The following is a 525353-nucleotide window of genomic DNA, read 5'->3' as shown; positions in this document are numbered from 1 at the left end:
CTTTCATCTATCTTTTTCTGACAACTTGAAATTTTGGACTCTGGCATTTTTTAATATATAATTATATATATTTTTTTATCTAAATCATTAGTTCATTTAAATAATATTTTATCTAAAAAAATTAAAATGGAAAAATAAATATATATATATATATATACATTTCAATTTTTTTTTTTTTTTTTAAATCCACATGTAGCCACAGGAGTGGGACTAGAGAGCCGCACATGGCTCCAGAGCCGCAGGTTGCAGACCCCTGCTCTTAGTGATATTGGAAATTAATTGATGGATGCTGTTATGATGATGCTATTAAACGATGTATTAACACTCCTGGTTGTTGAAATTAGGAGGATTGAAAACAATAGGTTGTTCAAGAGCTTTATTGAATAAAATGCGATTTTGAAAGTTGAAGTCAGTCGCGAAAAGCTTTATAACTTTATAAGTATGGATTCAGTTGGGATGAAAACAAACAGGTTGAAGGCAATGTGGGATTGTGGTGATAATTAGACCATATTTGGAACCAACTGCTTTGGCACCAGAGCAGGAAAGGAACATTAGCAAGGGAAATTAATTCTGCTTCTCTGAGGGAGCTGACGCAATAGGTGACAGATTACACATGAAGGTAGATGATTTCTATCAATTCATGTGGAAAGTAGCAACCTCTGAACTACCACGAACCTTAATGAGGTGTCATCAAAAAAAGAATCAGAAAATTATCAGACAGTATTTTTGTGCTTTGGTTTGTACAATATCAATAGTTGACAATAGGGTAGTTTTGATGACATATATCAAATCTTTATAGTGATTGTCTTGTGATACATCGTTGCGTCACCATAAAAAAAGTAAAGAAAAGGATTTTTAAAAAAACGCCTTAAGACAGCTGAGATGGGCTTCAGTAAGCCTAGTGAGGATAAGCAGTTCAGAAAATGGATGGATGGGATGGATTTAAAAAAAAAAATCGTTAAGGTTCAGTGATGCAGGATTTGAATCTCAAGTTATTTCAAGGCAAACACATTACTGGAATGCTTCAGACGAATGTCGTGCCGAATGCATTCATGGTTTAGCATAGCCATCAATTAGAATAGCAAAAGAGACACACCAGGCATTGGCTGCAGTCACACCTTCATCCCCCCATCTACTCGTTTCTCCCCAATGCTTCCTTATTACCGCTTGCCTCAAAGTGATTGGAAGAGAGGACATTAAGGTGTTACTCATTGGTGGTGACCGGCTCCCATCTACCTGTGACCCTCACAGTCTGGAGCTGCCTAACCCAACATCAACTTTGCTATCGTTTTCCCTCTCCTTGTGCAAGTCTGAAATAGGCTACTACAGTTTTTGGGGCAACTTTGGAGGAGTGTTGCATAATGAAGACGGAAAAGGAAGCCGACGCCACGTCAAGCGTCACGCTCAATCGTTTTGCTCAAGGTAAGACTAAAAATATTGTATTGCTTTGAGAGGAAGTCCACCCATATGCACGATTGCTGCAAAATTACATCATAACCTGTTGTACTCAAAAGAAACACTTGCTGTGCCATCACTCTAGAAAGTTTGCTATTTATTTGGATGATTATTTAAACTTCTTTAGTTTTACCCAAAAAACTGTTGGATTTACACCACTTTAAGTAAAACACCACAGTTCTTTACAAATTTAATTTGGTGTATTTATGTGCCACTGCACCAGCCCTTCTTGTGTGTAAATAGTGGGAATTTAGAATATGTTACATGACAACAGCGCTGAATCCCTTCGAGAGCCATTTGAGACTCTTTTGTAATTGACTTGACCCAGAAAGCACTTTAAAATTGGTCTTGGAAATTTTGTTATCACATTATCCTTCTCACTGAAAACAAAATGGCGAGCATGCACACTGGCAACCCAAATCTGATAACCAAGTCAAAATGTGTATCACTAACTTATGCTAACGCAGTAGTAAAGTTATAATTTGAGTAATGAATTGTATACTAACACTTACAGACCATTTTGTACTAAATAATCAAATGAAAGACAGTAAACCAGGTCCCTGGTTGGACAAGCGGAAACTGTTGTGACGAAGAGTAAATAAGGATGCACATCCCAGTGACACTTACAACCCAAGCAGTCTTGCAAATGGATGTTTGGCTGAACACTCTTAACGGCTAAAGAGGGCAATATGTAGTGTTTTATTTCCTAAATAACTCTTCCTTGCGGTTGCATCGACGATTCAGTGAGCAGTTATTTCCTCCTATGTGTATTACTGCGTCGAGAGTCTAAACATATTTTAATGTTTGAAGGGAAAAAAAGACCAAATGACATACACCCTATTGTACATTTATAGGTCTCAGGAGGTAGAATATTATTGACACTCTCATTCAGTAGCACTTATATGTGATCCAGTGCCTATTTAAAAAAAAACTAGAGCGCCTGCTGGTTCTCTACTGCCACCATTACCCACAAGTGTCTGTATGGATTTAAAGTTGTGCTCATAATAACATACGTTTTACTGATTATTCTTTCTTTTTCTTTTTTCGATAAAGAATGGTACATGATATGCAAATTTATGAGGGGCTGTCATAGATTTTGAAACACATAGTTGTGGGGAAAAACATCCTTTCTGCAATTGTTTTTCTCCCTCTAGCTGTGCCCCTCCCGTTGTTCTTTGGGGTTAGATTAATGTGTCACTGTACCATAAACTGTAGAAAGTGTGCCCTTGCACAGAAGATTAGTTTATTAATGCAGCATTTCATTGCTCATTGTTTAGTGGTCACTGTTTGACCAGCACGGTTGATGGTGAAAGTCCAAACAGCTGAGGGAAAAGGCCTCAAAGATGAATCGTCAAATGGAGATGAAAGTCGTAATTCATTTGGGGCGGGGGTTGTGGTGAAGATGGGGTAATTACCATTTAGGGGGGGGGGGCACATGAAAATGCAAACATTTGAATGAATGTTTTCTAAATGCAGAAAACAGTCACCTTTGGCCTCTTTCCCACACGGATCCTGCAAAATTGCAGCGACTCGACGTGCAGCTGCTGTTTTTACAGAATTCCCACAATCAGATGATTGAATGACATCAGTTTCAGCATCTGGCATGATGTAAAAAGTGCTTGCAACAGTTGCAGCAACTGTTCAACTTAACATGGTGAGAGAAACAAACGAGTGTGACTGAAACCTTTCGTTGTCCGGGCGGGCTTTGCTACAGCCCTAATACTATCATGAAGGGTGGAAAAATGCAAAATGAGTGATTTTTTTTAATTTAATTTAATTATTTATTTATATAAATTTCTGGTTTCATGTTAAAGCTAATCATTTTAGTTAGGGTATTCTAAGATAATAAAAATTACGCAATTGAGAGGCTAATTAAAAAATAAAAAATAAATATATATATATATATATATATATATATATATATATATATATATATATATATTAATAAGGTCTCTTAAAGAATCTTTGTGCAGTTTGTCACTTTTTTACTCACGACTGCCACCTCTGACCCAAAGCGTAACTGCAGCATCTGTGTCAGGCTCGTTCATGGTGCGCATGCGAATACTATGGAGGTAAATTTGGTGCAAAACTAACTTGTGCAAAAAATGTGTACCTGTAGAAAAAAGTCTAAATTTGTATCTGTAAAAGTCGTGATTTGTATCTGTAAAAAAAATGTGTGCCTGTAAAAAAAAAATTTGTGTCTGTAAAAGAAATGTGTACCTGTAAAAAAAAAAATTGTGTCTGTAAAATAAATTTGTACCTGTAAAAAAAAAAATTTGTATGTGTAAAACAAATTTGTATCTGTAAAAACAAATTTGTACCTGTAAAAGTCATGATTTGTATCTGTACAAAAAAAAATTTGTACCTGTACAAAAACTATAAATTTGTATCTGTAAAAGTTGTGATTTGTACCTGTAGAAATGACAACTTGTAGTCAAAGAAGTCGCCACTAGGAGTCACAAGTGGGTTTTCTGCTGCTGTTCTGTGACGTGAGTTTTGCCCCATTTCTCGCGGTACAAATGGAGCAAAACTAATTTGTACTTGTAGAGCGCCTGATTTGTACTTGTAAAGAAGGGGGCGGGCTCTGGTGTAATGAAGGGTTGTTTTGACCAATCAAGTGAGAAGGATTTGAGCGGATTGGAGCGCAACCTCATTGGTTTAGCGAACGACGGTGGCGGGACTCGCGGAAGGATACAAGCAGGACACATCGTCGCCAACCAACATACATATTAAGAATACTTCAGTCGACTGAAGTATTCTTCCTCAACATACATATTAAGAATACTGAAGTATTCTTCCTCAACATACATATTAAGAAGTATTCTTAATATGTATGTTGGTTGGCGACGATGTGTCCTGCTTGTATCCTTCCGCGAGTCCCGCCACCGTCGTTCGCTAAACCAATGAGGTTGCGCTCCAATCCGCTCAAATCCTTCTCACTTGATTGGTCAAAACAACCCTTCATTACACCAGAGCCCGCCCCCTTCTTTACAAGTACAAATCACGGCGCTCTACAAGTACAAATTAGTTTTGCTCCATTTGTAGCGCAAAAAATGGGGCAAAACTCACGTCACAGAACAGCAGCAGAAAACCCACTTGTGACTCCTAGTGGCGACTTCTTTGACTACAAGTTGTCATTTCTACAGGTACAAATCACAACTTTTACAGATACAAATTTATAGTTTTTGTACAGGTACAAATTTTTTTTTGTACAGATACAAATCATGACTTTTACAGGTACAAATTTGTTTTTACAGATACAAATTTGTTTTACACATACACATTTTTTTTTTTACAGGTACAAATTTATTTTACAGACACAATTTTTTTTTTTACAGGTACACATTTCTTTTACAGACACAAAATTTTTTTTTACAGGCACACATTTTTTTTACAGATACAAATCACGACTTTTACAGATACAAATTTAGACTTTTTTCTACAGGTACACATTTTTTGCACAAGTTAGTTTTGCACCAAATTTACCTCCATAGAATACGTGCACGATCTTAAAAGCGACAGCCACAGTTGACAAACGAAGACATGACTTCAAATGGTCTTCGGCCCCACCACCAAAGAAACTCAGGAGTGTGAAGGGTCCGCACACTCTATCATAAAGGGAAGATGAAAGCTGAGAAGTGCAGTCAGAGTAAAACAGTCAGGGCTCTTCGTACTCATCTGGGCATTGGTGGAGCATGCATGATGTAGAAAAAAGCTTTAACATGACCTTTTTAAACACCTTTAAATAGGTTTTGGAAAACACCAAGAAAATAATTTTGTTCAACAAAAGAAAAGCCCAACATTTTCCCATAATTATTCAATTGAAATGGTATTGTGCTTTGTAAATAAAAATTAATAACAAATGAGTATAATACTATAATCTCATGAAATAACTTTAACCTAAATGAACCCTTATTCCGAACCCTTCTAGTTCAAGCTTTTTTCCCATTGCACCAGTTGCACACCCAAACTGCTTTTCTCCACTCTGAGTGGTTGCTTTTCCATTACACTTATTTGAGGCTGTACGGTTATAATGGAGCGGCCGAGGTGGTGCTCGAACACAGACCAAAACGCAATCATGTACTAAAACTCTTTTCTATACAATCAGTATGTCAACACATTTAATGAACGCTTACTGGTTGATAACCGATTCACTTTGTTTTCATGCGATTATTTCTCCATTTAAAGACAAATAAAAACACACAAAGTACAGACACTGATACTAATGAGTGGATGTATTTTATTATTTCTTAAAGATTTACTACAGTATAGCTTGAAAAGATCATTAGCATCGCTGTTCTTTATGTGGCCACCGGAATGGTCCTCTGACCTCACTCCCCTATTGTAAAATTACGACTTTACTGTCAAAATGATTTTTACTTTTGAAAACATTTGCAACTTTAAATGCATACAACTTTAATCTCATAATGTAATCTTTTTCAGTGTGGTCCTAATACTTCTTTGTAGATATGTCCCACTTCTGGGTGAGTGGCATTGGTGTTTAAAACAGCTTGAATTCAACTACTACAAGGGAAAATGTTGGTTTCTGTCCACAACTGTGATTTAAACATCAGATGATTTCTGAAGTGAATAACTAGGGCAGCAGTGGTTAAAATGGTGTGGGGCCAAAGAGATCAAAATTTGACTCCCCCAGTCCCCAACACTGGGATATGGGCATAGGAAGAATGAAAGCGATTTAATCTCGAGGACTCTGTGGCCATTTCCTTTTATCGACTGCCAATCTGTGTCCAGGAGTTAGTGATTTAAGGCTGTCGTGTCTGCGTTTAAATGATGAATAACAGGCAGAATTTATAAAAAAAAATAATAATTAAAAGGAAGATGATGAAACACTGTTCAGTACAGGATCATGAATACAAATAAATGGCGACTTGCTCTGATGATAATGTCACTCAATCAGTGCTTTTTTTTTTTTTGTAATCCAGAAAATGAGGACATACATAAATGAGAACGGGATCAAGGATAAAAATAAATGTGGACTCGTTGTGTTCGAAATGTCACAAAATATTGAAAAACTGTACAGCAATGCAAAATATTACCACCCACCTCCAAACCGCTTATCCTCACTGTACAGTTTGTAACATGGGTCCTCTTGCTGTGCTTTTCATGACATGTGCTGCCATCTAGAGGCTTTTATGCTACAAAGTAGTATTAATAATGTTTCTGTTTATAGAGGTGGATGCCCAAAAATTTGAATATTAAGGGAAAGTCTATTTATTTCAATAATTTGTTTCATAAAGGGAAATGTTGTAGTTGTTCGCCACACACAAATTGAACATTTTCAAGACTATTTGTTTCAAGTTCGTTGATTATGCCAGAAAGACACAAAAATAAACAAATCTAGTATTTCACTAAATGTGATTATTTCATGTTGTAATATGAAATAAGTACAGTAATATTAAGAAATATGCCCTCAGTACTTTGTTGGCCCTCCTTTTGCATTAATTACAGCATAAGGAGGCATGGCATGGAAGTGATCAACCTTTAGCACAGTTCAACTGTTATTGTAGCCCAAGTTGCATTCATATTGGCCCTCAGATTGTCTGCATTTCGGGGTTTCTGTTCCCTCATCTTCTTCTTGACAATACCACATAAGGCCCATACATTTTCAATGAGGTTCAAGTCAGGTGAATTTGCTGCATGGCCAATACTAGCATTGATAATTTTGTCTTTGTGGGCAGGTGCCAAATCCTGCCGGAAAATAAAAACATGGTCTCCAAATCGTCGACAGAGGAAAAGCATGGAGTGCTCTAAAATTTCATGGTAGACTGTGGACTTGATCAGAGACAATGGATCCAAATCAACAAATTACATGGCTCCCCAAACCTTTATTGACTATATGAACATAACATTAGACTTTAAGCAATTTGACTTTTGCGCATCTCCAGTTCTCATCCAGACCTTGATTTCCAAATCAAATTCAAAATGTATTTTTATCTGAAAAGAGGACACGGTTGGGACCACTGCGCAGTACTTTTTCTCCTTAGCCTAGCATAGATACATCTGCCGCCGTCTTTGGTTCAGGCGTGGCTTGAGCTTGACGTATGGCATTCTGCAGCTATCATGCTGTCATGATGTCTATATGTGGTGGTTCTTGATGCACTGACACTATCCTCTACTACCACTCCTTATATGATAGATAGCCACAGCTCTTAATAGTTGCCCTAAAATTGATGACAGGCATGTGAAATTTGACTTTAAAGCTCATATCAAAATCAAATTCAGTGTACTTAAAACTCATCATGAATGACAAATTTATCAACTGTCAACTGAAGGTTAATGATTTCAATTTTTTTTTTTTAATTATAGGTCAAAAATAAGTAAACACAAAAACAATTAAAATACTACTACTACTACTACTAACAGTCTTGCCACAAATAGCGCAGGTCCCATGCCCACAAACTGCAGTTGCCACACGATGGCAGCAAAGCAACCTTTTCTATTGAGACAGTCATGAACTATATGAGTGAAGTTTCTCTCCTCAGTGTACCACCAGATGGAACCACAACAATATTTATGTGTTGGACAGGGCTGCACACATAACAAAAAGGTGAGTTTTTCAGCAAATAATGGAGAGAAATCTCTGAATGGGCAAATTTGCAGAAACCACAATTATATCCACAATGATAATGATGCTTAGCTTTGACTGACACATCCAAACAATAATTTGGACAATATTTATGTTTGTTTTATTAATACTCATATTAATACTTCCATGACTGTGTCAATCGCCAATCTTTATTGTCTTTATAAAAGGCACAACTCTGAACTGAAGTGTTCCTAATATTATGGCCTGAATAGTGGTAACATGAGCCAGCTCATAGGCAGAGGGACCCAGCAGGAACAAAAACCGGCCTCCACCCCAACACGTCACCTAACCACTTCCTCTTTCAAACCCATGTGCTGCTAGAGGAGGTCTTAGGTGCTCCACGTGTGCGTGAATGTATGCAACACATTGAGAGAGAGTAAGAGAGAGAAAGACTGAAGGACAGAGAGTGACAAACAGAAAGAGAGAGAGAGAGAGAGAGAGAGAGAGAGAGAGAGAGAGAGAGAGAGAGAGAGAGAGAGAGAGAGAGAGAGAGAGAGAGAGAGAGAGAGAGAGAGAGAGAGAGACAGAACGCAAACGTGAAAATGATGGGTTGACCTCTTGAGAGCATCTCACCTGAACCCCTGGAGAACATGGATGGCAAAAAAGTCCTCCATTTCGTGCCGGCCGGTAAGTTTTTGAAAAATATATTTTTAGAGGCGTGTGTGTGTGTGTGTGTGTGTGTGTGTGTGCATGTGTGGTTTGAGAGTCTCCCACAGTGCAACCCGAGCCACCTAATATCACGTGGAGCGGAGAACTCTGCTATGCATGTGGATTGATTTAAGACAACATGACTTTTGTTTTGCTGTAGTTGATTCACTTTTCCTCAAAGATATGGTGATGAGCAGCATTGCCCCTATTGTCAAAAAAGCAACAAAGTCAACATTCACCCCCAAACAAGGAAAGGGTTCATATGTGAGGATGTGAAGCAGCTACATAGACTACGTTTGCTTAGTCAAATGAGATTTTTCATCGAGATTTATTTGTGCTTGCGCCTTTTAGTCGCCACAAACCGGTAAATCTCGATCACATGTCACAGATTAAGAAGATTAGGAAGATGAAAAATGTCTCGTGTTTTAGATCTGACAAACCATTTGCTTTCAATTGATATGACGTATCCAATCGGATAGCATTTATGGCTGATATTATTGTTGGTCCACTGGCTACGTTTACTGTGCCGGATGAGCAAACATGAGGCGGTTTTCATTTGCAAGACTTTGAGTTGTTGAAGTGGACTGAGCAGTGAGGCTTTCCTTCCTGCTGTTTGCTTTATTTCGCGTCCGAACGTGTACATTGGGACGTCAAGTGCAAACACAGTTCACACAGCAGTCAGGTCGACTGAGCTCCAACGACACACGACTTGACCCTGATAAAATCTGACGAGTGACGGGATCTTGATATTCAAAAGCTTTTTTTTTTTTTTCTCAGAGACACCATAAGGGTTCTTTTTTCTGTTTGTTTCCTATTGCTCAAGGGCATCCTCTTCTTGCTGATAGTGGGATAGTGAGGATGAATACAACATTCTCCATGGTTAGAGGCAGTTTGGTGTATCCAGAGATTTGTTTGAGTGTCTGAGGGTTAGAGCAGTCGAAAACACGGATTCTTGAGTGCTAACTTTCTTGCACTGTGCAAATGTAACACGGTTATGCTGTTAAACTGATTATCATATGTACAGTATATTGCCTCCTGTTACCTTTTGTTAGATAGTTGCCTCATTACCCCAAATGTAGCGAGCACAAGGCATATTTAGGTGGAAAGGAATTGCTGTGTGTTTTAAAAAAATGCAAACAAACAAAACATATTTGCATTAAAGATGAAAACTCGCAATTGGAGTTACCTCTATCCCCCAAAGAGGGAATTAAATATTTTGTGCCTCCCAAATGCTCCGCCACGACTATAAATAGTATCATTTACCTATATATATATATATATATATATATATATATATATATATATATATATATATATATTTTTTTTTTTTTTTTCTTTTTCTTTTTTGCAAGTACACATTGAGAGTGTGCACTGCCACCTACTGTGGTGGATGTGCAATTACACTTCTAGTTTAAAAAAAAAAACATGAAGTCATACCTCACCCCCTTATTTATACTGAGTTGAAGTACTAAGTTACAGTAAACCTATGCCTATTTGTGGATTTCTATTCACAAATTCACCAGTTTGCGTTTTTTTTCTGTGGAACCTATCCTCAGCTATTTGTCACTTTCAATCACATTTTTGTGTGCTTTCTCCGAACATGCCACAAGATGCTGCCAAACAGGTGTATTTTTCTGCTGAGTGACTACTAAATGGCTCAAACTAACAAGTTAAATCAAATAATTGGCAAGCCATTTATTTTTAAGGGAACTGATGTGTATAGTTTACTACTACTAAAGGCAAGTTAGTTGTCTTTTTCTTTTTATAGCATTTTTGTTCTTATCTAATTTCATTAACGAAAATGTTGTTTTCAGTAACAAGTTATTTTATTAGTTTGTGTTAATTACGCACAATAATAATCTTGGCCTCGACAAGTGATTGTTATGAAATCTGTACAGGCACTCACTTTAAGTATGTGTGATACCGCCCACTGGTCATCATTGTAACAAAAGTCGAACTCACCATTGACTCAGCAGTGTATAGAGTGTGATGAGGGCTGGCTCGCTTGCATAAGACTGGGCTGGCCCCTAAAACAAGAAAATGTAAGCAAGACAAGAAGACAAGGGTGTGTCAGATTCTTGATCTTTATGATATATTGACATGCATGCCATTCTGGAAACTATTTGAAATTGTGGGGGGAAATGCATACAGAGTTAAGGAGCTACATGAAGCTACTCAGCTCACTTCAACGTAGTTTTGGGGCACCAAGATCCAAAGCAATACTTTTATTTTTGACAAACCTTTAACCTGGGCACAAAAACAGCAAAATGAGTAGCAAATCTCAAAGATGTGGAGAACACTGTAATGTTTAAAATCTATTTTGGCAGCCATTTTATGATTAGTATGTCCCTATCAGGGATTGCACTAATAATTAGCTATAGTCAAGAATACCTATGCCAAGTGGGACCTTTACCTTGGCGACACCACACAGTAAAAGTCTCACAGGTAACCTGTGTGGTACAAATAACTTGCTGCCTGAGCTGCGAGGCATCTCCCTGAGGGGAAAAGGAGGCCTTGGGAATGTTCTGTGCTAATCTGCTACGAGACAGAGTCTAGCTCAGGAGGCTTCAGAGCAAAACAGCTCTTCTTTATAGAAACACAAAGACTGCTTATGAAAACATCGGGCACAGCTGCTCTCCGGTTTTCATTGTAAGTGAGAGTGGAATATGTGCTTTCCACTGCATGCTATTGCTTCCTTCCAGATCGTCTTAACCGACAGTATTACGATCACTGTATGAAAAATAGCCTCTCCACATTGCACTGGTGTGAAACTGTCCAAAAAACATGCATCAACATATGGGAAATTTCTGTATTCGAATCGCCGCTCGCTTACTGTGAGGAGTTTGCATGTTCTCTCCATCCTTGTGTGGATCTTTTCAGGATACTCCGGCTTCCTCCAACATTCTAAACACATACAGGTACATGGCATGTTCATTGAAGACTGTTTGACTGTTATCTTCGGTGTGAATGTGACTATAGACGGGTCTTTGTTAGTATGTGCCCTACGATCGACTGGTGACATGTCTTGCAGCCTCTGTCTTGGCAAAAGTTAACCAGGACACATACTAGAGAAAATGGATGAATGTTATGTAGAATACATGAGAGACAATAAGGGTAGACCCACAGGCCATTTTGGGGTCCTGTCTCTTAGTTCGGTACATCCTGCCTATATTGACAATTGCAAACATCCGGGCATTTCTGATACTTCCCCAATGCAATGCAAATGCTTCTTTTATACAGTGGGGAAAAAAACATATTGTTATAGTAGTCAAACAACATCGAATCATATTTTAAAATCAAAATAAATCCACACAAATATTTACAGACATTATGATTTCACTACTGCTTGCGTACAGGTTAGTGACTATAGCGCGTTCTGGCTTGCATACAAATTTGAGCAGGTGCACCTAATTTTAAGTGTCCGCTGTGACACCGGCACTTACATAGACAACAGCGACCCCTAAATAATCAATGGCAAACTACAAGACCAATGAATTAAAATGATAATGGTCAAACGATTGACGATTCGAACGTAAATTTATACAAAATAAGTTAAATGTCATGTAAAATATACGCTTAATAGTATGAAATATGAAACTTAATACATTAGCGTGTTGCCGTTTAAGAATCTCATTGACATTATTTAGAAGAACGGCAATACAGAACATACAGTAAGCAAAAACAAAAGCGGAATTAGGAAGACATATTATATATTATTTTACCCAAACTTGCTAAAAATGAAACTTTCATATTTACTTACTTAACAATTTAGCCAGCTTGGTGTTCATGGTTCATTGTTTCCTTCACTTCCTTTTTCTTCTTCTTCTACGGTCAGGTATAATAGCGATGGCTTCCGCTATTACGTTCAAGTGATTTAAAAAAATATATACTTATTTTGATAGTCAAAATCCAAAGTGAACAATCTATTCCAATGTTTAATTTCTAACTATGTTTGGTTGTACGAAAGTATGGCCAGTCATTTGTTTTATATATGCATTGTGCAAGTATGTGTTTAGCATGAATAATGGATCATAGTTGAATGAAAAACAAACAAACATGGCTATGTTTTTTTCCCCGCAGAGGTCTCACCAACCGGGAGCTCCAATGGATATGCGTTCCAGGAAATGGGTTTGTATTTTTCTATATATTTGTGATGATTTCTTTGACTGCATTCTTGTCATTTTCCTTTTAAGGTCTACTTTACAAACGTTTGCATGGACAGATATCAATCCTAGTTATCCCCTTATACATAAGTTACATAAAATGGCCCTTAGTGACGTTTTAATACTCCATTAGTTAACAGCTACGCCTAGTAGGAGCATGCAAGTGTCAACAAGTGCAGTTTTATTTTTCCCCAAGTTGTATGCCAGAGGACGAATTTGGCATACAGCACTGGGGACAAGTGAGGCAAAACTACGATCAGACATTTTGGTGCTAGCGGTCCTGAAGTTCACTAGTGCGTGACACATGCCTAGTGTACTATTAAGTTTAATTTTGTACTAGACGACTAAAAATGGTGTTGTTAGACTATTGTGCTCTTGTACTAGTGATGACAAAGAGCGTACTAGTAAATTGACCTTTAGCTGGATATCAAGGATATTGAATAAATCCTCAAGTGACTTGTCATACTTGTGGTCTATTTCAAATGCATGCTGTCCCCTTGCTGGATTGTTGAGAGTCTTAATTAATGGCTACATAACGAGGCGGATAATCTGTAAGGGGTGCAATCATTACTCATGGAGGCTTTTTGCTTAATTCTGAGACCTGTGTTCCTTCTCATAAAATAAGCTTCCACACTGTATTTATCGTCTGTACAATAAAGGAATTTACGAGGTGGTGCAATTTGTTATATTGCTGCAGGTATTCTTTAAAGGTTTTTTTTTTTTTAATTGGATCTCTCTCTCTTTCTCTCTCTACTTGTGGCTAGATGCCAGGGTGTAAAACAAAGCCTGGCTAACTATAGGAACCCTTAATGTTGCTAATATAACACCTAACGCTCAATAAATAACCCGTTTATCTCACATAGGGCCAACAAATGAAATCAATACGGCTTGCTTTGTGTAAATCAATTATTTTTATGCTATATTAACTTAAAAGTAGCAAACTGGTTTATCGCAGAGCTGCGCAATGGAGAACAAGAGGATTATGGGAAAAATTCAGCCATCCCGCACAAGGACCCCATCTTTGACAACGAGAGCCAACTCAGTGTGTCAGGTGTGTAATATGAGTGTCACAAGAGAGGAAATAACACTAGCGGTTATTATTAAATTATCACAATTGAAGCTCAAAAGTCCTAATTATGTATTATTAGAACATGTCTCAAAATGTATTTACAAAAAAAAAAATCATCACATATGACATCAGCAAATCTTTGAGACTTTAACTCAGAGAACATCTTAAACATATCCCACCTATATTTTGCAATGTCTTTGGCTTCTTTAATGATGACACCACAAACAAGTAACTGAAGCAGTCGTGATAACCATTAAATCTGAAATGCAAACACATTTAAATGGTTTCGTATGTTGCATATTTGGACCATATTTAATTGTTCAGGCACCTCTAATTTATCATATTTGTGTATCTTCTTTAAGTCTGCCACTCCGTCAAATTTTGAAAAAACGTTTAATTGTAGTCAGTCAAAGGGCAACTTGATAGAAACTGATCCAATTTGTGTGTTTATTTTTGTGTTATGTTTTTATTTACAGATACAGAAGGTCCAGGGTTTGGCCTTTTAAACACAACAAGAAAGGTAAAAATCATCTTTTTACCTAACCTTTTTCTTACAAATCATCTTGGGCGGGACAACTTGTTAATCTCTAAATAGCACATGCAAATGTGAACACTTTATAAAGGTATGTCATAAAAGATATATTTCAAATCCAAACTCAAGTTTTTTCCCCTGGAATCTAAATGCACTTTCCCAGCCTTCTCTGTCATGCTTTCATGTACTCCTGCAGGGATTTTTCTGGGGTCCTCCACATGACTTACCGTAGTTATTCTATTTTTCTTTGAGCTGCAAACGTTCTATGTCGCCATCCTTTTTTCCTGATTTGATCAAAAATGTCATCCTTGAATACAAATGTAATAATCCTTGACGCTCCCTCCATGAGTCTTGCTTTCATGAGGTGGCCTCTGCACTGCACATTATAGGATACTGGTGGATTGCTAGGTTTGAGCACACTAAACAAAAACAATTATATAAAAAAAAAAGAAAAAGGAACACTATCTTGAAAGTACAGATTTTCAAACGTAAACAGACAAGACGCGACAGAGTCAAGTCGAGTCTTTTAATACGTTTTAAGCCAAGCAAGCCCCGGGTTTTAAAACTGGTGACTTAAGTCTGACTTGAGTCTATAGGATTCTCCCTCATCCCTGCCTCTTTAGTATGTGAAGCCGATGGACTTTTGCGAGGAGGTGCGCGCCCACAGAGAAGTGGATTCCTTCCTGGCCCAGGCAAGCATCCTCCTGGACGAGGGATCGTCCACTCTGGACGAGGTCTTGAGGCGGATGTTGAGCAGCGCTGTGGAGGACGGCCACACCAAGTGTGATGTCGACCAGGTCATGGCCTCGCTGTTCACTGATGCGGGAAGGAAGGAGCTGGACGGTAAGAACGCAAAGCATGAAATGAGACAAGTGATTTGGAATTGGATTATTTCGACTTGTTTTGTTTGCATGCCAACAGTTCACCTGCTGTCAGAAACCATTCAGGGGGTGACGGTGACATCCACGGGGATTCATTACCAGCAGTCATGGCTTTGTATTCTGTGAGTTCATGTCCATGACATTGCCTTCAGCTTCATGCTGTATTTCTTTCTTTATTTGTGCTTTGTAATCAATACAAAATGGTGGGTCAGTTGTAAAAATATTATATAAAACAATGAGCCTGATTTACGTGCGTGACAGTTGGATGTACGGGCCCATCTTCTGCAATACTGCCTTTGAAACAGACAAAAGACTGCTCTGGCACAGACTCGCACCCATTGTCATTGTGCTCTGAAATGACCAAGATGCAAGTCAATATAAAGTTGAAAGGAATTTATTCATCGGCGATACAGCATGACTCCTTCTTGTGTCAGCCCTTAGATTGCTTTGTTTCTGGTATTACATGAGCTCACTTCACCTCTCATTTTGCCTTTGCCTCAATTTGTGCAGGTTTGCACTTGCAGAATTGGTCATTAAAGACGCAATTCAGCCATTTAGCACTTCATCTCATAATGCGCAGAATTAACTGCATGGCAATTTTATTCATTTGGCAGACACAATCCAGGGTGTGCCCTGTTAGTAGATGAGCATCCACATCTGTTTGTTTGAGCCAACGTTAACAGCCTGTGCATATCTAATGTGCCATTTTTACACCATATTTATATTGAATATTCTGTGCATCTTGATTATGCCATGTTTAACTCTCTATACATGTAATATACCATATTTTGAGCGTATTTACTGTTATGGTAAATAATAGTGTCATACATTTGTGTTATAATGACTATTTATGCTTACAATTGTGCTTGGCTTGTACACTTATAAGCACAACTGTAAATGTACAAAAGCTAAATGTCGCTTAACCCCTGTGAACCGTTTTGGGCTTTTTCATAGTTCTGACCAAGCCATTTCAAAATAAAAAACTGCCCACGATCAATGACACAAAAATGCTATGAATTGTCACCAAAATTCACATGCACTTCAAACTGTGAAAATATCAAAACAATTGACCCAATTGAAACAATTGTGTTTTGGATTATATCGACATTAAGCCTTTTTCTTACCATAGATTGCGCTCATATGTTTACAAAGCCTTAGGACATGTCAACTTTCAAGCACAACTGTATAAGATAACTAACATTTGTTTCAATGTTTCTGGTGACCGACGTAAAAGATTTGGACTTCATTGATGTACTTTTTGAACATTTTAAATCAGATTTCTCAGCCTCTTATTTAATTGGGTGTAAAAAAAAAAAAGATCGCCTGATGTGTGTTTTTCAGCTGCAGTGTGAGTAGCCTACAGAAACGCCACGTTTGCATCGCACGTCTGGAAAGGCCGCAGAACTGGGGGGTCGACTGCTGCGAGGCGCGCTACGTCATCCTCATCCTGGCCCCACCCAGAACGGTAAGTGCACTAGACCAGTTGGTCCTAATCGCTGTGAGAGGTCATCATGTGTGTACACTACTGTAAATTGTCCAATTTCACAAATAGAACAAAATCCTGAGTAAATAACGCAGGTGCAGGTGTGCCTCACGAAGTTGCATACACAATTGTACATTTCATAGCCAACAAACATCCTTGGAATGTTCCCATGCTTCATCGCTCACAGAAAAGTACCAAGTCGGCCATTGAAGTGGGACGGACATTCGCCACCATGTTCGCGGACATTTCCTTCAGACAGAAGCTACTGGAGACGAAGACCCTGGAGGAGTTCAAACAAGAGCTGATCCGCCAGCGTCAGCAACTCTCTGCGTTCACAGAGAAGGAGGCTGTCGACCAAGTGGACGACTTTGATCCACGGAGAGGCAAAGAACTTAAGGTAAGGGAAGAAATTGGTGCCCTGTTGTGTCTACAGTCGTGCGAAAATCATGGTACCGACAATAAAACGCCATGTTTCCAAACAACATTTTATCTTTCGGCTGACATTCCGTCTGTAGCGCTCCAGTCAGGCGTGCAATGAAATCAAGTGCCAAATGATGTGATTATCCTGATTCCAAAATTGACTTGTCAGGCGGGGGGGGGGGGGGGGGGAAGAGATGCAGATGGGTTGGAGAAAAGGCTGCCAAGTGCGACTGGCTGCAAAATGACTGGAGACCCATAATGAGTCGACAAAACACTTCATTATGTCCAGTGTGTACTTTTGTACCAAACACCTAAACAGTTCCCCTCTAGAGAAATCTTGTGTTTGGGTTGTAACATTGACATACTTTGTTTCCTTGATGAGGATGGTTAAATGTTTGTCTAAAAGCCTTGATGAAGTAAGGGGATTGATGACTGAATAAGAACACATTTAATTGTCTTTATTGTACCATATTTTGACCATACGGTCTGTGTATGGTATATAGCCATACGGTATACTATATGAACTGTATAGTATATGTTCCAGTATACAGTATATGTACAGTATATGCACCATATTTAGACTATTTATTCATCTGTGCATCTGCATTTTTAGACCACGTGATACTGTACAATATTTGTACTATATGGTCTCATATATCATATTTAGACCACATTTAATAATCAGTTCTAATGCACCCAGTTTAGACTGTCCATATTCATGCATACTATTGTGTACCATATTTAGATCGTATTTATTTTTCTTTGTACCTAAAAATGTAGCAAATTAAGACAATATGTAAAGGGTGTGGTTTTTTTGGGGGGGGACAATATATTCTATGTAGCCCCACTAGTCTAAATACGGTATTATGGTTGGTATTGTGTGAGTGGAATATGAGTTAAGCAGCAAAATCCAGCTGTTTTTATCCATCTCAGGGGGCGGCCATTTTGCCACTTGCTGTCGACAAAAGATGACATCAATGTTGCTCAGGTCTCAGGTAACAACCAATCACAGCTCAGCTTCAGAAACTAGGTGAGCTGTGATTGGTTGTTTCCTGAGCAACATTGATGTCATCTTCAGTCGAGACAGCAAGTGGCAAAATGGCCACCCCCTGAGCTGGAGAAAAATGGCTGGATTTTGCTTCATAACTCATATTCCGCAAATGTCATCGTAGTAGAGGTGAGAGGAGGTCAAATAGTCTCGTAGCAAGTCATAAGTCAGTCGAGTCTTAACGTTAAAGTTTCAGACAAGTTCATCAAACAAGTCAAGTCCTCACTGAATTTCGAGCAAGTCGAGTCCAGTCAGCACTTGGCTTTAGAAGTTCATAAGTCATACAACCTTGCTGAGTTACCACATGTATTTGATACGACTTAAGTCTGACTTGAGTCAAGTCGTGTAACTAAAATCCCCTACGTCTGATGGATAGGACCTATTACTGAATACGAGTTTGAAGGTTGATCAGAAAGAAAAGTGCTATGAACTCTTTTGATTTAAAGTAAAGTTTGCTCAAAACTCAATAGCTCTTCAACTTGTGAGCATACAATACTCAAACAGTCCCTCAAATGTCCTGCCACACTGACGTGTTTTTTTTTTTTACTATTATTTTTAATCGCAGTGTAAAGATTTCTTCAGAGCCGGTAAAGGTGTTTACGACGACCTACGCCGCCGCCTTCCGCTCTACCCTTCCGACTTCACAGACGGTAACTCACCTTCTTTCAGCTTTCATAAGTGTTGTGCTTTAAAGGCATTTGAATGTTTTGTGTATTTTACTATCACCCTGAAAAAAAGGTATCATTGGGAAGGACCGCTCTCTGCTCAAGTACACCACTACTGCTATTTTTCTTTACATCGCTATTCTGCTGCCAGCCATCGCCTTCGGCTCTCTCAACGACGAAAGCACGAGAGGGGAGATAGGTACTGACTTTATAAATACTTCAGTTGCCAACATTAAATAACATTGTAGATAACAGGTGTCAAAATCAAGGCATGGGATCAGATCCAGGTAATAAAGTAAGCCTACTTAATGTTTCTTGCTCAGTGGATTTCATTATTTTCATTTTTGCAGAAAATCTGCACTGGCCTTATAAATTGTCTTCACTTTGAAAAGCATATTTTTCACTAAATCGCTTCTAACCATAAAATGAGAAATAGTTACAGGCTGTGTATGGTTTAGGCCAACACTATCTAAAGAAAGACTGAAACCTTCAAAAATTGTAATTCATTTGTCAAGGTTTAATCGAGTTCAACTGTAAATGGATTTGATTTAGTCAGCAAATAATAATCAAACCCAAGTTACGTCAATTAAACCATTACATTGTAAATAGTATTTGAATTGTACAGCAATAATATGTTCTATGCAGCCCCATTGGTCTAAATTAGGAATTTTGGTTAATATTGCGTTAGTGGAATATGAGTTAAGCCGCAAAATCCAGCCAGGGGGCGGCCATTTTGCTACTTGCCGTCGACTGAAGGCGACATCAATGTTGCTCAGGGCTCAGGCAATGACCAATCACAGCTCACCTGCTTTCTGAAGCTGAGCTGTGATGGGTCGTTACCTGAGACCTGAGCAACATTGATGTCGCCTTCAGTCGACAGCAAGTGGCAAAATGGCCGCCCCCTGAGATGGGTAAAAAATAATGGCTGGATTTGGCTTCAGAACTCATATTCCACAAACGTAATATTAATCAAAATGTCATGTTTAGACAAGTGAGGTCACATATAACATATTATCGTCAAGAAATGTTTACGGTTGACTTCCACTTTAAGAACCCCTGTGTGCAGACTGAGTTGAATATCTTTCACAGATGTTCAGAAGACCATAGTGGGCCAGAGCATCGGAGGCGTGATCTACTCCTTGTTTGCCGGTTCACCGCTTGTCATTCCACTGACCACTGCCCCACTGGCCATCTTCATAAGTGGTGCGTTCTCATAAACATATTCCACTGAGATATTGGCAGAGGTGGGAGTAACTCACAGATGTGCAAGTCATTCGTCCCGCCACATACAGGGTCAAGGCTTCCATAAGTCTTAGCCAAGCAAATCCTAAAACTGGAGACTTGAGTCCAGCCAGGGGACTCCAGTTTCCCACCTCTGGATATTGAACCAACAAACAGATTTTTTTTTCTTCATACAATTGGGTTTGCTCATAGTGATCCGGGGCATCTGTGATGACTACGACCTGGACTTTGACGCCTTCTATGCCTGCATCGGCTTGTGGAACAGTTTGTTCCTCATCCTGGGAGGTTTTTTCAACGTCAGCCTGCTGATGAAGCTCTTCAAACGGTGAGTACATTGTACAACATAACATAACAAAAAATAATAACACACAGGCTGACACGACCACATTTCCACAGTTAGACGTGTGACATTTCAACTCCTGTTTAAATAAACACTTTGCTCAATAAACCCAATTGGGACCTCAGGGCAAGGACTTTGATTTAAAAAATTGGATGTTATGACTTCCTTTTTTTTTTGCACCGTGATGTTTTATTCCACTGGGTCGGATTGTTATGTCTGCACACTTGGAAACAACCCTGCTATGCTTCTCTTTCTCCCAGCTCCACAGAGGAAGTCATTGCCTTGTTCATCTCCATCGCATTTGTTGGGGATGCAGTGAAAGGCACAGTTAAAAGTGAGTCCAATAAACACGTGTAATTATGATGATAGACTTGGCATAGCAGGGATGGAGAACTTTATGGAAGGTACATGAACAATTATAATGCCAAGATTATTATTATCATTATCATAAGTATTTAGGCGTTTTGTTATTGTTGTTTCTTTAAAAGAACATTACCTCTGAGGATCAAGTGCCTCAATCATTAAACAAAAATTATTAAATTTTTTAATATATTTTTTAAAAGGTTTAATTAATTAAATATTTAAATATACAAAATTGTTAAAATCAATCTTAAATAATATTTATGCTATACACCCCCCCCCCCTAGTTTTAAATGGAAATTATTTTTTGAAATTAAATAGTAATTAACATGATACATAAAAAAATATTTAATTCAATAATTTTCTCTTTGTTCCACAAAAAAGGAAAAGTTTTAATCCAATTACAGTGGAACATTAGTTTTTATGATGAATCTGTTCCAGAAATTTGGACTAAAACAATATTAGGAAATCATGTCAATCTAATTAATCCATTCCAAACAAAATGTAGTTTTAAATAGTGCTCTATCCTAAGTTTTTAAACACATCTAGCTGTAAATAACTTGAAACTGAAAATAATTTTGAAATTTTTGTCTCATTTTCATCTTTTTGATTTGAAACCCAAATGTCTTCAGTCTTCAACAAAAACAAACAAATTGACCTTGCCGTCCCAATACTTTTGGAGGGGACTGTATTCTCAAATGAATAGTCAATTAAAGATGTCTCTTTCCTTGCTAGTTTTCCAACACTTCTTCCATGAGCCCACACTGGCGACTGCAAACAGCACGCTGGTGCTTCACCAGATCACAGATGTTCTGGAGCAGATGAAGAACCAAACGTCAGGCCATCAAAACGCCAGCGGGACCCTGATGGCGGATCCCGCCGAGGAACACGCCAAGGTCTTCCTGCCTAAGTCTCTTGTGATTTGCTCCAGAGAGATCCCTATCCTGTGCCTGCTGCTCATGCTGGGCACCTTGTGGCTGGGTTACGCCCTCTACCTCGTCAGGAGGAGGTAGGCCACTGACGGCAAGACACCCTAGCTATTACACTTGCACCTTATGAACTGTCTTTTTTTTTTTTTATGTCATAGGTATAACAGATTCTGATGAACATTTACATCCATCCATCTATCCATTTTTCCGAACCGTTTAATCCTCACAAAAAGACCAAAATAAACATTACCGTAGTTTTAATTTTGTCAATGAAAACTAAACAACAATAATTTAATCAACACACATTTTTCACCGGGCTAAAACTAGACTAGACTAAAACCCTTATTAAGAAACGAAAACTGGGACTAAATCAGTATGCATTTTCGTCGACTGATGAAGACGACAAAAAACTGTACTCAAATCTAAGGAAATTTTAGTTCATAAACAAAAAACGAGATGAAAATTATATGATTATGATTTGTTTAGTTATAACGTAACAATCCAACGTCCAGAGCGTTCCAACAATAATGTTAATCCGACCGCTAACTAATGCTGACTAACATACTAGCTCATAGCATGGAATCATAGCAGCCCTTCGTTCATATACTATAATTGTGTGTGAAGTTGTTTTTCATCAAAAAGATAAGACATTTTTATGTGAAATTGTTTTCGATCCAACATGTTCAACATAATCTGCGGACAAAAATATATACATGGGTTAAATATGTCAACTATATGATTATGTTTTCTTGGACTAAAATAAAGACAAAAATGCTAGATTTATAGTCGACTAAAAATGAACTATATAAAATCAGGATAATTTTGACTAAACTATGATTAAAAAAAACTAACAAGCATGATTGAAATTGGACTAAAACTGAGACTAAATTTAAAAATGGCGGATAAAATTAGCACTACTACATTATCGTACCTATCTAGCTAACACACACACACAATTGTAAAAAAAAATTGGTGAGAAATCCCACAACAATATCCAGACAACAATCTTGAGTTTCCAGTTCCACCCCCAAACCAGATGTCTGTTGTAGTTCTAAAATTGACCTGTGAGAGGCAGTGTGGTGCCTCACCAACGCATACGGAAAAAAAGGACTAAAGAGTAGTCGTAGTTGTTATAACTAGATTAGAAGATGCTAGGCTAAGGTCTATTGGGGGCCCCAAGCAGAAATTAACTGTCCCCCTACTTATACTGTGGCAACGTTTATAACGGAGTACACTTGACCACTGTTTAAAAATGAATGTCTCTTTCGCACTCCTGGGAGAGTAATCCTTTGCATCAGTGGTTGAGGATTGTGTCTCGTTTGAATGCAACTAGATAAATACAGCCATAAAGTGGATCATTTTGTCCAGATGAAATCAAGTGGGGCGAATGAATAGCACAAGTAGGTTTCACAGCATTTTTGCCGCTTTATATATTCCATCCGTCACCGTATGAGAGGGGAATATTTCACTTTCCGCTGCACTCTTTATTTGTCTGCCAGCCACTGTGACCCATTTGTTCCGGCCACTTGACACAGCGCTGTGAAATGTGAAAGATTCGTTTCTCTCTCTCTCGGCTTGTTGTGGCAAATATTTTACTGTACAGTAATAAACAACACAGTCAAGAGCTCCCGCGTTTGAATCTCGGCTTTTTTTTTCTGGAGCTTCCACTTCTTTGTATAGCTCACCATGACACAAATGTGTGTTATTAAAAACGATATTAAAAATGGATGGAGTAAAGACTCAAGACTGGGACACACACCAAAAGTACGTTTAATTCCTATGTTAGCATATGGAAACAAGGTCTTCTCAGTTTTTGTGAATTTCCCTGATATTTTGCAAGCCTGGCTATAATTGTTTCTTGATATAAGATAAATGAGCCACATGCTGCTTCACTAAGTCTAAAGCCAAATACGTTTCTGATCTGCTTTGAGAAATTTCCATTACCACTTTTTTTTCTAATTCCTCTCAGCCCATACATGAACAGCAAAGTCCGAGAAGTAGTGTCCGACTGCGCCCTGCCCATCTCCGTGCTAGTTTTCTCCTTCATCGGCTCGTACCTCTTCCTCGACATACAGAGTGAGTGCCTGTCTCTTTGTCTTTTTGACCATATGACACATGTCAAACGATTCGCCCCTCCCCCCTCTCGACAGTCCCCGTGTTCAGCGTCCACAACGGGCCCGTCTTCAACTACCCGCCCTTCGACAAGCTGTCGGGCCTGAACACCCTGAGCGCCGTGGGCCTCGGCTTCCTCCTCGCCCTGCTCATCTTCATCGATCAGAACATTGTCATTTCACTCACACACGTACCGGAACACAAGTAAGAGACGGGTGCTTTTTGTAGTTTTCTGCTAGAATGCAGTTGTAAACACCTGCGCAGTCTCGTGAGATTCAATGCGAGAGCATATTGATTCCAGGGCGGAGTGATACAGCCTTAATGTAAATTCTCAATATAAATTCTCAGATTTGCATTTTTTTCGTTTTGCTTAAAGAAAAAGTAAATGACAATGACATTATTATTATTTTAAAGTTTAGCTTTCTCTTTTTCTCCTCTTCTGGGGTTTGCTTTCTGTCTCCTGATACCAAAAAAAACTTGCATCAACTTCCACATAAATAATAATGAAAAAAATATTTAAATATAATGGGAAAGGAAAAGTGAAAATGTCCCTTTTGACAAAATTGAAAATTTAATTCAATTTCAAATTCAAAATTTTCAGCGAAATTGAAATTGACTGTGTTTGGTTCTACTGGGTTCCTTTCTAGCCATACAGAAAACAATATGGAAATTAGTCTTCTTAGTTCTTTGCTCTTTGGAAAAATAATCACTGCAGGACTCAGAAAAGTCGCTAATAGTGACCAAATAGCTAAGTAGCCAACTCTTTGAACTTAGCTTATCTTTTAATAGATATAATGTATTTGGAATTCATTCGATTTAGTCTCTTGTTGTTGAAGTTTGTTTAATGATTGAGAGAGGGAAAAAAAATATTCTGATGTACGAGTTTGTCGGTTGCAGGCTGCTCAAAGGCACGGCATTCCACTGGGACTTAGTACTGACGGGCCTCATCAACATCCTCATGTCCTGTCTGGGGTTGCCATGGATGCACGCCGCCTTCCCGCATTCCTCACTGCACGCTCGTCAGCTGGCCAAAATGGAGCAGCACGTGGAGAACGGCCATGTCTACACCACGTGCGTCAACCATATATATATATATATATATATATATATATATATATATATATATATATATATATATATATATATATATATATGGCCCACAACTTAAGTGATTTTAAGTATTTATTTGTTTATTTTTTACATTATTTGGGCTTCCAGTTTATAAAACCCATGAAAACAGGATGTCAAAAAATTTGAATAATGTGGAAAAAAATCACCATGGCCCTCATTTTCCCTCATTTTCCTCTTGATAGTACTGTATTACAAGAGGACACCAGAACCAAAAACAAAGAGCTGACAGCAAGCATTAAAAAGCCCAAATAATGTAAAGGGCCCTGAATCTATAATCTATGGAAGTTTGACTTTTTGAATGGAATTACGGAAATTATTCCATTTTTTTTGAGGATGTTCCAATTTTTTGACGAGCGCCTGTATATATCCCACTCATAAAAACAAATCCAGGTTGAGACTGTATTGATGCCAAAATGTGCAGACAAGAAGTCACACCAAAACAAACGAACTGAAAAATAATGACGAGAACCTTGAATGAGGGGAAACCAAACGCGTTTTGTTTTTGTTTTCCTCATCTTGATTGTATTGGAATGTTGAAAACGAGCACCATGAAGGACCCCCGATGCATGTTTTCTCTTTTCAAATGTCAAACAGTATCATCAGCGTGAAGGAGACGCGTCTGACCTCGCTGGTTGCCAACATCCTGATCGGCCTGTCCGCCTTCATGCTGCCCATTCCTCTCCAGTGGATTCCCAAACCCGTCCTCTACGGGCTCTTCCTCTACATCGCCGCTACGTCGCTGGACGGGAACCAGATGGTGGACCGCATGGCCCTGCTGCTGAAGGAACAGGTGTGCACAAATCAACCTGTTTGGATAGCCTTTTTGCTCCTTTTGCACGTGTTGTAGAATGATCGGCATAACGATGCACATATGCTAGATCTGGTGGCCCCGATGCAAGTGGACCGTTTGTCCTCCTGCATTGTTGTTGTTGTTTTTTTATGAAATAAGGCATGTGACTTTTCTTGATGTAGACGGCCTATCCCCCCACCCACTACGTCCGCCGCGTGCCCCAGAGGAAGGTGCACTACTTCACCGGGCTGCAGATGATCCAGCTCATCATCCTGTGTGCCTTTGGCATGTACCCTCTGCCCTACATGAAGATGGTCTTCCCCCTACTGATGATCTTGCTCGTCCCCATCAGGTGAAGACAGACAAACTTTTGTTTCTTTCCTGTTTGATAACTGAATAGCACGCTGGCCTGTCTACGTCAAATTAATATTTCATTCACCTTCTGGATTTACCCGAACAAATAGCCCCCCCCCCCCCCACCCCTTCTGCCGCATATAGAGTTGCTAGCTTCCCACTCCTCTACCCGTCCGTCCCTGTCCGTCATGACGATGAAAAGTTTCTTCAGTCAGACTGACATTCGCCTGTTTATGTAAATAGACTTTTAGAGTTATGTGTTTTGTTTATGTAAATGCGCCGAAGGACGTTTTCATTGTCTCTAATTGGCCGTGTATGTAAATGAGCAGGTAGGTTTGCATTTTCTGTTTACATGAATCAACAGCTTATTTTTATCATGTTCATATATAAAGTGACGGACAGACATTTGAATCATGACTGTAATTTAAATGGACAGATGGACGTTTTTGTTGCGTTTGATTGGACAGACTGTCGTTTCCATAATCTGCATATGCAAATGAAGGGCTAATGTCGGTATTATGGTTATGTAAATAGACAGATTGACATCTTTATTGTGTGCGTGCGTGCGTGTGTGTGCGTGCATGCGTAATTGGACACAAATATATTACATTATGTTTTCATGTAAATTGGGAGCGATATTTGCGTTATCAGTGTGCAAAAATGTACTTATAGACCTGTATCTGTTTATGTTCATATACCTGCATTGTGCGCATGGAATTGTACTAAATGAGCAAACTGTTTTGTTTTTTTAGCCCAATATGACATTTGTAATATTTTCTCTGTGTTTTCATTCAGGACCAGCTTACTTCCAAGAATTATTGACCCCAAATATCTGGACATCATGGACTCGCAGTACATATAGAACAACAGAACATTTAAGAATATATATATATATATATATATATATATATATATATATATATATATATTAAAAATGAAGAAAATGGACTCTTGACATATCTGCAGTTGCTTGTTAACAATCAGTGTCATTATTGTAATCATTGTTAACTACTTCACCAACCATTTTCTGCGAGCTAATCAGTCACTAGCAAGCATCCACACACACAAAAATGATATAATTATTCAGAACCTCTTTTTCAGTTGTATTTGTATTTTTTTTGTTTTGCTTTTTGTGGATTTTTTTTTTTTTTAACATGACACATTTTTATTTGAGCATCACTTGTGCAATACAAATGGTTGTACTGACGTTTAGTTAGAATAAAATCAATGTATCATTTGAATGAAACTCAATATCCGGTTGCTCACTTTTTTTGTTCTTGTTTCAAAATGTATGTTGTTATAAATGTATGTTATTATATAGAGAATTTGCTTAGTGCAGTTGCAATGTGGGCATTAAACCGAAGAATTGCCATCAAATGAAGCCCTTTGTTAATTGTCTGTTTGGATTAATTTGACTGAGCAAAAAATAAAAAAATAATAATACAGCCTGCGAGTGTCGTGTGAAGCTGCTCCAGTAGGTGGCAGTACAAGCCAAGCAGCTGAACGTGTGCGAGCTCTGCTGACCTTAGAACAGAAACACCACGGAGTAATTTCTAGGAGTAGAAGCCCCCCAAAATCCTCTCAGTTTTGCATCAGCTGCTGCTAAAGTAACGGTCAAACAGCCTTGGATTTAACTGGCAGATGCTAAATTCCAATTTGTTTCATCGCACATCAAATCTGTGAAATAAATGGCCATCATTCCCCAATTTTCACACCTGCACTCCACAGATACGTAAATGAACATCGGTGGAACTCTGCATCATTAAAGCACACATGCCGGCAAGCAGGCAACAAATAAATAAATAAATAAAAATAGGCCAGATTATCTGATGCTTTTTTTCCTGTCGTATGTGGCGTGTTGAGGAATGACTTTCCCTTCCAAAAACGTAATTGTCACGTGTGTGCTGTGTCTGTCATTTCTGGCACACGACAACAAAATGCAGTAAGAATTGTCCATCCATCCTCTGTACCAGGCCGATGTTTGCATTCTGTACATATAGTATGTAAATAGAAACTTAACGTTTTCATCGCGTGTGCGCGTGCGACATTATCTACATATTTAATTGGCCAGATAGAAACGTGCAATCTATTTATGTGTATGTAAATTGGCATATTGACATTTTCAGTGTGTTTGTGTGTGCGTGCGTGTATGTAACTGCATAATACGTACACGCGTTGTCCCCCATTTATCACAAACCATAATTATTGTATTATTTATGTATATTTGAAAGCTTTATGCATAATACAAAGTATGCATATGGGGCATTCTACGCTGTATTATTTGCGACTTTGAATGTGTGTGGCTTTAAAGGGCACGCGGCTGGCCTGTTGAGTGACGCGGAAGTTAGTAAATGAGTCAAGTTGGGCTGGCTGCTAATTGGCTAAGCGTTAGCTCGTCTGCATTGAGCTGCTTACGTGTTTATTTTGTTTGTTTCTATCCCTGAGCACATGTGGAGGGGTGGCAGTTAATTCGAACTGGCAGTGCTAGGCTACATTAAATGACCTAACGATTTTTTTTTTTTACTGTAGACGTGCGGCTGTGTAAGCCAGTTCTGCTTCGCAGTAGAACCATTCATTGCTTTAATCTTCTTTTGTGTAAAATGATCCCAAACTTTGGACATTCTGGCTTTTACGCACACTTTCCTCCTGGCTTGCGCTTTTTGCTACAAAAGTCTGCAGTAACATGAGTCAAAATCCTGGGTGAGTCATTTTACCTTATTTTTACTGTAAGTATAGTGGTGGGGGTTTTCTGCATGTGTGTCATGAGCTTGGCTTTCTAGCGAGGATTTAGTTGGATCATGCGGGGGATTCAAGAGTGTCACCATAATTATTTGCCCAATTAAATGTGCCATTTTTTTTCTTCCCCTCCATATTAATTCCGGCACCACCGATATAGAAAATGTCCTCTTGAAGTGAGGCGGAGGATAATAACGGTGCTCTCGTCTCGGCTGTGGGTTTTCTCCACATTTCTAGTGTCTCCTCTTGGGTGTTTTCTTGACAATATGTCACCCTGCCCACACATGTAGGAAGTGCTCCTCATGCATCCCGGACCCACAATTAGATACTTAGATTGAAATGAAATGTTGGTCTCTACTAGCAAGATGAAAAATGTATAATATAATAAAAATAAATAGTGTACAGTGGAGGCTCTAAAATGGACTTTTAAGTTGTTCTAATTTCAAATACAATTTCCTATCGGATATAATGTTTAGCCAATTTAATAATCCCATTATAAGTGTAATCATTACACTTAATGTAAAGTTAACCACTGACACAAAATTGAAGTAGAAATGACTTCCCTTATGAAGATGTCCGACAGACACAATGGAGATGTAACGGAAGATGTTTTCTACAGCGATACTATCACCTAGTGGCATTTTAAAGGTATTGCTGGAATCTATACATTTTGTGTGGTGTTTATATTTACAGTGGAACCCACTAGCACCACCCCCCCCCCGCCCCCAAACCCCGTTTTCATACATCCGCTCAATTTTTGTTTAAGTTATGTAAAAAAGTTTCAACAGACAGCATCCTTTTATCATCAGTACAGAAACTACGTAACATATCCTGCCAAAAGTCATACTTTCAAAACAAAAGCAAAGAGTAATGGTTTCGCCAGCCGCCACACTTTGTTGGGCCACATGGTGGGTTTTTAAAAAATCGTACTCAAGATAATTAGAGTCAGACTCCTAATTAAGCCAAAATGATGCTATAGAAGTATGATGAAACTGTTAATATACTGGTAAGCTTTTATTTTGAAGTCCTGACTTCTGACAGGGTGTCTATTAATGGCAATTTTGCCCCAACTTAAGATTTTTTTATTGTTAATATTTTTTGATGTATAGATTCCAGATTCTAGAATAGATTAATTGGATTTACATTATTTTCTGTAGGGAATATTGCTTTGGTCAGACTCTATGGAACAAATCATTCACGAAAATCACGGTTCCATTGTACAAATATATGACTCCTTTTGTACAAAATTAAATTTCTGGCGGTATGGTTATCAATCATGTTACTTTAGCTCTTTGCCATTGGAGTACCTTCTAAAAGGGCAATACATTAATTAATGAATAAACATTCACACAAAGACAAAGAAAAAGCTAACTACAAATGTGGAATTCATCCCTTAAATGCTCTCATGGCGTCTCATATGGTTTTGAACTTTGAAGTTTTGATGACGAGGCATATTTTATTTGCAGCACGTCATTGCAACTATGCCCCCTAGAGGTTGACATCAGGACCATATTATTATGAGTGACAGCACCCCCAGACAAGAAGAGAATTCCACTGTGAGGGTCTGCCCTGGATAAGTCACACTTGAATGTTCCACGCTGTGATGATGATGATTATGTCAGGATGCATTAAGGTCCATCATGGAGATTCCGGACTGCTGCTTCACTCAAGAGAATGGAGCTGTTTGAAGTCAATGCATAAACACACGCGCGCACAGATAAATGGGCTGCCGCTGGAGTCCGTACAACAAAAAAATGCACACATACTTGACCACCTAAACTTGATTTTCAAAATGGACAGAAGAGCTCAAATAGTTCATTAATAAATAATTACGCTACCTTAAAAATATAAAAATATAATTTCAAATGTAGTTAGGTATGGTGGAACAACCAACTAGTGTGCGTTCCACTTGGGGGATTCCACTTCCTGACCTTTCAGCTACCATTTACACCATGCAGCATGATCGCAATTAGCACATGAATAAAACAACAGTGCTTAATAAATACTTTATGGAAATGAATAATGGAATACGCTGCTCGCAAAAGTAATCCATCGTTTTCACATCTGCATACCTCAATTCAGTAAGGTGCATGTCGCAATGTCAACCGTCAAAAGCAACAGCTCCATTTGTCACATGACCTACACTTTTGTCAAAGACTAATTCGGAACAATAAAGAAAATGGCAAACGTCAGTTAGGATTCTATTCCATCATTTTTCTAGGTATGTTAAAGCTTGCTACCGTCATAAAACAGCACATTAATATGCAAAAGAGATTTGCTTTTACCAGGGAGCACTTCTACTCATTTCGAGCAAAGTACCCTACGGGAGCTAGCATATGTTAGTGAGCAACCGCTAAGGAACCTTTAAAGTCTAATGCGTAGGAGCTCATACAATTTGGAATTTGTTTCTAAAATCGCACACAATTTTAGAATTCTGTTATTTGTGATAACATTAAACTCACTATAATAAAGAAGAAAAAAAGAAAACGTTTTTACAGTGAAGTTACCGATCGTAAAATCCTTCCCACTTGCTTGAAACACACATTTTAACACATTAACTCATTCACTGCCATTGACGGCTATAAACGTCAAATATTCATTTGAACTATTTCTATTAGTATCACATTTTTTTCCACTTTTGTTAACAAGAGTATGAAAACCTATAATTTGTTTTACTGTACATTTAGGACAGATATAAAATTTGTGATTAATCGTGAGTTAACTAGTGAAGTCATGCAATTAATTACAATTTAAAATTTTAATCGTCTGACACCCCTAATTTTTAATAATCTTTTCTTCTTTTTTTATTAGGGGCATCAGGCGAATATTATTTTTTTATTGTAATTAATCACATGACTTCACTAGTTAACTCACGATTAATCACAAATGTTATATCTGTTCTAAATGTACAGTAAAAAAAATAAATCGTTTTTCATACTCTTGTTAACAAAAGTAGAAACAAAAATATAAAACTAATAAATAGTTTAAGTGAATTTTTGACGTCTATAGCCGTCAATGGCAGTGAATGAGTTAATAATGTATTCAAATGCAAAAAAAAGAAGTTTTTTTTTTGTACTTGAAATGGTGTAAGATGCGTGTGAACTCCCATTTGAGTTTGAATGAAATTGGTTACTTCTGAACACAGCCACTGAGGGTGTGCATACTTATGCGACCACATTATTTGAATTGTTCATTTTTACCATCTCTAAATAGACTTTAAGAAATTCAATTGAGTTCTACAGGTTATATTGTATGTAGGTCACATCAATGACGGAGACAGTTTTTAAATTAATTGAAGAGGGGTGTGTAGACTTTTCATATCCACTGTTGCGTCATTTATGTTTTTATATGATTATCTTGGTGATCCAATTGGGTTGTTTACGAGCAGAAACTAAATAATATAAGACCATTTCTTGAGGCTGACATTGTCTTCATTTGTTTTTATTTAGATAAAGATGTATCTTTTGTCGTTTTATAATTATTAAGACTTTATTCATTATTGTTTTAAATGACAGTAAGTGATTTTTTTTGGCAAGGTCTGAATTAGCATATTCATATTTTATTCATTTATTTTGATTTTATTTGACATTCATGCTCAGATTTAAAAAATAAATAAATAAATAAATAAGAATTTACTCACACATCACTCAATACTTTCTTACTCTTACCCAAGTAATTATTTGGAGGACGAGCTTGTACTTTTACTTGAATCTTATGATTCCAAAGTAACACTACAGTAGTAGGCAACCTTGTATTTGTAAAATATTGGTCACATTCATGATCTCTAAAGAGAAATATTTATTTCAGTTTTCTTGAGTTGAAGTTATTTCATTTTCTTTCCAACATTTCAAGCAAAAAGCACAATAACAGCATCTTGAAACCTAATGAAAAAGCTTTTTGCAGCTCAATCTCCTCCATACCCCCCCCCCCCCAAAAAAAAGGAACCACATACATTTGTTACTTTCAGGAAGCCAAAAATGGAACCCGACTTACTTTTGCATCAAACAAAGACGTCAATTTGACCGATTGTGACGCAGGGCGGCGGCGGCCATGATCAGAGGACATGCGCCATTGAAGACCTAATGACCCGTGAGCCAATCACACAGCTGCACAACTCTTTCTACTTTAGCAAAGCCCGCAGAGGACACCGGCCGGCTTGACGCTTTCATTCTTTGAGCCAACAACTCTAATTAACGGGGCAAAACAGCGGCAGCCTTGTTTACATCCATAAATAATGCATTTCACTATACACGCCGGCCATGTTTCCCATCACGCCGCCACGTTGTGTTATGTAATCCAATGAGGACAAGTGTGTTCTTTGCTTTATTTGTCCCTGCTCGCTCACTCCAATGTCATTATGCAAAGTTGGGAGGCAAGGCAGAAATAAGCCAGGCATGTCGCGGCGATGTTATATTATTTAAGTATGTGATGCTGTAAACACTGACGGCTTTGCTAACGTTTTGATTGGCATTTAGGCGTATTACGCTACTGTATTTTGATGTTGGACACAGCGGTGGGACTATTTACGATTTTTCGTAGACTTGCGTTTTATTTTCGTGCCGGGGCAACTTTCCCATTTTCCGGGAATTTGGCAGACGGCGCTACACCATGCTGGATGTTCCAGTGGACCGAGGGTGTTTTCTATAATATGATATCTTTACAATTTGGTGACAGAATGTAGACTAGATCCCAGTAATAGTAGGTCTAAGTTGTGGCGCAGGTAGTGTAGCATGATTTTGGTGAATGTGATCAAAGCGCAGGCAGACAGATTCTGCGGTCGGCTGATATGTGCAGTGCATGTTACAAGTGCAAAAACACTACCAGGGGTACTGGGTGAACAAAACCAACAAATATCTGAAAAGACCGCAAATCAAAGTAACAACAAAACACCAGTGGTGACAGCGACAATGATCCAACCAAGACTGAACAAAACACAAGCCAACTGACGAGACAACGAGAGACACCTGGACAAGACACAAGTGGCTGGGGAAGATGATTGGATGACAAAAAGGAACAGGATGCATGGGAAGGCCCCTTTGAACTGGGAAATCCGGTTAGATGGCACTTTGCATGAGACTTGTGCTGGATATGAACAAAGGGCCCTTAAACGTATTTTGAAAAGTTTTTTTTAAACACACTGTAAACGTATTTTAACGCAAAAAAAATTACGAGCGTTAATATATCACTGGCATCGATCCAAAACCTTGTACCTCCTAAATCACTTTTCAGGGCACCCCAAAAACAGCATTAACATTGCATAACCCTTAAATACTATTATCATAGCAGTCTGCCTGTTTTTATGTTTTTATTGGGGGGGGGGGGGGGGGTTCTCTCCGCTCCACTCTTCTGCTTTCAGAATATGTTGCCAGCGTAAATGGTTCCGGGGTTACGGTGATTTAAAAAACATTCGTCATCTCGTGTCCGCTTCACCCTCCTCCACACATGAAAATCTGCTAGCTACTGTAATGTAACTGATATTGATGCAAAGCTCCGCTTCTCCGCTCTCAGAAGCCAAAGTACATTCACCCTTAAATTGTTAGCACAAACTGTTCCGGAGTTACAGTTGATTATAAGTCACTCCCTTTTATGACGCACGACTTCCCCCTCCTTCACACGTGACAGTCTGCCGGCTACCGCAATGTATCTAGCATCCACGTGAAGCGGAGCTTCTCTGCTTTCAGAAGCCATTGGAATTACGTTGCTAGCGCTAACGGTTCAGGAGTTACGGTGATTTCAAAAACATGTGTATTTTCCGTTTGTATTTTGAGGGATAATCAGTGAGAGCAAGCCGTTTTAAATATTTTGAATGGTCCAATTAGTCTCGATTTTTTTAAAACAAAAAAGTTAATAATAATAATAATAATAATAAGAGGCTGCAAGGAAGGTATGCTAACCATTAGCTTACGATGCTACCTAACAGAGTGTTTTTTCTCTCACTAAACTATCAACAAGATAACAATATAAATGTTGTCATAATTCGAGTGTTCAATTATAAACAAGGAGCATCTTTTGTACTGCGTTAACATATGCAATTACATCGCAAAGGGAACGAATACACAAGAGGCATTGTAAAGCCAAACTGCAGCATCAGCAAACATCCTCACAATTAAACACAAACGAGGCTAAACAATCTACACGCAAGTGTGCGGCCTCTCTAATTGACTCGCACGTGTGCAAATACTCATTCATGAACCTGTTTGGATTGTGGCACTTTGCAAACAACAACAAAAATTGTCCGCAAGAGCGACTCCAACATATTCAAAGATAGCAAAACGTGCAAACAATGCTTGATGATCAAGCTACTTTAGGACAACTAAGACGAATATATAAAACTCCCTCGCATGACCCACAAGAGAGGTTGTGCGTGTTTTTTTCCCCTCATGCACACGCTGATTTGATGAGCGCTCCTTTCACCCTGTCTGTCATCTCGCTTTAATGTCTCCAGATAGACTCAATTAGAGAAATGAAAGGCAATGTCAATGGGAGACAAGGCTTCCACTAATCCAATAAGACGCTCCGCGATGCACCCTCCTCCTTCATGGCACACACGAAGCCGACTGGTGCCGCTGGCAACAAGGTCCACTTCATCCACACTATTTACAGTGCAACCTTGATTATCAGAATGAATCCATTTCAAAACTAAATCGTACAAAATGTCCCTATCCCTATAGGAAATAATTTAAAGTGGAAGTCGACCTTAAACATTTCTTGACAATAATATGTTATATGTGACCTCACTAGTCTAAACATGACATTCTGATTAATATTACATTTGTGGAGTATGAGTTATGAAGCAAAATCCAGCTGTTTTTATCCACCTTAGGGGGCGGCCATTTTGCCACTTGCTGTCTACCGAAGACGACATCACAGTTGCTCAGGGCTCAGGCAACGACCAATCACAGCTCACCTGTTTTCTGAAGCTGTGCTGTGATTGGTTGTTACATGAGACCTGAGCAACATTGATGTCATCTTCAGTCGCCAGCAAGTGGCAAAATGGCCGCCCACTGAGATGGATAAAAAAAAGCAGGATTTTGCTGCTTAACTCATATTTCACTAATGCAATATTAACCAGAATTTCATATTCATACTAGTGAGGCTGCATGGAACATATTATTGTTAAAAAAATAAAAACATTGGGTTGACTCCTTTAAATCCAATTAATCCATATATCAAACATGCTGTGGTAATGCCATCAACGAAAAATGTTCATCAAATTTTTCTTCCAGATGAAAATGAAACGACATGACAATTTTGTCAATGACTGAATCGAGAATGAATACAATACGAAAATTCACAAAATACAATCAGAAGAAGGACTGAAACGGGGGGACGGGGGTGATTTGGGGAAGAAAACCACGCAAACTAAGTTTTAAGACGGCATATTATTGTCAGTTCAACATGTTTCCTTCAAACAAAGTTCAATAAAGACACCATTGTGTTAAAAATGTGTCTTTGTGTTAAACTACAGTTACAAATAGGCGTGTATTAATTTTCTGTATAAAAGTTTATATTGGCAATTTAGTGGACTAAAATTGCTCTTTATTTACGCCAACAAAAATTGGAATCAACATAAAATACAATCAGATGACTAAATTATGACTAAAACTGTAATAATTTTTTGTCAAAAGACTATAAACTAAATAAAAATTTCTTGTCAAAATTAACACTGAAAACATGTTAATATTGTACATGAACGTGTGTCAACTATGAAAATATGTGTACGCAAATCAAGCATTTGGATCAAAACCAGGAAAAATTCAGCTGGGAAAAAAATTCAGTGAAACCCGAATTAAACAAAATCTAGCAGATTAGAAAATTGAAGTTCCATTGTATTTAAAAAAATTTTTTTACATGAACGTGTCAACTAGGAACATTTATGTACGAATATCAAGTATTTGGATCAAAACCAGGGGAAAAAGACAGCTGGGGAAAAAACAAAACCATTAAAACTCGAATCATGCAAAATCTAGCAGATTAGAAAATTGAAGTTCCACCGTACTTAAAAAAAACACTTTAGTCCAAAAATGTTTTGAGCGCTTCCCTGTTTCCTTTCAAATTCAGCTGTTTATGATACATTTTTCAGTTGTTCCTTAGCTGTGACTTTGTTTTTGTGTTTTTGTTTTTTTCAATGGAATTCTTCAGCAGTTGTTTTACGGTTCCTTGTCAATTTCCTAATTGATCTGAACTTCCCCACCTGTTTTCTTGTTGTTCCTTAGTTGTACATCCCATTTGTATCCCTGCTGTTACTGATCAATTTCTCAGCTGTGCTTTTGTTCATTGTCCCATCAGCTGTTTCTTCAGTGTCCCTTGGCTGCTTCTCATTGGAATCTGTTCTGTTCCTCAGCTCTTCCTTACCCAGCCCTGTCGTTCCTCAGCTGTGCCTTTGTCACTTTTTTTGTAGTCCATTACTGTGTCGCGGGTGATTTGGCGCTCTGGTTGCCGAGATAACGCTTTTTGTAAGTTTCATGAAAACCTTCACATTTGCACCATTACGACTGTCAGTCGTCTCATCCAAGTTGCTTTAAAGTGGAAGTCGTAGACGTTGTCATCAAATTTCCCAGGCATTCTGTTTCCTCGCATGGTTTCTCGTCTCTTCCCGTGAAGCCCGTTATTAGCATCTACACAACCGCACAATAGAGTCGAGTAGTATGCGTTGATTGAGTCGTCCGGCGCCTCATGACAGTTGCGCTTCAGTATCGTTGTTATCCAATTACATGGCTGATTGAACTTGAATCCCATTCAAATGTCAGCCTTCAATTACCTCCTCAAAGTGTACTCAGGCAACATATAATAAAGGCACACGGGGTAATGGCACGAGTGCGAGCATTTCAGACATCTTGGACAAACAAAATCGAGTGCGTACTGTTCCATATTCATGACAAGCCACTGCACATCTTTATAAAACACAATTCCCTGCATTCCAACTGTTATAATTTGATCACCTTTCCAGCACGAATTCCCCTCACACTTCATTCTGTCTGCCAATAACCTGTGATGATGTAACTTAAAGAGATGGGAATTCAGCAGATGCCAATGATAGCAATGAACGCGCCCGAGGCAATGTGACTAAAATATGCAAACATATTCAGAATGACATGTTATCAAATAAATCTAATTTGGGAGTTCATTCAAGGACCTGACTTGTCCCTGAACGCCTGCGCAAGTTGTCCAAGTCTGACAATGGGGAGAAATGAAATGTTGGCTTGGAGTTTACAGTCTTAGCATTTTGTAGCATTCCAGTCTTAGCGATGTAGCTAATTTATTCACAAAATAGATGAAAACAATTGTTGCGGCCATTTTATTGTTTCTCAGTTTCTTTTGATTTTTTTCGGCTGTTCATCAGCTTCTGCCCTGTAACTTCTAAAATGTTGTTAGACTGTGGTGATTTCTTAGACTGGCTCGCGTTGACTTAAGCTAGCTGTGTGGTTTAGCAAGGTGATTATTATTGAGACGAATTGTTGTCTGTTAACCTTAAACAGTAATAAATACTGTAGCATTGGCGAAATGATCAGGCCAAGTCAAGTGTGGAGCTAACAGGTCTTTTTAATGAGCAGTTTTTAAGTTAGACAGTAGTCCGTAACTACGCAGGAACACAACACTCAATAACAGTCTGTGTTATCTTTATGGCCCGTCCAGATCGTTGGAAACTAGGCTACTCAACCTGTGACCCACCCACAAGGGTTGCTACAATACGAAAATCCCGTTTTCTTGATTTTCTGCTTTTCCTTGGCTGCTTCTCAGCTCTTCTGTTTCACTTTTCCTCTTGTTTCGTACGTATATTTTTTTCCCCAGCTGCTTCTTTCCATATTTTGTTTGCTCTTTCTCAGCCGTTCCGACTTAGCCTTCCTTTATTGTTCCTCAGCTGTTTACTTTTTCTCTTATGATCTCCTGCCTAAGGGATCATAACACAAATGATGCAGCCCTTCTCCGCCACATTAGCCTTGACCATATCTGGCATCCGTGAGTCCAGCTATACATCACACGATAACGCTCCATTCGGCAATACGAGACACAAATTTGCTTCATCTTATTACACCAGGCAACAAACTTCTTAAGAGGTCTGACTAAAAACTATACAAGGGTAGTCAAGGTTGAATCATTTATACCTTCTTCACATGAACAAGATACACTTACTCTAATCTCATGAATATTACATTTCATCTTTTAGTTAATCCATGAAAAAAATATGGGGAAGATCAAATTACATGGATGCCGCGCTAAAGGTTCGTGCTCAGCGGGACTTCAAGAAAATATGAACGTATTTGGCACTGATAATGAACATGGACCGATGGGATTTACTAGTAAATGTATGAAAGCTTTGTTTAAGAACAAGTAACTACATGCTGCGGCTATTTGACATCACAGCAGGTGACCGGAGAAATGAATCGCTGCCTGAAGATATGTTTTCTTTTCGTTCTTGCTCCCGGGGAAAGATATAGCTTACGGTATTATAATAGATATTGTAATTTTCACATGCAGTGAATATACAAAGTCTACACGCTGCTGTTCAATTGGCAGGTTTCTGTGACGTAAAAAAAAAAAGGAAAAAAGACTGAGATAAATAATTTCAAAAAACTTTTCCACCAATAATGTGATCTACAATATCACCGTTACAACAAAACTGAAAACTGAAATCATTTCCAGATTCGGGTGCATTTGAAAGCCACGTGATGTATCAGGAAAATATACAAAACATAAATCATCTCAGTGGACACTGTGCAAGAATGAAATAGTACACATTTATTCATTTCATTTTTTTCAGTAAGAATCATAAAAAATTATTAAGTATTAACATGATGTATGATTTATTTTGATGATTGATTTGATGATATTTTGATTAAGCAGCCGGATTATTTTGTTGTTGTTGGTAATGACTAGATAATACCTAACAATGCATTTAATGCATAATGCAATAAATAAATAAAAGTTCCTGTAAACTAAATACTCGTTGCAAGGTGCATGAATGGTGCACAACACAATTGAGAATGATAAGCACGATCGAGATTTGGTTTTAGGCTAAATTATCCCCCCCCCCCCCCCCCCAAAAAAAAACAGACACTGTTAAGGGCCCAGTAACCTTTATAATAGTGTCTGCACCACATCGTTCCTGAAACTTTAACTTTACAAGAACTAAAAGTTCTGGTCCCGGAACATTACGAATAAATATTAGTAGTAAAGGTTATTGAAAAATACATTGACTGCATGTGGGATGATGTACTTAAGGTGATAAGATATGAAACCCCAACGCGTGTCGTTTGTGTTTTCAATCAAGCACGACTACTATCGATGAGCAGAGATGATTAACTTGCTGCCCAAGGACAGTTTGGACATTGTAATTATTCCTCTGCTTAATGGCGTCATCAACAACAGGCAGGCTGGAAAATACCCGCTTTTACTCTCCCACATGTATGATCGAATATACAGCGCAACTCAGTGTCAATGTGTGATTTACAACAGCAAGGTTGGGTTTTATTTCCTTGGCGTCTGAAGGGCGTGACTTTTTCCAGGGAACAGAGATTAGAGTCTGATTACTTCCTGTTCTGTGCAGCTTGTTTATCTCTTATATTACATTTGTTTCTAATCGGATCACAGCACAGTTTATTTGGAATTAATGCAGACGCCCAGCGTTCTGTCTTTTCTTCTGATTTAGGATTTGTTGCGGTATCACACTGTATTTGACCCCTCTTGACCCCCCCACCCCCCACCCACCCACCCACACACACACACACATTGTTGTTGCGCAGACATACATCACTTGTTTATTGCAGGAGATTTCTAAAAGGGCACAGCTTCGTATTATGGAGGAAATAAACATCTAAATTCGGAGCAACGCATCCATTCAGGGATGCTCATTTGTCCACAGGAAATAATGGAAATTTGTTGCGGGGTTAAAATTGCACCAACATAAAACCTTCATTTAATGTACATCTTTTTGTAGTGTCAAAAAAAGTTAAGTTCAATTAAAAACAAATAAATGAATACATAAATAAAGGAAAAGAAAAACTTAAAAAAAAAAAACATTTTATTTTTTATTTATTTTAAGAATAAATTGATAAATGGGATTTACATCATAATATTAGAGAGATAATGTTAATCATCTGGAAAAAAGCCATAATCATAGAAGAAAAAAAGATTAAATACAATTTGACTAAAGTCTCAATAGGAGACTATAGGCCTAGTTGTGTTGGGGGGGAAAAAAGTTTTATTATGAGAATTAAGTAACGAAAAATCAAAATTTTCTGGAAGAAGTCAAAATTATACAACAATTAAATTATAAGGGGCAAAAGTCGTTATTTTATTAGAAATAAGAATAATCAAATATGACAATAAAGAGTTTTAGTCCTAATTTGACAGGAAAAGATACTTTGAGAACAAACTAGAATAAATGTATTACTGTATAAGTGACAAATCTTTTTTAATTATTTTTTTATAGAAAAGCCCAAATTTAAAAGAAGTTTCTGTAAAGTTCAGATGGGAACTTTCACCGGTTATTTTATCTTTAATGCTCGCTATGCTAACAAAAACAACCAAGAAACTGCATATTCTCAGTTGAACTTTTTACCGGATGCAGAAAGATCGACGACACAGCTGTGAAGCGTTATCTGCTGAATGCGGAAGAAGGCATAATCTATTCAAAATCGTCTCTACTCTTATACTGTCGTGGCCGCCTACCCCACACTGGGGACGGCTCATCCTAGCCCATGTGAAAATGTGTGACCTGATGGTCTTAAGTGTGCCACAGTGCGGATAGACAGAAAGGCGCCAAGCCAGGACAGGCCTAGCTCAAATCACCTATCAGATCATTAAGAGGCCTAATCTAACATTTTAAAAATAAGGATAATAATAAGTCCTGACTAGTGCCACAAAATGGATTGTCTTGTACTTTTGAGGTTTGGCTGTAAATGGACGCGAGCAAGCTGGGTTACAACAAGCCTCTCAGGCCAAACAAGTACATTGCCATTTCACAGCCTTTCTGCTCGTGTAAATATCTCAAGTGTGAACTTGTGAGAGTGGCGTGCAGATGGAAAGGCGGTGTGTCGCATTACACATGCAGCGAGAGAACAGACACCAAGGCTGACTGTGAAATTCAGGCAGGCCCCCGATTTTGCACTCTTCTGGAAAGCCGCGCATTGAAACATGTCCTCCCTCTGGTGACAGCGATTTTTTTTTTGTTGAAGAAGCGACAGATAAGAGTCAGACGTGCAAAAATAACTTTGCATATGAGCGTGCGTGGATACTGTGGGGTTACAAGGAGCAGCGTGTGATGAATGGCTGTCCGTGGCGGACGGCCCTGGGCAGCAGCTTGTTAATGTCACACCTCCATCCTGAGATGTGATTAGCATTCCCGTGCGCCGATAGATTGAACACATTCCACTTTTGATAGCGCGCATGAATATTCACGAGGAATATGAAATGGTCTGATTGAGATTCAAAGGGAAAACCTGACACATTAAGTAAAGCTTGCTGTAGAAAATGAGGGTAGAGCTTGTTGGGTAGATTACCGCATGAGAGCCAAAACAAAATGGTGGGGTGAACTGCATGAGAGTAGCTATCACTGAATCAAAAATGTATTAAAAGACGAATAGAACACAAAAAGAAGCACGGGGACACTGCTCACCTGCCGGAGGGCAGGAGGCTCTTTGCTAGTTAAGTCATAGCATCAAGCTAGCTAGCAAAAAAAGCTTCGGCTGTCTACTAGTGCGCTTAAACATATTGTGGAGTCTGACGAGAAAAGATGGAGAAGCCGTGCTAAATGTTATGCTAATGCTATCCTAAGATTGGCACGGCTAGCTTGTTAAACGCCGTAATTAAGTGCTCTGGTGATTGAGTACATTTTTCACAGACGTACGCGTCGATGGAACCGCGTTCAAGCAGATTCGACTTTGTTCATTTGGGAGGAGATCAGTCGCAGACATTTCAAAGTTTCAATGCAAAAATCATATGAATACATTTTATGGAAGTTATATCTAGAAACCTTCAACAATAAGCATTAAAGCAAAGACTGATGAGGTCTGGTCTAATATCGATCACTCGCTACTTATATAGTGATAAGCCAGGTGTGTCAAACATATGGCCCGCAGGCCGGATCAGGCCCGCAACGTGGTTTAATCCGGCCCGCGAGATACATTTGTAATTTTATTACTTGTCCTGGTCTCCCTGCGCTGACTGCGCCGAGGCGTTAGTTGAGTTCCTCCGCAACAATGCAAACGTAAAGCTTCGCATCTTTGTGTCCCGCCTCTACTTTGTGGAAATGAAGATAAATTGCAACGGCCTGCGACTGCTGAATGACGTCGGAGCGCATCTCGAAGTCATGAATAAAAAGCGTCATTTGGAATTGTACTTTTTATTTATTTATTTATTTTATTTACAACTGAACTGATTTTGTGAAAATACCAATCCCCTATATCTCCATTCCCCATAGACTTTGAATACTGCTGGAAAACATTTGTTGACCATCAACAAATCCCTTTTCCGCCTTGGGACAACATTGTTGAAAACCATCAACATTATCAAGCGGAACTCGCGAAAATTCTCCAGCGGGTAACTGACATTTCAAGCTATTTCAGTAGAATTGAAAGTGAGAGTACAAAGTATATATAATTCGTCTAATCAGCCATGTCAACGTAATTTAATGTTTTTTTTTTATATATTAGAAATGCGTGCTGATCGTCGGGACCTCCATGATCCAGCATGTGGAGATTGGCGGATGCATCACTTCATGTCATCCATGGGCACTCGTTGAGGATGTCGATGAAGTCGTCCCCCATCTGCTGGCTCAACACTCGTCCGTCTCTGCCGTGGTAGCTCACGTTGGAACTTGGGACCATAAAAAACAGCAGTCAGAGAAACTTAAAAATGACTACATCTCTCTCATAAGCACCATACAGGCCTCAAAAAAGCAGGCCATAGTCTCGGGTCCCTTTGTTCCCCCTTGCGTTGGTGAGGTCACATTTAGTCGCGTCAGGCAACTTCACATTTGGCTTAAAGGATACTGTCGCAGGAGAGACATCCCCTATGTGGACAACTTCACCACTTTTTTCCGCAGACTGGACCTTTTCAAACCAGACAACATTCACCTAAATCTCATTGGATCTCAATTATTAGCCATGAATATTGAACTAACTCTGCTCTCCTGCAACGCGTTTAAAACGACGGTCAGTAACTGTGCATTCGTTGATCACTAAAAAGGGAGGCGGTATTGCATCACCGATTAAAGAAATTAAAGAAACACTGAACTTGTATCTTTTAACTGTTACAAATCAGTTTAATACTTTTTTTTAATTTTTTATTTTTGCTAATCACCATTTTTTCACAATATATAGACCACCCCAACATTCCACCTTATTTATCAGTGATTTTTCATAATTACTGTACTATTGAGTCATATACACCACCTATATAAAAAGGTTTTAATAACTTGTGTTTTTAATTTGCACATCTGGTCAAATGTCCAGAGTATTTTTTTGAACCTCTTAAACTGCATGGACGCTGAGCAGCATGTCACACAGCCAACTCACAACAATGCACACCCTGGAACTTGTTGTTTTCATGTTCTCTATCTTGGGTAAGTTAGATTCAGTTTCGTTTCTACTCAAGCACTCCTCCCAAACTCCTCCTTCTGCTGTGGCTCCATCCACACCATTAGTTTTCTTCTTTTTTTTTTCCACATAGAAAGAGTCGAAAGGGTATGTGGCAGTGTTCTGCAGCCTTGGGGAAGTTTGCCTTCTTTACCAGGATGGCAGAATCAGGGTAGGTCCAGCAGAGCTTGGGTTACTAGCATAATTTAGGAAAGACAACTGTTGAACTTGTAAATTCCTCATTATTGCTCAGTTATATGCAGGCAGTAGTTTCGTGCTGAGATTGTGTATTTTACGTTCGGATCAGGCCTGCAAAGTGGTTTAATCCGGCCCGCGAGATACATTTGTAATTTTACAGGCAATCCTCAGATTTGCAAAGCAACTTGTACATGGAATTGCCCTAGATGTCATTATTGTACCCACCACCTAAAGTTACGGTTTGTTTAAAAAATAAAATAAAATAAAATCAACCGACATAAACGTGTTAAATATGACACAAGTTCCATTACCTTATAATTTCATTCACTGTGCCACACAATGCATTCTGGGAACAATATATATATGCAAAACGGGTAGCTACAACACGTCCGGAACTCATACAGGCAAACTGTTGCTGCATTCGATTTGCATTTGTGTTATTTTTTGGAACAATTACAGTTGAGCCCCGTAATGGAGGGCTAACCCACAAATAGCGAAAATCAGCATTTCTGAGTTTTATTATTAATTTTTTGAGGTTTGTACAATAAATGTTTTCAAAATTACATTAGAGCAATTTTTTTTTAATCAATTAAGCTTTGTTTCTAGACAAGAAAATACATCTTATACACAAACACAATGTCAATTTAAGATTTTTTTCTATTAAAAAAAAAAAGTTCATCCGTTATATTGTCGCATTTTGTATCGTTTCATTAAACGCTTATTTCAGGCACCTGGGATTTACCTGCAAAAAAAGTGCTCCACTTTTATATATATCCATTTAAAAGCGTAAGTAAGTATCTTTCTTTGGTTATGCCATGTTCTCTCTCTTGTGCAGGTTCGATTCACTTTAATTTCTAGTGAAGGCCTCCTCCCTTCCTCCTCTTTCTGCCGTGGCTCCATTCAAACCATCCGTTTAATTTCAGTTTCTATTGCAGTGAACTCCTTCGCTGACCTGCCATGGTGGCTTTTTGTTTGAATCATTTTTATTGTACTTCATGTGTTATGTGCTCCTCCCATTCATTAAACGCTGTTTATTGTATTCTAAGTGTACCGCGCCCAAGATTTGATGGTGAAAATTTGTCACAAATTCAAGTTTAAATGTGGTTGAGTTTCACATTAATGTGACTTCCATTGCAACATGTTCTGTTTTCAAAATGTTGGTTCCTTGATAGGGAAAACACTAAATTCTAATAATTCCATTCAGATTTTATGATACCTAAAAGCAAAGACAAGGTCCAGCAAAAGAATAAGCATCAGCTGATACATACACTGTCGCTCTTGATCGGGTAAACTGGACAGGTTAAACTAGATGGGTGAGATTTCCGATTACAAAAAGCAATGTTACTGAACGATCAAGGGTTCAGTAGGTGTTGTTGGTCCTCTGAAGCAATCGAAAGCTTACATTCTTCCCTTGGATGGCAGAACCACGGTAGGTCCAGATATGATCGTGTTGCTTTCAAAGAATGAGATAAACTGCATTAAATCCTACAATTTCACCCAATACTGTGACCAGTCAATTAATGATGTCTCATTTTCCTTGTGCTTCAGTGTGACTTTGAGCAGGAGTCGCTTTCTCTACCGATACAAAAATGCGCTTTGGAAAATCGGCCGGGAAACCTACCTGTGCTTCAAAGTATTAAGTGACCAAACTGGCAATTCTCCGATATATGGGTATTTTCACGCAATACACGTAGAGGTGAGTATTAAGACACATACTGGAGAGCCTTCTTAGAGGATCCCTTTCAAATGTTTAGTCTATTTAATTTTATGTATCCTTTCTCTTATGTTAGTTGCGTTTTCTGGATTACCTGAAAACCTTTCATCGAGGACTCAACTGCACGGTCACTTGTTACTTGTCCTGGTCTCCCTGCGCTGACTGCTCCGAGGCATTAGTTGAGTTCCTCCGCAACAATGCAAACGTACAGCTTCGCATCTTTGTGTCCCGCCTCTACGGTATGAAAATGAAGACAAATCGCAACGGCCTGCGACGGCTGAATGACGTCGGAGCGCATCTCGAAGTCATGAATAAAAAGCGTAATTTGGAATTGTACTTTTTCTACAACCAAAGTGATTGTTGTGAAAATACCAATCTCTTTCATCTCCATTCTCCCATAGACTTTGAATACTGCTGGAAAACCTTCGTTGACCATCAACAAATCCCTTTCCCGCCTTGGGACAACATTGTTGAAAACCATCAACATCATCAAGCGGAAATCACGAAAATTCTCCAGTAGGTAACTGAGTGAGAGTACAAAGTATAATTCGTCTAATCAGCCATGTCAACGTTCTTTTTTCTGCACGTGGGCAAAGAGTAAAAAGAAAAGATAAGCATCAGCTGGTACATACCCTGTCGCATTTGAGTGGATCGGTCAAACAAGCTGGGCGAGATTCAGATTATAAAAGCAATGCTGCTGCATGAGCAAGGTTCAGTAGGTGTTGGTCTTTTGAAGCACTCGAAAGCTTACATTCTTCACCTCGATGGCAAAACCACGGTAGGTCCAGATATGACTTTGTTGCTTTCAAAGAATGCTGTTAACAAATTCTGGCCACCAGGGCATAAACCTGAATTAATCATCTATATTACTATAATTTACTCAATGTGTGTTTGTTTTGTCTTCAAATAAGGACGCCACTCAGAATCAAAACTCACACAAGGTGAATTGGATTTGTTTGTTTCTTTTAGTTTCTGGAGTTCAGGAAAAGTACATCAGTCAGATCTTGGTTGCTTTTCTTTTCCTCACAAACGAGCATCCTACAATGCAGCCCTCGCATCTTATAGGTTGCCTAACACAATGTCTCATCTGAGATCACCACGTCCACGTTTACTTTCCCCTTCCAAGGTCCCTTTCTCACGCAACTGTCCCGTACGTCCTGTCTTGAGTTCCAAGTGCGCTCCCAAAACTCCCAACCTTGATCTTGCACCGGGCTCCATGCAAACGCTGCCTAGCATACCTATATAATTGTTTGCCTGATAATATAACTAATATATACTGAGATATGGTTAATGTTTGACGAATTGAATATGATTATTGATTACAAATCTGCCACTAATATAGAATTGATACTTCAATAGGAAAGACTGCATTTAATCTTACAAATGGACCTAATATTGTGGCCAGTGATTCAATGCCATCTCGTTTTCCCTTTGCGTCAGTCAGAATTTGAGCCTGGATCTCTTTCTCCTCCAATACAAAAATGTGGTCTTGGAACAGCGCCGGGGAACCTACCTGTGCTTTACAGCATCAACTGACAAAACCGCCAATTCTGATAAATCTGGATATTTTCACAATATCTGTGCTGGAGTGCACGCAGAGGTGAGAATGGAGAAACATACTGAAGGGCCTTCTCAGGTATTTCACCAATTTAATTTTGGATATCCACTTTCTTATGTAGATCCGTTTTCTGGATTACCTGAAAAACTTTCATCGAGGACTCAACTACACGGTCACTTGTTACTTGTCCTGGTCTCCCTGCGCTGACTGCGCCGAGGCGTTAGTTGAGTTCCTCCGCAACAATGCAAACGTAAAGCTTCGCATCTTTGTGTCCCGCCTCTACTTTGTGGAAATGAAGATAAATCGCAACGGCCTGCGACTGCTGAATGACGTCGGAGCGCATCTCGAAGTCATGAATAAAAAGCGTAATTTGGAATTGTACTTTTTATTTATTTATTTATTTTATTTACAACTGAACTGATTTTGTGAAAATACCAATCCCCTATATCTCCATTCCCCATAGACTTTGAATACTGCTGGAAAACATTTGTTGACCATCAACAAATCCCTTTTCCGCCTTGGGACAACATTGTTGAAAACCATCAACATTATCAAGCGGAACTCGCGAAAATTCTCCAGCGGGTAACTGACATTTCAAGCTATTTCAGTAGAATTGAAAGTGAGAGTACAAAGTATATATAATTCGTCCAATCAGCCATGTCAACGTAATTTAATGTTTTTTTTTTATATATTAGAAATGCGTGCTGATCGTCGGGACCTCCATGATCCAGCATGTGGAGATTGGCGGATGCATCACTTCATGTCATCCATGGGCACTCGTTGAGGATGTCGATGAAGTCGTCCCGCATCTGCTGGCTCAACACTCGTCCGTCTCTGCCGTGGTAGCTCACGTTGGAACTTGGGACCATAAAAAACAGCAGTCAGAGAAACTTAAAAATGACTACATCTCTCTCATAAGCACCATGCAGGCCTCAAAAAAGCAGGCCATAGTCTCGGGTCCCTTTGTTCCCCCTTGCGTTGGTGAGGTCACATTTAGTCGCGTCAGGCAACTTCACATTTGGCTTAAAGGATACTGTCGCAGGAGAGACATCCCCTATGTGGACAACTTCACCACTTTTTTCCGCAGACTGGACCTTTTCAAACCAGACAACATTCACCTAAATCTCATTGGATCTCAATTATTAGCCATGAATATTGAACTAACTCTGCTCTCCTGCAACGCGTTTAAAACGACGGTCAGTAACTGTGCATTCGTTGATCACTAAAAAGGGAGGCGGTATTGCATCACCGATTAAAGAAATTAAAGAAACACTGAACTTGTATCTTTTAACTGTTACAAATCAGTTTAATACTTTTTTTTAAAAAAAAAATATTTTTTATTTTTGCTAACCACCATTTTTTCACAATATATAGACCACCCCAACATTCCACCTTATTTATCAGTGATTTTTCATAATTACTGTACTATTGAGTCATATACACCACCTATATAAAAAGGTTTTAATAACTTGTGTTTTTAATTTGCACATCTGGTCAAATGTCCAGAGTATTTTTTTGAACCTTTTAAGCTGCATGGACGCTGAGCAGCATGTCACACAGCCAACTCACAACAATGCACACCCTGGAACTTGTTGTTTTCATGTTCTCTATCTTGGGTAAGTTAGATTCAGTTTCGTTTCTACTCAAGCGCTCCTCCCAAACTCCTCCTTCTGCTGTGGCTCCATCCACACCATTAGTTTTTTTTTGTTTGTTTTTTTTCACATAGAAAGAGTCGAAAGGGTATGTGGCAGTGTTCTGCAGCCTTGGGGAAGTTTGCCTTCTTTACCAGGATGGCAGAATCAGGGTAGGTCCAGCAGAGCTTGGGTTACTAGCATAATTTAGGAAAGACAACTGTTGAACTTGTAAATTCCTCATTATTGCTCAGTTATATGCAGGCAGTAGTTTCGTGCTGAGATTGTGTATTTTACGTTAGGCATATCGTTGGACATTTATGGGGTCCTTTGGTGTCCTAATTTATGTCAGGCATGTTGTTGGACAGCTATTATTTGATTCTGCTGGCGGCAGTATTCGCGGTAGTGACGGTGCGCTTCATCTACGTGGCGACGTTCGTGTGGAATGCAAAGAACAGGAACCAGATAACAGACGGTATCAGACGGACTGAGTGAGTTATTGAAGCTTTGTAAAACGGAATAGAGTCCCCATAAAGCCGCATTGTTTCCCCTACTGTGCCTGGCCACACTTTTTTACTGGCGTGCCTGTGTGGGTGACACGCCCCAGCGAATCCCGCTCCATTCAGTCCGAGTACGTTATTCAAACCGCTTTTTATTATTATTATTATTATTATTATTATTATTATAATTTTAAATCATAAACAATAATTCTCAAACGTGATCAGTAATAAGTCACATGCTCTGAGAATAAACTCATATATTGAACTTTGGACCCAAAAGGGAACACTCACGCAAAAATAACAAGTTAACTTTATTAAACAAGGATGGGGGTGTCGGAAGGGGCGTGTAGAAAAAGAAAATAAGTTTGGGCGTGGCAGTGACTGAGCGCTCAACATCGAGGCTGAAAAAAGAACAGGGAAATGTGTGAGAAGCATGTCATTCTTTAGTACAATCAATTGATTTTTAAAAAGTAGTACAATTACAAGAAAATCTAATAAAAATAAGTAATGATTTCAGAAATAAGTTTAAATGATTAAGTAGGGAATTTAAAAATGTTAACTTAGTATTAGTACAAGAAAAACCTTATACAGGTACTAAAAAGTCATAGATTGCCATAAATGCTTTATGGTAAATAAAAGTGTAACAGAAGCTGTATAAGAACAAGAAACTTTTCTGTAAGATGCGGTTTTGAACAGGGGTCACTCACCAACTTTTTTTTTTTTAACTGAGAGCTACTTTTTTGAGTGAATGAGTACTGGTTGCTACGAAGAGTAACACACATCTGAAATATCAAATATTCTCACATTACGTTTAATTATATATTGTTATGTTATCGTTAGGTTGATAGTCAACATCAACAATTTTGGAATATAAGGAATATTATATATCAGTATGAAAGTGTTTCTAGTACCCAGAGTGATACATTTTTATTTGGTCAATAGATACGATGCTACAAACTCTGACAAGCAACTAGTGAATGTGTTCAGTGCAATTTTTTTTTGCTGTGACATAGGGCTGGGCGATTTTGCCTAAAAATAAAATCTCCGATTTTTTAACAAAAAAATTTTGATTTACAAATCCCCCCCGATTTTATATTTATTTATTTATTTTATATAAATTAAAGTTAAAAAAGTGATTATTTAATTTTATCAGTTGACAAAAGTAACCATATTTCTCCTCTTGGAATCAATGTGCAAAACTTCTACCTCGAATCAAATATTTCTGGAAATGTAAATCTATGTGTTGATAAAGTGGGAAAAAAAATTATTTTTTGCCATCTTTGTTTTAAAAGATAAACAGTGCTACTTGTGTCCCTCAATATGACGCAAATAAACATCACATTTTGGCTTTAATGTAGGAACTGAGGTCTGAGTTTGTCATCTGTTAGCGTTATTTGATTAGCCAGTCCCCAAAGTAAGAAAGTTTTGGCCTGCCGTAAATCTGCTATTTTGCCGTGATTAGACCGCTTCACCCCCTTCTACAGTATAAATCTCCTTTCAATTTTCAATTTGTTTAGTCACTGAAAATAGGCTGTTATCAGCATTACCAGCCCACTATACTACATTTCGTAATGATTTTTATTAAACAGGTTTTTTTTAGCGGGAGTTTGTTAGTTGTTGTTGAGTTCCTCACGTATGGAGTGTGTGACTCGACTGCCGGAGGAAAGCTACGGAAGCCCATGGGGGCGAAACTAGCATCGGCGCAACAAAAGGGAGAAAGACAACAACAATGTTATGTTTGTTTTTTTAATCGTCCGCAACAAAACACTCGAATTAATAAAAAAAAAAAAAGATATATCGCACAGCCCTACTGTGACAGTCGACAAGTAGCACACGTGAGGTGCCATTGCCCCCAAAGCAACGTTGTGTCGAAAATGGAAATGAACTGGAATGGTTCTTCAGAATGGTACCAGATGTGCATGTGTTGCATGCAAAGTATGGGAAAGACTGCATTAAATCTGACAATTTTACCCAATATTGTGCCCAGTCAATTAATGACATCTCCTTTTCCCTTTGCCTCAGTAGGATTTTGAGCAGGGATGTCTTTATCAAGCAATACATAAATGATATCTTTGGACCGAGCCGGGGAGCCTACCTGTGCTATTATGCGTGGGAGCCAACTGGCTGTTTTCCCGAATGGGGATATTTTGACAGCATCCCTCATAAAGTGCACGCAGAGGTGAAACATACTGAAGGGCCTTCTCAGAGAACCCCTGTTCAAATATTGAATACATTTTAAATGTGTATATTCTTTTTCTTATGTACTGTAGATCCGTTTTCTGGATTACCTGAAAACCTTTCATCGAGGACTCAACTGCACGGTCACTTGTTACTTGTCCTGGTCTCCCTGCGCTGACTGCTCCGAGGCGTTAGTTGAGTTCCTCCGCAACAATGCAAACGTAAAGCTTCGCATCTTTGTGTCCCGCCTCTACTTTATGGAAATGAAGATAAATCGCAAGGGCCTGCGACTGCTGAATGACGTCGGAGCGCATCTCGAAGTCATGAATATCGAACGTAATTGAAAAATATGATACTTTTTCTACAACTGAACGGACTACTGAGGATTCTTGTGAGAATACCAATCCCTTTCATCTCTATTCTCCCATAGACTTTGAATACTGCTGGGGAATCTTTGTTGATCATCAACAAATCCCCTTCCCGGCTTGGGACGACATTGTTGAAAACCATCAACATTATCAAGCGGAACTCGCGGACGTTCTCCAGCAGGTAACTGACTTTCAAGCCATTTCAGTGGAATTGAAAGTGCAAGCCGTGTCATGTAATTTCATCTTTTTACCTCAGAACTCCTTCTGCACATGGGATGGAGGATGCGTGCTGATCGTCGGGACGTCCATGGTCCGGCATGTTAAGATTGACAGATGCTGCGTTTCCTGCCATCCATGCGCACTCGTTGAGGATGTCGATGAAGTCATCCCCCATCTGCTGGCCCGACACCCGTCCGTCTCTGCCGTGGTTGCTCACGTTGGAACGTGGGACCATAAATTGGAGAGGTCAGAGAAACTGAAAAGTGACTACATCGCCCTCATAAGCACCATTCAGGATTCAAAGAAGCAGGCCGTAGTCTCGGGTCCCTTTGTTCCCCCGGGCTTTCGTGACGAACCGTTTAGCCGCGTCAGAGATCTCCACATCTGGCTTAAAGGATTCTGTTGCACAAGAGACATCCCCTATGTGGACAACTTCACCACTTTTTTCCGAAGACTGGACCTTTTCAAACCAGACGGTCTCCACCTAAATCTCAAAGGATCTGACCTTTTAGCCATGAATATTAGACTTACTCTATTCTCCTGCAATGCGTTAAAGTGAATCTACATTCATCGATCACTCGTCCCCCAACTGTCCAACTTCAATCCGTCATAACCCCCTATAGAGATGCTGGCGTCACGTGACTTTCTCTGGACACGCCCCCATGCGGCAGGAAATTATTGGCGCAGAGTTAATCGGCTATGATGTCGTGGGAGGGCGAGAACTGGCGTTTATCCGTCAACTTTCCGCCCAAGAAAAGGATATGAAATACATGCAACGAGGTGGACATGTTGGATTGCAAGTGAAGTGTCCGGAAGTTGTTGTTTTTTCCAACTTGGAAACGCTGCTCATGTTGGAATTGCCTCCTCTGTTGCTGGTGAGTGCTTTAAAATATGATCGTACAAAGTGTCAGGTTTACCTGCAGACATTTGTAGAAATCATCACTCAACAAAAGGAGGCAAAGACACCGAAAGTTGTGTTGCCAGCAAGAGAACAAGGTACCGGGGGGGGGGGGGGGGCATGCTCTCCGCTTCTTCCCGTTCAGCTGGGTCTTTATTGAACACAGCAAAAGCCCATCCCAGCCCATACAGGGCGTGGCTAATCATTATCAGAGGTGTTTACACCAGTCATTTGTTATTCTAAGGCAAGGCATTTTTGCTTAGTCATTCGTTTTGCCCAACTATCAACCCTGTGTCAGTCGTGGATCTGATAAGCGTCTCCCGGGCCTCAATGCGTCTGTCCAAAGCGATCTTCATCCAACACGTCTTCACTGCAAACATTTTGGAATATGTTTGACAAAAGGCATAATGCACAAAATACGTTTGAGCAAATGTATAATGTATATATATATATATATATATATATATATATATATATATATATATATATATATATATATATATATATATAATTTTCCCAACACAAAGGCTTTACAAGTTTTTACAATCCAGATTTATTTCCCCATTGTGTGCTCAAAATGCCATCAAAGTTGGCAGTTTCACGCATTTGGCAGTGTTATTTATGTACGTTAGCATTTTAGTAGCTGCTAAATCGGCCGCCGTCATTTATACCTTAAAATGTCGTCTTTATGTTGTTGGTCAGTAGCAGCAAAAATTAACGAAACAGATTATTTCCCCCACATTTTGCGTGTGGTAAGAGTTAGCATCTGCTGATTTAGCCACCATGTACAAAGTGCAACATTGGCTACGCATCGGTTCCTCTTTTGGTAGCCTGGAACATGCTCTATTCTTTTTTTTATTTTTTATTTTTATTTTTATTTTTTATTTTTTTTGTATCTTCTTGTGGCAGCTGGTCCACAACAGCTGTCAATCATTGTTCAAGAGTGGCGTTTGCCGTTTACTCAAAGTGGCAGACGCGTTTTCTATGCTGCCAAAATGGTTACGCTAACCGGCATTTTGGGACACGTGACGTGGCTCAATGCACACAAATGTTGTAGTCAAGCACGAGAATCATGTCATGGCTTTCTGTTGAAAAAAGATTGCTGAAGTTTTTTCAGGATTGTGTTAAAGGAGAAAAGTCCAAAGTACATCTTAGACCAAGTAGTGTACTGAAGTACTAAAAATAATCATACTACAAGACAATCTAATTGAACCTTTTTAGCGATTCCAAAACCTAGAAAAAATCTTCTCAAATCTTCAATAATGTATCGAGCCATTACAGGATGTAATTTACTGTTTGATACTATTAAGAAAATACAAGCAAAGTACAATTTGATTCTGATATGCTTTTATTATATCAGCCTTGTAATTATTCCAAGAACTAGAAAGAAATGCTGCATTCAAGAATTGCTAAGAAAAAAACTGTGACTACTCTGAAGAGTCCTAATCTAAATGTTAGTTGATATATGTGGCCTTCAAAATGATATTATCAGATCAAATATTAATGCATGGGTGGTACCAACAATTCTGTTTACCTTTTATTTATTTTGTTCATGCATTTATTTCTTTTACAGCCTAACATCTATCCTCACTTTTTTTGTAAAGCAGTGATTCCCTCGCTGTGCACATTAAGAGTGCTTTGAGAGCATAATAATACATCTTTGGTCATCTATCCTTGCCTTGACAAGCAGAAAAATAAAATGCTCCTGCTTGTCAATCTATATACATACAATTACAATATACAATTAACTTGTGTATCCAGTCCACATGCTGCTATTCACGCAACCTAATATTCGCTTTTGGTTCAACTTGACAGGCCCAAATTTGACACTAACGGAGTGACACATTTGATGGATTTTTAATTCATATATGGATTTGGAATATGTTGTTTTGAATGCATTTGGAATAAATCACCTTTTTGCTCGACTTGCGTTAATCGTTACGGTTGCAGAATTCTGGAAATTGCGGAGCTTGAAGGAGGTATGCCGCCAATGAAAATAATGACTTAAATTCCACATAGACACACACACACCGACCCCTTGCATTAAGATTCCGGAATCCATTCGATGCTATGTGCATGAGTGATCATCTATCATGGCAACATATATTGAATCAAGGTGTTTTTGTGTGTGGCCCCCCTGAGGTGTTGTTTGTTTATGTCAAACTCACCTACGCATCCCATAACCCCCTTGCAGTGGCATTTTAATAAGCATGCGAGTCGTCTTCAATCACTTGTCAGAAGTCTGAGTACATTCGTATTCCAATTTAATTACAGAGCCATTACCGGAATGCACAAAGTGTTGCTGTCCAATGAAAAGCATGTAAAGTAGAGATAATCCGATTTTTTTTTTCTTCACACCGATATTGGAGCCGACATTCATTTCCGTTAAAAGAGAAAATATTGGCATCAAAATGTGGGAAAAAAAATACAAACTCCAGCTCTTATTTATTTTATTATTTTGTTTAGTTTTCAAGCACATGTTGAACAACTTCAGGGCGAGTAAAATATTGTAAAAAAAAAAAAAACGTAATCAATGGTCATATTTGTTTTAAAAATCTAACAAAAAGTTCAGAGGTCTCCCCGGGGCAGTAGCATGTCTTCCAAAGTTAAATAAAAACTTAAATGGCTCCCTATTGTTTTCTACATAAGAGGATCTTTGTGCAGTTTGTCACTTTTTTACTCGCGACTGCCACCTCTGGCCCAAAGCGTAACTGCAGCATCTGTGTCAGGCTCGTTCATGGTGCGCGTGCGACTACGATCTTAAAGTGACAGCCACAGTTGACAAACAAAGACATGACTTCAAATGAGGTAAGGAAAAAAACGTTGCCCCTCCCCAAAGAAACTGGAGTGTGCGGGTTCCGCACTCTGCTATAAAAGGCATTGGTGGAGCATGCATGATGTAGAAAAAGCTTTAATATTACCTTTTTAAATGGCACAATGCACCTTTAAATAAAGTTATCCAAAATTTGAAAATATCCGAAGTGTTAAAATGTCACTTATTTTTAATTTCAAACAATAACAGAAGGTGCAAAGAGTTCCCTTGAGTAATTTTTTTTTTTTCTGGATCGATTATCGGCCGTACGATTTTTCAAAATGGCAAAAATATCAGCGCAGATAATAATAATGTAAAGTATAAAAGTTGTATGTGTTGAACATAGAAAGGTATGACCCGAGATTCGAAAACTAACCTCAGAACCAGAAGACGACTCACCACGAGTGCTCCGCATTTGAGTCAATACTTGAAAAAAGTTGCGTCATCGTCATTTCACGGTGTCCCATTTCTAAAATTAGACAGACTTCCTCACACAGCCGCGATTACCGGCCATGTGCAGAGCCACCAATGCCGCATTGCGTGTGGCACACTTGACACCAATGCATGTTTAATGCCAACCAGCGTTTGATCTCGCCTGCCTGCTCGCCAAACTTAACAGGCGGAGGAGAGGGGGGGAGGGGGGGGGCGTCTGGTGGTACTCTTGCATCAGCATTCATTGAGGTCATCAGAGGTTGTCTCCAGGCTGGATAGGTGGCCCCCTTTCTGTTTTTTGTTCCTTTTCTTTGTGTGCCTGAGGCCAAACAAATACCTGGGGACAGCCATTAGTGCTTTTAAGGAAAGATGAGCCAAAGGCGAGGAAGTGAAAGGAAACTCCGGATGCCACAAAGACTTTAAATTGACTCCCCGAGAGAGGAAAGAGGGCGAAATACATTTTCTATCACGCTGCCCTCTGCGTAATCTCGACTACCCTTCCGTCCTACTCTCAACATGGGCAAGAACGGTGGAAGTCATATAATGTGATTCTAATTCTGATTCATGTCTGTGGTTTACCTAAACAAAAACAATTAATTTTTTTGTATTGAGGTTTTTTTTTGGGTCTTAATAAAAATAATTTTGATAATCAACTTCCACATATGACTTTTGATTTGTGTCATATTTGATACATCTGGCCACAATGCTTTAAATTTGTACATTTATAACTCAAAAATATAATAAGAAACAGACATATCAAACACATTAGTATTTCCAAAAATCACTATTAACTCATTTAATGCCATACATTCTTCTTCTTTTTTTATGATTATTAAAAATTTGGGTCAAGTGTATTTAATCACATGACTTCACTAGTTAACTCGCGATTAATCACAAATTTCATATCTGTTCTAAATTTACAATTAAAATAAATCTAGGTTTTCATACTCTTGTTAACAAAAGTGGAAAAAAAATGTTAAACAAATAGAAATAGTTCAAATGAATTTTTGACGTTTATAGCCGTCAATGGCAGTGAATGAGTTAATAAGTACAGGTGTCTCTCCTTTCTAAATTGTCTTGCAAGGTCGCTGGAAAAGCCATCAGATGGGTGATACTGCCCTCTAATGGATCATCCGTGCAATGCATGTGTCAGATCATATACATCAGGGTTTTAATGGGGGAGAAAATATTATACTCATGAGATAGAGGGCTCAAAATGTATTGTAAGTAATATGATATATTTTGCTTTATAGGGTTAAAAATATCCTCTGAAAACTGTATTTGGTCATCTACACAGTAGATGATCCCGAAATGAAACCGAAAAAGGGAATTTCCCCAAAAAACTGTTCCGAGATAGTTGAATGAATATTTATACAAGATTTAAAGCTCTAGACCAACCTGGATATTGATTGAAGAAGTGTATACATACACACTTTCTTACATCAGTCAAGGTTAAAGAGATCAGCTCACCCTCATCCCTCAGATCACATGACATGCTGATCACATCCTTTGTATTCTCCCAGTGCATCCTTTCGCCATAGCAATTATACATGTAAGTGCTTGGACAGGTGAAAGACGAGAAACTTAGCTCATCGATTTACGTCTCGTCTTCCTCCAGCTCGGCAATTCATTCTCATTATTTGACAATCTTGTTTCAGTCACTGGGTTATGAAGAAGGATACTTTTTACTACTTGATTTCGTTGGAGTCCCCCCCCCCCCTCTTTCTAGTAGGCCTATAATCTGTAAAAGTTTATTTAAGTTAATGCTGGGGAATTACACTGCGGGGGAAAGTTCCGTAGCTTGTTTTGTATCAGGATAAATAAATCAAATCCCAGAAGGGAGGCAGAGAAACAAAAGTCAAACCGTTTTGAACAGAGGTGGTTAGAAGCGCATTGCTTTTGGGTTCATTACATTACCTGTATGAATAAATTTACTACATTCCGCTTTCTGCATTTATTTGTAGCGATCAACTTCACATAACCACTCGCGACCTTTGACTCCATTTCACCAATCAAACAGAGCCAGGCAGTCACGTGACGTCACACAAAGTCTCTGCATGCGGCCCCACACGGAAGCAACGTTTTCAAAGTGACGAATGGCAAAAACAACGGGAGGTTTTATGGGCGTAAATAAAGAAAGTTAATGTAAAATCATTTATTTTGGCTGAATTTGCCTTCATTGATTTCATTGTGTGAAGAGTTATTTTATTATTAAATTTCACACTTCTGGTTTTACAATTTCCTCTGCCTTGAATTTGAATTATTTTGACTTTGAATCTTTTCACGGTGACTTTAAATGACAACTTTAATTCACATTATATTTTGTTTTCCGCTATGTCACCTTAATGCGCTGTCGTATCTTATTAATTCCTTTCTATTTTTTTTTTGATCAGCAGGCACTTAATCAATTATTTGGATAACTACTTTTTTTACTTTAAGCTAAGTAACAATGCTCATATTTGAGTAAAATTTTTGACTATTCTATCGAGCTCTCATTGTGCCATTAACATGCCCCCCCCCCCCCCCCCCCCGCTAAGTGAAGGGGGGAGTCACTTGTAAGAAAACCCCATATGCACGACTTTACCCATGACATAAAGCAAAATGACATAAAGCTAACTCTCTAACTTTTGTATTGTGCTTACACTCTGTCTATCTATACGGTGTGAATGTGTGAATAGGAAAAGCCCAAATTTAATAGATCTCCATACATTCTCTCTCTCTCTCTCTCTCTCTCTCTCTCTCTCTCTCTCTCTCTCTCTCTCTCTCTCTCTCTCTCTCTCTCTCTCTCTCTCTCTCTCTCTCTCTCTCTCTCTCTCTCTCTCTCTCTCTCTCTCTCTCTCTCTCTCTCTCACACTAAATAATGCAAAGGGGTTTTATTGCCATGCCTGCTGTTTTAAATGAGCTTTGTGAAGTGTGAACATACGGCGGCGGTTCTCTCCAAGAGATTTAAGGTATCTGCAGAGCGAATCTGCCGGATGGAGATAAAAGATTTTATTTTAAGACGTCTTGACACACCGTCACGTGTTGCGTGAACCGCACGGGCGGGTGAGATTCACAGTGACCAGGAGGGTTGTAATCATGCTCAGTTTTTATTGAGACTGTCAGAGAGGTGATTCCTTTATTTATTCCTCTCGGTATGACACAGCCGCAAGAATAAACATACAGCAGTGGTTCGCATGTCTTGTTTCTTATCTGTGTGTTCTTTCATTTTGTTTGTTTTCCCCCAGTCTCCTGCTGACTATGACATTCAGCTAGGTGTTGTTTGTGTCTATTTTTGAATGTAAGCAGAGGTGGCAAATCCAGGTCCAGAAAGTAAAAACCCTGCCACAGTTTGGTTTTAGCCCCTGATGCTAGCTAGCGAGCTCCCTAGCAGGTAAACGAGCACCATGGGAGGTAGCGAGCTAGCATGTGGTGCTAAAGCCAAACGGTGGCAGGGTTTTTACTTTCCAGACCTGGATTTGCCACCTCTGAATGTAAGTGCTTCTGTGGTTTTCTTTTTGACCACAGCGTTTCCACTGCAATATTAAACCAATACCCCTCTGTTAGTGTCAATCAAAATTGAGCATTATCATCTGTGGAAATGTTATTTGCGCTGCATATAGGTTAAATCAACAGCAGGAGAGTCATTGAGGCGGCATATATAGTACTTATCCAGTGCTTCAGTTTTACCCACTAAGGTCATCATGATGAATGACCCTGGGTGGTACTTGTGAACTCGAAATGATTTAAGCTAAACAAACCTGGATGTGTAAGTGTAAATTTCTGGGTCCACTCCTCTCCCTCGGCCAACCTCATATGGGATTCTTGTGTCTATGCGTCTCTATTAATCTCTTTTGTCATGTGATTCTTTACACACACAAGAAAAATATGCACACTGCATTATTACATTTATAAACCTAGTGCAAAGCAAAAAAACAACAACAAAAACAGCTCAAGTTATTAAAAATGTATACAAGGGTGAACAAAAGGGAAATCAAACTAGCCCTGCTGTGTATTAATTCATCATCAGCGCACCAAATAATTTACAACGCAACAGCGTTTGTAATGTGCCAGTGGAATAATGTAAAAGCTACACATCATTTAAGTAAAATAAATAATGTTAAATGAATTAATGTATTCCAAGTTCAAACCGCCACCATCATAAAACCTTCAAGAACACACGGCCAGTGTTTTAAGTCAAATTTGAACATTTGTGGGCTCTATTTTTGTAGACGGCTTATTGCAGAAATGTAGGTGTATCCTGATTTTCGTGTAGGTTGCCTGTTTGAGAATGTGTATGATATTTTTATTATGTTATGCCAAGCGTTCTGATGTAGCAAGGGTGTGACGCAAGCTTCTTTGATGCTATCTAAACTGACACCGCCTAAAACCATGTCTATTTTGGCTAATGGTCAACCGCTAGTCTAAAGCGATTTTGGCTAGAATTGAGGCGGCTGTGTTTACGCAAACTTCCCTTTAAAAAAAAAATAAATAATACACCGGATAGCACCTTTCTGCGTAACGGTTAATTCACACTGATTGCGGAACGGACACGGAGCGGCATCCGTACGGACGCCGCGAGGAATAGAAAGCATTTGAGTCTGCGTGTCAATTCACACCAGCTGCAGTGCGGTGCGGATAGGATGCGGCGCTGCGGAAGGTTTCCGCAAGCTTCCTATTTTTCCGGATTCCGCATGCTGATTTTCATGAAGCTGAAGAAATTACACGAGCCGGACAGGAAGTCAGGCATCGGCATCAAGGTAGATTCGGTATATTTCAAAATAAAACCGTTTGCGAACTCGTTTTTTTGGGAGACGTACTTACCCATTTAAAAAAATAGCCAGGGTACAAGTCCCAGAAATAATAATAATAAACATATTGCTTTGACAACAGGCAAGAGTGGCTATTGTTTACCAATAGGACTCAATATACACGGTTGTTATCGCGTGAATTCAACTCTCCAGCGTGAACCCCCGTGATCTTGTGGTCTGGCGGGTCCAGATTTCCGGACACGGACAGCTCACGTGACGCACGCGCTGTGAATTGCATTCCATACGGATGCCGTACGGAAACGGCTCCGCATTCGCTCGGCAGTCAGTGTGAATTGGGCGTAATTACCAACACGTCTCCGCACAGATTGACACGACTTGCAGCGGTCACGACAATTGAGTCCCTTAACTCATAAGAGAAGTTAATATTTATGTTGAAAAGCACAACATCTTATGTGCAGGTAGGTGCAAGTGAGACAATGATGGATGCTTAATTATCACAGCAGAGTGTTCCAAAAAACAAATCTAAAATTAATCCCACTTGTATTAATTTTGTCTGGAGAAAATTGCTTTAATTAAGTTGTCTGGATTGACAGCTCACTGTTAAGACGCAAAGAAGAGAATATTGTATTACATCGTACGGTGTTATGGTTGGAGGTGTTTTTTTTTGTTTTTTTTTGCTCAAATGCTGAGTAGCAGGTGTTTATGTCAGAGGAGGCCTTTAATTATGACATGATTTTAAATTAGATGTCCAACTAAGCTTTGATGCACTTTAAATGGTTCTGTTTGAAACTGCCAGGGAGGTATTTAGCCACTGATTTAAATTCTAGTCTTGATTTTTCAAAGATTATTTCAATAATGTTGCTGTTACTGTATATGTGTGGAGAGAAAAAAAATGTTGCTTTTGCACGTCGGTATATTACAGTATAGGGATTATGTGATGTTTTGAAATAACTTTTTAAAATCATCTTTAAAAATACGGCAAATATTGTCACTGCATGACAAAGCCTACCTTTAATAAATCCTTCTTTCAAGACGAGACTGCCACCAAATTAGCTTTCGAAATGAGACGAATGACAGTGACAAAATGCATTCTGGGAGTTGAGTGTTCTGAAGAGCATGCTTGAGGGTATTTGGAGATACAAGCAAGCTTCTCCCATTGAGGGTAATCCGCCTCAAGACGATTATGTCCTCAGCATATAGGGACAAGAGACAGAAAAAATATCCACATATACATCATATGAAAGCCATGCAAGTCAAATTGTGTATTATTATTATTTTTACTTTTTAACTCATTCACTGCCACTGACGGCTATAAACGTCAAATAGTCATTTTTACTAGGCTAGCAGTGAATGAGTAATCAACAATGCCATATTTGACAAATATCTCCATTTGTTACCAAAAGTGACTGAAAGCCAGTCAACATTACTTTGATTTTACTTAAGCAAACAATGGGAACATTTTTATCAAGTATCTTCATTGGATGCTGTACTCGTCAGACCGCACCTCTCTGTTCACTTTAATATAAGAAGTGAGCAAAGCCTTTGTGTGCCATTTCTTTTATGCTTGCTCATTGCAAAAGCATCTAAAGATATTCTTTGAAAAATCCCCACCACGATGTTGCCCCCATGATGTCACCTGGGCCGGAGCTTTATGCAGTTGCAGCCTCCATTATAAGGCCCAGAGGCTTCACTTATACTAGAAAACCAACAAGTGTGCCAAGAAGATAATCTGTGAGAAAGCCTTTCCATCTGTTCAAATGAATTGCTGCACTAAATTCCAACCCTGAAATGCAATTATTTTGATGGCATTTTTCTCCGTCTTGCTGCAGTAAAATACCTCCACGCTAGTTTGAAAAGCGCAGCTTTAAAGCCTCTCGCTGTCTTGGTGTTGCAGCCAACAGCAAATGATCTTCATTCTGAAGACAAACCTCTTGACATGCTCACACCTTACACTTCCCCTTTTTATCACAGAGGTGGTGTCAGCAGAATGGGAAAATAAATAGAAAGTAGGGAAGGAAAATACCATCACGGTCAGTGTGTGGTGACTGTAAAACAAAGTCATGTGGAAGTTGCCAAAAGTGGTCATATTCTGACTTCAACCAAAACATGACTCAAAAGCATTCAAAAAGCTGTTTAAACCATCAAGATGCAAGACGTCAACTGTCAGGCACTTGGGTTTTATTTTGAGTCCTCGAGTTACGGCAGAGTTACGTTCCTACCTAAGTTGGATTTCACCCTTAAAGACGATATTTACATCAAAATACTTTGTACAGTAATTTAAATTGCGCGAACCGGAAAAGCCGGAACCAATATTTTTCGTTTCCCATACGGACATTCATCACTGATGGATGGCAGAGTGGAGCTAATTCAAACTTTAAACACGGAAATATGACGGGCCTGATGGCGAGCCGACCTGCTCGATGGATGTCCGTTGCCGGAGATAACAACACAACTTTAAATAACTTAAAAATGGCGTGATTACTGTAAGAAATCATTGAAAAAGAAGATGCTACGGACGAGGCAAGGGCGCCGTAAATTCGAAACGACGTAGGTCGCGTACGACGTAACCACAATGAAACCATCCCAACTTTCCCCAGAATAATAAATGGTAGAGTCCTGTCTGTTTACATCATCCCTCCATCATATCAACCACAAAGTAGCTCACTAAAAAGATGGGAAAATCAAGCTTCATACAGGACGTCCTGATTTTCACACTTCTAGCAACTACTTCCACACCAGCCCCCGAACTCAAACAGAAGTCAACACGGAATGTGAAAACTGAAGGAATTGCCTGCATTCATGTTGAGGTGCTGAGCGCTGACCGCAACACCTCAGTCAAGGATTCTTACAAATCTGTTCAGAAACATCTAGAACAAACACATCTTTCTTGAGGAGTGGGTCAAAGGTCTGATTGCCAAATTTCACAGGAAAGGAAAGCTAAAGTAAAATCGTCACACTAACATTATTACGTAGCCTGGAATGAAACAGTCCATTCTACACCAACTTCATGGACATCGAGAGAGTTTTTGACATCTTACACCCTGTGACAAACTGTCAAATCATGCAACCCAATGGAGTTTCTTCACAGATAAAAGTTTTACAATCAATTGGAGTGCAGTATTACTCACAGAATGTTTCCCTGTGCAATATGATGTACGGAAGAGATGTATCATATACTCTTCCTGATTACCAGTGATTGGGCCACATGTAAAACCACCTCAGGTAAGCCCAGAGGCATCCAGCAAAAGATCTTGACTATGCTGATGACCTTGGCTTTCTTTCCACAATTGATACTAACCTGCATGAGAAGACGGAGCAGACTGACAGATTGGCCAGAAAGAGCAGTCTTAACATCCATCATAGCCAAAAACGACGTGGATATATTCAACACCAAGTGCACCAATTACTATGGATGGGAACTCTTGATTATGTTGTGTTTACATATCTGGAAAGTCTCCTCGGCAAGTACTTCTGTAAAAGACTCAGGAGTGCTCACAGAATATTCACAAGCCTCAACACTATCTGGAAATTAAAGCAGTGCGGCCTAAAAAAAACAATAATAGACCGTATAACAATAATGTAAATTAAATGTGTCTTATAATGTTGGCGAATACTTGAGAGCAGCATTGAAAAAGACCAATGGATGTTTTCAGATATGTCACATTCTTTGGTCAGAAAATATTTCCATATAAGACCTGGACAGAAACGTTGCAGAAAATCTCGCAATGTGGTGCTAGGAATTAATTATCATTTAGTACAATGGAGGTTAAATTAAGTTAATTCTGACAAAAAAAAACGTATTGGGTTTCGCCAGGAATATTTTCTCGAGGATCTTCTTCCATGACTGTGTCGCGTACTACCTCCTATTCCACTTCCCCAACGCCATCCATCTTCCTGCGGTCCACCTCCCCAGAACAAGTCATTATCACCTGCCTCAGCTTCCCACCGTCAACCGAGCTGGAAACAAATGTCTTCATCGGAATCCAGATGAAGCAGCGCGATATCGCAGATATGCATCCCTGTGGCGTTTAGTCGAGCAACGTGTCACTGATAGCTTGCTCCATCTTAATCGACGTTTGCCCTCCTCATGACATTATCTTCGAGCGTCTGCCTCCATGTTAGTCAACCTTGCTGTGCTTTCATTTCGCTTTTGTCTCAGTCGGGATTTTTTTAGATGGCAGCGGGTTCTTATTTTGGCTTAGGGTGCCTATTTGTCAAGTGATAATTTCAGAGTTACTGTATATTTTATTACTTTAAATAAAACACATTTAGACAAAACCTGTGTTTGTTACCGGACGTAACCACAATTATTGGCGCCTCTGGTAGAGCAAGGTTTTTGCTGGAAATAAACTTGGTTCTATCACTCTACGGATAAATGTGGCTTGGGGTCTTGAAGTGCAGGTTGTACTGAAAAGGGCAATTTATTACTAAAACAACTGGAGAAAAATCTCTACCAACAAAGTCTTAAAAAATCAAAACTCAAAGTAAGAAAGAATCACCAGGAATAAAACTACACAACAAGTATCATGACACCACAACGGCCACAACAATCCGACAGACGGAATGAAAGCACAGAACTAAATACAAACAAACTGACAAGACAATAAGGAACATCTGGACAAGAAACCCGCATCTGAGGGAGCTGATTGGTTGACACAAGGGACCGGGCTGATGAGAAAAGTTGAACACAAAAACCGAACGAGGCAAACGACATAAAAAGTGGCAGAAGGAAAACAGTCCAAACCACATCAACAAACACGGGTCATGACAAAATCTAATAGTACAAGACGCCCAAAATTCATCTCCATTATAAAAAAATGTATACACCTAATTAACTGCAAAGGCTGACATTTAACAAAAGTTTCTCTTCTTTTTTTTTCACGAGAGCTCAGTATTCATTCGGTAATTTTACCGATTCAACATGTCATCATCATTGCTCTCTCTCTTTTTATTTATTTATTTTTATTTTTGGAAATGCATGAGTATGTGCGCGTGTGTGTGTGTGCATGTGTGCGTGCGTGTGAGTGTGTACTCATTAATTCACCTAAAACCTATTAAAAATCCCATACCGTTCACCTAAACCGAATACTTCAAAATCCAGCTAGAGTCGTGAGGTTGTCAGGAGACCCGAGGAAGGATCAAAGAAAAGTGAAATCCAGCACCGACCAGACATCACCTACGACCCACCGGGTCACCAACCCCAGAAACATGTCCTTGTAGTCCTCCAGGTCATTTCTCATACGCTACAGACAAGGGTCGGTGGAGATGCACAAGAGAGAGAGGGTTGGCGGGGGGGGGGGGGGGGGGGGGGCGGTTTTCGTTGGGGGTCGTGGGGGGGTTGAGTGTGGAAAAAGTTAAACAAACGCCCTAGAGAGACAAGAAAAAACCAACTGTTAAAAATAGTTGAAGCTGTTTTTCATTTTATGATTTATTCATGAGTAGCTTATTCGGTTTCAGTTATTTTTAACGCTTGTGTGTTTGTCACTGTTGTTGACAGAGGTGTAGTTCAGGGATGATCCACGGTACTTTACAATGTAAAATGGGACACGTGCTCGACTGTGAAGCGCGATATAAAAAAGTTAGCTGTCACCGATTTACAAATAAAGGCCAATTCCTTAACGTTTCACCAATGTTTCACTTAAGCGCCATTGCATGGGTTGCTATAGTACGATGCGAACTGTCAAGTGCATAGTATTGATAATTTGTTCAATTGTGACGCGATAGCGGTGGTATATATAGGTGGATTAAGTCTGCACTGAAGCCCGAGAAACCAAACGCAAAACCTGCCACTGAACAGCATACACAGTAGTAGGTCACATGTGTAGCTTGAAGTTGACACCTTTGCTGCTACACAGCTAGAAGAGAGCATCCCCTAATCCCTAAAGTCACCTTTAATATCCCCTGAGAGTCGCTCATTTGCATTCAGCTCTCGTGGAACGAGGGCAGGAATGAAACTTGGTGCGCTTGTGTGTGTCGACAGCACTCGTTGTTTTGTGAAGTGTTTGAATGGATCGGGTGACCTCAGTAAACATTGCAGTGGTCCCTTCAATATGTGAGGCCAGACGAGCGGCTGGAATCTCTTCTTGGCTCACATCGACCTTCATCTTATTCATCTTATGCACTTCTCTATATTCTTATTGCACTTCATCTTCTTCTATTTAAAGCAGTAAGGGGCTATGTCAAACGTCCGTCTATTTTCAGTGCTGTCACAGCAGTGCAGGGAGCCCATCACAGCTGCTGGGGGTGTCCCAAAAGTTTATGGCTTCAACAGGACAAGAAGCAGATTCCGTCCCGGAAACAGGTTTAACCACACCCCTCGAGCTGCTTAATGATAAGCAGCTGTGTGTATTTGTTTTTTAAAGTGAGGCCAGAAACTTCTGGGACACCCATCATATGTGATGGAGAACGACTAAGAGGAAACAAAAAGTGGGATACACTTTTTTAACCAATGCTCATCACGTGTGGGGACCCACAAGGGTCAATCCTTGGACCCCTTTCTTTTCAGTCTGTATATGTTACCCTGGGGTTTCACCATGCCAATGTTGGCTCACGTGGTTGTGCTGATTACATGCAGATATATTGATACATTTTCCCAAATAAGCAGCTGGATGATAAAGCGAAATCAAGGAGACATTTTTCTGGCAGTGGCTTGGAATCAGATTGGATTTTGCCTGATGACGAAACTGGATGTTATCGTTCACCTATACTAGGATTTTATACCCAATCCTCGTATCCAAAATCAGCAGTGTGGCCGTTTTCAAAGAATGCTACATTAAATTTACTGTCCAAAATGGCAACCAACTTCAACTCCTCAGCCCGCCCAAAATAATTCTTCAACCCAATCTGCTCAAAATCCACAGCTACCAAGTGAGCGGGTTAGGAAAACAACCTAGCACTTTTTAGTATGTATAATACTGTATACGTTTACAGGTATCAATATAGCATAAAAAAGGGTAAATGACCAATATGGCAACAACATCCTGGAAGTCATGTTTTGTTTTAGCGCTAATGGTGTGACGTGACGACCTTGCGTTTGAGTGGTTCCAGTGCATAAGAGGTCTGAGAGAAACTCCCCCAAGACCAGAGATCATCAAGTAAGTGCCTTCAATCTAGATAGAAGAACCGTGTTGTCTTATTTCCAACCACGCACAAATGATACTCGGTCTCATCTGTTTATCTCTGTTAGCTTGTTTCACGCTATTAATGTGTATGCCATCACTTTTGCTCATGCAGCAGATCACATCCTTCTCATTTACATTTAAGTTTTATCTGTGTTAAAAAAAAAAAAGGAGAGAAAGAGAGGAAAAAAGTCATCACATCAGTCATTTCTATTTACATCACTTTTTATATTTTTATATTGGCCAATTAAACCGCTCTAAAAGTGTAACTTGTCGAATGATTTTGCACATTTATTCATGACAAATTTCAATCGACCAAAATGATTTGATAAGAGTAACTCGAGACACGAGCTTGGTCACAGAACAAACGAAACTTGTGAACTCTACACTTGATCAATACATTGCCTATACAATTTCTCTTCCAGACCAGCCTTGTCAGCTTTTGTTTTCCATGACATCCTATATACCAAAAAAATGTCAACTCTACAATACCTGCTGAGACCCTTTGTGTTCATTCCAAAACATTTTAGTATTTTGCTGGCGTTTGCTTGTGAGCAAAACAAAAAGGGCCTTATTGGTTATGCTGCTCTTGTGTGATGGCAAATTCCTCCCAAACAAACATTCCACTCCCTCTCATCCTCTGCTGCCTTGCGGCCTCCATCCAATAACGCCTCTAATAACAATCCAAAGCAGCCAGTCAATGCCATTATCGCCCGGAACGAAGACATCTATTTCCATGAGCACAGCCCATCAAAAAGGCCCTTGTTGTCCAAGAGGGTGCAATAAGTTTACGTCAGTGTTTGTAATGAATGCTCGAGAAGACAGACGTTGGAGTTAATGGTGATTGCACGAGGGGCTGGATGAGCATCCGTCGCCATTAACGAGACACCTTTTTTCTAAAAGGGAAAAAGGTGATAGTTACATTTCAAATCTGCAGCTGCATGAGCAGAAATGTTACCTGAAGTTAACAACATGAAAGGTGAAAACTGTATCAGCGTTTTTCTTGGCTCAAATGTGGCACCGTTTCGATCATTCGCTCACGGGTGTGAGCGCTGCACATCTTTGGCTCAAATGTTTTTTTTGTTTTTATTTACAATTTTGAAGAAAAAAAACCTTATGTTGAGTTAGACTTTTATGCTGATTAAAAATAAAATTGATGTGCTGATTCCACAATTCCTGTTTTTTTCTAGCACATGAAGTTTTCTCTCCACAGCTTACCCTCCAGATAAGCAAAATTATACTGATTGGCTGTAGTAAGACTGTAGTAAGAAGAGTTGATTATGATTGAAATCATAATAATCGTAACTTGTTTGAGCAGTCACAATTGAGACAGTGGGGTGAAAGTTTTTTGTTCGTTTTTTTAAAGCTTGTATCTATTCCATTTTAGTGTTTTATTTAAATACGTGCACATTTACTTAATATGTGTTCTAAGAAAACAGAGCTCCTATAGCTAAAAAACTTGACACGATAGAGAAATACCGAGATCAGTTTTCGATTCCGCACCCAGAAAATTGTTAAAAACAGCTGTTGGACCTAACTTAGCAAAAATTGTGTTACCTAGTGTAAATTGTTTTCATGCATTTTATTTTGTCCTTACATTTTTATTTTCATACAAAATAAAATACAGAAACCCTGTTCTTTATTAACGCATGTGTTCCCAAAAACATATAAATATGTTCTATTTTAAATATCACCACGCTCCCAAAGACGTATTTATCCGTTTATGTGTTTTTTATGTTAGAGCATACAGAAGGCTTTGATGCTTGAAGCGATGGTTCAATGCTTGAAGCGATGGTAGTTATTACAAAAACGGCCATCAGGTGTCAGCAGAGTATAAGAGATCAACCAGGGCCATGTTGCAAGAAGCTTTCCCCCCGCAATTTTAAACAGATTTGTGAATAATGATTAAACTTAGCTATATTTTAATGCTAATTGCTGCAAAACGGAAACGGATAGAAATGTACTTTTTTTTTCCTGATGAAAGAAGAGACTATAATCTTTCTTTTGGTAGGTTCTGTGTTTTTAAAGCAATAGCACACAATATTCTGTAGGCCTTGCAGGTTAATTGTCCAAAATAGCAGGCTCTGTGTTTTGGGGATAATCTGTAAATATAAGGAAAGAGTTAAATTATAATCACCGTAAACTACAGTTCAAGTCATCGTCAAGTAAACATCACTTTTGATGATTTTTTTCCCCTGAGAAATCACACATTGCTTGGTGTACTTGACTAAATAGTGGCAGACAACAGAGTCATGCATATACAGATTAGACCGTGGGCAAAAAAGTAGCTAAGTGACATTTTTTATATCTTTATCTTTCTTTAGATAAGAAAGTGCATACAGTGTTGAACTGTATTGAAGAATCAAAACGATATCCCTGAGATAAAGAATCTGAGAGACATGGCGAATAAATCCCGGCCCGAGCGAGAGATGAGAGCTTCTGTGTGTCCGAGATAATGAGTGCACGCTTGTAAGGTTGCGAGGGAGCGGACAAAAGGAAGACGCACAAAGACACTAAAAGTGATAGATGAAAGTAATCACATTTAACGGAGGTAGGGTGAGCAACAAGACATCATCACAGAGAGGGCTTGCGACTCTCCGTGATTCGACAACCTCCGGTCTACTTCCAAATAATAACACTGCACTGACACGCAACCGTCTTCAGTCTTGTATTCAATCACACACAATGACATACGAGGCCGCTTTTTTGAGGGGGCGCAGGGGGCGACAGCAGGTGGGATATTGCCTTTTGATTTTGAAATACAGCGCTACCTTCAAGTACAAACGAATGATGTAAGATTTGGAGTACATTGTACACGCGATATATTGTGATCCACATATTACATATTTTTAAATGAAGGTTTATCTATGCAAATTTCAGTAGCTACTGTATGCTCTGTATGGTAGGTAGCATTAAGCTAGCCGTTTTTCACCATATTTAAATTATATGGTTTGGTTGAACATTAAAACTTCAGCAAGGGCACTAAAGAACTTAAAACAAGCAAAGTGACAAGATGAGGAACAACTTGACAAGACATCTAACTTCAGTCGCTACTGTAAGTTTGCAATGATACAGCAGCATTAAGCTAGCAGTTTTTCACTATATTTAAACGATGTGGTTTTGTGGTACATTAAAACTTCAGCTAGTGAACTTAAGAACTAAAAACAAACAAACTGACTAGACAAGGAACAACTTGACAAGATATCTAATTTCAATCGCTACTGTAAGTTCACTAAAACATAGTAGCATTAAGCTAGCAGTTTTTCACTATATTAAAATTATATGATTTAGTGGTACATTAAAACATCAGCTAGGGAACTAAAGAACTAAAAACAAGTAAACTAACGCGACGAGGAACACCTTGACGAGCCATGAGTAGCTCAGGGAGCAGATTGGTAGACACAAGGGACCAGGCTAATGAGAACAGGTGGACACAAAAACTTACTGAGATAGACATGAAAAACGGGGTAGAAGGAAAACATGACAAAACTAAATCCAAGTAAAGCCAAATCAACAAAAAAAAAGTTTTTCACCTTGCTAACTGTTGCTAGATAGTATTTTTTTTTGTTTTGTTTTTACTTTGTCTTTGTCTTTGTGAGACAAAATTTCAGTTACAAGAGATAAACTGCAGCTTGAGTGAAGTGAACGCAATTAAGGTACTAAAAATAACTAAGCTGCAGTTATTGCCTAAATTGGGGATCAGTTTCAGTCTAAAGTTTTTTATACCTCCCCTCAGCCACAAATTTACACGTGTGTTTTCCTTTAAAAATATCATTATAAATCCAGAATCCAGAAGGAAACAAAACCTGGGAGCTTTTTGGATTTCTTGCGCTCGTGATGGCGAGCGGACAGTAAATTCACCAAGGATTTGTAAGAAGTCTGAAGATCAGGTATTAAAGCCTCACATAACATTTGACTGCATGTCTCTGCATGTTTTATGAGTGTATGTATAAATTCATGTTCCCTGGCGTGGTGATCCTCGCCAGTCCAGCATATTGCCAGTGGGAGGATTTAAAGGTCTGGGAAAGGTGAGCGTGTGATTGAGCATCGCTCGCCAGGCTATACGGTCCAGATTTGCGGGCTGTTGATGGAGATTGGACCAGGTCGGCTTTGGAGTATAGACACTGAGCTGTAACTCGATTGTCATCTTGGATTGACCTCATCACGAGCGCTTTAACTCATTCACTGCCATTGACGGCTATAAACGTCACAAATTCATTTGAACTATTTCTATTAGTTTCACTTTTTTTAGTATGAAAACCTAGAAAAATGTTGATTGTACATTTAGAACAGATATAAAATGTGTGATAACTAGTAAAGTCATGCGATTAATTACAATTACAAATTTTAATCGCCTGACGAGATGATTATTAAAAATTAGGGGCGTCAGGCGATTAAAAGTTTAATCGTAATTAATCGCATGACTTCAATCGTTAACTCACGATTAATCACACATTTTATATCTGTTCTAAATGTAAAATAAAATAAATCTAGATTGTCATACTCTTGTTAACAAAAGTAGATTTTTTACTAACTAATAGAAATAGTTAAAAATATTTTTTTGACGTTTATAACCGTCAATGGCAGTGAATGAGTTAAGTTTGCGATGTGGGGGAAATGTTCAAGAAAATCTGAGAATCTGTCTGCCTATCTGACGATGGATGATACACATGGACAAAAATTCAAAAAGTCAAGCCTAAGTCACTCGTAAATTGAGGTACTACTGTATAATGACGGAATAATTTATTAGTTTAGTTTACTGTGGCTCATTTTTACAGATAAATGCAGAAAATTAGAAGCAATGAGGCATTGAATTGACAGAAAATGAATATCGTTAGAAGAAGGCTGATAGATGGATGCAAACATGAAAACAAATTTGTGTGTACGTGTGTGTGTGTGTTAAATGTCGCTCAGGGCGGGAGTGGCTGACTCAGCTCTAATGAGACATTAATAAAGATGTCGGCTAATTTGGGCTGGCGAGGCGGTGAGACTTGGGAAGGGAGGGTTGGGAAACATGGCGCTAAATTGGAAAAGAACCAGCTGCTTTGCCAGATGATCGGCGAGAGGAGACGCAGCTGCCACCTGACTGTCCTCTCGCCTCTCCTTTTCTACACCGCCCGCCCGCCCGCCTCCCTCCGCACAACCACAGCATGGTAATGTTGCTTAATACAGTGGGCAATTGCCAGAAATGCCCCCTAGAGGCTGATTGTGGCATTTTGTGTTTCTTTGTTTGTTTGTTTGTTTGTTTTGTTCAGTTTTGTGCTTTGAAGTTTCAGGGTGACATTTTGTTAAATCACAAATGTATTCAGAAGTGGAAATTACTGTTGACCCCCCCGCCCCTGCCCCCCAAAAAGAAATAATATTTTATTAGAGTATTTTTGTAAATGGGTTTTAGTCTTACATGGGAATTATCTCTCTTTTTTTTGTACACTTGATTTTATTTTATTTTTTATAAACAATAACAACAACAAAACAAGTATTCAAACTAATTCTCTAGAAATTACGTCTTTTTTCTTCATATAGTGACTTTAGTGTAAGATTTGGACATGTTTCACATGAAAATAGTTCAATTAAATTGACTGGTGCTGCAACAGTTCACAAACAAGAAAGCCATATTTTGCTATGCTAACAAAATCAAACTTGGACTAAGAGTGAGAGCAAATCCGTAAATCGAAGGCGGTTAAGGCTTTACGCTTCCAATTGAGAATACTTAGCAGCACTTAGCCGCTTTGTCGTCTTGTCATTTCCAAGGCAAATGTACAAATGTCTGAACCTCAGTTAAAAGGGATAAAAGATCCGGTCTACGAAATATTCATCCAATTGTCTTAAAGTCGAGCTGATGAGGAGCTGGATTTGTTTGAAGGACTTGTCAATGTCACACCTCTCAAAGATCTGTTCCTTGTTCTCATGAGGCCCACAATGTGGAGAAACACACACACACACACACACACCACACACACGCTCTTGTGTCTCTTGGAGAGCTGTTTCATAATCTTTGCCCTCATTAGCTGCGGTATAATTAGATGCAGTCCGTGGAATAGTGTACTTTGCAGCATTCTTTATCAGGAAGCTGCCACAGTTTATTATCCATAATTTACATCCTATTTCAGCTGAAAAGTTGTGCTGACACGTTCTTGTTTATTTTGTCGCTTTTGCACACCACAACAGAAAGACCCTTCAGCCCACTGTCGTTGCTACTGCTGAGTCACTACAGTGTGAAATACATTAGCGTCATCCCATTTCCGTAAATAACAAAGGTCAGTGGGAACATAAAGGAGAAAGCGACTTTGAGAATGTGACATTTTGGAGGTGCAGATATATTTCACAAACAATCGGAGTCTCGCCCTGACCTGCGGCACCGACAGTGGAACCTTCCGAGTGGAATATGATCCATTTTGTGATACTCAGTTAGGGCCTTAAAATAAAATCTCTAAACAATTTAACATCATAACATGTCTTTTTTGTCAAAGCGCAACATCAAAGTACCGATGGGGCTAGGCGATATGCAAAAAAAATTAATATCATTGTTAGAAAGGTTCCAAATATTAATAGTCGTCTTTATTATATATGTCTATTTTCCATATTCAATGTTAAGAATAGAGTGACGTCATTATATTTACCTCTGTGATGCGCGCATTGCATTCTGGGTCTATTACTTGTTGCGCAGCGGTTATTGTGCATTTGGACGCCGCCATGACAGAATGTGTTGCGAGCTGTGGTGATCGTGTGCGTCTTTGACCAAAAGTGAGTACACTAAGTAGTGTTTTAGTTTACTTTGTATCGTGTTTTATTTGTCGCACGACCATGTGTCTCGTGTGCCTTGTTTAAGCTCCGGCGCCGATTTGATTGACAGCTCGTTGAGTACCTCGTTGAAGTTCGCTACGTAACTAATTAAGTGTCTTAAACACCATTTTACGACATAAATGTGTTCTCTTCTGTGTGTTAGGCATTAGTAGAGAAGTACACTAAAGTTGTGTGTGCTTATTTGCATGTTTTGTCCCACTTTGCACGTAATGTCTGCCGTCAATTTAGGACATAATGCTCGGCGCCATTACGCGACGTCCACGGCCGTAGTTTAGTGATGTAATTTCGTTACGTGCGTCATACTTTTGCGTAATTAGCTCATGTTTAGTATGTTGTACAACTTTTGTGTGTGTGTTTATAGCCATTCATGTGCACAGCTAACATTGTGCTTGTTCATGTGAATTAGTAATGTTGCAGCGCAGTTATTTAGCCAATCGATGTGTTGCTATTAAGTAATGCAATACTGTATTGGTGTTTATTAGGAGTCAAGTATGTTTCCCGATAATGGTGTTTTTCGCAATATAATGTAAACATTCAGTTTAAATAATTATTAATGGATTGTAGAATTATTTAGCAACCTAAACTGATTTGGGACATAGATATACTGTATAGCCTAATTTTAACTTTTGAAGTAAATGTCAAAATGCAGAGTTAAATCTCAACACTCACACATATGTGTGGCGCAAACAAACACAATAACATTGTTGATATACTTTTGACTTTACAGGCTTCTATTCCTGGCTGATGTATGTGGTAATTTACTATTTTCGGATGCTTGCTGCGTAGCTGAAATATAATTCTCTTTTTAAATTACCTGGGAATTTGCTGTCCATAGTTGGTTTCTGTCAGCTTCGATACGGTTACAACCACAATTCTGTCAAAAATGTGGACTACTGTACAACTCAAGAACGTATCCTATTGTTTTGTGTCATACTATAGATAGCTTAGCAGTTAGCATGGCTCTTCTCTTACTCATTTCTTGTTTATAGTTGGTTACTCTTTGCTGAGATACTGTTACAAACACAATTCTTTCAAAAGTGTAGGCTACTGTACAACCCAGGCACATATTCTGCTATTTAATGTGTTATGGAAAGTAATTATTCAGCAACATAACAAGTTTATACCGTAGCCTATTGTGGACACCTGTATTTTCTTTAACAATGGCCTTTTAACTTCTTGTACATGAAGCAATACCAAAGTGACCTTGACTGATAAGCTTGCTTTCCTGTCTAGCTGACCCTCCCTTTCGCCTCCCAAAACCTAACCTAGCATCATAAAGAATCTTCCCATGAGTCTTACTGTGCACTCTCTCACAGGCCACTATCTTGTAGACTGCTCTGTTAGACTTGTGTATATTTGAAGCTTCAACTATAAAGAAGTCCAAAAGACATTGTTTTCCAGACTGTTTCATTCATCTGGCCGAACTACTGAAAATTCCACAACAATTGTCATCATTACGAGATAGCTTAGCGATGAGCATGGCTAATTACTCTTGTTGTCTAGCTAATTTGCTGTTCATAGTTGATACTCTCTTCTGTGACACTGTTACAAACACAATTCTCTCAGAAGTGTACCATACAACCCAAGCACTTATTCTGATGTTTCACGTCATGATTACTAGATAGCATGGCTAATTACTCTTCTCCTCCTGCTAATTTGCTGCTCATATTTGGTTACTCTCAGCTGTGGCACGGTAACAACCACATTTTTGTCAAAGGTGTAGGCTACTGTACATCACAAGCACTTATTTTAGTGTTTTGCGTCACATTTACTCGTTCAGCTACTTATTTGCTGTTCATAATTAGTTACTCTCAGCTTTGACACAGTTACAACCACAATTCTGTCAAAAGTGCAACCCAAGTAGTTATTCTGATGTTTTGCGTGGCCTTTCGTTTAGCATGGCGATACTCTACGACGTCCTTCTTTAAAAGTGTTGCTTATTGTGTTGTGTGGCGAGGAATACGCCAAAGTGAAGTCCCGCTCCCTGAGAGGACTGCTTTTTTTGTTTTCCCTCACTCTCTTCTTCCACTTCCAACTGACAACGGCGTGTACTCCAAGACGGCCACTCAAGTGATCTGAGCGCTTAATGTAATTTGTTTTCAATATCAATGTGTGGAACCAGTTGTCAAGACAACATTCAGTTATTTTGGACATTTTCGTCAGTCCTTTTCTTATTAAGAGAGCTTAAAAGTTACTGCCTGGGAGCGTTGACGCAAAGTAGAGTAGGCCCGAAACGCACAAAACAACACAACACAACGTGGCAGAACTGAGAGCAGCGATGAGAACATCTCTGATGCCGCTCATCGACTTAGCGAAAAGGTGCAGTGAGGTCAGTGGAGGGGGAGGAATCATTGTTACTCATCTGTCCTCCCACACTCAACCCATGCGGACGGACGTAAGCAGCTGTACTGTAACTCTGAGCACATCTCCTAACATAAAACATTTACTTATCACAGCACAACCAAAGTTTGGAAAAAGAAATAGCTACTGTGCTTTATCAAACATCTCAAGGGGATACAGTGGCTCTTAAACTGGGGTCTGGTCTGTGAAGATCTGGGGTATATAAAACAACTTGCGATGAACTATTATAATGTCATATTGTTTTAGAAAGTGCATATCTACATACACACATACTAAATCCATCACTCTTCCTTACCTTAGTTTTGGGAGCGTGATGTCCCTTTATATAAATGTAACATCCTGTCATGAAGAAAGTTTCTTTTTTTAAATATTGTATCAAAAGCTTTTCCTTGTAATTTACTCTTTAAATCCAAGTAAGTATAACTTTCCTTCTTGGGAAAATAAAGATTTTACTCTGAAACTTTGCAACATTGTATTATTATGACTTAACACTTTTATTTAGCTATATAAGAGTTTTTTTTCTTTAATAAAACTAGCCCAACTAATTTATTCTCCCCCAAAAAATCCAATCGTGTTCTCATAAAAAATCAACGACATTATCGTAATATTTTAATGTTGCGCTTGTGACTGACACTTTCTTCTCACAGTTATATCGCATTACTCTGCCAATATTATTATTATTGCTGCTTGCTTAACAATTAGTTTCTTTGTCTACAGTCTGAGTCCTTATGGATGAGCTTTCGTCACCAATGTGAGTTATATCTTAAAAATCAATACGAGTGCTTTCAACGTATCTTTCAAAATGCTTCCAGGCGTCGTGTTGTTGTTTGTTCAACGCCCCCTTCAGGACCAGCAACTTGGCCTCTTACACTTCCTGACTATGGAATATCCTGTGGCTGTGCGGTGGGAAAACTGTGCACTCACTTAAAAGAATCCCTCTCCATCACTGTGCAAGACGCGGAATAACAAAGTGGTCACGTAAGTGAGTCTAAGAACACTCCAAAGCTTAGCTTTTATCCCGCTATAGAAGTCCAAAGCCTTTGCATTAACTCCAAACACACGAGAAGGGTTTCTATTAACCTCAACAACCTTCAGCTTTACATAGAGATGTTTGTATTGTACGTTATTGGTTAGCTGTGTAAAGGCATTACTCGGAATAACGTACCACATCTAGGCCATGAATATGCAAATAAGTATGGCGGTAAAAGGAAATATTGAATATGTATATGTATTCATATATGCAGGTCTTATGATTTCCACATTGCTCTATACAGCAGCACTAATCAGCGGGATTACAATCAAACACAAGGAAAATTACTCCAAAACTGTTAGATGATGAGACAAATGTATTCACATCCATTTTGCAGTTAAACAAGAGCCATCTGCATTATCTTGTGAGATCCCTCATTTGGATGAGACCGATCAAGCCCAATTGTCCCAATTGGGTCCGAGCCCGGAAACAGTTTCCTAACAACTATTTCACACGGATGTCTTGGCTCGGCAAGCATCCCACTCACCACTTTTGTTTCTTTGGAACAAAACCTCGTGGATGCCAGCTCAGACTTAGTCACGCTGTTGGTTTGTGGGCGCACACGCAACTTCACATTGGAAAGCAGGGATGAAATGCAAGCAGCCGCCTCAAAGATGAATCCAATCATACGTCATCATAATCATCATCATCATTTGGGCCCAGAACTCCTACAGAAGCCGGAGTGACCGGAGTTCTGCAGTCTTCGCAGTGAACTTGGCGTCAACTGTGACTAATGTGCTCGCAATCAGACATTCAGTTGGTGGTGTGTTTGATTCAGCCATAAAAATGAGGTACAAGTTGTGCACCGAGGTTGTGAAAGGATGAACTAAAAGTGAATATTCTCCAGTCTAACCAACAAGATGAGATATCATTGGTAAGAACGCAAGGAACAGCAAGGAGAACTGACTGTCAGGACAGCAGAAATTAGCTATAGTTGCTCGAGATATAGCCTAAACGGTGACAAAGGTTAGGTTAAATCTTTTACGTGAAATTGTCCATAGGTGTGAATGTGAGTGTGTGCCTGTGATTGGATGGTGACATAGTCATACTCGGCTTTTGACTTGGTAATCATGAGGCTCATCTTGACACTGACTAGAACTAAATGACTTGACAAGTCTTGCCTATTTACATTTGGAAATCTGCATTGTCAAAATAGCGTGCCATTTGTTTTGTTTCTTAAAGGGCAACGCAACAGGAAGTCAGACTCTTGCTCCACCCCTTACTAAGATTTGAAATTGACGCTGTGATTGACACCAGCAAGAAGGCGTTTAACCCATTTGCTCCCAAAAACGTATACACATCTTCTATATTAAATGTTTTAAGTGTCCCAAAGACGTTAAAAAAAAAAAAATGTTTTTCTTATCCTACATCATACAGAATACTTTGATGCAGCCTCTCAACTGCAGAGAACGGTTGAGGAAATGGTAGTTATTACAAAAATGGCCAACAGGTGACAGCAAAGCAAAAGAGATCAACCAGGGCCATGTTGAAAAAAAAGCAAATTTACCCACAGTTCTAACAGATTCGTGAATAATGATGAAACTTAGCTATATTCTAATGCTAATTGCTGCAAAACGTAGTAAAAGTAGAAATGCACTTTTTTTTCCTGATGAAAGAAGAGACTAATCTTTCTTTTGGTATGTTCCGTGTTTTTATAGCAATAGTACACAAGGATTCTGCAGTGGGGACGTAGTTTATAACTTCTCATGTGATGAGGACAAACAGCCAAATTATTTTTATCTCAGTGTTTAACCTTAAGATGGCACCAAACACACGTTTTTTGCCCCAAATTCAAGCTTTTAACAAATATGCACTAAAATGTCAAACTAATGACCAGGACATGTAGACAACATTTTTAGGCACCAGTTTATCAGTAAAAAAAAAAAAAAAAATTAATTGATTTAGTGTTGATTTACTCTTTAAGGAAAATCTATTTTTTGTGTAGTGTAGCTACGATGCAGAGTACAGAGGCCACCTGATGAAGCAAGTTTAATGGAAGAGGGTAATCTAATACTTTTGATAAAATCCGGAAATAGAGAAGGTTTGCAACTAAAAGTAAGAGAGACAACAACTACATCTAACATAATTTGTCATTGTAAAACCTAGAAAAACTAGTAAGCTATGTTAATGGCACAATTTAGCTAAGTGCTAGCTGGTCAAACATTTGCTAAACTTTGTTAGGTTATGTGTTTCATTGAGAAGACAGTAAACTAATAGACTATACGGAAATTGGTTTGGAACTAACACATAATTACAGATTGCATGTGAATATATGTGACTGAGCAAGGTTGTATAACTTCACTTTTATGACTTGCTAAATCCTGCTATTCTTTTGTGTAGCGGAGCTACGATGTGAAGTGCAGAGGTCACCTCATGAAGCAAGTTTAATGGAGGACGCTCTGATGAGGGTTAATTAGGAAATGGAAAAGGTTTGCAACTAAAAGTAAGAGAGACAATTTACATCGAACTTAATCTGCCACCGTAAAACCTAGAAAAACTGGTAAGCAATGTTAATGTCGCAGTTTAGCTAACCGCTAGCTTGTCAAACATGAGCTAAACTTTATGTTGGTTATACGTTGAATTGAGAAGACCGTAAACTAATAGACAATACGGAAATTGGCACGTAATTACAGATTTCATGTAGGCCTATATAAATATAGGCTGTGTTGTCTCTGAGCAAAGTTGTGTAACTTCACTTATGACTTGATACTCTCGTTAAAATTTAATGGGGAATAGACTTGTTTGATTTTTTGCCACAGCAACTTGGGACTTGCTTGAAATTTGAAGGTTAAGACTTACTTACTTATGACCGGCACAGATTTGTGGGATAGGGCTGACAGAAAATCACAAATTAGTGTACAGTTCCTCTCTGTGCCGTTCCGCGTACGCATACTAATTGTCAAGTATAATTTGGCAGCTTGGTGATGAAGCGCTTTCCCCAAGTGTGGAAATACAATCCATGCTTTAATGATATCAACGGTCAAACAAATCAGAAGAAAACATTCCAGCAGGAATACTCGTGCTAAATAAACAAGACTAACAACAAAAAAAGCAACATTCTTCCCAACTGTTCCTTCCCACTCATCTTTATGAACTTTCCCAACATGCTGATGCGGAGAATAATTTGTTTTCTTCATTTCATCAAGTTCAAACATTCCTTTTGCCCTACATTCAAGTATTTAAGTCATGATGATATTGATATCGTTGAAGCATCCAACTGCCAAACTAACCTCGACCTACATAACGTCGTCAAAAGTTGCACAAACAAAGCAGACCAACTTGAGATGCAGTAAAGCCGAGAATGTGCGGCATCTGAGAATGAACGTTCTCTAACATCACGCAGGCGGACTAGCCTCGAAAAGTAATTAATCAGAATCTATTTGATACTGTTTGATGTGTCAGATTTTTGCTTTCTATTTCATCATGCTGGTTTCCGCCCATGGATTTACTTTCAAAGCCACGTTGGCTCCGCGAACTTAAAGGGAGTTACCTGACATTAACGCGGCTGATTCAAGAGGCTTGTTGTAACCAGCAGGTCAAAATCTGACAGCCATTATGTCTTATTTGATTGTGTTTAGACCGTACAAAAGGCTGAATTCACATGAATTCACCATGCTGTTCCAGGAAAGCTGTATGAAAGCAAAATGTTAAGACAATTAGAATCACGACAATTGTTTTCAAAAAGAGTGCCTTTGCTTGAGCCCAGAGCAACTGTGATGTCATCTTCAGTCGACAGCGGGTGGCAAAATGGCCGCCCCTGAGATGAATAAAAACGGCTGGATTTTGCTTCATATTTGCAAGAAACCTTTTACGATTGACTTCCACTTTTATTAGTCAAACAAGTAATATATAATGCTAGTAAAAGTTAAACTGATTTTTTTTAAACCTAAAACAATGATTAAATAACAAATTGAACGATTGAACCACTAGAGGGAGCCACTCTTTGAAAATCCCCTTTTTGGGATGGATTGTGTTGAACGGTAGTCCACTGTTTTCATGCATGCAAGCATTCTCAAGAACCTACTGAAATATTTGCTACTCGCTCACTACGCTCAGCGACTGACTGATTCACTCGGTTTAATTTAAGTCAGTGTTGGCCCTGCGGCACTTACAAAATGCTTGCATTGTGTTGTGGAAGTTACTGGCCATTCATTTGAGTCTGATCCCCTCTTTTTTTGGACTTTTGTGCTCCCTCTGCTTCTCAGTACGCTGACCCCCCTGCAGGCAATTGCTCTGCGCCCGCTGACATTCTCTTTGTTGCATTGTAGCCAGCAGCCAGCGAGGTTGAATTAATTACTATAAACAAAAGAAAGGATGATAATAAGCCTCAAATAATTGTTTCTCAGAACAAGCATTTTATTGGTCTGCCTCTTTAATTATGTGTCTATTAATCATGTGTTCTTTTTTTTTCTTTTTTTTCACTTGATGCCTTTGACTGTTTGTCAAAGCGAATTTGCTTGTGGGAAGTTGATTCCGTTAGAATCCTGAGCTGCGAAAATTGATTTTGGAACCATGCTGTTACAGATCTCCTGGACTTTCCTGATTGGCCTTTGGCTCGGCTAAACGCTCCCTCGGGTGGTGGTGGTGGTGGCGGCGGCAGCAGTGAGGTGCTTGGTGCTGAGGGGAAATGGAGCCATTTTAAGCTCCCGTCGCTTGTAAACCTTTCAGCTGAGAGAGAGTGAGCGGCACCATTGACTTTTTGGTTCACAATGATTAAACATTCAATAGCGAAGCATGTCCTGTAAGCTCAGCCGGAGGGGCTAAACGTCTAGGTATGATTAGGGGGGGACATATGCAGCATGTTGACAAAAAGTGTTTTAAAAGTTGCCACAAAGTGAAAAGTTTACAGCATTATACACGATATTGCGTCGCCCACTAGCGGCGCAAAGTGGAATGAAACCCCAAAATAAACGAGTTATTACGGGGGGGCGGGGGGTCAATAAAAATGATCAAATAGTGGGACCGCAATCCCGAAATCTGTGCTTTACCGTATATAGTATATGTGAAGATGAATAAAAAAATAAATAAAGGCTTTTACAGTATAGTACTCGCATGTGGTAAAAGAACGTCAACATCAAGGATGCATTTTCCAGCCATTTATTGAAGTCCGGGAAAACAGTTGAGGGAATAAACACAATGAACGCAATCGCTGGAGCTGCTGTTGACCACAGCGCGTCAATGTCACACGCCACCCACCGCCTCTTAAAGGCAAATATCTAACGCACACATTACAATACCGTACAGTATTTTCTATATGTTATGCTACACATTTTTGTGTGTTTAAATTTGATTCCTATTTGTTTAAAAAAAAAAAACGTGTTAATCAGTGTGTTTCAAGCATCTGGGAGGGAAAAAACTGTATAAACAAATGTTTTTATAAGCTCTCTAGATATTGCTATGGGGCCTGTAACAGACCCCTTACAATAAATAAATAAAGACATGTCTAGTTTAAGGACTTAAAAAAAAAAAGATTCCAAGTGTGATTTTTAGATCAACTGTAATTCCATTGACTCAGTCAGCACATATTACTGCTCTCTCTGAGATTTTAAACATTTAGAGGTTAAGTAGTACTGTTCAAAAATACTCAAAGAAGACACATACATAACATTCAGCAAATAAACATAAAATATATAAAAGCAACGGGCTGTGGCTTAAGGCACATTGTCCCTAAAATAAGAATAATGAAACCATGTGATTGTAATAAAAAAAAAAAAAATTATAATTCTGAAGGGCTCCTCCTTCAAGTTATAATTTGTAAAAGTATTAATAACAATAAATCATGTTAAATTGTAATTAAACGAAAAAACTGCTTTTTTGCATGCAAAGAAAAGCTCAACATTGCTCACAAACAAGCGCTCCCTCAATCACGAAGGCACACGCGGCTGGCTGCACAATAAAATGCATTGATTGCAAAAGTTGCCTGCTAGTGACGGTGCTGCCCCCCTCCCCCCCTTCTTTTTTTTTACCTTTATGTGCAAGTGTGTGTGTGTCTGCGTGTGTACGTACACACGTCAGCGAAACGAGCCAAGTGAACCACTACATCAGCACAACGCAGCCAAACTGTGATGATGGCGTCACGGCTCAATCAATCATAGCTGCTGACTTTGTCGACTGCTTGCACTCCCGCCAGTCGAGGGTCAGCTTTTCAAAATCCTCTAATGGGTGCGCAAAGTGCAAAAGCGGGTCAGTGACTATTGGATGCGGCCTGTCAATCAAGTGCGCATCCCTGAAGCGCACAAACACACAGTTAATATTTCATATCGCAACTGCTTTGATGGCTGTTGTTTACAGTGAAACCACAGGGGATGAAATAATTAGAACTGTATATTTGATCTTATATAACATATATGCTTCATTTCAGCCCAGAGAGAAGAGTGCGTTGAACATCAAGAGAGATCAGTACTGTGTTTGCTTGCGTGACAATTGCTGACAGTACATTAAACAGCCTTGAGGTGTGGTTCCAAAACAGAGTTGATTTCACCCCCCATCCATTCATTTTCTATACTGCTTGTCATCATTATGTCCCTGCTGACTTTGGGCAAGAGACAAGGGTCGCCAGCCAATCACAGCGCACACATAAACAATAATTTTTACTTATATTTACGACTATAGACAATTTACAGCTGTTAATGAACCTTAAAGTGCAAGTTTCTGGGAGCCAAGGACAATCATTATAGAAAATAGATGGATGTGATGTGAATCAGAATACCTGACTAACTCAAAGTATGGCCCGGGGCCCATAATAATAATAATAATTCACATAAATTCTTACTTAATTATTTGATTATTTATAGTTATTATTATATTATATGTTATTATTATTATATGTTATTATATATATATATATATATATATAATATTTTTTATTTTAATTATTACTTAATTATTTAAGCACTGTATAGTTATTATAATTTGCATACTGTACATGAATTATTACTAAATGAATTATTTGTTACTATTTTCATAAAATGTGATTATTTTTATTTTTTAAATGTATTTGTGTCATAAACAAAGACAATTAGTTTAAATATTAAATTATCCATTGAATATATATATTTTTTAAATTTATTTTTAATCATTTATTTTTTCTAGTAAGAAAATACAATATATTAGAAAAATAACAGATTTGCATATACATTTAAAACGTATTTATCTGATCAAAGAACTGACTAATCAGTCTATTGCAATTATAGATAATAATATGAGAATGAATCATTATTTTTATTTCATACTATCACCTATTTTACATACACATTTTCATGTCATCTACAGATCCTGACCCATCTGTTTCCTAGACTCCCATTCGTCACCCTTTAAAGCTACAGTAAGTGAAGAACTTTCTTTTGGTGCGTATTATTGTAAAAGTCCCGAGGCGCACACTGTTGTGATTGTACATAACTTTTTTTTTGTACAGCATGGGTAACTCAGATGACTCGCAGATCAGTCTCTTGTATCGTATTGCCTATGAGCGACGCTAGTTCAGACATTGAGACACAACTTTTCATCTCGACGGCCTGAAGAGTGAACGTGTGTGTGTGTGTGCGCACGCGCGAATGCGCGTGTAGCTAGAGATGATAATAATAGACAGGGAGCGGGATCAAGGTTCTCTTTTATCCACATGAAGCACCTCCAGCGCTGCACTTGAAACGAGGAGGAGCACACCAGACGCAATTAGTTCCTTCTTGCGTTCGAGGGTTTCCTGTCTGATAGGTAAAAACGTCTTCCGTCTTGAAAATGGATCTCATCAACTACAATGAAAGCATCATTGACAGATCCACCCAAAAAATCAACAGTTTTTACAATGCTGCGAGCTCTCTACTACTCTTACTCTTACAATCATTTAGCTCTCAATCTTTTTATTTATTTTATTTTAATACCACTTTTTCTAATAGGCTACCACCTAATTTCTACGACTGTGTGTATATGTACGTATATATATAGATATATATATATATATACATATATATATATATATACATATACATATATATATATATATATATATATATATACGTACATTTAATACGCTGTTGAGAAAAAAACTCGCAAATTTGCCAATTTATAAAGTCATACATACTCATTAACACTGCTGTCTGCCATTGTCAGCCAAGTAGGATGCAGAAGAAAAAAAGTGACACGAGAGACACTTTTCATCATAAAGATGTATTAAAGTGTATGAAATAGCAAATAATATTGAATGTTCAAAGTTCGTATCAAAACAGTAACAGCGTTGAGATGATTCAGTAGTAAGATAATATTCCTCAAGTGAGCTTTCAAGGACTTCATCTAACTCCGGAAATAGAAAAAAATTCTCTCATTCACACTTATTAGTTGAAGATAGACATTAATATTGCACATCATTGGTAATAAATGTTATTCTCTGGACATTGGGAAGGGAAACATAAAAAAAGGTTATGTAACTAGGAAATTAAGCTATACCAGATTTTAAAAGAACTTGGGCTTTATTTTTGTGACTACACAAATCCGGCACAGCGCACAATGTAAATCTGTGCAGGGGCATGTTAGACTAGGTGTTGGTAATTGTGTATATTAAAAAGGGCATGAATACAGCACTGTTGAAAATTGATTGATGGAAGAATACAACTGAGCGAAACTGGAAATCAGAATCAAAGTATGGTAAATTATACATGTGGCCCTTCGGAGAGACAAATGGCGAGAAATTTGCCAATATGGCTCTGATATTTATGCCGAGTTGTAAGACAGTTATGACTAAGTCTTCACAACACTCTTTCCGCCCGAATCCAAACAAATTCGTATAGACAACAGAGGCTATCTCAGCGAAAATTTATGTGTCTTTCTGTTTATTTTCACCCACTGGCTGGGGTAAGCCACACCAACACACGTACACACACACCAGAGGCAGTGTGTTCACCAGGGGAACAAGTGATTGTGATGTGCTCATACTCGGCCGGGTGTTTTGATGAGCAAGTGCTGCAGCATCCTTGTAAGTTTCCTCTAATAACACATCTTGCAGCTAGAGAAGAAGAAGCAAACGAAAAAAAAAAAAAGTGGAGTCTGGAGACACCGCCTACGTCTGCCTCGCGTTATGAATACGAAACAGCTTACAAATGGAGTAACTGAGAGGTGAACTTGTGAGCAGACAGTGAAAAGCCTGTAAACATCGGTGTAGTGGGACTGTCGGCGGCTTGTTTGATTGTTTTGCTTTATTTTTCCACAGTTAAGATGTTTGCCGCTGCCTCTAGCCTTACTGTTGCTTTCCTGCAATGACGATAGCTTGGCAGAAACAACTTCATCAGATTATTTGATTAATGGTTGCCTTTTAAGTTGTTTGGATTTTAAAACACATTTTCCTGCGGAAATACCAGTAAATTTGCCAGTAGTTAACTCATTCACTCCCAGCCATTTTCACTGAAGCAACCCCCTTCGCTCCTGGCTGTTTTACTGGATTTTGAATGATTTTGCAAGGCCGACAGAATATTGTGTTCGACTTCTATAAAACATGGAACTTACCAAAAGAAAGATTGGAGTCTCTTATTTCATCAGGAAAAAAGTATATTTAACGACTCTAGCGTAGCCAAGTGGAGTAAGAGTAGCGTTTCTACTCAAGTTAAAGTAAAAAGTATTGTGTGGTAAAAAAATTTTTTTCAAAAAGTTACTCATGTAAATGTAACTCGTTAATACCCACCTCTGATATTCAGTGTATTGTACCACAACAGTGTGGCGTTTACAAGATGCCGACTCATTTTTCCACCAGTCCGTGAGGCAGCTCAGAGGACCGATAATTCATTTAAGATACAGGAGCATCTTGTACCTCCTCTTCATCCATTTTCGGGACTTGACAAATGAATGAAGAGGCTCCACGTTGAGAGCTGCAGGTGCACTGTCAGACAGCTTTATCTGATTCCTCTCTTTGTTGTGGTCTTTTGAAGCGTCAATGCCGCCTTCAAAGCGGCGAGTTTTCAACTCGGCCAATTACGGCTTAGGCGGTCGTTAAATAAACAGCGTGAGGTTGTCTTGAGAGGAGCGAATGGAAGTTCACAAAGCAGGGATGATGCATCCTCATGGCCTTCCTCGAGTGTGCCAAATGACGGGTGCCAAGACCCGTCGATTATTGATGTACGGCCTTCAGTCATAAACTCAAGGTTTATGATAGCTTCCAATCCCAAATCTGCACTGCTCTAGTGAACCACAAGAGAGGGAACATTGTGAGAAGATCAGGATTGAAGTGAACATTTCAAAATGTCATCCATCAGTTTATCAGACAGGCTATGCGGATTCTCATATAAGACAAAACAGTCTGTGTTAGTTTTGAATAAACTCTGAGCCGCATACAAAACTCAAAAATAGTGTTGGACAAATAACCTAAAAAAAATACATAAATTATAGTTACTGATATATATATAATTACTATTACCCACACACAACACATTACGGTCTGGTTTCCTCTTCACAGAGCAAGTAATTAGTTAGTTACCAGGTAATTAATTAAAGTAATTTAAAAAAGTAATTGAAAAACATCAAACTCAAACATTACGATATGATTTTCTCTTGACAGTGCATGACTCACATTGATTTTTCCCCGCTACTGGCTCCAGGATGTTTCGGGTAACAGGGGGGTCAAAGATCCTACCAGAACCAGCTACAACTAATGGATTTTCTGTGTATTTTTAAGAAGCGGCGATTGCTTCATGGAAGCTTATTTGTGACTCACTGTGATTTAATAGTACAAATTGTTTTGAGCAGCAACAATGATGATGAATTGCTGGTGTGCGATGCATTTCCAGCCTCTTAAATGTCACGTTCGCATGGAGGCGTAAGGCTGCAACGTGGAGTGCATCCATCAAAGTAAAACACACTCATGGAAAGTGTACTGCGTTTAGGCCGCGTTTGCTTTTTTGTTGTCTTTGTTTACCGAATTAAAATGTCACAGCGAGATTCAGAAGATTGGTCGTGTCCGGCAAATAAAGCAAGGATGGGCAATCGACACGGCCTGCGAGTGCATTTTAGTTGGCCACCAGTTCCTCCCCAAAAATTCTAATTCACAAATAAATGCGAGTTTAACTCATTCCGTGGCCAATGACCATGTTCATAACTCAAATTCACAATCATTAATAATCCCCTTAAATATATTCATCATAAGGAAATGCCATCCTTCTTGTGCTTTAATAAGAGAAATATTCACTCTACAATATTGTTCTTAATAAAAATATGTAATTAAAACTCTCTAATTTAGTATTTTCATTCGTCCCTGTGCTGATTTTGTCTTTTTCTTTTGGAAAATAATTTCATTTTGAGACTGCTGCACTCCCGCACTCTACTTTTTTGCCCACACCACCCAAATAAAACACAAAAAAAACTAATTTCCACAGATCATGACATAAGACTCCACCCCCTGAAGGTTCTTGGACCAATGGAAATACCCCCATAGGAAGATCTTACTTCCTAAAAAAAATGACATCCATGCTAAATGATAATCCCTGGCGTATATACAGTAAAACTCCTTGCCTTGAAATGCGCTATGAGACCCTTTGAACATTTTCTGGACTTCTCAAGTCGAAAACATATTCAATTAAAGTTGTGCAGAGCCAGCGATTGTTCTTTTTGTGAAACCTTCACCTTCGGTCGAGAACACTTTGCTTCAGACGGAGACCCAATATCACAGGTTCATGCCCTTGCGTCGGAATACTGCAATTCCGCTGCAAAGAAGAAGGGAGGTATAGTTCAAGTCTAGCACTTGAGTGTGAGGCTGTAAAGGGATTTAAATGTGATTGCCAGCACAATTGTTCAGTTTACTGTTATTTTTTTAAATATATATATAGCCTCTGTAAGAAATTTGCGAATGTTTCACTTAGGACAATCTTTAGCTGTGCTTTAGGATTTGACTATTAACTCATTCACTCCCAGCCATTTTCACTGAAGCAACCCCCTTCGCTCCAGGCTGTTTTACTGGATTTTGACAGATTTTGCAAGGCCCACAGAATATTGTGTCCTATTGCTATAAAAATATGGAACCTTTCATCAGGAAAAAAAGTATATTTCTATCTGTTTCCGTTTTGCAGCAATTAGCATTAGAATATAGCAAAATTTATTTTCATTAGTCACAAATCTGTTTAAAACTGGGGAAAACAGCTTTTTGCATCATGGCCCTGGTTGATCTTTTATACTCTCATGCCACCTGCTGGTCGTTTTTGTAATAACTACCATTGCTTCAACCGTTCTCTTCAGTTCAGAGGCTGCATCAAAGCCTTCTGTATGCTCAAGCATAAAAACAACAACATATAAATACGTTTTTGGGACACTGGTAACATTTAAAATAGAACGCAATTATACGTCTTTGGGAGCAAATGAGTTAAAAGGGGACATATTATTGACATTTTATTTTTTATTGTTTGTATATAAATTGTTGTGGAGTGCCTGCACCTTATGTGTGAAATTAAACAAGCAAGTAAATCTTTAGTTTGTTGCCATTCACTTGCAATCTGACCATGGAGGTGTGAAATGCTACATCAAAACCAAAGAGTAAGCGGAGCTGCACTGAGATTACTTAGTAAACAGTGTTAGCTTCCAAGTTGAACTTGACAAATTGAAAAGTCAGATGTGACCCTTGAGAACAATTATTTGACCACACATGCGTTAAATGCTGGTACCACCAATATTATAGACTGCTAAAGTATGCAATGGAAGATTGCCATGGTAACAACACTCAAATCAAGTGTACTCTCAGCACCGTAATTTTGAAGGTCAGATTTCTACATATGATTACCTTGAAATTCCACATAAATCCCATAAAATGTCTCATAATATAGTCGTTGGGGGAGAACGCCATCAGTCGGTGCGCTATTGCCTCATCAAAAGGTGGCACAGACATCAAATAAAACCTTTTTTTTTTTTATCAGTCCTGAGAGATACAGTACATGGGAGTGAAATGAGCCCGAGTGTTTCCCCATCTTTAACTGTCAAAGCGAAGGCGATGATGCTGACTGATGTTACAAAGAAAGTGACGTTCGAGGCCTCCGGGCAACTTGGTTTCACTTTGGAGGTCACTGCGCTTAGGAGTGAAACTTGGAGAATATGTTGTGACACTGCGGATTGAATTAGTAGTATTTAACATGCAGAAAACGCAACATGGGCGACACATACGTGTGTTTGAACGTACGTATCTGTTGGTTTGGACAGACGTGGCATGAATGGAACGTGCCAGGCTCTTTTTTTTTTTTATGTTTTTTTTTTTTACAGTTTTTGGCAGTTTGTTTTATACCACTGGAAGCCTCTTTATGTCCCTCTTAAACGATGCCCCATTTAAAGTCTATTTGTGGGATGAGCAGCCCAACCAAGTATGTGTAAAATGTGCCAAATGTTCACTGTCGATGCCAGGCAGATTATTCTGCTCTTGCTATGGACTCATTTTGGTGGACTGGATAACTGAAGTCATCATTACGGTGCTACCCCACTATCATGAAAATAACAATCGTAAGGAGAGCCACAGTTGCCGTTTCAATTTTCAGCCACTTATTGAATGTATTGTCAACAGTCAGTTATGCAATCACGACGAGGCCAGTCAAGCAGTCGGATTTTAGCTAAGCGGATCGCACAAATGTAAAGTTTGGTTGAGATCCAGGCTGCACTCATTCTAGAGGCGGAGGCAGGGTCAGGGTTAGGGTCAGGCTTGTTTGAATTCTATTCTCAAAATGTAAAAATGTATAGGAAGTTGCTTCAATGCCTTTGACCCAGCTTCAGCACCGATTACTCTTGATTTTATGGCAGCATTATTTACTGCGAATCTTCTCGAGACACATGGATGAGAAGACGCGGTCAAAAAGTGTCATATCGCTAGTAATTTACCATTATGCTACAAAATAATAACTCACAATGCTAGGATTTGACAATGATTATCAAAATGATTATTTCCGTAGCCCATATATAATGCTATAAGCAAGTACGTCGATTTGTAAGAATGGAATATAATTACTTTTAAACTGTGCTGTCTTTTCCTCTGTTTGAAAAGAAGAACCTTTTCATCCCACCATGATCCTATGACGTTTTCCACAAAGTTTCAGGAAAGCTGGGATAAAGGTCAGGATAATTGACTTTCCAAAGATGCCTGTAGTCTCTGATAAACAAAACTTTAAGGGACAGTTTGGTCCCAGATTGTGGCGATATGGGATTGCAGAATGGCATCTCGTTATCTCGCTGCATTGAGATTGCCTTCCATGAACTTTTATTTTTTTGTGATGGAAAGGCCGCCCTACAATCGCGCATTTCAATCAGACACTTGATGTCAAAACTGCAAAAACTGGTAAACAAAAACAAGAAAAAACAAATGAAATGAGGACTATGTTACTCAATGTATTATTTATCGATTGATTAGATTTGGGGGGGGGGGGGTGAAAAAGAAAGAAAATAAATTGATCTGAAATATTTAATTTTAGTTATATTCCAGTTTTTACATTGTTCCCTTTTCTTGTTTTGAACGTCCGGTGTGTCTCCGTGAGTAGTGATGAAATTTTGTCTCCATGGTGATGCAAAACATGCCATAGATGACAAAGATTCCTTTCAAAGACACTTGAATCAATTTGACTGTGGTGGGAGCGCAACCAAATGGATCTGTCGCTCTCTCGCTCTCTCGCTCTCTCGCTCTCTCGCTCTCTCGCTCCATTCCTCGCTTCTCTTTCCCTAACTACTGGCTGAAGTATGGTCCATTAACCAATTAAGAGATTGCGTCTCTTTCATGGAAACCATTAACTCATTATCCCGCTCATTTCTTGCCATTAATGACAGAGAGTGGCCAAGGCTTCTTTGTGGAAGTTTGACGCAGACGTTTTTTCATTTATCATGACAGCAAGTCGGAAAAAGGCTCTTCTTTATACATTTGGCTAAGTCTATAGAGCTTCAAATGGAGTAAATTATATAAAATAAGTTGTCTTCATGGCTTTTATTTTTTCAAAACGATGTGCAGGAGCACAGGGTGCGCCAATTCTGATGGAACACTAAGGGGGTGTGGCTTAATAATGTGATCTTTTGTTGTCTGGACAGGACATTGTTACAATTGGTGTTCCAGGATATCCTTACGTGGGATAGATATTTGGCATTTTGACAAATATCTTCATCAGTCTTTTTTTTACGAATCAGAAGGCCAAGAAAACTGTGATCTCATTGAATGGCGAATGTTTGCGAAATTACTGCTTTGTTTTTTTTTGCCAGGGTTCATTAAATGTTGCAAAAGGTTGCAAAGATGTTTCAAGGAACTTTTTACTTGACGCTAATTTTTTTGTTGCAAAGAAATTTTGAACATGTTCAGACAATTTTTCACTATCTGCGAACATCTTTCTTTTGAAACCTTTTACGCACGCTGATGGAAATCCAAAATTCAAACTCGCAAGCTCAATTAGCTTAAGAGATCAATGTAAAATGGGCTTAACTTCAGAAACTTTTTATTCATGTATTTATTTAAATTTCCACTTATCTTTATAATAGATGCTGCTGACAAAGGAAGGTCCCTGCGCTTTTTGAATCAGTCTATTCTTCGTATGTTTAAAAATAAAAACAAATCAACATGAATTATTGGTAAATATTGGTTATTGGCATCCTTGACATTCGGCATCGAGAATGGAAAAATACATCAGTCTATCACAAATCCTTATAAGATAACTTTTACTAGCCTTTTTTTCCCTATGTGCTCTACTTCAGTGCAGCCACCCTGAAGGGGTGATGGTGTCTGATGTGACTGGCACACAATGTTATGTGCGCCAACTGTGTAGACATGATGGAACCGTGTGTATCTTAAAAAGTTGCAGGAAAGGCTGACGTAGAGCAATTTATAGCAGCTGAAAAGAAAACGTGAGTAGGGGTCCTGACACAGAAACGTAGGAGTGTATCTGGGTGGGAGTTTCACCGTCACACAGTGTCATCAGACTTGATGGAGATGTTTGACACACTAGCATGGGTACGACGGGCCATCAGAGGGTAGCGGTGCATCTATCTCAGTCTATCATCGCCATCACTCAGTGTCGTGACACAGATACACCAGAAGCGCAGTCATGAGGTGCGTCAGCTGCGGTCAGCTGCTTCAGCCAATAAAACATCAGAATTAAAGTCACTGTTATTGTCTTAAAAGGAACCCCCACTGTCATGACAAGTTTGCTCTATATTATTTATTTGGTTGTTACTAACATAACTATGAAAATTATTTCCAGTTTAAAACATTTTGTAGAAACTTTATTTGGACGTACGCCACCATTGTTATTTACGTCACAACGCATTCCGTGCATAGTGACATAAAATGGCGGCTGGCTGAGCAATGGGAAACGCCGATAAAGAAAGCAAGGTAAGCCTCCGTATCTTTCCTAAAGGGACAATCAAAACTCTTGAATGCTTCTGGTGAATGACGCGAGCACGACGTGGGGGCTGGTGACTCTCCCGATCGAAGGTTGTTTCTTTAGGAACGCTACAAGGCTTAACTCGCTTTCTTTATAGATGTTTCACATTGTTCGGCAGAGAGCCACCGCCATTCTACGTCACTATGCACTGAGTGCGTTGCAATGTAAATAACAATGTCCAAATAAAGTTTCTACTAAATGTATTAAATTGGAAATTGTTTTTGAAAAATGAATGGACCAAATAAATAATATAGAGCAAACTTGTCATGACAGTCGGGGTTCCTTTTAATGGATACATGGTTCACTGGAGCTGTGTTTGACAGCAAGAGAAGAAGGACAGTCGAATCGAGTGACAGTTTATGGGAGAGGACAAGTTGCTTCTTCTTACAAAATATTGCTAATAAAATTAGCATTATTTATTTTTTTACCATAGCTGTACTGATAACCTGGTAACCCTTTTCTTGGTAGCTTTAACTCATCAGAATGGGTAGTTTGGAAAATGTTGAGCAAATATGCTGGATGAAATTCTCAACCTATTGTGTTGGGTATAAATAATCCCGTTTTGGCTCAGTCCTTTTTGGACCCAGTGCTGGGTTAGCTAGTTCACCCAAGTTGGGTTACTTTTACCCCGCAGTGTAAAACAGCAACAGATTAAAGTATTACTGCGCAATTGCTTAGCAAGAATTTTGCAGTACAGACGATGAGCCGCTAGCTGCTTCTAGCCGAGGGCATACAGCTCAGATTTCCTTCGTTGTATTTCACTTTTTAAAGATTATTCTGTAAGGGTAAAAATCTAATTCATTTGAAATTATATACAACAAAGATTGTTGATGCAGCAGAGGGAAAACTCTCATCACCTTTCTACCCATCACATCACATTTATTCTTCAAAGTCACCAGGATTTTCTATTGATTTTCAATTATAGCCAGTACAAGACGCTTGAGGTAGGAGGCGTCAAAAGGTCACATTGGTACATGATTTTGGCCAGTGGTCTTGACTCGCTTTTTCCCTTCCAATTTCCTCACCGTTTACCATGATCACTGTGTGACAATGAAGAACTGTGAAATCATATGAATGAACCTCCACATATTATTACAAGTACACAACAATTTAATGAATAACTACTTTTGAAATCAGAAGTCAAGAATAGGAATGTGTTGTTATTATTTATTGCATATGACAAGTTGAATTTTTGTGCAGAAGCATCATGTATGTTGACATGATTGATTAACTTTTGCGGGCCACATAAAATGAGGTTGCGGGCCAGATCTTGCGGCCCAGGCCTTGAGTTTGACATCTTTGCTCTAGTTCGACCATAGATGTTAATGTAAATTTTTAATATTCTATGTGTCCCGTGCCATTTGCATCAACAATCTCCTACTGTATTTGTACAAAGATTTTCTAGTTTTTTTTGTTTTCTTGCTAACAAAGTTACTGGTGAATTCCTTTTTCTGGGCTTCTAACTCTATCAAACAAGTGATATTTTGGCCTACTCGATGCATAAAATGTGGCAAGGACAGATCGATCAAGTGAAAGCAAGAGTCTTTGAAATCCATCCACATATACTTTGAAACATCTGCACTGGAATGTGTCCATGAGGCTTAAGATGATGGCTTTATGGATAACCTTTACCTGATCGTAAAGCTCTGCTGCCTTAAACAATGTAAATGTCTAGAGGCTTTGAGGCTGCGTGAGATTCGAGTTGTACTTGAGAAAATGCAAATAGGTTGGCACAAGTCCGATCCACAGGCTTCGGGTGGATGGCGGCGGGCTGCCCAACAACAATAAAATGCACTTGGGCGAGAGATCGATCAAGCTCAAGGGCAGGCAGGGTCACGAAGATAGAAATCCCCGGTGATCTCGCTCATCTCTCTCAAAGCCGACTGCGCCGTGCCAAGGAGACAGTGTTATGACGTGTGCCGCACAAGAGGGTGAGATTGAAGATTGAAGGTGGGAAAAAAGATATTGGCAGGAACAAAAAGATGGCGGGGTCATGACATAATGGGCTGCCCACAAAATGGACACAACAAGACGCTTTGGCTATATCTACAGTGCTTGTCCTCAAAAAGGTGACGGGTAATTGGTGCCCTAACCAAGATGACTTTGGGTAAAAGGATAGGGTAGATCTTGGACTGGTCGTCAGTCAATCGCAGGGTTATACTGAATACTGAAGTAATGATTTGGACGGATTTGAGTTCTTTTTTTGCAATGCTTAGCCATGGTAAGGTGCAGAGTGAAAATAAAAATAACAAAGCAAAACAAAAGACGAATACCAAACACAAAGGAAAAAAACTAACAAATACAAGGTCCAGGGAAGATCTTTAAGAAGAAGCAGATTCGCCTAATGCAAGACAAAATACCACGCAGGAAATATTTCTAAATAACCTCATTGGGTAAATAAGCATGCCGTTGCTACCACCTTTTTTCACCCAAATCTCTTCGGAGGCATACAGAGTAAGTCATTTGCTCCAGAACATTCACATTATTGATCAAAAATGCCCACAGTGGGGCTGTATCTCCGGAGCCAATGTCTTGTGATAGCCCTTTACCTCCTTGCTCACAATACTTTTACAGATAAATGACATATTTACTGAGTCCTTCTGGGATATTTCCAAGATAGAGGGTTGTGAATTATATTAAAACACAGAACCTTTCAAACAATCTTTGCAAGTTCCCTTCAGAAGATCTGAAGGGAAGGCATAGATGGCAAATTCAGGTCCAGAAAGTAAAAACCATGCCATAGTTTTGCTTTAGCCCCTCATGCCTCATAAACAAGCGCCTGGGGAACTAGCTAGGGTGTTAGTTAGCTAGTATCTGGGGCTAAAGCAAAACTGTGGCAGGGTTTTTACTTTCTTGACCTGGATTTGCCACCTCTGAGGGAAGGGCCCAAAGATACGAACATGGTCACCATGACGTCTCCACACTTCCTTTAGCCACATATAGTCCTTGGCAACAAATACACTGATGGCAAAAATGAAAAAATGCTGCATAGGCATAACAAAAACGAATCGCCGCCTTGTGGAGTGGTGCCATACTGCGGATTGTTACAGATGGTGCTAACAATGTTACACTTTTAAATACAAAGAGATCCTCAGTTTCAAGGTTACAGAGAGCATGCAATGAACTATAATAGTTTTCCTAGCGACCGCCATACTGACTACGATGAGTTTAGCTAACGTAGGAACAGAGCAAAAAGATTTTCTCCTAAAATCAAGGTGCCCATACAGCAACTCCGAACCAGTGTGAGACTCAGTACATCCCTATACGTCCATGTATGCCGCATCAACAATGTTACGTGTAATTTACTGAAGCTACATGAACTGCATTAAGGTCACATGAAGCATAATAAGTTTAAACAGTCCTTCCCTAAAGCTGTGTTGGCATAGCAACCCGACACCTGTTGCCTTATGGGTCTCAAGGCACGGAAAATCACATGTTTATGTAGACTTGTGAAGCTCAAGCGAGGAACAACAACTCTGTCTTTCTGCCTGTGAATTTGGAGCCATTTTGTGTCTACGTAGTCCCATTATTTGTAGACCATGGCAGCAATTGGAGATTGTGCCCTTGCAGTGGTTTGGTAGGACCATTCCATAATTTATCTGTAGGTCTTTCCAGACATCTGGGAGTTGCCTATTGACCTCACAGCAACAGCAGCACAGCACGGCCGACTGAGCACATTGAACGGCTCTGCTAAACCAGCAACATCCTGTGTAAACCAAGCACTACTCCCATTAATCATGGTCAGGTGAAACACCGAATGAATGAACAGCTTTTCCAGCCTTAGCCCTTTACTGCATCATTGAATCTTTGCAGGATACTCCTCAAAAAAACATTCTGACAGAGGTGGAAATAAATAAAGGCTGTCACTCACACTTGAGTAAAAAGGACGACATGGACCAATCACACCAAAAGAGTTGTGTTCCATCCAGTCATCCATTTTCTATAGCGCTGGCCCCCTGGAGCCAGTCTATCCTAAAATTGGGGGACATTTCACAAAAAGTTACTTCACAGTTCCCCATACAAACTAAATCTCATCTGTTTTGGTCCATCCTCAGAATCAATCAGGACAGATTTAGCGAGCCATCTGAGTATGCTGACTGATGATGAGTACTTATAATCTTCATCGCCGAGACGGATCAATAACTATGCCGTCTGTAATTGAATTGCGGGGAGCCCGAGGTGATTTTGTCGGCTTTCAATTTGTTGTTAGATATGAATTGACATTCAAGCCTGGAGGACATCAGACCCTCCTCAATGTGCCACAAAAGTCTTGGTTTTAAACCAACAAAAATCAATGAGTAACTGTTCTCTTGTAAAAAAAATAAAAAATAAATAAATACTATTAAACTTTCCTCAACGGTCACTGGTCACACGTGTGGGATTGCAGCAGATATTTTAAATATATATATATATATATATACTACATCTTAAAGTAAATTAAATTCAAAACCTCATAAAGACTTGTTTTGGCCCATTTTAAATTAAATTTAAGAGCAACTTCACAATTGTCCCGTGTTGTTCAAATTTACTACAGAATATAAATGACCTGCAACTACTTTGAATGAAGAATGTTAATTTATTTTAAGATTTGGGACTATTTACGATCATAAAATCCTAGTTACAAACAAAGATCAATTTAAAACATTTGAATGCCAATTAAGACTTGTTTTTAGATTCATAGGTTCAATGCAAGCTAATTCAATGTACTTTACAATGATTGAAATTGCAGCATTTAAAAACAAGGAACTAAATACAAAGTCCAGATGAAATCAAGTTCCCATTACTAAGACAAGTGGTTTGACGTGTACAGAGATACGACTGGCAGAACCAGATTTTCAAAAATAAACCTTATTTCAGTCTGATACAACACAATAAAATAGTTTTTCTTCAGTCTCTCTGAGCGGCCGCACAGTCGAGGTCTGATGATCTTGATAACAACGAAACGGAAGGTACAAACAAATGTGGAATCTGCAAATAGTATCAGTTGCCAAACTCATTTCAGATAACAACCCAGCTGGAGTAGTGCACTGACTGACCAAAGAAGCAGAAACAACCCAACCCAAACAGAGCATTGTCATTTAGCACATACCAGTTCATTAAGTTGGTTCATAGTGGAGGAGAAAGCCTATAGAAAGACCCTTGATGTGGGTTGCCAGTGCAGACTTGCTATTAAATAAAAAGGCAAAGGAGACCCTATTTAACAATTTTCCATCTCAGGCACCATTGCACTTTACCCTCCAAATACGGGCAAAATTATAGTGGGACGCAAAGAAAAGTGGTGCAGGCATGGGAGAATGACGAAAGAGTGAAAGGAAGCACAGGATCTTGTTAAAAGCCCCGCTGTGACAGCCAGGTGGAGGCTGAAGCTGTGAGTCATTAAATGCGGCTGAAGATGGGTGGGAAAAACGTACAGGCAATTCAGAGGAGAATATACCGCAAAATGACGAGTTGAGTGATGTTTGACAGCCGAAGGTCAAATCGTTGTCATAGATGCTAGACAAGACTTTCACTTTCAAGCCTTCTGACTTGGCTGACAGTAAACATGAAAACAGCTTGATCTATGTCCGCTTTTCCACTTACTTTTTAATTGTTAGTGATCTTCCATGCTGTCAACACTCCATGGCTGAAAGACAAAAAAAACTCAATTGAGTGCCAAAGCTGTCGAAAACAACAACCAACATTTATTTCAGTAACTCAATTCAAAAAGTCAAACTCTCATAAGAATCACAACACATTGGGTAAAATATATTTCAGGACTTTATAACCTTAAAAAAAAAAGTATTTTCTGTTTTTAATGAATCTAAATAGTGAGTGTCACTTTTTTGTTTTTCTGTTGGCCAAAATAATATCAACCAGACATACATTTAAAAAAAAAAATTCAAATGTGTTCCATGAAATTATATAAATTTACTCCCAACAATGTATACAATGTAACTTATACTGCATATTAGCAGTGGGACTGTTTCTTTCACTAATTGGGTAGATGCCACGAACTTCCGACTTCCACACATTAGCGTCGTTTCCGTTCCAACACTCGCACCCCCACCCCTGCGCCCCCCAACTACGCGCTCCCAAAGGTCGGAAGTCCCGCCTCCTCTGTGGCATATACCCCGTTGGCTGACTAGCTGGCCCACATTTAACGTTAGCAGTTTTGAGTCTTTTGATTGGTTAGTTAGAAAATTCGACTAGCACAAAAGCTCTGTTACCATCTGCCCCCATTTATAGCCTACATCTAATACACGGAATCTCTGGTGATTGTGATGTTTATTTATTTATTTATTTTAAATCACATTTTTGTCATAGCTAAGCTAACGAAGCTAGCAAGCTGTGAGCTAGCTAGCTGTGTGCTCCTGACTGCAACATTTGAATAAACCTCCAGGGACCACAGCTGTTTACACTGGTGGAATCTAGAAAAGGTTGCAATAGCAAAGACGTTGCCACGCTAGTTTGACAGTGTTAATATTTTACTTGCCACCATGTGAATAGACAGGTGGTTTTCAAAGTTGTTATTATTAGCGCTCATCACTAATACGCGGCTATGATGTACCTCCTCTTTAGAAGAAAAGGGAGCTTATGTTTTTTGATAAAAGCCCAATAAAATGCTGTGGCAGTGTTTTACTGCAAGTTCCCGTTTACAAAACTTCAGTTTTGTCCTTGTTTTTTTTTTTTTTTTTAAGTCTAACTACAGAATGAACAAAGCCACAGCTGTTTTTGCTGAAATAACACATGGGTCTGTTATTTCACTACAAAACTTCCTTGTAAAACGTGTTTGAGAACTGCTTTACTGTTTCCACAAATCTTACATTCTTTCCTTGACACTATTTTTTAAGATTCAAGTGGTTATATTTAATTTTGTCCCCATGCTTACCTGGGTTTTCCTCCAATGGTTTAACAAGGTTTATCAAAGGATTTAGAATATCCATCAGTGTGAATGTGAAGTGTAAATTGTGTGTCTTTATGTTCTCTTTCCGAAAGGAATCCTTCTCTATTTGCAGTAGGCCGCTACCTTCCATCCCATTAAGCTCCTTTTAATCACATTTGATGTATTCTTTCGAGGATACGCATTACAAGCAAGAACCAAGTGGGTTAAGGATGCAGATTGGGAGGGGAGAAAGTTTAAGTTGAAAGTCAGCAGGATAGAGAAGAAGAAAAGAAAAAAAACAGGTTAGAGAAGAATAGCGTCTGCTCCCATCTCAGCCTTGCAGAAGAGAGAGAGAGAGAGAGAAAAAAAGCTCTGGTCTCGTAGCTCCATACCGACCTGGATCAAAGGGAATCCCCATCTGATCCAAATAGCGTTTGAATGTTTCACGTTAGCCGGGGTGAGGCTTAAATCAGACATGGCTCTCGTTTTCAGATGGGAACCTCAGCTTTTTTGTTGTTCCTGTGTATTGCCCCAAAAAGTGGTTGCATTTTGTATTGAACAAATACAGTTTTTGAATAATAAACAGAGGCCTTTATTTGAGGAAATACGGCCATTCAAAAGGGAGACACATGACGGCAGGCCTGCTCCCTGCCTTACTGAAGCACCACTGACTTTTGAGTTTGACACTCTAAAGACTGCAGCTGTTAAATAATGAAGCAGCACATGGCAGATATACAATACGCATACAACATGTAAATATTAATGACGGCATAAATCACTTGCGTCCCACGTGCCTCTTTCCTCATTCGGCAGCCCAAAGCTGATTTCTATTCTCTTCACACATCACATCACGACTAAATGCTCAAAGCTAGATGGTAAATAGACGCGTCGAGATGCTTGCGAGCGTTGCGTTCAAAGACGACTTTCTTCAGAGAAGAAAGCGCAGGGCAAATGCGTTTAGAGTTGATTATGCATATGCCAGTTTGAGCGCTGTTGTGTAATGCAAACTTATACAGAAACAGGCACATGCATGAATCCCATTTGCATGTTGTGCATTTTTTATTTCCATAGTGGGTAATGTTCACTAAGTAGCTGATATGCATGACCAAGCAGTAAGTTGATTGCTGTATGGAAAAAACAAGGCGGAGGCCAATTTTTGGAATCAACATTTTCAACTTTACAATGTTTTAATACTTTTTGTAAAAATGTCTGTTCTGTAACTAAGAAGTGACATACAGTATATGACTTTCTTCATGCTTCTGCTAATCTATAATGGCCGTATGGTTATTGGCTTTCAGACTGTTTTGGCACTTTGGTAGCAGTCTTGATGGCTTGAAATCAAGCTTTTGTTTTACTGATGCCAACAGGTGTGAGTCAATAGAACATCTCTCTGTCTCTATAATTTTGATGTAATTCTCCTGTAATTGGTTGCACCGTAATTCCACTTTCTATCACTAGATGTGGGCACACTTATAAGTTTGCAATGTGAAAGTAGAAGAATGAAACCGGAAGTGCTGTGTTTTAGGGCACCCTAGTTTTTGTTTTAAAAAAAAAACTATTGAGTGTCATCCACTGTAATCCTGTTTATTTTGGCCGAAATAGAGCGATGGCTGTAGGTTTATTTTGTAATGTACATATTTGGGCATGATTATATTGTGACATGATAAGTTAGCTTAGATAAATGGGATTTGTTTACTGTGAACACAGAGGGATCGGTATACTGTTACACTGTAGAATATTTTTGTATTATCCATTGCTCTAGCTCTCTCACTATATTATGTGATTGTATTATTCTGAAAGTGTTTTAAATACTTTTTTTTTTTACTGTGCCCTAAATGCTATAAAAACATGCCTATAGGTTATTTAAATAGGATATTTCTTTATAGCAGATTTCACCCATTATGGTCTGGAAAATGTGCTTTTTTACAGGCAAATTTTACAGTAAATCTTAAGAATTCCCTCTGAAATTATAGCTAGATGACTGTGCGCATCTGTCTAGGACAGTACACATGCTTACCCCTGCATTATGTGTACTCAATGACGTGTCAAATGTAATTAGATAAATATATCCATTTGGGCTTCTTAACGAGACTCAAGTCCACATGTTTGCTAATGAGCTGGTACTCCATCATTCGTCCTGGGAGAGGACGCAACCGCAGACGTTCACTGGTGTCACACGCTAAATCCACCGATTTATCTTGGAGGGGCGACGCTTGCGACGTTGCAAGTAACAAGAACAGGCGCGCACACATTCGCTAATCATGCGTAATCATTGCTCTACTATTAGAATGATGCTCTGTAGGATTGTGCTGTGTTGAAACTGGAGCCGAAATGGTGTTTTTTCTACTGCTGCAGACATTGAAAGATTCTGTTTGCTGTGGGCAAAATGCACATTTTAAAAGTCTCTAGCTAGACTTTTAACATGACATGCAAGATATTGTAATTATGTGAAGTCATCGTCTGCCACCCTTGAATTTGTTCCTTAAAAATGTTTTCTCTTGAAAAGAAAACCCCTTGTTAGAGTGAATGTCAGCGTTCCTTACATCGTGAATTAGCTGCTTTTAATGGACACTCGACTGTGGAGAAAAATTGGCGGGTGAGAGACGCTGCCCTTTCTTGCTGTGACAGATCCCAATTGTTCTGCCGAGAAATGCTCATCTTTTACTTACTCCGACTGGCTTTAATCTAACTGGACTTCACCAAGACTTTTCTTTGCGGAGCCTTAAATGTACTCTTTCATGTTTTGAAAAGTCACTAGACTTAAGTGCAGTGGTACTGTCTTCTGCAAGTTAGTAATTAAAGCTTTTCATCGGAAGTTTGATAGATTAATACTTTGGTAAAACTGACAGCAAATTAGACAAGGAGTTAAATGCTGGCTAGGAATTAATCACAGCCACTAACACGCGCTAGTAAAAGTAACAGTGGCAGCCAGGTAACTAAGTTCTTTTCTTTTACTTGTTTTTCATCAAAAGATAGAACAAACCTCAAGAGGCAGGGGAAAGGAAAACATTGAGGAAAGAACAACCAGTACTGGTCAATGAAGAGAGACAAGGGAACTAAAGCAATTACAACAACAGGGAGAAGCAGCTGGGCTGAACACAAGGGCAGACTGGGACACATGAACTAACTACATCAGGTGAAACTAAGGCCGACCCGGCCAGACGGAAGCAAAGCCGGCTTCGTTTCTCAAACAAATCTCGTACACACAGAAGCATTTCAAGACTTGCCTGTGTCCAAAAGAAGACGCTGAGGACGTTTAACGGCTGTAATGTGTATGCCAAGTCTGGAGTGGCGCTGTAGCGCAGCAACAGGGAGTTAACGGAAAGCGTAGAAGAAAAATCAGCCAAGAAGACAAACTTTATTGCAATCTACAGATCAAACATGGCTTTGCATGTATCGAAACAACATGAAAAAGACGAACACAGGAGAAGTGACAATGGCGGGTGATTCAAATACAACACCGCTTGTTGAACGTGGGAACAAAGAAGCAAAATATTTTGCTGCATAAGCAAGCTAAGGAGACTGAGCAAAACGACTACGACATCCGCCATTGTTGTTGACAGACTGACGGTTTGCGCGCAGTCATGCGAGAATTGGCGCATAAATCATCAATCTGCAACAATGCGTCGTCATCGAGCTGCAACCATTACGTCGTCACTGGAGGAGTATCCTGCATATGGTGTCCAGACGGACGCGTACGGGGCGCATTTTAAAAATCGTTCCACTCTGGAGCCCGGTTTCAAAAGTGATCGGTTTCAAGCTCCGAAACTGCGCCATCGTGTAAGAAACTTGTGACGATACATTGAAACTGGCTTTCGTGTGGACGGGGCCTAATCAAACTAAAAAAGGTTCCCAATGTAAACAAGACTGGAACATAATGAACTCTTGAATGCTATACAAAATTGATTTCAAGAATGGTTTTAAATCATAGGTATGAGAAGAAAGCATGGTTTTTAACCTGAATTGAAAACATTTACACTTTTGACTGTCTTCTGTTGGTAGCTCCATTTACGTGCAGCATAACAGCTAAATGCTGCGTCACCATGCTCGCTTTTAACTCGCCACTAAGTGACCCGAGTCTGCAGATCTCACGGCCCCACTCGGTTTATATTCCTTTAGTAGGTCTTTAATGTATTCAGGGCCCAAAACATTCAGTGATTTATAGACCAGGAGCACAATTTCTAAAATATGTTCTACAACTGACTGCGCGAGCCTTTAGGACTAAGCTTCTCTTGAAAAGCCCAAAGGAAAAGAAGAAGAATTTCTTTTGACCCAACCGTGTTCAATATGAAGACTATAAACTGTTGGGAATAAATAATTTAATTATTATCATTTTTACATTATTTTGTTTGCGTACAATAGAGTGAGCAACACAATGTTATTCGAAGTGAAGCAAAAAATGTGGCAAAAAGGTTTCATTTCTGTAAATGCTATTCAATTTTGTCATGACTGTATTGTTTTCATCAAGTACTGTATTTGCCGTTACAAAACTTTTTACAGCTAGTTTACAAAAGTACAGGAAGTGTTGCCATAGTAGCTACTTTTCCATTCACTCTATCAACTTTTAGAAAAAGCAAAGAGCAACTTTAATTCATGATAAGAAACAAATAAATAAATAAATCAACAAAAAATCTCTACTTACTGTATGTTAAAGAAACTGTAGTTGGCCACAACTTTGAGCAACTTTTGATACATTTCCATCATAACTAACTCCAAAAACAACAAAATACCCAATCACTTCATTACTTTATGTCTATATGTAGACATAACTCTGTTCTATCTCAAACTGTAATCTTCCAATTTGGCGACAGTAGCTTTGTTTGCTATTTGGGATTAGCCAACTGCTGTGTTGGAAGGTCGTCTGGGTAAAAGCGCGACGTGACAAAGATTTCATATCAAACAGCCAACAATCAATCAAACCCGCTGTTCATTTGTGCCAATGTCTACGTATTGAGCTCCGATACTCCAAAATCCGCGTGTACCGGGTGAAATAAGCCCGTAATGAGCAGAGATTTAATCACGACCGGTGTACTTTCTAATTACAGAGAGCCTTTCTAGTTAATTGCATTATGAGGCGTAAACAGAAGAGGGCTCCCGGAGTACAGACGTGTTGTTTCTCCTTCTCATCTCTTGGCCTGACGCTAATTGCTCCGCATTTTAAAATGTTGGCAGAGACTCACATGGAGGCGCTTAACGCTCGGTGTTAGGTCACAGCTAACGCGCTGCGGGGAACCTGCACAGGGCAGCTAATTAACTAATTGTGCTCCCACTGCATTGTTTTCCATAATACCGTTCGCGTACTGGGAATTGAATCCCCCACAGAGTGAGAGAGGTAATGAAAAGGCTTGATTTTATGCACAAAATTTTATCAAGTTTAAATTAGAAATAACCAAAACAAAAATGTTTATAATTACCTGGCATTAATGCACTAGTTTTCTATCAGACTGGTTTATGGCCCAACTAAATGAAACTCGTGACCTCACTTCAACATTCTTTGGCACCAAGATGGTGGTAAAGCTTTTGGTTTCTTTTTAGTACAAGAAAAATAACACTTTTTTGGATTACTTCCTAGTTTCATTTTGAGTCATTTGTCACATATACTGACATACCACAACCTATGATCCCAAAACGAAGTTACATCAGACACACTGAACAGAACTTGTTTTTGCGAGTCTGAAAAAACGATATCATATGCAGATCACATGTTGACTTGTGCTCTTAACAGTCTCCTCTCTAACCAAAGGACATCAGGATGCAAAGAAAGCATCGAGCAGACGTCAACACGACGCCCGATTGACTTCATGCATTTATGGATGCGTCTGCGTCCTCCGTATCGCAGCCACGTCTCGTCTCTTTATACGACACGAGACCTGGCCCATAATGTGTTTACAAGGGATTTTTAATAGACGCTTTCATTCAGCCGAGCCTCTTCTCCATTCACCGTTCGACAAGAACAGATTGAGCCTTTCTGGGAATTGTCTTTCCCCAATCTGTCATGTCTTCTGTCGTCTGCTCTTGTGTTTGAAGCATGATCCTGGGTAGGTACATCCATCTGAATCGGGAGGAGAATGAATCCATCCTCTCTATCGTGAAGACGTCTTTGTCCTTTTTCTTCTTTTAAGGAAGAATTGCCTAATTACAATACAATGGCTGCTAGCATATGGTGACAATTTAAAATTTTAAATTTTTCATCTATTGAAAATAAAACGGCATTTATGGTAGACAATAAAACTGCAATTCTGATTTTGTGTGGTATATTTGTCCAGTTGTGATAACGTGGCAAATATGTTGGCACGGTCTCGTCACCCCGTCTCGATTCAACCGCAACTACAAGTATGGTAAAAAAAATTATATTGACGTCACTTTTCGTGAGCGAGTCGGGATGGCAAAACGAGGCTTTCTGAAGCTCTGAACCTTTTTTGAACCACAGTGTCATAAAATGGTTCACTACCTGAAGCTTCATTTAGTACCCTTGGGTGACCTCTAGTGTCAGTTGGGATAATTGTACATTTGGGTTTATCATCCAAAAGAAATATGTGACACGCTTCTTGTGAAAAATAAATAAAACAGTAACATAATAATAATAAAACATCGCAATTTTTAATGTGGAAGTTACTCAAATGACTTTGAAATACAACTGTGTTTTATGAAATTCTTATTTGTACCCCATCGCGGAAATATATATTATGAAGCAACACAAAAAAAAAAAAAAAAAGACTTTCAAATTTTGATTGTCATTCATATTTTCTTTGAGATCTGCTTGCTGTATACTGAGTGTTTATAGTTGACATTGTGCACTGAATGCTTGAATAACTCAAGTTTTTATTGACGAACAACATTTTCTGCACAGAAGGGCCCAGACGAATTATTATTTTTTTAACAAATTCCCCAGCCTTAGAAAACACCATGAATAAATAGAACATTATTGGATGACGTCACCACTGTCAGCGCGATCTCGGACTTAGTTGTCCTATTAATTGAACAAGTGGGAATTAATTGGTTTCAGTAGCGCTGCAAAGATGATGCATAATATCAACACAAATCATAACTTTGCACGAGCATGTCGCATTAAAAGCTCAGCTGAATCAGACAATGAACACGGAATGTGAGCGTATTTACGAAATAGAAATGCTCCCACACTTGCGAACGCTTCCTGGATGGCTCCATCAGTCAAAAAGTCCAATACTCCGAATGTCAAACAACAAGCGACAGCTATTTATAACGTACAATACGTGTAGAACACGGACATGATGCTGCTAACGTTAGTTAGCGTGCCTTTTACTGAGTTTTGTTTTTGACCTTCAGGAGAGCTAACGAGAACGTCGCAGTGTCCACAGCACTCATTGCTCTTTCATGCACACGGGCCGCTGTAGAAGAAAGTCAAAATGCAGTGAGACCAAATTTGACTCCATTTCTTGAAGACACAACACAACGCAGAGGAAAGCCACCCCCGCGGGTTTCAGTTCCAATTTTAGCTATAGCTTTAATCTAGTTTATGGTATCCTATTGGGACAAAAGAGCTACTAAAATAGAATATAATAAGTGCCTTTTATTGTCACTATACACAATAAGACTGAGAGCAGTTCCTTACTACAGGAGATTGACAATTTTACTCAACCAAAAATATCAACTTTGTGCCCAATACTGATAAAATAGCTACTATTGAGATAGAAGGATGTTTGCGTCTTGTGTTTTTTTTTGGGGGGGGGGGGGGCACCAATTTCCAATGAGATTGCTGTTGCAGCAGGGTGATAAGTTTAGAAAGAGAAAGTCCACCTATAGACCTACTTGTAAAAACAGTACAGTTGTGCCCCCCCCCCCCCCCTCTTCAAATTACGATCAAGCGGGTACCATGGTAGTGTGGCAATTTTATTTGTCCAAAATGATATAACAGCAAATATGGGGGGAACAAAAGAAGAAAAAAATAGGTTGTTTTTGTCTAATTCCGAAATGATTGTGGTAGACTACAGGGTAGAGAGACAATTTCAAATGACTGAATGGACGTCATTTCGTTTGTTATATTTCACATAGGGTAACCAGACCTTAACCGATTTTGAGAATTGTTCTCCGAGTCCCGGCGGAATTCGCCAGCCCAATTGTTTTGTTCAAGTTTTGCACTTTTCAACTTTTTGTCAGTCAGCATATCCCAATTGTTTGGCCCAAGTGTATGTCAGTCACACATTTGTCGTAGAGATTCATACAGTAACCAATTAAAAGGAATTTATCTGTAAAATTCCTTCTTATTTACTTTCATATTGAGGTTTGCGTTCATGCTCATCTGCATCTAATCGCTAGCAGGGGTGTTTTCGTCATACCAGAACTAGAACTACTTACGTGTCTAAGAATCATGGTTGGCTGGTCAGACCCTACGCAAGCTGAGCTTTTATGGTGGCATATTTCCAATGGTACAATGGAAAAGGTTGGATAAGGGTGAGTGCATTGGGTTGTTCAGAGCTATTGAACTGTAAACCAAGATAGTGTTTACGTAATAACATAAACCACCTGTCACCAGATTGACTAGGGATTACATTTGTTACAAATAGTAACTGGTGAGAATTAATTGTACATTTAATTTTGAGCAAAATTGTACTGTCCCAGTTTTTAATTTGAAACATTTCAAACAATCAAAACAAAAAATTTAAACCTAAAACGTATCCAAAAAGTTTGCACATAAATTACCCTTGGCATAAACTACTATGGAAGCATCATTGCCAAGTTTGCAAAGTGTCTATGGAAATGTTACTGTAATGTGAAGATGAGAAGATACATTCCTCCAACAAACAAATTACTTTTGAGATAAGCGATGCCTCTCAGGAGGTGCAAACGCGAGTCATTTCACGCTAAGTGATTACCAAAATTGCAGCGCGCCACCTGATATGAATAAACACAGTGGCAGCTGTGGCACTTAATTGGACATTTAGGGAATAAATATGCCAATAATTTGGGAATTAACAAACCAAAGAGCAATTAAAAACAAGAAAAGAAACATTTGGCTTAGCTGTTTTGAAGCAATTACGCGTACGGCGTCATCCACCACCGTGTTTACCTTCGATTCTGATTTTGCATTTTTTCTTTTAAATCCACTGTCACTTTACTTTTTAGACGACCTCATCCTTCAAAACCCTTGCAGACAGAATGTGTGAATACTAATGAACGTTAACATCAGAAACCCCCCTCCCAAAAAAAACCTGTCAGCGATATCATCAAACTCGCCTACGCTCACCTTTTCAAAGTTTTTCTTTTCTTTCCTGGGATGTTTGCAGCTGTCAGCATCCATCTCGGGTAATTCTCTTGTTCGCCGCTCGACAAAAGCGTCACCTTCTGTCGGTCCGCTGAGCTCATTGCTGTCAGTCGAGCAGCTGATCGGCGTCAACGTTCTCGGCGGAAGCGGAGATCAAAGTTTTTGAGATGGAAGACTGAGGTTTTTGAAAGTTGTTCTGAAGAGTTGTGATGCCTGATCCAAACTTGATATGACCAAGAATCAATCATGGACAACCCGCGGAAACTTTGCTTTACCTCACAAGCAGAGTTCTTGCGTCGAGGCAGATTTTGTACAGTACATTTTTCAACTAATTTGCTCCCAAAAACATAAATACGTTCTATTTGAAATGTTTAAGTGTCCCAAAGATGTATTTATTTGTGATTTATGTTTTTATGCTAGAGCATATGAAGGCTTTGATACAGATTCGGAACTGCAGATAACAGATGAAGAAATGGTAGTAATTACAAAAAGGGCCAGCAGGTGGCAGCAAAATAAAATAGATCAACCAGGGCCATGTTGGAAAAAAAGCTCATTTACCCACAGTTCTAAACAGGTTTGTGAATAATGATGAAACTTAGCTATATTCTCATGCTCATTGCTGCAAAACGGAAACAGATAGAAATATTCTTTTTTTGCTGATGAAAGAAGAGACTCAAATCTTTCTTTTGGTAGGTTCCATGTTTTTTTCTTTTTTTTATTTTTTTTTTCTTCTTTTTTTATTTTTATTTTTTTAGACCTCAGTATTGTTCATTCGGAAATGTCATCATCATTGCTCTTTTTTTTTTTCTTTTTTTTTTAATACACATATATATATATATATATATATATATATATATATATATATATATATACATATTTTTTGTGTGTGTGGGTGAGTATGTGTATGTGCGTGCGTGCGTGCGTGCGTGCGTGCGTGCGTGTATTTGTTAGCTCACCAGAAAACCTATTAGAAAAAAATCTCATACCGTTCACCTAAACCGAACACCAGGAGACCCGAGGGGACCGAAGAAAACCAAGGAAGGTGAAATCCAGCACCGACCAGACACCCCCCCCCAGAACTCCTCCCCAGCCCAAGAAACATCCAGACCCCAACAAATCCAAAAAACATAAAATCAGGGAGGCCTCAAGAGACCAAAGGAGAGACCGAGAAAAGGAAGGAAGGACAGACGAAGCCGCGTGAGATCCGCAGACACCAGCCTCCACCGATTCAATAACCTGAGGAGGAAACAGATTGTGTCTGAGTTTCGGTAGATGCTGGTGTGGTGGATCTGGCATGCATGAAAATCTCCACCAGAGAGGGGAGCCGTCGACCCCCACCGGAACAGAGCAAGCGCAACACCTCAGGGCCCCCCAGGCCGCGGCAGCGCCAAAGGACGACCCCCGGGCCCCGCCAGGGCCACCGGCCGGAGAGCAAACCCAGGAGCAGGAGCGCCCCCCGCCCCAACACGGCCCGCGCCCCCGGCCCAACGCAGCAGGACGGGGCACTGCAGGCCCACCAGGCACCCCACCGGCCCCCAACCCCCGCCCCCCCCCCCCCCCACGACCCCCCGCCACCCACCCCAACCCAGCCCCAGCCGGCCCCAATCCCCCAGACACCCCCACCCCCAGCAACCCCCCACCCCGCAACCCCCACCACCGCCCCCCCCCAACAAAGCCGCCCCCCCCCCCGACCAACCGGCAGCCCCCCAACCCCCAGCCCCCGGGGACCACCCGCACCCAGGCACCGGCGCCGAAGAGGGGCCGGACAGCGGAGCGGAGAGGGCAGCCGCGCCCACCCCACCCCCCGCCGTGTGGAAGGACGGAACACCGGGGGCAGAAGGGGGAGATGGGGGCACTGGAGGGCGGCCGACACCCCCGAACCCCAGGCCCAGCGGGGGAAGGCCCCGGTCGTTTTTTATCGCGATAGACCACAATATTCTGTGGGCCTTGCAAAATCAGTCAAAATCCAGTAAACCTGCCGGGAGCGAAGGGGGTTGCTTCAGTGAAAATGGCTGGGAGTGAATGAGTTAAGTACAGTTCAGAAGTATTCAACTATTATACTGAAAAAAAATTGGAGATCCACTTATTTTGAGTCTTCAATTACCATAACATGTAAGCTTTGGAATGTGAAGCAAGGCTGGAAAGCACAGGGAACACATGCAGACTCTACCCATGAAGGCTGGAATAGAGATTCGAACCCTGAAAAACAGAACTGCGAGGCAGTCGTGCCCTCCAGCATTCTGCCTATTGCGATGTTTTCTTCTGTATAAAAGCTTAACCTAAACTTGCTGACGAGGGGAGTAGACGAAGGAAGAAATCCTCGAAAAGGCAGAGAGATAAGGTCATAGTGAAGTCAAGCTTTTACACACAGCCTTGTAAAATGACAGCTCTTCTGCTAGAAAAATTGGGAAAAAAATATGATTCAAAATGAAGGTTTATTCCAAGAGACCAAGTTCGGATAAACAAGTGGGCAGTGGTTGAACGTTCTGCCTTTTAGCAGACCCGTCGCCAGAAACTTCATTGCCAATTATTATTGACCTACAGTTTTTTATTATCTTATACTAAGTTATTTGAGCAGCACTGACACACTCATTAAATTAAACACAGCCAACAGCAAATATGACCAGTTCTAGCCTACAATACCAGTCCTCATAATTTAAAACTAAATTAAGTAAGCAATGTCATCAAAAGCCCCAAAATACTTGAGTATATAGCATGTTAGATATTCAGTAACAGAGCTAGCTCACTACAGCTGGCTCAGTAGCCCAACTAGCTAGCGCTTGGACCAGGGGCGTCAGTAAGGTCGTCTGATAGCTACTGTTAGGATTAAGGAATAAAGGTGCTTATTATTTACAGTATATAGTAGTAGAGAGTTAGTTTTTTAAAAACTTATTTTGGTGTATTATTGGAAAATGGCGACTTATCGGACCTAGTAGTAATTAAAAACACATTTTTCTTGGTAAGCCAAACAAACAAACAAAGCTATTATTTGTAGTACCTCGTCAAACGTGTTTCCAAGCATGTGATATTTGTGCCATAATAAACCCCAAATACCATGTTAATAATATGCTAATGCTAGCTTACCCTGTTCCTGTGCCTTAACTTCTGGACACTGCAGCGTTCTACTCCGCAATCTCCAATTTGCTGCAGCTGTCTTTAGTCTCCTCTCAGATAGATAAAACGTTCGTTGTCTCCTTACATGCCACGACGTAAACACCAGAGACCCTTAGACCCTTAGACCCGTATTGTTAATTTTTTTCTGCTAGCATGTCTCGCTCCAATTGATGTGTTCAATGCCACATTGGTTTCCCCACTAGCATTAGCATATTCTCATCTGGAGCATTTTCTTTTCCGGTAAATGATGTGTGTAAACATGTACACTTGCTCATTGGTTCTTGTTAAAATCATGTAAACAGCAGGAATGCGGCACACATTTGGCGTCCATTTGAGTTAATTTGGGTTTTGCCTGATTATGTAAATGATACATCCCTAGGAAGCGCATTAAGGGTTCACTGGAAGACATCAAAAGATAACACATTTATTTTCTGAACATAATTTCCCTGTAGAACTGCTCGCATTCTGTTTTTGACGTACATACCAAAGCATTATATGCACAAAAGAATGAGCGCATTAGGACTTCTCCTTTGGTGTTTGAAACTATTACATAAGTCAGTGAGTGTCCTTGCAGTCTCAATTCAGTCTCAACAACAAATCAAAGATAATGGGTTTCAAAGATGTATTATGAAGAGATGTCAACACAGATTTGCTCCCACCATTCATTTCTCAATACATGACATGACACCAGGAGACCCTTCAAAGTTGTATTGTAATGTTATATTCCATAACATATGTAAACCTAAATAACATAATTTTCTCACTCGGAAAGCAATTTTCATTTCTTCCATCAGTGTTATCCTCAAAACACATTTGTGTGATGGGAAATCATTGACTCAGAGACAGTGAAAATTAAAATATTAGACTGGACCACATTTTGCTTAGCTGCTGTTTTATTTTTCTATGATGGAATACACATGTATGTTTGATTAACAGTAGCTCGTACCAGATCAGTCGCTCTCTATGCCTGGAGAAAATTGGCAACACAAAACAAGGTGCCTTGGGTCGTTTTCTTCCATTATATCATCATATATATTGTATAAACTTGTTGCAATGTCTTTATTATGTGGCTTAGTCTTTTTATTATTATTTTTTCCCAGATTCATACTGTGCCTCCCTTTAAAGGGGTAGGCTTCCCGTTTTGTCTCCCCTTGTTGTCCATTGTTGTTTTCACATCTCTTCAAATTGCTCTTTCAGGGATCAATAAAGTAATCTGAATCTGAATAGCGACGGAAAAGATAAACAAACTATTGTTTGAAACTCCTTCCTTCACAGAATGTTCATTTTCACTGTGTAGTTTATCTTCGAGACTATTTGCAACAGTAGTCCTTTGTCATCAGGTTGGAACGTTGGCCATGTGTGACCTCACTGTCATCACACGAATGAGCCGCTTCCTGCTCGCTGAACAATGACATCCAACATAGTCGACGACAGTCAGGCTTGTGGCAAAAATGATATTAGTGGTAAAAGGCTCAGAGGCGCTGTCTGTCCGCTGACTGATCACCCGTGTTGGTGGCCATCGTTCGCATTCGTCCCACTAACCGTCTCATGGTAGCTTTAGAATTACCCTATTGTCATCAGTGACATCAGCTCATGTCTGAAGAACGCATTTAGAATACCTTGGAAGAGTCACCAGTGATCAAGCAATGGAATGTACGCGGTGGGTGAGGCAGACGCTTGGCTCCAGATTTAAGCTGGCAATCGAGCATCTTAATGATGTTGAACGACAGATGACCACCAGCAGCTGAACCACCGCAGGGCTTCCTCAGCACTTCTTTTATATTTAGCAGCAGCACGGAGCAAAAGTCTTAGGACATCATTAAATCGGTTTTAGCGATACTATCATCGAAGGCTTCTCCATAAGGGGTCACCACAGCAAGTCATGTCTCCATTATTTTCGGCTCAGGTTTAAAAAGGATGCCGTTCTTGACGTACGTAAAGCCTCTCATTAATCTTGGCTTGGGATAGGGAACTGGAGATTTTCAATGTCAGGCGTGTTTTGACATTGGTCAGTGGTGAGATAATTCTGAGGTTTTTGTTCAATTTAGATACAGTGGCAAAATAACTTATTTTCTTCACGGAGCAGTTTTGCTAATGAATTACTTCATTTGAAGAATAACTTTCCAATTTGTGGAGCAATTTTTTAAAAATTCCACATACCTGAAAAAAGGGTTTTATTAATATAAATATGACATTAGAATGAATGAACAATTAAGCTTTTCATTCCAGTGTTACACGATTACAGGGAACCTTCGAGTTACTACGTACTCAAACTACTACTACTACTTTACTATGCCCGTGCCTTGTCCGTAGCACCTTCTTTTTCATTAACATTTCCCACAGTGATCACGCCATTTTGAAGTTGTGTTGGGCGTCCATCGAGCAGGTCGGCTCGCATCATGCGCATCACATTTCCATGTTTAAATTTCCAAGCTCTGCTTTGCCATCCGTCAGCAATAAATGTCTGTGCGGAAACACAAAATATTGGTTCCGGCAACTTCCTGGTGCCGTAAATATGTTTTTAAAAATGACTGTACAAAGTATTTTTATGTAAATTTCGACTTTAGCGGTGAAATCCGACTTACACGGAAATCCGGGCTAGGTTGCCAAGTAGGAGCGGAACTCGTTTGTAACTCAAGGACTCACTATACATGTGAATCTTTGGTCAGCTTAGCAATTAGCAGTGCTTTTCCGTCTTTCGGCGTTATCCCTTCTTGACGATACTTGTGGCCTATTTGTCGCCAAGGAGGCGGTGATTACTGACTTAAGAGCGATTCCACAATGTTTTTAGCTGGACCAGTAGCCATCCGAAGCTAGTTGCTAGCTAGCTAGCTGTGGCGTAAGTAGCGATATGTGTGCCTCGATCTCCGACAAAATGCTAATTTGGACTCTGATGCGAAACTGCTTATTTCGAGCCTTGTATTTGTATAGTAATTATTTTTTTTGACTAAGTGGATATTTTCCCAGGGGACACCTGATGATATTTGCTGGCACACTAATGTGAATTACCTACTCCAAGTTTGTGAGTAGAAACCAGAACCTCAAACAATTTCCCTCTGATTTTCCTACTTTTTCTGCACGTAGAGTGTGAAGCCATAAAATGCTTACTTTTGCATCAAGGGATTCACGGCCATAGTGCCTTGCACAGTTTGCGCTTAAAGCTTTCCAAAATGGGCAGAGCAAGAGTCGGGTTTCCATGGCAACAGTGTAACCCACGTAGACAGGTATCTGTTGACAGACAACCCAACTGCTGTTGTTCACTTGGTCTGTTTCCACAGAGATTTGAATGAAGAAAAATGGAGGTTCTCAGCTGTGCCGCCTGTCAGCGCGATGTTGCGGGCATGTGGTAAGGCTGGAAAAGAACCCACCCCACTCGCCCCCCACACACTCATTCACATAGCACAACACACACACCTACACCGGCTTTGTTGCTCTCCTATCGCACTGGGCCACATGCACTTTTGTGTGCAAACATAAAAAGAGCCACAAATCTTCAGTGCTGCTTGAGACGACTTATCACGCTGATAGCGTTCTGTGAAAATGCGCTCAGAGAAGTGAAACCACTCCGAGTGCAGACGCTGTTGTTGCTCTTGTTTTCTCGGTAACACGGTTGGACTGAGACACCGTTGCAGATTTTGTTGATTGAATGAAACTGCTGGCATGACACTGATACAGATGTGCATTTGTAGCAAAACTGGAGATGAAGAAAGTCTTGGCGCAACGCCCTGAAAGAACAACAAGTCGTGGCAATGTGTTTTGTGCTACAATATGTTCTATATTACTAGAATAAACAAAGGAAACAATTCCTTGCTCGGAAAAAGGGAGCGCTTGCATAGAGGTACAAGGTTGTTGGCAGCTTCTGTCACGCTTGTGATGACAAACATATGAGCCACATGCTGCTTCACCGAGACATTTTAGACTGCTGGATTTAGTAGGTTCTGGTCTTCACTTGCCCCTATTAGCACTTAAGCATTAAAGTTCCTTTTATTCCCCATCCTCTGTTTGTTTGGTCCTGTCCGTCCACACCAGATCATGTTTACACACGCAGTTAAACAAGAACAAAGTGCACTGGGGGCCACCAACACATCATTAGTATTCATTACATCCGCGACAAGGGGACAATTCCTCCTGCTGTCATTCCCACAGGCCTCCGGGAATTCACTGAAGGTTAATTTATTTAAGTCCCCCCCACCCTCAGCCACTCATCTCTATTCCATTAAACTCTACTAATACATCTTTGCTTTGCCACGTAATCTGTTTCCTACTGTCAGAGGCCTCGGCATACGTGCCGGCGCACTGCAAAAAAACGCAATCCGAGCAAATATCTCAAATCTGCGTCAGAAAGAAGGGCCTTTTTCGCAATATTTTTGTACTACAGAGTGAATGCTCATATAGTGAATACCACTCTTTAAAAAAAGTGGTATCGAGCATCCCTAATAATTCTGATAATAATTTAAAAGGCTTAATTTTGAAAAGACTAGAAGGCCACCTGAAGCCATGTGTTGTACCATTACGGCTGCGTCGCATAGAAGCTGCCGCAATATTGGTGATTGAAGTGGTCGGCTGTTAAAAGCCTTTGCAGGCTACTGCTGTTGCTGGAAACAACTTGTGTACAATTTTTTTCCCTCATTATTTGTGAGTTTGCCACGAAATACACGAAATTGTGGAGAGCTGAAGCTGTTTGGTTTGTCAGTGTTTTCTCTATTATAGTAATTAACAACCAGGAAACTCCATTAGTTGTTTATTGCAAGGGGAATGCAGTACACAAAATGTTAAGTTGGTGCAGTTGTAAGTTAAGGTACCACTGTTGACTCTAAAAACCCATAAAAAACAATCACTTGGGGGGGAAAAAATCTGTGATTTGCTGTATTCTCGTCACATGTTAGTATAAGATGCTTCATGCGGCTACTGTATGTTGTTCCCTCATCTGTAGAAAGCCAACAGCTCCCATGGTTCAAGTCAGGCCTCATTTATTCACCTGGCACGTTCTCATCAACATTCCCATCCTTCCTCCTCCTCGTCCTGCGCCCGTGGCTTCTCATGCCAATGCTTTCCCGCTGGGGGTTTGCTATCGGCGGCACCCTCCATTGATTCCGTCCCGTCTGCGGTATGAGGAGACCTCCGCCTGAGTCGGCCCGATTCGCTGTTCCTCCGCCTTTCAATGGCTTAGCTGCGGGTCTCCCACGGTTCACATGCTACGGCTGATGATTTCTCGGAATCCACAATAGTGTGTGGTAGAATAAAAACACAACATTTAAATGCAGGGTATCTTACTCTTGGTGGCAACACCTTCACAGGCACTGTTGGAAGATGGATGAGAAGAATGTCAAAGTATTCTCAATATAGTGCTTAAAGCTATTGTCATATTCAGGAATGAGTCCTTTTTTAAACATAACTTCCATTATTTGCTGATGAACTATACTATATGATACTATATAATAAACCAATTAAAAATAAATGTAACTGTTCAATTCCTTTCTATTTAGCCTACCGTACTTCCAAAATCACATTTACATTCTCATTCGCATCTAATTTGTAGCAGAATAGACTTACAAAGAGCAGCACGGACTTACATATGAACGGACTGCCAGTGCCGCTTACTCGCCGTCGGGAGAAGTGAAGCTACGGAAGTGCTTTGGCGGCCATCTTACGTTGCCATTTTCTCTTTGCTCATAGCTTGAATACATTGATTTCAGTGTTTATGGCGTACGATTGTACCAATATGTCATATGTAATGCTGCATTCGAGGAAAGTGGGAAGTCGGGCTTTTCTGACTTCAAACCAGGAAGTGTGTACGGGAACGCACCCCTTGAACTCGGAAATCTCACTTACGAAGTCAGGAAAAAAAAGGACCCTGACTTCATCGACCGGCTACAATATGACGTCACTCTACAATGGCGACCCCTATGGAAACACACATGAATGCTAAAACACAATTTACTTGAGTATAAAACTAGATAGCCTTCTTCATTCATAAATATTCAACATAACTTCACGTAACACAACATACGCGACAGTATGCCGCTATCTCCCTGCATAAAATTATACGGTGAACTACTGAACTGTATGGAATGCTTATGAAATAAGATCAATACATAAATGAAGCAAAATTGCAAGAAGGCATGTTTTCTGGAGGTCAAAATGCGGTTTGAGGACCAAAACAAAAAAACAATTTATCACTATCCACCATTTTGGTTGTTTACTTTCGACTCGAACGTTTTCAGGTCGGAACTAGGAAAGGCCAATTGAGATAATTCCGACTTCCGACCTTCCTTGCATGCAGCATAAGTAGCGTAGCAGGCGGCGACCGGAACTACAACTACTTCCTGCTTTCGCATCTAAGAATCATGGGAAACATCTTACTATGCACTTCGATTGTGAGTCGCTACAACACAAGCTGAGCTCCACCCTCCCCACACCCGCTTCCTTTACGAAGATTGTATAGTGAGGAAATTTGGTGAAATTTTAGTATCCCACTTTTTCATTTTGAAAATCTGGTCACCCTGCATTACACTTAAACTACAAACTAATGAAGACACCAACAAAGAGATCAGCTAGACATAAATACTAACACAATTTATCCAAAATCACAGAGTAGTAAATGGACTGCTTTTTCTATAGAGCTTTAACTAAAGCTTAGCCAGTTGAATATTACACTTTAACTACAAACTAAAGAAAACAACAACAAAGATATCAAAATATCGGATTGAAGCTCGACAGATTACATGCTAAATGCTATCATAATTTATCCCATGTGTCAAACTGACCAAGCTCCACTTTGAAAAGTAACCATAGCACAGATGCTAACGCTAATGTGTGTAGAGAGGTTTAAATGTTCTTGTTCTAAGACCACAATGCCCAAACAATGCAATCTTAGCCCTTTATTACAGTCTGGTGCAATAATTAGCCCTCCTACTGTTGTTTTCAAGAGCCCTCCAGCTGACCTCAGGGCCCTTGACGCTCTCCCAACGGGCTAACGGAGGATTATCTCCCTGTCAGCAGCCTGTCCGTTTGTCCCTCCCTCACACGTGTGTCAAGCGCTGCCAACTGTTGTGTACACTCCTCGCTCGGCACCTCGGCGACGCTGTCAACAACTCATCACGAGACGCTGCTGATTGTGGCTAATTGTCGCATGCCAGTGTTGGCAAGGCTAGAAGGTCACCTACTTCTGCCAACATTTTTGAATACTGATAAAACAAATAACACACATCCATATACGAATACTACTCTGTGTGTGTGGGAGACTTTAAGTTTAAATACACTTTATAAAGCCATTTATTTCCTTACATTCTCAGTTGATAAGTGTGCTATTTTTCTTTATGGATGGTGGTTGTTTTTTGTTGGCGGGAATGGTTGAATAGCATTTAATTTCATTTTAAACTTGATTAACTTGGTCATGTAACAAGTTAAACTTCTAAGTTAAGGTACTGTTGTGTTTTAGTTTGATTATACAGTGGTTAACTCCTCTGTACACAAGTCGACAGCTGTCCGTGATGATTGACTCATAGCTTAGCGCTACACGGCTATTACCGAGAGGAGGTTAAATCGACTCACAACGTTACTGACAGCTTAAGGTTCACAGTGCCATTGAGTTTTATAGGTTATATTTCCAACTGCTGTTGAGTGGTTTCATCAGACTATAGAAGCAGCCTTACTTAGTACCTTAGTATCATGATTAAAAAAAAAATAATAATCTATTCAGACGTGACTCCTTTCCTCATTGGTTCAGTTTGCTGTCTACATTGTAAATTCATTAATGGGATGCGCCCTCACTATTGTGAGACAGTACAATGGAGGAATATAATAATTAAAGAGCACCACAAAAGTCACTGAAATATATATTATTCAGGTCAACTTTCATAATACAGCACTTGGCAATCATTGTGTCTTCTGTCCCTTCAGGGCTACCATACATGCAGAGGTTGGCCCAAAACGTTTTTAAGGTAAGCCATTGGATTGGAATGCTGCAACTGTATTATTGCACCTTTCCCCAGCGGCTGGACAAATGGCATTAGAATTGATGGCCATATTCGTCCCAGCAAAGAAACCATTCAACCGTTCATGAGAAAAAGGAAAAAAAAGCATTACGCCGGCAAATGAGAGTGATAATCAGCCCCAGCCATAGATTCCAATTCATCATCAGTCAGCCAGAGTGCATTTAGTGAACAATACACACACAGAACCTTGAAACACATATTTTGTCCGCCTCCAGTCATCTTGACTTGATCTCTGGGCGCAAGTGATTGAGGAGTGAAATGTTAATAGCTTTTCTTAAGGCTTGTCAACTGTTTGACACTCAGTGCTGAAACGTACTTGGTTAGTAGTGGACATACTGAACACACTGGGCTCCATACTGGCCATTTGTGTTCATGTTTTTTTTGTAACAATTTTTAGCTGTATTCATGCAAATTGTAATGGAACTTCTCAAGCGTGTGGAATTTGTTCTGATTTGGTAATTTCCAGCTTCAGCTCTTTTAATATATCAATTATATACTGCTTACATCAAATTGCTCTAGCGTAGTAACTTTTGGCCAGTGAAAGTTGTTGCTGCTGCTTTTTAACACCAACATTGTGTGTAAAGATTCAGTGTGAAAAAATACATCATTTAATATTTTCTAGCAGATTGCATCATCAAATTCTGGACATGGTAGCAATTTCATATTATGATTACTGAAGTCCAGATTAAATGAATGATTATTTGATCATTTTGATTTGAAGAAGTGGAGCTATCCTCTACGGACCATGGGGAAGAATTCAAAGTCTTTACTATTTGAAGAAGTAAAAAAAAAAAAAGAACATACACATAGACAGCAGTAACTGTCATATTTTTATGAAGAAATGTTGACGCTACAATTAACTTTTTAATAAATTTAAAAATAAAAAAATTATATAATGACAACAAAGTTTTATTATAACCAAACTTACTGGTTAATTATAGAAAAAGTCCACCAGCTCCTTTCTAATCTTTCAAGGACTTATGTGACCTGTATCATGCATTCTAATCGCGCAATTTTTTTTGCAGCGACTTTTTATTATGATGAAACGACCCGCCTGACACCTGCACATGCTGAGCTTTTCTAATGCCTATTAAAAAAATCGCCAAACCCCACCCCGCCACCTCTGCACGCATCAGTGCTGTTAGCTTGAAAAACACCACTCACACTCGCTGCAATTACAATTGGCCAGCCCAAAGGTCGTTTTTACCTCACGCTGCCATGCTGCATCATACTGGAATCTATTAGCAGCACTAATGGGTGTGCCATTTTATTTTTGGTCTTTCATTTGTGCTTAAATGTGCCCAAGCCTCAGGCAGCATACATTTAGCAAATCAGAAAAATTGTTCAAGCAGGCTGAATCAAAAGTTAAATTGAACTGTAGAGTGGGCTAATTCAATTTTTTTTTGTTTTAAATAAGAAGAACAAATATTTACCCCAATGGGTCAACTGAAACGTTTTCAGAGAGTGATGAACGTTAATGACCTCAGAAAAGTGCTGGGTGCAATAAAGTGACAAGAATACATAAACATTTTTTTTTATGAAAAAAAGCCATATTACACCAAAAATAATTGTCATTTACAACTAACAATAATGTTTTATATATTAGACGATGTATTTGTTAATGGATGTCCCAATAGGAAGTGTGGGAATAAGTAGGAGAATCTCATACAGTATAGGATGTGAAGGGACTCTACAAAACAAACAGTCTCTTCAGTGATACATATTGTTTTGACTCAATCGCATTGATGTTCCCATTGTAATTCATTTGGAAGACCACCGTATGTCGTGACATGTAGTTGACGATTATTCTTCTTCCCTGCTTGTGATCCACAAGCGGCTCCAGATGCCCAATAAGCTTGCATGCCCATTAAGCGAGGAGCAGGACACGTTGGGTAAACACGGTCGAGGCCTTAGCCTGTTAATGGCCGCCGGTTCTCTCCATGTCGCCACATCGCCATTAATTATCCGCTCCTCTAGCAGGGATGATTAGATGGGACAACGCAAAACAACACAACACAAGTGGCAGGCCAGCACGGCCTGTTGTCTGGAGGTCTGCCGACTTTTGAATTAGAATTTGAATCATCACCAAAACTAAACACAACAAGAGTAAAGTATATGCTCCTCAATGATGGAAATTTGGTGACATCTTTAGATATTTATCCAGCAAATAAAAATAAGTAGAGCTCGGCCGATTAATCAGCTCTATTTGACTTAGCAAAAAAATAATTGGGGTAAATTGATTTGACAAAAACCGAGACCAAGAACAAAAGCGGTGAGACTTGCACCCAAATCCCTGTTCCCTAATAGTGTCAATGGCAGCGAACGAGGTCCAGATGGATTCAAAGCTTCTGCTTCTTACGACGGAAAACGTTTTCTTTTTCGTTTAAAATAGCTTACCTTAACTAGAATTCCACGTCACATTGTGGCCAAAGGTAGAGTTTTGGCCGGTTATTGTGCCTTTTAGTGACTTAAATAGTCAATCATTGTTGTGGTGAGGCTCCTTGCTAACATGCTAAGCTAGTGAGCTAGATGGGGGAGACGGTCCCTTCGTTTGATGCCGTGAGAGGTGGCAGAAAACTAATGGCATATACCACACATTAGCTGTTAAATTTCTTGTTCTTCTTCCTCTTCTACTTTCTTTTGGTGGTTAGTAAGTACATTTGGTGCATTACTGCCACCTTCTGAAATACACTGAGTGCGAAGTGGCTAATATGACTGAGCAAGATTGTTTGACATTAAGGTTTATATTGCACCAATTACGTTTCTACTTTACAGGGCAAAGGCCTGTCAAAATGAAGCTCCTTACTTCACTTTGGCACTAAGATCGTGCCAAAGGAATACTATAGTCGACAGTTACAAAAGGGAATGGAATGGAAGGGAATGGAAGATAGGTTAAAAAACAAACAAAGAGGTTGTGAGTAGCCAATTTCAAATATTGTATATACACGAGGCAACGCTGTAATGACTCGACTTGCTTGATTTTTGCCTCAGTAACTTGGGACTTTCTTGACACATTAAGACTCGCGACTCTCTTCTGACTTGCACAGATGTGACTTACGACCACCTCTGGTATTGATACCCGCAGTCAATATAATGTGCGGAAATAAACAAGGCTAACATTTATTGTATCAACAATGTCATAAATCACTGAGGCTGTGCTGGTCTCTAAGCAACACTATGTGGATGTCCACTCAATACCTTCCCTCCACTCTTGAATGCAACATTGGACTTTACACACTAATCTATTCTCACCATAAAAAGGGAATGATGAGCTTTTATTCACTGGCTGCTGTTGTTTACGCTGCAACTTATATAAAAAAAAAAGAATTAAAAACATTGATGCCACAAATGTTATTATTTAACAACAAACATTTGCTTGATTGTTGCATTATTTAAAAAAAAAAAAGCAATCAAATTGAAACGGCCATTGCCAGTGAAAAAGTGTGATGTTCACTACACTCCTGACTACTAATAGTAGTAAACTGATACATTTAATTTCCATTATTTCCTATTGAAAAAATGGTCGAAAATAAGTAGTAAAGACATATCCCCATAAATGTATTAAATTACTTCCTATTAAGTTGATTATTTTGTTATTGTGGTTAAGAAATAAACTGGTAAAGAACAATTAAAGAGGAATTAGTATGGATGAGACTATCCAAGTGTTTGAAGCAGCAAATAAGCCTTACACACTCTGTACACGCGGCACACATCAACAGTGGACATGAGCAGCTCACGCGACGTTTGGTCTTTCATAAATCAACCCAGCAACAGCGGACATATTGGGCTGGCCTTCAGAAAGCAAATTTCTCATTCAAGTTGTTGAGCAAATGTGGCACATCCACAACATGCACGCCTACTACACACATTGTGCTGATTTATGGCCATGATGTAGTGGACACAGCCAAATAAAATATGTAGCAATGGACATGAGGCATTTATCTCGGAGCTGTCAAAAAGCAATCTGAGCTGCAAGGACAGGCAGAAATTAGAAAAAAGGGCAAACATAGCAGCAAGGGAACAAAAGAAATGCAGTGCTATTTTCCACCATTGTTACAACTGCCGAGCATTGGTCGGATCCACTATGCCACGCCCTGAAACACAGTCGGCCAATCATAGCATAGATCTACTGGCAACACTCCATTAAATCCAATATTACATCAATCCATTGATTTTTCCATAGCATTTTTGCAGTCACATTGTGGATTCCAGCTGAGTGCTCCCATCGGGTTGTTTTTCCAAACTCTGGCGTGGTTTTTACTTTCTGGACCTGGATTTGCCACCTCTGATGATAGAAGGGGTTTAGCAGTTCTGTCAGAATGTTCATCTAAGAGAAATGGTTGATGAACATCTGATATTCCTTAAGAACGCTCTTGCTTTGCCAGTTCTTACTCTTAGGTCTGCGCCTGTCCATCCTGTTTTGCTTTGGTTGGTTGTATGTAAAGGCCAATTTGTGTTGCATCTTTCTCTACCCGCTTCTGCTGTTGTCTATGAGAGAACAGAGCGAGATCATCAGTAAAATCCAAATCATTGACAGTAGTTGTCCCCGGAGACCATTGGATATCGTTTCTCCAACCCTTGGTTAATATTCTCATTATCCGGTCGATAGCAAGACAACAAACAGCCCATGTCTAACACCAGTCCTAACCTGAAAGGTATCAGTCTGTTGTCCGTAGACAGCACGGCATTTCATACCCCAAAGTGAGTTCTTAATGATCTTTGTGATTTTGTCCGGCTGAGTCAAGGTTCAAGATGACTACAATAATGATCCGCCCCACTTTATGTATGGACTGATAAATTGTAGGTTGTACCAGAAGAAAGCTGGCAGGACTTCTGTTTGTGTTATCAATAAAGAAACTTAACTGACTTTCACCGTCTTGTGAAAATGATACCTATCATGTGCTCGGACAATAAAAGCAAACGATAAGTTCCCCCTCCACTTTTGATTAACAGTTCAACCTGGGTGGAGGTCTTTCCTGGTTCGTCATCGCTTGCAACAGGCTGTAGTTTGACTTTGGCATGAGACCGTGTCAGACTGCAGCCTGATTACCAACATGTCCAATCCATCTGTAGTCCATTGCTCCATTCAGTCTATTGCTTCATTTAAACACTTGCTAATTTTTATAAGGAGAAAAAAATTACTGGAGGCTTGTCAATCCGGGATCGGAGCCACGGGCATCCATGTCGTTATAGCAGCACTGCAGTCCAGAGTGCAGACTAACACGCTGCTGGCACATTTCAGCCAAGCATATGGACTCTCGACGGGGACTCAATAAAACAGACTGCTGCGATTGCCCCCTGTGCACATGCAAAACAATTAATCCTCATTTTTCTGCGTGGTGCTGAATGTTACTTGGACGCCCGTCAGCAGCACAGTGAGGTACCGCAAAGACGGGAAACACTGAAGCTGAACTCACCGCTTTGGTTTATTCTTGTTAACCCTGGTGAGGGACAACATTACAACACAGGAAAATGATCAAACAATTAAGTTTTTACATTACATTGGCTGGGCACTTTCCTTCAGTTTGGGTTTTGAGTAAAATATTAATGTTGCAAGCATTCTTTTTCAACTTGAATCCTCAAAATGATCATCTGTCCACATTAGATTTAATTAATTATCGCCCATCTGTCTGTGATACCAAATTCCAATTGGGGCTTATACGAGATGAATACGAGACAATTCTGTTCATCATTTTAGAGACATGTACATCCAGTTTTGTGTCGATCAGTAAAACTAAGTAAGTACTGTCTGTAGATTATTAATAATAATCCCCCCGCACCCCCTTAAGTCTGATGTCTGTGGACAGGGTCTGCATGTGTACATTGTCAGAAATTAGATATTTTTCCATTTTGCCCCCCCCCCCCCCAAAACCAACCCTCCCCCATCTGGAGAACACTTATTATTTAAAAATGCTGGATCATGGTTAGGAACATGCTGATCCCTGCCATTGGAGGAGCTCTGCCTACCCCAAAACTGTGTCGAGGTACGTCAAAGAGAACTTTACTTAGTTAAAGGTACATTTGTGTGAAGAGAAGTAGCCGTCTATACTGATCTCACACATGAAAGCTCTTTTTGAAATGTTACACCAGCGCTTCCTCGGCAAAGCCGAGCACGCTCCATTACCCAAGAAGGCTGGGAAAATAGACATCCAACACACTTTTCTCACTGATGTGCTACGGTAAAGAGCTTTTCTTTTTCTTTTTTTTGCACATACAGTGAATCCTTCATCGGCTCGCAGATATGTAAATGTTTATGAAAAGATTGGCACAGGGAGACTCTTTCACGGCAAGGATGTTTACAGAAAACAAGGACAAACATTCCAATATTGGATTCCCAGAAATGCCCTCTCGGGGTAAATGGGAAAACAAGCAAGCTGCCCTGAGGTTTTTCCGTGTTTGAGTAATTCCAGAATAAATGAAGCTCCCAGCCTGAAGTGGTTACCACGGGGAGAAAAGACACTCTTGTTCACTGAAGCATATTTAAGTGATGTTCTTCATTCAATGCCAAATTGCCCCAAAGGGCCGGTTTCATCCAGCACGGAATGTTTAGCCCCCAAAAAGTCTGCATCCTGTCCACAATATGTTTTTTAATTTATTATAGTTTTGTTTGTTTATGTTACGCAACCTCGAACGTCCCCATTTCTCCAAAAACTGTCACCATGCCGCCCTGAAGGCCTCCAGTGTCTAGGATGTTGAGACGTCTCAATGGAAGTTGATATTTTTTTTTCTTCCGGGTCCAAACCAGTGAACCGCATCTACATCAAATCTCAAACATGTCAATACCTCTTGTAAAAGAACAAATTACATGATAAAATACTATCAAGTAAGAATGGAGTATTAACACATTTTACCATAGCATAGAATGTTGTGGCTCTGACAACTGATATATTGGAAGAAAACAATCTACACACATACGTCAAAGAGAACTTTACTTAGTTAAATGTACATTTGTGTGAAGAGAAGTAGCTACAACACACACACAAAAAAACCCCACTTCAGTGCATTTAATGTAAAGCTGATAACGTACTTTGAGGAATTCCTCCATTGGAATTTTCCCAAAAGTGCCCCATTGGGAAGCAGCAATCCTAGCCAGATGGACTTTGTGAAAGTGAACAGCTTTCAAAGGGTTGCCATGAAAAAGAGGGTGGAAAAAATTACCATCCATCCATTTTCTGAACCGCTTATTCCTCACAAGGGTCGCAGGGGTGCTGGAGCCTATCCCAGTTGGCTTTGGGCAGTAGGCACCCTGAGCTGGTTGCCAGCCATGGGCAAAACATTTTACCAAGCGTCACAAAAAAGTTGATCATAACATGATGTGCAAAATAATTCTCAAAAACCCATGACTAAAATTAAAGAAGAATTCGGCCATTAAATTTGAAGCAGTCATTTTGTGTGAATTCCAGGACTCGTACTTTGACAAACTAGGGAAATAATGAATTCAATCAGAAACATGGAAGATAGATGACACGTTTCAAGAGCCTTTTTGCCTCCATAATAATCCTTTCTATTTTGTTTTAAGCTTCACTCTCACTTGGCAAACCCAAACGCTGCAAGCGTTAGAAACGCTGCTCGGAGTGTTGGAATTATGTAACAGCACTCTCTTCGCACACAAACCAATTTGGCAAACAATTGTTTTTGCGGGTGGGACTAGTGTACTTCCAGAGGCAAAAGATAGATTACAAGCGAACATAGATTGCAGACTTGAACCTCCACGAAACCGATGCTTGTTCCAAAACGGAGATTTAAAAAAAAACATTTTTTACAGGTGTTCGTCCTCAACAAAACACGTGGATTCCACGCCAAAAGACGCACTTACACGTCCAAGAACCTCATTATGGAAATGTAATCCTCAGGGTTATAATTGGATTACAGCTCTGCTTTTTAATAAGCCTTTTTAGTGGTGAGATATTCTGCTTCAGCTTAAAATAATTAGGCACTGCCTTCAGGCAGAGCTTCTTCAACTTGAGAGCTACTCTGTGCTGACACACGAAAAGCAGAGTATGTAGTCTTCTTACATATGGTATTTTAGCATGACTTATTTAAATGATTCCGATTGCTTCCGCTGATTAACATATCCTGAATATAAATGTTCCAGTTATCAACGTTTGAATGATGGTGGTTGGTTTCATTGATCAATGACTGATGAAGTGAACCTTAGAGAATCAAGTATGGTGTTTACAAAGGATACACAATGCCAAGTATGAACTGTAAACTATTTGTTAAAATACAGATTACAGAAGTCTCTGAAAATTTAAATATTGGTTGCTTATGGACTTCCTATCTTTTGATATCGGTATCGTTCCTACTTTGAAAAAAGGTAAATAATTCTGTATGTGGTCTCCTCCAGAAGCCTACTGTTTGACACAAAGTTGTCGCATTGTACCAGAGGACTTTCCTCAGGCACTTTGTACCAAAAAAGTCCTGTCTTCATCTATCATCACCAGTTAATGTCCAGGTCTACTCTTGACACACATAAAGCAAGCCCAAAAGCGTCTGTCCTTGTCCTACTGTCAAGATTTCAGTCTCTAGTTTCCTCAGGAACAGGGCCTAGGGTCAGGATCCAGAAAGTCCTTGAATGCCTGGTTTTGATCCTAGACACTACGATTCCTGAGACAATTTTGAGGCCTAGTCAACGTCAGTAAATTTATTTTACCTGACAGATCAAGCCATTTCAATTGTAGACCTCACGGTATGATGCAGTCCCTGATCCAGACAGGAATCTGAACCGCACATCCCTGGTCACCACCAACACATAACATGGGGTCGACTATATTCTGTAAGGTATTTGAACAATGAATTGAACAATGAACCAATCTTGGACTTCTTGGGACTAAACCCAAACTGATTAATCGCATCACCAATGCAAAGATTTGGTCCAGAGCTAAGAGTTATTCTCCAATAATCACTGAAGTCCAGGAGCTCGCCCTTTTAAATGGGACTCCAGCGATCTGTCACAAGCTCCAAATTGCTTTGACATAAACTCAAATTCCCTAAAACGCACAGTGGTTCCAAAACAAAGCAGACGTACATCCATTTCTCCCCGCTGCGCTATTTCTGTCACTCACCCCCGACGGTCCGTCTCTCTGGAGGGTTATCCACCAAAGTCGTGCTCGTTGATCAGAGAGCACTGTGGAGGTAAATGGCTGTCACGGCAGATGATGGACCTTAATTCAATGCACAGTTTCTCCTGAGGCCACTCAAGCCTCCGCTTACACTGACGGATGGAAGCATGCCAGCAATCGCATTCTTGAGAGGGGGGCGAAGATTTCGTTGCTCCCCCGGAGGAATTCGAATGCATTAACTTACGGAAAAATAGGAAGTACAGGTATTTCCATTTGCTCTTTACTTTTACAAGCAAACTTACCAAAGCGGAACATGATCCAATCTATGATGTATTCAATTCAATTTGACTTCTTTGCTATTGGCATTCCCAAGTATGTGTAAGCCCTGTTTTCCAGAGGTTACCATATTTGTACACAATTAAAATGTAACTTGAAATATAGCCAGCGCAGTTGTATTATGGCAGCAGTTTGACCCAGGAATACATTTTTATGGCCTCTTGTTGCTCAGTGGAATTCAGGAAGTTTGTACAGTAAGGCGATAGAGTAGCTACCACAATGACTTGTGGAGCAGAGCGCATGTGACGGATTGTGCGGAGGAACCACCATGCGGCTCGCAGAATCAGCTCGGCAGCCTCGGGGGCGTTCGCATGATTGATGGAGCACCCCATCATCCCTAATCACATCCTGGAAGAGGCACTAAAAATGGGATGCAGCAGGTGCAGGAGCTATAGTACATCCCAGTTTGGCCAATAACTTCTTATTGTCTCCATGTTGGCTCTCCCGTTGGCCTGTGTTTTTTCGCAAAAGCCTCTTTTCATATCTGGCTCCTTCTGTTCAGCGTGAAACTGAGTTTGTCACTGGCACGTTTGTATTGCAGCTTTTGAGGTTCACGCGGCGGAACGATCGCTGTTATGCGCTGACTTATCTGCTTAGACTGCAAAGTCAATTTCAGTGACACTGCTATCTGTGCGGATTTCATGTCACATTTGTGGGGAGCATATAAGATAGGGTGCAAGGTGTTATTTTTGTAATATATGTGAAAGAACTTTGCGCAACGTGGGTTTAGCTTTGATTTTGAGAGTGAATGTTTGTCCGCTTATGTGCCCTGTCATTGACTGACGACCAGTCCAGGGTGTATTTTGCCTTTTGATCAATCATCAAAGTCATCTGGGATAAGCTACAGCTGTTGTTGGGAATTTACACGAATTAATGAGCAGACACTGAAAATGTATTGAGTTATGTCCATTCATCCATCAAATTTCTAGACTGATTATTCTGTTGAGAGCTGCAGGGAGCTGGAGTTGATCCCAACTGACTTTCGGGCAAATGTGGATTCCGCCATGGACTGGTTACCAGTTTTTCAAAGAGCACATATAGAGAAAAGAAACCAGTCACACTCATCTTCACACCGTTACTGAACAGGAACTGAACCCACACTGCTTTGATGGTGGGCTAGTAATTTACACATCTGCCTCACAGTTCACAGGTTTGTGAGTTTGAATCTTGGCTTTGACATGATTTCCCTGTGCCGCCAATATTAGTTTAATTGAAAACTCAAATATTGGCACTGAAAAAAATGGGCTAAGAAAATGCTGAAAGCAGTTATGTGCCAATAGAACAGGAAAAAAAAAGACTTGCTAAGATTTCTTAAAACAACTAATCAAAGCTATACTCAAAACCACCCTGCAATGTCTTAAAACTAGTGTATTTATACTCAAACGAAATAGACCACAAACAGCCCATGGACCACACCTCGAGAAGCAACAGTTAACGAGACATGATTACATGTATTCGTGACAATGATATGGAAAATAAAGATGTGTTCATTGTTAATTAGAAGAGGCATCAGTGAGTAGGATGATATTTACTAGGATGACTCATGCACAATAAAAAGTAGCAGGAAAGCCTAAGTGTGACGGAGGAGTTTTATTTTCCACAAATCTTGTCGTTGCATATTTTCTCCGAGGGCAGAGAGAAAAGAGCTGTTTGGTACGCAGAGGCATTGTGTAAATGAAATTAAATCCATACAGAGGCTAGTCCATCTCTGGAGGCTTCACCCCTTAGCGTGAATATTAATGTGGGCCTTTGTAATAACACCCCCGAAGAGGAATTCTTATCAGCAAACACCTCCCATTCTCCGGCACGCTGCAAAAAAAACAACAACTGTCCATCGACTGTTCAATCAATCAATATTAAGACAACATCATTTTCAAGAGTAGCTCAATTTGAGCATTTATAAGACAACCATAGGAGTAAGCAAAGTCTAAGTCAATTTTCTTTTCTAAAAACATGGCAACCCTTGTTGAGGCTCACAAAAAAGAACAAGCACAAGTTTGTCCTTTTGACGCTTTCTGAACTGAAGTAGAGCACGCCCAAAAATTGTACATTATACTTTGTATATTTCCTTAAATTCCCAAATATTTTCCTTAAACCTAGTAGTTCATTTGATATGGTCGTCAATATATTGGGTGCAAAAGGATTCTACTGATTCACTGGATATTTGAAAATATCATTTCAAATAGGTTGAAAACAAGCAAAACTATTTGATTTGACATAGATGCGGTGTAGTTCCGTCGTAAAGTAGTGCTCACACATACGCGGTAAGCTAGCCGATGATTCCAATGTTAGCCGAACACAAATGACTTGAGGCTATTTGATTTTCCATGGCTCAAAATGAGGCAGCGGTGGTATCATCCCGACCATTTTACGATCAGGGACTAGAAATGAGAGATTATATGAATACAAAATTGCCACTACTTTTTGCCATTTTTTAGCTACAATCATTACAAATTCATCCACTAGTACATATTAAATTGTAAATATAGTTAAGCGTTGTTGTAGAACACTATTCACAACCAGGAAATGGGAGTGTGCAATGGTTGCTCCGTGATGTTTCTTCTTCGATACGTGAAAGTTTTCAAAAAAGAAAGAAAAGAAAGCTGTTTCTTCTTTGGTTGTTGCTTGTTGTTGATATAGCGCCTCCATAATGGCGCAACACTGCAACTGCAGTTAAAATGCGTTGCTGCCGAGCTCAGTGGTGTGTTGAGCGATATCAGTGGCTCAGGCTGGAGGTGGCGAGCAAATTAGGTGGAGGTGGCCGCCTCTGAATTTTGTACACAGGATAAACCCTGGGCTAACCCTGATCGCCGCCAGCCTTAAAAAGTTGAAGTCATCGGTAAAGTAAAAACAAGGGCAGCGACACAAAGTGAAGCTTCATCGCACAATTATTTTGTCCAATAATGCGCAGACGACAACTGTGGCTACTAACTTCATTCATCATAGAAAAACAAACACAATGACACTTTACGGCACTGTGTCATTACTTTTGTAATACATGTCGGACTACGCCAAATGGCTGATATTTTTAACCATTTGTTTTTATTTGTTTACTTGCCGGATGTAGCAAGGCAGCCCCAGTATGTAACTGAGCCTCCTTAAACGGTTTGTCTGAAAAAATCTGAACTGGTGGTTTAGACACAGAGTTTTAATGAGTTTAAAATATTTTTATATGGTTTGTATCAAAGATTTGCACCTATCACATTTGTCACTATATCTCCATTTTGCAGCACAACGAGGGAGTGTTGTCACTCCCTCCCCCCCCCACACACACACACGTCTTCCCTGGAGCCAACCTTTTGGTACACACATCTATGCAAACATTGGAAAGCCTCAAAAGTCTAACGATCTGCTTTGTGGATTAAATGCCAAATGAAATGTGCAGAGATCATACAACTGCACTCCCGCACAGACGCACACATCCACCACACGACAAGTGAGTAGAAAACGATCGGGTGTTGAGAGCATTAACATTTTACGTAGGCTGCGAAACATATGCGGCGCACTGGCGTGATAATAACAGGCTGTCAAGCGTGGGCACGCGTGGTGAGCGGCGGCGTGAAAAGCCAGCAAGGAATAGGAAGTTGCGTTCTTAAGAAAATGAAAGTAAGAAGTTAGCTTAACTTCGTATCTGCCATCTCGTTCTCATCAGCTTCGATGGCTTCATCCCCAATTTAATCTCCTTTAAGACCATCTTTTTTAAGACTTTTTTTTTTTCTTATAAAATGGTGACTCGTGATGTCATCGCCCTCAGTCGACTAATTGGACCGCGTCCTCTGTGTGGCCTTTGTGGACTTAGACATAATTAAACTGGAGCGACAGAAGAAGAAGAGTCATGTTCCTGCTCGGTGGGCCTACCTTTTTAATTGGGGAGAGTGACAGGTGGAGGGCAGGCCAGAGGGTGCAAAAAACCGGTCATTTGTGTCTCTTTCACTTGTGGCGAACACTTGATTTTTTTTGCTGTGCATGACTGTCAAGCAACGGTGATGTGATGGTTTTAGACTTAATTTCTACAGAGGAAGCAGTAAGCTTGGAGGCTTCAAATAAAGTTCATAATGGTCACTGAAATAATCAGCAGAACTAGCATAGTAGCGTACTATAGAACCGGGGTAACGAACCTTTTTTTAAAACTGAGTGCTGCTATTTGGGTATTGCAGATTACCAGTTTCATACACACTCCTGAAATAACGTTGTTATGGGTTAGCTAGCTAGCTAGCTGGTTAGCTTGTCGCAACGAATGCAATGTTTTGGTTGTACAGTATTCACTGCTGACTTTGTAGCTATAAAGTATTAAAATATAATTTTAGAATATTGTACCCTCTTGTGGCCGTTTTATGATCAGGTCCTGGAAATTAGAAGAATAGAAAATTGTAATTTCATGCAATTTTTTTTAAAGGAAAAATACTATATTGGAAATATAGGTCTTAATGATCTGTCTTTAATAAATAAATAAATAAAGTTGAGTATTATTTCTAATTCTGAAAATCATTTCATCAGTCCAATTAAATAAAGTCGATTGGCCGAACTGAAAATGTGATACAGAAAGTGACATATTGGGGGAATTGACAAAAATTTAGAAAATTGTCTGTATAACCTGAAAGTAGTACAGTAGTTATTATTGTTATAGTAAAACAAATAATTCGAATAGTAAGTAACAAACAAAAGTAACAAATAAGTCACCCTACAAACGCAGCAGTTGTGGCTAATGTCGGTTTATTTACAATGCTAAAGCTAGCTCAGAATTGCTAGTGCTGCTAATTTGATGAATCTCAATCTGTATATATTTCACCATTTTTGAGTATTGTGCTTGTGCATGTCAGTGAGGGGCTATAATGCTGTTATAATAATCTAAATGTTAAATGTGTATTGAAGCATTTATTCCCCCTCCCAATCAAATTTAGCAAAGACCCAATCCTCAGAAGTCTCTGAAGGATTGTTCATGTGTGGTGTATCATCTGTCAGGTCTGGCAATCGTAAACGTTAAACCTGTTCATAATTTACGATCACGATAAAGCTACAGTCAATTCACACAGGAAGGTGGAAATGGTTGAAGTGTATTTTTTGATGCTGCTCCCCGGATTGGATTGTACAGCTGGTGAGTGTGTAAACTTCCAGAAGGGCTGCACTGGTGTCTCATCAGGCCACAGCCAGCCAGATGCACCCCGAGGCTCCCCGAGGCAGATTTCAAGATGAGTACTTTGAGCCGCTATCGGAGTGGTGCGATGGTCAGAATTAGGAGATTTGCTCTATTGTTATAATCTGTATCATTAATCCACTGCTTGAAATAGAGCGGGCCCCTCAAGGCACCATTCTTCGGATCCAGTTTCTTTGAGCGTGTCCTAGGGTCATGGGGTGTCTGTCCTAGCTGACTTATGGTGAGAGGCGAAATACACCCTGGACTATTATTGATTGATTTGAATGATTTGGCTATTAGTGCTTGTAGCGGTGGCAAAGGGACTCACAGGGAAGCGGGGTAGGTTGCTTCGTTACCCTGTGTAAATCGGCTGGAAATAAAAGGGGCATAAGATGGATCCTAGGGATAGCTGCTAGGGGATGGCATGGGGACCTTTGTTGCTCCACCACTACGGGATGTTCCAGAATAAATGGAGTGAAACATCAATGGAGGGGGGCCCATGGCTGACGACCTGCCCCGCTGGCATGGCTGGAGGTGCAGCAGGCAGAAAAGCCCTGTAGCTAGCCTGTGCCTTTAACACCTGACTAAAGGCCTTAACATTACAACCCATTTCCCTCTAATAACATGAATTTGTTACCATAAAATAATTTAATTTTTTTTTTAAATTCCTATGGCATTCACGCCCAGCCTTTTTCACTGAAGCAAACCCTTCGCTCCTGGCTGTTTTACTGGATTTTGACTGGAAGCCCACTGAATATTGTGTTTTATTGCTATAAAAACATAGAACCTACCAAAATTTGAGTTTCTTCTTTCATCGAAAAAAAAAAGTATTAGCATTAGAATATAGCTTATATATATATATATATAGTTTCATCAATATTCACATTCCTGGTGAAAACACTGTCAGAAAGAGCTTGTTGCAACATGGCCCTGGCTGATCTCTTATACTCTACTGCCACCTGCTGGCTGTTTTTTTGTAATAACTACAATTGCTTTTAAGACACCTCTTCATGTCAGAAGCTGCATCAAAGCTTTCTCTATGCTCTTGCATAATTATTATTTTTTTAAATAACGTTGGGGGAGGGGGGATGAATGACAAAGTATTAAAAAAACATATTTACACGTTTTGGGGTTTGAATGAGTAAAGGGGTCGAGTTGATACTTACGTTGGACTGATATTTCTCCCCTATCAAGGATGCCTGTACAAAAATCAGATTTACTCAAGCGACGTTGGCACGAGTGCAATTCTAAAAGATGGAGGAGAAAGCCACACATCTGCTTTCAAAGCACACAATGCCGCAGACATTTGGAATGAACACGCATCCTCGCACACACCTGTTCGCACCCCCGTCCATGTCGAAATGAGCGACAGGAGGGAAAACAATGATAACATACGGTGCTGTGAATATCGCGCTTCTGCTAAATTGGCAGCTGCATTTTCTTTTGCTGTTGTTCTAGAAGTCGCCCAAAACGACAAACAACAGCAGTCATTCATCACGCCGGTATACAGTGTAAGCACTCGGTCAAGATTTATCATGCTTGCTAATACACACACATTACGTTCAAGGACTCCAGAATGATATAACACACGTGTAAAGCATATTAATGTGGCGAGATAAAGGGGGACATAAATCTGCCTTGACTGTATTGCATGTGCGCTCACAATGATGCTTCACAGAGAATCTTTGAATGGTCTTTTGAAGAAATTTTCCTTATGCGGAGGATGTCATCATTCTGTATGCAGTTTTTGCTACCACTTTTCAAGATGGGTGTGATATTGTACAGATAGATGTAAGTATGTAAATGAGGAACATCTCTAATGTCCTGTTAAAACGCGACTGACGCTACAACTCGAGATGAAATCAATCGCAGTGAGCATAATTATCATATTTGTGATCAAAGAAATGCAAAAGTGACTCACTAAGTGGCACAAGTCCAAACATTAGGTACAGTCAAACCAGTAATGTTCCGTAATAAAAAAAATAAGTTTATACGTTAGATTTAAAAAGATTGCAAAAGTTTTGAGTACAAGGTTATTTTATAAAATAATAATAATAATAAAATATACTTTTTTTGTTAAATTAAATATTAGTGGGAAATGATTAGAGTAGTACAAACCTATTTAAAAAACGATTTAGAAAATAGCTTAAAATTTCCCAAATATTTGGTAATAAATGCAACTATATTAGATGGGGGGGGGGGGGGAAACATTGTATAGAGAAAATAATTTAAAAAAATATTACACAAGTCCATACTGGAAGTTAAAATATAATATCCAGTACACTGCAATATTGTGTGAGCCACGGAGAAATTCAATGTTGAAAAGTCAAATTCCCCCAAAATTTAACAGTAACCAATACAAAATAATACAAAAGATGTTTCTGCACCGTGCTGTGCGACAAATATGTTGCCTGGTAAAGATAATTTTGTATACCAACAAACTGTATCCCGGATTCATGGAATTTGACATAATAGCAAAATGACTGTTGTTGCGTTACCATCTGTGATGCTACATTTAGACTAGCAACAGAGCTAACTATATAACGTATAACGGAGTAATTTTGATTTTGATTCGTATAGTAGCGCCATCTTTACAAAGTTCATCAGCAAAATATACTTCAAGCGTGTAACATAAGATGAGTTGAGCAGAATCATCAGACAAGTGAAAAATTCCTCCGAATCGAATGACTGGGAACTAGCTCTCAAAATGAACGATTTCCCGGTATGACCTGTTTAACCCGCCGTGTTCTACTTAGATAAAAACGAATTCAGTGAAAAACTGCCCTGCATGTTTTGGCATAACCCTGCAACCAAGCAACAAAAGGCACCGCTCACCTCAAATCACTTGGCAGTATTAAAAATGACCAAGGAAAGTCAGCTCACGTTCGGGTTCTAATGGAGGGAGATACTCCATCGTGATATATGTGACTCCATTCATCTTAGCCAGGCGACATCGCATCACCACTGCCGTGAGGAACGGAGCGGGAGCCGCACTAATTCCCCTTGCCTTGGATTAGTCTTCGCTAACTTTACCAGAAGCAATCTATACCTCTCACCCCAGCGTCTGCTTGGGCCTCAGCCTGCATTCTTATCATCAGTGATGGAGCACCTCGTCCCATCTGATGAGAGGCAATGTGGAAAAGAGCTCCTGATGATTCCATGCGGAGAGGACGTGTGACTTGATTAAGTGCAGTCTGGGAACTCGATGCACTTTATTAATTATTGCTACATTTTGCTCGGCGAAGACTTAGACATTTGCTTGATGAGGCAAGAGACTGTAGTTCAATGCACTTTCGTCAACAGGTTTAAATGTTCTCACGAGAAACTCGGAATTGTTCATAAAATGCTTGCTTTGTATTTTAGTCTTTGGATTGATTAAATTGTATCTTGGACTTAGATGTATCATTTGACATCATTTCTGCGCTTATTTCTAGTATGTCTTGGCTACTTTAGCAGTTTTTTTTAGGGCTAATTAAGGCCAAGAAATTCAACCTTGCTTACGCTAACGAGGATAGTATGCTAACGGACTAGCGCTAGCGAGCTAACGAGCGAACGATAGTACACTACTACTTTCAAAAGGCATTGTAAATGCTAACAGGAGGAGTGCAAATGATTGCAATTTAAATATGTTACCTGATAGAGATCCTGATGTCACGTGACTTTCTCTGAACGCCCCCCCCCCCCCCCAAGTTGGCAGTTTCTCGCAAGTCTTGGCCGTGTTATTTATGTACGTTAGCAACTTAGCAGCTGCTAAATCGGCCACGCCAGCCGTCATTTATACCATAAAAAATCTTCTTTATGGTGTTGGTCAGTTATTAAATTTAACTGTGTAATATCTATTAAACCGAAGCAGGACAAATGAACAAAACAGATTATTTCCCCCACGTTCTGCGTGTGGTAAGAGTTAGCATCTGCTGATTTAGCCACCATGTACAAAGTTCCCCTTTTGGTAGCCTGGAACATGCTCTATCCTTTTTTTTTTTGCCTCTTCTCGTTGTGGCAGCTGGTCCACAACATTTGGCAATCATTGTTCAAGTGTGGCGTTTGCCGTTTACTCAAAGTGGCAGACACGTTTTCTATTCTGCCAAAATGGTTGCACGGCCATTTTGGGACACGTCAACGCCAGGATCTCTATTGGCTGCATGTACTAGAGAAGAGTAAATACCTTCTTCCAATAGTTACAACGGCAACTCTTCAGGCTGGCTTTTTGGTAGTCTTACAGGAAGTGACGTAGCGATACGTCAATCATTAGCGTCCCCATGCAACACGCACATTGGTTCCACTATTAAACAAATCGAAACAACAACATTCTAACAAACGCATAAAATAATTCCTAGTATTTATGATACAATCAAACTAATTGTAGCCTATTTAATTTTAAAGCTGACTCTAATGGCAGCTACATTAATCAGTCAAATCTTTTCACATGCTTTGGTTTAGACACTTGGGTTCGTTTTTTGGACGGGACTACATAGGGATCATCTGACCACCTCGTTCTATCCATCTTTTGTAAAAGGGGCTGTTTGTAGGGACCCACTGGTCTGTTTATAATTCCTCTTGTTCAGCGAGGATGGCACTCGAGCCATCTGACAGCAAGGTGATGGCACACATTTGTTTAGCTAATGAGTCCCTGGCGACATGTTTAATGCGTGACGGGCAGCAGGCGCTTTCATCCGCTCAAGAAATCAACAACCCTGAGAAAGTTGCCGGCACAGCTGGCAAGAGCTGCATCACAATGCAAGGTTAAAGTCCCAGATGTGACCAGTTTGTGTCTGCAATAACAAAGTCTGGGATGATTTTTGTAGTTGTAAATTGGTATTTTGATTTGAGAAAATCAGGTCCATGTTGGGGAAAAAGGAAAAAAGGTAATTGATGTCAAGGAAGTATGTGAAACTATTTCATGTTGGTATGATAAATCTAGAGTATCACTATTTTCATACTGGTAAGCTTACATGAATCCCAATTGAGCATATTATACAACTTTTTGAGTGTTTAACTGGAGGTTCCACTGTATTAGAATCATTTTTATTATTATTATTATTAAAGTGCCCCGGTTGCTCAGACCATACAGAAGTGATGTGAGTTCATGTGTTTTTAATATGCAACTAATTAAAATGTTCCTAACATCCAGAGAAGCATGAGTTGGCATTTACTACAAAACGTATTATATTATTTTAATTATATGGCAATTATATTAAGAAACTGATGTCAGCAAATCTTTCATGGGAAACAAGCATGGCACCAGTTATTTCTAGGGCAATGCTGAACCTGATTCTTGCATCCCAGGCATCACATGACATCTTATTTATGTAGGTTGTGCAGAATGACAAAGAAAAGTGAGTGCTTGGTCCTTGGATCTTTGAAAAAAAAGAATATCATGTTGTTCCATTAATAGCATGAAAGTGAGTGAAGGTTCTCTGCAGGCAACCACTGCTTTCCGACACTTCAATCAGCTCTAATTTGACCTTGTTGCACAATGCCATTAAAAACTCAATGAGCTTTCTCTGTCGCTGACTTTATTCTACAGTAAAAAATATATTTGTATTTGTTTTTGCTAATGCAGAAACCTGCCAACCCAGCAGGCAGTGCACTGCCCAAAAATATTATCATGGCGGCTATTACGAGTTATAATTTGATTTTCAGCACCTATGGTAGTAACAGAATGAGAGCGTTATCCACAATAGAAGTCACTTTGGCAATGCAATTATTAATTGTGTGAATTATTATCTATTATTATACAGTATTTGCTAACAGTATTAGCTGGGTGGGTCTCACAAACATTAAAAAATATATATTTACAATGAGTGAGCAGTACGGTTTTTGTTTGTTTTATTGACGTTGTTTGTTTTTGCGCTGACATTCATATTTGACTATCTCATTTAGTGAGAGAAAATAATACATGAAAAAATAATATTGAGTCAACATTGCATTTCCATCCTGGTGTCTTAACTAATCATTTTTGGTTTGTCTTTTTAATCTGGGATATTACATGTCATAATCTGTCTTGCGTTGACTTGTTTTGATTATATTGAGTTTTATTCCATGTGTGCCTTTTTTTTAATGTCTTGTCTAGCTTGTTAAGTTTTTGTTTCAACCTGTTAACCTCAGCCCAGTCCCTCGTGTCAACCAATCAGCTCCCTCCATTCACTCCAAGTGTCGCTGGTTGTCTCATCAGTTTTGTTTCTGTTGTCGTCAGGTCAAGTTCCCCGAGTACTTCTGTGCTGATGTGGTGAGTTTATTCCTGATTTTGGTTTGTTACTTTTGACTTGTTTCGTTTTTTTGTGTATGGTTTGTTTGACTCTTGTTTTTTTGTGTGTGTGTGTGTGTGTGGTTTGTTTGTTTATTTAGAAATGCATTGCCTCACTGCTTCCCTTTTCCTTGGGTCCTCCATCACCACAAAACCTTCAGTTTGTGACTAAATAAATAAATAAATAAATAAAGCATTTGTGATTATATATCATGTTTAATCTTGCACACTCCCGGAGTCCAATAATGCACACAATGAAAGTATGTTTTTTTCATTATTATATTAGTTTTTATGTAAAATGCAATTTCACAGAGGAAACGATCACATTAAACCTTTTTAATATCACAGGGACAAAATCACACATGTACAAATAAATAAATTGGTAATTGCAACAGACATCTTGCGTACCCCCAAGCGTTCATAGCGAAACCGGATCAATGCCATCAGGCCTCAGGTTGCCCACTGCTAGTATTGATTGCTGTTTGATGAATAATTCCATGTGTAAGCATTAATGTTGAGTCATTATTTTTTCATCAAAGATGGATAATGCGTTTGCAAGTTCTGATTTTTTCTTACAACATGAGAGCTGTTTTTTGTTGCATCACTCCACTGTATCGGACTGACCAGCGTGAACGATCATGCAATCAACTGTTATCTTTGGAATCGGCCAGTTTTTTTTTTTTTTGTTTTTTTCCAAATGGAAAGAAACAAGCCTGTGGGCAATCAAACGTTCATCGGGGCCTCTCACCTCGAATTCAAACTGCCTGATGTGAGCTCGGAGAGCGCTTTACTTGCTTTTGCTAATGATGTTTCTGTGTATTTGTACCCAAATTAGTTTCCACAAATAATCGCTTCCACTAATTAAAGTAGTCCTGCTGCTCGCCAGATGTAACATTGATGAAACCTTTAACGTACATGTACACAGCATAACGGCGCTTCGCGTGTGCTCTCTGCAGTCCACTTTATTCACGACTACGCGTCGTAAAAGCAGGCGGAATTGCCTGCCGTCGAGTTCCAGTCGGCTACTATGAAGGGAGAATGCGGTTAGCGTTTTCATGCTTTGCGCAGATGCTCCGAGCCAAGCATAAATAATTCATTGTTTCCAACAGACAACAATGAATACCAATCGTTTCATATTGCCCGGCCGCGAGTCATCAAGGCCGAGTTGGACGCCCGAGGTCCTTAACTTTACAGGTGCAAATATGTCAACAATATTAACCAGCTGACATCCTGGTGAGGCTTTTTAAAATTAATGAGGAAGTGTGTAAAATCACTCACTATCTGGTTTGAATGAAGTCCAACATAATAGGGCATATAAATATTAGGGATGTAACAATACCGGCAAATATTGTGATATCGCGATGTTAAAATTGCTACAATATCGTCGTCGTCATTTCACGATATTAAAAGCAGCACGTCTGTTAAAAAAGTCAGGTTGATTTCCATTTGTGCAGTTTTAGGACCCTCTGGTGGCTAGTTTTTTAGTGCTGTTTAATTTTCACAAGGTATGTTTTGGCAATTCTGTTTAAAATCCATGCTAATAGTTAGAAGGAACGTGATATGCTTGTGAACCGAGTCAATATGTGGAGGAACTCAATGTGTGCGAGCATTAGCAAGTAAGTGCCTCAATATTAACTGTTATTAGAGATTGTAGGTTGTTTATATGCATTGCTGTTTTTTTTCCAGTTATCATTCAGCAGAGGAGGCAAATCCAAGTTCGGAAAGTAAAAAAAAAATCTGCCACAGTCTGGCTTTAGTCTCAGGTGCTAGCTAAAGAGCTCCCTAGCTAGCTCCCCGGGTGCTCATTTACCTGTTAGGGAGCTAGCTAGCTAACACGAGGGGCTAAAGCCAAACTGTGGCAGGGTTTTTAACTTTCTGGACCTGGATTTGCCACCTCTGTCATTCAGACAGACGTGAGTTCAATAGCATTTGTTAGCGTAAGCGTTGCAGAATATAAAAGCAAGATTCACCAATTGACATCACAAGTTTTTCTGTCCCTGACTTCAATTCAACACCATGTTTGACTTCACGTTGATCTTTATATTTTATTACATATTTTTTTGTATTTATTATTATTATTATTATATTTATTGCAATTATGTTTCCATGTTTTTATGATATTTTATTTATTTATTTAAAATCGTTATCTTTTGTTTTGTTTTGAGAAACCTGCCATGTATAGCATCTATTGTACAATAGTAGGCGCTATAGGAGTGTGATGGCCATAAATTTCTCTAACTAACGCTGACCTGCCTTCAGGGACAGAAAACCGTCTTGCCAGGGGGCAATTTTGCGACGCTCCTCTAAAGTCAATTGGCGAGCCACGGGCAAGGAAATGATATACTTGCAAAAACTGCAAAGCTTAAGCTGTCAAATGCTGATGGCCTTATGTCTATCTGAATGCTACTTGAAACTAAATAGAAGAGCAAGTGGATAGTGGATTTTGGGACACCCTGTATATTGATGAATGGAGCGCCATCCAGACCTTCCATGTGAATTTGGGTGAATGGAGTGAAGGATGGAAGGATGGATACATCATTGTATATCTAATTTTAGAGCAGATATCGATTAGATATTCCTTCAAACCACTTAAGATGCACTAGGTATCAACATCACGGATGGGTGAATAAATAAGTGGGGTGATGGTATATTAACTGCAAGGTAATCTTTCAGTTTGGATGGCTGGACGGTTATAGATGGAAAGATTAATGGTTGCGGATGGGTAAACGATTGGGTGGGTGTTAGGCTTGAGCACTTGGTGGGTGAATGTCAGCGTTGGGTGGGAATTAGGATGGATGGATGGATGGATTGGTGAGTGGGTGCAATGAATGATGGACTGCATAGCTGATGGTTTCGTGTCTTTTACCCCCACTCGGTTTTTACCATCGTTGTTCATATAAATAAAGCCGAAATGAACTACCGCCTACCACCATTATGGAAGAGAGTAATTTCATTACATTGACGACACCAACATACGGGCCATTATTTACCTATTGACTTGTAGTGTTGCTCATTTGCCGTAGGTTGCATTAGTCACCCTAAAATCAGTTAATTACTGACAGTTAGTCATTGTTGACTTCATGTCCATAGTTAGATTTTAAGGCCAGTTAAGAGAGTCTAACTAGCAAAGTTTGTTCAGGGAGTAACTGGAAGTAGGAAAAATTGCTCAAGACGATGTCGTCGGAAAAAAAATGTTGGGTTGTTTTTCTAACCCACTCACTGTGTAGTGTGTAGCTGTGGATTTTGATCAGATTGGGTTACTTTTACAGAAAGTTGGGTTAAGCGGACACAGTTTTGTCATGTTCTGAAGTTGAAGTAAATGTAATAATAACATTCTTAGAAGCTGTTGGTGGCAGCTGGATGGCTGGTTTGACTCGAGGACCAGGGTTCAAATCTTGATCAAGACCCGTTATATTTCCAGCTACTGCTGGACCCAATTAAGCCTGGACAAAAATGGGTAGGGTGCGTCAAGAAGGGCATCCAGTAGAAAAACTGTCCCAAACATACTCTGTTGCTTCTTCTTCTCCTTATAAAATATTGAGAATACATTTAGGATTATTTTTTAAGAACAGATGTACTGATAACCTGCTAAGCCGTTTCTTGATACTCGTTAGTAGCAGATTTTTATTTTTGATATTTATTCTTGATTTTTTTACTCCGATTTTTAATTGACTGTTGTTGTTTTTTACTGTGTGCTTCCATTGCTTTTATTGTTCCCTGTACTGTGCACGTTGAGATTTATTTTATAAATGTAAAGTGTGTTATAAATAAAATCTATTATTATTATTATTATTATTATTATTATTATTATATTATGAACAGTTTTTACCCCTTGTTGGATCAAAATCTTGACCCAACGTGCTAGGTCAGTGCGCTAGTTATAAATAACCCAGCATTGAGTTACTTTTTACCCAGCAATTTTTAAGAGTGTATTAACTTTAACAGACTTTCAAAACCATTATTTTTAAATTCATGCATCACTAAGGTTAGGGGTTAACGTTGTGGTTATACTTTTGATTAGGGGTTAATATCGATCAAATGCCAAACGCATTAATCAATGTATTAAGACAGATTTTTTATTTGATTTTTTTTTTTTTTTTTTACAAATTTTGCATTGATATTTTCTATCCTATAGCCTTTTAGTGAGCAGTCCACTTAATGGCATGTCCAGGCTAAGCATTTAGAGATCCAATCATAGGTCATTAGCACTAAGTGCGGGTGTGCATGCGTGTAGGACACACTGATGATGGAGAACAAATTGCTTGGATCGGTCTCAATCAATTTCCTTGGTTGGCTGTTACACTACATCATCTTCAGCACGACACACTTTGTTGGTACATATTCTGGTGTAAAAATAAAATATATACATTCTGTACTTCTTTGTGTTTGGGTACTTTAAACATCCTCCTTTCATATTTAATTAAAGTCAGCCAAAAGAAAAGAAGATTTGAGACTTGTGAATCATGGAATGACATGCTGTCGTCGCTTCGCAGACCGTGAATTTCCCCTCGAGCAACCTCACAGTCAATTTGAAATGAAAAAAAGAAAATAAATACAACTCTAGAAAATTGTCAAAATCTAGACAGGAAGAGGCTAAGCTGGACATCAAGTGCTATACTTATACTCTTATTGTGACGTGAATTGTTTGATGAATTCACTCTAGGCTTCAACTTTTAATAACTTTACAGGCAATGTTTTAGGAAACATCACATTCAACTGTCATACAGTTATAAATAGACATTCGTGTGGAGCTGAATTTTCAAATACATCCCAGGGATGTTATATCATGTAGCCCAGGATGTTGGGTTAGTTGAACACTCTAGATTGTTCATGAGTGTGAATGTCAGAGTGAATAGTTGTTTGTATGTGCCCTACGATTGGATGATGACCAGTCTGACAGACCAAGAACCCTTTTCTGCACAGAGATGTCTCCATGAGGGATGCAAGTGCGCCATATTTAAAGGGAATGCGATGGACCGCTTTGATTGGCGGCAAATGGAGTCGGCTATGTTCACGCCCCCAACGAGCAAAACTTTTAATACGCCGGCTTGTGCACGTCTGAGAAATTACCAACACCTGATCTAACATGCCTCTGCACAGATTTAAAGAAAGCCGAGCCCCTAGTGGTCATTATTAAAAATATTGCTTTGGTCTTTATAGGGGGTCTAAAATGGATTAATGGAATTTTCCCAGAGGTGGTAAATCCAGGTCCAGAAAGTAAAAACCCTGCCACAGTTTGGCTTTAGCCCCATGTGCTAGCTAGCTAACTAGCTCCCATAGTGCTAGTTTATCTGCTAGGGGGCTAGCTAGCTAGCTAAAAACCCTGCCAGTTTGACTTTAGCCACAGGTGCTAGCTAGCTAGCTCCCTAGCAGGTAAACAAGCACCATGGGACTAAAGTACTGATCTGAATATATGACTGGATAGCCGATAGCCCATAGACGCCTGTGCAAGCCGTTGAAGTCACAGGGCGGCCATCTTGCTCATCCCAGCTCGCGAGCAAACTGCTGTATAAACTATACGGTATACATACAGATTAGACATAAACAGCTCGTAGGCAGTTAGGATAGGGCCGGAGGCAGGGTTAGGGGGTTTGTGGCATTTGGTCTCTATTTTTTACCAAGTAAAAATGTATTATTATTTTTTTTAATTAACAAGTGGGCTGCTTTAAAAAAAAAACTTTTTCTTTTATCGCTCAGTTCCTTAGACGCATCTTTTGTTAAATTAGTTATAATTCTTTAATAAAAAATATATACAGAAGTTTCCTCCTGCAAACATCATTAAGCATATAATTTATACATGTTTTTCAGGGAAGTTGTAAAATGTCTTAAGTCCTCTTGTTTATGTTTAACAAATTTAAAACATGATAAGTCATGCTGTCTCGAATGTTCAATTTCGATGCTGATGTAAATGTATAGAATCGTATGCCGAGAATCATTTCTTGGGAGGAGCATTATGGCGACCTCGCGACTTCAAAAGCCTTGGCCTATCGGTTATCCAGTCATATATTCAGAACAGTGGGCTAAAGCAAAACTGTGGCAGGTTTTTAAACTAGCTAGCTAGCTCCCTAGTAGGTAAACGAGCACCATGGGTGCTAGCTAGCTAGCTAGTAACTGGGGCTAAAGCCAAAATGTGGCAGGGTTTTTACTTTCTGGACCTGGATTTGCCACTTCTGAATTTTACTTCATTGGAGTGGGGACCAACGTTTTGTTATAAGAGTAAATTTGCTTCCAAGCTTGCGGAACAAATTCAACTTGTAAGTCAAGGTACCATCGCAGAAGTAAATCCTGCACTCATGGTGAGCAGCGGTCCGCAGGTTGTGTAGCAAAGCGGAATGCTCATCATCATTTTTTCTGGCCCAGTTGACGGATGCATTACCAAGGTGTGCGTCAGCCAAAGCTATTAAGTGGTCTGCTGGAGCGAGGTGCTTCAGTCGTTCGCTTCAGCGATACCTCGCCCGCCGTTGTCTCGGGGCCGTGTGACTAAGTTCATTTCTTGCAAGACAAGCCCGGACACGCTATACGCTGACACGCTCGACAAATAACAAACAAATACCGAACATTTCGGAATCTATTGTTAGGGCGGAATCCAGATGAAGCACCCGCTCCGAAGAGCTCTTTGTCTTGAGATGCACGTTGCGTGCCTTATAAAGCATCCGCAGGCCTCATCTATCACTCGTGTAAAACCTCATGATATTTTTTTTATTTTGTTGTTGTTGTTGATTTTTTTGATTACCGCTCCCGCTCAGCGGTAAATCAGATTGGATGATTCGGTGGCATCGTGGCTTCATATCAAAGAGGAATGGAAAATATAAGCTTGATCCCTCTTCAATACCTGCCTTCACCTGCTTCTTCCATTATTCATGGTCATATTTAAGGCTGGGATATAAAGGTGGTATTTACATTCATGGTGACAGGCGGGAATGGTGGCCCTCTGTGATTTACGTGCCTGACATGGATGGCCAGACACAAAACTGCATTTCCTTGTACAGAACACACTTGAGTTTCCCCTTAAGACATTGAAAACACACCAACACACACACCTGGGAACTTCAATAGAACTTTGAAGGAGACAACTTATTTTCTTCGAATGCGTTCCCAAAGCATTGTTGGAGACCCAAAATGGGTCACGCGTTTTTCACTTTTTATCATCATTATTTTCTCGATCAAGGAGGCACACAAATTCTAAGCGAATTGAATTTTAAATTCATGTTTGTTGTAGTAAATTCAGTTGTTGCTGTTTTGATCTAATACATGTAATAGCTAGACGATGCCCGTTAAAATATCTCTCCGTACAAATGCCATTGGTAGTAAGCCGAATTTGCATCGGCGGACGCGTCAATGAATTTTGAGCGTCCGTCATCGTCAATCCGTCAATATTTCAAGCCGAACCGTCAATCGATCATTCGTCGATAGCTCAGCAAAATGAACGCTCATCAATGTTTCTGCCAGTCGTCATTTGTCAGCAGAATGGGACGTCCGTCATTGACGGATTGACAAATTTATTGACGGGTTGACGATTACATTGAAGGACAAAAAAACCCTTCCGTCAATGTTCATCAATTTTTCCCGTCAAAGTTTCCCGTCAATCGTTAACAAAATGCCCGTCCGTCATTGACGGTATGCCCACCTCTACGAATGTGTACGTAAGTCAGAACACACCAAAGTCTATCGCTAACACAGTTGCAAAGGTAATTACAATAAATATTTGAATAAATCAATCAATATAAAACTATATATATATATTTATAATAAAACGTCTAGTATTCTCCATACAATTTATGCTGGAATTTTTTTGTTCAATTATATTTACAGTTTGTTTTAAAAATGATAAAAAATATCTGTCTCTCATGCAGATTTCCTTTTATTGTGGATGGGTCTTGAACATATCCTCCATGATAAGCGAGGGTTCACTGTATGTTATAGTACAGTCATAAAATAAATTTATGACCTGGGCAACTCACCCATAATAGGTCTGTGCCCTCCTTCTATGACCTGACCCACCCGCTGAAAATCACTGTGCTATAGAACAGTGGATAATTTGTGACAACATAAAAAATACGATAGATTATTTAAAAAAGAACACACGACACAATCCCATTCCCTGTGAAGCCGACTGTATATAGTAGTACTCACATTTGTGCTAAGTGAGTTGGATGCAGTACTTGGCGCTCTGACTTCTTTTGACGTTTATTTTACTCTCAGGCAATCTAAATCAAAACTCGCTTGACGCTCTTTAATTCGCCAAGCGTCCAAGTAAAGTGATATTCAGAAATGGGATCAATACTACTATATTTCTCTATGTGTAAAAACTCAATAACCATAATGGACATTGTATGAAATAGCTTAGGCCTTTGGGGAAATTACGACAGGCTCATAGCAAGGGAGGGATAAAAGTGCAGCAGGTGTAAAGTTGGTGATCACGTACAAACTCTGATGTGTCCCCCCACCACTGCCTCATTGTCGGGGTCTGTCTGGGGGCTTTATCAGTCCACAGAGCGCCTGGCTCACTGTCGTTGTCTCTACGGGCGTGTTGACTGAGGGAAGGCCTGCCTTCTCAGATAAGGCCTTCTGCTTGCCTCCCTACAGGCTGTCGAGCTCCCGCCCTGCTGCAGGAGCCTTTATAAGAAAAAAAGGTCCACAACTATTAGACATCCTTACATCTACTGGTGACAAGATGGCCTCCACGCCTGGGGTGGATAAATGATTGAGAAGGCAGGGAAATGGAAGGTAACAGGTAAACAAGCAAGGAAGAAGGGAGGCGAGAACTCGGGGATGGGAAATCGATGGACGCACGATGGAGAAAATATGCATTGTTAAAAGTAATTAAGTACCGTTGAGCCTTAAAATCACGCTCACCAGAACCAGAGGCTACACGTCAATTTGTGCATGTGGAATATGTGAAAGTTTCCCGTTGCTAATTTACAGTCAGTCCACCTTAAAGGTCGATTCTGAATACTGACATCCAATTTTTCCATGACAAAAGTAATAGTTGATGATGTTTAAAAAAACAAACAAGTAACCTTCCCTCAAGTGTTTCTTTAATGTCGGACTTGCACACACAACACTGAATGAGGCGCGAACGTATTGAACAAACCCTGCCACAGTTGAGTGAACTCGTTAGCTCGCTAGCGAACGTAATAAACAGTTAACTTTCCCTTTAAGAGTCTCTGTTGTGTGGATCTAGGCATGGAGCGAGGCTGTGAAATATTGGATGGCCCTAACGCCATTCCGCCGGTTTGCCAGCCCATTAGCAGCTAATAGCTAATAGCCACCGGTAGCATAGTCATTTGCAATGGAGCTGTCCAGCCTGTGGACATTTATGTATATACGCTATACTTAATTAGTACAGCCTGGCAGAGGCCAGCTGGATCTCCCTTTATACCTGGAATTGTTATGTTTAGTTTTGAAAGCGCGTGTCTTCTGCCTTTGGTTAGTGTGTAGAACGTAAGCTAGAAAGCAAGCTAAACATCCAAGTTTCTAGCACACTGAAAGGACGTGGTTGTTGTAGCGTTTCCTTTCTATCCTTAAAAAAAAAATAAAACAATAAAAAAAAATATATATATAGCAACAATTTGAGCAACATCACATAGCACACATCACATAGGCTAACATTGGTTTCAGATTCTTTGAGCAGCTAATGGTTAACAGCATCTGTCACAATATATCACCGCATTATGACTGCTATAACGCGCCACTCATTGTGTGGTAGTACTATTGTAGCTCTAATAATAGTATAGTCTAATTATTATTATCTTGGTGTTAAGGTCTATGCAATCAGTGTAGACGCCAGTATATATTTTTTCTTGCTGAACATATTGTACTGTTGCTCAGTTGCTTGTAAAATACAGTAAACAAGAGAAAAACAGCCAAACATCTGAACTTGCATAAGACGCCTACCTTTATGATCACTTCATTGTAGCTATGGCAAACATTAATGGCAACAAAATCCCTGTTAGCATGAGAGAGAGAGAGAGAGAGAGAGAGAGAGACCTAAAATAGGTAATCTAAGGTCACAGTGGCAATCTCAGTGTGCTATTGTCATTATTACAAGCCAGTGTACCATTAAAATGACAAAATGGCTCCTATATAATGCTGCTTCAGGGGAACTTGACTAGATTTCTATGCTTCCAGCCTGTGTCTATGACATCCATGATTCTTTTAGAGTCATCCTAGCTTGTTGGAAGGCATAGCTGCGTTGAAAATACAGTTGCAATAACTCTAAGTGCCCCAGGTGGAGAAATTTAACGTGTCTTAGAACAAGAAAAGTGGCGCTGCAGTAAAACTGAATTCAGTTATGTATTGAATTAGCTCTTGCCTGCCCGTCCTGTGGAAATATTGGCCGTGTAATCGCGTTGAAGCCATTTAAATGACGGAATAGAGTTGGAGGCGGAAAACACTTATTTTCAGACTGGGTTCTGGTCCAGAGCAAGCTATAACTAACTATAAAACACCTAAGTGATGTAATGGGGAAAGACAGAGTGAAATTGGATGGAGAATAGAAAGCCGAGGCGGAAGGGGAATCCTAATCATTGTCTTTCACGAGAGTTTTCTCTAACTTTCTAGTTTTTCCATTGGAGTGTGTCAATAGGTGTGTGTAGGTGCGATGTGTGTAATTGTTTTCGCAAGTGTTAGTCCAATCGCTTGCTACGCAGCGGCCCCGAAAGATCGCAATCTTTGTAGCTCACATTCAACATTCACATGTAAGAGTGAACACGCAATTTGGGCTTTTAGTAAATCAGACCCATCGTGTAGCTATTTTGCCCCCGAGCTACAGTGCATACATAATTAAGCCTCCGTCTTCTCTCAGAGTTCTAAAGATTTCTAAACAATGCAAAATTGTGACCTTTTTGGATGAAAAAAATATGGCCCATGCTGAATTCCAATCAGCCAGGTAATCAATTAAAAGGTCAGCAGCAACAACAATCATCGACGGGGAAAGAGCAACATGGCGTTATGGCATACATTTAGCCGACTTGAATAATTAATATTCCACAAAATGCCATCATTTCCACTGGAAAAACAGCATTGTAAAACACGGTAAATGTCAAGCGAGCTGCTCGTTTCATTCCTGACGGCTTAAAGAAAATAAACACAGGTGGCTGTTGCGTTGCAGGAATGGGACGCATCCTTCGAGCTCCCGGGAGATCACCTAAGCGGTCACCGTGAATGTGGCGGGAAAAACGGAGTCACAGCGGTGGACCGGACCACCTGGCCCTGCCACACTGTCAGCACGGTAATACCTGGGCTTGTCATTTTCCACCGCCAAGGCTCGGCATCATTGACAAGGAGATCCAGAGGGTAGACACTGTGTGAAGCTGAGGAAAACAAGTGGGGGGGAAATTTTTCAGTTGACCTGCTGTCTCATTCCAGAAAGGTTTTCCCGGAGGACTTAAAGCGGTGACATTGTTTTTTCCGTCTTCTTTTCATGGCACCTATATAACCAAAGATAAACATTAACTAGAAGATGCATCCATTTTATCTGCTAGCTTTACCATTGATGGTTTTGGGACTTCATGGTGTTGATATTATTGCTCTAAATCATGTAGCAAGTTTCAATTAATTTTCCAATATTGTCAATATCAGATCAACAAATAGCTGTTTATTATAATTCCTACTGAATGGTCAACACTATGTTAATTGTTTTGGTTGTAGTTTTAGAACTCAATCATATTGAGAGTTAATATGTTGGCTAACTGCATGTCTCAAAGTACAACCATAGTGGACTCTTAATTCGTGACCGGCACAAGGTCTTACAGGCCTCGGCGCAGATTTAGACAGTTTTAGATTTAGATTTTTTTTTAGATTTAGTTTTATTTGTCTGTTTTTATTTGTTGCTATTTATTTTGTTGTTTTTGTTTCAAAAACCTTCCAAAAAGCATATCTGAAATTATGATCTCTTCTCAATTGACTCACAAATTTACCTAAATCATGACATAATCTGTTAAATGACCATCAACAGCTTGACACAAAGGTTAATTGTAATTAAGTGGAAGAATTGTTCTACTTGTCATTACACGTCGCTGGCATAGATAAATGAAAAAAATAATACATTATTAGTAGTAAATAATGATTTTCAAACCAATTAAATGAATGCACACCTGATGATTTCATCACACACTAACGGCACAGGGTTTGTGGGAATCACTAATCTAGATCAAACTGTTTTGAATCAAATGTATTGCAGTGCAAACCTTCCACACTGTGTCATTTAAAAGTCACCACTGGATTTTTGGATACAGCTCTTGTATTGAACCGCAATAGATTGTGCAGTTGCAGCTAATCTCCCAAAATGGCGGCACAGAACCACAACAATTAGATAACACTGGTCAACAAATGTTAAAGGCAATTAACTTCTCTAAAAGAATTTCTTGCGCTGATTGCGAATGTCGTTTTTTTTCTTTAGCACATCAGGTTTAAAAAAATACTAGTAATAATAATAGCAGTAATATAATATGTTCAATAATATATATAGTAATATATTTAGTGATAGTGAAGGATTAGAATCTGTGGGTGGATTTTTTTTTCCTGAACCATCATATCTGTAAATTACAACGCAGGGTAAATCCATATTGCCTAAGCTTTTACAAGTCAAAGTTGACGTAAAATGAAAATATAACAAAAAAAAATGTTTAAGGACATATAAAGCTATCTCTGGTTAAAATTTGCTGTTGACTAGTGTAATTAGATGAAGTAAGTGCCAGAGTTCGGTGTGATGTATAACAGAAGCAAGTGTTGAAATTCACACACAGATCCTTACACACTCCGGCATTGTTCAGAATCTATTTTGGCTTGTAAGATAAAATTGTCAAGAAATGTTGGGTCTCTGTAAATGGAGCTTGTGTCTCTTAATGCATAGTTGGGGATAGCTATAATAATCAATTAATGGATTGTTAAGAATTGTTTGGGTAATCACCTTTTGCAGTTAGTTCGCCTGAAGGACAACATAAATGGCAACTCCTCTTGGCAGCATTATATTGCGCAACGTGAGACTGGCATCAAAACAGGGAATTCTGAAAATTCCAAAAGAGTTTCTCCAACAACAATCAATTAACTTTATCATTAATAAAGACAATTTGATCTCCTTAGTAAAGAGATTGAATCTCCTTCTCAGTACACACGGTCACAAAAAGAGCGAGTGAAAGACCGAGCTGTATTTTCCCTTTTGCCAGTCTTTTTAATTAATAGACATCCTGTCCTTTGGCTCTCCTTTGAAAGGAGGAAAGCATTGCGCTGGCAGGGTGCGGGTGGGGGTCGCTAAGGACATTGTAATTAGTTATCGAGTGGGGAGGGTGCCCGCCGCAGTGGACAGTGTCAGCCAGAACTATTTGCTTCCTGTCACCTCTCCAGTTAGTGTCAGACGTTTTGCCTTTGTGTGCCTGTCAACAACGTTCACCTTACAGTCCCCTACGGCGCAGGGAGGGGGAGGACGGGACCCTGAAGACACCTTACCCTTGAGTAAGCAGACATTTCTGTGTCATTTCATAACGTCACTCACTCATGCCATCTTCTTATTAGCTCAATGTGAAGTCAAAGTCAAACGTGTCAAAGTGGCGTAATGGAAAGCGCGGTGACAGAGTGAGAGCAGGTGATCTGCATGGGCACCGGCGCCATATAAAACGATATGCCCTCAGGTGGTCCGCCAGCTTATGCATGTGATGGTGTTTGTCCACTTGGCAAGTGCAAAAGGGAGGATCAATGCGGCATTATTTGGCAGCGTGGACGCAACTAAGGCTCCATGCTGGGAACACATGGCCAGCGGATTAGCCCGCGTGGTTGTGGACGCCATAAAATGGAAACCGAAGTAGATTGTCAGTCCCAGAGAATGTAGGCAATGCTGATTATTATCGTCATGGAATTTCGACTGGAGAACACCAATGTCAATAGACGGGTTTCCATCCAATTGTTTCAAATTTTTTTAAGTGAATTTACTGAAAATGCGCAAAACGGACATGCGACTTATGCCCGTTTCCATCTGTTCTTCTTTTGCGAATATTGAGAGGGGACTCCAAAGCTGTAGGTGGCAGTATACACCCTAGAGATGTGATCCACCAGCAATTTAAAAGAAAAATAAGAACAGCGATGACATTGTATGAGTTTGCTTTTGTAATTCCTCACAAACCGTAGCGTTTCTAAAATTGCATTAATATGCTCTTCTTTAATTCATTTAAAAAATAATTCTGTTTCAGCATCCCCCCAAACATACCTTATTTTATCGTCCGCCATTGCTTTGTGACTACAAATGTACGTGTGACATGTATCCGGTCTTGTCAGCGTTTATTCGCAAAACCTGTATCCATAGCCCAAATTTGCATTTTCCATTTTTCAATACGCTTCAAAATCGTGTGGTTTGATCGGAATTATATGTCGAAAATCATTTGTATTTTTTTTATTTTTTTTAGGCTTCATGTCATAAAGCACTTGCTGAAAAACGCAGAATGACGGAAGTGCCCACCTCTTAGTATTTCCCGTGTTCCCTCCGTTTTTCATTTTTTAGGTTTTGTACTTCACTTCGTATACTATATTGGTCCAATAAAATTTGTTGTGTCTACCACCTGTTTGGCGACTCTTACACCAAACTTGATTGTCAATCAACAGATATGGAAAACGATCAGCGAACCGGGTGCAACTGCTACATCATGTCGCAGTTCATCTTGCCATTCGTTGGTGGAGTATATGCAAATTGATTCATTTAGCACATAGAATGCAATTTATAAAACTTAAGACAAATTGTGAAGGGTGATTTTGCAGTGCAATTTGGAGCTTCTGAATGATCAAAGGGCTGACTTGGAGTCAATCACAAGAAGGAGTCATGCCTTCCTGCTCTGCCTCCATTACATGTCCATCAGACATCTTGAAAGAGTAGTTGTTCTTGAGGTATTTAACTTCTCTTCATGCTAGTATGAAGGTTAACGATTTTAACAACTTTATGTATACTTAATATAGACGTTCATTTTGGGAGGAAAAAAAAGTTGGTTGGTGATTAGAACAGTTCGTCATCGATGGGCTTATTTTGCATGTTTCGGTTGGTTGCTGATGGTATTGGCGGATTTGGAACCAAAGCTCCAAGAGAGCCAGTGCTGTTGGCACAAGAATACTGTCATCACAAAATGTTTATTTTCAACCGTTAGGCTGTTTTGGTAATCTTTTCTGTTAGTGTAATAAACAACGGGAAACACCAAGTTGTGCAAAAAGAGGAGAGAATGTTGATGTTGATTTCAGACGGAAAGAACGTAGCCTACAAGCTCTTCTGACTAAGATGGCAGCCATTGTCACACTTGTTTACAGTTACTACAGTGTACAAGAATAACTTGGGGTGATGGACCATGTTTCTTCACTCAAGACAGACATTATCTGATCCTGTTTAGCAACCTGATTGGTAGCTTTACACTCGAGTACAGATGCAAACAGACAACTTTATTGCTGTCCAATCATGTTTACTGCAATGCTTGAAAGTAAATTATATCCTAATGGGTGGTAGAGTCCTAAATACAAACAAAAGCGGTAGTTACTGCTGTTTTAACACTTTAGCCCGAAGGGATGAGATTGTGGAAGTAGCTCGACGTTCAAACAAAGAAAAACACACAAAAACACTGAACAGAATATCCCATTTGGCTTTCATTTGAGGCTGCAACAAAACATGCGGTAGCACAGCCATGAAAGACATATCTGCTCGGATTAGCCAAGAGAAGCTTTATGTTATTTTTTTTTTAAATCCAGGGGTCAAAGCGAGTAAGTCTAATTGAAATAGAGCGAAAGATCTGGCGGGGGGGGGAGACGTGCCACGTTATTAACTGATCTGTAGATAGACTTGTTGGTGTATGAATTGAGAAAGGAAAAGGAGCAGACCGGACCCCAGATAATCCATCATTCCCCTGAGGACACAAGCTTCATCAACAGCTAGAATGCAGCCAGCAGACCCGCTTTCACCCAAGTGAGGCGGATAGCAGGTGGTAATACGAGTGGAAAATGGACCTTGAGGCAGTCTGGAATTCTTTACTACTGAAAGTCGGACGGTCTCTCTGAAATAAAAATTGTCGAAGATGAATGCAACCTTGTTGAGGTATAAATGTCCAATTAGGACAGCAAATAATATGGGCTCCTTGATAAATGGTAGATAAACGGTAGGGGCTTGTTGATACATGATCTAAAGACATCGACGTCAAACTTTTCACCTTGAAGCCCTGGCGCCGACAAAACAATATAACTCACAGTGTAATCACAGCGTTGTCGATATGATATTGAAACGTATCCAGGCCAAAATTGCAGTGTGGAATTAATCACTTACGAGGCCAATATGCCGTCCCTGCGATTCTATTTTCCGTGCATACGGCAACATAAATCATGCTGAAGCTCATTAAATGCCCAGCAAGCTCAAGATAATTACCCCGGCTTGCCTGGCTCAAAGCCCCCAAAATCTTCATGAGTGTTCGAGGCCCCAGCAGGGCTTCGTGATGCAGCGAGGAGGAGGAGGAGGAGGAGGAGGAGGAGGAGGAGGAGGAGGAGGAGGAGGAGGAGGAGGAGGAAGCCGGGGGGGAGCAAGACAATCAGATCGAAGGAAGGTTACATTGGATTTGTCTCCAGTCGTTATTTGGGGAGGATTATCTGCAACACTTTCGCCACAAGGCACACTGTAACCTACCCTAAGGACTACTAGCGATATAAAAATAAAAAAAAGAAGTTATGACCAAAAAAATTTGTGTATATATATATATATATATATATATATATATATATATATATATATATATATATATATGAGGTGCATGAATTTCAAGGGCATGAGGGATTAGTGATTTGAGGCTACATTCAAAACATGTTAGCAGTTTTAAAACCGCAAACTTCTCCTTGTACACATGTACCCATTTTTAACGACGGACACATTTTAGAATTCACTCACTGTAGAAGTGTGTCGCAGTACCAAGATTGACCTGTGAGAGGCAGTCACAGGGCATTCAGACTTCCAGGGAAGAAGACGAAGAGAAGAAGAAGAAGCAACAGCGGCTGAAGAAGAAATCGTTTTTGTTGAAAATATGAAAAGGAAATAAAATACAGTTTAAAACATTTTTATCAACTCATTCATTGCCATTGACGGCTATAGACGTCAAAAATTCATTTGAACTATTTCTATTAGTTTAACATATTTGTTTCCACTTTTGTTAACAAGAGTCTGAAAACCTAGTTTTTTTTTTAATTATTATTATTAAAATGTGTGATTAATTGTGAGGTAACTAGTGAAGTCATGCGATTCATTATAATTAAAAAATAGTATCGCCTGGCGGCCCTAATCTTCTTCTTTTTTTTATAATTTTTTAAAATTGTAATTAATCACATGACTTCAATAATTAACTCAGGATTAATCACAAATGTTATATCTGTTCTAAATGTTCATTTAAAAAAAAAAAAAAGTTTTCATACTCTTATTAACAAAAGTGAAAAAAGTGTCAAACAAATAGAAATAGTTGAAATGAATTTTTGACGTCTATAGCCGTCAATGGCAATGAATGAGTTAACAATAAATAGTCGGAGATTTATGCGCCGGTGCGTCATGACAGGTACGGTGGTCACGTGATGTGAGAAGAAGAGCATGCAATTAATATATTTATAGCTTTTTTTTCTCAGTAGCTTCTATTCATAAGTGCACATTGGCATTTTGTTTCACATGTGCTTTAAACAGTCTATGAAACGACTGTCAATCAATCATACATTAATCAGCACCTCAAAGTGGTGCGAGTTTGACAGCTCCGGTGTGAGAATCGAACCTGACAGCCTCCCTGTGAAAAGTGGCATTTCACTCACAAGCTGGAAGATATCTTGGGAAACTTTTTGGATGGAGTATTGTTTCACTAAATGTAGACTCCAGTGCTCGTGTTATGCTAAGAGCGTTCTCCCAAATCCATAATCCTGTTTTCATTACTGTGCAAATCTTGATTTGTGTTCCACAGCTTTTAATCTGAAAATACTTCCCCAGCCTAAATCCTATTTGCCTTGCCTTACAGATGTGATGCCAAAATGGTGGGTGCTGGACTGGCAGGTGTGCTCGGCTGACAAGTGCTCCAATCCATAGACGGGTTTGCCTGTTTATTTACTTTTCGTCCTTTTTTTGTTTTTGTGACAAATTAATTTGCTCGACAGTTTTTTTCTTCTTGGTGGTTCAAGCGAGTGGCAATAAAGCCTCACAGCCAGCATCTGGATCCTTTCCAGTAATCACAAATCTAATTTAAAAAGCACACAAAAATTGCTTGTTTACAGTTTGCCTGAGATTACACCCCAATATAAACTGCAACTGCCTTTGGGAATCATTTGAATTGGACTTTGCTGCATGCAATCAGTCAAGCGTGACCCTCTTCAGCAGAATTGACCAAAAACATCCAACCCCCACCCTCCGCACAAACACTAGCGCAAAGAGCAGTACACCAAAAATCTACCCGCATTACCTTAGCAACAATAACTCTCTATCTCTCTCTCTCTCTCTCTCGCTCTCGCTCTCTCTCTCTCTCGCTCTCGCTCTCTCTCTCTCTCTCTCTCTCTCTCTCTCTCTCTCTCTCTCTCTCATATTTTTACATTTCTGTCAGGAGCATTACAGCAGGACTGCGTGTGCGTGCATTATTTTGGATTATATTCACTCCCAGCCATTTTCACTGAAGCCACCCCCTTCGCTCCTGGCTGTTTTACTGACAGATTTTGCAAGGCCCACAGAAAATTGTGTTCTATTGCTATAAAAATATGGAACCTACTAAAAGAAAGATTAGAGTGTCTTCTTTCATCCGGAAAAGAAAGTCTATTTTTTATCTGTTTCTGTTTCGAAGCAATTAGCATTAGAATATAGCAAAGTTTCATCATTATTCACAAATCTGTTAAAAACACTGAGCAAAGAGCTTTTTTGCAACATGGCCCTGATTGATCTCGTATACTCAGCTGCCACCTGCTGGGTGTTTTGCACTAACTACCATTGCTTTAAGCGTTCTCTTCCGTATACTAGCATAACAAATAAAATAAAAAAACATAAAACGTATAAATACGTTTTTGGGACCATGACAATATTTTAACTAGAGATTTGTATACATTTTATAAATAGACAAACTTTATTTGAAAATAAAAGAAATACATACATATATATGTAAACAACTGTATATACACAACAAAAGGAAATAAACAATTCTTTAGCTATGACATCATTTTTGTTCTATCAGCATTCAATTTCAATTTCAAATTAAAACATTTTTGGGAGCAAATGAGTTAGTTTTTGGTGGGAATCCATCACGGTTTTATTATGCCACCATAAAGGAACATTTTGAACTTTGTGTTGCTTTAAGGATCAGTTTCCGACCCTCCCCTTGCTGTGGGCTTTGCAAGCCCGGCAGAAGTTTCATTCAACTCAGCTGGGGCAACAAACTGACTCTAAAGCTGCCCAGTGGAGGAAGCTACAGCCTTTGTGTTTTCATAACAATATTCTATGTCTTTCATTAGGGTTGTGAATTGCCTAGTACCTGGCGATTCGATTCGCATCACGATTCATAGGTCACGATTCGATTCGATACCGATTAATCCCGATACGAACCTGTAAATTGATTATTGCAAAAAATAATTACTCAAATTTAGAAAATACTAATCAGTAAACTTGTACATGTACACAGCACTGAAATAAAATATTAAGGCTTAATGTTCCATTAATATAACATTCTTCCATGGTTAATGTGTAAACCCTAACCCTAAGTAAGATTTTTTTTTTTTTATATTCCCATAAAAAAATATATGTTTAAAAATCGATTCGGCCGCATATTGAATCGATTCGAGAATTGCGTGCTGTAATATCGCGATATATTGCCGAATCGATTTTTTCTAACCCCCCTATTTTTCATTATTATTTTCAACAGCAGCCACATAATTAGCTGCCACACAAGGTCAAGATGTCCTCCAGTCATCCTGCAGACATTAACATCTCGGAGAGATGAAGTTTTGGAGTTGCCAGTAACTTTTTAACTACTTCCTCATTTCAAATCTGTTAACCACAGAGCAGTGCGGCACTGGCTCCAGTGCTTGCTAATTGATTGCATGAGATCAGTCACTTTGCAGGATTAGTTGTCACTTTCACTTTCCCCGTAATGGATATGTGACACGAGCGCTCGCTTGTCAACGCTTAAATCAGTTTGTTGTGACCGACGAGCCGTACTGATCAATCGCGGCGACGCCACTCAGGCCGCCGGCTACTCCTGTGGGACGGCCTCGCCGAATGACGGCCTCGCCGAATGACGGCGGCGGCGTTAATGACAATACTTCATTTCCGCACCCTGCTGAGCTTGCAGAAGGCCGTCCTAACCTATTCTCATCGCAGAGGCGCCTCCTCGTCTCGTCAGTGCCGGCATCGGAGCGTCGGCAAAGATCATTATTCATTTTGCTGTGCTGTCACGGTGCCAGCAGGCTGTCTGCAAGCGCACACCATGGCATCATCATGAGATGTGCTTTCGAAGTCGAAGTCGGTCACGTCGTGTGTTTTGATGGGCTCTCGTTAAATTAAACAGGTTCATTAGTGACTTAACAAGGCAAATATTTACAAGTATTTGCTGAAAATTGCTTACTTATGAGAACTTTATATTACTTGATGATTTACACATTCATACATTTTGGTATCTTTTTTTTTGTACAAGTAGCTAAGTTGATGTGTCGAATCTGCTGCGCTCCGTCATTCACTTGCATTTACCTAAAGTATGCTAGCTTCTGATTGGTTAGTGTTTAGTCAGCTGATAGGGGATCAGGAAGTGTTGTCGCTCTAGTTACCGTGTATGATGAGTAAAGTTTAAATTAAGAATGAATCCGTCTCCATCCTGTCTTTTCATTTTATAAAGTGTCCCGTTAACCACCAACGAATCCTCACATTAGACTATAGCTACGCTACGCGTATTTCTCGTAAGTTTCTGAGGGTTTTTTTCACGCAAATTTGCACGTTTTTTCCCCCGGGATATTACCCCCCTCCCTTTGAAAAAGAAATATTTATACGTGGCCCTAATATGCCATCATACTTAATTTGAGCCTCTCTAAACTGTTGAATTCACAAGTCTGTTCAAAATGGATGCCACACACATACCAGGAAATCTGCAAAAATAAATAATGATAATGAGGAAACGTCTAATTTCACCTAATGAACGATAATGGTTTCATAATGATATGTCATCATAATAAAATTATATAATGACGGTAGTAAAACATTGAATAAATCACAAAATATCTTGTGATGCACTCCAGGGTTGAAATGTGAAATTATAATTAGAGCCTTATTAAGAGTTTCCCCATTTACGACATAAGACAACGAATGCACATGCTCATGTGTACTATTTGAAATCGAAAAATGAAAGAAAACATTCAATAATTAAGAAAAAGTCATTTGACTAAATCTAAAATATATTTGTATCTTGTCTCGCCTTTCCCCACATACCCTTCCCATCTTTAGTTTATTACTCCAGCGACTGTGTGGGCCAAAGTCAACACGCAGTAACCTTGAAATATTGATTCATCCATTCCTGTGTGCCTTTACAAATCAACTTTGTGAGTCATGATGGTCATCAAATGAAAACAATCATTATTTTACGCCCTCATCACATCTTACTGGACTGAGACTCACACTCATAAACCACAAGTGAGCGGACTTGCAGCAAAGGCTCCTTTTCTAAGTGGAGTTTTTAATAAAAGAGCCAAAATGAGGATACGTACCTTATTAATCATTCAATAAAACGTTAGGTGATAATTGAGCACATTCTATGGTCTGTGGTGGTATAATAAATGTGATGAATACATTAATGATTTGCAGTAGGACAGACGTGATTAGTACGTATAACAGCATCTGCTTGGTCGGCAGCTGAATGATTGCCTTATTGATGAGCGAGCGGCGGCCATTGTGGAAGACAGAGTGGCCCGCGTTTTGCCGCTAATAAAAGCGGGCAAGGACGTCAGGGCAATATGAAAGAGAAATTAGGAAAAAGGAGCCAATTTGCCAGGTGATCAGATGCAAATTGCAAATAGGAATATGACTCATGCGGCAATCTATTAACATCGGGAAGATGGGTAAAAGAAATGGGACATCAAAAGAGGGATTTAAAGACGATAGCAACTTAAAGAAGAATGCCTGTCATGGCTGGCGTCAGTGAGGGCACAGGGGAAATTAATAGATGCAGAGTTGCATCGGAACAGCAGCAAAAACACATTACAAGTTATCTCATCAATTCGTGTAGGCCTGTTTGATCATACAGACTCGCACACAACATGAATTTCATTTCAGAGCAGGAATGAGTATGTTCGGAACCTCCAAGTCGAAAAAACAAACACCCACAGCGGTGCAATTTGGATTTGAAGCAGAAGTTTTGCCTCAAAGTCAAGCAAAAGTTCGTCGTCATATGACTTCATGAAAGTCGGCAGAAAATATCTTCCAAATTATTTTACATTTGACGTTTTACAGACATTTGCATTTACTATTTTTGCTGTGCCGCGTTGGATACACTCCGCATTAACGCGGTTCCAGCCGGACGTCTGTAAAAAGTTGATTTAAACACCCAAGCATTTAATTTCGGTCTTACACATGCTAACCGTGTCAATCTTAGGTTAGCTTAAATATTAGCATGGCAAATGTACGGAGGTGGTGATTACTTTCAGGTTCATACGGGACCAGCTTCAAGCGGGGGAGGGAGAGAGAGAGGGAAAGAGAGAGATTGTGTTCTATTGCTAAAAAAAACATGGAACCTACCAAAAGAAAGAATCTCTTCTTTCATCAGGAAAATTGTATATTTGTATCTTTTTCTGTTTTGCAGCAATTAGCATTAGAATATAGTTTCATCATTTTTCACAAACCTGTTGAAAACACTTTTGCTTTTTTGCAACATGGCCCTGGTTGATCTCTTATACTTTGCTGCCACCTGCTGGCCGTTTTTTGTAATAACTACCATTGCTTTAAGCGACCTCTTCATGTCAGAAGCTGTATTAAAACCTTCTGTATGCTCTAGCATTAAAAAAACAACAATATAAAAAACGTTTTTTGGGTTTGAATGAGTTAAACACAAGACCATACTTCCTTCCGTAAATCCGTGATGCTGAGAGAGAGAGATTTTTGAACTTCTCTAAAGTCAATCTGGTGACCAGTGGTGGTGTTATTACTTTGGCTCGGTACGCACAGACCACAATGATATTCTATGTTGATTTTATTTCACCAGGCTGTCAAGTCAAGTTTATTTATATAGCCTTTAATCACAAAAGAGTCTCAAAGGACTTCACATGCCCACAGTTGACAAATATTAACGCGTGGCGAAGCCGCACGAGTAGCTAGCTGAAGCTCTACTAGCTAGCTGGTTTGGCATAAGTAGCTAATTCAATCCTCGACCAAAGCGAAACTTTTTGGAACCGTCTCCTCTTGATTTTCAGTGTTACTTTTCAGTTTGTTTAGATGAAGTGCAAAAAACAATTTTTTCCTCACAAAATGCAAAACTGATTATTTGGACCCACATGTATGTATTGTATATATGTATACTGTATATATTGTATGGAATATATTTTATAGTTTTTTTAGTTTTTTTTTAAAGAGCTCAGTATTGTTCATTCGGTAATGTCATCATCATTGCTCTTTTTTTTTTTTTTGTATGTGGGTGAGGATGTGTATGTGTGTGTGCGTGCGTGCGTGCGTGCGAGTGTGTGTGTGTATTCGTTAGTTCACCAAAAAAAAAAAACTGAGGAAGAAGGAGATTGTGTCTGTAGACTGTAATTATGATTGAACCTCAAATTTGAAGCGTTCAACTTCAAAAGTTCTATAAAAACAAAACAAAGGAATTTCCTCCCCTTACAAATCTCAATCCTGTAACACGAAAAGAACACGGCAAACAAGCATCCATCAAGCCAATCCCCTGCGTACATGCCCGTCATGCACACTACATCTGTGTTCTTACTGCAGCTTTGCTCGTGCATTAAAGATGATGCCGTAATCCTCTCCCGACTATGAAACAAAAGAACATCAGTGCACGCCACTGTGATTTATCCTCCCTGGGATCACTGTGTGCCCTCAAAGTGATTGTGTTTCTCTCACTCACTCTTGCTCAACAAGTCGGCTACGAAAAGCCAAAGGGTGGAATATGACACAAAGTGAAACATTCACTTCATTTTTTTTACCAGGTTAAAAAAAAAAAAGTTACCCCTGGGAGGGAAATACTTTGAATTAAAATTTTAATTTTTTTTTTTCCACTTTTAGTTTGCATTTCATATCAGTTAGCATCTCCAAGCAGCGCGCTGTGGGAGTTGAATAAGCCGTCAAATGTCCAAATCAAGACGTCTTTTCTGTGTTACCCTGAGCACGCCGATTACAAAAATGGCTCCTGGTTGTAATTTGGTACAATCCAGCGGCGTTGTTTGTTGTATTATGTATTACATAATAAAAGTTGTCTGAGTGCCACCTGCAGTTTAAAGCGATGCCTTGAACCACGAGGAGAATTGTAAGCCACTATTGATAATCCGACCCCCCCACTCTTTTTCCAGTCTTCTTGTCTGTCAGCTCCAAATGGCGTTGGATTGATTAGGTCGGACAGGGTTGAATTTCACTCCCTAATTCACTACGCCTCTCTGCATTCTCACTCTGGCGGCTGCCAATTAGGTTGCGGTTAAGTGAGGTCAGCAGCAATCATGGTGGTCCATCGCTAAGACAGGAAACGGGAAAAGGAAAGTGGCCATGCAAACTGCTGTTCATGCAAGATGTTCTATTACCTGCCATATTTACAGGAATAGTGGTCCAGGACGTTTATTTACCCAGATGCAAATAGAGAGAGCCATCTATTAGATTGGGGCCTTTATACAAACATAGGCTACTTTAATATTAAATAATGCCATATTACCATTAGCCTCCTGGAATTGACTACATTAAAGGTTGACTCTTGATGAAGAACTTAAATATTTTAGCATAATACCTAAAACCAATTGACATGAAATGAAAAATAAGACCAACTAAGGTGTCGTGATGCCCTCGTATGTGGGCAAAACAGAGTTATCTATTTTGCATGGATGTCTGCTAATCACAAATCTAAATATCTTATCGTTCATTGTTCTGCTTCTTGGCGTTCAATTATCCTCAATTCTCATTTCCCTCTCATGGAAGGTTTCCAATTTGAAATATTTTCAAAAGTCTCCAATCTAACTTCCCATATACGGTATTTGAAACTTTCAAGAAATTAACTGCTTATTTTTCACAGCTTTGCGGCCCTACTTGTCGCTCCCTATTACGTTCACATTGACACAGTCATTGTGGAGCAATCAAGTCAGAGTCTACTGTAATGATAATCGTTGTTAAAGACATAGTCGCCACATAAAATCTTGAATGCTGTGCAGGGAAATGAAGCTGGATACACATAAACTGACTTTTATCATCTCATCTTCATTTTTAAGATGTTAGAGACCCCACACATGACAAAGGAAAAACAATCAGTCTTGCCAAGACAAAGGCTGCGATCACACTGCAGCTCAATTCCGATTTTTTTTTTTATCCGATTTTTTTATCCGATTTTTTCACACCCGACCTGGGCCTCTTTCGGATGTGGATATAAATCGGATATGTATGCGATGCGTCTGCACTGTGAACGCTCATCCGCCCTCATCCGATTCACACGTCATCAAAAGCCTGAATCGAACTCCTAACACGTCCGCAAAACGAGTCCACCAATCTGTAGCGTGCGTTGGCACAGCAAAATTTGCATATGACACCGATAAAAGTCGCTTGCCTCAGTGGTTTGGATGGCGGTAAAACGTTGCGAGTTGGGACAATATTTACTTCCGGGAACACGGCGATGTGACATCATTGTTTTGGGTGTACGTCACTCGACGCGTGCTCTTTGTGCATCACCAATCACGGGCGCATTGCGTTCACATTAGATGTCACATTTGTTTTTGTAATTTGAACGGTACATGGAAAGATCGGGTTTAACAAAAAATCCGACTTGGGCATCATGCCCTGCAGTGTGAACGTAGTCAAAGACTGCCTTGTGTGAGGGGCACGGTTGACCACACAGGGCCTCACCAGACGCTGAAAATTTCAGATGAGGCCACTTCATCTTTTTGAAAAACAGGTCAAGTCAAGCCACTATTTTAGGAAATACTGTATTTACCATAATTGTGGGTGTTTGTATACAAGCAGCCCCTTGAGTGATTATGTTGCTGGTGTTTGACATTTGGGAGTTTTTGAATCGCAGATTCAGTTAACCTAATCTCTGTATGCTTTGTATAATAAAATATACCATTTTAGTCTGTTTCCCATGGGTTGCTAATATTGCAGCAAAGCCTCAGATCCATATGGCTTCAATTAGATGAGGTAGGTTTACAGTTAATACCTCAATTTAATGAGAGAATATGCCTAATTGCCTCAAAATCAATATTACTCATTTATGTGGTAAGGTAATTAATATAGCTTGAGTTAAGGCAAGGCAAGTTTATTTGTGTTGCACCATTTATACACAAGACAAATCCATAGTGCTCTACAGGGGCAAAGAAATAATGATTCAAAACAAGATTAAATGTAAGGAGAAAAATCGAGGTAAAACCCCAACCTAAAAGCTGCATATAAACGAAAATGTCAAAACACATAGATGTTCAAGTTAAAAATCACAAAATAAAAGCAAGCTGGTGAAAACAGACTAGTACATCGTTTATTTATCCAGCCATGAATAGTAAAGTGAATGAATGTACTGACAGTTTGTTCCACAGTTGAGAATAAAAACAGAATGCTGCTAGACTATCTTTGGATCTTGTTCTGGAAACACTCAAAAAAAAACTGCACTCGATGACTTATGAGGTCTGGAGGTCTCATGTGAAACTAAAAGGTCTTGAATATATTAGGTCAAAGACCATTACAAGTTTTGTAGCTCAGTTGGATTCTTTGACTTCGCGCAAGTAAAAAGAAGAGTCAGAAGAAGCAGCAGCGTTCTGAACAACTTGCAGCCATTTTATTGAGTTTTCTGTCTAGACCTGTAAAAACCATGATAAAATAGTCCAATCTTCTGAAAACCAACATTTCAACCAGCTTTTCTGTGTCTTGTTTGGCCAGAAAATCGTTGATTCTAGAGTTGTTCCTCGCGAGGTAATGAGACTTTGATATATCGAACAGTCGAAACTGGTAGCAATGACCAGAAGGCAGGACACGGAGCAGGTGGCAGAGTTGAAGAAGCTGAAATTCTTTTTGTAATTGAAGAGGACAGACAGAATCAGAAATTAGCTCCTCAGTGGGACTGGCACTGCACATACTGGAAGGTTCGGAGACAAAGCTAGCGATGCTGGATTGAGACGATCTGGACATGGACAGACTGCGTTATCTACACATGCTTGAAATAGAGCCGCCAGTTAGGAGGTAAGAGGAATCCCAAAGCGATTTATAAATGCGGTGATAGACTTCCAGATACTTCCAGCTGAAGTTAGCAGAACATGCAAAGTACATGATTTGCTTTGGTGAGCCTTAAATTGTCTAAAGCCCAAAGAAAGAAGATTGTTGGCCCAGCTAGCTGATGGTTCAAGATATGTCGACCAGAACGACTGATTCTGTAGTCCATAAAGTGATTACAAAGAGGCTGAAATCCTGATTGGTCAACAAATCCAATCAATACTACTGAAAACAGTGCAGTCAAAAGAAATGCTACAATAAAAAAAATAACTCTTGGGCTTACATTGATACAATTTCATAAAACAAATTGTGTTTAGGCCAGCACAGACTCTGATGATAATAGCATGAGAAACTGCGCCTTTCACAGTGACATCAGTCATGACATAAGCAGCTTGTTCAGCCCCCCTGCAAGAAATCATCACCTTCAGGATCCTGCAAATCCTCTGCTCTCTCCCCAGCTCTGTAATTGTCCCCAGCAGGAGGTCTTCTTCCACGCCAGGTGACGCAGCCCCGAAGAACGTCCAGCTGTGTCGATTCGGCTGCCCGTCTGTATCGCTGTTTACGCAGGGGTGAACGGTAAACGACCTGTTGGTCACGGCGCCGTGCTCCTTTGCCCTTTTCACAGCCGATGACAGTCACTGATGCGTCAGCCGCAACATTCCAGCATGTAGGAATAGAATACCCCTGCACACGGCCGCATGCAATTCGAAGCGCTCATCGCCATTCAGTGACATTTCACAAAGTCGTCCTGCGAGTCTTGAGTCATGCTTGCTCAAATGAGGACTGGAGCAACACGGAATGCTTGATGATCAGTCTAGTGAGAGGAGAAAGGGTTGTGTTTTTGGCCCACCTCCAATTTGTTCAGTTTACAAAACCCATCCATTGGGCCATCCAATCATTTTTTTTATACCACTTATACTTACTGGGGTCATGGGTGAGCTAGAGCCTAACCCAGATGACTTTGGGCAAGAAGAAGGGTACGACTGACCGAGAGATTGGAGGATCTCTGTTGAGCAGAATAATGGAGTTGCTTTAAAGTGGATGATTTGAATTTACCATAAGTGCTATTATGTTGGACTTTTAGATAATGTTTGATTACATTCTTGAAAAATTGTACTGCCAAAGATGGGCACAAGTCTCTAAGGCCTTGTTCAGACTGCCAGCCCATCCAGATTGAAAGTGCATGGCTCTTTTGTCGTCAGAACAGTCACAAAGCACATGATTGAAACCACATCCGGGAGGTAGTTTAATATCCGATTTGGACAAGATGCGTCTCAGTCTGATCAGCTCAAAAGACTCAGAAATGATTTGACTGTCTGTGACGTCACTCTACGCGTGCAAAAACCAAATGTGCGCTGTCAATATCCAATTGGTTCGCTGCCCGGCCGGTTCCTTGCATGTTCGGCAGTCAAGCGCCTTGACGGCTCCACTGCCCCGTCGACTCCTCTCATGCTCAACCGGAAATACAGTGACAGTTGACGTTACTTGCGCTGGAGCCGACTTCGCCCAGTCAGGAGCCCGCCAGTTCTTCACATGCGCAACCGGAAATAGCGAATTAGTGCCCCGACGTAGCCATAGGCATATGGTTATTAAAAAAAAAAAGGGAAGGAAGGAAGGAACGAGAAGTACGGAGCGGTACACAGTGTCACAATGACATCAAACACGACACACGCTGGGCGCCGCTTCCGTTTGACGTCGTCGCTACAGCAACCTGTCAGATGGGTCAATAATGTGGCTCAGTCTGAACAGGGCCAGATCGGATTTGGAAACTTGCTAAAAACAGTCTGGACAGTCAGTCCGAAAAATCGGATTTGAAGAGGAACCCAATTGGAGTCACATATGCCTGCAGCCAAGGCCAAATGCTAGCCAAGTCTCATGTCTTTGACCCTCAAGTCCAAGTCTTTAGGTTTGGAGTTCAAGTCAAGCCTCAAGCCCCTGACCAATAGTCCATGTCTCTGACTTGGTCTTTGTATCAGCAATCAAGTCTTTTGTTGTGCTGCTGGATAAAGTCTCTAAAAGCAAAAAGTAAAAACTATAACGAACGGCAGCACTGCAGCAGCCTTTTACTCAGAGTCCTAAAAGAAGAGTTCAAGTCTCAAGTCTTTAGTGGACAAGTCTGTCGAGTTGTAAGTCTATAAAAATAGCGACTTAAGTTTGTCATGAGTCCTAGTCCGGGTTGCAAGTTCCTATCTCTCGATCCTGCTAGCTAATAGCCGCCACGTCTCACTTATTGCAACGTTTACTACGTCCCTTCATGTTTCACAACCTGTTCTGGCATATACACACATAGACCTTGATTGGCTACTCGTTCTACTCTTCTTTTTGATGTTGTCGTAACTGTGTGAGCTCTCATTAGCATTCCAATTTGTCAGCGCCGCTTTTCTGACATCTCACTCTGCCCGGCCCGGATTCAACCTGATTAGACGTCTAATTAGCCAGAATAAATGAGGGAACCTGAGTGTAATTGTTAATTACTGGTTAGGCGCCATTTAGTGACATAGCCAGCAATAGACTGAATAAAGGGTTGGTGCGCATATTCGCATATATTGCAAAGATGTAGCTGTCTGGTGTAAGTTTTACTAGTTTCTCAAAATAGACACCTGGTAGTGATATAATTCGTATACACACCTCTGAAAAACAAAAAACTCCTTTATCATATTTGTAAAGGATTACGTCTGTCATAGCACGGAGATGTGAGGGGTAGCAAGGAGTCACAGGCTGCCGGAAAAAAACACAAACTGAAGAAGCTAGGCTAACTGTGTTAACTACTGTACAGTGTAGTTAGTTGCAATGTTTGTCTTTTTTTCTTATAGTGGATATGGAAACATCGAACATTGTTGAAGAATGGCCAAAGATTTCCTACCCTCCGTTAGCCTGAGCTGAAAGGGCGTTCCTCAGACGATCGAGCCGGGTAAGAATCAGCAATTATCCCCATGTCCCTTTTCTCTAGTTTATACCAAACAGAACATACTTCACCTGTGCACTTCCTCGGCTCAAACCCAACAGCAGAAATACAATCAGCGCCTACATTGACCAGCTGTCTGCGGTGACTAACAGTATTTGTGCAAGCGCGGTGCCAGGGTCAAGGTGAGTAGCCCTTTAACGTGCTATTCAGCCCGACGAATAATCATTATTGAGTTAAGAATGAAAGCATTTGAAAGCGTTGCTGTACAGTGAGATCACACACACACACACGCGCGCGCGCGTGGAGGTATGGAGGTTCAGGCTGAGTTATGGGGCCTCCTCATGTGAAATTAATTTACTTCATACCGTCGCCCACTTTGATGGAAGAGCTCTTGGAATGCGGCCGCCCGCAGCAAATTTGAACAAGAGCTTTGAGGAGGAAATGTTAGAGGATGGATTTTTGTAGAATCAAAGCATGCCAAACACCGGAACAGATGAACGATCTCACAAGAATTTAGTCGGAATTTTGCAACATGAGTACTGACGGCAAGTCCCGCTCCGCTACAAGACATTTGAACCCCTATTCATCGACGGAATATTTTACAAAAACACTTTTTGGTCTGTTTATAACCCAATTTTGGTTGTTATCGTGGAGTGTAAGTTGCGCTTTAAGGTTGCAATTTAATTACAAATATTTGCTGTTTTGCGCCGCCTTTCCCATAAAGATGTTGGTTTTATTCCCGAGAATTACATGATCTCAACCAGGTTTGACTTACTGACTTGATAAGCACCTTTTTGCTACACGGCTTATCCGCGATTGCAGCTGCTCGGTAATATTGAGCCAGATTGTTTGAAGATATCAAGGATGGTTTGAACCGGCGCAGGCCCCAGGAGGCCCAAGATGAAAATAACTTTTTGCTTTGTTTCCTATCGCAATGTGACTTTTCTTTCCCTCCCCTTTATGCTTCTGCCGCATATGTATTGACGTGCCGATGCTATCATTTGTAGCCTTTGTTTGTCAAAGAACAACTGATAAGAATTAACTATGTTGACAAACTGCTTATTCTTATGTGACAACAACAAATACTTGCTATCATGCAGACAGTGAGGAGATTACACATCCGTATGAAATGAGTTTTCCCAGCCTTGCTTTGAATTGCCACTTTGCAGAAAATGCAATTGTTTTGTGTGTCCCTCCATGTGATTGTATTAATAGAAACAAATCAAAAAGAAATACAGCCTTATCAATACTTATATATTAAGCTATTTCATTGTTTTCTTTCAAATATTTATCATGTCAATATTTATCTGGCCCAGTCCTTGCGAATGCCCTGTGAATAGCAGGGATCCACAGTACTTGCCAGTACACAGTATTTCCCCATTGAAATTAATATAAATGACATATATCCATTATATTCCCCCAAAAAACAAAAACTAATTTAAATGGGTTTTTTTTTATGAGAAAATAGTAATTAATGGCAAATAATTGCAATGTATGTGAAGTTTTTTTATTATTATTATTTAACCAGCTGGTTTTGGGCAGTAGGCGAGGAACACCCTGAACTGGTAAATAATAAGAAGTAAATACTCAAGTAAAGTACTGTCAGTGGTTCCTAACCTTGTTGGAGGTGTTGACCCCACCGATTTCTTATGCGCATTCACCGAACCCTTCCTTATTGAAAAATAAAATAAAAATAAAAATAATTCAAAACATAGGTATAGGCTTTACTGGTGAACCAAATTTACAGGGAATCTGGCTCTTCACGTTACATTCAGAAAGTGTTGTTTTCTTGTATCCCGCATGTTCTTGTATCCCGCATCTCCATGGATCGTAATGAATTTTTGAATTTTACTAATTAGCTAGCTGTGCTGGATTATAATTGCTCAACTTGGTATTGCAAATCACGCAGTTAGGATGCTGACTCCAATCACTGATGGAACCCAGGGGCAGCAGACACAATGAAAACAGTAGAGGCCCCAGAATTGAACCCTGTGGAGCACCATATGTTCCGCTATACATGTGAATACATATTGCACATATTCGTCCGACCACCTTATTTTATACATGAGGTAATCACTTACAATCTGCTTCCTTCCTATTTGGGGTGTGGTGCTTATTTGTCTCGGGTTATACGCGTAGGCCACTATTTGAAGATATAAACTAAAGTACACATTGTGGTTTTCCTGGGGCCTCATTTATCAATTTGTTTGAAGACAAGGTTCCAAATTCTTGTAGGACTGACATTTAGTAAAGCAACGAAAAAATGTATTAATCACATGATTCACATCAGTAAGTGATCTGTTGACAAAGCCCATTCTTTGCACGGGAATGTTCTTATACATCTATGAGTACGCACAGTTGATAAATGAGGCCCCTGGTATGGAGCCTGTGCCTAAGCATTTTATGTGCTTCACGTTTACAGTGACTGGAGGCTTTTTCACAGATGCTGCACATGTGAAGCACACTTTTGCATTTTAAAATGATGTCTGTAGCCTTACGGTACACAGTATTATAAATACACGCTACAGATGCTCCCGCTATTTATTTCCCATAGTTAATCAGGAGTAGGAGGCATTATGTAAAGGTATGGAAATGAAGCCTCAAGATTGATGGCATACGGGCAGACAAAGTTTGATTAAAGTTTAAAAGCCAGAGAATGATTTTATGCGTTTGCTGCCGTTTATTTACTTCAACGCTACATTGCTTCATTTACATTCGGTGCAATCAACAAAAATGTAATCTCGGGCAAATCGTGTTTTCTGCTATCTTTCACCCAAGCGACAGCGATATTTATAGCGGCGGCGGCAAAGGTGTTGCCATTGGATAAGAACATTACCTGCGTAGCATGAAACGGGCAGGTGTGATGGGTTGAATAGAAACACTGTGAGATGACAGAAGCGTTTTTAGCAGCACGGATGAAAACACCGGATGATACGAACGCCTTCCGTCTTAAATGTTTGGCACATCTTGGCACAATGTAAATTGCTTTGGATTATGCTGCTCACCAGGTGCGTAATTCATCAAGAAGCAACACAAAATGAGCACGATGCTTCTGACTAAGCCTTATAGGCACTGTAAACTCTTTGTATTGGGGGTTTCACATCACTAAGGCACGTCTGTCGCTAACCAGAACAGCAGCATGTAAACAGTTTCTCCAATGACTTGTAAATGAGTTTTAAAGATCTTTGCCATTAATTCACTGGATTTTCTTGCTTCATTTAAAACTAATTTCACTTATTAACATAAAAATATGTACAAATAGTACTTGTAAAAATGCCTGCAGGTGCTTTGTGCAGTAGCATGAAAACAAAACAGTCCAAGTATTCTGATAAAATCTGGTATTTGGATTTCTGTTGATTTACAAAATTATTCAATCTCAGCTTTGATTCAGAAAATATTGGGTCCCGATCACGTATTTGTTCCTCCAAGTCAAAGTTCCTTGATTTTGAGTCTCTGCAGATACTGAGTCCCAATCCAATACTTCAGTAAAGAATTGAGGGGGAAAAAGATCACATCCAAATTGTCTGAATCGTCTTAATTTCTTTTATTTGAATAAGAGTATCCCAACTTAACACCTTTTTATATGGCTACAAGTCTAGTGGTTCAAAACAGGCAGTAAAGTAAATAAAATCTTAAAGCATATCAATGGTGCAGCACAAAAAAAGGTTCCTGCCTTAAACACACAAAATGAAATATAAATTCCACATATTGCAGTAACAAAATAAAGATCTTGGCAAAAGGTCAATTAATCAATTTTACAGAGTGCAGCCTTGTAAATGTTAAGAGTACTTAACTCCACTTCTAAGAGGTAGCTTCACATTCAGTCACAAATTAAATCCCATTTCAGGGTCATGCAGAATATAGACCAACTCGTGTCGTTTTGAAATGAACAACATAAATCTTAGTACTACACAAAATTCAATGTACACTAATTACCTGTACAAGTCAAAGCTGCAATGTTTCCAAATTGAAATACTTTCAAACTGCAGGCATTATCCCTGTCGTGAGAACGTTAAAACGATCCACTCGTTACAACAGGCCCGCTACAACATTACATGAATGTTAAATTGTTTACTCCATCTGCGTCCTGTCTGTGGAGCAATCGGCATCGAGGCGGGTTTGACACTCATTGTGGAGTCTCCTCACATACCTGCGTCGCCGAGAAGCCACGTCGTGTTTTGGACGCTGACTGGCTGCCATTAGCTCCTCTTTTTTTTTTTTTTTTTTTCAAATATTTTGTCAATCAAGCACGTGATCTCCTTTTGTTGGTTCAATTAAGCTGTACAGTCGGGCTTAAGTCGCAGCTTGAAAAAGTTCCATTTGGCAATATTTGACCTTGATGATTATGTTGTGACAAGTGCTGTGCGATATGAATAACATTTTATATCCTGATAAGTTTATCCTGGGTATTTTTTTTTTCTTAAAATCACGTGAAATTAATAGCAATTTTCTCTTTCTCCATTTATTTGTAAATATTTTAAAGAGAAAATACAATACAATAAATAAAATAGATTAAAATACAATCTTAACTATTTTAAATAGAAAATACAATACAATGAATAAAAGAGAAAAATACAATAAAACATATTTAGTGGAAATATATTCAAAATATTCTGGTCGCATGTTTTCAAGGAATGTCACTCTTGGCAACAACTAGAGAACTCTTATCTTGAAGCGCATGTGTACGTTATCGGGCCTGAAGTTTGAAACGGTGTTACCAAACTCCTCCGGCTTGTGAGTCAAGTGGACTAACCAACACATTAGGAGCGCAGGCAGCCAACCCACCGACTGCCGCGTCTCTTAAAGACCTTTTCACACTGCACTTAACGATGCACAGTGCGACATCGTTCGACCTACGTCATAACGCGCAAGGTGGCTGATTGCTGCGGTGATGTCAGAAAGGTATATCCAATTGGAGGGGGGCTGGGCTTTCCTGGTAGGCCACTTTGCAAGGATTTCCAAAAATGGGCAAGCTAGCAAGCAAAGCGAGCGCAGTGTGAAAAAGGCTTGAAGCCTCTTGTTTAGTAAGGTTTGACAAAAGTACTTTTGCACAGTGCCTTTTGAGCACATCATTCTCCTTGCCCCACTCTCCAGGCATGATTAATCAATTTATGCTAAATCAAACTGTTACATCAACGTAACAGCTGGATTAAGTGTGGATTGATTACTCATGTCTGGCGAGTGAAGCATAAGGATGGCATAGTAGAAAAGCGACTGTTGTGTTACCGCCGGATGCTACATTAGTGAAGCAACAGAGCTAACTCTACCCAACACGTCAAGATAACATTTTGAACGATGGAGGAATATATCATACAGGTGTTTTTAAGTTGCACGACAATAAACATCCTTGTATTTGTAACCTTTCAAATTCAGCAAAAAAATAAATAAAAAATATATTTTTCACCTGATACTGATGGTCATAAAATTACATGATCAGATCGGGACAAATCCATTAAACGTATTTTTTAATGTGGCTAGCTTTGCTAGCGTTGATACTCAAAGACAAAATGGTTGATACAAATTTTGATTTATGGTCGGTGAGTGCACAAAGAAGGTAAACAAGGAGAACTCTAAAATCGTTTTGCCATTCATTCCTGCCACAGCCAGATGGGTCCGTACATCTCTAGTGAGGAGCTAAAACGAATGTAGCAGCTGCTGGGTCAAAAGTAACTCAATTACCGTCAATGTTTAGCAGCGCAGTAGGCCCTTAGCCCCACTTTTTTACCCACCATTCATAGCACCGTCACTTTAGTGCCGGCAGGGACGTTAGCGCACACCTGGAAACATTTGCTGCCATTTATAAACAACCTGTTAACTTTGTAGGCGGCTGCGGTGTATTTGTGCAGTTTATTAATATATCTGTAAATATCTATAAACACCTATTTACATGACATGCATTGAATTACGATGATACTGTGATTGGTAATGTCTTTAATGGTAAATGTTGATTTATAATGAATCAAATGAATGATCATATTCATGAGTGCTTAGTGGCAACAATGCTGGAAAAATTTGGTACAAAAGACCTGCATGCTGTTTTAATTGACACTGTCAGAAAAGTTTATTGCTGTCGTTTTTACAGTGATGTATATTCCTGCTACACGTTAATCATCGCGAGTTTTCCAAACCGGGCCACCAAACCAGGTTTCCCATCCCGGGGGTCCATTTCCGGGCCGGTAAACCCATGCCAATGAATATTTTCCCAGGACGTTCCTGATGTGTTATGTTCATGCATCGAGATGTTGATGAATCAACTTTGAAGGAAATGACATTTACAGCAGCTTACTGATCATATTATTAACTGACAACTTTGAACTCAGCCGTACCCAGTGGAATCCAAATCCTGCTAAATTGAACCGAATCTTTCCACTTTAAAATAAACCGTTCTGGAATCATATTGCACCCCCATGTATCAACATATATAACAAACTATCTTTTATACAGATATATACAGTAAATAGAACATTTCCCGCGGCTTTAGGCTTTCATAACTGCATGGTGGACCGCGTCAAAACTTCTTACTCGCTCTTGCATTAATTTTAGTTTGGGAACATTTTTAGCACGGGAAAAAAAAGACTCTTGTATTGGGGTGCTACAATGAGCCGTAAGGGGCATATGAAGTAGATTCCCTTTATGAAGGACATAAATTGAGCATATTGAAACTTTACTGCTCTGCAATGTGAAGTCAACAAGATGATACATCCATTTTCTAATCAGTAATACAATCAGCATAGCATGTGTTTATATTTAAAATATTTATTACTGCATTACACTGTGGGTATTCTGACCTTCATGGAGCTTAAGCTTCATAAGCTTAGCAATGATGCATTGCACCAACTCTTCACTATCATATAAATTATGACCTCTGGCAGTGTCAATCAAAACTGAGCATTATTAGTCAGGTTTCCATCCAATTGTTTCAAATGTTTTAAGCAAATTTACTGAAAATGCGCAAAAATGGACATGCGACTTATGCCCGTTTCCATCTGTTCTTCTTTTGCGAATATTGAGAGGGGACTCCGCCACTGTAGGTGGCGGTATACACCATAGAGATGTGATCCACCAGTAATTTAAAAGAAGGGGAAGAAGACCAGGAAGCGACTGCACCATGCGATGACATCGTATGAGTTTTCTTTTGTAATTCTTGATAAACCGTAGCGATTATTTGCCATTTTCCATCTAAAATTGCTTTAATATTTGCTTCTTTAATTAATTACCCCCAAAATTCTGTTTTGTCATCTCCCCCAAACGTAACTGACATTACCTTAAACGTACGTGTGACGTAATATCCGGTCAAAATGTGCGACGTGTATCCAGTCTCGCCAGCGGTTATCCGCAAAACCCGTTTCCATAGCCGAAATTCGCATTTTCCGTTTTTCGATACGCTTCAAAATCTACCCCCCTCTGAGCGTAAAAACATTTTTGCGCATTTTGGAATAAAATGGATGCATAAAAATTGAATAAAAATGGGTGTATGGAAACCCAACTATTGTTTAAAGTCACAAAATTGTGCAGGTGTAGATAATTTGAATTGCCTGTGAGTGTCTACAGGTGTAGTGTCGTTTTTGAACCCGTCACACAGGTGCAGATTAAACTGTATGGACTTCCGCATCTGGAAAGTGACATCAATTGGTGAAGCGGAGCATGGTCAAAGCTTTGGCCAGAATTGAGAAGATGTTACCCCGCTTGGGTGGATCTTTGAGGGCGCAGATGTGGATCTTGAGGTGCCGGAAGACCGCGTCGTCAAACAAGGGTTGGTCCGCCAATACGGCCTCCACCAGTTTGTGCGGGGTGCCGAACTCCACCATGAGGTCTTTCACCACCGGCGTGACCACCTGGTCCATGCTGCTGGCCAAGTTCCGGATGTCCGCGATGTGGCGGGGGCTGATCTCCTCCAGGGCACGGTACAAGAGCCGCTCGATGACGAGGACGAGGGCGTCGATGCGCACGCCCGTCTTGCGCTTGCGCTGCAGCCTCTGGTCCAGCTGCGCGATCAGAGTGTACACCAGCAGCCGCGTCAGCTTCTCCTGCAACTCCGGGTTGGTGACCGACTCCGGCTCGGACGTCACGTCCTCGGTGGTGGTGCCGTCCGGCGAGGTGTCGTCCGGCGAGGAGCCCGAGCGCAAGTCCTGCGTGGTGCCGGTGCGCAAGTCCGACGTGGTGGTGCGTACCTCCGGTGTGCGGGTTCTGACCTCCGGGGTGGTGGTGCGCAGCGTCGACGCGGAGGCCTCCGAGGATTGCGCCAAGTCCAGTTTGGGGACCACTCGCTCCTCCGTGGGTTCGTCGTCGGTCTGCGGGGTCATGGCCTTCTCCATCAGCTGATTGATGTCCCTGAGAGCGCCGGACACCTCGTCGGCATAGCTCTCCTCGTTGGCCGGCTCCATCTCCAGCCAGAGGAAGAGCTGCTGCAGGAACCGCCACACGGCGTCCTCCGTCATGGCGTACAGCACCTCCGGGGAGAAGATCTGACCGTCCCACTGGATCTTACCTAGGGTTGCAAATACAAGGAATTTTCAAAATGGGGAATTTGGGAAATGTTCCAAATCTGAAACTTTCTATAGGAATAAAATGGTCATTGAGGGTAATTTAAAGGGATACTTGTCTCATTGAGCCATTCTCAGCAGTAAAAAGTTAGTATTTTGTCCAGAATGAATCCGATAACTACATTATTTTTTGGTATACAATTAATACCTTTAAAAAAAAAAATTATACTTGCTTTCGATTGATGACATCACCTGTGCTGAGCAAGTAGGTAACGACCAATCATGGCTCACCTGTTGTCTGGGGTTGGTCAGCAAACTGAGCCATGATTAGTCATTACCTACTGCCTCAGCACAGGTGATGTCAACAGAAATTTGGGTGGGGGCGGGGGGGGGGGGGGGGTTATTAAAGGTATTCTGGACAAAATATTAACTTTTTACTGCTGAAAATGGCTCAATGAGTCAAGTATCCCTTTAAGGCCGTGTACTCTGATGCATCCGTGTGCTGTGAAATGATCCAATTTCCCTTAAACTGATTTCCAATTGCCAAAGCAGTTAATGTAATTATTATTTTTTTTAATTAAACTTGATCAACTTTAGTTCCATTCAGGCTTGGAAACTTCTTTACAATATGTTCTATGCGTCCCCTAAACACAATATTCGGACTAATATTGTGTTTGTGGAATATGAATTCAGCAGAAAAATCCACCTGTATTTAATCCATCACAGTGCTCAGCTTGCCAACGTCACATAACCAAAGCCAAAAAAACAGGTGAGCCGTTACCTGAGACCGGGCCGGCACCATGATGTCATTTTCGGGCAACGAGGTAAAAGTAAGTGGTACTTGTAAAGTTTGAAAACTGCTGGTCTAACAACTGAAACTGCCTTCAACATAACAGTACTTCATTGATCCCAAAATGTTACCAGATAGCAGCCTGAGCACAAACACAGTGGCTGCTTGAGTTTCTCGCTGATTTTTGCTATTTGCAATTTTTCCCATAGGTTGTAATTCCCATCTTAGACTTGCAAACCAATTGACAATTATGAACTTACGTCACAAGTCAAAATGGCGGTCAATTCGGTGAAAGGAAACTCTCCGCTCATTGAAAAGAATTGTACTTTTGGATCTTTGTCATTTGATTTTTGAGGATTATTTTGATTTCAAAATGTGATGATACCTGGTTTGGATACAGTAAATTCTGTTGAGCAAATTTTACTCTAAACAGAGTCTATTTGGTCCCACTCTTAACAGTAAAATGTACACTTGGAAGAGAGTAAAAATATTCAGAGTGAGATTAAAGATTTAAGTAGTAAATTTTGCAAAGAGAGATTTTGACTGAATTTAACATATTTATTTTTATTTTTATTTTTTTTAAGAAAAAAATCCACAGCAATGAGCAATGCCCTCTTACTGTTTGCCTCTATCCAAAAGCATAACAACGATTCCAGATGACACGAACGATATACTAACAGTAACACACAGGGAATCTACCAACCTGAAGTTGTGGGTTTGTTCCTCAACTCTTGAGTGACTTTTTCTTCATTTTTTTATTTTACTCTCTTCCAAGTGTACATTTTACTGTTTAAAGTGGGACCTAATAGACTGTTTAAAGTAAAACGTACTCTACTGAATTTACTGTGAATAGTCACAGGCAAAAAGCAATACAATATGCCGTTTGTTTACTCCATGCAAAGGAAGCAATATAGAAATATCATAAAAAGCCCGGATGTTGGTATTTGTCCATCGCTTACTTACCCCGCTGGCCCCAGAGGACAGTGTCCATCAGGGGTGTCTTCGGGCGGCCTGATGGCACCTCGTACACGTCACTCTGACAGGACATGACGTACGCGTACAATTGCGACGTGAGACCCTCCGAGAAGCTCCCGATCTTCTCGTCGATGTACCGCTTGACTTTCCCGGCCCGGTCCGGAATATCCATTTGGCTAAACTCGTTGTATAATTTATCCACGCTCTCTTGGATGCACTCGAAGTCGAAGACGGGGTGCTGGGACTGCCGGACGCACAGCGTACTGGTCCGGTAGGCGGGCGGCAACTTGGAGCCGTCGCTGCCCACTGCGGTCGGGCTACTGCTGTCCTCGGCTCGAGAACGGCGGTCCGGCGTGAGCGAGACGAGGCACGCGTCGCGGTTCTTGAAGGAACTCTTGAGCGAACCCAGCATGCGCGCGAACTGCATGCGAGCAAAGCGGAAGAAACGGCAGCGCCGCATTTTCTTGCCAGCCAACCCGCATCGCCTCTCCAGGTTCTTGAAGAAGTTCTTCACTTTCTTTAAGATCAGCTTCCAGTTGAGGTTGAAGCGGTTGATGGACGCGTCCCCGCTGCCGCCGTCCTTGGTGATGGTCTTGGTGATATCGAGCGCCGCTAATTGCGCGTCCTCCAACGTGGCCGGGTCGGGTGGCTTCGGCGGATCTATCGGGTTGGCCCACTTGATAAGGATCCGCTTCACGGCCTCGACTATGTCGCACATCTTCATGGTGGAGATCGTCAACCACAACTGGCGCGGGGTTGGAGCCCGCGCGAACACGTGCCGAAAGTATTCCATGGCCTTGCGGAAGATGTTGGCCAAGTTGGCCACGCTGGACATGGTCCCTCGGATGAGGAGGGTGGGCTCCTTGGGCCACTCGGAGGTGCTTTTGGCTACAGTCAAGGCCGAGTTGACCCGGTGCTTGACCTCGGACTCCATGAGAGAGGTGAGCTCCATGACGTCCTCGCCCTTTTGCGGCGGACTGTCCAGGGCGGCCGAGAAGGTCTCCGTGATGCATTCGCCGAGCCTCGGACTGCACCGGTCGAGCGCCATGTTGACCTGCGCCTGGGACGCGTGACCCCGCAGATGCTCGATAAACACCGGCTGCAGGTGCTTTACCACGTCTGACGTAATCTTCTGGATCACATCGGTGATGGTGTCCACCAGGATGGCCTTGGTCTCGGAGTCGGGCGTGCCGGCCACTAGTAGGGCTCTTTGAGGGGCGGAGATCTGGCTGACGCGCGCCTTCACCGCTTCCACGATGGCTTCCGGTTTAATGAGCTCCGCCATTGCTGCCCCCCCTACATTGGTCCTATTTATTTTTATAAAAAAAAGAGTCCGATTCACGTTCAAGTCATCCGCACAAACAACAAATCTACACAGGCCCGAACATAGCGCACTTCTATCAGACACGTCCTCTCCACCTGGTTAAACATGATCTTTTATCTCCTTTTAATAAAGCCCCGGGCGGTGAAGCGACAAAAGGTGACGTCACAGGCGAGTGGGGAACGTGCACCCGCTGACCAATAATCGTGCGGCGATCAATGACGTCACCTGGGTCGACGTAATGGTGAGATGCGGCTTCCTGAGCCGCACACTTGCAGCGCATGACGTCACGGTGCAGTTTTCAAATACACGTAGTACACAATTTACACTGATTCTTGGAGCTACCTGCATGTTATTGTTTGTTTATTATTATTATTATTATTATTTGGTTGTTATTTTATCTAGTTTTCATTTTATTTGTTCCCCGCTTATTTTATTATGGGATCCATGTAAATTGGATTGACTGGTATTTTTATTCTTGTTTGCTCAATAAATATATTTAAAATAATAGTACACAATTTACATGTTTTTTACTGAATGAAAAACAATGACATTTGCATCTCAATACACTGTAAATTTGAATTTTGTGAAAAACTTCAATTCAAAAGAGGGACGCCAAAAAGTTATGAAAATGTTGAATGTAAACTGCAATGTCATAATTAAGTGAGACAGATGGTATATTCCTAAAAAGTATATTTAATATTTTTTTAAGCCACTGTAACATGTAACATTACCCGTGTTCATGGGCCAGGTTTTGTGATATAAAAATCAAATTATACCAAGAAAAAAAACAACTAAATTTATTCCACCATTAATGTGACGGGCAACAAACTTCAACTCAACAAAATAATCTTCTAGCAAGTATAAGTGGAAATAAGATAAATAAGGCACAAATCTGCACATCGTCTTATAACTGTGGATGTTGTTGTGTTGAAAATTATCCATAACTATTCCTATTCAAACTTGTGTTAAATGGTAGTTAGCACACATCTGCCAACCATTTAAAGCACCCCTGAAAACCCCCAAAGAAATTTCACATGTTCAAATTGTCTTTTGCTCTCAGTCATACTCCGGCCCTGAGCAATGCTGTGTTTGCACCAAGCATTTGGAAATGATGTTCCAAAAGTTTCATTAAACGTTTTCCCACATTTCAGAGTTTTATCTACAACCTACCGAAAGTCATTTGAGATTGGCTTCAGCACTCCCGCAACCCTCATGGAGTCGAACCCTATAGAAAGTGGATGGATGGATATATTTTTTCATCAATTCATTACAGCCTGAAATGGCTCCTGAAAGGGAAAAGGTTCCCCAACCCATGATTTAAAGAGCACCAGCCGTTAACCAGCCATTCTACCTCTAAAAGTTACACGGATGTACCTTTTATTTGTGACAAGTGCAAAGCTGTAAAACTTTCCTCTGGCATTCTTCCACATGAGCAATTATCTGCTTTTCAATGGCCTGGCTCGTATTTTTTGTAACTCTGTCTTGCAGACAATTAGTCAGTCATCCCATAAAAATAAAAAAAAGCTTTTATCCTGGGAACGCGAGTGTGTTAATGGAATCTTCTAGCAGCCTTCGCGGACTGACGATATTTTGGTGCAAATGTGCGATCCACAGGTGGCCACATTCATCATACTGCTGACGTTTTTAGTAGGAGGTAAAGATGTAAAAAGCGTATGGATTGAATCCACCGCATCCCTTGTGATCTTTGCAGGCACCCTTGAGGCTCAACGAGGCGTCTTCGCTGATTGGAAACGCCGGACGGAGGCTCGGCAGCAGTTAAAGGGCACAAAACAATTTGGGCCAGTGCTGGTAATAAATGGCGCTCTTTGTTGTTCGGCACCGCTCACAAAGCTCGGAAATGAACTTCGGCAATGGCACAAGGGAAAGTAATAATCGACACCTGTCTTGGAAATTCGTGCTGTAGTATGGAAATCTGGGGCTTATACTGATCATAATTTGAGTTTTTACAGTAAGATTACTTAGTGTAATGCCCTTTCATGAGGGAAAGGAGAGCCACGGTCATTCGTGCACTTGCTCGCAGACCAGTTATAGACAGACACCGTGAGCACACTCACGCAGGAGCTGCTGTCGACCACAGCTCACAGACACTCACACGGACTCGATGATGTCACATGCCACCCGACGAAGCCACGCCTCTTAAAGGCACATGCGTGTTAAATGCAGAGCAATCCACCTATCAAAGTTGAATATAAAAGTAATATGTAAGACTAATTATGGAAATGATCGTACATGTTTAAAGGGGAAGTCAACACTTTTTTTTTTTTTTGACAATAATATGTTCTGTGCAGCCCCACTAGTCTAAATATAGTATTCTGGTTGATATGGTGTTAGTGGAATATGAGTTAAGCGGCAAAATCCAGCCGTTTTTTATCCACGGCCATTTTAACACTTGCCGTCAACTGAAGATGACATCACAATTGCTCAGGTCTCAGGTAACAACCACTCACGGCTCATCTTAGATTAGCGGTGATTGGTGGTTGCCGAAGGCTGAGCAACATGGATGTCATCTTCAGTCGACAGCAAGTGGCAAAATGGCCGCTCCCTGAGGTGGATAAAAACGGCTGGATTTTGCTTCATAACTCATATTCCACAAATGTAATATTAATCAGAATGTCATGTTTAGACTGGTAAGGTGACATATAACATATTATTGTAAAGAAATATTTACGGTTGACTTCCACTTTAAAAGTGATATTGAATTTGTACATTCCTCCGATTTCAGAATTTTGTCCATGTTTGTGTTTATCAAACTCCACACAGGAAGGCCGCAGCTGAGATTTGAACCTTCAACCTCACAACTGTGAGGCAGGTGAGTTAAACCACTTTTTCACGGTATTGCTGAATTAAAACATGTTTTGAGTCAGTTACCAACAAAACCGAAATATATATAGCTCTCCTGTACACTGTTGTTGAATACTGTGTATAGAATATAAATTTGCTCCATAAAAATGCACTACCCAGTTCCTATTACCGCAGCAAATTGCTCTGAGTCGTTTTTTCCAACTTGAAGATCGATTTACTGTCTGTACATGGACGTGTGTGCTCAAAGTGTTGACTCATTTGTTGGCGAAATGTTGCGTATGTGTGTAAAAACTAAAGTGAAAATTGCTTATTCGCTGTAGTTTTACATTATACTGTGCAGTGGTTGAATTTGTTCACAGTATATATGCATGAGGGTTCGAATCTTACTGAAAACACAGCCTGTATAGTTAATGAATGGCTTCATGATGATGACAGTGTGAGTCCGGAACAAATTAATTCACCTTGCATTTATTTCCACAACCATGCGTTATAACACCAAGGTAGACACGGTCAGATTTTATTAAGTGCAACGTTGGCTGCATTCACACTGCAGCTCAATTCCCATTTTTTTTCACAAGTGTCTGATTTTTTTCATGCAGCGTGAACGGTACAATTCCGGCCTCTTTCGTATGCGGATATAAATAGGATATGTATGCGATGCGTCTGCACTGTGCGTAGTCGGTTTTCATCAAAAAGATGAGAGAAATGTTTATGTGAAATAGTTTTAGATCCGAAACATTATCTGCTGACAAAATAAGTACAGGGGTAAAATGAGTGCCCTGACTAAAACTAGACTAAAACATTGACAGTTTTTGTTTTCTTGGACTAAAATAAAGACTAAAATGCTAGATTCAAAGTCAACCACAAATGGACTAAATCAAAACGGAACGAGGTTGACTAACTATGGTAAAAACTAACAAGCGTGATGAAACTGGATTCAAACTGAGACTAAATTAAAAAATGGCGGATACAATTAACACTACATTACATTAACGTGAATGTGAACAGCTGCAATACTTGTCAGCACTATTTTTATGTGCCAATTAATGTATATACAGTGCATATGCGGTATACAATATTAGTCAAACAGATCGTGATACATATGGAAATGTATTTTACTGAAGAGATATATATTTGAAGTATCGACAAGTTCATTCAAATGTATGGAAACGACAACAAAGAGCTCATTGTAACATACTCTCTCAAACGGAGCGGTATCACATCAAATCGAACCACAATCAAACTGAGTTGAACCGTATCAAATCATTGCACTTCAAAATTGAACCATCCTTGAATCGTATTGGAGTGAGTTTTTAGCATAAAATTAGAAAAAAACATTTAAAAAAAATAGCTGCAAAACATTTATGCTAACTGAGCACATCACTGTGATTCAACAAAAATATATATTTAAAAAATAAATACAATAAATTAGGAAACAGCACTCGGCTGATATTTTAACCTCGTCCTACACTCTGTTATAGTAGAAATAACATTCAATATACCAAAAAAAGAAAAGAAAAAAGAGGCAGAGCGATACCCGGCAGATGATCTGAATAATGCAAATTCCTGCGGGCCGTGTACAGATTGAGAATGAAATAAAAAAAGAGTGAATGTAACTCACATTCCAAGTCCCCCATGTGCCTAAATTAAGCCAAAGTTGTTTTTCCCAACCATTTTCTTCTTTTTCTCCACATTTTATTTCTGGAGTATGTACCATAATTCATTTAAATACGACCACCGTCCTTATTTCACAAATAGGCGAAAGTCATCTCATCTTCTGAATAACTTCAACAACTCAGATTAGCACAGAACAAGTTGCTTATCATCTTCTTTTAACTTGTGAGACTTGTCGCTGATAAATCGTGTAAAAAAAAAAAAAGGCTTACTAGTGCAATTACAAAAATCACAAGCCCTGCAAGAACCAAATACACGGCAAAATGCGGAGTAAAACAATAATTGCCTGCATGCTGCAGATAACCCGCCTTTCATTTATATTAAGTCCTCGGATATTATGCTGGCACTGCACATCCCTAAAAGTCAATGCAGCGATATGACAACTTCATCATTTTTTTTTTAATGCATACATACAGAGTGTATAAATTGAATCTATAGGAGGGGAACCTGTTGTTGTGTCCACTTGTGCTTTCTGGTCACACAGACAACAAACTGCGCCGAGCGCGCCGTGTGTTCCAAATGCGCGGCGGGCTCATGACAAAGAAAGAATATAAGAAAGACAATCACTTGCCGGAATGTGTGTGCTGGCACAATCAGTATGCGGCAGCACACGCGTAGTATAGAAAACACATACTGTACGGAACGCTCACTTCCCAGAGCATTCAGCAGTCGTCTTTAAGGAAGGGCTAATCCAAAGTGTGGGGAAAGGAAAAGACGTTTTCCCCACAATTGTTTGCATTAGACGTTTGCCTATATATATATATATATGTTACATGCAGGGAATGAAGGCTTTGCTGGAAGAGGAAGTGTTGAATGGCCACCGCGGCCATGATGCGTTCTCGCAGCCGACATCGGCCCTGAGGCGAGCGTTCGAAGCGAGCGGCGACTGATGGGAATGAGACGCGAAGGTTGCGCAGTTAGACGAACAGCCGTAGCTGTACAATCGTATACCGTCTCTTTAGTTAGCGTTTTCGGCGCGGTCAAAATGGCGAAACGTGAACGGCTACAGTAGAATGAGTTGGCTGTTGGGATAAAATGTTTCATTGGAATTAATCGCTTGACTTCAATAGTTTAACTCCCGATTAATCACACATTTTATATCTGTTCTAAATGTACAATTAAACAAAAAAAATTCCCTATGTTTTCAAGCTCTTGTTTATATAAAAGTGGAAAAAATGTTAAACAAAAACTAATACTGCATCAAAATAATTCATAAAATTTAGTTAAAATTAAAAAGATGTACTGTACTGTAAAAAAACGAGTGTGATATTGATTTGCGTTGAGGTAAAATATCTGCCACTAGATGGCATAATTGCATTTGTAAGACGTTGGTGACAGCTCAGTGCATTTTTCTTTTCATATTAAGAGCTGTCTAATCTTTAACACGAAGTAACTTGGGAAATTCTGCACATTTTTAAAATTGTAAAATACAACTTTTTTCCCCAAAATATCTTTACAGTAGCCTTTTTATTTGACCATTTAAGACTGAAATGTCTTCTAATTAGTAGATTAACACCTTAGCTGTTCACAATGGGTACTCCTGCAAGCCTCTGGCCAATACTTTTCAGACCGGATTCGGGTTCGAAATTTCCCACCTCTTGTCTGAGGATGGGACGTAATGTGTGCGGTGTGTATGTGAAGAAGGGTATGTGCACCGATTCCAAATGGAATATTCTACGTTCAGTAGCTTTAAATGTAATACTGCTGGAATTTCCCCAGTACAGGCTTTCCAAGTAAGGGGCGGTCATTAATCGCACGTTTAACTCAAAATTAACACACTCATTTTGACACCCCTAAAAAAAATATGCTTACTCGTTGAAGCCAGTTAAGACACGGGCTCGGCATTGTAGGCAATGTCGCCCGATACATCGGTGTGGCTAATATAGTATAAAAACAAGCAACCATTTTGGATAGATGAGACCTTCTTCTGCATCTGGCAAAAAAAATGGTGCTACTGTGTCTCCAATCTTTTTGGTGGCATTCATTAAATATTTCAACTGACAACATATAGTCCTATAGCAGTCAATGTTAGTATAGTATGAAAGATAACAGACCAGTGAACATTTTCTCAGAACTTTTCATTCTCTTTTGCTTTGGTGTAGTTTTGTTATTAAAAAAAAAAAAAATCCCACGTTCACATGGATTAGCACATCATCCACGATTAGCCACATCGCCTAAAGACAGCCATAATCCTATGTTCTGGGACTTTGATGCAGCATAGTCGCTAATTTTACAGTAGCGCAGTATCTGCCTGCTGCATTTTGTTCAAACGTAGTCACCATGTCACCACAAAAAAAAAAGAAAAAAGAAGAAATGTTAAGTATCGCTGGCAGATCAAAGCTTCAATTGGGTCAGAAAACGACTGCATTCATTCTTTATCTGCACAGCATGTATTACATTTTATAGCATTGCCATATCTATAAGCGATGTGGGTGCCAACAAATTAGGAGGGGGGTTCCCACCCCCCCCCAAAAATATGAATGCGAACAAATCAAATGGTTTCATCAGCTCATATTTTTGATCTCGTTTTGATTACTGCCAATTCGACACAGTTGTTGTCTTGTATGCAAAATAGGCAACGCTGAATTCTGGCAGATGAATAGTCACCTGCCAAAAGATGCGGCCGCCACTGCAGATACGCTTATGAATATTGAAGATGGAATCAAATTGTTTGATCAGTGAGCATTCAAGGCTGTGTGAGTTTCATACATGTCATCGTCTTCAAGGACATTAAATGTGATGTTTTACAATGATTCAAACATTGTTATTAATTAATGTATTCGGCATCAGATTTTCAGTATGGTGAAACCAGATGACTTGTGATTTAAAAAAAAAGAAGTGAATATGCAGTTGTGCTCATATATTTACACACCCCAAGTATATTCACTTTTTATCACAAGTCATCTGATTTCACCATACTGAAAATCTGATGTCCTCATCCTCTTCTGTAATACTGTAATAGTCACCTTGAAAAAAATATATAATTATTATTTTTTTTTTTTACTTCATTCCTGTGAACAAGTTTAGCCTTTTTAGGCCAAATTTGGTAAATTACTGGAAATCCTTCCATTCAAACCCGCTTTGCAAAACTAATCAAAGTACTTTTTTTTTTCTTATTGGAGAGAGTCAGCTCCATAGAATACTGTCTGCGGCGTCCAATACCCAATCAAAGCCACCTATTATAAGTGGTTGCTAGGCTACAAAACCTGCCTTATGCGGATCACCGACGACGTGATGAGATTCATGCCGTCTTGACACTTGAACGCATCGCACCAATCCGCACAGTGTGCACTCGAAAAATACTTGGGAGGCACAAGAGTGGATAATCTAATGAGCGGCGCTGGTGAAAAAGAGTGGCGGACAGCAAACAAGAATATTGGATGCCTGCAGAAGGGCTGATATTGAAATGACTGACATGTTTTCTCTGGTCCGCAGCAACATCGAATTTGGAGCTAATCTCCATTTTTTGTGTAGTGTGAAGAGTTTTCCTATCAAGGCTGCGTGGTCCAAACCTTTCTGCTTCGACATGTTAGGGAAACGTGCTGCCAATCATGAGGTTCGCTGGCAATCCTTTCACTTTTAGCACACTTTGGGGAAACGTGTTTTGCTGTATTCATGTCAGGGTTCAATTATGATTTACTTAACATCACTCTTAGCCTTCCGTTCCACTCTAGACATCCTTCAAAGCTGGGAAATTGTGAAGCCGTTTTCTCTTTTATTGCCTTTAACAGGTAAAAAAATGTCATCACATCAGAAACTTTGCCCAGTCCAATCTTTTTTCTTTTTTTTTACCCAACATCCACAAAATCCTTTCCCCAAAGTCTCAGCTAATGCTAACACGCTGACATGCCTTGTGAAAATGCTTACAGCGAAAATAAATAAATAAAAATAACATAAGTAAAGACACATAATCAGCGTTTCGCCTTAAGTATCATTGGTATTGCACTGATGTGCTTTTGCTGGAAAAGCCTGACAAAGTGGCAAGCAAAACACAAGCATGTGATACAACTTGAGTCTCATGTTGCGTCAAGCATCTAATTGGGAAAACCTGCTGTGAATCGGGTAATAGGACGTTCTCCCACCAACAGGGAAAGACACAATAACCGGGATAATCATGCATTTTTTATTATATTCACTAATCATTATGCACTTTTTTTTTTTTGCCTCACTACTTTCTCGGGTGCTATTGTTGATATTGTGCTCCAGTAACAGAGTAGATGTGCACTTGTAGCTGAATAGAGCCTACTGAGCTTGCGGCAGAAATGAGTTATACATTTCATCCATTTTCGACATACAGTGCAGTGCTTGTGTTCGATAGGCTGGCACATGAGCTGGAAATCAGATGACTTTGGGCGAGAGACGGGCTACATCGTGGACTGGTCACCAGCCTCATACTCATTTATCTTCTTGTATTTTTGTATCAAATCATTGGTTAATTGATATATTGTAAATAAAAAATATATATATATAATGAACAAGTTTGCATGTACATTATTTAATGCTGGTTTATTTGATCAATTAATTGGTCAATTGATTTATTATGAATAATAAAATACATGTAAAATAAATTTCACATTTACATTGAGAGTTTTATATTTTTTTTAATGAAAGATTGTTTAGTTGGTATATTTTACACATGAAAAACGTTTGTACAATAAACAATTTTGCATACACATGAACATTTTCCCATTTATTTTATTAAATATTAATTGGGTTATTGTAAAACAATACACTTAAAAATAAACCCTTTTACAGGTACATTAAATTATACATATCTATATTTTTAAATTATTAGTATTAATTGTTATTAATTAAAAAAAATACAATTATTTTATTTGTTAAAAATTAGCAATTTTACACGTGAATTTTTTCATTCTTAGTATTCATTTTTATCTTATCTACGAATGACATAGCCAATCTGTACCTTTTAATCTTCAAACGTCACTTTCCCTTTTTTTTTTTTTTTGCCATTCGTTCTACCCGGTAGCCATTAATGGAATAACTTTGAACATGAACGGCACACTCTTATTTTGAAAGTAAACGGAAATGACGAACGTCAACAGACGCACGTGTTCACTTCTCGCTTGCCGTATTTACTTCCGCCGCTGTTGATACTTTAATGGTTGCTATCTGGAAGCTTTGCCTTGGATACCCTTATTACAAATATCAAGAAGTTATTAAATATGTAAAATAAATGTCCAGCCCTCGAATGGATACTTCCGAGGAGTCGTCACGGAGCAGATAGCATCTAATACGGCGCCATTGGCCGCCAGGTACTTTTGATACTTTTATTCTCTATTCACGTCAATAGTGCTTAGCTGTTAGCTTCGCTCGTACACTTGCTGCTGTTAATAAAAGTTCATAATAAGGTTTTTAGTTTTTCAACACGTTACAAGGTTACATTAATGATCTGCTAATAACAATGCTGTCGTTTGTGCGTCCACTTTAGTTAAATTAAAGTTTTCGATGCATATGCCATACACTCGGCGAGTGACATCACCTCCGTAGTCAATTAAAAAGAAAATGTTTTTAATATCAGAACGGTCTGTTTTTGTGTACCTTTTAATGCTTGAGTCCAAAACGCTTTGAAATTCTCCATGAGTTTTTTCTGAACACACAAGAAAGTGACGAGTACGTTGGGAACAGCCTGCAAGTTGCTTGCATTGTAGTGCACGGCGAACGTGCAGCGATAGCCCATTTATATCAGTCATAATAATATTAATGATAATAATAATGATGATAATAATAATAATATTAAAGAACATGTGCTTCCTCTTGGGAAAAAAAACGTATGTCCTTTAAAATAAAATAAAATAAAAACATGTAAATAAGCCCATTTTATTTAAAATGTTACGACCTGGACAAAATCGTGTCAAAAGTAGGCTATATGTGGCTAAATCGCAACTCGAATTAATTGAGAAATTAATTAAATTAGACGATTATTCGCCCACATCGACCTGACAATATTAATCAAGCGGTCATTGTTTTCTTTGTAAAGGTAATTTTTTCAATACAGTATATCGTCACCGACCTGACCACAAGCGCACTCTTAATTGGAGGCTCCCGGACCCCATCTTTCCCCATTGCAAATGTATCATAGGTATAAAATGACCATACCAAAACATGGCATTTGACACCATTTATTAACAAAAAAACAGCTAATAGCGGTAATGAAATAAATGAATTCATCCTGTAGTAAATAGATGCATTTTAAATATAAAAAAATAACTTAAAACATATGCGCAAAAAAGGGGGCCCCCTCTGGAGGATGACGCCCTACGCACAGCGCGTGTTCTGCATTCAGAGAGGGGCAGCTCTGGTCACTGGTCAATATTGACTCTTTTTGTGCAAAGCGAGGCCCGCCTGTTGCTAAATGTTAATCGTCTCATCGACTGACTTCCCCTGAGCCCTCATTTGGCGAGCACCTTTCACCTTTCATTCATTCAAGCAGACAGGTGCACAATCACGATTCCCGCTGTGTGATCTAAATGTGAGTCAAGTTACTGCGGAGGTCATTTATTAGCCGCTAGTTAGATTGACACGTGTCCTTTTCAACAGGGTGCTAAGAAGGGAATGAATATTATGTATGAGATATTTTAGCACATGGTTGGTAGACTTTTGTTTGTGTAACGTCAATAGATACTTGCGCCTCTGCACATTTTAGACTAGCCTTTTATTGTGGCCAGCGTAAGGCACACCTGTGCAGTTCTTGATACGCCGCACCTCGTAGGTGGGATGGATTATCTTGGTAAACAAGAAATGATGCACAGATTTAGATTGTGTTGTGATGTTACACATTTGTGAACGATGTATGAGGGGAAATGTCCTTTTGGATATATGTAGAAAAAGTTTTAGATCTTTGAGTCTAGCTCATGAAAAATGAAAGCAAACCAAAAATATTGTATTTAATTATTATTTTTTTCCAATTAGAACAGTACACGCTGTCAACAAGATACCAAACATCACCATATGAAGCAACAATTTTATTCTGTTAATGAAGAACGTTTTCAATCAATAATTTTAATCAACTCGAGATACAATAGATGCGCTTCCTTCTACTTGAGCTTGATTTAAATCATGATAGAGATATCAATATTTGTCATGTCAGCAGGTTTTGCTTCATTAATCCGCTTGCTTGATTGATTGATCCAGTGTGCGCTTCCACGACCTTTTGTATAGTCAGCCACTGCTCTGTTCACTCCTTTGCGTTTACGTAATTGAAGCTGAGTGGCATAGTTAGAAAGTGTGTTATGTCGCGTCATCGCAAATCAAAATCAAAAGGAAAATGTAAAAAAAAAAATCGACGTTAATTATGTTCCATTGTTCAGGTAATGCTGTATTTCCGTCTTGTACGGGGAAGTGGATGTTGAATGGCTTGGAAAAGGCTGTGTTAAACCAATTGTGCCAGCCAACAAGACGACTCCAGTCACTGTTTGTATTTCCTTTTTCTGCTTCAATCCATCTGACTAAACTTTGGGCGCTTGAGGCGTTTTGCTCAACTTGGCTTTTTTTTTTTTCTTCTTCTCTCCCGTTTGGAGCTGTGTTGAGAATATTTGCCTTGTATACAAACAAATTATTTCCACCCCCGCTGCCGGTGAGGAGAGGTGACATTTCTCATTATGTGATGTTTTATTGAGCCTCCTGGGTTTTTTTTGCGGGGCGGGGGTGATAATGTTGGATGAGAAAAGGCAGGTGTTGGTTGCATTTGATGATGCGATTTTCAAGTGAAGCAGGATGTTTTTTGTACAAACGAGAACAAAAGCTTTTCATCCTTCAATTACTCGTCCAAGGCCAGGTATGTTTTCAATACCGGTCAACCATCCGCATGTTCTTGTGTCTAACGATATTGATCGGTAGGGCCGAAACACCGCTGAAACATCCTGTAGTTATCGTTTCCACTGTGTAGCATTCAGTAGCAACCTTGCCACCATATCCCAATGCTGTATAATCATATGTGATAGCTCCTAAAGGTGTGAAGTAAATTAATTTCATAACCCAGTAATTTAGAGAACTTCATTCACATTGACAAGTATGTGGGGGTGTACATCCCTGTGAATCTCGGAGGGGGGGGGGGGGGGGTTGTGTTCTTTTGCGAATATTGAGAGGGGACTCCGCTGCTGTAGGTGGCGTTATACACCTTATAGATGTGATTCACCAGTAATTTAAAAGAAGAAAAACAGGAAGCGACTGCACCGTGCAGTGGCGTCGCATGACTTTGCTTTTGTATTTCTTGATAAACCGTAGCGTTTCTTTGCTGTTTTCCATTTAAAATTGCACGAATATTCGCTTCTTTAATTAATTCCAAAAAGATTTCGGTTTTGTCGTCCCCCCCAAACATGAAACATTTTCTTTTGTTTTATTCATTTTTTTCCCCGATACATTTCAGAATCCACCCCCTCCAAGTGTAATTTTTTTTTTTTTCGAATTATGGGCCCTTTTTCGAATTTCTAGCGTTTCCATTAAATTTTATTTTTGCATTTCTTGAAAATTCGAATAAAAATGAGTGGATGGAAACCTCATTGCAATGTAACCATTGAACCGTCAGTCAAAACCGAGGTGTGTGCCTCCTTCGAGTGAGAGCTGAGCTGCAGGTGGTAGCCTCATTTTCCCCACACGCTAATTTGGTTAACGGGATTCTTCGTAAAGCTGCTCAAATAATAGCGCTGTGTGAAACACCATCCAGAACCCCCCTCACACACACACACACGCACACACACTGGCTAGATCTATCCTCGATGCTGTCACTGTGACTTTTTGATGAAAGATAGCTTCTGAGTAGCTGCCAAAGCGTTTGAAAAGACTCCAAGCTCTAAAACCAGGATGGCTGCAGCGGGTGAGACATCTGGATAAATGTGTGAAAGGATTTGACTGCTTTTCCTGCCTCAGAGGAAATGCTGGAATCAGATGAAGCACTGTAAAAACTTTAATCCATCTGCCAGCGCCCCCCCCCCCCCCCCAAAAAAAACTTCTTATGAGTATGTTTATTATTTACTCGAAAATATTCAAATATTAACTCTACGAAATTATAAAATGATCATGTGTGATTGCTTGCTGATTAAAGTCAAAGCGTTGGTTTGAATCCATGTTTCATCACATTAACTACAGCTAATGAGTTGGCTGTCATTGAAGGTTGCGACTGTTTTTGATGATTTGATGAGGATTTAAATGAAAAACAATGTCTCTCCGTCACCAAGCCTCATATCATAGGCAGGGTACACACGTAGCGAGAATCGGGCTGGATTTTCCCTCCCTCGCGATCACACCTGTTCCAAAAATGGTCAAGAGTTCAACCGAGCCACTAATTCCCTGATCGTGATGTGAAATTGAACAAGATGGTAGGATAGCAACTGGTTGTGTTGAGTGTATCGCGTCTCATAAGTTATTTACCTCTGTAAAAATGACAAGGAGAAAACATTTGCAACTGTTATGTCGTCAACAGATAAAGTAATGGGGATGTAACCGGTCAATCTTTGTACTACGAAAGACTTTAGGTGTCAACTTAGCCATGTTACAAATTAGTTCAGTCAGTGTTCAAAATGTGGTTAGTTAGTAGGAGTGTTAGAAAAAAACGATTCAGCAATATATCGCGACGGCCGAATCGATTTTTAAACATAAATGTTTTGTTATGGGAATATTCAACAAAACGTCTTACTTAGGGTTAGGATTCACACATTAACTCTTTGACTGCCAGACGTTTTCAGAAAAGGGATGCCGTCAGTGCCAGCCGATTTAAGCATTTTGACTGATCTTTCAAGGTCCACAGAAAATGTTCTGTTTGGACTATGGAAACACACGTACTACCAAATGAAAGATTGGACTTTCATCTTTCATCAGAAAACCTTATTCCGTTCTTTAGTAATCAACAATAGAAAATGGTTAGTTTGACCCAATTTCGTCTGTTTTGGACCAAAATACGGAGAAATCAAGCTTTTAGTGAAACAATATTATTTCATGCATTCTAGTGAATTTGACACTTATTTTTGTCCATGAGTGATGCCACAAACACCTAAATAGTGCTTTACTTCTATAAAACACTACCACCAAGAATGAAAAAGTGTTTTTTGATAGCAAAATACGTTTATTTACATTCAACAGTGTAACAATTTGACAACAATTTGGCAAACTATTTACAAATGTGTGCAACTGTGGTGCTATTTACAAATATGTGGATGTTTCAACGACAGTTTTTCTTTTTGTAACACTCTCCTGCGTGCAAGGAGACGCAACAGCATTTGCACAACAGATTGCCTCTTCGCGTGCGCCACTTTCTTGCAGCACAGCTGCCCAAGGCTTTCCTGCACCCGTTTTTGAAAAAAAAAAAAAAAACATAGGGGACGTCTTTTAACGTCCTCGGCGCCCTTCCCTAGGTTTATGCTAAACGTTTTATAACGTTTATGGCAGTCAAAGAGTTAAGCATGGACGAATGTTATATCAATGGAACATTAAGCCTTCATATTTTATTTCAGTGCTGTTCAAACATGAAGCAGACTGCAACCTGTTTGTTAAATGCAGTGGCTCCGTTATAAGCCTGCATTTTCAGATAAATAAATACATTTTCATACAAATCTTACAGTGTACATGTACAAGTTTACTGATTAGTATTTTCTAAATTTGAGTAAAAAAAATAAAATCGCAATAATCAATTTATAGATTTGTATCGGGATTAATCAGTATCGAATCGAATCGTGCTCTATGAATCGTGATGCGAATTGAATCGCCAGGTACTAGGCAATTCACACCCCTATTAGTTAGACACACTTGACACGGCAGACTTGTCAGACTCCCTTGTCACTATCAAGTGGTACATCCATCCATCTATTTTCTACAGCATGTATTGTGTTCAGGGTCACTGAGAAATATGTTGCCTATACCAGCCTGGGCTGGAAAAGTAAATCCTGGAGAGACCATCTGTCAATCACTAAAGCTCTGCGTACACTGTATGATTTCGAAGTGTTGTAGACCGCATGATGGAACGTCAACGCCTCGGAAGTCAAAGCTAGCAATTGAAGTAGCTGGAGTATATGGAAAGAAATAGGGCTAAAAACGAGCTAATTCGATTATGTATCTAATAATCTAACACCCCTCAATAACTCCCTAGGTAATGTTATCAAGATTGAAGGGGATGTTTCTGCTTTTTTAGAATTCCAACGTAACAACACTTGTCAAACTAATTCATAGTCTTTCAACCTTCATTGCATGCGAAACTGGCCTTTGTTTCAGAAAGAGGACCGGACAGCTGTGAGGAGGAGACTGTCGAGTGACACGTAGAACGAAAGGATCTGAATTCCATTTGGCCTGACCTTCTGATCAATACACTCTTTTTTTAGTGCCGCCGGCCGAGAGCGAGGCGCGCTTCTTTTCCAGACTAATAAAGATGACACCAAAGCTGCTACTGCGCTGGACTGTCAATACCTTTAACACCCCCATCGATTCTCATTACAGTTAATGGTTTCTTTGCTGAGGGAGATTGCGGGGTGGGGCGAATATTCTGGTTGTGGGATTTACAGAAATGCGGGAAGACATTTGATGACGTATTATGACACTGATCAGGTAAATGATGAAAGACTGGCAGTTGTTTGTGTAGGTGTTAGGCAACACCCTGTAGCATTATGGGCATATATGCTAAGTTTGTAGCATTTGGCCTACAAGTATGTCTCGAATGTACTCGAGAGTATATTCGAACTTATTTGTAATTGCGAGTATGTTTGAACGTACTCGTGAGTGTTGGCAGTTTATGATGGTCTGACACTTTTCTGCTGGAAAATGCCTTTAATCATACTTAGCCTTACACTTTCGGTAGCCTACAGAGTTTCATTTATTCATCCTAATTAGTGATCACCCCGGAAGGCTCTTGTCTCTTTGGGGTTATCAGATTCTTTGTGTACTCCTCTTAAGACTGTCCCCATGGAGTACTGTTCTCCGCAGCCTCTGTGTTTTTTTTTTCCCCCCTCACTGACATGCTCTGGGATTACAGCAACACTATCTGCTCATCATTTCAGCGAATAGAAGCAGCATTTAGAGGCCTTCGCTGACAATAGCGAGATGGAAAAACAATGCCAAGGGGGTCATGCGTTAGCATGTGCTTTGTACCACAAGGTGAAAATTCCAAATCTGAAAATGGGAAGATTATCTTGTAGATCATTATGTGGCTATGGGGACTTAATCATCACATTAATATTCACACTCTTATCCGCATGCTGGAAAGATGCTTGGACTTCTTCAATGCTACACATTTCTATTTGATAGGGGTGTTTTTGAAGTGACCTTTGATAGAATGCCGCATGTTGTTGTTAGGGCTGCTCTTGCCTCGATTGCAGCATTCGCAAATAAGCGTAGGTGTATCTGAATTTGCATAACATTTCAAATTATACTGAAAAAGGCCTTTTGATTGAGCGATTCCACAAGGGGAACGCCGGGGATAGACTGGAATCACAGTGATTCGTCCGCCGACGCAAATCTTTGCTGCGCTGATCGTAGGTCAGTTTTATTTGGATCCAATGGAATTGTTTATCTTAACATACTTGAGCTTCAACGTGGGCAAAAAATTGTATCGCTTTCTGCATTTTTAGTAGTGACATTTTTCCGTCAATTTTTTTGAACAGTTTTGAACAGCAAATTTCCACAAAATAGCAGGTATTTCACGACAGATATTATAGTACCTTCCACAAAAAAAACATTTGTGATAACCGTTAACAAATCACCACAATGTGTAGCAGGGTAGCACGGAGTAGTGTCATGAAAATGGGATGATGTGGTCAGTTGAACGTCACAGCCTAATGCGACTGAAATAGGCCATCAAAAAATTACCAGTAGCCATGTCAAATTACCAAGGGTGGATTGATCAATGGCGGCCATTTGTTGTCAATATTCATCCCTGGTTGAAAAGGAGAAAATGACATATTGCCATTCCTGAAGGTCATGTTATGGGGGTTGCAGTTCCAATTAGTGTATTTTCACATTCCAAATGAAATACAACTGCCCGCACAAGTATCCCGCCATGCAGTTAAGGCTGGATTTCGTCGCGCAAACAAAATTCCCAAAGCAGATCAAGTCAAAAACTTTGTCCTTTGCTAAATTGAAGGACAAGGGAGATAACAAACAGTTTAAGTTGTATATATTCCACCTGTTCCCAGAAGCTCTACCACTTCCCTCTCAGGCTGTTGTGGGATTCGGCAGCCGTGGTGTCCCTTTAATTGGCTGTTGCCTACAAACTAACTAAAGGGGGGAGGAGGACGTAAGCTGAATGTCAAATAGATCTCTCCAACTGGACCCAGTGCCTTCATCTGGGTGCAAGCACAAATTTATGGAACCACGCTCATTTGAATATTCTACAGTGTATTGGCTGTTCCATCTCTTGAAACAACAACCTTTATTAGAATGAAAGAAAAAAGCAAAATAAGCAAAAAAGCATGACTCTACAGAGTAGCTCATGGATGAAAGTCTTGGGGATATACTGCTTAATCAGTGGTTTAATCAATTGGGGATTTTGCAAGATCCCCTCGTTTCCCATTTATCTTAATTTGGAAACTCCTGGCAAGACATTTTGGACAATTATATGCTTTGAACTTCAGCAACATTGTTTTACCAAGTGGTGTAGAAAACGTCCATATCATTAAGCTGTCATCAGAAGACCACTGTGAGGTGTGTAGAGAAGGTTTTGCTCCTTCTTTCGTTCTTCCCATTCACTTAATTCCGTTGTAATATGGAAAAAGGCAGACAATTCTGTGACCAGCACCACAACTCGGCATTACTGAAAAGTGGCTTGATGTTCAGTGTTTGGACCCTTCACATTGGAAACTCAGTAAAACAAGTACAGACCTACAGCAAGTCAAACAATACCGTACCGTTTAGTAGAAACAAGACTTTATTAGTAGGAACTGCTTGGCGAAAGTCCTTCGATGAGCTTGAGCGAGGACATGCCAAAATCTTAGGAATGACTTCCATGTTGGCGCTGCCTGATGTCTGTATGTGTTGTATCAGGTGCCCACTGTCCAATAAATGTGCATAGAGGGATATCTGACATGAATCGCTTGATAATACAGGAGCACATGGTGGGAAGCTCTTAATTACGTTGCAACTCTTCCAGTCGAACGCAACGCTTGCGGACTTGCTGTATACTGCTGCTGCTGCGATGGATTTAAAATCGCAGATAGAGTGCGGACAAGAATGATGACCAGCGATACAATGGGTGAACACTGTAAACCAGGGTTATAAATCCCATTTTTGGCACGGGCCACATTCTTGGTACGGTTTCCCACTGAGGGCCGTTACGACGCTTTAGTCATCTGATCATAGTCTTGCAATTACATACCAAATGAATGGATAACTATCGTATTTTTAAGACTACAAGTCACACTTTTTTCATAGTTTTGCTGGTCCTGCGATATTCTCAGGTGCAACATATATATATTACAATTACAGTTCAGACTGGCACCCAAAATTCCCGTTCCGTAATCATATGGATTTTAACTGATAGTTCATTTCACACTTGATGGTTGGGCACTGGACAGCAACTATTTTGACACGAGTCATTTCAAAGTAAATTGTTCATCATATGTCTTTTTTCTGACGTGCTTAAATCCAGCCCCAACTTCTGAGAACAGCTTTTACTGTACAAAACAACTCAGTGGCAAAACACTCAAGAGCAGCAGAAATACTTGCAAGTGGAATGTTCATCAAGATCGCAGGTTATTACCGGGAAAAGCTATTTGACAACTGAGAGCAGGCCTGCTTATGCGATCTGTTGGGAATGGAGAGGATATTACCTGTTTTTTTTTCTGACACCCATGAAGACATTTTACAGTCCAAGACAAATTGCCGTCAATTTCTAATTCGCCATAATAATGGAGCCATTTTCTGTCAAGTGCCGTGCGCATCATTCTGCTGCTTTTTCTACCTCCCTTTTGGTGTTTGTCAGACCTTCCACTTGATTCCTGTACAAGGGGATGAAAGCTTCCTCGACATGCGCTGGAGTAGTAGTAGGGTCAATGGCTGGTGCATTAGATGCCAATCGTTTTTTTGTGGTTTGTTGGATGTTAGCAATCTTCTTTGAAACCTTTTCGACATGTGTTGACTCCTCGTGACATCGGTCAAGGAGTTAGAACTAAAGGGAAAATGTTCCCTTTTTTTTTTTTTTTTTTACACGTCTTGAGCACACAACTTGGAAACAGCTTTTTGGGTGTGAAAAATATCAGTCAAGATTGAGACACAATATAATTCAGTGAATATTACAGAGCGTGCTTGGCCAATTTTCTCAAATACAACTTTTACAATTCTAGAAGGCCATGTAATTCCACCATGCGTCGACACCAACGTAAGGACTGACAGGTGAGGTGGATAACATCTTGTTCCAGTGGCATCTGAATGTGTCGTATTTGGCAGCTAGTGAGCGTTCCGTCCTCGAAGGTTGACGTGTTGAAAGCAGGGAAAATTGGCAGTCTCGAGGCTAGATGGCTAAATGGCCTCGTGGGCGCATCGCCTCAACTGTGTCCGGTAGTTTGTACTGACGGTTAAATGACTTAAGGAAGAACGTCCACCGAACTAGTGAAGGATTTGTATGGAATCTCGGCGATGAAAACTTGGAGAAGAAAATTATATGGTTTAACAGTTATATTATGGCTGATTGTATAAACGGAGCCACTAAATTCACTGTCTCTGAGGATGTATAAATCCCAACTAAACTGAAATACTTCTGAAACTGAGCAAAATTGCCATTATTCACCATCATCAATTCAAAGGTGCACATTGGTTCAACAAGGGATCGAAGGGAGGACAGAAATATGACTATGAAGGAATAATTTTGCTTTCAGACACGGTTGTCTGTTTTGCCCCAATCGCCACTTCTCATCAAGTACCGGTACAATGATCGCATTTGAGAGAGTATGCACTTCTCAAAAACAAATCTTATTGTCGCGCTCATTTCAACGTAAACTAGTCCATTCCAATTCCAATGCGGCTGTACTCATTGTCATCTATCATCAAAGTAAAGGTAGAGCATTTATTTTTACATTTTGCGTACCATCTGAGCTGGAATAGGCGGCAATTACCTACAACCCAAAAATGGACAAAAGTTATCGGAGATGGATGGATTGATAATGCTCAGAATAATACTATGGATATTGATTAAATAAATTGTCTATGGAGATTTTACAATGATGTCATTCTAACCCTGCAACAGATCATTTCTTTAACCATCATTTGTTTTGAAATGAGACCAAAACACAGACCTTGGATTTTCTTCATTCTCTATTTGGTCGTGTCAAGCCTATTCAGACTGACATTGGCAAAAAAACAAAATACTTTTTTTTTTATTGTTCGGTTTTACCAGGACAGATTGCCAGTTCACTGCAGGGCTAACACATTGGCAGCAAGAACAGAAGCGCCCAGCTTTTGAGGCGTGGGAAGCCAAAATGACTTCTGACAGTATCTGAGTACCAGAACTTAAAATGCAAACAATGAAATCCTCGCAATTTCTTTTCAGTCGCAGTCCTCTCTGTGGTGTCGCTGGCTAATTACAGCCACCTTCAACTCCATCACTGCCTCCAGTCTCTTGTACTTTGAAAATAAATACTGATGATTTGATAGCGGCTTGGCTCAGAGCACCTACACACACTCCAGCACGCCAACACGCGGGGATCACACGTATTTGAGATTTCAGCTACTCCAACCACGAATTGGACATTATATGGACAGTGAACTCATGTTAAATGCAAACCTATGAGAACGATCTCTTGTAATCCATCATAAATCCTGTTCCTGCAAGCAACCACTTAATTTCCTGATGTTGTTTGTCATAATCTGTCTTCACTTTTGAAATACAGCTCCACATTTCTTCACTTGGACAGAAAAACTGAGCCTCTGCCTCTTTGGACTGACTTCAACCCTCGCTCCATATAACATAATAGCCGTACCAAAGTGTAGCATCTCCATTTTGTGTTGTTTTCCACTCAGTCTGCTTATATTGCTTGTTCCTAAAGTTCAAGCACTATGACGGATGTGCCAACAATGAAAAGCGATGGCGCGTAAACAATTATTCACACATTGCTTCAGATTAATCAAAGGTGTCTCACTTGACACATGATCCTTCAAGGGGAATTTCAATTTACACTCCGCTGTATATTTTTGTTGCACCCTCCCGATTTTCACAAGGGTGATTTTTGCTGATAATTACACTACGACATGCTTCGCAAGTGACTTCATTTTTTTCCTTTATTGGATCTGTTCAATCCAGGGACACGTTCATTCCAAAACGCCGACTTCTTCATTACTGTGTTAAACACTTTCTTTCCGAAATGAAATATCGCTGCCTCCAAATGACATTCCCGTGCCACTAATGGGGGAAATGCCATCAGCGGCCCGAGCTCTTTGAGGCTTATAATTGCACTGTAGTTTACTGTGAACTTATATTACTCCAATTCTAAACTAAATTGAATAGCACATCATGAAGTGGAACAATCTAAGAGTGTTTTCCCACAGGAAGCAGTCGATGTGAAATAATGCGTGTGCGGGTGGGACCAAACTATTGCCATAATAAAATCTTCACATCTTAAATAAATAAGATCCCTCAAAAGTGCTGCACCACAGATATAATAGATCCCGCAATAACCAGCTTTAGGTTTTGCTTTGTCCAGAGAAGGTACTAGATACTTGTTTGACAGTGGCAATTGTTTTCAATCCAACACGGTGGGGGAAGTGACTCTTAACCGGTGTTAACTAGGTGTTAAACTTCACAACCCCAACCCACTATCTTGGCATTCACCGTTTCCACCAGCAGTATCCGGCTCAATTTCAGTTCCCTCTGACCAGCGAAGTGCGATGAGGTTGGTGAATGGTGAGGCAGTCACTCCTCTGGAGTTGAAAATAAAAATATGATCCAAAATAGATTAGCCTGTACATGTTATTTCCATTTTCTAAACTGAATTGAAACAATTGCTTTCAAAGCTTTTAATTATGCTTCAATCAATTCTTCGCTATTCAACAATGTGATATTTATTATAAGGCCAAGTTCATTGTTGTTTTTTATGCTTTTTTAATGAATAAAGCATTTGGTCTTACCTTTATATTTAATATACTGGTATTATGAAAGCCCCGAATCTTTATTTTAATGATGAATGATAAATGCGTTATTGAGTTGCGTTGTTCCTCACCAATGCACATTAATGCAATAAATCCCTGCAAATAATCTTACAGACAGACCCCTGTCACGCATAGCAAAGAAAAGAAAAGAAAACGATTGACACCCTTCTAAACCTTGAATATACTCCGAAAGCAGTTTGATTTTATTTCAATGCATCAAATGTAAATATGTGAATCGTGAATTACTGCACATACAAATAATTTCAACTGTCACGTAAAAACAAGTTAACCGCTCTTAATAGTCGAACTTTAAAATCAAGAACTTTACAACTTTAATATCGTCACCCTCGTAGCCCCTTCAGACCTGCATTTTTTTCTGCTGGGCAAAATGTATTTTTTTTTTGCTGATTTTGACTCTTTTTCCACATAAGAACAACATGGGAAGGTTTTTTGGGGGTTATCTCATGTTTGTATTTGTTAAAGTGGACGCCAGGATAATATGGCTGTAAACCTATATGCTTATATACAACATTTTTAACATGAACATCATGCAAATCGACTTGCAATTGTGATTGGTTATGTAAGATCCAATCATGAACCAGAGGTGTTGACATCATCCAAATTATGCGTTTGATTGGTTTAGACATGCAAATATGTTGAAGGGGTTAAAATAATTGCCTAAGTAATTTTTGGGGATTTTTTTTCCCCTAAATCATCTCCTCATGATGCAAATGGTTAAATTTTTTGTGTTTCCTGAAAAATCGGAAAAAAATGACGTAGGCAGTTATTTTAAGAAGATGATGAAATGAGTCTTACAGCCCAGTGAGTCTGCTTTACCTATTCCTGTTTTTTGGAATAAGGTGTTTCAAAAAAGACAAAGAAAAAGCAAAACATACACCAAAATAAATGCTTTGGCGCCCTAAACTCGAGAAATTCCAGATAAGCAGTCAAGTGTCCAGCAACTGTACATGAAGGAAATGACACGTCATGCCTATCCCCATCATGTTGTCTGCTGATGTCATGAACCTGTAATATCAACATATGACACAAGTTCCATTAGGATTAACATATCAACTTCAACACACCCGCAGCGCATGCTCCAACAGCACTGCCGTCCAGCCGGTGCTGCATTGCAGTATTGAGGCCACCGTGTTATTGTCGGCGCTCGGTTCGCTTGCATTTAGCAGGTCAACATTAATTTGAAATGTTAGCCCCGCACATGCAGTGAATGTTCCAATGCGGAGCTGGTGGAGCCTGTCATTAGTTCTCTCCCATGGGAGAGTCTGAAAATGACTTGCTGTCTTCACCATGGGAACATCACGTCGCTGTCTTTCTCCAAACTCTCTGGCGCTCTGCTGGCTTCTGGGCTGCCCCTGTATTAATTATTGTCCGTGATATAAATAGGCTGACAGTCTGGCAGTGCTAGGTGGTCTAATGGGCCTGTCCGGTGTCCTCCTGTCATCTATGTATGGCTGGGTACTGTGGCGGCTGTTTGTCCACACATTAACATTGACCTCAGCAGATGGTCATGCGATTTGGCAACGCTTGCATATTGATGCAAAGGTGGCGTTGTTTTATTAAACCTCTTTTAATCCTAACCAGCTGATGACAAGAGTTCAATATATATACATCAACGCACATCTATAATTATTGTTCACCTTACACCTTTTGTTGATATGACGTAAAAAGTACAGTCAGATGCCACAAAAGTGGCATAGTTTGGAGTTCAACTTTAAATTTTTTGGAAAAACATTAAAAATAATTCCAAGGGTTTTTCCTGGCTGAAATTGAGACAGAGCTTGTCCGGTTCTGATGATCTGAAAATACACAGCAAGTAAATATAACAAAAACATGCATGTGTGTGCAGTTAAATAGCTAAATTTGGTCGTTATGATAGTTGAACATTGGCTGAGCCATTTTCCTGTTTCACAGCCAGAGGCTATTTTTCATATGGCAAAATGTCCTTTTGGACTGCTTATTGTCTCATGCTATGTGCTCCCTAAAAATTTGAAACAAAAAGCACGTTTTAAACAGCCATTATAGTTTTTAGTATTACTTGTAGAGTAACTCCTTTCTTTTATGGATCGTTCCTTTTTTGTCATGTGTAAAGCACTTTGGGTTGTTTCTTTACATGATAAGGTGCTCTATGAATAAAGTTGACTTGACGCTTACTTTGCTGACTTATTTACCAGCCACTTTTATTTTGCTGACTCATTACCAGCCATCACCTCGTAAAGTGATGTTAACATCGAATGAGTTGAGAGATTTTGGTTGGCCATTTGCGGCTCTTCTTCTCCGAAGGATTTAAGCGCGACTTCTGACTGTTTCTGATTCAGCGCCAACCTGTTGGCATAATACTGTAATTTCAGTTAAAAATAATACCAAACTTAGTTCAATGATCCTTGGCTGTACAAGACATAATATGAACGATTTGCCGCACACCAATTTTAAACTAACTTTATACAGTAACAGCAGATAGCGGAAAGCATAATGGCTAATGAGTAGGTGACAGTATCACTCTGCAAAGGCATTCCTGTTACCTCTGTGTGTCTGTCAGGTTAAGTACTGCGGTTTTACTATTTACCGTGATACCATTTTTAACTTCAACAGTCAAGAGCGTTAACGTGACTTGACTGTACTGTATCGTTAATAAAGGTTTTTGATTGGTTCCTCAGCGGTGAATCAATCTACATTCGTCTGTCCATCCTACTCATTTTTTAAAGAGCGAGGCGATGCATTTAATAATGAGTCTTTGTATCCAATCCCTCGCCCACCCAGAAAAGCATAATATATGTCTGTTGATTATTCAGCCCCCCCCCCCCCCCCCCATGATGGTTATGTAGCAGCAGTTATCATTACTATGAGGCAACTACAAGAACCTGTCTGCCTTAGCTTTTATTATAGCACGAAACCACTCATTTTTATGCCGATAATATGATAAAGTGTGTCAATTCTTTAGCAAAACAACATATTATTTATGAGTGTTTGAATAAGTTTGTAGCCGCATCTCCTTCATTGTGTACATTCATCCAACCTTGTCCTCAACCTGTCATGTCTATGCAACAATTTCTTGTAGCAAAAAAAAAAAAAAGAAATGAAGAAAAAATGAAGCCACTGGAAATTACGGGTATAACCCTGGGAGGTTTATCTGGCTTGGCAGGCCTGGGCTCCATCACCATGCTAATAGAGACTGCAGCTCATAGCAGATAAGACCCCCCGAGACAAAGAAGCACCACACCTCGCCACTGCTCACAACAATGGAGAAAGGACAAATAACATTTGACAGTTTGCCCCAGTTTAAGTTTACCTTTTGCCCTGGACTTTTAGTCTGTGCGAGTATCAGGGGTACATCTTAGGAGCATCGAACAATAAGAAGAACTAAATTCATTAAGGTCCTTTATATACACTCTGTGTTTCTTGACAATATGTTATATGTGACCTCACTAGTCTAAACATGACATTCTGATTAATATTGCATTTGTGGCATATGAGTTATGAAGCAAAATCCAGCCGTTTTTATCCATCTCAGGGGGCGGCCATTTTGCCACTTGCTGTTGACCGAGGATGACGTCACCGTTGCTCAGGGCTCAGGCTACGACCAATCACAGCTCACCTGTTTTCTGAAGCTGAGCTGTGATTGGTTGTTACCTGAGACCTGTGCAACTGGGATAGCATTTTCACTCAACAGCGAGTGGCAAAATGGCCGCCTTCTGATATTGATAAAAATGGCTGGATTTTGCTGCTTAACTCATATTCTACTAACAAAATATTAACCAGAATATTGTATTTAGACAAGTGGGGCTGCATAGAACACACTGTTGTCAAAAAATATTTTTGGGGTTCACTTTCCTCATTTATGGTTTGAGTCAAACTGAGATATGGTGAAGTATTGCAAGATTTCAAAGTGTCTCGCAATATGCTGACGTCAACATGGATGATTACATGTGGCTTTAGTAGCTTATTTTTTCCAGAAAATTAAGTTGGCTTTCCGAAATGTACGACCTTCAAATAATGCCTACAATGATAGCAAGCTATTGGCTATCCACGGCAGGCGTACTTGGATCACACAGTCTTTGAAGATGAGTCATCCAGGCCGTCGCCTGGAATATAAAGTTAAGATTTATTCATTTAATCTCAGGTAGGATCAGTAATAATGTATATTTAACACAGGAGGGGACTAGAGTGGAAGTGGAGAGGCATCCTTTTTTGTAGCAAATAATGATTTATAGAGCTGGTCCCAGGCTGAATGCTTATCTGTCCAAATGGACTGGGCTCAGCCATCTTCCGTAGTTCTTACTCTTTCTAGTATCTGAATTGCTCAATAGATCACCAGTGCATAAGCATTAAATGAACAGGCCATTTGTGTTTAGACTGCAAGTGACAAATACCATTACAGAAAAAAAAAGAAAAGGGAAGGGAAGCACTTAACTGTATCTTTTTGTTTTTGTTTTTTATGTTTTTTTTGTTTTTTTTATGTTGTAGTGTTTGTGCTTGTCTTGCAATAAATTAACTTTGTCACAGTGGCCTGAGATAATAGCAAGAGGGAATTGCTGAGCCTGATGCTGTACTCTGGGAGCAGTACAAGTCATTTCGCTCCAGCAGACCACTTAATAGCTCTGGCTGATGCAGACAGGGTTTGAAAATCCATGCGTCAATTGTGCTGGAAGTACAGAAGTCTTTTTAGTGACTGCGGGACAAGGAAGCTAATGCACTGCCAGCTCAATTGGCAAAGCCTTTTTAAAAGCAAGTCAAATTTGGAGTTTGGCCCAAAAAATTCTTAAACAGTATGCTGGAAAATTGGACCGCCAACTATCGGAGTACCGAGGACCTCACTTGAACCTCATTGCAGTTCATACCGAGGGACTAACTTTGTTAAAGTGGCTTGGAGAAGATGAATGTCCACTGCAAGTTACCGTGACGTAAACATGCATTTAAGCAGAAAGGACTGGTGGTTTATATCTGTTTAGTCAATTTAAACTTTCTATTTCTCTTGCCATTTCAATGGGAATGATTTAGGACTGTCAATTAGCGCCAGCTTTGAGTAGCTTTTTGTTTGGATATGATGTGAATGGTGTTTTTCTACATGTCTTCTGCGATTTGCTCTTGTCCAGTCCAGGGTATGCCCCACCTTTCGCCCCAAGTCAGCTGGATGGACTCCAGGGATGGATTTTCAGTATTAACAAAAATAATGAGTCGTCCCCCCCGTACCATTTTTTTCCCTCGAAATTTTATCGGCACTCTTCGCGGGCGGATAGATTTTACTTCTAAGCAGCTCATAGGGCTTATCAGGGTCGAAGCGAAATGAGGTAATTAGCTGAAGTCTGAGGATTCTGCTTTGAAGACACTCGTGTTTCATCGCAGGGCTTGAACTCTGGTCAGGTCTTGGAGAGGTCACATTGGATTATCTGAATCATACCCGCTCGTAACATGAGAATGTTCCAGTTGATGACAATCGTGTTTCAGACTTCCATTTTGGATGGCTCGCCGGGTTGTCTTGAAGTAGCAGTTCTTCATTATTGCGTGTTGTACTCTTCTACCTGACTTAAGTACATGTGACAGCAAGAACTGAGGCCAATCTGCAGCCATTTATTTTGATTTTACACTACAATCAAAGAGTTGCCCCTAATTTAAAAGGTATTAATGGAAATTAATAGATATAATAGGTTTGACTTTTATAAGACGGAGGAGGCTGATGCTAATTATAATCACCTTTCACTCAGACCTCTTTGTCTTACTTTGCTTAATGAATATTATACGCCTTAATGGCAGACACTTGATTTTAATACACTCTATAATAACATCATTATCACCCAACTAGTCCATACAGCTAGCCATATGAAAGTCATTTTTAAACAATGCCCGTTCTCTCTCTCTCTCTCTCTCTCTCTCTCTCTCTCTCTCTCTCTCTCTCTCTCTCTCTCTCTCTCTCTCTCTCTCCGTAAAAAAGGAATTTATTCTGCTATTTCTTTAATTACAGAATTAATGTGATATCCACAATATGTCAATCATCAGTATGTGACCTGGCATTTGTTCCTACTGCGTGTGTTTGGGTAGCTACTAGCTACACCCCACTGCATAAATAGCAAATCTTTTCAGTACAGGACTTTTGAAACCACTCTACATTGTCGTTTGTATTGTTTGTATTGTGTTTTGACTGTGGAGTATAACTGCAACTTGAGCTGCTAAAGCATAGCGACAGAGTAAGCTAACATTAGCGTGTGTATTCAATTCGGTCATTTTTAGCTAAATTTGTTCGATTGTTACAATGACAAATCTGGAACTAACTAAACCCGATAGTAAAAATAATAATTTCGGTTGAAAAGCTTCGAAGCAAGTATAGCCGGTTAGATACTCTGAAGTGGAAAAGTGACGTTAGCGCGTTCGTACCCCAACAAGAGTCACAAACGTGTGTTGTGTAATATATGCATTGTATGCCTACATTTACCGTACATACTGTATACACTTTGTGTTAGCCATTATTACAGTTGCATCAAAAACTGTGGACCTTCTGAAAAGTTTTTTTTCCCCATTACAATCTTATTTCAAGATAAGAAATGGTACTGTCCTCTAGCTATGTAAAATTGTTTTTGTGCTCAGCATTTTTCAGCTGTGCTTACACGATGGAAGATGCACTCTTTGCCCCCGCTCAGCCCCTCTGGCCTCCGTGTCCTTAATATGATATATTTTGAGTAACATGGTTTGTGACATGTTGCTTTCCAGTTGCTTGATTTACAATATCCGCTACTCCAAAATGGAGTAAAAAAAAAAGGAAAAAAAAGAGAGAAAATGTTGGTTCTGGTCATAAAAACTGTTGATCAGCGCACTGTGTTGAATGCATGGATGTGGACATTTGTGACGGACAATCCTATGAGCGAATCTTGAAGAAATGCACCGAGCAGGTACATGACTGCTACTACTTTTAGCTTTATGTACTATAATACAGATGCTCTTTACTGCACTGTTTCGAGTATACAGTTACAATACAGACCTAGCTGGACAAGTTGGTTTGATTTTGCCTTTTTATGACAGCAGCTGGATTTTAAATAAAATATTAGAGATGTACAGTCTTAGCTTTAATTTAAGAGGTTTCACAAAATATGACATTTGTCAGTCAGTATTGCAGTCTTGTAGTTTGTGGGTCTTGCTGCCATCTGTTTTGATTGAAGTAACTGGAAAAACATGTCAATAATTCTGGACCGAACTACTCTTTTATTGTACTGTATCCAATTGGCAGATTACTGAAGAAAAAGCTGTTTTGGAAATTGTAATTATGGGGACAATGATGGCAAAAACCTGACTGCGTATGTCTTCAATCCATGAAGGTTATGTAAAAACTGTAAAAAATGTATAACCACATAAAAATCAGCCTGTGTTCAAAATGCATAAGAAGAAATATGATACAGAAGCAAGCAACGTACTTGTCATGCATCCATCCATATGGGGAATACGGTTGAGCAAGCACCGCACGCTTTCTTTTCTTTGGCCCCGTGTGGGAGATAAGGCCCTTTATCGCAGAGATAAGTATGCAGGCTAAGGGAGCGCTTCTTTAAAAAAAAAAAAAAAGGTATACAAGAGCTGCCTCTTAAGTCGCAATGACTTCTTGTGAAGTTGCTATGATTAATCCAACGCCGCTCTGTTTCTGGAGTTCTGTGGCTCCCACTGCGGAGACAGAAAGATGAACGGGCCTACTGGGGCTACTATGCTGGACTATCGTACTCCTCCATCACTATAGGGGCCGCTTGACTCTGACAAGCCTCGTCGAACAGAGGGAGTGCTCCTCTAATCACAGCAAGACGTGGGTGTCTGGTCGCGTTCCATTCATCAAGATGAATCATACACTCAAACGTTTGGGGCAAATACACACAAATATACACGGGAAAACCAAATGAGGTGAGGTTGGTGTGACTGTACAAGAAGCAAGACATCTATACTAGTTGATTTACCAATTAATCGTGAACAGTCATCAATGGCCGTGCACACAGTAGAAGAAAACGAACCAAACAATCAGCTAAAGTCATTTTGTGAAAGTTTCTCCGTTTTTTTCCTTCATTTGAGTCTGACATACTGCTAAGTAGGTACATTAATTTAAAAGCCTCATTTACTTCAAGACACAGTTATTTAGGGCTGTAACTGATTATTTTAATGATTAAGAGGACTGGGCAATCAATCGAATGAATTAGATACATCGTCATTTTAAAAATTGAATTTTTGAGTTGCAATTTTGCACAAGTGACTGAATGCTGGATGGGTAGTTTACAAGAAAGACACGTTTGTTTACAATTAGGGCCCGACCGATTAATCGGCCGAATATTGGCCGTCAAACGTAGGCCAATTGGGCCAAATGGACGATTATTTTTACATTAAAACGTTATCGAAGGAAATCGATGTTTCTGACGCTGTGAAAGTACCCTGAATGCACCATTTTGCTTGCATAGCATGATCACCTAGCAAGTGTGTATCGTATGTTGTTCTGGTTATTCTGTTGTCCCTAAACGCCCTTTAAGCTGTTAAAAAAAAAAAGTTTGAGTTAACTGTATAACTAAACACATGACGATAAGAATTACATCGACTGTATATTTAAATACAAAACATGCTTGGTTTTCAAAACATCGCTAGCTTAGCGCTAATGCTAAAAGCGAAGGGAGGATCCCATTCAAATGCTAAGAGGAAGTTAGCATCGACGTCCTTTAAGCTGTTTAAGGAAAACGGCAGTTGGAGTTAACTGTAAAACTAAACACATGACGATAAGAATTACATCCACTGTATATTTAAATACAAAACATGCTCTTTTTTTTTTTAACATCGCTAGCCTAGTGCTAATGGTAAAAGTGAAGGGATAATCCCATTCAAATGCTAAGAGCAAGTTAGCATCGACTTCGGGAGTGTTTTTCCTTCAAATAACGATCCACACACAAATGCTGTGGGGACATATACCCACGTGTGAGAATTCTTCCCAATGTGTGAAAAACGAGTTATTTTAATATAATTAAATAGCAACTTTCTTCTGTACTCACTTTAAATGAATGCACAGCACCACACTGCCCCCAAGAGGCCAAAACTCACAGGAACAGGCATTATTTGTTCTTAAAGTTTTGCTCAGTTGCTATTATTTTACTTTATTCTATTCTTATTTCACTTTCTTATTGTTTTATTTTGTCATTGTCCTTTCAAGTATTTTCTTAAAATTCAAGGACGCAATCCTCCAAGGATATACTTTTTTGGTCTTAACACACATTTCCACATGACATGGCACGAATTACAATCCTCGAGGTCCAAGGTTAGCCCAGTAAGTCCCAAGACTTGTGAAAATAACACAAGATAAAAAAATATATAAAAGAAAAGGTAAATGCTTTACAGCAGTTGTAAAGTAAACAAGTAAGAATGGCTTCATTAGTATCACAGAAATCTATACAATAACCTTGTGTACTTCATGACATTTGTTGATAAGTTCATACTTGTCAACTTTTCGTTCAAAGCAGAGAATCTTAATAGCGAAAGTTTGCGCTTAAGTGACAACCATTGAAAAGGAATGGAGGGGGAGTTATTTCATGCATTACAGTATATATATTTTTAAATAATCGGCCTCGGTCGAAAGAAGGCCTGACGGGTAGAAGCCATGGCTTATTAGTAACCCATCCCCATCGATTCTTACTAAACGCATCAGTCATATCAATTGATGAGATTATGATAGTCATTGATTCATATCGTTATCCATCGATCCCAGACTTATGTCTGCACCCTCCGCGCTCAGTTCATCTTGAGTGAATGTCCGTGTGTAAGTTGCGGCTGGTCCCAGTCATTTGGAATTGGTAAATCAGTCCCTAGACCCACCCCACTAGGCGAGCAGCCACGGCGTCCACCAGTTGCGTCTTTGCTGACCTTGGATCAGGTTTCACCCATGATGTGGTATCCAGAAGGGTAGATCGGCTTGCATTCGGACCATTGCGTCCACAGCAATGTTCACTCCATTCTGGTCAGCTCAGCCACCACTTTTGCCAGCATCCGATGATGCTTAACATGCTTCATACCCGACACAGCCTCCAGAGTGGGTACGGCTCTTCAGATCGTTCACATACAGATCTTGATATTCCTGATTTATTTTTTGGCCATATCACCCAGCCCTAATGATCAATTAATCTATTGATTCATTTTTTTCAATGAATGGGGTTAAACATTTTGATTTCCATCCTTCAACATTATTTAAAAAAAAAAGAGGACACTATTTCAAATCGACAATACAGAAAATGCACAAGCAAACATGGATTATGATTCAGTTACTGTTTTGGGTCATGACATTTCAGAAAAGAAGCAAAAATGTTGATGATTGTTTTTCAAAGTAAAAGCAAATGTCTTGTTTTGATTAAACACAAACATAATCAGTCAGCTTTCATTCAGGGCTAAAGAAATCAAAGCTATATTTTTACACTAACCGTGTATTTGGATGACCGCAAAAACAACAAATTGGTGAGATTTTCATTTTCAGATAATTTCCCTCCAAAAATAAGCAAATAAGCGAATGCCTGACTGCGAATATAGTACATGGGGGTTGATCACGTTCATTCATGAGTGGCAGAACTGTATCTTGGTAATAAGGTCGACTTTATCTAATTGTTAACCCAGCAGAATATTAAAAATCTGCTTTTGGTTGAGATGAAGCAATGTGCAAATGACGTCTTCGGGGATCAGCTGAAAATTTTCAGAAGCGTAAAGAACCTCCCAGTCATTGTGTTACCAGCTGTGGGGCCGCTATGAGCGTAGTTGGGCGATATTCGGGGATAAGTGTGACCTTCTTAGTGGCCCGAGAACTGTGTCTGCATGGTGTGACTGATGCAGTTTATCATAGCCGGAGAAAAGCAATTACTGCGGTCATCATGTCACCCTTCAGAGGCCCTCTTGGTAGAATGAAATGCATTACAGTATTCTTGCGCCAGCGTTTTTGTGTTTTCCCTTCGCTGATCTCCCCGGTTGGAGTGGTAATAGCGCGCCAATGGGACCCTGGGAGGGTCGTGCTTCACGGAGGAGTCGAGGAATTACATCCTCTTTTTGTCTTCTGTAGCCAGTCAAGACAAAGCCCTTTTATTGTAACACTCGAACGCGTCCTTGGATGACTTGCAGAGCGAACACAACACACTGCCTCGCAGAGTTGTGATGGAGGAGAATATCTTTTTTTGTCTTTTATGAAGCCAACAAACGGCAGCTCATCAGAAGTTTGTTTTCTTTCAGAAACATTCCAAAGAAGCTGAAATCAAACAAGACAACTGTGGCCCAGGCATGTACAACGACTACAGAGCGAGCAGAGTCACAAGTAAGAGGCCACGGTGCGTGTTTGTTCTCAGGGTTGGTTATGCATGAAAACTGAAGCTTTTTTTTTTCGAGGGCAGCGGGGGTGCCGTGTTGACATAGTGGGGGGTGCTGAGGTAAAACACACAATGCTGCTCTGGTTTAAAGCTGCCGTTACCAAACTTTGCTAAAAGTTCAAATTTAAATATCTTCGCTAAAAGTTTTAATATCGCCTCCGTCCAATGAAAAGCATCAGTTCCCCAGTTATTTTGAAATGTTTTTACTTTGGAGTCTTTTTGTTTTCTTCACAGTTCCCAGGTTTCTCAATTAAAGGTCTCTGACTTTCTTTGGTAAAAAATCACAGCAGAATAAAGAATTACAGAACATTCAACTCATTTGCTCCCAAAAGTGTACAAATGCATTCTATTTTAAATATTACCATGTTCCCAAAGACGTATTAATACATTATTTTATTTTATTTTATAATAGAGCAAACCGAAGGCTTTGATGCAGCCTCTGAACTGAAGAGAATGGTTGAAGCAGGTGGCAGCAGAGTATAAGAGATCAACCAGGGCCATGTTTCAAAAAGCTCTTTCCCCAGTGTTTTGAACAGATTTGTGAATAATGATGAAACTTAGCTATATTCTAATGCTAATTGCTGCAAAACGGAAACAGATAAAAATATACTTTTTTTCCTGATGAAATAAGAGACTCCAATCTTTTTTTTGGTAGGTTCCATGTTTTTATAGCAATAGAACACAATGTTCTGTGGGCTCTGCAAAATCAGTCCAAATCCAGTAAACCGGCCGGGAGCGAAGGGGGTTGCTTCAGTGAACATGGCTGGGGGTGAATGAGTGAATATCCACTTGTCACACAATCACGTCCTTTGGGGGTCAGTTGGGGTAGGTGTTTCTCAACGTAGCAGCCCAGTCGCTATATTTAGCAACTTTGTCGACTATTCTCAAGGCTATTTTTCAAAGAAATGCAATGAGCAAAAAATATCCAGCGACATTTTGGGGTGTTATTTGATTCCCTAAGGCTCCCTCCAGAGAAGGAGATGTTCACCCCACCGCGTCCAGACAGCTAAAGAATGGTGCTTGTGCAAAGCCATTTTTAGAAAAGGTCAGATAAAGAATTTACTTGGGTGTTGAATTTCATACTGTATGAGTTGTTAGGAACTCCAGAGACCCAATTAAATTAATTAAAAAGTCAGTTTTCAGTAAAATGTCCTTTTTAAATTTACAGAACTTGGACTTGAATGTTTTTAATTGGACAGAGATTGAAATTCTCACATCTTCTACAAAAGCAATGTCTATAAATGTAATTCACGTGATTGCCAGTGTACATTTATACTAAATTTGATTACATCACATTGTTGCTATATGATGAAAATGTACACTCCATATTCTGATTGCATGTAGGTTGGTTGTTGAATAACCTATGCTAATAAGTTCACCCTTTTTTTTCTAGCGTTCTTTTGTTCATACACACTTTGTATGAACAAAAAACAGCTAAGGCCAATATGCTTGATCATATATTGTATATTAGGGCTGGGATGATCCACGATCCAATCCGGATCCCGATACCGTGGTGTCGATCCGATACGTATTGCGCAATTTTTTTTGTTTTAGTTTTATTATTATTATTATCAGGAAAGTGATATTAGACTAAAAACCGTTGGGTCAAAAATAACGCAACTATGGGTCAAAAATGGACCTATCCTCTATTTGGGTCAATTTGACTCAACTTTGAGTCCAGAAATGGGTCTTTTAGTGTAAAACAACTCATAAATATTGGTCATATCCTTTACTTGGGTCGAATAATGGGGTCATTTTATATAAAACTACCCAGAAAGTTAGATCAAATTAACCCATAAAGTGGATTGGTCCATTTTTTATCCATAATTGGGTTACTTTTGACACAACTCTTTTCAGAGTCTAGCATGCATTCTCAATTTCATCCATCCGCGAGTGTTGGAACGCGGCCATCAGTAGCCGGAAACTACGCTGATGTGTGAAACCCGGAAGTCGGAAGTCCGTGGCATCTACCCCATACATACAGCAGAGTAAGAATTGAGTTATTTTTCACTGCTCTGTATTAAATATAAAATACTGACTAATTTGAGTGCATATGGGATTTAGTATAGTGTTCACGTGATCCTCTTCAGTAAAAAAAATGATAATGCAGTGCTTTGTTTTCCAGGAAAAGAGAGGAAACTGCTCTCGGACACTGTTGACAGATTAAAAAAAATGAGTAGGGAAGCTTTAAAGGCGCCCTTTTTGTTGGTCATTGCTCGATGACTGTGTCCTCTCCCATTACTCTTACGCAACACAATATGGTGGCGATAATGAGCGCTCAGTCTGATGCTTGGCCTTTCCTCCTCTCCTCCTCCCTGCTAGTTTGCTCGGCTCGCTCTCTTGTAGCCTCCTGCTTTCTTCTCGCTTTTATGCCGCACACTTTCTCCGCTGTTTGCCTTCACCGGGTCAGGTTTAATTAGCCGCCTGTCAGTTTTCTCTCCTCTTCTGGTGAAGGCTGAGGATTTATATTCATTTCAGGTCAGTGTGTATAAAGCTATTGAGTGTCTGTCTTTATAAATTATTCCTTGAATTTAGACAATTATTTGCACTACAAGCCCATTTTGTAAGGATTAAGTTTGTCATTAGTGATGCGTTAATTGAACATTTGACTCCATATCCGTGATCCATGAACATTTTGAAGTTTAAAAATAGTTTTAAACGTGTGGTATTGTTCCTGTTTCCATGCCTGCATTGTACTGTGCAGAGTAATGGTTGCTCAGCAAGAAAAGTAAAATGAATGATCAATGAATCGATCTTTTAAGGTTCCATGCCAGTGTCATATTAATTATGCAGTCCCAAAAAGTTTTTCCACAGCTCATTTGCTTCAACACGTGATCAATGAATCGATTGTAATGCCCATTCCAAACTTTTGTTTATCTCCATTAAAAAAAAAGTAGATGCACATGTGATGAGCAATACTGCATTCCTTAGATGCCTGTCGGACATCTTTGCTCTGGTTACACCCTTTATTCACATAAATCAGGTCAGTCGTTAAATGCAAATGACTCAAATTCCCATGATCTAATATGATATCATCATGAAGCTGATGGGCAGAAAGGATCCAAGCTTTTATTCATAAAAGAACAATGCTCTTGTGCGACTATAAAAAGATGCAAAATTGCTTTGTAATGTACGTCATGTAATAGCATTGAGGGACTTGGGCTTGGTTATTGTTACAAATGGGCTTCGCTCCCCTGAGTCTGATGTTATAAAAAGAGGCTACTTAACGATTCAGAACAACATACAAATGAACATTCAGCAGTGATTGTGACCCACATACTGTATGATGCCGCATATTTTAAATTGACCAACGCACCAACCAATACTTGAGAATGACTACAGATTGAGGGTTTATTATTGACGAGCCCTGCCAGGGGAGCATGTGTGTATGTGTGTTTAATCCATACTAGAATAAAGTGTAATTGCACATCCACTACAGTAGGCGGCAGTGGCGGTCACATTGCGCTGCGTTGAACTCTTGTAGAGCCATGCATATAATTTAAATAAATAAATAAAAGAGGCTTTCTTTGTAATACTTTGACGACCTTGCTAAAACCAATGATTCACTTTATTTTTTGTGTGCAAATAAATAAAATATTAGAATTTTGAGCATGTTGAAAATGTTATATGCCAATGGTTTAGGTAATTTATAAAAATTAAAATTTGTTGAAATTAGGGGTGTCAAAATGAGTGCATTAATTTTGAGTTATTTAAAGTGCCTTTACTGTCACAAATTTTTTAAATGCACGATTAATGACTTATTCCAGTTGCAACGCAGCAGACACGCCCACGTCAAAATGTAGCAGTAATACATTTTATAATAATGCATATATTTGTGGTGACTGGAGTCAATTTGTATTTTACACTTTTAAAAATGTGGAGAATTCCACAAGTTACTTCATGTTAAAGATTAGATAGCTCTCAATATGAAAAGAAAAATGCACTGAGCTGTCACCAATGTCTTACAAGTGCAATTATGCCATCTAGTGGCAGAAAAATGACATCAACACGAGTCAATATCACTCGTTTTTTTCTACAGTGCACAGTACATCGTTTTAATTCAAAAACTCAATAATATGAATTATTATGAAATTACTGTATCAATGACTAAATGATGACAGCCATATTTCTATTAATTTAACATTTATTTCCACCTTTATGTTAACAAGAGTATGAAAATTTAGAAATAAAATATGTTATTGTACATTTGGAACAGATATAAAATGTGCGATTAATTGTGAGTTAACTATTGAAATAATGCGATTAATTAATTAATTACGAAATGTAATCGCCTGACTAGTTGAAATGCACCGCTGCCTCGTCTTTTCTCATTTTTCCATTTTGAAAAAAAAGATAAAATTAATAAAAGACCCAAAAAATTACACAAAGAAAAAAAAAATCCAATTACTGTACTAGATAATTTTCAAATTTTATTCGCCCTTCTTAAAGCATCCTTCATGGTTTATAAAGGGCCCTTGTGACTGACTGGTGACCAGTCCAGGGTGAATAATTTATTTCACCTTCAGTCAGCTGTGACAGGTTCTAGCTCCACGCAACCCCGAGCGGGATAAGCAGAGTAAAAAATGGATGGATTGGTGGATGGTTTATAAAGGTCTTATGGGGTGGACAGTTTTGACACTGGCATAGGTTATTTCTATCACCATTTTTTTCCAATGTGAAAATATTCCAAATATGAACGCCCAGCAGCCTTCTGGAATGGATTGGCACAACTGGTTTGCAGCTGCATGTTGTTTGTCTCACAACATTTAAATACAGCTTGGTTATACAGCGACAAAAAAAAAAAAGGTTATCCACCAAGCAATAAAGGGGCAGTACATATCTTCGGCTCCGACTGCTGAGGCGGCGTGGGTCGGTTTGCACTCTTGTTTGAGAGCCATTTGCATCAATATTCATGCCGAGGGGCAACCTCTCTAGGAAGGGCTGGCCTCCTTTTAGGATTTCGCCTAATCCTGTTCCCAGAACAGATGCCGCTGTCACCAAAGAGCTGGAGCGACTCCCCGGTCTCTCACGGTGCCGCAGCTCAAAACACATTAGCTCCAGTTACTTTTTATGGCGCCTTGTTATTGCGCCGCAACTCATTAAATTTCACCCCGGTAGGGCCAGCGCGCCGGACACTGCGAAGCCTGTTTAATGAGATGTGACTTAAGCCAGGGTGTCACCTCAACCTTTTCCTCGTCTGGATGATCTTCTATTCGCCATCCGTCAATGTGCGGGGGACACGGAGAGGCAATGGAAGGTAATTAGATAAGGAAGGATTTAGGATGATAGAGGTCAAAATGGAACAGATGTGCATTTCTCCATGGATCCGAGGGGAACAAATGTCATTTTTCACTTGAGCAACAAACACAGTAGTCATCGATCCGAAAACGGACGACAGCAAATACCACGGCAGTATGTTTGAAATGAGCAGAACCTTTCAAAATCCCCCCCCTCCCCCTTTGCTTTTCTCTGGAAAGGGCATATTGATACAGCACTATGCACTTACTAAGTTAAATATGGACTGTGATTTGGCAAAGGACTCTTCTTAAAAAGCGGGAATAGAAGACATCTGGGAGGAAAGGAAACGACTAAAAGTACATCCTAGTTAAGAAACAGGGTTACCCTTCACTCGTCTCAAAAAAAATTGCAGCACGGCACTCACAGATGAGGCCGTGCTTCCATGTAATATGCAGTAATTCTTTCTGAATTATTCATTCAGTCAGCATTCCCCGTTATGGCAACAAATGGGTTAAGCACTCGATGAGATCCAAGTGGGTCAACTGTATATATGTTTCTGCTTTAATGTGTAAAGTACAGTGCGTCAGCCCTCTCATGTGTTCACGTGCTTAACTGTCAAAAATATAAGCTTCCCGCTTTATAATTTTTTTTTTTTAATAAAACAGCTTACCCTTTGGTGACACATTGCAGATGGGAAAGTGGAGAGGAAGACTTTCTGAAAGTAGTCCACCTCATGCGTCGTGCTTTAACGCTCACAAAAGTGTACAAACAAATAAGTTACAGTAGTTTGAGTCCTCGCCATTTAGTCATCAAGCGTCCACTAGGGATGTAACAATGATGGCAATATCGCGATATCGTGATTTTAAAACTGCCACAATATCGTCGTCGTCATGTCACGATATTAAAAGCAGCACATCTGTAAAAAAAAAAAGTCAGGTTGATTTCCATTTGTGGCTAGATTTTAGTGCCGTCTAATTTTCTTAAGGCATGTTTTGGCCCTTCTATGTTTAAAATCCACGCTAATCGTCAGATAAGGGGGAACGTAATATGCTTGTGAACCGAGTCAATATGTGGAGGAACTCAATGTGTGAGTGCATTAGCAAGTAAGTGCCTCAGTATTAAGTGTTAGCTCTTTTTTTAAAAAACAATTTTTTTTTTAACAATATTGTGACTTTTTTATTGTCGCCAACCTCCCCACAATATCGTGATAATTATCACATCGTGATGTTTGGATATCGTTACATCCCTAGCGTCTACTGTGTGGGAGGATGCAAGACACCAAAAGGCAAGTAATGTCAAAGACAAATTTGCAGAAGAAATATTACGGTTTGTGTCTTGGAGATGAGTCTCTTCTTATTGCGAAATTTCATTTCATTATTTACTGGTATTGTTGACCCCTTTACCATACCCGTAAAAGTTGACGTATTTTGTTTTATATTGATGGAACAATGTCTACCCATTAATTTTCTGCTCGCGAATGTAGCATCAGACTTGTGACTACCTGTGTCGAGAGGCGTCACAGGGGTGTGACATTTTAATACGTGATACTTACTTTTCCCGCTGCTGTTGGCTGAAAGCAATTGGCAGACATCACACCACATGCCGGGTCATCTAATTACAAGATTGCAAGAAGCCTGCTTCGCTGGGTTGAATGTAAAAGCAAAAGGCGAGGAAATGTTGAATCTTCTGTTACAACTGTGATTCGACTTTTATATGGGAGTGTTGTGGAAAAGAGACTATTGTCAGTCGTATTAGCGCCACGCCAAAAAACTGTGGCGTCAAAGGACGCATACATTTTTAATGTATTTATTTTTTTACTTTGGTCAAAATACGCATGGGATAAAAAAAAAAAAAAGTCAGCTCATAAACTGCTCACTTTGGGGGAGCGTTGATATTTTGCAACTTTTGTGATGGAGCGATGATTTCGTTTTCCTATTTTAAGTAGAGAGCAACACAGGTAGCCAACATTTGTGTCGTTATTGGATACTTGTGGTGCTCCCTCCAGAAACAGAAAGTGGTCCGTTATAAGAAGAAAACGCTGGAATTACTCAGTAAATTCTGTAGAGTTGGAAGAGCGTAAAACAAAGAATAAGAAAAAAAATAAATAAAAGTCACTCAAGGGTTGAGAAACAAACTCACGACCTTCAGCTTGGGAGAATGCCACACTGCCACCTGAGCTATGCCCCTCCTACTGTTTGCTTATATCCAAGAGGAGACCAAAAACAATGTTTTTGGTTTCTTTGAGTTACGAAGATTCCAGCAGACACGAGCGATATACTAACACACAGCAAGAGCTGTGTGGCTTAGGGAGTAGATCAGCTGTCTCCCAAGCTGAAGGTCGTGAGTTCATTCCTCAACCCTTGAATGACTTTCATTTTATTTATTTATTTCAATTTTTTATTTTACTCTCTTCCAAGTGTAAATATTACTCTAAAACTGAGTCTATTTGGTCCCACTCTAAATAGAGACAAATTTACTGTAGAATTTTTTTTAAAGTCTGTTTTCCGAAATATGTCCATTTTGGTTCTTTAGAGGTATATTTTCATGAACAGTTTGCTACTTCTATAGTGTTTGAATTTGGATTTTTCACTGTGATTTTTACAATATAATTACGTAATTACTGCTTTTGTTTTGTTTTTATTTATTGCGCAACCAGAATGACGTATCCGACCCACTTTCAAGTAAGACACTTTGACAAGTGGGTGGGGCGTGCAACCAGTACCAGCACCCTCAGATGAACCTAAAAGCAAGCTTTCATCTTCCGAGTCAAATTAGCGGGTTTTTTTTTTTGCTGCTGCTTTTGCTACACTTAACAGGCCGCACAGAAGCGGCGTTGTCAAAAGAAAATCCAGACATCGTTCCCGAGGGCCCCTGGAATTGAATGAGTGCACGCACTGGCTGTTACTCATTACTGCCGGCTGACAAGGGTAATTGAATTTTTGTTCCCCCTGCAAAACAGTCCGTTTTTTTTATGACAAGTTTTTTCCTGATTAAAACATGCACCGGCAATTGCCGGCTTTGTTTTATTTTATTTTTATTTATTTTTTCACCTTGCCACGCAGATATAGTGAAAACTCCAAACTCCCCAAAAGTAAAACAAGTTGGGGGTAAGAACCGACCGACATTGTCAGGGATAATACGAACGTTAGTGAATCTCATGAGACTAACAATGCTTTTTTTTTTTTTACACTTCTATCAGTTAATTTCAATGAGTTAATAAGGTTTGATGGGCCGTTTTAATCTGAAAGTAATTGATTACAGGGAAAACCTGTTTTTAAATTAGAGCAACTGGGAAGTTAACCAGCTTCTCTAATGTGATTGTGTTCCACTTGGGAGGCACCACAACAATGCAACAATGTGTGTTCCGTGTTTCCTTTCTTCCCCCTCGGTTAATCCATTTAAGAGGCCACGTTAGGCAACGAACGCTCCCTCGTCCATCCACAATATGTCAAAAGCAAAAAAGGATGTCATCCAAATGTGTCAGACGTGGTCCTCGCGTTGTGTCACGATGCCTCTGAAGTGTTTCCAGGCATTCTCTCCTTAAAATAGCATGAAATGAGCCTGACAACACTCGCTTTGATGCAGTCTGTCCCGTGACTGTGTATTTAAAAAGTGTGTGCTTCATGAAATATTTGTATTCAATAAGATGTCTGGGCGGCATGACTGAAGGGGTTAGCGTTGCCGTCTCTTTAGCAAAGGGCGCGGGGGGGGGGGGGGGGGGGGGGGGGGGGTTTGACCCTCACTTCCCCTTGGACTTTTTCCAAAGTATCCTTACAGATCATACTCAACATGCTGCTCGCGTCTTGTGAATGTCAATTTTTCTGCTGTGGAACTGAAAGACAAACATATTTCTTTAGATTTGACCCATTACAAAGTGGAACATAATCTCTTTTGTGGCTCAGGTTTACTTCTGAGTTCTGAACTGCAGGGAGTATTGCAAAGTGAATTTGTTCTAGGCTTAGACTTGTGACATCATAAAACCTTTATTAGCTGGACAGACGTTTTAGGTAACATTTTTTTAACTCATGTACATGTATAGAGAGACTTAAAAACAAAATCAAGTAAAACTGCCCTCCATTTAAACATCTAACACTTAATGGAGAGGGAACAGTTTCTCTCCAACATTATCCTTTGTCAATTTCATTCCATTAGCCATTTTTCTTCATTCAGGTAAATATGCTATTTTCGTTAGCAACCCTTGGCATTTTCACCCAATTTAATATTTTTTTTGATGGTATACCTCTTTCTGCTACACTTCTGGGCCCGGTTGTTCAGTTCTCTGTTATTTTATCCTCTTGTTAACACCCTAACGGCTGGTTAAATTCTTAAACCGCTGTTAGCTAACCGACTGTTAAATATACGTTGACGTCACTGGTTAGCACCAATATATCCCACAATTCCTCATTTTGTTTTCTTCCAAGTCTTCCGGTTTTGCGCACACACAAAAATGGATAGCCAAACGATCATGAGTACTCCGAGGAGGGGAAAAAAAGAAGCAGGATTTTTTTTTTAAGACTGTTATTCAAGCTACCATGGACAGAGAATTAGACATTTTACGGTGTCCTACAGATGAAATATTGACCTATTTCCAATATTTGTTTTTGAATTAATTTGGTAAAATTGTTCAAATGCCCAAATAGATCAGTCATGTCTTATGAATTGAACAAATCTATTAAAAACGTGTTATTTTCCCAACTTTACAAAAGTTGACAGTTGACACACTGTTAAACAGTTAGCGTCGGTCCAAGACGGTTAAAGTTAACCGAGTTTTGAACAAAAAGATAACGGTGCCGTAAAATTAACGGTCTGTTAAATTTACTTAACCAGTGGTTAAAAGTATAACTGGGGTTTTGAACAACTGGGCCCTGGTCTTTGTCCTATATCAAGGCGAGAACCCAATTGATTTTTATCGACGCTGAGGTTAAAGATAAAACCGGCTCACATTCATCATTCAATCTATGATTTTCTCTTTTGTCAGAACAAGGGGAAAATCGATTCTGTCAACTCATGGAGGCTTGAGGTAACTTTTTTTTTCTTTTCTTTGTCTACATTGCAATCTCCAGCCTATTTTCCTCGCCGTTTAACTTGGCGGGGAGAAACACGTTTTGTTTGCCAAGCACATTTGATGATTCGTTTGGGAAACAGAACTTTTGTGAAGTGGGAGCTCTTTTCCACTTTTGGAGGAGGTTGTGGAAATTGCAACAGTGTTCTGGTCTTCAGCAAAAGTGTATATTTACCTTGGAAATGAGTACGCTATTTGGTATATGTAAATGTAGGAGACCTTTTGGTGTGTCAGAGGGCAGAATTATTTCATTCTGTTTGTCCAAGGGTTTTTAATTGAACTCCATTTGTACATTAATATTTATATGATTTTGAACTGACCCTTTTACTATGTCACAGTAAAGAGGAGTGTATAATAAAACAGAGAAGTTGTTTCATAAAAACCCTTTGAAGACACCGGACAGACACATAAAGGGCTGACAAAAGGAATAGTTAATTGGCAAGGGACAGGACATCGGCATAGAGGAACGGGCCAAAATACCAGCTACAACGCGTGCAAATCTGGTGAAAACCTACAGTAAACGTTTGACCTCCAGCCTTATCAACAAAGTTGATGTTAAAATGTATTACGCTGAACTTTTGTTATCGACCGAATAATTATTTTCCACCATAATTTACAAATAAATTATTTTAAAAAAATCCGGCAAAGTGATTTCTATGATATTTTTCACATTGTCTCTCGCAGTTCAAGTGTACCTATGATCAAAATGACAGCCCTCTTGTCATCACTTTAAGTGGGAGTAACTAAATGTTGTTTGTGTTACTTTTTCTTCATTACAAACTAGAATGGACCCGTAATGGATTATTGGTACTATATTTCAGGTCATTTCAATGGGGAAGACGTATTTGATCTATAAATAATTTGAGCTTGGTCTTGGAATCTAAAAACAGTTGGGTCAAAAATAACCCAAGTATGGGTCAAAAATGGACCGATCCTCTACTTGGCTCAAATTCACCCAACTTTGAATCAGGAAATGGGTCATTTAGTGTAAAACAATTCATAAATATTGCTCATGTCCTTTACGTGGGTCAAAAAATTGGGTCATTTTGTATAAAACAACCCAGAAAGTTGGGTCAAATTGACCCATAAAGTAGATCGGTCCATTTTTGATCCATAATTGGGTTACTTTTGACCCAACTGTTTTTAGAATGAATGAATTATAACTTTGAAGACAACGGCCCATTACAGTTTATTTTTCAGTGATTCTTTTAGCGATTATTGACCTGTATATCTACTTTTTGTACGGAGGAGTGCGGTGAGATTTCTCTTCTCGTCTGAAATGTGTGCAAAGTTTGGGAAACACTGCTCTGAACAGCATTGAAGTGATCATCTGCATGCTGCTGATGCCCCAGCTGGCAGGGTGAGGTACGACTACCTCTTGGTAGCATGTCCAAAGTTTTTAGACACAATGTCAACTTTTTTTCCCCAACATTTTACGCATACACATAAAGCTAAGTTCTATCCCTTTTTTCTAAACGAGTTGAGTTTTCGTTTTGGACGCTGGCAGCGTCTCGTTGCATACATTGCATACAAGCAATACAACATCCTCCCTCCTCCTCCTGCTCTTTCTTCTCTCTCTCTCTCTCGCTCGCTCACATCCGATCCAGAGAGTTCAGTCTTTGAGGGGGAGGGCGTCCGTGCATCACTCCTCTCCAGCCTCGGTCGCCGGCGTCTTGTCCCCACACTCGCTCTTCCGCTCTCTCCCCCCCCGTGGATGTGGACGAGCTGGAACCGAAGCACCTCGTTGCCGTGAGGGCGGGACGTGACACAAGAGAGAGAGAGTGAGAGAGAGAAAGAAAGTGAGAGAGATAGAGAGGGAGGGGTAGGGTGGGGGGGAAATAAAAAGAGTCTCTTTCTGTGTGCGGGTTGGCTGCTGTGCTGTCATTGCAGCCCAGCCTGCCGAGCAGCACGGACCGGAGCGAAGTGGAGACGACGAACCGCGTCTCCATCCCGGGATTTATTAGCAGCAAGAGGACCACCGCACACCAAAAAGGGGGTGGGAAAACAAATCGCATCCCGGAGCCGCTTTGGACAATGTTTCTGTTGCAGTACACAGGTACATGTAGACAACTTTTCCATGGTTTTGTTTCAGTGTGGCCCCCGGGTGACTTATGCGGGCTGTAGCCGCTCTGACTGCACCACTTCTGGGCATGTTTGATCGCTCTGATCGGTCATCGCCATGTGGGTCCTCCAACAGCTTGTCTTTATTTATTAGTGTTTTGTGTGTTCTGACTGGCGTGTACCAGATGCAGATGCGTAATGTTATGATTTTTATTTTATTTTTGTGCGCACTACAGTGTTATCTTGATTGACATTGCAGTCTTGCTTATATGCATGAAGTGTTGAATCCATGCTATGGGTTTGCTTTTCACACCGAGTCTTAGATGTTGTCTGGTTGCATTGTTATGCTCACATTTCTGACTCATTTATTTCCTGTTCGTGGATTGCCCCGATTTTTTGTTGTTGTGTGGCCTCACAGGATCTCATTAGCAGCATTACTGTTTTGAACTGCTCCCATTAACCTGCTCAACTGTGTTCGGCTTCCTGTGTTTATACTTTACTAGACGTCCCGCAGCGTTGTTGGCCGACGAGTGTTTAGGGAAAAAGTGTTTCCCCTTCTGTCTTTGCTTGGCTACCTCTTGAATGAACATATTGGCTGTGTTTTATACCTTTTGGAGTTAATCTACTTTAACCATCCCACAGTAGTGTTGGGCTATAAATCTGTAAGGTCTGATGAAATTGTCATGCTGTACCTCGATTTGTGGCATTGCAGCAAAACTGACCATTAAATTAACATTTCAGCTGTGTTTAAACCTTTGTGGAGTTCATCTTCCACCGACGCCCCACAGCATTGTTACGATAAAGCAGTGTAAGGGCTATTGGAATTATTTTACTGCCCCTGAATAGATTTTTTTGTTCTCTTTGGTAACTCACAGAAATTGCATGAAAAGTGGTTCTCTGTTTATGCTTTTGGAGATAATGTACGTCAGACATCCCATTGCCCTATAAGCGTTATCTGTGTTGTGGTGATAAAACTGATCTGATCGCGACTTCTTGAATGAACATCTTGTCTGTGTTTGTACCTTTTAGTGGTCATCTGCCTCAGCCATCCCACATCATTGTTGGCTTTTTGACTTATTGCTTGGTCTGCTGTAGAATATTAGCAATGTGATTCTTTATTTCCAGTGTAATCAAATTGCTGTTGCTCGCAGTAGTGGTTTGAAAAGTGGTTCCTGTCTTTATCATTTCTGAGCTCATTTACTCCAATTCGCCCCAGAGTGTTGTTTATAAGAGTCAGAGTGCAAGGCTCACAGTCGTTTTGTAGAGCTTTACATGAACTACATCTTAAAATTGCTCTCACTTGGTTGACTGTTTTTTCCCTCTTTTAAATGTAATCAAAGCGCACAATTCTCAGAAATGGCTTGAAAAGTGCTTTCCTGCAACCTAGTGCGAGTGATAAAACTGATCTGATTGCTTAATTAGCCTCACATGTCCCACAGAGTTGTTGGATGACAAGGATGTAAGTTCTGGTCTACCGTCCTTCAATGGATATCAAGGCTCAAAATATATATATAATTGTTCATGGAGTAGTTTTGCGCATCAATTACTTCACCTGAGGAGCAACTTTCTCATTTTGGGGATAGATATATATATATATATATATATATATATATATATATATATATATATATATATATATAATTTATTTATTTATTTTAATAAAAATGTGAAAATGCAACAAATTAACAATGGGTTTTTCTTTTTTACACAAGCAACTGTTTTTATTTCTTAAATTCACATTATGTATATTAGCAAACAATTTCAAATACAAATATAAATTTCATTTTAGGTTTAGTATTTCTGAATGAGTTGTATGTTCCGATTAGGGTTTTTATGCTGCCAGTTCCGATACCAATCGTCCATGTGTGAGATCGGCTGATGTTGATTCCGATCCCGATCACAGGGATTTTAAATTTTAGAGCTGCTTACTAACTATTATTTTAATAACATTAAAACAAATTTGATGAATTTGCATCAAAACAAGACGTTATAAGTTTATCTTAATCACTGCCAAAGAGGCAATGATTACAGACTTACAGTATTAACGAATCCGCAACATGTTTAGCCACACTACCTAGCCATCCGAAGCTCGTCGCTAGCTATTTGTTGTAGTGTAAATAGCACCGGGCTTGCCTCGACCACTGACTACTCAAGTGTAGGTGATGTGAGTGCTTCCAGCCCATCAAAGCTTTTAGGGACCGTCTCACAATTCTTTTATTGGAAAAAATGTACAAATGTAATATTTTCAGTTTTGCCATTCAGTATGTTTTGATGATGTGAAAATGCAAAGTTTGACTCGCAAACTGTAATGTGAAACCATTTATTTCACAGCCTTGACATATGTATCATAGTTGCACCTGAAATTCATCTTGCGTTAGGGTATGGTTGACTGTAGTGCCTTTGGCAGCCTGCGCACATCTCTCCTTTCAAATTAATCAAAGCCCGCTGTTGAGTTTAATGCTGTTTCTGCCAAGAAATCTATCCTCTTCTTCGCTACCTCTTGAAATAATGAAATCTCTGAGTGCCTTTGTGCGACCGACAGGAAGAGAAAAAGGCCCATCCGATCGTCTATATGCTCTGATCAATCAGCATCTATTATCTGCCCCTTAATGGTACGAGGGAGGGAGTGAGTGGAAGGAAGGAGATTGTTGCGTTTTAAAAGTTGCACTATGCTTGCTTGAGAGGGAGCGCTTAAATATTTCATCTCTGGCAGAGGACGATAGCGCTGCAGAACAAATGAGTGCTGAATGCAGAGCGGGTGACTGGCTGTATGTAGTCTGCAACGTCAGGAGACTTGACAGCGTAGGGGAAATTCACAAATTTTAATTGGTCGATTCCTGTCAACTTGTGTTTTCTAAGGTGAATTTTGTTGTTTGCGGCGGCCCAGAGGAATTATTAAGACAAGTGACTATAATGGTGAACTAGTTACCTCAATGAGTTTACATAACTTGTTTTTGCTGTGGTGGGAAACCTAAGGCTGATTTAGGTACTCTCACTGACTATAGTATAAAAACACCAATGGCATTTTATTTATTTCTTTAGCACCATCTGATGAGACCAGGAAAAGCCGTATCGAAAAAAAAATAATCATAAAACAAATGCATGTGAACGACTTTATGGGCATTGAGTAGGAATACAGTGATTGTTATAAATGTTGGCGGTTTAGCGACTCACTTTTTCCAGTAGGCCAAGGAGACCATAAAAAATGTCATTATGGTAAAATAAAAGGAAGATAGAATATTTCCAATGGACTGCAACAACAATATGACGGAAAATAGTCCCAATTTGTTGCTTTTCTGATTAAAGCGGTTGAGCTCAAGATGAATCCATGGTCAGCAGTTCAGTGTTGACTCATGCAAGATCTGCAGTTTGTCTCAGCATAAATGAGACCTTTGATGTGGATGAGATTCGCCAAGTTGCTGGAAACATCATGACTCAGTTGAGTCTCTGTGACTTGAATTCATCAAAGGTAGACATTCATGACCTCGTGCACCTCAAGAAGGCTTTTTCTATGTGCTGAAATGGCACCACCCATTTTGTCGTCAATCCCCGATAAGGTATACCCATCTTTGCGAGGTAGCAAGTGAGGTATGAGCTCCATTTCCCTTCACACGCCAGCAGTCAAAGGCTGAGGTAAAAATGTGATTGTTTTCTTTTTGCCTCACCACTCTTGAATCTCCTTAGCATGCTAATGCAAAGTAATGATTGCTGTTTATTTCTGTGCCTATTGCTCACTTCTATATGCCCCACAGCAAGTCTGCTGTACAATTGTTTTCTAATGAGTAACAAGATGTCTCGCTAACATCAAATGGCCGACGAAGAAGTATAATAGCCGACGTTGGAGGATCCCTCTGAGGATCGGCGGGCTGGCTTGTGGCAGCAGTGGTTCAACCTGCCATCTGGAATCCGAGTTGCTAAGAGAGCTTGGCAGCCTGATGACAAGAACTGCGGAGGGTATCGGCGATACAGCTCAAGCTCTTCGTGCCTTAATCGTTTCCCTGATAAGGAACCACGCAGGGAACCTTGAAATTGAAGCTAAGGACCCCGCAAGTTGAGGAGCTCCACAAGAGACGTAGTCAGCCGTCAGCTTGATTCCGCGAAGCGGTGAGGCAGGATGGCGGCTGCTTTCCTTGCTTGCTGAGTTAAACCCTTCTGACAGTCCCTTTTGAGCGCAGCGTTCAAAGTGCTCTGAAGATGCCGGATTATACCGTTCACCGGGTTACAAGTTTACTACATTTAAACACCGACCAACACCCCGAATAGGGCAAGTCCCCAACTCGAGGCTCGAGGGCCAGATTCAGACCTCCACACAGTTTTTGGGTGTCCGCTAAAGCTGGCCCGAATTTTTCAAAAGTAGCCACACAATTTTGAATCATTAAATGGCAACTATGTAATATCTTGGTGTGATTATTAGTGGCGAGCAGACGCCATACATCATCATACAAACACAACGTCCCGTAGAATCTATACACCCTCCCTTCGACTCGTAAAGCAGAAGTAAATATAGTTTAGCCGTTGCGCTAATTGCTGTTGACCAAAAATGACCATCACAGTGCCTAAGGGCTCATCTTGTGAACGTCACATGACTAAACCCAGAAACAGGTGAGCCCCGAGATGGATAATAACGGGTGGATTTTTCTGCTTTATTCATATTCCACAGATGCAAATTTAGTCAGAATGCTGTGTTTAGACTAGTGGGGGTGCATAGAACAAAGTCCCCAAATGATGTTGCCAAAACAAAAATAAATATGAATATATTTGTCTTTATAGAATTATTCAAACTGTTGCAGTTGTACTTATCTTCATATTTTATTTCCTAAAAAAGGAGGCTAGTCACTAACCATTTCGTTCTTTAATTTAAAATGATGTCATTAAATGTTCTTCTGTTAACACAGATGATAAGCAGTTTGTTTTACATTTTGGTCTGTTTCTGTACGGCATATGAACCAAACCATAAATGTAAAACCAATGTGCATACTCTTGTAGTGATTATACATTTATTAGGTTTCACCATTATAACCTGCACCCAAAGGGCAACTATAACTGTAATGTGGTACACGCTGAAAACAAGTTTGAAACCCCGGCCCTAAAGCTTAGAATTTCAATTTCAACATTCGATTAGCGAGTCTCAACATCATACTCCTATTTTCCACTGGTGATTTTCCATGTTAAATAAACTGTCACTTAAAAAGCCGAGGTTCATCTATCCCTCTAGAAATATTTACTCAAACAAAATCACCGTTTGGAGCATTTAGACTCTGTTACATTTTCTTGGCAGGCAAGAATGATTGACTGGACACTCCACAAATGGAACCATGGAAAGCCACCTAAAGTCACGCGATTATTTGCTCTGATTATTTTATAGACTTGGATTATTATGAACGTTCATAAAAATCATACGGCTCGGAGGGATTAACTTTGTGTTTTGGCTAGCATTCAATGTGAACTCAATGAACTGGCATATCTGTCCAATAATCTGAACCAGGTGGGCTATGAAACAGTGGGAGTCGTGTTTCAGGTGTTGACTGGGTGACAAATGCGGTGGTCCTGCTCAGGCGGAACAGCTAAAAGATCATGAAATTAGTTTAAGATCAGCTGAAATTTTCAGGAAACAGTGGACCTTAAAAGTTATACCAACTTTGGATGTGGAAATCTTATATGACTGGTATCCTGCATTTTACACCCATTGTCAGTTCGTCATGTTTGGCAGACTGTTATTTTAGCTTGTAGTGCTAGCAATTGGTTAGCTAATCCCTGACTGGCTATCTGCTGTAATCACTTGTGCTCACCAGATAGAACGTAACTTCTTAAAATGTCAGATGTACTGTTAATAAAAGTTTGGCGACAGTTCTGACTCTGCTGCAAATGATTTAATATCAAAGTTTTCTGGAAATCAGATTTGTAGGACTTCTGTTTGACAAAATGGCAAACTATGTGAAGATGTCGACTTCTCTTCTTGCACTAGCTAAACGCATTATCGGATGGCTTGTGGTTGATTGTGAAGGTACCGCTGTGACTTATTGTTGTTCTGCATGAGTAAATCTAGTTAAAGGCAGTGCTGTTTGGGTAATTTGGTGCTTATGAGGCATGGATTTACTATTTAGAGTACCGGCGGTGTTTCTGGGTAGCCACAATTTATGCAAAGCATTGTGATCCAGTACACAACAGATTGTTTTTACAAATCCAATTCTTTTCATAGCCAAATATGAAAACTTTGTAGCTTGTAAATGAAGACACACCCTGCATATTAATTAGATTTTTTTTCTTCTGTATTGAACATTTGGGTTGTCTGTTGTCAGTGTAGATCGTTCAGTGTGCAAGTGATAGAAAACAAATGGTGACATTCCTCAATTTTGACAACACTAATAAATCTTCCTGATGCTCATTTGTGGGTGGCAATCCACTTTTACAGGCTGTAAACTGACAAGACCCTTCAAAACATGAATGACTGTGCCAGGTATGTAAAGGGAAGGAGGGATGAACAGAACAATTATATTTTGTTGTTGTTTTTTTTTTTTAATGGAACACAAACTCCCACTTGTGACCGAATACATCTTTCAGAAGTCTTCACTATTTGACTTGACTTGAAAAACTGGGAATCTTTGTGTGTCAATCATATTTCACCCAAAACAATCCTTACCGAAAACATAGCAGCTTTCCGCCTAACCAGCTAAGGTTAGCATCTTCATAACAAGTCACTTTATGCTTATGATAGTGTTGTGCTTGCTATAAATCCATTGGACAGGCGCACACTTGTAGCTGTGCTTCCCAGTGTGTCCCACTTTGCTCGTAACATTTTTGTGCCTACCTGGCAGGGTGCCATTCCCAAGAGATCTTTCGTGCTATCGTATGCTAGCAATTTTAACAAAAGCCGTTGGACAAGAAATAGCATGATGGATCACAGCAGGGATTCAGGATACCGCTGATGTACATTGGAGGAGTTACCGGTGCATGCTACTGCTACAAATAATTCTTTAATGCTTTAATGCTGGGTGATGAATGGACCCACTGAATTTTATTCACCGTTCGAGTGAAATTTTGGGCTTTAAATATAATCACAACGAGCTATTTTCCCTTATTGCAGCGTTATTCCAGCGGACGTTTATCTGCCGTTTTGCCCTTCTCATACTGGGCTATTATAACACCCAGGTGTTTGGTGTTCACAGCACCCCGCCCTAGAAATACAGCAGACCTGGCTCTGGCTCTTATAACCAGCTCACTCCTTATACTTTCTAATGAGGTGTCTAACAGTGTACTTGCACCAGGCAAACTGTGCTGTGCTTCAGCCCACTTGACGCCTGAAGTCCGATATGTTTGGCTAGTCTTGAGTGCGCTGTTGTGTGCTCAAGTTTACTTTGCTTCTTCTCTGGCAGGCTTGGAAGAAGTGAGCTATGGCACAATACGATTGGTCAAGCACATACTCGTATGCGACATGGATGGGCCATAAAATTACAAGATTGTTTCTGGCAAGTTATGTATGATATCACTCTTGCATACCATTACTGTTAACTCATTCACTCCCAGCCATTTTCACTGAAGCAACCCCCTTCGCTTCCAGCTGTTTTACTGGATTTTGACAGATTTTTCAAGGTCCACGGAATATTGTGTTCTATTACTATAAAAACATCTCTCTTCTTTCATCAGTAAGAAAAAAGTATGTTTCTATCTATTTCCGTTTTGCAACAATTAGCGTTAGAATATAGCAAAGTTTCAGTTTGAGTTTGAAAACACTGGGAAAAGAGCTTTTTGCAACATGGCATTGGTTGATCTCTTATACTCTGTTGCCACCTGCTGGACGTTTTTGTAATAACTGCCATTGCTTCAGGCATTCTTTTCAGTTCAGAGGCAGCATCAAAGCCTTCTCTATGCTCTTGCGTAAAAAAAACATAAGAACATATAAATATGTCTTTGGGAGCATGTTAACATTTAAAATAGAACGTATTTATATGTTTTTGGGAGCAAATTAGTTAATATGGACAGTCACGCAATGTGTCATACAATTACTGTAACACCATCTACAAATCTAGACATTCATGTGCTTGACCATTACTGTACACGCTTGATCTTGAAATTCGCGGTTTAACTTTTGATGCATTTTTCCAGAAAATTGGAAGTTAATACCTAACGTGATCGATTTTGTAGGTTCCATTGTATTATCTAAATGGAAATCCATCAGGGCATCTTGTGGAACATGTTACATGTAATATACAACTCTGAAGGACCAGATCCTCCTGGCTTGAAACACGAGTTTCCTCCCCAAAGATTAATATACTCAACATTTCTTCCATGGAGAGAATTGCGAAAGCAGACATTGTGGTTCCGCCGGCTGGACCGGCGAACATGGGGAGTCAAGAGATTCCGCTTGTTTGGAGAGCAGCCATCACTGTGTTCTGTTGTATTTGAGACGGAGAGCGCAGATTTCCATAGCTTTTACAGTAGGATGAAGAAATGGCTCAGGCGGAAAACGAGACGCGGAAACAAAATGGTATGGAAATAAATGGCTGCGGCTGTAACAAAGAATGTATTATTAACAGAGGGGGGTGTTGTGCGTGCTGTCTGGTTTTGAGGGCATTTTCAGACTAAAACAGTGGCAAGGAACCATTTTAGTTTGTATGAAGCCTTCCAAACACCATAAACACACAGTGTCTGAAGATAATTAAAAAGTCCTAAAATACACTTTGCAAAACTTCCTCCTTCATTATCAACCTCAAATCTGTTAGCGAGGTGTCTTAAAAATGCCACAGACACAATAAACAGGGTTGTTTTATTTAATTTTTAAGTCTTTGTAACGAGTTTGACGAACGAGTCACAAGTGTTTTGCACTTTTAACATAACCAACATCAGAATGAGCTGTATTGAGTATATTTGTGTTAAGTCTGCAAAATTCTAACTCGAGGCTTCCTTTTCAGACTTTATAGCATGCTCGCTTCTTTAACTTTGACACAGTATACCATATCGAGAATCAGACCACCATTTCAAATGGTTCGCTCCATTTTTTGTGTTCCACCTCCAGTTGCTTGACACAGCGTGACAGCACGGTGTGCTACACTGAAATATGAAAAAGAAGCACAGAGTAAGACAAATGAACAATGCTAGACAAAGAGTGCCGAGATAAAAGCAGTTAGCCGTTTGCTATTAAATTACTGCAGTCTCAATTCTTTATTGCCCACCATAAGCTAATGTTAAAAGACGGTGATGGTAGTTGAAAGTAGCCTTAACATACATTATATACTCTGCATATGTAAAAATTAGCATTTAAATGTTGTTGTTTTTTACAGTTCCGTTACAGTTTTTTTTGTAAATCACACTGTGGGACGACTTAAATGCTCTTCTGGGCTGTAGATGGCCACGGGCCTTAGGTAGCCCAGCACTGCACTAAAACAAAACATTTGGCTTGTTCAATTTGTCTGTTTAAACACTCGCTTCATATTTTGGAACCATCTGTTAGGCCTTCTGTAGGAAGCAAGCCGGGAGGTAACCCAAGAAATTTTCCCATTTGCATGACACATTTTTGAGGCGACTGTTTTTGTTTAGTTTTCTTAATTATACAAACAAGTGCATAACACATGGATTGTCGATGTGCAGAAACCTTCGTAGCTGTGGAGTGGGATAAATAAGCTATTTGGAAGGTTCAAGCACAAAGGAGGCCCTGTGCGGGCTTGCATGTTTACGCCAATGAGGTTTTGCTCAAGTAACGCTAAGAACATCTTACAGTTAGCTAGTGTTACCCACCCCCCCCCCCCCCCACCCCCCATGCCACTTTCTCAGGGATGGCAGGTCAGCACTTAGGAGAAGATGATCCAGCGCCTGTTTGGAAAAGGCCGCAATTTTGTGTTCTCTTAAATTATAGCTCTACTTTGGAGTGCTGGAACGCCGTCTGAGGTCAACCTGTGGTTGAACTTACCAACCTGACGTTCTGCCTTTGTGACTTTGATGGGATGACGCCAAGTCATCTGTAACGGTCCTGTAGTTAGAATTTTCATACATTTCCTATACCTTTTATCATGCAGATGGGTGTAATGCAGTTTTTTGGGCTGAAGGAGAGAAAGCACGCAAGCAAAGGAACAACTTGCAAATTCCACAACAAAAGGCGGATGCCCCAGATTCAGCGTTTCTTGTCGTGCTTGCCGCCACTGTGTTGCCCTAGTTCAAAGCGCAACAACATCTTTCTTTGGAGGATAGTATTGCTCATCTTGACACCGTTAGATAATTTCATTCAGTCCGGTTCCAGAAAAACACATCTTTTTCTTCCTATTCATTGTTTCAGTATACAGATAGAGAGAGATATAAGTTTAATTTGTTCCGTACGTGATCAAGCTCAAACACTGTTGGCTCAAATCATCTTTCTCCACTGAAATGAATGGAAATGCCATTAATCCGTTCTTGCCTCCCCAAAAAGCAACGCAAAATGTTCGGAGTGTTTAGTAAGAAAAATAGCACTCTATTAGAGGTCATCATCAAATTGACCGATAATTAATTTTGATAATCAATGAATTGTGTAGATTATCTTTTTTTTTTTTTTTAATTGGCCAAATGCTCAGAAGTTTAGCTTCTCAATTGTAAATATTATCGATAAACAATAATATCAGACATAGTTTATACAAAACGGAAACAGACAGAAGAACAGATAGTTTTTTTCCCTGATGAAACAAGAGACTCTAATCTTTCTTTTGGTACGTTCCATGTTTTTATAGCAATAGAACACAATATTCTGTGGACCTTGCAAAATTAGTCAAAATCCAGTAAAACAGCTGGGAGTGAAGGGGGTTGCTTCAGTGAAAATGACTGGGTGTTAATAGTTATATATTGTATATTATATTTATTATGTTAGTTGTTCTTCATAGAGGGATAAACAGTATATGTAAGTAAAAGTGAGTGTTTAAATATCTTTTAGCATTAAGCTTGCCGAGGCAACGTTATGCGGTTGTTTTAAATACACGTATAATTGTCTTTGCTGTGTTTAGTTTGACAGTAAACTTAACTGATATAATACATACAAAAAGCCTAGCAACTACCAAACTACTGCTTGTTTTGAGGTAAGATGAGTTGAGTTCATTGCCACCATACAGAGCTCCGATCTCAAAATGTTCAACAACAAAAAAGGCAAATATCTTAAGGCACCACTGTACCTGTGTTCATTTTTTCATCATATTTCAAATGAAGCATCAATAAGGAACTATGTATGTTCATTTACCAAAGCCCAATGCATTAGCAAGTGCATTACAGAGCATTTATGTAATTGCTGCAACTAAATCATTCATATCGTGGTGGATCACTCTCTTGAACGGGTCAGTTTAATTATAGAGCATAGGTGCAGAGATAGGCAAGCTAATGCTATCAATAAGCAAATATTTAGCTCTTACGGTGGAACTTTGAATGTCAAGCATGATCCATACTGAGATACTGTTGTGTGGAAATAATGGAGATAGAAGTAGTCTTATCTGGTGGGGTGATGACACTTTTTGGTTTAACTTTATATTGTGCCACTTGGGCTATTGGACTTTGGAGATTCCACTGTATGGAGAAAAAAAAAACGGAATTAAATTAAATCATAATGTGTAATAGTTTAAGCGGCCGCTAACGTTGGCATAAATACTTAACTCTATTCAAATCAGGACCCTTGAGTCTAAATCTGGCCTACTTCTTACATTTGGCTGAGAAAATGTTCAAAATATCTAACAATCACAATACGTGTGGTTCATCTGACTTGCCAGGGATAATTTCCCCCAGCTCATTTCCCTGCGTCACATTTCAGCATTTGTTCATCCACGGTCCCGCACCACTTCCACTTCCATTTGGCCGCCGTTCGCATCAGTGCAGTTCTTTCAGTGATCTGCCCTAAATGCTGAATGCCAGTCATCGGCGAGCCTGTGGCCTTAAGGACACGCGCCGACAACAGCTGAATTAACATCGTGGCACTGAACTCGGCCATTACAGACAGCGAGGTAATTGGATTTACAAATCAGCTGTGGCTTCGGATTTGCAGTGGCACTGGGCTGGATGGGTCATATTTCAGAGACTTGCGTGCAATTTGTCACAGGAGGCTTTTGGTGGTAATGAGAAAGTGGTGGAAGGGTGGGTCGGTCTCCTTTTGTGCATCGCCGACGTCATGTGACAGGATATTTGTGTAGATGTTTTGGCCCCTTACATTTGGGACTGTGTTAGAGATGGCAATCCATCGTCATAACATATTGCGCTCCATTGTCAGTGGAAAACAATGTGAGAATGACCATGTTCAGTATAACAAATGACAACAATCCCCGGGAACTCTCGCTATTCGTCGGGACCGAGCCCATGAGTTATTGATGAAAAAAAAAAGTTCATTGATGCCACAAGGTGGTAACAAAGCACTACTTGTACCAAAATGAAGCTCTTCAACTCACTCTGACAAAGTTCCTTGGCACCAATTTGCCTCAAAAGGCCCAAAAAAAGTACTGATTTAGTAGGGCGAGTTTAAATAATGGAATAATCGATATCAAATTGATTTTCCTTTTCAAGTCATGATTAATAAAACCATGAATCAATTATTTAAATATATTTTTAAATATCAGTTTATAAGAAAATTTAATTTTAAAGGCCAGAGGTTTAAAATAAATAAATAAAATGTTACTGTTTTCTTGGTATTTACTGTTCACATGAATTTAAAATTATGTTCTTACATTTATGAAAGTTATTGTACTTTAAGACAATTCAGAATCGTTTTAATATATTTACAATTATTGAATTAGAATTATGAAAATATTTTCATCTCATCCTTGCTGATGCTAATTTGTTATAATTATAACACTAAATCATTTAACCAGTTACTTCCTCCACAAAATTTAATTTGGAATTTATTGTTTGGAGTTTTTATCATGTCCTTGATATTTAAGAAGTCTTGATGTTTCATTATTAATATCGGATTGAAGTGAAGTGAATCGAATTGAATCTAAAAAAATCCAAATGGAATCGAACTAAACTCTTGTGACTCAAAATTGAATTGATTGAGGAAATTAGAATTGATACCAAGCCCTAAGATTTAGACTAAAGCAGAGTTGAGGAGCTTCTTTTTACACTCTAAATGAAGCTCCTCAACTCACTTAAATCCTTCGCTCCCAGCCAATTTCACTGAAGCAACCCCCTTTGCTGTTTTACTGTATTTTGACTTGATTTTACAAGGCCCACTGAATATTGTCTTCTTTTGCTATAAAAACATGGAAAGTCTCTCATTTTATTAGGAAAAAAAGTACATTTTCCATTTTGCAGCAATTGGCATTAGAATATAGATAAGTTTCACATTATTCACAAACCTGTTGAAAAAAACTGGGGAAAAGAGCTTGTTGCTCTTTAAATATGCAATAGCAATAGAAAACACACTATGGCGTGGAAAACAAAGCCTGATAACGGTTTGCCTGATCTGATGCTTTGGGCTTTGATTTGTTGTGTTGTGATTTGCTGTTTTTAGTTTAAAGACACCAGTACCAGTACATGTGATCTATTATTTGTGATGTTGCGTTTGAATTCATTCCCAATTCCCAAATGACATTAGAGTATAGTACTGTAATGTAATTCATTTGAAGTTGCGCTTTTCCATGCAATTGTCTCATAAAAGTTAAAACAATTTCTTAAAAAAAACCTTTGTCTCAAATGTGTGGCTTGTATGCACGTGATTGTCGGAGAAATGGCTAAATCCATTTCACCAACTTAAGCACAGGTTCTTAGCCATCCTCTGCGAGCTTGTCCCAGCAGAAGTCCGCGAGTTCGATCGATATGAAGATGAATTATTGTGTCCAACTTGAGGGCTGTGCCCACCTCACCTACATTTTTTTCCCGGGCCTCCTGTGAATGCTTTCCCTTTTCCTGATGAGTGTTGAGCTCTGGCTTGTTAGTGCAGTTCTTGGACCGAAGCTGTGCTGCGAGAAAATTGGACAGGGGGCTCCCGAGGCAGCATGCTGAGACGTAGCGGTTTAGCAGCTTAGCTCACTATCACCTACCAATGGTCTCAATACTCCCCAATTTAAGGTATTAGGTTAAGTGTTCTCAAAGGCATCAGTACAACTTCTTTTTGGGGGAAATTTTTTTTGGGGTTGTGGATTGACCATGCATGGACTTGTCTTTACTCAAATTACTCAAAGGGTGTTTTATTCATTTACCCAGTTTCGCTGAGTGATACTGGTATTTTTTGTCTTGTTGCTGTGAAACCAAGTCAAATCCTAAGTCAGCAACATTCCCCAATAATTGCCCACCAACCAGATGAAGCATTTGGACCACGCCAGCCACATTCCTCCCTCTTATTTATTTGCAAGTCATTTCTTCATGGCCTTAGATCTAATCCTTATTTTGAGACTATTATTCTTTGTGATTTTGTAGAAAACCTTAGAAAACAAATGTTAGTTGACTTCCAAGTTGTCCAAATTTTAAAGAGGTTTTTTTTTAACATAGGAAATTGTACATAGTAAAATATATCCATTCATTCAAGCAAACTGTTGCAAATATGAAACCTTCACTAACTGTACATATCATGTCTGCCAATGCAGTAAAAAAGGATCTTTGACGTCTATAGTCGTCAATGGCAGTAAATGAGTTAAGTAACTTAAGTAAACATTCTTGACTGCCCTACAAGTTTAAAGAGAAATACATGATAAAACTTTACCTTTTCAAGGTGATGACACATTTTTAGCATAGTCAAAAAAATTACTTTGAGAATCTCCATTTACCATAATTTGCACAATATGTATGATGATTTCATGGAATTTCTGTATTACTTTTTGAGGCAGATTTTTGTCCTTGACCGTAAGGTTACTGGACTTGAGACGGAATTTGTTTGTGTTTTTATTTGTGTCAATAGTTTGGTTTCCATCCGCCCATTTTTATTCGAATTTTCAAGAAATGAGAAAATAAAACTGAATGGAAACACTAGAAATTTGAAAAAAGGCCCAAAAATCGCAAATACGTTTTTACGCTTAGAGGGGGTGGATTGAAGCGTATCAAAAAAAAAGAAGTGGCTATGGAAACAGATTTTGCGAATAACCGCTAGCAAAACCGGATACTACGGATATTACGCCTCACGTACGTTTGTAGTCCCAAAGCAATGTCGGACGATAAAGTAAGGTAAGTTTGGGGGGATGACGAAACAGAAACCTTTTTGCAATTAATTAAAGAAGTGAATATTAATGCTCTTTTAGATGGAAAACAGCAATGAAATGCTATGGTTTATCAAGAATTACAAAAGAAAACTCATACGACGTCATCGCACCGCGCAGTCGCTTCCTGGTCTTCATCTTCTTTTAAATTACTGGTGGATCACATCTCTATGGTGTATACTGCCACCTACAGCGGTGGAGTCCCCTCTCGATATTTGTAAAAGAACAACAGATGGGAACGGGCATTAGTCACATGTCCGTTTTGCGTATTTTCAGTAAATTCGCTTAACAAATTCAAAACAATTGGATGGAAACCTGACTAATGGCGTTTAAAATGTTTAGAATTTAGGTAGAAGGGACAGGGCGGGTATGAATATGGTAATTGTAGTTTTGTTAAACTTATAACTCATATTATTTCTATTAAACCATTTTGTGGCATTTGGCTGTGGAAGGTTCCATTGAATAAATAAATACAAGAACAGAATTTATGAGTATTTAGCATGAATACAAAAATTAAAAAAAAAATAGTGGAAGACGGTTTGTTTTAGCGCTATTGGTATTTAAACAGCGGATGCCCACTCAGTGGATCTTTGTGTTTGGCATGGCTTCGCTTCCCTAATCCTCACATTGACTGCATAATTAATGGTGAAATGACTGGATGGCCCGCAGTCCTGCTGCTAATGGAAAGGATTCGTCTTGTTTACTCAACTTAGCCCTTGTTTCCCTATGCCGGGCTTGGCCAGAATGTCATTATGACTGTGGTTCTTCTCGGGGATGTGTCAGATGTCTACTGACACACCGCAGCAGACGCAAACACTCTCAGGTATGATTGATCACTCATCCGACTCTTCTCACTTAATTATCATTGAGAGATCAGGCAAGATTATTAGTGCTGAAAGTTTCCGCATTAGTCACCCACATCCCAACGTATATCATCGGCTGAAGACCGAGCGCTCCTCAAACTAAATATAAAACTGAATTGAAGTTTTTATGGTGTGGTCTGTCAGTCAGTTCCCGGTTGACCAATCCGAGCTGAAAAATTATGATTACCATCAGAACTGGAAGACAAACATATCTGGTTGACTTCCAAGTTGTACTACTTCCTAACCAAAAGTGGTAATTTTCCTGCTCATCGTTAGCCTAATGCTTTTTTTGATACAAACAGTTTAAAATGTGCATTTGTTGTATAATTTGTGTTTCAATATTAATTGCTGAATGCAATATACCACCACCACATACTGTAGATGCTATGCATTAGCCCATCGATGGGGTTTCCCGCAATATGCTAGCATTAAGCTATCTGCTTGTTGCGAAGTAAGTTGAGTCCACTGCCACCATGCGGCGCTCATGTCTCAAAAGGTTTGCTCTCAAGTCAAAACACAAAATAGTCCGAAATAGCTTGTATCTCAAGGCACCACTCTACAGTGCAACCTCGATTTACAAACGACACGGTTGACGAACAATTTGTTTTCTGAGCTAATTATTTTAAAAGAAAAATTGCCTTTGCTCACCGTCTTTCTCACGCCGCGAAAACGTCATTGGTGAAAGCTGCTAATGATTGTGTTTTTCTAAGACTTAGCCGTTTAGATTTAGCTAGTATTTGCTGTATGAATGGTTAGTAACAGGTGGTATACACATACGTTAATTTGTGCCTTCTGCCATCTCGGGGAAGGAGCATTTTGTAGTAAATAAATAATTTTCAGATCAACGACACAGTCTGAAATCACTGCTGTAGGTTGTACCTTGAGTGAGATAAATGGACTAGTTCTTACAATGCGTCTGAGCATTGTAGTGTTAAGTAAGCATTTTTTTATGAGCTATTCTCATCAAGGGAGGAATACACATTTACCTTTTCAGCAAGTATTTACAACAGCAGCACATTTTAATCATTACTATGCAAGCGCCGTTGCCTTTGAACCACGCAAACAATATTACAGGTACTGTTTCTATGCACAATGTACATTCCTTTGTATCGCCCGTCTGATTGTCACATACATTATTTGGATGTCCCATGGCGCCTGCGTGTTAACAAAGCAGCGGGGAAATAACAGCCTAGCCCCCGTGGTAGAAGTCTTACTGTGTACAGCCGGCTGCCCAAATCTCCCCCGGAGCAATATTTTGACAAAGGCTTTTTAAGAGTTGTGCTGTCAGACCCGTGACCAGACATTCATTAGCCAGCACCGCCGCCCAAAAAAACAGGCTGGATGGAGACGCAATTCAATTGTAGATTCATTCTGGGGAAGGGGAGCGTTCCGCAAGAGAAAGCAGGGTGACACTCCTACTTAACGTAATTCCCCTGTCAACGTTGGCCACTAATTAGTCACAAGATACATTGTCCACTTGATACAAAACAAAACAAAAAACTCCCTCAAGTAACTTCCCATCACAAAAACATCTAGTAATTGTAATGGTCACATTTTCAGGATTGGTGGATAGACTGATAATTGGCCTGGCCAATAATTGGCCTGGAGCCGATATTGGGCATTTTGACGAATATCGGTATTGGCCTTTTTTTTTTAAATATATAAATCTGACAGCCTATAAAAGGTATATCTAAAACCCATTTTAATCTCAGGGAGCTATTTAAATTGTCAGATTAACTTTATAAGTGATGCTGCTGACCCTGGGAACCTTCTAAACCTTTTATTTTTGATCGACATTAAAACAAAGAAATGTGAAAGTTTAAGATTTGAGTTATTTTTAAATTTGGTAAAAAAATATTTACTTTAGAAAACTATGGAGAGCTATGGTATTTACTTGTTCATGTTTCCATTTACCTTTTTAAGACGTTCTGATAACCTTGGGAGCTCCCTGAACATTTGTTGTCTATATTCTAAGAAAAAAAATCTACATTTTCAAAAGTCTGAAAATAAACATGCTTTGTATTGATTTGTATTTTTAAAAAAAATACGCCCCCCCCCACTGCCCCCCCCCCCTTTTAACTGAAAATAAATATCGGCTTCAAATATCAGTTATCTGCCTCCTTGACTACTAATAATTGGCATCGGTATCGACTAGTGTTGTTCCGATACCGGTATCGGGAGAGGCCCCGATACTGCATTAAAACAGTGGTATCGTCTTACTAAGTACTTACAAGTAACTTGCCGATACCATTATTTCCGTTGCTAATATAGGTCTTTGGAGGAGATCTTGTGTCTAGCACGATATTCACTGATGTGAGACGTGTTCCCTGCATGCCGAGCCAAGATATCCTATTAGCCCTTGAATGCTCTGAACCAATGGCAGGGCAGCTTTTTCAAGTGGGGCGGGGGACCAACCTAGGTATCGGTACGGTATCGATATCGGCCTATATCGGAATTCGTAAACGGTAACGGAACAACACTAGTATCGACCCTGAAAAAACTATCGGCCTATCTCTATTCTTGATGCTAGTGCCCACAGATAAACAGGAGTTATTTGCTGAGCCCATATACATTTTGTTGCTAACCAAAACAGTGGCAAATATTGCAAAAACATGAGTTGATTATTACCTACAGGTTGAAGTCTTGGTTTTTGGTTTCATGCATAAAGGACACACAAGTTGTAAATCAATTTAATATCTACTGGAGAGTGACAGTAACACGTGTTTATCCGTTAGCGAGCGAGGTAATTGGTTCCGAGTGTCATGGATGAGCGGGTAGGATGGCTGTCCAGCACTTGGAAGGCCGCTGGTTTAATTCCCGCCTCCCTAACCAGGCTTGTGTGCCATCGCTGCGGGATCGTAATGGAATATCTTTTCTGTCTCTCCACGCCGCACACATTGTCTAAAAGCAGCCGCTGGTGCTTGTAAGGCACTAGGACAAGCAGCAAAAAAGCACAAGCGAGGTGGCTCATGAGTAGTTTATAAATAGAGACTCTTGTATGATTTATACTTCTTGTCTTGCTGGGAATTCACTGCATGTGACCCCATCAGCGCACATTTGAGAGATGAATCGAAGACAAAGTTGCCTCAACATGACTTCTCTAATTTTAGACGCTATTATGGTTATTTATTTATTTATTTATTTATTTATTTATTATTTTTGCTTCTCTCATGTCACAAAGTATCCTGCCTGATAACCACAAGGCTTGAGGATATTTTGTTGAGCTTTCTTGTGTTATCATTCCAAAGGCTCTGATAAACCCAGGTCATGTTTAGACAGGGGCACCTTGTGATATACGCGACTATTCTTTGGAGTTTTTCATGGCACGAGCTGTCGTTTGGACAATTTTTTTTTTTTTTTGCTTAGAATTATGAGCAAAAAAAACAAACTGATATGATGAGTATTATGTGTGTATGTCAAAACATTGACAAGCACATGTTTTAAGTTAATGCTGAATTTAAAAACAGTTGGGTCACAAGTAACCCAATTATGGATAAAAAATTGACCGATCCACTTTATGGGTCAATTTGACCCAATTTTCTGGGTTGTTTTGTACAAAATGAACCCATTTTTTGACCCAAGTCAATGATCTGAGCAATATTTATGAGTTGTTTCACACTAAAAGACCAATTTCTTGACTCAAAGTTGGATCAAATTGATTGGGCCATTTTTTTACCCATAGTTGGGTTATTTTTGACCCAACTGTTTTTAGAGTGTAGCATATTCTAAAGTTGATTACTATTGCGCTGTTATTAAATATGAAAATGTGACTGCTCTTTTTAAGTGCGGGCTTATTTAAAAATGTTTTTTTCCTGTGTCGAGGAAATTCAGATGTTTCTTCAAGAGAGTTCCTGTTGTACCGTCTGCTTGTTGTGACTGCATCATTAGACTGTGTCATTGATCGGGAACGAGATTGAAATTGATTGAGAAGGAGAGTGAAATCAGTGAATCACAGCCGTTAAAATTATGTTCCCGCAGAGCAATTGTATAGATAATGAATTTTGAGAGCTGATATCCTTTCGTGGCAATGTTGAGAGATTTTTTCTCCCTTCCTCATATAGCTAGATGTAATAGTTCCAGTAGAAGAAGATGTGTGCTTTACAGCAAGAAACGGGGCAGAATGGATGTTGGGTAGCTTCCTGGAATATAAATGTGGATGCACACAACTCGGAATGGCTGATATCAGGTTCTGACGGTAAGATAACCATGAGCGAAAATATTGCTATTACTTTGAAATGTTTGGGTAAATAAAAATAAATAAATCCATTGAAGGTATGCTATAGGTACATATGTCCAGAAAGAAAACTTTTCTAAATGAAGTTACTTTTCTACTTTGCTCTTCTCTACTTTGTCAAGTAATGACGCAAACAAGGTACTGTTAGCCATGCTAGTTAGCTAATTATCGGCTTGTTTAGCGAGTCTATATTATGCTACGTTCAGACCGAACCGAAAATATCGCGACGACACGCTGGTCTGTGTTTGTTCGCCGGGTTCCCCGAAAGGATTTGTTTCGCGCCGCGACGGAGGAAGAGGAGGGATTTCCGCTTCGGTTGGTGCTAACTTTATTGTAGCATTGCTAGCTTGCTTCATACTTCGACAATCAAACAAACAAACTCGCCAGATAAGCCAACCTCCACGCTTATCTTCCTATACGCAATCTCCTTTTGGGCCCGGTCCCGGTACACGTAGATCGCCGTGTCGTACCGCAAACCGCGCCGATCAAGCTACCCTCCATTGCAGAAATTCCCAAAAGAGCTGGCTTTACAAAAGTAGCTTGTAGCTTGCTAGCTGCTGGAGAAAGATGGTAGTGATGATAACCCTAAACTACACACCACATTGTGGAGCGGCCATTTGTCAGTCTGCTGGACACACTCCACACTTTTATTCAACTGCGAGACTGTGTGCCCCGTTATGTGCTGCTGTTTTGGTTTGCAGCAAATTCCAATTGGGCTTAGAACTTGACTTGAAACTGAGGTAGTTGTGCTTACAACCAGTGTTTGTTTGTTTTTGACAGGATAAAGAAGGCATTTATTTGAGGGAGTTTTTCATTTGAGGAAATATGGCAGCAGCAGAAGTACTCTGAACTTCTGAAGTCCCCAAAGTTGTACAGTTTGGAATTCAATGAATATTCTTTGAAAAATACGTCTCAAAATGCAAAATGTCCCGCACCTATTGTCATTTTGTGCTTTTCCGACAGCAAGTTGGTTTTGAGTGAATCAGCTGTGCTCCTGCTAGTTGTAGCTCACCTCGTTTTGCCAACCATTTCACACGATTGATAGGATTAATGATACTAAACGAGCATTTTAACAACTGTCAATTTAACACTAATTAGTTGAAAAGATCTTGTTTTATGACTTTGACCCATTTTTTTCCCCTTCACTGCTTCTGTTGATGGGATGTTAAGACTTTTTTTCATTGTGTTGGTTGAATGACCTCTCGTGGGCATGGACGCCTTCTCTATTGCTGTTTAAGTGCGATCTACGAACTGGTTAATTGCCTCGGTCCTGATCGCTTCCATGACCGGGCCATTTACTCTGGAAAGGTCATTTCCTCTCCACCGCGGTCCCCAAGTACCATTGCGTGTGAGTCACAGCCTCAGCTGAGAGATTCCACACACCACTTGATGATTTTCCCCAATATTAGCGTTGCTTTTTGACTGTATATGGTAAACGGTGCTTGCTTTTTCCCTTGGGGGGGGGGGCTGGAATGCGCAAACAGCTGAGAATGTACAACTGCTTTTAGGGGTAGGCCAGGGTACTCTGGAAAGATTTGGAAATGTCTGCCCAAGTAGACTTATAGTGACAGTAAGCACTTTAAGGTTTTCGACTTAATTTGGATTCAAGTGGTGTGGAACCAACACATGAACCTAATTGCTGGTAATCTTCCGTTAAAGATGAACTAACCACTGAAATACTTAAAACTGTCAAAAATAATAAATAAGGGACTTGCAGTTGATATTCTAATACAATCCAGATTTTTATTTTATGCACCGTTTTGATTACATACCATGGAAAAACCACGTTGAATATGAGACGCTGGCTTTAGGCGAGAGGCAAAAGTACACCTTGTACTGGTGGCTGGACAAACAACCGCTGACACTCCCATTTGCACCTATTCACACCAATTTAGTGTCCTTACATGCATGTTTTTGTTATGAGGGAGGAAGCCAGAGTACCTTGCAGGGCTGAACAATTTATCAATGAGACATTGCGGTGTAGTAAAATGAAATTTCCAAATCACAAAGGCTGCAATTTGGAAGAAACAAATGAGCCTTTTTCATTTTTGTCGTCATTTTATATACAACACTTTGGTATAGCTTTGTGAAATAGTCGTGAACGTTTAAAAGACTACAAGTCAAAGTGTTTAGTAAGTTAGCAACGCTAACTTAAATCGATAAACTGTCTTTCATATTAATTCATGGATCATTTGCCTATTTTTTTATGCATAAGCATTACCGATAAGACCAAAACATTTATATGTATACAAATCTAAAAAAAATTGTAATACTGATTAATTTATTGGTTGTTTGTTAAAAATACATGTGGATAGGAGCTGGAAAGAAATAATTGAATATTAAATCACAATTGCAATATTAAGGGAGAAAAAAAATGCAAATAGATAAATTTTTCAAATCGTTTAGACCTACTAGTACCGAACTCAAGACAGAATCTCATAACTGTGAGTAGAGATAGACCGATGTGTTTTTTTCACAGCCGATACCGATTATTTGTAGTCAAGGGGGTCGATAACCAATATTTGAAGCTGTTATTCATTTTCAGTAAAAATGGGAGGAAAATATTGCCGTTAAAATAGTTTAAAATACAAATGCCAATCTTGACTTTGTTGTAAGGTTGTTTTAAAGCATTAATGCTGAAATGTAAGTTTTTAAGAAAAATCTTAGACAATATACTTCATTTTACACTTCTAAAAATAAAAAATGAATTCAGGGAGCTCCCAAGGTTATCAATATGTCTTAAGAAGAAAAATGGAAACTTGAAGAAGTAAATACCAGAGCTCTTATTTTTTTTAAATAAAATAAAAATCATCTTCAACTTTCACATTTGTTTGTTTTAATGTTAAACAAAAACAAAAGGTTCAGAAGGTTCCCTGGGTCAGCAGTATCTCTTATAAAGTTAACTGAGAATTTAAATAAATAGTTCCCAGAGATTAAAATGGTTTTAGCTTGACCTTTTATCCGCTATCGGTTTTTGAAAAAAGGTCAATGCCGATATTCATCAAAATGCCCAATATCGGTCGAGCCCTAACTGTGAGGCAGACATGTAAACAACTACCCCAAAATGGTGCACATGGTCATGACAGTATTGGAGAAAATATTTAACCACAACAGACACATCGTTTAAACTTTTTCATCCAGCCTATTAAACCTTTGCAAATAACGTTAAAGAATCATCTGAAGGACATAACAAACACTCCAGCACATTCCATAAAGACTTAAATATTCCGTGCCCCATTTTCCACATGCTAAAATGCGGAGCTTTGCGTACAAAAGACAATCTTTAGTCATACATGAGTGAGCTAATGAAACCTGTGGCGGAAAATGTCAACCCTCATTGTTTGATGTCACTTGTTGTTTTGTCACAGCAAAACGGAGCGAAGGTGTTTGTGGCGAAGAGGCTTCTCGGGTGCCAGAAGGCATTATTTAGTCGAGCAGGCGACGCCGCGCTACGCCATGACGAGGGAGAAAGTCGGCGGGAATCTATTCCGTTAGCTGCCACGTCGAAATGTGCTGCATAAATAAGGCGAATCCCTACTGGGGCACCGGAGCACAACACAACATCTTTGTTTGACTTCAGGGAGGCCGGGGAGCGGTGGGGGTCACAATAGGTTATGCTCAGTCAAGTAAATACCCACTTAGGAACAAAATTATTTCTGTGATTTATTCAAAAAAGCCTTGGGTTTTTCACTGATGCGTGCTAAAGTGCAGCGCCGGCTCATCTAAGCGCAGACAGAGTGGAGCCAAAAGGGTAAAGTCAATCACAATTTTAATATGACCTTTGGTGCAAACTTTTCTTCCCAAGAAAGACATTTGAGGATGCATAATAGTGTGTACAAATCTGCATACATAGCCAACATGACAACATGGCCATCTTTATGGAGTGGGCTGCCTTATTATTATGTGGCACTGAAATATGTTGCCCTTTTTTTTAATGCCTTCTGTTTCTTTCACATTATTCACAAAGGTCAAGAGACTGGATGGATGTAAAAAGTTGCAACTGTGAGTTTGGTTAATGAAATAACACATCTGCAAATGTTTAGAAAATATTTAACATTTAGTCTATTTTGAATAATTACATAACAATGAAGCCTTGACTGAATGCCAGCATTAATGTTTCTGTGAGACTTAACTCATTTGCTCCCAAAAACGTATAAAAACTTTATATTTAAAGTATTGCCATGATCCCAAAAATGTATTTATGTTTTTGTTTTTTTATGCTAGAGCATACAGAAGGCTTTGATGCAGCCTCTGACCTGAAGAGGTCGCTTAAAGCAATGATAGTTATTACAAAAAATGGTCAGAAGGTGGCAGCAGAGTATAAGAGATCAACCAAGGACCATGTTGCAACAAGCTCTTTTCCCCAGTGTTTTCACCAGGAATGTGAATATTGATGAAACTTAGCTATGTTCTAATGCTAATTGCGGAACAACGGAAAGAGATAGAAATATGTTTTTATAGCAATAGAACACAATATTATGTAGGCCTTGCAAGTCCAAATTCATTAAAACAGCTGGGAGCAAAGGGGGTTGCTTCAGTGAAAATTGCTCGGAGTGAATGAGTTAAAAGTCGTAATTTTTACAATTTGAATAATTTTAGGTCGTTATATTTCAAATTCTTTGCAAAAGGATCTGATGGAGCCAATGTCAGCGTTGTGGTTCATTAACCCGACTACAGTGTCGGTTCTATTCCCACTCATTAATGGTGCAAATGCAAGTCAATGATTGTCTGTCTCCAGTCCAGGTTGCAGTCCATTTTGGATGGATGCAAAATGTTGGAATTGTGAGTCTTTGGATCACTTAAACTAGGGAGAAAAATTATGTTATGTCACGTAACGAACTTGTCTATTTACCTGACGATTAAGTCTGGAATGTAACGTTGGACTTCCACCTCATTTTGGATGATTTTTCGCAAAATCTTCACAAAGGTTATTGTACTTAATTATGAGTTGTGCATGTTGAACTGTTATCATAGAAACCGCCTTATTTACAGGTTGGCTCAAATCCAATCATTTGATTCACTGATGTTGAGGGACTTAACTACAAAGTATTTCACACTTATTTGTTACTGCTACTTTTACAGCTCTCAGCTGGCGGCCTTCGCTCCCCTGCCTGATGTTTCCAGCAGCAGCAACATCTCACTTCCTCCAACAAATATCATAATCTGACACGTTTGCATGCTAGCTGCCGGCCGTTGACGGAGTTCGAAGCTGCTGAAGAGCCAAGGACTTAGTGGAAATGAAAACAAAAAAAAGCTTTGCATGAATGACGAGCATGTGTTTTCACTTCAATCCGATGTGTAGTGTTCCGAGAAAATTAAATTGTCATCTAATGCTCGGGGGGTGATGATAATGTGTCAAAAGTATCAGCAAGAAGAGTGATGGCAAGTAAAAACCCGTCGTCATCCAAAGTAAATCTACAGTTGCTGACTTGTACATCTGTCAAGGCTTCCGAGCAGTAGTTTTTAAATAATCGTCTTGAAGCCTTAACGATGGAAAACAGTAGCATCAATGTTTAAAATAATGCAATGTGTGGCGACGATCATCACGCGTCATCGCACTTCAAAGCTTCCCGGAACACAATTCAGACCGCGACGTCGTGCTGAATGACAAACAGCCATCTGTTCATTATTTCCTCCAGACCCGTACGGGAAAAGACATCCCAAAAATAGCATCAAACGGGCCGAGCTGGTGTTTGAAAGTGGGCGTCTGAAGAGCTCACTGGTATCGTTACTCAGGGGCTCTCAGACATTGGGATACAGATTCAGACCGACTTCATTTCAAGGTGGGCGGGGGGGGGGGGGGGAGCAGAGCAGAGAGGAGGCCGCAAGCACGCCGCAAACAATACAGGCAGCTAAGCAGTTCATTCTTTTTATCGCATTAATTGACACACAAGGGAATATGATGTCTCATCTGCTCTCCTTGAAGCGCCGCAGTGCCAAGGTGTGGGCCTGCTTTTTGAAGTTGAATTACAACTTTGCAGCTTCTTGGTCAGGAAAAGACTACCTCTAATAGATGCCATACTCCAAGTTGTCACTTCCATGAATATTGATCAAATACCGTATTTTCTGGACTATAAATCGCACTTTTTTTCATAGGTTGGCTTTTGCTGCGACTTATACTCCAGATCAACTTATACATGGAAAAAATATATATACCGGGGGTATATAATTCCACAGACAGCCACAAGAGGGCAGTGTACTATAATATACTATATATACTTAATGCGACTTAACATTCCAGCGTGACTTATGTATGTTATTTTCCGACGTAATTATGCATTTTTGGCCTAGTGCAACTTATACTCTGGAGCGACTTATAGTCCCGAAAAACCGGGTTAGTTTACCTCCATTAAACAGAACATTGGTTTGTGTTATGTGCATGCTCTGTCCATAAGGAATCTTGGTATTTTCTGTACAGGAAATACTTGTTTGCACGGCGGCCATCTTACATTCCCACTCGCTAAACGAGCCTAACTTGAATACATTGATTTCTCGGTGGCATTTTCGTGTTATTTTCTGTCTCGATGGCGAAAATGCCACAGTGCGTATATATAGACACATAATGCACATATATATGTTCGTGCGTCTGGCGCCACAACTGGAAATACACAACCAGAGGTAAACGTGGCGACACAGTACAGAGTCACACTTCTGGAGAGTAGAGGTAACCGAGTATTTATTAGTGTGGTGAGTGACATCATGTCTTTTATTGACTGTAGAAAGTTAAAGAAAATGATGTTTTGCGTAATGACGTACGTGCGTCACAGTTTAGATCGGGATTTGCATACGGGAGTAACTTTGTCCACTCGCGCATGTAAATGGTTATCCTGAATGTTTTAGAAACTATCATTTTGACCTTAACCCAAATATTGACTGCATGTAAACATCATTTACTGACTAACGATGACCACAAATTTTGGGTTCTTGATTTTTTGTTTGTGTTCAAATATGTTGATGTAAAAACGGAATTTACATCCAAGCTCTGTATTGCAAAATGTTCACCTTTTGCAGGTGGCTCTGGCTCTTTTAATTATTACCCTTGGTAACAAAAACAACACAGACTAAAAAGTAAAGCATGGTTTCCAAAGTTATTTTCCAAAAACGTTCAGTACTGCGCTGAGATGTAACCATAGCCAATAGAATCTTACTCCATCCAAATTGTTGGTTTTTGGATATGACTAAATATAGTGCATGGATTGAAGTATCTTTCAAAGGCTTCTTAAGAAGAACAGCACAGATGGTGAGGGCCGAGACATGCCCGGTTAATGACGCCTCAATTCTCTCCTACGTGTGGTTTCGAAGAATTTACATGCCCAAACGATGACAATGAACGCGAGCGCGTGAGTCGACATGACCTTATCAACCGTTGTGCCATCTCATTGACACATAGCCACTTATTCACTCGGCGGATTGCAGAAAGGGCACATGCCCCTGGCAACTGAAAGCGGATTAGACTGCCACCGCAAAGATTTTGAGTAAGTTTAGAAGGACTAAGGATCATTGGAAATGAGATTTAAATGAATTAACCTTCAGCGCATTCCCTGAGGTAACGACAGACGAGGTCCACGGGGGGGAATTATTTCTCCTTACATGTTGACGTGACATGACAGCATTACGCTGGTAGACTTACAAATAAACATGAGCGCGTTCATATGCGAATTACAGCAAAGGTATTTACTGTACCGCATTTCCGCAAATGGTTGCCGGGGGTGCGTCATTCACTTAACCGTCGTAAAAAATGAGTAGTAACTATTGTGATTATGAACCCATTTGAACTCAGTTTCCCTTGTTAAGGAATTGCAATTTTAGTATTGTCTTTAAAAAATGCATTAGTAAAATCAGAGCTTCCACTTTGATATGCACCTGACCCCATCTCTCGTCCCCACAGCCACTTATTGCAAAAATCCAGAACATTTAATGCGGGAATTGCAAATGTTAATGTGCACATTTGTATTTGTCGGCTTGTATTTTGACCTTTGTCAATCCCAATGTTCCGATTACTTATGTTAATATATTTATATATATGTAGCGTTTGTGTACTATGCAGAGGAGCATTTAGAATTACAAAATAAGAAGATACTCAGATGGTATCATTTTTTCCAAATGTCATCACATCAAGGAATAGATTAACCTTTACCCAACGGTAAGAACAGAATTCTTTTGACATACTTAGCCTGCTATTAAAAGTTATCAGCCACTGCTGTGGATGTTCCAAACATTCTGCTGCTTTTTGCTTTAGACCCAATAATTAATTCGAAAGTACAATACGTGTGGTAGGGTTTTAATGTTGTTTGTTTTTGCGCATTTGTGAAATTTAAAAGATACATGTGTTATCTATGATATATTCATCCATCCAAGTCGGAACATGAAATGAATGTACACAACATACACTCCTCACAAAAAGTTAGGGATGTTTAGCTTTCGGGTGAAATTTCAATACGAGTCTGAAATGCATAAAAACTTTACAGGTGAATTGAATGTGCCCTTCGCTAAGCTTTTGAATGCACATGTCCAACTGTTAAAAGTTTCAGTACTTTTTGCACAAGTTGCTGTTCTCGAACTACATCGAATGGCATGGCTTGCACTTTCTCCAGACCTAAATCCTATTGAAAACATGTGGGATCAGCTGAGTCGCCATGTAGAGGCTCAAAACTCCGCACCCCGGAACCTCAATGACGTGTGGGCTGCCCTTCAACAAGAGTGGGATGCCATGCCTCAGCAGACAATGAGTCGACTTGCGAACAGCATTGTCGAGCTGTAATTGATGTTCAAGGGCACATGAGTTATCCAAATGTGGAATTTTGTTGTTGTTGTTGTGGTGTACCCACCATTGTTGTTAACTTTTATTGAAATGAATTGCTTGAGACGCGGAAATCACCAGTGCGTCCTTCTACTTAAATGTGCTACTTTCAAGATATGACATCACTGTAGTGTGAACTTTTGACATTTTCCATAAATGTCACCCGAAAGCGAAATATCCCGAACTTTTTGTGAGTAGTGCATGTCAATGTCTAGTCGTCTTCAACACATTCGCTGCCATAGACGGCTGTAGACGTCAAAGATTCATTTTTACTGGGATGGCAGGGAACGCGTTAAAGACGTTGATTCCACATAGAATTGAATGCGACCGGCATTTCTTTGTCGTTCCTGGATGACGTGTCCGCAGACGAAGTCTTATTTGAGGTAATCTGGTATGTCGTTGCATACTCGCTCTCATTGTAATGGTTAAAATATTGTCAGCCTGGCCACGATCTTTATATCATCGGTAATCTTTCAGGTGACTGGAGGCTAATTTTAGAGCTGCCAGCTGTCATCCAGCACGGCCTGTCACTGTCACTGTACCGTGATCCGTGGCAGCCGGTCTTGTTATCAGAGGAAGACTTGTGACCCGCATTACTAATGTATGTGAAATGCTTTGGCTTTTGAATACGATATCATAAGACTTGGACGCGGACCACACGTAATGGAGTCATGGCAGAAGTTGGAACCCGGATTGACAGTAAATCACAATCCAGTGTCAGTTGTTCAATGTGTTTGCGTTGACGTGCGCATCTCTGGCGAAATGTCTGTTTTTCCTGACTGCAGATGGTCAATATTTTAACAGTCTTCGTTCGAACCAGTGACCTCACGTGGCTCCTATAGTTTTATGTTCGTCCCCGCTGAAGCACTTCCCATGTTTCAATGTACGATCTACATTATTCATGCTGTACAATTTGAGTTTATAGGCTCTTAAGAGTACGGTTAAAGTGTGGAAGAGAATAAAGGCTAAAGAATGGTAGCAGCACACCAAGTAAAGCTCCGGAAGGTTCCATCTATCCCGGCAGCCGGTGTGCCGTGAAGTCATTATTATTAAAGTATAACTTCACCCGCAGGTTGGAGCACTGCATCACTTTGCAGAACGGATGTGAATTCGGGGGGGTTGTGCAATGTGCATGTGCTGTTAATAGTTGTGCTTCCAAAAGCCTTGCCAGTTGCCAGACACAATTGGGAAAAAGAAACCTTAAGGACCTGTGACTGTTTTAGTCGTATATCTTTGTTGAAAGGCTACACGCTGACCCCTAATGAGTTTGACTGTTTTCTCATTTGGCGCTGGCACTACCTATAACTTTAGATTGGGTGAATTTCGACCAAGCCAACACAAACACCTTCACTTAGTGTAGTTTTTCTTCAAATGGGCGAGTTAAACGCAGGTGGTTCATCAGAACATGTATGGACGGTATTGAGTTAATTTTTTTTTTTTAAATGTATGCATTTCAATGAATAGCAACAATATTTCCACATTACAAGAAGTACATGTATAAAAAGAAAGAAAAATCTTCCCTGTCTGAGGACCAGGCAGACTTTATACAAAATAATAAACTCTTCCGTTCTAAACCTAACAACCTCAACCACCTCTCATTCTGTCTGATCCGCCGCCACACACACACAGGCAAACACACACACATACACTTGTTGAATGTGTTTATAGGCTCAATTTGTCACGGTGGATCAGAACATGACCCTTGCCTCTGCGACGTTTATACATTTTCTCGAGCGGAATAAAAACCTTGTTGGTGAATTGACAGCAAAATGAAAAATACTGCAGCTTACACCAACTTCTGGATTAAGGTGTTTTTTTTTAAATTGTTTTATTGTGAATTGCTTCTTCTTTATGTTGTTGATTAATCAAGGTCAAGTTGGGGTCTTTGATTGTTCAAGGAACACGTGTATGCTGTATCAGAGGGACAGATCAAACATGACTTAACTCAATGTGATACAGTATTTAAGTTATAGAAGTTTTCCTTTTTTTTTTTTTAAGAGCTTTTGAACAAGCCTATAACAAGTCCTTGGAAATTAAGGTTTCAGTCTGTATGCTGTATTTTTCATTAACTATATGAATAAAAATATTTACAACTTTATCAAAACTAAGTTTTGGGAAGTTGCCGTTATAATAAAGCGCCTCTGAATCCTCCAAAAGTGGAACTAATCTAAAAGATCTTAGTCAAAGTTTGTCTAGTAACCGATAGTGGCTCGTTGGGTTGGTTCTGCAAGGCCATAGAAGGAACAACAGCAAATGTGAGTGCTAAAGAAATGTCCATGAATTTTTCATGAGCCAGTCTCTGCAGGACTTTGCTGTGAATTATGAGCGCCGACATTGAACTCAAAAGTGCTGATATATGGGAGCATTCAAAACAAATCGAGTAAGATTCATTAGTGATCTCCATGCGAATCTCTTCGCTCATTACTTCAAGAAGGCTTTCTCATTTATTGCATGTGTATGGATTTAGTCGGTGTAAAGAAAGATTTAGTGCGCAAAATAGAAAAGTCCACCGAATAAATTGGGCTCAGGGAGAACTCTGCCAACACGTTAAAAAAATAATGACTATATACTGTATACAGTGCATAACACATTTATGTGATGACCGGTCATTAAAAATCACACAAAGCATCATTTAGTATATCATATGCAAACGTTTTTGATTTCAGAGCTGAAAGCGATTTACCTTTGTAACAGGAATGAGAATTTTATTCATTTATTTTTAAAAGTTTTTGTGAAAAATTATTTGTATCAACAATAATTAAGGCTGGAAGTAGCAATATATACCATTTTTTCCATTTAACTTTGACACCATGCTCCACCCACATCATTTCTTGAAAATGTCCCTTTGCCTGGTCTTATTTGCACAAATTCCCCGGGAGCCTCGGAATTCGCTTGAAATGGCTGCTTCAAACCAAAATGACTTCCTGTTGAAGTTAGGCCATAGGTCCTTGAGACTTTTCCGTGCGTCCTGTTATGATAGACATGCCCAATCAGTTCCGTGCCGATCGGTTAAACTGGTGCTGGGAAAGACGGCGAAGCATGGGGCCCAGCTCAACGTCCTCCATTTAAACATAAACACCGCATAAAGTACTGACAGCTCACTGCTGCTTGTTAAGAAATATGAGCTTGTCACCATAAATACAGTCCAGTCCAGTAAATGTAAACTCAGTTGAAGTAATGCAACGATGATTGATGCGCTAGCTTGACTAGCCTGAAACTCCTGTTTTCATCCCCGTGTCATAACGGGTTCCTTAGTGGAGTTGTGCCACTGTGGAGTTGGCGTCAATGTAGGCCACAGCTGTTGTTGCGTTTCTTTAGCCGGCAAACAAGTTGAGAGTGAATCAACAACCTCTGCGGGTCATAGCCAAGTAGCGCACTTCATTTAGCCTCATTAATTAATCAACAATCAGTTCTACACCATTGACAGATTTCCTAACGATCAATTAGCCGACTAATCCGGCATTTTGCACAGTGTGGCAGATCACACAGCCGTTCTAAGACTGCTAGTGTTAGCATGAATGGCAGCTGTGTTGTACAGCAAGCCGGCATTCATTACAAGACAAAGGGGTGAAAAATAACATAGAAACAAACAATGCATATAGAAACACATAACATACGGTTCCAGCCCGGACGGTAGGCCAATATATTAATCTGGGTCCCGTTGTTCAGTTCTCAGTTATTTTAACCACTGGTTAAATCGCCGGTTAAATTCTTCACCCGCCATTAGCTAACCGACCGTGAAATGTGTTGTTCATGGTTAGTCACGTTGTTAGTTAACGGCACCGTCAAAGTTAACCCTGTGGTTCGCACCCATATGTCCCACAATTCCTCATTTTGTTTATTTATTGTCAGAGGTGGCAAATCCAGGTCCAGAAAGTAAAATGATTGCCGCAGTTTGGCTTAAGCCCCTGATGCTAGCTAGCTAGCTCCCTAAAAGGTAAACAAGCACCGTGAAAGCTAGCTAGGGAGCTAGCTAAAAGGTAAACAAGCCTGGGGCTAAAGCCAAACTGTGGCAGGGTTTTTTCTTTCTTGACCTGGATTTGCCACCTCTGTTTATAGTTTTGCGGAGAGAAAAAAAATTGATAGCAGCAATTGATATCCCGAGCATGCACTCGTAGGAACAAAAGTAGCGGGATCACTCCCCCCCCCTTTTTTTTTTAAACTTATATTCTTTAGTTATTTTGGTTGTGCTACACATGGATTCAATATGATTCTGTTAATATTTCTTAGTGAAAAACGGACTTATGATGGAAAATAGTAAAAAAATATCATATACATTTTAGATTGTCAAGTTACCGTGGACAGCGAAAACAGAGACATTTTGCGGATGTTACAGGCAGGCGCAATATTTACCTATTACCAATATTTGTTTTTGACATTTTATAATATCGTTCAAATGTCCAAGATCATAGTCATGTCTTACAATGTCAATAAATCTGTGAAATATGTTATTTTCCCAACTTAACAAATGATTTTGTCAATATGGATAGAGAAGGATTAATTTCAATTCTCCATCTTGAGTAAACCACAAAAGTTAGCGGCAGTCTTTATGTGTGTTAACTTTGATCTCAAGTTAACGGTCGGCTAAAGTTGACTGAGTTTCAATAACAAACTAATTAAATCTACTTAACCACTGGTTAAAATGATAAACAACCGGGCATTGGCAATGTCGCGTGGTACATGCAGAATCGGAGAATAATTTACAAGTACTGATACATCATACAGGTATTGGTGCATCAAAAGAAAAAAAACTATCACCAGTTTGTCAATCCTATGCTGATTCTCGCCATTGCTTGTTTACTGTAGCAGTCAACATAATAGTATCAACGTTTGAGTGGTCTTCCCACGCGTGTCATTTTTTTCCCCACGTCGACCCGTATTTATTTATTAACGGCGTGTCTTTCTGTGTTTTGCTCTCGAAGGACTCAATGCTCTGCCCTTTGATCCGGCCGCCAACAACGACCCCTTGCACTTCAACAGCTCCAGCGGCTCACTGGTGACTGAGTGTCCGCCTTTGGAAAACGCGGCCGAAAACAGCAAGAAGAGGAAGCGAGCCAGCCTGCCTGCAGGTACCGACGCTGACTCAACCGCGGCGGGTTTTTACGTCCAATGTTGTGCGCTTTGTAGAATTGCAAATGCGATGCAGCCTTGTCTCTAATTCTACGCCCTTGCCGTCAAATCACCGGAATGGGAATTGTTACCTAATCCTATTATTTAGTGAGAAGAGCAGCTTACTCTGCTCTTTGCTAGGTGTGTCCTGCGGCTCGGCTTGTCTGTCCATCTCCGAGCGCTGTGTTGAGTCTGCCTGACTGACTGTCTGTTGCCGTGACAACGCCGCCTGCCAATCAACACGGCAGCAACCGTTTTTTTTTTGCTTTCCCCGCACTAACACCAACTGACCTTGCGTATGCTCGTGTATGTGTATACTCGCATGGCTTTCGCGCGCACCAAAGGTTGCCCCGCCCGTCAACACGTCACATTAAAACAGGACTTTCTAATTACACACGGAAATGAACTGCTTTTGTGTTTAAAAAGAGACTAGGAAGGTGATGTTCCTTCTTTCTCTGCTTTGCTTTCTAATGTTAATTTGCTTTCCATGTAAAGCAATCATTGGATAATGTCTCCTATCAAAAAGGCTCTAAGTGTCATAATTATTAAGTGAAGTGTCTGAGGTCAACAATGAAGCTGCTTCTACATGAAAAGCACATTGCTACTTGAGACACCAGAGACCAAGAACACTTTGAGGATTTGCTGGATTGAAAATCATAGAAGAGGAGATACAACTTAATGCAACATGTGGAAAATGTACGGATGCTCAGTATAATATAAGCAAAATGATCTAAAACTATTACTGTACAGTAATTAAATACACAGTCCTTTTACCAAGTAGATGTAAATCGCATCCCTCCATTGATTTTCAGGAGCACATGTCCTCATTAGGGTGGCGGGTGAGCTGTGGCTTTCCCAGTTGACTCTAAACGAGAGGTAGGGGCACTTTATGGACTGGTTGGCAGACATTTTCAAGACACATATGAACAAACAATTGTTCACACTTACATTCACACCTCCTATGGACAATTAAATATCTATCTAAGTAGGGATAAACATGCATGTTTTTAGAATTTTGGGGGGAAGGTGGACTATTCAGAGAAGATGAGCCGAAATTTAAACACATAATCTCAGAACTGTGAGGCGGGTGTGCCAACTTCTAGGCCAGGGGTCTGAAACTGATTTTTTTCCCCGTGTGTCATAAATTCTCTGACCTTGACCTAATCTGCTCTATCTTCTATCTTTGCCATGTCTGTCAGGCAGATGTAATTCTGAGGAAATGAAGCCAGGATTGTTAGCAGACAATGTGTCTTCACCACATGTTTATGTGTTTGCTCACGCATCTGTAAGTCATTTGTTGGCTTGTTTTAAATGATTTTAAAATGTTCTGGGTCTACTTTTTGGTTTAAACTATTAATATGGGCAATTATAAACAGTTTGCTGGAATGTCAATTACATGTGTGTTTTTTTCCCCTTTTTTTTTACTATTCACAGTACATACACAGTTCAGGATGTTACAGTTTTGCGATGGACACATTCACTTTACATTAACACTGTTTCCAAATGTGAACCAATACGACATGTTTACGGCACGGCTTGTGTTGCTTGGCTGTCTCAGTGGCAATATGCTTTTCATAGTCTGAACGCGTATGGAAATGTCAGTATTGTTAAACAAGCAGCTACTTGAGCGCAGATGTTTCTCTTGTGCTCTCAAAGACGCCAATCCAAACACTGTTGGCATAACATTTCTTTACCCCTCAGCCTTTGTGAGGCAGCAAACGCCTGAATGTGTTTTATCTATTTATCTTTTATGCACGGCGTCAGCCAAGGCGACAATATTTGCATAGCGCGCGTCGTACGCAAAGGAAATTGGTTGTGCTCAACAGGGATTTGAAATATAATGTAGTAATAATATATAAAATGCTTATTAAAAGAGGATATAAAATAGTAAGAGGTTTTGATTTGAACTCATCGAGAGAGAATTCGAAATAGAAGAAAACTCATGCTAGAAGACTAAAAGGTGAGATAATAGTAGAAACTCGTTTCAAACTTAAATCCGCTCTTCCTCCTTGATGAGCGTGGACTCATGGTCAACAATGAGGCGCTCTAAAACAGCCATGCCAGCAGACGATCCAAAGGGAAGACTACAGTAGTTCTCAGTCTTTACTCATTCACTGCCATTGACTTCAATAGTTAAATCACGATTAATCACAAATTTTATATCTGTTCTAAATGTACAATTTAAAAAAAATCTTGGTTTTCATATTCTTACTAACAAAAGTAGATTTTTCTTTAAAACTAATAGAAATTGTTAAAATGATTTTTGGGACGTCTATAACCGTCTTTAACCGTCAATGGCAGTGAATAAGTTAAACATTCTCAGCAGTTTTCTTCAAACATGTAGAATATACTGTATTCGAAATAGGGATAGACCAATTATCGGCTTATCAGCGCCGATATTCAGCATTTTGATGGATATTGGCATCCATTTGGAAGAATTATATGGCCGATAATAGATCCATAAAAATTATATATATATTTTTTTTAACGAACCCTAAACGTTGAATAAAAATATGCTTAAAAAGAAAAAGAGAAAAAAGAGGGGGTTTTTTTATGCCAATATATTCCCTTTTAGTAAAAATGAATATCTGCTCCAAATATCGGTTATCAGCGTCATTGACTACTAATAATCAATATCGGTATCGGCCCTAAAAAAACAACAACATATCCTTCTATCTCTAATTTGGAAACAAATCTCAGAATTCACTTGAACTCTTTGGACACACAGCAAATTTGCATGACATTTACTTAATCACTTTAATGTGTTATGTTGTTTGGGCAGATGTTGATGTGTATACACATCAACAATCAATTTATTTTAATGCAATCCATCTGGCAGTGATGAGTTATATTCCATCTGTGCATTTACGCCGCACTCGCAGATACGTAGTGGATTTTTTTTTTTGTCCACATTTGAAAGAGGCCTGATATGGATCTGTAGCTGTCCGATTTCATGGATTTATTTTTTTCTGTTTTCACTGCCATGACGCATTTCCCATTTGTGCCGGTTGAGCACAAAAAAACTTGAATTATGTCACTTGAAGCATGCAGTGTAAATCCCGCCTAAGTGACTCGGACAACTTTCCTCTTCCTCTTAAATAATGCACGTTGGCCAAATAGCTTTTAGGTATAATGCAATGAATCCCTCAGTATTTTATACCTCATCCTGTCACATCATGTTCAAGTCATGGCCTTCGCATAGTCACTATTTACTGTCCGCCGTAGACTGTGATGAAGAGTGACATGTCATTTCTTATGTAACGGGATTTGTCTCACGGGAGATGATCTATTGCGAGGAGGTTTTATGCTAGCATATTTTCCCTTATGGCGTTTTAGGTCAGTCTTTGGCTCTTTTTTTTTTTTTATGGTTAATAGACTGAGCATATGTAGCACTTTAACTTGTCATTTATTCTTTTTAACATTGTACAAGACATCTTGGTTTAACTCATTTACTCCCAAAAACGTATGCAGTATATACGTTTATGTTTTTTTTATGCTAAAGCATACAGAAGGCTTTGATGCAGCCTCTAAACTGAAGAGAATGCTTGAAGCAATTGTAGTTATTACAAAAACGCAGGTGGCAGCAGAGTATAAGAGATCAAACAGGGCCATGTTGCAAAAAGCTCTTTCCCCCAGTTTTAAACAGATTTGTAAATAATGAGGACACTTAGCTATATATTCTAATGCTAATTGCTGCAAAACGGAAACAGATAGAAATATTATTTATTTTTTTCCTGATGAAAGAAGAGACTCTAATCTTTTTTTTTTTTTTTGGGTAGGTTCCATGTTTTTATAGCAATAGAACGCAATATTCTTTGGGCCTTGCGAAATCAGTCAAAGTCCAGTAAAACAGCTGGGAGCGAAGGGGGTTGCTTCAGTGAAAATGGCTGGGAGTGAATGAGTTCAAATCACGTCGGCCTTTTGATGGTACTGCCTTTTCATTGGCTGTCTCCTGTGTGACACGCTCAAGCTGGGCGGAGTCCGCTGCTGATGGAGCTCATTAACACCCATGCTGATTTAGTCTCGTTGAGGGACCACTAATGGATAGATTTTCCTCATTACTCCTGATTTTGCGCTTCATAATCCGTCGTGTGTGTGTGTGTGTGTGTGTGTGTGTGTGTGTGTGTGTGTGTGTGTGTGTGTGTGTGTGTGTGTGTGTGTGTGTGTGTGTGTGTGTGTGTGTGTGTGTGTGTGTGTGTGTGTGTGTGTGTGTGTGTGTGTGTGTGTGTGTGTGTGTGTGTGTGTGTGTGTGTGTGTGCAAAAGTCCTTAACAACAAACGCTTTTGGAAACAGCATTGCTCAGCTGCAATTTCACTTCATTAAATTAGGGATAAATTTAAGAGAGCAACAAAACAAACGACTTGTCTGATGCAGCCCTCGAGGAATTTGACCCATTTCAAACTTAATGTTTCCGCCGTTGATGGATTATTTACAATGTTTCAGCTAGCCAGCCAACACAACACAAACACAGATGTCCTCGCATTCAGTGGGTGGCAATAGTTTTACGCTTTGACATCCAAAGTTGTACACCTTAATTAAAGCTCGTAAAATTTGGTGCATGTCCTTGTTTCAACCAGCATCAAAGGATAAACCACTTTTTTTTCCCGAAAGAAGGACGGTGGCAAAAAAAAGAAGTAAGCATTTTTTTTAATGTGATAATTCATGCATAATGAGGGTTCTGGTGTGAGGTGGACCTGAGATGTTAAGCACAGCACACCACACTCATGACCGTATCTATTATCTGCCCTGTCCTGTGATTGACGCATACCTCGATCACGCCCACCGTCTCTGATTGGCTCGTTTTTGCCACGAGGTGATCATTTAAGAAATAGCAATGAAAATGGACATTAGAGGTATAAGATGGAGCCTGAGAGGGATGATTTTCCAAAAAAGTTTAAATACTATTCTACTGTCATACAGACAGTTTCAACAAAGTAATGACAAAAATGTTTGTTGCTGTTTTTTTTTTTTTGTTTTTTTTTTTTTAAAGGAACCATGACTGTAATGACAAATTTTCTCTATATGGTTTTTAGCAACATAACTGTAAGATAAAATTTTCAAAAAAAAATTCCAGTTTTAAATATTTTCTAGAATTGTTATTGTTATTTATGTCGCAACACATTCAGTGCGTAGTGACGTAGAATAGCGGCTGGCTCCCTGCCGAGCAATGCAAAACTGGTGTAAAGAAATCGAGGTAAGCGTTCCTAAAGAAACGACATGCGTTCTCATCATTCGCCAGACGCATTCAAGAGTTTTGATTGTCATTTTAGGAACGCTACGTAGGCTTACCTCGCTTTCTTTGTACCCGTTTCGAAATGCTCGGCAGAGAGCCAGCCGCCATTCTACATCACGACACACTACATCCGTTGCGATGTAAACAGCAATGACGGCGTACGTACGAGTAAAGTTTTTACAAAATGTAATAATTGGAAATGATTTTTGAAAAACTAATCTGTTAGTAACAATCAAATAAATCATATGGAGTAAACTTGTCCTTGAGTGTTCCTTTTAACTCTACCTTTAAAAGTTATTAGAAAGGTTGAACAGTATTTTACTGCTTGTACAATATTTATTTGGGGTGTAACAAAAAACAGTTTGAACCAGAAAATCTTTTTTTTTTTTTTTAACATGGAATCAAAATTCAAACCGAATCAAATTGTTCCCATTTTGAAATATATCGAGACACATATCGAATCGTCTTTTATTGGATGGAGAGATATATCTTGCCACATATACCGTGCCAATGCCACATTTACAGTGCTGACAAGTTCATTCAAATGTAAAATAACAACAAAAAAGTCATTGCGTCATATCCTCTCAAACTGAGACGTGCCATATCGAAGCAAATCGCAATCCCACTGAGTCAAAACCCAATGGAATTGTACCGCTTTTAAATCAAACTGTTCTTAAATCATTTCGCACCCCATGCATAAAAAACGTATGAAATCGTTTTTTGTCGAGAGATGCACACCCCTCGTAAATATATTAGCATAGTTAACTTGTGCTTTTACATATTTTAGACGTGGCACATACTGGGCAATCTTAAACTCAGTGAAAATAAGCTCATGACCAGTTTATTTGGACATTTTTGCCCATGTGTGTCAATTTTTTATTTATTTAATGTTTTGCCAATGTGAATATTCAATTTCCAACATTTCAACTGTTTTTAAATCACTTTTTCTTTTCTTTTCTTTTTTTTACACTGAATACATGCTCCTTCTTTCTGAATGTCCACAAAGCAAGTTTCACCTCAGGGGCCAGCGGGCGCACGGCGAGGACCCTCCGCTTCTGATTTGATCACTCTCACTACGCAGCCAGAGATGCTCATTTTCCCTCAAGCCCTGCTGAGCGCTAGCTGCAGGTGGTGAGCCAAGGCTGATTTGGAGACGCACAGCCGACTGCTAGACACAACGGAATACAGATCAGTCCATTTGCTAGTCTTTTGTTTATGTTCACGAAGAAATAATGGTTGCACTGCTGAAGTCAGGGGAAGTAAAACATCATTTAATGCGAATGATGCTAATGATTTTCACGATCAAGCATAAATTCAATATAAACATAGCATATCAAATCATATAGTAGTCAATAGAACACATGCATACGTATACAAATGAATAAATAACATGCATACTATTCTGACTCCTGGCGGACTGTTGAGTTGTCAGAAGGTAAATAATGTAATAGGCGACGTTAGCTGCCACGGTTGACAGCTCATTGCTCATTGACCTATTGTGCGTGTGCGTCTTAAAGCCAGGAAGATGGACCTGCGCAAGGTCACAGGGAGGCACAGCGTTTTTAGAGTAATGGAAACATATACTAGCGAATGCCCAGTAAAGATTGATGCTTCGAGATTAAAAATGCATGTTATGTTGTATATTCACCAGAGGTGGCAAGTCCAGGTCCAGAAAGTAAAAACTCTGCCACAGTTTGGCTTTAGCCCCTGATGCTAGCTAGGTACTTAGCTAGCTCCCTAGCAGGTAAACGAGCACCTTGGGAGCTAGCTTGGGAGCTAGCTAGCTAGCTAGCACCTGGGGCTAAAGCCAAACTGTGGCAGGGTTTTACTGTCTGGACCTGGATTTGCCACCCCTGATATTCACTACTATTTACTAGAGTAACTTTGAGGTACTAAATAAATCCAGATTTTCAGAAATAAGCAACGCTAATCATGTGCCACAAACATTGATTTTTGCAAATGTTCTGTCATAATTACTTATCTTCTTGCAGCAGCAGCATATCATGTACTGTCTGTGTGATAGCGAAGTGAAATTTCTTAATATTCCTAGCAGCAAGCGGCATGTCATGTCTTATTTTTGTAAATTTTGGGTCAAATGTTTTCATTTTTCAGCAGCAAGCATGCGCTGGCTTGAATTAAGTAGTTTATATCAGTGCTCGTGACATCAAAGTATGACTGCGTGGCTAGTAAGCTTTTGATTATTTTGAGCCATATTTCCCAACAGCATATCATACACTGTCTTGTTTACGAGTTTAGAAGTTTTCATACTCTGGTTAACATAAAAGTGGAAAAAATGTTAAAGTAGTCATTGATATAGTAATTTCATAATAATTCATACAATTGAGTACTGTAAAAAAGTGTGATATGGATTTGTGTTGAGGTCATTTTTCTGCCACTAGATGGCATAATTGCATTTGTAAGACATTGGTGATCGCTCAGTGTATTTTTCTTTTCATATTAAGAGCTATCTAATCTTTACCATTAAGTAACTTGTGAAATTCTGCACAATTCTCCACAAATATATGCATTATTATTAAATTTATTACTGCAAATTTTGGACGGGGATGCGTCTGCTGTGTTGTGACTGGAATTCCCCCGTACAGGCTTTCCAAGTCAGCGGCAGTCATTAATTGCGCGTTAAAAAAAACGGTGGCGTTAAAGGAACTTAAAATTAACTCAAAATTAATGCACTCATTTTAACACCCCTATAAAATCCTGTTTTGGCAAAATAAAGCCGTCACTGTCTCTCAGTTCTAAAACAGAATCAAAACCAGAACCAAATAGAATCAATCATCACATGACCATTGAATCTTTTCAATATGGCCGCCCATGTGATTATTGCCCTTCCTGCAATAAAAAAAACCAAAAAGATCAATAAATGATTAATTAGGCTGCCTTGCCAGCGTTCTTACCCCATAATTCAATTTATTGTTGTAAGTGCCTTCGCAGCAACAGCAACACAAAGTGTTGCAACAGTGATGCACAGGCTCGGGGACCGTGGGACCACACCGCCGGGTTCAACAGTTCACATCCAAAGGAAAAACAAAGCGTGAGAGGGTAGCCAAAAGCTTATTTTCTGTCACAGTAGAGCCAAATCCACACTCAGGGTTTGATATATTGTATATTGTCCATATTAAATGGCAGGTAGGCTTAAATTGAGCTTCGGCCATTTCATACCCAATCGTCTCTTTCTAACAAAAAACATCTCGAAATTCTGATGTTTTCTTAAAAGCCTGTAAATGAGGTTAAGCATTGTAGTAACTTGAGGTTTGGATGTTTTCTTTGTGTTTGGGATTTTTTTTTTGCTGGACTATGGAGAACATTTTTTAATTTTTAATGACATTTTTTCATCTCACACCTAAACCTGGTCAGTTTTATTTTTGTATTTATTGTAATATGTTAATTATCGGCCACAGGAGAAAACTGGTTGACAACGGCATATGCAACTCACCATTGACATTGAAATGAGACATTTTCAGATCGCTGCACTTCCTCTGATGTATTATTTTTTTTCTTCTGGCAGGTGGTCTGAACAAAAGAGTCATGGACAGGACTGATTGTCCTTCGTTAGCGTGCGATTGTTGCCGGGAGAGGTCATAAATGCACCGAACGAAATGTCAAATCAATAACATGATTTGCAACGCCAACCAAGTGATATTTATTATAATAATATACAATTATGCAAATGCATTTTGCAGCCGAGAAACTGATTGTGGCCCTCAACTGTGATATCATGAATGCACTTTAAGTTCAGCATTCCGACTCTCTTTAAATTAAATATGCAAGCGAGCGAGGAGTGGCCGCCGGCATCCTGAGTGCTGTCTTAGTGCGGATGGAAGAGTGGAGGAGTGATTTGAAATGCATAGCAGACTGCATATAGGGCCCTGCCTCTTGCCTTCTTATTCATTTGAGGATTCATGTGTGTGTGTGTGTATGTGTCATGACATAAAAGTTAACTTGTCTCCACTTCTGCACCAACAGTGATAAAGACTGTCCATTGACTGACTCGCCAATGCATGTACTCAATCTCTCTCCACAAGACTTGATTACTTTACTTCTTTTGGACAGGTGGTCCACCCAATGACAAATCATTAGGATTTATTTTTTATTTTTTTTTAGACTGTGTGGAACTGATTGTTGGTTAATCACATCATGAAGCAGTGGAGGGTAATTGGTCGCAATCAGCAGAGGTGATTAACTAGTTTGACGTGTGAAAAGCATAACACCAGCTAGAGCGGGGTACACATATATACATTCAAAATCTAATTAAAAGCAACAAAAAAAAAAGATGCAGATTTTTCCGACCCATTATACAGTAATAGATTATAGAATAATTGAGTGTTAATTGTCCCTATCATCAATCAAGAAAATGTCCTCAAATGTCCCTAAGTACTTTACACCAAGTAATAATAATACATTTAATTTGTAATGCACTTTACATTTCAAAGATGACAGTGAATAAAACAATTAAAACCATACAATCTAACAAAGTTAGAAAATAAAAAACAAAGTAGTACAAAAAACACATTAATATTCATTGATCACAAAACACATTCATATTCATATATCACAATAAAAACATTTGATATTACAAATCACTCACATTTGCTTAATAAATTGGAGAAATATGGGCTCAGTGTGAAACTGGAACTGGTTCAAAAGTTATTTAACTAAACAAACACAATACGTGAAAATGGATGAACATTTTTCTGATAAACTACAGTAGGTGTTGCTTGTGGTGTCCCCCAGGGGTCAATGCTGGATCCCCAGCTTGTTTAACTTGTGCATAAATGACCTATTAATATATCAAAATGATTTAAACTAACATTGTGTTGTATGTTATGTATATTATTAGGTCTTGTATATGAGTAACTAGTGAAATTCTTTGTTATGTTTGCATGACTGTATTTCCATACTCTTGTTTCCATCTTCTGTAGTTGAGTAACCAAACACCCTTGACCACTTGTCGCAGCAATATGTTACAGCTAACCTCTCATGTTCACATCCCATTGTCGCATCATACTCAATGCATGGAACTGGACAACAAAGCAACCAAACACTTTCTTCTTCTTCTTGCTTTGTCACTCCTGTGTGCACCGCAGCGGTCAAAGATTTATTGCCACTTCACCCCATCTTGCAGCGCCTACAAACATGTGAGAGCTAAATAATGAATGGTGCCAGAAGGTGCTCGGTGGACTCTCACCGAGGCTAATGGCGAAGCCTGCAGACGGACTCCAGCTCTGCACGATGTAATGTTAAAAAAAAAAAAGTGCATTTGGCCTCAAGTTGTTTGATCACAGCAGAATGGGATGATGTTGTTGTGCATCAATCCTATTATTACCTTGAGGTGTGTGCAACAGTTGGTTTGTCTCGCGTATCAAATTTGGTTGACAAATATATATATATTTTTTTCAGAATTAATTACAATGGGAGCAGTTACAAAAACCACTCATACAAAGGTAAAGGTCTTTTTTTTTATTTGATTATTTTTCATTAGGGGTGTCAACATTAGTGTGTTAATTTTCAGTTAATTTAAAGTTCCTTTAACGCCACTAATTTTTTTAATGTACAATTAATGACTTAATTGGAAAACCTGTACTGGCGGAATTCCAGTCGCAACGCAGCAGACACGTCCACATAAAAATTTAGCAGTAATTATTTTAATAATAATGTATATATTTGTGGAGACTGGGGTAAAGTTCTATTTTACAATTTAAAAAATTTGCAGAATCTCACAAAGATTAGCTAGATCTTAATATGAACAGAAAAATGCACTTGGCTGTTACCAATGTCTTACAAATGCAATTATACCCTCTAGTGGCAGAAAAATGGCCGAGACACAAATTAATGTCACACTTTTTTTTTTACAGTGCAGTGCGTTTTTAATTTTAACAAAATTTTATGAATTATTATGAAATTACTGTATCAATAACTAAAAGATGAAGCCATATTTTAATAGTTTAACATTTTTCTCCACTTAAGGGTATGAAAACTTGGGGGGAAAAATATTGTACATTTGGAACAGATAAAAAATGTGTGATTAATCGTGAGTTAATTATTGAAGTCATGCAATTAATTACGATTAAAAGATTGAATCGCTTGACACCCCTAAAATGAAGACAGAAAAAGAAAACTGCTTGTCATATAAAATAACCCCCAAATTTTGACAGAATCCCAAATTGCAAGAGCTTTTACGAGGTCAGGAATTGCGATTCCGGTTTAATTAATTGATAGAGAGGTGTGTGTCCCAGTTGGGTTGTGTTATGCTCATGTGCAACTAATTAGGGGACGACATGTATTACTTCTACTACTAGTGATTATTTTCGTACAGAGCATGACACGGGTTCATATCTCAAACGAGAAAATGTTGTTCAACTTTTAATTGAAGATGTTTTTTTGTTTTTTTTCTTACGCTGCCCGTATAATCATTTCAAAGTCAAGAGGTGGGCTTTGATAGTTTGTTTTGTCTTTACCACATCCCGGGGCATGACACTTCTTTAAAAGCTGGCATTTCCTCTCGTTGGGGTCACGTACGAAATCAAACAACAAAATGATAGACACCGGGCTCAGCGGGTTCAACGACTGATGTAAAAAAAGATGAAAGCCTAGAAGAGGGCTTATCTAAGTCTGCATTTGTCAAACAGCATTAAGACACCAAGGGAAACACTTGTTTCAAAAGTTAAGCTTTTGATGTATTTATTTTCACAGCAGGCAAGCATTGTTTTTCCTACCAAGCGAGAACAAAACATGACTACAACATCGGCTTTTAAACTTGATGCGTTGTTAAAGGAATCATTAAGCTTTTGTTGCACAATTTAAAATAGTCCCCTGGTGTCTTAATAGCATGCTAGTGACACGCGTTTGTCAAAATACCCCAAGGATCAAGAATTTTATGGTCAAACATTTTGGCAGGAAAGCACTTCAGAACAAAGCCATATTTTCAAAATGGGTTGTTTGAATTCGGACGTGTTGAGTGGGCATTCACTCAAGACACAGCTGTTTGCAGAAGCCATTAACTCATTCACTGCCATTAATTCATAAAAAAAAAAAAAAAAGATTATTAAAAATTAGGGGCAAGAGTCGATTATTTTTTTAAATTTAATTAATTGCATGACTTCACTAGTTAACTCACGATTAATCACAAATGTTATATCTGTTCTAAATGTACAATAAAAAAATTATAGGTTTTCATATTCTTGTTAACAAAAGTGGAGAGAAAAAAATGTTAAACTAATAGAAATAGTTGAAATGAATTTTGACATTTATAGCGTCAACGGCAGTGAATGAGTTAAAGTGGAAGTCAACCTTAAACATTTCTTGAAAATAATATGTTATATGAGACCTCACTAGTCTAAACATGACATTCTGATTAATATTACATTTTTGGAATCTGAGTTAAGCGGCAAAATCCAGCCGTTTTTGTCCATCTCAGGGGGCGGCCATTTTGCCACTTGCTGTCAAAACTCATATTCCACTAACACAATATTAATAAATAAAATGTCCATATAATGTCCGCTTTTTAAACACACAAACTATTCTTATATGGCCAATAATAAAATACAGAGCTTTGTTTGGATAGACTTTCTACAAGCGGCTAGCACACGAAGCTAACGTAGCAATCTACTCACTACTCCTGTTCTACTCAAACAGCACAGACAGATGGAACTTAATTGTACAGCACGAGTCACAAAACATTTCAATCTCATGTTTGCATAAAAGTGGGACAAAACAATGGGGATGACGAAATCCGCCGGGATGCGGGACACAAGGCTGAAAGCTGGGACTGTCCCTTTAAAACATCTGGTCAACCTATGTTACAGTGGCTAACATTAATATATAATATACTTTTACTAATACGAATGGACAAAGATTTGTAATTGGTAGCACAAGAATTACAAAAACTTTGGCAAAGGTATGTCCTTTTAAGATGATTCCCTCCGAATATACTTGTGAAATTTCTCTGTGTTCCTGCTTCTTGTCAGCGTCTGCACTCAAAAAGAGCCCGTTTTTCTCTTTTAACACCTTACCATTGATCCCTATCTTTCCGTCTGTCATCTCTTCCTCCTGATGGGGTTTAGCGGGACCACACCAGCTGCTTCTTTATGCCTGTCAAAATTAGAATTTTTATAATTTGTGTATTTTGTGCTTTAGCGTCTTCGTTGTCCCGCCGCCTTGCTTTAACGCCCCCACAATGTCGTGCAAACGTCCAAGATCCAAAATCATCTTTAAACCGTCTGTACCTGGATGTGTATGCTTTTTTTTTTTTCTTCTTCTTCTTTTTTATTAAGCCCGATGATTTAGTCGACAATTATAACTTTCGCAAATGATTTAATACTAGGAGTGGTTCATTCTGAATATGAAAAATGAAGTTGTATGCTATGTTGAAGTTGTAACATCAACTCGAGTTCACCGCCTCATCCATTTAAAAATGGCCCTGCATTGCAAAGCCCTGCCCAATTTGGCTCAAGCCGTGACGGAAAGAAGGGCCTTCAGCGCAGGTACGCCTCATGGCTTTAGTGGACCATGTCGCCATTAGGGAGAAGACGAACTATAGAACACACAGCTATGACCTCAGTGCTGAAACATTTACTAGCTCTGTGATTCATTCAGTGACTGCCTTAACGATCATATATGGTCAGACCATGCTTTAGAGAGCACTCTTGCGACGTGGAATAACGTATGGCGGCGAATGTACTTGTATGCACTTAGAAGCATTAGAGCAAACGTATGCAGGTTTGTGTCGTTCACATCCCCTCTTAATTTTTCATGTGTGTACATCATAACATTTTCAATTATTCAAACACGAGCCCAATAATCTATTTTTCTTCCATTTGTTTGTGGTTCAATAAAAATGACAACGAATTAATTGAAACTAATCTAGAGTCTAGCCTTCATTAAAAAGCACCAACATGTGTGTGTAAAACCGTGAAGGTTTTTTATATTATTTATTACGTTTTGAAATAAAGTGCTAAAAAATATAAAAACACCTGTTTTTTTTTTGTTTTTTTTGCTTTGCTAATACTAAATTGTCTGTATACCATATTTTTAGGTGAGCCATGTGAGAGTCAAGTCTTATAAATAATGTCTTATTTTGTTTAAACACAAACGATAATAGTTTCCTTTCATGAAGGACTTACAGAAACCAGATAAGAATGAATGTTAACTCATTCACTCCCAGCCATTTTCACCGAAGCAACCCCCTTCGCTCCCGGCTGTTTTACTGGATTTTGACTGATTTTGCAAGGCCCACGGAATATTGTGTTCTATTGCTATAAAAACATGGAACCTACCAAAATAAAGATTAGTCTCTTCTTATTTATGTTTCTGTTTTGCAGCAATTAGCATTACATTATTCACAAATCTGTTTAAAACTGTGGGGAAAGCAGCTTGTTTTCAACATGGCCTTGGTTGATCTCTTATACTCTGCTGCCACCTGTTGGCCGTTTTTGTAATAACTACCATTGCTGCACCCGTTATTTGCAGTTCAGAGGCTGCTTAAAAGCCTTCTGTATGCTCTAGCATAAAAAAAAAACACAAAAAAGGTATAAATGCGTCTTTGGGACACTTAAAACATTTAAAATAAAACGTATTTATACGTTTTTGGGAGCAAATGAGTTATGAGGCTGAAATCAGAAAAAGGCTCCAAATTATTTCTCAATTGTTAAAATAGTCGCCGATTAATGTGGTAACCCATTTGTTGTCGATTCATTTTGACACCTCTAGGATTCTTGTACCCCGCTTGACTTTTGTTTGCATACCGTTATATACATTACAGTTGGAATCTGTTATCGTTTTGTGTATTTATTATAGCACTAAAGATCTCAGCAGCGGCCCAAAAATTTACGACATGTTGATGAAACTGTAATCCTACAACTTCCCGACTCAAATTGTGCTGTCATCGGAAAGCATGAGAAATATTTAAAAGCTGTGCCGTGGGATACATTATGTTGAAATATGCCATTCTATTAAAACAAGGGGTACTGGAAAGGCTTGTTTCAAATTGAACATGAGCAAATAAAAAGTCCTGTGCTGGCCTTAATTTCTTGAACGTTTACTATTATTGTGAACGTTTGTGAACACATGTTGAGCTTTTTATAGCAGTTCATCTAACATATTAGGGTCTAAGCATGCTGTGTGATGTAGGTGTAGTTAGCATGCTAATGTACCTTAGCGTTGTTGGTTTTTTTTTTTTTTTTCAGCCCCTGGAGCCAAATTCACTTCGCAGTGTGAAACTTGGTAGGCTTGTCTATCATGAGAAGACCTAAATAAAAAAAAGTCAAGAACTCTTGCCTGAAAAACACACAGGAAGTCCGCCATTTTGGTGTGAAGTGCCATATCAGGATCAGCTGTCAGCGTTAAAAATCCATATTGTGACACGCGTGAAATTTTTCTTTAGTCAGGCAAAGATGCCGGTCATACCTGCAGCTTTTCCTTGTCACAACATTGCTCTGCTGAAGCCTTTCGTGTGACAGTAAAAAAGTGGCGGGTCCAGATTAAGTAGCCTGGCAAGTTCACTGAGCTGTTGACATTTCCTCACAGCAACTGCTCCGCTTCTAATTGGCTGGTGCAGATAAGATGCCCGTGTTGTAATTGGCAGCTGCTGATAAGATGCCGTCGGTGGTGTCGGCGCGGCGAAGTGACGACAGCTCGGGCCGACGGGGGCTAAATCCTTCGACTCGACCTTGTTTGACAATGACACTGTGGCAAGATTTGTGCACAGCAATCCTTCCGCGCTAAAACCCCAAAAAAAAATTTGGGGGGGGGGGGGTTCATTATCTACAGCAGACTAGAATAGAATAATATAGAACTTTTATTGTCATAAATCAGAGTACTCACAATTTGCAGCAGTGAATTAAAAATATATATATAAACTTGCAATTGTCAGGTACTATATGAAAAAAAAATTCCCATCTGACGTTACCGTTAAAATTAGCGCAATCAAATATAAGCCCTTTTTGGTGCTTTTACACGATTTTTCAAAGTGTCATCAGTTTCTGCATTGATTTTGATTTTAAAGCACACCTGACCCAAGATGGCTGTCAAATCAGTCTTTTTCAGTATAGTCACAATTCTTAACTGATCTTCTTCAAATGTCGTCATATGACTAATGCTGGATTTTGGTGGTAACTGGGTTCATATTTCTACAAGTTTTTGTCACTGTGCATCTTCCGTGGTCTTCTAACCACGTTGACCTCCATGACACTTGCTTATCCAGGATAAACCCGTCCAGTCATGTAATCAAAAAAGCCGATCATGGTTTTCTTTTTTTTATTCCATTGGGCATGTTCTGGCTTTGTGTTTTCAGCCAGAGCTCTTTTTTTTTCCCCCCTCGAAAGTTGAAAATCTCCGGTCCATTTGGTCATGTTTCAGGCTGTACTTGATTTAACAGATGTTTTTTTTTAGCAATCAAATGTCGCCTTGAGTCTCTTTGCGTTTTCATCTGGAACTGCTGTAATGATTTTCAAACGAGTTTGCCCTCAGCTCACCTCTCTGCCAATAAAACTCTTAATCCGTGCTTTAATTATTATTATTTTTTATCATACTTGAAATTCAAGGACAGACTATACGGTATTGGCCTTTTATATTATATATACTGTGAAACTCGAGAGGTCATACATGTTCTGTGAGGCAGTTCAAACAACTAGTTGACTGTGTTGCTGAGATGAAGCATCCGTCCAGTTTCTTTCACTGGGGTCAGGTCATAGTGGCTTCTCCCCAACCACTTCATCCAGCTCTTGCTCTGGGGTTTCCTGGCCAGCGGAGGCATAGTTTCTCATGCGTGTCCGGGGTCATCCTTGGGGGCCTCCTTGGTGGAATGAGCCCCGGAATGCCTCACCAGGAGCCAATACCAAGCTTAACTAATTTGCTCCCAAAAACGTATAATACATTCTATTTTAAATATTACCGTGGTCCCAAAAACGTATTTCTAAGATTTTTTAAATGTTTTTTTTTTTTATGCTAGAGCATACAGAAGGCTTTGATGCCGCCTCTGACCTGAATAGATCGCTTCAAGCAATGGTAAATATTACAGAAAACAGCCAGCAGGTGGCAGCAGAGTATAAGAGATCAACCAGGGCCATGTTGCAACAAGCTCTTTTCCCCAGTGTTTTGAATAGGTTTGTGAATAATGATGAAACTCAGCTATGTTCTAACGCTAATTGCTGCAAAACGGAAACAGATAGATATATACTTCATGAATCTCTAATCTTTTGAATCTCTAATCTTTTGGTAGGTTCCATGTTTTTATAGCAATAGAACAGAATATTCTATGGGCCTTGCAAAATCAGTCAAAATCCAGTAAACCATCAGGGAGCGAAGGGGGTTGCTTCAGTGAAAATGGCTGGGAGTGGATGAGTTAAAGGGGAAGTCAAATAAAAAATATATTTTTTGACAATGTGTTCTAAGCAGCCCCACTTGTCTAAATATGGGATTCTGGTTGATATTGTGTGAGTGGAATATGAGTTAAGCAGCAAAATCCAACAGTTGTTATCCATCTCAGGGGGCGACCATTTTGCCACTTACTATCGACTGAAGATGACATCATTGTTGCTCTGGTTTCAGGTAACAACCAGTCACAGATCAGCTTCAGAAAACAGGCAAGCTGTGATTGGTCGTTGCCGGAGCCCTGAGTAACTGTGATGTCATCTTCAGTCAACAGCAAGTGGCAAAGTGGTCGCCCCCTGGGATGGATAACAATGTATGGATTTTGCTTCATAACTCTTATTCCACAAATGAAATATTAATCAGAATGCCGTGTTCAGAGTAATAAAGTCACATATAACATATTATTGTTAAGAAATGTTTACGGTTGACTTTCACTTTAAATTCATCATCAAAGACTAGAAATTATCCATGGATGTGTCAATGGTTGTTTGTCTATATGCACCCTGTGATTGTCTGTCGACCAGTCCAAGGTGTACCCCGCCACTGACCCAATCAGCTAAACCTCACACAGAACTCTAATGATTACAAGCTGGATTGAGTTTATATCAAATAAAGGCCTCAAGTAAATACACCCAATTTAGATTATGGGGTAAAAAAAAAGCCGTGGCCTCCATTTTAATAAGAACTATTTCTCCTTGCATGTTCACTGTAAAGTAATGGCACTCATTAAGGTTTTAAATTAATTAAGGCTGTCCACTTCCATAGTGTTTCAGTGACTGAGCTGTAGTGTAATGGGTTGTTCCTGCCACGGACTAATTGATTAACAGTTTGCCTCGGGACGTTTCCAGCTGCGACCCTCAAAGACACGATACAGTATTAGCTTGTCGCTATGACGGCTATGCAAACAAGACAGAAAATCCAGCTGTTTTTCCTTTTTTTTTTTTTTTTTTTTTTTTTTCATATTTGGGAGGAGAGCTCAAAAGATCAAATGCAGCTTTTCCTCTTGGAGGGTGTCAAGCTGTCCTTTGAGGCATCAATTGACGCCTTGAATTGGTGTGACTTGCATAGAGCGGGAGTTGGGGCTATGTAGTGACAACTTGTTAAACAACAACTCCTACAAGAGTCAAAGATGGACACACGATGCCAAAGTTCCTGAAAATACTGGTCACACTTTTCAGTAGCTGCAAGCTTCAAGTGTTCTCTTCATTTAGTTTTTCATTGTTTAGACTTTTCTTGCTCTTGTCATAACTTGCCGTCCATGGATTTAAAAGCAATAATATGGATGTTTTCGCCTTCATATCCTCTTGCGGGGAGGGACAATGGAGGACATTATTACTGACAGCAGCCAGGAAGAAATTAATCAGATGCTTAAAATCCTTCATATTTGGCCCCTCCGGAGAGAGGGAGCGGCAGGGATTATTATTATTTTTTTTTTTTCAGTGGATGACATTTTCTTCCAGGCTCTTTAACACAGTGTTATAAAATAAGACAGAATGGAAACTCCTTTTTGGAAAGAACCCAGTGTCTGTTGTGGTGTTAAAATTGTTGCCAGACAAGGACAATTAGGCCTTACGTGTCATGACCTTTAACACAGATGAGCAACTAACTGTTCTCCATTTCAAAATGTTTAAAACCTTGCATTCGTGGTATGAGCTGTTGTTTGTTTCGAAGTTGTCAGGGTTGGCAAAAGGGACCTACCGTTGTTGGTTTGACTAATCGGCGAACCCTGTGAACTTTTCCTTGGTCGAAATGGATGTCTCTTTTTGAAAATTTCCATGGCTTGGTAGACGAAAGATTTTGCTAGAGGACGCAATACTACAGAGTGCCACCCCATCATTCATCAACAAATTCAAGGTATCATTAACTCATTCACTCCCAGCCTTTTTGACTGAAGCAACCCCCTTCGCTCCCGGCTGTTTTACTGGATTTTGACTGATTTTGCAAGGCCCACAGAATATTGTGTTCTATTGCTAAAAAAAAAAAAACTGGAACCTACCAAAAGAAAGATTAGAGTTTCATGAAGTATGTTTCTGTCTGTTTCCATTTTTCCAATTAGCATTAGAATATAGCTAAGTTTCATCATTATTCACAAACCTGTTCAAAACACTGGGGAAAAGAGCTTGTTGCAACATGGCCATTCATTCATTATGCTCTAGCATAAAAAAAACATAAAAAACGTATAAATATATCTTTGGGACACTTAAAACATTAAAAATAGAACATATTTATACATTTGTGAGCAAATGAGCAACCAGCTACAATTAGCATGTCTAATGTCTACACTTGGTGAATACTATAAACTTGGTATCAAGGCAGATTATATGGCTAAATAGCAAGGCTGACATCAGCTTGTTTTCACTCTGACATTACTTCGCCAAGCAGATGAGCAGAAAAGTAGCTGCTCATTTTCGGAGAAATATTTTTTTACTGTTTAAATCCATTGTTTATTTTCTATTCAAGTTTATGAATGTACCAAATATTCAATATGGTTTTTGGAAATCAAATAGATTACATTCAATGGAAAAAAAAGTTGTCTTTTACACAAACATTTCAAAATTAAACATGTTTTAGTTCTGAGTGCTTCTCAATTATTTTCTGTATATAAATAGATATTTTGCGACACCCCCCTCCCCCCGCAATCTCTCAGAAATTGCTCTAAGTACACCTTTGCATAACATTGCATACTTATTAACATTAAACTAAGCAAAAAAAGAGCAAAAGATACATTTTCTTAGTTTGTAACAGAAAATATTTGAAGTGCATGAATTTGTCAGAAATTCAATCAATAAATAAATGAGTGCCATTGCCATCTACTGCAGTGTATATGCAATTACACTTAAGTCTAGTTCTAAAAAAAAAAAAAAAAAAAAAAAAATCTCCAACTGTAATATTGTGATCATGTGAACACGAGGTTATTATACCATCCGAATCTGGTACTGGCCCATGCATTTAACCTTTATTTTACCAGGTAGGTCAGTTGAGAACCATAATGATGCCCTGCCCAAGAGGCAGCATAAGAGGCAGTTATATGGACGTCATAAGAGCAAAACAATCAAACCAACATCATGTTGAACAACAAACATCAAAAATACATGAAAACAATGAATGAATGAATAGCTTTATTACAGACTCGAGGTCCAGACACAAACAAACCAGATACACAATATAAAAATGATAAAGACACAATGCACAATAAAAATTTACACTTCTGGTCTTGCTATCAGCTACCCGCTTTCACTTTTCCGCCTTTGTGACAGAACATATCTCCAAAGCCAGGAAATTGCCAGGTCCATGTCAGCACCTTTCACACAGAACAACAACATGAAAAGAAGGGCGATAGAAGTAAGTGCGGTGTTAAACTTCACACCCGCTGTTCTGGCTTTCCTCTATTGCCTTTCACAAAGACAGCGTCCTGCCGCTGATATTACCTCTGAAAACAGGAATTTGCCTTGTCACAATCTTCCAATTTGGTGTCACGACCTTCTACAGAGAACAGTGAAACGAGGAAAAACGTCAGACCCTTGTTCGAGCTTTCCTTTGTTACATTTCACTCACCTTGTCGTTGCCGGCTGCCGATATCTAAAATGTATGCTTCATGCAATTCTGCGGCCTTGCTTCTTCAGGAAAACACCACTCTCGTAGAAATGCGATTTTCTTGGACATAGTGACGGCCTCACACGTGGGATCAATTATATCGCACAGCTGTTTTGATTCCTGCTCTCTGTCGACATCGCTGCACTGTTAAGGATTAGCCGCATTATTTGAGCGGCAAATGTGGAATTCTTGTCGTATTCGCCATCTGACGCGCTGCTGGCAAGCGACGCTCTCAGACTTAATCCTCTGTGTTTGCTTTGTGTTGTCAGAAAACAGTCATGACATTTTGGGCGTGGATAGGAAAGGATGACCTCTCTTGGAGGGTTTCCTGAGGTTTTTTTGTATCTACTTTTTGGAGCTCTGTATAATAGAATGAATGTGTTTTGCTATTTGAGTACATTTCTGGCATTTCTGGAAACACTTGTGTTCATTTGGGTTTTTATTTTTTGATATATTTTGGAAAAAAATATGACAGTGACGGCTCTTAAATATGCTTACGTTGTTTGTTTATTCTTTTTCATAAACAGATCTCATTGCGCAGATTTGAGACATACTTCAAAATAGTATTAGGAGTCGACAAAATAAACGTTAGCTAACTTTGACACACTTAAAGTGGAAGTCAACCTTGAACATTTCTTGACAATATGTTATATGTGACCTCACTAGTCTAAAAATAACATTCTCATTAATATTACATTTGTGGAATATGAGATATGCGGCAAAATCCAGCCATTTTTATCCATCAGGTGGTGGCCATTTTGCCACCTGCTGTCAACTGAAGATGACATCACAGTTGCTCAGGGCTCAGGCAGCGACCAATCACAGCTCACCTGTTTTCTGAAGCTGAGCTGTGATTGGTTGTTACCTGAAACCTGAGCAACATTGATGTCATCTTCAGTCGACAGCAAGTTGCAAAATGGCCGCTTTCTGAGATGGATAAAAGCGGCTGGATTTTGCTGCTTAACTCATATTCCACTCAAACATAGAACATATTATTTTCAAAAAACAAAAATTGGGGTTGACTTCCCCTTTTACTCATTCACTCCCAGCCATTTTCACTAAAGCAACCCCCTTCGCTCCCGGCTGTTTAACTGGATTTTAACAGCTTTTGCAAGGCCCACAGAATATTGTGTTCTATTGTTATAAAAACATGGAACCTACCAAAAAAAACATTAGAGTCTATAAGTATATATTTGTATCCGTTTCCGTTTTGCAGCAATTAGCATTAGGATATAGTATATATTTAATATATAATTGTGGGGAAATCAGCTTGTTTTCAACATGTCCCTGGTTGATCTCTTATACGCTGCTGCCACCTGCTGGCCATTTGTGTAAAAACTACAATTTCTTCAACCGTTCTATGCAGTTGCGAGGCTGCATGAAAGACTTCTGTATGCTCTAGCACAAAAAAAAGTATAAATAAGTTTTTGGGAGTGAAGGACAAAGTATTAAAAAACTTATTTATACTTTTTTTGGGTTTGAATGAGTTAAGTTGGGTAATCTCCTCTCAGTAATAATTGATATTACAACAGCGATATTGTTATAATAAGATGCTGTTCACCATTATCGAACCAAGACTTCATTAAGTGCAACCTCAAGTGCGCTTTCATAATGTGGCGTACAGTTTATGTACTCTTTTATTATTATTTAATTTGATATAAGTGAATTTGAAACTTTTCAGCTATTGACCGAAAGCAATCATCTCAGCCAGTCGACTTGGACGACGGCGGCATACTGGTACAAATTGCTCATGATAAGTCAAGTTGCAGGCTAATGCATAATAGATGAGCGAGAGTTGATTAATATAGCATGCGCGCACACGTCTCATTTCATTAAGATTCATGTTTATCTAAATTCACTGCCGTGTCAGGCCCGCTTCTGCATTGAGGTTTGAAGTCTCTATAGATATGAAAGTTTAACACTCCCAATGATTTTCCTTTTTCCATCAGTGCAAATACAGTATGTCTTGTTTAAAATTCCTGCTGCCGTGGGATCGTTCGGCGCTCCGAGGAAACTTAGCAATTACTTTTTGGAAGTCCCTCCTATTTTCGTTCTTATTAGACACGTGAATGCAAACAGCAGTTAGACGGCAGTGAACGAACAAATGTTTGACAAAGAAGGTATGAATTCTAAAATCACACATGTTAATGTATATCATTTATTAAACATTATTGAGGTAAGTTTACACAAAAACACATTGTTATATATGATATTTTCTCACTCAAGTGCCCTTTTGGGGCCATATTTACTGTACTGTATTGTTTTTCTATTTAACCACAAACATGGCACGGTTGTCAAGAAAGAAGCGTATTATACTTTCCACTGTAGCTATACTATGATAACTGAAAGAGAAAGAAGTAACGAGTGTGGATATTTCAGAGGTTGTTAACAATGGCCGCCCCATTCATTGACTGCAGAGACTCCACATTTCGATTATTTTATTTTGCCACAACTCTTGATTGTAAAAAAGAACAGTTAATGTCGCCAAAGAAAATATCCAACCAGCGTTTCTCTCAATTTTCAGTCTTCATCTCGCAGCAGGAAGATTATAGTTTTGGAATTTTAGTTAGGTTTTAATTAGTTTTCAGGGCTGTTGTTAGTTTTTATTAGTTTTAGTTATAAAAAAAAAGCTTAGTTTTAGTTACTTTCAGTATTAGTTTTCGTTTAAAAAAAAAAAAGTGTAACTCATTTGCGCCCCAAAACGTATAAATGTGTTCTATTTAAAATATTACCATTGTCCCAAAAACATATTTATCAGTTTTTTATGTGTGTTCTTTTATGCTAGAGTATACAGAAGGATTTGATGCTGCCTCTGAACTGAAGAGAACGCTGAAGCAATGGTAGTTATTACACAAACGGCCAGCAGGTGGCAGCAGAGTATAAGAGAGCAACCAGGGCCACGTTGCAAAAAGCCTTTTTCCCCAGTGTTTGGAATAATAGTGAAACTTAGCTATATTCTTACGCTAATTGCTGCAAAACGGAAACCGATAGAAATTTACTTTTTTTTCCTGATGAAAGAAGAGACTCTAACGCTATATAAATAAAGTTGACCTCACTTGACTTGACTTAATTTTTCTTTTGGTAGGTTTATAGCAATAGAACACAATATTCTTTGGGCCTTGCAAACCCAGTGAAAATCCAGTAAAACAGCCGGGAGCGAAGGAGGTAGCTTCAGTCAAAATGGCTGGCAGTGAATGAGTAAATTGTGTGCAATATTAAATATACACCATAGTAAAGTAACACATTTCTTACCTAGCGTTGCATTTCAGCTGAGTTAAATGAGAAAGCAGACGAGTCGAGCCATTGGGGGCCAAAAGTCAAGCATGCAAATTTGTCGCCGAGGAGCGACGTCATCTGAAGGTGCTTTTCTATTGGCTCCTGCTATATTATGTCACTTCTGTGTGACAAACTTTCAAACGTCCTTATTCAAGTTAATATCGAAACAAATATTCTTAAAGTCACATTTAAAATCATCCCCAAAGGCTCATGTATTAATTACCAAAGACTAAAACGAAGGACATTTTGGTTATAATTATAGTTAGTTTTGTAAACGTAAATTGTAATTTTAGTTATTCATTTTTAACAAGCATTTTCGTTTTTATTTTATTTTGTTTCCGAAAATGTATTTTGAATTTTAGTTTCAGTTATTTCGTTAGTTTTCGTTAACTAAAATAACCCTGTCCTGCAGAAAGCATACACACTGGCATTTCTCTTCCTCATTCCACTGGCCCCTCCCCCGGCCTCACTCATCCAATCACCAACCAAGGATGCCCTTCATGGCCTCACAGACAGACAGAGCTTATAAAACTCTTGCAACAATCAATGTAACCCAACTTAAGGTTTTGTTACGAAACATTCCTCCTGTACTTATTATTATTATTTTTTTGTATGCTATTATGTACTCTAGAGCTTTGTACAGGGAGCTTGGCGTTTTAGTTGGTGAAAGCATTATCATAAAAAAAAAAAATTGTTTTTGTGAGGTGAAACAAGGAATCAAGACAAAAGGTGTCTAATAGAGGAGAGACCACTTTGAGGAAATATGGCATGCACGATTATGTAATACAGCTGCTGCTCATTTAGTCTTCCTATATAGCACCATTGAATTACGTCACTAATGAGACATGCATGCTCGAAGCAAACAAATGGGATGCTTTATTGATTCCCGGTTGGCTGGACGGCAAATGAAGCCAGAGTGAAATCTCGACTTGATGTCATACGTTTCCAATATGCAAGTGCTTGTGTTTAACACATAAATTGTTTTCACACGTTCATTTCGCACCGCCGACTTGTAACGATGCAGTTGCCTTATTAGCACTCGTCTCCTGTGTGGACGGCGCTGCTCGACTGGGACTCACTTCGTTCACATCTGCCTGCTATGTGTGTGTGAGAGCGCATACTCCCACCGCCCTTATTTACTAACGGCTTTGCCGCCATTAAATATATTTCAAATTCAGCGCAGCGCCTCTTGCACATTTACTCACTCTAGTAGAGTGGAGTAGATACATAATTTGCACATTTAAAAAAAAAAAAACGAGGAGTCATTTCTCCCGCTCGCTAAATGAAATTCGTGGGATCACTCGTTGTTGTTTTTAAACATATAAAACACGCACCCACTCTCTTTTATTGCTTCATTTCATCTAGTTTAAAGTGGGAAAGTAATAATTTGATAGTTTCTCTTTGCTCCCCTCTTGGGTTGCGGCAGTTTTTGAATATTTCATCATAAAGCACAGTTAACGTCGTTGAAGTGGAGTTCACATTCAAAATATTTCACTATCGCAGTCGGTTCTGGAGGATTAACTTTTGAATGGAGGCGCTGAGAAGTCTATTAGACTGAGCGTCTCGTCGAGGTGACATATTTAGACGCCACGTGTCGTGTTTGACAGCGGGCAAATCCCAAATGTTGGTGGCATTTACTGCTCTGACGCTTGCTGAATCTTAATCCTTAGGGGGAAAGAAAACGGCGGCTGCACTACAGGTGCCGGAGTTAATCTGATCCACTCAAGGAATTTGTCAGTTTACCTTTTTAACACTGGCACATCGTCCGGAAGATGGATGGATGGAGAGCTGTTGATGGAGTTTGGCCAACTCGGTTTCAGCAGGGTAACAAGATGGCGTCCATATGTCATGTGACCAGCAGTTGACCAATCACAGCAATATGGACGCCATCTTGTTACCCTGCTGAGTTGGCCAAACTCTTTCTATCAACAGCTCTGGATGGATTGATGGATGGATGGCAAAACGTCTGTCCAACTGTTGTCACAAGAAGATCAAGTTGCATGACCTTACCTTACGATTACCTTTAATGTGCTAGTCCATAAATTTATTTCTAACTCATTTGCTCCACAAAACGTATAAAAACATTCTATTTTAAACACAGTATTGCCATGGTCCCAAAAACGTATTTATACGTTTTTGTTATTTTATGTTAGAAGCATACAGAAAGCTTTGTTGCGGCCTCTGATCTGAAGAGAACACTTAAAGCAATGGTAGTTATTACCAAAAAAAACGGCCAGCAGCTGGCAGCAGAGTATAAGAGATCAGCCAGGGCCATGTTGCAACAAGTTCTTTTCCCCAGTGTTTTGAACAAGTTTGTGAATAATGATGAAACTTAGCTATATTCCAATGCTAATATACAATAATAATATACTTTTTTTCCTAATGAAAGAAAATACTTTAATCTTTGTTTTGGTAGGTTCCATGTTTTTATAGCAATAGAACACAATATTCTGTGGGCCTTGCAAAATCTGTCAAAATCCAGTACAACTGCGAAAATGGCTGAGAGTGAATGAGCTAATCTCCTGATAAAACTCTCTCCTTCACTTCTTTTAGTCCATTGGGGGTGGCGTGACTCAGTGGTAGAGCGGTCGTCTCCCAACCTAGAGGTTGTGGGTTCAATCCCATCCAATTGTGACCACGTCAAAGTGTCCTTGAGCAAGATACTGAACCCCCATTTGCTCCTTATACTGCGTCATCAGTAGGCGAATGAGTAGCCAAACGTGTAAAGCGCTTTGAGTGCCTTGTAAGGGGGCAAAACGAGATATAAATGACGTACCGTTTACCATGTTTACTGTCATCCATTCGGCCTCTGTACCAAAAACGGGCGAAACTCGGCCACTCATTTCCCTGAATCGGGCACCCACACTAAGCTTTCTTTGCATTTATGACTCAGTCTTCCTTTGTTTGTCATTGAGTAAGCATCACCCTGTGTGTTCATATGAAGCACTGTTTTATTGTTTTGTGCGAGACTGCTAAAAAGGCTACCGAGTGCAAGAAACACAATAAAATTCTAGAAAGAACGCAAAACTGCCGCATACCTGACCAATCATTTCCATTCTCATTGGATTTACATTATTTCTTGTGGGAAATACTGCTTCAGTTTCGTATGCTTTGGTTTTCATCAGATAAATCACAAAAACCGAGGTTCTGCTGTAATCTAAAAACATTTATAGTATCTGAGGAAAAAAAGCTATCATACCAAATGGCCAAATCAAAACATACTCAGTCGTATTTTCTAATCAAGCAAAATAGTCAGCTTGTTTCTTTGGAATCACATCACTTAATATTTGTCATTTTGATTATTTTTTCAACCTTAAAAAAAAACATACCGATTATCATGCAAGCGCACTTTATTTTTCACACTTTGTTCTCTCACCTTGCAGCAAGCTCATCAAACAGCTTGATTGCTTTTAATAGGCACGTTGAGAAATATTTTCTTTTCCACGCAGACGCGGCCTGCTTGTTATTTATCGCAGCGTCATCACATTGTTTGCAATCCTTTCTTAGTATCGACGCGGCCAGGTCAGTTCTGCTTTTGCTTATTTTCACACTCATTCTTATCTCCCGTTCTTTTTTTTCCCCCTTGACTGCCTCTCTCTATCACTGTATCACTTCCTCTCTGGCACCTTTCTCCAGCCTGATAAGAAGCCAAAGAGTCACGCTCTTGTCCGGCAATGGATGTTCTTCCTTGACAACGCTGGCTCGCATCTACACAATTGCCTCTGTTCCAAGTCCAAAAACACATTATAATGGATTATAAGATATAAATAGGTCGACTTGAAAATGTCTGCCTCGAAGCAACGCTGGAAACATGTTTGCGGCGCCATCCATGTTTTGGACGTTTTTTTTGCAGACGCACGCAGTGGACTGGAAGTTATTGCGCTCATTGTAGCACAACGCAACATACGCATCTTGCATGTTCTTCCAAAATGTACAGGAATGGAGCGCATACATCTCGGCTCTACTTCTACTCATGGAATGTTGTTGAAGCATTGTATGTAAGTGACTGAAGACGCTATATATATATATATATATATATATATATATATATATATATATATATATATATATATATATATATATATATATATATATATATATATATATATATTGTTTGAACTAAAGGGTAGTTATTGTTTACTTTAAATGTAATTGCTAGCACGCTAATGCTAATCGCGTTTAGCATATGCTAATTTTGTTGGTGTTTTATAAGGCTCATGCACAGGAGATAATAAATAATTAGTAGTTATATGCACTCAATTCAATTAATGTAGATATAATGACGTATGTGGGAACTAAATGGTGGTTAGTGTTTGTTTACCTTAACTGGCAGTCACTAGCGCACTAATGCTAATCACGATTGCTAACCATTTAGCATAGGCTAGTTTTCTTGGTGTTTCATTATGCTCATGCACAGAATATAATAAATAATTAGTAGTTACATACACTCAATTCAATTAATTTAGATATAATGAGGTATGTAAGATTTAAATGATGGTTAGTGTTTGTTTACCTTAACTGGTCATCACTAGCGTGCTAATGCTAATCGCGATTGCTAACCGCTTAGCATAGGCTAATTGTGTTGGTTTTGATAATGCATATGTACAGAAGATAATAAATGATGAGTAGTTTTATCCATTTATTTTCAACAAAGGAAGAAAGAAAGAGAGCGAGAAAGAGAAAGAAAGAGAGAAAGAAAAATAAAGAAAGAAAATCTATTTTATTTTAAAAAGATGCAACAGTGACAGCCCTAATATAATAACATAAGTCGTCTTTTTTTTTATCCTAAATTTAACACAAGTCCCAGTCTTAAAATGCATATAATTTTTTATCCCCTGTGAAAACTGACCAATATTAGTGCATCTTACAGAGGATCTGTACATTTCCAGTGTATCTATAGTCTATACAGTCTATATATAGTTTGTCTACTGAATAAATTGAAGCATTTGCATTCTGCCCAATTAATTTTTTTCTTTGGTTACACATGCATACACATTGCATTTAACAGGTCCTGGCCAAGGAAGCATTGCCTTCACCCCCCCCCCCCCCCCCACACACACACACACTTTGGTGGCTTTTTATCCTACAAAAGAAACACAAAAAGTGTAGAAGTCTCTATTGTATGGCAGAACAATGACTCAGAATGCAGCCAGCTACAATTAAAGTTGTTTTCCATTGTACACTCCATCTGTCTTCTCGACCGCTTTGTGTTCAGCGGCGGCGCTACGTTACGCACTAATTACAGATTTTTCTAGCGTCTACTTAGCGGTAATGACTGTCATCAAGTCCCCATACTTGAGCATTGCTTTGAAATCCAATGCGAGGGTGCTCTCATATACTCTCATGACTGTTTTGCGTCTTGTCTGTTAACCAAATCGACATCCATTCGCCGTCTTTCATTTTTCAATTGACCTCCCCAGGTGTGTGAGCAAACCAGTAGTTAGCCGTTTCAACCACGTGAATTTTGCATTAATGGCCCACGGCGGCCATCTGCCTACTGTTGGCTCTTAGGGACAATTGGCCTGAAAATGACTTAATTTCCCCGACTGTCCACTGGGGGAGCTTTGAGGCCATAACCCCGGAGAGCAGAACCAAACGCTCTTAATTGTCATGCGCGCTAAGATGTATCGAGGCGGTGCCACTGAAGAGGCTCGCACAGTAGGATTCGCTCCCACATGGTTCCTTGACACAATTCCTGATAGAGGTTACATGCATGTTTGCCATTCAGACAGGCATCCTCCCTCAGTTCCATATATTGATGACATTCATGTCGGTTAGTTCCTCTGCAGTGGAGCAAAGCGCTTGACTCGTGGCCTCGCGGTAAATCCGAAGCCCCCGGTGGGTAGTAGGTAATGTCTGACCGGTGCTGGATTGCACTTTCCTTTCTTTTCTTTGATCCTTCCTCGGGTCTCCTGACGGCCTCACGACTCTAGCTGGATTCTGAAGTATTCGGTTTAGGTGAACGGTATGGGATTTTTTAATAGGTTTTAGGTGAACTAATGAATACACACTCGCACACACGCACATGCACATACACACCCACATACAAAATAAAAAAAATAAAAATAAAATAAATAATAATTTTAAAAAAAAGAGCGATGATGATGACATGTCAAATCGGTAAAATTACCGAATGAACTGATCTCTCCAGAAAAGAAAAGAACAAATAAAAAATAAAGAAGTGCCCTGCTATATCACGGTTTATTATTTGCACTCCTCCACTTTTGCTCAAATTTTTAAAAAGATTTTGCTTTGTCAAAAGGAAGAATTCAGCTGGGATAGCAACCCTGAAAAGGATCATCAGGAATAGCAAAATGATGGATGAATGCTTGTTATTGGACAGTGATGTTAAATAGATGAGAGTGTGTGTTTGAATTTATTGAAGCATTTTATTTTTATGATTCAGTGTGGTCTTTTTGTGTGGGCTTATTATGTTAGTCGAATTGGATAATAGTCCCCAGTACATGTGGTCTCTCTAAGCTGCACTAAGATGCGCTCGGAGTTGTTTGGGGTTTTTTGTGTGCTTGTGTGTTTGTTCCTCTCTATCAATGCCACATCTGCTCATTCACATTCTGCCTTGTTAAATTCATGCCGTTGGCTTTCTTCTTGGGCAGAGATCCAGGTGAAAGAAGCATGGTTTCTCCCCAAAAAATTATATTTTGCTCCGTAATGGCTTGTCGTGCTACAGACGACAAAAATTAGTACGAAGAATTCTCCATTGTATCACGGAACAATGACTATGAATGCAACCATCGGCTACCCGAGTTGTTTTTCACTTTTATATTGTACACTCCATCTGTCTTCTCAACCACTTAATTGGCCGTAGGGAATTAGTGGCACTTGGAGTGGAGAATTTCCGGGAAAATAAAATAGGGAGTTTTGGAAACTTTACTTGTTAGAAAACAGAAGGTTTTGTAAATTATTTTTTTCCACTTGCTGTCGACTGAAGATGACATCATCTGTGCTGAGGAAGTAGGTAACGACCAATTATGGCTCACCTGTTTTTCTGGGTTTGGTCAGCAAACTGAGCCGTGATAGGTCATTACCTACTTCCTCAGCACAGGTGATGTCATCTTCAGTAGACAGCAAGTGGGAAAAAAAAGTTTTTAAAGGTATTAATTAATTCTGGACAAAATATTACCTTTTTACTGCTGAAAATGGCTCAATGAGTCAAGTATCCCTTTAAGGTCACCTTTTTAGGTTCCTGTTTTGTTCAAAAGCCCCATCTAAGTTAGAGATATACCGTTTTTTCTGGGCCAATATCAATGCCGATTATTAGTAGTTAAGGAGGCCGATAACCGATATTTGAAGCCGATATTCATTTTCAGTAAAGGGGAGATTGCCATCAAATTTGTTTTTTAAATACAATTACCAAGCTTTGTTGTTTTAAAGCATTACAGCTTATTGAATAATTTTTCAGACTTTTCAACATGTAGATTTTTTTTATCTTGGACAATATACTTCATTTTAAATTTCCAAAAAAATTAATGAAAAATAATAATTTAAAAAAATGTCCAGGGAGCTCCCAAGGTTATCAGTGCGACTTATAAAAGTAAATGCCATAGCTCTGTTTTTTTCCCAATAAAAAACAAAAAAAATAATTCTTAAACTTTCACATTTCTTTGTTTTAATGTCGAACAAAAACAAAAGGTTCAGAAGTTTGCCAGGGTCAGCAGCATCTCTTATAAAGTGAGAATTTAAATAAATAGTTCCCTAAGATTAAACTGGTTTCAGCTTTACCTTTTTATTGGCCGTCAAATTTTGAAAAAAGGCTGATCCCGCCGCTGGTAATCGACCAGGCCGATTATCGGTCTATCCCTAATCTTAGTGACCAGTCCAGGGTGTACCTGGCCTCTAAAGTCAGCTGGTTAGCCTCCAGCTCATCCGTGTTCCTAGTGAGTACCAGCGCTATGGAAAATGGCTGGTTGGATAAGAGGTCTTGAGTCCCAGTGGTCCTGAAGCCATCACCATTCAAAGTGTATTCAGCCTTGCTGATATGCAGCCTCTGATTGCAGCCTTAAGTGTACTAAAAGCATCCGCAAATACACGCTTCCTCTTGAAGTCCCCGTCACCAGCAAAGCGTCCTCATCCTCCTCACGATGGCGAGAAACGTTTTTCGACAAACCCGTTGTTTGCACTGCATTCTGCTTCTGTTGAACACACACACAGCTTTGGCTGTCCGTGATGAACAGCGCTGTGTGGTCACGGGGCGGCGAGGGGGCAGTTTGGCTCTCGCAGCAATTTGCGGCCCCGTCAGCTGGACAGAGGGCGAGCAGAGGAGAGAGTGAAAGGTGCTCTCGAGCGGTGAAATGGACCGCGGCCACCCGGCTGAGCGCACGTGATGCGTTCAATGCGACGTGACTGCGGGCTTGCTATTATAGGGGACGTTATTTATACAAACGTTTGTGATTTCCCACAGTTTGAGCTGCCAAGCGTCAGTTGTGCCCAGATAATCACACTTTGACACTGGGTGGAAGTTGGCTGTCAAGATTATCGCCGCATGTGAAACTAGTCCCTGTTCATTTCCAGTGAGGGGGAATCATAATAAAAGACCGCAGAGAGATGGATAATTTTCCAAGAGTGTTCTGAGTGAGGCTGCAGGGTCATGGCAGCCTGCACTCAGCTCTCCTCTAAAAGGAGAGGATGTGATTGGAGATGCCATGACAACAACCTTCTGGCTTTCATGGTGCATACCGGTCCTCATGGGGAATTTAGCAGGACAAAAATAATGAGGATTTAAAAAATTTCAATAAAACTAACTTTAGGTCAGTTGTGTCCTCAATGTGTTTTTGCCGTTCTTTCCTTAATGTGGATGGATGGACGGATGGATAGATATTAATATACAGGTAGATAATATCTATATCTATCTATCACAGATAGATAGATAGATAGATATTAAACTACATTGCTAGCTAAATCGCTAGGTAGCTATAAAACAGATAGACGGACGGACAGATTGGAAGCTAGCTGGATATTAAACTACATTGCTAGCTAAATATTAAGTTAAATTGCTAGGTTAGGTACCTATAAGCTAGACAGACAGATAGATGGATAGATAGATTTCTAGCTAGCTGAATATTAAACTACATTGCTAGCTAAATATTAAGTTAAATCGCTAGTTGGCTATAAGCTAGATAGTCGGATGGAGGACAGATAGATGGATAGATAGATAGATAGACAGATAATTTTCTTTCTAATCTCCTGGTACAACTTGCTCCTTCGCTTCCTTTGGTCCACATTTAGTGTTTTACACATCGTGTCACCAAAATACACAGTGACTACTTGTCACCCTTTTGCAACTTTGAGGACACCTGCGATGCTAATTGGAGGACGGACACACCTTGGTTGAACATGTCCCTGTGGTCGTTATGTCCAATCTTTTCTAGGAGTGCCATCGATTTTGTCCGTACCTCTTTCATGAGTTTGGTTTTTAAAATAATTAAGTTGAACCACAATTTAAAAGTAATATCTGATTTTGATTGGTTAGTTTTTATTATATTTGTATTATTACTTTTGTTGGATTCAAGTTATTTCTGTGGCAACTGTGGGTTTTTATTTCATTAACAGAGGTTTACAAACAATTTTGTATGTAAATGACATGAGGGAAATGAAATTTGGAAACACTTTTTCAGAAGCGTAAACATGATATTTGATGACTCATGTCCTGAGGCAAAATGGAGTGCACTGCAAGGGTGGATTTTTTTATTTGAGTCTCAGAAAGTTTGCCGTCTAAGGCGCAACATCCAGTCAGCTATGTGAAGTTGAGCTACATCCTCGAGGCACAGTTTCTGCTCACTACGACATCGGCATGGAAACAGCAGTTCAGAGCAGGGTTTGTTTTTCAGATTGGTAACATTTTCTCCTCGCAATGACCTTTTATTTATTGTTTATCTCTTCAGAGGGGATCCATAACATGGCCATGGAGTCCAACTCCATATCGATGCCCATGTCAGACCCCAACGCCTGGGCCACCGCCATGAACAACCTGGGGATGCCTCCAATGGGCATCACCGGACAGCCTCTCTTGCCAGGTACCACAACACATTTTAATTTATTATGTTTTTTTTGAAAGCTATTTTCTACTTGTGCTATTTGTTGGCATTTGTCAGTGAAATAAAATTGTGTCTTTCTTTCAAGTGGACAAAGCAATATTTAATACAATAGCTTTGCCAGAGCTGCTCCGTTCCCCGTCATCCAAGTTGTAATTATTTTTTTCATTGAATTGTCCTCAAGGCTATTTTCCATTTAAGATCAAGCACCAAAGATTATTTAAAAATGATTAGGAGGCTCAAAAGAAGAAAATACTGCCTTAAAAATGAATCACAATGACTTGCCTGTCCTGTTTGTTGTGAGTTTTTGAACGTCTACATTTTTTTTTAACAGTCTTGTAAAAAGTGCAGCTCTTCCTTGATTTGCTCTGCAGGTCAGAGCACTTTCATTTTCCATCGTGGCGAGTGGAGTGAGTTCATTTCCTGTGTGGATGCGTTGGTCCTGCTATGAATGTTAAACTCCCGAGTCAGCTAAAATGCTGTTACGATCCTACGATCAAACCGTCCAATGGCTGCGGGTTTTGCTTTTAACATTTAGGGCAACAGTTTAATAGAAACATATTATGTTTGCGTGTTTAATTCTTTAAACACAGCACACATGTAAAAACGCTAGCTTTTGACCAAGCAAAGGGCCGCGAGCTATCAGCTAACTTAACAAGCTAACGTAACGGTCTACATCTTCACTCTCCAGTGTTATTTTTCTTAATTCAAGGCTAAATCACCCAGCCCTAACACGGGGACAAAAACCTATCAAAATAAATGAAGAGCAGTGGGATCGAACATCACATTTAATGTGAACAAGCGTGTCGACTTCCCTCTGCAGATGTTCGCGTCTCAACTTCAAGGCCTTTTTTTGTGTGTGTGTTTACATGAAAACTTAGAAACTTTTAATTGTGGTCCAAACGGGTGTTTCTAATGACATTAGCTGTGACTCTCAGGTACATCATTAAGCCTCGCCACTGCGGCAGCATGCTACAGCGCGGAGCGCGAGACTGCATACCTGAATGGAGTAGAGCAATTAGCACTGTAATGAGCAACACCTGTTTGTTTTTTTTTACAGCCAAATATGGTCGCTTAAAATCCAACTTAGACACCGAGCGCTGCTGCGTGTTTCCTATCAGTGGCCATTTAATTTGTCCTCGGATGGTTATAGTACATTTTTTTATGTGTTTCTCATGTTGTTTAATCGCCATTATGCTATGTTTTATATTCCTAGTGGCCCCGGCAGACCTGTTTGCCCAAAATGTTTGGGCGTTTTTTTTCCCACCTGTAGTCTAGTTTTGTAGCAAGACCTACAAATGGAGAATATGGCGGAAAAAATTGATGTCCCAAATTCCACGCCGCATTGCGTTTCGGGCAAACTGATTAAACCACATCCCAGGGTGGCGTAATGATGGCTATAGAAAATGGGTTGGATGGATGGATGGATGGATGCAGATCCGTAGATAGAGAGTTTGGCCAACTCAGTTTCAGCAGGATAACAAGATGGCGTCCATATGTCATGTGACCAGCAGTTGACCAGTCACAGCGTAGTGTTTATTACAACCATCTTCATGCAACGTGATGTTCTTGTGACTACAGTTGGACAGAAGTTTTGCCATCCGTCCATCTGTAGTGTTAACAACGCTGTGATTGGTCAACTGTTGGTCACATGACACACGGACGCCATCTTGTTACCCTGCTGAAACCGAGTTGGCCAAACATCTCTCTATCAACGGCTCTGCATCCATCCATCCACGGATGGATTTAAACGAGGAATCTACTGAGGCAGGTTCTCAGGATGGTTGGATTTTGAAGAATGGATTTAATGGCGCGTCTCTTGTTGACGAGAACACGCGTCACGAGTGAGAAAGGGGTAATTATGCCCGAGTACGAGCATGCCGCACGAGCATTATGTTCACTCCCACACAATCCCGACAAGAGTGCTAATCAGGCGAAATTAGCCGTCCTATTCTGGGATGTGCGTGCATTCACGCAGCGTCGTGCATCAAGTCGGGAAGACACAAATTGGCAGATGAAACAAGTTCTGATGGACGTTCTCATCTGCTAAACATTCTACACACATTTGAAAAAAAATCAATAATGTTCTCCCTACTGCGGGGTCTCAAAGAGATCTCCGTTCACACAGACGAGGTTTAAAAATGAAATCTGGGTCCACGGGAAAAGGTAGCCACATTGTCAAAACAACAGGTGGGGCCGTAACCTGTAACCATTTTGGTTATTCGGAAGATAGGCACATCTGTGAGTGTATTTCAACATTTCAAAGGTGCGGCACATGAAAATGTACAATAGTAATCACGTAATAATGTCATTATCTTGTTATTTTTGCATTCTTTGTTTCAAGTAAACAACTGTATGTTGCACTGCAGGCGCATCTATTAAATATTTTTAGAATTGAGTCTACTACCAACTATCTCATTAAGTAATTGAGTAATTGGATAATAATTTGCATTATTAACTCATTCACTCCCAGCCATTTTCACTGAAGCAACCCCCTTCGCTGCCGGCTGTTTTACTGGATTTTGACTGATTCTGATTTTGCAAGGTCCGCAGAATATTGTGTTCTAATGCTATGAAAAACATGGAACCTACCAGAAGATTAGAGTTTCTTCTTTCATCAGGAAAAAAGTATATTTGTATCTGTTTCCGTTTTGCAGCAATTAGCATTAGAATATAGCCAAATTTCATCATTATTCACAAACCTGTTGAAAACACTGTCAAAAAGAGCTTGTTGCAACATGGCCCTGGCTGATCTCTTATACTGTGCTGCCACCTACTGGCCGTTTTTTGTAATAACTACCATTGCTTTAAGCGACCTCTTCATGTTAGAAGCTGTATCAAAGTCTTCTGTATCCTCTAGCATTTTAAAAAAAACAACAACGTATAAATACGTTTTTGAGAGTGCGGGACAAAGTATTAAAATCGAGGCATCGAGGGCCGGAATCCTGCAGGTTTTGTATGTTGCCCTTCTTCAACACAGCTGATATATGATCAGCTCATCAGCAAGCTCCGCATAAGCCTGATAACGATCCTGTTGATTGGAATCAGCTTATATTGGAAGTGAGAAACCTCCAAAACCTGCAGGACTCCGGCCCTCGAGGACCGAGATTGCCCACCTCTGTGTTAAACACAATGTGCATGAGTTGCAAGTTTTATTTTTGTCCAATCAGGGTGACTTTCCTGATGTTGTACCGTACTCTCTGTGACTTGGAGTGTGTATCGTTTTTTAAAGGCGGGGCAGGGCCTGGTGAGTGACGTGGGTGTCAGCGAATGAGAGTGTGAAATTGACTCGAATGACTCGATTAAATGTTGCAGCACTAATTTTAAGTTTGTGATCACGAGGTGACTCCTGAGTCAGGTGACCTTGAATCGTGCATTCTGTGCTTGCTGTACAATATCTCCCTTTCAAGGTATGAACCACAAAGACCACTTGGTGTTTCCCTCTTTTTAATCAAGTAAAACTGAATATATTGCCACATCATAGGGGAATGTTTCAATGAGGGGAGAATTAACATAGAAATAAGTTTCCGCAGTCCAAAGACAAAACGGTACTCGGAAAGTTCCAACTGTGCTTAAAATGTGCCTCTAAACATCTTAAATGAAGCTAAACCCAAATCCCCTTGCAAATCCTTTAATCGATAATCCTGCATTTGCATTCGGCAATTTCAGCCTATTACTCACAGGCCATAATTTACCACCCATGTTCTCATTTCTCCTATTGATCCCCAGGATGAAAATATAATTGAGAAGAGATGAATATACTATGTGATGTTATGTATAATATTATTGGTTAGTGAACTTGCTGCCTCTGCGCCTGCATTTCCAGTGGCCATTTTCTCTCAGTCGCATCTCTCACACACGCCCACGCACACGCACACGCACTCCCAAGCCACTGTTGTGATTTTGAACTAATCCAGGTGGATTACCTATCGATTCTCCATGACTGAACATCATCTTTTCTTTTCACCTCGAAACACCCGTGAGACAATTCACGGTGCTTTTTCCATTTTCTCTCTTTTAAAGTGTGTCTTGTGTCTTTACTGCTTTCTTGTATACACCTTTTAAGTTGCTTTGCTCATTCATTACTGGACACCCCGCTGCTTTCATTACACATTTGCTTTCAATTTCATCCTGTGTGAACGGAGATTTTTTTTATTATTATTCTTCTTCAACGGTGCCTCCGGCCAAGCGCATGTGTCCAGTCAGACAGCTGAATAAACAGACCACCTAGGGCAAAGCCTCCGATACACTTGAGCGTTTACAAAGCAGGCAATGATGACAGTTTTATTCCTGCGGATGGGGCTGCCAGCGTTTGTGTCTGTGAGGAGGTTTAAAGCACATGTTTTCATGAGTCAAGTGTTTGGATAGAGGAGGAGACTGGAGTCAGGCCAGCGGCAGCAATGGATGAGGTACAACTCGGTAAATGTTGTTATTCCATGTCATGATTACAACGGCGGTGTAAATGTGAAGTCGTTTTGTAGTTTTGTTATTAATTACCAGTGCTAAGAGCGATCGTTGCTAAGAGTGAGCGGTGCTCGAGTGGATCGAGTTGGTATGTGACTGTGTGAAATTGGTGAAAACAGGGAAAAAAGCAATGTGTATTTCATTAAAAAAAACTATATATATATATATATATATATATATATATATTTCGCAATTTGGTATGAGCTGTTTTTTGGCCATTTTTTTGCGAATGCCAGTCCTGTATGTTGGCTTCAAGTTGTTAATTGCCCCTCCCAGTTGAAGTATATAAACACGTATTTTAACAACTACATAGCTTTGCCTTACAACAGTCAGTTTAGCCAAATGCTAACAAGAATGTGGGGCTTTGTAAAGCGCTTTGGGCACCATATGGTGTAGTTAAAGGGGCATATAAAAAGTCTATTTACCAAGAAAATTACTATTATTAACTGATTTGCTCCCCAAAAACGTATAAATATGTTCTATTTAAAATATTACATGTATCCCAAAAACGTATTTATACGTTTTTGTTTTCATGCTAGAGCATACAGAAGGCTTTGATGCAGCCTCTGAACTAAAGAAAACGGTTGAAGCAAGGGTAGTTATTACTAAAATGACCGACAGGTGGCAGCAGAGTATAAGAGATCAACCAGGGACATGTTGCAAAAAGCTGTTTTCCCCACAGTTTTAAACAGATTTGTGAATAATGATGAAACTTAGCTATATTCTAATGCTAATTGCTAATGAAAGAAGAGAATCTAATCTTTTACTTTTGGTTGGTTCCATGTTTTTATAGCAATATAATACAATATTCTGTGGGCCCTGCAAAATCAGTCAAAATCCGGTAACACAGCCGGGAGCGAAGGGGGTTGCTTCATTGAAAACGGTTGGGAGTGAATAAGTTAAGCATTTGGAGAAACCCTGTAGATGTTTTTTGGGTGGAGCAAGAACAGATTAATGGCATTTTACTTCATTTCAATGGGGAACATTGATTTGATATCCTACCACCACAGCAATATACTGTATAGTTATGAGTTTGGTCATGTTACTAATTATGCTGATAATTTTGTAACATTGTCACCACAATTGGCTTTCCTTCTCCAATATGTAGTGAATAGATGTCTAAAGTACGCAGTATCACACACACGCGAGTCGATGCTTTTTAAAACTCTTTTTGTACAGCCGAGTGTCATCACACAAAGTGAGAAAAAGTTTTCAAGATGGAAAAAGAGAGCGTTGTGACAATGCTTAAACAGAAGCTGACAATCTACCAACAAAAGGGCACAGCAGAAGCCTTGTATAAAAAGTAAGGAATAATATAACGGACGAGGTCAAAAAGGAAAATGTGAGGCGTGTTGGTGTCGCATTGTGCCCAGTAAAATGGAATGGTTGAAGAGTCGTATTGATTGCATGCCTTACCGTCATAGTCGTTGCAGCCGCAATCTTCTGGCGGTAGATAACTTTTTCTTTTCTTAACGGGATCCGTTTGTGAAAATTGGTTTTATTTGACAGTCAGTGTGCAGATAGAATACAATAAAGTGTTCTGATTTAACAAGCGGTGGTTTATGGCGTTTTGAGAACCTGCAAACAATAAAGTATCCACCCTAACAGAGGATGTTTCTGCATTTAAGTCATCTTTTAGAAACTGCAAACTGTCAAGGTTGTTGTAGATAATTTTTGATATTAAATACCTTGTATTTTGTGTTTGTATTGCTTGGTAACTGCTTTGCAATTTGGCTTCGTCGCTGTCAAGGTTATAAAGAAAACCTGTTAACGCTTCGTGTTCGAATTAAAGGCGCGTGTCAGTGTGATGCATGCAAACCTATTTGTAGCCAAACTCACACTCACGCTCATGTGGTCAAAGCAATCACTCTCAAATGTATGTGTTGGCATAGCAACTAGAAACCTGTGGCCTTGTCATTCTCAAGGCTGGAACGCACGACTGTTCCTAATTTGTGTCCTTGCAAACATTGTTCATTGAAGATCAATGCTAAGAATAGAATATAATTATAATCCAATGGATGGAATCATGAATATAGTAATGTGGTTCATAATAAAGTACCCTACAGTGACACAAGTGATTTACCGATAGAGAGCCAAACTACATGAATGACTAGTCAAGATGTATGCATGACTGGTAATAGGATCAGTGCGAACCAACATCTAGTTCCATCTATGACATCTGACATCGAGAAGATATCCTCTTCCAGGAGCTGTCCTCATTATCCACCCGTCCTTTACCCCGTGTTCACTGAAGCACGTTCAAACCTAGGATACCTTCGCCTGTTAGCGTAGGGCTGCTATCAGAAACTGAAGCATCTTCAAGCATACCGTGGACAACCAACCACGTCTTTAACATGACTGTAGTTCTGGAACGCCATTATTGCTGATGGTCCTTTTATCCTCTTGTTCATGAGTGACCGAAACGTTTTGGAAAACGACTGAGAGCAAAGAGAAGACGACGGAATATTGCAACGTCCACAGTTAAGGCACAGCAGCGGGGCAAGCTAACGTTAGCATGGGTATCCTCAAATGTTTCAAAATGTCTCCTATATAGGTTTTATGTCAGAACCTTGACCCAACGCTAACAATACTACCTGCTTTTGACAGTGAAAAGTAAAGCCCAGGAGGTGCCATAGAGTAAAAGTGGCAATATGAGCTGTAAAGTGTAGGAACGCAACCAGTAGCTCATAGCTTATGACCCTTTTGTATGAGCTAATGTTGCTTTTCCACTACTACGTGGTACACCATGCTATTTATCATATCTAGTCATCTGAGCTTTTGACTAGCATTACAAGATACACTGCTAGAAATTACAAAAACACAAATTGATAGCATTAGCACTGGACTCAAGTATCATTCCCCACAGTGTCCACTTTCCTGTACACTCAGTGCCCTCAGTCTCCTCTCAGATTAAATGTGACTTCCTGCCGTGGGCCAAAAGTAAATTATGTAAGACGCATCCATTGTTTTTAGTCAAGGCTTCGTTCTGGCTGATGCAGCATAACAATTTTGCTTGAGAAAAAACGGAACTCACCAGTCTTAAGTTTGCAACAAAAAAATGTCAAGCACCATTCACAATGGTGCGATCATGACTCTGATGACAATTTTTCTGTGATGATGTATTATACTTCCAAGCAAGAACTCAATTTATTTTTGTCTGAAACACTGAGGCTGGAGTATCTAAAGGTCATACTGGATGTAGCTTCTTTCTGTTGATCACGGTGTTCAATGATACTCTTCAAAGTTTATGGATGTATTTCTTCCTCAGAGGAACAGATATATGTATTTTAATGGTAGATAGGTCAGGCTTCTGCAAAGGTAATTTTCTTCTTATGCTTACTATATCATATTGGCAAGGCAAGGCAGACTTAATTGTAAAGCACAATTCACAGTGCTTTACTTTTTTTTTTTTAAACAAAGACAAGTTGAGAACATGCAATTACAATTAAAACAATCAATAAAATGTAATAATGAGTTTAAAGTAGCACTAAGGAACTTTTCAACCTTAATCAAATATTTTCATAACTCTTCTGATGAATCATCGACTCAAAACTAGTTGAATGGAACCTTTGCTAAGGCCTGAGGGGTTCTGTATCATTTTTACTGGCATTAAGCAACTTTGAGGAGGATGGTAGGAACACTGACACACACAAAACTACAAACGTGCTGACTGCTTTAGGGCATACATCACTCCCTTTACCCATTTGTTCCAAAGACGGAAGTCGATTTGAATGTCGACTCCCAATTACTGCTTTCCTGGCAGAAGCTGCAAAACAACTGTAAAGTTTTGAGGAGACAAAAAAAAAAAGAGAAGCTACCCGGATAAAAGGACAGTCAAGGATCCACATTGGCCTGGTTTTCGCTCGCTGGTGTAAGCTCAAAAACGACACAATGCGCTTGTCCTCCTGGGAAATATGGTCTTCCTTCAGGCCATAACATTAACACGTTTGTCCATATGGAGCCTCCATAATCAACGTAAACTGAAAGTTCTTTAGTGTTGCATTATTTACAAGAGCAGAGTGCAGTTTCACACTTTCAGTTGGAATAAGCATAGCTGAACAGGATCATTTTCAGTCTAGACTTAAAACATTGTCACAGCAAAAGCCTGTCTCACATCATCAGGAAGGCTGTTCCCGAGTTTAGCTGCCTGGAATTGAAACACAGCTTCACCGTGTTTAGTTCTAACTCTGGACATCAAGAGAAGACATGTCCCTGAGGTTGTGAAGGTCTGGGATGGTTCATATGGAACCAACATGTCAGAGATGTACTTTGTTGCCAGGCTATGGAAAGACTTATACACAACAAAGCTGTTTTGAAATCTGTTCTCTGAGCAACAAAAAGCCAGTGTAGAAACCTCAGCTTGGGACTGATGTGGTCGTACTTCTTGGTTCGAGTCAGGACCCAAGCAACAGCGTTCTGGATGTAACTTGGATGTACTCCTGTGAGATGGCCATTACAGTCTTTCCTGAGAGAGATAAATGCGTGGATAGATTCTTTGAGCCAGAAAGTAAGATTTAGACAGTAAACCTCTGTTTATGTTTTTGAGTTAAAAAAGGCTGATATTATTGAATTCATTTTAAATTTAGTCCATTGTTACCACTCAATTTCAAACCTGGGTGTAAGGTTTTAATATAACAAAAATGTCTTGCCGTCAACAAAAACTGTTTGCAAACATCCGGCAAAGCGTGAGATGCCATCTTAAGAGTCTGTATAGTTACAAATTCTTAATAGGAAGCATTTAAAGTTGAGCAAAAGAAGTCTCGGAATAGACCCCTGTGGTATCCCACAAGTCACTGCCATCAGCTATACCATCGAGAAGTCCAAAAAGTTCATCAATATGAGGTGTCCACTTTCACAGAAAGGAATTTTTTGATATTTTCTAAGATATGCGGGCTTAACAAAATCACACTACACACAAACTCCCTTTCCCCGTGGCAGAAGTATTTTCATTTTTACACAAATATATTTGCAAGTTTATCAGGCTTCATTTAGATGCACATACTTATGCTCAAATGCACTGCGGAGACGAGATAAGCAGGCTCCGGGGATAAGCGATTGTTCCTTGAATAAACAACTACTCCTTTGTCTGCTGCATCCTACTCGTCCTCATCCCCTCCCCGCCGTGCATACGCACACACATACAAAAAAAACCACTCACTCACACTGTAGTGGAATATATGTCAAACCTCATAACGAATCAGCCGACTGCCATTCCTGAAAATGAATGTGGAGCACAATGTGTTTTTCTTTTTTGTCGCTCACCTGGATTAACATCACACATTATCTGGGAGGTCATTGCTTTGCCGTAAGCGCATTTCCCATCCTTGCATGGACTGCAGTGTCCCTTTCTGCTGACTGCCTGGGAGCAGCGTTGGGAAGGTGCCAAGAGGTTTAGGCAGAGTGTGGAGGCGGACAGAGTGGAGAGGCGCAGACTTTGCGTATCCGGCGTGTGTATGCTGGAAAATAGAAATGGAGCGTTGGGTGTAGAAATGCTCAAATGGGATTCATGACAGCCCTTCCTATTCATGGAGGGTCTTTTAAGTTATTTCCATCAAGCAGTACACTTCAATCCACTTAGGTACTTCAGGCATTTTGTTTATGCACCTATTGTCAAATATGATGAGGACTCCAAAGTACTACAACAGGTTTTTGGCACCCCTTTGCTACGAGTACCAGCTGGGAAAGGGCGGTGCTTGACCAAGTCGTAAAATGAATTTTTTTCTTCCTAGGATCAAACTGTCATCGTCAGGAAGCCTGTATTACTTTAGGTCCAATGTAAACATTTTGGGGACTTTTCAGGAATCATAGTTCGGGTGTGCTGGGATATAATACAGAGTTGGCTCATTCACTGCCAGCCCAGTTAAAATGTTTTTTTGTTTTTTTACGTCTATAGCCGTCATTGGCATTTAATGATTCTCTAAATTTTAAATGTGAGCGTCTGTGCATGGTTGTTTCTCTATGTGCCCTGTGATTGACTGGCAACGAGTTAAGGGTGTACCCTACCTCTCGCCCCAAAGTCAGTTGGGATTGACTGGGAATAAATGAATGGACGGGTATCAACGCTCTCTGCGGCCCCAACTGGTAGCCTGTTCCAAAGATGAGGGCCGCAGACTTGGAACCACGCCAAGAGCTGAGTCGGCGTATTATAACATGCCAGTATCAAAAGGACCTGAAGGTCTGTGAGTGTCAATATTTGAAAAGATCTGCTAGGCAAGACATACTGAGACCATGATGGCTTTTATGAATTAATAATAAGAATCTTAAAAATCGATCCCTAAAACACACCGTGCTAATGCAGAACCTCTAAAAACATTATAATGTGCTTTGCTTCTGCTCCTCGTCAGCAAACGGGCTGCCCGAATTCTGCAGTAATTGCAAGTTACTAGTTTTTTTTTAGGAAGCTCCTGCTGTAATCAATACCGCTGGACATTAAAGTGTGCTTTCTTGAGAGAGAGAAACAGACATTATGTTTTTTAGGTTGTTGAAGTCATATTTCCACTCTGTTTAACATATGTAATAGAGTGAGCTCAGAGTCAAAGATAACTAAAAGGTTAGTGTCGTCATGGTTGAGCTGTAGCAAATGATCTGCCATCCAGAACTTCACTTCTAAAATACAGTTTGAAAGCCTGTGGTCATCAGAAGAAAGGGAAACGTGAAGAATCATAATAACAACTTTATTGATAGCGCCTATAAAAACAAATGTCCACAAAGTGAGTACAGCACTGTAGATAAAACACAAAAATGTACCAATTGTCATGATCAAACAGCTATGTCATATAAGACCAACATCAACAAACATCGGGAGGCCCCAGGCAAAACTCTTAAAACTTTTCCGACGTCTCCGCTAAGTGGCAGCATTACAAATTAAAAAGTGGTTGACCTAAAATTGAACCTTGTGGAACACCGCTAACCGGCAAGGAGTTTTCACACATGGTGACATAAAGTTGTCTGGTAAAATTCAAAACAGTACCCGAGAGGCTGATCGTATTGCACAGCCTGTTACAGAATGTTGTGATTGACCATATTAGTCGTTGCTATGTCTGGACTGAGATTTTTCCAAAAACACAATTGAAATATAAATATAAAATAATTTACCGGTTGTGTTGTGATTGGTTGTTTATCATCAGACTCCTCTTTGCAGTCAGTGCTATCCTTCTGTGGTGGCATCACAATAAAATGCCCCCCCCCCCCCAAAAAAAAAAACACAGGTGTGGAGATGCTAACTTAGCCAAATTCTTAAAAGTTTTTTTTTTTTTATAATACAATACAGTACAATATCATGCAGTTCAGCCTGCTTTGAAATCATACGGTAAGACAGATCAGGATTTACAGTGTCCCAGAGCCAACAGTGTGAAATTCAACTCAACTTAGCACTTGATGGAAACATTCTATTTTATCCCTGAGCTTGGAAGTAGAAGCTGTGAGATCAAGAAGGTAAGGAAAAGGTCAAGTCGTTTCCTTTTAAAGAAAATCAACCAAATGGAATAACTTTTCTTTGAGCATCTCTGCTGCTGCTTGTGAGCAGGAGGAAAGAAAAATGAAGGCTGGCGTGTTCATATAGAAATCTAATGACGGTGTCAGAGATCGAGAGAAGCATATTACAAACCCTGCTGGTGGTCCAGGTGGCAGGGCCATCTCGCCTCATTACAAAATTTTATACAGAAAGAGGCCATGTCGTCCACGACCACCACCTGTTCCGGGGAGCGTTGACGTCAGCGACGGACGAGAAGAAACGAGTGGGAGGCGCGATGAACGTTTCTGGCCCCGGGAGCCTGCCGTGAATCTTTTCATATTTCACGTGTGATTGATGGGCTGCTCCAGATGTAATTATGTTGAACAAACCTCCAGTCGGTAGAAGAACGAGTGGTCGAGAGATGCGCATCGTCGAGCTCTTGAGGAAATGTGCTCGATCGCGCGCGAGGAAGATGTTGTTGGCAGGGTACGAGAGAATACACAGTCTGAAGTCTAAAGATAAGACAAGTAAAAAGGATCACACACATGTGTATGTTGTGTTGTGGGCGGACCAGACATCAGCTTTCTTCTTCTTCTTCTGGTTCTTGCCGTTTCATAGGAAGACCTCTTTGAATAGCCCTGTGGTCTTTACACCAACGCAGAGACAACAAGCTCCTCTTTTGTGACACCAGTATGGCTTTTGAAAATGCGTCATTGACAGCAACAGCATAGTATTGAAGAAAGTCCACCTAAAGCTAGTGTGCTTCAGTTGTATTGTGTATTTTGTATATATTAACTCATTCACTGCCAATGACGGCTATAGACGTAAAAAAATCATTTAAACTATTTTTATTTGTTTCACATTTGTTCCCACTTTTGTTAACAAGAGTATGAAAACCTTTTTTATTATACATTTAGAACAGATATAAAATTTGTAATTAATCGTGAGTTAACTATTGAAGTCATGCGATTAATTACAATTAAAAATCATAATTATTCACATGACTTCACTAGTTAACTCACGATTAATCACACAATTTTATATCTGTTCTAAATGTACAATAAAAACAATTCTAGGTTTTCATACTCGTGGAAAAAAAGTTGAAACTAATAGAAATAGTTCAAATTTTTTACGTCTATAGCCGTCAATGGCAGTGTGTGTGGCTTTAAAAGATGGGGGTTGGCCTGGTGGTGGGGAGGGGGGGGGGGCATTAGCCATTTTCACTGGATTTTGACTGATTTTGCAAGGTCCACAGAATATTGTGTTCTATTGCTATAAAAACATAACAACAACATAAAAACAACAGATTAGAATCTCTTCTTTCTTCAGGAAAAAAAAGTATATTTGTATCTGCTTCCGTTATGCAGCAATTAGCATTAGAATATAGCTGAGTTTCGTCTTTATTCACAAATCTGTTAAAACCACTGGGGAAAAGAGCTTGTCGCACCATGGCCCTGGTTGATCTCTTATACTCTGCTGCCACCTGCTGGCCATTTTTGTTATAACTACCATTGCTTTAAGCGACCTCTTCAAAGCTTTCCGTATGCTCTAGCATGAAATTTAAAAAAACATAAATATATCTTTGGGACACTTAAAACATTTTAAATAGAACGCATTTACACATTTTTGGGAGCAAATTAGTTAATTTGCTAAAATGAGAATTCCAAAGCTGCTATATAACCCTCCGATAGCTTCTTACCTGTTATCTTTTTCTGATTCACAAATCGAGCACTGTATTTGAAGGAGCCATTTATTTTTTGTATTATTATTTTTTTGCATTGATTCATATAATGAGCCACTATTTGGTAAACATCTGGTTTAGGCCTCAAATTGCTTTATTGCTTTTTTTGTTCTGACATCTGGGTATTGCTCTGATTGACTGAGACGTCCTCATTAACATATCGAAGCACTTGAGCTGAGCGACATGGTCTCTCAGCATTCCCAGTTTCAGAGGGAATAGCAATGAATTGCTTTACATATTAGCATGAAAACGGAATCATTGGACTTGATCCATGCTAAATTACAACGCGCGAGCGATGTCTGTCGGAAAAAAAAACACATCTGAAAGTGTGATGTACATATTTTGGCATACGTCGTGATAAGTAGGGAGGGAATAATAATAATAATAGTATGCTGGTGATGAAACATATGTAAATGAGGGACCTCGTTGGGAGGAAATCAACTTTATTACCCGCCGCGCCGCGCCGCGCTCTTCTTGATTGACACCCAGCAAATGTTATGCACACACACTTTCCTCAAGGTGCTGCGACCCGTTGCACTCTTGCTTTCTGTTGGATAAATTGTATCTAAATATATGTAGCAGCATTGCCTTCATGTAACTCGGGTCGCTTTCAATTCAATTCCGAGGGATTTATTGGCAAGGCGCCATTGCCTGATACAATTTGCGCACTACTCTATTTCTCTCCACTCATTATTGCAGCTTGTTTTATAACTTGCGTATTTATTACATCCTCACTGGCTCCAGGGATCTATTCCAAGTCTGCACCTTTAATGTGCTAATGCCGCCATTCTCACACTCCCTTCATTTATAAGGAATTATAGGATCTATTTCCATTTAGTGCTGTATATGTAACTTGGCCTGCATGGGATTTACTGCATATCCAAATGAGTCGGCTTGGAAATGGAAGCTATATATTTGCCATTGTTATGGGACAAATAGTAAAAATGTTATCGTTGTGCCCTTGAATAGATCTGTCACAATGCTGATAAAGTCATGCCATGGAAAATGCAGCATGCCAGAAGATCTTATGAATAAAATTACTTTCATACAAATGTGATGGCGTGCGTTCACAGATATTTTCAATCATTTGCTAAAATAAATGGGAAATGGAGTGTACTTCAGAGTGCTTTTATCTACGCCATAGGTTATATTGTATTGAATTCATAAAAATAAAAATACCTTTATTGATTTAAATAAACATTTCTAAATTATTCATAACATTTAAAGAAATATTTCAAACCAAAATACATTTTATATGCAAAATAAATAAACATCATCTGTAAAATATGCAAAATGATGACACTTTTTAGTAGAAATGTGATGGTTTTTCAAACTTCACAAATATTTTTTGTTTAATAAAATACGTTATATTGTATTAATTTAGTAAACGCTGTGTAAAATATGCCTTTATTGATCTAAATAGAAAAATTCTAAATGATTCATAACATTCAAATAATGAATAGAAATAATAAATTAATAAAAATAATCTGTAAAATATGCCTTTATTGATTTAAATAAAAAAATCTAAATTATTAATAACATTTGAAGAAATATTTCAAACCAAAATACATTTTATGTGCAAAATTAATAAACATAATCTGTAAAATATGCCTTTATTGATTTAAATTAAAAAAAATCTAAATTATTAACATTTAAAGAAATATTTCTAACCAAAACACATTTTATGTGCATGTAATCAAATATTTTTGATCTAATCAAATGTAAAGTACTTTTTTTTCAGACTGATACCAGTACTCAACTGTTGTATCACAGACACCGATACCAAGTACCGGTACCACCAGTACTTTTGATACATAAAAGATTGCCCTCAAAAAACAATGACAGATCATTTTATAAACTTATATATCTGAAAATAACATTTTTCCTTAAAACTGCATGAATGTCAATTTTCTATTCTTCGCATTTCTAATTTGTAGTTCCTGATTGTAAAATGGCCACAAGAGGACGAACGACATTGCAAGTACCGATACCTGGTATTGGTACTCTCACATCTCTAAAATTTATAAACATAATATGTATAATATGCAAAATGATTATACTTTTAAATAGAAATTTGATGGATTTTCTCAAATCTTTTTAATAATTTAGTAAAATAGGTTATATTGTATTAAATTAGTCAACACTGTGTAAAATATGCCTTTATTGATTTAAACAAAATACATTGTATTGTACAATAATGCATAAAATAAAAATACAAATGATTTGTTGGAAGTTGATGATGTCGTACCGAATAAGCTTATTTGAAGAGGTCCCAAAATGGCCACGGGACGGATGGTCGAAGCATTGAGCACAATCTTAGGAGTTAAAATCTTGCCTGTTAAAAAATGGTACTGCTCAATTTATTCAAAGAGACCTTGTATTAACAACTCATCGTGTTTATTATCGTGGTTGTCGTTTACGCCGGAGGAAATAGAACTCCCAACAGCAACGGTGAAAGGTGTCACACGAGGGACTCGCCTAGCTAACATTTTAATAATGTATATTGTTTACAGCATTATTTAGTCATGAATGCGACTAACCGCACAATCGATTCGCAATGAATTTTTTAACTTGTGGGGACAAATCTGATCAATATATGATGAAGTGTCACTGTGTGAGGAATTGCTCAAGAGCTGACGCCAGCGTCTTCCTTCCTGCCCAGACTTTGACCCCAACCTCGGGATGATGGCCGGCATCACGCCCATCAACCCGTTGATGCCCGGCCTGGGCATGGTGGCCGCGCCCCTGTCGCACGACGTGCCCGTCATCAAGGAGATCATCCACTGCAAGAGCTGCACCCTCTTCCCCCCCAACCCCAGTAAGTCCGGTTAGAACCTTACTGCACCGCTACACTCTTCCACTTGTCATTTTATTATTAGTGCTGTCACTATTGAATATTTTTAGAATCGATTAATCTATCGATTCTATCTGCGATTGGCTGACAACCAGTTCTGGGTGTGCCCCGCTACTGCCCGAAGCCAGCTGGGATAGGCTCCAGCACCCCCGCGACCCTAGCGAGGAATAAGCGGTTAAGAAAATGGATGGATAATCTATCGATGATTTAATCAACTAATCGGAGTCATTTTCATTTTGCATTAGTGTATTACAAATAGTATCAAATATTTTTAGAATCACTTCATCTACAGATTTACTTTCATTTTGCATCAGAGTGTATTATAAATAGTGCTGTCACTGTAGAACATTATTAGAATAGATTAATCTATCGATTATTCAATCGATTAATCGACTAATCGGATTCATTTGCATTTTGCATCAAAGTGAATAACAAAATTACTTTTTTAACCAATGATTGGTATTTATTTCGTACTTTGTATTTGAATAGTGATTTTTTTTTTTAAATAATGTTGTACTGTGTTACCGGTTCTGTCATTGTTTTCCAAACTAAAAACAGATGTTTGCAAATGTCTTATTTTGATTCAACACATAAGATAATCAGAAATCAGTGAACAATTACTGTTGATATGCTGAAATCTGAGGATTTTGACAATTTTAAATAAAAAAATGGCTCCAAGCGATTACGTGATTATTAAAATAGTTGTTGATTATTAGATAATCAATTACTTGTCGATTAATCGATTAATTTTGACAGATTTTTTGAAAGAAAAAAAGCAACTTGGCTTTTAAAAATTTGCTGAGAAAAATCTTTTTCGATGTCAGATATTTAATCTTGTTTTGTATTTTACTTTTTGCAAATGCCATTTTATACGCCCCAGTTGAAAACCTTTTGTGTGGATGTGAGTGAATATTTAGTCATTAAAAAAAAAAGAAAATGGCTTCAGTTCTGACTTGAACCGTTTTTTTCCTAAGCAATAAAACTTGTGCTGCTGTTCTTTTTAGCATCAAGTCAGCCCATAATGAGGGTTCACAGTCGCGCACAAAAGCAAGCCTGTGATATTTTCAGGTCACATTTGTTTATTCAGACTACAAGTGCGAAGCGCTATTTATCTCCCTTCCACCTCCCCAATTACTGCGAGTCACAACGCCGGCGCTGTCACTGGTGTGGTACCTTGCCTCCATTTTCAGAAGAAACGTTTGCTCATCGGGACTTCTTATTGTTGTCTTCAAGGAGATAAAAGCTCCTGATAGCGTCACATTGGGAAGCTTAGCTAAATACACACATAGTGGCAATGGTGAACTGCTTTTGGAAGTATACTGTAGCGTGGTGGGAAAAAGGTGATTTCACTTGAATATGCTTGGATCACTTTAAAAACTCACAAAATGTGCTTGTGCCTCAAGCCAGAGTCTATTTTTGACCTTTGTGGTTTTATTTATGGCTCTGATTATGAATTTTATTTATTTTTTTGGTCCCATTTTCTATTTTTCCTCCTCCTTTCTTCTTGCGTTCCCGCCTCACATCTCACAATATGTCACGTAAAGCACTTAATCTCCCGGCGAGCAGACGAAAGAAGCCGACATCTGAAGAAACAGATGATAGGGTTGATTTTCGTCAAGAAAGTTTTGGCTCGCAATTTAACTCTTAAGCCTGCACGGATGCTTTTTAAAATGCAAATGAAGGACGGCTCATTATTTGTTGTTCTATTGTATTCGATATGTTTCTCGATACGATACATGAATGGTACATTTTCAAGTGGAACGATTCGATTTGATTCAGTACGGCTTTTGTCGTGTTTATTCACTCATTTACTCCCGGCCATTTTCACTGAAGCAACCCCCTTCGCTCCCGGCTGTTTTACTGGATTTTGACTGATTTTGCAAGGCCCACAGATTATTGTGTTCTATTGCTATAAAAACATGAAACCTACCAAAAGACCTACCAGAAGATTAGAGTCTCTTCTTTCATTAGCGGAAAAAAAGTATATTTCTATCTCTTTCCATTTTGCAGCAATTAGCATTAGAATATAGCTAAATTTCATCATTATTCACAAACCTGTTGAAAACACTGGAGGAAAGAGCTTTTTAACTCATTTGCTCCCAAAAACGTATAGATACGTTCTATTTCAAATGTTTAGTGTCCCAAAGACGTATTTATACGTTTTTTGTTTTGTTTTATGCTAGAGCATACAGAAGGCTTTGATGTAGCTTCTGACCTGAAGAGGTCGCTTAAAGCAATGGTAGTTATTACAAAAATGGCCAACAGGTGGCAGCAGAGTATAAGAGATCAACCAGGGCTATGTTGAAAACAAGCTGATTTCCCCACAATTTAAAACAGATTTGTGAATAATGATGAAACTTAGCTGTATTCTAATGCTAATTGCTGCAAAATGGAAACAGATAAAAATATACTTTTTTCCTGATGAAAGAAGAGGCTCTAATCTCTTTTTTGGGGGGTAGATTCCATGTTTTTATAGCAATAGAACAGAATATTCCGTGGGCCTCGCAAAATCTGTCAAAATCCAGTAAAACAGCCGGGAGTGAAGGGGATTGCTTCAGCGAAAATGGCTGCGAGTGAATGAGTTAACAATATTTGATGGTATAATTTATCGTGTGTTCGCTCCACAATGTTTTGTGTCCATTTTTATGCTCTGGGAATCTACACCACTTATTTCCATCCGGTTTGCATCAGTTTGTGAATTTTGTCTGTATTTCTGCATACCGGTCTTTATTTAGCTCTCACCTTTACACGCCTCCTCACTCAGATAAAGCAGTAATGAATTCTGTCTCGCGACAAGCCGCTCGGAAAGCAGCTCTAACATGAGGCTGGTCCACAAATATCACAAAGCGTTAAAGTCGACGATCTGGGGTCACCTTGGCAGACCGCACAGAAAACCTTTTCCTTATTACAAGCATTTATTTCAAGGTGGGACTGCGGAATTTTGTTCTCCTTGAATATCAATGAGTCCTATTTTGCAAATCAGAACCCTTGTGAATATGCAAACACCCCACACAAATCAGCGGGAGTAGTATATTGACGATAATAAAGCGTTACAGTCTCGATATACGGCTCGTGGTCGGAATGATTTGACTTTGGTAGATCCGTGCTTTAAATGCATGCGGCGGCGGCGGCCGGGGGTTCAATCGGATCTCCAGACCTTTTGTTGTAAGTCATTCCCGTTTTCTCATCTCTGCGCTCTCAGAGCTCATGATTGAGGGTCGCGCCGGAGTCTTAGTTCATCTGGGGACATCCCGCCAGTGAATGGCAGCTTTTTAACATTTAAACGAACCGGTCGGGATGTATCAGGAGGAATGTGTCCTGGATTCCTCCTGGAAATCCCGGATGGATTTAACATCCTACTTAAGATTGAAAAGTAGGAATTCTCAGAGGGTGTCTGGGGAATGTGACCTTTAAGACTCGGAAATGGGGAGATGATATAATATTTACCCGGGGTGTCAAACCTGTCAGATATTTTTATGGGATAGAATGACACCACCATCAAGTATCAATACATGGGAATTTTGAGTTACAAACAGTTGCTGTTTACGAACAATTTGAGTTATGCATATTTTCTGAAAAGATAGAAAACTTACCAGAAAATATATGTATGGTGCTCTTTTTACACATACGTTTTTCTGAAGAAAAAATGGTGCTAAAATTACCTATTTGTGAAATATATTATTTTTGCACATAACATTTTATGAAAAAGATTTTGTGGTAAAATTTGCTCAATTTGCGAAATATGTTTGTTCTTTTTACGCATAAAATTTTCTGAAATGATCTTTTAGAAAAATTACCTTTGTTAACAAAATGTATTTATATTTATGCAGATGATTTTCTGAAAAAAATTACCACTTTGTGAAATATTTTTGCGCAAAACATTTTCTGAAAAAAATTTGGAGGAAAATTACCTCTATTTGCAAAATATGTTTATGTTGTTCTGTTTACGCATAATATTTTCTTAAATTATTTTATAGAATAATTACCTCTATTTTTTTTTATGCAGAAGATTTTCTTGGAAAAAATCATCGAAAAATTACCACTTTGTGAAATATTTTTGCACAAAACATTTTCGGAAAACAATTTGGAGAAAAATTACCTATATTTGTGAAACACGTTTGTTTTTCTTTTCATGCATACATTTTTCTGAAAAATTTTGTGGAAAAATTACCTCTATTTGCAAATTATGTTTATCCTTTTTTAAGTATAAAATTTTCTGAAAATAACTCAGGAACAAAATACCTCTATTTGTTGTTCTTGTGCTGTGCAGCCATCATTGGCAACATGCATAACACATTGCTGTAAGCCGAAAAACAACATGTTCAAAATTTCTTAGCGACAAGAAAAACCGAACATATTTTCAACCTTTTACGAACCCTGACCAAAACCCCAAATTTGCTACATTGGCAAACATGTTTATATTTTATTGTAACGAAAACATCACTAGTACTTTAGTTTATGTTAGTGATAGACTATGCCACGTTCCAACTTCTAGTCCGTTCAAATTGTGGTTACTTCACTAGGAATGGATCTGGGTTGTAAAAAGAGGATTGCTCACAACAAGACACTTTCATTTGTGAACGTCAGTTAGTAGATAGAATGAAATAATCCACTACAGGCAGCATAGTGTAATAGTGTTTTTACATTAATGTGGTTGCACACGTACTGTTGAACACCCTGAACTCAGAAAAGGCCCTTGATGCAAAGGAGTTTGACAGTTGTGCTGTAAATAAGTGGTAGATTTGAGGATATAATAAGTTAGAGCAACGCTGATGAAGGAGCCGTGTAATTATATCGTATGTACGTCGTCAAGAGGGTTGGCTGTGTGTGAGCACAAAATTAAGTGAGGAAAATCAAATATGAGCGCAGCGGTTTGCCTTGACTGCACCAGTGGGCCTTAATCATAACGCAATATGAGGAATTTTGCACTGTTTTGTTATCGTATAATTTTTTTTTAACTCATTCACTGCCATTGACGGCTATAGACGTCAAAAATTCATTTTAACTATTTCTATTAGTTTAACATTGTTTCCCACTTTTGTTAACAAGAGTATGAAAACCTAGACATTTTTTTAAAGAAAATATTTTTTTAAATTAGGGGCGTCAGGTGATTAATTTTTTAAAATTGTAATTAATCGCATGACTTCAATAATCACAAATTTTCTATCTGTTCTAAATTTACAATTAAAAAAAATCTAGGTTTTCATACTCTTGTTAACAAAAGTGGAGAAAAATGTTAAACCTATAGAAATAGTTTCAATGAATTTTTGACGTCTATAGCCGTCAATGGCAGTGAATGAGTTAAAATGCCTGCGGAAGCACAAGATGGCTCTGTTTAGTAAATCCGCAGCAGTGAAGCTAACTGCGTTCAGGTGTTTGGTGTCGGTGTAAAAGTATTGCATATGGCTTCCATCAGAGGCACCCCTTCGTCTTAACGCCTCGCACAGCGTCCCCTCTGACTGACCTTTAGCTGAGCGTTAAAACCTGCAGCCCTTCCCCCTCCCACCGTCGGAGATTCATTTTCCTCCTCCATCGCCTCGCTATGTGCATTATCTCCTTTCTCCTTCACTTCCATCTCACCTTTGCTCAGTCTAGCCCAGACCCTTTTGCCTCCTCCATATTGGCCTAATTTGTCAGTTTTCTCCACCGCTTGTTCTCATTAGTAACCGGAGCCGATCCCAGCTGAGTTAAGGCGAGAGGCGGGTTCCACCCTGACTGATGGACATTCTCCTCCTTGCAAGTAATTGGCTAGCGACCAGTAACACACAAAGACTGCGGATGGAAAACCGATTTATTTTATTTATTTTTTTGCATGTATACACTCAGACCGGCCTGAAATGGGAGACATAAGCATGCTTTAAGAAGAGCCATTTATCATTTTCCCAGACAGATTCAACAGCTGGTTTGTTGTATCTTTTGCCTTTAAGGGCTGAACATATTCTTTGAATGCATTTCCCTAAAATGTGAAACGTTTTCTGAAAAAGCACCACTTAACCAAACAAAATAAAAGCAAAGCCCAACAGAACACCTACTTTTCAAATATATCCAAACACAATAAAGAAATTAAAAAAAAAACATCCAAGAGTGTTTAGAGGGCTGCTGGAAACCTGCCTGTCAAACTTCATAGACTCGAAATATGTAATTGCTTGCTAAAGTGTAACAAATAGCAAAAGTTTGCAAACATCTGTGTTTGATTTCATTTGATTGGTGGCTGGACTCACCAGTTTAATTGAATTTACAGTACAAAGAGTTTAGAACACTTTTTTTTCTTCTTTTTTTTTACGAAGCACCTTCGTTATTGATTGGCTAGAATCTAACATTCCCCGTCACGTCCACAGTTTATGATTTTATTGATTTGTTTTTTGTTAACCATAAGTACATGTCGGTTACAGGTTGATTTTTAGTCAATCAGACACTTAATACCAGCCGTAGGTTTAAATTAGATACATGCTCGCGATTTAAACAGTGTAAACGTTACAGCTCTTATACTTCCATCACGTTCAGTTCGGTCTGTAACTAATGATTCTTTTAAAAATCTGGCTTCCCTCTGTATCAGTTTTGCTATTTTTGTCTGCAGACAAGACGTTAACGGACAAATTGGCAACATTCTTATAAATCAAAAGCCAAATTCAAAGGTCTGTCTATGATGAAAATGGCCGAATTGGTGTTCAACCTTTCGGGAAATGATTTTCTGTCTGTATTTTATAACATATCAACCGAGCGAGCTTTGCCTACGGCATATTTGAACGCGACAACCAACGAGCAACCTATTTGCCTCTGCTGTTAGTTTTGGTGCCCTCCAATATACAGAATAGCACATTTCCATCCTTTCAAATGTCTTTTTGTCCCAGTCCACGATGATGCAAAATGAAAAGCGCCAGCCTTGACTGCGACTTGCGAATCAAGGGTTCCTCTTAACAGTATTCAAATCAGATTGTCTGAAAGGCGGCAGAGCGTCTCCGACGGAAACAGAAGCATCCTTGACGTACCTTTCATTATCCGATTCTGCTGTCATCGACTTCTCCAATCACACCGAGCGCGGCTGATCTATTGGATCGAGTCAGCGCTCGTCTTTTCGTCTGTTTTGGATAAGTGATTGCTGCCATGCGGAGGAGGGGGGGGCCTGAAACTTGGTTGATTTTCACGCATGGGATGCTTTACTAGTTGTATTAATCAAATACAATCAAGGAGCCGTTGCGCTCAAATCATCACTTATTGGGCTTTTGATGACGGTGAGTTTTTGTTGGAGTGAGAACTGGATCATTTAGATTCTTGGCTCTTTGCTCTTTTTGTTGTTTCCTTGAACGTCTTAATGGATTTGTGTTATTCTTCAGGATAACAATGTCTGCTATCACCCCCCCCCCCACCCCCCTTTCAGTTTGATGTATTGTAGCACTTAAACATCTTTTTTTATTGAGCCTGATAGAACAGACATTATTCAGATGTTGGTGTTTGAAGCACGTATTAAATTATTTAGTATTTTTCAATTGTCGCTATTGCTCCCTTCGCTGCTCTTAATAGTCAAATACTGTTGTGACTCGGATTTTATTGTCTTGCGGAAAGTTGCCTCAACTGTTTAATCTTCACACAATGTTCTTGCTTGGGATTGAATAATTCATTGATTCGTACTCCTGTGAATGGAAAAAAAAAAGTGTTTGTTTACTATCCCCATCAGTTTTCAGTCCAACCTTTTTTTTCCAACCATCAGATCTCCCCCCTCCAGCAACCCGAGAGCGCCCTCCGGGTTGTAAGACGGTGTTTGTCGGCGGCCTGCCCGAGAACGCCAACGAACAGCTCATCATGGAGGTGTTTGGACAGTGCGGCGATATCACGGCCATTCGCAAAAGCAAGAAGAACTTCTGCCATATTCGATTCGCTGAGGAGTTCACGGTGGACAAGGCCCTCTTCCTGTCCGGTAAGGGACATTTCTCAGCGCCTTTGTTTCCCCCCTGCCATCGATTGATGAAAACGTTGCACCGACCTTTTGAAAAAAAAATCCATAACGATGCCTTCAAGTGTGAACAACATCATTTCCTCAAAACTAATCCAACTATTTTTGGCGACACATGAGTAATCTAGCCATCCATTTTATTGTCTGGTACTGACACTAACACTTGCATCAGTATCATTACTTTTATTAGTATCTGTGCGTCCCTAAAATTGATGGTTGATTGCAACTTAACTCATTCACTTCCAGCCATTATCACTTAAGCAACCCCCTTCGCTCCCGGCTGTTTTACTGGATTTTGACTGATTTTGCAAGGCCTACAGAATATTGTGTTCTATTGCTATAAAAACATGGAACCTACCGGGAAAAAAAGATTAGAATCTCTTCTTTCATCAGGTAAATAAGTATGTTTCTATCTGTTTCCGTTTTGCAGCAATTAGCATTAGAATATAGCTAAGTTTCATACTTGTGGGTGAAGGAGCTTTTTGCAACATGGCCCTGGTTGATCTCTTATAATCTGCTGCCACCTGCTGGCCGTTTTTGTTATAACTACCATTGCTTCAAGCATTCTGTTCAGTTCAGAGGCTGCATCAAAGCCCTCTGTATGCTCTACCATTAAAAAACATATAAATATGTCTTTGGGAGCATGGTCATATTTAAAAGAGAACATATTTATACGTTTTGGGGAGCAAATGAGTTAAGCTACATATATACACCTCCACTAAGACAATAATGGAGGTCATTTGTGTTGGGCCACGTGTCCTACATGCTGATGTACACAACTAATTGACAAATGATTAAAAAAAAAATATATATATATATATATATATATATATATATATATACTTTTTCACTCTGGGCTAGCTTGCTTAGCCACAACTGCCTAGATCCACCCTGGTTGTCATGGTAACAAAAGTGCCACACATAGAGACAGGGTTAGATTTAGCAGTGGCCGTCCTCCAGAAAACAAGCTAAGCACATTACAATTCTTGATCCTTGGAATTGTTGGATGGATAGAAAAGGTACAAATAAGTTGGTTCCAAAAGCTACTGCCCAGTTTATTTTCATTTTTTCCATACTAGTCCTTATTTTTACTTGTTTTACTTTACTTGTTAGAAGTTATCTAAATACTGTAAAATCTGCGATATAATCCCTAAAATGTATCTAAAAACGTCATGATGTTCTCGGATAGTTCTTAAAAGTTGCCTAAATCTTCCTATATCTTCTGCAATACTCTCTAAAAGTTACCTAAATATACTGAAATACTTTCTAAAAGTAAGCAAAATACTCCTATATGTACTCAAGTACTCCCTAAAGTTGTGATAGGTAAATGAAGCTTCATGAAGCGCTTGCAATATTTTTTCACTCCTCTAGGTGGTGCTGTTGGCTTGAAGATAAAAGCTAGTGCAATGGAAATTGATATCCACTGCATCTTTAAACCAAGAGTGTAATCTAGAAGAGTCAAAAAGTATCCCAAGTGCTTCCTGAAGCTTCATTTGTCCATCACTACCCTAAAGTTACCGATTCTTAAATCTACGAACAATCAATAAGTTACCTAAATACACTTGAATTACGCACACAAAATTTTACCGAAATACACAAATCCATGAAATACTCGTAATTTACGTACTCTCACATCTGTGAAATACTCTCTAAGATGTATCTAAATAACCCTAGATGTACACAGATACTCTTTAAAAGTTACCTAAATCCTCACGAATATAGGAAAAAATGTACTTAAATGATAAATAAAACTTTAAACAAATTGTCTGAATATTCAATAAATGTTTGAAAACAAACCATTTTAAATTTCAAATAAAATCAACCACCTTAACATGCATAGCATGAAGATTTAATTTGGTGATTTCTACACCTACCACTAGAGGGAGCCCACGTTTCACTAGGGGGTACTCGTACCACACTTTTGAGAATCATTGCTCGAAATTGTCCATAGGAGTGAATGATCACATGAATGAATTCGGACATGCACTAAAGAAAATGGATGGATGGCTAAAAATAGGCTTGGACAAATCAAGGCCTCCGTTCAAATAAACTCCTTCCACTAATAGGCAGCTGGTGTTCTTTGCAGTTGTCAAGGTCAGTTGTCTGCTTGATGATGACCAACTCAGAAGAATCACTTCCGATTGCGGGCCGAGCGTCTTAATACATTCAGCAAGGATGACACCACACATTACTTACCGCGACTGCGAATGCTGAATTACCAGCTGGGATATAAACAGTCTATTTGCCGCAATGCTGATTCACACCTGCCTCTGCACAGCAGCGCTAGCCGAGGCTCATGGGTATTGTAGTATCCCACGCCATCTGTCTTACCCAAAACTATTGACGTGTGATTCATGGAGCGTTGGCTCAAGGAAGTTGAAAATGATGGAAAACACGTCACCCGAGGGATCGTCACATTTCAGCACTTTGGCTTACTTTGGATCGTGAAAAGAACATTCTGATTGGTGTCATTACTGCATATGGTGTAGGTACCTCTTTTTGGGGCGGAGAATTGTTATTACCAGAACTGCAAATGCCCGCTATACCTATAGCAAAAAAAAAAAAAGTGCTGCACCATTTGTGGTTAAATATCTTGCCACACAGATGCTATTCATAAGCCTGTCTATGGTGTTTTGCATTGATTGCTAGCATCATGCTAAATGGGCTTTTGAAAGTGGCAATAAATAAGCCTCTTTGTGGGTGTGGTCATGTGACTTTGACATAGTGGTTGGAAATCCAGTTCATGTATTAGCCAGTAGTTTGAACACACACACACACACACACACACACACACACACACACACACACACACACACACACCTCAGCCCGAACACTTCTGAGATCTCCCGACATGAAATATTGAAGTGGTGCTATATTGCGCGGCAGACCTAACTTTAAGCCCCCGACCTGGAGCTCATTTCTTTTCCTGTTTGCGCACTCCCCGCCCCGTGACAAACCCCCGCCACCGCCACCTCCACCAACGTCTCTTGCGATGAGAATTGAGTGAGTCACACGCACGCTGTAGCACCGTCGCAGCGTTACGTTGGAGGGCACCCGGACCAAAATACGCTCTGAATCATTTCAACAAGTTGTTCATAAAATGGACTTTGAAAGCTTGTGAGTCACCGTGAGTGAAAATTGAATGTAAATGACAAAGTAAAGTGTAGAGTTGACGTCATCACTAACATCATGTCATTGTTAAAAAAAAGAAAAAGAAAAGTGCAGGCCTTCTGTTAACACCTCATTATCCCCTCTATACCTCTTCATACATCCTCCGTACACCTTATATACGCCCACTGTACACTTTATATGCGCTTCTGTACACTTTATATCCACCCTTTGTCTGCCATTGTCTGCCACACTCACCCTCTGTAATATCTCCTTACACCTTCTAGACGCCATATACAGTATACACCTTCCTCATAGCAACCCTCTGTACACACTCTATAAATAAACACACACTTTTGTATGCATCCTCTGCTCACCCCCTATACCTCACTATATACACTCTAATCACTTTGGACGCTGTTTTTGTGACCGACGCGAATCCGGCACGGCATAAAGCATAAATCTGTACAGAGGCAGGCCGGTTAAACCGGGTGTTGGTAATTTCATAGATGAGCACAAACGGGTGTATTTTAAGATAGTGTAGTTTAAGGCAGCCGATTTCATTTGCTAACAATTAAAGTGGCATTCGCTGTCTTACTTTATATCTTTTGTTGATTAATATTATGTTAAGTTTTGTTTCTTTGTTTGCTTCAATTGTTTGTTTGTTTTTTCCTTATTATAATTTTTAGTTATAAGTTTTGGCTTCCCAATTTTTATTTTCATTATTTTTAATTATTACTTTTTTATGTGTTTTCAAAAATTGAATCAAGTCAACTTTAAAAATAGAAAAAAGGAGAAAAGCATTTAAAATTACTGAGAAAATAATAAAAATTTTCAATTGATAAATTCTTTGTTAATTGACACTTTTTTTTTTTATATTGAAAATAACTACAATTACTGTAATGTCCTAGATGGTAACATTCATTGACATTTATTTTGAAAGGACATCTAAAGAGACGTAGGAAAATGTGAAAGCTTGAAAGGATGAATAATATGAAACAAAGGAAGCCAAGAAGCCAAGAAGATGGTGGCTGACAGTAACAATCAATAGTCTCAAATGTTCCAAACACGATTTATGGAAGATGAGCCGTATCGTGTGAGGAGGACGGCACGCAAAATATGGACTAAGTCTCTTGTGCTCACTGTCATGTCTCCTGTTTCATTCTCAGCGGAATGATAACGCTGCGATGACGAGCTGTGCGGTTCCCCAAAATTCATGCATTTGTAAATTGTGATAAACACGCAAGCCGGAAGGCATCTTTGAGAAAATGGTGAGACTCGCTCTCGATCGAAAGGACTATAAAAAAGTCCACAGCTGTCAAAATGGAGGCTTCCAACAGCATCCGCGTCACCGCGACGGCATCAATTTCAATCCGTCTCATTTTTTTTCGACACCCTCGCTCGGCACCGTCGCTTTTTTACTGTCAAATATCTGCTCAAAACCTTAATGTGCATTTTTTGGTAAGCATTTGAATCGCTGACAGACAACACGGCGTTGAATAACATCCCGACGTCGGATTGGAAGATTGACGGCGTCGCATTTTGAGCTGTGGTGGTCTCGTCTGTTGTCTCTCAAGGTTACCGCATCCGTCTGGGCTCCAGTACCGACAAAAAAGACACGGGCCGCCTCCACGTGGACTTCGCCCAGGCCCGGGACGATCTCTACGAGTGGGAGTGCCGACAGCGAATGATGGCCAGGGAAGAGCGGCACCGGCGCAAGATGGAGGAAGACCGCCTGCGGCCGCCCTCGCCTCCCCCCATCGTGCACTTCTCGGAGCACGAGTGCAGCCAGCTGGGCGACAAGATTAAAGGTTTAGTATCAAATAGTGCTTTAGCGTCATGTTAAACATCAACGGAACCTCCAAAAATCAAACGCAGTCCGTTTCGGGGCAATAGTTGAAGTCTGAGATGTTCGGATTTCATGGCAACTTTTTCAACAGAAAATAAAGTTGAAGTGAACTAATTGACGACAGGATCGAACTGTCGCCATTTTAAAACCTTTATTCACTATATTGTTACTTTACATTCTTAGCCATTATGCAAGAATAAAAGTAGTCTGACGTCTTCTGAGAAAAATACTTTATTCTCATGTGAACAATACAACTTCTGTCAGATCTCATAAGATTGCAACTTCATTTATATAGAATGCCAAAAAAAAATCTCGAAGTATGACTTTACTCTCATAAATTTACCACTTTACTCTCTGCCCATTTTTTTCTTGTTTTAACTACAGCTGTTAAAAATAAAAATAAATTAATCCAACAATTTTTTTTTAACTTTTCCTCGCAAGATTATGAGATTATTTTTTAATCAATTCCACTACCTAAAAAAAAGTATAATTCCTTATGAAACCAAAAAATGACTTTATAACTATGAAAATGCCACTTTTTCCAGATCTCAATAATATTATATTATAACTTTTTTTTATTTGAAAAAATAATGATGTCACAATAAAATATTACGAATTATATGAAATTAAAATGAAATTTCATCAAATGAAAAAAGACTAACTAGAAAAATGCTACTTTTTCCCCACAAATCTGCCTTTAATCACATATGTTAAAATTGTGTTTTAAAAAAGAATTTTTTTCTTAATAAGATTTTTTAACTAAGGGTAAAAAATCCTTATAATATAATGACTTGAGTTTGCATAGTATTCCAAAATGTCTTTTTTCTTGCAATTACTCTTATTCTCATAGTATTGTGCTAATTAATTCACATTAATTCACTAATATTTCTCTTTTCATTCATAGAAAAAAAAAACTTTTTCTTGGGGGAATAAAAGGCTTTACTGTTCAGATTAAATCTTACTTCCTGTAGTTTCAGTACTTTTGACATACTTTCTTGAAATACTTTTTTCAAGTACTTTTCAGTACTTTCTGAAATGAAAAATATGACTTTTTCGCACCCATAAGAATACAGCGTTATTCTAGTGACCCAAATACTTCATTCTTAATGTTCAGAGACGGGCAGTAGTTAGCTATATATTGTAATACAGTGCATATAAAAAGTCTACACACCCCTGGTCAAATGGCAGGTTTTATAAAAAATTCGACCAAATAATTTCAAAGCTTTTTTCCGCCATTGTTTGTATATTGACAAAGATTCTAATGTCACCTGCAACATGTACATGTTTTTATTTATGACATATTTTCAAGAGAGGAAGTAAACAACTGAGATAATATGGTTGCACAAGTGTGCACACCCTATTCAACTGGGGATTTGAATGTGTTCCAATCTAACCAGCCATCCATCGAGTTAACAAAGAACTGCCACCGTTTAAAGCGCATCCGATTAACCCCAAATAAAGTTCAGATGTTGTAGTAGCTTTTTGTCTGACTGTTTGGCTTCTCTAGCAGAAGCCCTGAGTCTTTTGTGCTGACTAGCGTTTGTAACCGTTGACAATTCCCTCCCGCCATCTTGACACCCTCTTAAACTGGGTTACGGCTGTGTTCAGAATCAAGCAATCCGATAAATCCATCCGGTTTGTTCACCGACTAAAGCGAGCCGTTTCCAAGGCTGTCTCTTCCTCTCCGCGCTCCTGAAGTGTCCTCTCTGTGTTTCTGGCTGAACAAACTTGTTTCCCTAATGAGGGCAGACACTTCCAGGTCTCTTTCAGTCTCGGGCTACCTGATAACACGACGCCCCTCCGCTTGAAAGCCGCTCTCCATCATTGTGCCTTTCTTGGCGCTCTCCTCACTCGGCCCAGGCCAAGGATTTATTTTTAATCGCTTGGCACTGGCTTTTGTGAAATGAAGCTTTCCCTGAATCTGGGAAGAAAAAAAAAAAAGGGCAGCAGGGAATCCCTTTTTCCTGCTCTCCCAAAGAACAATCCCTGCTATTGATGGCAACAAGCTCACAGATGCACTTTACAAGCTGACAGTCTATAAATGACCCCCCCCCCTCCCCTTTTGTCTAAGGCCATTTGTCATGTGTTTCCCCTTTCATCCCGCTTTCCACTCACTCACCTGTGCTTTTAGTTTCATTTTTCATCTTTTCTGGTAGCCCCCCCCCCCCCTCGCTTTTCTCGGTGACTGCAAGTTCCATCAAACTTGTAGGCCGATATCAGAGCCAAGGAACCCTATTGATTTATTTTTTAAGCGAAATAACTTTCAGGCAGCTAAGGTCGCCCGGTCGGCAGGTTTGTTTCATATTTCCTGTCAGCGATCTTCAAAACCCTCAGAGATCTTTTGTTCTGTATCAAAGCAAGAGCACTATTGATTTAAAAGGTTAGCATTGCCCACTTGGGCCCTTGTTAATTATCAAAATCCATTGTTTTTTTGTTTTTTTATGTGATTTTTCTATCAATTGTGGATGACAGAAATATCGTGCCATGAAAGTATTTGTCCCATCTCTGATTTATTTATTTATTTATTTTTGCATGTAAATGTTTAGAATCATCAAGTCAATTGTAGTAACTCGCAAAGACAACGAGAGTAAATAGAGGCAGCGCCTCTTCAGGTTGTAGCAAGGTACTGCACTGTGTTTCACGTCTGTTGCTTAAAGGCATAATTAACTCATTCACTGCCATTGATGCCTATAAACGTCAAAAATTTATTTGAACTGTTTCTATTAGTTTAACATTTTTTTCCACTTGTGTTAACAAGAATATGAAAACCTAGACATTTTTTAAAATAATCTTCTTTTTTTTTAAAGATTATTAAAAATTAGGAGCGTCAGGCAATTAAAATGTTGAATTGTAATTAATCGCATGACTTCAATAGTCACTCACGATTAATCACACATTTTATATCTGTTCTAAACGTACAATATTTTTGTTCTAGGTTTTCATACTCTTGTTAACAAAAGTAGCTTTTTTTTTAAACCAATAGAAATAGTTCAAATGAATTTTTGACGTCTATAGCCGTCAATGGCAGTGAATGAGTTAATGAACCAAATCCTCATGAACAATAAGATTCTTATCAATCAATAAGTCAGCTAATCAATTTCTACTTTGCCAATAGACAAAGCTTTGGCGCCATCTTGTGGCAACTTAGGCCATTACAGAAAAAGCAAACGGTGGTAATTTACTTCACATAATGGATATTTAGCATTTTATTATTTCAGTTAAACGTAATTGATCACACTTGTCCCAACCATTTGACAAAGGACATTTAGTAAAAGTCCCTTGCCATCTAATAACAGCCGACTGTCTTCTCTTATCCCCTCTTTAACCAGACGACGGCAAGTTCGCCGAGGCGGTGCGCGTGCTGCTGACATGGCTGGAGCGCGGCGAGGTCAACCGGCGCAACGCCAACAACTTCTACTCCATGATCCAGTCGTCCAACAGCCACATCCGCCGCCTGATGACGGAGAAGAGTCAGCACGAAAAGGAGATGGAGGAAGCCAAAGAGAAGTTCAAGACGGCGCTGTCGGGCATAGTTGCTCAGTGTGAGTGTTAAATCGTTTTAGAAGTCTTTAGGGAGTTTATTGACAAAACTGTATTCTTGAGTCCAGTCTTTTTCTTGGTTTTTGGTTTGATGTAAGTTGACAATGATAGGAACATAGCATACTGGTTCAAATACACAAATTGTGCAAGGCAGTCATATCTGAAGCTCCGAATGCTGCACCAGAAGTAAGTACTTTTGTTTGTGTATCGTTGCTTGTTGATGGCAGACGGTGGCTCGCAGGTAAGTTGAACAGCAGCAGGTAACATCAACGTATTGTTTTTCCAGAAATATTCAAAGTAGTCGTTTTTGGTTCACATCACTTTTTGATGCATTGGCATGAGTAGAAGCCAGCTGGATAGTGAATATTACAATTATAAACGACTGGTATGAGAGTAAGAAGTTTGCGATTTACAGTATTGTTTTTAACTTATTCACTGCCATTGACGGCTATAGACGTCATAAATTCATTTGAACTATTTCTATTAGTTTAACATTTTTTCCACTTTTCTTAACAAGAGTATGAAAACGTAGAAAAACATTTTTGGGGTACATTTAGAACAGATATACAATTTGTGATTAATCATGAGTTAACTAGTGAAGTCATGCGATTAAATACGATAAAAAAAAAAATTTGACTGACACCCCTAATTTTTAATAATCATTTATTTTCTTTTTTAGATAAATAAAATAATTGTAATAATTTTTTTCAAATTTGTTATAATCTTTATTTTATTTTTTTTAAAGAAAAGATTATTAAAAATTAAATCACAATTAATCACAAATTTTATATCTGTTCTAATACAATAAAAAAAATTATAGGTTGTCATACTCTTGTTAACAAATGTGGGAAAAATATTAAACTAATAGAAATAGTTCAAATGAATTTTTGACGTCTATAGCCGTCAATGGCAGTGAATGAGTTAATTTAAAATTGAGTCCGTTTTTTAAAAAAAAAATTATTAAGTGGACACTTTTGAAAACGATTCTCATCGTCGTGTACGTCTGTTCATATGCGAGTACCTCACAACCAAAACGAAAAAGGTGGTCTTTAGCAAGGTTGTTACAGTTTCGTTAACGAAATAAAAAAAATAATAATAATAATTCTGAAAAAAACTAACTGAAACAACGTATTGGATTTAGTGACAATGGCCTTCGATTTCATCTTTGCCAATTACATGAGCTTTTGAGGTTCATTTTCAATATATTTATTTTGCTCTACATCTGCACAGGAAGGTCATGACCCCCTTTTTTTTTTGCGCTCGAGGAATTCTCCATATATTTTATAAACATTATTGCTGAACCAAGTTGAACTCTGTTGCCATCCAAAAGCAAAGCAGATGCCTGAGCGTGTGGAGTCGTACTGTATGTTGTAATCAGTTCCCTGTGCAGTTTTAAAGATGATCTCACATTATGTACACAAAGTTCCACTTTTTAGTTCCCATTTGTCATTTATTTGCATGAATAATTTTTAGTGTTAGACTCCAGTTCCACTTGCTATAACTTTGAATATCCCGCTAATATTGTTGAATAATATTTCAAAAACACATTTGTCCAAATCAAAGTGATAAAAGTATACAAACGCCATCTGTTTCCAAACGGGATTTGTATTTTAATCTCTTTAGGTAACAAAAGCGCTGAGCTCATATTTGCAGTGCGGCACGAAAAGCACATTGTTATTGTAGATAATACAATTATGTGGTGCTGAACAAGCTGCGGAATAACAATTAAAACGTCTCCAAAGCAACTCATGTTTCCTCGCAGATAAATAGCCCCAATCAACACCAGCGGAAAAAGCACGCCGGACTCTCGCTCGTCTCGCATGAAAGCCGTAAACGTGCACGCACTCTCTCCGACTTCAATATCGATCAGCGCCATCAAATTACAGAGCGGGCGGGACGGCGCTATTGATCTCTGGCTCACCACTCTGCGTGCACACGCGCTTATGATCCGGCGGCCATATTGACTTCCCTCCTGTATGCTTTAGGACTTGTGGGATACCCACACCACCCGTACAGTCCCTGATGACTTGAGAGCAGATTGCGTCCTCGCTCGGTCATATGGTTGATATCCAACATCCTATGCTGTTTTTGTTCAAAATGTGTTCAGGTGTAGCATGGTGAACAATTCTGAGGCTTTGGGTTCGATTCTCAGAATTCATGTTCTCCCGTGATTGCGTTGCTTTTCTCTTGGGGATTATGGAAAATAACCCCCCAAAAAATTCCTATTAAATCATGATTAATAAACACACTTATTTATTTATTCAAGATTTAGCATTTATTCAACTACCAAAACCTAAAAAAAAACAGCCAGAAAATAAATTAATAACAAGTAGCAATAAGGGGAAAAAAATGCACCTGCTGTGCGCACATTGGCCTCTTAGGGGCAGTGTTGTGCGGTGAGGAGAAAAAGAGTCGAAAATGAGTCACAATTGAACTTTATCATTATAACTCATTTTTTACATTAGCAGGTAAATCCCTCCCACAACTTCTAATGCTAATTTTTGCTAGCATGTCAATGGGGTTTTTCATTGACTGCTAGCAATACGATGGCAGTGTTTCTAAAATAGTGCGCGTGTGAAATTGTTTTTATAATTTCTTTTGGTATCATTTTCATGAAGGCATTTTTTGTTCAGGATTTAGCAGAGCGTTTGTAAGAGTTGGGGCCATTATTTGTGGGAATACGGTAACCGTTTCACATCCAAACCTCAATTAACTATTCAGGCAATTTTTACATAACATTTTTAACTCTTAACTCATTCACTCTCAGCCATTTTCGCTGAAGCAACCCCCTTCGCTCCTGGCTGTTTTACTGGATTTTGGCTGTTTTTTGCAAGGCCCACAGAATATTGTGTGCTATTGCTATAAAAGCATACCTTTACAGCAATTAGCATCTTTTGATGCTAAGTTTCATCATTATTCACAAATCTGGTAAAAACACTGGGGAAAAGAGCTTGTTGCAACATGGCCCTGGTTGATCTCTTATACTCTGCTGCCACCTGCTGGCCGTTTTGTGTAATAACTACCATTGTTTTAAGTGACCCCTTCAGGTCAGAGCCTGCATCAAAGTATTCTGTATGCTCTAGCATCAGAAAACATAAATGAGTTAATTGTCATAAAAGTGTTTTAATAAGTTAACTGCTGTGTATGTAGTAAGTAATCAAAAGTAAAAAAGAAAACATTTAATTGAAAGTAAGCAAAATTGCTCTTTTTTTGATGATGGTGATCTTTCAAAAAAAAAATGTTTTACTGATTTGATAATTTTTTTTAGACATGTGGGAATTAAACAATTCGAACAAAAGTATTGGGATGAACACTCACGCCTAACAGGAAGTGAAAAAACAACATTTTACAACCTGGCTCACATTTCTTCCGCACCAAACAGATCCAAGTATGTCTTTGTGTCAGGCAGGAGCAGAAAAAGGCCAAACTCTTCTTATTGAAACCAAAAGTAGACAATTCTCCAAACGTAAAGAAATCAATGATGATGATTGATTATCGGTTAAGATGGTGTCCCAATACTTTTTTCCGTATAGTGAAATACAACCATCCAACGGCAAGATGATGCTTTGGCATCTCCAGGTAAGGAGAGCACATGCTTACACACACATACACGCACACACTCAGTTCTTTTAGACCCCTATAGTTGACTCCGCTCTCTCGCTCCTCTGCTCCCTCCCACCTTGCCCTCTGTCTCTGCCTCTGATCTCTGGATGGTCTCTGCTATCCCCCCCACCCCCTACCCCCCCGCCCCCCTCTCTGCATCCCGCCGCAGTTGAGCAGATTGTGTCTGTATTCCAAGCCGCTTCCAAACAAAAGGCATGGGACCATTTCTCCAAAGCGCAGCGCAAGAATCTGGACGTGTGGCGCAAGCAAGCAGAGGTTGGTTCTGCTTTATTTGCATTTATTTATTTATTTGACATTCTACCCGATTGTTGCTATTGTTGTTCCTTACATACCGGGAATGTACTTTTTTTTTTTTTTTTATACTTGGAAAAAATTGTTAAAGCACGACTCAGATCAGACAGGTGTGCATTAAAGACTCCATGTGTGACAGTAAGTACTTGATGACATCATCACTTGCCTTCCATGTGAAGGGAACAAGTAATCCAGATATGAGGTAACTTTGTACATAACCTTTTTTTTTTTATATATCTACTTTTTTGTTGTCAACTAATCATCCAAATAGATCGTTTTTATTTTTTATTTTATTGTGGTGCAGCCTGGACGTCTATGATTATATCTGTTTGGTAAGTTTCTTGAGCTAATAAGTGCACCAAATTAGAAGTGGAGCAGTTAAGGCAGTGTGATGCCCTGACAGGTGGGCAAGGAGAGCCACAAACTGCCGGGTCTAGTGTTGAGGCTATTTTGGATGAGCTCTGTGTGAAGAAAGTGTGTGTAGCCAGTGAGTGATAAATGAAAACAAACACCGTTCTTCTCCCATCTGTCCATTGTGGTCCGGGGATGTTTTTTCCTGCAAGCAGCGCATCAGTGAAAACCATTTTGTTTTCATAAGGCCTCAGGGATTCGTGCATTCTTCCTTTTCCAACATGCTCATGGAAATAGGCTTTTGCACTAGGGAAGGTTAAGCATGGCCGTCAATGCAAGCGGAAGAAAAAACACTGTGGGTGCAAAAGGCCTCATTCATGCAAAAAAAAAAAAAAAACCTTCACCATGAGAAAGTCCTCAAAATTTAATAGTGGTACAAAACAGCCTTTGTAGTCTTTCTCTTCCGACCACTTCGTAGCAAATAGTATGCGTATCAAATTAGAATGGCTTTATTGAATGTGTGCTGAAGGAAAAGGCACTTATACGTATCGTTTCAACATTATTTTTGACAATGAAATAAAAAGTGTACATCCGCAAATGCATACAAATATGGTTTGTTACACTCTAAAAAATGATGCCACTTTTTTTTATTATATTTACCGTGGTTGAAATAAATAGAAATGGCATTGTTCAGCCTTGAAACAGCAACAAATGTTTTTTATCTGAAAATATTGCGACTATTTTTGTCATGTCTGTCTGCATGTGTTGCTTTGTGTTCAAAATTTGGTAAATACCGCAATATTGATGCTAATTTCATTAGCTCTTCTAAGCTAGCTGACTTTTGTAAGGAAAAGTTGTGGTTTGTTTCAATACAGCATGTGTAATTCTCTTGTCACATGCTAAAACTAAAATCCAGATGCTCTTGTCACTCACTAGGCCACGCCCCTTAAAGGCACACATACAACACTACACTACAAAAAACAGTTGGGTCAAAAATAACCAAACTATGGGTCAAAAATGGACCGATCCACTTAATGGGTCAATTTGAACCAAACTTTCTGACTTAAAATAGAGGATCGGTCCATTTTCGATCCATAATTGTGTCACTTTTGACCTAACTGTTTTTAGAGTGTACAGTTGTTGGGACTCAACGTGCTGTAAATAAATAAATAAATACAAACATAATGATAAAAAAATATGTACGTAAATAAATAAAATAAATAAATAATAAAATAAAATAAAAACTTTTTTTTTTTTTTATATATATAATAATAATTACTGACATAAATAAAACAAGTTTTGAGTTTTTGGGCGTGCTTTTAATCCTAAAAAAAAATTCTTACATTTTTTTACTTGTACAAATGGTTTCCTTTTAGCCACATTCAGTTCTGCCAGTGCCGCCTGTCACTTTTGCGGCTGACATTCCGTCACAGATAAAATAAAAGGCGAGAAAATGACAGGCTACTTCCTGCTAAGTAATGCATCGTTTGTGCTTTACCAAGCATTTAGCGGCACTCGCCAGCCAAATATCTACTAAGTCAGGGACAGACGGGCGGGGGAGGCGTTTGACTAGATGATTGCTTTCTGTCAGGAACAGAGTGGCCAGACAAGGTGAGTCAACCGATCGTCACACAGGCGGCCATCTTGCGTCTATTCTGTGTGAATGACTGGCCTGGAGGTGAAGCGTGGAAAGCTGCACTTCATCCTCCCAGGCGAAGTCCAGACCACAGCAGCCTCCCTCTCCCACTCGCCCTTTTCGTGCGAGTGAGCGCGTGTGCACGCAGCAGATGGTTGTGTGTGTCTGCAGGTGTTTGTGTGTGACCTCTGCCGTCGGGCTTTGTCTGAAAAATGTCAGCTGACAGATGGCTCAAAGTTTATTTACTCTCAGGCACTTTGTTTTAAGCACCCTTCGGCACTTTGGGGGAAATATTTTATTCAGTCTGTTGATTTTGTGATGATGGCCGTGTTTGATTTCTATTATTAATGCTGTAAGGGTGCGTGTTACAAAATAGATAACAGTCGGGGAAGAGAAGTCATGTTTTTTTCTTCTGAGTTTTCTTGACGGAATGGTGTCACAGTTATACCAAGTCAACAGCTTTTGGTATAAAACACGGTATTGGTATTGTTAATCACTAAAGAATAGCAAATAAAAGACAATAACAGGTTAAGGAACAGTCATCAGAAAAAAAAATTGTAATAAAATTTAATGCAAAACAGACCTTGGCCAAAATTAATGTAAATTATTGTTAGTAAAATGTATCTCCTCTGTTATTGTGCTTTTATTTTCAGATTTCACAATACATATTTTACTACAGAAGCGTATTGCATTCACTTTTCAATTTTTGGGGGACCTTTGTTTTATTTTGTGTTATTTTATTTATTTATTTTTCATTTATTTATTGATGTATTTATTTTTAATTTTCTGTTTTCTGAATATTTTTTAATCTTTTACTGATTTTTTTTCTGCCATAAAAACATATTTCGAAAAACAGGTGGAAAAATTACTCAGAAAAACAGAAAGAAAAATATTCAGAAGAACAGGGGGGGAAATATTTAGATTTTATTTTTTTTATTTTTTTTACCTCTTAACTCTAAGTGACTTGTTGCGGACTCACTATGTTGGAGGTATGCGGGAAAGTGTCCGCCATTAGCGAGTTTGCAACAAGTCACTTGGTTTTCTGAGGGTATTAAAAAAAAAAAATACTCTGAAAAACGGAGCAATATTTTTTTGAAATTTTTTTCCTCCTGTTTTTCTGAATATTTTTTCCTTGTTTTTGGGAATATTTTTTTAAGACAAAAAAAATAATAATCAGTCAAGCAGAAAAAATGTTCAGGAGAACGGAAAAAAAATAACACAAAAATATTTTTTCCCAAGTGAATGCAATACACTTCTGTACATTACACTGCTTTTTTTTCTTTAATAAAAACATACTTTTTTTTTTTTAGACTGGGATGGATTAATGGCATTTATATAAGTAAATTCCTTTAAGAGCTTAGTCACAAATTAAACCCAAAATTCAAGGTAGCAATATATTTGCATTTAGATTAAGACTCTTGCATTGTCATTATTTGGTATTTATATTAATTTTTGTCTTGAATTGTGTTCGATCGAGTGGATGTTTTCTCTGTGTGTCGACGCCTCATGAACAACAGAGAAAATGCGTGTTCTTGCCAGGATTGACATGAAAGACAAACAACCGCACAAATACCCATAATCCTTTTGTTTCATTCTTGTTGTGCAGACGGGCATCTCTAAAGGCAGCACATCCCATTTCACGACAAAAGTAAAACCGGTAAAAGCCTCTCTTGTTGGTCACTTGAGAACAAGAAACAGGCCTAAAATAAAGAGAAAAAGAAGAAGTGTGTGAATTGATGTGAGATTACAAGGTGACATGGCCCCTTCTCACCTCATGTGCTCACGATTTCCCTTTGATCGAGGGCCGCTTATCGCCACAATCCGCCGGCAACACTCGCCACGTCCGTCTTGGCATGAGACCGTCTTCTCATGGCAGCTTTCAACATTTAACACCCTTAATAATAATTATAAACGTTTCCTAGCTTTGACACATTTTGAGGATTATAGAGAAGGTCAAGTAAACTGATTGGTATTGCTGCCTTTTTCAAAACGGTGTTAAAAATAAAACTGAACGGATTTCTGTGTGAGATGAATGGACAAGCGGAAAAAGCAAATTGTTTTGAAAAAGCGCACTGAAATGAAATCTTGACGCCGTCTTGCCTTTTGTTTGTGTCTACCAGGAAATTCGAAACATGCACAACGAGCAGCTGATGGGCATCCGGCGCGAGGAGGAGATGGAGATGTCCGACGACGACATGGAGGAGGCGCCAGACAGCAAAGACTCCGAGGACTCGGGTACGCGTTTCATGAATGTGATAAACCTTCCCATAGATGCACCCCGACATCATACAAAGTCTGAATGTCTCAATACTTTTGTACATAATATTATTGAAATTGCACCAAACTGCTTTTACATGAGTTGAAGTATGTTTCCCGACTTTTGGAATAATTAAAAGGCGGACGCCGGAGAATCTCGGTCGGAGCTTATTAAGGTCCATATGGTAAAAAGGAGTTCTGGCCCTAGACCATTAAGACATTTAAAAACCAATAATATAACCTGAAGCACACGGAGAATGTATAATATACTCACGCCTTCCGGTCTTGCCAAATTCTGTAGTAATCGTAGACAGGAAATGCTGTTTTTAGAAAGACCAGAAAGCAAAGCATTACTGTAATCAATTTGTGATAGTGATTAGTGATAAAAGCCTGCATTAGCATCTCTGTGTTGGCCTGAGAGAGAAAGGGACGGACTGCGTTTAGATTCTTCAAGTAATAAAAAACTATTTTTGTTCAATTTTTGATATGCGGAATAAAAGTCCAAAATAGCACACCGATTTTTCACCTGTGTTGAGAGATGTAGAGACGGTGTTCATTCTTTAGTTAAAAGTTTCTCTCTCTGGGCCTTAGGACTGATGATTAAAACTTAAGTCTTGTTCAGATGGAGAAAGTTTGTTGCCCCCATCCAAGATTTTCTGCTCAGGATAAAGTTAAAAAGAGCATCCATTGGACTGACAGGAAAACAGATGCAGTGGAAATTCACTCAATGCCTCTTAATCGCAGAGAGAGAGCGTAAATAAAGTAAACGATAAAGGACCTGAAATTGAACCTTGAGGCACACCGCATGCTACTTCATAGACTTTCGAGAATGTATTTTGAGAGGCTGTTTTCTTTATTAAATGAAAAAAAATCCAGATTTTTCAACACATATACACCTTCAGACCTTTCAGCAGATGACACGTTGAAAGTGTGTGGAAGTGCGTGTGAAGCTGTTCGAAAGCTGCCAGCCGCTGTCAGCCCAGGATAGAACAAGGCGGCCGTTTGCCAAAGTAACAAAAATGGAACGTGTCGCTAAATCTGCCGTCCTAACTTTAACTTTCAGGACAGCTTGCCTAATCAACACAGTGGTTGCTACACGGCTGCATCCATTATACTTTTTTTTTTTATTCTCTCATAAACATGCTTACTGTTTAGTCCTAATTTTGTTTTCTATGGCACCCCTCGAGGCAGTAAATTGAATTAAAGTGCCTTTTGCATGCTTGCACATTATTACAATAACATTTTTGTCACGTTTTTATTTCCTCAGTCCAAACTCTATGGCAGCCCGTCTAGGTAACAAACTAGTTAGGCTGAATTAATCTGCTGGTTTTGGCATGGAATAAAAAAAACATTTTTTTTTATCACGCCGTTAATTCTGTTTTCAAACTTGACAACTGGTCTAAGCAGCAGTCCAGTTGGTCTCAATTAAATGTGCCTTCTGTTGTTTCCTGCAACATTGTTAAGTTTAAACTTTACCCCTTTACTGCCACTTACGGTTTCTCTGGCAGCCCGTCTAGGCAGAACACTATTCATCCATGCATCCATCCATCCATCCATCCATCCATTCATCCATCAATCCATCCATCCATCCATCTATCTATAATTATTTATTTTTTATTTATTTAACCTTCTTTCTTCACTTTCTTTGGCAACCCATCTAGGCAGCAGACTACCTGTGCTTGAGTTATATGTGTTCTCTGCTGGACGCTGCTTTGTTAAATCAATGCAAATTTGCTGTCTTCCTGTTAACTAACTTGCTATTTTCCTGTTTACTAAAATTTCTGTGGCAGCCTATCTAGGTAGCAAACCAGCCGGAAAATATTGCACCCTCTGCTTGTCACATCTTCCATGATGCAATACAGTGACTTTTTTTAAATTATTTCAAAATACTCCCAGAACTCTATTTGTATACATTTTGTTTTATGGCAGCCCATCTAGGCAGAAAATTCGCCTTCTGCTGTCACTGCCACATTGTTAATTTAAAATAAAAAGTTTGCAAATCAAAATGGAGATGTATTTAAATGAAACTGTCGACTCGAATCTTCGCAACCCTTCTAGTCGGCCATATCGGTAATGAGCGCTTGCTGTCAAACGTCTCGCCTCCTCACCGGATGGCGGGGGTTCGTCGGTTAACTTTCCACCATTTCTGTTGACCTTTAAACACGTCACCCATCCATGCAACGACCCCACCACCTCTTTAGGCGCCGATCGATGAGCTGCGTCAGACTCCGGAATAGAAAAGCACAAGATCCGCCCGCGTGTGCATGTAGCGTGAACTCTATCATGGACGCCTGCGGGTCGATAGCGCCGCGCTGACTGTTAAATAACAAACGTGCCGAATCTGCCGAAGCCTGTGACACGTCACAGATCAATACTTCTCGCCTCCAAACCTGCCAGAAGACTACAATCATGCCCAGCGAGTGTTCATTAACAATCCTCGATGCAACACTCATAAATACACACAACAAACGTAGCGCTCTCACTCACAGGATGGCTCTTATCTCCTCTGGGTGTGTTGAAGCATTTTTTTTTCCCTCCCCGTCTTCCAGCTGACTTCCCCGGAGACGAGCATACAATAACCCGTTCTTTGGCTCTGTTCGATAGGTCGGGTCATATGTCCAGTGGAGATCTGGCGGACAAAACGTTGTGGGATTATCTTTACCTTTTCAGTAGCCGCTAATCTTCTGTTGATCACGGGTTGTGAGGAATATTGAATTGAAGCTGTCAAACGATTTAGCAAAGGAACGAATAGACGGATGGATTTTGCATTATCGCTGTTTGAAGCGTTTGGCAGATGTTGGCTGCAGGCATGCTCACTCCATCAGGCAAATGAACAAATCAGTCAAAAGAAATCTGTCTTTTTACACACTTTAAACACGGTATTCTTAAACATGCAAAAAATGAAATAAATTTTTTGCCCGGAATGTAATTGACAGGTGGCAGAATCTAGTGACAATCAAATACACTGACAGACTGTTGCAGTATTTATAAATGTCCCCACAAAAGTACTTCCTGCAAAATAGTTGGGACACAATTAAATGCAGTTCTGTGGCATCCTAACTAAGCAGCAAACCAGTTAGGCATAAATTAATTGCACTTTCTGCTGGTTGTTGCCACATTAAATAGTGTATTCAATACAATGATTGTTTTTCTCCAATTAGCCACAAACTTCACCCCCTTTCTGCTTATTCTCTGTTGTAATTTCAATGGCAACACGTCTAGGTAGCATATTTGGGACTCGCACCTTCTGGCAGTGGCTTTAATCGATGCAAACTTTGCTCTCTTAAGATTTCCGTGGTAGCCCGTCTAAGCACCAAACTGTGTGTTTGTTGTTATTCAGGATGTTTGATTTTGAATAAAACACACAATAAAAATATTAATTGTAATAAATAAAATATAATTATTAATTTTAATAAATAAATACAAAATAAATGTTAATTTTTATGAAATAAATAATAAATAAATAAATATTGATTTCAATAATTAATTTTGATAAATAAATAACAAATATAAAGTTTAATAAACAAATAATAATAAAAATGTTTTAATAAATTAATATTAATTATAATGAATAAATAAATAAAATGAAACTAATAATCCAGTTGCCAGAACATTTCCGAATCAAATTAGGTGGTTGTACATCTTAATGGGCATCTGTCAGACATGATGATGATGATGGTGTTGAGCCACCATCATCCCATCTGTCACCTCGTCATCCCCTGTGGGAGCTTTTCTTTCCTTGTCTGGGGTTTCATTTTAAGCCTTTTGATTACACCCTACAAAGTGATAAGATCTTCCCGCTATTATTTTCTTTGCTTTTTTTTTTAAACCCGCAGACAATTATGTCAACCCATTCGAAACGATAGCATGCTTCCCACAGGTTGCTTAACAACGTTTGAAAATAGCGTCAACGTGACCGTTTGACGTTCAATGTCCACCTGTGCGCAGGCGTGTCGCAAGCCGAGGCCTTGAAGGAGGAGAACGACTCGCTGCGCTGTCAGCTAGACGCCTACCGGAACGAGGTAGAGCTGCTCAAGCAGGAGCAGGGCAAGAACCAGCCAATCAGGAGCGAGGAGGACAGCACGCACACGCAGCAGCTCAGCTTTCTGCAGCAGGCGCTGCAAGGCATGCAGAAGGTAACACGTACATACAAGCCAGACAAACAAACATCCCCTATGGACTTTATATGCATCTTTTTGGAATGTAAAAGGAAGCCTAAGAACATACAAACTTGAACCCAGAACCTCTTGGCTGTGAGGCAGATGTGTTAACCACTAGCGCACGGTGCTGAAGGAATTAACCACCTTTTTATGAAACTATAATCAAGAAAAACTACTCACTCATTGAAGACTCCCGCGGACTTGTAATGGAGGGAAGAGATTGGTGAATCCATACTGCCACCTAGTGGCCATTTATTGATATGTCATGTATTATAAGCATACAGAAGTACCTTGAGATACGGGTTTTCAAATCATGTTTACGCATGAGGAACTGCCAATGATCACCCCCCGCCCCAAAAAAAATGTTTACTCTGTAGTTTTTAATAAGAAAAATAGCACATTATTAGCCCGTCTGTGGCGCTTTTAATTGTATGCTAGCATCAAGCTAGCAGGAAGGCAACATTATGTGATTGCTTTAAATCAGTGCTTCTAAATTATTTGTTGTCACTCCCCACCAGGAAGAAGAAAATATTTCACCTCTACAAAAGAGCTAATGCTCCTTCCGCACTCTCTGACAATGAAAGTGCCACTGCCACCTACTGTAGTGGATGTTCAATTACACTTTATTCTACACAGCAAACATTGGAGCGTTAAAGTTGCAGAGTTAAATTTGTGGGAGTTCATTTTAAGAGTTGATCGCCTCCGCGGAGCGTTAGAAACATTAACATAGCCTACTTCAAATGCTCTCCTCAAAAGAGGCGTTAAGGTTAAAGTTGAAAACATCGGCTGTCATTGATACATAACCTCATTTCGACAAGTACTTTATGAGGCGAACGAAGATTGGAAGAAAAAAAATCTGTCTGTGTACTTTTTTTTTCGAGGCTTTGCTAAAACGGGCCGATGTTGACGGACCACATTTTCGTGCCTTGAAAAAAAAAATATCCGTGTATCTTTTTCGAGGGTTTGCTATTTAAAAAAATTAATAAATAGCAAGTACCGGGCTGAAGTTACAGTTTACATGTATTTCTTTATCACCCTAAACACTATTGGGGCTTGATAGCCTAGTGGTTAAGGTTAGTGGTACCGGAGTGCGCCGGTATGATCCCCGTCGTGGTAAATCTTTTAGGAGTGTCTGAGGAGAGTTAAATGTCTACTCATGTAGTGTTAAGTAACTCTGCTTAGTGAGTTAAAAATGTACTCTCTCCCAGTGTTAAATATTTTCACTCTTTTAGTGCATCAAAATCAAATTGAATCGTTCCACTTGAAAACTGTGCTGTCACACCTCGTATAGAACCGCCGTATATATACAAATATTTATGCTAGAATGATCCTGTCAAAATCCCACATTTTAATTTTAAAAGTCTGTTTTTCATCTTTTGTCTCCCATCACGTCTTTCCTCTCTCTTGCTGCGTTATGCTTCAAGAGCAGACGCGCCGTTCGTGTCCCGCTGTTCATGTCCGCACGCAGAGTAATTACCTTTTTATATTGAGCAGGTGAACGGATTAAATGAATTGGAAGGCTGTAAATTGGTCTCCCTCGCCGGGTCGTCCACGCGCCGCTCATCCGCATCTCGCTCATGTTCCTCTCGCCGAATTAGCCAGAGTGCAAGACCCCCCGCCACTCTTCTCCTGCCTCGAGAAACATCTCCTCGCCGCGGGAGGCCCTCCCTTTCCCTGCCATCAGAATCTTTGTTAGCGATGAAAGAGGAATTATCCCCTTTTTTTGTATTTGTTTGCAATCTTTATTCAACGCAGACTCCTCTTTGCGTTCCCATTGTCACATTTTTGCCTCACTTCGGTTTCAGGCCCCCAAATATTGATCAAGCAAATGACACGAGCCTCGTTTTAAAAATCAGCAGCGTTCTTCTTCTTCTTGTCGTCACAGCAACTCCTGAAGATGCGCGAGGAGCTGAAGCAGCGGGAGTGCGAGCTGGAGAAGAGTCTGGAGGACAGGCAGCAGCTCAAGCATCAAGTGCACGCCCTGAAGGAAGGACTGCAAACCTTGCAGAAGACACAGGTAACACACACATGCCACTTTCAAAATAATACAAAAAGTCCCTTTACAGCAATTATATTTGCAATTTGTTGTAACTATCATCACCAGAAATCCTTGTTTAACTGTACAGGCAATGATTTAGTGACATTTTGACATTTTTATTAGTCAAGCAAATCAATCACATTTCAGCAACAAGAATTTAAAATTTTCCCACATTTTCCCCCCAATTTAAAACTATTTCCTGGCAAACAAAAATCTGTGACATGATCTAGAACTAGAGCATACTTACACACATCTCGTTTCTTTTTTTTTTTAGGGGCCAGCTCTGTCTCATGCAAATGAGCGACTTTATAGTCCGAACCATTTATTGCCGGGCCAATGGCAAGCTACCACAAAGACAATTAAAAGTATTTTCACTTATGGTGGCAGAATTCACACCATCAACCCTTAAAATTGAATGGCTCAAAAATGATTAGTTTATTTTATCAAATTGACCTTAACTCATTCACTGCCATTGACGACTATCGACGTCAAAAATTAATTTTAACTATTTCTATTAGTTTAAAAAATGTTCCCAGTTTTGTTAACAAGAGTATGAAAACCTATAATTTTTTTATTGTATTAGAACAGATATAAAATTTGTGATTAATCGTGAGTTAACTATTAAGTCATGCGATTAATTATGATAAAAAATTGTAATCGCCTGACGCCCCTAATTTTTATTAATCTTTTCTTAAAATAAAATAAAAGATTATAAAAAAAGAATTATTTTTTTAAAGAAAAGATTATTAAAAATTAGGGGCATCAGGCGATTAAAATTTGTAATCGTAATTAATCGCATGACTTCACTAACCCTAACCCGTTAACTCTTGATTAATCACAATTTTTTTTATCTGTTCTTAATGTAGAAAAAAATTCTAGGCTGTCACACTCTTGTTAGCAATGGAAGAAAAAAAAAGTTCAACTAATAGAAATAGTTAAAAAAAAAAAACGTCTATTGCTGTCGATGGCAGTGAATGAATTAAGTGTGCATGTACGTTGCCTTAGCATCCTGTAAAAATTAGCTTGAGCCTTTTAACGGTAAAGTAAAAACATACACACATGCTAACTTCGGATAGCAACATATGCTAAGCTTAGCTCCTCACCCGCATGCAAAGATTTTAGTCATTTGTGAATATTCTTTACTTAAGCTTACTTCTTTTCACCGATTCTTAGGGCATTTACTGATAGAGCAGGAACAAATGTGAATGCCTGAGTATCGGTTCCACAAGGAGCAATTTGTGAATAGCAAACAGCAAGTAGGCAGAAAGTCGCTATGTACATCTTATGTGAAGCTAACGCTGTTAGCTAAGGCTAATGGATTTGATATATGACTAAAATGATTCAATAAAATTGTAAGCCATTTACTTGTGTAATTTCCCTCATCAAACACAATCCAGGGCTTCAACTATTTGTATACAAACATTTAATTTGCCATAATAAGCCTCCTTTAAGGCATAATATCCTCAAAAATGTCAAACTTGTAAATAAAAGCATGATGAGCTCCTCTGGCGCCGCAAGAACTAGCTGGCTCATTTGAATAAACTCATACGGGCGCCATCAGACATTCCCCAAAATGTCTTTTTCTTTCGGCTTCATTTCCAGCGGCGCACAACTGAAGCGAGCACAGCGAGCGCGCGCGACGATTTGCCGCTTGAGTCTTCTAATGTTCTTGTTTCCCTCCCAACGAGCTCCATTTGTGCTTTTTTTCTCCTTTTTTTTTTTTAAAGACGCTCGAAAATGGACCGTTATTTTCCTGCACTTTGCTACCAAATGAGCCGATTCATTTGCCCACATCGCGTCTTCTCATATGTAGCTTGTGTAACCAAGCGACTGTTCCATATTGGAAACGATAGCTATGGGGAACTTTGAAATCATTTGTGACCTTATTAGAGTGGTTTATTTGATTCTATTTGAAGATTTGTAATGTTCAAAGTTTCCTTCTTCATCATCGTCATCGTAATTCATCCACCTTTTGTTATTCGAGTGTCCACCCTTGAGACGTGTTTCCCATCCAAAGGGCTCGATATCGATCGGCGAGAGGGATGACACTCAATATTTTGTCCATCGACGAACGTTTCAAGTCACGTTGGCTCATATTCACAGTATTGCCCTCGCGAATGCACGTGAGAGAAATGGCTGTCATTAAAAGGCAGCCCAAAGGACTGATATTATTACAGTCCGTGTTTGGAACCATATGTCCACTTAAGGCTGGATTTGAGTAGGTCTCCTCCTTGCGATCCAGACCAGGGACAGACATGCCGATACTGCATTAACGGCAATGGCATCTATAATAAATGCATTCCACCTTACCGGCGTACGCTGGGAAATATGCTAATTAAATTCACAACATGAATCGTGAGAGGCACCCTCATTAATGGGGGACAGAAAAATCCATTTCTGGGTGTGCATTTCCCTCAAGATTAGCCGCACTTGTTGGGTGATTTGTCACGCTGACGAGATCTTTTTCAACCATCGACTGCCCGACCCCAATTCCCTCGCTATTCCCGCCACTGACCATGGAGTTAGCATGCGTTAGCGCTCCCGCAGCAGACTGCTGACTCTCAGCTTCCTCATCTGACCAAATATATTTGCATTCATATCATAAATATTGATATCCTTCAGTAAATATTAGATTCCATCTATCTGGATGCAGTCAGACTTTGGCGCTATTTGGTTTTTTCAGCTAGCAAGTTAGGTACTTATCTAGATAGCTATTTAGTTTGTTTATTAGCTACGTCGTATGTTAGCTTATTTTTTAGCTAGCTCGTTGGTGAGTTATGTTGTTTGGCAGTTAACTAGTTTGTTTAATTTGTTAGTAAGTGGTCCAGATAGTTAGCTAGCTAGCTAATTAGAGTATTAGTTTGTTAGTTTGCTAGTTGTTTAGCTTGCTAGTTAGTTGGTTGTGCATTACCCTATACCTTGCTTTTAGCTTGTGTTTTGTGAGTTAATGATTTAGCTTATTAGTTAGCACGCTTGCTAGTTCATTATGTAGTTAGTTAGCTAGAAGGCTGGTTAGTTTGTTAGCTTGTTTAGCTCGATTTGTTACTTTCTTAGTTTACTGGTTTGTCTAGCTAGGTAGGTAGCTAGCTAGCTAATTTATTTTTTTTTTTTAAGATGGTAGGAGTAGTGGAGTGACTCCCCAAATATTTACTAAAACTATAGCAACATAGCCAGTTATGTTACTATTTTGTTAGTTTGTTTATTTGTCAGTTTGTTTCTATTAGGGAAACCGATTTTTTGCAATATGGATATTTTGCTCCCCTCTTGGTACTTTCTAGTTAGTTGGGTAGCAGGATTACTCAAACCAACTGTTTGCACAGGGCTGGTGAATGAGAAGTAGATTAGGAGATTTTACTGACTGTTCATTATTTAGTTCTTTGATTTCCCTATTAACTCATTCACTGCCATTGACGGCTATAAACGTCAAATATTAATATTATTAATTATAATAATATTTCTATTAGTTTAACTTTTTTTTTCCATTTTTGTTAACAAGAGTATGAAAACCTAGCTTTTTTTATTTAGAACAGATATAAAATGTGTGATTAATCGTGAAGTCATGCAATTATTTGCGATAAAAAAATGTAATCGCCTGACGCTCCTAATTTTTAATAATCTCTTCTTTTCTTTAATTGCATCAGCCGATTAACATTTTTAATTGTAATTAACCGCATGACTTCAATAGTTTACTCACGATTAATCATACATTTTATATCTGTTCTAAATGCACAATAAAAAAATTCTAGGTTGTCATACTCTTGTTAACAAAAGTGGAAAAAATGTTAAACTAATTGAAATAGTTCAAATGAATTTTTGACATCAATAGCCGTCAATGGCAGTGAATGAGTTCAATAATAAATGAATTTAATCAACAAAATTAGTCAATTAGTTTAACATTTTTTCCACTTTTGTTAACAAGAGTATGAAAACCTAGCTTTTTTTATTTAGAACAGATATAAAATGTGTGATTAATCGTGAAGTCATGCAATTATTTGCGATAAAAAAATGTAATCGCCTGACGCTCCTAATTTTTAATAATCTCTTCTTTTCTTTAATTGCATCAGCCGATTAACATTTTTAATTGTAATTAACCGCATGACTTCAATAGTTTACTCACGATTAATCATACATTTTATATCTGTTCTAAATGCACAATAAAAAAATTCTAGGTTGTCATACTCTTGTTAACAAAAGTGGAAAAAATGTTAAACTAATTGAAATAGTTCAAATGAATTTTTGACATCAATAGCCGTCAATGGCAGTGAATGAGTTCAATAATAAATGAATTTAATCAACAAAATAACCTTATATTTGTCTACCCCTACTCATCAAACTAAAATAAAGGCAACAAAAACACCAAGGACCAACCTTATCTATAATTACAACATCAGGGGAAAAGCTGCGTCAACAAAAGAGAACCGCTCAGCCCTCCAATGAAATAAAAATGCCTTCCCAAACTCATTTTACAACCCTGGAAATACTCGGGGCTGTAACAGGGGGTGCACATCCAGCTCCTCATGCGTGCTTCTCATTTGTGTTGCAGCTGGAACGATCCAAACAAGACGACAGAGGCAGCGACGAGGCCGCTAATCAAACCAATGTAAGCGGCGGCCTTCCTCCCTTCGCTTCCCTTGTGTGACATAACACGATCATTCCCATACGCTCAGCATTAGCCACCCAATAAAGTCGCATGTGTGCGCGAGAATTACAGTTTAGGGGGGGCTTCAAAACGACATGCACGCCGCGCGCAATATTATGTAGGACGCCAAACACAAACATTATTCCTTCTCTCTTTTTTTTTTTGCCACCTGTCACAGCTCCCAAACAAACTGTTTGATCATACTTCTTCTGAGTATTCTTTCCGCGTGTGTGCATTGCTGCAGGCAACGTGCCTTCCCTCGCCTCATTCCCTCCATTCTTCCCGCCACGTATGATGTGTTTCCTCCATTTTGTCGTCTGCTTCAATTTGTTTGCTCCCCGCGCCTGCTGGTTGCTTATTTACCTTCTAAGCTAATATGAGCTTAAGTGAGACGCATTGTGCTTTTATTTCACCATTTAATACCGTTCTCAGGTTATCTCAATGACGCTTGTGACATGTTCAGATGAAAATGCGCCAAGGATTAGGAATTGAAGCAAACTTTACATCAGGGGTGGGCAAAGTAAGGCCCCGCGGTGCACACACCAGCCCAGTCCGCTGCTTTTGACATTGTCAATTGCTTGGGCATTGCACCTATGCAGGTGGGTTCTTAAAGGGATACTTGACTCATTGAGTTATTTTCGACAGTAAAAAGTTAATAATAATAAAAAACTCATTCGCTGCCATTGACGGCTATAAACGTCAAAAGATCGATTTTTACTGGGTTGGCAGTGAATGAGTTAATTTGATAACTATATTATTTTTCATGTACAATTAATACCTTTATAAAAAAAAAATCCACTCGCTGTCGATGTCAACTTGCTGAAGATGACCTCACCTGTGCTGAGGAAGTAGGTAACGACCAATCATGGCTCACTTGTTTTCTGGGTTTGGTCAGCAAACTGAGCCATGATTGATCGTTACCTACTTCCTCAGCACAGGTGATGTCATCTTCAGTCGACAGCAAGTGGAAAAAAATGAGTCAAGTATCCCTGTAAAGAGATTAGAGTCTGAAAAAAGGTAAACCCGTATGAACATGAATTATTTTCACTAATGGAGGCAGCACTTCATGCCCCTTATCCCTCTTATCAATCGTATCTGTGCATATGTCAATTAGTCCCACAGCATGATGCAAAAGTCAGAATGGCTCACCCGAAATAGGTAGCTCACAAAATTGACCAAATTAAATTTTGCATATATCCACTCTAAAACGTGTATTTGTGTGTACCTTGTGTGTGTATGCAGGAAAGCACACCTGTGTCTTGCAGTCAGGAGCGGGAAAGGCCGACAGAGAGGAGGTCCCCGAGTCCCGTCCATTCTGAGAGAGAAGCCCTGCTCGTCGGTAAGATCCAACGTTTTGTTTTGCAGTTACAGCCTCAGGAGTCCATATTAGGCCCCATAAGATTTTGGTACACAGAGTGCAATTTGGACCTGGTAAAAAATTTGCCTCAATTGTGATCTGCTTTTTATTTGGCTTTTTTTTTAGGTAAACACAGAAGGGATACTTAAAACTAAAATTAAAAACAACGAAATACATTTATGTTAGTGTGCTTCCCTCCATGGAATAAAATATATTTATAGTCTTTTTTTTTATGTTTTGAACTGATGTGTCAATGTCTTATCTACAGCCACTAAGTAATATGCTGGAAATGTTTACAAAAGTATATCTTTGAAGTGCTCCAATTGGACCTTGAAGCAAACTCGCAAAGCAGATTTGCATCGATAATTCACATATCCATTTGTTTTTGTTCGGACTGCGTTCCTGAATGCACGGAGAATGCTCAGTGTCTGCATCCTGGCTTGTTTGGTGATCACAGCGCATTGCTCATGTTCAGCTATTTGCTACAAGGGACGCAAAGTGTTTTCCTCGTGAAAAAGCCTCAAGCGGCGGCGGCGGCGGCGGTCTTGGTCGGGTCGGTCTCTTGATGCTCCGCAGGTGGTTGGTATGAGCGGAGCGGGTGTATGATGGCTCCCCGGGGGGCCCCCCGTGTGTGAACAGAAAGCAGATGGTTACTTTCACTTGGGGGAGAGGTTGTCTTTGACGAGGCCTTGGCGACAAAGCCGTCGTTAAACACTTGCCCTTATATGGTTTTCAGCCGCAGTGTAAAAGACGAAACAGGAAATGGCGCCACCATTGTCCATTTTGGACTGTATTTATTATTATTTTTGTTAACATTAGCATGTTTGTGTCCTCCCTTTAGGAATCATCTCCACATTCTTGCACGTGCATCCTTTTGGAGCCAGCATCGAGTACATCTGCTCCTACCTGCAGCGACTCGACACCAAGGTACCTCCACATCATCCACATGCAGAGAGGTGTGGATTCGAGTCATGTGACTTGGACTCGAGTCATGAATTTGACGACTTTAGACCCGACTTGACAAAACGTTAAACGACTTGCAACTCGACTTGGACTTAGCCAACTATGACTTGTGACTTCACTCGGACTTGAGAAATTTGACTTGAAAAGACTTGCTTTTTCTACCAACACAAAAAGATGAAAATGTGTGTTAACGAGTAAGTTCCTCTCGGTGTGTGCGCTAAGGCAAACAAACTTCAAAATAAAGCTGACCAAATAATACATTAACACCAGTGCAACAGCCTTGGCGGATTTTACTTTGAAGTCTGCCTGCATGGTGGCGTGAACGCCAGCTTGACTACTTCCCTTTGACATTTTGGCTTGCCTTATCGACGTTTTTAATTGAAATTACGTATTTTCTACCACCATTATCATAATAAGTGTATTAAATAGCTAATTTAGGACGCAAAGAAACCGCATGTTAATTACGGCGTCATCGCACGATACGGTACAAGTCTCCAACGTTTGTGACTAGTCGCTAATTGTTAGCATTAGCATTGAGTGCTTGGCTACCAACAGTAGTTTGACAGCTGTTGCTTGGCTCGCTTGCTTACCTTCTTATTTTATACATGGACTATGTATAAAATAATTATGTATCTTGCCCTTATATTGCACTTAAAATTGTGGCGGCCATATTAGACATTTTGAACATGACATTTGAACAACTCTATTCGTGACTTTTGTGATCCGTCGGACCACTAGTTGTTTGGGTACAAAAACTATGAGGTGGTCAACAAAAAAAACGAATCGCAGTATGTCCAAGATTAGATCACTGACAGAGAGGCAACAACTTCAAACTTCGTTCAACATCTGAAGTAGCACAAAGAACGGTAAGTAAGATAATGTCCGTTGTTTATGGGCTAATTATCGTTGCTAGCTGCGTAGTTAATGAGACTGTAAACCCAGTGGTAACACATTGCAAACACGGCAATCTGTTGCACCATTCTGGGTTCACTCCCTGAGTCCCTGACTCCTACTTTGATGCTCACCCAAAATAATATCATCTATGATGTTGTTAAAATGACTCGAAAGGACTTGAAACTCAAAAGTGCAGGACTTGTCAGTCTTGATTTGGGACTTGAGGGCAAAGACTTACTTGTGACTTGCAAAACAATGACTTACTCCCACCTCTGTCCAGATGCTATGCTAACATGCTAACAGTTGGTATGGTAACATATGTGACAGGCTCGGGCAAAAAATGAAAATTGAGATTATCATGTATTATAATTCTGCACTTAATTGCCGCTAAATCAGACAATTGCTTTTAAAATGTGTTTTAACTGAATTATGTGGTTAAAAACAACAAAGTCAAACAGTGCTAGCTAGCACTAGGGGGCTAGCTAACTAGCACCTGAGGCTAAAGCCAAACTGTGGCAATATTTTTACTTTCTGGACCTGTTTTTGTCACCTCTGACGAATGGTAAATGTGCGTTATTGCCACCTACAGGACTGAAGTGGAACTGTATCTTCATTCTGATGTTGTGACTGTGATTATGTTGTCTCGAGGTGAAAATGAAGTCAAATAGTCTCGCTCATCAAGCCAAAAGGCTTATTGATCCCTTAAAGAAAGCATACGCCCATTGTTGTTTCCCTATTCAGTGAACTGGTCATTAGGAAATTCCTTATAATTGCATCCAGGTTGTTTGTGTAAAACAGTCGATTCAGCCTCAGTCGCCAATCCGTGACTCCAGGTTGAAGAAGTAGAACTTGCAGAGAAACTTCCTTAGACAGTTTGTCTCCGTTTCCCAGACTGAAATGTCATTGCCGCGTGCGCCTGGCACGATCCGGCCCGTCGGCCCGTTTCACCCGATGCCGGAACATATTAAAAGCACGTCCTTCCCTGGCCGAGACGTCGCTAGCCAAACAGCGGCATCAATCCTACAGCCGCTCGGCGTTCCTTTCACTCACGTCTCGTCTGCCCGAGTGGCCCTCTTTTATTTCCGTCTGTTTAAGACACGTTATTACTCCACTGCTCAGACGGACCATTCTCGCTTTCATTGATTTACGCCCAAATTCTTTCCCACTCAATACTCTGACAACTATACTTGCGAGTTTGATTCAGGGCAGATGGCCCAAAATTAGGTTTGTTTTCAATCACAGCTACACTGATAACCTGGACAATGTCCTGGTTCAAATCCTCGACCCAATGTGCTGGGTAGGAACATTGGTTGGGTCCCTTTTGGACCCAACACTCAGTTAGCCATTTTACCCAATTTGGGTTACTTTTTACCCAGCAGTTCTAAGAGAATAAATTCCTAATTTATTCCTTTTTATTCCCGTAAATATGGAGGAACAAAAATTTATAAATTAATAAAAGTGACAATCAAAACAAATAAAAAGAAAATATAATTCAAAAAATAAATATATATTTTTTTTAAATGGAAATAAACACAACAAATATATATTCATAAATAAAAATAATAAAAACGAGATTCAAAAAATAAAAAATGTATACAGAAATAAATATATAACACAAATTTATTCAGTTTCATTCGCGTAAATATGGAGAACCAAAAATGCCAAAATAAATAAACGTGACAGTAAAATAAAAACAAGATTAAAAAAAAAAGATAAAAAAAAAAAACTTAAAATAAATAAAAAAAATTAATAGATACCACAAATTTATTCAGTTTTATTCCTGTAAATATGGGGTACCAAAAATGCTAAAATAAAAAATTTATAAAAGTGACAAAACAGATATAAAAGTATATAATTAAAAATTCAATACAAAAATATTATAAATGGAAATAGAAACAACAAATATATATAAATACAAGTAAAAAATAAATGTGAAAAACGAGATTCAACAAATACATTTTTTTTGAAAATAAATACAAAAATATATAAGTATAATTAAATATCAATCAATTAATAAAAATGCTCTGCTCTCATATTTTAGTTCATACTATAGATGCTGTCAGCATGAAATGTGTCATTAAATGTTATTCAAATGAGGGGGCATTCCTAAGTGTGTCTTTGGTTTATTTTGTTTTTGTATTTTTTGCCACATTTATATAAAAAATTTTGAATCTTGTTTTTTATTTTTGTATGTATTTTTACTTTATCTATATTTTTGTTTGTTTTTATTTCCATGTATATATATTTTTTGCATTTATTTTAACAGAGGGGGGGGGGGGCATTTTTGGTCCTCCATAACTATGATGGAATCAAAATACTCCCGGCGACCCCCGAGAAATGATGCAGTTCCAGCATGTTTCTTCCCCATGGCTGTGACTCATCGTGTCACACATGAGTCAAAGAAAAAACACAAATCTTCTCTTGACTCGTCGTGTTTATTTGTTGCTGCGATGATGCGTTCGGGCGCCCACGTTTTGTCTGCTCTTCCCACACAACACTCCAGTGCACAACACTCATTAGGGAGCCGCACGCACATTTGTCAATATGCCTGGCTGCCGTCCACCTACAACAACAAGTAGAAGAAGAAGAAGAAGCCATGTCCATTCTGCTTATCTGGTGACATCACATAGCCGTTGCTGCTCTAAAGGGGAGGGGGATACTCAGCAGCAACCATCACGGATTGAGTCATTGTGCAGTTAATAATACAGACGTGTCTTTCTTTAGCGCTGAAGGTTTCAACAAAGTCTAACAGTTCATCCGCAAAGTGTTTCAGCCGCTATCTTGTGTTCCTAAGTTCCTGCCCTGCAATTCATTTTTTGCAATACTATAAGAGTAAATATGGGATAACTAACATACATTTATTCTAACAAGTAGTTTAGTTTTTTCCACTTTCGTTCTCAGAGATTGAAATTGAAAGTGTCCAAAATGGCGACCAGCTTCAGCTCTGCCCGTCCAAATCCACTTTCAACCCAATCTGCAGGGTCAAAATAATGAACCCAACCTTGGGTAAAAGTAACCCAATTTGCTTAAAAAACACATTGAGTGTTAGGAAACCAACCCAGCATTTTTTGTGTGTATCCAAATAAAACTAAAACAAATATTTCAGCCAGAGCTGATTTTAACTCATTCACTCCCTACCATTTTCACTGAAGCAATCCCCTTCGCTCTCGGCTGTTTTACTGGATTTTGCAAGGTGCACAGAATATTCAGTTGGAACCTACCAAAAGAAAGATTAGAGTCTCTTCTTTCATCAGAAAAAAAAGTATATTTGTATCTGTTTCCGTTTTGTTGCAACATGGCCCTGGTTGATCTCTTATACTCTACTGCCACCTGCTGGCCGTTTTTGTAATAACTCCCATTGTTTTAAGTCACCTCTTCAAGTCAAAGGCTGCATCAAAGCCTTCTGTATGTTCTAGCATTAAAAAAAAACATTAAAAATGTATATATTTTTGGGAGTGCAGGACAAGGCATTAAAGACGTATTAATACGTTTTTGGGTTTGAACGAGTTACTAGCCCACTCTTGTCTTTGTAGATCAACCCGGCGGAGGTGGAGGCTCTCCTCTCCCGGCTGCCCTGCACCTTCAGGCAGGAGCTGACGGGCGTGGGCGCCAGTCTGGAGAAACGTTGGAACTTCTGCGGATTCCAGGGCATCAAGAGCACGTAAGGGCGCGCTCGTGGAGGGAGCGCCAAAACCCTCCACGGCTGTCAAGACGCCGTCTCCGCGGATACAAGGAATGTTTACTTGACACGCCCGCGACTCTCCGGGAGTCGGGGCAGAGGAGTCACTGGATTCAGACGCGAGCGCGTCAAAAGCTTTCTGAGCCTTTTTGGCGGGTGCGAGCAGGACTACACAGGGCTTATCACCTGCCACGTCATCAGGGTCGAACTCTTCAAACCTCCAAAACCCTGCGGCCTCCACCCCGCCTCTTGTTTTTTTTTTTTTATGTTGTCCCTCCTGGTTTGTAACATAGATGATGAAAAAATGAAATCATATATTTCTTCATTTTCTGTAAAGGCTGTGAAGAGTTGCATAGAATTGTTGTTATACGCTGTACATGCTTGGATTGTATTTTTGATTATAAAAAGGGAATTTTAATACGACACTGTTTTGTTTGGTGTGTTTTTCATTTTCAACTTCTTGAGTTTCAACTTAGATTTTTTTTTTTTTTTTTTTTTTGCATGTGGCCACCCCAACCCAATTAATGTATACATCCATCCATCCATTTTCTGTACCGCTTGTCCTCACAAGGGTCGCGGGGTTGCTGGAGCCTATCCCAGCTGGCTTCGGGCAGTAGGCGGGGTACACCCTGAACTGGTTGCCAGCCAATCGCAGGGCACACAGAGACGAACAACCATACTCACAATCACACCTATGGACAATTTGGAGTGTCCAATTCACCTGCCATGCATGTTTTTTGGAATGTGGGAGGAAACCGGAGTACCCGGAGAGAACATGCAAACTCCACCCAGGAAGGCCGAAGCCCGGACTTGATCTCACAACCTTTGCACTGGGAGGCGGACGTGCTAACCAGTCAGCCACCGTGCCGCCTTAATGTATACAGTATTCATTAAATCATTTGGCAACTTTCTGCAAGGCCCTAACGAGTGACTCCACGCCTTGCGTCACGGCCGCCGCCTCCCTGGCATAAACAAGGATGCTAATGCTGCTCTCTTTTGCGTTGACACCCACAAGGCAGTTTTTTTTTTTTAACGCTGTTGGTGCGCACGAAAGCAACGCGTCAGCCATCACACGAGAATGCCACAAACGGACTAATTAAAATTCCCTGGAACGCCGCTCTCCTCTCCGGCCATTGATGTTTGTTCATTTAGAGCCATTAAAAAGGTGCGAAGCAGCAAACAGTGCGCTCCAATGTCACAACGAAGGGCGGCCATTTCCAAACACCCCCCTCTCCATCGCTGAAGATGACTCTAATTGGATACGCGGGGTTCCTTTGGGTGATTTCATGATGCGGGGAGATAGCCTTAATTACCTCCCTGTCTCGTGCTGCTTCCTGGCGGCGTTCTCATCTACTTCATTATGACCGTCTCCCTTCAGCGAGCGCATAATGAGGATGCCGCCCATGCCTGTTGACGTGACACTTAAATACCAACAACGATCACAAACACTGTGGAAATGACACCAACGCAGGTGCCGAGTTCAGGTAGAGATCCTGCTAAGCTATGCCCAGAAATACATCCACCTGTGTGTTTTACACTATCCAACACCTCCGTCGTCCAGGTCCTGTAGCGATGAAGCAACCCCAGACCATCACACTGCCACTGCCGTATTTGAAAGTAGGCATAATGTTATTTCTGACACAAGCACAACTTTCTACCTCAGTTACGACCAAGGTTATTTTAGTGAACTAACGAAATAACAAAAACTAAAATTCAAAATGTTGTTAAAATAAAATAAAAAAACGAAAATGCTTTAAAAAAATAATAATAAATAAATGATACCTATAATTATAGCGAAAACGTTTTTTGTTTTAGTCTTTGGTAATAAATACATGAACCTTTGGGGTTGATTTTAAATGTAATTTTAAGTATATTTATTTCGATATTAACCGGAATAAGGAAGTGAGTCAAACAGAAGTGACGTCATCTAGCAGCAGCCATTAGAAAAAGCACCTTCAGATGACATCGCTCCTCTGCGACAATTTTGCCGCTTGACTTTTGGCTGCAATGGCTCATCTCGCCAAGTTTTTCATTTAACTGCCGAAATGCAACACTAGGTAAGAAATGTGTTACTTTTTTTTTTACTGCATTAACACAATACACATTTATTAAAACAAAAGCTAATACTGAAACTAAACTAAAACTAAGCATTTTTTAAATAACTAAAACTAATAAAAAGTAACAATAACTGAATAATGAAAACTAAAATAAATAAAAAACTAAAAACAAAACCTATAACTACAAATTTCTCACATCTACATCTCATGATTCTACCAACATAAGTATATAAAATGTGAAGACACAAACAAAAACAACTTCTATACAGATTTATGCCTTCCACAAAAAAAAAAAAGTCAACTTTTTCTACCTCCACTTCAAAATGACTGCGTTGACGTGTTTAAAGGAGACACGTTAATACAAACAAAAAAGTGCAGCCAAATGGAAACGCTGTCATACTGAAATATCCAGAGCAAAGACGCACAACAAGGTAAGCCAAGCATGTGTTTATCTTTGTATCAAGTATCAATTCCAAGTAGAAGTGTATCGAGTAGCAGGTTCACAGTGGTGTCCTTGGAAAAGTCGGTATACTCTCAAATTCCACTTTTTTTTTTAAGTAGTCCAGAAAACCATCCTGTTTAAGATACGATAACATGTAAGAAAAATCCATCAGTTTTACTTGCTCACAATAATAAAATGATCATGACTTAGGCCGAATCTTAAAGTACATGTCTCCATCCTTGTGTTTTAACTTACTTTAAAATGAACTACCAGTCTAGCTACTAAAACTAAAGTAGTTCATGTATGTAGGGTAAGTGTGTTAAGAGCGGCGCCCACACCGGGAGATCGAAACCACACCGCAAGTAGTTGTAACAAGCCGTAGTAGGGCACCGTGCCACCAGGTGGCGCCTCTGCTTTTGTTATGCTTATGCAGCACTTTTTCGTTTTGCGGGCGCGTTTTTTATTTTTGTTTTTATTTTTACTTTTATCTATTTATTTAAGGGTATACATATATTTTGTTGTTTTTCTATGTCCATTTATATTTATGTTTTGTATTTGTTTGAATTCTATTTTTTATATCCGTTTTTATTTTCACTTTTATTCATTTATTTTTTTTTTTTTTTATTTTGGCAGTTTTCGTCCTCCATATTCACCAAGCTCACATATTACTGAACGGTGCGCATCAGAAGGGATTTAGAAGTTATCTCTTAAAAGAAAAGAAAAAAAAGAAGGGATTTAGAAAGTGGGTCCACGCAAAACTGACTGAAAAATAAGTGGGTATACGGCGTATACCCGAGACTACACCACTTCTGTACAATGGGAAAGTGACATGTATTACACAGTCCAGTCCAAAGTCCAAATGATAGGTTGGTGGGTCAACAGCTCCTCCTATTGAGTTGAACTTGAACTACAGCTAATGGAGATGGTTTCTTCCCACCCTACTCAGCACCCAGGGGTGTTGTACGCTGACTGCACAGCAAGGCCACATCTTTATGCAATCATCCTTTGTGGGAAAGATTTCATAAGCACTCATACGTACTATCGTCTCTGTCATCTCCTCTCTTACACAAGTGCCTTCTTTTGTGTATTTGCTGACGCGTATATTTTCATGTATAGTGGAAAATAACTGAAGGATTTATCCAGGTCAAAAGTTAACACGTATTTTCTCCTTTACGCCAAGGAAAGATTTGGATAATAAAGTTTTCGCATACAAGGACTTAGGTTTTGAAGGTTTAGAAAATAAAATATTTTGGTTTTAGCCGTGCTGCTAACAATGTGAATAAAATGGTTAAGGTATATCATTGTGTGTACAGTCTCAAAACTAGAGAAGCTAGCTGGCTAACATGGCTGCTAATGTTAGACGGCAAATGTTGCGCGTGTATTTTCATGTATAGTGGACAATAACTGAAGGATTTATAGATTAATTCAGGTCAAAAGTTAACACGTATTTTCTCCTTCACGCCAAGGAAAGATTTGGACAACAAAGTTTTCGCATACAAGGACTTAGGTTTTGACGGTTTAGAAAATAATATATTTTAGCCGTGCTGCTAACAATGTGAATAAAATGGTTGAAGTATATCATTCTGTGTACAGTCTCAAACCTCGAGAAGCTAGCTGGCTAACATGACTGCTAATGTTAGACGGCAAATGTTGCTTGGCTCATTTTGTACAAACACTTGCACAATATAGATAGATGCTAATGTTACCGAACTTAATCAAAAGAGCTAATATCGGTACGTCTTGTGCCAACATTAGCGTGACTGCTCAGGCATACTTTTACAGTACTGATCTTTTCAGCGGACATGCCCACGTCTAAAATTTGGCACGCTTCTGAACAACACCCTTCTCTGCGGCGCGTCAAATTAACGACATTTTATTTTCACTTTTATGTGACTTTGGTATTACCCGACAAACGTAGGCACAAATATGCTAACGCTGGCTAACCCTGAGGCGAGTAGAAATAACGCAAGTTTGCACGTGATTCTTAACAACTTCCATTTGCCACTCGACTACTTTGTACGTCTTCCAACATGTGCATTATTTTTAATGTTTGACGACTCCACTCAGGCAAACTGTGCTAATTGCTTTTTGGCTGAAACATTGACGATGGAGAGCGCGCTTGCACATAGCCCTTGTGTTCCCGTGAAATCACACAAACAGCTCCAGGAACAGGAAATAAATATTGTGCGATCTGTAATAATTTGGCTTTTGAATAATATATTTAAATTTGGATGTTACACTGACTAAAAGTAATAGTGACAGGCAAATGGCACCGTTGCCATGGTAACATTAGATTAGGTGGACGAGCCAGGATATCTCTCATGTTGTGTTCATGCGTTATGCTATATTTGAAGAAATTGAAATTATATTTTTAAAAATATGCTTCTTTGATGTGTTTTTTTTACCCATATTTTGACTATAAACTGGATTTAAATACCATACTGCAAAGTGGACTACAAAGGAAAAGAAGCAATGGTTATAATGATAACAAGAAGTCACATTCTCACAAGATAAAAGTTGTAATTTTACAAAAATACACATTTAAAACAGTCTTCATTTTATTAAATTTAATTCATAAATATTTGTAGAAAATGTTTTATTTTCAGAGTGGCAAAAAATTGTAATGTGTAATTTTATGAGGTGGAAAAAATTTCACCATGTTTTGAGAATTAAAAAAAACACATTTCAGAAAAGGACTAGTAATTCTATGAGATTTAAATAATTATCTATGAGAGGACTCATACACTTTTTACAAATGTGATTTATTACTACAATTTTAATCTGGTAACATTTCTTATTTAAAACAATACCCCCCTGCTCAAAATTACTCTCATAATCCTGTACAATCGCCACTATTTTTTCCCCCGATGACAAAATAACTTTCTTCTATTAAATGACTTAGAGCTCTTACAATTCCAACATTAATCTGTTAATGTTGCAAACATTTTTCTTAAATAAATCCATGGATGGAGAATGGCTTGCTTCTGTTGCCTTCTGTAATGCTCCCTGATTCACGTTTCACTTTTTAGCTCATCATGTTTACTTTTTGTTGATTTTTACCCTGAGATAAATAAATACATGAATAAATACACAATAAATCAACTTTAAAATTTTAAGGTTTTACTTACTTTGGTCTCTAATGATATCTTCAACGAAAGTGTACTTTAAGCACGCTTCAGAAGATTGTTGTGTATTGTGATGATGATTGCTTAATGTTTGCCATGTTCGGCTTTTGATTTCAATTTGTTAAATAAAGCAATTAAAAAAAAATATATATATATATATATTTCCAACCGGAAAGCAAATATATATTTAAAAAATAAAAATAAAATCCTTCCAACTGGGAAGACAAAAAAATAAAATAAGCACGCTTCAGAAGCTAATATGCAATTGGCTAATCGTGCTTAGCACGAGGCGATACTAAGCCAATCGGACCGCAGCATGAGCCGGCGCCCTCCCTCCTGCCTCGCGCTGGTGATTACGTAGCTCCCTTGTAGCGACTCCGCCCCTTTTGTCTCCCACGTGCACTTCCTCATTCCCGTGACGTTGAGAGCCGTCACCAATTGGCTGACACTCTGTGACGTCGGCGTGATGTCGGGAATTCCTCTCCCTGCGGAGCTCCGTGAGTCGATGAAGCGGAGCTTTGGAAGGAAGCGGCACGTACTGTATCCACGTGAGACGGGGAGGACAAGTTGATAATGTTTTCCGGGCCGCACTTCCATCCTCCCGCAGCCGCCGCCGACACGCCGCAGTCTCCTTCTCTGCCAGCACCTTCACCGAACCGGAAGATGAGTTTCAGTGTGCTCCCTTCACTACTCTGAGCAGAAAAAAAAAGAAGCTAGTAAACTAGCAAACATGGTCATCCTCATCCGCATTGGCTGCCCGTAAAACAACATCTGAGAATTGTGACCCCAGCCAGACCAACATCCACGTAAGTGTGTTGCCATGTTGACATTTTCACTCCATTGCAGTGACTAACTAATACTCGAATAGTTAGTTAGCTCCTTTATACAGTAGTGGGACAAGGTCAATGTCATTTAAAGTAATATATTGGACATTTATTTCTACCAAAATGTTGTTTGCCAAAAAAAACTACTCATTACCTGAGACATGATGCATTTTCCTTCATAAATGCAACATAGCATTGCATCCAGACATTTTCTATTGCCTCCTGATTTAGAACACTCAGTAAATTGCAGGGTAAGCAACCATTCACAGTCCCATTCTCACCAACAATTTAGAATAGTGTCTTTAAACCTTTATTGAACATGGCACATATTTAACATAAATAAATAAAAAACACCACTAAAACAAAAATGATATAAAAAGTGAATGCACATTAATTTGTGCCACTTCAATTAATCTAACATGCATGTTGTTGAATTGTGGGAGAAAGCTGGAGTGCCTGAAAAAAAAAAATACATGCAGATAGTATGTACTTTTTATAAGTACTTTACTTGTACCTAGTGTTTCCCCACTGTCCCGAATAATTTGTTTTCCCTGATCATATCATTTATTGAGGTGAACATGTGTTATCAACGCGCGGCGTGATTTTATCTGCGCTTTCTGACACCGTCTTGACGCAGGCAAGCTGTTGGGGCCCACCACTGCAATAAACGGGCTCAACTTTTAAAAATAGACATGGACAAGTTGTTCCATATGACCGAGGTTCACAAGGTATAGGGGGAAAAAACAAGGCGTCTTTCATGAGGCTCTAGTCGCACAAGGGCACTAAAATTTGTAGTTTGTTGTTTGTATTTGATCTAAAGGGTTACTGCTTTTTTATTTCTCCTAATACCAAACAATATTTGAAAGTTTTTTTTTTCAGTATGTCAACCGCCACATAAATAATATGAATATTTAATTTCTGACAGATTATAAGAAAATAAATGCATCCTCTTGAAAAAAGTCAACATATGCTGCATATAAGCGTGATTTTTAGCTTACCTTGGGTCAAAAGTTTTCAATATGTTGATAAACCGCTGCTTTTGCAACATGTAAATGGGAACCATCTCTTTGGCAATGTTTAGCGTGATTGACGTTGTGATTCTCTTACACCATACTCTTTTCCTTTCGAACGGAAGGCGATTTGAAAAGGATCCTGTTCATGTTGTCCGTTTCTTAGTGAGGAGTGAAGCTGCAAATTTTTAGGGAAATTGTTGTGGAAGGAGTTTGAAAAGTAGTGATCAAGTAGAGTTGGCAAAAGTAGCTTCTCTCTGTTCACTTAAAGGCCGTTAAAGAAATAGAAAAAAATAACTGAATTTAAATTAAATTATTTTTTAAATAGAAAAAAATAACTGAATTTAAATTAAATTATTTTTTAAATCAAATAAATTAACAATCAATAAAATTAATAAATTAACTAATTCACTGCCATTGACGGCTATAAACGTAAAAAATTCATTTGAACTATTACTATTAGTTAAAAATTTGTTTCCACTTTTGTTAACAACAGTATGAAAATGTACATTTAGAACATGTATAAAATGTGTGATTAATTGAGTTAACTAGTGAAGTCATGTGATTAATTCCAATTAAATTTTTACTCTTAATTAGTCGCATGACTTCACTAGTTAACTCACGATTAATCACAAATTTGATATCTGTTCTAAATGTACAATAAAAAAATCTAGGTTTTCATACTCTTGTTAACAAAAGTAATAGAAATAGTTAAAATGATTTTTTGACGTCTATAATCGTCAATGGCAGTGAATGAGTTAAAATAAATACTTTTTAAAGTTAATTCAAAATGAATGAATTAACTAAATAAACTGAAATTAATCGATCTATAATAGCCCAGCCTGATACACAAAGTAGTATCGTACTTTTTTCATGAATGTGACATAAAATGACCCCCGCTTGAGGAAAATGTTTCCCCAGTTACACAAGAAGCTCAGTTATCCACTCCAGAGGTTGCTGGACCGTTCTCAAGACGTCTTTAAATAGATAAGCGCTTAGGTTGCACGCCAGTGAGCCGTCGTGACCCTTGAGCAAGGTGATTCCTCAAAGTCTCGAGCCTGACTCAGCACAAAACCTCCCGAGGGTCAAAAGAAAAAGCAGAACGCCTTTCCTACTGCTAAAATGTGAAACGTGAGCAAAAAAAATGTGCGGACTGAAATAGACTCTCAGTTTATTCCGCTTTCAATAGTGTTAGAAATAATTAGCTCTTTAGATTAGAAGAAAATCTGCTTCAACGGTTTTGATTGCCAGATAATTATTTGCATGATTATGCAAGCGCCAATGGCAGAAAGTCGCAGTTGCGTTATGCTAGCAATCACAACACAACTGATTTCTCAGGAAAGTATCATGTAGATGTTTTGACCATGCGTCTTCATAATGTCGTCCTTTCTGTAGGGTCCGCAATGTTTCCCGACGCCTTGGAAGCGGCCGGGCGGATGGAGGGCCTGCCCATGGCCTCCCTCCAGCCCGAAGAAGAGGAGGAGGAAGCAGAGGTGTTTGTGGAGCGAGGGCCGAAGAAACGGGGCCGCTACCGGAAAAGCATACAGCTACTCAAGCCCTTCAGGATCACACAAAAGTAAACAATTGCATTCTATTCTGCCTCTTAATATCAGGATGTTGAGTTTAATGTAATATGTGGCTCTTAAAAAAAAAAGAAGCTTAATTTACATGGGGGAGATGCGGCAGTAAAACAGGCCAAAAAGTGGTGTGAAAACAAGCATAACTCAAAATCATCCAAACATTACATTGAGCTCAATAACAACCCACTACTGATGTATATGTTTCTCTTACGTTCGTGTCTTAACGCTCTTTGGAACATATTTTAGCAATGAGTGTAACAACAAATCCACAAAAGGCCAAAGAAAACACAAAACACACCCAGAGTTAATCTTTTGATACTCACTGACTTAACTGATGGATTGTGAGGTATGTTGTACGAAAGCATTGCATTGATTTGAGGGGGAAAAAACGTATTTTGTTTACTACATATTTTTTTCTGTCATAAAAAATATTCGGAAAAACAGGAAGACAATTTACCAAAAAAAACAGAAAAAATATTCAGAAAAACGGTAGCTGGTGCTATGTTTTTCTGATTTTTTCTTTTTTCTTGACCTCTGAACTCCAAGTGACTTGATTTGGACTAATGCTGCATCCGAGGAAGGTGGAAAGTCGGATATTTCCAACTTGGATTCTCCCAGTTCTGAACTCAAAGTTTTCGCGGCAAATGTAAACAACAAAGATGGCTGATTCTGATAAATTGTTTGTTGTTCTGGTTAACACAGTCAGTCAAAATCACATTGTTTACGTAAAGTTACTTTTTTTGAATAACTAATGTTACAATAAATAAATATGTTTATGATTGAGTAAATTATGTTTTGCCATTCACGGTCTTTGTCTCGTGACGTCAGACTTAAACCGGTCGGTGAAGTATGGGTCCTTTTTTTCCCCCCGATTTCACAACAGACTTTTAAAGGGCATTCCAATGCATACTTTGTGATATGATTCAGAAAAGTCTGACTTCCCACGTTCCTCGAATGCAGCATAACGCTAAAACTAAGAAAGTACACATAACTCATTCACTGCCATGAATTCATAAAAAAAAAGAAAATATTATTAAAAATTAGGGGCAACAGGCGATTAACATTTTTAATTCTAATTAATGGCATGACTTCACTAGTTAACTCCCGATTAATCACAAATTCTACATCTGTTCCAAATGTACAATAAAAAAAATAGGTTTTCATACATTTGTTAACAAGTGGGAAAAAAATGTAAACTAATAGAAATAGTTCAAATGAATTTTTGACATCTATAGCCGTGAATGGCAATGAATGAATTAAAAAGAAAAGAAGAAAACATTTAAAAAATTGGGGCGTCAGGCGATTAAAATTTGTAATCATAATTAATCGCATGGCTTCACTAGTTAACTCACAATTAATCACACATTTTATATCTCTTCTAAATGTGCAATACACAAATTCTAGGTTTTCCTACTCCACAAAAGTGGAAACAATGTTTAACTAATATAAATAGTTCAAATTAATTGTTGACGTCTATAGCCGTCAATGGCAGTAAATGAGTTAAATTGGAACATTTTTGTAAAAAAAATAAAAATACCATACAAACTAAGTCAAATTAACTTTATTTTTGTTTTAAAAAAAATACAATTAAAATAAAATAAATAATAATAATTAATTATTTAATGCATTTAAAAAATCCCAAACTATCATAACCCCAAATGAAAGTAAAAGTGGCATCAAAAGAAGCCAAAGAAAATGTGCTGATGTCAAAAATTGGACTTTGTACATTCTGCTGTACACTAACTGCTGGATAAATGCAAACAAAAAGATCCTAAATTAAGAGGTGAATGAGCGTATACAGTAGTGCTAAAGTTTGCAACTTTATGACATGTACATCCAGATTGGCATTTAAGCGCACACAAACTAAACCTTCTGGCCGTTAGCCTATCGCGGGGAGCCGCGATAACAAATGGAATCTTATCCCCGAGTAGCAGACAGCTGCGCGTTTGAACGTCCTGTATGCTAAGTGATAAACAAGCCCTGAGAGCTGCTCTTCTGCGAAGAGCGTGCAAATTACTGCTCAAACATCGCAGGCAACAAACATTCACCTTGCCTCAACTCAAATGCTTTCTTCAACCTGCCAATATTAGGTCGAGCCCGCCATGTTTTGCCAACAAAACGCTTGTGTTGTGCCGTACGCATCCATGCGGACGTCTTACCCACCGCCACCGGCCGTCTTTTCCAGACATCAACACCCGGTGGACAACGCCGGCCTCTTCTCTTTCATGACGCTGCACTGGCTCTCGCCGCTGGCCGTGAGAGCCTACAAGACGTCCAGCTTGTCCATCAACGACGTGTGGGGGCTGTCCTGCCACGAAGCCTCCGAAGTCAACTGCCAAAGGTGGGTGAGCTCAGCGTGTGGCGACCAAAAGCAAATGCTGACACAAGAGTGTGATGGTCCGCAGGTAAACTCAAAAGAGGACTCGCTGGAGAAAAGTCACAGAGTGATGTAATCCAACGATTATATAAGAATGATATTACGACGCAGCAAGGGGTAGTCGTGGTTAGCAAGACGTTCTGCGTTTGGTATGTACTGACGGTCTATACAGTATTGGAAGATACACCACGTTGCAATGTTTACATTAAACTGACAATCACCAGCTACCTTTGTCAGCTTTTGTCGAGCTTCTGCTTCAATTATCAGCTCATTTTTGGCAAACGAACCGGGTCTGAATTTGTTGTCGTTTTCGTTGGGTACTGAAGAGTCGACATATTGACACGCGAAGCTAACTTTGTTAGCATGTGGACCTCGCTCCAATAGTGTTACTTGAGCACAGTGAACCTTAACTCATTCACTGCCATTGACGGCTATAGACGTCGAAAATTCATTTGAACTATTTCTATTAGTTTTAACTTTTTTTTTCACTTTTGTTAACGAGTATGATTTGTTTTTATTGTATGTTTAGAACAGATAAAATTTGTGATTAATTGTCAAAGTCATTGTAATTACAATAAAAAATTCTGATCGCCTGATGCCCCTAATTCAAAAAACAAAAGATTATTAAAAATTAAGGGTGTCAGAAGATAACATTTTTAAATTGTAATTAATCGCATGACTTCAATAGTTAACTCACGATTAATCACAAATTTGATATCTCTTCTAAATGTACAATAAAAACAATTCTAGGTTTTCCTACTCTTGTTAACAAAAGTGGCAAAAAATGTGAAACTAATAGAAATAGTATTAATATTGAATTTTTGATGTCAATGGCAGTGAATGAGTTAAAAACACCTGTTATCCCCTCAGGAGGCAGCTCTGACACGAAAACGCGCCCCCGTACTTTTTTGCGATATTTGAGAGTTTTTTCAAAAATCAAGTGTTTCCATTATCAGCTTGCTTTTGCGCAAAACTGGGGGTAATGGAAACACAACTTCAGTTGCTCATATCTCAGGTAACAAGCAGTCACAGCTCAGCTTCAGAAAACAGGTGAGCTGTGATTGGTTGTTGCCTGAGTTCTGAGCAACTGTGATGTCATCTTTAGTCGACAGCAAGTGGCAAAATGGCCGCCCCCAAAAATTGGATTTTGCTGCATAACTCATATTCCACAAATGGAGTATTAATCAGAATGTCATGTTTAGACTGGCGAGGTCACATATAACATATTATTGTCAAGAAATGTTTAAGGTTGACTTCCACTTTAAAGTAAACCAAAAGCTTAATTGGCCACAGTGCTCTTGTTTGGAATGGAAAATTCTATATGGAGAAGCTAACAGTTGTTTTTACTGCTGTGTCATGCTGACATACTTACTGCAAAATCACAAGAGTCACTATGGCAACTATTACTCAATCCAGAAGTTTGGTTGAGGAAGAGGGAACATTGTTTAAAATTGAATTGTGTCATTAAGATTAAAATACTAATGAAATAAAATAGTATTGTCTCACACAATGGCTTCATTGTGGAGTCACGTTCCAAGTTGCAAGGTAGTTATTGTGTAATCATTGTAACAAACAAACAAAGTGCTTCAATAACAAGCTTGCATTCCGTCATGGAGGTAATTGGGATCAACATTAAGCAAAGCTGCTTTAAGAGCGCACCGGAATAAAACACTGGATTGGCAAAGCCAGTTACCATTTAGTAGTAGAACTTAATTCCACATTGATACGAAACGCAGAGGTGAAAAGTAGGGGTGGGAATCTTTGAATGTCTCACGAGTCGATTCCGATTTTTGGGTGTGCAATTCGATTCGGTAATCGCTTTTTGATTCAAAATGATTTGATTCACAATGATTTTTGTTTCAATCCTTAGATTTAAGGAATAGAAGGAATTGTAATGATCTACTCCAGTCTGACTCGCTAATGCTAATTAGCGCGCTACTCGCTGCACTTTTATCACTCAAAAGAACGGCTCCACACTGCAAAAAAAAAAACTTTTATTGGAATAACTTGATCGTGATTTTTTTCCTTCTACTCTCTAGTGTGGCTACAACTTAACAGTGTATTAGACCGCGTGGAACCACACTGCCCCTAAGTGGCCAAATCGGGTACAACATGAACAGCGCTCCAAATAAAGGCACACACAGACAAAGGCAAGACAGTGTAAAATAATTGAAATAAAATCGATTTTGTTACATTTAAAATAGATTCTGAATCATACTAAATGAGAATCGCGATTCTTATAAGAATTGATTTTTTTGGCACAGCCATAGTGAAAAGGATTTAGTTTCCATTCCCGGTGTATCTGCTGGGATGAAGCGGCCATCCACACCACGCTTTGTGCTTCTCACACTCTAAACTCAGCAGGATTGTTTTTCTTTTTGCTTTTATCCCCTCATTTTTCAACAAATATTGCAAGAAGTCCTCTTGCGCTCTCCCAGCGGTACCTGCGAGCGAGATGAAGGCGACGCTAGCGCTGGTCAAACATTGACAGTAGTGAGAGGGAGGGAGTGACATGCAAGGTCAACGTGTGGGAATTTGCTGTGAAGAGATTCCCACTCTTCTTTGTCGCGCCCGTGTTTGCACTCTGCGTGCTCCGTTTGACACTTTGAATCGATGGACATCCAGTCCTGTAATATCTCTAGCGCTGGGTTGTTCTAGGCATGGCGGGCAGCTAAGAATAACAGCGATTAGAGATTAGAGCGAGAGTTAGCGTCCGACTTTGGCGGTTATGTCATTAACTGCTCAGCATACCATGTACCGTGTCCTCCTCAGTCACTGTCATTAGCTGTCACTGACTGCACAGCACCGTCACGACAGACATGCAGATAAGATGAGCGTACCTGCTGAACCTGCTGCGTCAGAGAACAAGATGAACAGTTTTTTTTAAGAATGAGCCAGTCACGCTAAACAGAATCTTGACACTTAAAAATGCTCGGTACGCCGAAAACCGTTACCAGATTTGGGTTACTTTTACATGGGGGGAAGTTGCTGCTTTTTTGTAGAAAATGTTGATAATCAAATTTCTATTTTTACCACAGCTATACGGATATAAGCGGGTAGCGCATTTCTTGGTAGCTTTGACTCAACAGTATGGGTATTTTTTTGTTGTTTGGTCAAATCCTCAATCCAATATGATGGGTATAAATAATCCAGCATTGGCTCGGTCCATTTTGGAACCAGTAATGGGTTCGCTATTGCAAAAAAAGTGGGTTACTTTTGCGCCACAGTGTTGTGAAAAGCAATGTTTATTTTTCTTCTAGGGTTTTATATATTTCCACTATTTTGACACAAAATATTCACCACTGCGCTTAAACTGAAATCTCACCCGAATGTACTCACAAATTGTACTTGAAATGGGGGCCTGTTTTGAAAACCGCACTATTATTCTTTTGTAAGAATGGCAACAGATAGATAAGATAAGTCGTTAACTGTACGTTTCTCTCGAAAAGGGGCAGAAGCAAGCCAAAGTTGATCTTGTCCAAACCCCTCCCTACAATCCAAATCAATACATTTCATTCAGAAACCAATAAAATAAATGAAACATTTAAAAAGTGAACAAAGATACATTATTTCTAGTAAATAACTAATTGTCCCTCCAATTAAGTGATTTTTTTTTTTTTTTTTTTATCATTTAAAAATTTTGCTAACAGAAACTGCAGCACCTACAGATATAAAAACCCCAGGAAAGGCCAACAAACAAGAAATAGTACGTGGAGTTTTATTAGGCGTAGTATTAACTCATTCACTGCCATTGGCGTAAAATTTTTATATTTGACTAGTTAACTCACGATTAGTCACAAATTGTATATAATGAAATCTGAGGATTTAGACCATACAATAAAAAAAATTCTAGGTTTGCATACTCTTGTTAACAAAAGTGGAAAAAGATGTAGAAACTAATAGGAATAGTTCAAATGAATTTTTGACGTCTATAGCCGTCAATGGCAGTGAATGAGTTAATTTTGTTTTAAAGAGAGAGTATGGAAAAAAATGTATTGTATGTTTAGAACAGATATAAAATTTGTGATTAATTGTCAATTAACTAGTGAAGTCATTGTAATTACAATTAAATTCTAATAGCAATAGTATTAATATTGAATTTTTGATGTCAATGGCAGTGAATGAGTTAACAGTTAAAAAAATTATTGTAGACTTGTAACGTGAATTGTTGTCCACAATGTTGTGGGACTACGACTAAGACTTCTGTGATCGTCTGACGAGGTCAATAGGAATACGGTAAGCTCCAACTCGTCCGTGAAACGAGTGAGGAGGAGTGATACAGAACATGGATGGACTGATGGACGGATAGCTACAAGACTTGTTACCTCCATTCAGTCTGCCGGTTCTTGCCATTTCCTTTTTATTTTGTCTTAAACTCCAGTTTCTTGACATTAATCGCAACATTTTTATTATTCTATAAACTAATTTGTACTACCTGCAGAAATATGGTCGTAACTTTTACTGTGTGACCATTTTGTTTTATGCCATAATATAAAATGACATAGTCATTATTCCCGTGGAGTTCGAGTCATCCGAAACAAAGCATTATCAACTATGTTAAGGCAGAATTTTCGCTGTAGCGAACCTAATGTGGTGTCCGGTGGCTTTAAAGCGGTCAGGGTTGGGCGATGATGGTATGCAGGAGCGCTGCAGCATGCGGGGATTTAGCTTGTGTTGCCATAGCAGGAACAGTTACGCAACCCAGATGCGCAGCAGAGATGATGGCGAGATGGGGGAGAAGGGAAAAAAAACTCACCCTGGGAGAGTTGACACTTGCCGGTGCCCAGTGAGGTGCGAATCTTCAATGCCATGTCTGAGCCAAAGCGCCTCTCAAAACATCAGCTTGGCTGCCGGCTGCTGAGAACATTTCTGTCCAATCATCCCTGTGTGGATCCCAGCGTGTTGTTGCCATGGCGCGCTCGTCTGCTTTCAGAATTTTGTAATCTGGAGTCTTAACGTTTTAGATCAAAGGGGGGAGTAATAATGGAGTTTAGACAGACAACCGTAGTTGGGAGCTTGGCTCAAATTAGACGCCGCATGCCTTACTTTGGATGTTATAAAACTTTGACCAGTATTAACTATACCGTACAGGCAATGTTTTAAGTATCATTTAAACATTGCTAACTCACTGTAAAACCATTTACATTATATGGTTATCATGCCATATTTACTTTTTGCCATCACCGGTAACCCGTCTGCGGTGGCATTACAAAAAAAAGTTCAAGAAAAAAGTTTTTTTTCCCTTTGGTCCCGTTTTAAATCCATCTACATTGCTGCTAGTCTTATTCTAGCTAGCGCTAAGCAAGTTCGTATTTCAGTTCTGGTGTCCAAGTTTGCAAACTTTTCTTCAGTGCGAATATGTCAATATGCATTTTGAAAGTTGTATTGCTACATGTTACTCCAGGAAGGGGTTTCTGTGTCTTTGTTTTTTTAATTCAAAGTGCATTCCCCTCTGCTAAAATCAATACATTGGGTGCCATGCGGCTACCTAGACTGCGACATCTTTTAGTCTTTTCAAGTCGTTTGACGTCAAGTAGTAATTATCAGGCTGCTTGATAGTCGGCTTGGTTTAATGTTCTCTGCCTTTGATTGGTTTTTAATAAAGTCGTTAGGGCGTAAATTACTCTCTGCGGCGGCCTGGCTGCTGCTGCTTGAAAGTCATTAGTAACCTGGCCAACATGATATTCCACACACTTTTCCAAGCATTATACGGCAATAAAAAAGGGCATTAGACACGTCTTTAATATGTTAGCATGTATCTTTCAAAGCCTAATTACATGCTACATCATTCGTGAAAGTCTGTTTATAAAATGTGGGTCAACCTTTTGTTAATTTCAGCCTAATTGCTGGCATTTTCCTTGCGTGATTTTTGGTCTGCGTGATTGCCTTTTAACCCAAGTATGCTCCCTATTATGCGAGCTGGCAAGCAAGTTGATTTCTGGAAATGGAATGAAAACGGGTAGGACCGTGGTGAATTTTTTTTATTATTCCCACCATGCCTTTGTAAAGCCAAGTAAAACTGTTAAAACCTTTAAGCTACAAATTCTCATAATACAAAAGACACAACAGCCAATTATTTAGTCAATTTTCATTAGTTGGAATAATGTAGTTCATTAAAGCAAATTAAGATCAATAACTTTTATTGTTTCAGCCCGAGCGTGTCGTTGATCATTTATTGGTTAAAATAGATGACATGATTGTGAGTGCTTCTGCTGTGTGTTCCAGACTGGAATCGCTGTGGCACGACGAGCTCAAAAGACGAGGACGCGAGGGGGCGTCCCTGACGAGAGTCTTTATGAGATTCTGCCAAACCAGAATGCTGGTGGCCATCTTTGCCCTCCTCCTCACAATGGTGGCAGGCTTTGTTGGGCCCGTGAGTACCTTCCCAAACCCTCTTCTCCCATGATACTATGCTTAATCCGGCGAGCATGACTTCCATCTTTTTCTTTTTTTTCAAGCCAGTGCGGGGTTTTTTTCTCGCCAATTATCCCATTTTACGCAGCTGCGGAATTTTAAGTGACAATATGCTAGCAGACTACAAGGCCTTTTGAGTCATTCTTTGGTCATATTGCCTTATACAACGCTATATATATAATGGAATTAACTGTGTGTATGTATGTTTAATGTATAACTAGTTTAAACCATAACGTATATGTAAAATGCTAACTTTGAATCCCAAGCATATGGTGGCTAGCCGGTCAGCGGCTAGCCCTGAAGCTAACGTAGCTATCTTCACTATGTGTTTTCTTTTGACTACTCTTTTTGTTTCCAAAAAAAGTCACCCAAAAAGCCAAAGGAAAAGGCAAATATACTTGAAAAATTCAGTATGAAATCATATGACAGCTATTACTACTTGAAAGCTGTTGCTACTTCTTTGTAAAGTAAGCTGATTTAAAGTATGTCATGTGTAAACTTGGTGCTTTTAGGCGCCCCCAACAAATAGCCTTACAGTAAGGGGTTTTTAATTCTCGGACAATGACTCACTTGTTTGATTTTGGCAGCACACAAGCTGATACAAGATTGTTCTGAATGTGTTCACTGTGTTGATCAGTTACTACATTTAGCTAAGAGTAATATTTATCAAAAAACCATTTCCATATCAGTTGATAATGCCTGATAGCTTTCTCATGTTTTTGCTATGATTTGCTCTGGGACTATTATTTTACCTTCTCCATTTCTGTTTCCCAGGCACTCCTGGTTCGAGCCCTGCTTGAATATTCCCAGAGCTCCGAGCGCTGTGTGAAATACGGCCTCTGCTTGGTTGCCGGGATCTTCGCCATGGAGCTGATGCGCTCCTGGTCGCTGGCGCTCATGTGGGCCGTCAACTATCGCACGGCGGCTCGCCTCCGCGGGGCGGCTCTCACGTTCGCCTTCAGCAGGATCCTCCGCCTACGCAGCACCAAAGACGTCAGTCCCGGCGAGGTAGGGCGGAATCACTGACTGAATTGTACCTCTCAGCAGAGCACCACAGGAAGATGATTGAGGCAGATTTAATTTCGGCACTTATTAGGTTCCATTGCCTGTGAGAACAGAGGCTGTCTAAGCTTTTAGAAGAGACCTCATATAACATTGACTTTTGGGAATATGGATAAACTTGTTTTTAAATATTACTTTGCACTTTGGCAACTTTGCAAGGGCTCCACTAGTTTTCTGTATGAATGCGATTGGAGGAAGGGAGGCCCCCCCAAAAAACTAGTAATTAAACAGGCGATGCTGATTTAAAGTTTTTAGTGTACGTCTAAAAGTCAAAAGAGCCACTTTAGACCAAATAAATAAGAAAAAAATCTGTCTGGAGCCGCAAAACCTTTGAACATTGTAATTAACAAAACGTTATGGATATATAATGGTTTAAAAAAATGCCTCTTCCTTTTTTTTCTTCTGACATTTCTGGCAATATTGTAGACATTTTATGGTCATTTGGGGGATTTATTTTGTTTTTGGACATTTTATAGTTACTTAAAAAAAAAATCTTTCTAAAAAGAAATTTTCTGACAATTTTCGTGAATTTCTTTTTTGTGACATTTTATAGTTACTTTTTGAATGTTTTTTGACTTTTTGGGCAATCCCAAAGACATTTAAGGGTAATTTTGTGCCTTTCTTGTTTTTAGACATTTTATGGTTATTTTTTTAAAGTTTTCTTTACGGCCTTTTTACAAATTAATTTCCTCACTTTTTTGGGTAATTTTGTGTACATTATATGATAATTTTTTGCTCTTTTTGGACATTATATGTTCACTTTTTTGGCATTAGGTGTTTTACAAAACTTTTCCATCTACCTTTTGTCTCTTTCTGACAACTTATATAGTTGGACTGGATTTTTTGGGAATATTTAATTATAATTTTTTCTAAATCTTAAATTAATTTTCTAAAAATAAATAATACATTTTTTGGTAAAAAGCCATGTATGTAAGAGATCCACAGAGGGCCACAGGAGAGGGACTAAAGAGCCACATGTGACTCCAGAGCCGCAGGTTGCAGACCCCTGGTCTCTGATAATGTGTTGCTTCCTTCCCCAGCTGATCAACATCTGTTCCACTGATGGCCAGCGTCTCTATGAAGCCGTTTCTGTGGGCTGCCTGCTGGCTGGGGGGCCCCTGGTGTGCATCCTTGGCCTGACCTACACCATCTACTTCCTGGGTCCCACCGCTTTAATTGGATCAGCCATTTTCATCATCTTCTATCCCGCCATGGTAAGTTGACCTTAGCATCTCATTTCTAAATAGTTTGGTTTGTAGAAACCTTCTCATTTCATCCTGGACATCCAACTGAAAAAATAAAATCTGCTTTTGATATTTTGCAATCAATCTCATGTCCACTCTGTAGCTACTTTCCAAATTGCACTCAGATTGAGCCACCACAGCTATTGATGCAAAAGCCATTTATCCATCCAGGCCCTGTAGGAGGGCCAGCAGTGCAGCTTTATGTGATTGTGTCTACTTTCATTTCCTCTCCCGCTTCTTATTTTTCTTGTCATCATCTCGCCGCTCTTCTCTCTCTCTCTCTCTCTCTCTCTCTTCCCGTCTGGACAGATGCTCGCGTCGAGACTGACGGCGTATTTCCGCAAGAAGTGTGTGGTGGTGACTGACCAGCGCGTGAGGCTGATGAACGAGATCCTGGGCTGCATGAAGTTCATCAAGATGTATTGTTGGGAAGATGCCTTTGCGCAGAACATTCACAGTGAGTTTCCTGTCACCGCGCGCCAATGATTTCCTGCTTGTGGTCAGGAATGCAAAGTCATGCCGCCGCATGCTAATTAAGCTACGCGTCAACTCATTTCAGCAGCTGTCCCCGAAGGTCCCTAATGTAAATTTATCACCTGGAAAAGAAAGTCATATCCTCTTAAGTAGACTGGCAAGATAATCCCAACCATAAATCCATTTTCATTAGCTCGTTTAAATCATCTCCCTGTGCCGCCCGCTATCGGAAAGGCCAGTTTGAATCCCTTGGCCCCAAGGTTAATTTGCAAATTGTTTGGAGCCTTACCATACAGCGAATGACTGTCGAGGCCGCTCTACTTGTGCATGAATTAGTGACGGCCTTTTCTCACCAGGACCTTTGCTGTAGGTTGTTGATAAGGACCCCCCCCCCTTCCCCCACTTTAAATGCTATTCTCAATTAGCCCTCTGGGGCCTGTTTTAGCGCTGTCCTGTGATTGTCGGTTAGAATGATGATTAATCACCATTCAGCCTAATAGCCACCTGAGTCCACAGGGGTACAAGTGTCATGAAGAGATGATCACCTTGTGTTTTGTGATACAGGAAAAGCACAGTTAAAGAAATACACTAGTGAGATTTTTTATTTTTTTAAGATAAAGACCTGGAGGAAGCAGGACAGAAATAAATCTGTGATTAGACTTGAAATGATTCTCTGAGTGCCCTTTGAAACCATACATGATTGTCTATTTTGAGCTACTCAAGTGTTCAAACAGGGTTTTCACAAATACATAAAAGGTCTCATCACATTTCTGCTCATTAAAAAAGTAATAACCCTTCTGAAAATCTGCCACTTTTAAGACAAACACTACACTATTTAAAAGAGTAACGTAGCTAAGATTAGAGTTATTTTAGTAGTGTGTTAGCTTCTGAGAAGCAGAATAATACGCAGGATCGCTTGGTGAAATTGTCCATTGTGCTCTGTGACCCACCAGCTGCAGTTGAGTAACTGGCAACCTGCACAGGGAATGATTCCAAACCAAATTGAATGAAGCAACAGAATGCTAACATATGGCCCTTTGTTCCATTTGACCTGCGGGACATCCAATTCGATTTTTAAATTTACATTCTAAGCTCTAGCTCAGTGTTTTCCAACCATGGGTACACACATTGCAGAGGGTATGTGGAAATATTGAATAATCTACTTACTGTATTTCCAACATCAATAATGTGACACAGCCCTAAGAATGGCTTCGTTGAACTTAACTCATTTGCTAAAAAAAAAACACGTATAAATATGTTCTGTTGTAAGTGTCCCAAAGACATATTTATACGTTTATGTTGTTTTTTATGCTATAGCATACAGAAGGCTTTGATGCTTTGTACAAAACAGTTGAAGAAATGGTAGTATTACAAAAACGGCTAGCTGGTGGCAGCAGAGCAAAATAGATCAACTTAACCCATGTTGAAAAAAGCTAATTTTACCCACAGTTCTAAACAGGTTTGTGAATAATGATGAAACTATTCTAATGCTAATTGCTGCAAAACGGAAACAGATAAATCCAGTAAAACAGCCACGTGTGAAGGGGGTTGGCTGGGAGTGAAAGAAATGAGTTAATTGCCTCCCAATTAACTTTTTCATTTTCTTTTTTTACTTGTCCTTGCTAAGTGGAGAACGGGAAGGGGTATTAGAGGAGGAGCCTCCTCTGTCACAGAATCCAGCTCCCTGCGACCCTGAACAGTACAGAAAATAGATCCATGATTGGCTAGCCTTGAACTTTCCTTTCTGTCTCGTCAACAGAAGTGAGGTTAGAGGAGAGGGGAATACTGGAAAGAGCTGGTCTCATCCAGAGCCTCACAGTGGGCGTGGCGCCTATCGTCGTGGTGATAGCCAGCGTGTGCACGTTCACCCTGCACATGGCCCTGGGCTACGACCTTACTGCAGCAGAGGTATTTTCACAAAAAGACCTTTCCGCTTGCTTTTTAACTGCATTTGAATGATTCTTATACTGCCACTCATATACACGTGCACAATCAAATGAGCGCTAATGTTAACGATGACATGACCTTGCCGCAGGGGAGGATCAATAGAATAACGCTTTGATTTTTCCGCACTTAGGCATTCACTGTTGTTGCCGTTTTCAACTCTATGACCTTCGCCCTGAAGGTCACACCCCTGGCTGTCAGGTCCCTCTCAGAGGGCGCTGTGGCAGTGAAGAGATTCCAGGTGAGAAATACACATGAATTCCCTTTGGAGAGGTGCCCTATTTGTGTGTAAAGCATGAACTCCCCTGTGGATGCTGAGAACACATACGACCAATCCACACCCCCACCTGGGTTCCAAACGTTTGGTAAAAGTCACATGTTAGTGGCACATGTTTTCACACAGCCAGCAGGGGTTAAGTAAGCAACAGCACCAAAAGGACATTCTATTTATGTGCAGAAATTACTTACAGTAATCCTTAAATCCAGGAAAATGTTTTGCATAACTGCCTCACAGCTTTGAGGTTGAGGGTTCGAATATTCTCATCCTTTGTAGCATCTTTCTTATTGTGCTTCCTCCCACATTCCCAAAGTATGCATGTTGGGTTTACTTTAGTTATGGCTATGGTTTTGGCTGGTGACCAGTCCTGGGTTTACCCCTCCTCTCACCCAAATTAGAGGCTCCAGCTCACTAACGACCTTCACAGTAAAGCACAGTCAAATGTTTCCTACTTTCACTGAATGCAGCCCTATGAAACCTAATTGCTAACCAAAACAGGATAACCTTCCAAACCACATAAAACATTTCTCAAGTGATTTAAACCCTGGAGACATTTCACGTTGTATAATGAGTTCTCTGTTCAGACTGTATTATTCTATTAATTTTGTCTTTAAAATGTAATACATTTACAATGAAGCATTTAGAAGTGTTTGTCATTTAGTTTACATTTTTAATTTAACTAATGTCCAATTCTTTATGTAAGTATTTTTTTCAGTAACTAACAAAAATATTTAATATCATTTTTTGTCTTTTTTGTCTTTGATGAACACTTGGGCCTATGCTAATGTATTTTTATGTTGCTCATGGTGGTGGTACTTGGAGAGTAAAGTACTTTTTTAGGTGACACTAGTAAGAGCCCGTGTGAGAGTGAACATGCAATTTAGCTCACGCTATTTGCGATCTTAATAAATTAGCCCCCTGTTGATTTCACCAGCTCTGCCTCAACCAAACTCCTCAAGTCTCTCTAATTAATCAAGTAGATTTCCCATAGTCATCGAAGCTCCACTGTCCCCACAGAGGCTGTTCACGATGGACACCCGACAAGCCGTGCTGATCAAAATGCAAGACCCTTGCAATGCAGTGGAATTCCAGGACGCCACGCTGGTGTGGGAGAAAGCGCGAACCCCGGCCACTAAGCCTAACCCGCCTCCTAAGAAGCCTTGCGGGGGGATGAGACGCGTGCTGCGCCGGGAGAGGCTAAGCCTTTATATCTCCACCGAGGACACCAAAGACCACAAGGAGAACCCCAACGCCCAGAGTCTCCTCACCAACATGGAGCAGGAGAGTCCACAGAGTACCATTTCGTCCACGAAAAGCATCCGACCGCCACTGCACAAGACGCTGCATCGTATTGACCTGCGTGTTAAGAGGGTATGAGAAACACATCCAAATAGACGCCTTGTTTACCTTGGGCCACGTCATGGTGGTTCCGAACCATGAAATATATGAGAAAAAAAATTCTCATTCTTGGTAAATTGAGTATTTATTGGTCCTTTTTAAACAAGCATTTTTATTTTAATGAAAATCAACTTCCGCATATGACTTTTGATTTGTGTCATATTTGATACATCCGATCACAATGATTTAAATTTGTACATTTAGAACTGTGAAAAATATTATAATAGACCTATCAAACATGTTAGTATGTTAAAAAATCTGAACATTTCCCATTATTAATAATCATAGATGTCTCTCCTTTCTCAATTGGTGCAATTTTGCAAGGTCACTGGAAAAGCCATCCCCTGGGTGATACTGCCCTCTAATGGATTATCCGTGCAATGCATGTGTCAGACTATATACGTCAGGGTTTTAATGTTTGTTTGTTTTTTATTATACTCATGTAATAGAGGACTCAAAATGTCTTGTATTTAACTCTTTTACGCCAAAGGTTATCCAAAAAACAACCCCTTAGTCCCAGCCAATTTCGAGCATTGTCACTCATCTTTCGAGGCAAACAGAATATTGTGTGCTATGATTACATAAACATGGCGGATATCATATGAAAGATTGGATTGTATTCTTTCATTAGAAAAAAAGTGATTCTACCTTATTCAGTTCTTTAGTAATTACTGAATGAAAAATGTAAAAAAATAAGGAGAAAATAAGCTTTTGGTGAAAATATACATTTTTCTGCACAACAGTGACTTTGACACCAATATTTTTTGTTTAATGACGCTCGGTGAATTAGATTGAATGTGATCATTCACGTCACCCTTGAAAACGTTCTATTTTTCCAAGATCCGCCATGTTTTCATGTATTTTGATACACGGGAGCCCATTGAAAAGAGAGACAATTTTGCCATCTGCTGGCCATAGTTAGTAGATGGTTTTTTTTCCACCCCATTCACAAACCAGAGCTACACAAGACGTTGCACTGAAAAACATAGTTGACGTCAATTAACGTTATTGGCGGCACTAATTGGGATGTTAGTATACGTCAATAAACGTTCTTGGCGGTAAAAGGCTTTATACGGTTAAAGCCATGATTGGTTACGAACAGAAGTCAAGGAAACTTTGTGACAGGCTTTTGCAGGCCACATAAATTGACGTAGAGAGCTTGAGCTGACCTTTTGCCTTGATTTCAAGATTTTTGACACCCGTGATTTAAAGTTTTGAGTCTCCAATGTTATTCTTCTTGGCTGTGTAGGGTTCACTGGTTGGGATCTGCGGCGGTGTCGGAAGCGGGAAGAGTTCTCTTCTCACGGCACTACTGGGACAAGTAAGAGCCGAATGCTGGAATTGTATCAATTACAAGTTCTTCAATCTTTTAATGCAACAATCTGCGCCACAGATGACGCTTTTAGAAGGCAACGTCGCTGCTATTGGAGGCTTCGCTTTTGTGTCCCAACAAGCCTGGATCCTCAATGACTCCCTGAAAGAGAACATCCTGTTTGGGAAGGAGTTTGAGCAAGAAAAGTAAGTTATGATGATGTAAGTACAGGCAGTCAAAATGATCACAAATTGAACATTGTTGCTTCATCTTCAGATATGAGGCTGTTTTGGAAGCCTGCTGTCTTCTCCCAGATCTGGCAGAGCTGCCTTACGGAGACATGACGGAGGTAATAGAGTGCCGCATTTCTGTGCTGCAAAATTAAATGCCCCAAAAGTCATGAGAAGTAGCTCCCAATGGAAATTGAGTGCAGCTGCATCAAAAGGATTGCGTTTTCTTTCTTTCCAGATTGGCGAGAGAGGGGCGAACCTGAGCGGGGGTCAGCGACAGAGAGTGAGCCTGGCCCGGGCGCTCTACAGCGAGCGGCCTATACTCCTCCTGGATGACCCTCTCAGCGCTGTAGACGCGTGCGTGGGCTCTCACATCTTCAAAAAGGCCATACGGGCAGCGGCCAAAGGCAAGACGGTGCTTTTTGTGACCCACCAACTGCAGGTGAGGGAGAGGCAACCTGCATGGGAATGATTCGAAACCAAATTGAATTAACTGGAAGACTGCTGGCATATGGCACTTTGCTCCAGTTTGATCTTACCTTACCTTTAATCGTCTGGATCAATGCTACATTTACATTCTGCCTTTTTTTTCAGTACCTGCCAGAATGCGATGATATTATCCTCATGAAGGACGGGCAGATAGCCGAGCACGGCACTCACGCTCAGCTAATGGCCAAAGAGCGTGACTATGCTGCTCTGTTCAGCAGTATGCAACAGGAGGTAAGGCCCAGGGGCAGCAAAAAAATAAATAAATTCAATAAGGCACCTTCACTCCCGCTACAAAGTAACGCTACAAACTGAATAATTCATCATCCCAAGAAAGAAAGGCCAAATAGCTTGGAAATGTTTATACAAAGCAGGCCTTCGCTTATTTACGGCTCCATTGATTTACTGGAGAGCTGCAAAAGATCCTGTCACTGATATCTCTAAAGGGTGTTTTTGTCACAGCTGCCATGTACAGTCGCTCGACTTATTTCTTCCTTTGTTCTTGTTTGCAAAGACTCTGGTGAGGGAGAATTTTAAAAACAAACAGCACAATTTGACTGCCATAACCGTTTGCCATGGCGAGGAAGTAACCAAGGTCCACCAAAACCCACCAAGCAAACAAGGTGAAAGACTCGAACACTTGAAGGCTCACACTCTCGTTCATTCACATGATATGTCACGTATCAGCGTTTTCTTTTCTTTCTTTCTTTCTTTCTTCTCCAGAACAACTGATGAAACCCGAAGAGAAGGGTACCGGCGCTGTCACTTGGGCCGTGTACGCCGCCTACATCAGAGCAGCAGGAGGTCCGGTGATTTTCATTCTCAACGTCATCTTCTTCCTTAGCACCACGGGCAGCATCGCCTTCAGCAACTGGTGGCTTAGTCACTGGATTAGGCAGGGCAGTGGGGTGAGTCTGGATTTTTTTTTATCTTGTACTGTATTTTATTTATTTATTTATTATTGCACCGCAAACAACATGGCACAGTTGTCAAGAAAGAAGCCAATTGCTGATCAAAATAAAAAGAAAACGATTGCACTGGCAATATTTTTTCTAAGTGTTCATACTCTTAACATAAAAGTGGAAAAAAATGTTAAATAGACTGCATCTTTTAGTCATTGATACAGTAATTTCATAATATTCATAAAATTGAGTTAAAATTAAAAAGATGTACTGTACTGTAAAAAACGAGTGTGATATTGATTTGCGTTGAGATAATTTTTCTGCCACTAGATGGCATTATTGCATTTGTAAGACGTTGGTGACCTCAGTGCACTTTTCTTTTCATATTAAGAGCTATCTAATCTTCAACATGAAGTCACTGGTGAAATTCTGCACATTTTTTTAAATTGTAAAATACAAGTTGACCCCAGTCTCCACAAATATATGCATTATTATTAAATTCTTAATGTTGTCGTGTCTGCTGCATTGTGACTGGAATTCCCCCAGTACAGGTTTTACAAGTAAGGGTAATTTTTGTTTAAATTAATTAGGTAATTATTTTTTTATTAATTAATAAATAATATAATAATTAATTCATTATTAATAAGGGAACTTTAAATTAACTAAAAAATAATGCACACATTTTGACACTCCTAATAATAATACAATTACTGCATTTATGCAACAGACTCCAGGCTTTCCTTTTTGACCATAGGTGCATATAAAATCTTATAAACAGATAAGTATTGTTGGGGGGTTTTGTCGTTTTGAACGAATTACTGGCATTTCCATTCATTTCAATGATGAAAGATAATGTGTGGTCACGTAATGGCTTAAACTAGTATCTCAAGACATCACTTTGTATGCAGTACTGTGCATAGACATGTAACGTCCTCGTTCTCGTCAGCACTCAAGCAGCAGCTTTCTGGACCACTTGGAGAGGCGAGACTTGTTGCAGAAGTCACAAATGGGTTTTTAATAACAGCAAATTTCCCATTTTTGCTGATGAAAAATGCGTCCTTTAGTCCTTGAGCAATCAGCATCACTTTAGCAAGCAAAATAAAAACAACGCTGTTGGGTCAGTAAGGCGAAATAGCCCTCTGAAAATTAAAATACGATAACTGAAAAACGGTGAGCGTAATTAAAAGTAAGCACAAGCGGCGAGCAAGCAGATGTGCTGCAAAGCAGATGGCGGCTTTTGAGAAATGCGCCCACAAATGAAAGCAATGCAGCGATGAGCGATTGTGATGGTTTTTTGTTTACCAAAGTGTACTTTTCTTCATTAATTAAGGGGGAAATTTAACAACATGGGACCCAAAAAGTTTTTTTTCTTTGTTTTTTTTTTATTTACTCAACCTTATTAATTCCTTGCTCCATATGCCTCCCCCCCCAGAACGCTTCATTAATCTCAGCGAATGAGACGATGGCGAAGGACAGCATGAGGCTCAACCCTCACATTCAGTTCTATTCCGCCGTTTATGTCATCTCCATGGGCGCCGCTTTGTTTCTCAAAACCATACGAGGCCTGGTGTTTGTAAAGGTAAGAGAGCCCCGTGGTGCTTTTCTCACAAGTTTCACTTTCTGATCACCCAACTGCAACCAAAAACTTTTCGAACAGTGGTTCTTGTGGGAGGTACTGAGCCCCACCAGTTTCCTGTGCGCATTCACTCAACACTTCTTTATTGATAAATAAAGACAACAGTCAATCAATGAAGACAAATAATAGTAACATTGACAAATTTCCAACTATTTCAATAAGGGCTGGGGTTAATTCAATTTTTTTTTTTGAATAATCGATATTAAATCGATTTTCCTTTTCAATCCCGATATCGAATCATAAAACCATGAATTAGATTATTTGAATATCTTTTTCCCAACTGAAGAGAATGCTTGAAGCAATGGTAGTTATTACAAAAACGGCCAGCAGGTGGCAGCAGAGTATAAGAGCTCAGCCAGGCAATGTTTCAAACAAGCTGTTTTCCCCACAGTTTAAAATAGATTTGTGAATAATGATGAAACTTAGCTATATTCTATTGCTAATTGCTGCAAAATGGAAATTCTTTTTTTCCTAATGAAAGAATATACTCTAATCTTACTTTTGGTAGGTTCCCTGTTTTTATAGCAATAGAACACAATATTCTGTGGGCCTTGCGAAATCAGTCAAAAATCCAGTAAAGATTGTTTCGGTGAAAATGGCTGGGAGTAAATGAGTTAGTAATGTCGGTGGACCAAATCCATTTATCCTTCCACTGTCATTTTTCATCTTCAGAATGTTTGCCGTTCATGTGTCAGCAACTACACCTTAGCGTGTTCTTCTTTTACCAGCAAGAGGTTAAGTCACCGTGTTAATGTATGCCACTTGAAATTACTCATCTTTCAAAGAAGGTTGATGTGTGTGTGTGTGTGTGTGTGTGTGTGTGTGGTGGGGGTGTGTGTGTGTGTGTGTGTTTTTTTCCCCTTACCCTGATCTGCGTTGACAACCTTGGTAGTGTTGAATACTCTATTAATAGAATTAATCTGTTCTCCACTGCCACACGTAATTTCTGCTCAAACGGTGAAATGGCATCTGATTTAAAGGTCGCAACCTTTATGTCAGAGTCAAAGTAAGTCATTACAGATAAGGATTTGACAGCAGAGACACACACACACACACACACACACACACACACACACACTGTGAACATTAATCTTTACTCATTCTGTGTGTGTTAAAAGTGACAAGCCATGTGTGAAGTCAAGCATCAACTGAGTCCAGATGTTTCTTTAAGCGCTTCCATGTATCGCCTCTCATGGTGTTCTGTCGCCCATGTTGTTTGTGTTGACAGTGCACGGTGAAGGCGGCCTCCGTGCTCCACGACAAGCTGTTCCGCCGACTCCTCCGCAGCCCCATGCGCTTTTTTGACACCACGCCTCTGGGCCGCATCCTGACCAGATTCTCCAGGGACATGGATGAGGGTGAGACGGGGGATGTGTTATCATTTCCTATACATGCTTGACGATATGTCTTGGCGTGCTCTCACTGGGAAGAGTCATCCGCATGTATGAGTCACTCCAGTGGTCCTCACTATATTCACAGTTTGCTTGTCACATTGTCACATCGACTTTGTACACTCTAAAAACGGTTGGGTCAAGTATAACCTAAATTGAGTCAAAAATGGACCGACCCAACTTTTTGAGTTATTAAACAATTTAAATTAATAATCCACCAAGCAACCTGTTTTTTTGGGCTTATTTTGTGGTTTATTCATTTGACCCAACATCTTGGGTTAATTGAATAACCCAATTGAATTTGGTCAAATATGAACCAACCCAACTTTTTGAGTTATTAAACAAACTTAATTATTAATCCACCAAGCTACCTGTTTTTTGGGCTTATTTTGTGGTTTATTCATTTGACCCAACATCTTGGGTTAATTGAATAACCCAACTGAATTTGCTCAAATATGAACCAACCCAACTTTTTGAATGATTTAATTCATAACGTTGGGTCAAATTAAATGAAAACCCACAAAGCAACTTATTCAATTGACCCAAAAAGTTGGGTCAAATGAATAACTCACCAAATGACAATTGAATTGGGTTAAAAATGAACAAACCCAACTTTCAATTATTTAACCCCAAAATTTGGTAAAAATTAAATGAATAACCCCCAAAGCAGCCCAATTTTGGGATTTGCTTTGTGGGTTATTCATTTGACCCAACTTTTGGGCTTAATTGAATAACATAAAAAGTTGAGTCGGTCCCTTTTTAACCCAATTTGGATTATTTTTGACCCAACTGCTTTTAGAGTGCAGCTTCTGCTGTTTGTTTTACGTCGCTCATATTTTCTCTTCAAAGTGGATGTTCGTCTGACCATGCAAGCAGAAATGCTGCTGCAGAATCTCACTCTGGTGCTGTTTTGCCTGGCAATGGTCGGTATCGTCTTTCCCTGGTTCCTCATCTCCATCCTGCCCCTGGGAGCCTTCCTTTGCATTGTCAACCGTGTCTCCAGGTCAGTCAGAGTCACCTTCTCATCTCTCTTGCACCAATGTTTTAGTTTGACAACGTTAAGGGCTTGTAAAATTGGCCTGCCAAGAATATTAACTCATGATTATGGATTAGATAATGCGGATAGCTTGTATGCAGGAGTTGTCTCGGAGGGAGTAAAAGCGCAGTGAGTGTGTTGTTATCTTTATTTGTGAGCGTGCCAACCGCTATCAGTTGCTGGTTTCCTTTTACACAGCTTCCTTTCTGTTGTAAATGATTTAAAGCAGACGGGCACTTCTCTTTTTCTGCAGCTCTGCACAAATTGTGCAGTAGAGGTTGATCAAGAGCTCATTTGGTATGTTTGGAAAGATGCAAGGGGTTCTAATGTTACAAAACTGATTATGCCCGTACAAAATGCATCTTTGGTACAAAATCATGGCTGATTTATTTATTTGTTTTTAGTTAACAACCCCCTTTCTGTGGCTGATCCCTCTCCTTTTCCTGCAGAAATGTACTGACCACAGTCCAAAATAGAACTTGTATCAATTATGTAGCAAAAGGTCATAGTCTCTTCTTTGAACTGTGTGATGCGCCCCATATGTAGGATGTCTGCTGTTGAAGTGTCCTGAGTTGAACGTACGGTAAATTCCGATCAATTAACGATTACGTTTATATGAATTTCCAATGGCCCTGTTTAAGCTTAAGGAATAAAGCAAAAATGGCAACCTGAAAGGCACTTTACGAGATCAACTGAAGTGAAAAGATCCAAATTTAGGCTATTTTTTGGGGAGGTTTGGAGTCATAGGCCTAACAGTATTTTTTCTTTATTTCTGTATTTATTTTAGTGCAAGGGCTCTTGCACATTGCCATTCAAGGACAGTGCAGAACTACGCAATGAAGCTATGTCTGCCATTTAGTTGAAATATTACAACTTAAAACTACAGTCGATGCTTATTCGCAGTTTGGCACCCACAAATATTCATTTTTGTGGCATTCATGAGCTGCATACGGGCCCATTCCTGTTTAAAACAATGTTTTTTAATCTATCTGATTGTGGAAAACTTTTCAAAAATGTTTTATCAGGTCGTTAAATGAGTTAGGATACTGCACAACATATAAACCAACATTAGAGTGGTCTAATTCTGTGTAAATTCTTAGTGTAGTTGACAGTTGGTGAATCTTGAATCACAACTTTTTAAAATAATAAATAAAGAATAAATTGGTATGAAAGCACAGAATGTAATTTATTAAAGCTGCTTGTAATCTAAACAAACCTACTCAGTTGGGTAGACTTACAAGATCACAAAGGTTTTTTGTCCCTTAACTCATTCACTGCCATTAACGGTTATATACGTCAAAAATTCATTTGAACTATTTTTATTAGTTTAACATTTTTTTTCACTTTTTTAAAACAAGAGTATGAAAACCTAGATTTTTTTATTGTACATTTAGAACAGATAAAATGTGTGATTAATTGTGAGTTAACTCGTAAAGTCATGCAATTAATTACAATTTTAATTGTCCGACGCTCCTAATTTTTTATTGTAATTAATCGCATGACTTCAATAATTAACTCACGATTAATCACACATTTGATATCTGTCCTAAATGTACAATAAATAAAAATGTCTAGGTTTTCATACTCTTGTTAACAAAAGTGGGGGGGAAAATTCAACAAATAGAAATAGTTCAAATAAATTTTTGACTTAAATAGCCGTCAATGGCAGTGAATGAGTTAAAGGCCACACTACTGAGAGACTTTCACTAGGCCAAGCTAACAGTTGACTGTTTTTCCCAGACGCAATCTCTGGATTACAAATAAATGTAATGATGTATGTTTTACATCCAAATAAACGTTCCTTTTAAACTTGATTTACTGCCCTAAAACGGCTCTAAAAATAGTAATTGCTATTGGTTAATCATTACTATCCTTTGTCCTTTATGTATCATAGCATAATGTTAGGAAAGCTCCCTCTGTCTTAGCGATACGGAATGCTTGACATTTGAACAAATCTCTCACTCATGATCAATTTTGTGTATTTCTTCAGGCAACCCAGGGTGATTTCCCCTGAACATGATAGATCTGAAATAACCCCATTCGTAACGAAGTGCGCACAACAAGTTTCCTCTTTTCTTCATTGATTGTGTAAAAAGGCCTGCAGTGTCTGCGCCTGCAAACGAGCACGCATTCAGCCCTGCAAATTTATGAATCGTGCTTTTATAGCACCTTGTTTTGCATCAGCAGATAAGCCTCGGGCGTATGTGTGTGTGTGTGTACGTGCCGACGGCTGTCAACAAGGCCAGTTTGAATGGATGTCAATTCACAGCCGAGCTGCTAATCACAACTAAACTCGACAACCTGTTTTTTTCTTCTCCAATGTAGGTCTGATACAGTTACCATTACTTAAGTTTAAAAAAGACATGATAGACTGACTTTTATTTCAAATGCGGCGCACTCATGAGGGATCTCATCGTGCTAATAAGTAATGATCACCCTTGGCGATTTTTTAAAGCGATCTTCCCGAGATGTGCGGCCAAGTTACATCAAACTCCTTTCGAAATTACCCACTTCTAAAGCTGTTTTTTTTTTTTATTATTAAATTTTGAAATGAAACTGCCCAGAGCGTAAACATGTTTGTCAGGATCGACGCTTCCGAGAGGCAAAATGTCATGTTCTCGCTTTCATGAGCGAAGCAAATGATTTGTGTGAGACCTTCGAGCCGGGCATCTAAAAGTAGACAGACGATTCGCACCTTCTGTCGATAAACCTCACTCACGCTTACGTCGTGGTGTCCGGTGTCATTTTGGACGTCCAGTACTCTGTGTGATGATGCTCAGAATATTACATATGATCATGGGAAAGAACCGGCACTCTGCCAGGGAAAGCATCTAAGGATAGAAAAGCTCCACAGTCATTTGTCATACCTGCTAATTCCGTTCCCTCATTTCTCAAGGTTGTTTTTAGCACTGATGTGTCAACAAGATGTCGGCACTTCTTCTCAGATCTTAACTTGGATGTTGCCAGTAGAGTCAGCATTTTTCCACTGGAAATGTGAAGTCGATTTTGGTTGATATTAGTGCTGTCACTATGGAATATTTTTAGAATCGATTAATCTATTGATTATTGAATCGATAAATCGATTAATTGGATTCGTTTTAATTTTGCAATTAAGCATTTTCCTCCCCAGATTACTGTCCATTAACTGGTGATTGGTGTTTATTTTGTACTTCGCATTCTTATAGTGATTTAAAAAAAAAAGGGGGGGGGGATTGATGTTGTACTATGTTAACGTTTTGGTCATTGTTTTCCAAAGTAAAAACATATTTGCAAATGTCTTATTTTCACTAAACACAGAAGGTAATCAGTCTTCTTTCATGAAGGACTACGGTGAATAAACAGCAATTAGCGCTATTAGCCCGTGAGCTAATGGCTAGCTCGCGGCTTAACGGCTATTAGGTTAGCCGCAGGCTAATAGGGTTAGCGTGTGGGTGAACAGTTAGCCCACGAGCTAACAATTAGCTCGTGAATTAGCAGCTATTTGGGAGTTAGCATGCGGGTGAATGATTAGCCCGCGAATTAACGGCTATTAGGTTAGCCCGTGAGCTAACGTTAGCTCACGGGCTAACCTAATAGCTGTTTTTTAACGGCTATTTGGGAGTTATCCCGGGGTTAGCGTGCGGGTGAATGGTTAGCCTGCGAGCTAACATTTAGCCCACGAATTAGTGGCTATTTGCCATTATAGTTGGTGCAAAATCTGATAGCAAACAAAAAAACTTTAGCATGTTGCAAATCACAAAAGCTGTTTAATAAACATGTGCTTCAAGGCATTTAATCAGTCAAGTGCTGGAGTTTTTAATATTTTATTGTTCGAAATTTTGACACCAACTTTTTGTTTTCCTGCACATATATATCGGCTTCAAATATCGGTTATCGGCCTCCCTGACTATCGATAATCGGTATCGGCCCTTAAAAAAGCATATCGGTCTATCTCTAATTAAAATGTCATTTTCTTGTTCAGGGTTTTGATCCGTGAGCTGAAGCGACTGGAGAACATCAGCCAGTCGCCGTTCACCTCCCACATCACCAGCAGCCTCCAGGGCCTCTCCATCATCCACGCCTACGGACGAAAGCGGGACTTCCTCCAAAGGTGAGCTTATTCAATCACGTCTGCCAAGCAGGCTGTCTCTTCCTTCCTTGATCCTCACCGTCCCCCAGTGGAGATCCTTTAAGTTTTCCTTTTTATCTCTGCTGGTAGTATTTCTCCAAGGTTCGTAAAGGAGCCAAATGAAAGGAGGAAGCGCCGCAAAGGTCTCGATTTCCCCCTCAGCGGGCAAGGATTAAAGGAGTTTTTGCCTTGTGTTCGTCAGATATCAAGAACTGCTGGACAATAACCAGGCCTCCAACTACCTCTTCAGCTGTGCTATGCGTTGGCTGGCCGTGCGCCTCGACCTCATCAGCATCGCGCTCATCACCGCCGTGGCGCTCCTCATTGTCTTCATGCACCGGCAGATACCTCCCGCCTACGCCGGCCTGGCCATATCGTACGCGGTGCAGGTTCGTGAAGACTTTTCCGAACGCTGCAATCAAACGCCTTTTCTCACCTGACTTAATGAGGTCTCACGTACCGGGAATACTTTTTGGAGCTAGAGTGACGGGCGGCGTCCATTTGAAGCTGGCTAAAGGCGCAACGTGAGCCAAAAGTGCGGCGCGGTCACATGATCACACAAGTCTCTTGCTTGTTGTTTAAACTTGACATCAAGCTTTATTTTTGTGGCATACATTTGAATTAGCTACACTGTAAGGCCTTTTTTTGTATTCCCTACACTCTAAAAAGAGAATTGTTGACCCAATTTATAAAATAAAATCTATTTTTGGATCGCAAAAAAAAACTGCAGCCGGCAGTCCGCCACAGACGTTAACTAGTTGCCGAAAACCGCACACTTTTAATCCTGCACAACTCTCTCGGCACTTTATTTAATCTGCCATGATATGTGCTGCTGTTTTGGTTAGCAACAGAGTTCAAATGGGCACATCAATTACACTTTTTTTATGAACAATAGGCTGTAAAAATTGAAATTATTAAACTTACTATCGTATTCTTTAGGGGAAAAAGATAGCAAGTGTCTATTGTGGTCCGTTCTGCTACAAAGTACAAACTATAATTGCACTCAGCTACTGTACTGTATATCTTGATTAATTGATGGTTAACTGGAGTGCGTTTAATAATAATAATTAAAGCAGCAGCGTGTCAGTCGTTAACCTTCATCTTTTCTCTCTCTCTCTCTCTCCTCCCCGCTTCATCTCACCTGCAGCTGACTGGCTTGTTTCAGTTCACTGTCAGGCTCCTCACAGAGACGGAAGCTCGTTTCACATCAGTAGAGAGGATTAATCACTATATAAAGGTAAGTGACAAAAAGGCTGATGTACTCAAAGCTGGCAGATTCCTGGGCTTGTCCCGACATACCTGTAACATGGTTTTCGAGGTGATGTTTATTTGTGTTGGCAGGATTACACACTCAACACTCAACCCCCTTCCTCGTTATTAAAAATGCTTAGTGGGCGTAACTAGACGAGTCAAAATACTGCCAAGTAATACATGTTAACTAGTGCTGTCACTATCGAATATTCTTAGAATCGACTAATCTATTGATTATTCAATCGATTAATCGACTAATCGGATTCATTTTAATTTTGCATTCAAGCGTATTAAAAATGTTTTTTTTCTCATTGGTGGGGGGATTTATGTTGTACTATGTTACCGGTTCAGTCATTGTTTTCCAAAGTGAAAACAGAATACAGATGTTTGCAAATGTTTTATTTTGATTAAAAACAGAAGAAGTCTTCTTTCATGAAGGACTACAAAAATCAGTGAATCATTACTGTTGATATGCTGAAATCTGAGGTTTTAGACCATTTTAAATTAACTGACTCTCTCCCAGCCATTTTCACTGAAACAACCCCCTTTGCTATAAAAACATGGAACCTACCAAAACAAAGATTAGAGTCTCTTCATTCATCAAGAAAAAAAAGTATATTTCTATTTTTCTGTTTTGCAGCAATTAGCATAAGAATATAGCTAAGTTTCATCATTATTCACAAACCAGTTTAAAACAGTGGGGAAAAGAGCTGGTTGCAACATGGCCCTGGTTGATCTCTTATACTCTGCTGCCACCTGCTGGCCGTTTTTGTAATAACTACCATTGCTTCAAGCGTTCTTTTCAGTTCAGAGGCTGCATCAAAGCCTTCTGTGTTGCTCTAATATAAAAAAACAAAAATAATACGATTTGGGACCATGGCCATATTTAAAATAGAATGTGTTTATACGTTTTTGGGAGCAAAACCTTGCTCTTTAAAACAAAATTAATTAATTATCTTACCTGCCTTGTGTACAGTATTACATTAGGAGCTAATCTAACTGTCCACGCGCATCTCTTATTTGCCTCAGTCTCTAGAAAGTGAAGCACCATGCAAAATCCAGACAAACGCTCCCGCCCTCTCCTGGCCTGAACAAGGGAAGATCACCTTTCACAACGTGAACATGTGTTATCGCGATGGCCTGCCGTTGGTGCTGAAGGGTCTGTCCTTCACCGTCCAGCCCGAAGAGACCATCGGCATCGTGGGCCGCACCGGATCAGGTTGTTACCCCCGCAGCTTTCACTTTTTTAATCCATCTGTGCCATTGTATTATTGACGCCCTCTCCTCCACAGGGAAGTCCTCTCTGGGTCTGGCGTTATTCAGACTAGTGGAGCTGGCGAGAGGCTCCATCACTATCGACGGTGTCAATATTGCCCGAATCGGCCTGGACGACCTGCGGAGCAAACTAGCCATCATCCCACAAGAGCCTGTGCTCTTCATCGGCACTGTCAGGTGATTCGCTCTGAAATATTTGCTCCAGCAAAGTTCAAGCTTTGCTATCTGATGAGAATAGATTTTAGTCTGTGGAGGGCCTCGGTTTATATGTTCAGAGGAAGCCATACAAACGGCTCGCAATGAACTAGTTTAGATTACAACAAGGTTACTGTAGCCGTTTTTTTTTTACAGAGAGTTGTCAGGATTTTCTTTTTTTTAAATGTGTTCTGGCATACAGTGAGTTCAGAGGTGGCAAATCCAGGTCCAGAAAGTAAAAACCCTGCCACAGTTTGGTTTTAGCCCCAGGTGCTAGCTAGCTAGCTAGCTCCCTAGCAAGTAAACGAGCACCATGGGAGCTAGCTAGCTAGCTAGCTCCCTAGCAAGTAAACGAGCACCATGGGAGCTAGCTAGGGAGCAAACATGAAGGGACAAACGCAAACCATTGCAAGGTCGGAGGTGGCAAATCCAGGTCCAGAAAGTAAAAACCCTGCCACAGTTTGGCTTTAGCCCCAGCTAGCACCCTAGCAGGTAAACCAGCATGCTAGGGAGCTAGCTAGCTAGCACCTGGGGCTAAAGCCAAACTGTGGCAGGGTTTTTACTTTCTGGACCTAGATTTGCCACCTAATATAATAGAATAATGAAGTTATACTTTTATAGATGAAAATGATACAGTATTTTGCCAGGGGATTTAAAGTGTTTCGATACATTATTACATAATAAATATTTCAATAATCTGATTGTTAGCGTAGCGTCCATCACGCTACATAGACCCAATTAGTAGAACAAATAAAGCACCCTGAACCTCCGAATTGCGAGGCTGGCGTTCTTAATATCAAATGGTTGTTTTGTTTATGCAACAGGACCAACTTGGACCCATGGGATCAGTACTCAGACTCGCAGATCTGGGAAGCGCTGGAGAAGACCCATATCAAAGAAATGGTAAGAGTTGACATGCCATGCAAATGAATAAAGCCTCCTCTGACACTCTGTGTGATCATGACCCTCAGGTGAGCCAGCTGCCTCACTCCCTCCAGTCCGAGGTGATGGAGAACGGCGAGAACTTCTCGGTGGGCGAGCGCCAGCTCCTCTGCGTGGCCAGAGCGCTGCTGCGCAACAGCAAGGTATCGGCTGTTCTATTCCACATTTCCCGCTAGAACGTATAGCTCAAGGGGACATTAGAGGTGATGTTAGAGGTTCATGATTTAAAAAAACAAAAAACAAACGCATTTTCATATGCTGAGGAGTAAGGGAGCTGCTAGACTGGAACAACATTGCCCCCTCGTGGTGGGTATTATAATTGCAGTTTCTTCTTCTTCTTTTTTTTTAAATCAAGTTGGAGAAGTGCATTTTTTCCCCCTCACAATTTCAACCAGTTCCCAAAGGGGACCAAAGTACATACACTTCAAGTGTTGTGATTTTATTACAGTTGAAGTTGTTTTCTGACCATCTTTCTGCCCTCCATTCTTTCATTCCTTCCTTCCATGTATCATTCCTTCCTTTTCTTAAAACGACTTCCTTCCTTCTGTCGCACCAGTTTTTACTTTACTCATCCTTACCATCCCGCTGTTCATCCTGCTTTTATGCCTTCTTTTTTTTTTACCTCCTTCCTTCCATTAGTCGTCCCTTTATTTTCTTCCCTCACACCAGCTTTTTATTCTGTATCATGACTTTGCTTAAAAATAATGTTCTGCCTTCCCTTGATACATGTTCCCCCACTGTTTTAAACAGATTGGTGAATAATGATGAAACTTAGCTATTGCCAATTGCTGCAATAAGGAAATAGATGGAAATATACTATATACTTATAGACTCTAATCGTTCTTTTGGTAGATTCCGTGTTTTTATAGCAATAGACACAATATTCTGTGAAACTCCAGTAAAACAGCCGGGAGCAAAGGGGATTGCTTCAGTGAAAATGGCTGGGAGTGAATTAGTTAACAGAAATAAGCGGATCAAATATTTACTTGGCACAATATTTCACACTAGAGACACCGTTATTTGTATACAAATACATTAAAATGTCCCCTTTAATATGCTACTAAACATTTGTCTCAGATCCTCGTGCTGGACGAGGCAACGGCGGCCATCGACACAGAGACAGACGGCCTGATCCAGGAAACCATTCGCTGTGAATTTGGCAGCTGCACGCGCCTCATCATCGCCCACCGTCTCAACACCGTGATGAACTGCAGCAAGGTCATGGTCATGGATAACGGCAAGGTGCGGCACTATTTCAAAAAACGCATTGAAACAAACATTACATTTATTATTGTGTGTTCAGCAAGCTGTCTCAGACCGGATTCTAATCATGGTACTTTTTCAAGGAGCTCAAAAGATTCATCAGTGTGCAGCCTAAAATAACAGACAACATGGGGACAGACCAATAGTATTGTGAGAAATATCAGTTGACCCTATTTGGACACCATAGTTACGTTAATAACGTTTTTTTAGGTTGTCTAAATTGAAATTGGAAGTCAAGCAGCTTCACAAAACTGCCACTGTGTAGTGAAAAGGCAGCCTCTGTTGCGGTTAGTCTGCCGAAGCATCTTTACACCTTTCATAACTTTTTTTTGTGTGTCATGTCACCTGCCGAATGGAGATCCAATATCTTCTCCCAGTTGTTGCTTTTGTCTCAGCCCTCGCCGAATCCCGACGGACGTTAACCCGGCTTTGTTGTTGCTTTAGTTCTCATCGCTGCTTTGCACGACTTATGAGTAGAGAGGGGTAGAATCAAAAAAAAAAGAAGCTGCAGGTCAGGAAAAAACACAGTAATCACACTTAGCACTGGTAAGAGTGTAAGAATGTATTTATTTATTTTTGCTAAGCAGCTAAAAATAATTTTGGGCCATTCTACTTTGGTTGGAGGTTTGATGGAATTGTTTAACTCTGAAAAAAGGCTAACAAGTATCATGATTAGCATCTAGCCCGAGGTGGCTTCTTTAACACACGTCTCATTACACTTTTCCTCTTTGCATTCACCACTTGTGGCAAAGTGGGTCCACCGTTTATACTGAGCCGCCTTACTGAGTATTTACATTAACTAGAGGAGTCCTTTTTTTCCGTTACCTTTTAATATATTTTTTTTAATTCGTTTATCTCATTAAATTGGTAAAATTTAATTAGAAATTGTAAAACTATGTTTTATTACATTTATCATGAATTTTGGTTTAAAAGTAAGAACAAAGTAATTAAATATGAATAATAATCAAATGCATAAATTAATAATAATAATAAGCCATTTAATTTATGGTAAACCTATTTTTTTTAACCTTCTTCTACACATGACCATCTGTCTGTTTAAAAACAAAACTAACAAAAAAATGTGGCACTAGGGCACAAAAGATTGTGCAACTGTGTTTTGGATGCTCACTGAGCTGAAGGGGTGATGGTTGAAAAAAAAAGTTTTGTTTCAACGTTAAGACATTTTTGGTTTGGTGTTCTTCATTCAAGGAAAAACAATACCGCTTTTGTCCATATGGTGCCGCCATAATCAACAAAAACTGAAAGTTGCTTTGTGCTGCTTTAAAAGTAATTGTTCTGCCAGCCATTATCTGTCGCTAGCATATAAACAAAGATACATTATTTTTAGATGCCCTGTCAATCACTGCTATCTAGAGTGAGTCGATTGAATTCTTTTTTTTATTTTTATTCTGATTCTGCCTTTTTTTTTGTTTTGAATTCTGATTCTGCCTCTTTTTTTTTTTTGAATAACCTTTCTTTTTTTCCCCTAGATTTTGGAGTTTGACCATCCCCTCACTTTGCTATCAAACGAAAACTCCCGATTCAGAGCCATGATCGAGGTGTCCGAAAACCAAAGCAAATGAAAACCCGGAAAATATGCATGCCATGCTCAAAGAAAAACACACCTAAATAACCCAACAGCAGGGTTTACCAAAAAAAAACAAAAAAACAATACGGTAGGTTGTGCTAGTAGCAATGACAATGTGACGGATGACAAAAACCAAAGATCCTGGGACCATGTTTCTCTGAACACCATAAAGGACCGCTTTCCCTTCCACGACACCTGCAAGCCAAATGTTACACTGCAAATGAAACAGAGCGAAAACTCTGTCTACGGCACTTTATTGAATTTATGTTGACGCGTTTCTTTTTGTTCCTCTGCCTCCAAGAGGACCGCTACATAATGTAATGATTGTTTTAGTGTAATTAGAGTGAAATTATATATTCAGGAACCATGTTTATGAGGCACTTAAGTCACGTACAAGGTTTTTCTTAGCTGTTTTAATATGTGCCTAGAGCTGTGCAAATGTACATGTTGCAATTAGCCATGTCGTTAAACACTGCATATCGATACTGTTATGCTGAAACTGTTCCTCTTACTTAATCTAGATGCTGGAATTTGAATTATGCACCTATTGTTTGTAAGGCCACGGTCAGTACAGTGTGTTTCTCTGTAGCTGAGTCAATATGTGTCTTCACGAACGCTGAGGATTGTTGTCGTCTGCCTTATGCTGTATGATTGCGCAAAACAATCACGACGAGTGCAATATGTTTTTGATTGCATTGCTGCATTTTCCAGATTGCCTTTTGTACACAGTTGAAACTTCCAATGTGTACTTTTTGTAAATGGTTGAGTTTATTAAGAGGAATTGTTTTGTTTTGTTTGCCAATAAAAGTTTTATTGTATAATTGTCACTCTATTTCATTATTATTGATTTTTGTGTGTGTCCAGGATGTAGTATACAGTAATGTAATTGCTTTTTGTTGCAAATACAGCCTTAGATTTTTTTTTTTTTTGCAAAAGCAAAAGGTTCCTACAGTATGTCTTCTAAATGTGACACAGCACTGAGAAGATGCATTGCATGATTAAAAAGAGACAAATTCATGTAAAATGGAGCTTCCAAATTGTGAAATTTAAGACAGACCCTACGATCCACATGCAGGCTTCTGCCATCTCTTCAAAATGTGCGCACACTCACAGCCAACAACGAGGCGCTCTTAAGCGGTCACACATATTCCAAGGTTCAAGAATTCTAGCCTACTTCACCACCTATGTCTTGTCTTGCTGTAATCGGCTCGTATTAGTGCTCTGTTTAATACAAGCAAACCAGCCAATCCAATCCAGACTCACCCACGTGGATCTGCAGCGAGTGTGCTGTGGCCAGCTGCTTGCCTCTGCTTATGGAAACCCAGCATCAAGATTTTATTACATGTTCACTCATGGAGGCAGCAGTGAGTGGATTGCTATGATAATAGTATTTAAATATGCAAAAATATTAACTAAAAAGTGGATTTGGAAATGTCACTTTATTTTGACGGTCCAAGGATAAACTTCCGTCTCTTACTTTGAAACGATAGGCGCTCACCGGACGTGCTTGTTGTTGTCAGTGCTGGGTTAATACGGGCCGGAGGAGGAAAGCAAGCACTGGCTGTGATGCCGCTGGATGATGGCTGCCTTCGGAATCCTCAGCTACGAACACCGGCCTTTAAAGCGGCCCCGGCTCGGACCTCCGGACGTTTATCCGCAAGATCCCAAGCAGAAGGAGGTCAGATCATTTTCCGTCTTTTACGTTAAAGTGGACACGGGATTTTTCAGTGGAAGCTGCTATGCGTTAGCTGCGAGGCTAAGCCTAGCTAGCGGCGGATAGCCTGTTCGAGCTAGCCCCCTCCAGAGACGACTCGGGCCTGGGCAATAACAATGAACAACACCGCAGCAGACTTGTCACTTCTTGAGCTTGCGCGACAGCTCCAACAACGGGCTTGTTTAGAACACCCACGTTCACTAGCTTAGCAGGAAATCAATGCAGTTGTTAAACGGGGATTGACGTTATTATTTGGAGAAGGGGGGTTTAAAAGTTAAACATCGGTTTGTTAGTTGGCTAACTATGCGCAGCCAAGCGTGTGGTTTAACTCTCATTTACTTTAAATGTCTTCTCGGCCGAGCTTTGGGACTTTGATAATTGCTCCTGATCTATTATTAACCTCAGGTTATCCGTTGATGCGAATGACAAATGGATTGGATGTTAATCTGAGGGCAGTGCTGCAACATGCTCAATGACACACATTGCAAATCACATTTAATGAAACATCCATTTTCCAGACCACTTTTACTTATTTGGGTCGCAGGTGAGCAGTACCCTATGACTTGGCAGCTCGACTAGCTGAAGTTCCCGAGTGATAAAGCCACTTTTAAGCAACATCATGAAAAGCCAAATGCGAGAGGCATCCATCTATTTTCTCTACCACTTATTCTCAGAAACCCATTTTAGCCGGAGTCTTCTAGTGGAAACAGATCCCAGAATGTGGAGTAGCAGCATTTTAACTTCTGTGAGCATGGATTGGACACATCGCCGAAAATAAACACCACTGCGTTGATATTACCAAGAAAGCTGGAACGAGCTTAGTAATGCTGCTAACACGAACCTGTGCATTCAGAAGAACTCTGTGTTGAAGTAATTTCTGGCAAATTTAACCAATATGCCCCTCCACACACACTCACACAAACTCAAAGCCTGTGGTGCATGACATCGCCAAATATAAATATAGCCCTTCACTTCCACTTTTACAATTTAGCTGCACATTATTAAACAGATTTTTTGGATGGGAAGCTAATGCTGGTATTACTGCAGTTCTGGTTGCTTTTCAGCTTTGACATTATTAGTACTTTAGCCGCCGCTTCAAAATGTGTCTTTCATTTTGGAATTTTGTCTAATCTAAGTCCCAAGTCATTGGCTTAGCGGTTCATGTTAATTAGCTTCACTGTTTCAAGGCAACGAGACAGATGTGCAGAACGTGTCACGCAACAGACCTGTTTTCTTAAATAGGCAGAAATGTACTTGGTAGTTGGCTAGGACCAATATAATATTTTCCTCGTGTAAACAGGCCCTTAACCATTCTCATGTTCTCCCCCAGGATGAGTTGACCGCATTGAATGTGAAACAAGGATTCAACAACCAGCCAGCTGTGTCTGGTGATGAACACGGCAGTGCTAAAAATGTCAACTTCAACCCCTCCAAGGTGATTTTTGTTTTTTTATCCGTCATGCCTCTCCCCACATTTAATTTAACCATTCCAACTTGACATTTTGTCTTGATTTTCCAGATCAGTTCCAACTTCAGCAGCATCATTGCCGAGAAGCTGCGCTACAACACCTTTGCCGACACGGGCAAGCGTAAACCGCAGGTCAACCAGAAGGACAATTTCTGGCTGGTTACGGCCAGGTCGCAGAGCTCTGTCAATAACTGGTTCACGGATTTAGCTGGAACAAAGCCGCTAACACAGCTGGCCAAAAAGGTAAGAGCAGCCCTAATAGGTGGGTTTCATGTGACGTCACGACAAGCGGCCCAACCCCAAATGGAAGTCATTTGCCCATAGGAAAAAGCTGAGAAAATGACAACATTTTGTGCTATTTATGGCTGAACCAATCATGAGAAAAAAATAAAAGCTGCTTTCGCGTCCCGAAAGTAGTAGCCCATAAAGGCGAACTATTCGGGTAACGGTCGTATATGCAGTGATCACTTCGCGAAAGGTAATGAAACTAAATACATAGCTGAACAAAACTCTCAACAGGCCGGTGTGATGTTACTGGGAACATAGCTAACCGTGATATAACTATGTGGAGTTTGTTCTACAGCTTGTGTATCCATGCTGGGTGGCTGTGTCTTTGTTTGTAGCAATGCTAGCTACGTTAGCTATCAGGACGAGTGGTTCTTAAATTGAGGTCCTTCTTCCAGGAAGGCCACAACACACTGATGGAAATATATATTTATACTTAAGCATTGGTTCGTTCACAAGACGTCTACATAATTACAGAACGTAGATACGTGACTGATGAGTCTCTGTTTGACCGTTTAAGTCGTTTAAGACCAGTTGTAACAGTTAGCCAGCTAGCTTGTAGCTGTTGTGGTGAGCAGCATAGTTCGAAAAGAGTTAAGTCAGGGATTGTTTAAGTGTGGTACTAGTATCAATAGTGGTACTCAATCTGTGCGTAAACTTGCAATAGTATATATTTTTTTCATGACCACCAGGCCTGTGCCATTGTATTTTTATGTTGGCCATTATGGTGGTACTTGAAGTGGTCGGTATTTTATTTTTTTAGGGGGTACTTGGTGTAAAAGGTTTGACTGGGCTAAATAGTTAACTCTTGAATGTTATATCTGTGAACAAGAGCATCTATGAACTGATGTAAATACAGTTAATGACATTGTTTCCTCATGAAGGAGAAATTATGTAGGTCGACCTTAACCATCTCTTGACACTAATGTTATATGTGACCTCACTAGTCAAAACATGACATTCAGATTAATATTACATTTGTGGAATATGAGTTATGCAGCAAAATCCAGCCATTTTTATCCATCTCAGGGGGCGGCCATTTTGCCACTTGCTGTCGACTGATGATGACATCACAGTTGCTGTTTTCTGCGAACTGAGCTGTGATTGGTGGTTACCTGACCTCAGCAACTGTGATGTCATTTTCACTCGACAGACGGTGGCAAAATGGCCGTCTTCTGATACTGATAAAAACTGCTGGATATTGCTGCTTAACTCATATTCCACAAATACATTGTTAACCAAAATGGGGGCATATTATCGTCAAGAATTTTTGTGGGGTTGACTTTGCTTTTAAATGAATGAATATTGGTCATGATTAGGGGTATTAAAAAAATAGATTCTGCGATATTACAGGCACACAATTTTCGTGTCGATTCAACGTGCAGCCGAATCGATTTTGAAACATCCATTTTTAAAGGAAATATTCAACAAAATGTCTTACTCAGGGTTAGGTTTCACACTTGAAGCATGGAAGAATTTTATATTAATGGAACATTAAGCCTTAAAAATTGATTGCAACCTGTTTGTTAAATACAGTGGCTCACATTAATAAGCCTGAAGTAAATTTTCATACAAATCTTACAGTGTACATGTACAAGTTTACTGATTAGTATTTTCTAAATTTGAGTAAAAAAAAATCTCAATAATTGACTTCTAGATTCGTATCGGGATTAAGCGATATCGAATCGTGACCTATGAATCGTGATACAGATCGAATCGCAAGATACGAGGCAATTCGTCATTATTGAATCATCGAACACCCCCTCCCCCCCACCACACACACACACACGCACAATAAACTCCAATTATAGTTGCCATTTCTGCTCCGAAGCCCGATGTGTGTTGCTGTAAAGGCGTCTACCGCAACATGCCCGTGGTATCAGTCATGGTAAATGTAATTAAGCCACGTAGAGGGCACCACCTGGTATCTTTTCCGGGGGGGGATGAAGCATCTGTTTGGGGTGCGCTGTTTATTTAATCACGTGGATCGATGACTTATCCATTGATTAATTGGGGCACTGCGTCTGTAAAGAAATGTGACATATGTCACAATTGAACACAGGATTATACCCCCCCCCCCCCCCGTGTCGTTTTTTTATGAACTCAAATTATTTTCACAGGTGCCGATTTTCAGCAAGAAGGAGGAGGTTTTCGGGTACCTGGCGAAGTACTTGGTCCCCGTCATGCGGTCAGCGTGGATGATCAAGATGACGTGCGCTTATCATGCAGCCATCACAGAAACTAAAGTCAAGAAGAGGCACGTGATTGATCCTTGTATAGGTAAGAAACATGCAAACGTACATTTTGTCTCCCGCGATACGAGCAACTTCTTTGACTTTCAAATGTGCGTTTTTAGAATGGACCCAGATCATCACAAAGTACCTGTGGGAGCAGCTCCAAAAGGTGGCCGAGTTCTACCGCCAGTGCCCCAGCCAAGGCTGCAGCTCGCCTCTCCCGGCCACGCCCACTGACGTGGAAACGGCCACCAAGCAATGGGAGTACAACGAGAAGCTGGCCATGTTCATGTTTCAGGTCAGCGCTAAGTCCTTCAATTTGGATCCAATTCGGGATATCTGTCAGAAAAATCTCACTAAGTCAACAGCTGCAGTCCATTAGTTTTCAGTAAATGTGTTACGTTCAGGATGGAATGCTGGACAGACATGAGTTCCTGACGTGGGTGCTGGAGTGTTTCGAGAAGGTCCGACCCGGCGAGGATGAGCTCCTGAGGCTCCTCCTGCCACTTTTACTGCAGGTAGACCTTTCTCACCTTTCACCGACAGCCCAATTTCCACTCCCTGAACTGAACCTTGCACCATCCCCACTGCTGCTGGACCACACACACATAAATCAGTGTGAGGTGACAGGCTGTCAAGAGCTTCTCACGTTCATCCATCAGCAAGCCTTTCATTTTGTTTCTCCCAAACCTCATGTCATAAGTCAGTGTGTCGATAGGTGTGTGTGTAACACTGCAAAATGCTTCCCCTCCCACAGTACTCGGGGGAATTCGTACAGTCGGCCTACTTGTCACGCAGGCTGGCTTACTTCTGCACGCGCCGCCTCAACCTGTTGCTAAGCGACGGTAGCATGGGCCCCGGCGCGGGCGGCGGGCACCCGGCGCACGGCATTTTGACGCCACAGGGAAACGCCCTTCCCCCGACGCCGACCTCGCAGCCGGCTGGAGGGAACCAGCCCCAGACGCCGTTCACAGACTTCTATATCTGCCCCCAGCACAGACCTTTGGTGTTTGGCCTCAGCTGCATGTTGCAGGTACGACACTCAGCCGCCGTCAAGGAGTTAATGCTTTCGTTTTTGCTTTGATTTGTTGGATATGTGTTGAAATGTGATTTGAAGATGAAATAACATTTGATATCTTACAACTGACATAGAACACCCTTTACAATAAAAATGTTGCAATATTTTGTAAAAAAAAAATTGTAATATGTGGAAAAAAAGTCAGCATTTTTATTAAATATCAAAGTTTATTATTTATTTATTTATTTATATATATATATATATATATATATATATATGTGTGTGTGTGTGTGTGTGTGTAGCCATTTTGCTTTATATTGCCACTTGTTGTCAACTTAAAATTATGTCATAGTTGCTCAGGTATTAACCAATCAGGGTGCAGGTTGTGAATGTCACATGACCAAACCTAGAGAAGTGACCCGTGATTGATCGTTACCAGAGCCCCTTAGGCACTTTGATGGCATTTTCAGTCAACAGCAAGTAGCAACATGGCCGCCCCCTGCAATGCAAAATAATTAATTAATATTCCACAAATGCGATATTAGTCAGAATACCTTGTTTATACTCGTGAGACTGCATAGAACACATTGTAAAGAACATTTTTGATTTCACTCCTCCTTAAATAGGAGTTTGAATTTTTGTAATTTTATTTTACAAAAATAGGGTTATCCTAGAACAAGTCAAAATGAAACCATATTTTGGGGAAGAAAATCACAAGAGAAAAAAGTATTGGCGATGCAAGAATATTCATAATTTTACAGGCAAAAAAGAGACAATGTAATTTTACAAGAAAAATATTATAATATATAATATTACAAAGAAAAAGTAATCATTTCGTGAGTTTTTAATTTGACCGCCCCAAAAAATTTCCGGAAAAAGGAATTTGAAATATAAATTGTATGACATAAATGGTCCATTTACTACCGAAGAGTGGGTCTATAATTTTACAAGAATAAAAAATAATGAGGAAAAAGTTACAATCTAATAGAGAAAAAAAATCGTGAAAAAAGTTCAGTTGCTTAAATGATTGGAAAAGCCATCATTTGTGTAGGTAGTATACTGTTACAAGTATCAATCTATGTTATGCAAGTTAGTTGTCAAATTAAACAGTCCAGTATTTTGGCGTGTTACTATCAATATCAGCAATTTCATGTGTCATATTCACAAGCGCATCGCTCCCTAATAATGGTGTTGTTGTCCTCCTTTAGAGCATAGTGTTGTGTTGCCCCAGTGCTCTGGTGTGGCATTACTCTCTAACAGACAGCAGAAACAAGACTGGCTCTCCTCTGGACCTCCTCCCCATTGCCCCCTCCAGCTTACCGATGCCAGGGGGAAACACTGCCTTCACACAGCAGGTACTTTTCATTAGCTGTCGAAAAATATGACCTCAAGATCCATCGCGCCATTTTATCATCGCGCCATTTTATCATCGCGCCATTTTAATTCCCACCGTCCACCGCAGGTCCGTGTCAAGCTGAGAGAGATTGAGGAGCAAGTTAAGGAGCGAGGCCAGGCCGTGGAGTTCCGCTGGTCGTTTGACAAGTGCCAGGAGACCACGGCAGGTCGGGAAAAACGCCCCCTTGTCTCTCTCTGACATCTGTTCACAGCATCAGGTTTATGTTTGGGAGCACTGGACCGTTGCTTGACAATGTCTCCCATCCTTGGCCAGGGTTCACCATCGGGAGGGTGCTGCACACCCTGGAGGTTTTGGACAACCACAGCTTTGAAAAGTCCGACTTTAACAACTCGCTCGACTCTTTGTACAACCGAATATTTGGCTCAGGCCAGAGCAAGGATGGCCATGAGGTACTTGACATATTTGATGTCTTAAATATAAAAAATAATACAAAAAATAAGATTATGGTGGACTATAATGCTTACAAAGTGTGTTTTGGCGCAGATGTCGCCGGACGACGATGCGGTGGTGACCCTGCTTTGTGAATGGGCCGTTTGCTGCAAGCGGTCAGGTCGGCACAGAGCCATGGTGGTGGCCAAGTTGCTGGAGAAACGACAGGCTGAAATAGAAGCAGAGGTGAGAGAACGGATAATCCGGGTTTATATCACACAGCACTAGTATACATTAGAAATGGACCCATATGGTTTTTTTTCATGGCCAATACTGATGCCAATTATACGTAGTCAAAAAGGCCGATAAACGATATTTCAAGCCGATATTCATTTTCAGTAAAAAAAAAAAGGGGGGGGGTTGAAATATTGGCGTAAATGTTTTTTAATATACAAATTGTTGTTATTCTTAAAGCATTAATGCTTATTGAAAAATTGTTCAGACTTTTCAAAATGTAGATAAAAAAAAAAATCTTAGACAATATACTTGATAGAGCTGTGCAATTAATTGAAATCCAATTAAAATTTCAATTGTTACACTCCACAATTACAAAATTGGCATAATCGTAAACAAAAATAAAATATTATTAATACTTATTTTGAGTTGTTTACATTTATATATTTGCACCTTTTTCATTTTAAAATGACTAATTCAATAAATCTTGTTTGCTGCAAAAGGAACTTACATAATTATAGTGTTTCAAATAATTTCATTTATCTTAATATTTTTAAATGTTAAAAACATTTTCTTGTTTTGTATAAAAAAATAATTGTTTGAATAATCGTGATTTCCATTATTACCAAAACAATGGGGATTATCATTTTTTTTTACATAACATTTAAAATTTCTAAAAAAAAAAATGTTCAGGGAGGTCCCTAAGTTATCAGTACGTCTTAAAAAGTTCAATAAAAACTGGAAATACATTTCTTTGATTTAATGTCGAACATAAACAAAAGGTTCAGAGGGTTCCCGGGGTCAGCAGCATCTCTTATAAAGTTAACTGAAAATTTTAATAAATAGTTCCCTGAGATTCAATTAGCTTTACCTTTTATTGGCCGTCAGATTTTGAAACAAGGCCGATACCGATATTCGTCAAAATGCCCAATATCGGCGCCGATAATCGGCCTATCCATAGTATACATGGCAATTGTGTAACTAACACTCAAATGCTTATTTCTGCGTGTGTGTGAGTCAGCGATGCGGTGAGTCTGAGGTGGTGGATGAGAAGGGCTCGGTGTCGTCGGGTTCCCTTTCCGCCGCCACGCTTCCAGTCTTTCAGGATGTTCTGCTCCAGTTCCTGGATACTCAGGCCCCTACGCTCAGTGAGTGTCCGCCTCTTATTATATCACCCAGACTACATGCATTGGCGAGGATTTGACACGGGGGAGAGGCTCATAGGAAATTATTCAAAACCAAATGTTGTCCTTTCTTCAGCGGAGCCCGGCAACGAGAACGAGCGAGTGGAGTTCTCCAACCTGGTGCTGCTCTTCTGCGAGCTCATCCGCCACGACGTCTTCTCACACAACATCTATATGTGCACGCTCATCTCCCGCGGCGACCTGTCGTCCGACGGCCACCTGCCACGCCCGCGCTCTCCCAGCGACGAGCCGTCGGACGAGTCGGATCGCAAGGAGCAGGACGCCGGCAGCAGCATCAAGATGGAGGACGCCGGCCTGTCTGAGTCTATGGAAATCGACCACAACTCCAGTGCCAATTTTGACGAGGTATGTCAGCTATGGATATAAATACTAAAGGATAAAGCAGAGCAATGAATTTAAGTTTGACTGTACTTTATTTTATTTTTTTGTGCATTTTTTAAGCACTGCTTGCACTAGTATCAACATGGCTTCAAACGGTGGAGCTTGTTTACAAAAGCACAAAAATTAGTACTGCAGTTAGCAAGTTTCCAGTTCCCTCTAGTAACTATTTCTTAAAAGTCGACTAGTCTCTCAGCTGACTACTTATGACATGGTGCCAATTTATAGATTGCAAAAGTAATGATTTTATCCACATTGCAACTACAGACCTGCGATTCAGCTGAGCCATGGAGTTTGATGGCTCGTTTTATGATATTAAATTGTTCAACAGTTAGTTCATTTACTATCCATCGCATTTAAATACATTTGGATTAAAAGGGGCACTTTGCGAGAGGAGAGGAAAAACTAAATTGTACATGATCTCTAAAGAAAAGGTTGGGTTTTTTTCTGTAGAAGTTGCTGGAAAAATAAGACTTAAAAACTAGTTTGGTATCAGATGAAATAAAGCAACTCCCCAAAGGAAGAAAAAAAAAAGAGCAAAACTTGGTCTGAATATTTTATTCTTTTTCTATATGCAAAAATTGATTTAAACAAATTATGTTTTTTAACTGTTTTGTTTATTGTCATTTTTTTTTACTTTTTCCTGTAGCACGTTGAGATTTCTTTTGAAATGTAAAGTGCATTACAAATTAAATGTATTATTATTATTATTATTATTATTTTGTTTTAAAACCCAGCCCTAATCAAAGGCTGTCTTGTTGTTCTTCTCTAAAGAAATTTGTTTTTTCCCCCTGTGGAAGCGAGAGGAGAGGAATCACTCATTTTTACATGATCTCTAAAGAAAAGTGTTTGGTTTTTTCCCCCTGTTGAAGTTGCTGGAAAAATAAGACTTTAAAAGCTAGTTTGGTATCAGATTAAATAAAGCAACTCCCAAAAGGAAGGGGAAAAAAGAGCAAAACTTGGTCTTGAATATTTTTTCTTCTACATGCAAAGAGGAAAATCATTGTTGCATTTTTGGGGGAGAAAAAAAATCCGATTTTATTTTAAGAAACAGCCCTAATCAAAGGATGTCTTGTTCTTCTCTTAAGAAATTGTTTTTTTTTCTTTGGAAGTTGCTGGAAAAATAAGACTTAAAAAGCTAGTTTGATATTAGATTAAATAAAGGGAAAAAAATAAAAATAAAATACAAAAACTTGGTCTGAATATGTTTTTCTTCTAATATGCAAAAAAATTATATATTTTTTAATTGAGGGGTGGGGGGAATCTAATTTTATTTTCATGCCCAGCCCTAATCAAAGGATGTCTTGTTGTCGTCACATATTTCATGACACTCCGCCTTGCAGATGTTCTCTCCTCCGATGCACTGCGAGTCTAAAGGCAGCCCCTCCCCAGAAAAATCAGCACCTGAGCAGGACGGCAAAAACACCTGCAAGGACAAGAGCACGGACCCCGCCTTCCCCCAACTATACGAGCAACCCCGACACATTCAGTACGCCACGCACTTCCCCATTCCTCAGGTGAGAAGATTTTGAGTCCGATGGGTGAAGAGTTGACATCACCGCATGTTTTTCGAGATCATTGCCAGCGTTTGATGAACATAGTCTGCGGCAGCTTTCCAGTTGAACTTAAATGTTTTCTTATCGCTATGGAATTAGATTTATTAAGTCTGCGTGTTTTCCTGCCTAACCTCATCGGAAAAGAAATATGATTTAATTTGAGTCCCGTTTGCAACAACTCGGGTTATCCAGGCCATCTCTTCCCCAGCGGTTTATTTACTGCCTTCTCCCCTCTGCCTCACTTCAGGAGGAGAACGCCAGCCACGAGTGCAACCAGCGGCTCGTGGTCCTCTACGGCGTGGGCAAACTGCGGGACGAGGCCCGACACACCATCAAGAAGATAACCAAAGATATCTTGAAGGTGCTCAACCGCAAAAGCACTGCAGAAACAGGTATTTTTTTCCCCCTCTAGTTAAGCGATGCATCATTTGTTCCTCAGCATATTCTACACTGTGGGATGCAATAGCCTCTTTGGTCTTTAGTTTAGGTGCTAATTAGGGGTGTGCCCAAAAATCGATTCTCATAAGAATCGCGATTCTTATTTAGTACGATTCAGAATCGATTTTAAATGTCCCAAATTCGATTTTATTTAAAGTATTTTATACTGTCTTGCCTTTGTCTGTGTGTGCCTTTATTTGGAGTGCTGTTCATGTTGTACTCAATTGGGCCATTTAGGGGCAGTGTGGTTCCATGCGGTCTAATAAACTGTTCAAGTTGTAGCGAGAGAGAGTAGAAGGAAAAAAGTTATACCAATAAAAGTTGATTTTTTGCAGTGTGGAGCCGTTCTTTTGAGTGATAGAAGTGCCGCAAGTAGCGCGCTAATTAGCATTAGCGAGTCAGCCTGGAGTAGATCATTACAATTCCTTGCACATCTATAGATTGAAGCAAAAATCATTGTCAATCAAATCATTGCGCAGAAGAATTTTTTTTGTTCTTAATCGAAAATCGATTCTGAATCGAATCGCTGGCCCAAGAATCGAATCGAATTGTGAGACATTCAAAGATTCCCACCCCTAGTGCTAATGACTCCAGTTCAACTCTTCATTATTATATGTGAATGCAGTTGCATCACTAGGCTTTTCATTACATCCAATTAGTATGCTATATCCGTCTTAGCTTCGCAGCGGCTTAACCCTGTAGAGCCTCAAACTTATGTTTTTAAAATGGTTATTATGTCACATTTAGGACAAAATACACTTACACTCACTTAGTAATATGATTTTCTTTTGCATCAAATATGTCAGGCATTTGTAGCATGTTTTATCGCACAGTATAGCAAAGTTGATGGTGGAAAGAAAAACTAAGTTGGCTCATTTTGTGCAACATCAAATCAACCTTTGTCTTTTTACCATATTTGTACCAGAATAAAATCAAAGTGTAGTCTGCATACAACTACTAATATTATTCAACACACTAGAAGATAAAATCAGTAGGATAAAAAAACAAACAAATACTGTTGAGTAAACAGTTGGTAAATAAAAACAGACTGAGTCAGTTTGGGAAAAGTGCTTTTCACTGTGGAAATATGAGCCCACTGCGAACATAGGCTGTAGAGCAGTTACAGATTAGGACACGGGGGAGTGGAAAAACCGAACTCCTATATGTGTTAAACGTATGGTATTTGCTTTAAATGTATATATTTTTTACTACTCATAAACCTTCTGTACACTGCAAAAAGGACTGTAGAAATTTTAAGAAAAAAAATAGTCAAATAAGAAAATTATTACTTCAAATAAGCAAAATTATCTGCCAACACAAGAAAATGTTACTTAAATTTAGCTGTAAGATTTTTAACTAAGAAAATAATACTAGGCCCATATCAACCACAGCGGTCTTGAAAATAGTATTTCGAGACTAAAAACAAGTAATGTTTTCTTCAGGCTGTAATAAATAGAACTATTTTCTTAAAATAAAAATTATTTTTTTGCGCTTGGATAACTTAGCCTGAGTGTCAAGCAGGGAGGTAACAGGTCCCAGGTTTTTTTGTCTTTGGTATGACCCAGCCAGGGATTGAACCCACAACCTCCAAATTTGAGGGTAGACACTCACTAGACCGCTCAGCTGGTACTGGAACAGGGAAAAATGATCTTAGTAAATATAATGAAACGAACCACTTACGCTATAGTGCACTTTTGTCTGATTGTTTTCATACTTGTATCCCCCCCCCACCCCCCCACCCATGTATCTTATTACTAGATTATGCAAAATCTTAAAATAAGAAAATTCAGTTCAGGTCCTTTGATGTTGTTTAGTAGTCATCTTACAATGTGGGAAATGCTTGTTTTAAGCCTCACAGTACTTAAAATTGGCTATTAACACTCAATGCCAAGACTGCTTGATCAAATAAGATAATTAAGTAATAAGTATCTTAATTTAAACACAATCTTGTCTGGCAATTTCATTTGAGTAAAAATAACTTGTCTAAGCAAATTTAGGTTCAATTTACGAAACTATCTTACATAAGATTTCAGTTTTTGCGGTGTAACCTTTTTATTTTACTTTGGGGTTAGCAAGATCTTTTTTCGTTTCATTAAAACTAATTTATAATTTTACAGTATGGTAGACCTCACAATGTATGTGTACATATAATATCATTATGAATTGTAATGATCGATAATTCTGGTTTTACCATAAAATTGAAAATAATCATAATTTCTTCTGTAAAGACTCCAAAGGATATTCCAATTTTCTCAACAATATATTCTTACCTTGACTTTTGTAAAAGTGTTTCTATAAAAGTAAAAGTCACGTTTGGAAGTTATTATTGGCCTGAATTTCACCCCCTTTTTGTCTTGTACAGGGGGCGAGGAGGGACAAAAGCGAAAGAGGAGTAAGCCAGAGGCCTTCCCCACCGCAGAAGATATCTTCTCCAAGTTCCAGCACCTCTCTCACTTTGACCAGCACCAGGTCACCTCACAGGTTAGACCACTCCCGCTAATTTATTGATACATTCTTTATAGTGTGACATTTCAGTGTAATTCATACAAGCAAAATAAAAGGATCTTCTTAGGGGACTCCTTTGAATGCAGCTTCAATATCTAATTAATTGAAATGCAAGGTTAGAGATCACCAACCACGACTATTGTATTTAAAAAAATAATTTAAAAAATCTGTGTGTGCAGGTGTCCCGAAATGTGCTGGAACAGATCACCAGCTTTGCCTTAGGGATGTCCTATCACTTGCCTCTAGTGCAGCACATTCAGTTCATCTTTGACCTCATGGAGTACTCCCTCAACGTTAGTGGCCTCATCGACTTTGCTATTCAGGTAACGGCACTCCTCAAATATCTTAAGTGTTCGCTATCGTGACGTTTGTCAATCCAACCGTTGGGTTTTGCAGCTTCTGAACGAGCTGAGCCTGGTGGAGGCCGAGCTGCTGCTCAAGTCGTCCAGCCTGGTGGGCAGCTACACCACCAGCCTGTGCCTGTGCATCGTGGCTGTGCTGAGGAGGTACCACTCCTGCCTCATTCTCAACCCCGAGCAGACGGCGCAGGTTTTTGACGGGTACGTCCGATACGAACCTTTGATCGTCATCAGCGGGTTTCCATGTGCATCGCAATGAACGTGAATGTGTTTGGTAAAAGTTGAACTTAACTTAAACTTATTAGAAAATTATTATTTATTCACGACAAGAAATACATTTATGTTGGCGAGGTAGGCTTTTCGACTAGATGGCAAAAGGTACAATTACCTAAGCAATTCAAAGAGCATAATAATAGCTTAGCGTTCAACTAAACAGACAGAAGTACATATTTTAAAGCATTTTCTGGGGTATCATATTATTGCAGACATACATAATAGTCACTGAAAATGGTGGCAATGTATTTATCTGTGCCAGGTTAAAAAAAAAAGTTTATTGATTTTTATTTTATTTTTTCGTGATATCTTACACCAGGGGTGTCAAACTCATATTAGCTCAAGGGCCACATAGAGGAAAATATATTACCAAGTGGGCCGGATCGGTAAAATCATGGTATATAAATTGAAAACAATTGGCGTCAATTATAAGCAGATTTTCTCTTTTTTGTGGGTTAGCCCTACATTACGGGGCTCAACTGTAATTATATTGTTCCAAATAACACAAATGTAAATGGAACGCAGCAACACTTTGCCTGTATGAGTTCCGGACATGTTAAATTGACCTGTTTTGCATATAAAGTATATTGTTCCCAGTATGCATTGTGTGGCACTGTTAATGAAGTTATAAGGACGTTCATCCTTGTCATATGTGTTTATGTTACCAGTAATTGAATTTGTGTCGTATTTAACACGTTTACGTCGGTCTGTGATTGTATTATTTATTTATTTTAAACAAACCTTAACTTTAGGTGGTGTGTAAAATAATGGCATCCAGGGCAATTCCATGTACAAGTTGCATTGCTCATCTAAGGATTGCTTGTGAAATTACGAATTTATATGTTTTGATTGTGGCCAGTTAATTGATTGGTCCGACTACAAAAAATGTTTTACTTTGCAAAATCATCTCACGGGCCAGATTAAACCTCTTTGCGGGCCTAATCCTGCCCGCGGGCCATATGTTTGACACTCCTATTTTACACAATGGCTGATTATGGAAGACTAATAGTAAAATAGGAATGTGTGGCCTGCTAAATTGACATTGCTTTGTGTGAAATTGTGCCCTAGGCTCCGCATTGTGGTGAAGTCGGGTGTGAACCCAGCCGACTGTTGTTCGGCTGAGCGCTGCATTCTGGCCTATTTGTATGACCTCTACACCTCCTGCAGTCACCTCAAGAACAAGTTTGGCGAGATCTTCAGGTACTGAATACATTTCAAAAGCATATTGACTCATTCAATGCCATTGACGACTATAGACGTCGTAAGAATGTGAACTATTTCTATTAGTTAAAAAAAAAAAATCATTTAATTTTTTATGAAAACCTAGATTTTTTTTTATTGTACATTTATAACAGATATATAATTAGCATGCGATTAATTACGATTAAACGACCCTTATTTTTATTTTTTTTATTAGGCCTGGCAGACAATAATTTTTTTTAATTGTAATTATCACATGACTTCAGTAGTTAACTAACGATTAATCACAACTTTTATATCTGTTCTAAATTTACAAAAAAATTATTCTAGGTTTTCAAACTCTTGTTAGCAAAAGTGGGAATTTTTTTTTACAATAGAAATAGTTTAAATGAATTTTTTACGTCTACAGCTGTCAATGGCAGTGAATGAGTTAAGGACACGGAAGTAAGCACATTTAATATTTCTGTCATTTTAGCGAGTTCTGCTCCAAAGTGAAGAACTCCATCTATTGCAACATCGACCCCTCGGACTCCAACATGCTGTGGGACCCCGTGTTCATGATGGAGGCCATCGCCAACCCCTCGGCGCACAACTTCAACCACTCCATGGTGGGCAAGATCCTCAACGACAGCCCAGCCAATCGCTACAGCTTCGTGTGCAACGTGCTCATGGATGTGTGTGTGGACCACCGGGACCCCGAGAGGTACGATTTTAGGAATTGGGGATTGTCCCCGAGTGGTTGAGATGAAGCTGATGTTTTTCTTCTAAGGGTGAACGATATCGGGATCCTGTGTGCCGAGCTGACGGCGTATTGTCGCTCCCTGAGTGCCGAGTGGCTCGGCATCCTCAAGGCGCTCTGCTGCTCGTCCAACAACGGCAACTGTGGCTTCAACGACCTGCTGTGTAACGTTGACGTACGTTTGTGTTCGCTTATCTAAATCCTGGTTCTCATTTTCAACACCGAGCCTCCAAAGTAACGTTGCTCCTACATCCCTCAGGTTAGCGATTTGTCCTTCCACGATTCCCTGGCGACCTTTGTGGCCATTCTCATCGCAAGACAGTGTCTTCTCTTGGAGGACCTGGTCCGCTGTGTGGCCATTCCGTCCCTGCTCAATGCAGGTAAGAAGCTACATTTGCATATTTCCTTAGTGGATGTCCCGCTTATAGATCCCAGTAGTGTGGTGCAATTAATCGAAATTAAATTACAATTTCAATTATTACACTCCACATTTTACAAAATCAGCACAATCGTAAAAAAAAAAAGAAGAAGATTATTAATACAAATTTTTGAGTTTTTTAAATTTCTGCATTTGCACTTTAAAAAATGTTTTTAAATAACTTATTTAATCTATTTTGTTTCATCCAAAAGAGTTTCTAAGAATTTTATTTGTCTTAATATTTTTTATTTCTTTTTTACGTTTAAACATTTTCTTGTTTTGTACCAAAAAATGATCGTCCACAGTGCACTCCAATTTCAAGTTTTTGCCAACATAAATAAATATATATGATTATAAATTTATTATTATAAATTCTGTTTGGTCCAAAAGGAATTTACATAATTATAGTGTTTCTATTTTTTTTAATTGGTCCTAATACTTTTAAATGCTTAAACATTTTCTTGTTTTGCACCAAAAAATAATCGTCATTTTAATTATTGCCAAAATAATCGTGATTATTATTTTTTCCATAATCTAGCAGTCCTACTGTATTAAAGATAAACAGAGAATCCTTTAAAAAAAACTGTCTTTGGGACTGTTTTGAGGTGCACTTCTACATTGTTACAATATCCATATCAGTGAATTGAAGTGCAGTCAACCTATCATTTAAACGTAATTTTTGTTTTGTAATATCATACCGATTTGCTGGGTCTCTGATGTACCACATTGCCAAACATCCATATATAAATAATCTATTCTCAGCTCGTGGGTGATTTATAAAGGCATAAAAGGGTACAATGCTCCCTGGTGGAAAGCAACATCAAACGATATGAGACATTACTCCTATCAGAGATAAGAGTAAACTCCACTTGTTTGATGTGGCCGTAAAGCTTTCTTTCACCATTTTTTTCCCCTCCACTCAAGGTTCTGGGTTCTGATACAATAGTCCATTCAGCCATGCTATGCTGTTGGCTGCTTTTATGCTACACATGCCAAGTGTTCCGGCTTTGTTCTCATTCCCCTTTTTCCACCAGCTCCTGATTAAAAAAAATCATCTTATGAGGAAAATAGTATTGAATTTAGATATAATTTGGGAGTAGTTCATTGTGTTGTTTTTTAAATGACCTTAAATCATCATGTGTCTTTTTAGCCTGCAGCGAGCAAGACTCCGAGCCAGGTGCAAGACTCACCTGCAGGATTTTGTTGCACCTTTTCAAGACGCCGCAGCGCAACCCCGTGCCCCAAGATGGCATTAAGTCAGGTAATAAAAAAAAGATTCTGAACATACCAAAAGACAACCAGATCAACAATGTTGTTATAACCTGCAGATAAGTCTTCCGTCGGTATCCGGTCATCATGCGACCGCCATCTCCTGGCGGCGTCACAGAACAGCATAGTCGTGGGAGCAGTTTTTGCCGTCCTCAAAGCGGTCTTCATGTTAGGTAAGGAAATATTCAAGTGGTGTGTTACCAGATAGTAGTGCTGTCACTAACGAGTCTCCTATTGATTATTCCTTCAATTAATCAATAAATCAAATTCATTAGAATCCTTTTATTTCTTAAGCGATTTTGACGTGGATTGTTTTTGTTACAAACATTAAAAATGTAGCGATGATCATTTTCTCCCTTTTCAGTCTAAAGAGACCACAAACCCTATTAAGCATCTTAGTACAGTAGTGTTTTGGTGATAGCCGGTTGGAGTCCGTCAGCAATAACACAAAATATTGGTTCCGACAACTTCCAGGTGACGCAAATATGTTTTTTAACATTATTAAAATAGCTTTGACATATGCATTTTTGCGCCGCCGTCAAGCAATTTTTGTGGTCGACCCAACTTACAAAAATAAATAAATCCCCCAGGCCCTACCAGATTGTCACGAGTGTGCAATCCAAATCCGTCTCGATGGTGTTGCAGGTGATGCGGAGCTGAGGGGCTCCGGACTGTCTCACTCGGCTGGCCTTGATGACATGTCAGAGGGCCGCAACGTCTCCATAGAAACAGCTAGCTTGGACGTATATGCAAAGTATGTCCTGAAGACCATCTGCCAGCAGGTAAACATTTCTGAGCAAAGTCTGGGAATAGTACTGGATCTGTAAAATACATGACTGACAACCAATTATGTCTCACAGGGCTGCTATTTGTAAGAATCTGTGTTCTTTTGAATTCATTTAAGGGAAGGCAACCCCCCGAAAAAAAATTATTCACAATAATATATGTGACCTCACTAGTCTAAATATGACTTTCTGTTTAATATTACATTTGTGGAATATGAGTTAAGCAGCGAAATCCAGCTGTTTTTATCCATCTCAGCTTCAGAAAACAGGTGAACTGTGATTGGGCATTGCCTGAGCCCTGAGCAACATTGATGTCATGCAAAATGGCCGCCCCCTGAGATGGATAAAAACGGCTGGATTTTGCTTCATAACTCATACTCCACAAATGTAATATTAATCAGAATGTCATGTTTAGACTAGTGAGGTCACATATAACATTTTATTGTCAAATGTTTAAGGTTGACTTCCACTTTAATCTAATTACTTAGATATTCACTGCCATTGACGGCTATAGACGTCAAAAATTCATTTGAACTATTTTTATTAGTTTAACATTTTTTTCCACTTTTGTTAACAAGAGTATGAAAGCCTAGGGAAAAAATGTATTGTACATTTAGAACAGATATAAAAATTGTGATTAATCATGAGTTAACTAGTGAAGTCATGCAATTACGGGGAAAAAAAAAATCCTTTGGCGCTCCTAATTCTTAATAATCTTTTCTTCTTTCTTTTTTTTATTTTAATTAAAAAAAAAAAAATTAATATATTTTTTTTAAAGAAAAGATTATTAAAAATTAGAGGCGTCAGGTGATTAAAAATTTGGAATAATAATTAATTGCATGACTTCACTAGTTAACTCAATCAATTTATTTCATTAATTTAAAAAAAAGACAATAAAAAGCTAAATTCAAACTCCAAGTAAAGCAAAAGAATGACGGGACAGAAAGAAGTAAAACTTTTGTCTGCCCCGATCAACTAAGAAACAACTCACGATTAATCACAAATTTTATATCTGTTCTTAAATGTACAATAAATAAAAACAATTCTAGGTTTTCATACTCTTGTTAACAAAAGTGGGAAAAACATTTTAAACTAACAGAAATAGTTCAAATGAAATTTTGACGTCTATAGCCGTCAATGGCAATGAATGAGTTAAGGAATTACTACTGTCTAAAAGTGAGTTGTGGCGACCATTTCAATTTAAGTTACCAGAAATTGCCCTGTCATTGTTCTTCTGTGCTGACCTCTCGTCTTCCTCTCTGCAGGAGTGGGTGGGGGAGCGCTGTCTCAAATCTCTGTCTGAGGACAGCAGTGCCCTCCAGGACCCGGTGCTGGTCAACATTCAGGCCCAGAGGCTGCTGCAGCTCATTTGCTACCCTCATCGCCAGCTGGACAGTGACGACGGTGACAACCCTCAGAGGCAGCGCATCAAACGCATCCTACAGGTTCAAAGTCTTTTTTTTTTGCTTGTGCTGAGAGATGGCTTACTGATGTTGTTTTATTACGAAAATAGGTTGGCTGAACATGCAGCTTTTTGTAAATTAAAAATGAAATAAACTCTTTGTAGAATATGGACCAATGGACAATGAGGCAGTCATCTCTGGAACTTCAGCTGATGATCAAGCAGAGCACAAACAACGCAAGTTGACTTCATTGGATACGGGACTATTACAAATGAGTAGCACCCTTGGCCATCATTTTACATGTCTTGTCATTTCCCTCGTACAGGAGCTCTATTCTCTCTTGGAGAACATAGCCAAGGCTACAATCGAGGTGTTTCAAAAATCAGCTGAGATGAACTCCAATAACCCCTCAGGGAACGGCGCAGCGCTCCAAAGCGGCTCTGCGTCGAACAGCAGCAGCAGCACCAGCAAGATGAAACCTATTTTAAGGTAAACGTTAAAATTAAAATGACAAGATTCAGATTTATCATTTCTTTCTTTTTTTTCTTTGCAACACTAGCTGCGCTTTGTTGTAAAGTAGTTCCTCTTTGGTTGCATCCATGTTAGTGCTTCGAATTGCCGAAGCTGCAAAAAAAAAAAAAATTGATACAATTGATTAATCGCCCAGTCTATACATTTTAATGACATCTATTTTGCTTTACGTGTAATATTGTATGCAAAATGGAACTTTGTCCCCCCCAAATATCTTTACAATAGCCTTTTTATTTGACCATTTATGACTGAAATGTCTCCTAATTAGTAGATTAACACCTTAGCTGTTCACAATGGGTACTCCAGCAAGCCTTTGGCCAATAGTTTTCAGACTAGATTCGGGTTCGAATTTCCCCCGCTCTGTCTGCGGATGTGACGTTGTGTGCGCGTTGTATATGTGACGACGGGCATGTGCAGTTTCATTTTTTGTCAGCAGGCGGCAGTAGCGATTCGGAATGGAATATTCTATGTTCAGTGGCTTTAGCATTATTTTGCGCCGTCTGTTTCAGTTCGTCGGAGCGGTCGGGTGTGTGGCTGGTGGCTCCGTTGATAGCCAAGCTGCCCACATCAGTTCAGGGTCATGTTCTGAAGGCAGCCGGGGAGGAGCTGGAGAAAGGACAACACCTTGGTTCATCCTCGCGGAAAGAGAGGGATCGCCAGAAGCAGAAAAGGTAACAGATGCTTTTTTTTTTTTTTTTTAATCATTGGATGCTTGAATGATCCTTGACCCCGCCCTCCTTTTCTCAGTATGTCACTGCTGAGCCAGCAGCCATTCCTGTCTTTGGTGTTAACCTGCCTGAAGGGTCAGGACGAACAGCGGGAGGGTCTTCTTACCTCCCTCTACAGCCAAGTTCAGCAGATTGTCACCAACTGGAGGGAGGACCAATATCAGGACGACTGCAAGGCCAAGCAAATGATGCACGAGGCCCTGAAACTGCGGCTTAATCTTGTAAGAACACAAAAAACATCTGCTGCCATTTTGTCAACGATGAACGTTTAACTGCACATTTTCCTGCACTAACAAGGTGGGCGGCATGTTCGACACGGTGCAGCGCAGCACCCAGCAGACCACCGAGTGGGCCGTCCTCCTACTCGACATCATCAGCAGCGGAACGGTGGACATGCAATCCAACAAGTGAGCCGCGCGCGCCACTTTTGTCACCGCCATCAAAAAAGGTGTGGCTACCTAACATGATTTTCCTCTCGACAGTGAGCTCTTCACAACCGTGCTGGACATGCTGAGCGTGCTGATTAACGGCACGCTGGCCGCCGACATGTCCAGTATCTCTCAGGGCAGCATGGAGGAGAATAAGAGGGCCTACATGAATCTGGTCAAGAAGCTCAGGGTAAGAAAAACAGTTGGAACTGGTTACATTTTGGTTGCGAGGTAAAATATCTGTAATGTATTCTGATGTGTGACAGCAAAATAAATACTCAACTTTGGATTTGTTTGAATAGAATGACAGAAACGTGCCAAATAATTTTAATAAATTGCATATATAAGTAACATAAATATATTTGAATTAAAACAAGTGTATTCCCTACTTTTACATTTTGACAACATATCCCAAATTATCCATACTCCGCCAATTTATGTATAGTAATTATATCGTCATCTGTAGTTGATTACAATGTTGTAAATCACACTACAAGTCAACAGGATTCTTTAAAATGGTCTACTCAAAACTGTGAGCAGTGGGCCAGTTTATTGTGTGATTTAACACATGAAAAGGATCACTACAAAAGTGATCACTGTATGAATCATTTCATCTTAACTGTACATGCCTATTTGAATAGCATTCGGCATGAAAACTGAAACAATAGAACTTCCGTGGTGCATGTACGAAAAATATATAGCAACATCAGTTTCGGTCCTTTCTCTTGTTGCAACTTAAGTGTTTAAAAGGCATCTTCACCACAAGATTAGCATATTTATACCGTATCTATATTAACGTCCGCAGAAAGAACTTGGGGATCGGCAGTCGGAGAGCTTGGAGAAGGTTCGCCAGCTGCTGCCACTACCCAAGCAAACGCGTGACGTCATCACGTGTGAACCTCAGGGCTCACTCATCGACACCAAGGGGAACAAGATCGCCGGTTTTGAGAAAGAGGTAAGCTGCAATCGAGTGACTCGGGTATCGCCGAGCTCTTATTTTAAACCAGGAATGGGTGAAGTATGGCCAGAGGCGACAAGAACTTTTATATTATCGAGAGTGCTGTAATGTTTTTTTTCCTCCCTAAAATTGTTTTTTTTTTTTTTTTAATCATCTCATTAAATAATTAGTTCTTTCATTTATTGTAAATAATAAAATAAATATAATTTGTCAAATGAACAAATTTATATTCATAACTAGACTAAGTGCAATTTCTGGAGAAATTGCGTGGGAATGCTGAAAGCTGAATGCTAAGATTTGAGCATGTGGAATGCTTATGAAGTAAATTGAGAGAGAAATTATGAAACGATGACCTCCTAATTACTGGACAATGCACTTTACCAACAGTGCCACCGAACTGTATCAGACACCTGGTAATGGTGTTAAGTTATATGTATGGGAGTGGGTGTGAAAAGTGATACTTAGAAAAAGCCCCATTGAAAATGAATGGGGAAAAGTTGACATTTAAGGTTAAATTGTGCGTATACTTTAAGTAATGTGGAATCAGACGATATGTACCCCGGGAGGCGTGAATTTTTGAAGCAAGTTGAAATTTGAACAGTGTAAATCGGAAGTATTATGTGGGAGTTGCAAAAAAGTGTGGAGAATAAAAATCGCAATAACATATGTGGGAATGCATTCCCACAATTATATAATATAAGATTTATATTCCATATGATATTAATTTATATATTTATCTTATTAAGCCATTTTTAAGAATTCAATTAATGCTACAAAAAAAACATTTCAAAATGTGTGTTTGTTGTATTTTTCATACACAATATTTTAACATTCTTCGATACCATTATAACCATTATTGAATTAATTATAAATCCAACAAAATTAGTATGTGTTATTTGAATTTTAACAAACTATTTACATACACATTTTAACCTGACAAACCTGCTTTTGACTGTACTAAAGTTGACTAAATATCCATTTTCCATCAGGGGCTCCAAGTATCGACCAAGCAGAAGATCTCCCCGTGGGACGTCTTCGAAGGTCTCAAACAATCGGCCCCGCTTTCGTGGGGCTGGTTCGGCACGGTGCGCATGGACCGCAAGGTGACCAAATTCGAGGAGCAGCAGCGCTTCCTGCTCTACCACACGCACTTGAAGCCCAAACCGCGCAGCTACTACCTGGAGCCGCTCCCGCTGCCGCCCGAAGAAGAGGAGCCGCTGACGCCCATCTCGCAGGAGCCCGAGAAGAAGATGATGGAGGCGGTGAAGCCGGAGAAGAACGTGCCCACCGTGCCCTCGGATTCCAACAAGAAGAAGTCCAACAAGAAAAAGAAGACGCCATCGGCTAAGACGGATGTTCGGAAAGCTCTTTTTTTCTCTCAATAGAAAGTTAGAAAAGGAGTGCAGCAGGTATTTAACTGAAACTGTCTTGGTTCCCTTTTCAAAAGGATTACGTCAACCGCACGCCTGGTGTGAGCTACGGGACGAGCATGCCACCAGAGCTCATGCAGAATCCTTACAGCAGGTTGCCGTATGGCCAGCAGACCATGGGCATGTACACACAGAACCAGCCGCTACCTCCTGGTCAGTACTTTATACTAGCAACTTGAAAGGAGACATATTATGGGGGAAATTGATTTGTGAAAAAATGCCATAATATGTCTCCTTGATATCATGCTTGCTCCATCATCCCGTATTGCACCCTTATGTGGGTTCTCCTCCCGCAGGAGGACCCGGTTTAGATCCCCCTTACAGACCTACCCGCAACCCCCCAATGAACAAGATGATGACCACGCGGCCCAGCTACCCGGGCATGATGCCCACGATGCAGGGCAACATGCCGGGCATGATGGGTCTGGACAAGCCCTACCAAATGGTGTACAAGCCTCAGCCTAACATGCAGCAGAACCAGATGCTGCGACACCAGCTGCAGGTCAGACTGGTGAGTCAGGCTCCACTGACAGGTCAAACTGCCCCTCACCAGGTAGAGTTCATTCAATGCTCCAGTTAGTAAACTCAAGTAGAAGTAGTAAAGTCGCCGAGAATCTTGGATTAGCTCTCAAGAGCATGAAAATGGTCTTTAAACACTGGGGGAAGTGACTGAATGAAAAGAAAATGGGCGATTGGTCTAAGTGGCTTAAGTCAGTTAAGTAAATTTCAATGCAAAATAAAATCACACTGGTGTTTAAAGACCTCTCAAGTTTGAAGTTTTTCCTTCAAGAATCTTATTTTTATTGCACACTTTGGGTTTGTCGTCTCAGAATCACAGCATGATGGGGCAGCAGATCAGACAAATGGCACCCAACCAACCATACACTTCAATGCAGACATCGCAAGTAAGTCTGATTTCCCGTCTCTTATCTTGCAATTGTGTTAGCCAGCTACTGTAACATGCTAATACATTTCACACACAGTATTTTTCCAAAACAGTGGCTGTCCCTGTAAAAAAAAATTAAAAAAACATTTATACATTTTTTAGCGTTTATTTTTATTTTTTTGGCAGCAGTGTATGAGAGATCAGCCAGGGCTATGTTGAATACAAGTTGATTCACCCACAATTTAAAGCAGATTTGTGAGTAATGATGAAACTTAACTATATTCTAATGCTAATTGCTGCAAAATGGAAACAGATAAAAAAAAAAAAAATTAAATCCTGATGAAAGGAGAGACTCTAATCTTTCTTTTGGTTGGTTCCGTGTTTTTATAGCAATAGAACACAGTATTCTGTGGGCCTTGCAAAATCCAGTAAAACAGCCGGGAGCGAAGAGGTTGCTTCAGTGAAAATGGCTGGGAGTGAACTCAGTTGCTAACCAAAACAGCAGCACTAAAGCACGTAAACAGTCTGTGCATTAAGTTTTATGCCAAGCTTTATAAGGCCTACTCATCTTGTAGTATGGGACAGTATAAGGCCTGGTGTAATCGTAACCAAGCCACATCTGCCATCTAGTGGTGAATAGTGATATTACAACTTAAACAATAGTAAATTTTTCTTTCCAATATTTTTGTTAAATATTTTAAGGTTTATTGTTGTTGTTTTTTACTGGGATTTCCCCCCTCCCTACAATTAAACCCAATTTTCATGAAAAATCTATATTAAATCTTTACCAGCACTCTGTGGAAATAAAATAAATAAACTCTGAGTGGGGTGCCAGTTGCCCATCACTGTCCTTTACAATAATAGTGGGGGATTACATAATTTATATCAGTAATATTTTCATATATGAATGCAAAAATATGTTTGTAAAATATAAAAGCTTCTTTCAGCATCGAGTAAATAAAAGCCCCCAGGCAACTGTTTGCAAAAATAGAATGTATTTTATAAAATGTTCCACCATGGTCCTGTTTTCCGGATCATTCATCATCTCGTGTCGTTTGTCCAGAATTTATCTCAGGGCTACACGTCATACGGCTCACACATGGGGATGCAGCCGCACCCGTCCCAAGGTGGCGCCATAGTTCCCTCCTCTTACGGGAACCAGAACTTCCAAGGCGCCCACCCGGGAGCCAACCCGGCCGTGGTGGATCCTCTGAGGCAAATGCAGCAGAGGCCCAGTGGTTACGTTCACCAGCAGGCGCCGGGGTACGCGCACAACATGCAAAACGCACAAAGGTCAGTTTGTCACGCTGCTTACCATGCTTACCTCGCTTGATGAATACGCACGTTTACATCGTTAACGTGTGCCGTCCGTCTTTAGGTTTGCCCACCAGCCCATCCAGCAGAATCCCGTCATGCACGGTCTCAGTCACATGGGAGCCCAGGGCGGCCCTCCGGGCATGAGGCCCAATCAGATGCTGACAGAACAGCAACAGCAGCAGCAGCAACAACAACAGCAGCAGCAGCAGCAACAGCAGCAGCAGCAACAACAACAGCAGCAGCAGCAACAACAGCAACAGGCAGCAGCACAACAACAGCAGCAGCAGCAGCAGTACCTCAGACAGCAAGCACTCAGAGTACGTAGCTCACTAAAAGAAGCCACAACACGGGGTTCCTGCGGATCCTTAAAACGTCTGAAAAGACATTGAATCTAAAAATAACACCTAAATTGGCAGTAAAATGTTAACATGTGACGAGTAGGATTTTATGATCATCTGTATATATGTACATTAGGGGTGTCAAAATGAGTGTGTTAATTTAAAGTTCCTTTAACGCCACAAATTGTTTTAAATGTGCGATTAATTGGAAATTGAAAAGCCTGTGCTGGAGGAATTCCAGTCGCAATGCAGTAGACACATCCATGTCAAGATTTTGCAGTAATAAATTAAATAATAATGCATATTTTTGTGGAGACTGGGGTGAAGTTGTTTTTTTACAATTTTAAAAAAAATTGCAAAATTTCACAATTTATTTCATGTTAAAGATTAGATAGCTCTTAAAATGAACAGAAAAATGCACTGAGCTGTCACCAATGTCTTACAAGTGCAATTATGCCATCTAGTAGCAGAAAATGACCTCAACATAAATCAATCTTACACTACAGTACAATACATCTTTTTAATTTTAATTCATTTTATGAAGTATGAAATTACTGTATCAATGACTAAAAGACACAGCCAAATTTCTATGTTTAACATTTTTTTCCCTCCACTTTTATGTTAACAAGAGTATGAAAACTTAGGGGAAAAAAATATTTTATTGTGCATTTAGGACAGATATAAAATTTGCGATTAATCGTCAGTTAACTATTGAAGTCATGCGATTAATTACAATTTAAAAAATTAAATCGCCTGACAGACTGACACCCCTAATATATATATTGTTTATTGTCATTTTTCTTTGATATATTATGTGCAAATGTGTCCCAGCAGCAGCAACAGGCCCAACAAGCTCAACAACAACAACAACAGCAGCAGCAGCAACAGCAAGTCCAGTCCCAGCAGGTCCCTCCTCAGCAGCAAGTTCCTCAGCAGCAGCAGCAGCAGCAACAACAACAACAACAGCAGCAGCAGCAGCAGCAGCAACAACAACAGCAGCAGCAGGTGTCAGGCGTGCCTCCACCAGGGCAGCAACAGAACCAGGGCCTGGGCATGCAGCCACTGCCTCCACAGCAACCCATGGTACGACCCAGCACAGTAAGACTCGACACAGTGTGTACGTGTTTGTGTGTCCAGTGTTATGTTTTTATTTTGTGGCTTTATGATCCGTGGCTTCTCTATCAGAGAAACGCATTCAAGTGTTAAACGGAAAATTTAATGTAAAGCTGCACCTGCTGCTTTTACACTTAACAGTATTATCATATATGTGTACTCACCTTTTAGTTCCCGCGTCAGGGCATGCAGCAGACGCAGCAACAGCAGCAGACGGCCGCTCTGGTCAGACAACTGCAACAGCAGCTCTCAAGTAAGTCCCGTTCTTCTTCCCTGATTGTCTCATCTCCAAACACGTCTTTGTAAGCAACTGTTTTTGTTTGTTTTTAGATACACAACCAGGACAGAGCACCAATTCCTATTACTGACCATGAAAGCGCATAGCTGTGAGCGCGCCTGTATGTGAAGAGGCACAAAACTGGCGGGAGGTCTGAGGCCGACGATGGGAAAATGGAAACCGTAGGAATATGGAGGCCAAGATAGAAATGGGAAAGTCTATGTAAAATAAAAAAAAATCTGAAAAGATAACAATAATGCTTTTTTTTTCCCCCTCTTGTATTTTATTTCACTTTGTACAATTTTTTTTTCCAGTTTTGTGTATTTCTCATTAAATCATGTCAAGTTTTTGTCTTGTAATGTCTTGTTTGCTACCTGTATTATGTATTTAAGTTTAAAAAAAATATGTGAAATGAAAACTTTGATAAAAATCAAGACAAAAAAAAATATTTCTTGTCTCAAACAGCCCAGAAAATGTTTGTAAATATTTTTTTCCCCCCACCGGACACTTTTACCCATACAAATAGCCAAATACATCCTCTGTTGGACATTTGTACATGCTTAACTCTTTTACTGCCACACATTCTCCAAAAAACAACCCCCGACAGTGCCAGCCGATTTCAGGCATTTACATAAACATGGCGGGTACCACATGTAAGATCGCGTTAAATTCTTTCATTAGAAAAGTATGTTTCTACCTTATTCCGTTCTTCAGCACCACCATTTGAAAATTGGAAATTTGAAAAGATAAGGAGAAAACAAGCTTTTTGTGAAAAGATACATTTTCTGCACAACAGTGACTTTGACACTAAAAAAATTATCTTCGTGAGGCTCTGTGAATTCGATGTAATGTGACAAAAGGCTTTGATCATTCACGTCATCCTTGAAAACGTTTTATTTCATCAGATTCGTCATGTTTCAGTGTAATTTCATACTACCGGGAGCCCATTGAAAAGAGATACAATGCTGCCATCTGCTGGCCATAGTTAGTGGGTGTTGTGGGATTTTACAACTCCAATGACAAGGCAGCGCTGCACAGACGTTGCACTGCCCATTGAGAAAAAACAACAACCTGTAAACGTCGTTAAACGTTTTTGGCGGTAAAAGAGTAAAATGGTCGCAACATTAAGCACACATTTTTTGAAAATAGGATTTCAGCCACAATTATGTAAGCGTTTTGATATTCTCCACACACTTTTTTTTTTTAACGCACAAAACATGCTGTTGTTCACAATATTTCCCATTATGCTTACGTATTTGTGGCACAGTAGATGTATGGCTGCTGACTCGAAAGTACCTTGACTCGAGCATCGTGAATGTCTTTTTGTTGTTGTTGACATTTTCTTTCCTCCCATTTAACTTTTTATGCAAAAACTGAACCAGCTTTAACAACCTTGTGTCAGCAGTCTTCCTCATGATTGTGTAGTACGATGACCAGTCTGTCTTCTTGGAGTCCATTTTATGAGATATGAACTGTCGTTGACAGCCATAATGTATTTCGACTTGAGTTTCTGTACTGTTTTGAGTTTTTTTCTTATTTTCTCTACAGTACTTGTGGTTTAGTTGGTTTGCCTTGAGATAGCCTGCTTTTTAATTTTCTTTGGCTTCTCCTTAGCTCCACTGGGCCACTCCAGGCGATTAAAAAGCACGCCCATATCGCGTCCGAGCGTTCTTCCTCGGAAGGGGCAGTCTTTGCCGCGGTAGCTCGGCAGGAAGTCCAGGTCGGTCCATTTCCTCTCATGGGGTCCAACGCCGAGCCTGGACAGCAGCTTGTCGGCTACTCGCGGCACGACGGGCTGCAGGAGCGTCCCGTAAATCCTCAGACATTCCAGCGAGACGTGGACGATGGCGTCCAGCCAGCGTCGGTCTCCGCTGTCCTTTGTGTTCAACTTCCAAGGCGCGTGGCGTTGAACGAAGCCGTTGGTTTGTCGAACGCAGGAAGCGATGGCCTCCAGGGCTTTGTATACATGCAGGGTTTCGTAGTGACGCTCCACCGACGTTTGGAGTTTTTCCACTGCGTTCAGCATGCGGTAGTCTTCCGGCACCGCCCTCCCGTCCCACTCGTTGGGGAAGGACGGAGGGCAGAATGGCGGGTAGGTCTGTGTTGGGTTGAGAGCGGGAGCGGTGCAGCGGTTGAGGAGGCCGCCCAAGGAGTCGGCCAGCTCCGCGTTGAGCACCTTGGTGACTTTGTGATCGGTGTAGTTGCAGTCGGAATCGGGCACGCCTTGACGCAGCAGGAAGTAGCGCAAACCGTCGGTGGTGAACACCTGCGAGCGCTCAAGGGGGTCCACCACGTTGCCCAGACTTTTAGACATCTTGGTCCCTTTGACTGTCCAGTGCGAGTGCACGTGTATGCGCCGCGGCGGCGGGAGTCCCGCCCCGAGGAGGAAAGCTGGCCAATAGACGGCGTGGAATTTCAGGATATCTTTTCCTACAACGTGGCGGGCCACGTTCCACCAATGGTTGTGGTTGTCGGGGTAACCGACCACCGTGAGGTAGTTGACCAGAGCGTCCAGCCACACGTAGACGGTGTGGTCGGGATCCCCCGGCACGGGAATCCCCCACTGGAGGCGGCTTCTTTGGCGGGACACAGAGAGATCCGGAAGGTCGTCCTTCAGCCACTGGAGAACATCCTGGAGGAAACGCTCGGGCTGGATGACGTTGGGGGTTTTCTGGAGCCAGTCGAGCAGTTGAGTCCGAAATGCTGACAAACGGAACATGTAGTTCTCTTCTTCCAGCCACTCCACCTGACAAACAGAAATGTTAAAAATAGGAACGTTTGTCTTTAAACCAAACTAGGCAACTCACCTTATGACCACTCTCCAGCGACACCTTGACAGCCTGGCCCGTGGTGTCAACGCTGTCCGTCACCTGCACCGACGTGAGGAAGCTCTCATCCGGCGTGGAGTACCAGCCCTCGTAGCGTCCCTTGTAGATGAGCCCTTTGTCGCGCAGCGTGCACCAAAAGTGCTCCACGGCCCGCCGATGCCTCTCTTCGGTGGTTCTGATGTAGTCCGTGAAGGACACGTCGCAGCTACCGAAGAGTCGCTGGAATCTCTGGGATACGCCCGTGCAGAAAGTCGAGGGGTCTTCTCCTGCTGCATCGGCCGCTTGTTGGATTTTTAAACCGTGCTCATCTGTGCCTGAAATGGAAAGACGCACAACGCCCACTATAAAGGCCAGTACTTTCTGCAGTTGAGTAGCAGGACCAGGGTGCGATTAATTGAAGTACCTGTTGCAAATCTCGAGTTGAATCCCCGTAGATGTTTGTATCTGTGCATGCAGTCGGCTAAAAGTGCCGAATACAGGTGGCCCAGATGAGGAGAGGCATTGACATAGAAGATGGGGGTAGTTATGTAGCTCCTTTCCTCATTGCACACATCGCTGCTTGTGCGTCTAATCCTACGTTGAGTTGACAGTGGGGATAAAAAGGCGCTTTGTTGCCAGCTGCCAACAGTTTTGCAGCTTCTGGTGATGAAGCGTAAAGGCGTCCTCATTTTTCAATGGTAGTCCTGCTGTGGAGGTATTGTTTTGCTAAATGCTAATGGCTCGTTTAGCTAAAGTCAACATACTTAACATAGAAAGACTCGCGTGAGCTACATGATCACCGGAACGTCACAATTAAACGCGATTTAAGTCATCGAATATTGTAATGCTTACAAAGAAGCGCGTTCCAACAAACTATAAAAACAAACTATAAGTGATCACGTTTGCAGCAGTTCTCAAGGTTGGGTCTTCTTCCGCATGCAAGGCAATATCTTCCAATCAAATCGATGAGCATGACCTCTAACGAGCCAATCAAATTGCGCTGTGAACGCCTTGGTGCGTTCAGGGCCCATGTATGATTCGGAAATCTTAATTTCGTCTGAACGGTGATATATTACATCTTCACCGTCTTGAAATACAAACAAAGAAAATAAACCTTGTAATATTTAGACTTTATTTAAGTAAAGTTATAACATTTCTCCATGAATCGTGGTAGGAGTTTAATACAAATTCAACGTTAGCTTGCAACGCTAACGTAACTTTACTGTCACGGGTCACATGACCAACCACTCAGGCAGGTCGTAGCGGTCCGTGGAGTCTCGCTGCCGCTAATGACGGCGACGAAGACGGATGGAGTCGACTTGACCACCGAGGTACACTAATTTTGTACTTCCTAGTATTCTCTATGACCGGGTTAGGGTCCACTTCGAGGCTTCAAACTTCCTTGCTAAATGTTTGTTTTTGCCGACTCGTGACTTACTCGACGCCACCCAAAAAGTAGTTGGAGTTCATTCGCCTCGCGGGGCCGTCATGTGATGTACAAACATGGCTTGTGTGTTCGTCGAGGGAAGTGGAAAGTGTTTTTTTCTGTCAAAAAATCCATTGTTCTCATCTGTTGTTGAGTATTGCCTTAGATGGAAGCGGGTCGCGTGGACTTCTACATTGGCCTCTCTCTGGCCGTGTCCTCCAGTCTTTTTATCGGCGCAAGTTTCATCCTGAAGAAAAAAGGTTTGCTGCGATTGGCCAGCAAAGGATCCATGCGAGCAGGTACGTCTCTTCCTTCCATCAATCCATCCATCCTATATATACCTTTTATCCTAGCAGTAGAAGTATCATCATCATCATCATCATCATCATTATAGTTTATTGTCTCTCAAGGTCAAGGTGGCTATGCTTACCTGAAAGAATGGCTGTGGTGGGCGGGGCTTATTTCAAGTAAGTGATTGACCAGTTGAGACCAGTTGTTCCCATACTTGTACTTTTTACACCAATCACCTCCTCACAAAACACTTACTTACCTCTCCAAATACCACCACAATAAATAAACAAATAGAGTAAATACAAATATGTGGCAAAAAGTTCAAAACAACTTATCTGTACTTAGGCATTGATTCTTTCATAGGATACTTGGACCAGGATAGTCAGTTGACGTTATGATTTGGTGGCGCTCCGACGTTATCTTCCATTTTATTTGATCTTCTTCTGTGCGCACACATCCAACCAAACTGATCATGTTGCAGTGGGAACCGGAGAGGCCGCCAACTTCGCCGCGTACGCTTTTGCACCAGCCACGCTCGTCACCCCTCTGGGAGCTTTGAGTGTGCTCGTGAGGTACGTCACCACGCAGTATTTACAAGAAGTTGTGTGAATGCTGACTTCTGAAACGCGGGTTGATGCGTAACGCCGTTACAGAATATCGTAGCAGTCCCAAGTTATTGGGAAACTAATACAGTATTTCGCAAAGGCGGTGAGTGTTACAGGAATCTGAAGTTCTAACGTCTTCTGACATCATTGAGTTTCTTTTCCTGATCAACTTTATTCTCATAAAAGGACAATTTTGTAATATTGCGGCAATAAATGGAGGCTTTATTCCCCTATTTTGAGAATATTGTTAGTGTAAAACAAAAATGTTCGGAGTATTACAACGCTTTGCTAAAAACAAAAAATACAACTTGATAGTTGTAATTATTAATGCATTTTCTTGTCATAATTCTATTGTAAATTGTAAAATTATTATTTATTTATTTTTCCTGGCAATATTATGTTCTATACTAATTTTATTACTTTATTCTCAGAAAATTGTATTTCCCGCTACCGTAACCAATTTTATTCCGTTATTTATTTCTGTAAAAATTTTACTTTATTCTCCTAATTTTTTTTACCTTAATTATGACTTTACACATATAATATAAAAAAATATTAAATACCAATTTATTTCATTGTATTCATCATATTACTCGAACAACTTCATTGCAATACATTACTTCGACCATATTCTTGTATTACAACTTTATCATCATAAAAAAAATTTTTTTTTAAAGACATCATCATTCATGCAATTATATAAAATATTGTGACTTCATTTTTGTGAAAAAAAAGTTTCTAATATTACATGACTATTCTCATAATTCTACTATATTATACTTGTAGTAAAATTTAAAAAAAATTCTTGTAATCTTATGATTTTATTCGGTTAAGTCCCATATTTTATTAATGTAAAATTATAACTTTGGTCTTGGAAAAATTATACTTGTTTTCATGTTACCATGTATTTTTTTTATTTGTAAAATTATATGCTATGTATTGTCAGAATTTTTTTTTTTTCGACTACTTCAATCATTATTGTATTATTATTTTCCTGTTTTCATTACTCCAATAATACATCATTAACAACACACAGATCTGATTTTATTCTAGTAGTATTTTGACTTTCAGTGTTGCTCTAATAGTGTGTCAGCATTCAAGCGCCCTTTAAAAAAAATAAAAAACTTTACAAGTCGAGGGGAAGATATTTTTGAGAACACTTTTGTGCGCAGCGCCGTGCTGTCGTCGTACTTCCTCAACGAGCGTCTGAACATACACGGCAAGATGGGCTGCCTGCTGTGCGTGCTGGGCTCCACCGTCATGGTGGTGCACGCCCCCCAAGAGGAGGAGGTGGCCTCCCTCAGCGCCATGGCGGAGAAACTAAAAGATCCGGGTGAGAAGCGTGCTTAACGAACACCGTCGAGAGAATACATTGTAGAATACAAGCAGAGGTGGCAAATCCAGGTCCAGAAAGTAGAAACCCTGCCACAGTTTGGCTTTAGCCCCTGATGCTAGCTAGCGAACCCACTTCAACCTGCATCGTAGACAAGTGGCAGTACCACACCACCACCTCGAGCCCGCTCCCTAGCAGGTAAATGCGCACAAATGTAGCTAGCTAGATAGCGCCTGGGGCTAAATGCCACAGTTTGGCTTTAGCCCCAGATGCTAGCTAGCTTGCTAGCTCCCTAGCGGGTAAATGAGCACCAATGTAGCTCGCTAGATAGCACCTGGCGCTAAATGCCACAGTTTGGCTTATGCCCCAGATGCTAGCTAGACTGCTAGCTCTCTAGCACTTAAATGAGCACCAAAGGAGCTAGCACCTGTGGCTAAAGCCAAAACTGTGGCAGGGTTTCTAGTTTCTGGACCTGGATTTGCCACCTCCAAATACAAGACGGGGGACGGAACCATCTACAAATACTTTGTTGCTGTACTTGAGTAGATTTTTCTGGTATCGTATAGAATGGACAGTAAGAAAGTAGAAGTACCACCAAATATTTATGCTTTAGCATTCGTGAATTCACATAATTTTCTGCCATCTTGTAGCGTCTTTGTGCCAAGGAAGTATGTTGAAGTGAGTTGAGGAGTGTTATTCAGTCAAAAGTACCAGTTGCCAAGTTGCCGCCATTTTATGGCATCTATATGCAATTTTAAACCATTTTGTGGCTTGTGCTAATTATGCAGGGACTTTGGCTTTAGCTTTGCTACCTGTGCATAATATTAATTTTTTTTCTGTAATGCTCCCCCCTCCAGGTTTCATTGTGTTTGCTGTGTGCGTTGTGGGTAGCAGCCTGGTGCTTATCTTCGCCGTGGCGCCGCGCTTCGGACAGAAGAACGTGCTGGTCTACATCATGATCTGCTCCGTCATCGGCTCCCTGTCCGTGTCTTGCGTCAAAGGCCTGGGCATCGGCATTAAGGAACTGGTCGCCGGCACCGCCGTGCTGGAAGATCCCCTCTTCTGGTGCTTGCTGGTCTGCCTGATGCTGTGCGTCGGCATCCAGATCAGCTACCTGAACAAGGCCCTGGACATTTTCAACACTTCTATCGTCACGCCCATCTACTACGTGTTCTTCACCACGTCCGTCATGGCCTGCTCCGCCATCCTCTTCAAGGAGTGGCTGCGCATGAGCGCCGGGGCCGTGGTGGGCACCATCAGCGGCTTCCTCACCATCGTGCTGGGCATTTTCCTGCTGCACGCCTTCAGGGACATCACTTTCAGCTGGGACTCCATGCCATGCTACCTGAGGAAGAGGCCTCGGGACCTATGCTGGGGGCCCCAGCCTTACGCTGCCCTCCCCTGCCAGGACAGCCTTCCCGAGGGGCAGGTGAAACCGCCTTTAACATAAAACAATTGAGAAACACTGGGTTAAATAAGTAACTCAGTCTCATTGACCCAATGTGGTTTCTTTTTTTACCCACAAAATTGTGTTGTCAACACACAGAATTGGGTTGTTTTTTGGGAGAGTTATTTTATTCAAACCACCTTTTTGGTTAAATAGCCCAAGAAGTTGGGTTATTTTTGACCCAACTGTTTTTTAACCCACAAAATTGAGTTGTTTTGTGTTTTATTCATTTGACCTAATGTTTTGGGTTTGATCAACAACCGAAAAAGTTTTTGATCTAATTTGAGTTATTTTTTACCCAAATTTAAAAAAAATGGGGAAAAAATAAACCAAAAAGTAGGGTCAGGCTTTTTTGACCCAATTTGGATTATTTTTGGACCAACTGTTTTTAGCCCACAAAATTGGGTTGTTTTTAAGGTTATTCATTTGACCCAACTTTTTGGGTTATTTAACTGACCCAACTTTTTGGGTTATTTAACCCAAAAAGTTGGGTCAGTCTCTTTTGACCCAATTTGGGTTATTTTTGACCCAACTGTTTTTAACCCACAAAATTTAGTTGTTTTGTGGGTTATTCATCTGACTTAACTTTTTGGTTTTGATGACTAACCCAAAAAATTGTGTCACTCCTTTTTACCCACACTCTTAAAAAACAGTTTGGTCAAAAATTACCCAACTATGGGTAAAAAAATGGACCAATCCTCTACTTGGGTCCATTTAATTAAACTTTGAGTCAAGAAATGGGTCTTTCAGCGTAAAACAACTGATACATATTGGTCAGATCCTTTACTTGGGTAAACAAAAAAAGGGTCATTTTGTATAAAACAACCCCGAAAGTTAGGTCAAATTGAGCCATGAAGAGGATCGTCCATTTGTGATGCATAATTGAGTTATTTTTGTCCCAACTGTTTTTTAGAGTGCAATTTGTTATTTTTGACCCAACAGTTTTTAGCCCACAGAATGTTGTTGTTTTGTGGCTTATTCATTTGACCTTACTTTTTGGGTTTGACGAATAACCCAATCAGTACACCTCAGACCTCAGTGTATTTCTTCCTTTGTTACCTGCTCATTATTGCTTTTGAATTCACTTTCTCCAACTGTCATGACACCGAAACACGCACTGAACAGAGGAGGTGACTGTCTTTTCTGCTTTTAAGTGTCACTAAATTCAAGTGAATATGCTTCTTCATCTCTTGCTGCCGGCCTGTCAAGATACGTTTTCAAAAGAGTAAACACAAGAGTTGATCCTGTGATGCTGGCTGAAATGTGGTCTTGTGAGGAGCGCGGAATTTAAGGCATGTTTCCCTAACACTCGAAATTCTTTAGGCTTTAATTCAGTCTTATTTATAGAGGACTTTAAAGCACAACCATAGTTTAAATAGTTACAATGTGTTGCACATGAATTACATTTGAATATTAATAATGTTAAGATTAATAAGTTTTATCCCCTTAGGAATTGAAGGCATTGAGGTTTGACTGTTGCTGTTTCTCGTTTTAGAATGTGACACTTTTTCTCATTTTATCACCTGTAATTAGTTCTCTTGCATCCCTTTGTCAGAGCACTGGTTTATTTAAGTTCAAGCAGGATAAATGCATATTGTAGCTCCTCAAATGGTTGTCCACACTGGAAAACCTACTGTGATTCAGATTTTAGGTCTTGAGGTGAGAAAGTGTTGGAATTCCAGTTGTTGGTGACAGGAAGTATATATATATATATATATATGTAATATGGCAATCTATAGGTGGATTTTTGCAGCGACACAACCTGAACTTGTGCTTCAGCTTGTATTTTCCAGTATTTTTGGGGGGGTTTTCTCTCTCTCCATTTATTTATGACTGCTTCTTAAACCAAAACAATTACAATAGCGGGCAAGTTGGAATAACTTTCAGTAATTGTAATACTGTACCTCATATTGTGAGACCAAAGAAATTATGTTCCTCCTGTTGACTTTGTGTCTTTCACATCCATGCATGCATGACAGACAGACAGACAGACAAATGGTAACTTGATTTATTTCATATGTACAATCCAACTTTTAACACTTATAGCACACATACATCCTCCAGTCAAGGTGTGAACCTGACCTGCAGTTTTTGTGGCTGCGGGGCACAATGTCCTCCTACATATCTTGCTTCTCCTCCTAAAAATGTTTTCCACTTTCAAAATCAGTGGTTACTGAACTGATCTCTTAGGTTGACACGATTAAAGGGGAAAAAATGCCAGCGCCAGAAGACCCGTTTTGCAAGTCAAAGTAGAAAGCAAACAAGCTGTTGATGTGAGGCACTTTTGACAAAACAGTGTTGCTTTAGTTTATGTCTGATCCAAACGTGGGCGTAGTTAAGCAAGTGCCCTCTTCACGTTAGTCCGTCATGCTGTCTGAGAAAACCCCTCGACTCCTCTGCTGCGTCTGTTCCAGCCTGTTGAGTATGAACTGGCTGGTGTCGATGAATCTGTCCACGCAGTTGGCGAAGCACGCATCCGTCCTGGAATCCAGTTTGGGCCCCGGTTTGTCCATGCACTTATCCTGGTGGGGAGACAACACAAACTGTTAAGATAACCTATTGAGTGTTCCAAATGCCGCCACTGTTGTAAGCTCGTGAACACATCGTCAAGCAAACTAAACTATTAAGACAGATATCGCCTTCGGTAAAAGAATCGTGTCATACACGTCTGTAAGACGTGAAAACACAGTTAATACATCTTTTTAAAACTATTTGAAATATAGTAAGTCATTAAAATAATTACGGCGCTTGGGAGTTCAAAATTGAGCCGCCGTGACAAGTTCGGGAACGCATCTGTCACGTAGGGCCATATCCACTAAGTGTGGGCCTTTAACTCAAAATGTATCGAATAAAACTTGAAAAGGAACTCTAGAAACATGTCTGTTGGACATACCCTTCTTATAATTGAGAATCAGCCTAAACGCACCATGTTCCCGTGTCTAACGAAAAGACAACTATCATAATTCCGCCGCTGGCACAGGCGCTTGAACACCACACATTTGAGGTAATCACTGACGAGCTTTACCACTTCGTGTTCTACTGTTCATCAACTGTATAAATTAAAATGAATTACGGAAATACACATGCAGATTACACCGTAATCATTTGTAGACAGTAGACTCGGTAGTTTTAGCATCGCAGCACTTGACAAACGGGCGAATTCACGTAATCCTCATATTGTAAAAGAAGAGCAGAAAACTAACTCAAGTCGACCAGACCTGTTTATGAACTATTAGCATACCACTGCCAAAGCTAGCTGTGGCAAACCAAACTTACCCAGCACAATTCCATCATTTCGTGCACCGTCTGCTGAAACTTCTGCTTCTGAGACTCGACCTCGATGAATTGCTGTAGCTGAGGGTCCGCGCTCGCCGCCTTTCCGTCCATACTCGAATAAAAGTCGACGTTATTCTGACGAAATCCAAATCCACGACTGAAGTACACCTTTTGCCACAAATGCTGACCTTCACGTGGATGTATGGGCGCCGCTGGGGGACCGGAAACAGACGGACCAATCGCACGGCGTCGGGCGCGGTCGTATGACATCATTGAAACGTCATCTTTCATTGCGCACAATCTTCATTTAGATGGATGAATACACTTTTAAAATTAAATGGATTAGACAATTCCTCCAACATCTATATGGAAATGTATTCCCCAATATGTTTTTTCTTTAGTTGGTGGGCTAAAAAAAGTTTTTATAATGCACCTACAACCCTGACAAACTTTAAGCTGTCCTTATTCCATAAACAAATGCTACTAGTACTAGCCTGGAACTTAATGTACAAACACAATTTTACTCCTCATACATTTTTCATATGGACAACTTTATACTTATTGAGACTTTTTGGCTCGCTATGGTTTCCCGGTCACTCCGAAAGACTTTTCAATTGTGATTGATGCCGTTCCACCAAGTATTGTTGCACTTTACAGAATGTCATTTGGAAAAGACACTCAACCTATGTATCGAATGTTGAATGTTACTGAAACCTATATTGGAAACATGTGTTTTACAGGAAACTGTAAGAATAACAACAGCTTAATTCGCAATTTATTTTTCAGCGAGACATTGTCTCCACACCCTCTGCAATTTCATATTGGTCTTTATTTGTCAATAATATAAATTGGGAAATAGTTTGGCTTTTGCCACATAAATTCTTCATTACAAACAAAGCTAAAGAAATTTCCTTTAAAATGGTGCATAGATTTTACCCAACGAATGTGTATCTGCTGAAATCTAAGAAAGACCTCGATGCAGTTTTTGTGACAAATCAAGAGAAACATTAGTCCATTTGTTCTGGTATTGTCCATATACAAAGCAATTCTGGGGTAGATTATCACAATTTATTATATTCCACATTTATCCAGATTTTTCCTAATTTTTGAAACATGTATTATTTGGCGTATTTGAATTTGGTAAATGTCTATGCACAATTTTATTTGATAAACCTTATTGTTCTAGCTAAATTTTATATTCATAAATCTAAATTTACACATAAGAAACTCTTCTTTATTCTTTTTTTTTTATATGCATGAGGAATTATTTTTTAGTGTACAATTATTGTAAACTTTTGCATTTATTTATATGATTTTGTATTCTCTTATTCTTTTTGTTACATTATTGATTTTATTTTGTATAGCGTATATGTTTTAACCTCCCTGGTGTGTTCTATGTTCTTGTTGTTTGTATTGTATTCAATGTTTATATTCAATCTTCTCCCTTATTTTCTATACTCTTTGTTTGATGAAGGAACTTAGGGGGGTTATAAATGAGTAAAAATAAATTAGAGTATTATATATATAATGTAGACACAATTCAAAAGTCTGACATATTTTATTTGTGCAATTAGATATGCATTCACAAAGTACGGTTTCACTTAAAACATTATTTGTTGAATAAAACACAAAATGCTTGTCAACGTAATATCAGTGCTAAAGTGAGCCATTTCAAACCAGTAACTCGCAGTGACACATTTCAATGTTTGCGTTTTCCAGGCTGCTGCTGTTGTCATCTACTGGAGTTCATAGAGCAAATCCTGAACAGTGAACACCAGCTCCTTGAAGGTGGGTCTCTCGTCGGCCTTCTAAAATGAACAAAACAGAATGATAATTTCAGCAAATAATGTCAAATGCATACTGAATTACAATTTAATTTATGTTTCATATTTCACTTTTAAATAAATTACTGGATAATTTCATAAATTGTCACACGCTAAAACAATAATCTTATGAATGATTTCACATTATATCGGTACAATAAAGTCCATATATGCAACCAACCTCAACCTAATCTCTAAACGCGATACAGTATTCTGATTAATTGCGTTTTTGGAATATGAATTATGCAGCATCAGAGGGGGCGGCCATTTTGCCACTTGTTGATGACTGAAAATGGCATCACATGTATTGCTATAAATTAGAGCTGTCAAACGATTACATTTTTTTATCGGATAAATCACATCTTAGAATTTTGATTAATCATGATTAATCACTTAATTAACTCATTCACTGCCATTGACGGCTATAGACGTAAAAAATCATTTGAACTATTTCTATTAGTTTAACATTTTTTTTCCACTTTAAGCTAACAATGAATATGAAAACCTAGAATTTTTTAAAATTGTTAATTTAGAACAGATATAAAATTTATGATTAATCGTAAGTTAACTAGTGAAGTCATGTGATTAGTTGCAATTACAAATTTTAATTTAAAAGAAGGGGCATCAGACGATTACATTTTTTAATCGTAATTAATCGCACAACTTCAATAGTTGACTCACGATTAATCACAAATTTTATATCTGTTATAAATGTACAATACACACATTTTTTTCTAGGTTTTCATAAAAAATGAAATTAAATGAACTAATAGAAATAGTTCACATGAATTTTTGACATCTATAGTCGTCAATGGCAGTGAATGAGTTAAAAAGGCTTTTTTTATCCACATTTTTTGCCCGCCAAATTTAAAGAGCACCTGTTATGTGTTAATTTTTTCGACATTTAATGTTATGAGGATGTCTTCAAAAATTTGTATCCACAGCACACGCTCATTCACCACTTTTTCTAATCAGTTAATTACTTGCATAATTTATAATGCAAAACAAATGACCCCAAAAGTTTGACATCAACAAATATTCTGAATGCCATACGCAAATATTTATTAAATGCTTTATTTTAATGCACGTGTTTATGCTTATTGCTCAAAACAACCTGTTCTGCCTTTAACGTAACCATCCGCTGTCACGCTAAAGGACCAAAAAATAATAGTGTGATTAATCTGCGATAATACATGATTCATGCGATCATTTTTGGTGATTAATTAATGAGTTAATGCTTTAACTTTGACAGCACTACTATAAATCCCACATTACCAATGTGGATTTGTACGTACGTCGAGCCAGCACGACAACATGATGTTGTGGACCTTCTCACACGCCAGTTGGGGGCGATACAGTCGGAGGCCTCGGGACACCTGAGACACGATTTCGTTGTTGTTCAGACGGTCGTACGGGAGCCTCCCCAGTGTGTACACTTCCCACATAAGCACCCCTGTAAATGCAAGGGTTGACATTTGTGTCGTCAACTTATGAACCCAAACATGGATTTTTGGACGACACGATCACACACACACCGTAAGCCCAAATGTCCGACTTGCTGCTGAATTTGCAATAGAGGAGAACTTCGGGAGGCGACCAGCGGACGGGGAATTTGGAACCCGCAGAGCTCGTGTACTCGTCGTCTAGGACGTACCTGAAGATATTTTAACTTGAGTAATTAAACCAGCACGAGTGTTTTTGAAGAAGTTGAAATCTGATTGGACAAAAAAAAAAAAAAACATTTAACTTGGACGACATACTGGAAGCAGTGCGGCCACGAGAAACACCACAAAATGAAGAGATTGACAGCTGGGAATAATTTATCTCATTTCATAGAACTAAATGATGATTTAGGTTGTAAATAGTGTTAATTAGAGTGACACCTTGACAAGCCAAAGTCTGCTACTTTGACGGTTCCATTCCCGTCGACCAAGCAGTTCCTGGCAGCCTGGGAAGGAAATGAATGGACGTGATTCAAAATGTCCACTGAAGTGAGTCAGATGATGCAATCTGTGCCCTCTCACCAGGTCCCTGTGGATATACTGCTTGGACTCCAGGTAGGCCATCCCCTCACAGACGTCCTTGCACATCTCCAGCAGCTGTACGGAAGTGGGCTGCTGCTTGAGGCCCTCCCGCAGGTAGGTGAGCAGGCAGCCGTTGGAGAGGAACTCGGTGACGATGTAGATGCTGCTCTGCTTGGTGCACACGCCGTACAGTTGCACCAGGTTCTCGTGGTTGAGCATCCTAGTTTGAAATACGGGGCGAGTCGTGATCCAACGCATGGTGGGGCAGTTCCTTTAAGGACCCTTCCCCTTGTGACCGATTGTGCTTACATCATGATCTTGGCCTCCTCTATGAAGTCCTCCTCCGACATGGCTCCGGCTTTAATCATCTTGATAGCCACGTCGTGCTGGCCCATCCATTTTCCGTACTGCACCACGCCAAACTGACCCGTACCCAGGACACGAATGAAAGTGAGGCAGGAGGGGTCAATCTCCCACATGCCTGCGGAACACAAACACATTTTTATGTCGTCTTTGCTGTGTGTGTGTTTGGCTCTGTTTATATCTGTTTATATATATATATATAGATATTCTTGTATTGTTGTATTTATATATTTTCATGTTGCTTGTAAAGTCGCATTGAACAAAGTACTATCCAAGTCCTACAGCATTTTGGGTAATGTAGTCTTTAAACCTGCGTCACAATTTCAACTAACTAAAGAATGCTATTAGCGATAGCATTTATGTTTATTTGAGTCATAAACTATTTTATATATATCTATCTATCTATCTATCTATCTATCTATCCATCCATCCATCCATCCATCCATCCATCCATCCATCCATCCATCCATCCATCCATCCATCCATCCATCCATCCATCCATCCATCCATCCATCCATCCATCCATCCATCCATCTATCTATCTATCTATCTATCTATCTATCTATCTATCTATCTATCTATCTATCTATCTATCTATCTATCTATCTATCTATCTATCTATCTATCCATCCATCTATCTATCTATGTAGCTAACAGCGTCATTGTCATTTCTACTTCCGCTTTTCGCCCCCTTGTGGCACTCTGGGTAATGTAGTCTTAAAACAACATTGAGCATTGTCCGCCGTTTACAATTAAACACACTTGTTGGCGCCATTTCAACACATTTTATCTATCTATGTAGCTGACAGCGTCATTGTCATTTCTACTTCCGCTTTTCGCCCCCTTGTGGCACTCTGGGTAATGTAGTCTTAAAACAACATTGAGCATTGTCCGCCGTTTACAATTAAACACACTTGTTGGCGCCATTTCAACACATTTTAAAAATACTTTCAACACACTGATATTGCATTGTACAGTTATCTCAATGCCACTTGACTTACCATAGCCAAGACCTGCTGTGGATGGAGGCAGTGCCCGATCGGACACAATATATTTCAGCCTGCTAAACATGCCTGGTGATGAAAAGAACATGAAAGTATTAGTAAGGTGGATCAAGCGTAAAAGTAGATTGATCGTGTTTATAAGAATAAAGGTAAAAAATAAAATAAAAAGAAGGTCAAAATGAGTGCCAATTTGTTTTTGGCATTGTTATGATGTAGGTTTTTCACTATTCAAGTAAACCCATTCAAAAAAAAAAAAAGAGGAGAAAAAGGACAAATTTCAACCCCCAGGCCATAGCGATGCGACTTCCTGGGGATCCGCCCATAAAAGGACATTAAAGATGATTCTATTTTTTTTTTAATGTGGCATTGGATCTAAAAAAACAGAAGCTTGCTTATATATTTTTTTATCTTTATGTAATGAACCTGCTGCATTGTGCTGATGGTAGTTGATGAGCTCCGGGATGGTGTTGAAGTTGTGCTTCTCGGCCAAGTAGAACTGCCCCTGGGGGGTGGTGCAGATGTTGTAATGCCTGCAGCTGCCACCGGCCTCTCTGCGGACGGGAAGAAGGAAATGATCACATGACGCGTGTTATGCACTATTATTATTAGCCACAGAGCGGATGGAGTCAGGGAGATAAGAGCAGAGTTTTGCATAGACGGTTTTACATGTGAGCAACCATCCACTGTTTCTGTTGTACTTCTTCTTTTGTGGTACATGATATTATAGGCTACTGTAAATTAGTGTAGTGTGCAGCAAAGTGAAACTCACCCGCCTCCTTTACTGAACAGAGACACCGTGTACTTCCCTGGCTTGCTGGAATCTCGCACCAGGAAGCCTCCATCTTTGTTCTGGAAGACAACAAAGTGAGACGATCCAAATACTGCATGCTTTAGATGAGGCTTCTTAACTCATTCCCTGCCATTGACGGCTATAGACGTCAAAAATTAATTTGAGCTTTTTCTATTAGTTTCACATTTTTTCCACTTTTGTTAACAAGAGTATGAAAACCTAGAAAAAAATGATTGTACATTTAGAACAGATATAACATTTGTGATTAATCGTGAGTTAACTATTGAAGTCATGCAATTAATTACAATTAAAAAATGTAATCGCCTGACGCGATAAAAAAAAAAGAAGAGAAAAGATCATTAACAATTAGGGGCGTCAGGCGATTAAAAATGGTAATCGCAATTAATCGCATGACTTCACGAGTTAACTCACTATTAATCATACATTTTATATCTGTTCTAAAAGTACAATAAAAAACAATCTAGGTTTGCATACTCTTGTTAACAAAAGTGGAAACAAATGTTAAACTGATAGAAATAGTTCAAATACATTTTTGACGTCTATAGCCGTCAATGGCAGTGTATGAGTTAATAAGATTTACCTCAGTCTTCAGTAGCGTCTCTGCCTGGCTGCGATTTGTATTCTTGCAGTACCAACTTTGAAAAGAAAGAAACTGTAGTTGTCTATCATTTTACGGGGAAAATCAATGCTCAAATCTAAGGAAGCATACTCATACTTGATACTTACTCATATCTGTCTAAGCCATGTCCAGTTTCCACCACATAGTTACTAGGTATGTAACCCTCATTTCTACAAAATGAAACACATTTTTAAACACTTATTGTTGAGGCATCCAACCTGAGGGGATGGCCTCACCCACCCGTATTTGTCTCTGGCTCTCCACCAGTTGGGGTCGGACATGTTCAGGATGGTGTACTCCTCGTCCTTCTTCAGCTCCAGGTCATGAGACATCATGGCCGGGTGGTTGTACTGAGCTACGACGCTCATCGCCACGCAGGGCTCGTCGGCCTCGGGAAGCTGCGGGGGTAACCGTCGGCCGGGCTTGTCCTTAAAAATAATAAAGCGCCATAACGCCTGTTTGCTAGCTAGCAAAATTAACTCATTCACTGCCATTGACGGCTATACACGTCAAAAATTCATTTGAACTATTTCTATTAGTTTCACATTTTTTCCCACTTTTGTTAACAAGAGTATGAAAACCTAGATTTTTTTATTGTACATTTAGAACAGATATAAAATTTGTGATTAATCGTGAGTTAGCTATTGAAGTCATGGGATTAATTCAGATTTTTTTTAAATCGACTAACGCCCCTAATTTGTTATATTTTCTTTTTTCTTTAAAAAAAAAAGAAAATATTATTTAAAAAAAACTGATTAAAAATGAGAGGAGCAGGCGATTACATTTTTTCATAATTAATCGCATGACTTCACTAAAAATGTTATATCTGTTCTAAATGTAATTTTTTTTAGGTTTTCATACTCTTGTTAGCAAAAGTGTAAAAAATGTTAAACTAATAGAAATAGTTCAAATTAATTTTAGACGTCAATGGCAGTGAATGAGTTGAATAAACGAGACGCAGTATATAGCCTATATTTGAATAATTGGGGCTTTACTATATGGCACTTTTGTTGGTTTGGATTGGATTTATTTGCTTTTTTTTTTTGCTTTTTTTTACCCAGAATAAAAACATGGTACGATCACCATTTTTTCACTTTCACCATTCTCCATAAATTGGGAAACAGCCAGCATTAAGGTACAAGGAAACACAAACATGGCACTTGAGTTCATTTAGAACTGATTTGTTGTTTTGTTTTTTTCCCCACCATAAAACTCACTGAAGTGTTTAGCGTAACTTCAGAATCAAAAATGGTATGATTAGGTCGTTACCAGGAAGTAGCTAGTTTAACTGACACCCCCCCCCCCCTCCCCACAAACAGAAATGGTCTTGTCATTTTACATCATCATCTGTAAACCAGGAAGTAGTTTGTTTCACAATCCCAATTTTCTTTATCTAGTTTTTCTTTCTCTTTGCTGTTTGGGAAACCAACCCCCCCTAATCACAGAATTCAAAATGGTTTTACGTCACCCTCAGTAAACCAGGATACTGCCTGACAATTTACAAACGGATAGACAAGCAAACTGCAAAATGACGTTCTATGTTGTTGTAAGCTTTATTTTTTATTTGATTTTTTTATTCCGAAAGGGGAATTTATTTTTAGCATCTAGCCTTTTTGAGTCATTGTGGAAGCACAACCAAAAATGTAATCCAAGAAATAGCCTGCAGAATATAACATAAAGTAAAACAAAATGAAATAATCCCCTTTACTTGATGGGCCGGATTAAAGAACGTATGTGACCGCTCGGCTATACTTTGCCGACCCCATCTTCAGTGAGTGACATTCTACTTTTACATTTCATTTATGTATTCATCTATTTGCACAAAGAATCATAACATTTGTGTTTACCTCCGAAGGAGTTGGGGGCAGAGGTTTGCGGGATCCCCTCCGAGCCATGAAACCTATTGGGGGAAGTGGGGGGAGGGGGGTTGAGGTTAATTTCTAAACCTTTATTGATATAATTTGCCTCATAATGGAGATTTGGAAAATCTCACGGCACACCATCAGAAAAAAAATGTCACGAGAAGTATGTACAGGTATACAAAAAAGAATGATATTGTCTCAATTTACCACGCCATCTAGTGGCAGAGCATTTAATTGCGCTGTCACTATACATCGCTGGCAAAATATATAATTATACAATGTATATTCATATATGTATGCATATTTCTTCCTATATAAATATGAATATTTGATTGTGTGCGTCTCAACTCCTCCTCACCATTCTTGCTATCCAGAATCTTGCATCCCACCGCCTGCTTGACTTCCTGCTGGCAGCACAACCACATGCCGTCGATCCAGAAGCACGGGTGGTACTTCTGCATCAAGTCCTTGTTGGTCTGCACCACTACACGCACACGCACACGCACACGCACACGCACACGCACACGCACACACAGAACATTTGCATGAGCCGCACGCTTCCTCCACCAAGCGATGATAAGGGCGGCGATATCAGTTTGCGTGCTTACGTTCTTTCAGCTTCTTTATCCACTGAGCCCGAACTTCCTCCGTCTTCGCAAAGATGTACAGCGGCCCCTCGTCGTAAATGACCTGAAAGGCAACGCAACTACTAGTTTTTCATTTTGTATGTCACACTCTTGCTTCCTGTGTGGTAAGACTGAAGTAGCCGACACAAAAGCCCCCGCGTCTGCATCTGATACTTTCACTTCTTATACTGCACAATATTCACTATTCAATATGATGACAATTGTCAAAATCAATCATCTCTACCTGGAATGCATACATGCGCTCCTGCGGGCTGTTGGGATCCGTCTGCACCGTTTCGACACACTTGATCTTCTCAAGGTCCACCGAGCCCCTCAGACCTTTTCGCTTCTGTGTCACGGACGAGAAAAGTACATCAAGTATTCATTTTACAATAAAATATTGACCGTGCACTAAAACGGTGTTTTCCTACCTTTGTCGAGCCAAAATCACCAAATAAAAATGTGACAAAAAAGTCCCATCCAAAAGTATTGGAGATCAAAACGATGAATATGAGACAAAATATATTTTTTGTTTGAAGCCGCCCACTTTTCAGTTGAGCATAAGTATTGGAACAGAATATTTATTATTTGATGACATAACTCTTATCAGAATGTTGCATTTTTCATTTGAAATGCTTTTCCAGGTAGTTACTGTGGCCTCTTTCAGTTCTTGTTTGTTTTTAGGGGGTTTCTCCCATCAGTCTCGACTTCAGGAGGTAAATTACATGCTCTGTTGGGTTTAGCTCCGGTGATTGGCTGGTCACTTATCTTATACATGAGCTTTCGGTGTTAACTTTAAACGCAATTATTTCTGTTTTACTGTACAGAAGAAAGAAGTCATTTGGGAATTGCAGTTTACTTTATTACACAATACTTTAGGGCCACTTTTTTTTTTTTAATCTTACACTCCACAAATACTCGATATATTTATTAAAATCTAAAATTACTTAAAACGAAACTAAAATGAAGCATTTTTGGAAAAATAAATAAATAAAAACTAACAAACCTGCTCTAAAAAACGAATTAACTAATTTGCTCCCAAAACATATAAATACGTTCTATTGTAAATATTACTATGCTCCCAAAGACGTATTTATATGTTTTAAAGTTTTTTTTTTTTAATGCTAAAGCATACAGAAGGCTTTGTGCAGCAATGTTACAAAAACAGCCAGCAGGTGGCAACAGAGTATAAGAGATCGACCAGGGCCATGTTGCAACAAACTCTTTTCCCCAGTGTTTTCACCAGGAGTGTGACTATTGATGAAACTTTGCTATATTCTAAAGCTAATTGCTGCAAAATGGAAAAACAGATACAAATATAAAATTTTTTCCTGATGAAAGAAAAGACTCTAATCTTTCTTTTGGAAGGTTCCGTGTTTTTATAGCAATAGAACACAATATTCTGTGGGCTTTGCAAAATCAGTCAAAATCCAGTAAAACGTCCGGGAGCGAAGGGGGTTGCTTGAGTGAAAATGGCTGCGAGTGAATGAGTTAAAAATGTTAACCAATATATATATATCATGTGAAAATATAACAATTTAGTGCACAATTTGTCCTCAAGGATATGGATTCAAGGCTCAAAGCTCTTCATACTCACCCCTTTGTCGGCGTCGTAGTCATAATAGGAGAGTTTGTCGCGGGTGAGGATGAACCATCTCTCCTTGTAGTTCAACGGCGACGTTTTCCTCCTCTGCTGCGAGCGCTTTATGAAAATGTCTTCCAAAATGCTCTCACACATGGCTCACGCTTGGGTTAATCTGCAATGAATTGATCAACAGATCAATGTCACGTGCAAGGTTATTGAAAGTTGCTACTGCGGTGTGTTGGTCTGTCATTTGTTGTGCATATTCGGTGTAGCTGTTAATCAGATACTTGAAACTGGGCCTTTTATCGCGCCGTCAATGTGAGCACTTCCTTGTATCGCTCATCTGTGTGGTCAGTCTACCACAAGACATGCAAAACACGGAGCAGCACTTCGTCTTCATTTCAGCTGATCATCAAGCAAGATTAGGAGCACTTGTTTTGTGATTCATGCTTATTTTCATAAAGCTAAATCGTTTGTGGTCTTTATCATTCTATAATACGGTATTGTTATAAAACTAAATTGGATATGGCAAAAGTAGTCACGCTGTACTCAAGTGGAAGTACAGAAATGCGTGCGACTGATTCAACTTGGTTTGGGTCAGTTAGTTGCTATGCAGTTGCTATGTCCCTTGTGATGATATTTGCAGTTGCTACGTTTCTTATGATGATGATTTATGAGCCACTTTTATTTTGTCTAGTTTCTCTTATTTTGTAGTTGCTATATCTAACTTGTATTGATTAAGATGTTAGTTGCTATGCAGTTACAATGTCCCTTGTGATGATATTTGCAGTTGCTACGTCTTTTATGATGATGATTTATCCGCCACTTGTCTCGTCGCGCCTATTTTATAGTTGCTCTGCAGTTGCCATATACTTTCTGATGATGAAGACATTAGTTGCTAAGTCCCTTGTAATATATTTGCAGTTGCTATGTCTCTTGGTTTATGTCTTGATGGTGTATTAGCCACTTGTCTAGTCAAACCTATTTTGTAGTTGCTCTGCAGTTACAATGTCCCTTGTGACGATATTTGTAGTTGCTATGAAGTTGCTATATCTCTTGTGATATTGAAGTTGTCAGTTGCTGTGCAGTTGCTAGTTCCCTTGTGACAATATTTACAGTGGCTATGTCTCTTATGATGATGATGTATTAGCCACTTTTATTTTGAGCAGTCACTCCTATTTTTTTAATATTATATTATTTTATATTTATTCTGCAGTTACTATGTCTCTTGTGATTGTATTTGTAGTTGCTATGTCCCTTATGATGATGATGTATGAATGTATCTTATTGTGTCTAGTCACTTTTTTTTGTAGTTGCTATGCAGTTACTGTGTCCCTTGTGATGATATTTGTAATTGTTATGCAGTTGTTATGTCCCTAATGATGATGATACACCAGAATAAGTCTGTGTGTTTTTAATATGATCGGCAGTTGACTCACAAAGACTCCAAAAATGCAGACAGACTGATGGGGAAGTTGCATCAAGCTTGCAGGGCAGTGATAGTGTTTGTCGCCCCGCTTGGCTTTAACACACTTCTAATATGTCACGATTGGAGTTGCCGTAGCATCGGCTTCGTGACAGCTTTTAGTGCCCGCGCATGCTATGTGCTATAGTTCCACCCCTGCAAGACCTGCTTAATTCTTATTACAAAATTACGCCATTTTGAGTTTGTCCCTCGTGGGCCATGCTAACTTTCTGAGGAAAAGAAAATGATGCAACTGTTAAACAAGCGTGTAGAGTGAAGCCCTGCAGTTTGCTGTAGGCCTACCGGTTGTTGCTTTTTCTGTGGATCCTATCTTTATGTATTTGCTGAAAAAGTCACTGCATTTGCATATATTTGGTGCTCTTCTGTTACACCACATGATGGCATCCAAACCCTTGCTGATAGCAAAGTAGTAACTGGTGACAAAGATTGTTGAAATTGTACGTAACGCATTAAATGTTGGTATGTTACTGTGAATTTAAACTGCATATTGAAGTTACGTGCAGATACACTTACAACACTTTTTTTTAAGATCTCTGAAGCTATTTAATGTTCACGGTAATGTTGTAAAATGTGTTTGAAATGACATTAAACTGTTTTGGGGGTCCTGATTTTGTGGTATTATTTACAGTTTAGACCAGTGGCTCTCAACTGTTGTCACCCTGGGACCCACATCGTCTTATAGTTGCAAAGTCGTGACACATTTTATACAAGTTAAGAACAAAAAAGGTTTTTTTTGTTTAAAAATAGCCTCTTAAATACATGTACAGTATGCTACAGTTTCAAAAGAGTTTGGCATATCACCATAAGCATATCACTATGATGCCCACTAGCCAAAGGCTACATACAGTATTAATAATATAGAACAACCAATAAAGTACAAACAAAATAAAAGTAGCATTTAGGAGGAGTTAAATTAAATTGTAATTTCATCTAAAAATTTAAATATGGCCTGCCATGCGTTTCTAAAGACATCTCAAACTTCTGAGTAACTGTGTGTGTGTTTTTTTTTAAAAGACCTACAAATGCTAACAATAAACATTAATACATAAATCCTATTGCTCTATCATTTATTGTTATTTATTTATTTACAAGCTAATATGAGCTTAACCAATTTTTTTTAGCAGGAACTTTTCTTTTCTGATGCTTCCTGACATACACAGTCAACTCCAGTGTATATATATATATATATATATATATATATATATATATATATATATATATATATATATATATATATATATATATATACATACATATAGATTGAGGAAAATCTAATTGTCATGTATTTTTAACAACATTATTTACGTAGCAGACAGATACAGTAGACAGATGGATTGAATTATGGTCATATTAAAAGAGGCATGTGACATACCATCAGACGGCCAACTGGAAGGGTTGAGGTTCAAAAGTGGTGGCGTGAAGCTTTAGCCTTCATATGAAATGCGCGTTGTCTATGATGTGAGAAGCAAAAGAGAAAAAAAAACACTCACAGGGGAACTCACACTTCCCTATTTCTCCTCTCTCTCTCTTTCTCTCTTGCTGCTCATTTTCATATCAGCCCTCTGGACGGTTTTAGGTGACAAGTGAAAGACGGGCTAAACATTAACACAGCTTTAAATTCCTTCTTGGTTTACACTAGATAGTGAACTAAAATTGTTTATTGAAATTAATGCTACATGGAAAGGCATTAAAATATATATTTTTTACAATTCATATAGTGTAATATTGTGTTAAAGATGTTTATTGTGTATTTTATTAAAGCTGTTAAAATTAAAGTGCGTGTGTGTGCGTCCGCTGTGCGAATTTTCGTCGCAGGGGGGCAGTGTAGGCATTTGCCGCAGCGCTGCACTAAAACAAGTGCTTCCGATTCTGGACTTCCTCTTTTGCTCTGCTTTGGGACGCAAACATGGTACGAAATGAACACAGCGATACACTTAGGAGAATCGATTTTAATCTCACAGTTAAATAAGCCATCGATGACCTTTGGTTGTCCACACAAGCGTATAATGTTTTTCTTCTTGCAACCGTGCCGTTATTTGTCACGTTTGTTGAGTTTTGGGACGAAAAATCGCGACGTTACCTTCTTGGCTAGCTGCTAGCTTTTATCACGGTTAACCGGCCTATTGGTTGTTAAACGTGTCTTGATTACATGAGTTGAAAATAACAATTATGTGTCACTAACAGTACTTAAATTGGATTCACTTGGGTGTAATTTCGAGTTCAATTCTAACGTTATATCATGCGGTAACACTAAAGCGCTATTTGCGAGCTTGTCAAACCCGTGCAAATTGTTTATCACCTTGCACGACTTAACGATTAAGCAGTTTATTTAGTACTCATTTTGAAATATAGGCGGTAGTGTCATATTGCTGACTGTCGCGATGTCCTCAGGTGAACGTCCCGAAGACCCGCAGGACCTACTGCAAGAAGTGCAAGAAGCACCAACCCCACAAAGTCACCCAGTACAAGAAGGGCAAGGATTCCCTTTATGCTCAGGGTAAGTGACTTGTTGGTGTGTGTAATTTGGCCTGCATGCATTTAAAGTGATCCCGTTATATTAGTTTTTTTCGTCACATGCCTCATATATTGCTGCACAAAAGTGCATGACATTGGTTAGCAACACATCCTACATTCTTTTATTGAACAATTTGCGACAACGGAGATGTTTATTTACAGCATGTTGCAATAAAGTGTTGTGAACGAACAGCCGTATGGGCTGTATAATTAGCCAAAATGAACTCCGCTGACGTGAATATCTTGCAGGTAAGAGGAGATACGACAGGAAGCAGAGCGGCTACGGTGGTCAGACCAAGCCCATCTTCCGTAAAAAGGTGAGTTGGACCACGCTGACTGTGAAAGTCCTGCCGTGCATGTGTGAACCTGCGCTCGCTATAATGGTGATTGTTTCCAGGCTAAGACAACCAAGAAGATTGTGCTGAGGCTCGAGTGCATGGAGGCTAACTGCAGATCCAAGAGAATGTTGGCCATCAAGCGATGCAAGCACTTTGAGTTGGGCGGTGACAAGAAGAGAAAGGTAAGACGCAAGCAAGTCTTGCTAACGGCAACATTTGCTTACATTTGTACTTCAATGGAGACGTGAGTAGGGTTGTCACAAACGTACCTTTCCATTTCCGAGCGACTCCAGCTCCGCTTCGCAGTAACGACATCAAACGTTAATTTGTCAATTTTAAGCATAGACGTAACCCTGAGCGTAATCCATAGATGGGTGTTTCTTTTGCGGAATTCTGTAATGTGGATGCGGTTGTCCACAACAACAAATGTCCACGCGAGAGCATAAAACAAATATAGTTTTGAGGTAGACATTTATTTGTCGACCAATTTTTGTCACAGATGCAATGAATTTTTCATCCGCACGCATCCGATTCATACGTCATCAAAAGCCCGATACTGAGAGAAAGTGCTTGGAAGCGAGACTACTGACACTTCTGTGAATCTATACAAAGCTGTTTTGAGTAACTGTGTTACATTTTTAATTTAATCCCATTTGAAACATTAAGCATAAAGTTGACATGTGTGGCGACGGTAGAAATTCAGCCCTGCAGACGGTTCATCACGTACGCGATGACGCGACGTCGTCTTCGGTAGACTTCTCAATGAAATGAGGAGGAATTTGCATAATGTATGCAGACACATGAGTCGAACTCTCAGCACGTCCGCAAAACGAGTCCACCAATCTAGCGTGCGTTGGCACAGCTCAATTTGCATATGACACTGATAAAAGTCGCTTGTCTTAGCGGCTTGGCCGGCGGCAAAACGTTGCGAGTCGGGTTACTTCCGTGAACACTGCGACGTGACGTCGTTGTTTTGGGGCGTACGTCACTCGGCGTGTGCTCTTTGCGCATGCGAGTCGCATCACGGGCGTTCACGTTAGATGTCGCGTTTGCTTTTGTAATGTGAACAGTACATAAAAAGATCGGATTTGACAAAAAATCCAAATTGGGCATCACGCCCTGCAGTGTGAACGTAGCCTTAGTTTCGATTTAGGATTCACTTTGATTGATTTACAATCCAGTTAAAGGTTTCATGGAGTACAATATTTTTTTATTTGATCTAATTATTTAAATTTTAAAAGTAAATTAAAAGGTTTCTGAATTCTTAAAGTGCAAAGAGTTTTTTTTTCATAAATGTAAGAAGACACTTGAATTCATTTGAATAATACATTTCAAGAAACGGCAAGAAAAAAAACATGTAGGCCTTTAAAGTGGAAGTCAACCTTAAACATTTCTTGACAATATGTTATATGTGACCTCACTAGTCTAAACATGACATTCTGATTGTTACAATTGTGGTATATAAATTATGAAGCAAAATCCAGCTGGTTTTATCCATTTTAGTGGGCGGCCATTTTGTCACATGCTGTTGACTGTCGCTCGGGCAATGACCAATCACAGCTCACTTGTTTTCTGAAGCTGCACTGTGATTGCTTGCTACCTGAGTCCTGAGCATCTGTGATGTCATCTTCAGTCGACAGAAAGTGGCAAAATGGCCGCCCCCTGAAACGGATAAAAACGGCTGGATTTTGCTGCTTAACTCATATTCCACTTACACAATATCAACCAGAAAACCACATTTAGACTAGTGGGGCTACATAGAACATATTGTTGTCCAAAAAAATGGGTTGACTTTACCTTTAATTAAGTAAAATTCTATTTTCACATGGATCGATCGACCCATTTCGATTGATTTTTTATTTTTTACTCAGCCCTCGTTAATAACTGCTGTATTAATACTAAGGTCGGCAAGATAATGGTCACAGAGAGCCTTTTTTTTTTAAGGTGTTTTATTTCAAGATTGTTTTTTCTTGGGGGGGTTGACTTGAGTGTTCAGTGTCTTTTATTGAACCTTGTTCTAAACAGATGTTTGTTCTATAATGATGTGATAATAGAAGTCAGCATTATTTCAAGGTAGTACTTTGTAAAAATCAAGCTGCACACAAAGACAAAAGTACAAAAGGTGCAGAGAGGCAACAAGAAAAAGTGGAATTGAAAGCTGAATTACACAAGTTTTAAAAATAGGATTGTAAATAAAGCGCAGTTGTCATCCCTCACTGTCCAAAGGTCAAAACGAGATGACTGGTGGAGTAACTTGTGCATATCAACATTTGGTTTCCGTTGCTCCATCTTAGTCACATTTCTGCCATTGACATCTTTGTTCATGTTATGTTTTCCCCTCCTGACACACGCGTTTGTTCTCTCAACAGGGCCAGGTTATCCAGTTCTAAGACGCGGGCCACTCTTCTGCTTCAAGTTTTCACAGTTTTCAATAAATGTGTTAAAATTGATCATGACATCGTATGAGTACTTTTCACTGTGCTTGTGGAAAAGTTCAAGTCTTTGCAGTCTAATTGCAAAAAGATTTTTGTTTAACGGTCTAGAGGAGTCTCCGCTTTTCGGACATTTTCATCTGAAGGAATGTTTTATCGTGGCTGCCGCTGGAAGTGATGACGAGCAGAGCGGTGCCTGAAGGGTTAACGGAGACCCGGTGTCCCATCCGAACCCCGACCTCCTCATACTGGGGCAGAATCTGGGTGACGTTGCAAAGCGGGCTGCACATCTTCCAGCCGGGAGCCGCTTGCAAGGAGAACCGGCGTGGACCGCCGATCTCCAGCGCATTGAGTACTGCTATGGCAAGCCTGCCGTTAGACACGGGCCTCTCCCACACCTCAAAATGGTTCACCTGTAGAACAAATCATTTAAAAAAATATACCAGGATGTGGGATTCAAGGACCCACCTTGGCTGTGCGGCATCCCTGCTTGCCCAGCTCATCCTGGCTAATAGCGATGATGTGGCGGTTCTGCAGCAGCTCCTTGGAGTGCCCACAGATGGACCTCAGGTCGTTGGACATGAGCAACGGGGCCGCCATGATGGCCCACAGCGCCATCTGGGACTCCTGCTGGTCCCGACTCAGGCCAAAGTTCCCGATCACCAACTTAGAGGTCATGGAGAAAACACATCTTAGGAGATCAACTGCAGGTTTGAATCAAAAAACAAAAACGGACGCACCATATCTGGGTCATTCCACCCCCCGGGACCGGCTGAGGGGACGATGATGTCCTGGTGCGAAGCAGTCCAGTCTAAGGTGGATTTGATGCTGCTCCATGAATCGTAGACGTCTGCGAAGTTGCGCCACTGGTTGCACGTCTCTGCAATGGCGTTGTAGTTCGGCTGGCGGTCACAGGATTGCGACTTAAATCATATCTTGGTGGTCCAGAATTGGCACATTTGGGATCAAGTGTTACCTTTTGGGTCGGCCACTCGTACAAAGGCCACTCACAGGAATATAGGATGGGTCTAAAGGTTCTGTTCAGTGCTTTGGACATGTTGACATAGCCTGAAGAAAAACAATTGATACAGATTGGGCATGCTGAGACAACTGTAAAACATGTCAATCACAAAATGGACACTCGTGCTTACCTTCCTCAAGCAAAGTGGCGTCCATGGAGCAGCCGTCAAATTTGAGCAGGTCGACTTCCCACTCTGCAAATGTCTGGGCGTCCGTGTCGTAGTGAGCCAGACTGCCAGGGTATCCGGCACAGGTGGTTCTGCCAACATCTGCGTAAATGCCCAACTTCAGTCCCTTTGAGTGCACCTGGAAGCAAAGCTTTTACTTTTAGACCAATAGTCTCCAGGAGAGGGCAGTGTTGCAATAACAATTACATGTCTTAAGATAATGACCTGTAACTAATGTACTGCACTGGATTGCCACATCTCACTCCTCTTTTGTATAAAAAGCACTCACATAGTCAGCCAGTTTCTTGATGCCCCCCGGGAACCTGCGGGGGTCTGCTTGCAGGCGGCCCCCGGGGTCTCGACTCTGATCCATCCAACAGTCGTCAATGCAGACGTACTGGTAACCGGCATCCCTCCAACCCTCTGCCGCCATGACGTCTGCTATCTGCATGTACAGACGTTCACTGGAAAAGCGCAACAGATGTTAGGAAATCACTACAAATTATGTATTTTTTCGTTCATCTATATATGACGTCATGGTGACAGGCACAGCAATAAATTGCTCTTCCACTAGATGGCAAAATTGTCCAGTCACAAACCCATATAAAATTATATCCGCTCGTTTCTCGTGTGAAAGTATGAAACGAACGTGACAACCCCGGCAATTTTCGTGGTGTATGTATTTATAAATAACATTTTCCCATGTCTTTTACCAGTTTCCGTAGTGTAGTGGTTAAAAGGTCGAAACCGTACGGAAACACTTTTCATTTTTGCCAGTCCAAGATTGCATATCCGCTCGTTTCTCGTGTGAAAGTATAAAACGAAAAACGAACGTGACTAGACAACTTACGTGGTGTATGTATTCATAAATAACATTTTACCTTATCTTAAACCAGTTTCCGTAGTGTAGTGGTTATCACGTTCGCCTAACACGCGAAAGGTCCCCGGTTCGAGACCGGGCGGAAACACTTTTCGTTTCTGCCAGTTCAAGATTGTTTTTTTGTTCTTTTTTTTTAAACGCCTTACTATGCAGGTCGTAAAACAACAACACCTTACTTACTTATACATGCTTGTTAAAAAAAAACACCTTACAAACGTGACAACTACCCTAGCAACCTCCGTGGTGTACGTATTCATATATAACATTTTACACAATATCTTACCAGTTTCCGTAGTGTAGTGGTTATCACGTTCGCCTCACACGCGAAAGGTCCCCGGTTCGAAACCGGGCGGAAACACTTTTCATTTTTACCAGTTCAAAGTCGCCCTTTTAGTTGTTTGTTCTTAACTACTATGCAGGTCGTAAAACAACAACACCTTACTTACATATACATGGTTGTTAAAAAAAGCATGGTTATTAAGAAAGAAGAAAAATACACCTTACATGGTCGCTTTAAAAAAAAAGTTGAAAAACACAACAGATTTTTCACAACATGGCAGATTTTACCTACGTATGGACCTGTTACCCTTCATGCAAAATAATTATGTACTGTAGTTTTAGTGTTTAACTACAGTCACAAATCCATATAAAAATAAAATATATGCGCTCATTTCTCGTGTGAAACTATGAAACAAACATGACAACTACACCAGTGGTCCTCAACCCTGGTCCTCGGGGACCGGTATCCAGCCTGTTTGCCATGTCTCCTACAGCCAACACAGGTGGGAATCGTTATCAGGCTTCTCCAGAGCTTGCTAATTAGCTGATGATATGAATCACCTGTGTTGGCTGCGGGAGACATGGAAAACAGGTTGGATACCGGTCCCCGAGGACCAGGGTTGAGGACAACTGAACTTACACTACGAACTGGCCACTTCCGTGCTGTATGCATTCATAAACAAATAATTGTCACTTTTACCAGTTTGCGTAGTGTGCAAATTATCACGTTTGCCTCACGCGGAGAAGGTCGACGGTTCGAAACCGAGCAGAATTATTATACATTTTTGACAGTTCAAGGTTGCCTTCAAAACGATACCAAAAAAAAAGACAAAAAAAAAAAAAAAGAATATTCATTGTTTTCTGTCTTGGTTTAAGGTTTGTTATGCGTTTTACCTTATGCAGGTATCCGGGTCCGCGTCGCAGTCGGTGTTACACATGAACCTCTCCCAGTGCAGCCAACCCATCGTGGGGGTCCTCGCCAGGCCGTTGTCGAGAGCTTTAGCGCGATTCCACAAACCCACGACAACTAGCACCCATACAACGGCTTTCAGAGACATGTTTTATTTTCATTTCTTCGGCATGACATCCATCGTCTGTTCTTGTTCAGTCTACTTCCTGGTTGTGGGACTTCCACGCCTTTCCCCGTTGATTGACATGTATCTTTCCCAATGAAGTTGAAGCTCGTCTTTGGGCGATTAAAAATATGTTTAAACTTTAATTTCAGTGCCAATAAATTCTTGTGTCAGTCATAGCTTTTGTTTTGGGACTTTATTGTGATTAATAGACGTTCCACTAAACATTGGACGTCTAATGGGCATACAGATCACGTCTTATGGAGCACGATAATGATGAGTAAAAGTGAGATTTACTGCCTGGTTTTGCCTCCAACTATCTCTGGAAAAACTCGGAAGTTACAAAAGTTTTGAAAAGGTTGGCAATGGTGATAGGCTCAACAATAAACTGTTCTTCCACTAGATGGCAGATTTGGCCTATCTACCTATTGCCGTACGGTAGTTTTTGTGTTCAACTAAACAAGCCCATTAAAATCTATGAAACAAACGTTACCCGTGTCCGTAGTGTACGGGTTCACCTCAGGTCCCCGGTTCGAAACCGGGCGGAAACACTTTTTCTTATTTTGACAGTTGTTTCAGGTTGGATTCATAACTACACCGATAATATGAATATTCATTTTCTTTGGTCATGATTCAAGGCTTATGCTGGTTTTAGCTTATGCAGTTTTCTGCGTCCGCATCGCAGTTAGTGTTTACACATGATTCATAAATCTCTCCCAGCGCACCCAACCCGGGCCGTTGTCGAGAACTTAGCGCGGCCCCACAAACCCACGACAACAAGCATGGCCAGAGATATTTAATCTTATTTCTTGGGTGTTACATCAGTCGTTCTTGCGTCTACTTCCTGGTTGTGGGACTTGCGCGTCTTTCCCTATTAACCGACATGAATCTTACCCAATGAAATTGAAGCTCGTCTTTAAAACAGGAAGAAAGTAGGGGTTGGCTTACAAGTAACTTCTGGGTTTTTAACAGTGGTTCCAAAATTGATTAAAAAAAAAAAAAAGGCATTACCATTTTGTTCATTTAATTAGTTTATTTGGTCATAACAATCAATGAGTAAAAAAAACAAAAAAATACATATAAGATCCTCAATGCCTTTGATATCTTGTTAAACCAAATTAGAATGTCCAAGCCAATAATCAACATTTGAACACTTTTAGGCACTTTAAGTGTCATTTATTTACGCTCTCGTATGGATTCGAACCCCAACAGTCAAAAGACAAGATTCCTCTCGCGAGACGCTCGTTCATCGCCATGGTAAGGACGTGTGCGTGAAGCCACCGGCGGCCATTTTGCATTGCCTCCCGCGAAGCGTACCTAACTAATTGGGTACACGCCATGGAGGAGGCTGGACTTCACAAACGCACGCCGAGAGATCGATGAGTTTTGCTCGGCGCCTCTGCCATTGTCTGTGAATGCAACAAAGCAGCTGTTGCTTTATTTGATTATTTGCTAATTGTTGCCGGCACGCCAGTTTTTGCTCATTTTAAAAAGCAGTAGGCGTTCCAGCGAGGGAAAAGATTAAAAAAATGACTCGATAACCAAACAACTGGAATTGATGATCTCTCTTAGATAATGACTGCTACATTGTAAGTGTAGACATTTGGAGTTGAACATCGTAATGGAAGCTAAAAGTAACTGATGCCCCCCCAAAAAAGATTTTTAATTGCATATGGATGCTACGAGATGTCCATGCATTACAGTACTGTCCATCCTCTGTGACTGCATGCAAAAGAACACCAAATGTGACATTTCGGCAAAATGCCGCATGATCACAGGCCTCCACCAGGGACAAGCCTGATACAAACCATTTTGTCACTTGCTATAGTTCATATGAGATCGAGTGAGTGAAGGCGTCCAGGCTCTAAATGTCAGATTTCAATTTGACACGTTGGCCTCTGCATGATGGATGGACGCGTTTTTTTGAACGTGTTGTTTTGTGCTTGTAAAAAAAAAAAAAAAAAAAAAAAAAAAAAAAATAACAGACCTGTTTGTTTTTGTAACCAAATAATTGAGAGCAGTGACAGATTGCTTTGCTTTGTCTGCCCTGAGGACGCCGACAGCCATCCATCGCCTTTCCTTTTTCTTGGGCGCCGTCCCATAATTGAGGGGACGTCACGGCACGACTGCAATTTTGTGATCTATGGTGACAGACGCAAATGTAGCTCTTCTGTAAAATACATCACCTGACACAATAAAGATCACAAAGCATCCTTCCGTCCATTTTCTGAACTGCTCTTTTTCCTCATTAAGATGGCACCGTGAAAAGCAGGGATTCGAACCCGGAACCTCTGACTGGGACGCACAAAACTTGAACTCTAAGCGTTGACTTCACATTTGACCTTAACAGAAAAAAAGTTTGTGTGCAAACAAAATGGAGCTTGTGAATTTCCAACAAAAAACAAAACAAAAAAACAAGCATTGGAAGATGCAGGATTTTATGAACAGCATCACCATGGTAACCAGGCATCCCAGATCCCATGAAAGCAATTCCACGTTGCTCAGCACATACGCCCCCCTGTTTACAGACCTGAGGGCCTCTGCTCATTACTCTGTTACACTTGAAGCTAGTGGCAAAGGAATAATTAGGTTGAACCCATGAAAAGAAGAGCACCGAATGTGGAATTTAGTGCAGACCTGATGATGTTCTCTGAACCCAAATGAACAACAAAAATAACCCGCATTTTTCTTCTTTTCTTTGTTTTTAAATATACAATTATAGCAGAGTTAATTGATTATTTGTGGGCACGTAGGGAGCCGTGAAACAAGTTCTTGCTTCTGCGAAAGACTGCTCACTCTCAGTGCCCGGAAGTGGTTCTCTAGTCCGAATGACTAGAGTCCCGCATGGCCACATTCCTAAAGACGAAAGTTGTCCTATTTGCAGTACGTGATTTTGAAGTTCCAAAGACTGTAGCGCAGTGTTTCTCAACCCGGGTCCTGTTTTCCATGTCTCCCTATTCCAACGCAGCTGAGGATCGTTATTAGGTTTCTCCAGAGCTTGATGATGAGTTGTCATTGGAATCAGCTGCGTTGGAATCAAGGTTATTTTAGCTAACTAAAACTAACGAAAAAACTAGAACTAAAATCCCCAAAACAATTTCGTTAACGAAATAAAATAAAAACGAAAATGCTTTTTTTTTTTTTACGAAAACTAACTGAAACTACATTTTATGTTTGCAAAACTAACTAAAACTAACGAAAAAACTAGAACTAAAATCCCCAAAACAATTTCGTTAACGAAATAAAATAAAAACGAAAGTGCTTTTTTTTTTTTAAACGAAAACTAACTGAAACTACATTTTATGTTTGCAAAACTAACTAAAACTAACTATAATTACAGCAAAAATGTCCTTCGTTTAATGCATGAGCTTTTGGGGATGATTTATTTTGATATTAACCAGAATAAGGACATTTGAAAGTGTGTCACAAAAAAGTCACGTCATCTAGCAGCAGCCAATAGAAAAGCAAAAAAGAAAAGTTTTTTAAAAAAAATATTGCGCACAAGTAATACACACTTAAAAAAACTCAATACTGAAACTAACTAAAACTAAAACATTTATTAAATAACAAAAACTAATAAAAACTAACGTAACCACCCTGAAAACTAACTCCATTTAAAAAAACAAAACTCAAAACGAAATAAAAACGAACTAAAATGAACAATTCCAAAACTATAATAACCCTGGTTGGAATAGGGAGACATGGAAAACAGGCTGGATAGTGTGCCCCGAGGACCAGGGTTGAGGAACACTGATGTAGAGCATGTGAGAGTAGCCCTAATTAAAGCAGCACTCACTGTAGTTAATTGATGACGCTACGAAGACCAGAGGTGGCAAATCCAAGTCCAGGAAGTAAAAACCCTGCCCTCGTTTGGCTTTAACCACAAGGACTTCAACTCAACCTGCAGGTAAACGAGCTCAAGCGCCCACACATTGAGCTCGTTTACCTGTCGGTTGATTAGAAGCACCTGTGGCTAAAGCAGGGGTGGCAAGTCCCCAGCCCTGCAGGTTTTGGATGTTTCCCTTCTCCAACACAGCTGATTCACGATCAGCTCATCTTTGATGACTTGTAACCAGGCTTGGGGAGTAACGGAATACATGTGCCGCCGTTACGTAATCAGATTACAAAAAAAAGGTAACTGTAGTCCATTACAGTTACAGGAAAAAACATGTAATCAGATTACAGGTGCATTTATTAAAAATGGGGATTACCTCGAGGGATTACAATTTCTATGATGAGAGAGAGCGAAAGAGGGCGAGAGAGAGAGAGAGAAAAGGACAGATCGAGAGAGGAACAGAGCGACAGAGCGACAGAGAGCTATCTATCTATCTAACTGTGAGGTGTGGTTGCTTTCAGTGACAGTTCGAAAACAGCATATGGCCATCAATCTATCAATCAATCAATCAATCAATCAATCGCCGACATGCTTTTTAAATACACAAGGATTTTTACAATTTGTAGGCAGGGGCACATTGTATAGAATATATATTGTGGTGATATTTATTTGTATTTTGTCTTCATGAGCATACTCTATATTGGAGTAATCCAAAAGTAATCCAGTTAGATTACTTAAATATTATGGTACTTGGATTACATTACTAACTACATTTTTTTTTTTAGCAGGTAACTTGTAACTGTAACGGATTACATTTTAAAAGTAACCCTCCCAACCCTGCCTGTAACCCAGAACTGGATGACCGGTCTACGAATTTCAGTCAAGAGTCTTCCGACAACTTCCAAGTCATGTCAGAGTGTCTTTTGTCAGCAAAGTCCCTCACGCGAGTCATTGTGACTTTGTCCTTTATTTCAAAGCAGAACTGCGCTAACTCCGGATGTCTGTTTTGCTGCAGTGGCATTGCAGTCAGCGCTCAGCATGGATTCACTTTGTTCTCATCAGTATGTATGAACAGAAATTGCTGCCATCAAAGAGGTTCTTGGCACGAAAAAAAAAGAAGAAGAAAAAAAAAGAAGAAGAAGAGAGTTCATCATATTCTGCTTGCCTCTGGCTGTATCTTCGCCCAACTCAGCACAAGATGGTCAACAACAAGAATGGCGGATTTGCAGATAAAGACATATTGACGTATTGTTATGTCAGTGTCTGAAGTGGATACAAAGTGAAAGGCTGCTGCAATGTGTTGTGCATCGGGTCGATTGCTATTGATTTCTTTCGAAACCTTCATGTAAATTTCAGCATGCTAATACATTAAACAAAAAAGGCCGTGAGACACGAGAGGCTCTGCAGGACTAAAGTGTTGTATTTTTTAGCAGCCCTCGCGCGCGAGAGGTGAAACAGGTCGTTTTGAAACTAATTTAGTGTGAGAAAGCAGTCGAGGAAGCAGACTGACAGGGTCTCGCGGGTTGGGCTTTGCTTTTGACCTACCCCGTAATAAAAAAAAACCCACACAAAAAAACAAGCGCGATGAAGATAGAAAGGCTAACCTTAAGAAGCATCCCAATTCATTATCGTGCTGTCTTTGGCATTCTCGGGAATACGTGGTATTTGAAGTAGCGTCTTTTTAAAAATGCGGGTCCTTGTTTAATTAGCGCCGACTGACCTTTTTGATTGTCACAGTTGCGTCTTAAATAAGAAACAACTCTTCTCAGATATTTTTGCTCCAAATGACTCCACCAACATTGTACGTCTGAAAAAGCAAGCTTTTGCGCATAAATGTCAACGTCCGTTGGGGCGGTAACAGAGTCGCGACAGAGGCGGCTTTAACTCATTCACTGCCATTGACGGCTATAGACGTCAAAAATTCATTTGAACTATTTTTATTGGTTAAACTTTTTTTTTCTACTTTTGTTAACAAGAGTTTGAAAACCTAGATTTGTTTTATTGTACATTTAGAAAATATATCAAATTTGTGATTAATCGTGAGTTTTTGACTATTGAAGTCATCCGATTAATTACTATTACAAATTTTAATCGCCCGACGCTCCAAATTTTTAATAGTCTATAAATTGCGTCAGGCGATTAATTTTTTTAATTGTAATTAATCGCATGACTTCAATAGTTAACTCACGATTAATCACACATTTTATATCTGTTCTAAATGCACAATAATAATAATGAAAATTATAGGTTTTCATACTCTTGTTAACAAAAGTGGATTTTTATTTTGAACTAATAGAAATAATTCAAATGAATTTTTTGACGTCTATAGCCGTCAATGGCAGTGAATGAGTTAATGAACCTTCCTTGAATTTCGGAATGCGAAAGGAAGTCGGGGTTGCTCTTTATTTACAAGTGGAGATTTTCCCAAGTACCCAAATGCATGCAGAAAATGATAAATTGATGATGGGTGATGCGTCAAGCTCGAAGGAATTATGAACAGTTCAAAAACCTGGCATTTGGACAGGAAGTGGAGATCTTTTATATCCGCTGTAGTTATTGTTGCAGCCATGATGTGAAAACATTTCTTTTTAATAGTAAAACTTTCAACAACAACCCTGTGGTCAGAAAGGAAAACACTCCTGGGTCGAAGGGTAGAACAACTTCCAAGTATCTTCAAAAGTGCTGTTGTGACCCGAGAATCAATACAGAAATCTTTTGACATATTTACGGAATGTACTTTTATTTTTTATTTTTTTTTACTTTAGTGAACTCAAGCTGGAGTGAAATCTGAGGTGCAAAAACACAAGCTAGGCAAACTCTGCAGGAGGATGTTCTTGCAGTTTTAGGGAAGAATTAGTCATTGTTCAGCATCCGGCAAACAGCACACATGCCACGTATACGTGGCGGCGTTGTCTCCTGGGGGGAAGCCATTAATACCTTCTTGGCTCGCCGAGTCGCGGCGTCGAGGCGAGAAGACAGCTCTCGTGGGCATTAGGCTCACTGCGACTCTCGTGTGTGATGGACAGGGGAGACAGGCAGGTGGAGAAAAGCCTGTGTTTACCGAAATAGCAGCGAGAGCTGATGCTTGGGAGACGGGAGAACAGTGTCAAGGATGACAAAACGGAAGCAACACTATATGCTGTAATAATAATTCATTATCTGAGATTTCAGCTGTGGCTTCTTAATTGTTAGCTATAACGGAGCAATAATAATAACAACGACAACAAAATAACCAAGCAGTGGTTTGTAACTTAACAAACACATACAATCACAAGTCAAGGCATCACTGCATTCGTGGACCAATCTAGCTACCTCGTGTGTTAGCACTAGTATGCTAATGCTAAACGTGTGCCACGATTTTACAAATAAATTTGCTACACACATTCAATTGAGCTTGTTTATCACTGTCCATTTATAGATACAATACAAACTGTTAAGTTATTAACATTGTTTTTCAGTTTCAATTCATATTTTAGCCGTTTTGGATTTAGTTATAGCAGTATGGCTCAATGAATAGAATTGTATTCTTATCTGTCTCACTCTCAGAAGAAGGGCAACGGGTTTCTTCCATTTGCTATCTTGAAGGTAGTTTAGTCTAGTACCGGTCTCAGCCGGTCGGAAGAGGGGAGGCACAGGCTGATGTATTATTGTTTTTCTCTAATCTGATTTGTATTCCTGGGAACTTGCTGATGGGAGGAGACTTTTCGTATTCACCCACTTTTCAATAAATAATGATGTGCCGGAGTGGAGGACACACAATCTGAACAGACCACTGTTTGAGTGAGTTCAATTGTTTCAATTGAAGGGACTTCTTCACCAGAATCTCACCATTCAGTTAATTGACACGTAAAGAGTAGAATATAAATAATATATATTCTAACAAAACGTAAATTTTTGGGCAAAAATAAGACAAGGTACCTTTTGACAAGCCCTCTTGTGCTAGCGCAAGCATGCTAATGCTAAATGTGTACAGCGGCTTTGCAATTTTGCTGCATAGATTTAATCGAGCTTGTTTACTACTTTCCATTTAGATACAAAACAAATGTAGGTTGTGGGAATCATAAGTCAAAGCACCACGGTACTAGTAGACGAGCTACCTCTTGTGTTAGCACTTGTATGCTAATGCTAAATGCGTGTAAAATGCTTTCACAAATTTGATACACACATCATCATTGAGCATGATTTGCACTGCCAATTTATAGCTACGATAAAAACATGTTTTGGAAATCATAAGCAAAGGCACCATTTGTATTTGTGAGCTGGTCATTTATGAAATTTGTTCCTTTTTTTTGGCCACACCTAATTTATTTTTACAACTAAGCTAAGAGTGAATATCTAACAAAGCCGCAGCTTCCCCAACAGTGTGGGGCTTCTCAGATGTCGGAATTACAGGGAACGTTGTAGCACAGCAGGGGATTAGCGGAAAGGAATCCACGTATGGATTACTTTCTCGATCAGTTTACGCAAGAATGACTTTTTCAGTGATGCTTGAAATGTGGAATTTCCTCTTGAAAGCATCCTGTGCATCTGTTTCTTGTCCATTGGTTTTGTTTATAGTTTTGGTTTGTTTTTGAAGGGGAGGGAAATATTTTTTTAAATGAACGATTTAAGCATCATGTTCTTTTATGCTCAATACAAGGAACAAATGACTAATTTTGTCATTTAAATCGAGATCCTGACGTCACGTGACTTTCTCTGAACACGCCCCCCTGAGGCAGGAAAGTAATGGGGCAGCGCTAATGGGCTACAATGGCGTGGAGGGCGAAAACTAGCGTCTATCCCTCAACTTTCCGCACAAGAGTATTGGCAGTCACTTTGATAAAAAGGACATGATAGACGTGAGTTTTTTTTGTTGTTGTTCAACTTAGCAAAATAATACGAAATTACCCCCTCTCTTGCCGGCTTTCAAATCTGATCATACAAAGGCTTCACAAGTTTGTACAATCCGGATATATTTCCGTGTGGTCAAAATGCCATCGAAGTTGGCAGTTTCTCGCAAGTCTTAGCAGTGTTATTTATGTACGTTAGCTTAACTTAGCAGCTGCTAAATCGGCCACGACAGCCGTCATTTAGACGGTAAAAAGTCTTCTTTATGGTGTTAGTCAGTTATTAAATTCAACTATCATTAACATCTATTAAACCGAAGCAGCACAAACGGAACGAAACAGATTATTTCCCCCACATTTTGCGTGTGGTAAGAGTTAGCATCTGCTGATTTAGCCACCATGTACAAAGTGCAACATTGGCTACGCATTGGTTCCTCTTTTGGTAGCCTGGAAGCATGCTCGATCCTTTTTGTTGTTGTGGCAGATAGTCCGCAACAGCTGTCAATCATTGCTAAAGTGTGGCGTTTGCCGTTTACTCAGAGTGGCAGACGCGTTTTCTATGCTGTCAAAATGGTCGCGCTAACAGCCATTATGGGACGCGTGACGTCAACGTCAGGACGTCTCTATTGGTAATGGCACATCATCATAAAACATGAATATTTTGGGGATCAAAAAACAAACAAAACAAAACCTCATGGCCAATATATTTGGACAAGAATAAAAGAATATTACACGATAAATGAATAATGACAGTTTTGCCTGAAAAGACAGTGCTTCTCTTAGTTTCGCAGCATTCGAGCCATTTCATAGCCTGTTAGCATAAATGACGCTCATGCACTGATGTTAGCGCACCCCCGCTGAATGTATTACATCATAAAATACACACCACAGCATCTGTTATTGCCCATTGTTAAAACAGCTGAGACGCGTTTGTGACTTTGAGAGCCCATGAACGGGCCCGAGGAGAAACCGCAGGGGAGCAGAGAAACACGACGTCTCTATCAAAGCATGTGACATTGCACTTAAAAATGTCACGCGATGAAACAATCCCCATAAACACGAGTGTGTGATTTTATGTGCTGATGTGCATGGAAGAGTAAGCGTTATCGATCGCGGGGGGACTTAAAGGCGGCTTTGGGCTCTGGCATGCTGACCCCCCCCACCCCCTCCACACACACACACACACACACACACACACACACACACACACACACACACACACACACACACACACACACACACACACACACACACACACACACACACACACACACACACACACACACACCCGGGACAGGACAAGGACATAGTTTGGACCAATGATGCACGCATAACTAATCAGATGGCTGCAGGGGGTGTCGTACCCCTTTCCTTTTAGGGTGTTTTTTTATTGTTATTTCTTATGAGCATTTGTAGATGAAACATCTTAACATAACAAATCTTCTTGGGTTTTATTTGTTTTTAGAATTGGAACGCAAATAACCCTCTCACGGATGACGCATGTACGTTGTCCACTTCCGACTTGAGGGAAGTGTCGTCCGTGCCTTTTAATAATCAGGACCCAGGACTAAATATTTAATGTCCGCATTTGGGTCCACCCTTCCATTGGGGGGGGGATCATGGATGAGATGGTATTTATTTAAGTCATCACAGTCTCAGGAGGTTGTGCGTAATTTAGCAAGTGAATGCCAAGGCCCCGCCTTATTGGAATCCATCAGTCATCCGGCGGTATATAAGATCTGACAGGATATGATGATTTCCGGCAAAGGCGAAGGCGAAGGCTGGGAAATCAAGTGGGCCTGCAAAAGCGGTCATGGTTGGTTGGTGGATTTAGAAAAGCTTCTTATGTTGTCACCAATGTGCTCTTGGGGTCTTCATGATGGAAGGCATACCATCTCTTGACTTTGAAGGCAATGTGTGGTTGTACGAAAAGGAATACTGTCAAAGACGTAAACAGGGAGACTTCGGTCTTGATCTGGACCCTTTTTATATGGAGACAGATTTAGGGCACGTCTGCGTACACTCTAAAATTGTTGGGTCAAAAAGAACCCAAATTGGGTCAAAAAAGAAACTGACCCAATTTTGGGGGTCATTCATTTGACCCTAAAACTTGTCAAAAACAACCCATATCTTTGGGTTGCTTTGTGGGTTATTCATTTAATTAGACCCAAACATTTGGCTTAAATAGCTCAATTCACCCAATTCAATTATCCCCAAAAGGTGTGTCATTTGAATAACCCACAAAACAGTTTGCTTTGTGGGTTATTAATTTAATTGGACCCAACGTTTTGGGGAAATACAACTCGAAAAGTTGGGTCATTTATTTATTTATTTTTTACCCAATTCAGTTGTGTTATTAAATAAACCCCAAAAGTTGGGTCAAATGAATAACCCACAAAGCAACCCAAATAATTGGGTTGCTTTGTGGGTTATTCATTTAATTAGACCCAAACTTTTGGCTTAAACGGCTCAATTTACCAAATTAAATTAGGTTATTCAATTAACCCCAAAAAGTGTGTCAATTGAATAACCCACAAAACAGTTTGCTTTGTGGGTTATTAATTAATTGGACCCAACGTTTTGGGGAAATACAACTCGAAAAGTTGGGTCGTTTTTTATTTAATTAAATTTTTTTTGCATTTTTTTAACCCAATTCAGTTGTGTTATTAAATAAACCCAAAACGTTGGGTCAAATTAATAACCCACAAAGCAACCCAAATAATTGGGTTGCATTGTGGGTTATTCATTTAATTTGACTCATCCTTTTGGGTTAAATTAATTAATAATAAATAATAATAATTGATTAAATTAAAAAAAGTTGTCTCGATTTATCTTTTTTCCCCCACCCATTTCTTGGGTGGTAGTTTTGTGGGTTATTCATTTGACTCAACGTTTTGGGTTCATATATATTTATAATGACCTGATTGAATTGGGTAAGAAATTAATTGTAATTATTTAACTCAAAAAGTTGGGTCTGTCCTTTCTTTACCCAATTTTGGTTATCGTTGACCCAGCTGTTTTGAGAGAGTATTGTAAATGTAGCATTAAAATGGCAAGTCATGCATAATGAACTGAACTATTGAACATCCATGGATGTGCATCGGTTTTGTTCCGTCTATGGTACCACAATTGACATTGTCAATTTTGCACCCCCCATTTTGATTGATTTTTCAGGCCATATTATTACAAAGGCACCCTAAAACTGAATGGCCGCGCACACTATAATGATATAAACCGATCTTATCTGTGGTATTTTCGATACTTTGTTAATCTCAACTCTCTTTAGCTTCGTTGAAGATAAGGAGATCAATAATAACCTCCTTCTTTGCAAAGTGCTGATTGCAAGCCTCCAGCCAAGGGAACCATCAGACAAATTTTCAAGGGTAAAACCCGTCTTTAGGTGACCTCTCAACAAGTACCGTATTTCTGCAAATAATTAAGCAACTGTAGATGGAGATTTTGTAGTTTGAAAGTCAGAGTTTAAATTGTCTTGACAGCCAACTCTTTAAATGTGAATCGTGTGAGAACATTTCCGACCTATCACTCCCCCCCCCCCCCCCCCGATTGGTAGGGGAGGAGGCATCTATTTAAGGGAGGCATTAAAAAAAATCGTATCCATGTAAGAGTTTGGAGGCACAATCGTATTTGCGAGCTCCAGCTCGTCCTTTTCATCTCTTCACACAAAAGTAAAAGCAGTGATTTGATCTTGTTAGAAAAATAAGAGCAGAAAAACATGAGGAAGCGCAGGATGGAACGACGCTGGACCCGGGACGCGCCTCTTTTGAATTCATTTTCATTAGCTGGGGAACATCGAGCCCATTTCCAAGTCATTAGTTGATAAAGCAACATTCCGATTTGCCATTAAAAAAAAAAGTAATTTGTCGTCCCTCTCTGGGAACAACACTTTTTCCCACACTACTTCCTCACCTCGTCCCGGAGCTTTCCCACCTCTTCAACCAAGCTGGCAACTGGGAAAAGGAATGGCAACCCTGATGCCATTTTCCCTGTCAATATGTCCAAACTCCCTGAGGACCTTTTTGGCCCATTTGAATCAAACCTGAGTTCATTTTGTTCTGCGTGGTCTGATCCGGTATTTCAATATCAGCTTCTTGATGTGGTTCCCGTTTAACTGCGGTTTGTTTGAGCTGCCAATCGATGAGAATCCAACTGTCATGCGAACCAATCAGGTTTGTCCCATAACGACGACATTGTTTACTCGCGCTGCTTTCACTTGCTGGTCCAGACACCGAACTTTCTTTCTGTTAACATTCTGGTGATCAATAAGAACAGAGAACAAACCGGGAAAAAAAACAAAAACAAAAACAAATCCATCGACTGATTTAGACAAGGGATGATTGATTCATCAACCAATTGTTCATGTATTATCCCTCTGATTGTTCTGAACTCCTTTTTACATGCTAGTTTTGTATTGACTCGATTCCCACACCTGATGTAAATGTCATTCTTCTCGAGACAGAAAACTAGTTAAGAGTGAATCATTTGTAGCCAAGTTGTGCACTCCATTATTTTTTTGGAGCAATTCCACACAATCGACCAAATTCTTAATGACCAAGTAAGCAACTTTTGGCCTTTGTGCCTGATCCTAATTCAGACCAGAGTTGGTGAAGAAACATTGAACCTAAACTATTCGCAGAGGATAAGGAACAAGAACTGTCGCAAATAGTGAAAATCTGCAAAAAATTGACGTCCCTTGGTATCAAAATACCACCAGAAAAAAAATTGCAAATGCTGAACAAAAATATGTGGGGGTTCACTGTTGATAAGTGTAAGTTATAAATGTATTTAATTTAAAAGGAATTCAATCATTCTGGCAGAAAAAAACCCATTTTATTTCGACTTAAAATGAAAACCTATTTGTGCTTTGTGCGGGTTTTTCAACGGCTTCTTTTATTATTATACAATTTGTACACTTTGTCAATATATCTATCTCTATAATCTCATTACAAGTAGCTTAAAGTCACCACTTTTACAGAATACTCGTAAATATCAAAGACCCTTTCCAGACACGCTTGCCTGTTGAACTCAAAGTGTAGAAAAAAAGCCACCGTTGTTAGAATTTTGGAAAACATTCAGAGACGCAAAGTGTTGAAATTCAAGTCTCATCAGTCCTCACTCGATGACATCGCCGTCAAGGATGTGTCGGTGGAATCCAACCGGAGGCGAAAGCACCACCCTGAATCCGCTCGGCTCAATTTTCTCTTTTGGCTTTGAACACCCTCGAGAACCCGGAGACGCTCTCGAGCGCGACGTTTGTCCCCCAACTCCAAGAGGAACGCTCCGGATCCTCGCCGCAATAGAGGCAAATCCTGGCAAAATCCGTAGAAATGTGTACGCCACTTTACAAATTGGCATGGATGTCCTCGTGTCGCAGCACTTTGTAGGTGATCCAGTAGAAGATATTGAAGATGAGGAAGCTCAACGGGAAGACGGCTCTGGAGATGGTGTCGATGCGCTTGGCCCGGTCCACGAAGCGCTTGTGGAGGAAGTCGCCGTCGCGTGCCGGCGCGGGAGGCGGCGGGCCGAAGACGGTGGGCCCCTCCACGGCCGTGCCGTCTTTGGACTGGAGGCAGTGGCCCAAGCCGTATCCCCGGAAATAGAAACCGCGGCTCTCACGCAACATCTCCTCGTCCTGTGGAGTCGAGCAGAGAGATCGCACATATGAAACGAAAAAACAACAACAACAAATGGTAAGTGAGGTTAAGGTAGTTTGTTTATTATCACATGCTTTCATGCGCTCTAAAAACAGTTGGGTCAAAAGTAACCCGATTATGGATAAAAAATGGACCGATCCACATTATGGGGCAATTTGACCCAACTTTCTAGGTTGTTTTATACAAAATGACCCAATTTTTTGATCCAAGTCAATGATCTGATCAATGTTGATGAGTTGTTTGACACTAAAAGACCAATTTCTTGACTCAAAGTTGGGTCAAATTGACCCAAGTAGAGGATCGGTCCATTTTTTACCCATAGTTGAGTTATTTTTGACCCAACTGTTTTTAGAGTGTGTGTAAGAATATAATATAAACACAACAAAAAGGTTTGAGTCAATTTTAAAAAATTGCTACAATCTAAAAACAGTTGGGTCAAAATAACCAAAATTGGGTAAAAAAAGGAACCAAAACAACTTTTTGAGTTGTTATTTATTTGGAGTTATGTTTTTTTTTTTTTTTTAAATGTTAGCATATCAACTGTTAGCATTTAATCAATTCTCATTTTAAATAAAAACCCTAAAAGAGCATGATTTAAAAATCGTGATTTTTACTTGAAAAAGTACCAAACTCCAGGGCCTTGATGTAAGACCCTTAACTACCAGTCTGCTTTAGCGCCTTTTATACTCAGGCTGCTATCATGCTATATGTTATATATAGGTCCTGCCTGTTAGCATGTTAGCATTTGATCAGTTCTCATTTGAAACAGTCCACTAAGCACTGACGTAAACTCCTTCAATCTGCCATGGTGCCTTTTGTACTCGGGTTGCTATCTTGCTAACTCAGTATGTCAGCATGCCAACTGCTAGCTTAAGCTTTAGCACTGTAGCGAATATCCACGCGGCACAAGATGTTCTAGAAATGAGACTACTTGAGTGTTAGCATTGTAATAAATTCCATGATATAATTCTACTGGGCAAGCCCAACTTCTAACAAATCTCACACATACTGGGTTACAGTTTAATAACAGTTAGCAAGTAGTAAAGCGATAATAATTAGGTTGCTTCCTTTATTGAAACATGAAAAAAGAGCATGGCTTACAAATGTACATTGATATAGAGCGCAATCGCTGAAATCATAATAATACATTTATCTTGTTAAGCGCTTTTCAAGGTACTCGAAGACGCTTCACAGAATGCCCCCAAAAAAAGATCGAGGACAATAATAAAATCAGTACAAAACATGGGACACAATGGGATCAAGTGGAAAACCACCCCACACACACACATATATTAATAAGGTTAAGAAACAAACACAAGGTCAAAAAGGGAGGATTAAAAAAACTACTGTGGGCTCGACAAAGTGCTTGTTAGGGTAAATTGGACGTTCGGTACGGTTAGTGAGGGTTGAAAGTTGAGGGTTCACACAGGGTTCACGCTTTACCCTGATACAGGCGCTGCAGTGCTCAGTCACATTCCCGCAGGTGGTATCGCTAGCGGGAATGACGCTCACGTTCCGCAACGACTCGACGCTCCCGTTCAGACAGGCCAGTTCCTCCAAGACACACAGTTGGAATTATTATTATTAGCTATTAGTATTATTATTGTTGTTGCCACTACTCGTTTTGAATCTGAATTGGGAAGGTAATTCTATCGGCTAATTTGATTTTTGGTCAATGCATTTCGGTAAAACAAATAGCAGGCATGCCAGGATATGAATGAAGAATGAAGATGCACCTCTGTTGTTTAAAGATTATTTTACGTAATACAGAGCACATACAAGAAGCATGTTTCCTTATCTGTAAAAGCATGGAAAGACCGTTCCGATCAGATGATTACTGTGAGGAGAAACCGCGCGACCTGCAGAAAGACGTTTGGGATACCTGAACATGATTTATTACCGTGTACTCTCTTGTTGCTTCCATGCAGGACGCTCTCTACCGGGGAGAAAATAAATAAGTTGATTTTACGCACCTCACGTGCACCTCTTCAGAGTTCAGCATTACAGGGATCAGCTGAAAATAACAGCCGCTGGGGTTTTTGATTATGTTTGCCCGCAAAGTCAATAAAATGTGATCAAAACACACAGTTGGAAATAAATGAGGTTTTGAGTGAAGGCTGAAAGATTTTTATCATTGTGTTTTGTTGATTATTGTGCGTGTGTGTGTTTTGTTTTGCTGATGAAACTCATTTAAAAGCAGGGCTTTTGGTTCAATTGGCAACATTATGTACGGATTAGATGGCCGTGGACCTTCACAACCAGGAATTCTCCAATAGAGATCCGTCCCAAAATGGGCGTTAGCGAAGCCATTTTGGCAGCATGGAAAACGCGAAAAGTAAATGTCAAACGCCACATTTTAACAATTATTTTAACAATGTATACCAGCTGCCACAACAAGAAGATGCAAAAAAAACAAAAAAACATCGAGCATGCTACAGGCTACCAAAAGAGGAACCAATGCGTAGCCAATGTTGCACTTTGTACATGGTGGCTAAATCAGCAGATGCTAACTCTTACCACACACAAAATCTTTTTCATTCATTTGTGCTGCTACGGTTTAAAATATCTTACAAAGTTTAATTTAATAACTGACCAACACCATAAAAAAGACTTTCCGTGGCATAAATGACGGCGGCCGCGACCGAATTAGCAGCTGCTAAATTGCTAACGTACCTCAATACTTATGGCATTATGACCGCGCTTAAAGGGGAAATAAATCCGGATTGTACACATTTGTAAAGCCTTTTTTATGATCAGATTTGAAAGTACTCACGGGCAAGAGAGGAGGTAATTCCACGCGCATGTCTATCATGTCCTTTTCCTCTAAGTGACTGTCAATGCTCTTGGGCGGAAAGCTAGCTTAACGCTGCGCTGCTACTTTACTGCCGCAGGGGGGGCGTGTTCAGAGAAATAGTCACGTGACGTCCGGATCTCTGTTGCTGTTATGAAAAGTCTGTTGGATCGTGCCCATGTTTCATCGCTAATGGAAATGGTCACCATGGCAACAAGGCGTTAGCAAAAGAGCAGATCTTTTTCATGTCGCAGCGTATTGACGGTGTCACTTCCTGGGAAAATACCGCGGTTCGCCGTAACGGGTGGCATAAGTCAAAGTTATGGAGCTTTTTTTCCCCAAAAAAATTTACACACAGTCTGCAGTTTGTATTTTTTTTCTATCTTGCCAAAGCGTTAAAAAGCCCGCTTGATTTACACTCACGATTCTTCGCTGCCGCTGCTTTTTCCTCAGCCTGATGAACTCCTTGTGCTGCCTGGAGACAAAGTTGACCGCTGCGTACTCCAGCAGGGCGGCGAACACAAACAGAAGACACACCGCCATCCAGATGTCAATGGCCTTCACGTAGGACACCTGCAGATCACACAAACACACAAATATAACACACACACTTTCTTGCTTGGCCTACAATGGTAATGAGTCAGTGGGATTGGAGGGCAGTTGACACATAGCCACGAGACAGGTCATGGTTAGGGCACGGGGAGAACCTCCGGACGAGTCGCTCATGAGAGGAAAGTGTCACGGCGCATCAGCAACGGCCACTGAGCACGTGCTGCGAATAGATTTCATCCAATTCAGTGGCACTTTGCTGACTGTTACAAATATGAATACCGGAGAAGGAGTATTAATTGTCCACTTCCAGCCAAAACTTCAGAAATCACAATTTGGCAAAATTTGATATTTTTTCAAAAATGTATACTTTTGGTCAGTGTGGGTGCCATTTTTTTGTTTTATTTGACAAATTGTTGAAAATAGCTTGCTCTCTTTGATGATGCAATGTTAACTCGTTCACTGCCATTGATGGCTATGGACGTCAAAAATTCATTTGAACTATTTCTATTAGTTTAATTTTTTCCCCACTTTTGTTAACAAGCGTATGAAATAAATGTATTGTACATTTAGAACAGATGTAAAATTTGTGATTAAGCTTGAGTTAACAAGTGAAGTCATGTGATTAATTACAATTAAAAATTTTAATCGCCCTTAATAAAAAAAAGAAAATTTAGGGCATCAGACGATTACATTTTTTATTTGTAATTAATCGATTAATCACAAATTTTATATCTGTTCTAAATGTACAATAAAAAAAATCTAGGTTTTCATACTTTTGATAACAAAAGTGGAAAAAAAAGGGAAACTAATAGCAATATTTTAAATGAATTTTTGACGTCTATGGCCGTCAATGGCAGTGAATGAGTTAATGATTAGACAAACATGCCATTTTGGGGTCTCCTGAAAAGTGACGATTTTGGAGGTAAAAGGTTTTGTTTGGCCTGAAGCCAACAATAACAAAGTTTTTGTCTAATCAGATTTCATTGTGCAATGTCAATTTAATCTGCCCAAGGCCTTTAGAATAAGGAGTGCTGGCCGATGCAATTCAAAATGTAGTAGCAATTGGACCAATCAGATTTCAAATTCATCTTCACAGGGCCAGCTAACTGGAGACCTTTCTTTTTTTTTTCTTTCTCCCCAACAATGACGTCCGTAATTGCCGCGCGTAATAAATGAGCCGTCTCCGTAGTTACATTAATAAATATCACCATCACAAATGTCATCTTTATACTTCATGTTTAAAGTGGGATTAAATTAAAGTCAAATATTAAGTCACAACACAACTTTGCCGCTTCACGTACGTCTCCCGAGCCATGCGGATGCCTCAAGCATAAATCATGCCCCCAGCATAAATCATGCCCCCGCCCGCGCACATTGAACTTTTGATGACGTTGAGGTCGGATATATGCGACCTGGCATTGCAAAAATTCGGATACGTATCCGATCTAGGACCACATATGAAAGTGACTCAGGTTGGATGTGAAAAAACTTGGAATTGAGCCGTTCAGACTGACATAAAAAAGTCAGCTACAGGTCGCATTTGGGCAAATAAATCTTTGCCTGCAGTGTGAACGTAGCCTTAGTTACTTTTTAGTTTTTGATGTGGAAATATGCTCCTTACTTTCGTTGAGCATAAAAAAACAGTGTATGTTCTTTTTTCCCTTTTTTTTTAAGAAACTGAAGAGTTACTTTTAATAGTAACACATTACTTTTTTGTTTAAGTAACCATCAGCGTAATTGAGTTACTTTTAAAATGAAGTAACTAGTAACTGTAATTAGTTACAATTTTTTTTTTAGTAACGAGCACAACACTGCTAATGAATCTGTATCATATCATGTTTATTTGGTAGGTTTGTGTTAAAATGATCTAAAAAAAAAAGTAAATGGGAATTTGTCATGTAAAAAAAACCCCCCATATATATATGTTCAAGTTAGGCTTGAAATATTTCTGTGAATTGTATAACATTCCAGGGAGTCTGTAAACTCATCTTTATTAATGCCACATTTTTATTCATGGGATTATTTAAATGACCCCCCCCCACCCTTCCCCCTGAAAACCCATTCAGGAAAACACCTCGCATCGCTACATAATAAACCTCGAAGCCCAATAATCTCAATCTAAAAAAATGTAGTTCTAAACTGTTTGTCACCCTTGAGGACAAACTCGCCGTTCGTTGCCTTTTGCTTTACAATCAAATGAAAAAGATGATGTTGAAATAAAAGTGCGTGGGCAGATTTCCAGCAGCGATGAAATGAAATGGAGCTAGTTAGTGCATACTGAACGAAGCGTCGTGTTCGTGGTCACTAACCCAGATTACAGCCCATGGCGTGGAGGCAATGTTTTTCCTACACCATCTGCCAGGACGCTGGGACACTAGTAGTAATTTATGTGCTGGGAAGCAGGTGACAATTAATGTTGATTTTGCGATGATGGCTAAAAAAAACACACAAAATCCATGCGGCGAGAAAGATGATTTGTTGTTAAAACAAGAACGGAATGTGCACCATTAAGTGAATGATGACAAATTGTTTCCTCTCTAACTACCATATATTGCGATTTGAACATCTTATTTTTAACTGTGCCTAATGTTGCCTAAAGTTGCGACCAGGCCGCAAATGCAGCCGTACAATCCATTACAATGTGGTCATAATTCCACGTTATGTGTCTTCGTCTTGAGTTGTCAGCGTAGCCGTTATATCCCGCGAGGCGGAAACTCAGTTGCCATGGTTACATGCTGCAGTCTCATACCCTAAAACACATTTGATCCCCTGGCCGATCAAGCAGAACATGTGTTTGCTTTTCCAGATGACAACAAAACAGCCTGACTTTGTTGTCACGCAGAGTACAATATGACCTCATCATCTGTGTTGTTGTCCTCGTCTCACCCGAGACTTTTTGTCTCTCATATTTTTCGTCCCCGGCTTTGTCCTACATTGACGCAAAGTCACAATTTCATCACCGAATATGCGAGCGACGATGATGATGATGATGATGATGATGTTGGCTCCAGTATCGGACTGTCAACGCAGGAGAATACAGACGTGGTGTTGGACATTTGATGATGTCAAAAATCAGTGTGTCAGCACAACAGAAACACGTTACGCTGCTTTTTAGCTAGCTAGCGAGATGTACAAATTGTGCATCCTTTTTCAAAAACATTTTTTTTGGGGGGGGGGGATGCTAGAGCATACAGAAGGCGTTTATGTAACCTTTGACCTGAAGAGGTCACATAAAGTATTGGTAGTTATTACAAAAATGGTCATCAGGTGGCAGCAGAGTATAAGAGAGCAACCAGGACCATGTTGCTCTTTTCCCCAGCGGTTTCAACAAGTTTGTGAATAATGATGAAACTTAGCTATATTCTAATGCTAATTGATGTTTTTATAGCAATAGAACACAATATTCTTTGAAAAATCAGTCAAAATCCAGTATGTGTTTGTGAGCAACCCATTCTGAATTTAACTCATTCACTGCCATTGACGGCTATAGACGTAAAAAATTCATTTGAACAATTTTTTTTAGTTTAACATTTCCCCCCACTTTTGTTAACAAGATTATGAAAAACTAGATTTTTTTTAAATTGTACATTAAGAACAGATGTAAAATTTGTGATTAATCGTGAGTTAACTCGTGAAGTCATGCGATTAATTACAATTAAAAATTGTAATCGCCTGACGCGCCTAATTTTTAATAATAAGAAAAGAAAAAAAGTTTAGAACCACTGTTTTAGAGCACTGCCAAATCCTCTGAAGCTGGTTGTGCTAACAATATGTCAACATATACTGTACCGTATGATTATAGTTGGAGCACATAAACTCCTTCATGGATGTTTTGTTTTTTTGGCTGCCATTCATTTTTCCCCACTTCCCCACTGTAAACTCCTCAAAGATCCAACTCACCTTTGGCAGGGAGGCCCGTGAGCCGGAGCTCTGCGTGGTCATGGTGAGCACGGTGGTGATGCCCAGGCCCACCCTGGCGGGGGCGGCGTCCATATTGATCCAGAAGGACACCCACGACAGGATGACGATGAGGAGCGAAGGGATGTACATCTGGATCAAGTAGTAGCCCATCTGACGCTCCAGGTGGAACTTCACTTCTATGCAGGTGAATTTACCTGCATTTTACAGCGCAAAAGGTCTCCACATCACTCGTTGTGACGGTTGAAGCCATCCAAGAAACTCGGCGGCGTGTTACCTGTGTTGTAATATTTAGTGCAGTAGCCTAAATCCATCTCGTCTTCGAGCACAAACTGGGGCAGGGTGAGGTCGTCGGCCACTTGGACGGGATTCTCAGAGAGCCACTCGAAGATCAGGTCGTTCATGGTGTAGCCGACTGTGGGAAGAGCGGGAAATAAAGGATTCAATGACTTCACTCGACTTTTATGATTGATACGATACCATTATGATTCATGGTTTTAAAAAGTTGAGGTTTTTTTTTTTTACTTCACTGCCATTGACGGCTATAGACGTCAAAGATCCATTTGAACTTGGCTGACCAAAACAGGACACAATATGATTGGCTGCTTGCAGAGTTGAGTAAGTGAGGCGCATCTTTGACTTTGATTGCCTTCATTTAAATGTTTTTCCTCTTCCGCAAGCAGAGAGGGCTTGGGTGAGTAGCTACACATGGAGGAGGAGGAGCAGAGAGACGAAAGAGACATTGCAAACATTGATGCCTTTTTTTTTTCTCTGTTGGTTCATGTGCATTGTCATAAAAAAAGAAAAGAAAAGATGCCTACGGGTACTAGTTAGCCCCACGGACAACATGAGTAGGCCACAGGTCTGGCCTAAAAATAGCTCACCGGCGATAGTACAGTGTGACTTACTAAGAATAACTAAAACAGATGAAGAAGAATGTTAACATCTATTTATTTAAACTTAAAAACTTAATCACACGTCCAACTCAATGTGCTCTCCACAAAAACTTCTTGCACCATTAATGATGGATTTTTTTTCCCTTGTAAACTTTTGCATTTTTCTCTTGACTTTTTCAAAATGTCACTCAGTCAGCACTACATGTGGATACATGGAAACTTGTTTACTTGGCTGAAAATGGATTGAAGAATCAATTTGTGGAATAGTATGGACCAAGCACAAGCCCACGGTTTAAATTTCCCGTCATTTCTTCCCGTTAGCTTCCCCGATCGAGATGTTGATTTCAAACGTTGCACGAGCGACATTTTAACTAATTAGACGGAAGTGTAGACTGTAGCGCTGGCCTTCTGATGACCTGACCTCTGCCAAGGCGCTTGTCACAGTAAAGGTCACATGGAACAGCGACAACAGTGTTGCCCTCAAAGGTTTCGGAACAGATTCAAGCATATCGTCTTGTGTATAAGTGTAAAAGAAAATGTTCTTGGAGCAATTTAGCAGAATATAAGTAAAAGTCACTTTTGTAAAAAAAATTTGAAATGTTTTGCTAAGTATGAGGCCAATTATAGCGCACTGTTTTGTATGTGCCCTGTACTTCTTTCTCTCAGCTGCCGGATTATACAGTAGATGTATTAAAAATGCATGCCACATGCAACAACAATGCAGAATTCCGAACAGATTTGAATAATACTGATGTCTACCCGGGCCCATAAGGCCTCACATCAATTATTCAAGTTGTTCTAGCCTCGCCAGTAGCTACTGGCTGGAAAAACAACTCCAGTGAAAATCCACTTTATCTTGTTCGTGAGGGGAATTCTCTGTCATTCACCTCCTGTAACAAGTGAAAGAAAACGTCAACGCTTTCCTGAGATAATCGATGATTTTCTGGCGCTCTTTCTCTCTGCAGCTGAGAGGCATCAGCACGTAATTGACGCAGCGCTCAAGGTGCGATAAAAACGCTATCTGAGAGTGACGGGAATACAGAAGATTCCTAACGACTGTTTGTCAGTGCAGCTCTCTTTTTCATGCTAAAACGGTCCTTAGATAGAGCTCTAATGGTTCCAGGTAAATTATTTTAATTATATATATATATATATATATATATATATATATATATATATATATATATATACATGAAAACAAATTTTTTTTCACTATCCAGTAGGAAGAAAAACACTGGCCTCGAATTCGGCAACCACCTCACACTCCCAGAGGTAGCGTCTGTTGTTATTGTTTTCCCCAGCACTCTCTTTCATGTTGCCATGGCGACAGTAGTAGCAGTAAAACCTCCCAACGTCCTCTCAACGTGCGGCACTACCGAAGGTGATGGCTCCCGAGCACTCGTCAACACACATTTTTACCTATTGTGGGTTTAATCACATCTAAAAGCAACAAGTGCAAAGTGAAATTTATTTTTATTTTCTGAATGCTCGGTGGACCCTCGGGACATTGTTGATCTTTGTTTCGTTGTGATTTAGAATAAATTTTCACCGCTACCGTGCAAGTTCCAAAAAAATGTCTGACTGTCTTTGGAGTAAAAAAAAGGGTTGAGGAACAAACTCACGACCTTCAGCTTGAGAGACAGCCGATCTACTCCCTGAGCCACGCAGCTCCTGCTGTGTGTTATTACAGAATATCGCTCGTGTCTGCTGGAATCTTCCTAACAGAGACCAAAAACGTTTTGGGTCTCTTCTTGGAGATAAGCAAACAGTGGGAAGGACATAGCTCAGATGGTAGTGTGGCAGTCTCCCAAACGGAAGGGTGTGATTTTGTTCCCCACGCCTTGAGTGACTTTTATTTATTATTAATTTTTTTATTCTTTATTTTACTCTCTTCTAAGTGTAAATATTAGCCTATTATAAAATTGAGTCCATTTGGTCCCACTCTAAATAGAGTCAAATTTACTGTGCATGTTTTTTTGTCATTTGCACATTCACAATTCTTTCCCAATATTTAAACAAATATTTTTGGGATGCAATCCATGTTTTTCGTGGGTTTAAAGATGCTGTCCAAGGTTTTTTCCGTTTGTAAACACAACATTCAATACTGGCGCTGGAGGAAGCTGAGGACAGCAGCCAACGAGGTACGAGCGTGAAACCGCACAGCCAAATTTGCATGTGCCACTGATAGTAGCTTGCTGGAAGGAAAACGTTGAGTCTCAGCCCAGAAACGATGCGGCCAAAACAAATCCTTCCGACTGTACGTTTAACACTTATTGATGATATATCCCCATTTTTCCATGGCTTTTTGGTAAAAAACAAACACAAATTTTTGCATTTATAATGTGCACTACTCTGATTTTTGCTTACCACGGAAATAAAAGACACTTTTCATAACATTTTCCCTGTTTATGTTTGTGTTCGGTATTCTAAGTTTAATGATTTTTTTTCATAAAAAAAATTCAGTCCATTTTCCACCAATTCAGTCCATTCATAGAACATGACGGTCTTCAAATAAACTAAGTAGCACTAAAGCTAACACGGTATGAGCGAAGTAAAAATGACTGTGTTTTTGCTTTAAATGTTATAATACAAGTGAAGGATAAAAGCATCTACCTATTTGATATTTTATGTTACATTATGCACAAAACTGGATATATATATATTTTTTAAATGATACATTTGAAATAAATCATATTGTCTCCAGCACAAAGAGGGCAGAACTCGCTTGTAGCAAAACAATACCCCTCTGTTTGTGTGCCATCAGATAAACACACAGGCAGAGATAGCGGCGCCAAGCTTGAATTGTTTGTGTGTGTGTGTTGGGGCAACAAGCACCTTTTGTCCTTGGGACAAAGGGACGGGTCACTGCCAGGCACAGAGAGAGGGGTCATGTTTCATAACAGCCGCACAAAAATTAAAGTGTTATTATTTATACGCTGGAAATTGGCTCCATAGGGGCAGATGCTATCTGTTCCGAGGGCAAGGGGAGCCCATTCTTTCTCCCATTGACTTTATCAGTGAAACAGAAAATTGCGTTTTAAAGTAGTTTAATAGCCCGAATGCAAAGGAGATGCTTTTTCTTGCATCACAAAACCTGCAGAAATAGCCAAGACGCAGGGGATGCAATTAGGAAAAGATCAACCAGCCTTTCCATAAATGCATTTATGAATATCACATCAATAACAAAATACATTTACTCTTCAGTGGAGATACCGTGTATCCCCAGTCTCTCCTAATTGGACACTTATATAGTGTATACCAGGCAAACGAGGGAAAAACAGAGGAAAGCCAGGCAAAAGAGGGCGAGAGGAAAGACGAGAAGAAGACTCACAGCTCTCGAGCTGCATGGTGCACGTCTGAATGTCCATGGGGAAATTCTTCAAGTCCATGGGGCAGGACAGGATGAGAGTCAGCCTGAGGTGGAGAAGCAGATTGAAAAGCAGGAGATAGAACTGCAACAGGGGACAGCGGAAGGCAGGAAAGAACGCACAGAAATGAGAAGTAAAGCTCGGAAATGATCAATCGCGTGCATAAATAGACCTTTTCATCCATTTGTAACACACAAAGTGAGTGGCTACCGCTGATCTGAAGTGAAAAGGATGAAAATGATGATGTGCTTTGGCTTGCAACGCCGCATCTACCCACAAAAGCTTAGGGTTTTTTGGGGGATTTTTTTTTCAAAAGGGAGATAATTAGATGATAGTTAGAAAACGCGAAAGTACTCACTATCCTCTACTTGGGTCTTTTAGTGTAAAAACTCATAAATATTGGCCAGATCCTTTACTTGGGTTTAAAAAAAATCGGTCATTTTGTATAAAGCAACCCAGAAAGTTGGGTCAAATTGACCCATGAAGTGGATCGGTCCATTTGTGATCCATAATTGGGTTACTTTTGACCCAAGTGTGGAGCTCCGCAAAGATCAATTCTAGGCTCTTGGACTTTTATTTGTAACATACCATCCTAATGCATTTCAAATCAAAAAAATCACAAGACGTAACCTCGTTTATGCAGTACAGTGTAGTGAAAAATGCCATAACCTCTACATTGTTGTCAATTAATTTCATTCATGAATTTTCAAGGCTTATTTTAAATTTATTTATTTCAGTAATACTGTTTGGCTGCACAGAATAAGGAAGGTTGAACTGTCATATGGTAATTGTTGTGTAGTTAACTTGTGACTATTTTTTTTATTTTTTACCTGGCACTCAACAAATACTCCATATAAAAAACTAAAACTAATTCCAAAACAAATCAAACTAAATTAGAACAAAGCATGTTAAAGAAAGAAAAAAATTAAACACACTCTAAAAACTATTTAAACTAATTGAAAAAAAAAAAAGGCAAAACAAAAATAAAAACTAACAACAATGAAAAATCCCAACCCTGGTAGTGTGATGGTGAAATGATCTTTCCTGCAACAATGGGCTTGTTTGTTAGTGTTTAATTCACCCCCAAAACTGAAAGAACCCTCATATGGACCACTGTGCGTCTCCGCTTATTTGTTGTGGCATCAATACGGCGGGAATGCTGGGAGGAGAGGGAGCAATTTGAGAGCGTGCCGAGAGCAATGTAATTACCTGCCAAGGTGCACTGGCCAGAGGCGACACTATTGCTGCCACTGGTGAAACGCTCATTTGACAAAATGTCTCGGACTCAACTACAAATGATTTCATCTCCTCACATTGTTGTTTGTCATCTATTTAGAGCAGGGAAATTCTTTGGTGCCATTTGAGAAATCCATCCATTTCCTAAAGCGCTAATTAGCGTCACAGTGAGATGCAGGTGGTTTGTGGCGGTGAAAAATTATAGAACACAAATACAAACACACAATACAATAATTATCTGAATGAAAAATACTTCAAAGCCAGAGGTGGCAAATCCAGGTGATCCAGAAATCCAGTGGTAAATCCAGAAAGTAAAAACTCTGCCACAGTTTGGCTTTAGCCCCAGGTGCTAGCTAGCTAGCTAGCTTGCGCCCCGAGTGCTTGTTTACCTGCTACGGAGCTAGCTAGCTAGCACGAGGGGCTAAAACCAAACTGTGGCAGGGTTTTTACTTTCTGAACCTGGATTTGCAAAGCCATGAATATGAAAGAGTCAAATTAAATACAGTAAGTATGGCAGCGGTATATGTTCCATCTGCAAATGCAGAAAAGAGAAAAATTGGACACACTGTATTTACCTGATGCTGTACAGAACGCTGCCATCTTGGAAAATCCTCAGTAGCTTGTTGTCAGTGGTGACCTCGTGGAAGTTGGCACCCTTCTCGTTGGCAAAAAACAAATCGGGCTTCCAGATGGAGTCCAGCATGGACGGATCCAGATCCAGAGAGTCGTCTGGGTATTCGCTGTACGCCAGACGGGGGTCGTTCCATTTTTGGCGTAGGAACACGTTGAGCCTGTAGTCCTGTACGGTAGGCAGAGGAGTAGTTAATTCACCCTAGATGCAATGTCGCAACTGGCATGGTGAATCATCCTTTTTAGAAGAAAAAAAATGTATAGATTGATCACTCACGGATATTATAGAGCTTCATTGCTAATCAAAAAAGCAGCACTTACTGAGGAATAGAAGCAGTCTTTAGGATGAATTTAAGTGTGCAGTTCTGACCATGAATTCCAAGTATTACAGTTGATTTAAAAAGTCGACACACACACGCAAAAGTGTGAGCACCCTCCTGTAACTGGGATTTGGCTGTTTTCAGAATTAACCAATCACATTCAAACTCATTAAATGGGAATCAGCACACTCCGACCACCATTTAAGATAGTTCTGATTAATCCCAAATAAATTCCAGATGCTCGAGTAGGCCTTTCCTCGCATCAAGATCAAAATCTCCCAAACACGTGGAAAACTCAATATATGTAACAATCGCAAATGACCTCAACGCAATTTCACGAGACAAACAGGAAGTATATGTAAGCGTTAGTGAGGATAAGCAGTATAGATGGATGGATTATTCATAAATGCATACTCATGAAAGCCTCCCCCCCATCTACAGTATGGACATACAGTCGTCAGGATTTACAACTGAGTTGAGTTGTCCATTACGATCTTTACTCAAAATTTGTTAAAACAAATGTTTTCAAATTTTGCGCCTTTTTGTGGATGAACTGCTTTGTTAGTGTGTGCAATGATATCAATTAGCATTGTTGTTATGTCTTGACAGTAAGTCCAGGGGTTCTGGCCTCCTGTCAGACTCATTTATAAACAATATCCTCCTCTCTACTGCTGACCTAGCAGTTAGATCACTGCGGATGTAAGCCCCATGGGCAGCCGGTTTACCATGTTAGCCCTTTGCCCCCCCCCATTCATTTTATCAGTGTTTCATTTTAATTGCAGAGTGGACACTTCATTATCCGCACACCAGTGACGCGTTGGTCTCGCAACGTTGCACCGCTATGCTCCAGGAGGCGCAGAAATGAGGCAACCGGCTTTAATTGTTAGAAAGCAAGCAAGCGTTTTTTGTCATTTCCAAGAAGCGACCAACAACAATGGTGGTCGGCGATCCCAAATGGATATCAGCAAGATTTAATGAGACGGAGGCAATGTTCCTCTTACCATGGTGGTTTCTGTGATAGAGCCGAAGCTGTTGATGAAAATATTGCAGGTGACGTTCACGGGCGGGCCTGAAGAATAGAGCACAAATTTTGAGAATCAGAACTCACTTCTGTACCCTTCAAATACAGATCATGATACACTCTAAAAACAGTTGGGTCAAAAGTAACCCAATTATGGCTAAAAAATGGACCAGTCTACTTTATGGGTCAATTTGACCCAATTTTCTGGGTTGTTTTAATACAAAATTATTATTATTATTACCCAAGTAAAGGATCTGACCCAACTTTCTGGGTTGTTTTACACAAAATAGCCCAATTTTTTACTCAAAGGTGGGTCAAATTGACCCAAGTAGAGGATCTGGCCCAACTTTGTTGTTTATACAAAATTGCCTCTTTTCTAACCCAAAAGTGGGTAAAACTGATCCAAGTAGATGATCTGACCTAACTTTCTGGGTTGCTTTATACAAAATGGCCCAATTTTGACTCAGAAAGTTGGGTCAAATTGACCCAAGTAGAGGATCTGACCTAATTGTATGTGTTGTTTTACACAAAATGACCATTTTCTTTTTTTATTGTATTAATTTTTTTTGTAGGAAAACAAAACAAAACAGACAAAGCAGAAAGTTTACCCAACATTCTTGTTTTTTTCTGGGTTGTTTTATAGAAAATGACCCCATTTCTGACCCAAAGGTGGGTCAAACTGACCCAAGTGGATAATCTGACCCAATTTTTGACCCAATGCTGGGTCAAATTGACCCAAGTAGAGGATCTGTCCATTTTTGACCCATTATTGGGTTATATATGACCAAACAGTTTTAAGAGTGTAGTCTTTATAAAGTATAATTGCTTATTTGTGTGAATGGTTGTTTGTCTATATTTTCCAAAGCAAGTAGCAGCTCACCTATGACCCTAACGAGGACATCCTGTATGGAAAATGGATGGATGGATATCACAGATATGCTTTGTGTTGCCTAGTTGATATTGAAGTCTGTGTCTAGGCCTTCAAAGAGCGCATGCTTGATCGTAGTCCACTTTCTGGCCCATCACACATTTGCTCCGCTTTGTTTCTCCATGTCTGGGCAATGGACTGCATTTTTTCCCCCCATGGTGGCTTTCTGGCATGTCTGACCTTGGCTCCTTTGCTTACCTTTGAAGTTGGGTCTGATGCGGGCATCATAACCCGATGTTCGTCCCATGAGCTTGTCCAGGAAGTCGGAAGGCGACAGCTGCGGTGCCCTGGCGGGGGGCTTTATCTCCTCCTTACAGGAGCTCAGTCTGACAGGTTGATGGAACAAAGACAAAAAAGGAGGAGATGGGGGTGTTAATTGAGATGATGTCAATTGGCTCTACAGCCGTCTCTGTTCTGGTTCATCTTGAAAGTGTTTTAAAAGCTTTCGTTGGGAACTCAACTCATCCAAGCACACCTTTATGGGGCTCGCTTTGTGCATGAGGAAAACAAAATGTCTTCCCCAAACTGTTTGCGCACAGTTGGAAACACACAATTGTTTAAAATGTCTAGCCATGAGGTGGAATTGATATTTTTCAGAATTTAGGGTTCAAGGACAATACCCGATTATTCGAAAGTCTTTCAACCGAAATGTCCTCAAAAAGTCAAAATCATTTAAAAGGACAGCAAATCTCATGAGGGTTAAAATGTGTATGTAAAATATATACAATAGTTAATCTTAATACTAAATAGTACTGTAATACATTTAATTAAAAAAAAATAAAAAGAAGAAGTTTCCTCAAAATAATGTATTTTAAAATGTTCTACACTATCAGCTAGCTAATTATCCAATAAGGTGAATTAATAAAAAAAAAATCATGATATGAACAAGTATATTTTACTTTACCAATTTAGAGGGAAATGCCAAATAGTACAAGAAATATTACCGGACTCTTGATAATGTAAATGCTCCGTGGGCCAAATTAAAAAACGGAAGGGGCCATTAGTGGCTCGCACACAACACTAAGCCCAATTTAGATAATAACCATAGAACCAGAAGTGGAAACCAGAATGACATAGGAAAGCAAGTCTGGCATTTCAGTCCAATATTAGCAATACAAATATTTTTCTGCATCCTGTTTCCTCTCCGTTAGGTGTTGTCTTCAAAGCGTGAGTAAACATTGCCTGTACAGTTAATAAGAGTTTTATGAGCCTGGAATAATGAATTCACTTGACATGATTTCCTATGGGAAAACTGTTTGGCAATTAGCGCAACTTGAAAGTCAACCAGTTTCACAGCACAAACTGTGCTCCCTTGAGAAACGAACAATACGCTGCTATTGTAAGTAAGCAGAAAAAGGAAGAGACTTCCTCTTAGTAAAACAAAATGAAAGCCTCTGCTTGTTGTTTTTGCGTCTCACAAGTCATTCACAACAGAAATGACAAGAAAAGTTTGCAACCACAGTATTTACCAGATAAGCTAACAGTTAGCCTAGCAGCTTCTTCTATTTCTTCTACAACTACAGATTACTCCCCCTATGTCGCATTTCTTCACCCCGAGCTTTATTCCATATTTTGAAGTTATAACTTTAAAAGGGTTCGACAGTACACGCGCTAGTCCGAATTTAGCGCCGCGTGACTCCAGTGTAGTGAAACGTGCGGCAACATTCCTGGTCTACTGGAATAGATGCAGCGTAATTAGAGAGCAAGAGGAAGGGGCAGATCAAATTGCACGATCTATTTGTAGGTGTTGCTTCTCTGTGTGTGTTAATGTAGCAGTTGTTTGAAGGTTACATTTATGCTAACTTTCATTAGCCCGTCTAAGGTCTTTGACATTGTATGTCAGCGGTAAGCTTGCAGACTTTAAATCAGACAAAATTAGATGATTTGGTTGAGCATTTTGGTGTTTTAATACACTAATTCGAATTCCCTTTATATTTTATTTAGGGAACTAAGAACTCGCGCTTGTTTACAATGTTCACTCGTTGTCTGCAATATGTTTAGAAGTGTGTTTTAATAAGTTTAAATGTGTTAAAAGTGTGTGGAAGAGGTACGATTATCAAATGTGGTTTTTGGTATAGTCTTTCTACATCATACATTTCTTCTTGACTTCTTCTTTTTTTTGTATCAGCAACATACTGCCTCCTATTGGCCAATCTTGAGACTACAACAGATATGTTTATTTGTGCAGTGTGCTTTGTTGGTAATCTCAACGACATCACTCACTATAAGATCGGGAAAGCACACACACGGCCAATATTTACTCGTAAAAATCAGTTCAGATATTAAAAACCGGTTTATGTGTATTTAGACTCACATACAGAGAGTTTGTTTTGGAAGGAATTTGGAGAGCCATCAGATAATAACGCACTATAAGCCTCCGGGCGGGGGCAGGGGGGGGGGGGGGGGTGGAGGGGGGGAATCGCCTTTGCGAAAAAATAATGCTTCCACTCTCTGGACCAATTAGGCTAAAACTTTCTTGCATTGTTACTCATGCTGAATGTTTGTGTGCAAGTTTTATGAGCAGCTCCTCACACACACCAGGATTCATCGAAAGTATTTTTCCATGAGTGGCTTTGGGCTTTAATGAATACTGTCATCCTTGCTGATTTAGGCGTGTTTTCAAATGAAAACTCTGTCGTCAGTTTTAATCGAACTACTAACTTTATCATTCCATTTGATCCGATCCAGCTGGCAAAATGTTTAAATGGGGACAAAAGTACGCATGTGTGTGATTAGCATATCGTTATACAGACATTACCGAATGAATGAATGAGGATGATTTGCTCGTAATTTGCTGTCCAATTATACGATCGATAGATCAGCAATCGTGCGGGGACGGTCTCATCTTCATTAACTCGACAGGGCGATTTTAGGGCAGGTTTGTAATCTTAAGGGACCCACGGGAGCCAAATGACCTCAAAGCTGAAAAGTTCGTGCAGTTGTACAAATGGGAATTCAAGCAATAAAATGTTGTATAAAAACAAACAAACAAAAAGCCGAATAAAACTTCAGAATTGTCATGCATGACAATAAATGGCTTACAACTTTTTTTTTTAAATGTATTTTTGTGAGGTCGGTTGGGATCTATCACTATCATGGTATGATGTCATCTTATCATGCCAGACCTCAGTTAGCTCAGGAGAGCTCATTTGAGATAAACTCTGCACTTGTCATGGCATACTTTTTTTATTTTTTATTTTAGATGATATTACAAAGTTTTTATGCCACTAAAATTCAAAGATTCTATATCATTTGCTGATAATATTTCTATTGGTGGAGCTTGGTCACATGACGTATAATCAGGAAGTGCAAGCCAGAAGGACATCAGGGTCTCGCTGCAGACGCTGGGCGAGTGCAGCTTCACCGGAAACACGTGACTTTAAGCTTCTTTTTTTTTTAAGCAAATAATTTTTTAAAACAAATAAACAACTTTTTAAACTAACTTATTTAGTTAATTAGAACAAAACAGCATACAAAACATGTAGACAATTTGAATATAAACAGTGTATACAACATCAACAACAGCAACTCCATCGGAAACGCGTCGCCTCTGAACAAAGCCCGACGTACAGACAGACTTAACATAGTCGACCTTTGTTTGTTTATTTATTAATTTTTTTATTTACTAAGGAAAACAAACGTTTTGAAAGGACATTGAGGAGGGTTGCCTTGTTGGTATTTGATCATTTGAAGAATTTATTGTGTGGTTTAGACCTCTTTTTTGTTTTGTTTTCTTTTCCTTTTGTCTTGTTCGAATGCACGGTTCTATGTTTAGTTGTGTGCTCAGTTTGCAATTCTCATGTTCTGTGGAGAAAGACTTGGGATGCTGGTTTTTGGATTAATAAGGGGGTCAAATGGCTTGTGTATTATAACACTATATCGCCACTGGGTGCTATCCTCAAACTTGTTTTCAATTGCATGTGACGCGCTATTCATTTGTTTACACCTAAACAAAAAGTTAGGAGTACTTAAGTGTGAGTTATTCCTAAATTTTCAAATGCTTGCATTCGAGCCATACGTTTTAAAATGCTTGAATTTGCAATTTAAAATGGAAAGGTGCTGCCTGCAGAGCACAGAATGATGCGCAGTACTTCTTCGCCACCCACCTCAACTGCCGAGGCTAGCGCTTTTGTTATTTAATATTTCCATTACAACATCAATCAGATTCCATCCACCTTATTTCATTGTTGCATACTTCTTTCCTCTTCTAGCTTCTTTCAATTTTAACGAGTTGAATTTGACATCTTTAGGTCGATTTATCTTCGTAAACTTTTCAAAGCTTTGTCACGTTAGCTGTGTTTTGCTAGCCCAATGTAGACAAAACGAACCTCGTGCAAGTTGAATATTCTAATTGGGTGGATTTAATTTATTTCAAGTTTTACAAACTCTACAATGAGCACAAATGGAGCATACACATTAATATTCAAAAGTACAGATACCTGAAAAAAAGTATTTAAATAGTGCATATCTCTCTTGTCTTTCTTACATTCTGGTCCAACTTTCCATCACATTCCCTCGTCGAAACATTCAGCGGTCAACACGAAGATACACAGAAAGGGGATTGATGGTTAGCCCGGTGTAGTTGGAGGAAGACATTGATTACAGACGGTCTCTTGGCTTGTGCCAACACAAAGCTATAAAGTATGTCCACTTTGGCCTGGAGTGCAATTTTTTTCTTGACGGGCGGCCACAAAGCTGCACAAACAAATGACTGTGGCCATAAAGACCCGAGTTTTCACTTCAACGTATTGATGGGACAACAAGGGCCCCAGATGGAAGATTGAGTTCATCCCGAACAAAGACAATTGCGTCTTGAATCCAAATTTCAAGTCAAACTTGTCGTTAAGTGCGCAACGGCAACTTTCTGATTTACTTGATTTAAATGCGATGCTTTTGTGGTCACGTGACACACGCCCCCCTGTGGTGCGTTTGCCATTTACGTAGAAGATACACGTCTGTGAAACAGAAGCTGAAGCTCTTTCACGTGAACGAGGACTTAAATGGTCTGCAATGGAGAGAAAGCAGCATGCGTCTTGCTCGCTTTCCACAAAAAGTACTGTGTGACAGCTCTATTTGTTGCGGTCTGTTCACATTACCAGTGCCTTGCATTTGGTCCCTCGGCATTCAGCGTGGACTTACTTGACTTAATCCTCCTCTTACTACCACCACTATCACGTCACAGTTATTGAAGGTTCGAAGCCTATCAACACTATACAAAAACGCACAGAAAGAAATGTAAAGCAAAAATATATCATACACATCAAAGATGCTGGTTATTAAATTCATCAATGTGTGCAGATTGTTACAGCCAAATTTTACTCGTTGAAGTGGGCTTTAACAAGTTTTGCCAATTAGTGGAGCAAAAAATGCTGAAGTCATCAAAATTAAATCTGGCAGGTTAAGGCAGGGGTCATGTACCGCTTACGTAATGATTAATGCAAATGTCTCCCAGTTTGATAGATACTTCTTAAATAACAAACTTGCTCAAATAACTCGACAAAGTGCAATTTCTGCAGAAATTGCGTGGGACTGCTGAAAAGCGGAATGCTATTAGCTGGATGCTAAGATTTGAATGGATGTGCTTATGAAGTCAATTGAAACTAAACTACTAAAATGTGGTCCAAGCGGGGTTTGAACCCAGGTTCTCCGTGGTGGAAGGCAGTTTCTATAACCATTGAACTAACTTGCCTGGTTTGAAATCATGGCTAATGGTGTAATTATTTTGAAAAGTATTTCTTGATATGGTATTCAGTTCATATACATGTATATCGCTTAGCAGAATGGAAATTATCAACACTGATAATAAGTTAGGGTTACATTGGCCAACAGGCAGTTTATATAGTAGCACAGAGGCTGAAAACTGATTGGACAAAAACATTGAACGATCACATTCACATACTGGAAGCAGTGCAGGCAGGAAAATCATTATGAAATGAAAAGAATAGGCTGTTCAGTAGAGCTGAATAAAATTGTATGTAAAAAAAAAAAAAAAAAGTAGGTCAGTCCTTGGAAAAATATTGTTTGTAATTTATTTTTTTTTACATAATAATCAGTGGGGATGCCGTCTATGAAGCCTCCGTTGAGGAGCCTCAGATTAGTCAGTGAGCGATCAAAGTTGCCATCTAATCAGATGGGGCACCCATAAGCCCATTAAGTGAACATATTCTCTTAATTGCCTTTTCATTAACGAGGCTGCTGATCGGGAAAGCACATCGCCGAGCAGCGCGGCGGCTCCCGAGCAGGAAGCGTTCTGAGCCATTAGACGGCCACGCGCGCACGTGCTAACTTTTAGTGCTATTAGCGTAATGGAGACACAGAAAATTGGACTTTCCATGTTGGAACACATTGCTCGCCAAATTGGCCTTGACTTCTACATCATAGGGAAGGTCAACTTTCCGCCACAGCACAAGAATTGACTCGCAGGCTTTATTTACACATCCAAGTGCAGCATGTTTTATGGCTACGCCGTAATGTTTCATTATTTTTGGCTTCAATGATTCGTGCAGCCCCTCTCTTCACGCTGACGCTGTATGTAATGACCTATTAGCTTCTGGTGCCTCCTCCGAGATCAATAGGCTCAATGGAGAAAGGGATTTGAAATACGATGCAATTTAGCCACACTCGTTTGTCTTCACAGACAATCACCACTGACACAAACTCTGCTTCTTCGGACAGAACAAAAGCTTCTTATTCATAGACAACTAGGGAAGCTTGTTCACAAGTCACTATGATGAACCCAAAGTTCAAACAAACAACCCGAGATTAACTCATTCGCTCCCAGCTATTTTCACTGAAGCAACCCCCTTCCCTCCCAGCTGCTTTGCTGAATTTTGCAAGGCCCACAGAATATTGTGTTATATTAGTATAAAAACATGGAAGCTACCAAAATAAAGATTAGAGTCTCTGCTTTTATCAGGAAAGGGTCTGTTTCCATTTTGCAGCATTTAGCATTAGAATACAGCTAAGTTTCCTCATTATTCACAAACCTGGGAAAAAAGAGCTTGTTGCAACATTGCCCTGGATGATCTCTTATACTCTGCTGCCACCTGCTAACCGTTTTTTTGTAATAACTACCATTGCTTTAAGCGTCCTCTTCAGGTCAGAAGCTGCATCAAAGCCTTATGTATTCTCTAGCATATAAAACATATAAATACGTTTTTGGGAATGCAGGACAAAGTATTAAAAAACAAATTCATACGTTTTGGGGTTTGAATGAGTTAAAGTTATCAAAGTCAGCTGGGATAGACTCCACCTTCTTGTGACCCTGACCGGGATATGCTAAAATGGATCAATGGAACGATAATCCCAAATGAACCTCAAATCCTGCTATGGGGTAGATGTCACGGACTTCCGACTTCCGGGTTTCACACATCAGCGTCGTTTCCGGCCACCGATTGCCGTGTTCCAACACTCGCAGGGCGTCTCAACTCTCTGAAATGCTTTGGACATCTGAGACAGACACACTACACCTGTCGACGGGAACGCGCAACCGAGGGCCACAAAGGCGGAAGCGCAAGAACTGGGACGCGGCCCACACGTGGCAAACAGGAAACGGAAACAAAGCGGATGTGTGAAAACCAGGAAGTCGGAAGTCCCGCCTCCTCTGTGGCATATACCCATAAAGTAGTCAATTTATGTGGCATTTTATCAATCTTGCGTTTGTATTCACTAGGCTATGTTGACTAGCTAGCAACGTGTGTCTGAAGCTACTTTCTCCAGTACATGATCTATGTGCCCCGGTATTCTGATTAATATTGTTATTCATCATATTATTATACACAAAATAAACAATCATTTTTAATGAATATCATCTGGTAAATTCAGTCAAAATGCCAACGATAGATCAAATCAAATGTAAAACAAAAAACAGAAGGTTAGTTTTGCAGGTTGCTCTAAGGACAAATCATTCAACAGGAAGAATTTTACAAGTCACTTCACTGGCACAAGCTTACTGAGCAGACTTTGTTGCTGTTGTTGTTGTTTTTTAAATGAGAGCATTTTATATCTCTATATATTTTTGATCCAAACCCCGTATATGATCAATGATACGGATACGTACGTGTTGAATTTTTGTTTTGCTTGAAGTTTATTGTTCGCTTTCATGAAATGGAAAGACTATCTCTGAAAAGAGTGAGCCGTGACTTCTGGACAAATGGGAGCTGCCGGCAGTGATTTAGATGTCTGGAAGCAGTCAACGAAAATGACAGGTGAAGGAAAATGATAGCGATTTAAGTTGAAAGAATAGAATAGAGGAAGAAATAGTGGGAGGATTAAGTACTTTGAGCAGTGGCACAGGAGATATTCTCGATGGATAAAACAGTGTTTACTGGGCTCGCTGTTAGTCCTTCATCTGTGAATCATTTCTATTGTTCTCCTTATCAATGTTGATCTTTTTTGTTTTGTTGCAGAAGCTAATTAGTTGAAGCTGGAGCTAATAGAAAATGACGCAAGTATCTCTTGTCAAAGCTTATTAAGCTGCCTCTATGCAAAGCCCAGAGTTTAATGATTTCGATCAATCCACGCTAACCCTGAGTAAATTGCAAGTCTGTGCCAGGCATACTAATACATATGTGAGGATATATGTCAGTCTTGCGGGAGCTTGACATCTGCCCGGCGCAAGTGATGTTTCCGGGCTCGGTAACGAGAAGGGTGCAATGCGAGCCAAGCCCGACGATAGGATTTATGTTCTCAATGGCTTGTTTCCTACTCTGAACGGCGGCTGCCACCTCAGGCTTTTCCAGCGCGGCCCTAACTGATCTGCCTTTTTTCAGCCTGGCGACTTCAGAGATGTATTTGTGCAAAAGGCAATATCCGTCTCTTGGTGATTTAATGCTTTTACCCGCCGGGCCACTAAACACTGCATGCTAAGAACTATCCTAAAACGACGACGTCTTGACTCCGTGACTGTTGATTGCTATAAAACAATCTCACGGGGGGAAAGAGTTGTTCCAATTACATATCCTTCTTTTGGAGCTCATCTCTGAGACTGCATTGATAGCCCGGAGCTAAAGATGAGGCGATTAATTTCGGGTTTGAGTCAAGATAAATCTCTTCCAGGATCGAGGGACTTGACTTGACGAACAAAGACAGTATATTGGCAAATGTTTAAACCAGTTACACCAGTGGGAAAGCTTCCATTCTTCTGGGAAGACATTCGAGGGAAAATAAGGGTTTAGACCAAACCCTAAATAGACTAAGTGCAATTTCTGCAGAAATTGCGTGGGAATGCTGAAAGCTGAATGCTAAGTTGAACGCATTACAAAGTGTTACTTGTATTTGAAAGATAAGTGAATAAAAATAACACCGGAACTGAAATCTGTCAAGGGTGGGATTCGAACTACCGCCTCCTGTATCACTGGACAAAGCTCCGCTGCACTAGCTGAAGAGTGTAGTTGTTGATAAGAAACTCACACAAACTCCATAATGGATGTACGGTCATAGATAACTTTCCATGAAAACGCAGTCATTTATGGGCATCGTGACATTTGACCCAAAGCACTCTGAACAACATGCCATCAAACATCCATTAGAACTAAAAATAGGACGAGAAATGCCAGTACTTGGAGGTTTACTATTCACCCGTAAGCAATGTTTGTGATACACTTGTAGACAGGCCAACGGGAGATGAATCTCGCATAAGGCCTCCTCAGACAAAGTGATCCTCCAGATGTCTCAACAAGCCTCTCTGTATTCAGACCACATTTCACCACGGCCCAACATCCGATATCAGCACGGACTGCCCCCCCCCCCCCCCCCCCCGTCAGTCTGAGCCACAAAGAGATGGTAAGACTTCTAAAAACCGGCAAGGAGGGGCTTGGCACGACGGCGAAGGAGAGCTATCGTGTACCAGCGGAGGGGCAACGAACAAAAATATCTGCTTTATTCTCAAATGGTTTCTAATCACCAAAAGCTTTCAGTTTGTTTTCTCATGTTTTTGGAAAGCTTGAACGTAATCAACCGTATTTGTTCTTGGGCCACGCCCCCAAAACCCAGCACATCTCGATCAATATCATTTTGACCCGAGCCTACAGCTTATCTCTGCTTGCAACTGCACGTTCAGTTATTGAAACTTGCTGGTGCCCGCCTGTGTTTATATCAGTGCTCGCTGCTGATATGAATCTTGTATGCGCACAGTTGTGATCCCAAGATGCTGTTCAAAGCAAGATGTCAACTCTCATTACTTTGCGGCTAATCCAAGTGCACTCGGGAGCTCAAACGTCTACCGCGTTTAATTCAGTTTAATACGGTATTTGCGCAAGAAAGAAACTGCCGTCAGATCTGTAAAATTTGTCATAGAACTGAACCTGTTCAATGGGATTGAGTACGATCTAAGGTTCTATGAAAACTATTCTTAGAAAATATTATTAGGGACATCCTTGTATTTTCCTACCCAGCCATATTAAAATAAATCCCGGTTAATTGTAGCCTGGACAAATCCACAATATAACCTGTATTGTAGAGGTAATAATGCAAAAAAGCCAAGGTGATTGCATGCTAAAATGAAGCAATATGGAATGTGTTATTCAGTCTGCATCCAGATGAGTTTCTGCTTGGACATTTTCTGGACATAAAAAGACGGCAGAGGAAGGTCTCCACATGTTCTGCTATGCATCTACCCCGCCGCATCAATTCCCCCCCACCACCATCATTTTCTCATTTTAAAGCCGTTGGGAAATCTCTCCCGCTGGCTGAAGAGAAGTAGATTACGCTCAATGTACAGTGAACATGTAATTAGAATCACTAGACTGCTTGGCTGCGATGATTAATGCCCTCTTTTGCGACATGCAGCAACATTGATGCGGACGGAGATGTCCGCTTCCATCAGTCTCAGCGTGAATCAAATCCTCTGACACCATGTGTGCTCGTCTCCCTTTCCCACTAACCGATTTCCAGCTGCCACAATCTTGTACGTCGATTAGCCACATGCTAACCTTAAGCTACTTATGGGATGGTGTTTTCCCTTCTTAATTTGGCATTATCCTTCGGTTGGCCTTCCGCTGCCCTGACCTCCCATTAATTGCTTGTGGTTGTAGCTTATGGAGGTGTAAGGTTATCGATGGCATTCTAGTTTTAACCATGGGGGGGTGGGCATGCGCACATTGTAGGTTTGAGAGGTCAAAGGGTCAACGGTTTCAGTCCCGAGGGCAGCACGTCTGTCCAGTGCAACAAATATTTATTAGGTTGTAGGCGTTTTACTCGTATCTTGCATCAATCCGAAAGCATGGAAGTTTGGTTCACTGCCAACTAACGAACTTCAAGGTTGTTCACACTTTTGGTTCTTTGGCTCAGATCAAATAGTATGGTGCGTTTTGTAGTAGACACAACAATAACCTCCAACAATAACGACAATGTTGGTCGTTTTACCAAAATACGACCAAGTGTCACATATTTTAGTTCAGCGAACTCTATTGGCCATAACAAAACAATACAAAACTGAAACTCGTAATGTAATAACTGGTAATATCTATCTTACTGGTAATTTCTTACTGAGCTAACAGTCCAGTAATGATATTAATGTTCATTTCTAGTGTTGACATGTATGTCAATTCGCCGTTGGACTAATGGTTGGGGTTAGAATGAGGCTTTCAGTGAGGTTGTACAGTTCATGTTATGTCTTTACATGGGGCATTAATGGTTGCGATTAGGAAAACAATCACTGGACAAATAGCTCAGTCAGATAAACACTCGTCTTCCGACCAAACGGAGTGGGTTCCAGATAGAAATAGCTAAACTAAAATATGTAACACTTGGTCGTAATATGGCACCTTTTCAAAACGACCCATGTGGTCGTATTTATTGGAGGACTGTCTCAGTAGATGCCATCAGACCAAAAATTGCCCATTGAAAAGCTAACCTGTCAAGTGTGTCAGCCTATGATTGACTGGTGATTGTTCATGGGTCGTTGAGGAGAGGAAACGTTACAGAAAATGAATGGATGGATGCTGCCTTGGAGCTAAAGAGTCACACAGACAACAGCTGATGCATTCCACATGACACACTTTTTAACCTTGACCCTCAAGTTGGAGCAAAGATGCTGGCTGATCTACAAGAAGGCGGTCAAACAGCTGAGTTGAGTATCCATCATCTATTTTAACGCGGAAGATCCAAACCCACATCTTATCCTCGGCGAATGTTTGCGTGTTACTGTTCTCGTAAATCCAGAGACATGTTCGGCATTTCAATGAAAGTGGATTGAAGGGCTGTATTGTTCCAAGTTGAAAAGGAAATGTCAAATTACCTAACCAGCTCATTTCGTTTCGTTACAGACGATATTATTGCAGAAGAAATACAAGACAGGCGAACAAAAGCAACTGACGTGAGTGAAAACATTAACTCCCTGGTGAAAGGGATCATTGATTTAGTGCTGTTCAGCAGCAGAAGAATGCCTTTAACTATTCCAGGCATCGTACTGGGAGAGGAACATGAACGTTCTGTACATCTTGCCCCGTAGATAATCAATTCAAGCAGCAAACATCAACAACAAGAACATTTCAAGAAAGTAAGTTTGTAAAACACAAGTTGGCTTTTTACATTTATATAGAAAGATGTAAAAGTCATTTCGGGGAAGTTTCCAGGCGTTACTCCTAACAAAAACACAACTACAGAGACCAAGTCATGCAAAATTAACCTCAACCTGATCTATACCAACTGCCTCTCGCAAAACGAGAGCAGCTGGTCCACTTTAAGCTTCTATTCGGCCTTGAAGATCATTTATTTTGAGGCAATTGCTGTCCCTCTCGCACTGTACTGGTAAATTAGCCGAAACAACGCTAACTTTTGAAGTGCTCATGCTAAGTTTTAGACGTTAATATTCTAATTAAGTACTGTAGACGTCGGTAACGTAAGCTTAAAGATACCATTTACACTTTCCACTCTCTGTGGACTTGGAATGCTAATGCTAAAAACAACGCTAACAATAAGACAAGCTTCTTGCCTCAGTTGTAGTTAGATCTGATTTGAACGCAATAATAAGTGGCAATGGAGAAAAAGCCTTCAGATTGACATTCTCGCGCCAAGTCTGCCTTCATGAGTGAAAATACAACCTATGCTGTCTTTGCAGTGGCTCGCCTGCATTTTATGATTAACTTTTGTAGATTTGGGACCTAACTAGAGTGACCAGAGTGATTTCGTTCTGTTCCACTTTACTGCAGGTCCTGTCTCGGTGTCTCGTTTTTGTTTTGTTGTTTTTAGTCCAGTGAGCAAGCCAATTGTTTAGGCCATGTGTATGTCAATCACACAGTTGCCAGTTATTCATACGATAAACGCATTCAAAAGGAATTTAACTGTTCAATTTCTTCCTTCTTCCTATTTACTTTCACAATCAGGTCTGCGTTCTCATTTTCATTCGCATCTGATCGCTGGCAGATGTGTTTTTGTCATACCGGAACTAGAAGTACTTCCTGCTCCCGTGTCTAAGAATCATGGGAAATGTAGTCGTACAAGCCTAATGCTGCAGTCGCCTGTCACACCCAATGCAAGCTGAGATTTTCTGGTGATATATTTCCAATTCTACAATGTGCGACCAGTGCGAAATAAACAGCCCAGCCGGCTTCCGATAGCTGCTGGAACAGAGCAAAAAATGTTAGATAATGGCTCTCAACCAAGATAGCATTTGGCATTAGCTATACGTAATAGCACAACCTGATTGAGTAGCTATTAAATGTGTTATCAATCGGTCATGGTGAAATAATAATAATAATTCTTGATTCTTGGGGTATTTTGACAAAAATTGTCACTGGTACGATTGGGAGCTAATTTTAAATGCTGAACGAAAAAGCAATTCAGTCAGTAACGCGCATTTCAAGCAGTTATTGGTTCATCATAACAAATTAAGGCAATACACCCATCAGTCGACTAAGAATTGTTGAGACATCTGTGAGCTTTCCTTACCACTGAGGCAAGTCCAAGTGACAAGTCCTGAAACAGCTCAATTTGCTTTAAGCACCCCCCCGGGGTGATGTCTTTCTCAAGAGCCCCTCGAGGGGCCGGACCCGCATTGCATGTCTTGCAGTTTTTCTGGAAAACAAAAGGCCGATGGCTGCATAAATCCTTGAGCCCGTTCAGGGGAGGGGAAAAAAAAAGGCAGGACAAGCAGGCTTTAACCCACAATCCTGTTTGACATACAGTGTTGCACTTTCTTTCTGTGAAGTGGATTCAATTACACTAGAATGATTTAATTCCAGCTCCTGCTTGAATTGGAATATTTGGTGTTGTAATTTGTCTCTCAAATCTGATATACTTCCATCTATTATGAAGTTACGGAAACATGATGATATCCTTACGTCTGGGAACAGCAGCTTTTCACAGCTCCTCGTTCTTCTGTGCGGGAAATAAAAGGCTTGTTTCCATTTTTATATAATTACACTTTAATACTGTGCCCCCACCTGTCAAGGACAACCAGTCATCTCACTAATGTGTGGAGAAAAGACTCTGCCAGAAAACTGGAGGTCGGAGCACAGGGGATTTATGGAAGTAGATGATCTTCAGAGTTTAATCCTTGAAACAACTTTGGGCTGTGTATAAAAAGGCTGTCGCCAAAACTACTTGGGACAAACACAACAAAATGCTCTCGTGTTGTCCAGGAAAGGTTAAGAGACTTCCCTTCTAAGTGGTTTGACGATAGACTGCGCGATAGCTACCTGTTGGAGCATCACTGAGATGAACATTTCATTGCCTAAAGACTTTTTATTGTCGTCCCTGTGCAAAGGAGGTTATATTTTACCAGCTTTTGGAGGTTATGACTACAGCGGATATTTTTACTTAACAAGTGTTCCAGACCGGAACGACAACAGCGACAAAGTGCATCAGTTGTCCTTCTCTCTATAGGATTTTGTAACACTGAATCGATTTTCGATAATGATGATGAGGGATCTTGAGACATTTTTCAACCTCAAAAGGAAGCAATTTGTCATTCAAAACTCATGATAATCCTTTTTTTTTTCACCATTTAGAATAAATGGATTTTGTGACATTAACTGAAACAAAATGGAGTGCAGTACTGACAGAAAATGCTAGAAACAGACTTTTATTCCGGTGATAATGAGAAAAGAGTATCAACTTGTTTGGTGCTTATATTGTGGCAGAACACAATATTCTGTGGGTTTTGAAACAGCAAAATGTCTGGCAATATGGGCAACTACGCTTTGAAAATGGCTTGCAGTTAATTTCCCCAATTAATCGATCAAGGGAACGTAGTAGAATGCTCATCCGGACACAAAACTATGCTTGAAAACTTCCACTTGTGTGGCTCTATTTTCATGGACAGGAGCATGTGCAAATGTGTAAAAACTAGACTTTAGATCAGATAAAAGCAGGTCAAATTTGTGGTGCAGGTGGTGTACCGTGATTTGGGTGGATTTGACTGGTTGATGTCATTGTATTTCATTCACATATATGACAACAGCATGCATCAATCCCTCTGAAACATTGTAGAAATCAATTCATTGAATGTATATATATTTTTTTATGATTGTACAAAAGGCTGCTAAAAGAGTGCAATACTGGCACCTTTAACTAATTTGCTCTCAAAAATGTATAAATATGTTTTGAAATGTTTTAAGTGTCCCAATCACGCATTTATACATTTATGTTTTTTTTTTATGCTAGAGCATACAGAAGGCTTTGATGCAGCCTGCAGAGAACGGGTGAAGAAACTTTAGTAATTACAAAAACGGCCAGCAGGTGTCAGCAGAGTATAAGAGACAAACAAGCTGATTTCCCCACAATTTAAAGCAGATTTGTGAATAATGATGAAACTTAGCTAAATTCTAATGCTAATTGCTGCAAAACTGAAACAGATACAAATACACTTCTTTTATTTCCTGATGAAAGAAGAGACTCTAATCTTTGTTTTGGTAGGTAGCAATAGAACATAATATTCTGCGGGCCTTGCAAAATCAGTCAAAATGCAGTAAAGTATCTGTGAGCGAAGGGGGTTGCTTCAGTGAAAATGGCTGGCAGTGAATGAGTTAAGGGGGTGGGGCTTAAAGCTCCGATCCACATTGTAGGAAGTAAAAGGAGCTGATAAATTATCAGTATACTACTTTGATTATTATTATTATTATATTTAAAAGCACATGGACACACGATTGGGGGTGGAAGGCAGTTTCGGAGTGCCCACTTCACAGTAGCTAACTTTACATCAGTTCCCTTTTAACTTTAAACGGCATGGCTCAATGGTTGAGTGGTCGTCTCCCATCCGTGAGGTTCTGGGTTTGATCCTCAACCCTGGTGACCATGTCTAAGTGTCCTTGAGCAACCTGAACCTCGATTTGCTCCCAATGGACCTGTCAGCGCCAAATGAATGGATGACTTACATTACATTAAGTTGGATTTAAGTCATTTATCACAGATTTAGTTTGGGTTTGATTAAAGTTGCTATTTAAAGTCTTTGAGTGACCTGCTCAGTCTTGGTGTCTTGGAAAATAATTGTGGGGAAAAAACTATCCACTCATCTTTCCACTTTCCCCACCATACATCAAGAGTTCTGTTTTACGGGGGCCAGATGTTCCTCTCGCTGTAAGTGAAGTTTAATTGGGCCGAACTGCTTGGTCAGACATAATGACATAATGGAGGACTCCATCATGCGTCCCCTCTTCATTGTCCTAATTGCAGCCGGCACAAAAAGAGCGACAGCACTAAAACGTCGGAGCCAAAGTGCGGCTCTTGTCCATAAGTGGACATTTCGACCTGAGAGAGGTGCGCAAATTGCATTGCATTACCATATTGTGTCATCTGCGCTGGGGCTCGCATTGCATTGCTGTTTGATCGTATCGAGCGTGTCAACACAATGTCACCTTGGGCGCCGGTAAACACATTCAGTGAAGTGTCATAAAAAAAAAAGAAGAAGAAAAAAGACACTTATCGTTTTAGCCAATGACGAAGGAGCAATTGGACCACTGGATAAACTATTACGCCACTGTGTTGACTTGCTGTTGGATTCACGTTTGTATATTAATATTTGATCTCATCAGTCTCGTTTCTTGGCATCAATGTGGCGTCATTTCACGCACTTACACTTCCAGCAGCTACTGCAGGTGAAATGTTTACTCGTAAGATGACTCGCATGTGATACACTTCGGCACGCATTTATTATTCATGGGCTTGGCTTTTCATTCCAGCCGGTGGCGGACGCATGTCAGGAGCTCGTGGTTTAGAGCGTATGGGAGCGAGCGGGAGGGAAAGGCGGCCATTTCTTTCCCAAAGAGTGGCGTTCGTTAGAAGGAGAGTATTTAAAGGGGAAGTCAACCCCCCAAAAATCTTGACAATAATAGGTTATATGTGACCTCACTAGTCTAAACATGACATTCTGATTAATATGAGTTATGGAGCAAAAATCGAGCCGTTTTTATCCATCTCAGGGGGCGGCCATTTTGCCATGACGATGACATCACACTTGCTCAGGGCTCAGGCAACGACCAATCACAGCTCAGCTTCAGAAAACAGGTGAGCTGTGATTGGTTGTTGCTTGAGCAACATTGATGCCATCTTCAATCAACAGCAAGTGACAAAATGGCCGCCCCCTGAGATGGATAAAAACGGCTGGATTTTGCTTCATATTAATCAGAATGTCATGTTTAGACTAGTGAGGTTACGTATATTATATTTTTGTCAAGAAATGTTTCAGGTTGACTTCCACTTTAAGTATGGAAAAGAAACAGTTCAAGGCTATCTACATGTGGTCCATTTTGTTGTCCGTCCATTTTCTAAGTACTTCCTCACAGTCCTCATTAGGTTCGCGGATGAGTTGGAGCGGATCCCGGCTCCGAAAATAACCCAATTTTTGTCAAAAATCGGACCAATTTGACCCCATTTCTAGGTTGTAACCCAACGCTCGGTCAAATTGACTTAAGTAACAGTTCAATTTTTGACCACAATTGGGTTAATTTGACCAACAACTTTGGGTTACAAACAAGAAAGCTGGGTCAAATTGACTCAAGTAGTGGGTCGCACCTGTTTTTGACCAAAATTGGGTTATTTTTGACCCAGCAGTTTTTAAGAGTGTATCATTAAAACAGAAAAACAAACTTCATATCCCCACAATACACAATAACTTGTGAAGTTCTCCTAAAGCAAGTAAAACGTATAGAATGCTAATTAAAGTTGATTAATGGCCTCCCTTTTACATTGTGCTCGTGTTGGCATTGTTGCGAGTTAACCGTTTCTTCAGTTATTACCAGCTTGGCTTTTATTTAATTAAATTTTTATTTGAAGTCATTAGCTCGGGTAAACATCCCATCTGTCCTCCTTTCGCACTTCCCATTAATCATAGCTTCTTGCTACGATAGCCGGAACAAGGAAAAGTGGGAATTTCCTTCCCCCCAGCTGGTGACCAGCTTCAACTTTCCAGCCCGCCCAAGTCCAATTTTCTACCCAACAAGCTAGTGCATGTGTGTCAAACATACGGCCCGCGGGCCGGATCAGGCCCACAAAGGGGTGTAATCTGGTCCGAGAGACGATTTTAAAAAGTAAGAACAAATTTGTAATGTCGGACCAATTAATTAACCGGCCACAATCAAAAAATATCAATTTGTAATTTTACATACAGTCCTCAGATGAGCAACGCAACTTGTACATGGAATCGTCCTGGAAGTCATTATTTTACACACAACCTTAAGTTACCGTTTGTTTAATTCTAATTTTTTTTAAAAAAACCATAGACCGACATAAACGGGTTAAAAACGACACTAATCCAATTACTGGTAACATAAACACATATGACAAGGATTAACTTCTTTATAACTTCGATAACTGCGCCATACAATGCATTCTGGGAACAATATATATGTAAAACAGATACATTCAACATGTCCGGAACTCAAACAGGCAAAGTGTTGCCGGGTTCCATTTGCATTCGTGTTGTTTTTTGGAATAATATGATTACAGTTGAGCTCCGTAATTTAGGGCTGGCCAACAAATAGTGAAAATCTTCGTATAATTGACGGCAATTGTTTTTAAGTTATATACCATGATTTTACAGATCCGGTCCACTTGGTAATATATTTTCTCAGCTAATATGAGTTTGACACCCCTGATCTACTGGGTTAAAATAATTAACCCAATCTGTTCAAAAGCTACAGCTACCCTGCAAGTGGGTTAGAGAAACAACTAGGGGTGGGAATCTTTGAATGTCTCACGATTCGATTCCGATTTTTGGGTCTGCGATTCGATCCAGATTTTTGATTAAGAAAGATTTTTGATTCAAAATTATTTGATTGACAATGATTTTTGCTTCAATTTATAGATGTGCAAGTAATTGTAATAATCTACTCCAGTCTGACTTGCTAATGCTAATTAGCGCGCTACTCGCGGCACTTTCATCACTCAAAAGAACGGCTCCACGCTGAAAAAAACCCAAACTTTTATTGGAATAACTTGATCGTGACTTTTTCCTTCTACTCTCTAATGTGGCTTCAACTTAACAGTGTATTAGACCGCGTGGAACCACACTGCCCCTCAGTGGCCAAACCGGGTACAACATGAACAGCGCTACAAATAAAAGGCACACACAGACAAAGGCAAGACAGTATAAAATAATTTAAATAAAATCGATTTTGGGACGTTTAAAAACGATTCTGAATCGTGCTAAATGAGAATCGCGATTCTTATGAGAAATTGATTTTTTGGCACACCCCTAGAAACAACTCAGCTTTTTTTTTTTATGTATTGCCCATCTAGAATCTTCAATTAACCCTGTGCTTCTCAATTATTTTCTGTCATGCCCTTTAGGAAGAAGAAGAAAAAATTGCGCGTATCATTTGTCTCTAAAATTTTTATTAGTGCAAGCAAGAAAAAAAAAATCAATTTACAACAAAGAATCATTTTGTTAACATTGTTTTTTTATCTGTCACAGAAACATGAAAATAAATACATGAATAAATGAGAGTGCCACTGCCACCTAGTGTAGTGGATGTGCAATTACTGTACAGTATAGGAAAAAAGATTATGCATGTTTTTGGAACATTAACTTTTTTTTTTCAATGTGCAGTTGATCCATCCTTCTCCTCAGGATGTCTGCTTTCATGTTACATTTCATTTTTTTTGTCTTGTAAGAACATAAATTAGGAGCGCCACAATGTGGCATATGTCATCTTAATTGGAGGGGGGCGTCTGCGGGGGTCCGACAAATGTGACATAAAACAATAAAGTGAAGGCAGCCATGCAAACGCTCAAATGATTTAACGTCTACAGGCTTGATTATTTCCTGTGAGCCCAACGACAGGACGGCAGGACAATTCAATCCAACTCATTTTAAACCTAGCAATGAAACACTTAAATAGACTTTGCAGTGTGCTTTGACGCTTTATTAACCTATTCACTGTGGTGGAAAGTAACACACGTCCAATAAATCAATAAGAAGCAAAATGGCAGGATAATAGGACTTATTTCCTGATATTTCGCCACATCATTGACTGCGGGCACAAAATAACTTTGCTCATCTCCTTTGACCTTTACATCAACGTCGTTCCCTTTCCCCACTCTCACTTTGTCACGGGTCTGACGCACATCACATGACCACAGGGTGGAGAGCGTACAGTATAGGAGCGTATGTTTACCAACCGGTTTTCTCAGGCGTCAGCACCACAAAATGCCTCCCTCGTCTGTCGGACCTCTAGAATCTTCCGTTACTGTTGTTTCCTGTCAAGCTGGTTTAGCTTTAAGCTAATGCTAGCTATCTCGCCATTAGCATGACGCCTGAGAGGGAACACGGTGTTTGGGTGGCAGCTTTGGGTGTCACAAAAGCATAGAAATACATGAAAGGCATGAACAGGTGTGTTTTTCAGCGGATAGTTAGAATGATGTCACAGAAAAAGTCACCAACTCGCGATTCACATGTTTACGGCACTGTTTGCTGTTAGCTATTGCGTCATAAGGTGATATCGCGATGTATTGCTTTCAGGGGTCTTTTTAAACTTAAAAGAATATATTCACTTTTTGTTTGCTTTGTTTCATGTGTGTTATTTTTACATTGTTTTCTTGAAAACAGTTCACTTTATTATTATTATTATTTATTTTTTTAAACCTTATGATAGTAAAAAAAATCTTAAAATCTAACTTTCAACATTGCCTTATGATGGTAAATGTTTTTGTTTCAATTTTAGCGTTCCAAACACTGTTTAATAAAATTAAAGTTAAATAGTTAAATTGACACTTTTCAGCGAGCATCTCTGCTTGCAGCTACTTTCTATTTCCATTTTTATGCGGAAAGTCACATGACCAAACCATATACAGAATAGCGGACTTCGCGTATGTGCAGCGATATCTTACGTTAACCACGAGCTATTGACATGGTGATGGCACCCAAACCTGCTAGTATATTGTTTTCTTTATCACTGGCATTTTCAGACAAATGTTAAATTCATTTATCAATATTATATAATATGATAAAGTTTACACAGTATGTAAACATGAGGGAAAAAAAGCCTAAACATCACATATGGTGATTCTAGGTAGCTATGGAAGACATCTTGTGTAAAACAAAAGCTATTATACTGGAGCAGAGGTGTCAAAATTAATTGACAAGTAATCGATTATCAAATGAATTGAATATTTTAATAATCGAGTAATCATTTAAAGTGATTGCTGAACTTAAAATGGTCCAAATCCGTTGATTTCAGCCTCTCAACACTAATTATTTTCTCATTTCTGTAGTGACGTAAATGTTAAATATATATATATATTTTTGTATTGCTCAGCTAGACACATTCCGCTAGGGTGCAACAAAATCCCATTCTTTGGTTATCATCCTATTGGTCAAGTGACTTTGTCTGTAACACACACACCACTTCCAACTTCATATCGCGCTCATTCCACATTCTCATTTCCTCTTGTCAGTGACCGTCCCGTCCACATCTTATCAATCAGGCTACATGACAATCTTTTTTTAATTTTTCCTAATCTATGACGTTTCCCATCTTCAAACTCTCCCCACCATTTTTCCTATCTGAGCTTTTTCTCCCAGTGCCAAATGAACTGCATTTCTTTGCTGGCATTTCCCCCTCGCATGCCATTCCGCTCCATCCCGCTGTATCAGATTCTGCCTGTCTTCCGTTCCTCGCCCCTACACGGGTTGAGCGTCTAATTTCTCAGAGGAGATGCTGTCACTTGACTGCTCCCGGGGGCTAAGTGGGCCCAACTCCTCCCTTTCCCCTGCTCGACCCCCTGGGCCCCCCACCCTGCAGTTCCTCGGTGGGATTATGTGACTCTTAATTCCTTTTCCGCTCTCACCTGAAGAGCTTGGCAGGGCATGAAATAGGGAGAGTGCTTCAATGCAAATACACGTTTGGTGACTGGGGTTGAGAAGGAATGGGGTGGGGGGTGGGGTGGGGTTAAGGGGGTGTATTGCATGAACATGAACATTCCATCAACCTGTTTTGAGGGGTGGGTAACTGTTGGGTGTAAACCAGTGCAAAGTGACAGTAAAAGCATTTATAGTTTTTTTTTCACTCATAGAGGCAGTACTTCACTAAGCCACCATATTAACAAGATTGATGTACAGGGTTTCCCCCATTTCTGTATAGGTGGGTTGCCAGACCTTTATTGGCCCGCTGCCATGCTAAGCTAAATTCATTCACACTCAAATTCACACCTGTATGGACAATTTGTGTGTGTTCAGTGTTTTGTTTTGTGTTCCTTGTCTTTCCCGTCGTTTCGTTATGTCTAACTACGTCCACTTGTGTGTTTCTTCCCTTCTCAGTATGTGACCAATCAGTGCCCTAAGCCACTTGTGTTTCCCCAGGTGTGTCTCATTATTGTTGGTGTATTTAGTCTTTTTGTCCAGTCGGTGTGGGAGCATTGTTGACGTTATGCGTGGAAGTTTGTGCGGCTCGTCTCGTCAAGTCAAAGCTCAGCCGTCGTCACAATCAAGTCGTCCTCGCCACAATCAAGTCGTCCTCGTCACAGCCCAGTCATCCACGTTCAGCCAAGTCATGGCGACCAGTCTACTCAGGACCTGTCCAGCCATGGCGACCAGTCGACTCACGTCATGTCCAGCCATGGCGACCAGTCTACTCACGTCATGTCCAGCCATGGCGACCAGTCTGCGCACGTCATGTCCAGCCACGGCGACCAGTCTACTCAGGACCTGTCCAGCCCTGGCGATCAGTCTACTGACGTCCTGTCCAGCCATGGCGACCAGTCTACTCAGGACCTGTCCAGCCATGGCGACCAGTCTACTCATGTCATGTCCAGCCACGACGACCAGTCTACTCACGTCATGTCCAGCCACGGCGACCAGTCTACTCACGTCATGCCCAGCCATGGCGACCAGTCTACTCACGTCATGCCCAGCCACGGTGACCAGTCTACTCACGTCATGCCCAGCCATGGCGACCAGTCTACTCACATCATGCCCAGCCACGGCGACCAGTCTACTCACGTCATGCCCAGCCACGCGACCAGTCTACTCATGTAATGTCCAGCCACGGCGACCAGTCTACTCACGTCATGTCCAGCCACGGCGACCAGTCTACTCACGTCATGTCCAGCCATGGCGACCAGTCTACTCGGGACCTGTCCAGCCCTGGCGTCCAGTCTACTCAGGACCTGTCCAGCCCTGGCGACCAGTCTACTGACGTCCTGTCCAGCCATGGCGACCAGTCTACTGACGTCCTGTCCAGCCATGGTGACCAGTCTACTCAGGACCTGTCCAGCCCTGGCGTCCAGTCTACTCAGGACCTGTCCAGCCCTGGCGACCAGTCTACTGATGTCCTGTCCAGCCATGGCGACCAGTCTACTCATGTCATGTCCAGTTACGTTGACCAGTCCAGTCACGATGTCCTGTCCTGTCACGACAACCTGTCCAGTCCAACTAAGCTATGTCAGGCCCTGTCCAGTTACATCCTGTTCACGCCCATCCAGTCATGGTTGTCTGTTCACTTTTTGTCCTGTTTTTCATTAAAGTTCCACATTTTGCACTTTAGTCATGTCTCACTGCTGTCCTTCCCTGCATTTGGGTCAACCATCCCTCAACCCCTCACACCCACCATGACACAATTTCAAGTCAGTCTACAGTTACAATCCATTACACACAATCCAATTCTTATTGATACATGATTGAGCTGATCTCTTGCAAAACAAAGAACCCCAATTGTGCATTATTCTCTTTAAAAATGAGTGTCATGCATATGAACAGTTCACCTGCAGCTATTGGTAATGAATTGTTAGAATAGAATGCAAGCACAAGACAGAATTCCACAGGTAGCTACTTTGATAATTCCGTTCATCCATTTTCTATAGCACCTGTCCAGGGGAGCTGCAGCCTATCGCACCCTGGACTGGTCATCAGACAATCGCAGGGCACATAGAGACAAACAAGAATTCACATTCACATCTATGGGCAATTTAGAGTTATAAATTAGCAACCCGGAGTAACTACTGAAAACACACAAGCACAGGGACAACATGTAAACTAGATTTCCAACTCATTTAGAATTTAATATGGGGCACCGTAGCCATATGTACATTTGATTTCATGTACAAATAAAGATTGAAACAGGATTTACCGAATATCTGGCACACACTTCCACTGTGGTGCCTCATAGAAAAAGATAAATTGCATGAATAATTCCTTTATTCATTATCCACACTGTTAAAGGTTAGAGTTTAAGCCATTATTTCCAAATTGCACACTGACACGTTGAGGACAAGTTAAAAAGTAGATAATATCATAAAGTAATATCGCCATAAGGCATTTAAAAACCAAAAAGTTGACGACCCCCCCCCCCCCCCCCCCCCCCCCCCCCACACACACACACACACAAGACAATGATAACATGACATATGGTCGCCCCTCACCTGATAAAGCCTCCCTGGAAAAAACAGAACGACAAGACGTAAAGGATCCGGATGACCTGTGGGAGCATCCTCCGACTCGGAAATCTTTCCACCGCCGCGCTGAAGAACTTGACTCGAGTGCAATTATGTCGCCAATCAGCAAATCCAGCGTCCGCGGTGCGAGAGTGAGCGAGGGTCGCCAGGCATCGTCTTTTTTTCCCTTCCTAGTACCAGCGCGTCTGAGAATGAGCGTGCCTTTTTGGGGGTGGGAGAAACTTCTTCTTCTTCTTCTTCTTCTTCCTCTTCCTCCCACACGCACTCAAGGGGGACTGAGCGCGTCCAAGCCGACGCGGCGTGATAAGCAGGCGCCTGTCAAGGCAGTCAGCGGTGCTTACCGGGAGTTTATTTATATATATTTTTTAATTATTATTATTTTTAAATAAATATTATATGGCCTGAAATAACAACCAAAACGCTGGATAAAGAGTAAAAGGGGAACCGGCTTTTGTTTGATCTTAATTAGAAGGTGGGGTCGGCTAGGGGGCGTGGTTGGGGCGGAGTGTGAGTTGATTGACAGCTAGTACCGGTACATGTAATGAAAAAAAACAGAAAAAAAAGGTGTGTGTGTGTGTGAGTGTTTAAATAAATGGAGTGAGTTATCATGAGTGATAATTTGTGAATTTACGTCCCCAACTTTAATTCCTTTAAAAAAAGAAAGAAAGAAGTGTTTGTGTTCTTTCATATCAACATTTGATTACATTCTTAAAATTACAGATTAACTGAAATCTCCTAAATTTAATTTGTTCTAGAATTCCTTTTTTTTTATTTTTTTTTATATATTACTGTAAATGTGTTTGCCTAATATGCAGATTGGGTTGGCATTTTGACACTGACCATGCTAACAAAGTCGAGCATAGACAAAAACAACAAAATTGGATGACTGAAAATTGCGTTGTTTGAGTAAAGAGAGAAAAAAAAGAGAATAATGTTATGCTATTATAGCTAGCATGCTTTTTGAAATAGTTGTGTGGTTCTTAAATAAAAATGTTAAAGCAGGCCCCAAAATGTGATTTTCATTCCAAACTACAACAACACTGAGAGCTGAAATAAAATATTAGTCAATTTTGACATGAATTAAATAGTCCTCAATCTCATCTCATAATGTTTTTTTTTTTCAAATTTCAAATCTTCATCATCTGATTGTTGTCTTGGCATATTCAGCAAATGAATTATGTGCTGGTCGGAGGGAAATTGAATGCAACATTTTCAGTTAATTCTTTTTGTTTTGAATTAGAATTTTCACTGTACCAGAAAACTTTGATCAAGCCACAATATGCTAACTGCTTCAAAACAAAAGTTTGCAGTAATAATTCTGAGTGACCCAGAAACAGACTGCCTGTGTATTGTTGGCATGGTGACAAGACCCAGGGATACACACACTCTAACCCAACCAAAACATATACAAGAATAGATTTGAATAAACTCTGCTGTTTTTAAATTAAATTCACATTTAAATTTTTTACATTTACATTTATTTAAAAATGTAATCATGTAAATCACAATTTAAGCAGTTACGGTAATTCAAGTGCACTTGAATCTGGAACATGAGCTCCATCTTATAAACGAATGGAGGCTTTCGGACATGTCAGACGGGTACAGAAAAGGATGGTTTGTATGTCGTGGATGAGCACAATACAGGACATCACTCACAGAGTTGCTCGCGTGTCAGTCATCTGTCTTTCCCCAGATGATTCCACGGAGCGCAGGATGGCAGATACAGTATGTCACCTTTTTCCATTCGTTGTGGCAAGACGCAGCGGATTAAACTTAAGCCTGCAGCATTTCTCAGTCTTCTTCTTCCCATCTTCAGTGAGACTGGCTTGTGTTAAAATTGAATTGGATGTGTCTCCTTAAATTCAGGTAGTGACATCCGGCTTCTCATTGAAAGCTATGATGTAGCGATCCTGCTGCGGTGTCGAAATATGACCAGAATGACAAAAGTGTCTTCTGTCCTCTAATTTACACCAAAAACAAAATTAACTTTGATTATTTTTCCTTGGTTAAAAATATACTCTTAACTCATTCACTGTCATTGACGGCTATAAACGTCAAATTTTTTTTTAAACAATTTCTATTAGTTTAGCATTTTTTCCACTTTTGTTAACAATAGTATGAAAACCTAGAATTTTTTATTGTACATTTAGAACAGATGTAAAATTTGTGATTAATCGTGAGTTAACTAGTGAAGTCATGCGATTAATTACAATAAAAAAATAATAATCGCCTCTTGCCTTTAATTTTTAATTTAAAAAAAATGAATTTATGGCAGTAAATGAGTTAATTATTATTACTATTATTGTTATTATTATTATCATTATTATTATTATATATGTTTATATATGGTTTTATTTTCTTGAAGCTTTATTGCAATTTAAAACCGCTGTGTAAAGTTGTGCTATCTTCCTATTTAAGAACCAGATGGTCAGTCTGTTAGAGCTCCAGCGGTCCTCTGTAGAGAGAGGAGAACCTTCCAGAGGGCCAACCATCCCTGCAGCACTCCTCCAATCAGGCCCGCGTGGTAGAGTGGCCAGACAGAAGTCAGTCCTTAGTAAAGGCACTGGAAGGACTCTCAGACCATGAGAAAGACAATTCTGTGGTCTGACGAGACAAAAATGGAACTCTTTGGTTTGAATGCCTGGCTCAGGACCTTAGAATGGGGTGAAGGTTTACCTTCCAACAGGACAATGACCCAAAGCACACAGCCAAGACAAGCAATGAGTAGCTTCAGGACAACTCTAAACTTGAATTTGATGGAACATCTCTGGAGAGATATGAAAATGCTACATTCAACCTGATGGAGCTTGAGAGGTGCTGCGAAGAGGAATAGGCGAAATTGCTTAAAGGTAGGTGTGCCAAGATTGTGGCATCATATTAAAAAGATTTGATGCTGGACATGGTGGCAAAGATGTATCAACAAAGTATTGCAATTAGCGGTGTCAAATGATTACAATTTTGACTTCAATGGTTAACTCACGATTAATCACAAATTTTACATCTGTTCTAAATGTACAATAATTTGTTTCCCCAAGTTTTCATATTCTTGCTAACATAAAAGTGGAAAAAAGTTAAACTAATAGAAATATGGCTGCACATTTTAGTCATAGATACAGTAATTTGCTAATAATTCATAAAACTGAGTTAAGATTAAAAAGATGTACTTTATTGTAAAAAACAAGTGTTTTTCTGCCACTAGATGGCATAATTGCATTTGTAAGACATTGGTGACAGCTAAGTAGATTTTTCTTTTCATATTAAGAGCTATCTAATCTTTAACATGAAGTAACTTGTGAGATTCTGCACATTTTTAAATTGTAAAATACAATTCAGTCTCCACACATATATGCATTATTATTACATTTACTACTGGTCAATTTTAACATGGACGATTTCCAAGTAAGGGCCGGTCATTAATCGCATGTTTAAAAAAATTGTGCCATTAAAGGAACTTTAAATGAATTTAAAATTAACCCACTCATTTTGACTAATTGCAATGCTGTGAATACTTATTATTTTATTATTAATAATATTTGCTAAACTTTTTTTCACATTCTCGTTATGTGTAGAATTTTGATGAAAAAAAAAAATCTTCCATTTTGAGATGAGGCTGTAAAATAACAAAATGCGGAAAAAGTCAAATACTTTTCAGCTGCACTGTATATTGGATCAATCAATCCCAGCTGTTGCCTCAGCTACATTTACATACAACTTTTATGCTTCATCTCAACCACCAAACCTGATTCTATTCTATTCTAACCCCTGGCTGAAATGTGAGAGGGCAGCTCAGTTGAGCGGGTGAGGATGAGGACGAGGACGAGGAGGAAGGTGGAGACCGAAACAGAGCGAGGCGATTAAAAACCGAGGTGAGGTGTTGTGTTCCTGGCAGGTCGACCGACGGCTGCAGCTGCTCGTCGACACTGTTGACTCGCAGCGTCGTGTAGCTGTTATTCTCTTATGAGGTCTGACATTGACTTGACATAAGGCGCCTCCTCGATGTTATGTGCACACATAGAAAAAAAAGGGAAGGAGGAAAGGACATTTGGCGCCGATCATGTTGTCTCACTCCTGTCATAATAGTAGTCGATTACCGCAAAGATCACATCAATGTCAAATAATACATACAGATTTGTCAAATATTCTTTCACGTTTGGGACATTCCACCGTACTGAAGTTATAGCTTAAATTTCAGTGCTTCCCACACCATGTTAATACTTGGGCGGGCCACCCAAGTGAACTGGCCACCACCCAAGTAGATTTCAAATCTGTGGGAAACACTGTTAATGTACTTGATCAATTTATTTAATACAGAAGATCCCATTTAACATTTTTGATCATGTTGTATGTGTTGGAGCCATTGTCTCTGAACGGAGTAGTTATTGAATTCGTAGATAAGTTAAGATTATAGTTAAGTTGAAATAAGCAAGTATAGAAGTTGTACATTTGTGTTAGTTCTGCTTTGTTTTTTAAGTCTAGTGTTGTCATTTATGTTTAGTATGCCCCCCATTGGCCAGGTATGGCTACTACATTTAGATGTGTGCACTTCCTGATTGGGTAAAAGGTTAAAAGCAAGATGGCGGCCTTATACTGCATTCGAGGAAGGTCGGAAGTCGGACTTAAAAGCCCTAACTTTTTCTTTTTTTAGTGTATTTTATTTTATTGTTATGTATTTTATATTGTATACTGGTTCCTCTTAGAATTTTGTAGTGTGCTATGCTATGACAAAAGCCATCATTTTTGTATATATGTTTATCTCTGATATGTTTAAAACAGTTGTTCAATAAAAAAATTATGTATTTATCTTATGTTGAATATCTAGTTTTATATTCGAGTGCATTGTGTTTTACCATTCATGTTATGCGTTTCCATAGTGGTCGCCATTTTAGAGTGACATCACTTCGAATTCGGTCGGTGAAGTTGGGGTACTTTTTTCTTTTCTGACTTCGTAAGTGGGATTTCCAAGTTCAAGGGTGCGTTCCCGTACACACTCCGATTTCCCACTTTCCTCAAATGCAGCATTAGCTCTGGTTATGTGTGCGCGTGTGGGAGGAGAGACAACAAGCTAGGCAGCCCTCTCGGCTTTTTAAGGTTTTTCAAGCATTATTTGACTAATGTTTGACATTCTGCACTATTTCAAACTTGAAGGATTAGTACTGTTTATGCATCAACTCTTAAAACTATCCAACATCCATAACAGTATGTTTAAAACTTGTGTCATTTTTTGGGGGGCCACCAGGGGGCATTTTCCATATCAAATGGCCTTCTCTGTAATTGTCATTCATGCAATGCGGTCATGTTCTGGTAAGGTCGTGGGGAGAAATGCTACTGTTGCCATGGTGACAACAGATTCCCACTCCAAAATGCTGTCATGAATTCCATGCTGTTAGTTTAACTATTGTTTTTATTATCCATCCATTCATTTCCGACACTGCCTGTCTCCATGTGGCTCATGGGTGAGTCGATCTCAGATGAGTTAGTTGAGTATTCAATGAACCTAGCATGCTTTTTTTTTGGAGAGTGTGGGCAAAAACCCATGCATTTTGCAAACATGCGTTTTAAAATAGTCTGTCTGGATGGCTTCCCTGTGAAAAGGTCAGATTCCAGCTACGGCTATCGTAAAGATACTTGCCCTGTCTTAATATAACCAAGTGAGCTACACTTATATAATCTTTGGCTTATGTCATGTGTTCATGTGTTAAAAAAACAAAATGAGGCAATGTTTTTTTTTGCGGGGGGTTTATTTTTGTGTCAAAAAAACAAAAAAAAACAAAAACAAAAAAAAAACAGACGATTTATTTATTTGTACATTTTTGCACCTGATTCTTTTTTTTGCCCCTGCACTTTTGGGTAATTATTTTTTTTAATTCAGCTGATTTATTTATTCGTACATTTTTGCTGATTTTAAAACAGCTAATATTGGCTGATTAATTCGCTCCCGGCTGTTTTAGAATATTGTGTTCTATTGCTATACAAACACGGAACCTACCAAAAGTAAGATTAGAGTCTCTTCTTTCATCAGGAAAAAAAAGTATATTTGTATCTGTTTCCTTTTACAGCAATTAGCATTAGAATATAGCTAGGTTTCATCATTATTTATAGACCTGTTGAAAATACCAGGGAAAAGAGCTTGTTGCAACATGGCCCTGGCTGGTCTCTTATACTCTGCTGCCACCTGCTGGCCTTTTTGTTGTTGTTGTAATAACTGCAATTGCTATAAGCGAACTCTTCAGGTCAAAAGTTGCATCAAAGCCTTCTGTATGCTCTAGCATAAAAAACATGTACATATAAATACACATTTGGGAGTGAAGGACAAAGTATTAAAAAACGTATTCATGAGTTAAGCATGAGTCATTATCATACATGTGTAAAAACAAGTTAGCCATATTACATTTAAAACAATAAAACACTCAAATGAGGAGGCTAGCCGCTGTCATTTTTAAAATATTAGACCGAAGGCACACAGAAGATTCTAATCAAAGTCCTTTGTTGACAAAAGTTTGTACATCTCCACTCCTTAATGCTATCCAACTAATAATGGCAATGGAAGCAAAACAATGGAAAGCTACCAACGGTTTGAAACGCACAACATATGGAGCAAAGTACTTGCAGCACTTTTCCCACAATTTGCGGTTAAGTCTTATTTCCAAATATTATGCGTTTAAGTTTTGAAAGTTTCACATCCAAAATTGGAGGTGTACTTTTTCCGAAATCTTTACAAGCTATAAGGCATTCAACTGTGGAGGTTTGACTTTATTTTTATTTCAGTTGTTGTCAACCTCTCTCGCGAGCGTTCTTAAAGTTTGCTTTCTCTTCTTTTTTGTTGTTGTTGTTGTTGCACTGCTCAGTTTTCTCTTAGAGGCTTTCGTTCTCTTTAGATCCAGAAAAAAAGTCAAAATAAAATCACCACGCTGTCCCAATTGCCACCCTGAAGGTTTGACCCGTGGCTCCAGCATTCTCGTTCTTATCCTCACTTGCAGTCTCTGCCGTTATACAAAAAAGCTTTGTGCAGCGGTCTGCGCTGTTTATCACCTCGACGGACTATCCTTGAAATGTTGTCAAAGTAACTTATATTGAGATTAGGAGCAGTGTTGCTGTGTGGGCTCTTTTGATAAGATTCAAGTAACTTTCCATTCTTCCCACTTAATCCACACGCCTGCTTTACTTTTGTCTTCATGTGCTCCATTCGTGATATGTTAGTAGATCCTCTAAGGTCGAAAAAGATCTAAAACAATCTATTATTGTACTTAATTCTTAATAATTGTGGTTGTCATGAAGCAGAGAGCTACTTTCAAACTACTGTCCAGTACAGAGTTCAAACCATCATCATTGTTCTTTTCTTTTAGCCACCAGCAAAAACTAAGTGCACGTGGCATATATCTGCACAGAGGCGGATTAGATCCAGTGTTGGTAATTTTGCAGATGGCAACTTGCCTCTGGATCATTTGTTTGAGACCCCTGCTCTAACTTGTCCCGTCACCTGTCACCATAATCAGGACAATTGCTGAAAACAATGGAAGAATGGAGGTCTCTTTACCCCTGAATGACAGTTAAAAAAAATTAAAATGTAAAGCGAATGTCGCATGGCGGTTAAATGCTATGCAAAGATTATATGATTGTGGTAGTTTGAGCCTGGACTGAATTATTTCACCTTACATGGTTTCCGATGACAAACATGGTTTTGAAATTAGACCTTGGAAGTTAACTGGCATTATGGAACGGATTGTGCACTCTAAAAATAGTTGGGTCAAAAGTAACCCAATTATGGATCAAATATGGACCGATACACTTTATAGGTCAATTTGACCCAACTTTCTGAATTTTCTTAACCGCTTATTCCTCACAAGGGTCGCAGGATGCTGGAGCCCATCCCAGCTGCCTTCGGACAGTAGGTAGGGTACAACGCCCTCAACTGGTTTCTTGACTCAAAGTTGGGTCAAATTGACCCAAGTAGAGGATTGGTCCATTTTTGACCCAACTGTTTTTAGAGTGTGAGGTTACAGCTGACAATAACTATGTTACAAAAGTGTACAACAGTTATTGCAAGTTTGAGGGTGAAAGCTGCATTAAAATACGGATACAAAAACCACAGGTAGCAGCCGTATGGATAAAATGAAACGGGGGGGGGGGGGGGGGGGGAACAAAGCCAACCATCCGTCCTCATGCATTACACTTCCATTCAATTTGTACGGCCGGCC

At 39.6% G+C, this 525353-nt stretch overlaps 14 protein-coding genes, 2 long non-coding RNA genes and 2 other non-coding genes across 40 annotated transcripts in view; 10 read left to right on the top strand and 8 right to left on the bottom strand.

Annotated features, from left to right (window-relative positions):
- LOC147168591 (uncharacterized) overlaps positions 1–12919 on the bottom strand; it is a 53654-nt gene extending 40735 nt beyond the window's left edge. For both annotated transcript variants that reach the window (XM_086084709.1, XM_086084708.1), the window contains exons 1-3: positions 12471–12919; positions 11544–11614; positions 10673–10737 (exon numbers count right to left, since the gene is read on the bottom strand). In XM_086084709.1, coding sequence (XP_085940835.1) covers positions 10673–10737; positions 11544–11614; positions 12471–12498 — 164 coding nt within the window. In that variant the 5' untranslated portion in view covers positions 12499–12919. The remainder of the gene's footprint in view (positions 1–10672; positions 10738–11543; positions 11615–12470) is intronic.
- Positions 1246–27480, top strand: LOC147168590 (solute carrier family 4 member 11-like). Of its 6 annotated transcripts, none has more exons than XM_086084704.1 (20): positions 1253–1422; positions 12791–12838; positions 13829–13924; positions 14419–14462; positions 15098–15317; positions 15396–15477; positions 16697–16820; positions 17026–17235; positions 18872–18956; positions 19045–19170; positions 20061–20174; positions 20406–20538; positions 20814–20887; positions 21649–21922; positions 23812–23918; positions 23993–24158; positions 24852–25025; positions 25680–25875; positions 26058–26227; positions 27025–27480. In XM_086084704.1, exons 1-20 carry the CDS (start codon positions 1362–1364, stop codon positions 27089–27091), a joined length of 2571 nt encoding a protein of 856 aa, XP_085940830.1. In that variant the 5' UTR covers positions 1253–1361; the 3' UTR covers positions 27092–27480. The 6 variants fall into 6 exon arrangements, with proteins under 6 accessions (XP_085940827.1, XP_085940830.1, XP_085940828.1 ...); XM_086084705.1 differs by lacking the exon at positions 1253–1422 and adding an exon at positions 8417–8689; XM_086084701.1 differs by having other exon boundaries at positions 1246–1422; positions 15098–15477.
- A 15657-nt stretch (positions 27481–43137) lies between these two features.
- LOC147168589 (uncharacterized) lies at positions 43138–44196 on the top strand. Its single transcript, XR_015095938.1, has 3 exons — positions 43138–43289; positions 43388–43506; positions 43620–44196. It is a non-coding gene; the product is annotated as an uncharacterized LOC147168589 (long non-coding RNA).
- Positions 44197–44302: 106 nt separating this feature from the next.
- Positions 44303–188521, top strand: LOC147168587 (DNA dC->dU-editing enzyme APOBEC-3G-like). Of its 3 annotated transcripts, XM_086084539.1 has the most exons (18): positions 44303–44715; positions 46290–46437; positions 46532–46775; positions 46857–46971; positions 47896–48055; positions 52415–52658; positions 52753–52871; positions 52947–53784; positions 83640–83793; positions 86388–86439; positions 122593–122633; positions 143416–143448; positions 154580–154699; positions 161463–161534; positions 173665–173762; positions 173858–173938; positions 187040–187137; positions 188110–188521. In XM_086084539.1, exons 1-8 carry the CDS (start codon positions 44654–44656, stop codon positions 53466–53468), a joined length of 1614 nt encoding a protein of 537 aa, XP_085940665.1. In that variant the 5' UTR covers positions 44303–44653; the 3' UTR covers positions 53469–53784; positions 83640–83793; positions 86388–86439; positions 122593–122633; positions 143416–143448; positions 154580–154699; positions 161463–161534; positions 173665–173762; positions 173858–173938; positions 187040–187137; positions 188110–188521. The 3 variants fall into 3 exon arrangements, with proteins under 3 accessions (XP_085940665.1, XP_085940664.1, XP_085940666.1); XM_086084538.1 differs by lacking the exons at positions 52415–52658; positions 52753–52871; positions 52947–53784; ... (8 more) ...; positions 187040–187137; positions 188110–188521 and adding exons at positions 48135–48378; positions 48477–48595; positions 48709–49285 and having other exon boundaries at positions 44317–44715; XM_086084540.1 differs by lacking the exons at positions 44303–44715; positions 52415–52658; positions 52753–52871; ... (9 more) ...; positions 187040–187137; positions 188110–188521 and adding exons at positions 44723–46170; positions 48135–48378; positions 48477–48595; positions 48709–49285.
- Positions 177350–185412, bottom strand: LOC147168588 (uncharacterized). Its single transcript, XM_086084537.1, has 2 exons — positions 183993–185412; positions 177350–182244 (listed from the first exon to the last, which is right to left on the bottom strand). Exons 1-2 carry the CDS (start codon positions 185287–185289, stop codon positions 181382–181384), a joined length of 2160 nt encoding a protein of 719 aa, XP_085940663.1. The 5' UTR covers positions 185290–185412; the 3' UTR covers positions 177350–181381.
- A 6424-nt stretch (positions 188522–194945) lies between the features above and the next one.
- On the top strand, positions 194946–359553 carry enox2 (ecto-NOX disulfide-thiol exchanger 2). 9 transcript variants are annotated; one of them, XM_086085304.1, is made up of 17 exons: positions 194946–195098; positions 219124–219205; positions 229474–229515; positions 265560–265706; positions 300133–300264; positions 316603–316758; positions 324503–324709; positions 329431–329664; positions 333032–333244; positions 337015–337121; positions 341265–341379; positions 345349–345536; positions 347446–347577; positions 352142–352198; positions 353480–353576; positions 354436–354521; positions 358985–359553. In XM_086085304.1, exons 5-17 carry the CDS (start codon positions 300147–300149, stop codon positions 359114–359116), a joined length of 1842 nt encoding a protein of 613 aa, XP_085941430.1. In that variant the 5' UTR covers positions 194946–195098; positions 219124–219205; positions 229474–229515; positions 265560–265706; positions 300133–300146; the 3' UTR covers positions 359117–359553. The 9 variants fall into 9 exon arrangements, with proteins under 9 accessions (XP_085941430.1, XP_085941426.1, XP_085941428.1 ...); XM_086085308.1 differs by lacking the exon at positions 194946–195098 and adding an exon at positions 266559–266622 and having other exon boundaries at positions 219124–219218; XM_086085300.1 differs by lacking the exon at positions 229474–229515.
- A 4752-nt stretch (positions 359554–364305) lies between these two features.
- LOC147168585 (uncharacterized) lies at positions 364306–375458 on the bottom strand. 2 transcript variants are annotated; one of them, XR_015095917.1, is made up of 3 exons: positions 375302–375458; positions 370332–370594; positions 364306–365446 (listed from the first exon to the last, which is right to left on the bottom strand). It is a non-coding gene; the product is annotated as an uncharacterized LOC147168585 (long non-coding RNA). The 2 variants fall into 2 exon arrangements; XR_015095918.1 differs by having other exon boundaries at positions 364306–365441.
- Positions 365208–401800, top strand: LOC147168584 (ATP-binding cassette sub-family C member 5). The gene is made up of 29 exons (XM_086084255.1): positions 365208–365560; positions 367984–368164; positions 370354–370509; positions 376771–376918; positions 377734–377967; positions 379062–379235; positions 379575–379722; positions 381499–381647; positions 381817–381924; positions 382978–383331; positions 384608–384679; positions 384752–384876; positions 384947–385019; positions 385139–385342; positions 385495–385620; positions 385901–386009; positions 386110–386294; positions 387721–387867; positions 389153–389282; positions 390165–390318; positions 394313–394441; positions 394662–394848; positions 395607–395696; positions 396740–396929; positions 397003–397162; positions 398005–398083; positions 398152–398265; positions 399200–399364; positions 400876–401800. The coding sequence occupies exons 2-29, from the start codon at positions 367992–367994 to the stop codon at positions 400966–400968; spliced, it is 4176 nt and encodes a 1391-aa protein (XP_085940381.1). The 5' UTR covers positions 365208–365560; positions 367984–367991; the 3' UTR covers positions 400969–401800.
- Positions 401801–402511: 711 nt separating this feature from the next.
- med12 (mediator complex subunit 12) lies at positions 402512–430595 on the top strand. Of its 6 annotated transcripts, none has more exons than XM_086084884.1 (42): positions 402512–402651; positions 404018–404122; positions 404207–404398; positions 406561–406720; positions 406797–406972; positions 407082–407192; positions 407432–407707; positions 408901–409047; positions 409155–409254; positions 409362–409498; positions 409593–409724; positions 410734–410860; positions 410973–411262; positions 412639–412812; positions 413099–413243; positions 415652–415770; positions 415974–416117; positions 416191–416354; positions 417495–417626; positions 418102–418329; positions 418396–418540; positions 418625–418745; positions 419934–420044; positions 420112–420225; positions 420698–420834; positions 422103–422282; positions 422405–422476; positions 422566–422729; positions 423281–423442; positions 423519–423720; positions 423797–423906; positions 423982–424117; positions 424733–424882; positions 425875–426240; positions 426333–426468; positions 426627–426868; positions 427146–427220; positions 428265–428494; positions 428580–428835; positions 429688–429954; positions 430141–430222; positions 430300–430595. In XM_086084884.1, exons 1-42 carry the CDS (start codon positions 402550–402552, stop codon positions 430335–430337), a joined length of 6657 nt encoding a protein of 2218 aa, XP_085941010.1. In that variant the 5' UTR covers positions 402512–402549; the 3' UTR covers positions 430338–430595. The 6 variants fall into 6 exon arrangements, with proteins under 6 accessions (XP_085941010.1, XP_085941012.1, XP_085941008.1 ...); XM_086084886.1 differs by having other exon boundaries at positions 426612–426826; XM_086084882.1 differs by having other exon boundaries at positions 426612–426868; positions 429691–429954.
- A 527-nt stretch (positions 430596–431122) lies between these two features.
- mars2 (methionyl-tRNA synthetase 2, mitochondrial) lies at positions 431123–433994 on the bottom strand. The gene is made up of 3 exons (XM_086084888.1): positions 433478–433994; positions 433054–433388; positions 431123–432992 (listed from the first exon to the last, which is right to left on the bottom strand). Exons 1-3 carry the CDS (start codon positions 433740–433742, stop codon positions 431805–431807), a joined length of 1788 nt encoding a protein of 595 aa, XP_085941014.1. The 5' UTR covers positions 433743–433994; the 3' UTR covers positions 431123–431804.
- A 261-nt stretch (positions 433995–434255) lies between these two features.
- On the top strand, positions 434256–439405 carry LOC147168581 (magnesium transporter NIPA2). Its single transcript, XM_086085748.1, has 6 exons — positions 434256–434384; positions 434646–434778; positions 434890–434946; positions 435252–435342; positions 436548–436708; positions 437566–439405. The coding sequence occupies exons 1-6, from the start codon at positions 434343–434345 to the stop codon at positions 438156–438158; spliced, it is 1077 nt and encodes a 358-aa protein (XP_085941874.1). The 5' UTR covers positions 434256–434342; the 3' UTR covers positions 438159–439405.
- Positions 439406–440147: 742 nt separating this feature from the next.
- Positions 440148–441658, bottom strand: timm8a (translocase of inner mitochondrial membrane 8 homolog A (yeast)). The gene is made up of 2 exons (XM_086085104.1): positions 441432–441658; positions 440148–440677 (listed from the first exon to the last, which is right to left on the bottom strand). The coding sequence occupies exons 1-2, from the start codon at positions 441540–441542 to the stop codon at positions 440513–440515; spliced, it is 276 nt and encodes a 91-aa protein (XP_085941230.1). The 5' UTR covers positions 441543–441658; the 3' UTR covers positions 440148–440512.
- A 1312-nt stretch (positions 441659–442970) lies between these two features.
- btk (Bruton agammaglobulinemia tyrosine kinase) lies at positions 442971–455126 on the bottom strand. Its single transcript, XM_086084716.1, has 18 exons — positions 455007–455126; positions 452161–452320; positions 450808–450912; positions 450546–450627; positions 450296–450421; positions 449923–449975; positions 448316–448503; positions 448183–448245; positions 448037–448091; positions 447415–447494; positions 447069–447196; positions 446643–446714; positions 445588–445759; positions 445279–445498; positions 445138–445202; positions 444790–444908; positions 444550–444707; positions 442971–443239 (listed from the first exon to the last, which is right to left on the bottom strand). The coding sequence occupies exons 2-18, from the start codon at positions 452299–452301 to the stop codon at positions 443168–443170; spliced, it is 1899 nt and encodes a 632-aa protein (XP_085940842.1). The 5' UTR covers positions 452302–452320; positions 455007–455126; the 3' UTR covers positions 442971–443167.
- Positions 455127–455488: 362 nt separating this feature from the next.
- rpl36a (ribosomal protein L36A) lies at positions 455489–458936 on the top strand. The gene is made up of 5 exons (XM_086084718.1): positions 455489–455543; positions 456026–456131; positions 456398–456465; positions 456546–456668; positions 458856–458936. Exons 1-5 carry the CDS (start codon positions 455541–455543, stop codon positions 458874–458876), a joined length of 321 nt encoding a protein of 106 aa, XP_085940844.1. The 5' UTR covers positions 455489–455540; the 3' UTR covers positions 458877–458936.
- On the bottom strand, positions 458433–462377 carry gla (galactosidase, alpha). The gene is made up of 7 exons (XM_086084717.1): positions 462159–462377; positions 460395–460569; positions 460070–460244; positions 459895–459986; positions 459659–459820; positions 459387–459584; positions 458433–459331 (listed from the first exon to the last, which is right to left on the bottom strand). Exons 1-7 carry the CDS (start codon positions 462320–462322, stop codon positions 459026–459028), a joined length of 1272 nt encoding a protein of 423 aa, XP_085940843.1. The 5' UTR covers positions 462323–462377; the 3' UTR covers positions 458433–459025.
- trnav-aac (transfer RNA valine (anticodon AAC)) lies at positions 461001–461073 on the top strand. The gene has a single exon. It is a non-coding gene; the product is annotated as a tRNA-Val (tRNA).
- trnav-cac (transfer RNA valine (anticodon CAC)) lies at positions 461271–461343 on the top strand. The gene has a single exon. It is a non-coding gene; the product is annotated as a tRNA-Val (tRNA).
- A 13510-nt stretch (positions 462378–475887) lies between the features above and the next one.
- The window catches only part of glra4a (glycine receptor, alpha 4a), an 82170-nt gene continuing 32704 nt past the window's right edge, over positions 475888–525353 (bottom strand). Inside the window, exons 5-14 of the mRNA XM_086084844.1 lie at positions 517126–517473; positions 492529–492656; positions 491383–491450; positions 490007–490230; positions 488159–488241; positions 484209–484346; positions 483914–484128; positions 479885–480034; positions 478114–478224; positions 475888–476648 (exon numbers count right to left, since the gene is read on the bottom strand). Coding sequence (XP_085940970.1) covers positions 476358–476648; positions 478114–478224; positions 479885–480034; positions 483914–484128; positions 484209–484346; positions 488159–488241; positions 490007–490230; positions 491383–491450; positions 492529–492656; positions 517126–517193 — 1476 coding nt within the window. The 5' untranslated portion in view covers positions 517194–517473 and the 3' untranslated portion in view covers positions 475888–476357. The remainder of the gene's footprint in view (positions 476649–478113; positions 478225–479884; positions 480035–483913; positions 484129–484208; positions 484347–488158; positions 488242–490006; positions 490231–491382; positions 491451–492528; positions 492657–517125; positions 517474–525353) is intronic.

The sequence above is a fragment of the Leptonotus elevatus genome, chromosome 9 (assembly GCF_054856555.1).
Source record: "Leptonotus elevatus isolate MCC_2025b chromosome 9, RoL_Lele_1.0, whole genome shotgun sequence".
Taxonomy (NCBI): domain Eukaryota; kingdom Metazoa; phylum Chordata; class Actinopteri; order Syngnathiformes; family Syngnathidae; genus Leptonotus; species Leptonotus elevatus.
The sequence above is the reverse complement of the archived record's forward strand: the minus strand, read 5'-3'. Positions and strand labels throughout refer to the sequence as shown.

Coding starts and splice junctions, on each gene's coding strand:
- LOC147168590 (XM_086084701.1), top strand. CDS start 1,362: ATGAAGACGGAAAAGGAAGCCGACGCCACGTCAAGCGTCACGCTCAAT. Junction 13,925..14,418: donor GAGCCAACTCAGTGTGTCAG/GTGTGTAATATG, acceptor TTTTATTTACAG/ATACAGAAGGTCCAGGGTTT. Junction 17,236..18,871: donor GGAGAGGCAAAGAACTTAAG/GTAAGGGAAGAA, acceptor TTTTAATCGCAG/TGTAAAGATTTCTTCAGAGC.
- LOC147168587 (XM_086084538.1), top strand. CDS start 44,654: ATGTGGCAGTGTTCTGCAGCCTTGGGGAAGTTTGCCTTCTTTACCAGG. Junction 46,972..47,895: donor GAAATCACGAAAATTCTCCA/GTAGGTAACTGA, acceptor CCTTTGCGTCAG/TCAGAATTTGAGCCTGGATC. Junction 48,056..48,134: donor GTGCTGGAGTGCACGCAGAG/GTGAGAATGGAG, acceptor TTTCTTATGTAG/ATCCGTTTTCTGGATTACCT.
- LOC147168588 (XM_086084537.1), bottom strand. CDS start 185,289: ATGGCGGAGCTCATTAAACCGGAAGCCATCGTGGAAGCGGTGAAGGCG. Junction 182,245..183,992: donor TGTCCTCTGGGGCCAGCGGG/GTAAGTAAGCGA, acceptor TTGCAACCCTAG/GTAAGATCCAGTGGGACGGT.
- enox2 (XM_086085300.1), top strand. CDS start 219,172: ATGTACAACGACTACAGAGCGAGCAGAGTCACAA. Junction 337,122..341,264: donor TGTGGCGCAAGCAAGCAGAG/GTTGGTTCTGCT, acceptor TGTGTCTACCAG/GAAATTCGAAACATGCACAA. Junction 341,380..345,348: donor CAAAGACTCCGAGGACTCGG/GTACGCGTTTCA, acceptor ACCTGTGCGCAG/GCGTGTCGCAAGCCGAGGCC.
- LOC147168584 (XM_086084255.1), top strand. CDS start 367,992: ATGTTTCCCGACGCCTTGGAAGCGGCCGGGCGGATGGAGGGCCTGCCC. Junction 370,510..376,770: donor TCCGAAGTCAACTGCCAAAG/GTGGGTGAGCTC, acceptor TGTGTGTTCCAG/ACTGGAATCGCTGTGGCACG. Junction 379,723..381,498: donor CTTTGCGCAGAACATTCACA/GTGAGTTTCCTG, acceptor TCTCGTCAACAG/AAGTGAGGTTAGAGGAGAGG.
- med12 (XM_086084881.1), top strand. CDS start 402,550: ATGATGGCTGCCTTCGGAATCCTCAGCTACGAACACCGGCCTTTAAAG. Junction 412,813..413,098: donor CGCACTTCCCCATTCCTCAG/GTGAGAAGATTT, acceptor GCCTCACTTCAG/GAGGAGAACGCCAGCCACGA. Junction 418,330..418,395: donor GACCACCGGGACCCCGAGAG/GTACGATTTTAG, acceptor TTTTCTTCTAAG/GGTGAACGATATCGGGATCC.
- mars2 (XM_086084888.1), bottom strand. CDS start 433,742: ATGAGGACGCCTTTACGCTTCATCACCAGAAGCTGCAAAACTGTTGGC. Junction 433,389..433,477: donor CAACTCGAGATTTGCAACAG/GTACTTCAATTA, acceptor TTTCCATTTCAG/GCACAGATGAGCACGGTTTA. Junction 432,993..433,053: donor CGCTGGAGAGTGGTCATAAG/GTGAGTTGCCTA, acceptor TCTGTTTGTCAG/GTGGAGTGGCTGGAAGAAGA.
- LOC147168581 (XM_086085748.1), top strand. CDS start 434,343: ATGACGGCGACGAAGACGGATGGAGTCGACTTGACCACCGAG. Junction 434,385..434,645: donor GAGTCGACTTGACCACCGAG/GTACACTAATTT, acceptor GTATTGCCTTAG/ATGGAAGCGGGTCGCGTGGA. Junction 436,709..437,565: donor GGAGAAACTAAAAGATCCGG/GTGAGAAGCGTG, acceptor TCCCCCCTCCAG/GTTTCATTGTGTTTGCTGTG.
- timm8a (XM_086085104.1), bottom strand. CDS start 441,542: ATGGACGGAAAGGCGGCGAGCGCGGACCCTCAGCTACAGCAATTCATC. Junction 440,678..441,431: donor AAATGATGGAATTGTGCTGG/GTAAGTTTGGTT, acceptor TCTCCCCACCAG/GATAAGTGCATGGACAAACC.
- btk (XM_086084716.1), bottom strand. CDS start 452,301: ATGTGTGAGAGCATTTTGGAAGACATTTTCATAAAGCGCTCGCAGCAG. Junction 445,760..446,642: donor CACAGCAGGTCTTGGCTATG/GTAAGTCAAGTG, acceptor TGTGTTCCGCAG/GCATGTGGGAGATTGACCCC. Junction 445,203..445,278: donor AGTATATCCACAGGGACCTG/GTGAGAGGGCAC, acceptor TTTCCTTCCCAG/GCTGCCAGGAACTGCTTGGT.
- rpl36a (XM_086084718.1), top strand. Junction 456,132..456,397: donor GGATTCCCTTTATGCTCAGG/GTAAGTGACTTG, acceptor AATATCTTGCAG/GTAAGAGGAGATACGACAGG. Junction 456,466..456,545: donor AGCCCATCTTCCGTAAAAAG/GTGAGTTGGACC, acceptor GATTGTTTCCAG/GCTAAGACAACCAAGAAGAT.
- gla (XM_086084717.1), bottom strand. CDS start 462,322: ATGTCTCTGAAAGCCGTTGTATGGGTGCTAGTTGTCGTGGGTTTGTGG. Junction 460,245..460,394: donor TCAAGAAACTGGCTGACTAT/GTGAGTGCTTTT, acceptor CTTTGCTTCCAG/GTGCACTCAAAGGGACTGAA. Junction 459,332..459,386: donor AGGGATGCCGCACAGCCAAG/GTGGGTCCTTGA, acceptor TTTGTTCTACAG/GTGAACCATTTTGAGGTGTG.